General features: G+C 52.6%; 27 protein-coding genes and 3 long non-coding RNA genes across 135 annotated transcripts in view; 17 read left to right on the top strand and 13 right to left on the bottom strand.

Moving 5' to 3' along the window:
• EIF4G3 (eukaryotic translation initiation factor 4 gamma 3) overlaps nt 1-107,020 on the top strand; it is a 153,094-nt gene extending 46,074 nt beyond the window's left edge. The window contains exons 3-37 of one of the 21 annotated variants that reach the window (XM_083803103.1): nt 5,716-5,844; nt 25,286-25,381; nt 26,728-26,841; nt 30,459-30,491; nt 38,069-38,089; nt 38,938-39,117; nt 39,579-39,693; nt 43,675-43,775; nt 46,454-46,576; nt 52,437-52,545; nt 58,438-59,283; nt 67,891-67,979; nt 69,906-70,155; nt 72,796-72,953; nt 74,109-74,234; nt 75,383-75,493; nt 79,415-79,585; nt 80,601-80,798; nt 81,524-81,670; nt 81,958-82,194; nt 84,498-84,602; nt 86,334-86,466; nt 87,621-87,715; nt 89,339-89,432; nt 90,132-90,249; nt 91,518-91,741; nt 93,420-93,535; nt 95,720-95,892; nt 98,097-98,222; nt 99,147-99,228; nt 101,036-101,134; nt 102,083-102,229; nt 103,725-103,806; nt 105,276-105,422; nt 106,354-107,020. In XM_083803103.1, the coding sequence (XP_083659229.1) occupies nt 25,352-25,381; nt 26,728-26,841; nt 30,459-30,491; nt 38,069-38,089; nt 38,938-39,117; nt 39,579-39,693; nt 43,675-43,775; nt 46,454-46,576; nt 52,437-52,545; nt 58,438-59,283; nt 67,891-67,979; nt 69,906-70,155; nt 72,796-72,953; nt 74,109-74,234; nt 75,383-75,493; nt 79,415-79,585; nt 80,601-80,798; nt 81,524-81,670; nt 81,958-82,194; nt 84,498-84,602; nt 86,334-86,466; nt 87,621-87,715; nt 89,339-89,432; nt 90,132-90,249; nt 91,518-91,741; nt 93,420-93,535; nt 95,720-95,892; nt 98,097-98,222; nt 99,147-99,228; nt 101,036-101,134; nt 102,083-102,229; nt 103,725-103,806; nt 105,276-105,422; nt 106,354-106,535 (5,082 nt within the window). In that variant the 5' untranslated portion in view covers nt 5,716-5,844; nt 25,286-25,351 and the 3' untranslated portion in view covers nt 106,536-107,020. Of the gene's footprint in view, nt 1-5,700; nt 5,845-7,546; nt 7,687-25,285; nt 25,382-26,727; nt 26,842-30,458; nt 30,492-38,068; nt 38,090-38,937; nt 39,118-39,578; nt 39,694-43,674; nt 43,776-46,453; nt 46,577-52,436; nt 52,546-58,437; nt 59,284-67,890; nt 67,980-69,905; nt 70,156-72,795; nt 72,954-74,108; nt 74,235-75,382; nt 75,494-79,414; nt 79,586-80,600; nt 80,799-81,523; nt 81,671-81,957; nt 82,195-84,497; nt 84,603-86,333; nt 86,467-87,620; nt 87,716-89,338; nt 89,433-90,131; nt 90,250-91,517; nt 91,742-93,419; nt 93,536-95,719; nt 95,893-98,096; nt 98,223-99,146; nt 99,229-101,035; nt 101,135-102,082; nt 102,230-103,724; nt 103,807-105,275; nt 105,423-106,353 lie in introns of those variants that run through there. The other 20 variants (XM_083803100.1, XM_083803089.1, XM_083803109.1 and 17 more) reach the window with 20 other exon arrangements.
• LOC310883181 lies at nt 3,006-25,278 on the bottom strand. The gene is made up of 3 exons (XR_014573361.1): nt 15,836-25,278; nt 6,877-7,584; nt 3,006-4,628 (listed from the first exon to the last, which is right to left on the bottom strand). It is a non-coding gene; the product is annotated as an uncharacterized lncRNA (long non-coding RNA).
• Nucleotides 107,021-108,797: 1,777 nt separating the features above from the next.
• LOC310883180 lies at nt 108,798-118,090 on the bottom strand. The gene is made up of 2 exons (XR_014573360.1): nt 117,872-118,090; nt 108,798-117,783 (listed from the first exon to the last, which is right to left on the bottom strand). It is a non-coding gene; the product is annotated as an uncharacterized lncRNA (long non-coding RNA).
• A 310-nt stretch (nt 118,091-118,400) lies between these two features.
• On the top strand, nt 118,401-140,177 carry HP1BP3 (heterochromatin protein 1 binding protein 3). 5 transcript variants are annotated; one of them, XM_083803116.1, is made up of 13 exons: nt 118,401-118,531; nt 126,042-126,241; nt 126,670-126,772; nt 128,220-128,370; nt 128,722-128,881; nt 130,168-130,311; nt 130,864-130,944; nt 132,547-132,701; nt 133,481-133,571; nt 134,255-134,414; nt 136,898-137,009; nt 138,019-138,156; nt 138,993-140,177. In XM_083803116.1, exons 2-13 carry the CDS (start codon nt 126,146-126,148, stop codon nt 139,276-139,278), a joined length of 1,677 nt encoding a protein of 558 aa, XP_083659242.1. In that variant the 5' UTR covers nt 118,401-118,531; nt 126,042-126,145; the 3' UTR covers nt 139,279-140,177. The 5 variants fall into 5 exon arrangements, 3 of the variants coding, with proteins under 3 accessions (XP_083659242.1, XP_083659244.1, XP_083659243.1); XR_014573354.1 differs by having other exon boundaries at nt 118,403-118,531; nt 134,163-134,414; XM_083803117.1 differs by lacking the exon at nt 118,401-118,531 and adding an exon at nt 125,475-125,944.
• A 1,990-nt stretch (nt 140,178-142,167) lies between these two features.
• On the top strand, nt 142,168-148,446 carry SH2D5 (SH2 domain containing 5). 11 transcript variants are annotated; one of them, XM_083803128.1, is made up of 10 exons: nt 142,168-142,527; nt 143,824-144,067; nt 144,347-144,427; nt 144,531-144,605; nt 144,787-144,930; nt 145,096-145,266; nt 146,317-146,485; nt 146,578-146,680; nt 146,758-146,917; nt 148,149-148,446. In XM_083803128.1, the coding sequence occupies exons 2-10, from the start codon at nt 143,984-143,986 to the stop codon at nt 148,335-148,337; spliced, it is 1,176 nt and encodes a 391-aa protein (XP_083659254.1). In that variant the 5' UTR covers nt 142,168-142,527; nt 143,824-143,983; the 3' UTR covers nt 148,338-148,446. The 11 variants fall into 11 exon arrangements, with proteins under 11 accessions (XP_083659254.1, XP_083659249.1, XP_083659252.1 ...); XM_083803123.1 differs by having other exon boundaries at nt 142,172-142,527; nt 144,685-144,930; nt 145,057-145,266; XM_083803126.1 differs by having other exon boundaries at nt 142,173-142,527; nt 145,057-145,266.
• A 538-nt stretch (nt 148,447-148,984) lies between these two features.
• Nucleotides 148,985-169,381, top strand: KIF17 (kinesin family member 17). 4 transcript variants are annotated; one of them, XM_083802932.1, is made up of 15 exons: nt 149,157-149,283; nt 150,535-150,629; nt 150,765-150,911; nt 151,942-152,043; nt 154,579-154,768; nt 158,528-158,980; nt 160,053-160,150; nt 160,769-160,916; nt 161,966-162,054; nt 162,183-162,307; nt 164,872-165,103; nt 166,386-166,644; nt 167,384-167,451; nt 167,916-168,036; nt 168,833-169,381. In XM_083802932.1, exons 3-15 carry the CDS (start codon nt 150,834-150,836, stop codon nt 169,012-169,014), a joined length of 2,145 nt encoding a protein of 714 aa, XP_083659058.1. In that variant the 5' UTR covers nt 149,157-149,283; nt 150,535-150,629; nt 150,765-150,833; the 3' UTR covers nt 169,015-169,381. The 4 variants fall into 4 exon arrangements, with proteins under 4 accessions (XP_083659056.1, XP_083659055.1, XP_083659058.1 ...); XM_083802931.1 differs by having other exon boundaries at nt 149,158-149,871; XM_083802930.1 differs by lacking the exon at nt 150,535-150,629 and having other exon boundaries at nt 148,985-149,283; nt 167,387-167,451.
• A 95-nt stretch (nt 169,382-169,476) lies between these two features.
• DDOST (dolichyl-diphosphooligosaccharide--protein glycosyltransferase non-catalytic subunit) lies at nt 169,477-174,971 on the top strand. The gene is made up of 11 exons (XM_083802933.1): nt 169,477-169,655; nt 169,780-169,890; nt 169,977-170,063; nt 170,639-170,742; nt 171,678-171,772; nt 172,159-172,252; nt 172,720-172,868; nt 173,147-173,294; nt 173,625-173,745; nt 173,889-173,995; nt 174,479-174,971. Exons 1-11 carry the CDS (start codon nt 169,517-169,519, stop codon nt 174,626-174,628), a joined length of 1,305 nt encoding a protein of 434 aa, XP_083659059.1. The 5' UTR covers nt 169,477-169,516; the 3' UTR covers nt 174,629-174,971.
• Nucleotides 174,972-175,963: 992 nt separating this feature from the next.
• Nucleotides 175,964-201,982, top strand: DDI2 (DNA damage inducible 1 homolog 2). 3 transcript variants are annotated; one of them, XM_083802921.1, is made up of 10 exons: nt 175,964-176,174; nt 180,789-180,918; nt 181,980-182,210; nt 184,564-184,690; nt 186,783-186,910; nt 187,529-187,657; nt 188,454-188,557; nt 188,974-189,163; nt 193,700-193,762; nt 195,569-201,982. In XM_083802921.1, the coding sequence occupies exons 1-9, from the start codon at nt 176,037-176,039 to the stop codon at nt 193,714-193,716; spliced, it is 1,194 nt and encodes a 397-aa protein (XP_083659047.1). In that variant the 5' UTR covers nt 175,964-176,036; the 3' UTR covers nt 193,717-193,762; nt 195,569-201,982. The 3 variants fall into 3 exon arrangements, with proteins under 3 accessions (XP_083659047.1, XP_083659046.1, XP_083659045.1); XM_083802920.1 differs by lacking the exons at nt 193,700-193,762; nt 195,569-201,982 and adding an exon at nt 189,378-190,491; XM_083802919.1 differs by lacking the exons at nt 175,964-176,174; nt 180,789-180,918; nt 181,980-182,210; ... (2 more) ...; nt 187,529-187,657; nt 188,454-188,557 and having other exon boundaries at nt 189,085-189,163.
• On the bottom strand, nt 190,315-207,233 carry LOC310883097. Of its 5 annotated transcripts, none has more exons than XR_014573319.1 (5): nt 207,010-207,233; nt 206,247-206,383; nt 205,272-205,417; nt 202,696-202,779; nt 190,315-192,789 (listed from the first exon to the last, which is right to left on the bottom strand). It is a non-coding gene; the product is annotated as an uncharacterized lncRNA (long non-coding RNA). The 5 variants fall into 5 exon arrangements; XR_014573320.1 differs by having other exon boundaries at nt 206,247-206,305; XR_014573322.1 differs by having other exon boundaries at nt 207,017-207,233.
• A 140-nt stretch (nt 207,234-207,373) lies between these two features.
• On the top strand, nt 207,374-238,301 carry PLEKHM2 (pleckstrin homology and RUN domain containing M2). Of its 4 annotated transcripts, XM_083802915.1 has the most exons (21): nt 207,374-207,570; nt 221,364-221,470; nt 221,660-221,769; nt 222,676-222,775; nt 223,275-223,362; nt 223,778-223,964; nt 225,742-225,870; nt 226,262-226,321; nt 229,546-229,780; nt 231,018-231,803; nt 232,113-232,182; nt 232,284-232,374; nt 233,632-233,696; nt 234,026-234,114; nt 234,525-234,657; nt 234,746-234,936; nt 235,224-235,289; nt 235,820-235,979; nt 236,264-236,443; nt 236,524-236,640; nt 237,027-238,301. In XM_083802915.1, exons 1-21 carry the CDS (start codon nt 207,511-207,513, stop codon nt 237,162-237,164), a joined length of 3,162 nt encoding a protein of 1,053 aa, XP_083659041.1. In that variant the 5' UTR covers nt 207,374-207,510; the 3' UTR covers nt 237,165-238,301. The 4 variants fall into 4 exon arrangements, with proteins under 4 accessions (XP_083659041.1, XP_083659043.1, XP_083659042.1 ...); XM_083802917.1 differs by lacking the exon at nt 225,742-225,870; XM_083802916.1 differs by lacking the exon at nt 226,262-226,321.
• An 895-nt stretch (nt 238,302-239,196) lies between these two features.
• Nucleotides 239,197-241,503, top strand: SLC25A34 (solute carrier family 25 member 34). 2 transcript variants are annotated; one of them, XM_083802922.1, is made up of 5 exons: nt 239,197-239,768; nt 240,354-240,419; nt 240,753-240,905; nt 240,981-241,199; nt 241,282-241,503. In XM_083802922.1, the coding sequence occupies exons 1-5, from the start codon at nt 239,292-239,294 to the stop codon at nt 241,462-241,464; spliced, it is 1,098 nt and encodes a 365-aa protein (XP_083659048.1). In that variant the 5' UTR covers nt 239,197-239,291; the 3' UTR covers nt 241,465-241,503. The 2 variants fall into 2 exon arrangements, with proteins under 2 accessions (XP_083659048.1, XP_083659049.1); XM_083802923.1 differs by having other exon boundaries at nt 239,203-239,768; nt 241,065-241,199.
• Nucleotides 241,504-241,596: 93 nt separating this feature from the next.
• Nucleotides 241,597-245,043, top strand: TMEM82 (transmembrane protein 82). Its single transcript, XM_083802924.1, has 6 exons — nt 241,597-241,934; nt 242,008-242,080; nt 242,297-242,471; nt 243,146-243,554; nt 244,375-244,562; nt 244,669-245,043. Exons 1-6 carry the CDS (start codon nt 241,856-241,858, stop codon nt 244,693-244,695), a joined length of 951 nt encoding a protein of 316 aa, XP_083659050.1. The 5' UTR covers nt 241,597-241,855; the 3' UTR covers nt 244,696-245,043.
• Nucleotides 245,044-245,892: 849 nt separating this feature from the next.
• FBLIM1 (filamin binding LIM protein 1) lies at nt 245,893-263,699 on the top strand. 9 transcript variants are annotated; one of them, XM_083802906.1, is made up of 12 exons: nt 245,893-246,036; nt 247,135-247,281; nt 248,007-248,209; nt 248,580-248,722; nt 248,814-248,925; nt 249,011-249,180; nt 249,264-249,442; nt 249,528-249,645; nt 249,856-257,268; nt 259,257-259,318; nt 262,084-262,119; nt 263,197-263,699. In XM_083802906.1, exons 2-9 carry the CDS (start codon nt 247,256-247,258, stop codon nt 249,967-249,969), a joined length of 1,065 nt encoding a protein of 354 aa, XP_083659032.1. In that variant the 5' UTR covers nt 245,893-246,036; nt 247,135-247,255; the 3' UTR covers nt 249,970-257,268; nt 259,257-259,318; nt 262,084-262,119; nt 263,197-263,699. The 9 variants fall into 9 exon arrangements, with proteins under 9 accessions (XP_083659032.1, XP_083659040.1, XP_083659038.1 ...); XM_083802914.1 differs by lacking the exon at nt 262,084-262,119 and having other exon boundaries at nt 249,856-255,008; XM_083802912.1 differs by lacking the exon at nt 262,084-262,119 and having other exon boundaries at nt 249,856-255,253.
• Nucleotides 263,700-266,343: 2,644 nt separating this feature from the next.
• On the top strand, nt 266,344-332,494 carry SPEN (spen family transcriptional repressor). Of its 2 annotated transcripts, XM_083802890.1 has the most exons (15): nt 266,344-266,529; nt 283,667-283,987; nt 287,318-287,794; nt 306,469-306,629; nt 308,836-309,036; nt 309,906-310,057; nt 312,408-312,533; nt 313,117-313,230; nt 314,408-314,521; nt 316,228-316,328; nt 319,440-327,378; nt 327,962-328,375; nt 329,360-329,554; nt 330,045-330,203; nt 331,230-332,494. In XM_083802890.1, the coding sequence occupies exons 1-15, from the start codon at nt 266,447-266,449 to the stop codon at nt 331,359-331,361; spliced, it is 10,689 nt and encodes a 3,562-aa protein (XP_083659016.1). In that variant the 5' UTR covers nt 266,344-266,446; the 3' UTR covers nt 331,362-332,494. The 2 variants fall into 2 exon arrangements, with proteins under 2 accessions (XP_083659016.1, XP_083659015.1); XM_083802889.1 differs by lacking the exon at nt 314,408-314,521 and having other exon boundaries at nt 266,345-266,529.
• A 1,364-nt stretch (nt 332,495-333,858) lies between these two features.
• Nucleotides 333,859-343,854, bottom strand: ZBTB17 (zinc finger and BTB domain containing 17). 5 transcript variants are annotated; one of them, XM_083802898.1, is made up of 15 exons: nt 343,701-343,838; nt 339,302-339,508; nt 338,987-339,175; nt 338,448-338,639; nt 338,220-338,348; nt 337,549-337,787; nt 337,319-337,461; nt 336,580-336,880; nt 336,394-336,481; nt 335,818-335,934; nt 335,581-335,701; nt 335,310-335,440; nt 335,014-335,229; nt 334,740-334,829; nt 334,253-334,653 (listed from the first exon to the last, which is right to left on the bottom strand). In XM_083802898.1, exons 1-15 carry the CDS (start codon nt 343,705-343,707, stop codon nt 334,364-334,366), a joined length of 2,460 nt encoding a protein of 819 aa, XP_083659024.1. In that variant the 5' UTR covers nt 343,708-343,838; the 3' UTR covers nt 334,253-334,363. The 5 variants fall into 5 exon arrangements, with proteins under 5 accessions (XP_083659021.1, XP_083659022.1, XP_083659023.1 ...); XM_083802899.1 differs by having other exon boundaries at nt 338,463-338,639; nt 343,701-343,834; XM_083802895.1 differs by having other exon boundaries at nt 333,859-334,829; nt 338,220-338,342; nt 343,701-343,834.
• Nucleotides 343,855-345,667: 1,813 nt separating this feature from the next.
• HSPB7 (heat shock protein family B (small) member 7) lies at nt 345,668-347,455 on the bottom strand. The gene is made up of 3 exons (XM_083802905.1): nt 347,170-347,455; nt 346,805-346,938; nt 345,668-346,321 (listed from the first exon to the last, which is right to left on the bottom strand). Exons 1-3 carry the CDS (start codon nt 347,303-347,305, stop codon nt 346,136-346,138), a joined length of 456 nt encoding a protein of 151 aa, XP_083659031.1. The 5' UTR covers nt 347,306-347,455; the 3' UTR covers nt 345,668-346,135.
• Nucleotides 347,456-348,276: 821 nt separating this feature from the next.
• Nucleotides 348,277-354,189, top strand: LOC310883090 (chloride channel protein ClC-Kb-like). 5 transcript variants are annotated; one of them, XM_083802903.1, is made up of 19 exons: nt 348,297-348,541; nt 348,645-348,773; nt 348,885-349,013; nt 349,432-349,571; nt 349,670-349,747; nt 349,839-349,917; nt 350,003-350,128; nt 350,200-350,284; nt 350,761-350,862; nt 351,419-351,503; nt 351,588-351,761; nt 351,858-351,927; nt 352,481-352,591; nt 352,684-352,897; nt 352,989-353,122; nt 353,553-353,653; nt 353,738-353,821; nt 353,903-353,989; nt 354,100-354,189. In XM_083802903.1, exons 1-19 carry the CDS (start codon nt 348,430-348,432, stop codon nt 354,136-354,138), a joined length of 2,079 nt encoding a protein of 692 aa, XP_083659029.1. In that variant the 5' UTR covers nt 348,297-348,429; the 3' UTR covers nt 354,139-354,189. The 5 variants fall into 5 exon arrangements, with proteins under 5 accessions (XP_083659030.1, XP_083659029.1, XP_083659028.1 ...); XM_083802902.1 differs by having other exon boundaries at nt 350,761-350,892; XM_083802904.1 differs by having other exon boundaries at nt 348,277-348,541; nt 352,989-353,653.
• A 2,261-nt stretch (nt 354,190-356,450) lies between these two features.
• EPHA2 (EPH receptor A2) lies at nt 356,451-366,752 on the bottom strand. Of its 4 annotated transcripts, none has more exons than XM_083802891.1 (18): nt 366,584-366,752; nt 363,882-363,949; nt 362,790-363,450; nt 362,160-362,315; nt 361,724-362,056; nt 361,521-361,645; nt 361,278-361,437; nt 361,087-361,186; nt 360,948-361,003; nt 360,720-360,848; nt 360,444-360,626; nt 360,223-360,284; nt 359,864-360,073; nt 359,470-359,619; nt 359,190-359,383; nt 358,983-359,061; nt 357,572-357,727; nt 356,451-357,206 (listed from the first exon to the last, which is right to left on the bottom strand). In XM_083802891.1, the coding sequence occupies exons 1-18, from the start codon at nt 366,654-366,656 to the stop codon at nt 356,763-356,765; spliced, it is 3,339 nt and encodes a 1,112-aa protein (XP_083659017.1). In that variant the 5' UTR covers nt 366,657-366,752; the 3' UTR covers nt 356,451-356,762. The 4 variants fall into 4 exon arrangements, with proteins under 4 accessions (XP_083659017.1, XP_083659018.1, XP_083659019.1 ...); XM_083802892.1 differs by having other exon boundaries at nt 360,720-360,845; XM_083802893.1 differs by lacking the exon at nt 358,983-359,061 and having other exon boundaries at nt 366,584-366,750.
• Nucleotides 366,753-368,879: 2,127 nt separating this feature from the next.
• CPLANE2 (ciliogenesis and planar polarity effector complex subunit 2) lies at nt 368,880-370,935 on the bottom strand. Of its 2 annotated transcripts, XM_083802656.1 has the most exons (6): nt 370,822-370,935; nt 370,406-370,516; nt 369,749-369,901; nt 369,532-369,656; nt 369,297-369,433; nt 368,880-369,182 (listed from the first exon to the last, which is right to left on the bottom strand). In XM_083802656.1, exons 2-6 carry the CDS (start codon nt 370,488-370,490, stop codon nt 368,963-368,965), a joined length of 720 nt encoding a protein of 239 aa, XP_083658782.1. In that variant the 5' UTR covers nt 370,491-370,516; nt 370,822-370,935; the 3' UTR covers nt 368,880-368,962. The 2 variants fall into 2 exon arrangements, with proteins under 2 accessions (XP_083658782.1, XP_083658783.1); XM_083802657.1 differs by lacking the exon at nt 370,822-370,935 and having other exon boundaries at nt 370,406-370,605.
• Nucleotides 370,936-372,388: 1,453 nt separating this feature from the next.
• Nucleotides 372,389-423,367, bottom strand: FBXO42 (F-box protein 42). 3 transcript variants are annotated; one of them, XM_083802653.1, is made up of 10 exons: nt 423,212-423,367; nt 409,720-409,986; nt 406,375-406,491; nt 398,897-399,031; nt 379,564-379,717; nt 378,430-378,540; nt 377,692-377,788; nt 376,544-376,600; nt 375,970-376,086; nt 372,389-375,801 (listed from the first exon to the last, which is right to left on the bottom strand). In XM_083802653.1, the coding sequence occupies exons 2-10, from the start codon at nt 409,967-409,969 to the stop codon at nt 374,701-374,703; spliced, it is 2,139 nt and encodes a 712-aa protein (XP_083658779.1). In that variant the 5' UTR covers nt 409,970-409,986; nt 423,212-423,367; the 3' UTR covers nt 372,389-374,700. The 3 variants fall into 3 exon arrangements, with proteins under 3 accessions (XP_083658779.1, XP_083658781.1, XP_083658780.1); XM_083802655.1 differs by having other exon boundaries at nt 423,064-423,306; XM_083802654.1 differs by lacking the exons at nt 398,897-399,031; nt 423,212-423,367 and adding an exon at nt 414,408-414,546.
• A 4,102-nt stretch (nt 423,368-427,469) lies between these two features.
• Nucleotides 427,470-440,887, top strand: SZRD1 (SUZ RNA binding domain containing 1). Of its 9 annotated transcripts, XM_083802423.1 has the most exons (5): nt 427,494-427,575; nt 435,993-436,042; nt 436,255-436,332; nt 437,190-437,444; nt 438,089-440,887. In XM_083802423.1, the coding sequence occupies exons 1-5, from the start codon at nt 427,525-427,527 to the stop codon at nt 438,189-438,191; spliced, it is 537 nt and encodes a 178-aa protein (XP_083658549.1). In that variant the 5' UTR covers nt 427,494-427,524; the 3' UTR covers nt 438,192-440,887. The 9 variants fall into 9 exon arrangements, with proteins under 9 accessions (XP_083658543.1, XP_083658549.1, XP_083658548.1 ...); XM_083802417.1 differs by lacking the exon at nt 436,255-436,332 and having other exon boundaries at nt 427,470-427,575; XM_083802422.1 differs by lacking the exon at nt 436,255-436,332 and having other exon boundaries at nt 437,187-437,444.
• A 1,269-nt stretch (nt 440,888-442,156) lies between these two features.
• Nucleotides 442,157-447,707, top strand: NECAP2 (NECAP endocytosis associated 2). Its single transcript, XM_083802313.1, has 8 exons — nt 442,157-442,316; nt 442,406-442,506; nt 442,755-442,859; nt 443,487-443,568; nt 444,239-444,347; nt 445,169-445,349; nt 445,994-446,078; nt 446,414-447,707. Exons 1-8 carry the CDS (start codon nt 442,219-442,221, stop codon nt 446,460-446,462), a joined length of 810 nt encoding a protein of 269 aa, XP_083658439.1. The 5' UTR covers nt 442,157-442,218; the 3' UTR covers nt 446,463-447,707.
• A 141-nt stretch (nt 447,708-447,848) lies between these two features.
• On the top strand, nt 447,849-465,745 carry CROCC (ciliary rootlet coiled-coil, rootletin). 13 transcript variants are annotated; one of them, XM_083802297.1, is made up of 36 exons: nt 448,718-449,119; nt 449,314-449,409; nt 449,539-449,649; nt 450,409-450,594; nt 450,697-450,780; nt 450,877-450,968; nt 451,045-451,210; nt 451,856-451,962; nt 452,058-452,264; nt 452,346-452,442; nt 452,857-452,952; nt 453,057-453,191; nt 453,436-453,614; nt 453,863-454,024; nt 454,582-454,726; nt 455,416-455,781; nt 456,408-456,601; nt 456,680-456,807; nt 457,112-457,224; nt 457,454-457,576; nt 457,648-457,782; nt 458,120-458,251; nt 458,345-458,583; nt 459,462-459,621; nt 459,757-459,924; nt 460,427-460,763; nt 460,873-461,000; nt 461,074-461,185; nt 461,651-461,814; nt 462,335-462,550; nt 462,642-462,842; nt 462,916-463,065; nt 463,680-463,871; nt 464,188-464,319; nt 464,912-465,016; nt 465,094-465,745. In XM_083802297.1, exons 1-36 carry the CDS (start codon nt 448,985-448,987, stop codon nt 465,151-465,153), a joined length of 5,553 nt encoding a protein of 1,850 aa, XP_083658423.1. In that variant the 5' UTR covers nt 448,718-448,984; the 3' UTR covers nt 465,154-465,745. The 13 variants fall into 13 exon arrangements, with proteins under 13 accessions (XP_083658420.1, XP_083658430.1, XP_083658419.1 ...); XM_083802298.1 differs by having other exon boundaries at nt 461,074-461,194; nt 464,188-464,310; XM_083802300.1 differs by having other exon boundaries at nt 461,074-461,194; nt 464,188-464,310; nt 464,863-465,016.
• A 1,134-nt stretch (nt 465,746-466,879) lies between these two features.
• Nucleotides 466,880-473,584, bottom strand: MFAP2 (microfibril associated protein 2). Of its 8 annotated transcripts, none has more exons than XM_083802316.1 (9): nt 473,467-473,584; nt 469,846-469,923; nt 468,823-468,912; nt 468,367-468,393; nt 468,206-468,292; nt 468,031-468,072; nt 467,631-467,718; nt 467,460-467,533; nt 466,880-467,242 (listed from the first exon to the last, which is right to left on the bottom strand). In XM_083802316.1, the coding sequence occupies exons 2-9, from the start codon at nt 469,880-469,882 to the stop codon at nt 467,139-467,141; spliced, it is 549 nt and encodes a 182-aa protein (XP_083658442.1). In that variant the 5' UTR covers nt 469,883-469,923; nt 473,467-473,584; the 3' UTR covers nt 466,880-467,138. The 8 variants fall into 8 exon arrangements, with proteins under 8 accessions (XP_083658442.1, XP_083658445.1, XP_083658446.1 ...); XM_083802319.1 differs by having other exon boundaries at nt 468,823-468,909; nt 473,467-473,565; XM_083802320.1 differs by having other exon boundaries at nt 468,823-468,909; nt 469,846-469,926; nt 473,467-473,532.
• Nucleotides 473,585-475,708: 2,124 nt separating this feature from the next.
• On the bottom strand, nt 475,709-490,113 carry ATP13A2 (ATPase cation transporting 13A2). 8 transcript variants are annotated; one of them, XM_083802308.1, is made up of 29 exons: nt 490,021-490,113; nt 485,995-486,068; nt 485,456-485,623; nt 485,306-485,364; nt 484,970-485,084; nt 484,786-484,865; nt 484,229-484,306; nt 483,649-483,718; nt 483,098-483,232; nt 482,722-482,788; nt 482,487-482,618; nt 482,146-482,313; nt 481,956-482,066; nt 481,809-481,855; nt 481,510-481,698; nt 481,229-481,435; nt 480,987-481,100; nt 480,667-480,823; nt 480,451-480,571; nt 479,808-479,932; nt 479,170-479,330; nt 478,699-478,803; nt 478,532-478,611; nt 478,163-478,315; nt 477,953-478,049; nt 477,547-477,770; nt 477,186-477,337; nt 476,930-477,102; nt 475,709-476,817 (listed from the first exon to the last, which is right to left on the bottom strand). In XM_083802308.1, the coding sequence occupies exons 1-29, from the start codon at nt 490,028-490,030 to the stop codon at nt 476,647-476,649; spliced, it is 3,543 nt and encodes a 1,180-aa protein (XP_083658434.1). In that variant the 5' UTR covers nt 490,031-490,113; the 3' UTR covers nt 475,709-476,646. The 8 variants fall into 8 exon arrangements, with proteins under 8 accessions (XP_083658434.1, XP_083658435.1, XP_083658431.1 ...); XM_083802309.1 differs by having other exon boundaries at nt 484,970-485,081; XM_083802305.1 differs by lacking the exon at nt 490,021-490,113 and adding an exon at nt 489,308-489,956.
• Nucleotides 490,114-492,776: 2,663 nt separating this feature from the next.
• On the bottom strand, nt 492,777-503,180 carry SDHB (succinate dehydrogenase complex iron sulfur subunit B; the record flags this gene model as incomplete). Its single annotated transcript, XM_083802414.1, has 8 exons — nt 492,777-492,998; nt 494,982-495,104; nt 495,312-495,413; nt 497,663-497,779; nt 498,094-498,230; nt 500,288-500,373; nt 501,658-501,785; nt 502,848-503,180. The coding sequence occupies 8 exons, from the start codon at nt 503,178-503,180 to the stop codon at nt 492,921-492,923; spliced, it is 1,104 nt and encodes a 367-aa protein (XP_083658540.1). The 3' UTR covers nt 492,777-492,920.
• A 253-nt stretch (nt 503,181-503,433) lies between these two features.
• On the bottom strand, nt 503,434-516,299 carry LOC310882931 (protein-arginine deiminase type-2-like). The gene is made up of 16 exons (XM_083802412.1): nt 514,081-516,299; nt 512,482-512,665; nt 512,323-512,392; nt 512,135-512,196; nt 511,909-512,026; nt 511,214-511,339; nt 510,269-510,447; nt 509,996-510,099; nt 509,733-509,844; nt 509,560-509,667; nt 507,027-507,178; nt 506,614-506,758; nt 505,476-505,569; nt 504,471-504,556; nt 504,154-504,282; nt 503,434-503,678 (listed from the first exon to the last, which is right to left on the bottom strand). Exons 1-16 carry the CDS (start codon nt 514,170-514,172, stop codon nt 503,445-503,447), a joined length of 1,995 nt encoding a protein of 664 aa, XP_083658538.1. The 5' UTR covers nt 514,173-516,299; the 3' UTR covers nt 503,434-503,444.
• Nucleotides 516,300-519,728: 3,429 nt separating this feature from the next.
• LOC310882932 (protein-arginine deiminase type-1-like) lies at nt 519,729-532,238 on the top strand. The gene is made up of 16 exons (XM_083802413.1): nt 519,729-521,104; nt 523,002-523,176; nt 523,636-523,705; nt 525,047-525,108; nt 525,829-525,946; nt 526,384-526,509; nt 527,161-527,336; nt 527,424-527,527; nt 527,826-527,949; nt 528,820-528,927; nt 529,018-529,169; nt 530,243-530,387; nt 530,690-530,783; nt 530,864-530,943; nt 531,255-531,380; nt 531,493-532,238. The coding sequence occupies exons 1-16, from the start codon at nt 521,013-521,015 to the stop codon at nt 531,724-531,726; spliced, it is 1,986 nt and encodes a 661-aa protein (XP_083658539.1). The 5' UTR covers nt 519,729-521,012; the 3' UTR covers nt 531,727-532,238.
• Nucleotides 532,239-532,980: 742 nt separating this feature from the next.
• Nucleotides 532,981-540,376, top strand: LOC310882930 (protein-arginine deiminase type-3-like). 2 transcript variants are annotated; one of them, XM_083802410.1, is made up of 16 exons: nt 532,981-533,339; nt 534,699-534,879; nt 534,950-535,022; nt 535,099-535,160; nt 535,235-535,352; nt 535,439-535,564; nt 535,848-536,026; nt 536,108-536,211; nt 536,288-536,399; nt 536,487-536,594; nt 536,950-537,098; nt 537,179-537,323; nt 537,406-537,499; nt 537,586-537,665; nt 537,953-538,081; nt 538,174-540,376. In XM_083802410.1, the coding sequence occupies exons 1-16, from the start codon at nt 533,248-533,250 to the stop codon at nt 538,405-538,407; spliced, it is 1,986 nt and encodes a 661-aa protein (XP_083658536.1). In that variant the 5' UTR covers nt 532,981-533,247; the 3' UTR covers nt 538,408-540,376. The 2 variants fall into 2 exon arrangements, with proteins under 2 accessions (XP_083658536.1, XP_083658537.1); XM_083802411.1 differs by having other exon boundaries at nt 532,982-533,339; nt 534,736-534,879.
• Nucleotides 539,420-543,729, bottom strand: part of RCC2 (regulator of chromosome condensation 2) — a gene marked incomplete at its 5' end in the record, with an annotated part of 9,174 nt that continues 4,864 nt past the window's right edge. The window contains 7 exons of the mRNA XM_083802435.1: nt 539,420-541,169; nt 541,469-541,546; nt 541,694-541,766; nt 541,869-541,974; nt 542,099-542,279; nt 543,305-543,471; nt 543,726-543,729. The exon at nt 543,726-543,729 is cut by the window's right edge and continues 111 nt beyond it. Coding sequence (XP_083658561.1) covers nt 541,065-541,169; nt 541,469-541,546; nt 541,694-541,766; nt 541,869-541,974; nt 542,099-542,279; nt 543,305-543,471; nt 543,726-543,729 — 714 coding nt within the window. The 3' untranslated portion in view covers nt 539,420-541,064. The remainder of the gene's footprint in view (nt 541,170-541,468; nt 541,547-541,693; nt 541,767-541,868; nt 541,975-542,098; nt 542,280-543,304; nt 543,472-543,725) is intronic.

The raw sequence follows: 543,729 nt of genomic DNA, 5'->3' as shown, positions 1-543,729 counted from the left end.
TTGGGGAAAAAAGATTTATTTTTTCAGTTCTTTCCTCTGTGAAGATATAATTCAGTTGCCTGTGGGAAAATATGACTGTAAAAATTTAAATTGATGTAAAATATAAAAGTAACTGTGAAGAATGACCTAAAATAGCTTTTCGGCGTGGAAAAATATCACTCCTTATATGTTACAAGAATAGAAGCCACGGCTGGGAATATCTTGGTTTATGCTTCAAGAAAACACGAGTTTGAAAGAAAATTCCCTGTTTTAGGGAAAGGAGAGAAATTTCGCAGCTATGTTCCGTTTGAGCTTTTATTTGCAGCCCTTGGCAGGTTGCAAATCTCAAGTAAGTCCTAGAAAAGCTGAATTAGGCTGGAGGAGGCACATGGTCAGAGGTATTCAAGAAATTCATTCATCACAGCTCTCTGCACTTGATTTCATGAGTAACGCTGTCATGAATTTCAGGTCTGGGTTTGCAACATCGGTTATTTTCAGTTGAATTTATGTATATACATAGCATGTTACAAAAGTCCTGTAACACAGAGGTATGCACGGGCAGCACCTTTTATACCCAGAAACGCTTTTTAACTTCCACAGTTTGCGGCTCGGCCACCGTATGTGGTTTCTGAGCAGTTCTCGGCGCGGGGATTTGGCGGCGCACCGCTGCCTTCGGAGCCCGTCTGGTGCCTGATGCCACGCGGTGGCTCTGGGCTGACCCGGTGCTCTTCTGGCCCGTTCTGTGTATCGTGCATGGGATGGGAGGACGAGTCATTGAAGATAAGGGCAGCCCACAGACGAAACTGCTATTTTTAGGCAGATAAAAATGAGAAGTAATTCAGCTATCCCTTCCGTGCCTGTGTAGATTTCCCTTCCATGCGCATGTAGTACCAGGACCTCACTCCCGTTCGTGAGCTCTTTTTTCCAAAACTGTGCTGCTTGCCAAAAAAGGGGAATGGAAAATCTCAAGGCTTTCACTATATGCTCCAGTAATATCCCCCGAAATACTACCAGAGGAGCACGTTTTCCTGGAGGGCAGAGGGCAGCGGGGAGGAGCAGGCCAGGCGAAGTTTGTCAGGTGCAGTGTCGGAGAACTCGGAGATGCTCAAAACTCTCAACAAAATGTTGGTAGCACCTCTTTTCCAATGAAATTGTACTGATGCTAGAAAGAAAAACACCTTATCTTGTGAGCTATAATCTTCATTTATTTTTTATAGTATAATGTAGAAAATCCTGGTACTGGGTAGGGTTTTTTGTGTTGTTTTTTTTTTTCTTGAAATCCAGCAGTAGAATTGTTTTAAAGCAGATCATCCTCAGAAATACTTGTCTCAGTGAATTAAGCTCATAGTAGTAAGTTCCCCTCATCAATAATGGAGAATGCTGCATCATAAGAGCTACTTTTGAACCTAAAGATTTGGGTTTCTTCCTCTAAGCAGCTTCCTTCCTGGTGCTTCCGAACCCCGTATGCTGCAGGGAGTTATGGCACTTACTCCTACCTCTGCTCTAAGGTCCCAAACCTGTGGACTCCAGAAAGCGGAATGGCAGAAGACTGAAATTTTCTTTCTGTCGTAAAACGTTTCCATGGCTAAATCTGGCTGTTTTGGCTTGGAGTTTGGGGGGGAAACACATTGCTGTACAACAGAAAGGGAACTTGTAGCAACGGTGATCTTAAATGTCATAGGCCACCCTGTGTGGCTGCACCCGGGGTCCTGGGGACTGATTTCTGTTGGAAACGAAATGAATATGGACTAACGATTAGAAGCAGACGTGCTCTTCAAATTCAGCATGAGGCACGAGCTGGGGATGAGCTGAGAAAACAGCTGAGTTAGTGGGCACCCAGCGCTCCCACCAACAAGCTGCTGGGGCAGACGACGGCGGAGGTTGGTCCCTGCCTCGGTAACACGCTGAAGCTCGGTCCAAAAGTACTTCGGGATAAACTTCTGTAAGCTGACTCCTGGATGTGAGCTGATTGGAAGTGTTAGTTCGATGTACCTGTGGCTTTGGAGAGGAGCGCCTGTCCGTTGCTTGGCTGTAGGCTTGAGCAGCTTCTGCAGCGTTGCTAGATCCAACGTCGGCTTTTCTGTATTAACTGCAGCCTCTTTGGAGCAGCATCGTGTCATTGCCCAAGGTGTCAAGGAACCCACTTGCCCCAAACTTTCCACTACAGTATGAGAATGGTATCATCTTCTGTCGGTGGCAGCCAGCTGTCCAGCAGTCTGTCTCTGCAGACAGAAAAGCCCTGAATGCTGCCGTGCTCAGGGAGCGCGCTGCGCGGGGAGTGCTGCTTCCTTGAGAAGCCCAGGCTGAGTTGCCAGGTGGGTTATTCATGCCTGGTGCTGATGTGAACACCTGCAGTTGTTCAGGAAGGCAGAAAAATCCAGCACTGTGAAGGAGGCTGAATTCAGGTGCTAGGTAAGGCTTGTCTCCCTCGCTTGGGTGCCCCTTTGGTTGCTTGTCTGCCCCGGGAGCCCGCTGCTAATTTCACACCCCGCAGAGGTGCTGTGGTTCGCCCCGTGTCCTTTAAAGGGATATTCCTGCGCAGGAGAGAATCCCATAGAAAAGAGATTACAGAGGATTAACTGCTCCAGCCTCCGTGTGCCGACCTGGGCCAGGAGGCCGCCCCGTTCCCTGCGCGGCCGCGGAGGAGGGATGCTCAGTTCCTTGGGTGCCGACAGCACTTCTTGGGGGCTGGTTGCACCGGCTCAAGCAAATAGGTTGGATGCTGGAAGCAAAGAGTTTGTCTGAGTCTGAACTTTTTTTTTAATAAATCTGGGGAAAAGAGCGGTAGTTAATGATAAATGATCGTTGTATCGTGACAAGGCAGTCCCCGTAATCTAGGGGTGTTTGTAGTGTGCCCCATCCATTCTGGTCTTACCTGAGGGTTTCCTGGATGTGACAATGTACCTGAAATTATGTACGTAGAGAGAGAAGAATAATCCCAAACTGGTGAAAATTTGTGCTGAAAACAAAAGATTTAAACCCAAAAGGAAAAGAGAGAGTTCCAGCCTGAGCTTTACTTCGTTTCATTTTTATTTCTTTTAAAACATAGGATTAAGGCTTCTGAAAAATTAAAGTTATAGATAGCCTCATATTACTCAGTAAAGGAAAACAGGAAGTGATGCCCCAGCAAATGAATATGCAATTTTGTGTATCCACCTTTAGGAAAATAACTTCATCTCTGGATTTAAGAAGGATATTTGCTTCCGCAATAATCTCAGACCGAGTTTGTTTTGCAGAATCCCACTTGATAAACAGAAAACCAAACCCCAGGCACTGTGGTGTCAGGCACCCCAGAACAGAAGGAATGCACTCATACACTCTCCATTCCACCCCCCTCCTTTAGTTACTGAATGAACACAGAAATTCAGCAAGTTCATCTTTTTACTACATTTCGCGTTTCCTACAGCTCCCTTGCTGCAGCTGGCCGGGAGGACGCGGCTCCTGCCCGCGCTGGAAGCGCAGCCCACCACCTCTGTGCGTGCACGACACCGTGCCCGGTGAGCTTAGCGGTAGGAAGTGCTCGCAGGTCAGTGGTAGCCTCCCATCAGACACTGTCCCAGGGTGTTGCTGCCCAAGTATCATAATGGCATGGTTTTTGATCGTTTTGTTACCGTAATTAGGCTTTCAAGCGATCTTTATAGGTCCAGACCCGTGCCTGTAGCGTATCTGCTACTTGTCTGCTGTTTGATTCCACGAGGGTGTTTCGCGGCCCATCGCTCAAGCAGCCGCACAGCTTTCTTTTTGGTTTGGCTTCCAAGTCTCATGCTCAGTTCAGAAGAGCATTCCTGCAGACTTTAATTAACCTCCAACCTCGGTTATTTGCATGCAGCTGCTTTAATATCCGAGGAGGGCTGTTGAATGCTCACGCTGTCCCGGGATGTTTACTTACCGGTGCCCCCGTCCCCCTCATCAGACATCCGTGAGGATTTGCACTGGCTGCTTTGTGACGAAGGGCCAGGTACGCGTGCTGTTGGAGATCAGAGGATTTCGGGTGGCTCTGGCCTTAGGTGCAGTAGTGTGAGCACTTGTAAGCGCAGGGAGATGAGAGCTGACGGCGTTTGAAGCACCACAGCTGTCGCAAAGTAAGCTCTGCTTCTTCACAAGTGCACAGCGGCGTTCAAGGAGACATCTTGGGGATGGGCTCGAGCTGCCGGTGGGGCTGCTTGTGTGAATGATTTCCTTACGGTCTGTGTTGCCTTTGCTTCCATATCCCACCCTTAACTGCATTTTTCCAATATCCGTCTTGTTACGTAGTCACTTTTAAGCACTGACTTGTGCTCTGTTGACATGACGAGTCCTTCAAGGCTGTCTTAGGTGTCACGTAAGGGATTTTGGTTTTCCTGGGGACAGAACGTGGATGGTTTTGTGATGCTCTCTGTAGCGCTGGTTTTGATTCAGCTGACGGAGGCTGTTGCTCACGCACCTGCCTGTCTATGTCAGCCAAAACTGAGATGATTCCTCTCCGGGGAAGGGAAGGATCCAGCTGGGGACGGAGGACGAGGTGCTCTTCCTCGACCCGCCCTTCTCTCTGATGGGCTCAGGGCTGCTGTAAATCTCCCCCACTGAATGCTTCTGGGCTGCTTCCAAGCCTCGAGAAATTGCACATTATCATTCTTGTTGATGGTGCAGCTGTTTTAGTGTTTTAGGTACTGTTAAAAAAAAAAAAAAAAAGGCATTGATATTTGGAATATAATAACATGGCTTGGAAAAGCATTCGGTTGAACTCTGTGACTTCTGCTCTCGTGCTGTGCTGTCTTGGAGCTTGGTGCTAACGCTCAGCAGAGATGGAGGCAGCACTTTTCTGCCTTTCCTGGTACATCTGCTGCTAGCTGAGGCTGGGCAGCGTGCATGCGTGTGAGAGGTGCGCACACAATTACCCACGCAGCGTCAACGTCCCCTCCTGAGCATTGCCTGTGGCGTGCTTTTACGTGCCTGGAACTAAACGAGTGCTTTTCAACAAGCAAAGCACAGGACTGAGAAGCCGGTGGATGAGCGAGTCGGGGACTTCCACACCGTGAACATTAACCAAATCCACAGAAACTTGCGTTGAACCGCTGCGAGTGTGACGCCCAATGGCTATGTGATTCTTTCTTTTGCTTTGATTCTCCCTTTCTTGCTGTAGTGACTGTATAACCTACGTATTAAATATTTCCATCAGGGAGATAGCACAGTGGAGCAAGTACATGTGCCACGAATGTATTCTCCAACATCTTGCTTAGTGTGTTTCAGTTAGTAGTTTTGATCGAGATAGCAGATAAGTGTATGCACGAATTACGTTGGTATTTCATTCTTTGCTGGCGGCACACCCTTCAGATGACGAGGCCTCTGGGGGCAGTCCTTTATAACCTTTTGGAGGAAAGTATGTGGATTTTTCCCTTATTTTGTCATTTGGGTCACTGGTAGTGTGTATCCCTTTGCAAAAGCACAGTATTGTTTGATATGGCGATAATGGAAGATCAGAAAATTGCAGGCCTGGAGTCGAAGGGATGTTGCAAAGCAAGGCCACAGCAGTGAAGCTCATGCAGTTCCTACGCATCTTCCCCAGTGACTCTAGCTGGTGCTCTTGGTTTTTGATCCTTCCTGAATCACATATGGAGTTAACTAACTTGTACAGAATTTCACTTAATAACAATAATAAAATAATAATATGCTGCTAGCTGCTTTCTTAAAAAGATTACAGTATCAAAGATTGGATTACTAATGTTATGTTTTTACTAACAGTTTATCTCCACACAGGTAACACAAGTAGCAAGACAGCCGGGTCCTCCTGCCCCATCCCCTTACACTGCACATGAAATAAATAAGGGACACCCAAATCTTGCTGCAACGCCACCGGGACATGCATCGTCCCCAGGGCTTTCACAGGTAAGAGCTGGCATTGGAGCAGAACGTTCCCAGCCGCCCTCTTTTCCTCTTGTCTGATTCTCAGCTTTGCTGCTCAAATTCGACAAATCTGTCCTGTCTGTAACCAGTACATAAAACTCGATTGATGAACGACATCTTTATGTGGGTCAAACCTCACAGTGACTCAGGTAGCACTCCAGTTTATTAGCCATCAGTTCATTGTTGATTCTTTAACAGAAACTAGAAGCGACTTGAAAAATTACAGGAAATAATCATTGATGAGGAATGTGCATCACTGTAGGGTTTGGCTGCTTTGAGGCACGGCCTGACTTACATCTTAAACTCCATAGCAGTCCCGGATGCCTTCTCTGTTAGGGGTTTCCATTTCAAACGTTCTGTACAGGTTGCCACAATTTTGTAATTCTTCTAGGAAGTAGGACAGTAAAATGAATTGCAAAAATGAATGCTAATAAAAGAAATGAGACAAAGGACTGATTACAAAATGCACGGAGGAAGAGATAAATAGAAATTACAATAAAAAAGGGAGAAATAGCGTTTAGTAAGATGTGAAATAAATTGGTCTCTTTGTAGTCTTTATTAGATGAATATTCTATAGGGTTGACGCGAGAGTGGAAAAGCTTACTTTAAAAGGAAGGGGTAAAACAGGCAATGGGGACACGGAAAGAGAGGGGAGATGAAAGATAAGGGATTGTGGAAAGTGGGATGTGTAAAAGTATTAACGTTTGAGGTGGAGGAAAGCCCTATGTTTCACTTGTGCTCATTTAAGTTATACCTCTTTGAGTAAATGGAGCAAAGGCAGCAGACGGGAGCAGGTTGGTTGCTCAGAAATGCAGCTGTGTTCGGAGCAAGGTGTCAGCAGGGGCCACAGCAAGGTGGTGGTAACGGCTTCAGGCATCCTGCAGCACTGGGAGAAAGTAAGCTTTCTGTTCTTCCTGCCAGCCTCTTTAATTTGGATGAAATATTAAACTCTACGTGACCTTTTTGGCCGTGAGATGTGTGAAAACAAATGAGGTCACGTAAGGAGCACTTCACCTTAATGCCACGCATTGTAGATAAAGCTTGGCGATGCGTGTTTGACAGCGCTCGGTGGGAAAACTGGAAACCTGTGGTCGTGTTTGAAAACGTGCAAATGCTCATCCTTTATGAAGTGAGAAATTAGAGATAGAAGTATCTATTCCGGGTCACAAGTAGCTTGCAGGCACCAGTCAGTGGTCTCTGAGCAGTTCCTTGCGCTCTCGCTGCATGGCTGTTGGTAATAAAATCTCTGTTTTGAGGACTGAGGCTCACCTAGCAAAGAGGGAGGATGCAGCAGCGTTGCAGAGCAAACCCTAATCTGTTGTCTGGCTTGTGTCATGTATCAAGAAATTCATTCCTGGTAGACCTTGTCAACAAAGGGAAGCTAATCATGTGGTAGATAAGAGGGGAAGAAAGAGAACGTTCCAGGCAGCCTCTTAAAAAGAAAATTCTAATCAAGGTTTTTTTCTTCCCTTAATATTTTCCTGTTGAGTCAGTGTGTACGTAGACAGCGGGCTCTGTGCCAAATCACCAGTCCAGGCAGCCGGGAAAATGCTCGTTTCCTGTTCTGCTGGCTCTTATCGTCTTGGAAATGAGCGTCAGATTGTGTCACTCCGGTGTTGCTGGTAGGAGCAGTTTGACCTTACGTCCTCCGTGTCAGCTGAGGATCCTCGAGGGCTGTAGGGGGTTATTTGTCCTCTGACAGTATGGGGCAGGCCCTGCGTGCTGAGTGAGAGGAAGCAAAAGCAAAATCAAAGTTATAATCCAGGCCCTGGCAGTGAGTGAAGCACCAGTCATTGCGTTCTGCAGGGACTCCGGAGGAACGAGGTATTTTGATTCAGTTGCCTGAGGTCTGGACAATTTTTTTCCCTAAGTGACAGGGGAAAACTATCTACAGCTACAAAGCTGGGATTCGGTAGCAAAATAGGAAAAATAGTGGTTTCTGTTCGCTTGCAGAATGGGATTGCCTCTGACCAGGTGCTTTCACTGTTGTGGGTTCCCATCAGTTAACCCTCACATTTGCACTGGAAGTGATGGTAAAGAATGAAAATGGAAGGCCCTGTACCTGGGGCAGTTCCACCAGTAAGGCTTAAAGGGGGTTTGAGTCTCTTGAAATAAGCAGTTAAAGTGTAACCTGTTCCCAGAGAAAGTTTTCTGTACCCTTGAACTCTTAGAGGTTTGGGTTAACTTAAGGTTGTGGTGTTAGTTTTGTTGTTGTTGGGTGGGTTCTCTTCGTTTCTTTTTGTTTTGCTTTTAACCCTAGAATTCTGAATATTCTTACCTATACCTCACCTCACTTTGACCCCTGTCAAATGCTGAGTATCAATATTATATTATGGTAACAAATTCTCCAGTTTAGCAGGGTGTTAGATGCAAGTGTTAGCTTTTTATTGCATCTATCATTTTTCTCCTGTGGGTTTCATTGAATGCCCTCTTGTGCTTGCATTAAGAAATGAGGTGAGTGGAAGTCTCCTGTTTCCAAACCGCTTTTTGGGGGAAATTCTACAATGACTTCATTTATTTGTTTTCATTTGGATAAACAAAGTCCTTTAAATTTCTCATCACATGTGAGTTTTTTCCATGCCGTAATTGTTCTTTTCATCTGTTTGGCCCCCTTGAATCCTGCTATTTCCCTTTCGATATAAAGGGACCAGAGCTGACGTGGTGCTCTGATGAATGGTTTATTACTGATTTCTGTAACAGCAATGTGGCATTTCAAAGCACTGCGTATCGTAACAACCCATGCTGTGTTCATGATGGAGCACTGAGCAAAGGTCGTCTGCTTTTGTCCAGTTGTGCCTAACGTGCGTGTTCTTGATTTGAGAGAGTAACTAAAAAGATAAGGAAGAGACCGCTCCATTTGAGTTAGAATCCGATTAAGGGGTCGTTGTATTCTCCCCAGAACCATGACTCAATGAACATTCTTAAAACCGAGTCTTTTCAGGGTAGGGACTGGTGTTTAGTCAGCAGTGAATGAAAATATATACACATGGTTTTGGGCTTCAGACATTACTACGGTCTAAAAACCTTTTTGGCAGAGTGATAGCACACGTGTTACTTGTGTGGCCCCAAATCGCTCTGATTGCTGACTGTCAGTGCAGTGCTCTGCAAAGAGATCGGCCCCTCACTCGTGTCTGGTATCTCAGCATCCCTCCTTTGGGGCTTGGAGCTGCTGCTACGTTCTTCAAGTGGGGATCTTCCAGAAGCAGTAATGTGGAGGGGAGCAGAAGGTTAATAAATGCTGCATTTCCGCAAATTTCTACCCGTGGCGTACGTCTGAACCTCCTTCCTCCCTTCGGCTTTGTGGCTTGAAATACTAGGCAGGTGACTGGGATTGAGGGATGGCCACAGGCAGCAGAGCGGGGGTATCTTCTGTTCCAGCCATCTAGACGTGAGGCGTAAGGAGCGGTCCCCTTGCTGTTCTGACGGCTGTAAAGCTGTTCCAGTAAGTCTGGGTGGTGGGAGATAGGTAATGCCTTAAAATGCTGGTGAGTGATACAAGGAGCTGCTGTTCTGTACAAAAAGATCCAGGCGGTGAGGCAGCAGGACCGCTCCACAGGGCTGTGACGAGGTTCCAGCGTGGTACTGGGCGTTCTGTGGGAGCCTTTGGGAACCTCGGCTAGGATGAGACAGGTCAGGAGGATGTACGGGGTACTTAGTGTCTTGTGGGAAGAAAAGTCAGGTGCAAATGTATGTTGTGCCTTTGTAGCTGGCTTTCCTTTAACTTTATTTAAACAAACAGAAACAGATGTCTTGCGCAGTGCTTTGGGCTTTGGTGTTTTTCTCACTCATTCTTCTACCTTTTCCATTTAACATACCCAAAGCAGGAGAGAGGCTTGCTGTTAGGCTTCCTCTGAAGACTCTCATAATGATCAGCCTCTGGCACTTTGCTGCCCTTCAGAATTAGTTTCTGTAGCAAAACTAGACGAGCTTGTCAGCGATGAGACACAGTCCCACACCCCCTGTCTCCGCAGCAAGAGGCAGCGTTTCTGCTTCCCTCGGCCTTCCCAGATTCCAGGGCCTTGAAATCATGCTGCTCTCTGGAATGTGTTGAACTCCGCTAGCGTTTGGGAGTGCACAGCACATGTTGCCGCAGTGATGTTATGGCCAGATGTGGCCCCACGTACGCAGAACTTCATATTTCTGTTCTTTGCACAGAGGGCCCCCCGTGCAGACTGGGAGAGGAGTGGCACATCTCCTCTGCCTCCTCTCTGGGCCTGCAGACTTCAGGAGGGACTGGAGACAATTCACTTTCTCAGCATGCAGAGAAAAGGAGGAATCAGTACAAAGGAGCAGATACATTTCTCCCTGGGCATGGCTACCGGGGCGAGTTATGATGAGATCAGGTAGGGGAGATCGTGGGGTTGCAGAACGCAGGGCACTGCGGGGTTGCTGCTTGCCCGAGCTCTCTCATCCTGTGCTGGATGTGAGGTAGTCCAGTGCGAGTAGTGCAGGCAAAGAGCATTCACACGGGCAGTTAACACAAAGCAGCTGGGAAGCTGTAAATCCGGCCCCCGCTCCGGCTTTACGTTACAGTAATTTATTGTGTAGTCGTGCCTTAAGAAGGGAGTAACGATAAAGTAGAGCTCTTCCAATGCAACCAGACTGCGACTTGGAAGGAGACCACAGAAAAATGCTTCCCTCTGTCCACCAAGTGATCAAAAGAGGAAGAGGAGCTCTTCCAGTCGTAGTGTGAGCAGGAGGAGAGGGCAGGAGGCAGCGTGCAAAGCTCAGGGCATCAGGAGAAGACGATTTCGTCTTCCTCCCCAAGACCTGGGAGTGTTTTGAAGGATCCTGGGGAACAAGTGTAGTGGATTCTGGCACGTGAGATGAAGCAACACAAGAGGAGAATGGTTCAGAAATGCTGTTCCAAAAGACTCTTGGCTTTCTCTGCCTTAGCTTTAAAAAGTGTGGGCTCTGATGCGTGTGCTGACTGATTCCTTTAGTCTGGGACTACAATTTGTAAGCAATGACCGGCAACTCTTGGAACAAATCACCAGGAATTTCCTCTGTAATCAATGAAAGCTCTAGGTCTTGTTCTGATCACGCTGTGCGCTGAGCAGATCAGTGCTTTGTGCCCACGGCTACCTGTTAGGCTGAAATGATGGAGCAACCAGTAGCAGAAGACCCTGTGGCATCTAATGAGACCTTCCTCTGAAGCTGTTGTAGCTATTGACAGCTGTGTTTAATAATCCCTTATCCGTTTCTAACAATGCCAAGATACACCCATAGAAAACAAAAGTGCAAGAGAGCTGAATTCTCAGGATGCTGGTATACAGAGACCTTGACTTTTAGGTGGCTGATTTAAATCCAAAACAGATTGTACTAGCTGAAACTTGTTACCATCTGGTTCTTTGCCTTAAGTGAAAAGAGTTTTGTGGTCTCATTCTGGTCCTCAAAAATGTCACCATAGCTAAATTAGCGTTTGTAATAGCAGTGAGACATTCCTTAGTACCTTAAGGTCTGGGAATCTGTGCCAGGAAGCATGTCTGTATGCCATCTGTGGCATGTTTATAGGCAATCCCCAAGCCCCTTTTTTATTACCTTGGATCCTTTCTACAGGAGCTGGAATTCTGTCGTAACCATAATGTTTATTCACTATTCCCTCCCATCATTCATTGCCCAATTTAGATTTTAGGTGCTTTTAATAAAGTTACATTTATTTATGAATTGGAATGGAAGAAGGAACGTAACTTAATCCCGATCCCACCCCATTGCACCCCGGGGTAAGTCAGGTGCCCTGGGACGAGCTGTTTGCTCCTCGCGCTGGAGGCGGTGACCCTCTGCGTCTCGTAGCCTGCAGCCCATGCCTGACGCTCCTCTTCCCCCAAACGCAACCGTTCCCTGTTATCTGCGTCCATGTGTACTTTGCCACGAAAAAGCAATTGCTGTAAGGTCAGATAATAAACTTCCACGGTCCCTGAAGCACGAGGGGCTCTCTAATTTTATCGTCTCGTTTGTGCAAACACCCTGTCCTTCATTTTTCTGTTTGGAGAACATCTTCCTGGACACCTTTGTCAGAGTTGGTTCTCCAAGCTCACCGCTGAACTCTTCGCCCCAGAGAGCCTTTCTGTACAGGAAGCTCCTCGTTTTGTGTAAGGTGGCGTTGTAGCAGATTTCATGCCAATTAAAAATGCACAGGGTCCCGTAACTTGTGGAGCAGGTACGGTTGCCAGATACTAATTAGCAATTGTCTTTGCAGCCACAATGATGTGGACATAGAATGAGAGATCAAGCTCTCCTTGCGTAAAAGAAGCAGTCGAGGCTGGACCTGGTCAAGAGAGAAGCCTGCATCTGCGTGCTGCCCCTCTTCTGCCTCTGAACAGCAGATTTCAGTGTCTTGGGTCTTCTGTCTGTACCAGATATAGGGTACAGAAAGCGTAAACAGTAGGACCTGTGGCGGTGCTTTGTGTGCAAGAAACCTGCCCTCCACACATACGCAGTGTGATGTATTTTCCTGAGCAGCCAGTAATTCCACCTCTCGTACTTCTCCCTTCTTTCCTTGTGCATGCCTCTGTACATCTGGCTCGAGCTCCTTCACGGTGAACATTAGTAATGCAGCTCGCTAATTTGGAGCTTGTGAGGAATACATGACTTCAGGTGGAGATTTGAAAATACGAGTTATTTAATAGCTGATAAATCCAGGAGAAGTGTAATCTTCTTCTGTTAAAGACCTGCTGGAAGTACAGCTGAACTCTGTGTTTTGTAATAGGATTAGCAGTTTTTTGATCGGGATAATAATGCTCGGAAAATTTGTTCATATAACGTCTTTCAGTGTTTTTGATTCATCGCTGTGCCTTTTGCTTCCTTAGTTTAAACCTGTGCTGGAAACTTAAAGCATGTCTGTGTCTCGGCACCTGCTGTCAGCGCCTTTTGGGCTTCAGGATGCTTTTGGGTATGAAAGCTCAACTTTGTAGCTGTCTTCTAATTTGGGGAATGCAGCTGTGTGGAAGAAGAGCTGCAGGCTTTTGGGGAAGGGTGATCTGGGATAGTGGGAAAGGCCTAATACAGCTTTAAGTGCAAATTGATGCTATGAATTTCAATAATTATTTAACCTTGGAAATAGTTAACATTTCAAAGTCACGACGTAGGTGGGATGAATTGGCTTTAGTATTTGTGCACTTGGGAAGAACTGAAAACAGCCTTTCCTTTTTTTAATAAGGAAGGAGGAAAATCTGTTATGATTTTATCACGTACATGTGCAAAGCGAAGAACACAGCACAAAAGCTGAGCCTGGTTAGGACTACGCTTGTTTCCGGACCCACCTCTTGCTGCTGCTAGTGCTTTTTACTGCTTTGAGGGTGTTCAGTGAGAACAGAATTTAATGCTTTTCTGTGTGGTCTCGTGTGCCCAGCAGGTGAAGATTTGTGTTTTTCTGCTCCTGCTTGAGCTTGCTTTCTTTCAGGTGTAACCTGGCCCGGCTTTGTGTCTTCCTTGGCCCGTCCACCCTGGTGTAAATGTAGTTATTTGAATAAGAAAGCTTGCAGTAGGTGCCTTGGCCCCACAATACATCCAGGATGCATGATTGGCTTGTGATGTGATGGTGAATCAAAAGCAGTTTAAATGTTACCATTAGCTTTTGGTGGTGGTGTTGTAAGTAGCATTTTTAAAAGAACATTAAACTCTTCTGTAGTGATTTTAAAACGTCACTGATCCCTTTCTTCAGGAGATTTCTGTGCATGTTTTCTGTTATCACAGTCATGCGGATTGAGTTTTGTATTGATGCTTTTCAGACTTTACTACTCGTTGAAACACATTTTTATGCATAATAGAAAACAAGAAAATAATGTGAAGCAACTTGCCAATTTCCTTACATTTAGTAATTTCTATTCTCATATTCCTTCTGTAATAATACCTTCTGTTCCATGCAATTTCTTGCATGCTTCAGAAAAATACATGGTTATAAACAAACACAGTGTTGCAGAAGGCAGCATGTCCTAATAAACACTGAAGTCAGCACAAAAGTCAGAGCTTTACGCAGTTTGCATTTGTAAACAAAAAGGGAAAAAAAAATCCCTGTGAATTGATAAAACTGGGGAGAAACAAGTTTGTTTGCTAGCTAGAGAAGCTTTTCAAGTGGTTTGACAGTACAAAGACTCTCTAACAAAACCGTATTCTTGGAATTCATGAAAACCCAGCAAGTGACTTTGTCACTCTTCCATAAAAAGCCTTTCAGAGTCGGAGCCCTTGAATGACTGGCGTCCACAGTTAGCGTGGTGCCAGCCGAGGGAAGTGCTGAGCTGTAACCTCTAGAGCCATTTGCAGCGTGGGTAAGGAGGATTGCCCCACGGGGTGAAGGTTTGGGATCGATAAACAGGTTCTCCTGCGAGCAGGATTCTCGGTGAGCTGCTCCCCGTGGCAAGGAGTACAAAAGTATTTGATGATTATGGAGCAGGAATTCCACATTTAGCTCCTTGTGGCTCGAAAGAGCTGCGTCCACGTTCTCCGTAGACTGCTCCGTATAGTGCCGTTAGACAGTTTGGTTGCTTTAAATTGGCCAAATGTGCACAACATTTTATTCTGGTATTTCCGTGCTTCAGTGTAAGGCAGCAAATTTTGAACGTTTAGTCTGATTTATTCCATAGACTCATAAAATCCAGTCCAAGTGGCTGCCGAAAGCAGGGTCAGCTAGAGCAGGTCGCTCCGGGCCATGGCCACCTAGTCTGGGTATCTCCAAGGATGGAGACTCCACAACCCAAGTAGCCTCGTTTCGTTATATGTAAATGGAATTTCTTGTAGTTCAACTCGTGGCCATCTCCTCTTGTTGTTTCACTAGGTATGACTCGGGAGAGTCTGACTGTCTTCTGTGCACTGTCCCGTCAGGTGTCCCCTGAGCCTTCTCATCTTGAAGTTAGTCCTGGCTGTCCCAGCTTCTCCGTGTAAGCCAGATGCTCCACAACCTTAAAGATGGTCATGGCCCATCGCTGGGCTCTCATGTCCAAGTCTCTTTTGTCCAGGGGAGCTCAGACCTGGCTCCGGCGGGGTCTCACCGGCGCTGAGCAGAGGAAGGATCTTTCCCTCGACCTGCTGGCAGTGCTTTTCCCAAGGAACCAGTAACACTGCAGCACAGACAGGTGCAGATGCAGCTTCCAGAACTGGTTGCACTGGTTAACCAGAGGCGCTGACGCTGAATTTATGGCTCATGTCCCTTCTGTCCTAGTCTCAGGTGACGTCCCTACGCCACATAGCGCTCGTAAGATCAGCTCTAGGTTTTTGTTGGGTCTTGGAGAAAACTAGGAGGAAAGGTGTGGAGTAGGGCTCGCGGTGGACTGCAGGTTGTCTTCCCAAGCAGAAGCGTTCATCCTCAAAGTTCATGTTCCAGTTAAAGTAGGGCAAAATTTTACAGGACAAGTGAAGAGCACTTTGTAAGTCAGGGGTTTCTGCTGAGATTCAGAGGTCTGCTTCCAACAGTGGAGGTAGGTGTTGGAACTTCTGCCCCCAACACGCATGCACACGCAGGCAGTATTTTTGAGTACCTTTGTTACGGAAAATATCGGTTCCCTTAATTATGCAATGGTCGTTACCAGACCACCCCCGGGCTCCGAGCCACGTGCTGCAGTCTAGGCGGGGACTGGCATTTCAGTCCCTCTAAGACACCAACTAAATCCATACTAGTATTTGCAGATGTTATGAAATGATAATCTGCTGTGGCTTTATCCTTGCCCTCGTGCCTTCGTTAGCAACAGTTTGAACTTAGGCAGATAATATTCTGTGTGATGGGTTGTGATGGCCACAATAAATGGCTGCCTGGGAGGATGACAGCCGCCTGCAGGACATCTGTCCACCCCGATGTCACAAAATTACCCTGCTTTAAATATTTCACTCTGCATCTTCAGGTGTCCACAGCACTGGGGTCTGAAGTTAGTTTTCTGGTTATCAGCTTGAATGTCTTGGCCTTCTGCTATTAAAAATAAATAAATAAATAAATAAAAAGCCCAGTGATTGTTTTTCCTTCCCAAAGCTGGGTTGTGCTTACCTTAGCTTGAAGCACTGTGCCGAGGGATGCTTGCGTCCAGCGGTGCGGCTGCTGCTAACAGAACCCCGAGGATTGTGCAGCACCGGGGTTAAAAACACGGGGTGAGCCTGAACTTCTGGGAGGCAGCGCGTCAAACAGGGACACTTTGTCTTGCTTTTCCCTTTCACCCTCCTCCTTTGTAACGTCCCTACAAGAATAGTAACCGCAGTGTCTTAAGCAGGAAGGAAAAGAGTGTGTATCTTGTGTCTGTGTGCCCTCTGCACAAACCGTCTTTGTCCAGGGAACAGGAAACCACATTTCCTTTGCCTTCTTCCCTTGGTGGGAATGCGATTTTTGATGTAAGAGTAGGAAAAATGCCTGTAGTTCTGTGGCTGCTACTTAAGGCCCTGTTTCCCTGCTCAGCTTGCTGCATTTGCCTGCTTGAAAGTGTGATGCTAAATCATGTGAAGCCATAAAAAGGTTGTTAAAAATTTAGCAGGGATGGTAATGACACAGATGAGAGACCCTGAGATAAACTGCTGCAGAGGAGTGAAGATAACAAAGGTTGAGCCACGTTTGTCAGAGAAGTAATTCTTCCTGGGTCAGGATATTCTCATCCTTCTAAAGGCTGAGTTTTATATTTCCCAATGCGGGGAATTCTCCTGAAGGCTGGGCTCTGGACGAAGGGAGGAGGGAGCGAGTGGCCAGCGAGGACACCGGTGTGCTTGCCATGAGGACAGCTGAGGACAGGGACTGCTGCAAGCAGCACAGGCTCTTCCTGGTCTGCAGTTTGGTGAATCCCTAAAATCCACCACTGGAGGCCAAAACACTTGTATAGAGACACCTGGAACTGAGTACCTGGTGTTTTGAGGAAAAGTTTTTGAAAAAGCCGAAATACTTCAACTCCCCAAACAGTCACGGTTCCTTTTACTCTTTGCTTCCCTCCAAATCATAGCCGTGACCCCCCCCAGTAAATTTGCAAAGGCTTTGCACCCATGTAACAAGCTCAGCCCCTTCATCAGAAGCAGGGTATTTGTGCTGCCAGCTCAGTTCTGTAGATCTAGTGTTAAATCCTGTTTGAAAGTGGAAACCTCTAATCTGCATAACCTGTTCAGTGTCACAGAAGAGCTGCCGTACTTGCCTCGTTGGTTTTAATGGGACTTTGAATATTCCAAGTGACAGAGTGTAACATACGCAGAAAAAGAGTGTTTTCAAGTTACTGGTGCATCCTAGAGGGTAGGAGCACTGCCTGGTAGAGAGTTGGCAGAGTAGAACTGCATGCATTATTTTTATTTTACGGAGGTGCTATGATGAGGACAAGCTGATTTCAGTGATGCTGGATAATTTGCAAATGAGCTGATTAAAATTTCAATAAAAATTGAAAGTCCTGATGTGGTATATGCCAAAGAATTGCATATTTGAACACGTAGCTGTGAGGGGGGTGTTGAACAGAATAACCCGAAGGTGTCTGATTACCTGCAGCTGAAGTATCACTGGAAATAACGAAAGTCAAACCACGAGCATTTAGAGGGGAATTGCCCGTGTTTATTGCTTTAATCGTTGTGCTGTTTTTAAATTTGGGATGGTTCAGCTGCCTTTTAATGCTGAGATAGTTTACGGGAATAGTGTGAGAATATGTTTTTACGCATTCTTTGAGAGGGCAGCGTGTAGAAAAGCCTGGGAAATGACTAAATTAAATAGTTCAGGCTTCTCCATCACTGCAACGTTTGCAGATGAGCTGGTTCTGCGTATTACGTACGGTCATAACAGGCACTGCAGACCTTTTCCTAACTAAGTCACTGCAGGCATCAGCTTCATACTCGCTTGTCGTGATCCTGCTTGGCTGACTGCAGGGCACACCAGGAAAAAAGCGATGGGATTGGGATTATCTAGTTACAAAATAGTAATAAAAATGGGTGATGTTCAAAAGAAACATTGGGCAGGAGCCACATGGTCTGTGCTCAGGCACAGGACCTAACTTGCCGTGGCTGCAGCGCAGGTTTCTAGGTGTTGTAGTGACATTGGTACCCGTCCGAGGGAACGTGTCAAGCACTAACACAGCTCGCTCCTGCGGGATGCCTCTCAGCTGTTTGGGCACTTGGTTCCCTTCTTCACAGGACTTTATTCCTGCACGTGCTCATTGGGAGGGCTACTGAAAGAATTGAGGTGCTTTGGTTTTGTTGTGTGTTTGTCACCAAGGGGGCATTTCTAGCTCGTTAACGTGGTTGATACATAGCCAAGAGCAGTGCTGAAACCAGAGAGGCAGAAGGACACTGAGATGGTCTCATGTGGCTGTTGTGGCTTCTTATGATGTTGATTTCTGAGTGCATGTGGGTTAAAACGTCTGAGTCTTTGCTACCTGAACTTGTCCTGTAGGTTGCTAATTCCCTGGGTAGGTTGGGAGCTCGGGAACTCAGAGTTAAGAAGTGGTTTTACTTTGGCTGTTGCCAATGCACCAGTTAGGTCAACAGTTGCTTCATTTCTCCTTTGGTCATCCCCGTCCCTGGGAGAACAGCCGGGGACGCTGCCAGGACCAGGAGCCCTTCAGCCCTTTGCTTGAAGCTGCTGGAGTTTGTAAGTCAGCACCCCGGATGGGAAAATGTGCGTGTTGTGTGCCTCTTGTGGGTTGTAGTGGTAGTAATTTGGGGCTGTACTCGGATGCTCTGGCCCTAGCTGTTATTTCTGCCTTGCAATAACATCAGATTAAAAAAAATAATCCTGCTGTAACATTCAGTCTTTAGAAGTTTTAAACAGTTTTGCAGTCACTTGAAGGCAGCACCAATGCTGGAAGACCACAGGAGCAACTGGTTTGGGTTTGGGGAAAGACCGAACGGGGCTTCTGGTAACGCTGAGGTCACACCAACTTACACCGCTCCCAGAACTGAGGCCACTCAGAGAGTGAAGCTTGAGGAAAAAGGAAGATGCCGGCTCTGTAGGAGGGGCGGTCTGAAGGAATGCTTCTGGCGTGTGGCTGCCTGTGGGTGAATTTATTGGGCAGAAATGAAGCTAGGGGTTTTAAATTACCCTCTTATTTTTAAGAGCTAAATGCGGAGAAGTTGCCGGTTATTGGGTGCTGTTCGCTTGCAGTCTTTCAGGTGGTAAAAACGATTTGAGCTGTAGGTGGGCAGAGTAAAACCAACTCACCAAATACATGGTGGTTCAGGATTACAAGCCACGTCTTTTCCTTCTGCGCTTGCGAACCAAGGAATGGTTTATGCTGCTGCAGGGATTTCTTCACCTGCATCCCCGGCCAAACTGCTGCCGTCCAGGCCAGTGACCCAGGGGAAAGCTTTCTAAGAGGCTTTTCTGTGCTGAGAAACCTCCTCAAGGGCTGCTGCATCAACGCAGCCGGGCCCACATTCCCTGTTGTGGTTTTCCACGAGGAAAATAGTTCAGCATTTGGAGGGAGAAGCGAGTCTGATTGTTAAAAGTAGGGCAAGAAAGGGAAAACCATGCAGTGAGTGATCTTGCCGTTGACTCTGTTGCAGTGTGTTGTCTTGTGCCTAGCTCCAGGAGCAGTTGTGCTTTGTGTCAGGTAGCCTGTATACACAAGAACTTGTAATTTTGGGGCAGGAGCCCTCAGGGTGAGGAACCCCGAGGGAGTGTAACTCTGCATGCCCACCTGGAGTGGCTTTAATCAACGTTTGGTGTGTAGCTGGGTCGGGGAGCACCCTGGTTACGAGACTGCTGTCCTTCAGAGACACTGGTACATCAGAGGTGTAAGCGTGCCTGGGGTTTTGTTCGGGGGTCTCCTGGGGCCAGGGATGGATCTTGCAACAGTTTTATCCTCAGTTTCCAGCTGATGCGTGCTTCCTATACTTGATGTTGGCAAAAAGCGATTCAAAATCGTTTTGAAAGTCCGTGCGGTGACACTTCCAGTACGCCTTTAGCTGGGTGCCCTCCGTCCGTGGGCGCAGCGACAGAATCTCACCCGAGATACAAACCACTACAGCAGGTATCGTTTGTCTCAGCGCAGAGAATCGCATTCCTCTCTCTTGTGTCCATGCAGGAAAAACGGCCTTTGGGGTTGCTCTGGGATAGCTGCCTTTGGCCCAGCGTGCTTCGTATTGCTATAAAATGTTTTGCTTACGCTGTCATGTTCCTCCCAAAGAGATTAAAGCATTTTGCTGGCATTCAGCTGAGTTTCAGCTCGCTGTGGATAGGAGCGCGGTTGCTGCCTTTGTTACTGGTGAGTAACTGGAAGTCCAAAGGCTTTCGCACCCAAGGTCACACCAGGGATCAGCGATAGAGCGGCAGGCTCCTGAGTCAGGGTCATGCGTTGAAATCGCAAGACCATTTCTCCTCCTGCTATGTAACTTCAGTAAATATAGACCCATCAAACTTCTTCCGTGAGTCAAGGGAGGACTCGAGAAGCAGCCACAGGGCTTAACCCCTGCCCGTGCCAAATCTCGCCGGGCTGCTGAAGGCAGGAGGCTCAGGAGCAGCACCTTTCTGCCTGGGGATTTAAGAGTTTTGTTCCAACAGGAAAAATTTCCACTGGCTGCGGGAGGCAGAGAGCTGCGTGACTCAGCTTTTTCTGAACCTGGTGTGTGTACTTTGCCTGTTTATTCCCAGTACAGTCAGTACTGAGGGAGTCATGTTACGCAGCAGGCACAGTGTTTATTAACCAGCTCGGGAACTGATCTAAGAATAACTTTTTTCATTTGTTTTGTTGGTAGTGATTTTTTCTTTTTTTTTTTTTTTTGGCTTAGTGCAGCTAGCAGCCCAAGGTGGGAACTCTACACAGAAAACAGATAGAAAGGGTTTTCCCCAGCAAGTTGCAGGAATCCATAAACACAAACATTATTGCCTTCCCCCCGTGGATAGCCACGTCTGAAACATAAAATCACTAAGATGAAAGCTTAAGGAAAGCAAATTGCTCTGCCTCAAAAGTGGAGCAGCTCAGCAGCCGTCCATTCTGTTCCAGCTCAGGGTGCTGCAATTATTGAACTTGAGGGATTTCAGTGTCAGTGTTTAGATGCTTCTGGACCATAATTTGTATACTGAGCAATATTTGCTTCCCTGCATTCCCCTCTGTGGTAGTTTATTTAGGGAATTTTGGGAGCGTTTCCTTGCCGATCTCTTCATTTGTTCATCCTCATCCTCAGTGTTTCAGCCACGGTGCATAAAAGCCGCGCATTTCCAGCATGACTGAACATGATTATAATCACCTTGCGTACCTATTTAGGTGCTTGGCACAGAAAAAGTCCTTTTGACAGATAAATACGTGCGATACTTTAAAGCAGCCTACTTGTCTGAAAAGCAGTGGGTTGCTGTGATTTATTCTGTTGGTCGTTTTGGTGGGGTTTTTGTAGGCTACCGGGTACTGCAGATATCTACAAAGCACTTTTTTTCTTTCCCTGTTATGGTGTTTGACACAAATACCAGGGAAGGCACACCTCCAGCTGGTTTGAAGCATGCCAGGCAGAAGCATTTGTTGTTGTTGTTTAAGAATTGTGAAACATGTTTATTTAGATGATGTTTGTTGTCTTCAGCGAGATTTGTCTTGCACTCACTTCTCAAGGCTGCAGTTGCGAACCTTGCACTCAGAGCTGTCGTCTGGGCTAGGAACAGCACTGGCTGCCCAAAACATTCCCTTTTTTTGATGACAATAATAGCGGGAGAAACCCTTCAGTGCCTGCTATTTAAGCCATCATGTGATGTTGTTGTGGTTTTTTTTTGTATGACTCTGTGCTATACTGACTCCGATGGGGTTTAAATACTTAAACAAATTGAATACTCTGCTGCGTCATCTTGCATTTGCCTCTCAGCCCTGCAAGTGTCAGAAATGACATCTGTTATCAGTGAGGTGGCTGTACTTAAATTTGGCACTGTATTTAAAAATGCCTGCTTTACAGTCATTCTGATAAAGCTCATTTTTTTTATGGCTTAGTGACAGCCGCGCTTCCTTTCTTATGCATTTCTCTGCTTGGTTGATGAAAAGAAAGCTGTGTTTTGGAGGTGGGTAGGGATGTCGGTAGTAGCATTGAAGTTGTATCTAACTTGGGCTCTATCCTGTTGCGTGCAAGTTAAGCCTCAAGAAAACCTGTTTATCCTGGGCCTGAAGAAGGGGAGGGATAGCTGATATCCTCCTCCCTTCTTGTTGAGGGGAGGAGCAGCTCGAACCGTCTGGGGTAAGGTCTCCGCTCTCGAGGTACAGAGCAGGAGGCGCGAGGAGCTGCGGTCAGCCAGTCCATGTGTGTGCTGGTGTCCCTCAGCGCCGCCTGCCCTGCGAGCCTTCTGTCCTCCGTGGAGGGGAGCTCCAGCAGCGCGTGGACTGACCCCGAGCCACCGATCCTCCGAGGGGAGAAGCCACCCGAATGTCAGCTTGGGCAGAAAGTCGGGAGCAAGGTAACAGAAAAGCAGAAGAACCTCACGGACAGAAAGACAGCAGCGTTTCCCCACGTCTCGTTAGTGCTTGATTATGCTACGCCGTGGTGAGATCTCGTTGCTGTGGTGCCGTTGCCGCTGCGAGGTGTGGTACATACTGTTTATGATACAGCATTGACATGAACAGCTCAAGCAGAATCACACTTGTCAAATAAAAGGGGAAAATATTTGATGCTGCATCTGACATCTCAAAAACTAGAAGGCTTCTTGCAAATTAGTTGTTAACATGAATTAGAGATTTTGCCAGCGGTAAGACAAGAGGATTGGACCACAGAAGCTCCTGAAGAGGAGGGGCAGCAGAAAACCTGCCCTGCTCGCCTGCTAGAGGTTGCTGCTTCCATAGCAGTAGCTGATGAAAACATTGAATTGCTCTTGAACCAGTCTCTTCTTCTGCTGTGTTGATACAAACTGCTGCGGAGTAACACTCTTCAGCTAAATATTCTACCAAACGTGTTTTGGTATCCTAAATCACAGCAAAGATCTAATGATGTACTTGGAGACAGAGATTTTTATCATCTCTTTGACCCAAAAAGCAATGTTGAAAATCAGGGAGGAAATAACAGAACATCCGTTTGAGTTAGCTTGTGTAGTAGGAACGCTCTCGTAAGTGGCTGTGTTGGTGCTCGAGGTTTGCTCTGCAGTGATCGGCGTGGCTCCCCAGGCAGCAGTCAGGAGGTGCTGCGGCGGTTGGTGTTTGGGGTGAGACACTACGGCGGGGCACGCTCAGTCCCCTCACCCTCTGCACGTCGTGCTTCAGTTCTTTATCCCAAACTGGAAAATTCCTTGGTCAGATTGTCTCTGTGTTTACGTTTACCTTGCATTACGTGTTGATCAGCAGGAAATTAATTGGGGATTTTATGTCCAGGAATGAATCAGAACAGAAAAAGAGTAACGCCAAGACCCCCGAGGTCTCTGTTAGGCTGTCCGCGTGGCACAGGGCGGTTACGGTGTGTGCTGGGACATGCTGAGGTAACGTCTTTCAGTGGTCAGATGTGCCAAGATGCTCTTCCAATACAAGGCATACTCTTGCTCCAAAACCCATCCATATTTCCTTTGACACAAGCTAATTTTGGAAGGGCTGAGGGGTCTGAGCTGTAGTAGGGTCTGTGACTTCGCTGTAGGACTCGGATTCAGCTGAGCTTCGTTTCTTCTATGTTTTTCTTTGGTTAACTTATTCCTTCCTTCCTAATGCATGGGATAGCTGGAAAGTATTTCTCTCTGAGGGCTGAGAGACTTGATGAACATCAGCACAGCGGAGCAGGCTTAGCTGAAAGAGAGGAGGAAAAGAGTAGACAAAGGGGATGTGCAGACATTGCTCTCAGAACAGCCAGCGGGACAGGAGGCGGCGTGGGGCTGGGAACGTGACGCACATCGAGCCTGGGAGGTGAGAAGTGAGTTCCTGCTCTCGGGGAGGCTTCTTCCCCTCCTGCAGTCATCCACGATCAGCCGTCAGTAACTCCTGTTAGTGGGGATGCTTGCTTTCCTTAGAACCTGACATCAGATGCTACTTCCACCTTGTAGGAGCTGGTTGGCACACCCTTGAAAGCCAGAATAGGCCTGTGTGTACTTGGCGTGGTTTGCTAATTCAGACTCAGAAGTTTTACAGGCTGCAGCACCAAATTTTGGTTCTTTGTGTCATTTCTAAACCATTCCTTGTGCTATTTGCTTGAAACAGAGCCTCAGGCTTTCTGCTGGATCACCACACCGTGTGAATCCTGTCTTGATAGCTGTGAAACTACAGTTGCTTAAGTTTCTTTCTTCTTTCTTGAATACAAACAGATTTGGCCTACCACCTATAGCTTAGCTTCATTGTTTAAAATCTAATTATTCACATCAAGCACAGCACAGTTCAAATCAAAGACACCTTGAAATGTGCCTGAGGGCTGGTGCAGTGAAACCTATTCTCTTGATACCACTTTATGGATTGAAAAAGTTTCCTTTTTTCCTTATACTTGCTTTTGAATTTTAATGCAAGGGCCATAAAATTCGAAGATGAGAAGATTCAGCAAGGCTGTGGCTTGCAGTGGGAATATATAGTAGTTCTGTGTACAGGGAGGTTTGGCAATGTTTTTAAGCATATCCTCTCCCATAATCTGTAAAGTGAGCCCAAAGACCTTCCCCCAGAGGAGACCCAAGACCTGATGAGCTTCTTTAATCGTAAGGTAAATCTGATGATACGCAGCCAGAGGGTTAGTAGCGACTGCGGCTACCCTTGGGAACGCCGACATTCAGAGCTGGCACAGCGAGGCATCAGCCGTGCCGGATGGGGCAGGAGCCGAGGAGCAGGAGAAGTGGTTTGTGGAGTCGTGCAGGAGCCGCAGGGCAGCACGTAGAGCCTGGGGGAATTCCTCTTGGAAGTGAAGGCTGTCACAGACTAGAGGCTGGTTTTTGGGCCAATACAATAATAAATTTAAAGAAAAGGTAAGCTTTTTATGGTTAAAAATAAAAAAATAAGGGGGGGGGGGAAGTCCTCTGAAAGGAGGAATGTCTTGTTAAAATGTGTAATCGGCGTAACTACAGCTCCAGTTTATTGTTACTTTGGGCAAATAACATGGGAGAGAGCATCTGGGAGTATAAATTGTTATAGCCCATTGAAATCAATGGAACTGTGAACATTTACACAACCAATGGTCTGTCTTACATCTGTAACAATTTCAGGCAGTTTCATTGTGTTGCAAATGCTTTAAAGCAGCAGTAGCTTGTATTAAATGCATTCAAGCTTATTGCTTGTCATTTGTCGTATTTTAGAGGATCTGCCACCAATACCTATGGTTCCAGCTCTCCTTGGGCACACGTTTAGAGCAGGGTCAGGCAACAGGGCTTCAGTGACGCAGAGCTGCGTTGATGTGTGCTTGCTCTCATGTTTTCCACTGTGGTGCTTCTGGAGTTTAGGGTGGTGTTGATAAATGGTTGGGTCCCCAACAGAGAAGGCTTTCTCCCTTGTAATCGCCCAATCTCTTTGTGTGTTCTTTATCTTAATGGTAATCAAAAGTCAGTCTGATAATGTGTTCGCTTTCCATCTTTTGGGATGAATCATTTGAAACACTCATTTTTTATTCACTTTTTTTTGTTCCCTGGCAGGCTCCGTACCCCTCAGGACAGAATGCAGCTCCAACCACGTTGGTGTACCCTCAAGCCCCTCAAACAATGAACACCCAGACTCAGACCCGCTCGCCGGTAAGGGAGCCCATGTTTGCATCATCTTACATTCTTTCCTCCTCGTTTGCCTGTTTCTCTGTGTTTATGTGTGTGTCTATAACACTTGGCCAATTCTCTGAAAAGTCTGTTTTACTGAACTGGAAGCACCTTCCAAATGGCAAATCTTGGTTGCATTTTTGAATGTTATCATGGTAGGAGAATTTTCATTTTAAAGTGGCTTATCAGAAAAGAAGCAACGGAGGGATTCTCATCTGTGTTCAAATAACGTGATTTATTTTTAGAATAGTTGCTTTCAGGTTCACTTCACGTTAGAATTTAGATTCGTTACCAGAATCTTTCTCTTTGCTTCATTTTTTTTCTTAAAGGAAGTATTTGGTAAAGCGGTAGAACAAAGATCAGTAAATGAAAGCGACTCTCTGCAGCAGCACTCAGTCTCCAGTGGCCTGTGGGCTTCACTTCTGAGTCAGTGCCACTGGATCAGCTCTAACCACTTGCTGTCTAGCACTGTGTAGGTGCTCACACATTTAAAGCAGAGCTTATGTGCACCCAGATCTTTTTGTGGTAAGCCCTTTTTCATCCAAGGTGAGGTTTGGTTGTCCTCCACGATCTTTTTGTGTGTGTTGTAATACTGCTCTGCTACCGTAGGCCTTTGGTTCCCCAAACCAGGCTCTTGTTGGGAAATCTCTGCTCGTAGCGCAGTTCCACATGGTGCTAGGAGATGCTCCTATGGCATCGCGAGCTTAGCCCTGCTTCTACAGGCACGGTAGCGTGCCGTCATGATGTCTGAAGCCTCAGTTAGCCGAGGGAGCAGCAGTCCCTGCATCTCTTGTGAATCCGCATCTGCGTCGTAACGCTTCAGGTTACGTATAAAACCACTGCACCATTCCCAGCACTCTTCTCTTTTTAGAGTAAGATGAATGCTGCTGAAGCATGGCAACTGAAAGCCTCCGAGACAGAAGTCTTCTGTTTGTCCACTTAACAGGTATAGTACAGGGCAAGCTTCCCCTACGGGCAGCTGCACCGATGTGCTTGCCCCGCTTCTGGAGATCTCACCTCCAGGGGATTTGCAGGAGGGTTAGTTCTGAGGCCTGTTGACCTCAGCGCTGATGAGCAAGCCAATTAATGCCAGTTTTGATGATGTTTCTGTGATGTGGACAGCTGTGAATTTGTAACTGGATCCCACCACTTCTTTAGTCCCCTGTTCTAATCAGTAATGTGGGATACTGACGGTAAAAATCTTTTCTCAGTAAGTATATTCAGCTTCTGTATCTTTTATTGTTGAAAAGCAAAAATAAATTTATATGGTTAGAACTGGAGCAAAACCTGACTGAAGAGCTGCATCTCTAAACCAGTTTTTTTGACAGCCCAGCAGAACAGTGCCAATACATTGCACAGACAACTGGAAGAGGAGGAAGGTTTTGGAACAGAGTCCGGTTTACAGGTCCCTGGCTGGAAGAGGCTGGATAAAATACTGCATTGTAAGCAATATAACAAACTGTACTCCTTCTTGCAGGCAATTGTGCCGATGGCACTATTTTATTTCTTTATTTATTTTTTTTTACCACATCTTTTTGTTGGCTGATCTACAGAAATGCACTGATTTGCTTCTTTGCTAAAAGCATGAGCTACCATGGCAGTTTCTGCCAGGTTAAGTGGCAACAGAACGTCCGAAGTTGACTGGCAGTCGGGAGGGTCTGACCTGGTAGGACAGAGACCAGGATGACTTCGGGTTTTCCACTCAACAGATTGTTTTCAGGAGATTTGGCTGAAAATGTGTCAAATTGTAGGGATTTCGCCCTGTTATTGAGGAGGTATTGAGGAAGGATTTGTCTGCAGTTGTCAGCCATTTTTCTGTGGTCATGAACTACTTTTTATTTTTTTTAAACTCTCCTGTGTGCAGTTTTTGCCATCTGCTCTGCTAGTGACCATTTCCATCCCCATTACTAAAAGGCGCACACATAACATTTCATTCCACCTCCCCACCCCAAAACAAATGCAAGACGAGCTGCTCCTGAACTACTCTTGCATTTTGTTCTGGGCTCGATTTACCTCTTTTATTTTTAATTTTTTAAATTTATTTTTACCCTTCTTTTTTGGTGGCGAGGGGAGGGTGAAGAGGGGCTGAGGAAGGCAGCAGGAGACCTTTGCCATGCGTAGGCTCCGTAGCGTGGTCCCATCCGTCACGCCGCCGGTGCAGCTGGGTGTAGGGGCTGTGGCACTTGTAGAGCAGCCAGAGCTTGCTCCGTGCAGTGTCTGCACCAAAGGGCTAGTGGCAATTGCACGGTTCGGGCTTTTCTGTTCCTCCCTGGACAGCTGCCTTTGCAATCCAGCTGGCTCCATGGGTTGTCCCTGTTAGCTTCCTAGTGCCGCTCCGATACCAGGAACGTCGAAGTGCAGCTCCAGCAGTGGGTGAGGAAACAGAATTGTTCAGCCCTACTCCAAATTCCCCGCTAGGTGATTTTAACACCAACCCCCCAGTTGTTAGGAGGCCTGCCAAAAACCACGGTTGGCAAGGGAGTTGACCTAGAAGTGGTGGTTTTCTGCTAGGCATACGTGTGCCAGACCAACGCCAGCAGGTAGAGACCGTGCCCTGTCTCCAGCTGTGCACGGAGCAGTGAGCAGGACCATAAGGAGTGTGGGTGGCAGAAATGTTGGACCCAGTCTTCATAAAGTTTTCCTTTTATCTACCACCTTCATCTGACAGAAGAACAAAGTGTCTATTTTAATCCGAGCCAGCAGTGACTACAGTTTGTTCTGTTGCTTACAGCTACTAATAGGAAAAAATCCTGTCAACCTGATTTTAAAAGAAAAAAAAAAAGAAAAATTAAAAGAGAAAAAATCAATAGCCAATGGTGACCAGTACAAAACAGATTAGGGTATTTTTCACTAACTTTGAGGTTTTGTTTTTATTTTTTCTTTAACACATTACTTTTTGTCCACAATGGAATATACTTCAGCTTCTTAAGATGTAAGCTTCCAGCTCTTGTTTTAAACACAGGGAGAATTAATCTTCTGTGCAGAACAGTGATAAGAGAGGTTCCTTGGCCTTCAAATTAAGCAAGACAAGGTTTTTGCACCCCATGATTCTTTTCAGTGCTTTATTTTTCATCGGCGTATAACATGGTGTGTGGCCCCACCAGAAAGGCTTTTGCCAACCCTTCCAGGGTAAGCGTTATTCCTTTTTCTCAAACGCATGACACTGAAAGTGTTTTTGAGGAGTTCTTCCTGAGGAAAAAAAGGACTCGAAGTGCATCCCCCTCCTTAGGCTCCTCCTCCAGGTTACCATTTCTCATCGCAGCAGACTGATCAGCAGAGCCTCTGTCCTCTTCTCACCAGGAGGTTTGGGAGAAGGCCAGGAGTCTTTGAGTGCTTCTGTCCTGTGGTTGCTACTAAATTGGAAATTTTAGGTCTTTAGTCTTAAGAGTTGATAATCCTTTGCATTTTTTCTTAAATGGAAGGCTGAGGGAAAGTTTTCAAGGGTGTTTGCTAGGGGTGGGGAAACTGCTTGTTCAATCAGTGCAGGTGACTAAACTCCTACGTTAGTAATAGTCTGTGCGCATATTTTCCTGTTTCTGAAGGTTTTTATGACTTTTCGTCCAAATGTCACAATGAGGTGAAGGTAGAGGGAATATATGAGCACCACTGCTGTTAGTAGACTACTTGGAAATGTCGAATATAGGTGATTAAAATGTTTATAAGGGAGAAAATCAACCGGACCAGTGAATATTTATACGTTGCTTCTCATATTTGAAGGGATTAAAATAGCTGGGAAGTAGGGCTGTGAGTAAACCCCACTCCACTTTTTCTTCCTGAAAAAAAAATCTCTTATTAAGAAAATCAATAATTAGTAGGCAGTTTTGATCACCCTTCTCATTAGTACTTTCCTACATTAGAATATACGGTAGCCCTCAGGCAGCAAGTACAGCGTACTGAGTCCCAGCACGTATATGCATGAGCAGAGGTGGGCTGGCATCGCGTGCTGCGGCACGTGCCCTGCGGTCCCGAGCAGTCCCCAGCAGCGGCAGGTAGAGGCACGCCGTGTGCTGCTGCGGCGTGTGGGAAGTCACAGCGGGATCTAGTTTTGCTTGCTCCATTTAATTATTGGAGCTGTTACCGATAGGTTTATCTGCTCTCATCTTGGAGCTGTGCTGAGTACACTGAGAATTAAGAGTTTAAATACTTAACTTGGCTTCTGAACGAGGATACCTTGTCATCTTTATTTCTATTTTCCATTTCTTGCATTCATTTTTATTTCTATTTTAACAATCAGTTACTTATTGGAAAATGCTTTTAATGTTTACCGAGCATGTTAAATTCTGAATACTTTCCTCCGTATGTAACCCAGGTGGGTGGGAGGTGATTTAGTGGCCTGAGCTCAGGGCTGGGAACCAGGACCTCCTGTTCTCCAGGCAAGCCCTGCCCTGCTGCATCGGGCTCCCAGGGGCATCGCGGGTTAACCTGTTGCCTTCAGTTTCAGAGGGGGGTGACAAATCCGACTCCTTAAGGAGAGGGGTTGGAGGATTCTATCGTGATCCTTTGTGGAAAAAAAAAAAAAGAAAAAAAGAAAAAAAGACAATGAAACCACACGGTGTACATGTAAAGAACTGCCGGTTTGCCTTGCAGAGAGCCCGCAGCCCCCAGCCTGCAGGCTGTTAGCAGCGCCCGCCTGGCTCTTACCTGCCAGCCAGGCACCAGCCTCCATTCTCTGCTCCCACCAAATTTTTGGAACGGCTCTGAGTCCGGCTGCTTCAACCATTTACCTCCCCCTTAAACAGTTTAAAATCTTCACCGCTGCTTGTTTTATTTTTTTTCCCAGGCAGGGTAAAGAATGCCCGCATTCATGCCTAGAGTGCCTTTAAAATGAGCGGCAGCTTTGGCTGTTTATCCGCCAGCTCTCGAGCAGCACACTTCCCTTAGCGGTGTTCACTCGTTATATCTCAGTACCTGTCTGTCACTGTCCTGCAGCAAAGCTTTGACTGTTTGTGGTTTTTCTTGTGGGTTTATTTTGCATAGAGTGTGACATTTTGGTTTCGTTGTGGTGTTTCTGACTCTTTGTGCCTTTCCTTTTGTGTTTGTTTCTCCCGCCTTTCCTCAGTTTGCAGCGGGGCCTCGACCTGCCCATCACCAGGTACAGTACCCTGCCCCTTCATTACCATCCTAAACTAATTTGCTGGGGGAGGCGGGTGGTCGGAGGTTGTTCTCCCACTAACTCAGAACGAAGGCTCGCTTTGGAAACCAGCCTCGTTAGTAGATACTAGCACCTGCGTAACCTTGCTAACAAGCTGCCTGCAACGCAGAGTAACACTTAATTCCTGGTCGGTGTCACTGCACTCATTAACCACCTCACTTCCGCTATTTCTGTAGGAAAGGAGAACATGTAGAAATTATTTCCAGGTATGTGTGAGATTTGCTTGTCTGTTCAAGTCACAAGAAACTTTGCCTAATATTTCCCAAAGCAGCCAGCACATTATGTTGCCTGAGCTGAAGACTTTGACAAGAACTGGGTGCTCAGGTCCCTGAGAAAATCCTACTTTTCAAACGCAGAGCAAGGCAAATGATTTTCCAATTCGTACATTTCTTGTGTGATATGCCTGGTTATCTGTTGTCATTACATTGCTTAATGTTTTCTTTTACTCACTGTATGAAAGCCAGACGTTAGGAATCTTCATAGTATTCCTGCCACACGACTTGGACATTGTAAGGAATCACATAACTCAGAAGAACGAAAATAAGGAATAGCTCTGGCTCGGGAAACCCAGGGACAGCGCTTGTTATTAGGGAGGCTGAAATACCAAAAGGATCTGCTGTGCAGCAGGATGGATGCACAGGTCCGTTCTGGCCTATTCATGGTGCCCAAAGCTGTCTTTCCATCACCTCTGACATTCATCTTTGCCAAGGCCCTTTTTCAGAGTTCATCTGGGGACTGGTTTTGCTTCCTCTTGTAGCTTTGGAGGGGGCAGAGGTTGCCTGAGCGTGGATACGCGGGAAAGTGGACGAGAGGCATGGCAAGGGCAGGAAAGGTCTTCCAGATTTGTGTGTTTCCGTGTCGTTCTTCTTTCTCTTCGCTTGGAAAGAGAGAGTCTGTTTTCACCAAGTTAATGGGAGGGAAAATAATCCCAGTAACTCCAGTGATGTTGGGACAGGGGCTTAAGTCCTGGAAGGCTTGTTCCAGGAGAACCGCGTTGTTCTCACATCGTTCCTGTTAGTCTGAGCTGTTCGATGCTGTAGAGGTGTGTGCCTTCGGGAAGGTCCTGCCCCAGGACAGCAGGTAAGTGTGTTGGTGGGCACACACTGCCGCTGCCCCCCAGCTTTCCACCTCAGAGAGCAGCGTGCAGGCAGGCATCCTTCCAGAGCAGGGCAGAAAAAAACAACAAAAGTCTTAAAAAAGTAGAACGAGGCATTTGCTGCACTTGTTTGCTCGCAGGCAAACATCACGTGAGAGAGAGAGAACTGATTTTTGTGCCCAGCAAGGGATTGCATTGACAGGCGGTGGTGGAGGAATGTTTGCAGGATTACTGCGCAGTGTGCAGGGTGACAGAATTAGTATCTTGTTTAGATACTTTTGTTCTTGACCTTAACTTGAGGTCTGTGTTTATATTACGTGATACTGAAGATGCATTGCTGTTCAGAAACTCATTAGCTCTTTCATAGGTTGTTTCCAAGACAAAGTATGTATTCAGTGTGAACTGTTTAATAGTCTCATAAAAATTACCAAATTCACTGCAAGCAGAATTTGGAACAAGAGGCTCGAATCTGGAGGCAGCTCAGCCTTGTAAGAAATGATTTCAGTGACTGGTGGCCTTACTGGTAGGGCTCTGCCACCCATCTGTCACGGCTCGGTTTAACACTTTCTTTTGGACCCAGTTATGGCCCTCCCGGAGGTTAAAATTTGTGATTTCCCAGTTTGTTTTCCTGAATGTAACACCACATATTTAACTGCGTTGCAGTTAGATTTGGACTCCATGACTTTTGAGGTCTGCTTATAATTATCGGAGAGAAGCTGTCACTGTTAGAAAAACACTTCAGGCTTTATCCCAGAGATATATCTGCCGTGCACCGGAACGGGACAGGCACAGCAAAACCTGGGCTTCAGATGAGCTCCTTGGTTCTTTGCATCTGAAACTCAGTCTGTGCCCGTCGTTCCGACGGGGGATGGAGAAGGGGGTTTTTGCCACCCACCCCTGCAGAAGGGTCGTGGCTGTTGAAGCGAATTCATCGCAGACCCAGCACGTGGAGAATTCGCGAGTCTGACGTAAATGATTGTTCACATGAACCGGGCAGCTTTAACATGCTGGAATAGCAAAAGGTTGTGTAACGCAAGCAGCAGGCTTCCAGGCTGAGGTTTTGTAACCTAAAAAATCCAAAGTAAGTACATCGACCGTAGCGATACTGGTATTTGTTACAGTGACATAACGAGTTCTTCTAGGAAAGCAGCAGCAAGATGAGGTTTGCAACGATTTCTGTGTGATGCTATTAACATAGGCTTCTTATTGATTCTGTGTCTTTCTCAGTCAACTAATGGATTATTCTTTAATGTTATTTCCTGTAATTATTAGATCTCTAAAGTACTCAAATTAGCATGATTTAAGCACCTGAAGTTGACTGGCAACTTCATAAGCAATTTATTTTTGGATGGAAATGCTTGCCCTGACGGTTTCAAGCCAGTAGATGCTGTAGAAGGTGTAATCAAAGTCTGTGCGATAGAAAATATGAAAATGAGATTTAGGATGCTAAGAAAATATTAAGATGAGATTTAGGATGCTGTGCTAAGTAAATAGTGGCTGAAGTCTAATGAAAATAGCTGTAGTGGTTCTGATTAAAAGTTAAATGTGCATAACTAATCCTTGATTCCAGTAAAGCAGCTATCGCAGAAACCACTGGGCAGTCTCACTTTCTAGGAGAAAGCAAATGGGTGTCACAGTGTTTGCAGCAGTATATTTAAATATACTGGCAACTTCTGTTTTTCTTTAAATGCCAGGCTTTATGCACAACCCACAGGTTTAGCTACAAGACTTAGCTACCGTCCTGTCTGGGTTTGGCGTTCCATTTCCCATTTTGTTCATGGAGCATCCCCGTCTCTTCTTTATTTCTTTTTAAGCAAAGTTCTTGAGTCACTTTGTTGCTTCTGATCCTCCTGAAACACAAATGAAAATAGCAGTTTTCTTTTAAGCTGAAGTCCGAAGCGTAGAATAACCTTTAGTTGAAGAAGCAACTTCAGGAGTATGAGAGATATTTTAAAATGGATGCTCAGAAGAGGCCAGTGTAATTAAAAACAGAAATAAGAACAAATAGAAACTCAAATGTCGTTTTTCTCTTTCTGACTTATAATTGTATTTGAGATTAGTTTACTAGCTATGGCAGACTAATTTAGTCTGAGGTTGCAGTTGCAGTTTTTTCCAGTTTTAGCTTGGGGTTACTTGAGTTCTTTTGAGTGTAGCTTATGTAACAGCAGGCTGGGTTCGCCCATGCACTGTTGTTAAAAAGCCTCACGATTTGGAGAGGTCAGAAATTTACTCCCTGAGTACATTTGGTTACTCAAGTCTAACCATTTTGTAGCTTCTTGAAATATCTCGCATTAAAAAGCAGTCGGAAAAGGTTGCCGTAATCACTTCTCTGTCTTCATCCGCAAATATGGAAAGGAACTACCAGTTTAAATCCCATGGTTGACACAAAAAAGGTGTTTTCTTCCCCCGTTTTTTATTTATCGTTCAGTAAATAAGAAGACTGGGAAAACCTGAGGTAGGGGAAGAACCAAGTCTTGCTTTGTGCCCCAAGGGCTGCTGCTGAGCTGCCGGGAAGCCGAGATGCGCAGCGGGCTTCCTGCTGCGGCTCCTGCTCCTGGCACCTGCTTCTGGCTTGGGGCTGCAGCTCCTTGGCCGAGCTCTGCCGCAGGGAAAAGGGAAGTTGTATCCGATCCTTCAAACTAACCCGGGCACTGCTCCTTCCGTCTGCAAATAGACGTCACTCCTGCTGCGCTGCCTGTGCCAACGCCTCCTCCTCCCTCTCCCAGGCCAGGTTTGGGCCTGACACGTCTGCACGTGAACAGCAGAGCTGTCTTGGGGTGCCGCAGGCTGGCCCGAAGCAGAGCACTTGGCTGTGCCATTTGATTCGATCGCGCTGATGACATCTGGTTGAACTTCCCGTTTGCCGTCCTTGTTTCTAACTTTTGGCAGGGCTTTGTGGACCCATCGCAGTCGCCAGCCTTGATCTGGCCTAGAAATAAGGAGCCCAGCGCCCCGCGCACGCTCTGGGTGAGGGGCTAGGGTTAGCGTAGGTCTGTCTCCGGTGCTCTTAGCAGAGAACGTCATTGCTCCGTGCAGCCTTTAGAGTGCACAGCGAGTGCTTCACAGGCATTTCCCTGGAAGTGATGACTTAAAAATCTAGAGTAAATAGAAAATCAATTAAAATGCAGCGGAGGTTTATCAGGAGGTTGGCACTCTCTTTGATCATTGATTTTTCTAGATGACAAGCATGATGCCTCTTAGTGGCCGGCCTTCAGCAGCCTTTTGACACAGGGTTGTAAGGGAAGAAAATTAAGTGGGAGAAGATGCTTAATAAGAGGATATTGGGATGCGTATAAGGACTGATTAAAAAGTAAGTGGCAGGGCAGTGCTGAGAGGGTAGGCAGGAGTTTAGTAGTGTGTTTCCTTAATAATTCTGTTAATTACCCTGGCACAAATAGCAGGTATGTGTCTGCAACACACTTAACGAGTGGGAAGCTAGAAAATGGGGTTAGCAAAAGGAGGCTGTACAAGGAGGACAAGCGTGATGGAAGCAAGGCGTAGTTCAGCTGTGCAGAGCACAAGCCCTTACACTTCAGTGCCAAGGAAAAGGTTTTGTTAAATCAGGTATCATCAGCTGGGACCACCTGTGCAATGCAATCTTTAGATGAACAAGAAAAGTTATTTCCAGCTGAGATGGGGAGTTATTACTGCTGTGTTAACAACTACAGGCAAAACCCTGTCTGGAGCACGTGTGCAATTCTTTTTTTATGGTTATTTTTCCGAAACGATTTTTGGAATCTTTTTAGCATATTTTGCACTAATTTGACCATCCTGGCTATATAGCAGGACTTAATCTTCGAAGGAAGTAGTCAAGTATTGCAGTTTTCTATCAGAAGCCTTGCTGTGGCCCAGGGTACTTTCATGGCCCTGCGTGGGAACTCTCTATGCTCCATGCTGAATCCTGCACTTTGTGGAAGAAATAGAGGCAAAATATCTCTGTTTTCAATCTCCTGGTATTCTCCTGTGGGCATCATTAGCTTTACTTGAAAATGTTGGCTGTGCAGGCATCCGTTTGACCTTGCAAGATGAACCTTTTAGCAAATCAAGTCAGAGCAGTGAAACATTTCTACAAATGACTTTAAACATTGTTAGCTTAGTTTTGGAGGGACAGGATCAGGGATATAGCATAAAAAAAGTCTGACAATTAGATGATGTTTGTTTTGAATCATAAAACCCGTATATAAATCAGAGGCACAGTGCTCTGATACCTGATTTTCTTGAGAATTGTAATTTTACTTACAGGAACTGGAATAACTAAAAGTAATTCAAACTTCGCTGGAGACCCCTCTGCTTGGCCTTTCCAAAAGCTTTGGATGTCTTGTCACTTGGAATGATGGATCTGCTTTTCTTCTTGCTGTGTCCTTCCTAGAAGCCATGAGATCGTCTTTGTTCTTTTTCTTTTTTTGTCTTCATCTCTGGATTTGAGCTGCCTCTGCAATGGCCTGGGCAGTACAGAGTGGTTTTGGAGAGGTGGTGGGCTGTGTGTGTTTGTTGGTTTGTTTTTTAACCCCGAGTTTCCTCGTTGGAGGTTCTCTTTCTGCTGTAGAACAGCTTAGCGCTACCCCGGTGTTATTTCTTACTTGATGTAAGAACCAGCCTGTGTAACACCACCCGTGTTGGTGTACAGAGCACGCTTTCATTCCTTCTGCTGCAGCTGGAAGGAGAGCTGGCACGCGCTTCATGAAATGGAGTTTCTTCGGCATGTCACCCCCACACATCATGTTTCACGATCTTTTATGCAGCGGTTCCCAGTGACAGAAGCAAAAAGCTGTCTGTAAACCAGGAGTTTCCATTGCTGTAAGATTTTCCTCAGTCGTTTCCGGGGGCGTGTTACTCAGCAGGTTCCCTAGGTGCAGCTGTGCAGCTCGGCTGGAGGAGGGCAGGCTTCTCGTCTGGCTCGCGCTGCTGGAGGACTCCCATCCTCTGCGGCCAAGGCTCTTCTGTGCCACCCTGCCGAAGGTGTTCCTGCCGCTGCAGGGGCTGCTCTCGGGGCAGTCTGCAGCCCCTCTTCGCTCCGGATAGATACAGAACTGTGGTGGCTATTGAGTGTTTTCTTTTCCTTTCCCTATCGCACTTTGGGTCTCCCAGAGCTGCTGTAACCCAGTAACAGATCAGAAGTGGTCATTATTCGGCAGTTAGTGGTGAAAGAAGGAAGGACCTGATTTCATTCACTCCCAAACCTTGGGTCCAGCCCCTTTCATGGCAGACTTGCTGCTGATTCTGTAGTTTTATAAGCGACTCTGAAAGTAATGAAGAGAAGCAGTAAGGAGAGAAAATATTTTAGATTTCTTTTTGGTGTCTCTGGGTGTTGAAGAATTGCAAGCTGTAGTTAATCTCACCATAAATTCAGCATCTATCCTTATTCCATGTAACACTCATGTAGTTCCCCTGCATCTAGGCAGCCACACGTTTTTTATAGGCGCAGGAATACGGCAGCATGTTGCTCTTCTGGTTTTCTTTCTGCATCCTCGCTTGCAGATTTTTCCCCCCAAAACAGTGGCCTTCTCCTAATTCAGGTTACATTGTGCAGTGTGCCAGTGACAGTTCTTCGTCCGGATTAACAGGGTTGGACGTCAAAGCATTATGGTCATTGTAATTGTGTCTGGATTTCTGCGCCAGGGAGTCATCCTTGGCTTTTCTGGAGAAATCGTTTGGTATGGGAACAACGTAGGTATCGTGATCTTCAGGAACACCAGAATGACCGTTTTAATTTCATTGTCACATCAGGTGTAGAGGCATCACAGCTTCCTTCTGCCCTACCTCATTCTTTCCAAATGCCAAGACAGATAAGCCCAGCTCCTTCCTTCATTGTTCAGTGATTGCCCTCCTTTTCTCCTCTCACCGCTCACGATGTGGTTACTCACAGACTACTTGCATTGATGCACTTCATCACTCAGCAGTCTTCAGTATGATGTATGACGACCTAATTTTTTTATTTTTATTTTTTGCTTAGCAATTAAATACATGGCATTTCTTATCCTTCCAGTCTGGGTGCAGAAGTGGAGACCAAATCCATGATTTGAGCATGAGTTACTGCTTTATCTGCTATCTTTGTGTTATTGAAAGAGACCAGAAAGGAAAAGTGTATGATTTAGGAACAGAGTAAGCATAAAGTCTTTCTGTAGTATCATGTTTTCTACAGTTAATGACAGATTTTTTTAAAAAACTTTTATATTTCCATATCAAACTTTTCTAGAAGAGTTTCTGACCCCTGACCTGGGATTCTGGTAGAAGAGTCCTCGCACCAGTTCAGTGTCTGTCTTGCTGGTTCTGTAAGAGATTAGTCAAAGCAGGGTAGAAAGATGAGTGGAATTGTGTGCAGTTAGGGTGCATGTTATATCCTATTCCTTCCTATTGATCTGTAAGCTGTTCCATTGGCTTTCTTTCTGTTTCCTGCTGCTTTCTTGCTTCGTTATTGAAGGGAGGATTCAGACCTATACAGGTAATTTTAACTCCTGGTTCTGCATGGCATAAGTGTCTCTTTATCACTTGTATCATTATTCTGTTAGTGAATGCGTTAATGTCTGATGCACACCTTACCAACTGAGTTTAAAGATTATTGCCAAGACTCTGGTAACTAGAGCAAGGGCTCCAGTGCCACGAGCGCTCCATACCGTGGATGCTGATGCCTTTCCCAGCGCTTACAAGCTGAGACCTGACCACGTACCACTGGGTTGCTTGATTTCCTGGAGCTGGTCCACTTGCGTGGGGCATCACTTCATGCAAACGTGGTAGAAGATTTTGGTGCCACCCTGGAAGAGGTTGCCACCCTTTTGGAAACAGAGCACAAGAGAAGTCACATGTCTCCATTTGTACAAAGAGCGGGCATGAGGCATCTCTTCGTAAAACCTGGATTTAGCTGTTCTGAAGTTACACCGAAACAGTTGCCTTGATGTTTTATTTCCCTGGCATATTAATAGAGGTGGCTTTTTGGCAGTCAACCCACCTTATAAAAGCATATTTGACAGAAATAATTTTTCTGACGATCGCTCTGAAAGTTGGGGTGTATAATTCAGTAGATACAAACTAATAGATAGACCTCAAAGTTTCACGTTTGCTCTTACCTTTTACAACCTGGAAAAAATTGAAGGTTATAGCATGAATTTAGTATTTACAGATAGACAGCAATTGTCCTGCAGTTTTCTGAATGTGTGGCAACCCTTTGGAAGTAGTACTGTAACTACAACATATTGTCTGCCTTTGTAATGAGACTGTAATTTTTCTCCACGAAGTTTGACCGATTCTTTGTTTTCTCTCCTCTCTCCTTCCTATGTCCCTTTCCTGCCCTAGTTTTTTCAGAGGCCTCAGATACAGCCTCCGAGAGCTACCATCCAGAACAGCAGCCCTTCCATCCGTCCTGGTGCACAAACACCGACTGCAGTGTATCAAACCAACCAACACATCATGATGGTTAATCATCTGCCAATGCCGTATCCTATGCCTCAGGGCCCCCAGTACTGTATACCACAGGTAAAAACACATTCTCCAGGCGCTTAAGAAACTGAAAAGCAACCTGTGCTTCATCTGGATTTTCTCAAGACCTGCTGCAGCATTGGGAGAGGGGGAGATAAAACTGGTAGTTGCATATTTCAATTCTGTGCTTCTTTATGAAGTATCTGTTGGTCTGAGCATGGAGGCAGTAAGAATAAATTCTTTTTAGGCTTGGCATTTTCTCAGAAACAGTGTGAAACTAAGCTCCTGGAAAATGCTATGAATGTATTTAAATTGACTTAATAGCTCCACAGTTACTCTAAAACCTTGGACCTTATAAAAACATGATATTACTGAAAGCAGGAGGATGACTTGTCATTGTTAAGGAGTTTGATAATCTGATCTTTATTGATTTTTGAGGGCTCAATTACAGTTTTTGTATGTAACAGCATGTCATTGCTCAACTCTTTGAAAACTGATGGTTATTTTTTTCTTCCTAGTATCGACACAGTGGCCCTCCATATGTTGGGCCCCCACAGCAGTATCCTGTTCAGCCACCAGGGCCAGGCCCCTTTTATCCAGGACCAGGTCCTGGAGAATTTCCCAATGCCTACGGTAAGTTCTGGTTGGAGATTTCCTGTAAGTATTTCCTGGGCATGGTTTTCTCTTGTCAAGTTGAAGATTTATAATACCAAACTGGATTAGCATTTGTTTGAACTTCATATAGCTGCTTGATTTGGTTGTGTCACAGCCCTTATTATTCAATCCTGAAAAATTCACAGTAACGGAGTTTCGTTTGTATGAATGCTCAAGGAAAGGCTGTAACTTGTAGAGCTACCCATAATCACACATGAATAAGAATAGTGGCTATTTATTATTCCCTGCTAAATCATTATTATTTATTAAGGTATCGTGAATACAACTGGCAGCCCTGGTTTTACCACTGGTTTCCCTCAGTATGTGCACAGCAACAGAGCATTTAACATTTCTTGTTCCTGTGTTCCCTGTTTGGCATTTAGAAAGGGAAAAGAACAAACCATCTGGCTTAATTCACTGGTCTTATGCTGCAAAGAACAAGCTAGTCCAGTGAAAGAGTTTGTAACCCATACGCAGGATGATGTTTGCCCTTTCAAGACACGGTTCCTAGTTTCGCCTCTTCTCAAGCAAAGAGCTCTACTGACAGTGGTTGCCCACAGTAGCTGTGTGCTGTGGTTGTTCATTACGCTATATTCAATATATTTGACTCCCTTCCTCAGGTAATCAGGTTCAAAGCCACCCCTAAAAATTGAGGGGTGATCTGTCCAGTGTTGAGCATCCCTTCCATCTGCATCTTGCCGGTGGTCCTTGCCTCCTGCGGGACCTCACAACTGCCTCTCATTTGGGTTCCGTTGAGTAGACCCCATGCGTCAGTGGGAGACTCTCCTTAGGTATCCTGTGACACCTCTTCTCTTGGCAGACGTCTTTTATGTAGAAGTAATTAAGCCCTTAGTTACTTCCCTTGTGCTGCCGTGTACGATGCATATCATACTTACATCACAGTCCCCTGTAAGGTTTTCTGTAGGATCTGTCTTTCAGTTGTCATTTAAGATAAATCAGCTCCTATAAACTCTGTTTCAATGAGCTGCAGAAACAGGTATCTTGCAGTAATGTGTATCACTTTTTTTTTTAATTTGTCTTGCCTTGCTTATGTGTGGGAACATTTGAAAAATCCCCAGGATGATTCTAGTAATCACCCCCGTGTGCTTTTTTTAAAGGGTTTTCACTTCTCAGTATCAAACTTGAGGTATTTGGTTCAGTCTGATTGCTAGCTGCCCACACAAATTCTGTAGCCTGTTGGGGTCGACATGTTACCAACTTTCCTTGCAGCTTTAGCTGTTGGCATTTCTGAGCATTAGAAGTGAATGATTGCCGGCTGAACAATGACGACCGTGTACAGTTTGGCAGAATTGCATGTTTGCTCTTCACAAATTCAGATTTATTTTAAAGGGGAGAAGAGCTCCAGTTGCCTCCCTACTTAGCATTTTGAAAGGTCATGAGTCTTTTTATTTATTTTTTTTTTAATTTGGAATATATAGAGCTAGTGGGGCTACTTCAAAAGATATTCATGAAGTCTTCAAAGATTTCAGTTTCTGAATGAGTGGAGAGACAGCAATTATGAGGCAGTTAGTTCCTGTTTGCTTACCTAGACAGATAAAGAGAAGAAATATTGCAATGGCTGCTTAAATCTGATCCACTAAATGAGGAAATTGCCTACATATTCATCATTTAAAGTTTTTCTTCCGTTCCAGGTCTGCTTTCTTACTTTCTGCTCACTTAGTGCAGTTTGTCTGTCTTCACTTCTGTAATTTGGAAAAGGTTCCCTTCTGGTTCCTTTCCACTCCTGGAACTGCCTGGTTTCTTGCACAGCAGCTTGTAATCTTTTAGCCCCAGCTTGCTTTCAGGTTGCTGTGTCTGCAGAGCGTCAGTGGGCGAAGCTGGAGGCTGGGTTTGATGTCTGGATTGCAGCCCTGCCTCACGCAGAGCGTTTTCCAGGCAGAGAAGGTTTAGCCAAGGAAGAGAGGGTGATTGCAGGTTTGCTTGCACTCATCCACCTTTTCCTCCTGTTGCTCCCTTGCTATTTATATAGGGCTGAAAATATTCTGTCTCTCACCAGGTGTCTAAGCGTGGTGCTGCTCACAGCACTGGGAGATAACTAAATGCAGAGTACTGGCGTGGATGGTGCTGCTGGCAGCGGCCTTTCCCTTAAACCTCGGGACTTTGCAGCAAGTGTGTAGTATAGCATGGTACAGCGTGGCTGCTGGGCATCAAACTCACTGCAGTGTGACAGGCTGTAAAGGAAGTGATAAGGAAAAATACTGCAGAAGACAAAACATACTAAGATGAAAAGTACTTATTTTTCCTAAACTATATCTCAGTTTTGTAATTTATTGTTCTCTCATGTATCAGTCAGCTTCTGATACATTGGGAAGACCTTGAAATGATGAATGAAATGATTGTGTGAAATGAACACCGACCTGAAAAGGATCAATATGTGGGGCAGAGAGCAAAGAATGTTGCACTGAAAAATGCTCGACTTGTTGCCACAGAAGCTGTGTTTCTTCCCAGAAGTTACTCTTCCTTTTTGGGGTTTGCTTTTTCAAAGTACTTTTCATAAACGAAGAGTTCTGCCTTGAGTTACGCTGTTGGTCTCTCTCTCACATGGATCGTGTTACAGCTGTCTTATTAGATCTGGTTTCTAGGAAACTAGAAATGAGGAAAATTAACATACTGCAGGGCTCCCAGGCTTGCTCGTATCCTCTCATGTTACCCAAACTCGTGTTGTACACCTGGCCAGCTTGGCCAAAGCATTAGTCGGAAGAGTTTGAGGCTGCGCAGCTTCAGGAGAGAACGGGGATGCTGATGGAGGTTTTGCACCCTGAGGCCAAGGCAGATCTGAAGTCACGCTGCTTGCCATGAAGTTCAAAATGAAAAGATGATCGAGTCATTTAGACTACCTTGATTGCAGTGTCTGGGAGTGAAGTAATGCGGCGGGCTGAGCTTTTAGCAGTGCAGTGTCAGTGCCTTCCAATGCTTTCTGCTTTCAACTACGTGCCTGCTATTTCAGGGGAGAAAAGTTCTTGTTCTGGGCAGGGAGGGAGGAAGCCTGCTCTGAGCTTTTTGCTTTCTCGCTGACAGCTTGAGGAGTGCATCCTTTGAAGTTGCAAGTCAGATTGTGCTGCGCTGGGTTTGTTTGCTTTCTTGGATTTCACCATTTGCTTGAGATAGTAGTAACCTCTTTTGGTTATAATGTTCCCAAAGATGTCAGCACAATACAGATTTTCATTCCCATTTAAAGGTTAGTTCAGCTGAAGAATAAATCAGATTACTTGAGAGGCGAGTGAAAGCAGGCAGTCCATCTAGCATCCATGCTTAGGAAAAAAAAAGGCACTACAAGTTTGCCTATATCTAGTAGTATGTAGACAAGAGACAGCTCTGCTGTGCCACTTCTATTTATGTCTGGCACATCTTGAAAGAACTCAGTCATTTTGAGCCTGTCTTTCTCCATAAAGAAAAGAAAATGAAACTGTTGGATATTATGAATGTAATCAACAATGCAGTGTAATTTTGCAATAATAACCATGGTCATGCTTTTTTTGTGTTGCAGCATGAGAAGAACATTGCTTGTAATTACATTTTCTCGATATGCTTTAAAATAAGTTACCGTTGACCTTGCAAATTCTTTGTAATGGTTCGACTGAATTTCTCTACAAAGGGGGGGGAAAAAAAAACCTTACCTGTTTTACAGTCCAAGGAGTCCAAGGATGGACAACTTCTTTTTTTCATGTCTTTGTGATTTCAACAGACTCTCAGAAACTGATGCGCGTGATGAGGAAAAAATGAAGTAGTAACTTAATCACTTGTCTTGCTGGAGCAACAGCTCTGTTTAAGTGGAAGTGAGGAAGAGCAAGACACAGACGGGGTTCCAGTTGGATGCTAGAAGTTCTGTTTTTTCAGAAGAAGGGAGGGAGGAGTAGGTGGACAGTTTTACTCTCATGCTTGGTTCTTTCATTAACAGACTAACTGGATTTCTCTTGTTTCTGTGTTGTTCTTTCCCAGGAACACCTTTCTACCCAAGTCAGCCAGTTTATCAGTCAGCACCCATCATAGTGCCTACACAGCAGCAGCAGCCTCCACCAGCTAAAAGAGAGAAAAAAACGGTAAGGGATCTTCATTGAATGATAAGTCCTCTCTTGAGAATTGTCCCAGTTGTAATTAATGAAAATTTTAGCTTAAAAGTGGGCTTTATCTTCACAGAGAGGCTCTTACCTTTCACTCCTAAGTTTTATTAAACATTGCACAATGCTGCAATGATGTCTTACTTTCAATTTTCTGTGGGAACTTGCTGCTCTGTGTTTTGAAATGTCTCAGCCAGTCAGAAATGAAAATACTTTTGCTGGTTTTGTAACAAACACAAATGAAAGCAGCAGCATCTCCGTAAGCCAGAGGGTCCTCATCTGCTTGTGCTGCTGTTTTACCAAAGAGCCAAGTGGGAAAGAACAAACTCAGATCAGTTTGCGAGACTGTTGGGAATTGGTTCAAATTGACAAAAAAGAAACTGTTCAATATTGTGCCATTGGAAAATGTAGAAAAGCAGCACTAGCAAGCTGGGGACGGATTTACAGAGCTTGAAGGAACCTGAACGTGTGATGCTATGAAAGTGGGCAGAGATTTGGAGACCACATTTCCTCTCTTCCTAGTTCACTGGTCAGAATTCATGAGACAGACTGATGGAATGTAAACCTTTTTGTAGGTGGATGATGGTAGGGAATAGTAAAGACATAGTGGGTAAATGTAATGTTTAAACTGAAAAAAAAAATAGGGGAGGACTTAAACTTGCGAATGAATAGTTGATTCTGAATGAGTGAAAGGGAAATAATTTATTAATTTTACGTCAGTGTGTGTGTTACAGTGGATTGAAAACATCTAAAGAACTGTTTCCTGGCCAAAAAAAAAAAAAAGGTGGGGAGAATTTGTACATGTTTCAAAAAACAGATTACTTGTATCTCTTGTATCTTGATTTTTGAAGATGAGCTGAGATGATGCTTGATCTGGAAAGCTGGAAAAGCTGAACAATGTGTTAGCTGGGCTTTCAAGAAAAGCCTTTCTTGTAGCTGCTGTCATCAAAGGGTGATGCAACTCTTTTGCTACCTCTTCACCGTCCTCTTCAGTCCTGAGGAGTCTCTTTTCAGCATCCAAGACATGACATGGCCAGATCATTGATACCATTTGAAGTGCAGAGATGTTCAGAAACACTCAGCTGTGGTTAAGACAGTTTAATGCCCAGAAAGCTAAGTTCTTTGAAGCAGAAAAGCAAAGGCTTTTAAAAATGCCTTTAAAAATGCTTTTGTCTGGATGTACTTTTTCAGTTTGCTAATATGTTACAACTGAAAAAATAAGAGAGAAATTAAAGAAAAATGAAGCATGTAGCTGTACACACATCTGCATGCACTGTTAGCTGAGTACTACAAACTTTCAGGGAGGGAAAACATGTTTTAATGACATTGACAAGAGGAGAAGAGGGTAGGAATTCCTGCCAGCTCTTAAGTCCTCATTGCTGTGATCACCTAGATGTTTTAGTGGAAGAACACAAGTCTCTTTTTACTCTATCAAAAGTAGGAGGTGACCACATCTTGTCAACACCCGAAGTACTGTGTGTGTACTCATTTGTCTTCCCAACCCAAAGAGTCGAGAATACATCGCACAATACTGAAGTTGATAAATCACAAAGCCCTTCTGCAGCTAGCAACTGTGTCAGCTGCCAATGGAATAAAGCCACCACAGTTTCCTGACATTCCTGCTCTCAGAAGGATTATGCCTCCAGGTTTACTTGTGGTTAGTGTGTTCTGCTTGGTACAACAGGGACTTCTGCCTGCGTTTTACAGAGCGCTCAACCAAGAGGTTCTGAGGTTAACAGACGCGAATGATAGCGCTGTCTTCAAGTTTGTGGAAATCCGCAGTTTTTATATTGAAGATGACTTCCACTAAAACTCTGTTCCAAATAAATTAACCCACACAGGTTGACTGATTCCCATGCTCGGTGACATAGTGGTTCAAGTGTTTGTTGAGGGTTCGAATGAGCATGTTCTCAAATGTTTTATTCGGGATGATGTTTTTCCTTCCCTTTTTGGGACTATGAAGATGCTCCGATAATAAACTTGTTTCCTAAACGTTGATGCGTTTCATAGGACTTTCGTTTGTTCTTGCACTTTCCTTTCTTTGGCTCTGTAGTTCTGTTTGTTTGTTTTCTGTTTGGCTGGCGTGATTTTTCTCAGCGTGGAAGGTGAAAACAAAGAACTGATTTGCTTTCTCTGTATACCAGCAGCTGGGTTGGCAAGGTCACTGAATTTCGTATCAGGGCAGTATGTTTTTGTTTTGCTTTTTGTTTTTATCCTGCACTTTCCACTAACTGGCAAGCTTACTTCTATAGCTAAACCGTCCACTAAATTTAACAAGTTTCACTAGACTTATTTTCCAAAAGTAGAGACCACATTCTGAATGAAAGGGTCACGTACTGCAAGGCACATATTTAAAATTGTTCCACAGTTGCTTTAGATCTGAGAGAATTTGAAGAGGTGCACATATTTAGAACTGACTGGTATAGTTGATGAGCATTTTGATTAAATTAGGTTTTAAGATTAAGGGATGACATACCATGCATTTCAAGTTGCTGAAACAAACCACATTGCAGTGTTCCTGCAGAGCATCAGCTCAGTCCAGGGCATCTCATACTGAGTGTAATGGAAATAAGTTCTGTCCATGCTTCCCCTCCATAAGCCCCAAGGACAATGTGTAATGGGAGGACTTGTCTGAAATATTTCTACATTCAATCCCATAGATCCGGATCCGGGATCCAAACCAGGGGGGCAAAGATATAACAGAAGAAATAATGTCCGGAGGGGGCAGCAGGAACCCAACGCCCCCCATCATGAGACCCACTTCCACACCTACTCCACCTCAGGTAACAAAGTGGCCAAGTAGCCCTCTCCCAGTGATGTCTGCTTTGCTTTGCTGTTTGTTAGAGCCAATTCCACCACCAACTGCCTCACTCACCTGGATGGTCTTTTCTTTAGTTGTCCATGTTCTTCAATGATTTTGTTTTCTAAGTTTGGTCATTTGTATCAGCCTGTAGCTTGTAAAATGTAGAGCTGCGATGCTGCTACGAGTTCCCCTCCCCTGCTTTTGTATCAGCAGTAGTTTTTAAAGCTGGTGAAGGCTTTCTGGAGGAGTCAGTATGTCTGTGAGAAATGTGGTGTTTCCATTAGTGTCTTGTGCACCAGAGGAGCATCCATATCATGCATGTGATTGATTATATATTTTAAATGGCATTGCTGTCCATACTACCGTCTTTCTGCTTTAGTAGTCTTGTTTTAGAGTAACCAGAATTACTGTAGCTCAGGACATTTATCAGAGAACTTCCAGATTTGGGCTCTCTGTGTTCAGCTTTAAAAAGGGAAAGATAAAGAGAAAATAAAAGGCATTTTTTCTGACTTAAGAAAAAGCATAAATATCCCAAACTGATATTTTCCATAGTTCATAACTCTCTTCAAAAATTCTTGTCACACACCTTTGAGTTTCTGACCTCTTCTAAGCCTCTGTATCCTGCTTCACCCGAGAAGTCCACATGTGATGTCTGACAATTAAACTGAGTGGAAATCCAGGTCTGTTTTAGTCCTTTTTGACTCAGGGCCAAAAGAGCACTCTCAGACTTGCGGGCAAGCAGTCCTGACATGAACATAAGTCCACCTTGATGTTAATTGCTGGGTCTGAAAGTGGCTGCGTTATCTTATCAGGAAATGGTTTCTCTCCTTTGACCAACTCTTCCACACCTGCAGAAGGAGGAGATGATGTCTCCTTGGTCTCCCCATGGCGTCAGAGATGGAGAGGAGGCACATGGCAGCTGCTGCCCTCTTCCCAGCAACCAGCTTGGTGTAGCTGCCATTTGTTTCATACGTAATCTCCCAAAAGAAGGGTTCTTCCAAGGGGAGATGGTGCTAAGCCACGAGCTGCTCAGCTTAAATGTTTGTGAACAGAGGGAGAAAAAGAAGCTGAACTCTACAGTTTGGCATAGGCCTTGGAAGTTGACAATGTTTTATTGGAGGTTATTGTCTGCTGCCCAGGGGCCTGATATAAAGACCATAAATATCAGTAAAGTTCTGCATGTGATGGGTGGGCTTTGGGTCAGAGCCTGGCTGAGGCGCAGTTTCCTCTTTGTCCAAGCTCTTCACTGTTTAATGTCAGAAACCAGTTTTTGCTTTTTTTTTTTTTTGTGTGTGTGAAACAATTGTTCCTGGGCTGAAATCTTACCCCCCACACGCACATCCTGTGTTCAGGATAGCTTTTCTGCTGACTGTCCTGTGCTGAGGAAAATGCACAGGCCTGTTCTGAGACACCCATTGCATGCGTGAGAGGTTACAGCTGAGCCAGTGAGGATCAACTGAGGACTGGGATCACTGAGATGAATTAAGAGCCTGGTCTGCAGAACTCCCCTCCGAGACAAATAGAATAGCTACAGCTTTTGGCCGTTCCCCCAATTCAATCAAATCCTTTTATCACATGAAGGCATCACCATTAGCTTTGGGTCACCTGCTTTCTCCTCCTGGTCTCCGTCAGGGGCAAGCAGCAGCAAGGCGCCGTGCTCGAGCATTTCCCAGCTGGCTGTTTGTGCAGCGAGGTCTGCAGGGCTCGAGTGGAATAAGCCTTTTTCTGTCAGAGAGTGGTCTGGTGATTTGTTGACCCCAGCTGGAAAGGGAGAGAGCAGAGGGCTGGTTATGTATAGAGTTGATTGTACTTCTTTCCAAGCATTTTCCGTGAGAGAAGATCCCAGTAATAAAAAATGTTTGAATGGTGGTGAGACCTTCTTCCCATTACTTCATGCTAAATGATTTACCCCATTAGAAGTGTGGAAGGGTTGAAAACAGCCAAGGTTTCAGATTGTGTTTATGTGTGGTGCAGCTAATGCAGGCACTTACTGGATCACTTTTGCGTTCAGAAAGCTATTTTAAGATACTATAATTAAGTCAAACAGGACAAAATAAATGCTTTTCTAGAGGAGGTTAATAAGCATGAATTTTTTATCAGCTGTAATTTGTATGCAGAGCACACCAGTGATGTCCAATCATCTGCTGTAAGTAAGGTATGCAAATATTATATTGTTTCATATCCAGACTTTGTTTTGATTAGGTACTTGGAACCACTTTTGTTAATCACAGAAGAGCTCTGAAACAGAGCTCACCAGTAAAAGTTCATTAGTGCAGCATAACTGAAAATTTAAGCCCACTTAAGCCAGGAAATTCAAAGTTATTGTCCCAACAGTGTCTATAATTCATTTCTCTTAAGCAAGTCTAGTATCTTGGATGCAATTAGATGGTGCTTAGTGTATGCCTTAATACGTATGTTCAGTGGCTGAATTCCAGTAGCTGTGGATAACTTTGAACTGTCTAAAATCAGGAAATTTAAATATTCAGCCATGGCTTTGCTCAAAACTTTTTAGGACTTTTTGTATTCCCCTTCCTCAGCTGCTAAAAGCTGTGAACAATCAGTGTGAGATTCACATGAAAAAGAAATACCTGCATGTTGAAACACTCAGAATTTGCGGCAGCTCCTGGAAGAGGTGCATGGGAGGTGTTGCTGCTGCGCCGTTCCCCCAGGCCTTCCAACCAAACCGTGCACGAGGCGGTTTTGGATGAGAATGCATCTGGAGAACATTCTGGGTTTGCATTTTGAGTCTCAGGGCTTGAAGAAGTGTCATCTAATCGAAGTGGCTCCCTGCATGATGATGTTTATGGTGGTTTTTATTATTATTATTATTATTCTAGACTCTAGTAACACTTACTTTACACTGACTGCCAGTATCTGATTCTGTAAGCACATTACTTAAGCACCACAATCACAGAAAGAAAAACTTGCTCAAGAAGTGCATGGAAGCCACTGCTGTAGGACCCGTCCCTGTCAGAAATGTAATACTTTGTAAAAAGAAGCCATTTTACAATAACAAGGGCTGTTGTGTCTACAGAAACCAATGGAAATTTTAACTGACCCAAAATGTTGATAACACAAGCAGTAGATTAAATACGGAACATCAAAAAACACGGGGCTTGTCCAAAGCATGAGCAGCGCTGCCAAGACTCGCGTTGTGCGGTTTAGCCATTTCTGTCCTTTTCGTATCTCCCGCTTTGTTTTGTAGTCAGCATCGCTAACCGAGGCGTGCTTTCGCTGGAGGCTTTCCAGCACCTTCGTAGTGGTTCCCCAAGCCCCTGTGCAGCTCTGTATGTTGACCAGTGAGCCGTCCCCAAAAACTGTAGATTCCCCCCCAACCCAGGGAAGTGGCTGATGGACATGTGCGGCTGCTCTGCGTTCTCTTGTCCGTGAGAAGATGAATTTCCCTTTTTTCGCCAGGATTTTTCTGAGGTTTAGTTGCTGAAATGCTTTAAAGCTCCTGCATAAGAGAAATGGAGATACTTTTTATACATTTCTAGCACTATGCTATTTTTCGCACTATTTTTTTTGCCATGAAGATATATAAAAACCAGGACCACATACAGAATTTGGCTACAGTATTTGCTCGGCGCTGACTCACACAGAAGATCACCTTTTAAAGAGCAAGAAGTGCTCTTATTTTCCTGGCAAACCTCTTCCAAGTATTGGTGAGTTTGTCACATTTTGCGTTTTTCTTGGTCTACGGGCCATGGTAGGATAGAATAACAGAGCAGTCTTTTAGCGCCATAAATCACGAGAGCAGTTTTGAGTGGTATTTTTCCTAGAAAGTCTCTAAATGCTCCATTTTGAAGCTGAGAGCCCATAGGGGTCATTAATTACATACCATTTTTATTGCTTTGCAGTATGGTTCCCACAAAATGAATATTTTCCAAAGTTCTTAAGCAAGCTTGTTTACTGACCCAAGGAGCTTCAAGGCTTACAGGTTTCTTGCTCACTGGTTTCATTTGGTTCCTGCAATTCTTATCACATTCTCCTTTTTCCCTATTGATTTTGTCCATACATTTTTATAGGATGAAACTAATGATCCACTGAGGGTGAAGGGAAAGTGTTCTTGAAATCCACTTGTTTGTAAAAGCTGTGTTGTGTTTGGCTAACTTTGGGTTTGGCTGAACGTACAGATGCAATTCTTCATTCGTCATCCAGCCAATCTCATCAGGCTCATTCCTGGAAGAGGAGCAGTCCCATAAAAAAGTTTAAACCCTTCACTTCACTTACTTAGGTCTTCTATTTTTTTCCAGATGTGCTTTTGCACAGTCCTTCTTTACCTTTCTGTTGCCTGAAATGGTGAAAAATGATGTATTGAAGATAATTCTCTTTATTGTGCGTTGTTCAGATGTGGTAGCTGACAAAGATGGAAATGGGAGTCCCATGAAAAGGAGCAGATTGCCAGAGAGTTTCCTTTTGAGGGAAATAAGTTCTACATGGTTTTTTGATACCTGGTCTTAAAGAAGGAATTAGATGCCCATGCCTTTGGCACTGTGCTTTTATCTTGATTGTTTAAAAATTTCCATTTCTGTAAATGTTCTGCCAGCATGGGTTTGTAGCTAGATAAGGAGAAGCACCTGTAAAAAGCTGGATGGATTTTCATTTTTGGATTATAAAAGTTATCAGTTTTCTTTGCATGGTCCCTGATTGAAGGGGATTTTACAAATGTAAATAGTTGACTTCCTAGTCTGTGTTCACTGTAATGTGCGCAAGTGCTTTACCTGTAAGTCTGAGTGAGTTTGGTGTAGTTGCTTGGTCTTACACAAGCTCTGTGTTAGATTCTGAGATGAGAGAAGGTGGGGTTTTGTGTGCTGTTTTTTTTTTTCTTTTCTCAAACCTTCATGTACATAAGTGAAGTCATCATTTGTCTCATTAATGCTGGAGAGAGAGTTAAAATACTCAGTCTCTGCAACAGGCTGTAGCTTTTTCAGTCTCGTCGCTGGTCTTGCAGATCATTTTTATTTATAGAATATATACAAAATTAATTGGGAACCAGGTATACCTCCTCTAGTTTTGATTAATGCAGAGTTGTTTTTTATTCTGAGTATTACCCAGCAGGTATCATCCATAAGTCTGTGGAAGGCATTAGGTGTTTTTTTCATACCAGCAGCACAGGTATCCTCAACCTGGGTGATGTTCCTAGTGTGACAGTAAATAATAGTATGCGAATGCATGTAGATAGATGTATATTATAAACTATTCGTGCATACATACACACCTTAGCTATATATAAGCATACGCATTTGTGCGTGTATGTATCTGCAGATGTTGCTGGGTATTTGAACCAGCAGAGTTTGTAGTCCATCAGTGTGAGCAGCTTTTGTGTTCAGCAGAATCACGCCTTGTGGCAGTTGTACTAATATCTGCAGTTTCAACCCGCTGTTTTCCGATGTTTTGCTCAAAGAATATCAGCCCTTTGAACCAGCTGATCAGCCGAGAATGGAGCTGAGCCCAGAAAGCACGCTGAAGCTACAGGGAGGTCCCGGAGACCCTTGGTACATACCTGACTTTTCGCAGACTGCTCAGAGGAGCATTGCTGCTGCTCTTGGAAGAAGCATTAGGAGAATGAAGTGTATTAATAACCGTGCTGTCTTTTTCTTGCCGTTGTTAACAGTAATCGTCTCTTTTTCCCCCTTTCCTGCTGCCTTTTCCTCCCTCCCTTTCCCATGTACTTTTTGAATCGGTCTGTGTATCTTTTCTCTTTTTTTTCCCTGCCTTTTGTTTTTCTTTTCTATCCCACACTATTCTTGTCTCCCTACTTGCTTGCTTGTGTTCCATGTTGCTAGTTTTTATGTTCGCACGCTCATTATCACCCTTTTTTGTACTTCAAATCCCAGCAGCTGTCCAGCCAGGTCCCAGAGCACAGCCCTGTGGTTTATGGGCCTGTGGAGAACACCCATCTCGCTGCCAGCACCCCTGTCACTGCGGCTAGCAACCCGAAGCAAGGTTTGTTGATGGATATTTCCTCCATGCTTATTTTTAGTCATTTTTCTCCTTTCTAGTTGTAGTTGGAATATTTTTGGCATGAAGACAAGCAGGGTAGCAGTCAGCAGCAATAGGAGGGGAGGGACTTCTTTTCCTCCAGTGGAACATTTAACAATGTGTTGCTAAGGGAATTAATTGAAATTTGCCAATGTGAAACTGGTTAAAAATAATTGTGTTAGAGCTTATATGTCCTAAACATTGTTTCAGAGCACTGAGAAGTGTGAACCTCCTCTAACCCACACGCCATCCTTCAGAAACAAGTGTGTTGTCAGTAAAACGCTCATAGCCAGGGAGACTTTCTATCATTTGAACAATTTATCAGCCATAGCAGTGACATGTAACCAGAACATCGCGTGGCTCATCCAGAGCTGTTTGTGTATCTTGTCCTACAGGACACAGGAGAAATTAATTAGAACAAATGTTATTGTGTAAAGTGTCTCATAAATGGCTTACTAAATTTTGCTGACTTCAGTGTTAAACAAAAAGAACACAGAAAAAATTTCTTTAAGTGATTACATTTCATTCTCATACCTAAGAATACCTATGTGAAGGGAGATATTTAACTGTCTGTTTAAAGACAAGGTGTCCCAGGAGGGAAGGTGGTGTGTGCTAACTCTCTTCCTACACTGAAATTTCATAGCCATCTAAGAGCCATTAAAAAGCTTTAGTTAATGTGTATGCTGCCGTCGTGTTACCGGACTTGGTGTTGTAACACAGAGTTGACATTCCTGTTTGCTTCCCATTTATTCACTGCATCGCAGCATTTGGGGTTTCTGCCTAGAGCAAAGTGTACATGAAAGTTGAGAGGTGCCATCTTCCACTCGCGAGCATTTCTCATAAACTTCAAGCCTGCTGAGATTTTTCAGAGTGTTTGCTGGAAGGAAACTAAACCTCAGAGAAACATAGCTCTGAAAGGAGGAAAGAAGCTGCCTCTAACACTTCAGATGCCACAGACCCAGATAACAGCGTGGTCACTGTTTGACATCGAGTGAGGGGAAATATCCCTGAGGCCGGTCTCTGTTGAATTATAAAATTTAATGACAATGTTGCTGTCTTATAGCCATAGTGTGGACTTCAGGGCTTTTCTTCAGTGAAAACTGCTCACAGGTACATCTCTAGATTGGGGCTGTTCCTGGAAATGAATCACGGGGACACTTGGGAGATGTCTGGTCCCATCTCCCACTTGACTATCGCCAGCCGTGGCTTTGGCTAGCCAAGTCCCTGTAAGCCTTCAGGGACGGAAACTTCACAAGTTCATTTCCTCTGCTGCTGCAGATCTTTGTGCAAAAAGAAGTCTTTGTCATCTCAGCAAGGTGTAGGTAGATGTAACGCACACAAAATGAGTGCCCTAGCCAAACTCAGCTTGCAGGCACTCTGACACGTTGCTGCTCAGCTCCAGCACAGCCATGATGCAGGTGCCAAAATGCATTTACCCCTTTGAGCAAATTGACACGGAACCATAAAATGCAGCACATTACACCAGCTCCATCACAGGATTTCAGCTCTGAGTATGAGAGCTTGTTTCCAGGACAAGCCAGTCCTCTCCCCACCCCACCCCCCTTCTCCTTCTATGCGCTTTCGTTTAACTTAATCCACCTGTAAGTTAACTGGAAGTAAGTGGTCTTTATTTATTTAGTTACACAGGTCTGGCTATACTGGTTTAAATATAAATCAGGACTTTAACTGGGATTTAACACTGCTGAGCTTTCCTGTGTTTATCTCCATTACATCCCAGAAAGATTCAAACATTTGTTCCAGTCCAAAAATTGCTAAAGAGCGCATTTATGTAAGCATTGCAGAGAAGGAACGAGCACTAAAATAACACCGTCGGAATTCGGGTGGGGGAGAGCAGTGTGAAGCAGGGGGGTCACAGGCAGCGTGTTAGAGGTGAAGGTAGTTTAGATGCCATTGCAATTACTGATGTAAACAGAGCTAGTGGCCTGCGGGACACATCAACAAATATATGCCGAGGTAACAGAATCGCGTCTTCATTCATTCGCTTTGTACCCAACGTTGGGTTTTTCAGTTCCAGAATCAGAGCAGTCACAGATAGGGTCGCATAGCGAAGAAATCGGGCGTTTATTAAAACCAGTATTAGTGCTTCCCACGGGCCCCCTTCACTGTGTTCGCTCCGTGGATCAGATCCTCCCTGGTGCCCTTCACCTTGGGTACTCGTTTGCATCAGTTGAAACTTGGTATAAACTTGCCATTCTAATTTTGTGATATTCAGTGATCGTTTGACAGTTATTTATAACTGCGTGCAGCACTTGGCCGATTCACTGGCTTTGGGATCAGGAGCAGAGCACGTGTGCCGTGCAGGCAGCCCCAGCCTCTGCTGTTCCCTCTGCCAGTATCTGCAGTCCCTGTTATTTTTGTGTTTAAGCCATTAGCACAGCTGCTGAATTTGGGATTGTGCTGCGTTTAAAATGCTTGGGTTTTCTTTAAAAAGATGAGCAGCCTGCAGCCTGCATTTGTGGCTTTTGAAAGCAGTTCCTGGCTTCTCGGGCTCCCAAGTTCATAGCAGTTTGGAGGAATGCAGCAGAGGCACGCCTTTGTGGCTCTGGAGTCCTGGAAGCGTTGTTCGGGGGCAAGCAGTTGTCATTCCTGCAGGTGCCCTGGTGTGTATGCCTCGACAGGGCTGCAGCATGCAAGGATATAGCTGGAGAAATTAGGTCAAGCTGATGGCAGAGCACAGAGGAGCCTGGCTTCAGACCTTGGCTGGTGCCAAAGTTGTAATGGGGTATAATCGTGCATGACACCAGAGCCGTCCGCTTCTGCTCAGCCTGGGAGATAGCACAGGTTCAGTGCGATGTTTGGAGGATTATTTATTTTTTAAACCTCCCTTTCCAAATTCTGAAATGTATCAGACAAGGAGAATGCATAACACGGTTTGTGGGAAGTAAATTAATGTTAGATCCCAAAGTTTGAAAAACTTGAGGCTTACACAATGAGCCAGTAAGGTGCACTCCAAAGCTGCCTGCAAAGCCAGCATCAGTACTGCCTTGCAAGTGTTTGCAACAGGACAAAAGACGGAAAAATGGCAGCAGGCCCAACAATTATTTTCAGATAAGCACCATGAAGTAGGAATGAGTTCCTGAATCCAGCAAAACCTTCTCGTCCACCAGTCTCAGCAGCCTTTGCCACCGCGACCACCCGGCAGCCCAGCTCCCTCTCTTGCTTTGATGTCTCTGCATGGAGGAGATTGCAAGCATCTGTCCTGCTGAGTTTTTTTAAAAGTATTTCTAAAATCTTTTCCTCTTGTGTTCCTCCTGCTTTTCTGCAACTGGGATCGAGCCTCTCTGCATCCCTTCCAGCCCCACGCTTCTCCCAAACTGGTTTAGAAAGACAGACAAAGCCACCACTAAAGGACCTCTTGCAGTCTGGTCTGGAAGCAGAACCTGCGGAGCTACAGGGACAGAGTAATTTTGCAAGATTTGTATTCATCTGAAGGTTAAAAAAAAAAAAAAATCAGTGCAAACTTTTCTCCTGAACTGCCTAGTGTTTCCAGTAAGTACTTTCTAAATATCATGTGAGGGAACGATCTTGGCATATTTAGGAAAAGTAAGGGATCTGATTCAATTTTGATGAATTGCATTGATTTTTGTTTTGCCTTCCCAACTGTATGTTGTTTCATGTGACCGTTTCTGTAATGGCTGGCAGGGATGAATATTCCTTGGCCGGAACATGGAGATTTGTTCTCTGTGATGGTAGTTCAAGTTAAGATTTACTTTTCATCAGCCAAATTTGCTCATCATTCTTCTGAATTCTTCCCTCAAATTACTTCTCTCTTTGAATTTTGCACACACAGCCTGTATCTGGTAGCTAAAGTACTCCCCAGATCAGATGTAGTTTGAAGAAAGTGTGCTTAAACCGCTGTTTCTTAAATGCAGTTGTATATTTTTGCTGTGTTTTTATCCCTTGGAATGTTTTTCTAGACACTTCAAATGAGGTTTTTTTTTCTTTTTGTGAGCAATCTCATTTGACTCAAGGGAGAGAATATCCAGGCAGTTGTTTATAGCGAGCTGTAAATGTCAAGAATGCTCCATGAGTTTTCTGCAAAGGATGTTCCAGAAATTGGAGGTGACGCATTTTCTTCTCTAAACCAGTTCTAAGGTCCTTTTTCTTACATGGAGCCTTCAGAATCGAAATCAGCTGTTGGGATACGTCCTTCCATCTTTTTTTTTTTCATGTCATCCTCATCCAAAGCCATCTCCCTGCATGCCTCATTACGTTGGTAAACTACCACTTTGGCCGTGGTCCTGGCTGCTTCCAGCTGCCGACAGCCCCGGCAGAGCTCCGAAGTTCTTCGTGGCACCAGCTGTTCCTGAGGACAGGGCCTGGTGCTCCAAGCAGTTTCGGACGGGCTCTCCTCCAAAAGCCCTCTCCCTTCGGAGGCTCTGCTGAAAAAGCCCCAAATGGGAAGCCCACAGAGCTGGAAGAGACCAACTGAAGCTGCGCCTGTTCAGTTCTACCTGAATGTGGATGATTTGGGTTTTCTCCTGGCCTTTGATCTCCTAACCTGAGGCTTTGTGCCTCTGGATTTCCCAGAATTGCTTTTTTGCTGTCCTGGCATCGTCCCAAAGAAGTTCCCCATCGTTTCAGTGCTCGGAAAGCCCTGGGGCACAGCTCCCTCCCTGGAGGCAGGTAAAGCTGACCTCCTCCTAACCAGGGTTGGAAACGGGACCACTGGGTCCCTGCCACCTTTGTGACTGACTGATAGCTGTCTCGGCTGGCTGGCTGAGCTGTAGCACTGGGACACTTTCCTGAACAGATCTTACAATCTTGAAGAAAGATCTTACAATCTGCATCTTGTAGTCAAATTAGAGGTGGCAGAGGTTGCAGCAACTTTTAGAGTCTTGGCTCGTGCTTCCTTCAAAAGGAGTGGGGCTGCGTATTTTAAATGAAGTTGTGGCAGACTTTTGGGAGCTGCATGATGTGCATGGCAGGGACTGTATCACAAAGTCTATTGCTAATTACAGGATAAGTACGGGGACTTCTCTGTGCACGGTATTTTCCCGTCCTTAGGGTTTGGTTTGATACAGGTGCATTTTTCACTGTGCTTTTCCAACCCTGCTTGACATCTCTAGAGCGCAAACATTGAAAGGTAACTAACGGTGCTGTTCTTTGGTGGCGGCTCTGCTTAAACCCCATTTTGTTTCTGCTCTCTTTGGAAAAGATAATTTTTCCCTGCTGAAATTCAGAACACAAAAAGGGGGATTGTGCCCTTTAGTCTGGCATGCTGAAGGGGGATGGAGTTTAGAAATAACAAGTAAAAAATAAACTAACTGTATCTCGCGTGTTAGTATTGATGTGACACGTGGCATCCATCAGTCATGGGGCAATTTCCCCATTTTAGAAGGGAGAGCACTGTTGCAGAGAGAACTTGCAGGTTGCTGGAAGCTCTCGCCAGTGCCTCTGTTTGCCTGTGTTTTGGAACATGAGTTCACCCAGGTCTCAGTGTTATGACCCCATGCTCCTTTGAGGCAGAATCCAACTGATTTTTGTCTTCTGTAATTTCTGTCAAGAAAAATTCTGTTTTCAGCAGCAGAGTGTCTGCAAAAAATCCTTGCTTTGCATTGTGCTTACGTGCCTTTTCTGTGAAGAATCGCCATTTACTGCAAAGCCTACATTCAGAAAAATACCAGTGGCCACTGCATTTCCAGATTTCCAAGCTGCAGGTTGCCTGGGCTCTTCCTTTAGATGCAGAGATTGGCTTCAGGTTCCTCTGGTTTCTTCCTGGAGCCTTCTTGAAAGCAGTCAGAAGGCAGGCAAGGGGGTCCAAGGGTTAGATACCGCGAAGGAAAGTGGAATTGACCTGTTTGTAACACTGGCTTTTTTTTTTTTCTTTCCCAGAAGAGAAGCCAAAACCAGATCCAGTATTAAAACCGTCTTCTCCAGTCCTCAGACCAGAACCTACTGTGGAGAAAAAAGATCAAGCTGGCCAGACAACCGAGGCCGCCCCAGTGGAAACCCCACCAGAGCTTCCTCTTGCTCCGTCGCCAACCCCAGCCGCTCCCATCGCAGTCGTTCCTGCTGCTGCTGTCGTCACCGTTTCTAGTAAACCCGCATTCACAGCTGACTCAGAGGAGAGATGTGAACTCGCTTCCCCAAAAGAGGAGGCAATGCCTATATCTAATGCCACACCCTGCACGGACACATCAGACCCTTCGCCAGCAGAAGAGGCTGATGCTGAGGTGTGCAAGGAGCCTAGTAGTGTAGCATCTAGTGATATTCCAGTGACTGCTAGTACTAATCTAATTAATGAATTGAATGGAGTTAGTGAAAAAGTAACTGCTACAGAGAGCGTAGTAGATGTAGCCCAGCCGGAAGTTGCGCCATTGACTGCTGAGTTGGAGACACCAGAAGCACCTCCAGCAGAAGTGGAAAGTGTGCCATCTTCCAGTGCTCCTCACACTGCTCCCTCTCCTCCTCCAACCCCTCCTCCAACCCCTCCTCCTCCTCCTCCTCCTATTTCTGTTGCTGCTGCTGTTACCACTACAACTCCTTCTCCACCTCCTCTTCCATCTCCTAGTGCCCTCCCTGTTGTTCAGGGAGATTTAGAAGGAGAGGAGAGCACAAGAACTACTCTTAATGAAGAGGTAAAAGATACTGAAACGAAGGAAGAGACAGAAGCAGATGGGCAACTGGAGGAGAATACAGAGGCTCAGAGTTTAAACTCTAGCAAGAGTCCTGTCCCAGGTAAGCGTTTGGCACCATGGTTGTGTGCGGTAAACTTACAGACGAAGGGGCCTTTGGGGTTATTTTTCTATCAGATGTTTGTGTTTGTATCTGCCCCCAAATTCTGATTCTGCCACATGACCGTTGTTCTGATGTAAAATGCTAATCTTTGTTTGTAGAGGAAAAAAAAAATGATAATCAAGAGGTAGCTAACTTTGCACGTGCATCCTAGGGTTGGCTGGGTTCATGTAAGCTGCATTTTGCTTTCATGGGGTCATAGGGCAACATTCCCAAGCACTGTTAGCAGGATAGTTGAAAAGATACCACTCATGTTCTCTCCAAGATCAGCCAGTTGGTTCGATGACCTGTTGCTTCACATTTATCAGCCTGCTGCTAAACCAGCTTTAACACTCAGCCCTTGAACTCCTCTGGGTGAACCTTCTGAGCCAGCAGGTTCTGGAAACCTGTGGGGTTGGTTTTATCCAACTACAAAAATGTGTCATGGTGTTACCAGAAGTAGGTAAATGAAACGGCCCACAATGCTTCAGTCATTTGAAAGAGCTTTTAAGTGTCACACACCTACAGCTGCTCAGCCTTAATTAATGATGCATCTGTTTTTCTTCCACAAAAGTAACACGTAAGCAAAAATCTCTCCTTCTCCTAGCTAGGCTCGGCTGTTCGCCTCATTTCACGGTGCTTGAACTTCTCAGAAAACCAAGGTACTCAGGTTTGGGAGGCATAAGGACTTGTTATGAGTTACTAAAAAGTGAAGTTTCTCTAGTTGCCTTTTAAAACGTAGGCTACTTCTCTCAATGTCATTATTTGTCTTTGCTTTCAGTGTCCTGTCACGTCGCCGTGTTAGCGTTCAGTGGGTTCAGACAACCTGTTTTTATTTGCTGCATTTCCTATAGAAAAGTGCTTTTTTTCAGGACTTCCTGGAAATGAAACTGTGGAAAAGAGGTTAAATCAATCAATTACTTGTATTTAGCTGCTTGAGAGAGTATAATGGTGGCTATTATGCATGCCAGCAGTGTTAAGCCATTTAAATGTATCGCATCTTTCACACCCTGTTCTGCAGTTCTTTCAGACCCTGAAGCTGAGGTTGTTTATTTAAATATCCTTTGAATTTAAAACTGATGGAGTTTGGACAAGAAAGGCAGGAGAAACAGTAGCCTTTTCTTTAAAAAAAAATGACATTTAAAATGCTTTCCTGTAATTTCGTTCTTTTGAACGCTTACAGCCTCGCAGTTTTAGGGAGGGATTTGGTTCTCGGAGCAGGCGCGACTCCCGTGCGGACTTGGCGAGGCCGGTGCACGTCTGTGCCTTGTGCCGGGCGAGCTCGGGGTGGCTCGGTCCTTGAGGTCTTCCTCTCACGGTGGCTGCTTCGGGAAGCATTTCCCCCAGATGCAGCTTCTTGCCTTCAGAAGTTCGGTCTGCGCGTGTTTGTTTATACGTTTGTTCTTTCATAAGCACATGGTGGAAGCATAATGGCACCGATAGCTGCTATTACTGTGCTCCGTTATGGGCTAAATTAAATGAAAAGCTGAGGTTGGCCTGGCTCCATGTTTGTGTAATGCTGCACAGGATCAATACGCTGGATCTTGCTGACCCTGTATCTTAAATACAATCCAGTACCTAGAAAAGATCAGAAAGATCCCTTCACTATACCAAGCATAGTGGTTTGGGTTTTTTTTTTTCTGTTAATCTCTTTTCTCTTTCCATTTTACTCGGGTCATTTTGCTCCTCTCGCACTTACTGATCTTCAATCTGAAATACTTCATAACCCAAATTAATTTCCTTACGAAGCAGAGAAATGGGCCTCTTTGTGTAAAGAAGGTTTCACACAGCCAGGTTCCAGCTTGCAACGTTATTGCTTGTTTTATAGTGTCCTGTGGTTTAAATTAAAAAAAAAAAAGTGCAGCGTTTGGGGTTTTTAATTATGTAGAAGATTAATTTTAATGCTCTAATATCATTAGACCAGACAGCATGCATTAGCCAATACATTGGCTTTTGCAACACGGAAACAAACATTTCTCAAGTCGCATGAAATATCACTCATATCACTCAAGACTGATTACTAGTAGAAGTTCTGTACTTGAAGGAAAGCAAAATACTCTCCATGTCGGGATTTTGTGCTTTGCCCATCCTGTAATGAAGCATAACTGTATTGCATTTCCCTGCCAACCTTTTTTGGGCAATAATTTTACAATTCTTTCTTGGAGAGAGGAAGAGAAATTTAAATAACGTAACCTGAAGGTGACTGCTAATGCAGGCATCCTTCTAGGCAGAATGAGGAATTACACGTCTCTGCCAGTACACTGGAAAATACAGACGCTGAACTTCAGAAGCAAGGAGGAAGGGCTGTATTTTTTTTTCCCTTGGACTAGAGGCTGAGTCTTTTTTTTTATGATCTCTGGAGATAAGATAGAAATTGGAATGAGGGAAACTTCTCAAACACGTGCTGGTAAGCATGAGCTCTGTGACTTTTAGCAATATTTCTTTGGTGTTTTCAGAAGTGTGTGCTTATTACAGAGCAGTTTGTTAGCTACAAATTATACTGCTTTATTCCCTTTAATGGTAGCTGATCTGATTTGACTGGGACACTACTCAGACCAGAGACCTCTAAGAATAATCCAATTGCTGCAGGAAGTGAAAGAGGCAGCACTCGGTATTGAGTGAGTATTGAACCCGTCCTGCACGGCGCAGAGGGCTCCAGGCTGCAGGAAGCACTGGCTGCTGCGAGAGGCACTAAATCAATGACCTGGCTGCGGACAGTTATTAAGATACTCCTGGCACTCTGCAAAAACAAGCGTCTTAGCTGCTCTGCCCCAACAGATGTCTGCTTTTCATGTTTGTAATCCGGCCTGCCGAAAAACTTGGGGGGTTCCTGGAGTTAATCCACCTCCCCTCTGAAGAGTCTGGGGCAGCAGTGTTGAGACCTGGAAACGTATCTCGTGTTTTGTGATGGAGGTGGCAGCATTTCAGGGGTGGATGGAATTACGTGCTTGTTTGGGCACTTCACAGAATACGCTGTTCTGCTCTCTAACCATCAGAAAAACAATACTTTGTTTTTTCTCTGTCAAGTTCTGTATATAGATACAAACAAGTACGTTCAGACCACAGAGGCATCTCTAATATCCAGAAGTTCTTTTTTACAGTCCAAGAAAACAAATTTTGTAGTGTTTGTAGGAAGAGACAAGTTGAGCAGAGCTGACCCTTTTGTGATCTGAGGAAATTGTGCTCTTTCTTTTGCACTGGCCTTAGATTTCCACTGGATTTCCAAGGTCAAAGGATCTCTGCAGGGGCACTGGTGGTGTGTTCATCGTACTTTGCTGAAACTGGAGCGTGCCTGGCTCTCTTTTCTATTTCACACAAAATATTCTGTCTGCTCTTAATGTCTTAAGTTGTATTAGGCTGCATCATGACAACAGCAATTTTAGGGGTATCGATACCTGACACCGGCTGGTTCATCTGTAGACTGCTCATCACATCTCTAGCTCTACTCCACAGTGAAATCGGCAGACTCACTGAGTTGACCCTTGAATTGTGGTAGTGCTTGCATGACCGACAAGTGCCATAAGCCCTGTGAGCTGATCCTGGCTCTCGGTTGTTTCGCATGTTGTTGAGGCCATGGGAACTTTCTCACTGTTTCAAGCTGTTCGCAGTGTAGTAATAATCTGGGGACAGTGAGGGTCGGGTCTGCAAGGCAGAGTAGCTGAGGGCTTGATTTAAAAAAAAAAAAAAGAGAAAAAAGAAAAAGAAACAGAAAAAATGATGTTGTTGACCTGTTGTCATAGTTGGTCCTGCTTATCCCCTATAAAATGGGGTCGAGCTGATGGGCGTCAGAACATCGAACCGCTGGGCACTGCAGTTCTGTGTCCCGCACGCGCTGTGTGACACCAGGAATCGCTTCTCGCTGCTGTTCCTTTGCCGAATGCTCGGCACAACGTCCGTGCGGAGACGTGTCCGCCCCACTGCGAGGGTTCAGCCAGCAGATCTCGTCCTGCCTGTGCAAGACCGATCATCTTGAGGTTTTCAGAGCTGTTATCTGCAAATGGCAAGAGCACGCAGCTTGTAAAATAATTAATTCCTACTCATCTCCATTGCCAGAAAAAAAAACAACAGATATTATCAAGAGAGGAACACAGTTTTCAGCCTGAGATCCTTACCAAAAACATTGCCCCAGTTAAAAGTCATCAGTGGGATACAGTTGCTTTTGTTACTAAATTCTGTTTTTGTCAAGTAGCTTTGCTGGCTGCAGTGAGAGACCAGCACTTCTGAGGGAACAAAACAGGAAAAAATTTGCTGGTCGAGTGGAATTTATTTAAAAAAAAAAAAAAAGGAAAAGGAAAAGGCACTACCAGAGCCGTGGAGCCTTTAGGACATGCTATGAAAGCCTGCCTTTGATGTAATCTTTCTATCAAGACTATTATGAGAAGCAAAGAGGAAAATAAGAGATTGATGTCTGTCCCAGGCAGAACTCCTAGGAACATAGGAAGCTAAAAGAACTTAATATGCATTGAAATTCAAAGGACTTTCTCTTGCAGAGCTAATTTATGAGAAGGATTTCAGTACAAAGTAGCCCAACTGGCTGCAAGTCCCTGCGCTTCTCAGTTGTGGAGTCTGTAACAAGCAACGTGGGGTGGTAATTGGAAATATCTTGGAGAAATATCTCCAGCACCCAAAGCTGGAGGACTGGAAATATAAATCAGGTTTCGCCTTTTCCTTGATTTCATGCCATATCCCACTGGAGTATATTTTCTTTCCCATGAGCTGTAAGGAGATGGTGAGTCTCTGCTTTGTTTTTAATGGCACATTTGGCTATAGAGAAAAAGAATAATAATAATAATAAAAAAAAGACTGGTATTCATTTACGCTTAGCGGCTGGCACCCACACCAGAGGGGCTCGGCGAGGAGCCTGCCCCGTCTCGGCTGGTGGCCAGGGGCTGAGCCCCCTGCCGCAGGCACTGCCCGGCACCAGGGCAGGCGGCCAGGAGTGTGCAAGCGCTGCTGGGTCCAGGGGTTTTGTCACGGGTAGCGATGCCCAGGACAGCCTGGAAAAGGGGGATTTTGTTATTCTTGGCGGTGCTGTGGCAATGGAGGGTTTCATTCGGTCGAGTTTTGGTCCCGCGCGTCAGTGCCAACGCTGCTGTTGCGATGGGGTTGTGCTCGGTTTATAACTCAGATTGTAACAGCAAAGGGGAATATCGAAATATATATTTGTATATCAAACGAGCAGAAGGAATGAAGTAGGCAATACTTAGCAAGCATATCAAAATGAGACATAACCTCTTAATGTAGACCAGTTTTTTCACTCCTGCCATCTCTGATCTTGCAACCAGCAGCAAGCCAAGTGCAGCTGAAGAGCAGCACGCTGGGGCTGCCGGTGTTGCTTCTCCAGGAGGTTACCCACTAACGCCGCAGAGCTGCCCGAGAACAAACTCGGGAAATGGCAAACAGGGACCCATGTTTGAGAAGGAATTCAGTTCTCCGAGAGAGACCAGAAGTGCTTGGAGACCTTCCTGGGCAGCGGAGCTGGGCGCGTGCATTTGGTGTTTCTGTGGCTCGTGGAAGCGCCCTGCAGTTCGATGCCAGGCTCGGTTTTCAGGGAGCGCAGATCGTGCCCTTGTCCTGCTCAGGCTTTGGGTTTGGCAGGGCTGTTTTGGGTTTTTGTGTGTGGTTTTGGTATTTTGGCATGGGCCCCTTTTGTTATCCCTGAGGTTTCCGTAGGTAACTGCTCTCTTCCGTCTTTGGTTCTTGGGCACACGAAACAGATACCTTAACTAAGCATAAATTAGCATAAATTCTCCTGTTGAGTCAGTTCCTGTAGCAGAGACGACAACTTCACAGAAAACTCTGATCTGATGTCTGCTGTTTTAAGAGGGGAAATACTGAGCAATGTCTGCTGCTCTCCCTTCTGTACCCCGGCCAGCTCTGAGACGTGTTTCAGCGAGGGGCTGCGAGGCCGCAGGGCTCGTCCTGGGCAGCTGCTGTGCCCCAGAGTCCTGGTGCGGTGCAGCCCCAAGGCAGGAAAAGGTTTGCATAAGTTATTCAAAAAAAAAAAAAAGAAAACCTCAGTGATGTCTGTGCTGCCCAGTCACAGATCACGTCCTTTATACGTCTTCCTTCTGCCAAAAAATAAAAAAAAGTTGAAAAACACGAACCGCTGAGAAGCGGTAATACTAACACTGACTGCCTGACAGCTGAGGAAGAAAAGACCCCAAACCTCTGCCAACTCAAAACCCATTAACTTGTGATTATTGCTGTGCATTTAAAAATGAAATGTTAGTTTACACCCTGGGTGTTCTCTGTGCATAGTTTGAGCTTGAGTGGAGAGAAACTTTAAATGCAGAGTTTGTCATTTGCTTGCATTTAGAGGTATGCAGCTCTGCAGTTCTCAGATCTCTTTGCATAACTGCACTACTTTGATAATCATTATTTTAAATTACTTGGCTATAGCAACACGCGATTTGTTCTGTATAGCACATATTACCAAAAACAACTTTTTTTTTTCCTTCTTTCCCCCTTTGCCTTCAGAAACAAATCCTGTCCTGTATTTCAGACAGGACTGCAACCATCCATGTGTATTTAGGTCACTGTTGTGCACGGTCACATCTTTCCCCTCGTCACCTGCTGCCAGCACGATAAAAACGCAGGTGGATGTGGCGCCCTTCTTGAAGACATCCCCCAGAACTACGGGGCAGCCTTCCCGGGCAAGAAATAATTACCTGTGGTGCTTGGCGCCAGCCCTGCAGCCATGGGCTGACTCTGGAAAGGCAGGGGGCTTCCTTGGCTTTCTTCCAGCTGGTTTAGTGGCCGCTTTGGATTCCTGGTGCCGTGGCAGGAGCTGGTTCATGCGTGGTTAAATCGCAGCAGTTCCTGTCTGCATGGGGTCCTGCAGCCAGTGCTAGGCTCAGGTCTGCACTCCGGGTGGTGGTGGTGAGAATAACCAACCTGCTGTGGTGCCCATGCAGAACACTTTCAATGGAAATGTGATCTTCCTGTAAAGCTAACCCCCCGTTGCACAAGGCAAACCCATTTCGCAACCCACTGCCGTTTTGCGGAGCCAGCTCTGTCTTCCCCTGGGAGCTGCAGGGGACGTGGTCACTCGCCGGTGCCGGGTTCAGGAGGGCTGGGTTCCCTCTCAGCTCCCCGCAAACCTCTGTGCAAGTGAAGCAGGCGGCTTGGTGTCCCCACCGGCATCTTCGGTCTGCTTCGTAAAGGCCCTTCGCATCTCCCATTAAAAGGAGCCTTAGAAAATGCTCCGCGTTGTCCTGGTTGTAAATAGGAACCTTGTTTCCCTTTAGTGCAGTGTTGTTAATGTTATAAATAATGTTATTGTGAGCCTTATTGCCCGAGTTTTGTGAATGACCAGACAATGTTCGAATATTTCAGTTATACTTCTGTTTTTATTAACATTCACTTCTGCAGTGTTTAGCACTCTGATCAGTGAAGATAGCTTCTGTTGCACTTCGCGTTCAGACCAGGTGCTGAGTGCATTGATTCCTCAGACCACGATGTTTCTGCAAGTCCCCGGTCACCCTCAAAACAGCGAAACCCTGTGAGCAACCCGCTGAGACACAGGGGTGGGTACCTGGGGCAGTGGGAAGGCAGCAGAGCCCGTTTCCTCCCTGCCCGTAGGAAGCCCATGAAGAAGGATCGCATTGCAATTGCAAACTTACTGTTAAGTGTCTCCAGTTGCTCTTTCCATTTATCCGTAGCTGAAGAGCCTTTCCAGATTCTGTTTTACGGTGATAAAATACGTGCACACAGTGCTTTTCCATAGTGTCTGCTACAAACCAAAGGCTTGAGCTGCAAATCTGTTTGCAGTAAACTTCAATCACGAAATCAATTCTGTTTACACTCTGTTAAATATGCATATGTGCCTAGTATCAGAATTTAAGTCGGTAACACTGGCAACAAATTACGAGCATATTGGATTAATGGTTTTCTCTCCTCTTAATATATTGTGTGGTTTCTTTTACCCTTCAGGGGAAAAAACTGATTAGAGTAAATCACTGCTGATCTTTGAAATATTATATGGTATTTTCTTTGAATCAGTTGGCCAGGAAAATTAATGAACAGTGGAGTTGTTAACCTGCTTTTAAATTGAGATATAAATCCAGCTCAGGAGAGCTGGGTTGCTGGAGTAGTGCTGCAAGATTGGACTTGTTCTTGTGGCTGAGATACTGGGATTTTGGGCCTGTTTATGGTTATGGCTCAGACAATAGTTAATTCTTAAAATATGTCTTGAGAGAAATATGCCGAGCACAACCTTTGCTCCTCACCATTACCTGATCTTTAAAAAATCATCAGTTGCTGAAGGTTTTCTTTAGCCCTACACGATCCTTGTAGTGTTGGTAATAAACTCCTTGCTATCAGAAGTACCATTCTGAGCTTGAATGAGCAGCTTGTAAAACAATTATCCTGTTTTAATGTTGCTCTAACGATTTTGTTATTACCGTATTGAAACAAAAAGTGGTTATGTCAAGCTGAATCCTCCGCAAGGCTGTGGCTGCTTCATTTTCCTGTATGGTTAAAACCAGCACGCAAGAGGGAAGCACGTCGCCCACGGCCCGTGTGCTCCATACGATTTGGTGTGGTAATAGACGTACGCTTGTATTGCAGCCCAAACAGCTGTAACTGCACCAAAGATGTGGAAGAAACCAAAAGACCGGACCCAAGCCACTGATGAGGTGACAGAGGCGGAAACAGAGGTAAGAGGGAGCACGGTCTTCCTTTCTTCCAAATTTAATGATGATGTTGCTCTCTTGAAAGGGTGTTTTAGGCGCATTGCTCCCTCGATCTCTCGCAAGGAATCAAGGCAGAATTTGGGGCAGGGGAACTGTGATACTCCCCAGCATCCCTTAGATAACTGGTTTCATCTGTCCCCTGTTGAAGCCCTAAGTTTTCTTAATTCTTGCCGGATTCAACCACTTCCAACCTTCAAGAACATGTAGTTGTAACTGCTGTCCTCAGGTAAAATGGGTTTGAATCCTTTAGAAGGGCATTGTGTGGGGACCCCAAGGCCACGGTGGTGACATTTGGAAGGTTCTTTTGCTGCACAGAGATGCCATTGTGATGTCATGGCCAAAGGATGGTGTTTTCCTGATGGCCATCTGATGGAGAAGCTGGGAAGGGAAAAAGCTGACATCTCCTTGAAAAACCACCTCGCCACTAGTTAGATGAATTGAGAACATCTCCTTTGCTGCCATTCTGGTAGGGATGTTTCAGGAGGAGCCTCCTTGTTTAATGTCCTGGGTAAAAATGGTGTTAGAATGTATCACAAGGGAGATGAGAGAATAAAAATTAAAAAATAAAATTAAAAAAAAAACGAAAAGGTAAAAGTTCAGGCTGCCCTATATCGGTGCATGTGTGAAAACTGATGTTGGCCAGGTCGTTACTCCAGGTTTTCTTTGTTACTCATCTGCTGTTTACTGCCTAACTTTCCCTTACCACAAACACCATGGAACCCATCTGCTACAAAAGCATGGTGCTCCAGAGTAAATCCTGAGTCTAGTGGACAGTACTTCATCCTTCTATAAGTGAGTGTTTGCAGTTTCTCCACTGAAACAGCAGATAGGCTAATTTACGTGTAATGAGTGGTGTACGAGTATGTGCTTTCCACTCTGTTTGGGGGAAAAGGGATGCTTAAAACACTTGCATGTGAAGTATCACAGTGCAACGGCTGGTCTGTGGTCAACAGAAGAGCTGATGGTGGGGTATTGCAAGGAAATTAAAAGCATCCCTGTGCTTGTTTTCAAGCCAGAGAGCAAAGGATGTTGCTGGGCTGTGCCAGCAGGTTCTCTCTGTGCGTTTCCTTTGTCATTTGCTGGAGGAGTCTCAGCTCCTGGGGCATGTGGTGTTCGTACCAATGCTAAATGTACGTGGAAGAACATCATACCATTTTAGCTTGAAAACCTGCAAAAAGCATTTTAGGACGCAGTTCTTTTAGGTAAGGGGCCGAAAGGATCAAGAGCCTCTCCTGGAGCATCCCAGATTAATTCTTTCTTTTGTTTAATGGTTAGATGTGCTGCGGTTCCTCCCAGGAGAAGGGCGTTCCTGGCGCCTTCCCTGTCTGAATTCAGAATAAGGCTGTGTCCTGGGAGAGCTCTAAAATTAACAGCAAGAGACACTATAGAAAACGTTGCTCTTTCTGAGGCAGCCGCGGAATTGTGGCTGCATGTTACATTACCTCCTTCACTGGGATCTGCTCCAATTAGCAGCGGGAAGTTTACGTTTAGAGAAAGGAACCCCCCCCCTCCCCAAGCACGTGCGGCATTCCCTTTACAGCAGCTGGGGAGCTGTGGGAGAGGGGAGAAGAGAGGTGGTCTTCCTAGGCTCAGATGGCGAGCTGTTACTCGTGGCTGCCATGTTGCCATGCCCGTAGCTGCTGGGCACTTCGTGGGTAACGCTAAGTCTCTCCAGTTGCACTAGTAATTGCCAGGGGGTTATCCTGGGAGCGAATCAGTAAATGGTCTGGTTATTCCGTGTGTTGTTACAGATCTACATAGCGCTGTTTAAGAGGTGTATATGTTCCCGTTAGGCACAGACGTGCCGTATGAACAAACAAAGAGCCGTTTTGCATGCCCTGAATTTCGGTAGGGTTTTTAACATAACCTGTCTTTCCATTTGTGCTTCAGCCTAAAGTAGAAGAGGAACTTTCAGGTGACAAAGTACTTGAATCTGAACAGGATAAAATGAGCCATGGGTTTCAACTGGAGAAAGAGCCCTCTGAACTTAAAAAAGTGAAACCTGTGGAAGAAAATGGAGACCAGGAAGCAGAACCTGTCCGTAACGGTGCTGAGAGCGTTTCAGAGGGAGAAGGAACCGATGCAAACTCAGGCTGCACAGAGAGCTCCAGTGAGGGGCCAACGTACCAATATAAGCCAGGTAAATCCTGCTTCAGGCTCCTGCATCCTTGCTTGTTTTTCTGCCTTCCTCCTTGGAGGACTGCTCACATGCAGTGTATCTTCCCCATGGAAAGAAGGATGTTTCCAGTGGTGATGTGCAGGGTGCAGTGTTTCACCACGTCCAGCTTCGCTGGGATTCACAAACCAACAGGTTCTGAGAGACCTTCTGGGGGAGCACGGGAGGAAAATTGTTTTCCTCATGCTGCTGGTCGTAATGAAGAGAAGAGGAGTGTAAGGGAACAGGGCGTGACAGGAAGGGAAAATCCTCAATCTCTTGAATTTATTGCACATGTGGATGTTGGTTGCAGCACATGGGAAATGGTGGTGAACTGGTTCCCTTGTCATTAACGGCTGAGAACAATCCCTGAAGTTGTGCATAACCAGGCGCAGTTTTTAAATAGGAGATCTGCAAGTTCTGACTGCATACTTAACATGTGTGTACACATCTAATTACCAGGCTAAACAGTTTTATAGACCTTCAGATTTCTGGAAGCGTAAGGAAGAGAAAAGAAACAGTGCCTGGTTTTCAGTCCAGGCTCTGCTCTTCAACTATGGGCATGCAGTTTTTCTGAATAAAATAATTCAAGTGAGGACTCAAAGGACACTGTGCTTTAGTTGCTGGTTATCACTGGATATAGTCTACCTAAGGGATTTTCTTGTTATTCATTAAGATATTTAATTCAGAGGCCTGAACCTCTATAAATTCACCTCATTAAAGAGACCTTGAGACCATCTTACTTTTCAGTTGCTACCAATTTTTAAGTGATTTCTTATTCAGGTGGAGCTTCCTCAAAATAAATTAAGTCATTTTCTTAGGAGCCTTAGAAATTAGGAGTATAAAACAAAATAAGGAAAGACCTTGAAAGCCTGGCAGACAAGGTACTGGGAAGAGGCACCACCATTAAGTGATCACAGTGCGGTTATTTCTGCACTGCTTTGTTCTAACGAGGACCTGAGATGCTTTTCTTTTATTAATTTTGTACTGCTGTATTGTTAGGAGAAAACACAGAGGCCTCTTGATAGTTTACCACACACTTATGATAGCTTACCTATTCATTAGTTGAGCACATCTTGAAGTTAATCCATAATTCATCAGCCACGGCTCTGAAACACTCGATGCAGTCGGAATGATCTCGGTCGGGTCTGGAAGTCCTTCCACTTAGCCGAAGGGCTTGGATTGATCCTTTGGAAAGCAACGTGCATCAGACGTGTGCTGCAAAGCAGGGCTGACCACCTGATGCAATAGTCCTCAATTTCAGCTCTGCTCTTTCTAAAGATGGGGATTTTGCCTTTTGGTAGGAGGACTTGTTTGTCTGATCCCGGTCTCTCCACTCACTGAATATCTCGAAAGCCTGCTTGTGACATTTCCCAGCTGCTTTTCACGTTAGAACAGCTTGTGAAGAACTTTCCAGGAGAAGGAAGCTGTACATATAAACTGTTTCTTGTTGCTGTCGGTACTTTTCCATGATAGATGGAGGGTGGTGTGGCATGGTGGATGGGCAGCTGGCCGGGAATTCAGCTGCTGGGGCATGGCTAGCCAGCCAAATCATTTTCTGCACCCTTTAATCACAAAGCTCAGAAGAAGAAAAACTGTGCAAAGAGCTTAAAAAATTTAATTACTTTTGTGTATTTTCATTCCCAGTTAATAAAATCCACCGCTTGAAATAAGTTCCCGTTTGCAGCCTCTGCAGTGTTGAGGATGCCGAGAACCCAGAGACCTAAAGCTGATGATCAGGGACCAAAATAAAGAAATAAGAGAAAACCTTAACAGCAAACCTGAATGGCTGAGTAAATGCAAAACACCACCACTTGGCATCAGTGAAATACAAAGGCGGCATCTCCTACAGATGTTTTCCTTCAGATAAAAAACATGCCTCCCACTTAGGGGCCTGACTGGTCAACCTGGCCGATGAACAAGTCGGTGTTTTCTTTTCTAACTTCAAACAAACTGCACAGCCAGCAAAGAAAATCCTGTCTCTAGGCTACCAGATGCTAATTTTCCTTGCACTGAAATGTAGGCTGTAGGTTTACATTTTGATTTGCATCAGGCAAGGTTCCTTCTGTCACCACGCTACAGTTCTCCTTCCCAGAAGGCCCTCAGAATAAATGGGTGAAAAGTTGTAACTCTTGAATTTTATTTTTATTTTTTTCAGTTTCCACTGTTATCTTCACAATGGGTTTTTAAAGGCTCGATGTTTTCAAAGGATCTTTTTGTTCTGCGTGGCACTCTCCTCTCTTCGACCACATTAGTGCCATTGTTTTATTGCTCCTTTTTATACAGAAATAGCTGCTTAAATTTCCTCATTTTCATCCAGCAACTTGAATCATCCCCCTTTCTTCATGTCGCATGAGAGAGTGAAAGTTAGAGTTAAAACTGGAGTTAGTTATTAGATCCGTATGCCGCTGCTGCTGGAGCTGGCTGGGTGCTCCCCATCCTCTGTGTTCCTTTAACGTGATGTGTGTTCCTCTCCTCACTGCCTAGTGGGCCTCAAAATTAAAATAAAACTTAAATTTCCTAAGCAGCATTAGCAATCTCTTCCCTTTGGATTTAACGGAAACGCGTCTTCGAGAGCGGAGGTTTTTGTTACCTATGAATCTCAGGCAACTTCTCTCATTATAGAGCAGTGGAAGCCCCTGGACCCGGACGGGAAGAAGCAGTACGACAGGGAGTTCTTGCTGGATTTCCAGTTCATGCCTGCCTGTATCCAAAAGCCAGAAGGGCTGCCTCCCATAAGTGATGTGGTTCTCGACAAGGTGAGAGGAGAGCCAATAAAACAGGTACGTGAAGTCTCTTTGTTAATGAACAAAGATCTCTAATGCATGCTTCTTCGTTCCTTGACCTTTTTGACGTAGACTTTTATCGGGAAGGGGAAATACTTTGCTCACATTGCGTCACAAAATTCTTCCAATAGAGGTCTTGTTGACTAATGAAGGAGTACAGATGGTTTAAAAACCGAAGCACAGATATTCTTAATGGTTTCTATCCTGGATTAACTTTTACGGGGTAGATAAAATTGAAAATGCTGTATTATAGCCATCAGGACCAAAGGATGTTAGCAAAGCAAGACTGAAGGGAGAGGTAGCATATTTTATTAGATCAGTTCTACAGTTAGAAAGCATAGGCATGCTTTCAGGCAAACTCTTTTTTTTGGTCTGAAACAGTAGTGTCAGTATTTGTGAGCTGATCTAATAAAAGATCATTAAAACCTCAGCTCTCAAAAACTTTTGTGATTCTTATCCAGCTTTATTACAGATGCGATTTTCTCCGCTGTATATCTGTGCTTATTGAAATACTTGTTATTTCGGAGGTGCTGCCACCAAGACCCTGTTCTCATCTCAGAATGGTGCCGTTCATTGATCTGAATGTAACCACCACAGGCTTGCTTTTAAGATTCAAGCACGGATCAGGATATAGGTTATTCTCACGTGCAGAAAGATTTCTACTCTGAATTTCATGCCCAGGCAAATTGTAAAACACAGGTTTGGTCCCAAAATGGTTTCATCTACCTACTAGTTTTCCGTGATTGCTTCTCACTGCTCTGTCTGCTTTTGAGCTGCTTTTGCTCGGTCAGCCATCTGTCTTGCTAACACAGAAGACATTTGTTTGAGGGAAGGTGGCAGTTTTGTGATCCTGAACCAAGACTATTACATTCATATTGCAGAAGACAGGCTTGTGTTGGCATAATTTTATCTTCCATAAGTCATGTTCAGCCTTGAAATGTTTCTGAACTCCACATATTTCCACAATAGTCACCTGTGTAGGACATATTTTAAATTAAATGTGTATGTTAGTGTAAACGGGGATGCATAAAACTTGCATGGTTTGTTAAAAGCATTGGTTTAGATATTGAATATGAATATTACAGTTCAGCAGAGATTGTCAGTAGGCTTGTGATGGCTGCAACGCCCTGTTTGTTCTGCTCCACGACGCAGGTCAATCAGCCAAAATTGCCATTGAGAACTCTGGACCCTCGGATATTGCCTCGAGGACCAGACTTCACACCAGCCTTTGCCGACTTTGGGAGGCAAACCTCCGGTGGAAGAAACGTATCTGGAAGTGTGAGTTTTCCCCAGCTTGCTAATTTAAGAACTGGCCTTACTTTTGAAGCACTGATGAAGTCCATCCTCACGTTTTTGGGCATTTTCCAATGTTCCGCTGGTTCTGGTCTTGTTGGTCTGAATGCAAAGGGGATATTTCTTGGCTGTCAAAATGTAGGCAAATTAGAAAAACATTGCAGACGTTTTTCATTGGTATGTATTGGTCTTAAATGTGTTTGATCTCCTCCTTCCCCTTTTCCTGCTTGAGAGGTGTGGAAACATTTCCATACTGTGGACCTGGCAATGGCACGTGTGCGAACACACGTAATTCATACAATGACATGAGCTTTGTGTCAGCATGTATCTTCACATTAGTCTGCCTCATAGAAAAAGCCAATAGAGCAAATAGATTTTACTAACAAACCAAATAATAATTTAAAAAGTGGATATTCTTGCTTTCTCTATGCTTCTACTTGTTGCTTTGCTTTGATCACTTTGTTCCTCGTTTTCCTGTCTTTTCGTCTGCTTTCCTTTTACATTCTAGTCTTTGCCCTTTGTCTGGCTTTGCCCAAACTCTGTGAATTCTTCCTTTCTGCCTGTGCCATCACTTGTCCTGGGTGTGCGGGTGCCCCCAGCATGGTGCCTGCCTTGAGGCCAGGTCAGCCACAGCTGGGGAACAGCGGCTGCCTCAGTTAGGTGCAATCACTTCTTGTTCGTCTCTCTAGATACATTCAATTTATCTACCTGGATACGTCTAATAAAGTATCTATTATTTATCTTTCAAATTTGCTGGTTTCAAAGAAGTTCGCTAAATAACCTTGACTTCTAAGTGTGCAGATTTCCAGGAGGCTCGGAGCCAAATGCGGCGATTTTGATGCAGACTTTGAGTTGATGTAATATTTCTGGTTTGAGAGTGGTATCGTGGCCAGTGCCTCGGTTCTGGGGTGCGCGTCTGTGTCTTCGAGTAGCTTCAGTGTCACGGTTTGTCTCAGAGCACGACCCGGTCCTGAAACCTTGATGCTGTTTGAGGCCGACATCGCTTCCTATATTTAGCGACTCCGCAGTGGGCTGCAGGTTGTACTCCGGCGCCTTCTGTCCTTTCATGCGCTGAATGTCCCGAGCCTCTTGGCACCTTGGTAACATCCCTATTGCTCTTTCTCTTTCCACAGGCCTGCAAAGTGCAGAGCAACCCTGGATTGCCTTCCCTGGCTCGGTGCGGTTCCCCAGCATGCCCTCTCTTGGTCTCGCCTCACCCACCATTGAGGAACCTGCCGATAGGGGTAAGCCAAATCCCCCCCTCTTCCCCCATCTTTGCACCTTTTTGTAGAGTTGTCTTTTTCCATAACACCCACTGTTGATAAAGAACGACTGGCAGAAAACTTTACAAAAAGGTGCAACATTGTTTAAAAAAAAGAAAAAAAGAAAAAAAAAAAAAGAAACAAGACTTGCATTGTACCCCTCTAGGCAGTCTTCAGTGGTGGGTGGGACATCACCAGCTGAGGGCATGCTGGGACGTTGGCCTGAGCGGGATCTGCGAGGGGTCTGCACTTTGCAGACCTATGGAAAGGGGGAGAAAAGGTAAGTCCTGCTTACCCCGTTCATTTGGAGCATTCAGCACATAACATACATCTTACATTTGCGCCTTTAAAGAGTAGAGCCTTTCTTTGCATCTTCCTCCAGGAGGGGTGGAAGGTAACCTTATTTAACAAGCCTGCTGTCCTGTGACGTCAGTTGTTATAGGATGAGAGGGTTTTCAGCCCCGAACGAAATCAGATGTTATCTTCTTGTAAAGCATGGCAAAGTCTGCGTGTATGCTCTCTGTCCACTCGCTCATTCCACCTCTACACAGGCCATGCTCATAAACCATTAAACCCACTGCCTATTCCTTGCCTTTGAAATAACGTCAAGCAGCTTAGTGCTAACAAGCTTTCGGCACGTGAAAATCCTTTATTTTGCTTCCTTGGCTTTGTCTTTCCTTCCTTCTTTTTCATTAAATGTGTTGTATGACTGTTTTTAGAACTAACACATGTTAACTCAAACAACATAAGGAGTATCATTACATAGGAAGAAAATACAGCTAATAAACACGTTCTGATATAGAGAAGAAGTTAGAGAGTTGGGTGACAAGATGCAAACAGAGAAATACGGTTGGAGAGGAGCAGTCCATCCCTGCACGCCAAGGCAGGATGTGTCTGCTTTTATCCTTCCTGACAGGTGTCTGGGATGGCTCATAAAAGTCCCTGGTGGTGGAAACTCAAGTCGTCTGGGTTCTTGTGCTTCCCTGGAAGGCAGTTGTTCCTGGCGTCTAACCTCAATTTCGCTTTCTGCTCTTGAAGGCTGTTCTAGAGGGAGCAGCAGTTCTCTAGTTTTTTGGATGTTTTTAAAACATTACCATGGCTGTATCCTAAGAGCGGAAGCGGACCGTGAGGGAGAGCACCAGGTTGTACTTTGCTGCTGTGAGTTTGTGGCTCTTCAGCAGGAGACCTGTCCGTGTCTTTCTGCTTTCCTTTTTTCCCCTGTTCATCTGGAAGACAGGTAATTCAGATTAATGTAGTAACATCTGGTAAGCACTTCTCCGTGCCTTTGGTGGAAAATATTATTTCAGTGCAAGCTGTAGTGCCACAATCACAGGTGTTACAGAACTCTTATTATTTTTTGGACTGGGTTATGAAAAGGAGGCCAGGCATGAGCCTCTTTAACTTGTTGCTTTGTAAATTTGGAAGAAAAAAAGCCAGATTTTTCTGTTAAAAGTTTGTGATTTGTATATTATTTTATTACACATTCAGAGGAGGCTTCTGTTCACTGCTTTTAAAACCTAATCAAACATTCAGCTAGTTTGAACCAAGTTTATTCACACATATTAAAAAAAAAAAGACAATCTTAAAGAAAGCCTTGGTTTTATTAATGCATTTAAAGGTCTGGTCTCTAAGGCAGTCAGATTTGAGCAAGCCATGAGGACAATCTCCATCTTCCCCTGTAACATGTTGATGTTCAGGAGAGGCGTTAATGGTCTCTGCATCCTTCAATTTTGCACGGGAAATAAAACCGTTGCCTTCAGGGAGGTGTTATTTGCTCAGAAGGCAAATGCGTTGGCTTTGCGTGGACCCATGCCCTGCGGAAGTGTCGTGCCTCTGCTGCTCTCTCCTTGTGAGTTAGAGCCTGGCCATGGTTTGAAGGTCCTTCAGACCAGCGTTACCTCTTTGCAAGAGAAATGGGACAGCTGCAGGTTGCCTCTCTTCGGCCTTGCCCCCGTGTCCCTGGCGGAAATTAGCCCAAACCTTCTGATTTTCAGGGCACGTGGCCAGCCTGGGCTTTTTGCAGACAAGGGGTTGTATAATGAGGTCTAGTGCGTATGGCTGAAACTGGCCACTTCTCTGTTCCTTTATTGTCTGATACTTCAGCGGGAAGGACGTTTCCTCTTTCCATGGCTGTACATTTGCAGCGTGGTGTGAACCTGGGCAGCACACGTGGCTGCAAGTTGCATAAAGTTGCATTAACACGGGGGCGATGCTCAGATGCAGGACTTCACTGCTTCGCAGCGGTGTCTGTCAAGGGCAGGCATTCTTGGTGGAAACAAAGAGGTTGTAGGGAGCGACTGATGACTGTATGGGGAAGGTGTCCGTCTGGAAGAGTTGTGAAGGCTCCTGTGACTCGCAGGCTCGTTGCACTGTAGATTTCTTGGGAGCGATTGACTTGGCTGTTCGTTACCGTTGCAGTGTGTGCCCACAGAGGTTTGAGGCTCGTGTCTGTGCGCTCCAGCGGGACCTGAGCGCAGATTGTGGCAGGTGCCGGGGCGGCGTGCAGACACGCTGCACCACGTGGCCCTCTTCCGTGCTTCGCCTCGGCGTACCAAGCGTGTCCTAGCACGAGATGGTTATCTTCTGACAGCATTTTGTTTTGTTGCTGTTACCACATAATGAAGCCCAAGAGAACTCCAGCAGCGATGGTGATTATGTTCGTTAGCATTCAGCAGCAGCGCACATTTACCTCATCAAAGCCGACCGCTTCAAATTGCATATATAAGCCTAAGGAGGGTGGGGTTTTGTTTACAGCTGTGCAAAGTCAGTTTAGGGATGATGCATGACATGTGAGGCACCAGCTGAGTGCACTTTGCTCATGTATTCAGTGAAGCTGTTTGAGTAACTGAGATGGTTTTGCCTCTCTGATGCTGGCTCATTCACTCTGTTGAACAAAAAAATGCTTTAACTGGCCCAATCTTTCACGTAGAGGTTGCCTTCTGTCCACTGAAGAGATTAAGTACTTCTGTTGAAAATAGCAGGCTTTGATAATGGAGTTTTGTTGTGCTAATTTTTGCATTGAGGTAAGACATTTCTAATAAATTAGTTGAGAAATACGAGCACGTAAGTGAAAAATAACCTCAGTACAACATTTGATATGTTCAGTCCTTAATCAGAAGATCCCAGCTGACGAGGTGGGAGTTTGTGGGTGCCTTGTGCCGTATTGCTAGTGCAACTGATGAAAAATTGCCTGGTTTCAGGAGTTTTCCAGGTCTGACTTAATTAGGAGGAGCAATACAGCATTGCAGAGAATTGCTTGATGCTGTTCCAGGCAAAGTACCATGTTTCCATTTCTTCTTCTGTGAAGCTACAGAGAGTTTGACCCATACCTGTCAGGATTTGTGTTTCCTTAGTGCAGGAGCAGCACTTGATGCTCTGTTCGTGTGTTTTGTGTAATTCCCATCTTAAACGTCTCTGTTGTTTGAAGCAAGCTCCAGTAAAACTTAGCGTTTTTGCCAGAGCTGCTAATCAATCACTACCTGCTTGCTTGGGATGGCATTTTTGAAATAAACCTGTGAGGATTTAATCCTTAAATACATCTTTGCAATAATATCTGAGCTGCACAGTTCCTGGCTTTCAAGAGGCTGTTTTGGTCACTTGGGTTCAGTTCCACAGCGCTTGAGTAGCATTTGGGCATCGCCAAAGTGTGGAAGCAGAGCCCAGAAGGCAGTGGTCATCCCACGTCTGTGTCGGGAAAGGCTGCCTGGGAGAAACGTGTTTGGTGTCTCCACGTTCCCTCTGACCAACCTGGACCAGCGGGTTGCTTTGGAGGGAGTCCTAAAAGTCCTAGGATGAGTTGGTGATTGTTGATGTTGCCATCAGCGTGTGTTGGCTTGCGCCCCTGGAACATTTATCGAGATGTGAGTTTAAAAGGGGATATAACAAGGAATGTTTTTGTCCTAGTTGTTGAATGTTGGACCGAGGAGATCTCAGCCAGGCCAGAGGAGAGAGCCCAGGAAGATTATCACTGTGTGTGTAAAAGAGGATGTCCACCTGAAGAAGGCAGAGAACGCCTGGAAGCCAAGCCTGAAAAGAGAAAACCAAACCGAGGACCCAGAAAATGTCAAAACCCAGGTGAGAGCGTGAGCAAGCACTTCTGAGAGTACAGCAGTGTGTAACAGAAGAAAGGTGATCGTTTGCCTTTGCTGTTGTGTAAGACAGTGAAAAAGGGCAATGAATTCCAGTTTGAATCACAGCTTTCCCCTACCTGGATCTTTTTTTTCGACTGTTTATTCTTGACCCAGAGTTTAAATGGCAGTCCTGTATATTAAGACAGTCTAAATAGGGAACACCAGACAACCTACTACCTCTCCTCCAGAGTTGTTTTTTCTATTGCTGTTTTAGTAGAATATTTCAGTCTCCATTCTAAAGCAAACAACCTCAGACTTCCAGCACAGAACTTGCTTTTCATCCCCTTTTAGACTACATTTCTGTGCTGAACCTCAGCAGTACTGAGGTTCCTCTGTAAGATTCCCTCAGCTCGTCCTGCCCAACGCAACCATGCTCTTTCTGAAGCTCTCTGTTTTTCTCCCCCTCCTTTCCTCTGTGGGGCAGCCTCTCTGGGTGGAGGTATTTGCCTGGTGGTGAAAATTGTAATTTGTAGGATAGGTTGAGGTAGTCTTGAACAACACTAGAATTCTGTTCCCAGGGCTAACAGCAGCCTTGTTGACCTAATTATCATCAGGACAGTTTTAAAAAGAATGCCTTAAATATAGAAAAAGTTGATTGCCCCTGGTTGAGAGAGATGATGACCACTCCCATATTAATTTATATTTCATAGCTAAATTGATACGAAGAAGAAGATTTCAGTTGGGTGACAGCAAGGCTTTGTGCCTCTGTTGTGCTTGGAAAAAAGTGCTTGGGCATTTCCAAAAATCCGGCACTGCAGCTGTGACCTGTGATCCGTAGTAGCCGGTGGCTGAATTATGGTTGGAGCTGAACTGTACACAGATGTGTGGTTGTGTACCTCAGTATCCTCGTCCTACAGGACATCATCTCTGTTCACTTGTAAAATGCCTAGCTCATTGCTCAAAGCCACCATATGCCTCTTTGATTTGTGCTGAAACTTTAAAGTTTTCCTGTCGTTCAGGAGCTGTTCCGCAAGGTACGAAGCATCTTGAACAAGCTGACGCCCCAGATGTTCAATCAGCTTATGAAGCAAGTTACAGACCTGACAGTAGATACAGAAGAGAGGCTGAAAGGAGTCATCGACCTGGTCTTTGAGAAGGCTATCGATGAACCGAGCTTCTCCGTGGCATATGCAAACATGTGCAGATGTCTTGTAACGGTAAGAGCTGCCAAAGTTAGATAGGAAGTTCCTCAGGGAAAACATTCTGCACCTTATCCCCAAGGACTGATTAGCAGTAATACAAACACAGCAAGAGCAGACTTAAAAGGTAGTTTCTGAACATAAATAAAAACAATTTACATCACAGATTTCTTCCTCTACATTCATTGGCCGTGGCAGGCTTTGCTTGGGGTGATGCTTTGTTTGGAGTCAAGGGCACCGAGCGCTTTGCTGTGCCTGGTCGCAAGATGCTATGAGTCACGTTTGGAAGTCCAATTTCTCCCTCTCATTTCAAAGGGAAGCCTAAGGTGCAGAGCCAAGCTTTGGACATTTAACTTTCAGATGCTTGGTTGGGACAAAACGTCCCCTTCCTCTCCCAGCTGATAGTTTGCCATGCCATGCAATGAAGGAGCATAGCTTCAGGGTCTTCAGTGTGTAATAACAGCGTTTTTAAGCAGTGAGCCTTTTTAAAGGATTCCATGAACGGAAATGTAATCTGTCTCCAGGCAGAGGTGGTGTCAGCCAAATTTTGAGTGTGACTTTACATATGGAATCTAAAACTCCGCTGGAAATCATGACATGCTGCTTAACTGTCATGGCCTTGCAAACTTGCATTGCTGAATATGAAGTACATAATAAAATGTAATGGATAGCCTATAACAAATCTCGCTTGTATGTAGAGTGTAGCTGTATTTCTGCTGATGTTTTTCTTTCTTTTCCTACAGCTGAAAGTGCCCATGGCAGACAAACCTGGGAGCACAGTAAATTTCCGCAAGTTGCTGTTAAACCGCTGCCAGAAGGAATTTGAAAAGGACAAAGCTGACGACGATGTCTTTGAAAAGAAACAGAAAGAACTTGAAGCTGCTACCACTGTAAGTGGTATATTTCCCCATAAATTCTCAGAGAGCCCTCTGAAAAGGATCCCTTTTGAAGATGGCAGTCGACTGGGGGGGAATATTGAAGCTGAGTTTCATTCTGTCACTTTGGCTGAATGTAATTAAAAATATTTGCCTTGATTAGTGTATTTATAACCTCTTTTTGGTTCTTATGAGAAAAAGAGCAAACAGGGACACCAGTGACTAGGTCTGTAAAACTGGCTCTTTTGAAGAGTTCTGTGCTCTTTGAACATACTTTTTAGAGCTGTTTTTCTGTTTTACAGCCAGAGGAGAAGACACGGCTCCATGATGAGCTGGAAGAGGCCAAGGACAAAGCCCGACGGAGATCCATTGGGAATATAAAATTCATTGGCGAGCTTTTCAAATTAAAAATGCTGACGGAGGCGATCATGCATGACTGCGTGGTAAAGCTGCTGAAAAACCATGATGAGGAGTCCCTCGAGTGCCTTTGCCGCCTGCTAACTACCATTGGCAAGGACCTGGACTTTGAGAAAGCAAAGGTAGGGCAGGATCAGAAATGAGTAATGAGGCTGGACAGGGGACGGAAAACTGGGTGTGGAGTGTTTTTATTGGAGATTTTTTTTTCCTCGTTAATTTTTGTGCATCATGAGGAGGTCATCCACTCTTCTGTGGATGTTTCATCACTACCTGGCCTTGCTCCCTCCTCTCAGTCCCTCTCTAATATTCTGTACCATCTTCAATGGTGTTATCCAATCATTACTTGTTTCCAAGTATTTCATCCAAGCACACAGTCTAAACGTACTTGACATATACCCTGTGCTTCATTTTCCAAATAGATTTTACTTCTTATCTGTAGTTTCTAAAACATTAAAGTGGTTTCTTTGCTGCTGAGGGTTTGTATTACCCAAGAATTCTACTACTGAATGTATTATTCCACGTTAAACCTAAAAAAAAAAACCACCACCTTGTTAGCTGCCTTAAACCCGCACCTGAAACTTGGCGGCTGCATTTATTTTGTGTCATCATCTCCAGCTATGCTGGAGTGAAGCAGCTGTTTTGCAACTGCACTGCTCCAGCATCCTCCTCCCGACTTCCCAACAAACGTGTGTGTAACACAGAGCATTACGCGCTCCCTGAGCTTCTGTTGGCACAGGCGATCTGCTTCTCCTTCGCAAAAGTCAGGCACGGGATGAAAAAGCATTTGAGGATTTTGCCAGAAATCAGTTGGACTCAGCTCTGGAAACAAACCGAGCTAATTGTCTTCAGCTGCTCAGGGCAGGGAGTTCCCTCACAGTGCACTGGGTTGCAGGGATCGCGGTGGATCAGTCCCGATCTGCATAGGGCATCCTCAGACAAACAGTGTCCCAAGCCATTTTGTGGAGCGTTGACCAAAACAGCGCAGTTTACCACTAATCCCCCAGGCTAAATACCCGCATCGTTACGTAGCAGCGTGCGCGTTGTTGATGCAAGTTTGAAAGTGCCAGAAGAGGAATATAAATCTCTCCACGTGCTTTGGGAAGAAAACAAGGTTTGACTTCTAAGCAGTAGCTGAGGTCATGTTGGATAAGTCCTGGACACTGTTTTCAGTCTTTAGTAGCACAGAAACAGAGGAAAAACGAACTTTTTGCTGCGCTGGCCACTTCCACAACCCTGAGCTGCAGCTCAGTGCAGCCAGGAGCGGCGTGCAGCAAGGAGACGCTTTCAGATGTCATGTTTCTGTGTGTGAGAAGGTGCCTGGGTCCTGTGCTGGTGGGTTGTTATTTCTATCAAGGTTGAGAGAGAATCCTTTATTTATTTTCTATTAATGAGGGAGACACTTAATTATGCATTTGTATTGAAGCTAAAATGTTCTTGTTAAAATTTCTGGAAAATGTCCAGAAATTTAAATATTTTTCCCGTCATTCCTAACTTTGGAAACTTTTGCTTGCTTAGCTGAAACTTTCCAGGGCAAGGCCAGAACCAAATTTTTAATGTTTGTTTAAGTGTAAAGAAAAGGATATAGCAGGTTCTTTATGAAGGGAGTGGGAAGCATTTTATAAAACTGCTCTGAAACTTTTTAAAACAGATGAAGCTGTTTAAAAAAGCCGAAGAGGCTTTTTAGAGCCTGGCAAGTCAAATTTAGACCTAGTGAAGGCTTCTGTAATGATACTACCTTGCGTCTTAGGGAAGATTTGTTTTCATTACATCATCACTTTTTGGAAGAAAAGGCATAAATAAGATGGTACATAATGCTCGTGGGGTTTTGTACTACAGCTGAGCCTGTTAAACAGCTGCTTGCTGACAGAGGCAGTGCGTCTGCCCCCCCCTTCTTTTGCCTGACCCCAGCTGAGATGGCTCAGGAGGTAAAGCAATGAAGTGCCTGCAGGGTTAATTTTGTGACTATTCAGTTCCCTTAGCCAGTTTTTCTTGGGCTGAGATGAGCACATGTTGCTGGTACGAAAAGGGGGAGCTGATAGGTAGAGCAGGACTCCTTACTCGTGGCAGCTAGCCAGCAGGTCGACTTCACTGTGCCACAGAAAAAAAGAACATCCATTTCTTTAATGTATGGCAAATTTATTCTGTACATGCAGAGGGTGTAGATAATCTGAGTAATTAAAAATGCAGTGGAAGTGTGTGCTGAATGAAGGAGGTGTCTGCAGACTCATGTCTGCACAACCCACGCTCAAATCCAACCTGTGGGTACATACGAGACCCAAAGCACCTTCTGCAATGAGCAGATCTGGGTCCCCAGCTGGGCTTCTGGCACGGAGGTGCTGTAGTACTGAGCTCACAGACTCCCCACCTCAGGGAGTATGTTCACTGTCTTCCAAGATACACTGACGATGACATTTCTCTTGTGTAGCCTCGCATGGACCAGTATTTTAATCAGATGGAGAAGATTGTGAAAGAGAGGAAAACATCTTCAAGGATTCGGTTCATGCTTCAGGACGTAATAGACCTAAGGCTGGTAGGTACCAACTCCAGTAATAACAGAGCATGTTCCCTTGCACGTCTAGGCTGGAAGAACACTGACCCAAGATCAGGGATCGTGGAAGTTACAGCAACAGTGGAATGTTAGGGGAAGATTTGTGCCCTTTATCATCCCAGAAGCCTGGCTGTTCAATGAGTGTCTCTTTTTCCATTTTTAATTTTCTTTTTTATTAAGTTGTTAGACAGGTGAAATACTTTAAGCATTGGGTGTTTCAGTTCAGCTTAGTGTTAGACACACGCCCGGACCAGCTTCTGGTAACACTGGTCCGGCCCCACTACAGCAGACGTGCCTGAGCCCTTTTCCCACGACAGGCTTTGGATGTTCTTCCCCCATGGCAGCCCCTCTGCTCCCATCTGCCAGTCATACTGCCTAGCTGTCATCATTCCCGTGCAACTGGGGCGTAGCTGTTCCCTGCCAGCACTAACTTGTGCTGGTGGGACCAAAGCACTGTGGACCAAAGCATACCCCACAAACTGGGGGGTCAGTGTGGTTGTAAAACAAATGAGAGCTCTTCGTCATGGCAACATGCATTGTGTAGAGCAGTAACCCCGTATTAGCCCGTATTGTTGCTACAGGTAGGCATCTGCTAGGTGTTTCCTGGCCGTACCGTGTTAAACAAAAGCAAATGGAGTCTGTGCTCTGTCAGAGTGCGATGATGGTGGGTCCACATCAAACGCCAGAACTGAAGAGTAGGAAGTACTCTGGCGCAGATGTCAAAACACACAGAGCAGGCATGGGCCTGCCCGTCTTGTAATCCCACCAGGATTTTGAACACAGCCAAGCTGTTAGACCTGGGGTCTCGGTGAAGGGCATCTGTACGCCGGCTGAAGATGTGACTGCAGCTTGCACAAACATTCCCAAATAGCTGTAATTTCACCCTTATAGGTGCTGATAGCAGCGCGGCTTTAGCAGTGCTGGCCTCAAGACAGCACTTGACTGAAGCCCTGAGTGGGTTTTGCTCTTACCTCAAATGGCTGTTTTGGGGTTTTGTACAGACTGAAGTCACTGTTTCAACTACAGGGTACACAAAGATAATTAACTCAAAAATTGTATTGAAGTTGTAGCAAGATCAAGAGGTAGTCTGGTTAATTTGGGGGATAGATGGATCTGTGCAGTGTATGGTTGAATAGACACATCAAGCAGTAGAAATGTTTTGCAGAGACACATCACCTCTCTGCAGGATTCTTGTCTTAGCCATCACGATCCCTGGAGTGACAAAGCACCATCTCCAGATAAAATGCAGTCACTTCTTTATTTTCAGAGTTTCATGTTTTTCCTCAAGCTTGGAGGAAGTGTTCCAATGAGCACTGTCAATAATAAACAGAGAGTGAGAGTAACAGCAGTCTCCCTCTAGCCCATCTCTTCCTTGACCTAGGAAGACTGGAAAGCTGGAAATGTGCTAGGGGTTAATAAGGATTGAATTCAGTCATGTCTCTCCAGAGTCAGGTCCTCACTGCAGCCTTCAATCTCCACCAATATACACACCATAGCCTACATACAGAGTATATACCTCTGACCTGTGGTGCTGCAGTAACCATGTCAGCAACATCGCCCAGCTCCACAAAGCTTCCTCCAGTCCCTCTGAGAGCGCGCCACTAGCACGTCACAAGGGTGGCAGGGTTAGGCCTTGCTCACTGTACTTGGAATACCCCATTTCCAATGCTCTGCTCCCAGAAGTATCGCTGAGCACGTTTGTTTCTCTCCTAGTGTAACTGGGTTTCGCGGAGAGCAGACCAAGGCCCGAAGACCATCGAGCAGATTCATAAAGAAGCCAAGATTGAAGAGCAAGAAGAACAGAGGAAAGTCCAACAACTCATGACCAAAGAGAAGAGGAGACCGGGTAAAGTAAAAGCCAAGTTGGCTGCTCGTTTCACTCATTTCAAATCCAGTGGCCATAGTCAGAACCCCACATAAAAGAAAGTATGTTTTTTCCTAAGTGTAATGAGCAAAGGAATTTGGGGCCTTATTATGGCCGAAGCTGGAAGAGGAACAATCTTACTGTGGGTTGGCTGTGTGGGGTTTTTTTTTGGACAAATCGCTTGGTAGAAATAAACATCACAGGCCAGTAGTGCTTGAGTTTTGTATTTGTGCAAACCACATTTGATTTTGTGACAGGCTGCCAGAAATCTGTTGTAACAAGTTTCTACGCAGGAGTCAGATTTGCCATCCATTCTTACTTACAGCAGCATCTGATTTCAAGAGAATAACATCTGATATCCAGAGTAACCATATTGTCTTGTAAGGTGTTAACTCTGCGTGAGAAAATGTTCTAGCATTACCTTAAATTGCTACTGGCCCTTGAAGTTGACGCTTACCTGAAGGTCAATTTGAAGTGACAGGTGCTTCTCAGAGGCATAGGGCCAAACCAGGCAAATCTTCTTGGTTTCTGAGGCATGGTAGTCCCTTGTGCTGGCTTAAAGCATGCTCCTTGCTTTGTCCAGCCACAGCAAGGCACTGTTTTGCAGCATGAATGATCAGAACAGTGTCTTCCCTTCCAAAAAGGCTGGAAATAATTTTGTGAAAGTATAGAGTAGCTTTAAAACAAATTGCAACTAGGATGACGTTAAAATATCCATTACAGTACAAATAGAAATCAGGTGGAATAAAAGTGCCAGTGAGAGCAGAAGTGCACAGAGAACTTTCAATATGGATTCTGGGGATAAAGGCACATGTTCTAGTAAAATGGATTAGCAAGCAGGGAAAACAAAGACTGGGACTGAGGAGTGCATGGAAACATGTCATCTTTGGAATTCCTTAATACGAAGGATTATTAAAGTGCTGTGAAAACAGGCCATAAAGAAAATACAATAGACTTCATTTTAGTTATTCTGAAATTGGTATCAGTAGAAGGTAAGGAACTTGTGACTACTTGGATGGGTCTTGGTTTCCTTGGATAGAAACATGCCATCTTCTTTTTCTCCTTGTGTTGAACTTGGAGTCTCCCAGGGTCCTGCTGGGGACGAGCTGAAGGTGGTTGTGTTTGTTGTCTGGCAGGTGTCCAGCGGGTCGATGAAGGCGGTTGGAACACTGTGCAGGGGGCGAAGAACAGCAGAGTGCTGGACCCCACCAAGTTCCTTAAAATCACCAAGGTAGGTGCCAGCACAGGACTCATTCAGAGCAACAAGATGCCAAGGTCATACCTGATTGCATCTGTCCATCTAGGAGAGACTGTTACAGTGTTCACAGGTCAAAATCTGTGATTTGGGGGTATTTTAACTACCTAGAGTTAGTACTGTGCGTGAAAAATGCACAAAGGAAAGCTCCATTGCCTTCTAAATGTTTCTATTCTGATTGTTCTAAGGGACAGCAGTACACATACACTTGCCTAGGTTTGTAGTGTCCTTTTAGTGACACAGAAGTTCTCTAAGTTGAGAAAGTGCATTTTATCAAATGGTGAAAAGAGAATGTAAGTTGGGTAACTGTCTGATGCTGATGCAGCACATCAAAGGACTGTTACAGGAGTGTCAAACACCTGGCCGTATGAACCCTTTGCCTCAAATACTTAAGAGCCATTCTGATGCTGCTTAGTAGAAGGGATTCCACGTGCAATTTGAAAACAACATGTTCTTATCATATCACAGATAGCAGCACTCCAGGCTTAAAAGGTTCAGGTAGTATGAGAAGAGCTGTGTCCACTTTTACTGTGTTTCTGGACTTGTATGCAATGCAGTTGCATCTGTCAGTATGCGATACACTTCCATATCCATCCTCCGTGTGAGCACCTTCCTGTTATTTGCTTTTGGAGTGATGTTTTTGCAGCATTTATCTCAGGCTGCAAGTTAGGCAAGCTAGGAGATTATTCCATTGTTAATGGTCTTCAGAACAGCCGTGGGATTTGTCGCCAAGGAGAACTCAGTCTGACATAAATCAGGGTGATTCCCAGACATTCCTGTGTCCCAGTTAATGTCACTTTCCCTGAATTTTACTCTCAGTGCCCAGATGTTCAGAGAGCTGTAAAGTAGAATCTGGATAGACTGCAGCCTTTCTGCAGATCAGGCTCAGTTTGTTCCTTGTGAAAGTCATAAAACAGACTCCAGAACTTAATTATCAAGAGGGATTCAGCCTGCTTTTGTCTGGGCTTACAGCTCATGTGGGAAAAGTCCTTCTACTCCGTTTAGTGCAATTACAGTACAAATAGACCTAGCTCCACAACAGCAGCATTACTGGGAGGTGAGAGGAGCTTGTACAAAGAGATCTGCAGGGTCACAACCTCCCTGTCAATAAGTTCGCCTACTGAGCATTGTAAAATCAATGTTCTCTTCTTGTCGAGAGGCTATTTTTCCCTCCAAGTTTGCAACCTATTGTTGTTCTTTGCCCTGTAAATTCTGTTTGTTACTGTGCAGATTTCCCCCAAAGCCATGACTAGTAGGTGGAGTGGACACCACAGGACCATTTTACTCACCACAAACAAGCTGAATGTCTTCCGAGTACTGATACACTGCACCTTTTCCTCCTTAGTGAGCTTCATAGTTCCTAATAAAATAAAGATCCTGGTCATTATAAATGTTTTTCATTGACACTCTGGAAGAGGTTGTTTGTAATGACCTTTGTTTGTCGAATCCTCTGTCTTTGGCTAGAGTTCAGTCTTCCAAAAATGCATTAAAGTGTATTTTGGTATTCACATGATGGGTACCGTTACAAAAGAAGTAGCCCATTTGTAAATAAGATGCAAGATTTTCCCTTGTAACCACATGTACTGATGTGTTTTACAGCCCACAATAGATGAGAAGATTCAGCTTGTGCCTAAAGCCCAGTTGGGCAGCTGGGGAAAAGGCAGCAGTGGTGGAGCAAAGGCAAGCGAGATGGGTAAGTCAGGACAAGTTCTCACGCTCTGCTTTTCTACCAGCTGTCCTTGCCAGGAGTGGATTTGGGTGGGAATGCTCACAAATGCATTTCCTAAATCACACTGTCCTGCAATGGTAACACAACAGCAAAAGTAGGAGCATCCATTGTTTGAGGTGAGATTCAGCTGTGCACTTAGCTCAGAAAAGAAAAACAGAAGGTGCAGTCGGGATAGATGTTGAATGGTTGTTGGTTTGGGGTGTTTTTTAAGTAATCAGATGCGCAAGGCTCCACCACCACTAATTAGCTCTAAGCAGATGTATCCTCCTGCTTTGCCTCCAAAGTGAGACCTGTCCTGTGGCTCACCAGGATGGGAAAGGGGGGAGGGGGGTAGGCAGGAGAAGAAGGCAGGAAAGTATTTTTTCCCAAAAGAGTTTTTCATCTTGACACAACCAGCAGGTGAATCATTACAGTAATCCAGCCCCAAAAGACAAACAGCATTCATATGGAACGCTGGCATTACCGTGAATCTGGTACGTTACAGGGATATCTGCGCTTGTGACTGCCTGATAAGCGGGGATGAAGTGGAGCAGGGCCTTCCCATGCATTCTCTCCCCATCTCTCTGGAAAAAGCCATTGCTTAAATGATTTTGCGATGCTGAGGTGTCAGCAGCTACTGACCTTCTTGTCCCTTTTCCCTGTGTTGTCTTTACAATCTCCCAGACTCTTTACGACCAAGTGCCACTAGTTTGAACAGATTTTCTGCACTGCAGCCTCCAGTCTCATCTGTATCTGCCTCATCTGCATCCTCAGAATTAGATTCTCGCAGGGCCTTAACTAGGTAAGGTTCGGTCCCTTCGGCTGTCTGTACGCTTGCGCTTTTCACTTGCTGCTCTAGTTGCTAGTAGCATGCAGAAAGAAGAGAATTTCCTCGAGTTTCCAGGAATAGCTGGGTCATTTTTCCCTCTGTGTATTTTGAATTAACTTAAAACACATTAATCTTTTATACTATCATAGGAGAGACAGGTGGTATTAATTTTTAAAGCAGTTATGGTGAATGTTTTAGTTTCCATTTCTCAGCCCCCTTTTATCTAAAGGATATATTTGTTAGTAGTTTATAACATGTTCAAAACTGTTCGGAAAAAATGTAATAAATAGGTGTGAAGGTTGAACTCAGTGGTAATATATTAAGCCAGGTCATTTGTTTTGTTTATCCAGAAAACATGCCTAAAACAGTGCACAAATTTAGCAAGGCTCTTCGATTTCTGTGGCTGTCTCTGACCCCTGCCCATTAGCTGTGACCAAGCCTGCCCATGCATCCACATCATGCGATGCATACATAAGGCTGCGCAGTCCTGTCACGTGCCCCGATATCACCAGGCCTACAGCCACTCCAGCTTGTAGCATGAAACATATATTAAACCTTAATAATTTAGTAACTCAAGACATGCTTTATGAATGTACAGTTCACTTAGAATGTCACTAGTTCTTCCTACCAGCGCTCACCAGCTGCCATACTGCTTTGTCAGTCTGTCGCTCTGAAGTTTTCCTCAAGCTTATTCCTTTCTTTTTAACCTAAAACTCTGGCTTACCTAGAGATTATTCCATTTGGGTAACATTTTGCACATCTTACTCATTGACACGTTAATTAATAGGACAGGTCTTTGTCACCTGTTGCTGATAGCCTTCAATATTCTGAAGATATTTTTCAATAAATGAGTAAAAATACACCGCTCAGAGTATTTCACAGTAAATCAGTGCTTTTACATCATAAATGTCACCATTCTACATTTAAAATGGGTGCTATAAGGACTTCATTGCTTTTCCACGTATTCTCTAGGAAGCATTGTCTCTGCCTGTCTGCTCTGAATATTTGTTCTGAGTATGTTTGTGCATCTCTGAGACTTGAGTCGATTTTGATTATATTCTGTGTAGCAACAGCTGTAAAAAGTAGAGACGACAGTCCTGCTGGTATGCTGCTGCTGTTTGTTTGTTTGTTTGTTTGTTTTTTTCCTGCAAATACTAGAAAGCTGTCCAGTATCTTTTCTAACACCAGAATTGCGAGCAGGGGTTACTCGTACTGTAAATGTGTGTGGTTTTGTTCTGCAGTCGCGGGAGCACGGGCCGGGAGAAGAATGACAAACCTCTCCCGCCTTCCCTCTCCCGTCCCAACACCTTCCTACGGGGCAGCAGCAGTAAAGAGCTGCTGCTCGACAATCAGGCACAAGAGGAGCAGCGGAGAGAGATGCTGGAGACGGTGAAGCAGTTAACAGGCGGCATGGAGATGGACAGAAACAGCACAGAGGCAGAGAGGAACAAAGCCAAGGAGTCTGGTAAGCTGCTCATCTGTGCTCGGGGAATCTAGCTGAATGCGTGAAAAGGCTTAAGGGGAGAATCTGTAAGTAAAAGTGACAGATTTCTGTGCAGCGATGTGAGTATTTGGCCCACAGTGACGCATTGTCAAGCTGTGATAGTTGAGATCTGCCTCCCAAAGGTTTGTAACACGACTGATTTATACAGGCCTTAGCATCATCTCCTATCGTCAACTCCTTAGGATTCACTGGAGCTGAAAGGCTGCAGATACCAGTGAAACACCAGTAAATGGCATTGTCCTTCCTACTGATACCCATTGTTACCACTGGTCTCTGGGACAGAAGTCCCCAAAATCAAGGGGCATCCTCTCAGTTCATCTCGTATCCTAAACCTGTCTCCCGTGATAAGTCACAGAGACAAGGTTTGAGGAGAATCAGAATACAGCGTGTTGTGTGCTTGGAGGGGCCTTCCTGGTTATTTAAGGGAGATTTGGGTTTGTGTCTGTCGTTTGTTAATCACCAGCTGGTTACAGAAATCACAACTACAGGATAAAATCAGGTGCGGGTCCAGCTCCCAGTCACCGTCTCTCTGGGGTACTGTAGCCTCCTCCCCAGGCCAGAGCAGAGGTCGGGATTGTTTTAATGGTCCCCAGGCATAATTCTGGAGCCGAGCATTTTCAGTGCAATGCCACATGCGTTCTCCTGCACCTGCATTTCCTCCAAGCTTCTGCGTGCTGCAGATCCCATTGATTTCAGCAGTGTTCATGTATGCTGCAATCTACAAGGCCAAAATCCCTGATCAGTTCTGCAGTTGCCTCTTCAGTGTCCAGTAAAGCCCTGTCTACCCATCCTGAACATGAGCAGCCATCTGGGGCAGGGACAGGCCATGCACGGTATCTTTTTAGCGCTGCCTTATTGCCAACCCTCATCCCAAGCAGGTCTCAATGCAGCGTGGTGTTAGCACCCGCTGGGGTGGCTTGTCACCTCGTCAGTGCTGCAGCTCCCGCTTTTTGATCCTGCCAGCTTGAGGTGATTTGTTACTGAGAAAGTATTGAGGACATTTAAGACGACATTGCCTGTGGACACAGCTTTTGCAATAGGTACAGCGTTTTGCTTCTTCGTTATGAAACGTCCAGAAACTGTTAATGCAGTAGAAGTGGCGAGGAATACATCTTGACCCCCACAACACAGCACACTGATCGCTTCGGGAGGAAGCTTCATAAAAGACTTCATGGGAAGCAAGGTTTTGGGGTTTGGGAATGTGACCAGGAGGTTACCTGGGTTGGCTGCCCATCACAGTCAGCATGTTTAAAATTTGTAGCATACTGTTAAGAGCTCCTGTAACAGCTCAAAGCATAATTATTTAATATTGATAGTGCTTTGAAGGTGTTGCATCCCGTGTCACTGCCGTTGTTTCTACAAGATTTGCAGCGTTACTGGGAGTTCATATAGGGGAAAATGTAACTAAGAAAGAAGCAATGCAGGCCTGATGATGAGTCAGGAAACACACCCCGTGCTTGTTATTTCAGCCATCGCATTCCTGCTTGTAAATCATCTTTGTTCCAGTTATCACAGCAAAGCTTGCTATGGACTGCGGCTGGCCAGCCAGCAGGAACGGCTCTGACTTCTGTTTTCAAAATGTCATCTTTGGAAACAGTTCTGATTTTCCTTTTCCAAATGCTTTTTTTGTTTCTACCAGTCAAGCCAGAAGCTCCCCCAGCTCCAGTGCAAGAGAAGCCTTCGCTATCAGAAGAAGAAATAGAGAGAAAATGCAAATCTATCATTGATGAGTTCTTGCATATTAATGATTTTAAGGTAAGCAAAATGAGAACCTTGTGTAGCAGAAAGATCTGCAGCTGTGGGGCTTGAGAGCGTTTTCTCTCCAGGAGCAGTGGAAGCACCCGGTTCTCACAGAGGTAGCAGAAGCAGTGGGGCCTGTTACAATTTGGGTGGCAGCTGCTCCGTGAGTGTTTTCTGCCCTGCTGGTAGTAGGAAAAATAGGCCAGTTTGTGCGTTTTAAGTAGGAAGATGTATGTGTTTCTGTCATGAATCACTGAGCAGCTCCATAATAACTGCAATTTTGGAAGCAGAAAAGCTAGTGGGAAAATAAACTGAGGTTTTCATTTAGTTATCAAAGCATGTGCTGTTGTGATCTGGAGGCAGATAAAGCAATACTAAATATTGAACAAACCACTCTAGAGTATTTTTAATAAACATTGAAAATTACTGAGCAGCTGTCATCACTTCCTAGTTAAAGGTTGCAATTTTGTTTCCCTTGTAAATGGATTTGTAGCCTGTCCAGGGAGTTTACAAGAAGTATTACATTTGCTGCAGAACCAAATGGTTTGATCTTTTGCTGAAGTAAATTCTAGAAACGCACAAAGTTTGAAATGACAGTGCTAGGGAATTCCTAGTTTGGCACCCTAAAAATGGTATTGCTTCTTGCACTTCATAGTGTTCCCAATTAAAATCAGGGAGGGTAGTATCCTTACAGCTTGTTTGGGGCTCACATCTAGTTACCAGGACAAGTTTGTCCCAGAGTTCTTATCAGGAGAAAACTCTGATGTGGAGAAAAAATATTCTTTGATTTGCAATATCCCCAAGCTTGCTGGCCTGGCAGATCTCAGCAGGAGGAGGCAGAGGACAGCTGGGCCAGTTAACAAAGTAGTCTCCGGTCCTTTTTCAGGTAGACTTCAAAGTCTAACCCCTGGATGTCCAGGGCTAAAAGAGGTGCTTCAGTTTCTGGTTTCTGTGCTTGCAAATACAATGACTTTGGTTTTTTTTTTATGGCTGGATGGGAATACAGTTGAATTGTGTTAGACAAGTGTCCATCTGCTTAAAAAGGACATCAGACTGAGGCAGCACATTTGCAGTAAGGAATTACTTGATAACTTTAAAATCTCAATGCCCTTCATATGTGGTATGTGACAAAGTTTCTGACAAACGCAGCTTAAACTCGCATTAATAGGCCATATGAGTGCTTATGTTAATGTAGGATATAGCAAAGGAATAGTGTTGAGTTTAGTCTTTGCTATTTAACCTGCCTGTAAATGAAAGCCGTTGAGCTTTCATTTCGTTGAGCGTATGTCAGTGCCCAGTGCCAGCAGGGCCAACCAGCGGCATGGTCACCTCTCTGTCCTGGAGACGCGGGGATCCGTCAGGCACCTCTGATCTCTGACCTGAGCACGTGGTCTGGGACTGCCGAATCCTGACCTGCGGAAAGCAGCCAGCTGGGGCCTCCAGCAATGCAGCTGGGGCTGCCAGCTCTTGATAACTAAGACAAAGAGCAGATGTGTGTAGCTAGGGGACTGTTGAGATCCACTGGGCTGAACCTAGGAAGTTGGTGGAAGATCTTTGCAGATGACAATGGACATCGTTTGAAGTGTGACAGAGCATTTCTCTGAAAGTCTGTATTTAAGAGCATTTTATTTGCTTAGGTTGCAAAATGTACATGCCAGAAAGTAGAAACTTTATAAAGAGGAGGTTTTCCTCTACATGGTACCCACATTTTCTGCTTCTTTATATGGTGTGATTTTGTAAGCAGGCATTTCTGTGCCAGGCCAGATATTTCGTCTTTTTGACTTGGCTTAATATTTTATAAAATGATAGGCATTTTGGTGGCATCCAGAAGACAATTCCTGTCCTTACACTTAGCAGCCAAGCTGTACCCTGGAGCATGATAGTTTATTTTAAAAATTCTGTTGCCTGCGCAGTCTAAATTCTCATCTTTTTTTAATTCCTGATTGCCATTTCAGTGGTGATTTGTGATGAGGTTCCACAGCCTAGTTCAGCACCTTTGTCTTCAATAAATACTCACTTTCAAAACAAAAATCAAAGCCAGGAGTCTCCTGACCTGCCATCAGAAAAATCCCCATCCCATACTCCAGCTGCTAAGCAGTGCACCCTAAGCTAGCAGTAAACATCCTTCTGCGCCACTTCGCGTTTTGTTTTGTTGATGTTTGCAGTTCAGGCAAATGATCCTGCGTGTCGTTTGAACAGGAAGCAATGCAGTGCGTGGAGGAGCTCAGTGCCCAGAATCTGCTGCCTGTTTTCGTGCGAGTGGGAGTGGAGTCGACACTTGAGAGGAGTCAGATCACCAGGGATCACATGGGCCAGTTATTACATCAGTTGGTGCAGTCAGGAAAGCTGAGCAAGCAGGATTTCTTCAAGGGGTTTGTATTCTGCACACAGAAACAGATACTTTTCTCGAGCGTTCATTGCAGATGAGCACTGTTTGTGTTGGATGGGAATGATTTCCCACTTTGCTTTCATATCCTATTCTCTCCATGCATCCTTTTTGAAGGAGCATTTCCACCTGGGTATACTGACAGTAATATAAATATTTTACTGTATTTTTAACTATTTCAGATACTTTAATGAAAGTAAATATTTTTGTACTTATGTAAGTATTTATTTCTAAGCAAATATGGAGGTGTATATTTAAATGTGTGTGTTTAGTTTTCCATCTTGAAAAGTATTTGTCAATGTTTGGCATTTGGCAAATCATTAAATATGATTAAAAGGGGAGGAAGAAGATAAAAATCTTCATGTGACATTAGTGCCTGGAAGCTCCATAGTCTGAAGTCCTGAGCATCCACAGAATGGCAGCCACCCTCGCACTGGTGTGAAAACAGGCTTCGCCCATACAGTGCCATTGCTTGGGACAACTCAACTTCAGGGTGTAGACGTGGCCTCAGGGGTCTGTGAAGGAGAGAGAACACGTGCCAGATGTGGTTTCAGATGGGAAAGGTGTTCCTCAGAGAACTGAGTTTCGGCTGCTGGCTCATTTCAGCTCTCAGATGGTAACCACCTCTGGTTGTGAGTGCTGTCCGGTTGTAAAAGGAACCCAGGAGGGATCCCTGGCACCACTCAGCCCTTGCTAGGGCTTAGAACAGGTTGGTTGAAATGGATAGCTGTGAAAAGCAGCCAGAGAACAAGGAGATGAAATAATGCCTTCAGACGCTGAGTTTCTGCATACCTTGCCCTGTCTTGCTGCTTTTATTTGAATCTTGTCTCACTGTGGTACTGCTGACAGCTCCAATGGTGATCCCCGTGCACCCACATCTGGCAGTGAATTTCATCGTGATGAAATTGAGTGGCTCACGGGAAAAGTTTAGGCAGCCTAAGTTCAAAACTGTATAGAGTAGCAGTACGAAATACATCCCCAGGGAGTATGCTTGTCTGTGTCCATGCAGTTGCTGATGTTTGAAGCGATACGTTCCCATAACGGGTTGTGATTAAAGCCGTCCCTGCGTTTCCTAAGGTGTGGACAAGTAGTTGTGATGCCAAATAAGTAGTAGTGTGATGAAATAGTGGGATGTGTGGTTTGAATATGGCATAAACAAAGTAAAATAGGTCCTGAAGTTGATGAAAGGGCGAGTGCCCACCATGGTTTTCAGTGGGCACATGAGAAGAACACCATAAACCACTACTATTATTCACGCAAGACAAATTACTCTGTAATTAGGGGTTATGGGATGAGTGCTGGTCCCAGCACAGGTCTGGAGAGATACACAGCAGGAAACCAAATTCTGGCAAAAGTGCTTGGGCAAACTAGGTTGAACTAGGGGCAGAGGACATAAAGAGACAAGCCAAGGTGACGGTTCCTGCTTAGAAGCTGTACCCCAGAATTTTTGAGCTTTTAAGGGAGAAATGGACAACAATCAGAACTGGCAGGAGAGCCAGAAAAATGATCATCTTGTACCAGGCATGAAAAGTGAAGCTACCTACACGGCTTTTATCAAAAAGAAAAGTTTTGAACAATTCTGGAAACCGTATCCAGAGTTGGGGAGCAGTTTTGTAATTCAGCCTGCTGCATTTTCTTTTCCTGATGACCATTCTCTAACTGGTTTGAGCAAATAGCTTGTGGAGGAAGAAACCAGCCACCCTCTTGTGTGTTGAACTTTCTCTTACGTTGTTTTACTTATTTATCAACATTTTGCTGATTGCCTTACATTTGGACCTATGTTATTATTAATCCCCCTTCTGTAAATGTTTGGATTTTTTAAGAAGGCTCGATTTATTAGATCTTTTAAAGACAAAAATGCTGTTTACATTTACAGGTTTTTACTGGTTAGCAAACAGCTTGTTCCTGGGATATAAGAATTACTGTATATGAAACTTTCCTGGATGTGTTGTCTCTACCTACTGGTTTTACAGAAGACAATGCATTTCCAACATGCTCTGCATGTTACTGTAGCAAGAAATTTACTCCTAACGGTTTAGAATCACTTGAAAGCCTAACACATCAATAGTATTCTTCATTATCTTGGTTTGTTTTAACAAAGTGTTTTTTAAATGTAGACATTTACTTTGCAGGAAAAGCCTCAGTTTGAGTTGTACTTAATGCTTGATGCTTTTCTTCTTTTTCCTAAAGGTTTTCAGATACCTTGGAGATGGCAGACGATATGGCCATAGATATACCCCATATTTGGTTGTACCTAGCTGAGTTGGTGACCCCCATGTTAAAAGAAGGAGGAATCTCTATGAGAGAACTTATACAGTAAGTACTGCTGCTCTTTTTCAGTGGCGTTTGAGCCAGAGCCATCTGCCTGGCTATGCCATGGTATTTTGACAACATGGTTCCCATCAGCAGATAAAAGACGAATAGTATTAAAGGCTCAGCTTCTCATATGAGTTGCTGCAGGGCTTGCTGCATACTGTTTGGGACTTCTGATTTGCACCAAAAGGAAAGCTGTGATGGGAAGGGAGCTTGCTGCTCTGTAGACATGGTTCAGGGGTGAAAGTTTTATCTATTAGTAAACTACAATCCTGTTTGTTTCAGTTGAGCTAAAAAATAACCTGATGTTGTACAGTCAGTGTCAGTCAAAAGCACACTGAAGCTCTGAGAATTGGATTTTGTGAGAGCAAGGTATCATGCACATGTCTTTGTCTTGGAGTGTAGTAACAACTGTCTGGGCGTTGCCTTAAACACGGGCACAAAACCTTGTTGGCAAGACTGGAAACTGCTTCCAGGACCAAAGTTCCTCTATTTTGTACATGTCCTTATACATTTGGGGGATTAACTAGAAGTCAACTGAACGGTTCCCTTTTCCTGTAAGTAGTGTATTAAGAAAATAATAGCCTTTTTTCCCCCCAAAGCTCTTACCTTTTAGGGTCCTCCTACCTGAATGCAACATCCCACAAAAAATGAGTGGATTTGAACTCACTTAAAAATGAAAAAAATATATTGGTAATAAGCACTGTTGTAGCAAGTGCACTGCATCACTAAAGTCCATTTTATCAGCAGTGCTAGCTAGATCAAATCCTTTATCCTTGGCGGAAGTTAAAGCTGTTTTCATGCCTCAGTTTGATCACTACCCCTTGCCTTGCATTCCAGACTTGGAGTGCTGTTTTATGAGAATTTAACTGTCTTCAGAAATGATTCAAATTATAAGAAAAAATACCTGTTTTTCTTTCATTCTAGAGAATTTAGCAAACCTTTGCTTCCTGTGGGAAGAGCCGGGGTCTTGCTTGCTGAAATCTTGCACCTTCTATGCAAACAAATGGTAAGTATCCAGGTGTACTGTAGATAAGAGCTGGATGCAACAAGTGTATGTTTATGCATGAAGCCTACATGCTCACATTTCCCACAAGAAGATATTTAGGGGTGGACCAGCCAGTCCAGATAACCTAGGAAACCTGCTTCTTCATCCCTGGTTTCAAACCAAGCCTTGCAAGGTTCCAAAAAGTTAACTACTTTTTTCTCATCACTTTTCCCTTTTGCAGGTACCTTTGCACCTGGCTTCTTCCAGAAGCTAGGGTGCTGAAATACTGCAAGAGGGACATTCTCAAGGTATTTCTGGGCTGACCAGAAGCAGCAAGTGCCGGAAATCTTGCGAGAGAGCTGTTCTTGCAGACCGGAGAGGTTCTGAGAGTTCGGATAAGCTCCAGATGGCCTCTCAGACTTCTGGGTGCTTATCCAAACTAAACCTGCCAACTCTTAAGACTCACCCATCACTAGGGGTAGTGACACCTTTTCACCCTGTAACTTCTAGAGCTCTCTTACACATTTCACAGTCGTGTGTACAAACAGTTTGGTGATTTCCCTATAACATTTTTGTCTTTTTTTTTTTTTAATCCAGCTAAATACTGCACTTTGGATAGTGTCTATTTTAAACCCTGTAAAATCCCTCACTTGCCTTTTTGGTTTTTTTAAGCATGCATTCAGATAAGGGTGATTGTTCCAGGAGCATTTCAGGCTAGCAGTACAAATAGTGGCTTTTAATTTATTTTAGTCTTATGCTTGTTTGGACAGTCATGTTTGTTTTCGTTTGATTGCTTTTTGTTTTGTTTTTCCTTCCTCTGTTCTGTGAGAGAAAAGCTGCTGTGCTCTGAAGATTTGGAAGACAGGCTTGGGTTTCTGCCATAGCTTTATAACTCTGTCTTGTCTGGTCCAATACTTGGACTTGGGTATTTCAGATCAGGTGTTTTAATGCAATAATAGTCATCTAATTCAGATCCTGATGAACTGTAGCAGGAACTATGCACAAGTAGCATTTAATAACCCACATTGTATATTTAAGATTGTAATCTGCTTTGTAAATGGAAAATCGAGCTGCTTTTATCGGTGTTTAACCTAGGCTACACAGTGATGTCCCTTGTGCAGGTGCTATGAGGTAAAAGTTTTTGCAAAGCATTTGAGGGAAAAGAGCTGGTTGTTACTAGGATTTTTATTCTTGTCAGAATTGTACATATATCGCGTTGGGCAGGATACCAAAAGGCCAGCGCAACATAGGTTGGTAGTATATGTGCTGCAAAGGAGTTTTTCCTCAAGGTTTGCAAATTCTCAAAATGGAACAGTGAACTTGGTATCATGTACCTGAATTTGAGGTTTGATCTCTGCACAGAAAACAGTCATGTAAATAATTATTTTCTAAAAAATAGCTAACTTACCAGCGCAGGGTGGAATGAGTTATGGAGGAAGTTAATGGCAGAGGCAGGAGAGGAATCAAAGTCATCGAACTGCCAGCTCTGTCATGGCCATGGGAAACTGTGCCTTATTCAGATGTGTCCCTTCTCATAGGTAGCCTCTGGCTGAAGCTGTTGCACACCCCATGTGTCACGTTATGCCTTGTTTATTACCCACCACCGTGGCATTTAACCACTTTACAAGATACATATACGTGTGGCAGGATTGTGTATATGCCTTCTCTTGCACAGGATTTCCAGATGTTTTCACCTTATTGTTAGGCATCTTGTTTGGTGGCTGAACGGTTCTTTATTTCTCCTGACACAGCTGCACCACTCCAGATTGTGTGAGCTCCCATGGTTGTCTCTCAAGTCTTTCAAATGACCGAACTGTTTGTATTTCAGAGCCATAAGAAAGTGGGAGCCTTATGGAGGGAGACTGGCCTCAGTTGGAAGGACTACTTACCTGAAGGGGAGGATGTACATACCTTTCTCATGGAACAAGTGAGTTAAGAGCAAGCATCTGCTTAATGACTTGTCACGCTGACTTTTGGCCTTCCGTCCCATTTGTGCATCCTGTTGCATCCCATCCTTATGTATAGTTGGTATGGGTCGTGGGATGAAATGTCTCCCTCATTAAGGTGAGGTTAGATGATTTCAGCACCTCCATTCTGAAATGCCAGCAGGACTGCCTTGTCCTCTGTGATCCGAGGCACGCGTCTCCCATCAGTTGGTTTCCTCCAGTAGATGTATTTCTCCAGAAGGGGGGAATGAACTCGAGAATTAATTTTGCAGCAAGCAGGACAGACAGCCAGCAGAAGGGTCAGAATAATTGATAGCAATTATTTACTTGTCCCACCTTGCAAATGATCTCAGAGGGTTTCACAAAGCAAGAAGCCAAGCCTCATGGAGGGCACCTTGCAGCTGTTGCCAGTTGTTGCCTTCCTAAGGAAGGAGCTCCATCTTCTTTTGGAGCCCCCAAGCGATCCACTGCCCTGTTTTGGCTCTTAGGAAGCGCTGCGCTGCAGGAAATGAAATGGGTTACCAAGGCCTGATGATTGGTGGGGGGGACTGCAGATCCTCTGTCACATTTTGCAAGAACTGGGGCGTTAGCTGCAGTTTTTTGAGCAAATGTCGACTGTAGTAATTGCAGTCCAGCTCCCTGTAGTTCTAGTTGAGCAACACGCACTTTGTTTTGTGCATACGCATACTGTGCAGGGCTGGAGTTGTTCTGGGATGCCTGATTGTCTTTGCTGGATAATGCAATTCCCACATTTGTAAAATGTTTTGTAGTATTTGGAACAGAAGAAAGTATGTAAATCGTTGTAATGATAGCTTAGCATTTGAAAGATTGGAAAACAGAATGAAGTGTAGCTTGCTGCCTCAATTTGGTATAACTCAGCATAGGAAAGTTAATTTAACTAATTCTCATCATCACTTCTGATGTTGCAGAAGTTGGACTTCACGGAGTCTGACTGTTCCAGTTCCTCAGAAGCACTTTCAGAGAAAGAACTCTCTGCAGAAGAGCTGAACAAGCAGCTAGAAAAACTCATTGTTGAGGACAAGGCGAATGATGAACAAATCTTTGACTGGGTAGAGGTATAAAAACTATTTACACCCTCCCTGCACACAGTTTATTAACTGCTTTTGTGAATGTTTTCTCATCTGAAGGAGCATCTCTGCAGTCTGTCGGGTCATTTTGCATTTATACAGTGGCAGGCACAAGTTATCTGGGGGGGAAAACTGCTGGGAGACAGCCTTCAAGACCTAGTAACTGGCACAGAGTCCTTTCCTTATTGCTGCGTTAGGTCCACTGAGGTGGGAAACTCAGAGGCATTGACAGCCCTCACCTGTATGTTACTGGTTGAGACACAGATTATCTTCATGGTGAGCTGTCTCGCATCTTTTGTTTTAAAGGATTCCATTATACCTTCACAGTGCCTCCACACTTGCCTGATAAAGTTGTGGTGTAACAAGAAACAGCACACCTAGGCACGGTCAGAACTGAGAAATAGTTGTGGTATTGATTTTTTTTCTTTTGTTCTCCTGTCTAGGCTTAGAACACTAAGATGATCAGGTCTCTGCAATCAGCACTTCCAAAGAATTAAATTTTATATATAGTTAATCGGTTACTACAATGTAGGCTTTAGGAAGAAAGATTTTTAGTTGTATTAACGTGCAACTGTGTAACTTTCTGCTTACTTGCCATAGACTTTTTGACTCCAAACTCACTGTTTCTGGTTTGTGATTACTTTTTAGACTGAGTATGCTGTTACATTCTTTCTTCTCAAATAATGAAATAAAAACGTCTCATTGCTTTTTCTGATTGACCTTAGCAAATGAGCCCCTGTCCAACTGCATGCCCTGCCGTGCTGCAAAAATGTCCTTTGGGCAGTCGTTCAGGGTACACGTACCTTTCCCAGTGCATCGGACCAGGCTTTGCCCTCTATCTGTGGCTGCATCCTTTAAGCCAGATTTTAAGTGTTGTGCCTGAAATGATACTCAGCCTGATTCATTTAGATCTGTGCTTACAGCTAAATCTCGGTCAGCTTCATTTCAGTTATTTCTGTTGCTGGAGGAATGTATTCGAAATGTCATTTTCTGTGGCTGTTAGAGAAGTAGAAAAGTGACATGAAAGAAGCACTGAAAATCTGGGGACACCCACAGGCTCTCTTTGTAGTCTTGGACAAGTTACGTAGCCATTCTGTGAATTTCTTCTACAGAGCAAACAAACCTGTATCCAAGGAGCATTCTTTAAAGTTTGTTGAAAAAGCCTAAAACTCTTAGAAAATGTATAAGGGTGCTGTAAATGCCAAGCATTGTTGTTTTAGTTTTTCTTGAGACAATGACTAGTTGTGGGAGTAGTTAAATGGGGTATCGATCACAAGAGAACTGTTGTTGCATGTTGATGTACCTGAGCTATTCCCAAGGACTGAATGGGAAAGCTGAAGTTCTGCACAGGGGTGAATTGGGTTCCAACTCAAGCGGTTTACGCTGAACACGAACCTCCTGCCAAATTCAGCAGTGGAGTTTGGAAACAGTTGCTCTTACACACCCGCGTGTTTTTAACTGGTCCATTTACTCTCGATTTCAGGCTAATCTAGATGAAAGCCAGATGAGTTCACCTACATTCCTTAGAGCTTTAATGACAGCAGTTTGTAAAGCAGCTATTATAGGTGAGTAACTTGCAGTGTAAACACCATACAAACGAAAAATGCAAAGAGTTATTTTACAGTTTTCGGGTTTATATCATTCCTCCCCCCCCGAGCTGTTTATCATCATACAGTAAGATTTTTGAACTCTGCTGAATTCTAGTGCTGAGGAGCAGGATGTCCATTCCCCCTGCGACAGCCAGGAACATTGCTGGGTAGGGTGTTCTCAAGGCCCTGGCGTGTCCCAGTGACCTTGCGTGAGCAGATGTTTCAGACAGCTGAGTAATACCAGATTGTTCATTGGTTCTTCTAGTGAAGGTGGAAATGTGCTAGACATTATTAAGTTAATTAGCATTTCCTCTCCTGTGTCAGCAAGCTTGCGTGGGCACTCTACCATCGCAGATTGCCACATGCGAGTTGGAAACGTGGGTTGCAGAACAGAAGCCAGCTTGTGTATCTGTCTTGTTAATAGTTTTATGTCCAAAGCAAGTTGCGTTTTTAGAAAGACAGTTTATATGAATTATTTGTATGTACAGCAGTTGGTTGAAAATGGAGGAGGTGGGTTCCCAAGTCAGACATGTGAGCCTCAGATTCCCAGGGGTGCTTGAATAAAGCGCTGCAGCCAGAAACATCTGGTCAGTTCACATTGTTTTCTTTAATTTTACTGGTGGCATCTGGCAAGACAAAAAATTGTGCTTGTAAAGCACCCACTTCTGCTCCTAGCTGTAAGAGTCATGCTCAGAGAAAATGGTCTGAACTTCATCTTGTCGCTGGAAGGATGTGAGGGGCAAGATGCGGCCCGGCTCCTTTCTTCTCAGAGAATGGAACCTTTCTGATGCCACCTAGTGTTAGTGGCGAAGTGACACAGGATTTTATGACAAATGTCGAAGGGCCTCCTGATGAATCTCTGCTGGGGGTGTATCTGAAACATCTTGATCTGTTTTACTTTTTGACCGTGCCTCTAACTGAGGATTTTTTCTTTTGTTTTCAAAAATCACTTAATTGTGTTATATGATCTACTTTAAAAGCTGCTAATTTATCCATGTTGCTGACAGACTTCTAACATGTATTTTTATATATTCCTGATTTCCTATGTCGTGTGCAGCTGATGGTTCTGTTTCTGCCTTTAGTATTTTTAGGGGGAAAAAAAAAGTTATCTAAAAACTTTCTATATAGCTGAGATTTTAACTCCAGCCATTGCACCCACTTTGGGCATGATTTGCACTGCAAAGTTAGGTTGTAATTCTTTGTATATTTCAGCTGACTGGTTAGGGCCAGGAGAACTGCAGATGTCAGTTGAATTTGGGAAAGCGTAAAAATCAAGACTTCCAGAAAAAGCCTTTGATCAGAAATACTTCCTATTGTTTCTCATCGTGTTTTGTCTCAGAGCTAACCTGTATCTGTAATTTCTACTTGAATAAATAAAGGAGATAAAAGATCCACCCCTGCTGCTATCTACCAAAGCTGACCCTATTTTCTTCTCTTCCCTTCAGCGGACTCTTCTAGCTTCCGTGTGGACACTGCTGTTATCAAACAGAGAGTGCCGATCTTACTCAAGTACCTAGACTCAGACACAGAGAAGGAACTACAAGCACTTTATGCACTACAAGCATCAATAGTAAAACTTGATCAGCCTCCTAGTAAGTGTTGTCTCTGAACTGGGGTCTTGAACCCTGACAGCTTAAGGAAAAGTTGTTTCTGTTAAAGTCCAGCAATAGAGTCTGGAAGAGGACCGTGCTTTTCTTGACAATGAAAACAAAGTTTTACCTTTGTACATAGCAGCTGAGAGAAAATAGCATACAGTGGTTTCTGCTTCTCCAGATTCCAGCTTTTAGAGAACTGCAGTTCCCCAAATGCTTTGCTGGAGGTGGGCTTTTCTCCTGATTGATCCCATAAGCAGCCATGCAGAAGGAAGGACAAATCTCAGGGATGCAAAGAGAGGGAAAAAAAAAAAAGTTATCTGTTGAGGTTTACAATACCTGGACATGTGAGAGCGTTGTGCTTTGTAATTGCATTATTTGCTGCATCAAAGGAGTTGGGCAACTGATGAGTCTTGTCCCAGAGACACTGTAGAAAAATGGTGTTGGAAAAGAGGCGGGGGACTGCAAGAGGAGCAAGGGTACCCAGGCAGTCTGCAGCACATAACAAAAGAGTGCACAAAACCACCCATCTTGATAATACTTAGCTTTAAGGGGCTAGTCGTTTGTTCTCTCTCCTGCTGAGCCACATAAAATCAGGTGTTGGAGAGGAGCCGAGCTGCATGGTCCATGGAAAGGAGAATGGGCAGTCGTGGATTGCCAGCCGGTCCCTAAATAATATGCTCTCACGGCCACTTTCCCTTTCCTGCAGAGCATATGTTATCCCACAGCATCAGAGGGACCTGTTTTCCCTCTCAGCTGTGTCTAACCAGCCAGGAAGCAATAACTCAGTGACAGATCTTCCTTTTACTTGTGTCTGCATCTCTTGCATTAAAGGTCACATTAATCCCCTTATCCGTAACCGCGTCTTTGTCTACTGACTTAAACTGCGCAGCACTAACAGATGTTCTCTCCCATTATTCCATTACTGCAGATTTGTTACGGATGTTTTTTGATTGCCTGTATGATGAGGAGGTAATATCGGAGGATGCCTTCTACAAGTGGGAAAGCAGCAAGGACCCAGCGGAGCAGAACGGGAAAGGAGTAGCGCTAAAGTCTGTCACAGCATTCTTCACATGGCTACGGGAGGCCGAAGAGGAGTCGGAGGATAATTAAAACTTAAAAATACAGGAAAAAAAAAAAAGAAACAATTTAAGTATTTTTTTAAAAAGTTTCACGTCTTCGCCAATCACAGTGCAGCAAGGCCAATTCTCGCGCAGACCCCCCCCTTCCCCCACACATGCACGAGTGGGAGAGGTAAAAATAGATAAACACAAAGGTGATCATGGAGGAAAAAAGGTACTTGAAAAAAAGTAAACTTCAAACCTGAGGGCGGGAGCACTAAACCAAAATACATGTATTATTTATAGAAAATATTTTCTGTTTTAATCTTTTTTCTTTTTAAACAAGGACTCATACTTACATAAAACACAAAGCGAAACAAATCTGTTTAGCAAAAAAAAAAGTTTAAAACTTTTAATTTATTATTTTAAGGACTGCAAATGCCAGTGTAATTTTTAAATTTGCAGTTTCTGTAAACAAATTGTATAATAGAACAAAAGCAGAGAAATAAATTTCCCTCCCCTTCATATGCACCTCAATTTTGTTTCAAAGCATGATAAAATAGATAAAACTTTTCAAGGGGGTTGGGGTAAGCTAGATGAGGAAGAGATCAATTTTTTTTAATTGTCATCAGATTTTTCTGCCTGCATCTCAGCTTGCTTCAGAAATTAAAAAGAAAATAGTAATCAAAACATACATAACCTTGGAACAGAAGGAAATGCATTTGAGAAAACTGCTGTGGACCAGAGTGCTCCGAAAATAACTCATTCAAAACAGTGCTACCCTGGGGAAAAAGTACTAGTGATACTTTCAGAACCTTTAGAGCAACTTTAAGGCTTGTAAATACATAGAACAAATATTTAAAAAAAAAAAAAAAAAGAAAAAAACAAATTGACTCAATACTATTTCTTTTCACTTTCAAAATATAAAGAACAAAATAAAGACAAACATTGCAAGTTTAAAAGAAAGTAAAACGACTTCTCCTTTGACAGCTGCTGAATGTGTGCACCATCTCTGAGCGGTGCTGGCTTCCTTTTCATTGTGTAGATCCTCGGTTCCAAATTGTGTACATATAGTGTGTGTATGTATGTGTGTCTACCAAAAAAGAGGGGTGAGAGCAATTGTTTAAAAAAAAAAAAAAGGAAAAAAAATAGGGGGTTGCTGCTTGGGAGACCCTTTCTGCAGAGAGAACTTAATGGCTGCTGAGCGATGAGCAGCTAGCTGGGCTGCTGCACCACGTAGGTCTGTCTGGTTCCCAGCACGTTTCTGCAAGGCTGGGAGGTGATCTCGGGGCGGGCGGTGCCCGATCCCAGCCTGGTTCTTCCAGCCGTGTGACCGCGGTGTTTCGTGTGACTTGGAACGGTGGCGTGGTCCTGGGGACTTGTGACTGCGGTGACTCCGGAGGTTGCAGCTGTCCGAGCAGAGAACCGATAGCCCTTCTCCATGGCTTACGCATCCGTTGCTGCCCGGCTTCTACCACCGCCCTTCGCATCTGCTGGTTGCCTTGCTGTGCTTAAGGAACCCAAAAGCCCACACGGGTGAAGATGAAAGCGACCTGCAAGAGTCAGTGGAACAAGCGCAGTGAGCGATGCGGTGCTCTTCCTGGCTCTGCCCACCCCGTAGCGGTGTCTGAAGTCTGAGCGCAGCCCGGGCACAGATTAACAGTGGTCACTTTGCGGTGCGGGCGGAGCGTGTGGTGTCTCCGTGCCCAGAGGGACCTCAGCCGTGCCCCAGTGCCGCACAGTCCTCCAAACTGAGCTGCTGCTGAGTACCTTAAGTCTCTTGTGTGTCTCTCTTCAACAACCAAAGATGACCTGCTGGCTCTCACTGTGAAGAAGCATCTACCATAATACAGTCTGCAAAGTTTGTGAAACCCTAAAATGTAGTTTGTGAACTGTGGTCTGTGGACCGCGAGTAACCTGTGGAGCATTTGCTGGTGGTCTGTGCAGCACTAGCTGCTCACATGATGCTGTCTTTTTCTTTCCAGCTGCTAAATCACTTTTTTTTAAAAAAAAAAAAAGAGGAAAAACAAGAAAAAAAGCTACAAATACATTAAATACTTTCCTAATCTTACTTTTACATGTAAACAATTTCTGTACTTGCATAAGGATGTTGTTTGATCACCACGGGGAAGGGAGGAGGGCGCCTGGTTGTGGCTGGAGGGGGAGGTGTCCATGAGACACTTTCCCTGTTATCGTGTTCCACGCCATGAATCTGAGCTAGAGAATCCATGGCCTAAAACACTAGAGCATTGGTTTTTTTTGTTGTTTTTTTTTTTTAGTAACAATAAAACACTTTTCTCTGATGTTTTGTTAAAAAAAAAAAAAAGGAAAAGAAAAAAAATCTCATCCTTAATATATGCATATGTATGTATCTGATGTATGACATCCAGCACTTCCTCCTCCACAGCTGCTTCCCTTCCCACCCCACAACCCTCCTGGCCTTGCAGGCAGGCTTACCGGTTTGTGATCGCTGCTCTCAAGATCTCTAAAAGGCTCATCCGCGTGGAAACCCCCTCCAGGAGGTCTCAAGGTGTGTTTCTTTTTTCAAGTTGTGTGGGTTATGTGAGTGCTCTTCTTGCAAAAGTAAACTGAAGCCAGAACAAGGGTGGGTATGTGATGGTTTGTAGCAGTTAAATAGTTGAATTAAATGGATGTGAGTTTGTATCAGAGCAAATATATGCCAGGTTGCGCAGTGCTTGCACCTGATGAAGTTCCTCTCAGAGGATGGGCAGCGTCAGAGCCTGCAGGGAATGTCTCTCTGACACCGGAGCCGCTCCATGCAAGGACTGTGATTTATGCGTTGATTGCCTTGAATCAGAAAGGTAGAAATTGCAAGAGGCTTTGAACAGCCACGTGAATCGAAGTGGGCCAGGGCCAGGACATTCGTTTGGAGAGCTTCAAGAAGGAGTTGGAAAAACACTGGCTGGAGGGAATGGTGAGCACACGGGTAGAGGAGAAAAGTCTCTCCCCTCCTTGTCTGAGCTTTAATGTTAAATGTTCCGGGGAGTGGGAACTTGTCCTGTTAGTGTCATGCGTGTGACAGCAGGGGAGTTTTCAGAGATTTTAAGAGTGTTTTCAGAATTGCCCATGAGTCCTGAAAATCAGGGTTTGCACCATGGCAAGTTTTATGGTAACTTTAGATGAATTAAGCTGCACAGGGAGCCCTGTGAGCACTTTATGCAGTAGACCTGTAGGCCTCCAGCTGTGGATATGTTGCCGTAAGGTTCAGCATCCCACAAGTGTCACCACAAGGAGCACATTTGATACAAGTCTTGGACCAAAACTGCTTCCTCTGCTCCCCTTGCATTGTTTACATGCTCCTTGCTTACCTGCATCTGTACCAAGCTGTGGCTGCTTTTCAGTCGCCTTGTAAGTCAGCCCAGGTTTGCAGGCAGTTGTAGCTCTTCAGGATGTTGTCCATGAAGATCTTTGCAACACGTCCCCTCCTCTAGGGTGTTAAAAGACAAAAACTGTAAGAGATGCATGAAACAGAAAAGGAGGTAATTAATTATAAGAGGTTCCCATGGGAATGTGATTTGCAGAAGCCTCATTCTACATAAATGAGGAGAGGTGAGCTGTGCTTACTCCTGCGTAACGATACAGCAAAGCCTAAGCGGGGAGGTCAGCAAATTTCCCATAAGAATACTAAATGTTTGTGGTTTTGTCCTCCCTCTCGACCCCAGTCCTGGTCCTATAAGGCATTTAAATGTGTCTGTGGGCAGGCTTGTGAGCGTGGCAGGGAGTTAATGCAGCTCAGCACGAAGGAGCTGCATTAGAAGCCATTTGCACTGCTGGGAGCCCGTCTTGTGCCAGGGCTGTGCGCGCCATCAAAGGCGCAGGTAAGGAGGAGCAGATGTATCACTTACGTCCCTGTTTGTCTTTGTTGCTGGAAATGTCTCCAAACCTGAAGCAGTCAAACAGAAAATTTCTAGGCCAGGTGTGTGCCTAAGGCTGGTTTCTTTCTAGGAAAGTGTTTTCAGAAACGGATCAGCCATTTCTGTGAATGAGGGCAGGGAATACACGGGTATCAGACCTTGCTCTCTGTCTGCTCCTGTTAGCGTGTTTGGTTTTTAGCCTTGTTTTCTCTCAATAAGCCTCGGTTCCAGGAGCAGACCTGGGTGTGCAACTCCTGCCTTTTGCTTTTCGCCTGTAAAACTGCCAAATCTGGCCACATTTCAGCTGTGCTCTGCCTGCGCTGAAGGGGACTGACGAGCGTTCGGCTCACTTGTCTGTTTTCCCCTGCTGTGCAGAGGGTACGCAGGGCTCTTTGCTTGCCACTCAAGTTGCCAGAGCTGTTTGAGGCCTTTGCCCTGGAGCCGAGGAGCTCCTGAACCCCCCAGGCTGCGGCACGCTGCTACCCACGGGTGCACCGGGGTGCTTTCCATTTCCAGCCGGGGCAGTAGCGCCCAAAAACTCGTGACATGTTACGGTTACTCTGCAAGTGAGAATTGGCACAGACAGCCACAGCCCAGGCTCTTGGGTTGGTTGCAGGGGATGTGGTTGTGACTTCTGTCTGGGACCAGTACTCCCTGGTGCAGGAGCTGGTAGCCAAAGAGGCCACATGGAAAGAGGTTTGGGAAAAGGGATTTGGCTGCAGAGAGTTATTGGAGTGCACAAGGCAGGTTTAAGCAAGTAGTAATTTACATTGGCCCTTGCTGCATTTCCCTGTGACCCAGAGCTTTTGGTTCCAGCCCTATAGACTATTTTTTTCAGAGAAAGGTTAAAATGGGGCCTTTTTAAAAAAAAGTCCGATTAACTTGCTGAGCGTCCTGAAAACACTTGAAAGCAGTAGCAAATGTGGCATCTTGATGCCAAGAGGGTGGCTGTGATCATTCCTGATACGTTCAGTCCCAACAGGAGTCATTTTTATAGGGGAAGGGACCTGAAGGTTGACATGTCAGAAGCGGTCACCGCAGAGCAGAAAAGTCACTGGAGCCATGCCCCCGGCGCTGGTTTGATCCGTTCCACAGGCACAAGAGGGTTCAGCTTTGCAGGCAGTAAGCTCAAAATCAGACACGCACCCCAGAACCCTCTTGTGCCCGCACATCCAACGCCTCTGGCTTCCCTAAAGACGACACCAGGGAAATGGTTGTAACTGCAGAGCAGCCTCAAGGCCACAGGTGGATGTGCTGAGGGTAGGGGTTCGGTCAGGGCTGCCGTGCCCGTGGGGATGAAGCAGGGGGCAGATGTTCAGCCTAGCAAGCACTCTGAGCTCGTTTTATGTCGGTCTGGCAGGGAAAGCTTGGCCTCTCTGCTCTTCGGAAGAGGTTGGCCCTCTGCTGCTACCTGATCCCGGGCCAGCAGAGCGGCATCCCCAGCCAGACGTGCAAGCTCTTCACATGCTGCTTTCTTTTAATAAGGTGCTAACCCAGAGGCTTGTGTGAGCGGTCACATGCCAATAGAAACCCCAAGCAGTGCTCTGGCATGGCCTGGGGGCCACGTGCAAGCTGCAGCCACTGTAGGATGGAGCCTGAGGCTGAGGATGCTTCAGCCTGGAGGGTCCTTCTTGGCTGCTCCTCACCCCAGCTCCATGGATAAATTATCCTCAAGGAGCCATTGCAGGAAAACCACGGTGGTGAAGAAGCAAGCGAGAGATTGATTACCACTTAGCTTCCCGCAGTGTGACTAAATCCCTGCAAATATCTGAAAAAAACTTAACCAGAAGTTTTCTACCCTTGTATTTTCCACAGGGCCCTGCTTGCTGCCTATGGTAATGGCCACGGAGCTGTGGTTTACTGAAATAATGCCTGCTTATTTAAATGCTGCTGTAGGGATGCCCTGACCATGAGCTGTGGAAAGCTTTGGTCATGTGGCACCGGTTTCTCTTCCTTATTTCCAGCTGCTAAATTGCAGTGAAATGGCAACAGAAATAAAGCCAGCTCCCGCTCCATTCAGTACTTTCCAATGGGGAATTTGTCCAACTGTGCAATCGCCGTCCCAGCTGCAGGGATGTTTGTGCTGTGACTGCAAATTGGAAAGGAGAGAGGGGTCTTGGGGAAGGCAATCGATGCTTTAAGGAAGTTCGGAAACCTTTGGATTAGAGTGAGCAGAGAAAACAGTAAAGCCTTGCTTTTGCATGCTTGGTTGTCTTGGTCCAGCCCCCCGTGAGGGTTAATAGCAGATGCTGTCGCAAAGCAGAGTTCTGCCAAGTTCCCGGGGTGCAGACCATTAACGAGCACTGAGGAGAGCACTGTTAGAAGTGTTTTACCACAGCACTGCAGAGAAGAGCTGAAAAGATCATCTCAGCTGGTACTTTCAGGTCTCGCCTGTGGAGGAAAATGGGTTGTTTCAGTTTTTCAGAACAAGCTATTCTGAAATAATGCTGGGTGTAAATGCTCTGCACTTCTAAAGATGGTCTTAAGTGAATGATCTGTTGGGCCTGGCCACCTCCCGGTCGTCTGCGTGTGACCGAGTTGTGCTGGGAACCCGCGTGCTTCATCAGAACCAGGCAGCCTGCGAAGGCAGCGGGCACTCAGCACCCTGCACGGCTGCGGCACTGCTGCCACGTTAGCTTATGGTGATGGGCACAGCCCGCGGCTCTGTTCTCCTGCTGCACAGCCCTGCTTTGGGTGTTCAGGGCAGAAATAATTCCAGGGATCTGTCACAAAAGTAAACTGTAACAGCGGGCTGGTGGAGCCCATCCCGGCTGCTTCCTCCCCACTGGTGCCTTACAGCATCGGTGCCTGCCTTGGGATCAGCTGACGCACGATGTATTTTTTTTACAACGTGATCATCAAGTACAGGAAATTTCACACACCTTCTCTGCAAAAGAGAGGACTCAAGTGTTTTACCCATCCTCCAAGGAAAGGCAAACGGATCTCACTCTCCTGGCTTCCTCCACCATCACAAGGTGGTTATTTTGAGCAGGAGCCTGGGCTGTGGCTGACAAATCTCAAAGAAAAGCCAGCTGACAGGATTTCCCATGGAGAGACAAGTGAGCCAGCGCTAGAACTGTTCGTACGCCTCAAACAAGAGCCGTGGCCAAAAATGCTTTGAGTTCCTGCTCAACCCAAGGGCTTTCTGTCTTCCCAGCAAGGCTTGCTGGCATGGCGATGCTCTGTTACGGCTGCAGGACCAGCGTGGAGGCCGGAGTCCAGCCAGGCTGCTGAACGTGCTGGGCGTGCTGCTGGTCACAGCGGCATACAGTGCATGTGCGGCAGCCAAAAAAGAGCTTTTGTGGCTGCAAAAGCATCCCAGCTGGGAGGTGTTCCTGGCAGTAAGTTATTACCTGCCCGGGTGAGGGGAGCAGCCGCTGCCTGCTGTGTGCTGCAGCCTGCCGGGAACCAATTTTAATCTGAAACAGCGTTTGGTTCAGAGAGCAAAGGGATTTAACAAAACACTAGCATTCCTGCTGCCAGATATTAACCATGGGGACACACAGCTTTGGGAGAGGTGTTTTGTCCCAGTGTGAATCGCTGAGCTGGTAGACTTCAGCCTCTCCAGCTTAGGGGAGCCATCACTTCCACTTGCCAGCTGGGGGTTAAAAAAATCACTACTCTAATTCCAGAAGTGCTGTGGAAAAATCACATCTTCCAGGCACTGGTTTCCCAGTGAGGACAGTAGCCTTGTTAGCACTAAGGATCTATTTTGGATTAGGGCATCTCTAGAAAAGCAGCAGCCCGTGGAGGCTACGTAGTCCACAACATTGTTCTGCAAGGCCCTTCCTTGCCGGTCAGCAAGGACCTTGCTGGTCCTTCTGTCAGCTCCAGTGGCAGGTTCATTTCTATCAGACATAAAAAGCCAGCTTGGCTCCAGAACAGAGCAAACTTTGGTATGTTTAAGCATATTTTTATCCATTTGCTAGGAGCTAATATAAAAATGGGTGGGCAGGCCTGAAAGTGCACAGATGAACAGAATACCACTTGAAAAAGGGGAAGTGGTTTGACAAGAAAAGCTGACTGGGAGCCTCAACAGGTAGCCGTTAGGAGGGCAGCAACAGAGCAGCTGGGAGGCGGTATAGGGTGCCGGTGGAAAGTAGGACAGTCCATTGGAAAAGTATGGAGAAAAAAATTATTAGGAGGCTGATAACGAATAAAGAGATCAAAGGCGGTGTCTGGAAGGGCAAAAAGTGTCAGGGAATATGCATTTCTTTGAAACCAGAAATGGAGTGATTTTTGCAGTCACAGAAAATATGGGGCTGACAGTACAACTGCTGCTGAAAGGAGTAAGTACGAATTAAAGAGAATTCTGTTGTTCTGGGAATCGTTACAGCTGTGTGCTTGGTAAAGTAGCCAAGCAAGCCCCGAATCAGCAACAAAGTGGAAAATTGTGGTTAAAGAACATCACATCATCTCTTCCAAACGTCCATTTGAAAAAAATCCAGAAGTAAAAAGCAGCCCGAGCGTAAAGACAGGAATGGCGTGTGCTGTCTCAGTGACTGCGGGAACGGTGACGCCGTTTCGTAACGCAGACGGGCAAGTCCCTCGTCACCTGGTACGTGCGTGTGCTGCCGAGGGGCTTCATCCCCCTGCAAGGTCCCTGCATAGGGATGTGGGAGCTACGTTAAATGCAGTTAGTCTGCGATGGTTATGGGATAGTTACGCTCAGCACCGTTCCCCGTGCGAATCCCCTGTCTGTTAGCTGTGTCAAGCTGAAAACCTCAGCCAGACTGTGCCTTCACGGCCTTCAAGTGCCTTCATGCCACTTGCTGAGCAGAAACTTCGAGGCAGGAGAGCAAGGGTCCTGCTCAAGCACTCTGTGGGTTTCCATAGATGGGTTTGCTGAAAATTTACCAACTGTGGCCACACACTGAAGTTGGCAGAGCCAGGCCCCCACCCAACAGCGCGGTCAGGCTGCCAGCAGCGCCAGGCTGGGTCTGTTACAGCGTGCCTTGGCCTCGAGGTCACACCAGCCTGGAATTACCTCGCTCAGATACACATTCAGAGAGAAACAGGTCTAAAGGGCAGAATCTGTAGGCACGTGCTACCCCATTTAAATTTGATGAAGGCATCTCAGGGAATCTTTGATTTGTTTTTCAAAGCACGAGAAGCTGAAGTAGCAGCAGAATGTGAAGCTTTAGGGATGAAAGAACATGGCAAAGGGAAGGAGTTCCCCAGCCTGCTTGCAATTAGATGCAGAACAAAACAGAAAAAGACTCAAATTCTCCTTGAGCCAGGCTGACTCTAGGCCAAAATTTTTTAAAAAGTTTTTACACAACAAATGCAAAAGTCAAGATAAAAATGGAAAATTAAATTTGCCAAAGTGAGATAAGGACACAAGAGGCAAGGCCTAAATTATAATCAGCATTGAAGTTTGAAGCTGCAGGCCAATATTAAAAGAGAATTTGGTGACAAAGACACAGCGCTCGCTTAGCCAGCAGGATCATGAACATAGCAGCGGAAGCTGATTTCAGTGTATGCAGTGCACAGCGTGACGAAGGTGGTAATAATCTTATGTTTTGTAGGGTATGTGGCAGGCAGCTGTTAAACAACACAGAACAGTGATTATTAAATTATAAGAATTCACTTTAATTAAAAATTGTGACAAAAGGGGGGAAATATTAGGTAGTGTGGGGTAAGAAAGTAAATGAGAGTGGCTTTCAACCCCTGGAATAGTGATTCTGTGACCAGATGCATTGAAAACAAAGTACAACAGGTTTCTAGTGGAATATGTGGCATTGCTCTGGAAAGCCTCTAAAGGATATGGGCTGGAAACGGTAAATCATTTGACATGCAAATTTTATGGATACTCATCTAAACAGTAGCAATGTCTAAATGATCTTGTTTAAACTGTGAGCTGAACCGTACAGTCAAAACCCAAAGCTCTAGGCAAATTTGTAGAAGCTTTAGGACTGCTGGAAGCTGTAATAAAATTGAACAATTTTTGGAAAAAAATCCATGAACCAGCTGGGGTTCATACCATTGCATAGCACCTGAGAGGACAGGAAAGGTATTGAAAGTGCTTAGTACTTATTAGAAGTATTTTGTAATGATGATAGTGCTGTATACAATCACAGTTTGATGGCAATTTCCCTATCCTGCACTGTTCCCTTCCTACTGTGCATCCTCACCGAAGCATGCAAGGTCACCATCAGTTCCTACAGCTCCACTTCTGCCAGTGGCATGCCCTGGGTGAACAGGGAGGGGGGCACAGACGCCACGAGCCCACCCAAAACGCGGGGTGGAGGGGAGAGGTTCAGCAGGAACATGTTCCCTCTGCAGCACGCAGCTGCCTTGCCCAGGCGCGGAATTTGGGCAGGAGGCCTCCCAGCCCACTGGGGTCAGGCAGGCATGTGGCTGTAAGGAATGCACAGGGGCCACAGCTCCCCTCTGGGCTGGGTTTAGAGATTTAAAAAAAAAAAAAAAAAAAGGGAGAGACGACAAAATCCTTTCTCCTCCTCTGCTTGCATCTCAGTGTAGTTTTGTGGCTCAGCAAACACAGGTGCTGGGGTATTGCACAAAGGCTTGCAGTGAGCAAGGGGAAGGCAGCTGGGGTGATTTCATCTTTCCTTCACCGTGCCTTAAAAGCCTGCAGTAAAGGAGCACGCTCCCTCATGCTCGCCTCTCCTCCACCTTCCAATCCCCTCCCTCCTGCCAGAGAGGCACCGCTAGGGGGGAAAGGCCAAAGAACACATTTTTCTGCAGCTGCACAGTCCTTATTTCGCACTCACAAGAAACGAAGGAATGTTTAGCAAAGTGGAGCCATCTGGCTAAGGCGCTTCCAGGGCTGCTCAGTGCAGGAGACAAAGGGGAAAGCGAAGCACCACCGAGAGAGTCTGGGGTGGAGAAGATGATCGGCAGGGCCAGGCCTCGGTCACAGCAGCTTGGCTTTTGAAGGAGATGCTCTCGGGTGTAGTAGTACGCTGTTAAAGCAGCCACTTCAGGGAGGAAAAAAAAAATGTTGGAAAATGCTTAGAGCAGAAATAGCCACAGCACTATTCGCTGCAGTGCGAAAACAAGACACCTCCACCGTTCTGAGAACAGCCTAAGCGCCTCGTAAATGAGGTTTCCCATCTGTAGGAGGGCTGAAGGGTGCCACGGTGCCCAAATAAATATGTCAGTGCCTTCCCCACGTCGTGGAAGCACCAACAGCCAGGAGGAGGTCTGCAGCACACGGGGTTACGTGCAGAAAACAGCTGAGAAGCTGCCTGGGCAAGAGCCTACTGATGAAAAGCTTTGCGGCATTTGGGAACAGTACCCAACACGGACTGTCATACTGTGGGGCTAAAGACATTTCAGTCTGTCAGATCTGAGTGTGGAGCTCCGGGGATAGTTTGCAGAAAGTGTCCTTGCAGCCCAAAGAGAACGGGAGCAGGTAGCAAAGCGAGGAATTACACCTCAAACTTGGGGGAAAAAATAGGCCTAGGCAAAAAAATAAATTAAAAAAAATCAACAAAACTTGGAGCAAGATCACTGAGGTACACGGAAAGAACGAGTTTCTGCTTGCTACCTCAGCTTTCTGCGCACAAGCCTGAAGTTACCACGCGCTGGTGAAAATACGGCGCGGGTCGCGCCGCCGCCCTGCCCCACAGCCACCCCGGCGCTGCCCCGCAGGGCTCCCCCCGCACCACAACGCGGTGGCACGCTGCCGGGACAGCAAATTTCCGCCACGGAGGCAGCGTCACCGGGGCCGGCTTCCCTTGCCTGGAAACACCTTTTAACGGCGATTTCGGGTACGGGCAACGGCCCCCGCTTGCCGACCACGAGAAAGGCGGCCGCGGCCGGGGCCCGTCCCTCAGCGCCCTCAGGGGGCCGTGGCGGGAACCGCCTCAGAGCGCGGCCGAGGCGGGGGGGGGGGGGGGGCGGGGCGCGGCAGTGCTCGGGCCCCGCCCCTTGTTTTGTTCGCGGCGTGGGCGGGGCCGCGGGGGGGGGGCCGGGCCGCCGGGCCCCGCGCACGCGCGCCCCCTCCCCCCCCGCCGCAGAGGCGGGATGGGCCCGCCCCGCGTTCGAAAAACGCTCGCGGCCTCCCATTGGCCGGCGGCGCCGCCGGGGCCCGCCCCCCGCGGGCGGCGGCCCCGCCCCCTTGCCCCGGCCCCCCCCCCCCCCCCCCCCCGCCCGTCCCGGTTCCCGGCCGCCATTAGAGGCCGCTTTGTGTCCGCCGGGCCTGCTGGTGAGTGCGGAGGGGGGCGGCCGGGCCCGGGACAGGCCCCCCCCCCCCCCCTCACGGGGCGGCTGTCGGGAGCTGTCGCGATAGGTCCCGCGGCGGCGGGGGGGGCCGCCGGGGCTGGGCACGGGCCCTCTCCCCTACGCGGGCCCGGCCCCGGGGGGCTCCCTCGGGGCGCCGCCCGCCCGCAGCGCCGCGCCCCGGTTCTTTAACTTGTTTTTATTCCCCGAGCTCCCCCGGAGGCCCGGGGGGCACCGCTCGGCCGGGGGGGGTGGGGGCGTGGAGGGGAAGGGGCCCAGCCCCGGGCCCTCCGCGCTGCCGGGGGCCGGGCCCAAGCGTGAGGCCGCCCGGGGCTGGGGGCGCAGCAGCCGAGCCTCGGGCACTAATTACGATCGTAATTATAACGACGGCCCGGGCCCCTCGGGCTGCTCTGCGCCTGCCTCCCCAGTCACGGCTGTCCCCGGGCCCGGGGGGCTGCTCAGCCTGGGCAGGAGCAGAAGTTGAGTGCCGGGAGGCCGCGGGTGCGGGCGCGCCGTGCTGGCGGCTCGCTGCGCCGCGGGTGCCGCGGAGGGGGCTCTCTCCGGGAGCCTCGCTTGGCCGCCGGGTTGTTTTGGGGTTAACGGGCACGGAACTCCTCGGTTCTTATCAGGCCTTTCGAGTAACAGCCGCTCTCTGATTTTTTTTTTTTTTTCCAGGCGTGCGGTTAATTTTGTAGCTGTTTGTTTATTTTTGCCGTAACTGGTATTTCTAGCGTTTTTAAGAAATAGTTGGCCAGCGGTCTGTGGCAGGCAGCGGGTGTGCCGCAGAGCGCAGAGGTACTACTGGTTACGGACAGGGCTGCGCTGTTAAACTCCTCCGTGCGAGGACTGCACGGGGGGGGTGAGAGGAGCAGAAGGGTGCAGGTGAGCGCGGGCTGCTTGAGAGCCCAGCTGTGCTGCTGAGCTGTGCAGGAGGGCGCTTACCCTCCTCGGGAGGGATTTAAAAGGGCTGGTGGATAGCAGGGGGGCCTTGGAAGTCAGGGGCGGGCAGGGGAAGAAAATACCCATCGTCTGTACTGGGGGGTGAACTTAGTGTATGTGCTGTGAGAATACCTACTGGCTTCTGCCCCCTTTCTCTCACCTTTAACCGAGTGTGCCTGCTAATAAACCAACTTTTCAGTGTTTCGTGCGCTTCTCTCAGGTAGCAGCTGCTTGAGTTATTTTTGTTTCCAGAATCTCTCTTTTTCATGTGTTCTTCCTTTCAGTGGAAACTGATGTGTCCCTTCTGTGAGCGTTTTGTTACGAGTGGCCCAGGTTGTTGCGAGGGTTTTAACTTCCTTGAGAGAGGAGAAAGTTTTACATTGATGGGCTCCAACAGGAGGTGCGAGTGGTTTTGTGTAGAGTGCCAGCAATTCATAGCTTTTGTTATGTGTAGTGTTTGTACTATGGACCAGTAAGTGACAGCTTAATAAGTAATAGTTTGGAAGGAGAGTTTATATGGTGGTGTTACATTCATAGTGCGGAGGGTGTTGCCTGTAGAAGGTTCTTGCCCTGGTATGTAACGCTAGCAGCCTAAGCATTTGTTTAAGTATCAGTGGTTTGTCAGCGTTCATGGTGCTGGATCCTGGATTTAAGGTATTTCATCCAAGACTGTGAGACTTTCAGCAGTGGATTTTGTGCTGGAGTAAGCTTAAGTTTGTGACCTCAACCTATTATAAATGGAAAGCTGTACCTTGCGTCCCCGGTGCAGGCCACTTCGTTCTTTAGCTGCCTCCCAGCAGCTCGTGGAGAATCCAGATCATGGACTGTCCTAGCCGGAATTGTTCAGAAACTGTTGTCCCGCACAGGTTGTCGCTGTGACAATCCTGAGCATCAGTGCAGAGAGGGATTATTTTTAGGTAGCTATGCAAGCAGAAATTCTTTGTATCAATCCCTTAGCTGAAGTTTTTGAAAGTTTCTAGGCATGGTGGTGACATAATATAAGTTGCACAGTACCTGGTTCTGGATGTGTGTTTTGACATGAACAATTACTCCTGGGTACGGGAAGAGAAGATAATCCTGGCCATGGAAGTGATCTGCTGTTCGTGTCTTCTGTACGGGTCAGAGACTGATGGAGAAAGAATCTGAAACCCACAGTTGTTTTTATATTGAGCAGGTGTTCTTGGTGGCGAGGAATAGCAGGGGTGAGGCATGGGTCTTTCCTTGTATTTTAATAAGCATCTGTTGAGATTGAGCTGACCTTGAGTCGCTGGTTTCATATCCTAGCAGAGACGAGGTGCTGAGCTCAGTCCCAGGTGGGTCGGCCCAGCATCAATCTCGCTGCCTCCTTTTTGCAGGGAAAGCAGCATCTGTGTGTGCAGAAGGGCAGTATTTAATCTTTGCTTTGCTGCGTAAACTCAGCAGAAGAGGCAGGGTGTAAGTCAGGTTCTGTTAGCGGTGGTTGGAGTCAGAAGTCCAAATTTGGTGCTACCCTGAAATGAGAATGCATCTTTAGACGTAGAAAAATCCTCTGGCATTTGGGTCTCTGTGTGTAGGAACGCGTGTGTGTGAGTACTAGAAGTGCAAAAGATTTTCTCTGTGTTCCCCCAAAGCCTAACGTGCTTGAGATTTGTTGCTCCCTTCCTTACCAGAGTGTAGGCAAGGAGTCGACGGAAATAGAAGCTGTAATACTAGTCAAGCCAAAGAATTTCTTGCCTGCCAAGTGGTGAGCTATTGGATCTTTGTATTGGACCACTGTTCTTCTTTAATTGAAACAAGATGGTTCATAATGCTTCTAGCAGCATGGGGCTCAGATAGCCTGTAACAGATCTCAGGGAGGCTGAACCACAAGAGAGTTGCAAATACGGTCCTCGTAGCTGAACTGAAAGGTCTGTGGAAGTGGGACGCCTCCCGGGGAGTCGGCGCGGAGGCCGTAAGGTGCCCCGACCCAGCAGCAGTTGCTGCTCTTAGGGCAAGGCTGGTGCGGTGGGAGCGCGCGGCGGTGGGAGACGGGGGGGGATTTCTGAGCAGGCTGCCAAATAAGGATTAGGAGTGGGGACTAACTCATATTCTGGGCTCAGTAAGAGATTTTATTTCTCTGCACATTTTTGGGCTGTTTTAAATGACTTAATACTACTGGTCTGATTTAATCAAGACAACAGGCTGCTCAGTCGACTGCAGAACAAAAGGGAGATCAGTAAATGCTGGAACGTCTTTGTGAAGCAAGCTGCGAGAGGCAACCACCTGAGAACTTTTAATAGATCCGTTTTGTAAGACGAATTTGTGTCAGAGATGTTGCAGGATGATATATTCAGTGGCGATGTAGATATTGAGGGGTTTGGTGTCCTCTGCGTGAGCTGGATTTTTGGGAAGAGCTTTGAGGATTTCAGAGGTCCAAGTTGGTCAGCTTGCAGTTTAGGAGGTAACGTTTTGGCATGTTTGATTTGGATTTCCATTTTCGCTTTGCAGAAATACTAACATGTCCCCGTGCTGTTTTTCCTGCGGTTTCTGAGACATTTCAACGCTTCGCTGTTCAAAACAGCATTAGAAAGTAGTAGATGATTGCATGATAATCAACGACCTGCGTTTGAAATCCAGTTAAGTTGCTTTTTAAGCCTTTCTGATAACAGTCATTCTTGCTTGTGCTGCTTGTAAGGCTGGCGGTTTCGTACCCCTCGTCAGCCTGGCTTCAAATCTGCAAGGACATACAAACTTTTTCTGGCCCTTTTTGACCTAATTTCTGGACCCGTGCTGCGTAGGGTAAACCAAGTCATGTCTCGGAGCACCTCGATGGCCGTTGCGTGTTGTGTGACAGTAAGGGGACACCCGTACGGCGCGGCGCTGGACACGCTTTCTCACTTCTCCACTGCATGTTTGTTTTCAGACCGCTCAGCCCGGGTACCCTGCCAGGAGTCTCGTGACCTGGCATTTCCTCCGGTGCGACAGTTGGCTTGCCATGCTCAAGACCTGATTTTGTCCCAAAATATTTGAGATTGGAGTCTGAGATAAGCTGGAAAATCTTATGGCCTTGTCTTACGAAAATCCAAGGAGCCAACTGGCCTCAAATAAGCTTTTTTTTTTTTTAAATTCCTATGCCCGTTGCATTGGTGAGGGGACTCCGCTCATTGGAAATAATATCCAGAACAGGTGTGTCTCAGCTGAAGCCTCTGGTTATGTGGTTGTGTTCTGTTTTTTTTTCCTCCTCTGAACAGTTTGCTGATAGATTAGGAGGAAATCAGTACAGGTACTTTTTTTCATAGTAGTTCATGGAAAGCTACTGCACCTTTGCTTGGGTTTTCCACTAGTGGCCTCTCCTCGAGCTGGGGGACTGAATGCTATCGAGCATTTCTGCTAATCTAGGAATCCAGAAAGGGTTTTGTGTTGCTTATCAGCTCCCAGCTGGGTTACCAGCTTTGAAATGGCTGCTTCACGATAGCATGGGAACCTGCGGTCTGATCTGTGGAGCAGTTCAAATAGCCCGTGGGAACGCCAGCGAGCGTGGCAGAAGAGTTACTGTGTATGTTCGAGCAATTTTCTTAATGGTTAGTATCCCGGTGTTCCTTTCGTTGCTGACATGATGTTCTCCTGACAGCAGGCCAGGTTTAAGTTGACGTGAGTTACCCAACGACCACCTTCAAAACCTGCGTCCTCAAGTGATGGCCTCTTCCTGAGCACGGAGTTTGTGTGGTTGACGTCTGTGTAAATACAAAACACGGTTATTACTTTCCAGTTCCTTAAGAGCAATGCTTGCAGTCATGGCCGTGGGACACATCTAAAGATGCCGTAGCACCCACGCATGGAGCTAGGGTAGCCAGGTAACAGTCGCTTCGGGTGGCTTGATTTTTCTGTTCAGTACATCCTCTGTTCCCTTTAGAGAGGGGAAGGAGAGGAATCGGCTTTTTTGTGCATTGCTGTTGCAAAACTTTCTTGCCTTTTGCTTTATCATTTTGAGAAACCAAGTTCATTCCTGTTTGTCTTATGTTGTGGTATTTCACACGCAGTCCAGAAACTTTTTTTTTTTTCCTCCTTCAGAAATCACTTTTCGTTCTGACCCCTCTGTGGGAAGAAGTTGGCTTTGCCAGAGCAGTTCCTGAGCTGTGATGCTCGCACACAAGACTGTGGGTGCTCCTGCCTTTCCCCTTTGAGAGCCGCGGTGCTTTAGAGCTGATGGGAGGTTACCCCCTGCCCCTTTGATCCCCTCGGCCTTTTGAGCAGGATGTGACCCACACATGGGAACGCAGAGGGAAGCAACAGGCCCCTGTCCGGGGATGTTTCTGCTGGGCAGTGGCACAGCCAGGTGTGCTGCTGGCGCTGAAGCTCTGGAGCGCGCTGTGTTAACGTCTGCTCTTGAGAGCAGGAAGGCTCAGGTGCTTTGTGCTGTGGTCAAAGCAAAGGGGTTTTTTTGAGGACTTGGAGAATTGGAGGACAAAGTTGGGACTCCTTTATTTTCGTGTGTGTGGCATGCAGGTCACCAATTGAAAAATGAAAAGAAATAAAACCCACGAGCAGGTTGGCCACAGTGCATGCTTGTGTGTGTGCGTTCGTAATCCCAGGCAGAGTGTCTCCTGTAGCCTCCAGCTGATTTCTCTGAGTATAGGTCTGTTATTTTAGGACTCACTTCAAAATGCTGGCTTTTTTTTTTTTTTAAGAGCATCAGGTTTTGCTTGCTAGAAAGCAATTGACACTGACCTGATGCCTGGTGGAATTTTTCATTTTTCCTCTCGCTTTCTGCCCATGAGAAAGGAAGGCTGCATAAAATAGGCCAAAAAAAAAGTGCTGGGCCACATGTATGTTCAAATTGGCGGTTTGTTTTCCCATCCTGAAATTTCATCAGCGAGTTTCATTCATCTCACTTATTTTCTCTCTGGAGTTTATTTTCCCTTTGGAACATGGTTTGGTTTTTCTGTTTTGTCTCTGAAGGAAACACCCGGCGCTGTTATGCTCACCGGCTTTCACTGGTGCCGAGGCAGGACTAGGTTATTGTCGGCTTTCAAAAAGACCCTCCGGTGTCAGAGAGGAATGAGAGGTGCTGCAGAAGGGGCCGGGCTGCCTTTGGCTGCCGGCGGGCCCCGCTGGGTTGGTGTCTTCCTGTGGAAGCGCTGCCGCTGTGGCCTGCCCTCGCTGCATGCGGCTACCGTGGTGCTGCACCTGCTTGCAGCGGCCGTGGGTTCGTTAATTTATCCAGTTGTTATTTGGGAAGGAGGCTTGCTGCCGTCCCTTCGTTGTCAGTCCTTGCAAACCCATCTTCCTGCGAGTTGCCCTCGGCTCTTCTGCCGCTGGTTTCTGAATGGGAACCACCTCAGAGGGCTGACGGTGCTGCGTGCCGGCCAGCTGGGCTTCGGTTTGCCTGGGAAAAACACCGAGGTGGAGAGAATCCCTGCGGTCAGCGGGGAGTCCCTGCTGCCAGGCAGTAAGAGGACCGCGGTGTGGGGCAAGGATACGGTGTAAGTCGTGTGGTATTGGTGTGGCAGGGAGCATTCACCCTTGCAATGGAGAGTGCTGTACAAAGTGCCGAGACGGTGGTGAAAAACACGTTGAAAACAAGGTCAGAAGCGGTGTTGTTAGCTTTCCATTCAAGAGCAAGTCTCTCAGGCTGGGGAAGCAACCTGTTAAAAGTGAAAATGTGTGGTTTGTATCTGCCTTCTCATCTCAGCAAAAGAAAACATCCGGATAAGTAATCGGGAGCATTGGGCCCTTTCTCTGCAAGGAAGGGAAGAGGGGAGCTGGAGCTGATGGGGCGGGGAAGCAGGCGCAGCCCCGCACTGTGAGAAGTGAGGTTTCGCTTCTCAGGTTGTTAAGGGGATGCTGAGAAAAGGAAGCGAGTGAGAAAGTAAAGCCTCCGTTTGTGGCAGAAATGGTGGAGCACCTCTCCTTAGGAGAGGCCAATGCAGGTGGACGGGCGGCAGGTAAGGAAGGCTGAAGTGAAATGGCAGCGAGGGGTGAGACTTGGTGAGCCCAACCTACCCGTGACTATGCATGCGTTTGGAGGAGAGCTTTGTAAAGCTTTATATTTTTGTGGAAGGTCTGGTGACTGCTGTTTTGATGGGTATTTCCTTTTTCAAGGATTTGTTCGTTTCCTTAAATTGCATGGGGCTTAATTTGGGAGGGGCATGGTCCAGGCCTCCACTGTGTGTGTTTTCTCCCTAACAGATTAAATGGTTTAATTCCTTAGGCAAGTAGAAGCTGGATCAGTGTCAGCTCCTGGTTTTCCCCCGAAATGAATGGCTTACTAGTTACCTCAACCCTTTGCTTTATGCACAGTGCGATGTCTGCTTTTTGTTAATGCTTCCTGTTAATTTAAATAGCATCTTTATTCTTTCAGATCTGTTTTAATGGAGCAGGCTGCAGGTCTGGCTTACACCTTTGCCATTTCTGCTACATCCATAGTACTCAAGTTTGCATACATGTTTTAGCATCTTTGTTGAACGCAGTTGTTGATTGTCAGTTACGTTAGCCATAAGCTGTAAGTCATTTATTCTTTTCTTTTTAGTTTGTTAGATACATGGACGTAGATGTTTCTGTTTTGTTAATTTTCACACCACATCTTTTCTGTACTTTAGGTTGACTGCTCACTGCACTGTGAAAACCATTAGGAAAAAGTCCTTGGGGTTAAAACCTGGGGCTCCACAGTGTTACGTGCACTTGGGGCTAGAAATTATTTTAAATGGCGACTGATCTGTCTGAAGCTGAACCCGTGCATCATAAGGCGCTTCCACTCTTAACGGGAGCTCAGCTGATCCACACGGACAAGTTAAGTGAGGTAGGGGCTAGCCCATTCTCCAAGCTTGCCCTTGGATCAGTCATTGACTTCCAGTCCTGCTGAAGGTTTCTTGGTACTCTTTCTCCCCTGATTGTAGGAAACTTGATTGGGAGTCTAATAAGCCCTATAGGCACTCTCCTTCCCCCTCCCTCCTTTCCCTGAGATGCCGTAGTTGTCAGAATCCTCAAATGTTCATCTCATTTAATTTGGAATTGGAAAGAAATTATTTCTTTTATAAGTGTAAAATGTGAAACTATCCTCTCCTGGTATGCTTCAAAGATTGAGTATGTACTGTTTTTTAAAATTCTGAAAAATGTGAATGTAACTAGAATATTTCTACATATGCTGCTTTGATTTACTTTAATCCCATTTCAAAAAATTTCTGAGTCTTTCCAGTACCTGTACTGATTTACAAATGCTTTTTGTAGAAAGTTGAAGACGAAACGATGCCGATCCGTCGCTCTGTAAATTCTTCCCGAGAAACTCCTCCCAAAAGCAAACCTGCTGAAGGTGGTGAAGAGGTCAAAGCAGGTACAGTGGCAATGCTGTAGTGGACTGTTATATCCAAGCATAGTGTTGATGTATCCAAATGTAGATTTTTATGCTGAAATTCCTGAAAATCCCTGCTGCCACAGTTAAAATATTACCGATGCTTAGCTTCTTTTCACAGGCTTTTCCTGGATTGTTGGAAATTGCATGTTGTAGTCTTTTCAAGTGGGAAACCATTTGTTTTGTCCTTCATACTCTGTGTCAAAGCCCTGTCACTCCAGACATGAAAATATAACTAAGTATTGTCTCTTTCAAGCTTATACATTCTTGTGATTAAAGGTAGAAATCATGAACTTTCAGTAGTGGCATGAAAATGGCTTGGGATCAAAAGGTGGAAATGGATGGAAAACCAAAGTATTTATTTTCTTTGTTCAGGAAAAGAAAGATTTTACCACGCTGTGTAATGTGGCCTGCCATTCATGTGTCTGGTCCTAGCAGCTTCACCTCTCTTTCTCAGAATGTGCCATTTCAGTATCACTTTCAGTATGTTTCACTGAGTTTCTCCTCTTTGGTGGGACAAATAAGTACATTACATAGGAAGCTATTAGTACAGTTTTTATTTTAAACATATGATGCCTCCGTGGGGAAACTATGCACAGGAACAAAGCAGGAGTGCTTAAGCTCCTTCTCATTGATAGACAACATGCCTAGTGCATCGAGCAGTCATGGTAGACTGCTCTTTATCCAAAAAGTGGGTAATAGCAGTTTATAAGCATGTCATCTAGTAGGCAGTCCAGTCTTTAAGGCCTGCTCTCAGCTAAATATACTTGATTGATTTGCTCAGTAAGTTGATTTCTGGCTGGGTTTGATCCTGCTGATAGACAAATGCTATTGCCAGTGCATGTGCAATCTAAAGTTTTTCCAAGTCTGGAAAAATGTGGTTGAATAGTTAAAATCGTTCAGGTGCCACAGTGTGTAGTGCAGAAACGGCGATGTTTAAAAGACATGTTTGTCACAGACAAAGCTGCTTGTATTTATTTACTGTAATCTCTTGTCGAATTGTGTGGTTTTGCACCTTTCTGGGTTAAAACATGTAAACCTTGACCCAGGGGAAGATCTTCATGTTTCATGATACTGAATTCCTCCTCTTCTTCTTCCCTTCCCCACCCGTAGGTATCTGTGATGAGGGATGATTGCAACAGTAACTTCCTGGAGTTAAGAGAAGACTGGGGGAATTAGTTCATTGTGAAAATGCTAGGTGGTGCTGTTTGAAGTTGTTCTGGCATTTGATGACTGATTGCACCTTGTTGAATCTCTTTCAGTACGTTTGTTCATTTTCTAAGTTACGTTCAAATCATCCATTAAATTAGAGAAAAGAAAGTGCTGGGAAATCATTTCTGGGGTGTGTTCTTATTTTTTTATCCTCTGCCTTCCTGAAGAGTACAGGCTAGTTTTAGACAGTAACCTGATGTGGTTTTACATCTTTTAGATGCAGAAGCCACCTCTGAGGAGTCTGCTTCTGTTGGAGAAGAACAAGAGAATGGAACCTTGCCTGCTGCATCCAGTGAAGCAGAACAGCCAAAGGAACCTGAGAATGAAGGGAAGGGGGAAACAAAGTCCTCGGAAGAAACCAAAAAGGAGTAAGGCTTGTTTAGTGCTGAATTTAGGAATTTGAGTAGGAGAAAGATGGGTTCTATAGGTAGAAAAGATTATGGGAGACATGGGGAAAATAGGATGCTGAAAAAGCTGCTCATTTTTGCAGGAGAGGAAGCTACTGATCGTGTGTAGCAGCTGTTCAAGAACATGTTTTGAGAACAAGTATCAAGATAGGGTCTGTTTGGGGTGGTTGCTTCTTTTTGAATAGAAACATCAAAAAGTTCTTTTAAATTATTCTCTGTAACGAGTGTTCTGGGCGTCTTTTCTTGTTGTTCTGCATGTTGGCTTGTTTTACAGTATCTCTTATCTTACTGTTGTTTTGCATTTTTCCTAAGTGAGAAGGATCAGTCTAAGGAAAAGGAGAAGAAAGTGAAAAAGACCATTCCTGCATGGGCTACTCTTTCTGCTAGTCAGCTCGCTAGAGCACAGAAGCAAACTCAGATGGCTGCCACTTCACGTCCCAAGATGGATGCTATTTTAACTGAGGCCATCAAGGTAAGCAGGAGTCAGATGTTTCTTTTGTTCACCTGTCACAAAGATGAGTATATTGTGTGCCTAAAGTCTACGTTTTCAACTTGCTGACGGTACAGGTGATAGCCTTTTTTAGCAGGAAATTTATGTAAGGCATGCATGTTTCTGTCTGGAAGCCCATGGAGCTGAAATGTGAGTCCATGATGGTGATGAGGGGCACTGTTGCTTATTTCTTAGTTTAGAATGTTTCCCCGTTTAAATTATTAGAAACAGTTATGATGACATACCCTGGTTAATTATTGGCATCATTTAATTTGTTGTGTCTTCTAGACATATTTAACTAGATTTACCTTGATTAATCCACCTGTTTGATACACGCAATTTTTTCTTTTTAATTTATCCTAATTCAGGACAGATGGAAATAGTGTAAACTAGCATTCCGGAGTGGTGTTGGTCTTAGTTTACTGTACACTTCCTTCAGGTTATAAGAAGAGACCTGTGCTGTTGCTCTGCAGCTCTGCTGCCCTCCCGTTGAGGCTTGGTTCATGCAGGCTGCCTTCGCTGGAGTCCTGGACTCCATCAGCCTTAACTGCAAGATGGCCTTTTGAGTCACTGAAACATACAGCTGTGCATCCAAATCTGTTAGAGAGAAGTCGTGCCATAAACGTCAGGTTACTCTAAGCTTTACCTTTCTGGCAGCTGTTTGAAAGGTTAGGTAGTAGAGTAGGATCTACAGTGCATTATTATACTGTGCATAAGTAAACTACATCCTCTGTCGTGCAACTGTGGGTTTTGCGGTAGTCTTTCTGAAGCCATATAGATCTGGTAACTTGATTAAACAAAGAGGGCTTTATCAAGTCACAGCTGGGGTTTTCTACAGCATGTCAAATCTCTAAATTTTAAAACACAGTTGTTTTGGTGTAGTCCCATTCTGATTCCTAATTGGAGGACTCCAGTAATACAGGCAGGCTGTCATGAATCTTCAAAATAAGAACTTCAACTTAGTTTTTCTTTTTTTTAATTAGTTTGTTAATGCCAATCCTGTCTCCTTCAGAAATCAGCAACTTGTTCTAATTAACCTGTTAATGATTGCTCTATCTGACATCAGTAAAATGACTTACTGATGACTTACTGTTCGGGCAATGCTGGTTTGCCCAAAGGTAACAAGTTTTTGTAAGAGCACGTAGTGTATATGCCATTACTTGTACGTGCTTCAGAAAAGGGGATTAGTTGACACATGCATTCTTCCAGTCCCACAGCAAAGTAGTTCAGTCCAGAAACTTTTTACTAATGTCTTGCTACCGTTTCAGGCGTGCTTTCAAAAGAGTGGTGCCTCAGTTGTTGCAATACGTAAATACATCATCCACAAATACCCTTCCCTGGAGCTCGAGAGGAGAGGCTATCTTCTAAAGCAAGCATTGAAAAGGGAGCTGGAGAGAGGGATCATTAGACAGGTAAGAGTTGCTTTGTGGAGCAGTGGTGGATGTGGTATTACTGAATTACACAGGACTTTAAGAAACTCTGTTAGCTGGTCTCTGGAGTGGTTGTTTTCTCCCTCTGTTGCCACTTTGTTAGGAATGGACAGATCTGTCAGTCAAATACCTTATCTTTAGTGAAATATGGATGACCATTTCATGGTGTTGAATTGTGTCGTACGGCATGGCAGCAGCATGTCCCTTCCAACCTGAGCCATTCTATGATTCATATGCCTTCAACCTGAGTCTAGCAACATCCCTTCTGCAGGAGCATGTTTTCTTTAACACTATAATATGTGCCTGTGATATCAGTTCTGTTAGGATCTCCTGGTCAGGACAGCAGAGGGTGTTTCTAATATCTACCTGTGGTTTCTGATCTACTGAAGTGGATTCAAGTCAGGCCTGTGCCCCTAACAGCCCATCACCAGGATGGCAATGCATTCTAAATCTGTGTAAAGATGTTGATTAGTCTCTTTCAAATTGTTTTTATCCTGAGTTACCTTGTTAAAGGCTGACTTTCTTTTGAACTAGGTGAAAGGAAAGGGAGCTTCCGGGAGCTTTGTGGTGGTGTCTAATGCAGGAAAAACTGTTCCAAAAGCCAGAGACAGAAAGGTAAGATGGATCACTTTAAACAGTACTCTGAAGGATCTTTCTTGGGTTACACTGAACACATGCATCTTACAAAATGTCGTCTAACCCCAACCCAAACAGTTTTTTCTTCTTTGATGTACTTCTGCTCCCCAAATACAGTAATTAAAACATCTATTCCACTAAAATCAGAATCAGAAAGTTAGTATGACAAATTAAAAACAAGTAAAATAATCAAAATCTTAGTTAAAAATGTTTACATTAACCCCCTAGGCTTTGGTTCAGAGGCAGAAAACTGAATAACCATGAAGCTCCTCTTCTGTCTTTACCTGGTAGAGAGAGATGCCTCTCAGGTATTGTAAGAGAGCTTTATGCTACTGCTGTTTCTGTTTTATCTGTTGCATGGATAAATGGGAGACTTCAGTCTTCATGACTGTCAAATGAACATCTTCCATCAGCTGTGAGAACAGAGGGAGGAAGAAGTAAATGCCTTAAGGCTTCTGGAAGAAAGCTGCTAAACTTGGGTGTATATTGTTCTGAGGTAGTAAAATGTGACACGTTTGAGTCTGGTCCTCACAATTAGTCGTGGTTCCAGCACTGTTCTTCTTTGCTCCCCACTGCACTAGGTGTATGAAATGCATTTCTAACACTGCAGTTACAAAATGCTTAGCTGGAATTGCTGATCCCCTCATGGCATAGACAGGTGAACCCAGAGTGTGTTATAACACAGGGGTGCTTACCTCTTGGCTACTGGACAGACCGCAAGTCCTAAACCTGAAGGTAACAGTGACACCTGGTACTAGGGCACTGAAGGAAACTAATTGGAATGTGACATCTTTTTAAATAGAGCTCATGGACTCCATGACAAGTTTGAGTGAGGCACCTGATAACTGCGAACACATCACTTTTCTTGTCTGCAGCCCATTGGTGTAATTGTTCTTAGGTACTTTCGCCATGTTGCAGCAAAACAAATAGCTTGCTTTTGTGTCTGGTGAATTCAGCTGGCAGTCAAGCAGCTGTCTGGATGAGCAGCACCTTCACCTGTTTGACCATTTGCAAAGCTCCCGTTCAGCATCAAAATCACTAAACGTCAGCAGATTTCCCGGCTATAAAGAACATAATCATCCCCTACTGATAGCAACAAAGTGATGGAGGAAAATTCAGGAGAAAGGAGTGTTGCCTTCAAGCAAGACTTCATGCTATGAGTTGAACAAAAATGCACTCCTGTTTATCTGTTTTTTGGGAAGATTTAACCTGTGTAAATGGGTTTGGTCTTTGATGGGTTTTGTTTTATGCCAGCATTTAAATTGTTTCACCTCACTTTCTCATTGAAGGGTAGCAGAGGGAAGTGTCTATAAAAAGGAAACTGGGAAACAGCTTTTGCTAAATACTTGACAAATTTATAAGACTTTCCCTAAGAAAATTCCCATGAAAATTCCAACCAGATTTGCTAGATTTTAGTTAAACAGCTGAGCTTTCTAAATTGCTATTTTAAAGAGCTGCCTTGTAGAACTTGATTTTCCAGATCTGTGGCCAGTGCCAGGAGCACTTCTCACCTGTTCATTGCTGGTTCAGAAAACCCGGAGTTTTAGGCCCCACTGATGCGTAAAAGTGTGTGTATTTCAGAAAAGCACTTCCGCTTCGACTCCAGAGCAACAGGTCAAGCTGGAAGACATCCTGCCACTGGCTTTCACCCGCCTTTGTGAGCCGAAGGAAGCTTCTTACAGCCTGATCAAGAAATATGTGTCTCAGTATTACCCCAAACTCAAAGTAGATATAAGGTAGGTGCAGGTGTACACTTTTGCAAGCAGGGCTCCAGAGAAGCTGTGAAATGCTGCCTTCCTCTGGCTTTGCCTCACTACAGCGATTCAATTCAGCATTTCATCAGGCAGCAGACAGGTGGTGCTCTGCATCATAGAGCCTACAGGAAGGCTTGAGAAAAGCTGTGCCTTTTCTCTACATCCCTCCACACCCAATCTTTGTTCGTGATGCCGACATCAGCATTGTTGTACGCATCTCTGCCCTTAGCGAAAACTGGATCCTTGTAGCTGCATGGATATGAAGGCCTCTCCTTGGAATCTTGTCCCACTTGGTTCTGAATGCTTTAACCGGCACATGCTTAATATGATCTGAGTTTGCCCATGTGGAGTGGGTCAAAGGTCGGGGAGGAAGCAAATCTAGGAAAGTCCTATGCATCACCTCTTACCAGGGCTTGTTGTACTCAGTCCCTTGTTTTTCTCTGAGCTGACTGACTCATTGCCCACCGAGTCCAGTCTCCAAATGTGCATTTCAAAATGAGTAAATCCTTCCAAATGAAGCTTATCTGTTTCTGGATGCGCAGTGACACCCAGAAAGCATTGCAGTTCAATTTCCGCTAACGTACGTTGTTCCTCTCATGTAATCAGCACTTGCTGACAGATCTCCATTTAAAGTGTCTGTATGTAGGCAGATACCACTTGTAAGTACTGCTCCTCTCACACTCTCTATAGAGTGTTGTTTCTCTGTTTGTTTTTTAAGCTGTCAGTGTGTGTCAGTAAAGCTTTATCGTCCTGTATTTCAGACCTCAGCTGTTGAAGAATGCCCTGCAGAGAGCTGTAGAGAAGGGCCAGCTAGAGCAGATCACAGGGAAAGGAGCGTCTGGGACATTCCAGGTCAGAGCCAGAGTTCGTCTTGTTTTGTTGAGTGTACTGACCAGAAGCCTTGGATATACGTTTACATGCCCTCCCCACCCCAGTTTTGTTGGGTACACCTTTCTTTAGCAGCCTGTCAAATTCAGCACTTGTGAAACTATGAAGCAGTAGGACTCTTTCTCCTCTTGGTCTACATTTCTGGAACAGACCCCCCCCCGCCTTCCTTGCTTAGCGTGTTCCACACGCTGCTTCAGCTCTGACTCACTAGCACAGTAGGGGAGATGGTGGGGTAAGCTTTCCTTTCCATCACTAATTGTAAGTGCAGTAGGTACCCCAGATGTCTGCAATGTCTTTTCCTCATGTCTATGCCATAGATGTCTCTTGGTTACATTTGGTCTGTGGGATGGAGGAAGATCTGATTTCTTTCCTTCCCTGAGTGACGGGCCCTTAGATTGCCATACCGTTGCGGTGTATTTTGGGACTAGGACGATGTGTTACCAGTGCAAAGCACTGCAGGCCAGTTGACTGAATAGGCCCGTCCTACTGTTAAAGCTGGGAGGGCAGCGTTCCCTATGCAGTGTTTTAATATAAAACGTATCTGTGCTAATGCAGGAGCGCCGACCCACCTGGTGCAGAGGAGCTTGTCCTGACCTGGTTTGGGAGAATTTTGTCTTGATGCTTTTCTCTTCCTCCTTGGAAAATAGCTGAAGAGGTCAGGGGAGAAGCCCCTGCTGGGTGGGACTCTGATGGAAGACGCCATCCTGTCTGCTATTGCGGCCATGAACGAGCCGAAGACCTGCTCCACCACAGCACTGAAGAAGTATATCCTGGAAAACCACCCAGGGACCAACTCCAACTTCCAGGGTAAACTATATAACTTTCCTTTTTCACAAGCTGAAAGAGAATGCTGCAGATGTGTCTGTGCAGCACCTTTAAACTATTTGGTTGAGCTTGCTAGGGAACTGACAGCTGCTCCACTCTTTGTGCTGCAGAGATGCTCAGAGTTTTTAATTCTCATTAGTTCCTTTCAAGCCTGACAAAGGCTAGTTTCTGAGACATAATGCATGTTTTTCTTGTCTGTAGCATATTTCCAGGAAGAGGGGATAGTATTCAACTACTTTATTGTTTTAAAATCACCAGCTGGATTTCTATATATATATAGAGAGGCTACAGCTTGGCATAAGTACGGTTCCTAGCTGCTTTTGATTTAGAGAAGTTGCACAGTCTAACTTTAACAAATAAAATAAAACCTGCAAGCGTCCCTCTTACTGTTTTGTGTGAGGTCCTCCTCTGGCTCCGATTTTTAAAAGGTCAAGCAAGTAAGGAAAGAAACTAATCCAGTTATATTTGGAAAAAGGTGTGGCACATCTTCATTCCCAGTAATGACAATGTCTATTTTGGCTTTTGCACTAGCAGAAATTATACTAATAGAGACTTTAAAGTAGATCTGCTAATGGCTTATTTGCATTACTTGGTCTAAGCCATGCTGCAGTTTAACCTAGGCTGAAGGTCATTTGAAGCAGTGTGAGCTTGCAGCAGTATCTAGCAGAATCCGACCTGAAAGTAGATCAGTTTCGTGCTGTAGTGTCACGGTGCTGGTGCCATCCCACAGGAGCAGGGGCTAGAGAGGAGCTTGCTGATCCCACAGCCATCACATGGAGATGAAGCACAGAATCAGCACAGGTCTTTGAAGCAGAGCTTACCAATGCGTAGAGGAGGATCGCAGGCTCCCTGCCAGCAGCGGGGCCTAAAGAAGTTGCCTGAGGCCTTCTGCCAATTAGAGGCTGATGCCAAGCGTGACTTCTTAATCTTGGGGCAGGGAAGAGAGTTCCCAGGCTTACTAAGCCCTTATGTTATTTGTTTTCATGACCATAGGAAGCTGCCCTGGTCCCTAGAGGCCTGTGTTTAGTCAGCCTTGAGTGCTTGTCAGCCTTGCTAGTCAGATAAGGAAATTTCAGCTAGTAGTCTGTTGTTTTCTTTCTCCCTCCATTGCATAAGAAGGATTTTGCTGTTCTCTGTTCTGTTTTAGGAGCAACCAGAGGAATATGTGGTGAGATGTAAAAGCAGGCAGGTGCACACTACAGAGCCAGTATTCTACGCTCTTCCCCATTTTATACATCACCCTTACAACTCCAGTCAAATCCTTTACATGCTGCTGTTGATCTTTGGTATCCCAGGTAGAAATAGCTTGATGTTGTTTGTGTTGCTCCTTTTTACAAAAGTGTGGAGTTCTTTGTAGTCCAAGAACTTTTTAAGAACCTAGTGTTGCAACACTAATAATTTAATGGATACAGCCGGTTCAAGTAGCTATGCAGGCTTTTCTAGAGCCACTCAAATGAAAACTTTTCAGCAGAGGTAGTCTGTAGGACTGTGAAGGTATGGCGTTGTCTCAAATGATTCTCTTACTGTGAAGTGTCAGTTCTTGGTAAAAGCCCATTTCAGAAGTGCTGAATAAGGGGTTAGAGTGAATACCTTTGCATTAATCATGCAGAACAGATTCAAATGACAGCATGTTTCTTTGGATTTTTCTTTCCATTCCTCAAGTGAACCTCTTTAGGATATGCTTGAGGTCAGGCCTTGCTTTTCCATTTGTTTCAAGGGAGCTAAATCTGTAAACTGTCCCCCCTAGTTTAAGCCAAAAATGGTTTTGAACTAAAACAGTTTCATACCTTTACGTGAGACAAAGATCCCCTTCATTTGCACACTTTTGATTAGAATTCTTATATGGTGCACAGTGGAACAGAAGATTGGAATAAAAACATCATTTGTCATACTTCTAGACCAAATTTCCCATTAAAGAAAGTGAAAACGAGGACAGACGTACTGCATAAATTTTGGAACACGACGGAGATGAGGGCAAAAACAGAGTAAAGACTTCTTTTAAACATTCTAAAAGAATATGTTGAAGAAAGCTTTAGTTACGTGATGTTTTTGAATGCATTTATAAAGAAGGATCCCTTGATCATGACTTCTTCCTTCAGTGAATTTAAACCCATTCTTGATAAGTGTTCACGAGCCAACACTTGAATCTTGTATATTGCTCGAGTTTTCCAGAAGATTAACTGTGAAAGGATTTCCCTTTGAATATGACATACTAAAACTTCTAAATGCAGTGGTCTAGCTGGGTCCTCCACAAAGCAGATGGTCTTTGCTGAGCGCACAAGCATGCAGTGATGTCTACGTGAGTCGCGGGTCTCTGGTGCTGTTTCATTTCCCCACAGGTGTCCTAGGAAAGGAGACTTCATTCTGACTCTCCATCTCTGATTTCAGAGGGCACTGCAGAGAGCAGTAAGGTTAGACAAGTGGGTAAAGATGGTAACACAACCTTTCTCTGATTTCTTTCACAGTGCATCTACTGAAGAGAACCCTGCAGAGATGTGAGAAGAACGGCTGGCTGGAGCAGATTTCTGGAAAGGGCTTCAGTGGAACCTTTCAGCTTTGCTTCCCTTATTATCCTAGGTAAAGAGCTTGGCTGTAAAATGATGTTGAAGATAAGTGTTGCATAGATCAGCCAGATAGTGTTGCTGAAGTTCATAGGCTGACCTTCTATTTACAGGGAAGTTTGTGGAGGGTTTAATAACTGAGAAACCACAACATTGTCACCAATCTCGCTCTAGATAATGACATTACTTGGATGTCTGACTGTGAGTGGACATAAAGCTGACTTCATTAGCAAGGGAGGCTTTTAAGGACAATAAAAATATTGAGCTAAATGTTTTCAGGAGCTCTGTTGTGATGTTTTTTTCATAGGGTAGTAGCTATTTAAGTGTTCCCATGCTTAAACAAATTCGCATAAGCAGGTATAGTGTATTGTTGTTCTTAATGCAAGGATGCTCATAACAAGTAGGACCCAGTTGTTTGCCTCTCTTAATGCCGATGTGGAGGAGCGGTGGGAGGAGGGAAGATGACCTAGATTAGCTACTGTGAGACTAAAACAGCCTTTCTTCTCCTGCTGTGAGCATATATTGTGCTGGGCCACATGGAGCCCAGGGAAGCCTTAGTGTCCCATGAAGAGCCAAATGGCAACAGAGTCATTAAAGTCTCTGCTTCCCACCTTCTTTTATTACATACATGTAAAGCTCTCAGTGGCTCTGGCATGTGTTCAGAGTCGTTGAAGTCTGATTTTGTCCCTCTGTTGTCTGTCTGCCTTTGTTTGCACAGAAGGAGCAATGAGGAAGAGAACTGGAGAAAGGGCAGCTTATGGACAGGAGTGTGGTGGCATTCCTGGTGACTTAAAAGCTGTTGCACTTCTGCCGTTGCAGAGACTAAATATTGGTTTCAGATAAACCCAAATAGACTTCTGTGCTTGCTGTTTTGTTTTTTTTGGCTTAGGCTCAAAGCTGTAACCTTAAAGGATGATGGGCGATGGGCAGTGGTCCCCGATGAGAATCGGGGTTACCTAAGGTTTGCTGACCCTGGAGTCATATGCTGAGAAATAAGTCCTGCTCTGACAAGAATCCTCTTGTAGCCCAGGTGTGCTCTACCCGGAGAAGCAGCAGGATGAGGATTCTGAAGAATCTGATGAGGAAGAGGAGGAGGAATCTGTGGAGGAAGAAGAATCAGAAGAGGAGGAGTCTGAGGAGGAAGAGCCACCACCAAAGAAAAGGTATGTGACAGCATGAGAGATAAATGGGCTCCTTTAAAAATGACAGTCACAGCTGTAGTGTGCACAGGTTTGTTTCTTGCTGTGGATATTTATCCACAAGGCTGTCACTCCGGTAGTACTGGAAAAAGAAGTTTCTAATTATGGTTGAACTCTTGAGGTACTGTCAGGATGAGGACTTCTCTGGGATGTGTGAAGCCTGCAGAAGCGATGCCTTGTTCCAGAGAGACTGGTGTCTTCCACTCTGTAGTTGGAATCATCTCTAGATGAGAGGAAGAGAACTTCTACTTATTATCTGTGTTGTCTTTAGTCTCCCATGTGCCTGTTGTGCTTTACAAGAGTGTGACTTTTTCATGTGGAACTTCCTGTTATTTATTAGGTGTTTCATTAGGAAAACTTTTCCCTACAGTGTTATCTGCAACTCTGTAGCCAGGTATGAAACCTGTCTCACTCAGAATGTGGATTTAAGATGAGTGCTACTCATTAAGTAATAAAATTTCTCTGAGAGCGAGAGAGGATGCTTAGGTCACTGAATTGTTCTGACAATTGACTTACATTCATTGTCATTATTTGTATGTTTATCTGCCTAATAAAGGAGTTAGAAACCTTGCTGGCAGAACACTGGGGATTGAGAAGTGCTTAGCATGGCAAGATCCACGACAGGATTTCTTGCTCTTTGGGATTTAGCTAATGAAATGTACTGCTGCATAAAGGAACATCCGTGGTAAAGAACAAGGATGCCAAGATCTGCTTCATTTATGTAAATTGACGACAGCAGCTCTGCTCTGGGTAGCATTTGCGCCTCCACTGAGATCTTGTGCTGCCTTTCTTTCTGACAGGATGCAGAAGAGACCTCCTCCGAAAGCACGGAGTAGGGCCCCTCCGATGAAACGGAGAGAGTCCAAGCCCAAGCCAAGAAAAACCCCTGCAGCCCGCAGGGGAAAAGCAAAGCCCCCACCCAAGGTGAAAACCCCTGCTAAGAAAGCCAAACCAGCAGCCCCAGCCATCAAGAAACCCTCTGGTGGCAGCTCTTCCAAGAAACCAGCAGCCAGTGGGAGGAAGGAAGTGAAACCCTCTGCCAAGGGCAAACCTACCATGAGGAAATCTCTCCGGGCAAAAAAGTAAATTTTTCCAGTGTCAGGGAATCCCGTGGTCAAATCTGCAGTCTTGTTTTACAAAGTCAACGTGCATTTGTATTTTAGTTCTGATGCTTAAACACTTCTTTTTTTTTTTCCTTGGATTATGGGGAAAAAGATGAAAACTAAATCAAACCATCCCAAGCATTTGTTAGATCTCAGTGCTGTGCCTCGTGCCTACCCCTCCCCTGGAACAGGTCATCTTTAGTTTCTGCAATAATTTTAGGACTTTTCTAGGACATGTAATCTGTACCTTTTATGGTGTTCCTCTTGGGTTTGGAGGGAGGGGGGTGGCTTTAAAAATTCTTCAAATAAATTCTTTGCCTCTTTAGACAGCAGGAACATGGTAATTGGGGAAATAAGATTCTTAACTGAGAAGGTACAACGGCACTAGAGTCCTCCTTAGATCCCCTGCATGATGAGGTCCTTCATGCTTCTGTGAAGAAGCAGTGTATATACAGCACTTGCACTGAGTCCTGGAGGTGCTTCTTTCTGCTCGGCTGTTGTAGTGACAGGCTAAGGAAGTGGCGCATTTGGCTCCTTCAGACCAGCACATTTTGGGGGTGAGTAGACATCTGCAGTAACCGGAGGCTGCCGCAGGTACTGATCGTCTGACACCGGGGGGGGCTTGAAAAGGGGCAGTTCTCGGTTGGGTGGGTGATTTGAATTAGTGTTTCCACACCACATCTTTTACCTTCAAACCAAAATATATAAAAGTCTTCTTGAATCCAACTTTCAAGCATTTTTAAGAGATGAAGAGCCTAAGTTTTGTCACTTCTTGTTTACCCTTTTTTAAAGAAAAGTTGGAGAGCTATAAAATTGCTAATGTAGAGATGTTGATAAGTGAAGAACATGCAGTTTGCTAAAATAAAATGAAATTAGATTCCAGGCCCGCTTTGCGTGTCCTTTCTCTTCCTCGCCACAGTTTTCCCCTCCTGGAAACGAAGAGAGGAGGGAATTACAGTAAGTGTGGTTTGCTGCAGAGGCAAGCCTTTGTTAGAAGTACGCTGACAGTGTGAAAGAGTGGGGCTATTTTAGTCTGAGCCCCTGCCAAGCTCTGTAGTTGGTTGGACTTGTGACCTTTTTCTTCCCTTGGTTTCTCTGGAGACAAAGGTGAGCAAGAAGAAAGCTCTATTTGAACCTCTTGCTGCTCTTCTTCTCCCTCTGACCCAAACAGTGTCCAGTGGGGCCAAAAAAAAAAAGGACCACATGAAACCTTCCCCCCCTGCCCTGCTTTCTGATACAGAGCAGCGCCTGCGTTCAAAACATGCTCCAGCACATCCTCGGTTCTCCCTTGGACAGGGCAATGCGAATGATTCGAATGTGACCTGACAGTCTTTTTGCTTAACGTGCTTTTGGAAAGAGCTTTGCGTATACCACGCTGAGAGCAGTGGAAGTATCTCTAGAAATAAAATGCAAATGGGAGAAAATAGCCTTACTGAATTTACTCTTTTCAGTTGCAATCCCAGTGTGCTACCTGCAACAACTGGGAGTTTAAAGATTCTTACAGAAACACCCTAAATTGTTCCCAGCCCTGTAACAAGGATGCAAAGAGCAGGCTCATGAAATTATGGCTAACATAAGACTGGGAGAGTGAAGACGCCAATCAAAGAGTAATTTGCAAGGATGTAAAGCAATTAGAAAGTTTAGTAAAGGTCTCTTTCCTAGCACTGCGTGTACTGAAACAGTGGGTTTTGGCAGTATTTTCTTCCAGGTAGGCATTAAAGTGAGCCAAATTTGGGAAACAGTTTTCTCATCTATGGGGTGCTTATGGGGATGAGGAGTCCTGTTCCCAGCTGCTGGCAATCTTGTGGCTTGGAGGACCATGCAACCTCCCCCCTTTGCAATAACATTCCTATGCCAGCAACCCAAAAAGTACCTGTTAAAACACTGGTCTGGGTAACACCAATTCTTTGCACTTGAGCATGGCTTAATTTTGCTGCGGGTCATGTCAAATTAGAGCAAAGTCCTTCCTTTAAAAAAAAAAAAAGCTAACTGGCCTGATTTTAAAGACATAGTTGGCATTGAATGCAAAAAAAAATAAATGTGAAGCTTGGTTTTGGGTGATGACTCTCATGGTAGACTGCAGCTGCACCAACCTAGAGAGACTTCTGGTGGTCACAGTGGTCGATACTAGTGGTCAGACAAGCAGAGCCTTTACTTATTTTTAAAAAAGCTGAGATTTGTTTTAAAGTGTGTGTGTGCACTCCTCCAGTCTTTTCAGGTTTTAAGCACTTAGCCTTGAGTTTATCTTGGGGGATGAATATGAGGGTTGGGCTAGAAACAGCCATTTGCTCCCTCAGTCATCTCCAAACGCTTTTTGGCTGGGGCCTTAATTGCTAATTAGCCAATTTCTTTTCCCAGGGCAGCCCCGAGCAAGTGGGTGCCTCCAAACTGGGCTTGTGAAGGGGAACCCTGGGCTTGCAGTGGTGTCGCTGGCAGGGCGATGGAGAAAGCAGCGGCTCTGCTGTGCCTTTGGGAAGGTTTGCACCGCATCCGCCGCGCGCTCTTCACCAGGCTCCGCTTCCTGGCCAGACTGGCTCTGTTATGTTATTTCTTCAGGCCCATCTGTCCATTTTATGTTTTTTCTATGCTATCCAACTCTTCTGGTGGGCCCTGCCGGGGCATTGTGCGGCGTCTTGAAGCAGCTGATGCTGGCAGCAGCCCAAGGCTTGAACAAGAACATGGGAGCACTTTTCCTTGCACCCTTGGGTGCATGGGGGTATGAGACAGGGCTAGCACGGGGATTTTTGGAGACATCTCCTAGGGCTTAGACCCCATTTTCTCCCCAGACTCTTGCTTTCACCTTCCAGGCACATCCCTGTAGCTGGGGACAGCTTTTGCCTTGGTCCCATAGCTTTGGCAGGCTGGAGCATTTTGGGGATCCCCAGGCTTTGGCTCTGTATGGCTCTGTCCCCTTCTCTGCAGCAAGGTTGGAGCCACCCCTCTTTATTTTTTTCAGCTGCACAGCCAAAAGTGGGGGATGAGGAAGGCTGACCAGTAGTAGGCAAAGGGGAATTTGGAAATTGGGGTGAAATGTGGCTGAGCAGTGGGGTGGGGGGGGGCGAGTGAGTGACCACGTGTGTGCAGCAGGGAGAGGGTTAGGAATTGCTGCTCTGCTGGGCATGCCAGCAAAAAAAAAAAAAAAAACACCCAGAAACCAGTTGCAGCCGCGTTTTCCAAAAAGCCCAAGCGTTTCTGCTCGCCGTCGCTTCCAAGAAACGGAGAAAACGGGGAGGTAAATTGCGGTGATTCATCGCGGGCAGATCGGAGGCAGGAAACGAGAGTTTGCCGCCTGCCCCGTGCCCGACGTGGGCTCGGGCTCGCCTGGGCCTGGCGTGCGGCAGCGGCCTGACGCCCACGGGCGCAGCATCCCCGTGCTGCGGCGAGCGGAGCCCCCCGGGAAGGAAACCAAGCGGCGAAGGCCGAGAGCCGGAGGATTTTCGCCTGCGTTTCTCCAGAGCCCCGCGAGCAAGCTGCCCGTGAGCGGGGGGAGCGGGAGCCCACGGGGCTGGGCGAGCCGGGGCTGCCGTCCCCTGGGGGCTGCCCGCTGGCGGGGTGTCCGTCTGTCCCCCCCGTGGGGACCCGCGGGGCGGCGGTGGGCTGGGGGGGCTCCATTGAGAAACGGAGCGTGGGAAAGAGGGGGCGGGGCTTGGGGGCTGCCTGCCTGCGGATTGGCTGGGGGTGGGGGGGGAGAGACCCCCAAATAGTGCCGGAAAGGAGGGGGCAGCCCCGAGCTCGCACCCCGTTGGGATGCGCCCGGGGCAGCCGGACCCCCGCTCCCCGGGGCTGTCCCCACGGCTGCGGCGCGGCCTCGGTGCCGCGAGTTGTGCGGGTCTCAGCCCGGCCGGGGGCTGCGGGGGGCGAAACCCCCTTGGGGCACCGCGGAGGGGCCGGGCACGGCCCTCGGGGGCAGCTGGAAAAGCTGCCCCAGACCCGCTGCCGCCCCCAGGGGTGCGGGGACCCCGGCATCTCGCTGGGTGCGGGGCTGCCTGCACCTCGCTTCTTGCATGCGTGTAGCGTGCTTGGGGTCAGGGTTTGGGGACCTGCATTGTGGTCGGGGTCAGGACGTGGATGCTTTCGCCATGCTTGGGGCAGGGGCGTGGGACACTTGCACGGTGCTTAGGAGCACACCACTGGGCCCCCGTTACCTTGCTCAGGGTCAGGACGCGGGGATGCTTGCGTGGGGTTGGGACGTGGGGGACTTTGCATCGGGGCAGGGGCTGGACGTGGAGACGCTTGCGTGGTGCTGGGGGTCAGGACACGGGGACCCTTGCATGGCACTTGGTGTCACGTGGGGCCCCTCGCCCGGTGCTCAGGATGGGGTTGGGGTGCAGGAGCTTTGCATCAGGGTTGGGGCTGGGACTCGGGGACCATTTATCAGAGTGGGTATGGCAGGACCCAAATCAGGGTGAGGATTTGGGAACCTCTGCATCGGGGTCAGGACTTGGGGACTGCAGCGCCTCTCGGGGCTCAGCAGCTGGAAGTGGGGGGTGGTGGGGGCAGGTCGCGTCTCTCCGGTCCCTCCTTGCAGGGATCCATTTGCCGAGGCCCTGGGGCCCCCCACATCGCCCCTTGCTCCCGCTGGGCGGCCGTGGGTGGCTTCCAAGCCAGAGCACAACGATTCCAATTCGGATTCAGATGCGGCGCTGGAGCTGTTTTAACTCCCCCCTGAGCTGCCCCGACCCGCTGCCATGAAGAAGAAGACGGCCAACGGGAGGGGGCCGGATCCGGCGGCCCCCCTGCCACGTGCCCGGGGCATCGCCAAGCCGGCAGAGGTGAGGTACTGGAGACAAGGGGCCTGATCCTGCCCCCTGGGGAGCTGCGGGCAGAGCAGCAACCCCGTTCCCCCCCCCCCCGGGCTTTGCAGGGTGGGGGGATTTTGGTTGGTGTCCCCCCCCAAGCTTAATGCACCCCAAAGCTGTTGCAATTTGGGTGCAACCCTACAGCATCGCATCCCCACTGGGTAGGAATTGCCCCAAGAGGGGGCAATTTTAGCATCCTGGCGGGGGGGGGTTGTTAAAGTGGGGTGAACTTTTTGCCCCCCCCTCCCCCAGTACGTGGGCTCCTTCGCGGTGGAGGACCTGGACCTGCAGGGGCAAGCGGGGCGGCTGGAGGAGCAGCTGCGGGCGCTGAAGGTCAGGCGACCCCACTGGCACAAAGCGGGGGCACCCCAGGGTGTGGGGGGACCCCCAATGGGACGGGGGGGACCCCACTGCTGCCCCCCCTCTCTCCCACCAGGACTGCCCCAGGAGAAGGTCGGTGGTGCTGAGGTTCAGCTTGCAAGGGCTGAAGGTCTACGGTGCTGACGGGGAGGTGGGTGCAGGGTGCTGGGTGCCACCTTGCAAAGGTGCTTTTTGGGGTTGCACCACTCGGGACGTTGCTTTTTGCTCAGGAAACCTGCTTTGCAGCCATGCATCTGCAAATAGGCTCGGGCCAGGCGTTGCTCGCACCCTGGGGGTGCCGGGTCCCAGCCAGCCCCCCCTTGTCGCCGCAGACGCTGCTGATGGCGCACGCTCTGCGCCGGATCCTGTACAGCACCTGGAGGCACGCTGAGCGCCAGTTTGCCTTCGTGGCCCGCAACCCCTACAGCCCCCCCAGTGCCCTCTTCTGCCACCTCTTCGTGGGCCCCCTGGGTGAGGTGCGTGGTGCACACCCCAAATCCTCCAAAACAAGAACAAAAACAACAAATAAACGCCAATTCCAAAAGAAAAAAAAATCATTATCCCTGGCCCCTGCACCCACCCTCTTCTTTGCACCCCGCCAGGTGCAGGTCCTGCACCTCCTGCTCTGCCGCTCCTTCCAGCTCGGCTACCTCCTGGCGCACCCCGAGGAGCAGGCAGGCGAGGGGGAGCCGCCGGGTGCCGGGGTGCTGCGGGAGCCGCTCAACCCCGAGGAGGTGTCGCGAAATGTCAACGCGCTCGTCTCCTTCCGGCGCCTGCCTGCGCCCATCGGCCTCGGCTCGCTGGGTGCAGGGGTAGGTGCAGGCCATGAGATGCTGGGTGCTGCCCCATGTACCTGCGCACCACACTTTTTTTTGCAAGGTGTTTTAGCATGGCGCTGTTGCACAGCACTTTGTACAGGGTATGTTTGCACAGCACACTTTTGCACAGCACGTTTTTATGTGATGTCTTGCAGGGCCTTTTTTTTTTTTTTTTTGTGGAGCACCATTTGCATGGCGTCTTCCCTGGCAGTTATTACACAATCTTTCCTTGCAACATTTTTTGCACGATATGCAGTTTTGCATGGTGTTTTGCATGGCATGTTTTGTGCAGCCTCTTGCATGCTGTTTTGCAACAGTATTTCCCCTGCTGGCTTTTGTACACTGTTTTGCATGGATCTGTCTTGCATGGTCTTTTCTGACATGGAGATTTGCACAGCACATTGCATTTTGCATGGTCCATCCCGCATAGCTTTTTCTTGCAGTCTTTTGCACAGCCTGTTGTACATGGGCCTTTTCTTGCACGGTGTTTTACTCTGGGCCTGTTTGCACAGCACTTTTTTTGCATAGCAACTTTGCATGGTATTTTACACAGCATTTCTGCATGGTTGTTTATGTGGCATTTTTTTTCTTGGTGTTTTGCATGTCATTTTTCTTCAAGGTGGTTTTTTTTTGCATGGTGTTCTGCATGACTTTTTTTTTTTTGCATGGCAACTTTAGCTTGGTGTTTTACATAGCAATTTTTAAAATGTTTTTATGGTATAGCATTTTTGCACATCATTTTTTCCTTGGAATTTTTGTATGGCATTTTTTTACATAGCACTTTTGTGCATCATTTTGGCGTGGTATCTTGCATGGCTTTTCTTGCACAACATTTTATACATAGCACATCTGCATGCCTTTTTTTTGCACAGCGCTTTTTGCAGGTCATTTTTTGCATACCTTCTTCAGGGTGTTTTGCACGGCTTTTTTTTTGCATGGTGTCTTGGAGCGTATTTTGCATTACTTTCTTTTGGCATAGCCTTTTTGCACAGCATTTCGTGTAGCAAGTGCCACCAAAAGCCCCTTCCCTGCTCTCTGCTGCAGGAGCGGCGGCCAGAGGCTGAGGGCCGAGCTGGGGGCTGGCGCCCGGGGAACCCCTACTGCTCCCCGGTCTTGGTGCGCAAAAAAGCCATCCGCAGCAAAGTCCTGCGCTCGGGCGCCTACCGTGACTGCGGGGCTGAGAGCCAGCCACACCAGCCGCCCCGCGAGGCTGGTGAGTGCCTGGAGGCGACGCTGAAGCGCACGGGGCTGGGGGGACGAGGCCTTGGGTTTGGGGGCGAGGAGGGAACTGACCGGCTCCTGCAGCGGCCTCGGGATGGGAGAGCAAAGGGGCGCGGAGCCTGGCACTGCTCCCCGAGAACGAGAGCGTCCTGGCCGAGAGCGTGTGGGCCTTTGCCGGCATTGCCAGGTGAGTGCACGGCAGCCCCCAGACCCCTGCCACCCCTTGCGGTGCCTACCCGCCTCCTCGTTCCCCCCCCCCCCCAGGGACGGCGGCATCGCGCTGCTGCGCAGGGATGTCCCCGGCGCCTTCCTGCTGCGCCCCGAGCCTGGCCTGGCCAAGCGCTGGTGCCTGTGGGTGCGGGCGCCCTGCGGCGTCGTCCCCTACTGCGTCTTCAGGACACCCCAGGGACGGTTCTGTGTGGAGGTGAGAGCGCTGCACGGGGCAGGGGGCAACAGGGTGTCGGGGCTGGGGGCGCGGCCGTGTTCGTGCACGTGGGTGGGGGTGCAGGGTGGGGGTGCTCCGGTGCATCAGCGTGTCGCAGTCCGGTTGCATCAGTGCTTAGGTGCACTGCACATTACTGCATGGTGTGGAGTGCATCTGCGCATGGGTGCCCTGGTGCACTCCTGCATGGTGTGTCAGTGCACTGGTGTGTGGGTGCAAGTGTGCATCGGTATGCTGGGGCATGGGTCCATTGCTGCATTAATGCATCAAAGTGTGGGTGCACCAATACATGGCTGCACGGGTGTGTTTGTCATAGGTGAGCTGGCACGTTCATGCATGGGTGCACCAGTGTGCATGTGCGTTTGATTAATGTATACACATGCACATGGATTGCTTTTGCTTCGTAGCTGCATAGGTGCACTTGTGCATGGGTATGTGGTTTGCAGGTGCACGTGTGCAAGGGTGCATAGGGGTATCGGTGTGTGAGTCTGTTGGCACATCAGCACATGGGTGCAGTGGTGCATAAGTGTATTTGGTCCATTTGTGCATGGGTGCATGGTGAGGAGGTGCATTTCCTTTCTGGCTGCATCACTGCATAGGTACATAGGGGTATCGGTGTGTGGGCACACAGGTGCATCTGTGTGGGGGTATATGGTGCACAGGTACCTGGGGGCATTGCTGCATAGGTGCATGGCTATATGCATGCATTAGCATGTACGTGCCTTGGGTTCATGGGTGCAGGGGTGCACAAGTGCGTGGGTGTGTGGTGCATGGGCACATTGGTGTGAGTGCATTTGATCCATGGGTGCCTTCGAGTTGTGGGTGTATCCGCACACAGTTGCGTGTGTGCATTGGTGTGTGATGCATAGGTGCATTGGTGCGTGGGGGCTCCCATGCACTTGGTGCATGGGCACAAGGGTGTACCTGCCTTGTGGATGCATCGGCACACAGCTGCATCTGTACATGGGTGCATGAGTGCACGTGTGCACAGCCGCAACGGATGCACAGGTTCATTGGTGCACAAGTGCACCTGGTAACTCACATGTGTGCACTTGCACACGGGTGTGTGGCTGCATTGGGTGCCCCCGTGCCTGCCTGCTGGCTGCATCGGTGTGCGCGTGCGCTCGACTCAGGCGCGTGGCTGCGTGGGTGCACGGCGCACGATGCCCGCCGGCGGGGGGCTCACCTCTGCCCTCTCTCCCCGCGGTGCCAGCACTCCAGCGCGGAGTTCGCCAGCGTGGCGGCCCTGCTGGCTCACTACTCCGGGGCGCCGGGGGGCTGCTTCTGCCGCCTGGCCCCCGGGCGCTGCAACCCCGGCTACGAGGAGCAGGACCCCAGCGGGGCCAGTGCCTGGGGGGAGGCCGCCTGGGCCCCCGCCGTGGTGCAGCACGAGCGGGGCTAGGCCCGGCTGCCCCCGGCCCCCTCGTAGCTTTAAGTCGCTGCCGGCTGCCTTATCCATTCCCTCCCTGCGCGCCCGGCGGGCTCCGCGGGCAATAAACGGCTCTCCTGCTCCCGGTCTGCCGCCGCCTTTTTCTTGCACTCCCGCACCGCGCTGCTGCGTGCAGGCGTGCACGCTCGCGTGCTCACACCCAGGCACCCCCCCCCCCCCGGGTGCAGCTGCATGCCCGCGACCTTGCACGCTGCCACGCACTTGTGCTCGCGTGCGCCTGCGAGCTCAGGCACGCGCGCTCGTGCGCGTTCCCGTGTACACGTGCACACGCACCCGCGCCGCCGTGCACGCGCTCTTGCACACCCAGAGGGCCGCGCGGCGCCCGCGCGCCCCGTGCACGCCCCGTGCACGCCCCCGCACCCTCCCCACCCGCGCGCGCGCGCGCGCCCCCGGCCGCACGTGACCCGGGGGGGGCGGGGCTGTGGGCGACACCGCCCCGTTGCCGCGGCAACCGCGTCGGGGCCGTTCCGCGCCGGCCGCCGCCGCCTCCCCGCAGCCCCCCCGCGTTGCCCCCGGTGCCCCCCCCGGAGCCGCCCCGCGCCCTCCCCCCCCCCCCCGGGGCCGTTCGGGGGCTGCCCCCCCCCTCCCTCAGGGCCCCCCCCTCGGCCCCGCTGCACCCAGGGGTGCCGCCCCCGGCTGTGAGCCCCCCCCGGTGCCCCGAGGGGCCATGGCGGCGGAGGCGGTGAAGGTGGTGGTGCGCTGCCGGCCCCTGAACGCCCGCGAGCGGGCCCTGGGCTGCGCGGCCGTGGTGAGCGTGGACAGCGCGCGGGGCCGCTGCGCCCTGCGGAACCCCGCGGCCGCCGGGCAGCCCCCCAAGACGTTCGCCTTCGACGGGGCGTACGGGCAGGAGCACGGCACCGAGCAGATCTACAACGAGGTCGCCTACCCGCTCGTCGAGGTGAGGGGCGCCCCGCGGCAGCCGGGGCCCGGCGCCCCTTCCCACGGGTTTTGCCCCCGCCGTCCTCCTGTTCCTCTGGGTGCGGAGGTGTCCGAGCGTCACCTCGGGGTCTGCGCGCAGACGGCTTTGCTGCCTGGAGCCGGGCCTTGCCCCGGCGAGGCGGCGGGTGAAGCTTTCGCTGCGACTGTCGGGGAGCTTGAGCGTAGACGTTACGCGGTCCAAACCCGTGTGGATTCACCCAGCGCTCGGGAACGGGCCTAGCAGTGCAGGAAGTTTTACCTGGGCAGGTGGCCCCTCAGTGGAACTGATGCACGGACACAAAGAGCGGTGTCTGCTGCTTCAGGAGGCTTAGCAGCGAGCCAGGGGTGCGAAGGAAGGGCTGAGGACAGCAAAGAGCGTCCCAACAGCAGGCTGTGAAATTGGGAAGGAAAACCTTTTTCAGCAGCCAGCAGGCCACAGAGAACAGAATTACACTCAATTCTTCCAGATTGTCTCAGGCAGGTATTCGTATGAAAGACAACCTCCCTGAGCAGGCCCAAGAGATGGTAGCTGACCAAGAATTGCAGCACTCTTCTCCATTTCCAGCAGGTACAAGCACAATGCTTTTAGGGACGTTTTTACTGTCTAGCAAGAACCCTTAGGGAAGACTGGGAATCTCAGCCTGTTTTAGAATAGCAAAATGAAAGCTGAGAGGGACTGTGTCTGTTGCGTATTAACACACAAGCACGGCAACCAGCTAGGGTAATGAAAGAAACAGTCAAGAAAGAAGGAAAAAAAAAAAGACAAAGAACCCCAAACCAAAAAAAGCCACAGTGTTGTTAGAAGAAGCACCAGGGATAAAATAGCCAGTGGTAATTTTAAGATGGAAGTTCCAAATATCTTCTGTTCTTACCATGGTTCTCTGGAATAGGAACAAATGAAAGCAATGCCTACATTCAGCCAGCCTTCCAGGAGAAAAGGATACTAAGCTAGATACCATCCTTTGGATACCCTACAGTCAGCTAGCATCCTCGTTGTCTCTCTGAATTTCTTAAGATTTTCTACCCTATGGCAAAACTAAACTGTTCCGGTCGTCTAAGCATTGTCAGCCATGCTTCTGTTTTTCAACACTTGTGTTTCTTCAAGGTTTCTATTTTGAGAGAAAACTGACAACTTACATGGTAATAGAATGCATTTTATTATCATTTTCTGATGGCTTATTGAGATTTTTCTCGTGCTCTAGTTTTGTACCCTTTCCTCTTTCCATTTCAGTGATGTGTCTAACCAAGTTCTGGTTCAAGAACCCGAGAGACTTCAACGGCGATTTCAGAAAGCATCTCAGATAGCTGCGTTTCATTCACCTCCAGGTTGCCCAGCCATTGCTTTGTTTACTTCCAGCTCTTCCTTTAAAATACCTTTTACAAGGCAGGAGAGAATCTGAATGACTAATTTCCAGTTATGCCAAGGATAACGGCCATTTATTGTCTTTTCTCCATTTCCAGGGTGTCACCGAAGGTTACAATGGCACCATATTCGCCTATGGCCAGACTGGCAGTGGGAAGTCATTTACCATGCAGGGAGTTGTGGATCCTTCTACAGAGAAAGGCATAATACCTAGAGCATTTGAACACATTTTTGAGAGCATCCAGGTAGGTGTGTAATGATGTGGAAGAGATCCTGTTGTAACGTTCTGTGTTATCTAAAAAGATGATTTTTGCGTATTCTGTAGTGTCATACTCTCTGAGCCACAGGCATTAAAGTATTTATCCTGGCAACCCTTCTGGGAAGTAGAGGAGTAATATCCATGCTGTTCTGCTCTTCTTTTCTCTCAAAATCACAGTTGTCACAGAGCTATGACTAGTGCTCTAATCTTCATCCCAGTAAAGTGCTTTAACCAAAACACTGTTTTTAAACCTAAATGCATTGGTAGAATAGCAGGCAGAGAGCTGGACAGGAATGAACCAGGTCACGTGGGACTTTGGATTCTCAGTGAAGTGGTACCATTTATCATCTTCTTCACTTCTGGAAGCATCTTTTCCTCCCCCGTCTCAGTTGCACTACCGGTAAAATTGTGTTGTGTGGCTATCAGGGCAGTGGAAGGTTTGGTTCCTGTGAATTTTCAGTCTCAGATGCTGTAAAATACCGTGATATTTTTATGCAGGGTGGCAGAAAAGGCTCCGGTGCTAATTTAACTCCAAGTACAGCATTTAAATTATCTCAGTATAGACTCTAACAGAAGGTTACCATAGTATAGTCCTGCATATCATTAGATGCCTGATTATTTTCACTGGACAGCAGGTATATAATCCACCCAAATGCAAGGGACTGCAAAATAGGTGTCTGCTTCTGAGAAATCACCTAAGATGTCCTCTCTAATGGGTATGACCAGAATACTTTTGGGTATACTGATCATGCACAAGCCTCTGCTTTAGGATGAGCGGCAGATGAGCTGCACCCGCATCTCTGCTGACTTTATGGACTCGCACCTGAGAAGTTTAAGGTCTGGAAGCCTCTATAGCAAGTGTGTTGAGTAGTCACACCTAGGAATGAAATGCCATGGGAGATTTGATGAGGTGCTGAAGGGAGGTAGGCACCCAGCTGGCGCTGAGGATCTATGTGGGCTGCCTGGTTGCCTTAATGTTGAGAACCTTCTCCTGAAATTGTTCCTGTTTTGTGCAGTGTGCTGAAAATACCAAGTTCCTGGTGAGAGCTTCCTACCTGGAGATTTACAACGAAGACGTACGAGACCTTCTAGGAGCTGATACCAAGCAGAAGTTGGAGGTGAGGTGGAGTCAATGTCTTAATTAGGACGTGCTTTAATTTGCTCAGATAAGTGTTATCACATATGCCTCACAGGAATGCAAGAAAATGTTCTGTCAGAAGCTGAATGCCAGAATATAAACACGTAGTGATGAATATGGAAGCCAAGAGGAGATTTTAAGGGACTTTATTGAAAGTTCTGTGGCAGAAGGAACAGGATCTGGTCAGAGACGTGCCCTGTGTGTCCTGCTTGATAGTGGCCAGTAGCTTAGCAGACGCTGTGTGAAAATCGTTGCAGGACAAGGATGGAATAAACTGCTCATGGGGCAATTTCTTCCTAATCCTCTTCATCTCACAGCTATCTCTAAAGCAGGAGGATTCTGCGCCTTATAAATGTTTAATCTGATCCAGCGTAGCCGTGGCTGATCTCATTATCTCTTTAAAACAAAAAAAGGCTGATCCTCTTTGGGAGGGCAGAGCAGATATTGCTCCCCATTGGAATGCACGGGCAAGGAGGGCAGCTCCCAAGAAGGGAAACGCGCTGAAATTCCAATCGAGGGGCTGATTTTTTATAAAATTTGCCTCTTGGTGGCTTTGCAGATCTCTTTGCACGTATTCCCGGGGGGGGGGGACCTGCAAAACCCCACGTCCTAATTTACTCTCGCCTGCAGGCCCGCCCGCGTGAGGACAGCCGGGGCACTAGCACCACCTGCCGCACAGAAGCGCTGCGGTGCCGAGGGACCCGCAGTGCCTCCCTGCGCCCCGCAGGGCGGATTTTCCACGGGCTCCCGGCCTCGAGGGAGGCAAATCCCCCGGCGGGCAGCGCCCTGCTTCGCTTTCCAAGCGCTCGAGGCGCTGGGGAAGAGGAGGGAGAAGGGGGCTCTGGCTGTTGGGGAAGGCGCAGATCCCCCCCTTTGTTCCGCGCCAGCAGTGACACCGTTTCCGTGACGACTGCGGTTGGCACCGGGAGGGCAGCACTCGGGCAGAGCAGTTTCCAGGGAAACCCCCTCCCGGCCGCTGGCTGCTGAATGAAACCCTGAGAAGAGCAGGTCTCACGGAGCTTTGCTAGAAAAATGCCCCGGTCAGGCTGCCGTGGAGTTAAACAACGGCCACGTCCCCGCCTGGGTGTTCCCCCAGGTCTCTGCAGCACTCCCAGCCGCAGCCCTGCCAGCCCTGGGGTTCTCCTGCAGCACAGTCAAAAGCCATGCTGTACAACCGGTCTGGCTGTGGCTCTGTAACTGGGTTAGTTCTGGGCAGTCGTGGCTTTATGGTGGACATGGAACAAGGCTAAAATCCTGTTGAGTTCAGGTTTCAGCCAGTTCTGCTCCATTATGCACAGATTTTCTTACAGCGAACGCTCTCTTTTGCATCACTTCTTGTAATACGTGCATCACCCAAAGGTCTTCTTTGGAGGTCACGCTGCCAACTGTGGTATCTATCGCATCCGTGACACCGAGTCATGACAACTATCTCGATATCCCAGCTGACACGACAAAGATAGAATTGTAGTTATGAGCTCAGCGGATGTGGGGCGTAACATAGCCGTTGAAAATGAATTCAGCTTGTTTAAAATTCCCAGTGTGGAGGGAGTTTCAGAGGGGGCTAGTGTGGGAGTGCAGGAATCTCTTGATTGTTTTGTGTTTTTTATGTAGGTTTGATGGATCGTTCAAGGCTTTGAACACTTCAGTCATTTATTAACATGCCGTATGTTTTCTTCTGCACGATTAGTAATTTCTGAAAAGGTGCTATTTGGTATTTAACGTTGTCTCTATGCAGGTGCCTGAATAGGATTTTAAAGCATCTAAAAAATGAACTAATCTGGAGAATTATTATAGTCCGCCTGTGCGTGATGGGTGTGATTTTGGGGAATTTTGTCAGTGAGAACAAGACGCCCTCTCAGAGCGGAGGGGTTCAGTAAAGCACTGGTAACAATATCTGTGACTATTGAATCTGTGCTTTGATTTTAAAAAGCTCCGTGTGACTGAAGATATATTAGAGATTTTGCCATAATAGGTGAAAAACATTTCAGTTCTTTTTAAAATACGCAGCTTAATAATAGGGGAGGTAGAAGGCAGCTCAGTGCAGAGAGGCTGGGTTTCTTGTGGCCTGGGAGATGACTGAATCAAGCAGCAACCTCTTAACGTTAATCCCTTTTGCCTGCAGAACCGTAAAGGTGGTTCCCTCTTTTTGTGTGGTTTTACTCCTGCTTCAGAAATACGAGGTTTCTTGGTGGCAGCCAAGTGCAGCTGCCGGCTGAAATTGCAGCTGGTGATGGGGCGTGCCAAGGATGGCCACCTGCTGCGTGCGCCTGGCTCCCACTGAAGGTGTCAGGAGGTGTGGACGCTCAGCAGGCCGATGGCAGCCCTCAAAATCAGTCTCGTGTTTTTCAGTAACTAACAATAACGTCTTTGCCACCCTGAGGTTTTCACGTAAGCGCTTTTCCTTTCTCCACATGTGAAACGCACGTAGCCCGCGAGCTTGCAGGCAGCTCCCAGCGCGCCTTCCCGTGGTGCTGGTGTCGTGTTGTGACCTGCGTTGCCTTCTCCCTGTTTGCAGCTGAAGGAGCACCCGGAGAAGGGGGTGTACGTGAAGGGGCTTTCTCTGCACGCTGTGCACAGCGTGGTCCAGTGTGAGCGGATCATGGAGACGGGCTGGAGGAATCGAGCAGTGGGTTACACCCTGATGAACAAGGACTCATCCCGCTCCCACTCCATCTTCACCATCCATATGGAAATCTGCACCGTAGGTAGGTGCTGGAAGTCCTGCGTCACGCCTGGGGCTAGCAGAGCGCGCAGTCTGGGCATTCGGACAAGGCATCCCCCAGCAAAATTCAGATCCTGAATGATTTTAGGTCCCATAGAAATCAGAATTGTGCCCTGACATTGACAAGCTTCACAGAGTGAAACAGCTGCGTATTCAAAATCTTGTCTCCTCCATTCGGCTTGGGAGAGGGATATCTTACGCTCAGACTGGAAACATATTTCATCTCCTTCTGTTTCTTTATCTTCTAAAACCTTTATTTCCAGCGAAGGGTGCTAAAACTCAGCCCATACAATGGCTTGGAGCTCATGCTTTGTGAAGCCTGGAGAAACTTGTGTCATTATCTCTTTTGTCTGACCTTCTTTACAGTGCAAGTCAGATCACTTCACCCAGTGATTCCTTCATTTAGCTTAATCGTGAAGCACATCTTTTAAGCAAACAGCTAATCTGGGTTTAAGGATGGAATAAAAGAGTCCCTTAATAATGTTTTGGTGACTAATTTTCCTTTCCCAAGTAGCTCATTTCCACTGGCATTTCTTTAGCTGATAAAGCTGCCTCACTGGGTCTGGACAAGGACCTTGAAAGGTTTTCTCTTGGGACTAAGGAAGGAATTAAGCTCCTATATTCTGTCTGGTCCTTGACCCCAGCTGAGGCCGTGAACAGCTTGACTGCATTTTCTTCAGCCGTTTCAGTCATGGGGAAAGTTATACAATGCCTTCCTAAGTTGTAGTTCCAGATGTTGATGACAGTACCTCTTTTTCATCTACCCAAACGGGTGGGGGGGGATTTGGGGGATTTCTCAGTTAGCACAGCCAGTGGATGCTAATCCTTGCATTATTTGGGTCCATCAAATCCCAACTTGAATCCTAACAAGGAAAATGAAGTATTTACACTCCTCTTTTGTGTTGGGTGCAAGGCTCTTAATCTACTCTGCAACAATTTCTCTGATTTAAGGCTTTAGAAGCTTGCTATGCGCAACAGAACAGCAGTGCAGAGGTTTTGCCTGCTGGGGGACAGTTTCGCTGTCTGGCTGTGGTCTCACCTCCTCCTTGGCAGAGCTCTGTGTAATCCCTGGGCCTAAATTGTGTCCCAAGACCCTCGCCCTCTGCGCCTCGCCATCAGACATCAAACTGGAAATTCTGCAGCTCGCTTTCATTTGTAGTTAAAAGTGAATACAGGCGAGACAATGCTCCCTTGTCTGCATTTAAATCAAATCAATTTTTACCTTTTCGCCAGTTCCTCAGTTTCTGCCTTAAGATTTGTTACTGATCATCTGGTGGTGGTGAAGCACAAAGTTTTGGCAGTTGAATGGAAGGCAGCTGGAATATTTGAGAAGAGAGTTGACAGTTCTTGCACCCTCCCATAGCTGGATGGTTCTACTAGTGTAATCCCTAGCTGAAATAGTTAACTGCATTGGTATATCGTCACCTCAGAGAGGTGCGTGGGCAAGTTCAAACTTATTTTCCAGTCACACATGTAGTATGTTGTAGTTTTCAGGCAGTACATGTTTTAAAGGATCTCCTCACAGTTATGTAAACTTTTTAAAAGTGAAAGTTCAGAAACAGGATTAAGGCAAACACCAGGCTCTGGCTGTGAAAGCATGAAATATGCAAGTTACCATCTGATTTTACAGTGCCGTTGCAGATGTTTTATTTCTTTACATTGTGCTTAGGGATTGATTTGTTAACAGGAAGGCGTTTTAGTTCTTCTGTCACAGAAGTGGCCGACGGGTTGTGCGAGAATTAGACAGGGGAGGCTTTCGGGCTGCTGCAGGCATTTCAGCAATAGTCTGGAGACCTCGTTACACCATGGATACTAAACCACTAAGCTCCCTGATTGAAACAAACAGCCTTCTTGGGTAAAAGGACTGGCAGGAACCAAAACAACTTTTTAATTGCCTGGCAGTGTTTATATAAACTGGGAGAGGGAAGGAAAGAGTTAGAAAACCTGTTTTTTGTGACTGTCCACTTACCCTGGCGCTCAGAAGGGATGGTGAGAGGGCGCTCTGTTTAAGCTCTGTCTGTTGTTTTGTGTTTTTTTTGTTTTGTTTTGTTTTTCAATTTTCCCATGTCTTGACATGCCACAAAGATCTGGAGTGAAACAATGCTCTGCTGCAAATAGTAGGCTGCGCAGTTAACAGCCTATTGCTGTAACTAGTGAAATATCCTGGGGCAATCTTTTTTTTTTTTTTTTCATGCTTACTGTAAATTTTTAACTTTCCCCAATGCATCAGATTATTCATTATTCACATTTAGGAGTTCTCCACATTCATGAAGTTTAACTCAAACTAAATTCAAGGTTAGGTTTTGTAGAAGTCTGTCCAGAAAAGGTCAGACTCTGTTAAAACCTTGGGTTCTGGTGTGAATTTGTGCTTGGAGCATTAAAGAAACTCTTCCCTTGAACTTGGGTTGCAATTATGAGGAATGAGTGAGGCGTGGACATTCAAGAGTGTGGTCCTGTGCTTTGGACAGTAATCTGTGATTTGGAAAAGTGTTTCTTTGCTGGTGAAAACTCTCCGTGAACCTGGGAAAATTAAGTAGCCAGCGAAATGGAAGGGTTCCTAAAGCAACTGGACCCACTCTCTCTTAGTCACCGATTTGTGTCATCATGTTAATCGTGCCTCAAAATGCAGGTCAGGGAAGCAGACATCACATGCATGAGGTGTGCTCCTAGGTAGCTGGGGAGCTAGCTGTGAACTTCAGCTCACATCTCCTATTATCCTTACGTGATACGATGGGAATGGCACCAGCTCGCTCTGTCGGACTCCTCGCTCACTGAGGTCCGAGGTCCGGCTCCTCATCCAGGTGGTTAGGGCCGAGCTCAGGCCTGATGTCTGGGAGTTCTGTTTCTTGCCTGTGTTCCTTCATTTTACTTTCTCACTGAGAATGTCATTTGTTGAGGAGGAACAGATGCCGCTGAGCATGCCTGTGTGCTGAGTCACCGCGCTGCTCTATGGGCGAGGGGGAGAGCTGCTGGGCTTCCTGAGCGATTGGGCTGTCTCGGGACAGAAAGCCAGGTGGCCGTCCCCGGTGGTATTTGGGCCCCTGGGAGGACGTGTTTGTTCTTCTGAAGCGTAGCAAGAAACTTCTTGAATATATCCATTGATTAAGGAAGGTTGGATTCCAGCCTTGAAATGCTCTTGTTTGGGAATTCATGGAGAAACTGTTTCCCGCCGTAGTGGTTACTCCAGCCTTTCCACAGTGGTCTGCAGCACTAACCTTTCTGCCTTCCCCCTCTCCATGTCACGTAGGTGTTCAGAGAGCCTGCTCTTTTGCATGTGCCCTACATCCAGCCTTGTTCCAGCTGCTGCCCGTTGACCCCTGTTCTCATTTCATGCTTCCTCCCTTCTTTTTTTCCAATTCTCAGGCATTGTTTAACTGCACGATGCAATCTGGGGAGAAAAGAAGTTGTGTAAAGTCACGGTCTGATCTTGTTACTTGCTGAGGGCTTTGCGTGAAATTCTAAACACTCAGCTTCTGTGGAAATATGTGGAGAGTGTGTGTTTGTGCGTGTGTGTTCAGAGCTCACTGGGATAGTAAGAACAGTTAGGAATTTTTACCATGCAGGGTCTTGTTCAGGAAAGCACTAAAACGTGTAGTTAAGCAGGTATTTACTTAAAGGAATTAGGGCCCAAATGCAGACAAAGAACAGGGCTCGAACTGAAATGTAATGCCAAAGTTCTTGTTCTTGACTGTCAGGATGCCGCTTCTTGAGAAGAGCCTAACCCAGAATTATTTTCTTGCAGATGAGGGAGGGCAAGACCACCTTAGGGCTGCAAAACTCAATTTAGTGGATCTGGCAGGAAGTGAGAGACAGTCAAAAACTGGAGCCACAGGGGAGCGGCTCAAAGAGGCCACCAAAATCAACCTGTCCCTCTCTGCTCTGGGCAATGTCATCTCAGCCCTGGTCGATGGCAGGTGCAAACACATCCCCTACCGCGACTCGAAGCTGACCAGGCTGCTGCAAGACTCCCTTGGAGGGAATACCAAGACCCTGATGGTAGCATGCTTATCTCCAGCTGATAACAACTATGATGAAAGTCTCAGTACTCTGCGCTATGCTAATCGAGCAAAAAACATCAAGAACAAGCCCTGTATCAATGAGGACCCCAAAGATGCTCTGCTGAGGGAGTATCAGGAGGAGATTAAGAAGCTGAAGGCCATTCTAGCTGAACAGATGAACGTGAATAACTTGTCAGGTAAGAGAGCCCTAGTGGCTCCAAAGGTTTATCTTTGACAAAAAAAAAAAAAGTGCTTTTTCCACATATAGTGCTCACTAGATTTTGCCTCAGCCTTCCCCTCACCTGTTGCAGGAAGAGGTTTCCATTCTAGTAATGTGCTTTTTCATTACTGTTGCCAAACTGCCCTTATTCCACTGGTAAAGAGCATCTGAATTCACTAGTATTTTCTCTAGCTTTCAAGAATGACAAATTTTGTTTAAAAAATGCTGATGTGATTCCAACCCTCGATTCTTCTTGGTCATTCTAGCTAGAATTTGGTCAGTCACAGAGTGATTTCAGCTGGCAGAACAAAGATGGTAAAGAAATACTAGTGTAAAATTCTTTATTATATATAAAATGTTTTCAAAAGTACAGTTCAGATCCTGTTCTCCTAAACCATGGATTTTTTGATGCTACAAGGAAAGTTTTGCTTTGCTAGCAGCATTGCTTACAGAATGCCTTGTCCTCTCTTTGTGGATTCAGCCCAGCCTCAGCAGACCTACTCTTTGCTCTGAAGTAGGAATAGCAAACATGGGAATAAATGGGTAAGAGCGGTGTTTAGGGACCTGATCACCTTCTGAGAATTGTACCCTAAAAAGGATAATTTTTATCAGAAGAATAAGGCAGTAAGATTTTTTCTTTCCTTTTCTACCACTTTTCAAAAACAGCTGTGAAGAAAGGAGGCAATTTCCTTGCACTTCTTATCGCCTTCCCAGCTTATTTTATCTTCCAAATCTGTTAGCATAGCCCTGGAAACAGGTCTTCTGTTACTCTGTGACAGAGATTAAATTCATATTTGCTTTTATATACCCAAAGCTTAAACCTCTCCCCCTCTGCTCAGCACTGACTCCTTCTCTCCCCACATCTTTGGAGTCCCAGGCCAGTAGGCGTTTTATCCGCACAGATGCTGGCACATGAGTGCAGTTTAAAGGAGCACGTGGATTGAGATATTCTTTGCTCGTAGCCAGGTTCTTTGTTCTGTTTCCAAGCATTTTGAAGACAATCCCACCCAATAATTGTGTGTGATGTTTATTTCTGCTTTGCTTCACAGGCGTACTACCTGCCGAGACTGCTCGCTTGGAAGTGAAGCCAGCTCCCCCCCTCAAACCCCAGCCAGATGTTGAAGCAGAGAAGCAGCTGATCAGAGAAGTAAGTCAGAAGGGGCTATGGCCTAGTGTCTTTGAAGCTTGTGGGGTTTTATAATACTTTTATAATATAATGTAGGGGTGTGTGGTTCAGCCTTCCCAGTATACTTTTCATCATATTTTTTGGTCTTGGGCCTTTTCCTATGGCCAGAACATACGTTGTTGGAGGCCTTATTTACAATAGCATTTCTTTCAGTATTGTTCACTCCAGTTCATCTCCAGAGAGGTGGGGGTTCCCAAGATGTTTTGAAGTACACATAACAAGAAGGGGAAACTACGTGCGAAACTTAGATTTGTTCTGTAAGAGGAGGGAGAAAAGTGGTACACAAAGACATTGGGAACAGTAGAAGGATGAAGATAAAGAGGGGAGACAGAGCCAGGAGGAAGAACGAGGAGTTAAATAAACTTTCTTCTTGCTTGTTACAAAACTCTTTCCAGGGTATCACATCTGCCTAAGAGAGCAGTTTCTAGGGCTAATTAGTCACCTTTCATCAGTACTGTGTTGACGTAAGTTACAGAAAAATGTAAAGAATAAAAAACACTTATTGGGGTGAATGTAAGATGTGACCTCGTGTACAGTCAGGAGCAGCACTGTTGCATCAGGCTCTGCTGTGCCTTTCAGGAGTACGAGGAGAGGCTGGCCCAGCTAAAGGCCAGCTACGAGGCAGAGCAGGAGTCCCGTGCCCGCCTCGAAGAGGACATCAGTAACCTGAGGAGCTGCTATGTTCTCAAGCTGTCTGCTCTCGAGGAGAACCTCAGGAAGGAAGCAGGTGTGGATGAGGAAGGTGGAGGGTGCACAGCACAGGCTGAAAATTCCCTGATGCTGTTAATACACTGGCCTTTGGGCAAGAGCTGAAACAGACGGTTTCTTGCAAAGTTTGCCACTCCGAAGTGGCAGTGACTGCTGCTGCAGCAAGTGCTGCCTGGCAGCAGCAGTAGCCTCTGCTCTACCCCTCCCTTACCAACAGCAGGAGCAGTAACTCTGCCTCCAGGGCCATTCACAAGACTCTCTGTCCCAGTTTGTCCTCTTCCCTCCTCCCCTGACCTCTTTTCCATGTCAGGACCAGCCTGGCCCTACCCTGTAAGCCTTGAGGCAACAGAATGCAATTTTGCCCACGTAGCTGTGAGCTTTCTCTGCCTTAGAGCAGCGTTCTGTTAGAACAGAGGTTTGCGCCGCAGAGATGACTGGTCTCAGCAGGCAGCACTCTGTTTTGATCCAATTGGCTTCCCACAACTCACATGCCCAAGATGAGGGTGGCTGCAGCAGTATCTTCCATCGCATACAAATTTGACGCAGCTCTTGGTCTCCTGGTGGATTATCAACGCCATCACTTTGCTGGAGGGCAGGTATTCCTGTCACACACCTATGAGTTGTTGCCAGCTATCCTCTTCATTATTGCTTTTCATTTATACTTCTGCAGTGCCTCAGAGCATGTTTTGTAACGTGCTTACGCAGCACCTATTACCCAATATTAATTCTTGAACCTATATTAATTTTTGATGCTATCACTTTCTAAGGTGAAAGGTTAATTTTTTCCCCTCTGATTACAAGTGTGCACCCTCCAGGCCTCTGAAATAGATTTTCATGTGAACATGAGAATCCAGGCTCTCCCAGCCCTGTAAATCTGTATTCCTCGCCTGACCCTCTGGGTCTCTGGCTTTTTCTGACCAACGGCATAAAAAGGTAAGTAACAGACTTTTCCTCCCAGACAGACAGCTTTTGACTTTTGGGGAAGATTTTGTGTGATGTTTTCACAGGTTTATACTCTATGCAGAGCTCATCACTAACGTTGTGGGTATTTGCTCTTTTATTCTTCAGTTGCCATGAGGACTGAAACTGCTCCTGATGAGACACCTTTGCCTGAAGACTCTGTTGCTGCAGCGGATGAAGAACCAACATCAGCCAAGGTACCCTTCAGACCACTTCTCCCTCCCGGCCTGAATACACCCAAGTGGGTAGTGTCATGCTTCATCTCTCCCAGTATTCATGTTGCATCTTTTCAGAGCTGCAGCCTTTCATTTCCTCTTGTCCTCAGGACCCAGCAGCGCCTCAGACTGTCCAAGGCGCTGGTGGTGTGAGCAGGGGGAGCGCTGGAGCAGAGGTGGCTGTCAGCATGGAGGGGATTTCAGTGCCTGTAGATCAGCAGCAGGTGCTTGCCAGGTCAGTGACTGTGCTGCTGCTGCTAACTGCCTCCTGTGCATCGCACATTAACTCACACAGGCAAGAAGCAATCCTGTTCTTGCGTGGTAGTACGACTGTTGAGCTTTAGCAGTGTGTTTCACACAGCACAAATCTAGGCAGATGTATAGTCTTTATTCCAAAATTATCTTTTATCCTATTTGGACGGGTAAATAGCTGTTAGCTACAGTACTCTGATGCCAAATGCCAGAATTTTGAGAAAAATCTAGAGAAGTCTGTGTCAGCGGAAGAAAGTGCGTGTGCTTTCTGGATAACAAATCCTGCCTAGATCTTTAGACAGGGAAGTCTTTCCTTCTCTGGATTTTTGCAGGTGTAGTTTATAAAGTTGAGCCTGGCTGTTACTAACAGAGCTTAAATACCCAAAGTTCTTGGGCTGCCCAAAGAACTTAAAGGTAGCCTCCCTTTCCTCTTGGAAAAATGTTCTGGAAGAGCATTTAGAACCCTGTAATATTAGTATATGTCTGGTAGCAGGTCTTCCTGCTGTTCACTGTGCATCTGGATGGATGTGATTACATCCTCTGTGACTCTTCATTGTCGCTGAGATCACTTTTGCCTCATGCATCTGACAGTGTTTGCAAGACTTGAGCCAGAATTGGCATCAAAATTACCCAAGAACCGAATTTTAGGGGCAGCATTAGACTCAGGGCCTGGACCTGATGGCTGAGATGTGAGGAGTGCAGGGTCAAGTCTTGCGCTTGGACAATCTCAGGTGCATCCTGTCTTGAAGGTTTTCCTCCAGGTGAGAGCTGCCTTGGGAGGATTCTTTTAGTCAGACTACAACCCAGCATACTGAGACAAAATGAGGGTTTAGGGCTGTTTCAGAAATCCTGCTGATTTCTGTTTTGCTCTGTTGCATAAAATGTAATGTGCATGATAATGTTTGATTCTGAAAAATTCTGTTTTTAACTAAGTCTTTTAGCTTCACTGTGAGCTCCTGTGACACATGCTTGCTCTGCTGGGCCTCTCCCAGCTGAAAAAGGAGCTATTAAGAAATCTAAAATAACATTGTTTGTAATTTGTGGGCAATTCTGTCTCTTTCTAATGGAGATAGCTCCAAAGAAACCAATTGTTTTGACTATATATCAAGTCCTTTCGCAGTTTTCCTTTTTGTGATAAACAAGATAAAAATACTCTCCCAATTACATTGTTAAAATCAAAAGTTCTCTGCAGGTTAGGCAGGAGGGTTTGATTCCACAGGTATGGGACTTTCAAAGGCGCCTTTTAAAAGCTTTACGCATCAGGATGGCTGTGATCTCTCTGATACCCAGCAGAGCAGGATTCAGTCCTGCATTAAGCAAATGAAACTGAAGGCTACTTGGTAAGTGCAGGGGAGTAGAGTAGCAGGTCATCTCTGGCGGAGAATGAGCCCTTTTGGATGGGTTTGAAGATAATTAAGAGGCTATTATCAGCGGAGCTTTTATCAGTAGTGGGATTTTCTCTGATTTGAGCCAGTGCTGGCGAACCTGAGCTATTTGCTCTGCTGCAGATCCCAGTGCAGACAGAGAGACCAGTTCTGGAGCACAGTATGCCCTGTCTGAACAGACGTGAGCCACATCAGAGAAAATGGTGCCTAGTGTTGTTCGCAGCATCGGTGCGGTGGTTTGAGGGGCAAGCTGCCTGAGATCTGAATTCCTCACCACAGCCAGGCATTAGAAGGACTCTTGGTTTCAGCACTTTGTCAAATACGTATCTGCCTTCTGGGAGTTTTAATGCCAGTGTAGGATCAGTGGGACTAAATCACTGTTGCCCTTAAAAGGTGGAACAAAGCAAGGTAAAGAGTGGTGGCATGCTCCCAGACTGGTTTTAAAGAGAACAGCACTGTTTAGATGATGCTGTGCAGTGTTTCACTGTACCTCAGACTACTTACAAATCCCCTTGCGCTCCTGACATGAGGTAAGAGGGCCTGCTTGGACAGTGCTGTAAGAACACAGGGGAGCCCTGGCTCTCTCGGGCTTTCTTTGTATCCGTGCTAGAGCGTATGGGGCCGTGCAGTGTGGATGTGGGCCCATATTTGAAGCCAATCATCTTGTGCCTGCACCCAGGCAGCAATGCTGAGGTAACCCATGTCATTAACTCTGGCTGATATTGTCCCAAGAAAAATTGTGTCATGGCTTGTAGCCATGCCACTCCACTTTTTGCCATTTAAAATACGTTTGCATCATTTTGGCGCCTTCTGTGTGTGCTTTGAGAGACTTTCAAAACAAGAAATAATAACTGAATGATAAATTCCATAAAACTTTTATTTTCTTTGAGTGTAGATACAAATTTTCAGTCACACATGATGACAAAGGTGATCAGAATAACCTGTGTTTCTGTCACTAGAAACTCCATATGAGTATATATGACAGAAACTGTTATTAAAAGTGGAATTTGCCATGATTACTCAGGGCAGCAAATCTCCGCAGAAGTCACTATTTCTGTATTGCATGGTCTCAAGTGTCATTCAGGTAAGGAAGAGCATCCTTCGCAGCTACACAAACGTTTCTTTGTACTGCTCAGCTAAGAGAAGCATTTGCCTTTTCCAGGCTGCAGATGCTAGAGCAACAGGTGGTAGGGGGGGAACAGGCTAAAAACAAGGACCTCAAGGAAAAGCATAAACGCCGGAAAAAGTATGCAGATGAGCGGAGAATGCAGCTAGTGACTGCACTGCAGAAATCTGACGAGGACAGCAGCGACTGGGTTCTGCTTAATGTCTACGACTCCATCCAGGAGGAGGTTCGAGTCAAGAGCAAACTTCTGGAGAAGATGCAGAAAAAGGTGAGCCTGCAAAAGCAGCTCCGTGTTATCCCTGCTTACGATTTAGGGAGCATCCAGTGGAGTTAATCTCAGGATGGCTTTTTTACTTCTTAGTTCAATGCATCCGCATCCATCTTTCCTCTTCTGCTTACATTTTTTTTTTTTTACGCTAACGAGATGTTTTAGGGCAGTATGTTTACAGAACGAGTCCGGCTGTGTAATATTTCATCTGTGTCTGCATTAGTACTTACAATGCTTGCATGCATTTTTATGAAACGTTGCATGGAACTGCCCTCACTGAGCTGTTCCACGACTCCAGCCTTCTCAAATCCCTACCCGAGGGCTTTAAAAGCCGGTCTCTTTATTGTGTAACACACCGCCCAGAGGAACGTGTCTGTTCATGGGAGAGGATGCAACTCCCTCTGCTGACCTATGCAGCCTATTGCACAGCCTGCTACATCCTCGGCAGCACCAGTTCTCGTCACCCAAGAAATTACACTATGAGAAGTTCTCTAGGAAAAACAAACAAACAAACATGCAAATATTATAATATTTATATATATAAAAGCAATGCTCTTAAATTTTAGGCGTGCTTGAAAATAAGCTTTGCTCTGATGGTATAAAGCAGGCTTGGAGGAGCTTCAAAAAATGTGTGTGTATGCAGCCAGAAATCTGCACGTGAAGGATTTGATTTAATTAGGTTATCAAAGAAATATGCCACCCTTTTCATCTAAGCTAGAAACCCCCACAACTTTATTAGCACAGGACACAGAATATACCTGTGAGTTTAACTTTAAGCCTATTTGAAGACTCAGTAGTTTGTAGGATGATGTGACAAGTCTTCCATTAAAGCATGTGGAACGATCTCTCCAGATAAATCTCATCCTAATTCTTAATTATAAATTAGAAAGCTTTCCAAACACTGATGAAGCTTTTGTTTTTAAGAGTGGGAGGTAACAGTAAGTGCTTATTAACTGTTTTATCTTTTGAATTTTGTTAAATTGCTGGCTTCAATTGAGATCCAGATCACAGAATCCTTGTAGCATTTTTGTTTTTCCACCATTGCTTTTCTGTAAGCACTTCCTCATTCTTGCGTAAAGGGACAGTGAAAGTAGAAGTTGTTGATCCACTTTTGCCAAGCTGTTAATTTTCGTGTAGTGTTATCACCTCCTTCTTATTTGCCTTCTGAGTAAACCATCCAACTGATTTCCATCTCTGTGCCTAACAAGTGTTTATGCTCGCAGTAACCCGCGGTCCTCTCTCTGTTATAACCCCAACTCACCATTTTGCTTTTATGACACAGCTCCAGGCTGCCGAGACCGAGATCAAAGATTTGCAGTCAGAGTTTGAGCTGGAGAAGATTGATTACCTCAGCACCATCCGCCGGCTGGAGCGAGACTCGATGCTCTTCCAGCAGCTGCTAGATCGGGTGCAGTCCCTCGTCCGGCGTGACTGCAACTACAGCAATCTGGAGAAGATTAAGCGCGAGTCTGTCTGGGATGAGGAGGCTGGCTGCTGGAAAATTCCAGAGCCTGTCATTCAAAAAACTCACCTGCCCGCAGGTAAGAGGAGGATCTGGATCGTACGGCCACCATGTAGCTTCTTCCGAGCTCACCAGCACGTCGATAAATGGTGTTTGGACTGCACTCACATGTAAAATTTTCCACGTATAGCTGAGGCCTCTGCCTTTCTAGCAAGTTCGAATAATTTAGTGAGGACAAAGCTGCCTGCACAAATATTTGTGCTGAGTAGGTGATATGGGTTTGGGAAGCAGGCACAGGACTCCCCACTAAGCTGCCTGTGTTCGATAGCGCAGTTCTCTGCGTGCCTTCTGCGGGGAGTGAAATCACAATTAGTGTTTAAACAAGTAAGATGCCCTTTTTAAAGCTGTTCCTCCTAGGATCTGAAAACAATTTCACATTAATGAATAAGCCCTACAAGGGTGATACTACAGGGCCTGTTTCAAACCTTTAGAAGCTAAGGTGAGGCGACTTTCTTGAAGCTTCGCAGCAGCATTTAGTTGATTGAGAATTAGAATTCAGCGTCCTTGTGTAATTCCAATATATGAGTTGCCTCAGCCTTGGAGACGCGTTGCCATTCCTGCAAGACAAGAGCTGTTGAACCATGTGCAACTGCTTTAGCTGATCCATATCCTAAACCACTCACTGGAGATGAATCACTGTACGGCTCCTCCAGGCATCTGTTAGCCCAATTATCAACGATTTGAGCAGTGGTGGGGGATCAGGGAGTGCGTAATTGTTTTAGAGATGACGGCCCTTTAATGCTGTGCTTTTCTCATAGCAGTTCCAGCACTGCCACAGTCTAAATCTGCCAGAAAGAGCCCTTCAGCTGAGAGTGGAGAACCAACGGTAAGCTGTATTTCTCCTCCTGAGGCCCTGAAAAGTCCTGCTCAGACATCACCACGAGACATGGCCGTACTCTGGGTGCTGCGGTCAGAGTTAGGTGACTGCCCAGGCACGCGCTCACAGCTGGTGTCAGCCAGCAGGTTTAGCAAAGGACCCCTGAAGATGCATGTCAGGAAAGAGCTGACCTTGTCCTCAGACAAGAAATTGCTCGTTCTGGGCAATTCACCTCCTGGTCTGGTAGCAGAATTGCTTTTATTGCTTTAACTTTGCACCACTCACAGCTTTGCCCAAACCAGACTTGACCATATACCTGCTACCTGCATTTCACCGTGTCACTGTGCCCAGGAGGTTGCTTTTTTATCCTATTTACTGTAGTTTGTGGTATTTCTAAGCCTTAACCCAAGATACCTGGGTGCCTAAGGGCTGGTACAGAGCACAGCGCTGCTGACGGTGCTTTCTGATTGCAGCAAGAGGAAGACCGCTACAAGCTGATGCTGAACAGGAGCGAGAGCGAGAGCATTGCCAGCAATTACTTCCGATCCAAGCGAGCCAGCCAGATTCTTAACACTGATCCAATGAAGAACCGAGGTAAACACATCTTTGTGGTCTTTTGTCTGATACATTGTGGGCATTCATATTGTTTTTCCAGGAATAAACTTCATGGGGGTGCTAATTCTTTTGGGAACACTATCCCAAGCCCGTAGCATTCTCCTACAGATTGCTATGGATGTAGTCCTAAGTCACAAGTGTGATGGACATGGTGAAAATTGGTGTAGGGATAGTTAAATAGGAACATTCAAAAACTTGGTTGGTGATGCATATGGATCCCTTGAACTTAACAGGAAATTTCGTGCAGGATGAGGTCTGTTTCTGTTTTTAATTAAAAATGTTAATTTCATTAATAGTTAAAAAATAGCTGCAGAACTCCAGAGTGTTGCTGCACTGACTCGCAAAATAGGTGTTTTCAGCCAGCATGAGATGTAAAGCATTTTATCCCTGGACAGTGGCTGCACAGGACAAAAAGTAGCGCGCGGAGAAGAGCAGGGCTGGGGGGAGGGATTTGTTGGCCCTGTGCTGGTCCCAGACGATCTCTGTGGCAGAACCATATCCACTCCCGGATCATATGTGTGATGGCAGCTTCTGAGAGCAGAGAGCACCTGCTTGGCTCCCTCTGCCCTTGGGAAATCTGCCTGGGGCACGTTGATGAGCGATGCAGAGAACGTTGCTGGGAATAAATAGACCTACAAGATCCTGTGGTCCAACCGTCCCCCAGCCACCACTACCACCCACCAGACCGTGTCCCAAAGCACCAGGTCCCACCTTTCCTTAAACACCCTTCGGTAGCGTTACTGCCCTTTTTTGCCCATGTTTCTCTCCTTTCCAGCTCAGCCCACCGCTCCCTCGGGGCTGAACGCCGCCTTGACCACCACCTCCGCCACGCTGCCGCCGCCACCAGAGCTGCCCCAGCCCCGTCCGTTCCGCCTGGAATTGCTCGACTTCACGCCGCCGGCCTCCAAAACCACGCGGAAAAGGGGCAAAGGCGGCTTGGGCAGCGATGCCTCCTGAGTGTGGGGCCAGGGCCCCAAGGGACTGCGGGTGTGCGGGGAGCCGTGCGGGCCCCAGGGCTGTAACTCCGTCCCAACACGGGCAGCGTTGCCTTGGGGCTGGCGAGTGTGTCTGTGCGGTGCGGGCAGCCCTGCGCCTGGCCCTCTGCTGCTCTCCTCGTACCCTCTGGGTCCCCTCCCCTGCTCTGCCCCCCCTGTCCCCCTCCTGCTGGCCCTGGGCAGCGCGGCCGCCTTGGGCTCGGCCTGGGTGGGGGGGAAGCGGCGGGGCCGGGCCTCGAACCCCGGTCCCCAGCCCCGAACCCGGCCCCTCACCGCCACTCCCCTCCCCTCCTCCCCACACACACCGCGTCCCGCCTTCGAGCCGGGCCCGAAGCCCCGCGCTGATTGGCCGGCGGCGCGGAGCTGTCTGCCGCTGATTGGAGTGCGGCGGCGCCGGGCGCGGAGCCGATTGGCCGCCCGCTCTCGGCCCGCCCCTTCCTGGGGAGCCTGGCGCCGGCGACAAGATGGCGGCGGCCGCGGCGCGGCTGTGGTGGCTGCTGGCGGCGGCGGCGGCGACGGCCGGGGCCGGACCCCGCACCCTGGTGCTGCTGGAGAACGGCAGCCTGCGGGACACGCACTCGCTCTTCTTCCGCAGCCTGGCGGGTAGGGCCGGCGGCGGCACCGCGGCCGGGCTGGGGGCGGCGGGGAGGGGCCGGGGCCGGGGCGGCGGCGCTGGGGGCCCGCTGCCGGCGGGGCCGGGGCTGAGCGCTGCGTGTGGCGGCCGCAGACAGGGGCTTCGAGCTCACCTTCCGCACCGCGGACGACGCCGGCCTGTCCCTGATCAAGTACGGGGAGTTCCTCTACGACAACCTCATCGTCTTCGCGCCGTCCATCGAAGGTGAGCGCGGGGGCGGCGCTCGGGGGGCGCCCGGAGCCGGCTGCGGCTGGGGGGGGGTCACGGAGCTGCGGTGTGTGCCCCTGCAGATTTCGGTGGGAACATCAACGTGGAGACCATCACCGCCTTCATCGACGGCGGCGGCAGCGTCCTCGTGGCCGCCAGCTCGGACATTGGTAAGTGCCAGCCCTCGGCAGGGGGCGAGGGGGCCAGCAGCAAGCCCAGGGGGCCAGCAGCAAACCAGCGTGTTTCAGCCGCTGCTTATACCGCGTTCCTGCTTTGCGTGCGCCTTGCAACCATCAAGCAGTTCGTTCATCCTTCCCAGAGCTTCTGCAGAAAAATAAACAGGATGAGAAAAAAATGTGTTACCTGATAGGCTTGTAGGACAGCGTTCTTCAGCTCTGCATTTGGCAGATGCGCCGGAGAAACACATGCTTGGAAAGGAAAAGACTTTCTGCGCTCTTTGTGGAAGGGGGATTTAAGTAAATGGTACTTCATGCATGTAGTTTCTTGCTGCAGACAACAGGGTCTGTACTCTGAGGAAAGGGATGATAGTTCTTGGGATAAAAAAAATTCTTTATTTCTATTCTAAATGGGAATTTAGCAGAAAGAGGTTGTGATGCTCAGGGTTTGGCCAGTAGAGTGCCAAACATGTCACTGAGCTGAATTTACTTGTTATTTTGAGTGTTGAGACTGGCACTGTGACCTTCAGAGCACGCTGCATAACACAGAATCCGTTTTCTCCTTTTAGGTGATCCGCTGCGAGAGCTGGGCAGCGAATGCGGGATAGAATTTGATGAGGAAAGGACAGCTGTTATCGACCATCACAACTACGATATATCAGACCCAGGCCAGGTAAACGTATTTGCTTGTTCTGGGCTTTGTTAACGAGAACCTATGCGGAAAAGTTGAGAGATGAATCTTCTGTTCTTACTTCCTTTTTTTTCTTCCATCCATTCTCTCCTGTCCCAGCTCGTCCCCAAGAAAGGCGTAAGTCATGCTGTTTAACAGCGTCTGGTCGTGCTGCAGCCAGAGCGCTGACATAATAGCACAGAGCTGTGTGCACAGGGAGTTCTTGCCCTGAATTTATCCCTCTGAATTTCCTGGGTTTGATCTTTCTGCTCCCCGAGTAGTTTCAAAGCGTCACTGTATCTCAATTTGTAAAACCGTAGTTAATGAGGGTATTGAAGCATTTTGGAGTGGGAGAGCTGAATTTCACCCACTGGTGAAGTGTACCTCATTTTACTTTTGGTAGGTGAAGAATGAAAGCATGAAGTGTGACGCTCCAAATATGGGGAGGGTGATTTTCAGTCCCAGATGCTATTGAGAGAGATGGTTACAGAAGTTTACACATTTGTTTTCTTTCCCCAGTGCTGTTCAGTACTTTAAAAAGCCTCTTAAGACCTCAACATGCTTTGCTAATTTTTATTTACATTAAATTGTTCAAGCAGTACGTGAATGTTGTCCTGATCTAAAGATGAAAGCTACTAAGATGTAGGGGAAGTAAACTGCCGTAGTGTTGCTATTTTTATCAAAAGGTGTTTCATATTTCCTTATATACCAGCATCTTAATCTGATCACGATTAAACAAAAATGCTTTTTTTTTTTGCTTTTTAATTCAGCTGTAATCCAAAAACTGTTCAGTTTTGATTGCCTGTAAAAACAAAGTTAACTTTCAAGCAAAAAAAGAAGCTGTTGCTTGCTGTTCTAAAACCTGAAAGTTACTGAAGGTGCATGTAAATGCATTTGCCTGTGCAGTGCATTTACGCAGATCTCTCATTTCCTCCAAGCACACGCTCATAGTCGCAGATGCTGAGAACCTACTGAAGGCTCCCACCATCGTGGGGAAAACGACGCTGAACCCCATCCTCTTCCGAGGAGTTGGGTAAGTGACCTGCCACGGGGTGTGGACAGGGAGGGTGTCGGGGCGAGATGGCTGTTGTTGGGGAAGCAGCACAAAAATCTTGGTGTTAGTGCGAGCAAAGGGCAGGGTTAGCCAGCTGTGAACTCCTAACATGAGAAATCTGTGTTGATTTTGAATAACGATGAAAAGAAAATCACCCAAGTGGCTTAGATCTTGACTTGGCGATGTTTCTTAATAGAAGTTAATGAAGCTTGACTGAATATCTTGAGAAAGTAACTCGTTTCTGTAAGGGTGCAAGTTCTGCAGCTGTCTCACCACATCCGAGGGTGAGAAGGTTTGTGCAGCTTAGCCGGTGCCTGCACGTTCCCGCGGGTGTTCGTGCAGCTCATTGTGCCTCTCCCTGCAAGGATGGTGGCTGATCCTGACAACCCGCTGGTGCTGGATATCCTGACCGGCTCTTCTACCTCTTACTCCTTTTTCCCAGATAAACCCATTACTCAGGTATGTTCGCTGACTTTTTTTTTTCCTCTTCTTCTGGGCTGTACTTCTTTGTTCAAAGCCCTCACATTCCAGCAACTTGGAAGAAAGCTCTTGTGGTGACTTTGAAAGTCACCTGCTTCCTGATACCTCCCTGGGAATTTTTCTTCCTCTGTGCTTTTTGTTGGTGACAAAATGTCCAGCATGAATGATACTTTGGAATAAATATCAGCCTAGATCAAAGCATATCCCCTTCAAGGGGCTTCATCCCCCGCAGAGAGGGTAGGAATAAAATGCTATGGATCCCGTTCCTTGTTATTCTGAGCAGTTTCTTATCCTCTGTTTAGCTGTGAAGCATGCTCCCTGTGGTCAGACTGTTCCACCTCGAAGCAAACCTGTAGCAGTAGTGAAATCATAACTTCGAGATTGACTAGCTCTTCTTTACTTGTCCCTACACTGGCTAAACGTCTTTTAAATGTGCTCCTTTCCAGTATCCACATGCGGTTGGGAAGAACACCCTTCTGATCGCGGGACTCCAAGCAAGGAACAACGCTCGCGTTGTTTTCAGCGGCTCTTTGGATTTCTTCAGTGATGCCTTCTTCAATTCTGCTGTGCAGAAAGCTACTCCTGGCTCCAAGAGGTGCGCTAGCTTCTGGGCATTCCTTCCCAAGGAATATTTGGGGAGATGGAGGCAACAGGCAACAAAGTTTCCTGCTGTGGGAAACAGAAAAAGCTTTAATGCAAATAGGGTGTGATACATTGCTTTGGTCTTGAGGGATGAGGTGTGTTGGAAAATAATTCTCTTTTAACCCAGGATAGCTTTTTCTTGCTTTCAGATCTGTTCATGGCTTGTTTTTTGGCATGTAGTGTGTTTTTCAGAGTGGCTGCCATACTTTCTTTGCATTCCTTCCCCCCTAGGTACTCGCAGACTGGTAATTACGAGCTGGCTGTTGCCTTGTCCCGCTGGGTGTTCAAGGAAGAGGGCGTGCTGCGCGTCGGAGCCGTGTCTCACCACCGCGTGGGAGAACTTGCACCTCCTAATGCCTACACCGTCACTGATCTCGTGGTAAGGCTGCGCGCAGGGCGGCCTGCTTGGAACGGGCTCCTGTTGTGTGGGCAGGAAGAAACTAGGAGCTGAAAAGTATAGTTGGATCCCTTTTCCTACTGCTGTAACATAGGTATTTACTTACTCTCTGACTAGTGAGAGTTGCTTTGATTACTGATCCCTAGTCTGTGTTTCCAAGAGGGACAACTTACCTAACCAGCTTTGGAAAAAGAAATTTGGGAGAACTCCCTGGACACTTCAGACCGTATCCCTTCTGGAGTCTTCTGCTGGGGTCGAGGTGTGTTTTCAGGCATTGCTTCTGACTCCTGTTCATGCACGGGTTTGTTCCAGGAGTACAGCATCGTAATTGAAAAGCTTTCTGATGGAAAGTGGGTCCCCTTCGACGGAGACGATATCCAGCTGGAGTTCGTCCGCATCGATCCGTTCGTGCGGACTTTCTTGAAGAGAAACGGTAGGTTCCCCTCACCTCTCTGGCCTACGTTGGGATGTTTTCTCCTCGGCATGGCAGCATTGTAGCAGGAAGACCTGTGAAGGCTTCCACAGCTTCTGTCTTCCAATTTCTCGTGTCAGTTAAATGTTGCGACTCTTTCTTAGGTGGCAAGTACAGCGTGCAGTTCAAGCTGCCGGATGTCTACGGAGTGTTCCAGTTTAAAGTGGATTATAACCGCCTGGGTTATACCCACCTCTACTCCTCCACCCAGGTCAGTACGGTGGGAATGGATCCCGCAAGAGGAAAGGGATCTCCGTTAAGTTGTTATTGAGGTGCAAGGTACTTGAATGCACATGGAATTTCAGCACTTCTGACTTTATTTTTTATTTGCACTTCGGGGTTTGGAAACGAGCTGTGCAAGCAACTGGTTGTGGTTACCCCTTCTTTGGACAAGCGTTGTGCAGTTGCTGCAAATGCCAGCACAGAGAGCCTTACCATTGTGCAGGCTTGAACTGAGCAAGTATTTCCTCCCGAGTAGAGCATTTGGAGCTTTAAAAATATGTGGGACACATGAGAATGTTTTTGGTATTGGCTAAAAGCTGCGGTTCAGCCCTAGAAACAAATAGTTCAATTGCCTTTTCAGTAACCTAACAGGTGCTGAGGAGCACAGGGAGTCAGAGGTGCGTGCAGGGGATTATCTTGATCCGTTACTGGGTCCTGCCAAACTCGAAAGGGATGCCACCTTTTCTCCTAGGTGTCCGTGCGTCCCCTCCAGCACACGCAGTACGAACGTTTCATCCCCTCGGCGTACCCGTACTACGCTGGAGCCTTCTCCATGATGGTGGGCCTCTTCATGTTCAGCATTGTCTTCTTGCACATGAAGGAGAAGGAGAAATCCGACTGAGCTCCCTATGGGAGGAAGAGCCTTTTCCCTGGCACCATGCGGAGATGGGCAGCACTCGGGGCCCTTGCAGTAACTGTGTGAGGACTGGTAGGTGCCAGACTGGTTTGGGGCTTTTTTTTTTTTTATTATTACATATGGGTTGATTAACAAGAGAGAAAATGAAGTAAATATTTGCAGGGGATTTGTTGACAAAATGTTTGCAAACGGAAATGTGACAACTATGGTCTTGTTGCTCCTTGATCGGTTCGCAGTGCTACTGTTCTGTTTGTCCCACCCCGTGGCTGGAATGATTTTGATTTGAGATTAACTCCATTTTCAAAATAAAGTCTTGTTCCTCTCCCCATGTGTTGAAGTGAGTGAATTACTGAGCAGGGCTCTCTGATGAGGAAAGCCCACGGTCAGCACGTGGGAGGAGGTCGGAGGGGAGCGCTGCCTGTGCCGCTGAATCCTACCCTGCTCCTGGTGCAGAAAGCAGCGAGTACAGCGGGGGTGACGTACGGCAGGGGCCCCATCGCTTTGTTCCTGGGGCGCGGTGTCATCCTGTGTCTCAGTCCATCCCCACAGCGGTGTACCTGCAGTAGGCGGGGGTTTCACTGCTGCCTGAGGGCACCGCCCCCCATCCTGCTGCACCCCTCTCCAGCTGCTTTGCCTTCCTGGAAGCCTCACAAGCAAATTAACGTTCATGTTCCTCGATGCTTGGGGAAAAAAAAATAACGCGGCATGGCAACAACGGCCCTGCAGCCTTTCCGGACAGCCCTGCAGCCTCGTGGGAGGCGTGGGTGGCTTGGAGCAGCGCGAAGGCCCTCAAGGGATGTGGCAGCAGGAAAGCCCATGCCTGCGGTGCTGGTGAGAGCTGTGTGGTGGTGGGATCCCCAGGATCTTAACGTCCCCCTGTTCCCAAAGGGCTCCCCAGGAGATCTTGGGGCAGCCCCTGCGTATGCTGGGGAGGGGGGAACCAGCCCTCCTGTGTATTTACACACGCTCCCCTGCACGCTAGGCTGTGGCATAGTTGCCTCCCCCCATCCACTGCTGCCTCCTGTCCTCATTTCCCCCCAAAACGAAGTGGCAGAGGCTGCTGGGGGTGTGTGGGCTCTGGGGCGACTTTTGCGGGGGGTTTGGGCGCTGGGGCTGGGGCAGGGAGGGACGGAGCCAGGGGGGTGCCGGCTGCTGCCTGGCCTGGAGGAGAAGGGCGAGCGCTTCGAGGCACCGCGGGGGGCGCAGCGCAGAGGCACCCGGGGGGGTACCGGGTCCGGGCCCCCCCCCCAGCCCCGGGCTGGGCTCGGCCCCGCCTCCCGCTGCCGGCTCGGGGCGGGGCAGGCGGCGGGCGGCGCTTTGCGACGGCGGCGCTCGGCGGCGGGCGGCGGCGCTTGGCGGCGGCGGCGGGCGGGCGGGCCGGCGGGGGGCGGCCATGCTGCTCACCGTGTTCTGCCTGCGCCGCGACCGCAGCGAGCTGACCTTCTCGCTGCAGGTGGACGCCGACTTCGAGCTGCAGAACTTCCGCGCGCTCTGCGAGCTCGAGTCCGGCATCCCGGCGGCGGAGAGCCAGGTCAGGGCCCGGCCGCGCGGGAGGCCCCGGGGGGGGGCACCGGGCAGGGGGGGGCGCCGGGCCCTGCCCGGCCGCGGCTGTGTCCCGGGGGCGGGGGGCGGGCCCCGCTTCGCGACCCGACGGCCCTGGAGCCCTGGAGCCGCCGCCCGGCCGGGCTCTGTCCCCCCTCCCTCCGGCCCCGTTGTCCCGGGGTTTCCGCCCGCGCCGGGCTGGGGCAGGTACCCGGGCTCTGCTCCCCCCCCCCTCCCGGGCGCTTCTCGGAGCTTTCGCCCCCCGGGCCGCTCCCTGCCCGAGCCCCCGGAGGATCTCTCCGGTCCCGCCTCGGCGGTGGCCCCGCACGGAGCCCTCCCCCCCCCCCGCGGGTTCCCGGCCCCCCTGAGCCCCCCCCCGGTTCCGAGGCGGTGCGGTGCGGGCAGCGCCGAGCGGAGCCCCCGCTGGCCGGGCCCGGCTGCAGGCAGCGGCGCTTTGTGCCGGGCAGCCCCGGGGACGCCGCTGGGAGAGCGCGGAGGGGCAGCGCCGGTGCGGGGCTGGCTGCAAGGGAGGGGGGCAGAGAATCGAGGCCGGGTGGGTTTTCGTACGGTGGGGGAAGCTTTGGGCTGTGGTGGGTGGAAGGAGAGCGACCGCTGCGGGCGGAGAGGCTCCTGCCGCCGTGCCGGCCGGCTCCCGGTGCGTGCTGCGCCCACCGGCACGGTGCCGGCGTCCCCGGTGGCTCCTGCGGCGGTGACGGGGCCAGGCTCTGCCCACGGGGCCCTGCGAGTGCTTGTGCTTGGTTGCCCGACCATCTCAAGGCACGTGGGGCACGAACTCCTTGGTTTTGGAGCTCTCTCGCGTCACGGTGAGCTGCCGGCTCTTCCTCTGTTTTGGGACAACGAGGGGTCGCGTCCTTCCCGTGCTTCTGTGCCTACTTTTGCCGGGAGTTTTTCCTTTGAGCCTTTGCTCCGCTGTGATTAAATCGCTGCAGATTTCCGATTACGCAGACTGCAGGTAACACGGATCAACCCTGTGCTTTTTGGTAGCACCTTTGCTCTCCTTCTGTCTACCTGTCCTCTGTGTGTGCATTATCAATTGTGTTTCCTTTCTTGACGTTTTCGAAGCATGTGTTTATTGTTCCTTTATCTACTCTTTCTGCTCAGTGTTTGTTTAGTGTTCTTTGGACCTTCAGTAGGAAAAAAGTTGTGAAACTACAAGTTATGGGTGAAGTAGCTTGTTGTGCAGAAAGATTTTCTGTGCCCAAACCATCCCCCACAAGCAGGTAACAGCGTGGGTCTCGCTGCAGCTCTTCCTTACCCACGGCGTGCGTCGCTTTGTGGGTGTCACATTGGCTTCCCAGCACAAAGGGGAGATGTAAGGACCGTGCAGGGTGGAGCAAACCACAGAGGGTTAACCGAGTCCCATTCTCTGATCTCCCACAAAATGAATTCTGGGGTGGAGGTGAGCGCTGAAGCACTTGGCTGGCGTCGCAGCGGATCGGAGGGTGCCGGGAGATAGCGGGCACGGCGGCCGGTGGGCCCTGCTGATAAGGGGAGGTGCAGCAGGGAGAGCAGAAGGGAAATAATTCAGCTCGCTGTGGTTTCCTTCTCGTGACGTGGAGGTGCCTTTTCTGGAGAAGGAGAGGAAGGCTGCCAGCGTTCTTCTGGCACTGGCGTTATTTCCTTCGTTTCCTTCTCTTTACGTGCTCTGTGTCCCCTGACCTCGGCTGCCGCTGCCACGTGGTTCCAGCCGAGGCCGCCGGGCTGGGGGACACGTCCTGAGGCACGGCATGGAGCAGGCTGTGACGGCCGGGATCACAGCGCTCAACCCTGGGTCTTGTTCAGGATTTATAGAGAGTGTTTCTCCAGGAATCACACATTCCGAGCTATAGATGGCTCGGAGCCAAAAAACAATTAAAAACTGGACGGGGGTTCTGTGTTGGGTTTGATTTATGGTTACTGGGGGTGTCTAGCCAGTGGTCCGAGGCATGGTGGTGCACTGAGTCACCCGCAGTGGTTGCTTTGCTGTCAGCCTCGTAGAAGTCCTCGGCCATCCCGACCTGCAGACTTGAGATGTGGGGCAGGTGAGAGGAGGCACAGAGGAATTGAAGTGGATGGCCGGGGCCCTCAGGGTGTCCCGCCAGCAGAGGCTGAGAGGAGGTGGGTGTAGCTGTCCTGCATAAACCTGGGGGACCATATGGTGGGTAGGATTTATAGTCTTTGTGGGTCTCTTTTTCAAAAGAGCGATGTTTTTGCTGTACGGACTTTGTTTTAATGACAGCTGATTACTTGCGTGGGGTTGCTTGCTCCACAAAGACGTTCTACCCAACACCACTGTGCAGAATCCGGCCAGTGCGTGATGTTGGTGCCTGCTTCCCTACCCAGGCTACCTCCGGAAGGGCTCGTGTCTGGTCTTGGCCAGCTTACAAGCTTGCTTTCTGAAATGTGCTGCAAAGCAGGTAATCTGAAGTACAGCAAAATTAAATCAGTTTATTTTAACAGCAAAGTGGAAAGGGTCAAAAGCATATTAAGCTGTGCTGGTAATGGATATGGAGCGAGTGCTGGGCACATAATTCATTGTCTGAGGTGTGAAGGCTGAACGCTCATAAATCCAGCCCATGAAGCAAGACGACAGAGGTAAAACCTCACTTAAACTGATTAGCTCGTGTCTTCCAGGCCGTCTGCACAGAGAAACTGTCATTTAAGATTTGCGCGTGCAGCTGGGATTTATTACAAGCTTGCTTTCTCTGCGGACAGCAGCGTTACCGAATCAGGTTGGGCAGGGTGTGCGTGGTAATGTGAGAGGATGCGCTGGGACTCCTCCCATCGCCAGCTAACCTTAATAATGCTGGCAATGTCTTGCAAACCACCAGAGCAGTGACTGAATGCCTTAATATAGCTTGCAAATGGATCCACGTTTGCTTTGAAAGGGACCCACAAGCCAGTCGAGTGCAATGCCATGGATGTTGTGAAGTGTGTAGTGAATGAGAAGAGAGAAATATCATCCTTGTTTCTAATTGTGTGTATTTTTCAAATTCTGATGGTTCTGATTGCTACATCATACGTGGCTGTTATTTTTACTTCCTCTGTCTTTCTTACTTTGATACCACCTCTGACGATGGATCTCTGCAACCAGGGTGCAGCAGTTAGGATTCTGTGTAATACTTCTGAGCCGATGAAGTAAAGCAGCCAAAGTCTGTAGCGTCTTCCACACTTTGAGGAAGACGTGTACTAATTGTCTTTTTGGATCTTCAGCGCGCTTCTGCGGCTTGCGATAGCATCAGGTAGCGTCACAGCCCGTCCAGGCGAGTACTGTGAAAGCGTCTCCCACGCGGCTTTGCCAGTCCCGACCTGCGGCAGACCTGTTGTTCCTGAACCAGCCTTTTCCAGACCAGGGAGAAGGTCTTGCTAAATTACGTGGCAAACGTGAAATTGGATCGTACGCCCAACAGGGTTAGGCTGAGTTCTCCAGCACTTCTTGCTTTGGACTTCTGCCAGGGGTAGGAGACTGTCGAGCTGATCTGCCTCGTCTCATTGTGCTTTGATGAAGGCACAGGGACCTTAATGCCAAACAGATACTGTTTCTGGGATGCCAGAGACACGTCTTCAGCAGGAACTTTCGTTCCTCTAAAGCACATCTTTATTTTTATGGGTTGTGTTTTAACTAAATGGCAGCAGTTTTGTGGAAGCAGAACATCCTGGTTCCTGTGCTTGGTGAAGTTGGTAACTCCTCTGATGGTATTCATCTGCAGTTACTGCCTGTTGAAATTTCAAGGGGAGCACGGGAGTAGTTTAGGACATCTGTAGGTATCGCAGAATCTGATGTTAATAGAAATGTTTCCATGGTGAATATTCATTTTTTTATCTCAATATGTTTTTATATTTAATCTGTGGACCTCTTGTTAAGTTATATTACGATAATAGGAAATTATGTGACTGTGTTTTATAGTCAAAAGAAATTAATTCCTTACCACAGACTGATTGCGGATTCAGGACTGGTATGTTTGGGTGCTGAACCTTTGTGTCTGGATGGAGTTACATCACTGAAGTAAAGCAGAAATCACTGAGCTAATCACTGAGCTCCCTGTAAAACTGGTTATTTTAGGAGCCATGTTGTGGGTAAAGGTAGAGATCGCTGATCAGTAGACAATCTGGTCCAGTGTCCCTCCTGATGGATGCTGTCTGCACAGCTGAGGCCTCGGTCAAGAGGTGCTGACCTGGGGGCAGACATCCCTACAGAAAGCAGCCGTGACTTGGGTAATAGAGATTTGAGTTTGGAAACGTGTGCTAAACAGGTCTGACGCAAGGCGTTCTTTCCTTTAAAGACTTTGGCCTCTAATTAAGAGAAACCAGTCCTTCTCCGAGATGCTGGGTTTTGAGAAGTGGTTGTTGGGTTTCGGTAAGACCAACTCTGGGTACTTGTCCAACCGCTTACTTGTTGAGGTCTTTCTGTGCCTGAGGCCGAGGTGCTTTGGCAGGGCTTGTCTGTGCCTGTGGTGAGAATTGCATGCCTTCTGTTCTGAAGCTTGAGGTGGGCCCAGAGGAGCTGCTGGAACGTTTTCCTAAAATACAAATCAATTAAAAGCAAGATTCTGGTCTGTTTTGTCATGCAAGTTGTTTTACCTTACGTTCTCTCCATGAACAGATAGTCTATGCGGAGAGGCCTCTAACTGACAACAACAGATCTTTGGCCTCCTATGGCTTGAAAGACGGGGATGTGGTGATTTTGCGACAGAAAGAGACCGTAGAGCCACGGCCTTCAATCCGTTTCCCAGGTGAGAAAGGTTGTGTTAACTTTTCCTCTGAGCATCTGAAGATCTTCATATTTATCAAACACCTCAATATTTGTCAAACGCCAACTCCATCTCATTCGTCTCCTTTAACACCTCGCTAGACAAACTGCTTAGGAAGGGAGGGTGGCTACAACTGAGGTGGGGGACTTTCAAAATTAGCTAAAGGGCTTGTTATTTAATTATTTTTGTTCTAAGCAAGTGAAAAGAAAGCGGTAAAGGATGGAAAAACAGAGAGAATTCAGAACAGCAGTTTGTGTAAAGGTATGTGAATTTTCATACGACTGCCTGTTCCCTTCCCGCTCTGTGTAGTGGTGTAATAAACATGCGCTCGGTGTGGCTCAGACACATTGAGGGGCTCTTGAGATGTGTACTCTGAATTGTGACAAATACCCAGAGAAGCTGCATCTTAACAAACCAAGTTATGCAGTCATGCACACGTGCAAGAGGCTCCTCAAATAATGTGAGTGGAGACCTGGTCCTGTCTCTTTCCTGCCTTCTGCAGTGGTTCCTAGCAAATCCACATCTTAAAAGTATCACCAGAAAAGAAGGATTTCTGGCTGAGAAGGGCTTGGGAGCATTGGTTGAGGTTCTCGTCCTCCTGCCTTAACGGGAGGGTTGGTACCTGCAATGCAGCTCTGCAGAAATGTTGCTCTTTTTTTCTCTACCCTTTTTTTTTTTTTTTTTTTTTAATCTGAGAGATTCAGAAGTGCCTTAGAGACATCGGGTTTAGCCTTGTGATCCCTCTGTGTGGCATTCACATTTGTGAAGCTGGAAATAACTAGTCTGTGATTCAAACAGTGCAATTCTAGGGATAAAAAACGTACGATGTAGAAGAATAGAGCAGTTACATAAATACATGCTAGCATTCCTAACCCAGTAACCTGGGGATGTGGCAGTGCTTCTGACACGATTTGCTGTTCAAAGAATCTGGTCTAATATTGTAGCATGAAGACCGACTCATCTTTCCACAGTTTTTCCACTTTGTTTTTGGAGCAGAACTGTAAATAGGAAGCGCTGACGCATTTGACCTCTTTTCCCTCAAGGTCTGCCGAGGATAGACTTCAGCAGCATTGCGGTTCCCGGGACATCCACGCAGCAGCGTCAGCCACCAGCACAGCGTCTGCGTCCGTCGCCTCCCGATGCATCTTCGTTCCCTCAGGGTTTGGAAAATCCCGCATTGCTACGGGAGATGCTGCTTGCAAATCCCCACGAGCTGTCCCTGCTGAAGGAGCGCAATCCGCCCCTGGCGGAGGCACTGCTCAGTGGAGACCTCGGTAAGTTGGGTTTTTATCTGCGTGAGGCGGTTTTGAGTCTGTTTGAGCTCAGCTCTAATAAAAGGCAGCCACAGGTTTTTAACTAGCTGGGGTGCTCACTGCCAGCTTATTGATGCTGCTGATAAAAGGTGCCAGCTGGGAGTACTGAAGTTCCTCTTTTTCTAACAAGACTATTTCTAGCAAGGTGGGCATATTTCTCCTGCTTGGCTTTTTGAATAGTTTCTGTCCCCTGCTTTGAAATATCAGGTGCGTGGATATGTTGAGCTTCTATGAACACAAGTGGCTCAGCTCCTGATTGTTATGCTAAGGCTCTCTGAATGCAGTTTCCAGTAATGGTGTTGCATTTGATGCGCCCCAGAGCCCACTAAGACCTCAGCTGGGAGCAGTACACCGTAAGACCATCTCTCCCCGTAGTGATTAGCTGCTGTAGAAGTGGACATCAGAGAGAGCAGAAAAAGAACAAGTAAATGGTGTCTTTAGGGACCTTTTCCAACAGACAGTCATAAATGTTTACGTTCCTCTTAATTTTGAAAGTGCTCATGTATTTTGGGCGCTTCACATGGCACAGTTGAATCCTAGTATGGTGTCCCTCATTTTCTCTGCAGGTGAGTAGCTGACCTTGGTTTCTCATTCTTCATCTGATGGAAGCTTTGAACTCTAGTCCTCTTTTATTATGAAGAGTGGTGTTTGGGGCATTAAAAGACGTGCTTCTAAACCTCTGCAAGCACCTCGTTAGGAAATAAATCCTGTTGAGCTTCAGGAAATGAACGAAGTACCATCTATTAGGAGACTTTTTCCCTTTCAAGGTTACATCCTAGTGATTTCTCTCTTAAAGAACACTGGAAGGGAACTCACATGGATGTTGTTGGCCTACTGCATTTTTTAATTCTGATGTCAGCTCATACTCTTGTAGTTAAATAGACATCTGTTGTGCTCTCAAGCTTTTTCCCGCCTCTTTTGAGTGTTGTGTCTATAGTGCAGAAGAGAAGTTCTTCCCATCACCTTGAGAGGAATGTGCTGCTGCTGGCACAGGACACAAGGGGCTAAGCCAGGCACCCAGAACTGGCTAATCAGCCGATCTGTTCTGTTGGTATGCACATAAGCTTTGATTCAGGTGTGCACTTTTAGTCCCAAAGCGCTGCAGTGGGATGTCAGAAGGAAGTGGTTTGATCTGGTTATACTCTCATCGCTTTGTAATGCTGCTATCAGTGTTTGGGCACGGGTCCAGTTCAGCTCTGACTGATGTCCAAATACATGCACAGATACGTGCCGTGTGACTGTGCTGGATGCATCGCAGGCATGTTAGAGGGCACCTGCTATACAGAAGCCTAATTCAAAACAAAACAAACACACACAAACGCCCAGTGCTTTCCTGAACATGTAGCTATCTTTGAGCCACAGGGCTTCTGTATGGGAACTGCATTTCTTGAAGCAAAACCATGGCCTTCTGTGTTTACAGAACTTAATTTATTGCCAGGTCTGTTTGGGAATGTATGTGATTGGATCCAAACAGTAAAAATAGCCAGAGGCTATTATATATATATGGGGAACTAAAAAACGTGCAGCTAAACTTCCTGAAGCAAGTGTCCCTCGTAGCGTCTCCTGATCACAGCAATAGGCATTCAGCTTTAGGGATTATAATGTCTGTGTCTTAGCCTGTGTTGCTTGGGTATAAAGTAAGTTTTGTTATTTTTTTTATGCCTTAGAATTTTGGGTTGCTTTTTGCTGAATCTACAGACAACTATTTTTCAGGGGACTGCTGAGTGTAAAATGTGATAGATTTTGCAAGCTATTCTTGTAGGTGGGCCATCTTATTGCAATCTCACGCCTGTCTCTGTCTGAAGTTTTTTCAAAATACACATACACAATTCAAATGAGAAGCTTCAGGGCAGGTTTTCTATTCCTGATTTCTGTTCCAGGTGTAATTTAGCTGCTGTTTTTTCCAGATTTTTTGGAGTATTTTGTAGGCAACTCTTGCTGCAATAGAACAACGAATTGCCATTTTAATGGCAGCTCTTGATTTTAAGTATTGTCTTAGGAGATTTTTTTCCTCCATTTTTCTTTCGTACAAAAGTGTATACAGAGGGAAGTTGAGTTTGACTGTGTCTTGATGTGTTTGGGTAGGAGAAATAGCTCTGTCAAGTTGTTTTTCATCTCAGCAGATTCCCAAGTTTGCCACCAATCCTTTCGAGGTCCATCCACACTGCCTCCAGATGAGGCTTGTTGTGCTTGTGCTGCTGATTCTATCCCTGAGTGCGTGCTGGCATAAAAAGAGGTGCTTGCTGTGCCAGAACTTGATTTGTAAAGAGTAATTTCCAGTAAAAAGCATTTCTGTCTCTCCTTGTTACTGCAGAGAAATTCACCAGGGTGTTGCTGGAGCAACAGCAGGACCGAGCCCGGCGGGAGCAGGAGAGGATCCGACTCTATTCAGCTGATCCTTTCGATCTTGAGGCACAGGCCAAGATAGAAGAAGACATAAGGTAGCAAACCAAAGGCACCTGCATGCTTTGGAGGTCTTTGTGGCACTTTTTTTCCACAGGGTGCTTCCTTCCAACCTGGTGCTTTTTCCTTGGAGGACACAAGGAGTGTGTTTAGAGAGCAGATCCTGCCTTAAGACAGAAATCTGCTCGCAGGGTAGCACTCTGAGCCACCTTTGCAAGTGGGAAGGTTGGGAATCGGGACGCACTGGTGCATCCCGTCCTTTAGAGGTATCCAGTTGAGCACAGACGATGGTGGCAGCACCGCTGTCCATGTGCGTGATGTCTCAAGGCTGGGCCACTGTGAAACCAGTAAAGAGTGCTTGTGAAAAGCGCTGAGCCGAATCCTCGAGAGGTGCTGTTCAGGGCATGTCTTGAACCTGAGAACAGAGCCTGTGCCAGTGTCTGAGCAGAGGTCCCTGCACAGAATGGGGTGTCACTTCCCAGATGCCTTCTAGATTTGGTTTCGCTTACTGCTAATTGTTTTGTGTTTCTGGCTGATTCCAGACTGTATTTCACTGCTGTCAGAAGAGATCTTCCATAAAAATATGTTCTGCTCATCAGCCTTTGCTCCGTTTCTGTCTTCCAAACGTATTTGCATTGGGCTGAGGCTTGATTGCTTAAACTGGGTGATAAATCCTTGAGTTGGAACATGGCTGGTGGTTTTGTCCCCAGTAAAGAAATGTCTTTCTGATGCAGGCTCATAGTTGATCATATCCAGAATTAATTTGCGATAAGTCATTCTTGCGTTATAACTGACAAAGTGTTGGTACTGGATAAAGGCTTAGCACAGCGATGCAGAAAAATGTAATGCATAAATTGCATAAATTTATAGATAAAACATTGCTTGCAGGCACAGGAACACTTTTCTTGCTCCATAGATGAGGGAGAATTGGGACAGATAAAGGTGATGTGCCCAAGGTTGTACAGCTATTAGGTAACAGTTCAGACATCTAGCAGTCCCCAGATTTCACAGCCCATTGAGTTTCTCTGGTTAGTTGAACTCCTTGCTTAATCAGGTATCCTCTGCCTGAGATTGATCGGGAGCTCCTGCAAGCATCACACTTTTTTGAGACAAATCTCTGTCCTTCAAGTGTATCTTAGGTGGACAGAGCATCAAACACGGAGAAAACAGAAGCTTCAGATCACTACATAACTGATTTGAGTAGCAAAGGACAGTACAATGTGCAGCTCTTTGTTTCACAGGTATGTGAAGCCAGGGCAGGGTAGCAGGGTGCTCCCAGCTGAGCCAGGTCGCTGTTAGCTCTTTCCCTGCTCCACCAAGAAACCGCATCTACCCATCCTATTGTGGAAAGGCTACAGAAAATGGATGAGAGAGGAGTTTGCTTTTCCAGTCCTCCTGCTGAGGAGGAGAAGTGAAGCGGCGTCAAAGTTGGAAGCCCTTTTCCTTTCACAGATAAGGCTATTTCAGATGCAGTCACTGCAGATACCCATCACTTTGAAGATTACCGTAGGGGCCATGATGAGCTTTTTGATAAGTGTTTTTTCTGTAAGCTTGAATTTGCAGCGAGTGCTTGTGCTCACAGTGGTGTTCTCACTGCAGTTTCGCTTATCTCGTCTCCTTCCTATGCCTCGAAGAGGCAAGATACCAGGGAAACGTTGGAGGATTTTAATGTTCAGCTGCTGTGTGGGATTCCGGTGTTGTAGCTACTGGCAACATCTTCATCATATGCCCTCAGTGTTTGCCTCTTTAGAGTGACTAATAAATATGCAGGTTTTTTGCTTACAAGTTCTCCAGGTTAACTCTGTGGTGACAGGTTGCCAACACAAGGTTGTCAGGTGCAGGCGTCTCCAATGCTGTCGTGTGAGCTACACAAGGTGCTGGAGGGAGCAGCCGTCCTGGCTGTGGGGGAAGCGATTTGATATCTCTGGATTAAGCCAAGAGCATTACTAGCAATCCCTCTGCTAAGAAGGCTATGTTTAGCTAATGAAGCAGTCTTTGTTGTGGTTTAAAAATGCTGTTTGTAGCTGATGCAAACTGTAGCAGGTGGGATTACATTTGTAAATTGGAGGGATGTTTATATGGTTTTGCTGACGGAAGGTCTGATTTTTCTCTCTTCTCTGTTAAATTCAGGCAACAAAACATTGAAGAAAATATGACAATAGCGATGGAAGAGGCCCCTGAGAGTTTTGGCCAGGTGGTGATGCTTTATATTAACTGTAAAGTCAACGGACATCCAGTGAAAGCCTTTGTTGACTCAGGTGAATTGCTGCTATTTTCATCTTTCCCCAGAATCTCCTTCCCTCACTGAAGGAGAGAGTACACACTCCAGAATTTTTGCCCGGAGTATTCCTTTTCCGTAATAAAGAACTGTATTACAAGATTTTAAAGCACCTAATTAAAATTTGAGAACAGGCTGGGCTCTAAGGCAAGCAGAGCAAATTGTGGAGACGGTTTGTGAAGCGGCACAAATGAGTGCTCGAACACGCCTGATCAAGGCTCCTGTGAGAATTTCTGGTGTCTGATGGCTGCGATGCCAAAAAGGTCACTGCCACATGTGTATCTTATCTCAGTTTACGGATAGGGAAACTGCCTGCCTTAACGCTGTACTTCCCATCCATACCTTTAAAGGGAAAGTAGTTGGGGCTGTTCCAGTTCTACCGTAGTACATACTTTACTGTCCATGCTGATTTGTGTGTGTAGACACAGTAAATTCAAAGCAGTGTGTGTCATAAAAAGCTTTTTATGCCATAATGCAGTTGCCTGATGCAAGCAGTGTGGCTTCCCTGCTGCTGACTATAAGATCTTAAGCCCTTTCAGGAGTTTCTTTTATTTTGCAATGCCTTGTCAAGACTTAACATGAATTGTGTTGCTGGTAGGTGCCCAGATGACCATCATGAGCCAAGCTTGTGCTGAAAGGTGCAACATAATGAGGCTGGTAGATCGGCGGTGGGCTGGCATTGCTAAAGGTGTAGGCACACAGAAAATAATTGGCAGAGTGCACTTAGGTAAGTACTGGCATTCTTCTTAGGACAGCTTTAGCAGCAGTTTGACTGTATTCCCTGCAATCTTGGTACCAAAGAGCACCTGATTTAATGCTGTGTTTGTTAGAAACTCCCATGAAGTAAAATAAAAGTGCATCTGCAGTACATTCATTTGACTTGGGCACATTAATCTGGCTTCTGTCTCACTTAATGCTTTTGTAATGGAATTACCTCTCTTTTAGGTGAGAGAGTCTTCAGCTCCTGCAGATGTAGAGGAACCGTTCACTCTGGGTGCAAAAGCAGGGTTGATGTGAAGGAGCAGGGTGTCTCCTGTTTGGGGTGTGGCTGTTGGCCTGTGTGAGTTGCTCAGGAAGGGCTCCAGTATGGTGGAGTGCTTCATACTCCTCCAGGAGGAGAAGGCTGGCTGTGTTTGTGTGCAGGTTTTCTGGATGAGTGAGGATTGTCCTTATTGTCTGAAAAAAAATGATCCTCTTTAGTGTTCTTGCTTCTTAGACTTGTGCTTTAATAAGCTGTACACTGCTCCTCTAGCAGTCTAGCTTGGAGGCTTAGGTGAGCCGTACTTAAGGCTCTAGAGCAGATCAGCTTTGAAAACAATTAACTACCTCAGACCAATATAGACCCAATAGTCCCCGGGGCCTGCACGTGGCTGGACTTCTTGTGACCAAAGCCGTATGTCAGAGCTCTAGCTTCAGTTTTACCCAGCAGGTTTGCACAAGCCTTTCCTAGGGGATGGAAGAGCAGAAGGTAATTTGTTGCACTGTAGTATGCAAGGTGGTAACTTTTCTCCGTTGTGTTTCAGCTCAGGTTCAAATTGAAGGGGATTTCCTGGCGTGTTCCTTCTCAATCCTTGAAGAGCAGCCCATGGACATGCTTCTAGGACTGGATATGCTTAAGAGGCATCAGGTATCAACACTTGTTTTGAAACAGTTACTGGCTCTTCCAAGTGAAGCGCTAAGCACAACATAAATGCCATGCCTGTGAATGTGTTAGGATTTTCTGGGGAGAGAAAATAGATTATTTTTCAGCCGGTTACAAAAGAAGTACGTATGCTAGAGACATCATGGATGGATGTATAGGGTGTCTGGCTGCTCCAAAGTTTTTTGCTCTGATCAAAAATGTTCAGAGCTTTCCAACTGAATGATTTATTGCAAAGCAAGTCCTGTAGGGTCCTTTGCTTATAGCTGATGCTCTTGACCCACTTTGCTTAGGTGCTATGAGCTGTTCCCAATGAAATGGATTGTTTAACCTTGTTTCTCCTTTTTCTCCGGGAACTGACTTACTCTTATGCAGGCCCCTGATGTCTCGATGCTCTTTCACAGTGTTCAATTGATCTCAAGAAGAATGTGCTAGTGATCGGCACGACTGGTTCTCAGACCACTTTCCTCCCGGAGGGTGAGCTCCCAGAGTGTGCCAGGCTGGCTTATGGGGCCGGGCGGGAAGACGTGCGGCCGGAGGAGATTGCGGACCAGGAATTAGCAGAAGCAATACAGAAGTCCGTAGAGGAAGCAGGTATCATAACGAGTCCAGCTGAAATAAGAATCTGCATAGTTTTCTTGCTGTGTATCAGGATGTCTGTTGGCAGTCACTGAAAGGCCCCTTCTCCCTTTTCTCAGTTCCTAGGAGATGTAATCTAATACAATATCAGTGAGTAAAAGGTAGAGAGAAAGGGGCTTTGTTCTTGGTTGTGGCTTCTAATTACACCTATCTTTTCCTTTTTGTACAGCAAAATCTGTCCACATGAAGGCATTTGGGGGTGCTTGCTGTTCAATTTGTGCTCTCCTTGCAACTTTCTACCAGCTCTGATATCTTGGTCTTCGAAGGTGTGGAGATAAGTGATTGTCTCTGGCACCCATTCACCTGGTTCAAATTATTGTGCCTAGTCAGGGGCATGACTCAGTTACGTTGTGTTTTAGCAGCCTCACATAGGGTCACTTGTGGTGACCTCTGCAAATCCTGTTCTTAATAGCTACCGCATATATAAGTAGAGGAGCTGTAGCAGTAAGTACAAATCTTTGGAAAGGAGGAATACCAGCCTCAGCAATTATTTGGGTCTTATATGTGCAGTGTCAAAGTACATCTGTGCCTGGTTGCTGCCCCTCCGCTGAGGAGCTATAACTAAGCAATAAGCCTTAACTTGTAGCTTATTCCCACCTGTTTCTTTTTCAAGACAGAGTAAGTTCATGACAATTTTTAGAAACAGTGTGCTATTTCAGCATTTTTGCCTTAGAATGGTGCTTGTGCCCTTGGAAGGTAAACTGTTTTTCTTACTAAAGATTACTGTTGCTCTGAATTTCAAAAGCAGCAGCTGAATTCACATCCTAATGTATATCAGCCTTAAAGATAGTCTGCAAAGAGAATTTTCCCCTCCTCTCCTAGTTTTGTTCCCTGTTACTCTGGAATCTGTAAGCTGCACAAATGAAGATGGTCTGGGCTCTGGAAGATATTGGTAACTGCAAATTTTAGCTAAATGGAGATGCCAAAATAGTTGAAAGCTGAGCTATAAGCCAAACTGTCTGAAACTCAGGTTTTCCATTTAACTCCTCCCTTAACTTCAGCATATGCTTTAGAATAAAGGAGAGCTTCATTTCTTTATGCTATTATGAGAAGCCATAAGCAGCTCAGAAAGTGTATTTCGTAGGACTTTTCCAAAACTGTTAAGGATAGCTTTTTTTTTTTCTTTTTAATGCAGGTGGGAAGATGTTTGAGTTTACTTTAACTTTTTCCTTTGAAAGCATTGCACTAAGATTCTGCTTTCTGTATGTGTGCAGAACATGTTTAAGCTGATAAAGTTGATTTCTTCTGTGGTTTTATTGCTAATCTTTTTTTAATTATAGCATGCTTCTAATTAGAATTGAAGTCTGATAACATTTTTTAATATGTATATATATATATGAATATATTATAATGCACTGTGTGTTTTTTTCCTTTAACACTTCCCAATTGCTGCTTGGTTGTCCAAAGTGTAAGCAGTGTCTTTTCTGCAAATAACCAAGGGGAGCACAGGACTGTACTTAACAGTCCCACTGAACAATATTCTTCTATGCCTGAAAGTTTTCACAGATATAAAACCTCCAGAGGAAGGCCAGTCTTTAGTTTATTGTCAAGAAATGGTTTGCATGTTTGACTTTTTAAACCAAATTAGAATGCTCATTAGCTTAAGTTGCAGCAAGTAAAGAGAAAAAACAAGGATTTGACCTTGCTCCATCAGGTTTTGACATACCTAAATGTCAGACTTGGTGGCTTGGGGTCATGTCTCTTCACATAACCTGGAAGAGAAAATGTAGAGATGTAAATGCATTCTTCTCCTGTTAAAATTCTGAGCTTGATGAAGACAAGGTGGTTTTTTGCAGTCTCCCCCCATTTCAGGTGAGTCTTTGCAGACATAGTTGGCTGGACTTAGTTCTCTGCTGAAAGAGAGGTCAAATAAAAAACAAACCTCTTGGCCTGAAAAATGTGAGTCTTTATAATTAAAGCATTTTAGGCAAGTGCTTTAAAATGAAGTGTCTAAGATGACTTGCAGCTGTTTATATACCAGTACTGTTCTAAAGACCATGAGGCTTTGTTCAAGCTAGTCAGCAATCTGCCATTTTCCATTGATACTGAGCCGTAGAGGAATGTAAAAGATTTATGAGAATAGGAAATCCATTTTATATGTTCACTTAATACTTGTAGAACACTAATGCACAAAATTAAGGTAGGTCTTGCTTAGATTGACTCTCTGCAAGCCTTGGACCTGTTACAAGTCTCTGACTTGCAGGCATCTTGTTAGCTGTATTCTGAGATATCAGACTATTAACTTACACCCTCGTGCTCTTTTCTAAAACAATTAACTGCTGCTAGCTGGTACCAGAAAAAACAAGTGAAAGAACAGTAAACTGGAGAGGAAGAGAGAGAGAGAACATAATGTAGCGCCAAGGAAACCCAGCTTCCCACAAGGCCTGTAATCTTTCATAACAGCTTAAGTAGTACAACAGAAATCACTGTACATCTGTAGACTATTAAAGTTCTCATTTTGAATGCACCTGGGTTATTCTTGAGTTTTATTTAATCCCTGGAAGCCTACTTTTGTGAGCCTCGTGTTTTCTGTCAGCTGACTTGCTGGTGTTTCAACACCTGTGGAAAGGCAACTGAGATGGTAGTGGTATGTTTTACATGTTTGACTGTGATCTACTAGATTCTCCATGAATGCTTCATTTATTGTCTTGAGAGCTCATTCTTTTCTGCCAATATGCAGTGTCCTCCCCGCTATCACCACCCCTGGTAACAACCTGGTGGTTATGGAGCATTTACAAAACTGACAGCGAAACTACAATTGTCTTAGGGGGAAGCATACTGAAGTAGCTTATCCCGCGTGCAGCTTTTCATCCAGACAGCCTGGCTATAAGAAAGGCGTTGCCTCCATATATGCAACTCAGGCTTTTCCTAATATAGAGAGGAATTTATCCCTGATGGTGCACTTTGTGGAGAAGAGTTTGTTCCTGGCGCTAGCTGGATCAATATCCTTGATGGGGTTAGGATTCAGCTCCTGTGGATACCCTGGGAGAAGAATGACAGCAAGTCTCGGAGGGATGGTGCTGAGGAGTGCTTGGCATAATACCAGGTACTTCTGCTGTCTAAATGACTACAACTCCCTGATGTTTGACTGATCAGACCCTGATTTTTGACTCACTGGGTCTGTAATCAGTTCTGCTTTCTCTCCAAAGGATTGGCTTGGAAGCAGAGAGCGTGAACATAATGCTACCACATAGAAACAGAAAAAAATCCCTTCTGTTCGAATGTGTATTCTGTGTCACGAGCCTCTTTGCCACCCTTATGAAAGATGAGCAGTCTGAAAATCTGCAGGATAATTTTGGATTTTTAATACTGTAGCATAGCCAAGTTGTAACTGCGTTAAGACCAGGTGTGTGACCAATAGAAAAGATTGCTCTGGTATAAAATAAAGGAGCAGATGCACGAAGTGTATTGATCAGAGGTGTGGTATCGCAGTATTTACTGCACCTTTTTATCTAACAGAATAAAAGAAATGGGTACCTGAGGTGAAAAAGGCAGTCTTCTTCCGTGACACAGAACAGGAGGCAAATCCTGGCTGTACATGTGAGCGTGGTTAGTCAGCCCTCCCTAGTCCACTTGGATATCTGTAAAAAGAGGGAGACTTGAGGTTATACACAACTGTTTAATTAAGACCTCTGAGCTTGGAAGCTTTTGGGAAGCCATGGAGCACAATCTGAATAGCTGTTTGGGTATCTGATGCAGAACAGAGTAGGACCTTAATGGAAGAACAGGCACTCTTACAGCAAAGGTCATGTTGGTGATTTAACGACAGAATGTGAGCTGATATATTAGCAAAATTAGACCATTAGCGAGGTAAGTTCACTCATTTAATTTAGCCTGATACCTAGACCCAGCGTGTGGTGCTACCAATAGAGATCTGTACTTTATCCATTCTCCATGTGGAGGAGGAAGCAGTTGAGCTGGTTTGACTTCTGGCTGTCTGTTCTTTGCATTGCTCTTCAGTGCCTCAGGGAGTATTCCCTTTTGGGATTTCTGCCCTAGGATCTTTATGCTTCCCATTTGCAGCAAGCCAGTGTTTGCTTATCTTCTCTTGCCTGTGATGGCATGATCCATCACAAGGCCATTGCCACTGGGAGCAGTCTGAGAATTGTGCCATCTCAAACCTCATATCACTAAAAGTGACTCCTGAATGCGGCTGTACGGAAAACAATCTGGTACAGTGCTAGACATCTGCCTTGTGCTGCATATATTTTATCAAGTGTGTAGTATCACCCACAGACCACTGTGCAGTGTAGGCAGTACAGAACAGCCCTTCAGCTGGTTTTCAGCGGAGTTATTTTTGACTCGACGTAATGAATTACCCAGGCAGAACTCCTTTTGGAAGTCAGCGAACCTGAGGAGCTCCTGCTGCTCATGTGCTGTCTTTGTGGACAGTTGGGAGGGGAACTGCAGTGTCGCAGGACTGTAACCATGCATGTTGTGTGCTTTGAATGCTAACGCAAGTTTGGTGTGTTTGTTTCCTAATCCAAACAGAACGTCAGAAGCCTTGATGCATGTAGTGTGTGTTTACTGCAGCTGGAGTGGGCCACAGACCAGGTATTTATAGCCATCAGTTTATAAGCTTTTACTACTACATTCACACTACCTGCAGCAGGACTGTCCTTACTTTAAAGTCTACTGGGGAGAAACCCACATGATGTGAAATTACCAACTCCTCCATTTAAGAGTGTGGAAGAACATTCCGCTTCGCTTGGCCAAAGGCAGCAAACCTGTGTGTTGCCTGTACTAGGAAAGGTGGACCCTCCTGTTCATGTGAAGGAGAGCCTTACAACTCTGACTTTCCTTCCTGTGCGCTCCAAGTGATGCTTGGTGCTTACATAAAACACTTCTGTTTCTTCAACCTGAGCTTCTGTCGAGTGGTCATCCTCAACAGAATGAACGAACTCCTTGACAGTTCAGAGGAGTCATTTGCACAAAATAAACCAGCGTGAGTCCGTGCTGAAAACTCTTGTCCTAATATAAAATTGAAGTGGATCTGGTGAGCTGAAATGCCATTGTGCTGTTGTATGTGTACTGTTTTCCTGAAACAGTCTACTCATTAATGCAACAGTTACGTTACAACTCCCCCAAGTCGCTGGTTATTTGGGCTTATCTCTGACACAAGTATTTTTAAAAGATTTTAAAGGGTAGGGAAATACTTGCTGATGGTGTACTCTAACAGTTTTAACTTAGATGCAGTTCAACATGTCATGGCTACATGTGCAGATCAACAAATTGAAATTGACCATTTATGTTAGAAGTCAGTAATTCCAGTGTTTGCATTAGATCTGGCCTGCATAATTATCTGGTCTGAAATGAAAGCAAGCGTGTTGGTTGTGCTAATATGTAATACTTTTAAAATCTTGCATTAGCACTAACATTTGAATTTTGTGATAAATAGCTATCTTTTGGCTTTAGGAGCCTGTGGACTCCTCAGTCTTCTGGGGTTCTCTAATTAAAGCCTAGGAGGCTGCCTGTCTCTCTTATATCAAAATTGCTTCAACATAGCCTGCTTTTAGAGAAACCAATTGGCAGCTAGTTCCCTTCCTGCTTGACAGCAAACAACATTATGTTGAAAAAGAATGAATAACTGACAAGTAATTTTATATCCACAATTTCAATTCAAGCTGACAAATCATATGGAGGATGTTGACTGAACTGTGGGTATCTTGTTTTCTAATTGTTACATGCGTTAACATGCTGAAGGGAAAAAAAATAAAGATAACTGCTCTGTATGGCTAGAAGTTTACTTTGCTGCTGTTACTGCAGCTGTGCTGATAACCAGATGAGAAAGTAATGGGGTTCTTTGGTTTATGCTCTTGATTAAGGAGAAACTTATGGCTAAAAGAAAACCTAAAGTTCTTTTCAGCTTGAGCAAGCCATCTGTGAAGCACCCCTCTAACTACTGTGTACGTGTATCCCATCGAAGCCTGCTTTCTGTATCACAAAGAGGAGTTTGGATCTCGCTCTCCTTTGAAAAATGCCCCTTTAAAGGGGATGCTGGGATTTATCATCATCTCAGTGACTGCAGATATATCTGCTCACTTTGAAATGTAAATGTCCTCTAATTGTGAGCTCTTTGAGCACCCTAGAACTGGCTTCTTGTCTTTCACTGTCAGTAATGAAGTGTCTGCAGCTGGAATGTAGCTGCTGGATTTGCACTTGGTTATTCTTGGAGCACTCAGGACAGTTTGTAACAACTTCTTGCAATAGCTGATGATATGAATGGAGCGGTGCTCTGGTGAGTAATTTCCAAGCTGATATGCAAACTGTTGTCTTAGCTTCTATTCAGAAGGTATAGATATTTGAAAATCATGGTTCTCCTGTGTTCTAACTACTTCTTTCTTTCTGTCTTATGTATAGAGAATAGTGACAAAGAAACTACCTCACTGGAAATGCCCTCATTACCAGCTTCTGATGGGTTTCAAAATCCAGTCCAGTCTTCAGGACAAAGTTCTAAGATCTGTAATCCCACAAATCAATTACTTGATCGTTCTGTCTCTGCCCCTGCTTCAATTTGCTCATCCGAATCTAGCCTCGCAGAGCCCATTAATCCTAGAGCCGTCAAGTCTTTCGAGTCTTCAACTGAATGCCAGATAACCCCAGAAAAAGAACATCCTCTCTTATTACAGCATCTTTCCAAAAACTCTTCCTTGGCAGATAACAAGCCTTCTCTCCAGACAGGTGAGGTAACTTGTTGCAGTCCAGCTTGCCCTTCACAGAAAACACTCAAAGAAACATTTGTTGCTGACAGTCTAATGGAATGTAACGCTAAAGAACACGGCTGTGGTCAGGAACCTCCTTTGGAAGTGACAAAAGAAAATAGTTTGACTAACACTGCTAAGCACGGGCAAATTGAAGATGTATCTCTGTCTTCAGAACAGGAGGAACAGAAGCAAAAGAATAAGCTTGCCATAGGCCATCAGACGTGCAAAGAATCAGAGAAGCCTGAACAGCTGGAGAAACAAATTGACACAACTGACCCAGAGGTTCCTTGCAAGGTTGGTGGGGTTGAGAAACCTGTTGTGGAAGAAGAGGGCCATACAGCCAGCCAGCCAGAAAATCCTCCTGCAGAAACGAGAGGAGATGGACTAGAGAAAGCAGATCTTCCCTGCATGAAAGGGAGTATCCAAATGTCAGCCTCCTGTAGCTGTATGCATATGGAAGTAGATGTAGTTGAGCGGTCAGTAGCTGAAGTGCACAGCTCAGCAAGCAAGCAGAAGCAGCAGCCTGAGAACGGAAGTGTATCTGACCTGAACTCAGATGCCTCCTCTATGGAGGTGGAGTCGTTGAAGTCTGCAACCTCCTTGAGTGATCCAGTTTCCACCCCTGATGTGTCACAGTCCAAAAGCACCAGTGAAATTCCTGCAAAGTATAATGAGTTGTCCAATGAAACAGCTGAAATCAGTTCTCCCCCCCCCAGCATCCACCAACCGGACACAGATCCAGGAAGACCTGTAGAAGAGCCATGTTTCTCTCTAGCAACAGCCTTGAAAGAGCTTCACAGACTCTTGATTATCAGTCGTAAAGGAGAATGTAAACTCCTTGCATCTGAAGTCTCTCAGCTGGAAATGGTTCACAAAGAGCAAGCACAGCAGAAGGGGTTTTCTGAAGATGAGCAAAAAGGCTTGCATCCAAGTGGCCAGGAACAGAGTTGTTCCTCCTTTAAGGGGAGGTCTGAAGGTAGAAAAGCAGAGGGGAACCATCCTTGTGATTCTGGCACAGAAAACAACCTTGGGTCTATCAGTCACATGGAGTCAGCTATTGGAGAAGGTGCTTTAGAGATTCAGGAGTTTTCAGGTAAGAATGATTTGATTTTAGTGACTTCTGCAGCGACATCTGACCAGCAACAGAGCTCTGAGCAGGCTGAAGTTTTGGCAGAATGGAATCAGAGTCCAACTAGTCCAGCCTTGGAACAAAACACATCTATTTCCTCTCAAACTGCTTTGGATGAAGATGCACCTCAAGATATTCGGGCACCATTCACAGGAGCACCTGGGAGAAGCAGCAGTTCTTCTCCTGAAGGTCCGTGGTCATTGGGTGGGTGTGAGGAACCGCTGCTGAGCCCACTTGCTGGCTATACTGAATTTCCCTTGGCTGCTTCTCCACCACCTGCTTTCCCCGCGGCTGATGTTGATCGAATCCTTGGTGCTGGTTTTACCATGCGAGAAGCTCTCGAGGCTTTGGAACAAGCGGATGGAAATGCAGATCTTGCTCTTCTCATTTTGCTCGCCAAGAGTATTGTTGTTCCTACGTAACTACGGAGGAGGTAGCTGCCTGGGGTGTCTCTTCCTTTAAAGGACGTATCTAAATTACACATCACAATGTACAAGCAGAATGTTGAGCCAGATTTTTTAATTCTTTGCAGCCAAAGTAACTTGTCTCTTCTGTTTCACTTGTTAGATTTGGCCTTTTAAAAGAAAGAAAACGTCCTAGCATTGTGTGGACAAGATAGCTTTTAATTATGCATACTGGATTAAAATTAATGTTTTTATTTAAATGTAAAATTTTAGAATAAGCTCCAATGTTATGAATAAAAAAGCAGAAGCCATTAAGATCGCCACCCTGTCCAGCGCAAAGCAGATTGTGAAATAAGTTGAACGTGTGTGTGTGTGCAGCCAGTGGCGAGGCACAGCACGTGGTGTTACAGGACATGAGGTGCACACTGAGTTTGGGATGGTGCAGGCGCAAAACACCGCTTTTCTAAATGTACTTTGTGGGTTTTACCAGTTTTCTCTCTCCTGTGCTTTATAACCAAACGTATGGGATGCTGATGAAACATTTATGGCAGCTACTAAAGGCTATGTAGGTGCCCACAGATGTGTAAAACTTCGCAGAAGGAGTGGGAGGGTGTGGGGTGGTTTTGGAAGCATGTTTTCGTGTGTGCACGGGAAAAGCTGATGCCTGCTTTTGCCAAACCCTTTTATGCTTTTGGGCCAGTGTGTTTAAGTTTACAACGTGGGGATAAGGGATAGGGAGAATAAGGGAAGGGATAGAATTTGGTGCTACCAAAACTAAGAGATGTACTAACTTATTTGAGGATATGCTGGTATTAATTGTAGGGGGGGGGAAGGAGTATTTTACTTTTTTTTTTTTCCTAGCCTTGCCCACACCGTGTTCCCCCCCTACAAAAGAACAAGCTCAACTGCTGCAGGCAGAATGTTAATGATGAAACTGCTTAAGAAACCAGCCGTGTGTTATGGCTCTTAATCCCCCTCTACCCGTGGAAGATGGATTCTCTATGCACTGCATGGGGGTGTGATCAGAAGAATGAAGAAATCTGCTTTGCACTAATTCATCTTGATGTTTGGGGGATCATCGGCCTCTCAGCTGTGGAAATGCAAACTGCAGAAAGTCTGTAGCAGCTGATGGGGTACTAATGTAATACCTCTTAAAGAGTGAGGGCTCCTGAATAGGGTTTATGAAACAAATGCACTTGACGTGGCTTCTGCATTATAACCATCGTGGCCTTCCGGGAAGTCCTTGGTGAGTAGTAGCCTGTCTGATTAGGACTCACTGAGGCTGTATTGTAGGAAGCTCTTTCCAGATGCTTTTTTTTTTTTTTCTTCCTCCAAATGAACTACTTTTTGGTTTTCTGCAAAGCCCCAAAACACTGTTGGGGCTGGGGAAGGGAAAGGAAAGCATGGTTAAATATGATACCAAATTTTAAGTAGGAACTTTTCCTTAATCCCACTTGGAAATCTCTGAAGTGGATTTTGTGTAAAGTGTTCATCTTTAACTTCCTGCTTTGAGCTAAACCTGAAGTGATGGATCAGCAGTGGCTGGAAATACGTTTTGTTCATGGCTTTCATTTGTTATAATTGTCTCAGGCCTGTCCCTGGTGTTTTGTTTTCCCTGTTGCTTAGCAGGTTTGCCTGTGTGTATGTTAGGCTTTTTTCACGCAGGATAGCTTTTACACACAACACAAATCTGGTTTCATCTGCGAACTTGCAGGAGTTTCTCATGTCAGTAAGTGATGGTTGTCAGATTTTTCTTAGATGCTTGGGTAGCCAAGAGATCCTTTATATTCTAAAGAGCTTTAAGGCATTCCTCTGTTGAATGGAGCTTTTGCTCAAGTTCTGGAGCTAGGCCTGGGGCTCCCAGACACATTTAGCTTATTTCCCACTACTTGTGGTGGCAGCAGTAGTCACTGTGCATGTGTTGGAAGCAGCGTTTGGCTGTTTGGGACCCCCTTGCCTGAGTAGCATCAAGTAATTCACTTCAGGCTCTGTTCAAAATAAGTTCCTGAGGCAAGGCTACAGCTTTATGATCTTTACCATGCAGGCGGTAAGAGTTTAGCCGTGCTGAAGCTTTTTGATACTTTCCTTGCAATGAGCACCCCAAATCAGTGAAAGCCAGATCTGTAAAGGGTAATGCTTGGACTGCTACAGGAGTACAGATGTTGTCATCAGATCTCTCTCTAGAAGCTTTAGGAAATAAGATAACAATATTAGTCCCATTCCCGTATGGTTCACTATCAAAAGCAGCAACATGAATGAAGCTCCCAGCTCTCAGATCCAGAGCATCCTCAGTCTAAACAGCCTGTTTCTGCTCCCGATTCACACCATGGGTCTCAGTGAGGTGGTCCTTGGAGCAAGCCCATCTCTGGTACACATGGTCAGTGTACCGAAGACACCAGCTGCGGGTGGTTGGCCCCCCTGGATGCGTGAGAGCTGAATTTGCACCCTTAACCTGCAGGTTCATTTACTGCCAGCTTCTTTGAAGCATCAGATGTTAGCCATTCAATGTTATACCCTTTTCATATTTACACTTTTATGTTTTTAGAAGCAATTGCTAATAGCTAGAGAAAGTACTGCTGCTTTGCACCAAACTGGTTAAAGGCTCTAGTTTTATGGCCACGTTTACTTAGATTGCATATACAGAATTTATGCTATAAAAGCTTTAGAGCATCAGCCAACTTGCTTCAATGCTCAGTTTTATTCTCTGTCAAATATAGTTTTTGAAATCTGCCCTTCTGCCAAAGCTGTAAAGAAGCATTTATCGATATTGCTAGAATTTCCTGGGTAACTTTCTCTGAACTGCTAGAAACAAAGCCTGACCCCCCAATTGATTAATACTTGTAAAATTATTTTATATCAAGTTGGTCCAAGCCTGGTGATCTAAATCTCTTCATTTCACAGAGCCTTGCTTTGAGTGAATGGTTATGTGCTGCTAAATTAGAGAATAATTTTGGCTTTTCAGGAGCAAGATTCATGATAGAGAAAATCTGGGCAGTGGTGAGTATTTAAGGTTAAATAAAATGTAATAGTTAGTGAATGCTGTCTAAAAGTTGTCTTCTGTTTTAACGTGTATGTGTCCTCTCTGCTTTATGCACATATCCTTTGCTCAGCCTTTAGCAATCTCTTAGCTGGTCTCTCTGCTTACCTGGCCAACAAAGTGGGAATATTTGTATTTAAACAGGGATGGCAGACTGTTAAAGTTTTTCGGCTAGAGAGGGGGAAAAAGGTAATGCCAAAAGCTGTTTAAGTGTCCAAAGGAGCTAAGTAAATGTATTCTGGGCTAAAGTAAGGCTCTTCACACCCGTCTCTTGCCCTCCTCATTCATCAATGCTCCAATATATTAACTGTCACATCAGCTTGGCAAAATGATTTCACTATGAAAAGTCTTATCTGTAGAGAATAAAGCAATATTCAAGCTGCTTCATTAAGATGCCAATGCCTGTGGGGACCCTACCGGGTCTGTAGGATTTGTTTCTGGGTATTTCCCAAAGCCACTGTGGTCATGTACCTTGCCATTTGGTTTCTGGGAGGTATTCCTTTCCTTAAAGATACTGAAGGAATTTATTGGGCTTCTTGCTGAATGCTTATTTCTGTAAATGAGGCTCTAGGTAAGTTTAGTGATGTTCAGTGAAATAACATCTGAAAGTCTCTGGGCACAGATCTATCTGACACGAGGAGGAAATATTTCCTGGTGACAGGCATGTTTACGGGCCGCTGAGCAGAGCTGCACTGTGCTGTATTACTGTGACAATCTCTGCCTTGTTGCTAATTATGTTTAACTTTCTATGTAGACACTTGGTCTCAAGGACTGTTAACCTTGTACCTCCTAGATATGTTCCTTTCTTTCTGTCCTTGTCTCTCCCTCTTTCCTGCTGTCTCTTTTCCTCCAAAGTAGCAATATTTAAGCGTACTTGTTGGATGCTTAACTTCCAGATGGTAAGTTTTCCTTAAAACACTATGCCATTTATCAGTAAAAGGAGGAACATATCCTAGAGGTTTCTTCACCAGACTTGGACTTCTTGCCACACAGCTCCCCAGAACTCTAATGTGAATTCAAAGAGGAGAAACCAAGAGGCTTTTTGCCTGCCTCTCTTGGAGGTCAGCTTGGGAAATTGGGTTGGTTTTGTGTATATCATTCCCTTATGAAGCGTTCAAGAGATTTCTTCCTGCACTGTGTAGACGTAGCTTAGTCTGTGATCCAAATGTGTAGCGGTTTGGGTTTCTCTTTGACTGATGCTTTTTAGCTTAAGAGTTTTACAAACTCACTTAAGGAACTTGAGGGAATCAATACTCAGGAATCCTAAAGCTGGTTGCATTTGTGTCATTTACTCTTCTGGGCTGAACATACTGCAGTTGTCCTTGCAGACTGAAGGGAAGTGTGGTTGTATCATCAGAAAATGGGATGTGGTTCTGCCCAAAGTAATACACACTTGATTCTTTTTTGATTTTTGTTTTTTAATATTGGGGGACTGTTTATCAACAAAATTGATGTGTAAAAATTTGATATTTAAAAAAATGAATAAACACTTTATCATAATGTTGCTTGATTGGTCTGTCTGTATTTCTGAAATCACCATCCCTGCACTGAAATCATTCTCAGGCCATTTTCTCTAAAGTCAATAGGATTTCCTTAACATAAATGTTGCCATTTGAACTATAATAAGTAGAAATCGATGGTTAAAATGGTTGCATTGGCAGAGGCTGAGAGCAGGCATGAGAAATTCAAATGTTCCCCTTCTACAGAAATAGGTTGTCAGTTTCTTCAGGCATTGATTGGAAGTAGAAGGGTATAATATAAAATGTAGGGTATGATATACAATATATAATATTATATTAATATATAATATAAAATGTAGCACTTGGCCACAATACTATTTGCTGGAAAAATGAACAGGGAATCCTTGTGTCTCTTATGTACAGATTTCATTTTCAAACAGATTTGAAGATATTTTTTTTTCAGGAGCTAAAAATAATCTCTTGGGACATCAAAAATTTGGTATTTCTATCCCTATGAAGCTCCTTGTGTCAATTTTAATTAGAAATTACTTTTTAATAATTCCATTCCCTTAGCATCATTTAATAGAACAGGTATAGGAACTGATGCAAAGAGGTGTCATGTGCAGCACTAAGCTGTCCCACTTTGTTTTGGAAAGGGGGAGAAGAGGATTTTCCTCCTCCAAAACCTGTAGCAACATTTGTTTCATGGACCAGTAATTCCTTTTTCTTATCTTGAAAAACAGATGCACTTGCCTTGAGAGGAGCACTGAGGTTTCTGACCATTAAATCTCATGCATCTGGAGAACAGGCAATGGCATTGCAAGATCAGCAGACACACTAGAAAAATAAAGGGTTATGAATCAGTTACTGTGACAAAGCAGTTCTGGGACAGTGGTTTCCTCCTCACGTGCCTGACATGTTTGGAGCTCTACATGTGATGCTGGTGTCATTATAGATGAGCTATTTTATGTCACTTAATTATAAAACTGTGTTTTTAATTCTGGTCTTAGGGTGGGAAAGGTGAAGGTTTTGATGTGTGCACTGCTACAGGCCCATTCATACGTTGACCAAAATGTTGATTGCAGTCCATTCCCTTGGAAGATAATTAAGGACTAAAGACTCTTACTGTTTGAAAATTATTTTGAGCACTTGAGCCTTGTCCATTCTGCTTTATGAAGATGATACTCTTTTGGTACTGTATACAAATGCAAATTAACTGCACTGTTGCAGTTTGGGTTTGTGATCCTCCAGGTCTGTCTCCATTAGGTCATTAACACTTTTACGTCTGCAGCCCCGTGTATGACTAAAGGAGGTTCAGACCCTATGCAATAACTATAAAGCCTACTGTGAATTGGTGGCTTCCACTGGTTATCGTATGGGATGTGTTAGGAGATGCACAAGGGACTCCCTAGTGGTCTAGAGTTTACAAATGACAGATGAAGGTTTCTTTGAGTAGTCGTGTGGGTGCAGAAGCCACATTAAGACCAGGAGCCGGATGCACGGAGGTGAGCATTGCATCACAACTTTCTGCACTAAAATAGTCAGCAGAAGTAATGTGACTAAACCACCCCTCATAAATTCAGCAGTTTCACTCGTGTGAGTGCAAGTGAGCCACTTCTTGGACAGGTATGTCACCAGAACGGGATTTAGGAAGCCCTGCTCTCCAGCCTGGCTTTTGATTTGTTTAATTAAGGTTGATTATCTGCTATACCTCTTCTTTTTCCTTGGAGTAAACTGAAGGGGGAAGCTTCCCCCCAGAAGCAGACTGCAATGATCACTCCACTATTAGTTAATTGTCCGTGACAACCAAGCTTACTAATTACCAGGTACTATTATGATTGCCAACAAAAGAATTGAATCATGCAGACAGGGACAGTGGCTGGTGGTTGCAATTCCTCACAGTAGCAGCTACCGAAAAAGTGACTAGTTTTGAGCCTCTTTGTTAACAAATGAAAAGGGGAAACGTTTTAAAATCAAACACTTGGGCCCAGATGGGAAATGTTTTAAAATCAAACACTTGGGCCCAGTTGTGAAAACATAGGTACGCTCACAGGGCTGTGGCCTGCACAATGTTAGAGATGCAGGGCTTGCTCTTTACTTATTCTGATAAATCTACAGTCTCTTCTCTGTCTTTTCCTAATCTAATTCTGAGCCCTGGCTCTTGAGAGGAGTTACCTCCCCTCTTCACACTCCTCAGTAAGAGCAGACTGTCACAATACACGGCCCGTTTTTAATGTAAATTATACTGGTGTTTTGTTTTGGTTTTTTTTCTTCTCCTTAAATCTATCCTACTACCTTCTGAAACATTTCTTGTCTCTTTAATTTTCTTCCTGATTACTGGTGAGCTTCTTGAAGTGCCCTGTGACTGTAGTGCATGATAAGGCATGTTATGTATCCTGGGACAGTATCTTGCACTTGGTACACATTGCTGTAGGAGGTGAGATACACCTCAATGATTCATTCTGGCCTTCTGTCTTTTTGTGATGAGCTCCTGATGGCTCCTCTCTTTCTGGATAACGTTCTTCATGTTAACTTTGGGCTGTAAATGCTGAGCAAAAAGCCTGCTGCTGTCCCAAAGAGTTGAAAATCTCATGGGAAGAGGGTAGGAAGCAGATGAGGATGTGGGGAGAGTGGGATGACAGCACCAGAGTTTGTTTGGGGGAGAATGAGAGCTGTCTTTAAATGCAGGTGCTCCTGTGGGAGTTTCTCATGGAAATCCATAATTGTGTGGTGGAAGCTTTAAGGGCTTACAGTCGCCTTGCTGGATGCAACAGGTATCTGCAAACTCCCTGCTGTGCTGTGCAGCTTTCTGTGGGGCGCAAGCACTAAGTGCTGTAAGGCCCAGGTATGCCAAACCTGGACAGAGAAGCTGCAGTCAAAGCTAACAATGGCTTTGTGCTTGCGTGGGAAGCAGGACAAGGGCTTGGAGTAGAACAGGTACTTAGGGCATTCAAAACATCCAGGAAAACTGTAGGAGACGAGGAAGTCTATACTATGGGATTTTACAGTTACATATGCTGTGCTGTGTCTAGTGCCTTCAGAGCAATCAGGAATGCAAACAGATGCACTTCACTGCTGGCTGGTGCTGTGCAGCATGCTTTCCTTGTACCTCAATCATGCTTTAAATGCTAAAGTATACCAGTAAATAATGAAATTGTGTTGGCTCTGGTTTGGCTTCTACAAAGGGGCTGACACTACTTTGCTGGTCTCTCCAGCATCCTTTTAGGGATTTTAGACTTAGATGTTGCATGCCCAGGTCTGCTACTCAGTAGCTGTGTGCACTTTTTTAGTGGGGTTCTGACCCTCTGTAATGTCCCACATGAGCTTACCTTGTTCTGGTCGTGACCATTCAGCAGGAGAGCCCTCGCTTCCTTCCCTGTGTGCTGAGAATCTGCAGTCACAAGCTCTGATCCTTTTGGGGGCTTGCACGGTGCACTGATTCTGTTTCTCCTGCTGCTGGTGGGCTTGGAGGGAGCTGAGAAAAATAAGAGTTCTATGCTTTGGCTCTGTTTTAACCCAAGTGCATATGAATTGCGCTCTCTTTCGTTCCCTGGGAGTTTCTCCCCCAGTTTCCAAAGCTGTTAAACTGGCTGGGCTGTTCCCGCAGCAGCTGCAGGAAAGGCCAGACTTGACCTGGCACGTCAGCTCTGGCTCAGCCCATCCCTTCCCTCCCAGCAGGTTATTTACAGACGAAGTGTTGTGAATGGTGCAGGGAATGCGCTTGTGGAGAGCTGCTGGCTTTTCCTTTTTTAACTGCTTTTACTTTCAGTTCTATTTTCAGTTATTAGCATTGAATGTTGCATCAGAGCCTTTCACCTGAATCTCAAGAGTAGGGTTTATTACTAATTCTATCTTTTATTTCTTCATCCTCCCTTTCTAGGAGCAGTTGGGCTTAACTGCTGCACCCTGCACCAACTCCTCACTCTGTCCCACGATGGCTATTGGGGCTTGTATTTATTTGTTCCCAGCCCTCCAAAACAGCTGCTGCTTGTGTTTTCACATTTGCGGACTCGTCTTACAAATTTCCTTCTCTACAGGCTGATGATCAGTTGTGTGACTGCTTTTGGCTCCTACCAGGGCCCACCACACTGATAAATGACATTGATGTGTTGATGGGCTAGTATTAAAAGGCTGCTGAACAGCAGTGGGAGATGGGCAATGGGTTTTGATGCTTTTTTCATTGGGACCCTTAGCCTGATCCCCCGTGGTGGTGGCAGGCAGGGGCCCACGCAGGTTTGGCCTCTGAGGGACATTCATCTGGCCCATTTTAGGCCCCAAGTTGCCAAGCGACCATGTGTACAAACCTTAGGAGAGCAAAGAGATGGGATCCTGTATTTATCTCTGTTTTTGCTGGAGATGCATGCTGCAGGACGAGAGGAAGCTTTGCTGTGGCCCTTGGTGGTTGGGTGCTACGCGGACCTGCTGTTTTTCCCTCACATCACTAAGTAGTGACACAAAACGTCACTTTCTGTTGACACTGGCCCCTGCCAGGCCCTGAAGCACAGCAAGGCCATGGGGCATGCAGGGGGGTCTGGCAGCCACCTTGCCTTGTGTTCCCAGGCTGGGGGACACAACGCTCCCCACCCCTTGACCCCTCACTGGGCCCCCAGTTGACATCTTCCCCACAAGTCCCCTCAGAGGGCTGCACGGGACCCAGCACTGTCACCCTGTATCCCCTCATCTCCCTTATGTCCCCTCGTTGGGTCCAACACCATCTTCCCTCCCTGCACCCAACGCCATTTCCCCTCACGCCCCCTTACTGAGGCCAGGGCCACGAGGGACCCGGTGCCCCCTCCCCACAAGTCCCCTCATAGGGTCCAACACAGTTGCTCCTCGCGTCCCCTCCGCCATCTCCCCTTCATTGGGTCCTTCACTGTCCCCCTCTGCCCCCTAACCGAGCCCAGGGTCAGGAGGGACCTAACGCCACCTCCCCTCCCGCACCCAGTGTCATCTTCACTCGTGTCCCCTTGCTGAGCCCAGAGCTATGAGGGACCCAGCACCCTCCCCCCCCATCCTCCTCACGTCACCTCACTGTGCCCAGCACCACCGCCCCTCGCGTCCCCTCACCAACTACCCGACCGTTCCCCTCGTGTCCGCTGCCTTCATGCAGGGCCGTCAGGGACCCAGCGCCAGCCCCTTGCTCCCCCCCTCATCCCCTCGCCCCCCGCCCCGTTCTCCCCGGGGCCGCCATTTGGGGCGGGGGCGGCACCGCTGGGCTCCGGGAGGCGGGCGCCGGCTGCGGGGCGGGCCGGGCCCTCCTCCTCCCCCCTGACCTCAGATCCTGGCGGAGCGCGGCGCCGTCACGAGTGCGGCCCGGCCCCGCTCCGCTCGGCTCCTTCCCCGCCGGCCCCGCTCGCCGTGAGGGGCCCCGGCGCGGCCATGGCGCGCTGAAGCGGCGGCGGCCGCCACCCCGCAGCCGGCGGGCCGGGCCGGGGCCGGGCCGGGGCAGCCGGCAGGACGGAGCCGGCCGGCGGGGGGCGGCGGGGCGGCGAGCGGGCCCGGCGGGCGGCCCGGCCCTCGGGTTCCGCCGGGCGGGCGCGGCGGCGGAGGGCGGCGGGAGCCGGCGCCATGGAGCCGGCGGAGGTGAAGGACCGCATCCTGGAGAACATCTCCCTCTCCGTCAAGAAGGTGGGCGGTGGGGCGGCCCCTCCCCGGCCGGGGCGGCCCTGGGGACCCCCCCCCCCTCCGCTAAATTGCGGCCGGGGGGCCCCGCCGTGGGGCTGGGGGGAGGTCGTCCCCCCCCGGACATCTCTGACATCCCTGCGGGACCGCCCCCGCCCGAGGCGCGGGTCTGGGGTCGCCGCTTTGTGACAGGACCGCGGGGGGGGGGGGGTGAGTTTAGGGGTTCACCTGTGTGGGGATGCCCCGAGGGACCCCCGGGCTGGGAGTCTGAGGTTGGAGGCGTCCTTTTTGCTGGTGCTGTGGGGCCAAGGACACCCCCGAGGAACCCAGTCAGTGGGGTTGAGGGGCCCCCTGGCAGAGGGGGGGCTTGGTCATCCCTCCTGCACCCCCCAAAGGGATGCAGCCGGGGTTACCCCGGGGCCTCCTCTGTGTCCCTGCTGTCAGGGACGTGCGGGGGTTCCCCGTGGGGCTCCCAATTCCAGGCTGGGGTTTCCCTTTTCACGGGGACCTCCTCTGTGTCTGGGGCAGTCAGAGAGTGGGAAGTTCTGGGCTGGGGCCTTGCTTTTTGTCCTTCCTGGCCCAACCGTGAGCTCTGGCCTTGTTAGAGAAAGGCCAGCAACCGCAAGCTGCGTTGGGGGGGGAGCGAAGGCAGCCTTGTTTCAATTTTCATTCCAAGTCCTGGGGGAAAGGAGGCCTTCTGGACTTGCTGACATTTCTCCAGTTACTGGGCTCCTGCTGCCTTTTGAAATTGGCGTTTTTCTGTGATCTGCAACGTGTCCTGACACAGATTCACCCATGAAAACTTGTTATAAGAAGACTATCATGAGTGAATTTCCAGCACAATTAAGGAAGGGATGATTTGACATTACCTCCTGGATGTAGGATGGATGCGCAAACCTCTCCCATCCTCTCTCTTTTCCTCTGTCAGTGAGCCTGTCCTCTGGTTTCCATCCTTAATTTTTAGAGGACATTCATTTTTAGGGTGAATCCCTTATCTACCTGGAAATGACGGGATGTTCGTCTGGCTCCAAGCTCTGTTATGATACTCTGCAGCTCTGACCTTGCTACCTCAGTTTCCACGTGTACATAAGGATACGCTAGTTTCCACTCAGGGTTTGTTGGACACAATTTATTTACATCCAGAAAGTCTTTGGGATCCTTGTTTGGAAATGCTGTAAAATCAACATGGTGGGTTTTTTGGTTATTATTGTACTTGAGGAAGGCTCCTTGTCTACAGCTCTGCCAAGACATCTCTGCCTTGACCTGCACTGATCTCCGCCAACTGCTGTCTTGGTCTAGCAGCGAAGAGGGATTTTTGGATTTTTCAGTCCTGCCAGTTTGCTTTCCTGTTCAGTTCCAAGTAGGAAAGCTCGGGGAAACGAAGGAGACATCAGGCTGATGGACCTATTAATACCATCCCGGTGAAACCAAGCTCAACCACATGGCAAAAGTCCAGCACTGGCACACCCCTGTGTTTTACCCCGGGATGCAATTCTGCTTCCTCAGGGAGACTGCTTCCCTTCAGCAATGGAATCGCTAATTTTTCCCAGCATTTCCCTGTCTGTCTTCATCCCTTGACTCTCTGACATTTTCCTTTTCTCTGTGTTAGTGGGAAGAATAAGATAGTAGGTCAGAGGAACAGGTACGCCTTCTCCACACCCTCGCTGTGTGTTGGGAGATCCTCATCTCGCTCATCCTCTGCTCCCTGCCTCTTGAGTAATGACTCCTGGTTGCTGGGGTTGTGTCATGAGGTGTGGAGACTTTTCCAAGTATTATCTCTGATTTCAAAAGCTTTCTAGCTGTGTAGGCAGATCACTCCTTACTCTTGCTGTTGTTGCAGGTTTGATTTGTGGAGCAGAGGGTTTGGATGTGTTTGCGACGATGTGTGTACCTTTCTGCAGTGCTTTTTGGCCAAATAATAGGCTTTCTTCTCTCAGCTTCAGACCTGAGGAAGAGTTTGTGGATTCTCAGTGGTCAAGTTGTTTTAGAAGGAAACCCCACTTCGAGACTGGATGGAATTGGGACAAAAGCAAGCCAGCGCTGAAGGCTGAGATACCTGGTTCCATAGCTGCCTTTGAGTAGCAGCAGAAAGCATGATTTTTCTGAGTAGCGCAAGGAGAACTGTCCAGATGCTCATCAGCTTCCCTCTGCCTCAGATGGGGAGCGCAGCAAGCAGCAGCACAGGGCTGGGCAGGGCCCGTGCCGCAGAGAGCTGCTCTGGTTTCTTGTGCCCCCATCGTAGTGTCTTCGCTTGCAGCAGGTCCAGGTGTGCTTCTGAATTCCAGGAGCGGGAGGTCAGGAGGACATTTTTTTCAGAGCACAGCGAGTAAATTCTGTACAAATGGACAGCAGAAAAAGTGCTTCAATTCCACACAAACAAGCGAATCCCTCAAACCTCAGTGAATGGGAATATGTAGAAATATCTGAGGGCTAGAACATCAGCTAGAAAAACAGGGGTGCAAACCTCCTCGGAGAGGGTAATTATAAACCCGTGGCTTTCTCTCTGTGATACCCAAGGGCCTGGTCACGCACTTCCACCGTGCCTTGGAGATCAGGGGTAGTCCTACCCTTGACAGCAGAGGTGTGAGGTCAGGCCTTGGCAGCCAAGAGGGAGGCAGAACATCAAATTTAGAGACTCATAAATTGTCCCTCTAGCTGGAGAGATCTCGGGAGGCTTCAGGAGGGGCTGGGAGAGCTCAGCACTGGCGAGTCGGGTCCCTGCTTCGATTCAAACACACACCCAGGAGAAGCGCGAGGATAGCCTTGATTTCCCCGTCTATAGCTTGTCCTCTCTGACCTCCGTGGGAGAAATAAATTACTTCAGAGGGCGATGCTTTTTGCTCAGGTTGTGTGGACAGCGTCGCCCTGTGGCGCTCATTACTTCTGTCTTGTGCCTGTTTCTTTTCCCCTTCCCCACCCAGTGCTCCCTTGCCCTGCTGAGAGGGCTGTGCTCCAGCACAAATTATCGTGCGACTTGGTGCCTAGCTCTTATTTTCTTTAATGAATGAGGGTTTTATTCAGGCAAAAGCTGCAGACGGTCAAGTTTTGGCTGGGTGTGCATTCACCCCTTGGCATGCAGCCTCTCCACGAGGGGTGCAGACCCTTGTCCGCCCTGGTACTAGTTTTCTTCCAGCAGATGTTGCTGTGAGTGGCAGCAGCGGGGCGAGCGCTGCAGCTGAGCTTTTGCTGTGATAAGCACACTAGAAATGCTGACAGCTTCATACCCATCCTTGGCCAACCATCGCCTGGTAGCTCTGAGTTATCACAGATGACCTGATCCACGCTGAAGCTGGTAGCGTAAACATTTTTTGTTCTTTGTTTGGCTTTCCGTGCTGTCCTGGACGTTGCAGGGGGTTAAGGAGAGACTTATTGCCGCCTTGTCTGTGGTTAGGTGGCCACAACGCAGAGTTCTTAAACAACGCTCATCGCTGCCAATTCGGGGAGCTAAACTTAAATTCATAAAGAGCTCAAAATCCAAGATTCTGGGGCTCTTCTCTGTTTTTCAGGCTTTCTTTGTGGCTTTGAAGGACACATTACCACAAACAGCTGATCCTTGGTGCATGTCAATCAGGTGGAGTGGTTTTTTTTTGCCGATGTTGCAAGAGTTCTTGCCAGAAGCTCTGGCTCTGCTCCGTTTATGCATGACTTCGGGGAAGTTTCCACTTCCCCCCACAGGCGGGGGTGCCAGTGAATTAATGCTGTGCCATTTCTGCCTGTCTCCACATCTGATTTTCAGCTCCGTACCAGTGAAATGCCGTTGCAGCCCCCCAGGCTCCCTGAACTCTGCTCTGCAGCATCTCCTGCGCAGCGAGGGAAGGGAGATTTGGGCACGGCTTGGTCCCTCCATCCTGGAGAGGAGCAGGTGGTGCTGGAGTGGAGCATCCCTCGCCAAAACACAGAGGGGATGCGCTCCCCTTTTGGGGGGGTTTAGCCAAGCTGCCGTGACACCGAGGTAGCAGTTCCGGAGATGTGAAAGAGCCTGAAGAGCAGCTTGCCTCCTGCTTCCCGTTGAGGGGCACCTTGCTGGCTGCAAGACCACAGGGGTTTATCTCTGTCAGGGTATTTCCTCTCGCTTGTTTGTGTTTGCTCCAAGCCACATCCGCTGTTGCTGCTGGGAGCACGCAGCAGGAATTGACATCTGTACGCGCGCAGCGCTCCTGCTCGCAAACCTGTACCAGGCTCACCGGCTGCCAGAGCGCAAGGATGGGGCTGGATCTTCTCCCTTCGCTGAAGCCAGCAACGATTTTGTGGAGCTGCGAATACACGAGGACCTCTCAGGTGCTTCAACGCTCGCAGCACTGACGCTCTGCACATTTTGGGTGTCCTCTAAGGGCTTTGCCACTGCTTGGCGAGCAAACAAAGCTGTCTGCTGTGGTCCGGCTGAGAGTGCAGCAGTGAGGTCCTGTGAGTATTTCAGGGCTTTTTTCTCAAAATTCCTAATGTGTCCTGACACAGGCCTGGTGATAACACAACTGCCGGCAACAACCTGGTAAGAGGATTGGATTCTGTGGGTACTGAAACTGACGTTGTCTCTTTATGCCAAGGGGAGGCATTTCTCAAAATCAGCTCAGGACCTGCTGATGGACAAGGCTATGATAGCCTTTTTTTGTCGGGGGGGGGGGGAATCTGTTTGTTCTTCTCCTGCTACCACAAAGCATTTGCTGGGAGAGAAGTTGGTTCAGGAGGCCAGGTTTTGGCAGTGGGTTCTGTAGAAGGAGCAGCACGCCGTGCCTCTGAGGCAGCCTGCCTCCGATTTTGTGAATTCTGTGAGCGTGACACGGCTGCTGGGCGGTTCCAGCTTTTCCCACTTCTGACACCCTGGTCCAAGAGGAGTAACCCAAACAACTTGGTGCCAGAAGACTTTGTCTGCAGGGAGAGACTCAAAGCGCTGAATGCCTGGAGTGTGAGTAAGCAGCAGCTATCTGGGAGAGCAGCACCGTTACAGGGCACAAACCCCCTGTGCTCGCTTGTTTTAGTGTGTTTACCAACTGGACTTGTTTTTCCCTCCTGTGAAATCTGTTTTTCTGTTGTGCCGAGCATGTGACCTTTCCGTCCGCCTTCAGCTAACGCAGGGATCCTGTTCCTCGGCAGCTGTGTGCAGTCCCAAAGGCTCTGCTGGCCACGTCTGACAAAAAGCACCGCTGGCAGGCAGCTTCCCCCCAGCCTTGCTAGCCAGCTCTGTGCCCATTCCCTGCTCACCACTGCAGAAATAATGAACCTCAAACGAAGGAAAGCCCTGGAAAAAGCCTTTGGGGTGTGGGAGCTGACAAGTGTACGTGTCCCAGGAGGTGACAGTCTTACTGGGTTGCACTCAGCTGGATAAATGCTGCAAAGCTCCGTATTTCTAGACATGAAGCATCCTTCCTGTGGGTTTCAGCTTTGCCTCTTTCAGGCTTCTGTCTCTGCACATCACGAGCATGCTTTCTCTTAAGGCTGCTCCAGCAGCACTGGCAGTGCCTCAAGGCGCTGATGCGCTGAGCGTGCCCATGCGCTTCGTCAGGGAAGTGCCAGCACCCAGGCAGGGGGTGCTGAGTCCAGGGTGGGAAGCTGAGCTCTGAGGCCAGTGCTGGTCTGGAAGCTTTTTGTAAGAAATGTTGAGTCAGGTCACGCGTGCAACCCCCAGGACATCCTGCCAGAGCTGAAGTTTCTGGGCTCTAAGTTGTGTTGTACAGGTTCCTTTCTGGATTGGTAAAGGGAGCAGCAGGACAACATCCCTGCCTTGAAATTCAGCCCACTTCTGTAGGTGGTACGGAGGTTGCAGAGGAGTTTGGCCTCCCCTTTACCATTTGCCATCGATGTCTGTACTCTCCTGAGCAGGCATGAGAGTGCCGACTGTGCCTGGCTGTTTATCCATCTTAAGTGTCTGTCCTGTCCCTTGCTGATGCCTCTTCCCTTGGGGCTGGAGCTCCAGGTTTGTTTCTTGAGGGTGATCTGCTGTGGGTGAAGCCCCAGACTTCATGCCAAGACCCAGAGCTGTCTTCCTTGATCGGAAGTTTTTAATCACGTTTTCAGACAGCGTTGCAGGCTGCGTTCACGGGAAACCGCGGGGTTTTGCCCTTGCTGCATAGGGCTGTGCTGTCCGGTAACGTGCCCCAGCTCCCGGCCAGCTGAGCGGTGCGGTGGAAGGGCAGGTGCTGGGAGCAGGCTTGGGGAGGTTCTGAGCCTTGCGGAGGGTTTGCATCTCCAAAACACTGCCCGCAAAGAAAGCCACCTCCTTGATAGACCGGAGGAGCTCTTCCCAGCTGGTCGGGAAGGCAGCAAGAGGACAGGAATGGAGGCAGAAAGAAGGCTGCAGCAATCTGTGTTATGTTTTGGCTGTCTGCTTGCTGCTTTGTGGTGTTCCTTTTGTTTTGCTTCCTTGCAAATGGGGAAAACCCTTTGCCAGTCCTTGTGCTGTGGCTAGGAAAGTGGGGCTTTGAAGCATCCCTCGCCTTTCCCATACAGCGAGTGCAGTGGTTGGGGTAGGAGCTGAGCTGGAGGAACGCAAGGGGTTGCCCGATGGGGCTGTTTGCTTTTCTTCTTTAGTGTTTGTCTTGCCAGGGAAATGCCAAGCAGAGCAAGGGAAACGAGCTTGGTGCTGGAAAGCTGCTAGTGAAGTATCTGCAGGCCAGATGTGTGGAGGGGAGGTGAAGGCTCGGCTGGACTGTGGCCAGCCGTGAATAGTGCAGGCGGGCCCGGAGACTGGATTTCAGGCAGGTCGTGGGAGTGCTGGAGAGATTTCAGAGCACCACCACGAGAACGATTCGGTTTGGAGAATGCGCTCCAGTGTGGCTGCCGCAGCTCGGCTCACTCGGTTTATTCAGGAGAGCGGTGCTGGTCCCTGCATGGGGGTTACCTGCAGACACAGGAGGTAAGGACGTTTTGGTCTAAATGCCAGAAATCCCAGGAAATGAGGACTCAAGGAAGACTCCTTCGATCTTTCTGGTGACATTCTCAAGAGGAGGATAATCAAAAGCCAGAGAAATTTTGTGGCCTCAGCATAACACGGAGGCTGCGAGGCGTGACTGGGTGTTGTTCTCACAGCGGTTACCGGAAACGTGGCTCGAGGGGCAGTGCTGATAGCTTGGTTTGGGTGCTGCGGGTCTCCTTCCGCGTGGACCTCGGGGCTGAGTGCGTTACCTGGGTGGTTCTGCAGCCCTGCATCAAGAAGCAAGTCCTTGTCAGGACTCAGGAAGGACCTGGCTGTTTCCTTGAAGCCCAGCTGGTCTGCGCATCATCCACAGTATCTTCCTGTAGTGTTCCAGGAGGTGACAGCATCTTTAAGAACATTCTCTTTGAAACAGCTACCAGCGCATCACAGCTATTCCTCAGCCTGATGAACACTGAAGATCCCTTCTTTTGTTGGGGTAACCAGTGCAAAAGGGATGGAGAGGGGAGGGCCTGACCAGTGGGGGTTTTGGCATCTCTCCTTGCGCTACGAGAACACTGCAAATGGGCCTGGAGAGCTGATGCAATTAGTAGGCTATAAAACTGTGCAAGGAACATCCTTTCTTGTGTGTGCCAGCGGGGGGTGTGGCGTATTACTACAAAAAACATGCCATTTACAATCAACTCTTGATTAATAAACAGCAATTAAATGCACCCTCTCCTCAATGGGACGAGGTGCAGCGCGAGCTCTTCCTTTATTCCCCTCCACTCAAATAAGCTTTCTTTTCCCTTTGGACAAACACCCTTCTGCTCTGCTTTCTTCTCGAGTGTGTTTGACTTGCCAGCCTTGAGTACTTGGGCTCAGGAGGAGCTTTGGTAACCGGTTTGCCGCAGCAGGTTTTGCTCCACGCTGTTGCAACACCAGCGGACGCGATGGGCTGCGGAGTGGTCTCAAGCTGACAGACGCTCTTGGTGGATTGCAGGGATGCCTTCTGGATGCCGACAGCACTTATTTTGGCTGCAGGAATGTCTATAAATAGCCCCGGGCTGAGAGTCGAGGCGTTTGCAGGGCACCGGGTGCTGCATGAGTCCTCCGCCCGAGGCTTCGGCCACTCATCCTGGCACCCACCTGGTTTTGGGGTGCAGAGGGGCCGAGGGGGAAAGCTTCTCGCCGGAACCCCCCGAGATGAATGCTCTGCAGGAGCGTTGCTGTGTTTGGTTAATTCTTTTTAACCTTACTGCTTGTCTCCTTCCTGGTGCTCCTGGCTCCAGCCCTTCTCACTGCCCGGGTATATCAGGGAGCTGCTTTGAGGATGCTTCACATGTGAAGAGCTGGAGTTTGATCACCACTTCCCGAACAGGTCCGTCCACCACGCAGTGATTAGGGAGAGCTTGCTTTCAAATTGTTTGTTTGTGTTTTATAGCAATTTGCAGGAGAGAAGTAAACACAGCAGATAAATGCATGGTACCTCAGAGGTGGAGAGGCGCGTTGCGTATTGTGTACAGCTCTGAGCATGCTGTGCTGTCCAGTGCTAGCAAGCAGGCATGTTCCTAGCGTGGCATTTTTCAACGCCGGCTGTTTGTGCTGGAGCAGAGCTGCTTGCTGTGATGGTACAAAGCTTTATTTTTCATTTGGTAGGTAAGTAGGTTTAAACAGGCCATCTCTCAGGGCATCTCCACATGTATCTGCGTTTTAGAAAACCTGCAGGGTCACAGATGAGTGTTAACAACAGCATGCTGTGCCCCTCACACCCTGCTGGTACCTTCCAGCCCCCTGCAATATTCGTTTCTCTGCCATTTTTTCAGGGCAGTGTCCCAGCACCCCTCCCTGTGCTGCACAATTGGTGTCAGGTTCTGGGAACGTCCATCCTGGGGGGGTGGAGACCGTGTCCGTGGCCTGCATCTCTGCCCCGAAATGTTTGTGGTCTGAATTCCTGCAGATTTCAGGTTAGCTGGATTTGGGGCAGGCCAGGTGCTCTGGGAAATGATGCAACCAGATTTTGCTCTTCAGCTCGGAAACGAGTGCTGGCAGCGGACACACAGCGCATCTTCCCGTGGAAGGACTAGCTAGCACTTCTCTGCGGGAAGCCTGGCCCTTCCCTGCCTTCCGCCTCTGGAGCCAGCTATAAAATGGCCCAGGTGACACGAACTGCTGTCACCGCTCTGAAATGCGGTGTCTTCAGGGCCTGGCATGACAGGGACGCTGTGTCAAGACTCAACCAGTGAGCAAACGTGTGAAATAGCTATTTTGCTCCTTCTCATCGGTTTGCTTTGTAATTCATTCGCTATTTCATCGTACCTCTCCTCTGTATGTGTCTTTCCAAATAGAAGACGCCTCCCGATCAGCTCCTGCAAGTCGCAGCCTTTCGCCACCCTCGCCATAGGGCTGGCTCCACCCCGGAGATCCCAGGGCTTGCTCCGTCTTGTTGCCTCCCCGAGACGTGGGAGCTCAGCGGGGACTCAGCGCTCTCTCCGGGCACCCTGTGCAAAACCCAGCTCCCCGGCTGTGCGGTTAAGGCCGCCCGGGCACATCGCGTGGCCAGGAGGCAGGCTGGAGATGTGCCCAAGCGAAGAGCTAAACATGCCGGGATGAGGATGAGGGACGAGGATATGAGGGTCAGGAGGTGAGGGGACCTGTGCTACAAGGAGCAGGCAGGGCTTGGAGCAGGGCAGACGAGCTGCATTGCAAGTCTGTATGTTTTTTCCCTCCTGCTGATCTCTTTGTGGGGTTCATTGTGCTCTAGCAGCCTGTGCGTGTCCTTTGCTTGGGCTATAAGCCATTGGCCCTGTTTTCTTCAGGGGGGACAGCAGAAACGTCCCTGTCCCTTGATGCCACGCTGCCTGGAGAACGCGGTGGCACAGCTCTGTGCAGGAGCAGCCCCTCGGTGCGCTTCCCTGCGCTGGCACAAGCAGCAGCTCAGACACGGCCGTGACTCACAGCACCCAAATCGCCTCGGGAGGAGCCACCACTTGCCCGCTTCCCGCTCGCAGTGCCCCGTGGCCCCGTGACGGCGCACCAGGCGGTCACACGAGCTCGTCCTCTGCCTCCTGACATGGCACGGAGCGGACGTGGGCTGCTTGGGGTGGGTTTGCTCTGAGCAATGAGCAGAAGTCGGCAGTGGATGCGCTGCAGGTTGGTGCTTGGCCTCTGACTTCCCAGAAAAGCCGTGCAGAGTTCTCCTGTTCCCTAACATACATGAAGCAAGACCAGCGTTGTTGCAACAGTGCTGCCAGTGGCGTTGACTCCTGGGGCAGGACGGAGGCTAAAGGTAGCACCAAGCCTTAATATGACGTGGAATCATCCCTTAAAAACTTAGGTCCTTTCATGGGGGAAGAACCAGATTTTCTAAGAAATGGAAAACTATTTTTCCAGAAGTACCCAGCTGCCTCTCACCACTCAGAGATGCAGAGATGAGACAATCCTCTGGGTTCGGCAGCGGTTTGCAAGGGGAAGTGTGCTGAACCTCTGCTGATGACGGGAGCTGGTCAGTCCATGTAGGAGCTGGAGAGCTGGAAACCGTGAACTGGCTGCAGGAAGGACTGTGACAAAGATCTAGGCTATTTTGGGGAAGGAAGGAAAGAAAAAGAGGAAGTGCTTCTTTGCTCATCTCTTTCTCTGCGCGGAGTCTCTCTGTAAAGGGGAGCTCTTCCAGCTGGTGGCAGAGCTCAGAGTTCCCTCTGCGATGACCTCCCCGAGCTGCGTGCACAGCGCCTGCCTGAGGGGCGCCTTGCTTTTCCCCACTGATGTGGTAAGCTAACATAAGGCCTGCTTTTATTTTCATTCTTTTTTCCCCTAGCTGTCCCCCACAGCTGCATTTCCTCAAGTGAGCACAGAGCCTGCAGAAAAACCCCAGGCAGACGTTGGGGCCGCAGCGCAGCGGGAGGACCCGCAGCGGAGGGTACCCTAGCCCTCTGCACAGGCAACAGCGTGGCTGGGACAAGCCAGGATTTTCTGCCTTCGGTTCCTGGCTCACATCCCACAAGGCAGGGGCTTTCCTTCCTGCCTCAGTTTCCCCAAAAAGGGATGTTTTAGCGACTCTCTCCATTCCAGACAGCTCTTGGAGAGCATGCAGTGTGTGAGCACTCCGTGTTGATAGCATGTGTTGCAAAACAAACCTGGGGATGAAAGAAAGTATTTCTATTTTGTATTTCTTTCCAACTAGTGTAGAAAAGCCACATCCCTGACTCCAGGGGGCTGGAGGAGGATCCAGTTCCCCGAAATCAAGCGGGGCTTATGTGTGAAACCCTTTGTGATCCCTTGTGGCTCCATTTACCCATTGCCTGGGGGATATGGCTCTAAATTTACATTTTGTTTCCTCCTCAAGTGTCCTTGCTGTGGGAACTGGGAACTTGCTTAAAACTCTGACTGCAGATAGCTCCTGAAATAGTTCTTAAATAGTGGGATTTCAGGGCCTTCTCCTCCCTGCTTGGGCCTGGGCTGCCTACTAATACTGTAAAGCTTCTGGGACAGCTTCTGCCCCAAAAACGTGTAAGAGCTGAAGAACTGCTGAGCTAGAATGCATTGGCTCTCGCCTGGGTGTAGTGAAAGTCTGTGCACCTATGGGTGGCTCTGCATGCAAACCATTATCGCGCTTTGTGTTCCCCAGGGCATTTATCTCCTCGGCGGGACTGGGACAGATGGATTGTGCTATGCGATCGGACGAGGGAATTTGGCTGTGATTCTTCCAGCTCAGCAGTTCTTCCCCACGTCAGGGCTGGGACCAGCTCCATGCAGGAACACGCCTGGCTCTCCCATCTTACCTAAGAGCTGCCTTCCTCCACAGAGATTAAAGATCTTCTAGCTTCACCCCCCTCCTGGCCTGATATATTCATATTTTTAGCAGTGCTGTTGGGAACAGTTCCCCAGGGGCTGTAAGGGTGTTTGCTATCCCCTTGATACATTTCACATCAGGACTGGATGATTTTCTGAAAGAGCTGCTCTGGCTGTAGCAGTAATTCAGGAGGAGAAACCAGTTTCTGGTTTTGGGGGGCAAGTCAGACTTGACAAGCACAACACCATCCAGTTTTATAGAACATAAACCTTTTTTTTTTTTTTGTCTCTATATGGAGCCTGCAGTATCTCACCTGCTCTTGCTGGAGTACTAAGGGGTTGCTGGTAACTGGCAGAACAGGGCTCACTTTGGTGACGCGGGAACCGCAGATGGGCTGAATCACCACTGAGCGATGGTCGATGTGGTCATGGTCGCTGCTTCGTGCGCTCTCACGGACGAGGCACAAGCTGTCTTTTGTTCAGATCATGGTGGGAAGGCTCTGTACTGTGTATTTCTAGAGAAAATTGTGAGCACATGGGCTCCCCATCAAAACCCCTTGGCTGCAAGAATCCAGAGAATCGTGCTGGGAAGCAGATGATGCAGGTGTTACAAAAGCAAGGAAAAGTTTCCAGCTTGTTGGAGCAGCACAGTTTTCTTGCTAGAAACCCATGACTTGGAAAGAACACCTCTAAATGTGTTCTTCTGTGCATATTTTGATTTCTTTGAATCTAACGTGTAACTGGTGAGGCCTGACAAAGAGGTATCAGGTGCCAAAATAAGGTATGTGTGGGTGATGTGTTGTCATGGCTCAGCTGAACCATTGCCAACCAGATCAAATAAATGTGGCCTATGCAGCTGAGGCTTCGTCCTGGGTGAGTAACTCATTCGTTCGCTGCCTGAATGCCAGGCGTGTCTGAGACAGGGACCTAAATAGATCTCTAAGCTCTAGGGGCAGGAGAAGGCTGGGAAGGAATATGGCTGTGAGGGGATTTCTAGTGGCTGATTTTGCAAAAGCAACGAAGTAGTTTTCACTGCGTCAAACCTCTGGGGCTGTTGTCAGCGGAGTGCATGGCCAGCACGGACCTCAGAGCTGACTTTGCCAGCCCCTTGCAACTGTGAGTGGGTTAATTGGGGATGGGTCGAGCCACCCAGATTTTTGAGAAAGCGGCAACCAGATGATGTAGTACCTAGTGGTGATGCCACACAGAGGGATCGGGGTGAATCGGGCTGCCTTTGTCCCTCTGTCTTCATCTGCACTGCCCAAGCTCAGGCTCTGCCTCTGCTCCCTCCGCATCCCTGGTGTCTTGCAGCCAGGCAGGCCCTTGCAGCCTGCCCCTGACGCTCTGGGAGGACCGGGGCAGCTCTTGGCTGCCTGGCATCGATCCCCAGCATCGCAGCGGTTACTCGAGCCGTCTGTGACAAGAAAACCGTGGTCTCTTCCCAGGATGCTGGAATTGCACGGGGTGTCACCCAGGTTTGGCACACAGCACGTGTGCAGCAGTGGGTGAAACAGGCAGGTGCTGTGTTACTTCTCGCCAGCTTTGTCCTGCCGATTGCAGACTCGCTGCTGGATCACTTAGGTCCACTGTGATTATCTGAGAAGAACAAAGCAGACTTTATTTGGTAAGAACTGCCCACGGGTGATGGGACAGCAGCAACCTGTCCCCCCCCGCCCCCTTCTGCTGGACTCAGATCAACTTTTGCACCTGGAAGCAAGGTTTCTCCTAGCCCAGGGTTTCCCATGGCAGGACCCTGAGACCTAGGAGGGGACTTGTGGCAGAGTCAGGAGCAAAGCCCAGAGCCCTGACTGATTTCTGTTCTGAACCACTTGGCGATTGCTGGACTGCTGTAGCGTTAGCTGTGAAGGAGGAGACTGTGCAGCCCAGCCTGCCAGCTCAGCAAACGGGGACGGTGTTTGTGTGGCTGTGCTGCTGACATGTCCCTGAAATGTGCATGGATCGCTGTGAGTGAAATTCTCCATATAATTTACTGCCTTAGGGTACTCTTAAAACCAACTGCTGCACCCTGTAAGTAACCTGCATCAAGGTTGCTGCAAGCTGAGAGAGGGGAAAAAAGCTTCTTAATGCTGTATGCGAGTGTCAGCATCTCCAGCTGTCTTCTCTGTTGGGGTGTTTCAGCCATTGTCTCTCCTCTTTGCAGCTGCAGAGCTACTTTGCTGCCTGTGAAGATGAGACGCCAGCCATCAGAAACCATGACAAGGTCCTGCAGCGGCTCTGTGAACATCTGGACCATGCTCTGCTCTATGGGTAAGTGTTGAGCCTGCCTCTAGGTTTCCTGCACGTGCTCAGATGCTTTTCACTCGGCTTTGCCTGTGGACATGCACGCAGCATGTTGCAGGGGCTTGTCTCAGCATGGGGAAGCTACCTAGGCAGCAATTGGGCTGGGGATAAGAAAGCCCTCACTTAACCTTCCTCTGGGCCCTTCTCTTCTTCCAGACTGCAAGATCTTTCCTCAGGCTACTGGGTGCTGGTCGTTCACTTCACCCGCCGCGAAGCCATCAAACAGATAGAAGTGCTTCAACACGTGGCCACCAACCTGGGACGCAGTGAGTGTTTGCAGACACTGCCCTGCCTCTGAGGGCGAACTTCAGTCTGGGAACATCCAGCAGGCAGCCTGGGAAGGTTGCAGAGGCTCATGCTCAAGGGCTGGGGACCAGGGGAGCTAGCAGGCACCTTAGGGCTGAGTCCAGCTTACCTTGCTCAGGCCCAGAAGGTGGGAATGCTGTTGTCCTGCATTATGGCTCTAGAAATATCGCAGCCTTGTCTCTAGGTCAGACTGCTTCTGCTGCCACGAAACCAAAGCAATCTGCTGTGCTGTGCTCTCAAGAAGGGGTTATGGCAGATAGGAGACATCACCTCTCTTGCCCCAGAATGTCTCACTCTAGCTGTCGTTCGCCTGATGCTACTTCTACCTTGCTGCAAGATCTCTGTAGCAGATGTTTGGGACCATCAAGGCCACAGGACGGTCGGTGCCCAGAGACCTCCTCTCTGCCTGATTCTCCCAACACCCTTCATCTCCCACGCCCTGTACCGGTGAGAGCAGAGCTGAGCACAGACTCCGCCATCACCTCTCTGCACCAGCCTTTGTGTAATACCTCAAATTGGACCTGTGCTGATTTAGAGCGATTCTCCCTCCGTCTCTCCTGGCTGGTGATCCTGCTGGAACTGCCAGTGGGGCCCCATCACGCTGTAGGGGTGTAGTTGTGTCCTCTTCTCTACTGGCTACCGTGCACACTCTTACTCTTCTTTCTACTGCAAGTCATGAATCTGTCCATTCATCTCCCTCTGGCATTCTTCCCACAGATTTTCCCAACAGCCAGTTGCTCCCCTCAAATGATATGAATGTGAATGACCAATCTCATGTGTTTTAACAGATTTGTGATTATTTCCAGGCTTGCTTTGCTTCTCAGGCACTTCCCTGCACTTAAATCCCTCTTCCGCTTTGTTTACAGGCCGGGCGTGGCTGTACCTAGCCCTCAACGAAAACTCATTGGAGAGTTATTTGAGACTGTTCCAGGAGAACCTAAGCCTGCTGCATAAATACTACGTCAAGTGAGTATGCCAGCCCATTCTTTTTTGGGGCTCTTGTTGGCATCCCTCCTTGTCAGAAGCAAGAAGTGTGGGAGCGAGAAGTTGGTCAGGGTCTGATCATTTGCAGAGGTGTTGTGTGCTTAATGCAAGGATCCCAGATGTGGAGGCACTATCCTAGAAGAGATGCTTGCAGGCTCTCTTATATTTACTGCTTTTATTCCCAATCCCAGGCATATTCTTTATACTCTTCCATGCCTTCCAAGAAGCTCTCGACCCAGCTCTAGTAGACACCTGGAAATCTGGCTGTAGAGTGGCTTGGGGACAGCATGTAGTAGAGGCTTGTGTGCTCTCAGAGCCTTAAGCTCGGCCATTGCTCTTAGAAAGGAGGCAAGCAGCAGGCCCACAGCTCTGGGGCTGTTTACAGTGTAGCTCAGGGACATGTCACCAAAATTAAGAAAACAGAAGCTGTTTTTTCTCTCTTCCACAGCTCTAAAGCTCTTCTGTTTTATCCATGTTGCAGGAACGCCCTGGTTTGCAGTCATGATCACCTGACCTTGTTCTTAACGCTGGTGTCTGGGCTGGAGTTCATCCGCTTTGACTTGGATCTGGTGAGGGGGCAGCGTGTTACCTGTCTGCCTGCTGTGACTCTGGGGCAGCGGGTGTGTTGTGTGGGGTGGGGGTCCTGGCTGTCACACATCCCACTGCCTGCTCCAAGGCACTTTTTCATTGGCAGTCCTCTTGTTGAAAACGTGACGTTCCCAGATTGACAGGGGTAAAAGGGAGTCACATTTGCAAGCGTGGTACCAAGTGCTGGCATCCCTCCAGGTAAATAGAGGTGCACACAAGGCTACTGGCTGACCCTCGGTGTCACAGTGAGAGAGGCGGGAACTGTCAGGTTTCCTGTGAAAGGAGCAGAAACGGGCAGTCAGAGGACATTCAAGGCAGTCCCATCATTTTGTCTGTGCTGTTGTTAGCTGTGTGCGGTGACTCAGATCCTGACTCACTCCGCGCTCTTCTCTGCAGGACGCTCCTTACCTGGATCTGGCCCCGTACATGCCAGATTACTACAAGCCTCAGTACCTGCTAGACTTCGAGGACCGCCTGCCCAGCTCCGTGCACGGCTCCGACAGCCTGTCTCTCAACTCCTTCAACTCTGTCACCTCCACCAACCTGGAATGGGACGACAGCGCCATCGCTCCCTCCAGTGAAGGTAAGTGGTCTGGGAGAGCAGAGGCGAGGCACTGGCCTCCTGTTTTTGTCAGGGCTGTGTGTTCCCCCACTGCCATCAGCTGAGCTGCTGGAGCAGACAAGCTACCAAATGATGTAGCAAATGATGGGCTGGAAGAGACCAAAGAGCCCCAGAAGTCAGGCTGTGAGCCTCTCCCGTCTTGCATTAGGAGGTACAGCCAGTGGAAATGAGGGGGCGGTGCTGTGCTGGGATTTAAGCTGCAGACAGCCACTTTGCGTCCAGCTGGGAGGGGCAAACTTCCCCACAGGGTGAAAACTGTGCCCATTTCTGACCATGAACAGTTCAGGGTAGGTACGCAGGGCTGCAGAGGACCTTTTCTAACTGCTTATTTTGCAGTTGAGAGACACAAATAATTTGGAGGATGTAGGGAGTAGTTTCCAAAGTCTTCTCTCCATGTCTGAGGGAAAAGCAGCCAGTGGTCTCAGCGGTGCTGTTTTTTTCTCTTTAGCTATCTTACCTTGAGCAGGCTGATAAGTTGTGATGCTCACACCCTTATATGTATCACAGAGGGCTTGGCCATGTTGGGTGTTGTTCCTGATGAACTGAGAAAACATGTGCCTTGTGCCTTCCTCCTCAGCCCACTTCAGGCTGGAACAGGCAGCTCTTATGCTACATGAAACATGTTCACAAAGGAACATTTCAGCTACTGTTGTTCCTAATCCAGAATACATTGACCTGGTTCCTTTTTTGATGCCAGTTTGAGGAAAGCAGGATCAGGAGATTCTGGAATAGATGGGGTGCAGTGAATTCAGGACTGTGTCCACCTACAGTCAGGTTCCCTCTGAGACAAGGGTCTGCCAGTTGCCTTTTATGTGCAAGGACTGCAGTCCCTAAAGACACTGAGGAGGAACAGCCCAGGAAGCAAGATGCCGGGATGGGTGTTAGCATCATTTTAGCAAAGGGCTTTGAAGTACGGCACTGCTTTGGGCTTTGCTGTGGTGTCTGCACACGTGCTGCATGTGTGAAAGGGTTTGCTTTCAGAGAGAAAGCAACGAGGCCTCTTGGCTTGCCAGGGTGCACAAGCCAGCACCCTTCTCTGAAGTATCGCATAGCACTTTTTTGTATCACAGTCCTGTGTAGCTGTCCTTCCTCTTCCCAAACAACCCTCAAATCCCCTGCCACGCATGACCAGCCCATTGGTAGCACCCCAGGTAAGTTGGAGACAGCAGAAGGAACCTAGCAGTAAAAATCATGGGAAGAAGCTCTTCTGTCCCCAGAGGCTGGGAATAAGCAGCATGCATGTTTCACTGCATACTGTACCCCTTGTCTTGTACTCCTGTCCCTCCCTTGGCAGAACATGTCTTGGTGCCAAGGCACCTCCTAACCGATTGGGCAAGGGGTGTCAAAAGATTTGACTACACTCCCCAACCCAGCTGGTGAATGGAAGCTTGGTGCTCAAGAGGGGTTTGGAGTAGAGATCCAGGAGATCTTGGAGCTAGGTTTTGGCTTTGGCCTCGTCACAAGCCATTCTGTGTGTCCAGGCAGTAGCTGTGATCTGTGCCTCAGTTTCCCCACGTGGAGAGGGGTTTGGTGCTGGTGTAGAAATGTAGTTCCTCATTGTGGGACCAGGGAGGTGGATGTGTGAGAACCCCAGGGAGAAGGCAGTGCTGCTGGTACTCCAGTAGGGAGCGGGTTGGGGGTCCAGTGCCTGTCTTTGTTTGAGCAGCCCCTTTCATCTCTGTGGTGTTCTGATCCCATTTAACTTCATTAACCATTTCACTGCTCGTCATTTCAACAGGAGCATCTCACTTCCCTGGGAATGTAGGTGGAGTTGGGGAATTTAGCATCAGAGGACAAGCTTTGCCCTTTAATCAGACCCCTGGCTTTGCAAACATTAATGAGTCAAACATCACGGTATCTGTGGGAGGTAAGTGTGAAGTGGGGAAACTGAGGCACAGAGCACTTAAATTGCTTCCCAAAGGGGATCCCTGGCTAAGAACACAAGCCCTGTGACACCCACCGTTTCTTTGTTTTAGCTTTCCAGCAGCTCTCCTACTGGGGCCTTCATCCTTTGCTGGTCGCATCCTAGCTCCTGCAATGTAAACATCCAGCAGTAACAACTGCTAGTGCAGCTGGTTTCCATTTGCATTTGTGTTCCCCAACTATGTTCTCATGCGTTTCAGATACCAGTGGAAGATTTTTTTTTGTTTCTTTCCCTTCCCATCTCCCTCCCCAAATCCCTTTTACACTCTCCCCTGTCCCCCTCCCTCCCCACTACTTGTATTTCTAATCCTGAGTTTTATCCCTCGTTTTTGTAGATTATGATTTTGGAGATGTCTTTCCAGCAATGCAGTCCATGCCCAGCAGAGACTGGGAAGGTGGGACATACTCATGTGTTAAAACATTTTGTTTTTCTCTCTGCATTGCTGCCACCTGAAGCTTGCTGCATGCTCCCCTCTTCACTTCTTTAACAAACACACCACATCTCAGTGGAATTCAGTAGCAGCAGAAAGTAGTAGAAAAGATCCTTCAAGGGGGGCAATTGTGTTTCATCTCCTGTGAGACCACGTGCAGAGCTTTCCCCAGCTCCTCAGGTATCCAGACATGTTCACCTGGCCGTATGTCCTGGAGCAGAGGGGTGTTTTCCTGCCTCTGACTATGCCTCTGTGTCTTCTAGATGTCTTTTGCCCTTGCGCTCTGCGCAGCAGACGTGAGGCTGAAGTTTCAAGTGTAGTGCTCTGGCTGCTCGGTGCGTTATGGCCTGTGTTGGTAGAGGAGCCTTACACCACATTACAAAAGCAAAGTTGCAAAATCGCCCCTGCTGTGAAGCTGGCATGCAGAGATCAGCGGCCATCTAAAATGTGTGACAGTGCCAGCTGATCTGACACCAGATTGTCTCTTTGGGGTAAAGCACACAAGATGCTCATTGAAAAACTGATCCACATTCGTTGATTTCCTGAACATCCTGGAAAACAGATAAAACTAATCCTGTCTGCTTTATTTTTGGGTCTTGTGTGGAGACTAATCTGGGAGGTTTTGTTTTCCTTGGACCTATGCCCTGTGTCACAACATCTCTCTTGAAGCCATAACACGCATTACATGGCTGGGCTCAGTTTGGGTCACTACTTTTTTTTTTTCTTTTTTTTTTTCTCCTTTTTTAATACTTTTTAAGCCAATTTGTCAGCTATTTATGGCCTTCATGGTCAAGACCATACGCCCATTTTAGAGGAGTTTGTTCGCCTTGCTCCACATGCAGTCCACAGACCCCCTGTGTATCCTTTATGCTTCACAGGAGTAGGAAATCTCTCTGCTTTACCCCTGGAGGAAATACACTCACACTCCGTCCTTTGTAACTAAAAGCTGCAGCCACAATTACTTTGGCCAGTGCTACCTGAATATTTGGGAATACTCTGCCTGAATTCCATGTGGATGGCTCTTGGGCTCTAACACGCTCCCTCTCACCTTTCTTACCCCACGTATAGAGATGCTCACTTTTGTCACTGTGGCACAGCGTGAGCAGCCAGCTGTACTTTCTGTGCTGTGATCACAGCTGATGACCCCAAAGCTTGGGGGGATCTGATTTCTCCTCCACCACAGCTCTCCCAGTCTGTCTGGGATGAAGCATCTGGGCACGTTGCCTTCAGCTTCTCCTCCCTGCAGCAGGGACAAGGACTGGTGAGCTCCTCCAAATCCAGTTTCTCTGTTCAAGCAGAGTTTTGAGTGGCAGAAGTGGGCTTGGGTTGTCTCTGAGCACCTGGGCAGGTCACAGTGGTCATTGCTGGTCCAATGTGTCCCTGACACCTGAGCATACATCTAAAGGGGACAAACCGTGTTTCCAAACGCAATACCCAATAAGCGACCTAACTGTGGGTGCTGTGTGCAGGCCGGGAGCCACCAGGGGACATTGGACACATCCCTCTAGCTTTTGGAGGTGCATGCAGCTCTGTACGCAGGTCCTGGTTGCAAAGTGGTGCCAGTGCAATCTGCCACTGCTCCAGGCTCAGGGCTGTTGAGGCCAAGCAGACCTCAGCCACAGCTAACTTGGCATCTTAACCCCCGAGGTGAGCTTCCTGCTGCGCTCCTTGCCATTTATACACAGAGCAGGGGGTTGAGAAAGTTTGACCCATTCCCTGTTTCCAGCAGATGCATTTGTAGCAAAACTGTCTTTTGGACAAACATTTTCGTTTTTTTTTTCTTTTGTCTTAACAGAACCAACAATGTTTAGGCAAAGTGCCGTTCTTACAGGCTAGAAGATGAAGGGGCTGAATAGCTTCTTAATGTTTTTTATTTTTCCCTCTCTTTCAATGTGGCCATTAAAAAATTGACCTCGTTTGCTTCCTTTTATACGGTTTACACACTCCGTACTGCAGGGCAGGCATTTCAGCAGGAACAAAGCAGCATTTTGATATTGGCCCTCCCAAAACTGCTTTTATTAGATGTTATTTTTACTAGAGGCTTCATTTCCTAACTCAGAACCTACACCCCCTGAATCAGTCTCCTGGGGTTTTCATTCAGAAGGGGTTTCCCTGCCTACCATGAGGTTTCTAGTTGTTTTAGGGAGTGAACGGTGTTGGGGAGGAGAAGGGCATGGTCACCTTCCTCTAACCCTGACTTTGTGGATGATAATGCTGAGCATGACTGCTGTAGCCCTTCTCTGCTGCTTCTTTTACTTCTGAAGACTAACATGGGCCAGGCTGGTTGTGCTACAACCTGTCTCTGCAGCCTGCTGTCCTTGGGAATGCTGTGTTCCCTTCTCCGTGCTCCAGTCCCCGTGTCGTGCAAGCAGAGGAAAGCAGCCAGCTCCGTCAGGCGTGCCGTAGGGACCATTGCTTCACGGGCTGGCTCCGTGTCTGCCCTTACAGCTGAGCAAGCATCTTCCTGGGACCCAGTTGCAGGGAAGAAGGCGGTGCTGAGCACTGTGGGGAACCCTGTCTGCCAGGCCGAGCCTGCTATCCCAGCCCTGGGGAACTTCTGATGAACAAGGAGGGGGTTCTGACAGTACCTGTGCAGCCATTTGGTGTAACGTGCTGCTGATCTCCATGCCTCCACTCAAGGTGGAGGTGCCCGTGACCATTGGGATGGGAACATTGCTCCCCGTGCTTGTTAGCAGAGCTAAGGAGTCATGGCAGCTTGACCACACAAGCCCAATACCACGGTAGGTGCAGTTATTTCCACCTAACTTCCCCTGGGCACTTTAGCTGCTGTCATCTTGCAAAGGAGTGCCATGGCCCCAAGACCCATTGGTTCTTTCCTGGGGATGCTTACTCTAATTCCTGATCCAGGTGCAGGCTCCTGAGTGACCGAGCTGTTATTTCCAAGCATTTTCTAAATTGCAGCGGTTATAAAACACAGAGCGATGTTGGGTTGTACCCTGGCCTCTGTCCTGCCTCGCAAGGAGCCTGCTGTCTGCAGCAATCTCTGAAGTGCTAAGCGGGGCCAGCGGTGCTCTGCTGGTGCTGGGGATGGTGCCTCTGGGAGCAGCGGGGAGACTACTTGGTGCCGAGAGACCCCAGCACGCAGCTTTGCTTTATGTCGTGTGATCCAGCTCTTACAGGGTGCCCAGGCTGATGCTAATCCTACTTTTCCCTTCTTGTCTTTGCAGATGGAGATCTCACAGACACGCTCAGCTGCCCACGCTCTACTGCCTCAGAGGCAAATGGCAGCAAGGCCTCCGTGAAAAGCCCAACGCAGCGCTATAACCCCTTCAACGAGGAGAAAGCCGACACGCTGTCCTCCACTGAGACCACCCCAGTGCACACGGCTTCCCAGGAGAAGGCAGAAGCTACCCCTGAAGGAACAGACCAGTCCGAGAGCTGCACAGAGCTGGAGGTCATCAGGTGGGGACAGAGCTGCCTGGCCTAGAAACACACCTTCCAGTGTCATCTGTCACTAGGGACTGGTGATGTGTCACCCCTTCTAGCCCAGCAGAGGCAGTATCTGTTGTGCAGCTTTCATAAAATCAGGAGGCAGTGTGGGTTTTTTTGTTTTGTTTCGTTTTTTAATTCTAGACGCCAGGTGGTCCTCTGTAAGTGTTAACAGACCTGGTTCCTTGGGGCCGTAGAGCTGCAGACTGCCTCAGCATAAACACCTTTGCCCAACAGTCTGTATTAGAGAGCTGAAAGGACTCTGCGGGCTTTTATTGTAAGCTTTCTCCAGTGGGTGGCAGGTTTGCAGTAACTCTGGGTCTTAGATCTTCCTTCCTTCCTCTTGTTTGTCAATAAGCTGTGGCTAAACCTGTTGAGGGAGATGTGTCCACAGACCTGTTGGCCTGTGTTTGACTCCTTGCGGAGGAGAGCCTTAGGGGTCCCTCAGAGCCCTTAAACCCAGACAATGAGTACAAGGCTCTGTCTGCTTATGCCTGGGGATGGAGGCACCCCCAAACCAGCTCAGCAGGCCTGTGCTTTGTTCTCATGCCTGTTTTTCCTGGGAGGTGCAGAGCAGACATCTGTGAGATGAGTTACATTGCACCCTGTGCTCCAGCAGACGTGTGGGAAGGGGAGCCACACCGTGCTTGCTTCCCAAACAAGAAGGCCACAGCGCGAAGTGACCTGGCAGCAGCTTGGTGCTGTGGAAGGCCTGAGTATTTCCCGGTGTGCCATTCGTTTAGAGCGGGCTGCAGGCTGCATCTCCCTCTTCTGGCAGCTGGGGACACGGCATTCCCACGTCCTCTTCTTTCTCCAGAACCCTTCTCCCTCCCCAGTGTCCTGTTCTCAGTGATTTCTCCGACACCAGTTCAGCTCCGCATCCACTTGTGATGCCTTTTGCAGCTAAAGGAAACCCAAGATGCATCCAGCAAGGGAATGCCTCTCTTCTGTCTTTAAATAGGTGGGAAACTGTCTCCATGCCTTGTGGTGTGTCTGCCTTTCTTGTGACGGCTGGCATGGAGACTGAGGCAGTGGGGCTCTGTGTGGCCGCACACTGAGCAATGTTCTTGATATGAAAGTTTCTCTGTAATAGGGAAAATTGCAGAGGAAGATTGTTGAAAAAGGGTAGGACCCTGGACCACTACCTGTGTTTTGCACAGTCTAGGCAGGCAAAGACAAGTGATATTTGTGCTGGTCTTTCACCATGCAGGTTAGCCAAGAAAAAGAAAACAGGCAAGAAGAAGAAAGCAAAGCCAGAGGAGCCAGCGAACACACCTGTGCCCACAGTGCCCAAGACCAGCACGCAGCAGGCCAGTGGAGACAGCGGCGTGAACGGGCTGAGCGACAGAGAAGACTCGCAGAGGGATGACGGTCCTGCTGCCCCGGCTGGAGAGCCAAGCCCGGGCGGGCAGGAGGAGGGTCGCGAGCGCTCTGCCCTCAGCCAGCTGGCTTTGCGCATCCCTGAGATGAAGGACACGTCCATGGAGAGCGTGGGGCAGCCGCTGAGCAAGGTGATGGACAGGCTCAATGGGCAGCTGGACCCGGGCGGCTGGAACGCCCCCCTCGAGCCCCCCGGGCAGTCCTTTCGGACTGGCACGCCAGGGGAGACCCCAGATGGATCGTCCTCTGGCGACTTTAGTGAGGGGATTTCAGCCCCCATGGACTTCTACCGCTTTACCGTCGAGAGTCCAAACGCTGCTGCACCAGGTGGTGGCCACCATGACACTCCAGGGCCTGGCCAACCGCCACATGTTTCTGGTAGCCCTGAGGCTCCTGAAAAAGAAGAAAGCGGAGAGGAAGAAGCAGTTGGGGCAGTAGAAGAGTCTGGAGGGGTGAGCGTTGAACCCCAAAGTGCTCGTACGGCCCCCACCAATCCTGAGGCTGTCCGTGAGCAGAAGAAGGAGCAGCCCAGCCCTTCTCTGAGCAGCGCCGAGGACTCTGGGGTGGAGGAAGGTCAGGGCAGCCCTTCAGAGCTGACTCACCCTTCAGAGTTCAGGTGAGGCTGGGTTTGCTCAGCTCAGTGTACAGAGTCCACGCGAGCACAGAGAGCATCTTCCAAACATAAACAACTGCTGGTGCTCAAGCAGGTGCTTTTCCCTTTGTCCTCTGTTTAGGAGGGCAAAACCCATCTTTTTCCAGGATAAAGATGATGCTTAAGGGGTCACGAGGTGATGGTCTTGGCCTTAGGGGCCAACAGGTGCCCTAATAATGCACAAGTTCACTAAGGAAGGGGATTTGCCCTTCCTGGACCTGCCCAGCCCCACATCTGTGTCCATCCTTCAGCCTCTTCTGTCTCTCTTCACAGGGTGGATAACAACCATCTGCTCCTGCTGATGATCCACGTCTTTCGGGAGAATGAGGAACAGTTGTTCAGGGTAAGGTGGGCACAACCTGGGGGGGCACCCTGATCGATCTCCTGCAGAGGGCCTGCTCTGCCCGTGTTAGCTGTGTACCGAGAACTCCTCTCTCCACACAGATGATCCGAATGAGCACCGGGCACATGGAGGGGAACCTGCAGCTGATCTATGTCCTGCTGACAGATTGCTATGTGTACCTGATCCGGAAAGGTATCCCATTGGACTCTACTTACTGGGGCTGCTACAGCAGCCTGCAGGACTCTCAGTTTAGCAGGGACGTAACCCCTGGGAAGCCTGGGAGTGAGGGCTGGAGGGAGCGAGGCTCACTTGCCTCATTCATGGCTTGCTCAGTGGTTAGGGCTTCATAACATCTGTTTAACATCTTTGTCAGTGACATTGACAGTGGGATAGCATGCACCCACAGCAGGTTTTCTGATGGCACCAAGTTGTGTGGTGCAGTCCACACGCTGGAGGGAAGGGATGTCATCCAGAGGGACCTGGGCAGGCCTGAGAGGTTGGCCTGTGCAAGCCTCATGAGGTTCAACAAGGCCAAGCACAAGGTCCTGCATCTGGGCTGGGGCACTCCCAAGCACAAATACAGGCTGTGCAGAGAATGGATTGAGAGCTGAATGGATTGGGGGTGGTGGCTGACAAGAACTTCGATGGGAGCCAGCAATGTGCACGTGCAGCCCAGAAAGCCAACCGTACCCTGGGCTCCATCAAAAGCAGCACGGCCAGCAGGGCGAGGGAGGGGATTGTCCCCCTCTGCTCTGCTCTCGTGAGACCCCACCTGGAGCACTGTGTTCAGCTCTGGGGCCCCCAGCACAGGAAGGACATGGATGTGTTAGAGTGAGTCCAGAGGAGGCCATAAAGATGATCAAGGAGCTGGAGCACCTCTCCTGTGAGGACAGGCTGAGGGAGCTGGGGTTCAGCATGGAGAAGACCTTACAGTGGTCCTGCCAGTACCGAAAGGGGGCTACAGGAAAGCTGGGGAGGAACTCTGTCGAGGGGGTGGGGTGATAGGACAAGGGGTAATTTAGATCAGATATAAGGAAGAAATTTTGTACTATGAAGGTGGTGGGGCACTGGCACAGGCTGCCCAGAGAAGCTGTGGATGCCCCATCCCTGGAAGTGTTCAAAGCCAGGTTGGATGGGGCTTTGTGCAACCTGATCTAGTGGGAGGTGGCACGGAGGGTTGGAATTAGATGATCTTTAAGGTCCCTTCCGACCCAAACCATTCTATAACTCATCAGTCCTTGCCGGTTCCCTCATGTCCCCAGGAGCAGTGGCAGTAACAGCAAGGAGCTCTGGTTGACAGGAAGCCCTGGGACGCGTGCCCTGCAGCTCTGTGCTGCTGGGGACGTGGCTGGGCTTGCAGGTCCATTGCTGCTGCTGTGCAGTGGCCTGGATGCAGGCAGCGCAGGGCTCCTTTGCCCCCGTTCATGCAGCTCTTTGTCTCTGTGCCAGGGGCAGCGGAGAAGCCGTACATGGTGGAGGAGGCCGTTTCCTACAACGAGCTGGACTACATTTCTGTGAGTGCTGGGGGGGAGCAGGGGGAGAGCAGAGGGTCAGTGCCCACCTCTCTGGCTGTAGAGATGTCAGCAGCAACATGGTAGGGTGTTTCTGTGGGGCTCTCTGTCCATGGGGAGTGTTTTGGCCAGTGAGTTCTTGAGATGTGGAGAGTTAGAAGTGCTCCCCCCTCACATGCCACCTCTGTGGATGCCCAGCTTGTTTGTGTCTCTGCATGGGCAGCAGAGCAGCTGCTGACCTTCTTCCCTGGGGGCCAGGATGCCAGGTTCAGCCCTGCTTCGCTACCCTTTGTCCTCCGTCTCGCTTCCTTAACCGGTCGTATGTGGCGCAGGTTGGGCTGGATCAGCAGACGGTGACTCTGGTGTGCACCAATCGGAGGAAGCAGTTCCTGCTCGACACCGCGGACGTGGCTCTCACAGAGTAAGCGGGTACCACGCGGCGAGCCGTGACGCTTTCCTCCTAGGGTGTGGGAGCACAAGAGACTCCTATGACAGCCCCCTCACAACAAACGTCCTACAACCAGTGGGGATTTGGGGCTTGGTTTGGTGCCAGTAGCCTTTCTTCACCTTACTGGTTGAGGGAGGTGACTTGCATGGTCGTACTGAGGTCTGGGTTGGAGATGGGCGTCCGTCTCCCAGCTGTCTCACCCATCTTCCCGAAGCTCAGACTTTGCAGCCACTGTTGCCTTTGGTCTGTAGGCTGATTTCCAGACCCTTTGATCTGGAAGACCAGAGCCCCACATGAAAGGAGAGCCACTTTGGCATCAGAGCATGTGAAGTAGATGAGGGGCTATCTGCCCTGGCCTCATCAGGCATCTGTCTCCCTCTCAGGTTCTTTCTGGTCTCCTTGAAGTCAGCCATGATCAAGGGGTGCCGGGAGCCCCCCTACCCCAGTATCCTCACTGATGCCACCATGGAGAAACTGGCACTTGCAAAATTCGTGGCCCAGGAGTCCAAGTGCGAGGTGAGTTTGGCTGTCACGGTTGTCACCAAACATGGTGGAATGTCACGCTAAACACCCTCCTGTTCACATCTCTGCCCATCTCTCGCAGGCCTGCGATGTGGTGGTGCGTTTCTACGGCCTCGTTCACTGGGAGGACCCCATGGACGAGGCGCTGGGACCCTCTGCCAATAGCTACACCTCTGCCGAAAACACGGTCACGAAGGATGGCATCCTGCACTACAAGGCAGGCACCTCGTACCTGGGCAAAGAGCAGTGGAAGACCTGCTTCGTGGTGCTCAGGTGGGTGCTGAGGCCATGGGTGGAGGCTGGAGTTGGTTGGGGCTCATTGGAGAAGGCATTAGACCACTTTTATTTTGCTGCAAGCTCCTGCTGCCCAGGAGCAGCTTGGGAGGAGGAGAGAGCCCATCTCATCACTTGGGAGGCTGAGATAAAGCCCCCCATTGTGGCTGCTGCCAGCAGGAACACAACCCCGTGGGGCTGTGTGTGCAGAGGGCTAGGCAGGAGTGGCTGTGGGACCAGCAGAGCTGAGCGGCCTCCAGTGACCATCTCATCTTTCCAAATGGCAGCAACGGGATCTTGTACCAGTACCCCGACCGCACCGACGTCACGCCTTTGCTCTCCATCAACATGGGGTAAGTAGCTGGTGGGTTGTAGTGCCCAGGCTCGGCAGGGCTCCTCAGGATCTGGGATCAGTAGCTCCTTGGGATGTTCAGGGAGGTGCTTTGGGGCAGGGGGTGATATACGCCATGCCGCAGGATGTTTGCATGTCAGTGGCTGGGTAGCAGGGCTCCCTGCTCGCTCCTGGATGCACACAGATTCCTGTTTGGATTGGGTTTGGTGCATGCAGCTGGAGATGGGCTCGTTTCCTCCTGCTTTTTATGTGCTACGCTGCCTGTGTGCTGGGGAACTGGCCTCTGAAGGGCTGACATCCTCCTCCAAGAGCCACGCTGGGACACCTGCACCAAACTCAGCTCTGACTCTACTACGATGCGTAGAGATGGAGGCCATCCTTGGAGCAACCACAAGGGATGTGGCAGATGGGAAAGCAGCCCCTGTGGAGAACGGGGGTGGTAGACAGCACCGGGAGGGCGGACGGAGGCAGGGGCTGCTGTTAGGATAGTGCTGGCTGGTCCGTTCTGCTGATCTCTGTCCTCTCTCCCAGCGGTGAGCAGTGTGGGGGATGCCGGCGCTCCAACACCACCGACCGGCCCCACTCCTTCCAGGTGATCCTGACAGACCGGCCCTCCCTGGAGCTGAGCGCCGACAACGAGGAGGACATGGCAGACTGGATGCAGTACTTCTGCCAGGCTGTCTCCAAAGGGGTGAGCCGGGGATTGGCTGCAGGCATGGGCAAGTGGACCCCTCCTTCACCCTGAGCACCTTTGGGCCCAGCCTCCGTGGCCCTTCCCTTCACAGGGAATCCTGTTCCCCAGGATGGCAAAGCTCAGCCTGAGCACAGCCAGGGTGGAGATGCGGAAGGGATCAGGGAGTGATGTTTTGGGGTCCAGAGGAGGCGGTTTTCTCCTGAGCCAGGAGGGCTTTCCCTCACCAGAGGCACGGGGCCCCTTCCTGCCAGGTTTTACCTCCCCTTCCCCACCCTGTGCAGGTGATCCCCCAGGGTGTTGCCCCTACACCTTGCGTCCCCTGCTGCCTTGTGCTGACGGACCAGAAGGCCTTCACGTGCCACGAGGACTGCCAGACAAGCTTCTTCCGCTCACTGGGCACCATGGAGCTGACGGACATCACTGCCATCTCCACGGAGGCTGGCAAGGAGTACTGTATCCTGGTGAGTGCGGTGCTCAGGGGCTGGCCCTGCGCTGGGCTCGGACCGTGGTAGTAACGCCTGGTTTCTCTCTCGGTGTTCAGGAGTTTGCTCAGGACCGCAAGCAGTTCCTGCCCCCCTGGGTGCTCTATTTTAGTTGCACTACAGAACTGGAGAGGTTCCTCTCAGCACTGAACGCTGCGTGGAGGAACATCTACCAGGTGAGTGTGCGAGGCTGTCACACCCTTCCTACAGCAGCAGGGCAAGTGGGGCCCGTGTGCTCTGAGGAAGGTGTGGGTGAACTTTTCCCAGCCTGTAGGCAGAGCAAACCCAGCCTTCCTGCGAGGGACAGGAGAGCCACAAAGCTGTGTCTGTATGACCATGGGATGTGGGATTCAGAGCAGGGGAAATGTTGGAGGCCCCGAACAAGTCAGGCCATAAGCATCCAGCACTGACAAAGGAAGTGGGAAAGAAGCTGGGTCGGCCCTGTCCCCCTCTGTCACCAGCATTCATGACACGGATGCCTTTATGTCTGTTTTTGAGGCGGCTTTGTAATGAGGGGGAAGAGGTTTAGTTTATCCCTGCCTGACTGCTCCGCACCTTTCAGGTCGACCTCCTGCACAAGGCCATTCTGGATGCCACTGTCAAGAAGAAGTGCGAGGACGCTCAGAGCCTCATCAACAGCGCCTGGCAGCGCAGCGACAGCCTGTGCCGCGGACGAGCGGAGCGGGACCCCTGGTGTTAGCCCTGGCAGGGGCAGGACAGCTGGTGGGACGCCCTGAGGCGCTTTCAGAGAGCGGGCACAGCACGGAGCCTGTAACCATCTGCCCTGTGGCCAACTGGCACCCCAAACCCTCCCGCCATCGCTCAGTCCCCACCAACAACATGCCTGCGGGTGAGGATCCTGCACCCCATCCCCGCCATGCTCTGCCCTGAGCCGGGGACGTGCAGCACGTTGGCAGTGCCGCCGCGGGGAGAGGCACGTGGTGACCAGACACTTCGCCATGCTGGAGCCGAGGCCAAGCTTGGCCTCTTTCCCTGTGCAGCCTGCACCCTGCTCGTCATCCGTCTGCCACGGGGCAAAATAATTTGCCTTTCAAGGAATACCGTACTGGTAGGGAGGGCAGGGTGGGAGCGGGGTGGGCTGGGGTTGGGCACCCACCTGTCGCAGCAGGAGTGACAGTCAGCACGGCTTTGTTCATTTTAGAACAGGGTAGGTGGCGGACGTGGCGAGACGGGAACACTAAATCACTACCGTGCATGTTTTCTCCTTGCTAATACAATCACCACGTACGGCACCGCTTCGTCTCCTCCTTCCCGGCCCACCTCCGGGCATGGGAACATCTCACCTGGAGCTGGTGCATCCAGACATCACTGAGCTGAGGTTGAGAGCTGAGGTGGCGGGCAGGGAACGATGGGAAAAAGGAAGAGGGAATGGGGCCAAAAATTTGGCTTTGAATATTGTGGCTGTTTACGAGCAGTACGGTTTTAGGAGATGGCAGAAGCTGGCTCAAGGCTTGGACATGTACTTGGACAAAACCCAGCCGGCCCCATGTGCCGGGGGAGAGAAGGGATCGAGTCCCGTGTTCTTCAAATGTCCTAAGGGCTGCTGTTGTCGTGCCTGGGGCTCTTGGCTCGCTTCATCCACCACCAGTGCATGAGAGGGAGCAGAGGCAGCAGCCCTGTGCTGGACCCATCCCCCTGCCCTCTGCAGCGAGCCCCTTGGGGCACCGTTTGAGCTTTTAAACAATAATACAGAGATCTCATGTAATATATGTTCACAAAGCCTTTTTCTGGGAGGAAACGTATGTGACTGAATGTATATGTATATACATCTGCTTCCTTTCCCCCTCCCCAAATAAATGTTCATTGGTAACTCGGACCTGGCCGTGCGCCCTGTGGCTGCCTCGGGTCCCCTCGCCGGGCGCTGCCGTTCCTCCGCGGGGCGATTTCTGAGCCGGCTCCGGAGCCAAAGGAGGCTCCGGAGCCAAAGGAGGGAGCCGGAGGCGCTGCGGCAGGGGAGGAGGAGGAGGAGGAGGATGGCGAGGAAGGGGCCGAGCCCCCAGCGGCTTTAACCGTGCGCCGAGGGACGATCTCGAGCGGTCGCCGGCGGTCCCGCAGCTCCGGGCTCGGAGCGGTTCCCAGCCCAGCCGAGGAACGAGCAGCGCCGGCGCCGCCTCTCCCAGCCCGTAAGCACCTCGGGGCTGTGCGGCTTCACCCCCCTTCCCCATCGCCCCTCCTCGCCCCTGCGGATCTCACCGGGGCTGGGGAGGGATTTAGGGGACGGGGCTGCCGCGCTGGGCAAGCTCCTTGGTTTTTCACCCCCCCCCCGCCCCCATAACCCCCTCGTTGGCCGAAAGGTGAAACCCAGGCACGGCAGCCCCAGGTACAATCAGGGAGATGGGGGGGACGCGCCCAGTGTCCCCTGCAGCCTTTTAGCCCCAAAAGCTCCGATTTCAGGTCCCGGCAGCAGGAGGGGGGGCGAAGCCCCCGAGCCCCCGCCGCGGTCACCAGCGGGGCCGTCCTGGTGCCACCCCCGGTGCCCGGCCGGCCGGGGGGGGGAGGGGGGGCGAGGGGCCGCCCCCGGAGCCCCCCCATCCCGGGCCTTACTTTGAATTCCCCGGCGCTTTGGGCTGTTTTTTTTTTTTTTTCCTCCCATTTGCGCCGCGTCACGCGGGGGGGGCGGGCACCCAGCGGGGATCTGGCACCCCCCCCGCTGACCTCTGCCCTATATCCCGTCCCCAAATCGGGGGGCGGCAGCGGGTTGGGGGGGGGGGGGGGCTCGCCCAGGGGCGGCGCTCGGGGCCCCCCCCGTGGCCGCAGGGCGAGGAAGGTGGAGCCTGGCGCCGTCCCCGCGGCGGGCAGGTGCTGCATGGCGGCGGGCACCGGCACCCTCGCCCCCTTCCCCGCCGCCCTGCCCGAATTCCCCTGTCCCCCCCAGAGCAGAGCCCCGAGCCCCCAGGGCTCCCCGGCCGGGGGGGTTCCGCCGGCGGCCGACCTGGTGCTGGGGGCCGCGGCCGGCTGCATGGCCTGCGTGCTCACCAACCCGCTGGAGGTGGTCAAGACGCGGCTGCAGCTGCAGGGCGAGCTGCGCGCCCCCGGCACCTACCCCCGGCCCTACCGGGGCGTGCTGCGGGCGGCGGGGGCCGTCTGCAGGGCCGACGGGCTGCGGGGGCTGCAGAAGGGCCTGGCCGCCGGCCTCCTCTACCAGGGGCTGATGAACGGCGTCCGCTTCTACTGCTACTCCTGCGCCTTGGCCGCCGGCTGGACCGGGTGGCCCGGTGGCACCGTGGTCGCCGGGGCGGTGGCCGGGGCCGTGGGGGCCTTCGTGGGCAGCCCCGCGTACCTGGTGAGTGCTGCGGGAGGGCGGCAGCGCTGCCCGGGGGGGGTTGGGGGGCTGGGGAGCTGCCCCCAGATCCTCGAGCATCCCAGCTCTGCATGTCCCCTGTCCCTGTCCCGGCTCGGCTTTGTCCCCGAAATGGAGGGGACGCGTTGTCATGCTCAGCTTGCCCCTTGGTTTGTCACCCCCCCCCCCCTTCTGGAAACCCTAGCGCAGAGCCCCCGTTGTAAGGAAAGGAGGGTGTTTTCCCCCTTTTGGGGGGGTCTCCCCGTCTCTTGGGGCACAGAGCGGTCGCGGCTCAAAGGTGACGCCACTGCAGGTACCGACGGGGCCCTTTGCCCTGGGGCGGGAGGGGAAAGCGGGGTTCAAAGTCTGGGGAGGGGGGCACAGCTCTGCGCCCCCCCAACACATCTGGGCACACAACATCTGCTGGAGGGGCTCTGATTGACCCCAAAAGCTGCTTTTTTGGCACTAAAGAGAGATGCTGAAGCCCCGAGAGGGATACCAAGCCCTTCCCGGTGTTTTAGCATAGGGGCAAGGGGGGAGGAGGGGAAATTTGTCACCTGCCGTCACCCGGTGTCACCGTCCCCGCAGGTCAAGACCCACCTCCAGGCCCAGACGCTGGCGGCCGTGGCCGTGGGCCACCAGCACAACCACGAGGTGAGCGGGGTCGGGGTCGGGGGGACACGAGCCGGCGGCACTCCCGCTGTGCGCACACCGGCAGCAGGGAGGTGGCGGGGGGGGGACGTGGATTATTTTGGCCAGCGGCTATTTAAAGCCGCCGTTTGGCAGCTCGACCCACATGGGTGCTATAAATAAACGGCGCGGGCTGCGTGGTGGCACTCGGAAATAATTCACGTGACGTTTGCGGGGTGCAGCGACACCAGGACCAGTGCCACCCGCATGGGCCCCACGGTGGCTTTGTGGGTGAAAGCCAAGGGGGTTTGGGGCCAGCACCTTTCCCTGTTCACCCCAAATTTTGCTTCTTCCCAGAGCATCTCGGGTGCCTTCGAGAGCATCTACAGGCAGCACGGCGTGGTGGGGCTGTGGCGGGGGGTGTCGGGTGCCGTGCCTCGTGTGGCCGTGGGCTCGGCCGCGCAGCTCGCCACCTTCGCCTCCGCCAAGGACTGGGTCTGCCAGCACCAGGTGAGTATCTGGCGATACTGCACCAGTATCCAGCAGGATACTGCACCAGTATCCTGCACCAGTATCCTGCACCAGTATCCAGCACCAGCGAGCATCCGGCACGCGCCGGATCCAGCCCCCGAAATGCCTGGCTTGGCTGACGGCCTCCGCTTCCTGCAGTGGTTCGGGGAGGGCAGCTGGGCCGCAGTGCTGGCGGGGGGCATGGTGAGCGGCGTGGCCGTGGCAGTGACAATGACGCCTTTCGACGTGGTCAGCACCCGCCTCTACAACCAGCCCGTGGACGCCGACGGCACGGTAAGGCCACGCGGGGAATTTGGCTTTTTTCCACCCCGGGATGCGTCCGTCGAGGAGCTGCAGCCACCTCCTCTCTCCGCAGGGCAAGCTGTACCGGGGGTTTTGGGACTGCTTTGTGCAGATCTCCAGCAAGGAGGGGCTGCTGGGCTTGTACAAGGGCATCGGTGCTGTCTACCTCCGCCTCGGCCCCCACACCGTGCTCAGCCTCTTCTTTTGGGACGAGCTCAGGAAGATGGTGCAGCAGCAGCCGCCCCCAGGGCCGTAGGAGTTGGCGGCGGTTAATAAAGGGATTTTTTTTTTTCTGTTTCGGTGGAGCTTCAGGGTCTTTGGGGTGCTGGGGCTGGGGGCTGGGATCTGCTGCGAGGCCTTGTCGGCACATCGGGCTGCAGGATTAGGCTGAGGATTTGGCCAAATGCACCGAGCGGGGCCGGGAGGGATAGCAGCAATGCCAGGGGGGCGAGGAAGGATGCGTGTGCTGCATTTCAAACTTTGCCGCTGCCCAAATTTCCCGTCTGTGGGGGCTGGAGGTGCTGCCCAAGCCTGGCTGCGCCCAGCGTGGCAGCTCCGTCGGCAATGATTTACCAGCCCCGGGGAGCCTCCGCCCGCAGACCTTTGAGCCAGGGCCTGGCTGCGCCGCAGCTGCTCCACGCCGAAAAATGTTCTCCCTGGGGTCCTGGCTGCCGGTGTGGCCCGGGCTGGCGTGGGGCTGGGCTCTGCTGGATGCGCTGCTGCAAGGTGAGAGCCAGCGGGGCGGCACGGGGCCGTGGGGATGGGGGACACGGTGACCCCCCGCTGCTTGTCCCCACAGGGCTGGTTGGTGCCTGTGCTGTCTCGGTGCTCTGCAGCCTCCTGAAGGTTTATCTCTACATCCAGTGTCTGAAGTAAGCTCCCACCCTTCCTCCCCCTGGGATTTGGTTTGGGGCATCTCCTTTTGGGGCATCTCCTTTTGGGGCATCTCCTTTTGGGATCCATTTTTAGGAGCTGCTTTAAGCACCCACGGGTGCTGAAAGGGGACCCAGGGATGCTGGGGGCTGCGCCTTCCTCTCCCTCTCCCCACTGTGGGCGACCCCATCCTGGTGTCCCCCTGCTGTCACCAGCGACCCAGCGAGGCAGGAGCTGAAGGCAGCAATCGGGGCACAGCGGTGGGCGCTGGAGCTGCTGCAGGTGCTGGTGCTGACGGGCGTCTTGGCACTGGTGGGCTCCCGTGTGGCCGCGCTGGTGGTGCTCGAGTTCTCCCTGCGTGCCGTGTCTGCCCTCCTCTCCCTCGGCAAGGTGAGCGGGGCTGGGGAAACTGAGGCACGGCAGGCTGGGAGCCGCACAGCCCCTCAGTGCTCGCAGTGCCCTGCGGCATGGAGGAAGCTGCGCAGCGCCCTGATGCTTTGCAGCCTCCATGGGGAGGATGGGGTTGAGTTTGGGAGGAAACCATGCACCGCTTTGCACTGCTGCAGCTCCTCGCTACTTGCAACAACTGTAGGGAGGAAGGCGATGGGGCATGGAGGAAACCCTGCGTGGCTTTGCAACGGTGCAGCCCCTTGCTGCTCTGCAACTCCCATGGGGGCTGCAGGGGCTGGGCATGGCCCCTCACTGCTTTGCAACACCCGTGGGGAGGGCAGGGGATGCGGCACAGAGGAGAACACACGTGGCTTTGCAGTGGTGAACCCTCCTGCTGCTTTGCAACACCCGTGGGGAGGATGAGGGCTGCAGGCAAGGGGAACGTGGGGGCTGCAGCATGGAGGAACCCATGCGTTGCCTTGCAACAACGCATCCCCTTGCTGCTCACAACACCCACGGGGCATGCAGCTGCGCTTCCTGTTGCTGCTTTGCAACTGCTGCAGGCAGGATGAGGGCTGCAGCGCGGAGAAACCCACACAGGGCTCCGCACCCGCGCCTTCTCTCGTGGCTTTGCAACCTCGGCAGCTCTTGACAGCGCCGTCCCGCTCTCGCAGGGCACCCACAGCAGCCAGCTTCTCCTGCTGTGCCAGTACTCGCTGGGCTGCGGCGTGTCCTGCGGCCTCAGCTTCCTGCTGGAAGGGGCTCCCCACGGGACGAGCAACCTGGCGCTGGCGGCGGGGCTGGCGGGGCTGCTGGCCGTGCACGCCCGGCGCTTGGCGCTCCACACCTGCAGCCTCTACGAGCTGCACAGCCGGCAGCGCTACTGCGGCGTCTGCATGCTGCTCCTCACCGCCGGCCACCGCATCCCCCGGCTGCTGCGCAAAGCCCTGGTCATCACCTTCACCGTGGCCGACCTGGCCGCCGTCTCCCTCATCAACCGCGATTTCCTCTCCACGGCGGAGGCCGTCCGCTTCTGGACGCCGCTCACCATCTGCTACACGCTGCTGGTCATCTACATGCAAGGTGAGAGGCGGGCGGCGCATCGCAGAGATTTGGGGGAACACAGATTTTGGGGACGACCCGATGTTCAGGCCAGTCCCCCATGGGGTTGCTTTGCAATACAGACCTGGAATTGTGGGGATCAGCCAGCCAGGTTGTTCCCCCTTGGGGTGGCTCTGCCACATAGACCCCAAGTTTTGGGGACAACACAACCAGGAGATCATTTGCGTTCCCAAAATTTTGGGGATGACCCAACCAAGGAGGACATTTCCCCATGGGGTGGCTTTGCAGTAGGGACCCTAAGTTCTGGGGACAAGCCGACTGGGAGCTCATCTGGATCCCCCACGTTTTGGAGATGACCCAACTAGGAGGTCATTTGGGTCCCCCATTTTTCTGGGATGACCCAACGAGGAGGATGATTCCCCATGGAGTGGCTTTGCAATAGGGACCCCAAGGAATCTGGGGACAATCCAACTGGGAGGTCATTTGGGTTCCCCAAATTTTGGGGATGACCCAACGGGCACATCATTTTCCCATGGGGTGTCTTTGCAATATGGATCCCAAATTTTGTGGATGGTGCTACCAGGAGTTCATATGGTTCCCTCGAAGATTTTGGGAACATACCAACCAGGAGGTCATTTGGGTCCCCCCCAAATTTTGGAAACAAACCAACTGGGAGGTCATTTCCCATGGGATGCCTTTGCAATATGGACCCCATATTTGGGGGGTGACTCAACCAGGGACCTCCTTGGGTCCCCCAAGTTTTGGGGACAACCCAAAGTTGGATGAACTTCCTGCTGTGCCTGGTTGTGGACAAGGCCACCCTGACACCGTGTCCCCGCAGAGGAGCAGCGACCGAGCGCAGGCGGGCAGGCGGTCTACCAGACGGTGCTGGTGCGCATGGGCGGCCTCTTCATCCTCCTCCTCACTGTGGGCCGCTGGACAGACATCCTCCACATCCTCCTCTCGCTGCTGGGCGAGCTCTGGTGCCTGCTCCGTGCCGGCGTCCTGCTGGAAGCGTGCCGGCGGCAGGTGAGTGCCCCCGACGCAGCCCCAGCGAGGGGCTGCAGGCAGCCCCGAGGCCACGGTGAGGGGCTGGCGCCTGCCTTTCCTCCTCTCTCCCCTTGGTCTCCCGTAGGATTTCACCCAGCAGGGATCATCCTGAGAAGAAGGTGTAAGTGGGGATGAGAAACACAGGGTGGCTTCACTCAGCTCCCCAAATTCTCCCCACTGCGCTGGAGAGCCCCCGTGGGGACCAAGGGAAGAGGGCTCCTGGAAGGCGCTCGACCCCATCCCGTTGGACACGCGGGGCTGGGGGGACGCTCACACGGCCCCTGTTTTTGGGGGCGACCCCACAAGGCTGTGACGGTGCTGGGGGTTGGCTCCCTCCTCCTGCTCGGAACGTGGGATTCTGATAGATGTCCCTGTCCTCAGGGGGTGCATGGCCATGTCGCCATGGTGTGGGGACCTCCAGGGCTTTATAAAACATGGAAAATAAAGTGGTTTTCTTTTTTTTTTTTTCAGCAAATGCCTGGGCAGAGCAAGCTGGGGGCCCATCGTACTGGGGACAGGCTTGGGGATAGCCCCAGTGGAGGGAAACTGAGGCACAGAGGGGGTGTCCCCACCTCCCTGAGCCATGCCAGGGGGCACCTGGCCCTGCGCGGATGGGGTGCGGGGTTTGGGGAGGGAAGCCCCTGCCCCGGGAGCTGGCACTGGGGGCGCAGCAGCAGAGAGGCTGGGGCTGCACGGGGCATCCTGGGGCTGCGTGGGGCACCCTGGGTGTGTATGGGGCTACACCGGGCATCTGGGAGGTGCATTGGGGGGGTGCATGGGGCATTCGGGGGGGGTGTATGGGGGCATCCTGGGGTACTTGGGGTGGAATGGGACATCCTGGGGGCTCTGTGGGGGCACAGGAGGCATTCTGGAGCTGTGCAGGGGCACACGGAGCAACCTGGGGGTGCATGGGGCTGTATGGGGGCAACCTGGAGATGTTTGGGGGCATGCGAGGCATCCGAGGGTAGGGGTGGGGGGGCGACCTGGGGGCCCTGTGGGGCACACGAAGCATCCTGGAGCTGTGTGGGGGGTGCATGGGGCGTCCTGGAGGTCTGTGCGGTGCTGGGGGGTGTCCCGGGGCTCTATGGGGGCACCCTGGGGGTGCACGGGACAATCGGGGGGAGGGCAGTGCGTGGGGTAACCTGGGGGGTGTGGGTCATCCCCCAGCACCCAGGGGCCCCCTGGGGACCTGGGGGGGCCCCCTCGGGGTCAGGAAGCTCCCCGAGGTCTCGCGGGGGGGGGGGGGGGCACACACCCTATGGGGCCACCCGTAGGCGTAGGGGGGCCTCCTGCCGGGGGGGCGGGGGGGGGCGGGCCGTGGGGCAGGGAGGGAGGAGGAGGAGGAGGAGGGAGGAAGGGGCGGCGATGCCGGGCGGCTCAGCCTCCCCTCTGCCCCCCCGCCGGGCAGGGCGCGCCCGCGGAGCGCACGGAGGGACCCGCACCGGCTGCGCAGGTAGGGGACGGGGACGGGGACAGCGGCCACCCCCGGGGGCACAGGGGGCTGCGGGGACCCCCCCCGGGCAAGCGACGCCCCCCCCCCCACTAATAGGGGAACCCCCCCCCCCCAGCAGCACCTTTTCCCCAGGCAGGGAACACCCCCGGGTATGTGGGACTGGGGCCACCCCGGGGTGGGACGTGGGACCCCCGCTCCCCCAGGGGAAGGGACAGGGGCTGCGGGGCTGTCCTGGGACGGGACGGGGCCAAGAGCCACCCCCGGGGAGGGGAGGGGAGGGGACGGGGGGAGAACCGCCACATTGGGGATCGGCACCCCCCGGGAGGGGACAGGGGGCTGGGGACTGCAGGGCCACCCTCTGCAGGGACGGGGGGGACACCCAGGTGGGGGACGGGGGGGCTGCAAAGCCACCCCCTGGGTAAAGTGGGGAGGGGACAGCGGGGCCGCGGAGGGACAGGGGTCTGGCCCCCACCCTGTCCTGTCTCCCTCGGGTATCCTCACAGGGCCCGTGGAGGTCCCTGGGGCTGGGGGGGCAGCCATAGGAGGGCCACGTCCCACCCCAGTTTGGGAGGGGATGTCCCACAAGTGGCCCCGGCCCCATCGATCCCACCCAGGCTCTGGCAGCCCAGATCTGGGGCAACTCTTGCAAGGCCCCTTCCCAACGCAGCCATCCCAAAACAGCCCGGCAGAGGGAAGGCGCGACCTCAGGGGGCGACCTCAGGGGGGAGGGACCCCCCCCAAAAAAATGGGGTGCAAGCCCCACTAATGCTGCCCCCCCACTTCAGCCACCCCGGGCGGTGGGGCGGCAGCGGGGCCGCCGGGAGCTCGGCCGCCCCAGCACAAAGAGGAATGCACCGAGCACATGGTTCACATTAGCCCTGGAGATTTTTTTTTTTTTTTATGATTATTACTTTTTCCCCCCCCTTATTTTCTGCCGCCCGGCCAGGGAGCACGGAAGCGGCGGCTGCCCGGGGCGAGGATTTGAGCGCCGGGCGAGGGCTGGCAGCGCCGGGGCCCGTTTGGGTTTCGCCGGCGGGGAGGGAGGGAGCACGCGAAGCCACTCTGGGTTTTCCTTTTCCTCCCTTTCATTTGAGTCAGAGGCTGAAGTCACCGGCGCGCGCTTGTCCCCGAGCTTTTTCCCCGCCGCAGAGGATGCGGGGATGCCCGTGAAGGGGATTTGGGGGAGCAGAGCCGCCCTGTGCCGCCGCCACGGTGCCGCATGAGGCCGGGCAACTCGTCGCACGGGTAGGTGCGGGGACGGCGGCGGGGAGGAAACGCGTTTCCCCCTCCTCCCCGGCCAGCTGGGCTGCTTTTCCCCTGGCGGAGCTGAACGAACAGCCCTCTTCCTTCCCCGCCGGGGTCGCTCGGGGTCGGGCGCATCCTGCCTGCGCGGCGGGCGATGCGCGGGGGCCGCTTCGGCACCTTTGTGCCTCAGTTTCCCCAGCTGCAGAAAGAAAAAGGGGGGGGTGCCTCGTGCCGGGGGTGGTAAGGGGGAGATAGGGGAGCTCGGGGACCTAGGAAACACCCCAAAAAGGGTGTGCAAAAGCAGATGCTCTCGCAACCCTATTTTCAATAGGCAAGATGTGTTTCTCCAGCTGTTTCATCCCCGTTTGGGCAACAAGAGGGAAAAAGAAGCTTACAAAGCTTGCAGAAGGCTGGGGTTGGCCAAGGAGGCTTGAGAAGGGGAGACCCTGGGGGCTTCACCCGCTCCCCCCTGCCGGGCGCTTTGCCGGGTCCCTTTACACCGCATCCCGATGGGCACGAGGCTGTTTATTGCCATGACGTGGGACGGGCACGGGGCCGCTCGTTCCTTCTTCCTTTCCGGGAGGGCGAGGAGGAGGCGGGTTGAGGCCGAAGGGCAGCGCGGCTGCAGGCACACCAAGCTACCGGCACACCGGCAGCTTTCGCTCTGTTGTTTATATTATTTTCTTTGTCTTGTTTTTGAAAAAATAAAAAAAAATCCAGCGCAGCTCCGGCCCACCTGCCATTTCCACGATGCTCCCCGGGAAAGCGGAGAAGAGGATGGCTTCGTCCGTGTTCATCACCCTGGTGCCCCCGCGGAGGGAGGCGGCCACCAAGGAACGGCCCCAACCGGGGGTGTCACCCCCCGTCCCCGAGGGCACCCATCGCCCCCGGGCATCCCCGCCACAGCCCCTGGCTTTGCCCAACGGAGGTGAGGGGCGTCCGAGGGGTCCCGCGCGCGAGGACAATGCCGGTGCCGAGGATCCCGTGGCGACGCTTTGCAAAAGGATGCGGGTGCAGGCAGAGGGGGGGTGGACGTGCTTTTGGGGAGGGGTGTTTGGGGGGGGTTGTTCCCCAAGCCGACCCCGGATTGGATCCGGCTGCTGGGGAAGGGCTGTGTTTGCTCTCCATCGCCGGGCACTTATCGGCTCTGTTTGTCTCCTCCTGCCGGGCCGGCGTTTGCTTTTGGGGCTGGTCGGCGAGCGCTGCGGCAAAGCGTTGGGGTGTTATTGCAGGGGGAGAGGTGTGGGATGGGAGCTAGCGTCGCCCTCCCAACGCGCCGTGCCTGGCTTTTCCTGCAGAAAGCTGCCCTCGGTCCCCACCAGCGCCTGTGCCTTCGTCCTCACCGGTCCTCATCCTCTCCGAAGTGCCCCAGCCCTTGTCCGCGGAGGCGCTGGGTCCGGCGCTGCAGCAGCTGGACCTCGCAGCGCCTGCCACCCTGCAGGTCAGGCCCACGGGGTGCCATTGCCCCCGCGCCTCAGTTTCCCCACCCTCGAGGGCTTCCACGTAACACGCGTTTGCCTCCTGCTCACCAGGCTCCTTCTGCCTTCCCTGCCGAGCTGAGGCCGCCCAAATTTTGCCAGGAGCAAGCAGACAAGCCGCCGTGGCAGGATGCGAACGGGCACCTGGAGAGGGATGGCTCCAGAGGTGAGCAGGGGGACCCGGCTGCGTGGCACAGGCTCATCCCCAGCTGGGGACGCCGAGGCCGACCCCCCCTCATCCCCTCCCGCAGACATCTGCGCCTTCTGCCACAAAGCCGTGGGCCCGCGGGAGCCGACGGTGGAGGCGATGCGGAAGCAGTACCACGCCGACTGCTTCACCTGCCGCACCTGCCACCAGCGCCTGGCCGGGCAGCGCTACTACCAGAGGGACGGGCGCCCCACGTGCGACGCCTGCTACCAGGTACCTGTCCCGACGGGATGCTCGGTGCCCCCAGGGATGTCGGGGGGCACCGGCATCACGCGTGTTCCCCCCATCGCCTCCAGGCCACTCTGGAGAAATGCGCCAAGTGCCAGGGGCTGATCTCGGAGCGCATCGTGCGTGCCATGGGCAAGGGCTTCCACCCCAGCTGCTTCGCCTGCACCGCCTGCGGCCAGGCCATCGGCGCCGAGAGTTTTGCCGTGGATGAGCGGGACGAGGTGTACTGCGTGGCTGACTTCTACAGGTAGGAGAGCAGCCCTGGGTGGGGGCTTTCAGCTTGTCCCTGCCGCCCCCTGGGGCTCACGTCACCCCTCTTTTGTCCCACCAAGGAAATACGCCCCGGTGTGCGGTGCCTGCAAGCTCCCCATCATCCCCAGTGAGGACCAGGACACCTACAAGATCGAGTGCCTGGGACGCAGCTTTCATGAGAGCTGCTACCGCTGTGAGGTACGGCCCTGGGAGGGGCGGCTGAAATCCAAGTGGGGTTGTCCTGATGCCTCCGCAAAGCACCCGCGGTTGGTGTTGGATGGGTTGGACACAAGGTGGGTTTTGTGAGAATGCGGGGCGCATTGGCACAGCATCCTGCATGGCGCGGCGTCCTGCGTGCGATGCAGCGCGGGGCTAAGCTGTGGCCTCTGTGCTCCTGCTCCTCCGCAGAGCTGTGGGACGCCCCTGTCGCCGGAGCCGACGGAGGATGGGTGCTACCCCCTGGGCCAGCACCTCCTCTGCAAGTCCTGCCACGTCCGCCGGCGGAACGAGTCGTCCTGCTAAAAACCCCCGCTTGTCCCACGATGTCCCCGCAGGGAGCGGCGGGACCGGCGTTTTTGTTGCCACAACGGGCCGGGACCCTGTCCCTCAGCCCTCTTCCCAACCGCTCGTTGCAAACAGAAAAAGCCCTGGCAGAGCAGCAGTGGTGGGCGAGCTGAGGTTTCTTTTGCTTTTTTTTTTTTTAAAAAAAAAAAAACTCTTCTGAGGCCGGTTTGGTTTCCTCGATGTTTTTCTTTCTTCTTGAGCTTCCTTGGGGTTTCATTTAAACGTTTCTCTCTGGGGTGATGCAGAGAGCAGCACTGATTTAGTTCCTTGTAGTTAAATAAAACCCCAAACTAAAAATGTAGTTTCTTTCATCCACCCGTTTCCTGTGTCCCGGACCTTACAAAACACAAGTTTGCAAATAGGGAAAAAGCCACTTCTGGACTTATGGGCTGCTGTGGGTGGCAGGAGGCTGGACGTGAGCTCGCTTGGGTTGCTCGCTGGTAATGCAGCTGCTTTTGGGGTGGGACGCGGTGATTCAGCAGGCTAGGGGAGAGTAGAGGGTCATATGGGGGGACTGGACTTGGGATTTTGCAATGCAGCGCTGATAAAAGGATGTTAGGACGCTTGTTTTTGCTGATCGTCTGTGCGCCGTCTCAAACAAGTCTCAGAGCCAGCAGAGGGCAGCCGGAGCACAAATTCCCCCATCAGGCAGAAAAAACTCTTGTCTAAATTCTGTCTTCTGTATCCAACAGCACTGGTACCAATGCCTCGTTTTTGCATCTTATCCGAGATAATACTGCTCTGCTGGCAGGAGCTTTTTGACTTTCCTTTGGTCGAATATGGAAAAAAAGGCGGAAATTAACCCTATTCCCTGTGCTTCTGACATCTGTGCAAGCAGTGCCACCAGCGCTCCTTGTTGGTGCTTGGGAGTGTTTTACAAACCAGCCAGACACAGAGGGGGTCTCTTTTTAACCAAAAGTGTTCATAATGTCACAAACCAAGTGCAGAAAATAGCAAAAGCATCTGAGATGATATCTAATGTTTTCCTGGTGAGAAAAGGAAGATGCAAAAAAACAAACAAACAAAAACAGCTAAACAAACAACCAGAAAAACAGCAGATAAACGCTTCTAGGTCACGTTGAATAATGTCTTTCCAGCACGTGCTGTATTTCTGAACGAAAGGGTTAACGTGTGGGTAATGCATGCACTGGAGTCCGGCGGGCTGGCCGATTAATCACAGCAACCCCGCAAATGTTTCCTGCCGTCTCTCCCCATCTACAAAGCCTATTACTCACGTTGGTAATGTGCGTCTATGGCCATCAATCAGGTCACAACTTGCTGTAAACTATTTATAAATAGGATGCTCATGTAAAGTTGTCATTCCCGGAGCCAGGACGGTCACGTATGGAGGTGGCTTTGGGTCTGGCTGGCCAGGGACGTCTCCCACGCCAGGGATATCCAGTGCTCAAAATCAGCTCTTGTTTCCAAAGCCTCTGCCCTGTGGGGGAAGCCAGGCACCAAAAGGATGCCAGAAAAGTAAAAAGACACGGGCAGGACTGTGGGAGTGGGGAAGGGAAGAGCCAGAGAGCAAAGGGCTTCCCACTTTTTTGCAGTATGGGTTTTTTCCAGACAAGGTTTTCAGGGAGGATGGAAGCGTTGATGCTGAGCAGTGTTTTGGATGTGTTATTGCATTGCACGCTTGTTAATCCCTCTGTGCAGCACCTTCGGGTGCTTCACAGCCACACTACCCCTCTGCAGAGCTAAAGCGAGAAGGCGTCCAGTACTTCCCCACAGAGCGAGCCAGGACAGTCTGTTAGCACCGGGAGTGGGGCGATTTTTAGCCAGAGGCAGGAAGGGAAAGGTTTTTATCAACACAAAGCCTTGGAGGGGAGAGGAACAGGGCAAGGTGCAGCTGGAGAGTTCAGCAGCATGGCAAAGGGATGCAGAAATGGTCAGATTTGGTACTTTTTTCCAGGAGCAGAGAATGACAGGAGTGGCAGATAGGGAGGTAAGCAGATAAAGGCTGATTTAAGCTGCTTTCTTGGTGGATAAGGGGAGAAGCATTATGAGCTGGGGCCTGGAGAGTGTTGTTAAGCCTGAAAAGCACAGCCCTGGGTTTTCCCCTGGGAGGATCTCGAGGAATTGCGCTGTATTTCCAGCCCCGGCTGAGCCATGCAGAGGAGATGTTCTGGGGGTCCCATCCAGCCGACGAGCAAGCAAATGCAGTCTGCAACAGCTCAGCCTGTCCTTGGGCTCCTCACCCCCCTTACAAGCGATTTTGCAAGGGGAAAAGTTTAAAGTCTGCCTCCTTACTCAGCACCAATGCACCTGGATTTGCCAACAAAAATACAAAGCACGCCTGGAGCAACGCGAAGCTCCTGTTTTGCCCAGGGAGCCCCCCAAAGAACTGCAGAGCCCCACCGAGACCACCCAGAGGTGTAAAATCCGCTTGAGGTCTCACTTGTTGCCTTCCAGCAGAGGTGCAAAAGGGCACGGAGAGCCTGCGAAATGCGCCGACCGGGCCCTGCCCGCCCCTTGGCTGCTGCAATCAGCCCGTCTTTTCTTGCAATCCCTCTTGGCAGGCCAAGGCGAGCAGGGAGGGACCTGCGAGGCAGGCTGGCTGCCCTCCAAGGAGAAGCAAATGCAAATATTTCTTCACTTCAGCCTGGGTGCGGCCTGGGGATAAAATTTCTCTGGTCTTTCCCAGAGAAGGCATCCGATACCATACCCTGCTGCAGGCCCAATTTGCTCTCAGGAATATGAGAGTGTATGACAAACCCTGCAAAGGTTATCTTTCTTGCGACTCAAGGGACAGCCATGTTTGCTAAAATGAGCTTTTAAAGTGAAGGATGAGCCAACAGGCATGGCCATACTGTTTTTAAATCAGTGATCAAGGTTTTGGTTTGTAACAAATTGCGCCTCTTACAGGTTTTGTTTGTAAGCTGAAGATTTTGGTGCAGCATAAGCAAGTCTGAAAAGGGAAACGGGTTGGAAACTGCCCCATCAGCCGTGAGAAATGTGAAAAGCAGGCGGCGGACAGAGGGGGAGAGACGAGCCGGATTCCTCACATGCTTTCCCTCTGCCATCACCGCCTCCAAGGTGCTGTTGGCCATGGAAAGCAACCGGGGAGCGGGGAACGAGAGCCAGCCACCAGCAAACGCTGTGGCAAAATGGGTCAGTTCTCAGGAGGGAAAACTGAGGCTAGAGCAGTTGAGGGGGCATTGCTGGCTAGAAAGCTGTTAATGGTGATGCTTTGTTTTCCTTTTAAACAGGACAGAGAGCTGAAGAACTGGATTTTTCCTTTGGTTGACCTGAGTTAATTACAACCATAACCCAGCCGGATTGCTGCAGCGTTTTCCTTTCCGGCAGACCATTCGGACGCATTTCCTGCATCTTCCCGGATTCAGTGCAACCTAAAAAGCTAACAGCTCTTTCATGAAATGTGGTCTGGTTGAGGTAGAAGGATGAAAAGCAGCCGGAATCATTCTGGGTTAAAAATAAGTGGAGCAGTGCAAGCCCTGAATGTTTCCAATGTCTCCAGCTTCAGAATTTGGAGCACGGCCAGGATGTAAAAAAAAAACCAAACAAACACCGTGCACTATTCTCCTTTTTTTCCAGTCTCCCTGCAAAAGCAAGCCATCCAGGCTGAGATATGTTTATGGGAGGATCCCGAAGCAGGATCAGGCTAGGATTGTCACCTAAATACCCAGTGCTGGGATTTATTTTTAACACATACAGTGTTTTTGATACGCGAGGCGAAATCGATGCAGCCTGTTATGCAAGCATGTTACCAGCCTGCAAATTATACGCTGTTAAAAAAAAAAAAAAAGGGAAAAAAAAAACCCACCCTATTTCTGAAAATAGATGCATAGCACATGTCTGCAAGCAGGGCTTTGACATTTTATATCCCAGCTTTACTTCATCGCATCAGTGGCAATTACAGCATCCTGCAGCCCCGTTTCCTGGCTGTGAATTAACGATTTTCACTTGGACCTGACTTCAAGCAGCTTATGTTTCTTCTTTATTTTGCAGGGGTGTTGATTAGAGCCCATAGGTGTGGGGTTTTGTTGAAAAAAAAATATATGTAAAGCCTGGGATAGATTTCTCTCGGGGGTAATGCTGCATTTTGCAGCAGCGGGGCGTTTGTCAGGGCAGCTCATTGACCTCGGTGATTTATCACTGGAGGCATGAGGCGGGGGGAATATCTCCTAAAAATAAATATATCCCTTAATTCTCCGTGCGGCTAAACTTTCCCTCACGGCCCAGCCGGGGGAATAGACTTTAATCTCCTTTATGCGCCCCTGCAGATGGCTTCGTCCGAGGCAGGAGTGTGCTGAGACGATCGGCCTCGTCCCTCCGCCGCCGGCCGCCTCCCTTTCTCGCCGACCCTGGCGTTTTAAGGGCACCACGTAGCCTCCCCATTTTGCGGACGGAAGAAAAAAAAAAAAATAGAAAAAGGACGATATTTGCCACACAAAAGAGGGAGGAGGAGGGGGCCGGGGGCTGCCCGCCTCAGGCACCAGAGCGCCGCCTCGGCCGCGCGTGGCGGCCGCCCGCGGTACTGCAGGAGCCGCCCCGCCCGCCGCTCGCTTCACAAAATGGCCGCCCGGCCAGGCCACGGCGAGCGGCGCCCAGGCGACAAAATGGCGCCGGGCGGGCAGCGGGGGGAAGGACGGGCGGCGCGGGGCCGGGGCGGCGAGCGTGGGCAAAGCCGTGCCAGGAGCACGGCCGAGCGGCCCCCCCCCGGCGTGCGGGGCCCCTCCAGGCGGGCTGTGAAAGCGCTGCGGGTGAAACCCGAGCTCCCCCCGCGCCTTCCTCACGCACCCCCCTTCTCCCCTCCGCCTTTGCAAAAGGACGCGAAAATGCCCGGAGATGTGCGTTTCCACTCGGCCTCGGGGGCGGCTTCGGCCTCCCCCCGCCGCCATCGCCCCCGTGGTCCCTCCACGCCACAGCCTGCCAGCACCGACCCATTTGGGGCATTTTTTCCCTCAGAGCGTGAAGATTTTGGGGCCAGAATTGCCCTTTCCACCACCCCCTCCACACACACGCACCCCAAGGTGGGTAGTTCTATGCCTAATTCTTTCTCCTCCACTGCTTTTTCTCCTTCGCAGGGGTTGAAGCCACTGCCTCTCGCTCTCCTCACAGCGTGGAAAATGCCCAAACGTGATTATAAAAAAAAAAAAAAAAAAAAGGCACCGAAAACCCAAAACACCCAAGGAGTGATTTATCTGCAGAGCTGGAGGGGCGCGGGGAAGAAGCCGCTGCTTGCCTGGCTCCGCACGACAGCCTGCCCGCCATTCGGGTAATTAAAAGCATATACTTGGTGTGATCAGACGTGGTAATACCGTAAAAAAACACCCCGTCACATCCAAATGCTCGCTGGAGGCTGCAGCCAAGGTACCACGTACGCTTCTTTCTTTCTTTTTCTTTTTTTTTTTTTTTTTCAGTTAATGCTGTCTTACCTTTCTCTGCACCACAGTATTGTTACATTATAACATTGCCCCTGCTTTGTTAAAAACCACACACCTAAAATACTACTACATTTTTTTTTCTTTTTTTCCCTAGAATTACAGATTTAGGCCCATACAGATGTTCTTTTATTTCTACATATATCTATATTTATATATGTCCTTCTTCCAAGGACAGATTACAGAATATAAAACAAAAGCCACACACCTAAAACACTATGATTTAATTACATATAATTACTCCATTTTTGGCCCGTATATATGTTTGATTTTATATTTATATATATATATTACCTGTGTTTTCCTCCATTGGCTTTCTACTACAATATATCCTAAAAGCAGAAGAAAAAAATGCCATCATAAAAAAAAAAAAAAGGAAAAAAAGAAAAAAGCAACCCATTTCTTTTTAACAGTCCATGATGGAAGTTTGTGCCTGAATGTTTTATTTGTTCCACAGAGATGTAGATTTTTCCATGGGATATTTGGGGAGGATTTTTTTTTAATTAAAAGAGAAAAATAAAAAATGAAAACAATGAAACAGAACCAAAAATGGAAAAAAAAAATAGAAAAACAAACCCCAGTAACTGAAGCTGCAAATGCAATCAAATAGTCCAGATCAGACAATTCATTGTACCGAAAAGAGAGGACAAATTAGTTCAACTTAAGTGGCAGGGCTTTGCTGTAGCTCCGGGAGGAGGGATCAGCTCCTTTATTCCACCATCTAGCGCTCCAAACACCACCATTTTTTGTGCTTTTGTGTTGGTGCGTTTTGTTTCCAGCCACGCAGGCTGCAAACCCCGCCGCGCCGGGCACGCATACGGTGTACACAGAGATTTTGTGCACGCAGGCAGAGCCGTGCCCCGGTCCTTGTGCATTCCTTTCCCTTTTATTATCTGCTCTACGGCTCGCTCTTTTTTTTTTTTTTTTTTTTTTTTTCTTTTTCCCCTCTGTGGGTAGGAAGGCTTCTCTCCTCTCCCCAGCTTGGCTGCTTATTCCAGAAGTTTCTACAGCAGAGGAAATTGCACGGGGGAGGGGAGCACCCACTGCGGAGCCTTTGCCGCAGCGCCGGGCAGGCGTGGTCCTGCCGCCGGGGGAGGAGGAGGAGGAGGAGGAGGAGGAGGAGGAGGAGGAGGATGCGGAGGATGCACCACCTCCCTCCCTCCCTCCCTCCCCGGTTCGGAGGGGCTCTGGCGGCTCGCAGCCTCTTTCCGAGCCTCTCCCCCCTGCTACATCTCCCCATCCTTGAAGGGGGTGCTGGGAGGTGTTTGCAAGGCTTTTTTTTTTTCTCTCCTTTTTTTTTTTCTTTTCTTCCCTTCCCCCCGCCCCCTTTGCTAAATAAATTAAAAGCAGAGATGTCTCCTGATGGAGATGGATGAGGCTGGGCTTACAGCAATGGGGTTGCTCGCTTGCATGCGCTGCTGCAGCCTTGATCTGCGGAGCAAGGCTTTGCTGCTGATGGCAGAAGTGACCTTTCCCAGGCGGTGGGAGAGAGGCTTCCCCTCTCCCCAACGTGCTTCTGCTTGGAATTCATTTTAAATAGCAGCGTTATTATTTTTTATCCACCCCCCCCCCCGAACAGCTTGCTGTTTCAATGATTTTTTTTTTTTTTTCGGTATCCTGTGGGTTGAAGCTTCCTCATGATCGTTTTTTGTGTGTGTGTGTGCGCGCTTTGAATTGCATTTTAAAATTGCCCAGCTGGAGACAAGTCTTGATTAGAGCTGGAACAATAGCTCCATTTTATTAATAATGGGAAGGATTTACAATTCTACAGCACCTTCCTTGGAAGGCTTTCAAAATCATTTGCAAACACACACAAATTTAAGCTTTCACAGCTCTGCCTGTGAGGTGGGTAAGTATTTTAATAGTGCCACCGAAAATCACATAGACCTGGAATCGGTGGCAAATCTCCATTTCTGAGTGCTAGAATAATGACAGATCTGGTGGGTTTTCGGGCTGCAAAGCTGGGAGGGGGTAGGTTGGTATGCGGGATGGATAAAAGCGGTAACCTAAATCTGTTTAGTGTTCTCTGTAGATGCAGAGTATTTTGCTGTGTCCTGGGAACTGGGCTGTTATTTCTCAGCCTGCTCCACGCAAGCGACCCTTCCTTCTTGCTCTTTGCCGGAGTGAAGATGTGGACTTGCCTGCTTGTCAGTAAACATCTGCTTATAGATTTTTATTTCTTTAATTCATTACCTTTTTGTAGTCCCCAGGTGACCTCCTTTAGTGCTGGCTCCACTGTGATTTGACCACAGCTTTGCATTAAAGCAGGCTGTGAGCGCTAATGTGTCTCCATGCAAGCCAGAATGACCTTGCCTGGGGGACTGGGCCCACCAAGCTAATGCAGATGCTCCGCTTCTATTGCACAACCCTGCATGCAGCTTTTTTCTGCACATCCCTTCCCTGACCCAGGTAGCGCAGGGGACTGTTGCAATCGTATGGGTGAAAGCTGTCTTCTGCTGTAATTTTTTTTCCTCCTAGGGAAATGCAAGATTATTTGTGTAATTCCCACTCCACAGTAGATACCTTCTCTGTAAGTCCTGTAAACACGCAGCGATCCAAGGGCCATCGGGGCAGTCGGATCTGGCCTTGCCAACGACTGTAAGGCACAGTGGTCTGGTTGTGTGTGCGCTGTACACTGGCCACAGAAAGCCACAATGTTTCTGTGGTTACTTCTGTCTGGATAGCATGAGGAGGTCCCAGGGCTTCCCCTTCCCACCACTTACTGTTTCACAAAAGAAAAGGCCGGTGCTTCTGGAAAAAGCTCTGCCTCATGGGCTTTAAAAACAAACAAACAAAAAAGGAATAAAGAAAAACTGCTGTGGATTAGTCATCTTTATTGTTAAAGGAGGCTGTGTTTGCTGGTCCTATCTCTGTAACGCAAGTGCATGCGAGATATTAGCTATTAGCTTTATTTGTGGAGGCTGGTAATGTGCTCTGGTCACTGCTCGTTGGAGTTGTGCCACCAAGGCTCCATCAGGCTGCTGCTGGCAGGTGGAAAAACTGACAGTCTGGCTTTTCATACCCTTCCATCCATTTTCCCTTCTCACTGCCAATATCTCTGCATTGGCAGGTGTGGAAACACAGAGGCTGTAACAACAGCAAGTGAGGATAGATGAGCTGTCTTCTAGGGTCCAATGCCAGAGAAGAAACCCCGGTGTATTTTTTTTTTCTTACCTCTGGTAGCTTTTACTCTAAGCCCAATTGACTGTATCTCGTGAGAAGACGGAGTTTGATCCTTTTGGATGCTAAAATCGGTGCTGCTTTTAATCCTTTGTTTTTTTCCCCTTCCCCGTGGTCACACAGAAGAGCGAGCCATGCAATTAAAATGGGATAGCAAAGGACAGCTCCCTCCCCCTTTCCCCTTTCAAAAAACCTTCCAGAGTTGTGTGCTCTTGAACTGCTGCATAGGCAGAAAACATACAATGCAGTTGTCAGCATTGTGCTGATGTGTGGCACATTAAAAAAAAAACACACACACACACAAAAGGGGTGGGGAGAGCGGGCGCCTCCAGGGAGTAAAACTGTGGGGCCCCTTTCCCTACAAGTGAACAGACCTACGTGCAATAGTATATTACTCCTAATTTTGCTCGGGCAAATGCAATGCGCAGACGTCAGAGGGAGCATTGCAACATGCTAAATTGTGTTGCCGAAGATCAGGGTCCCCTTGAACTATTTTTTCTGTGAACTTGCTCCCATGAGATGTTGCGGCTTCATTACTTGATTCCTCAAAGTTGTGCTTGCTCACCAGGAAGAAGGGAAGTACTTCCTTGCTGGGTGCAATTTCTTTTGTTGTGTTGCAAAATGTAACAAAAAGCACCTGGTTCTGGTCTCTCCTAGGTCGTGCATGACTTCAGCAGGCAGGCAGAGCCCCAGCAGTTCCTAGTGAGCAAGGAGAGCAGGTATCGGCACCTTGTCCTTAGCCTTCCTTAACGAGAATGTTGGGATTGGTGTTGTGTGAGTGCAGCCTTCCTTAATGAGAACATTGGCATTGGTCTTGTGCGAGTGCCTCTGGCTGACCAGCGGAGGGGCCCTGCCCTGCTAAGCTGGAGCAACACCTAATGAGAAACGCAGCGATTTCATTGCCAGCGAGGCAGTCTGGTTGCTGCAGTGATTTGTAGCGCAGCTATGACTCTATGCTCTTCTGGCAAAAATTTAGCTGAGGATTAGTATGAGGTGTCCAGGCCAGATTTCATGCCGTGCTCCCTGTGCTGGAGAGCTGGGGGAAACTGGTGTGTGGTGTACGTGAAAATTGCCAATAGCTCGTGTGCCTGAAGTCTCATCTATATTTGGATTAAGTGAGCGTGGGCAGGAAAATAATTTTATTCTCTTGCTAGGATGTGTTTGGAGATACGCCTTGTGTTCCTCAGAGGCCTCCACTGGCCTGCAGGTACAGTGGACCAACAAACTGGCCGTTTGGGATGATTTCATGTTTTCCAGGCTGGCACACCCTGTGGGACTCAGACTTACTTTTCCTTGGCAGTTTGGGACAACTAAGTGAGAGTTACCTTCTGAGTGCTGAACTTTTACCGCCCCATGCTTTGGATTTAAGAGTTACTAGAACTACATCTGCGAGGTTTCCAAGCTAAACAAAACCTGAATTTCTGGTGCCAAAAAGCAAGCGAGTGATAGAAACCTCCGCTCCTCCTCCATAAAGGGGGAAACCACAGCCTTTCCAGCTTTCCTATTATAGCGAAGAGTTAAAAAGACATAAAGCTGCATCGTGAGGTCTGCAGAGCTAGTGGTAGGGTAAAATGAAAGCCAAAGCTAGACGATAAACTGTTCTCCTGTGCTATATTGCTGGAGAGGATTTAAGACGCGATAGCTTTCAATACACAAGTACTTTTCTTCTGTGCCTTTTCCTTGAAGTGAGAGTGATCATGGCAAGAACCTGCACAGTCTGCTTCGTTTAAAACACAGTTACATCGCTTCGGTATCAAAATGTCATTTGGTGAAACAAAAGCACTGATGGTGGCTGGCTTGCAATTTATTTTGTGCTGGGTGTGCTGATCAATCAGATGGGGAATGTGGGGAAGAGCAGCCTTCAACTCACAGGGCTGGACTGTGTTATTTGTGTTAAACCCTTGTCCTGCAGCATCTTCAGCATGATTTCTGTGATTCCTTCTGGGCATTGCATGTGGGGCCTTTTATGTAGAGTTAACGCACAGCAACGGGGTGTTAAAAATGGCAAAGTACAGAATACAGTGATCTCTTCAGTCCGAATGGTTTGGTTTGGTTTTAAATCCTTTGCAGTGTGGGTCTGGCTTCCCCCCTTTCTCCCCCCCTTTTTTGTTCCCTTGAGGCATCTTATTTTGCAGCCTGGCAGACTGAAGTCCTCTGTCTGGTCGTTGAAATACCCTGTGTTTGGGAAAAGCGAGCAGGTACAGCTCCTCATGTGGTCGCAGAGATCTTTGGGGCCAAGGCAGAAGCTGGCACCTTGATGTTTCTATATTTTTCCCTACATTTCGTGAAAAACTAGGTATTAATTCTACTATATCTGCTGCACAGTAAGCAAGAGTGAGCTCTTTTGCAGTCCTGTGAGTGCACATGGTGTTTTGGTTGCGTGGCTTAGCAATTGCTCTGTGCGGTGCTGAAACGTCTGTTTTTGTATAGCAACGTATTTTGAAAACAGAAGCGTGCTTTTATATATATACAAACGGGTTCACTGTAAACCAAATTCCAGGGGCTCCTGAGCTGTGTTTACTGTGCTGCAGAAGGTAGCTGATGCTAACCCACTGGCTACAGTGGCAGTATTTTGTGGCAGCTCCCGTCCCCAGTGCTGTGCGGATAAGAACACCGGGTTTAGCTGGGAGTAGTGTTTGAAAAGGAATCGCTAAATTCTGGGTGCAACCATTTCAGTGACTTGAAGGGAGTCTTCTGGACCGAGCTACCACATCTCGAAGGCTCGGAGCAGTAACCCTCAAAGAGGCAAGAACCAAAATCAATAGCTTTATTAATACAAATCCTATGCTCTGTGTTGCTTAGGATCCAGAACCGGGCTTCATGTTCAAAGCGTTATCGTATAAACCAATATCCTCCGTCTTGGCAACACATGAGCCCAAATATCAAACAGCACCAATCCCTCCTTGGATAAAATTATCCGTTGCATAAAATGTAATGGGTAAGCAATAAAATTAGCCCGGTAATTCAGGCTGGCTTAAAAATGAGATAAAAGCCTGGCTGGCAATTTGATATTCAGCTGCCATACTGTCACGTTAATAAATATAGTCAATGAGCAGGAAGGGCACGTAAATAAATTTTCCAATGGCAAGATGGAGGCTGGAGCTGGCCAGCTCAAACAAAGCAGAGCTCCGAGTGTTCCTGGTGCTGTCTGAGAGCCCTTGGCTGAGTAACACACCATTTTCCTGTAAAAAGCAAAGCAAGCTGGATGCCTGCTGGACACTGAGGATAATTGCTGTGTGCCGTGACTGCGGCCGCTGCAATCCTTGCAGGTCTCTGGTCGATGCAGCCGGCCGATGTCCCCGGCTGCGGGGAGCAGCGTAACGCCTCCCTTCCCCATCCCCAGCTGCACTGCTGCGAGCTCAAGAGGCAGAGCCCTCGCTAAGCCAGGACCAAGTATAGGAAGTCACGGTCTTAGCAAATATAGCTCTGGTTGCTGTCCTTGTTCGGTATCTAATCTTTTCTTTTTTAAATGTTTGGCAAGCAGTCCCTGCAACACGTGGCAGTGTGCTCCACCACTTGGGTAAGACACCGTGTTAAAAATGTTACGAACATTATGTTACGTGTTAAAAATGTATGAACTTGCCTTTTCAAGTGTTGTCTGCTCGCTCTGTGACGTGCCCTTCAATGTATTCACATTTCCTCCTAGATGTGAGGCTGTCTCTGGCTGTTCCCTTCACTTTTTTTATGGACCCCAAGGATGTTTTCTGATTCTCCTGCCCTTTTTTTCTCCAAACTGGAGAGCTGCTAACTTTATTAGTTCCTTATATGGCAGCACCATTTTCTCACGCCTTTAATGGCTCTCTTTTGATCTGTCCTGCTCTTGCTTTGCTTTTCTTGATGTGAACACAGTGTTCAAGCTGAGATGGGTTTATAACCTGCTCCCTCGTTAATATCTGGCCTGGCATTTTAATCCTCTCCAAGCGGTGATAAGAAACATGCAGATGTTTTAACCGAGTGTTTGACCGAGATACCCAGAGATAGCTGGGTTCTCGCTACACCTACCGCGTGTATGAGTAATTAAATTGTGCCTTGCCGTGCGCCGGACCCTGCCCTGGTGTGTGCCGAAGGCCGAGAGGCATCAGATGGAGGAGAGCAGCTGGACTCTCCTCTTCTTGGCTCTTTGCCCCCCGAGGGGCAGCAGCACACAGGGGTGCAGGGCTGCCTCGGCCCTTGGTGCTTGCCACCAGGCTCGCGCCGTCAGCAGAGCCGGGACGGTGGGCTGGCACGGGCGGCGTGAATGCGTGTCCCTCCTGCAGTGACAAGGACAGCAGTGGTTGCTGCCACATAAGGCTGGTCCTTTATCGAGGTCCCTTTGAACCTCCTGAGATGGAGGTTGTGCTCTCTTCTGTCTTGCGCATCACCCTGTGTTCTTTAAAATCTTAGAGGGAGCTGGGGGAATCCCGTCATGGCGGCATTGCCCAAGTGTGGTTGCGTGTTGGAACTGGGAACAGTTTCCCCCCAAAGCATATGAAAAGTATCAGAATGGTCCAGAGCTTCGTTTTGCGTCAGGGGCCAGGGTTCGCGCTCCTCTTCCAGCTGGCTTTCATGTAAATGGAGCCTTTTAAGCACTAATTTCAACCGTTTCTTCTGTCAACAGGGTCGATGCCTTTGTTTGGGACAGCTCCTGGTCAGCCTGCAGACGTCCCTCCCGGCCAGCCTGCTCTCAGGATTGTGGTGTGACAGCAGTGACCCCGCGTGAGGTTTCTTTGAAGGACCCAGGAGCCCGTGTGGTTTTCTCTTGTCCCTTGGAGGTGCTTCCCTGGCAGGGAGGGAGGGAAAATGGTTGGAAATGTTGCCTCAGCAAGCATGCCCAACTGGGGAGGGGAAAATACGGCATCGAAAAGCCACTTGATGCATGGTTTGAGGGAAGGGGGGTTCTTTCCTCCCCAAAGTGGATGCCTGTGGAGTGCTTTAAAAAGGTACAGACAAGTAGTTCCTGCTCGTTGGGCTTTTGACCAGTTAAAACAAAGAGCTAAGCCCATTTCCATGGAGAAATGTGTGGTGGAAAACTCTGGTGGAGTACATTAGCAATGCCTTTTCTTGTGCATGTGTGTGTGGCTTGGTCACATGCTTTAAATAATAGATGGTTTGCATGCAAAAGATTTGTTTATTTATTTTTAATCAGTAGATCTCAGTTTGGCAGAGCAGTGTAACACCCATCATCACTGGGGAAACTGAGGCACGGGGCCACGAAGGGATCAGCCTGCAGCCGCGCGGCAGAGCTGGGGATAAGACCCAGGTTTGCAGAGGCTCAAGTTGATGTGCGTCAGAGGTCTGATTAAATCAAGAGATTTGCAAGTTTAAGTGGCCTATAGCTCGATGACTTTGACCAGTTGCTGCCAGAAGGTTACAGCCGCCCTGGGCAGGGTCCTGCCAGACCGGGCAGCACCTTGCAAGGTGCCCACCGGAGATTAACGAGCGTGGACTAAAGGCAGAGGCGGCACAGTTGAGCTCCGCTCATCCCAACAAATAAGAACATGGTTTTAATCAATAGAAAAGCGCCGGCAGCAAGCGGGAGGCTTTGGCCAAGGAAAATACTGAAATATTAGTCTGCTCTCTGTGGTGAAAGCAGCTAACTGGCTTATGTGGCTTCAAAAAAAAAAAAAAACAAAAGTACTAATGGCCCTGGGTGCGTGTTCAGTTTTATCCTGACCTCAGACTGCTCACTCGCTGCTGCTCTGAGTGTTGTGGCGGTAATCAGTCGGGCATTTTCGGACACATAAACGAGTAGTATTATCAGCAACGCAGAGTCTCACTTTTTTTCCTGTAGGTGAAAAAAGCTACCCTCCAGGTTAAGGACGTGTAGCTCCGGGTTCAAGAGCTGCCCTTCAAGCAGGGGTGGGTCAGACCGCGGCCTTGTCAGCAGCGTTAAGTATCAAAATCCCTGCAACTGTAATTTCACATCCTGGCACGCTCTTTTCGGCACTTCGTCCTTTCACGGCGGATGCCGGGGTGTGAAGCGCTGCCTGCCCCGTGCCGCTTGTCGTGGGCGGCTCACCCTGCCAGCGCTCCGGCACTGGGGCAGGCAACTTCTGCCAGCAGCGTGTACGGAGCTGTACCTCCCAGTGGGTGCTTTTCTCAGAAAAGCTCCGCAGAAAATCCACGCTGGGGCGCGGGAGCAGGAGATGACTTGCTCTCCGAACCTCTGAACGGTGGGAGTTTGTTTTCCGCGGTTCTCAGGGCGACGCGGCCTCCCCGTTTCGGTCGGGGGAAGGATTTGGCAGCGAGGCGCCCGTGGCCGTTTGCATAAGAGCGAGTATGATTCAGTGACCTCCCTCCCACCGCCGGAGCGCTTGGCGGGCGGCCAGCGCTGCCAGCCCCGCGTGAGGTTGCATATAGCTCTGAACTTTGGAGTCATTAGAGATAAACAGCGCTATAGGCTTGTGAAAGGCCGCGCAACGCCGGGCCCTTGTCTGCCTTAACCTAAATTAATTTTTTACTCGCTCTTGCTGATTGCATCGAGGCAGCGCGCTGGGTTTTCCTTCGCCTCGGTTTGCATGTCACGGAAAGGGGGAGCCTCGAGGCCCCGGCTTCTGAGCGGTGTCGGGGTGTCCGTGTGTCCGTCAGACAGCGCGCATCCCGCCCTGGCCCCGTGGGAGCACCGGGCTGGGTGCCCTCCTGGGAGCATCCCTGTGTTGTGGGGCACTGGGGGGGGCTTGTCCTGGGCCCCCTCGCGTTGTGTCCTCCTCCCTCGCCTGCTCGCCCCTCGGCCTGCCCCTCGCTCCACTGCAGCCCCCCGTCTTTGCGTTGTACCCCACGCTGCGTAACGCAGCTCCTTTTTTTGCCAGCACCGTTTCTTTGCAGCGCAGCCCCCTTTATTCTCATCATCACCTCCCGTTTATTTCACACAGCGCCCCGTTTCTGCAGCGCAGCCCCCTTTATGCTTCCGAATACGCCCCGTTTCTGTGGCGGAGCTCCCTCCATCACCTCACGTCGCAGCCCCTCTTTTGCTCCTCGCCCCCTTTTTTGCCACGCAGCCCCCCCTTATTGCTGTACATCGCAGCCCTGACTGGCCATATACGGGGGACATAACACCCCATTTCCCATCTTGCACCCCCTTTTTGTGGAGCACCCCCGTTTCCCACTCTGCACCCCCTTTTTGCAGGACCCCCCCATTTTGCCGCCCCCCCTCGCTGCGCCCCCCATTTCTTCCCCCCCCCGCAGCGCTCTGCCCCCGCGCGCCCCCGCGCATGCGCGGTGCCGCCGCCCGGCCGCGGGGCGTTGCGCGCCCGCGCTCCTCCTCCTCCCCCCCCCCCCCCCCCCCCGCCCAATGCCGGCGGCGGGGCCGCGGCGCGCGCCCGTGCGCGCAGTGCGCCTGCGCGGGGGCCCCCGTGTGGCGCTGCGAGAGGCGCGGGGGGGGGCGAGCGAGCGGAGCCGGCGGAGCCGCGAGGGGCAGGAGGGGGGGGGCGGCGGCGGGGGAGGGGGCGGAGGAGGAGGAGGAGGAGGAGGAAGGGGGGGGCGGCGGGGGGGGCGCCGCGCTGCCGCTGCCGGAGGAGGAGGAGGAGGAGGAAGCGCGAGCGAGCGCGCCGGGGCCGAGGCGGGGGGCGGCCGGCAGGGAGCGGAGCCGCGGCGGGGGGGGAGCCCGCCGCCCGGCAGCCAGGGGGCCCCCCCGCAGCCCATGGTGCCGCCCGCCGCCGCCGCCGCCGCCGCCGCCGCGGGGGGAGGCAGCTGAGGGCGGCGGGGCCCCGCGGCGGAAGAGGCGGAGGGCGGCCGGCAGGAGGCGGGGGCGGCGGCGGGCGAGCGGCGGCGGCGGCGGGCGGCAGCGCTGCGCGGGGGGAGGCGGCCGGGAGGCCGGGCAGGGGCCGGGGCCGGGGCAGGGGCGGCGGGCTCGCCCCGCGCCGCGCAGCATGGTGCGGGAAACCAGGCACCTCTGGGTGGGCAACCTGCCGGAGAACGTGCGCGAGGAGAAGATCATCGAGCACTTCAAGCGGTGAGTGGGGCCGCGGGGGCGGGCGGGGGGACCCCGGGGGGCGGCGGGGGGCGAGGAGCGGCAGGACGGGGCGCGGAGCCCCGGGGCCGAGCGGGCTGCGCCCCGCGGGGGGGGGGAGGGCAGCCGCGCCGCCTCCGCCTCACCCCTCCGGCCCTCCGCCGTGCGGAGCCGTCCTCTCGCCGCCTCGGTTCTGTTCCCGTTCGTGCGCGGCCTCCCCTCCCCGTCCGCTCATCCCGAGCTGCGGGATGCTCCGGTGCGGGCAGCGGCCGTGCCCCCGCGCTGCGGGCCGGAGCGCCCGGAGGTGCCGAAGGCGACGGCAGCCCCGCAGAAAGCCCCGAAGGCAGCAGCTCCCTGCCCCGGAGCCCTCCACGAGGGCAGCGCTCCGCGGGCCGGGCTGGTTATTGTTGGCTGTTGGTGTTTTTTTTTTTTTTTTTTTTTTCCTCCTCGGTGTGTCGTTGCATAGATTAACCCAGCTCCCACGGCGCAGCTCACGAGGAAGTAGTGGCTGTTTGCATGGTTGTATTTTCCTCCTCCCCGCTGCATATTTCCGTGCGAGAGGAGGCTTCTCGTGAGTCGCAGCAACACCGTGTCTGTGGGAAACGTGCGCGCACAAAGTTGATGCCCTGCGCTGCACGCTGGAAGCTTCTCTTAGGAAAAAAGAAGAAGGCGACGAGCCCGGGGTGCAGCCGCTGACCTCCCACCAAGCGATTTTGGGGTTTTGTTTTTTAAATTCCGGAAGGATTTGGAAGCTTCCTTCAGTCTGCCTCGCTCTGCTGCCTTAGCGCTGGAAAAATGACGGCGCGTCCTTAATAATGAGTCACCATGGGAAAAATAGATGTGGTTACTAACATGCGAGGAGGCTGGGCCGGGGAGCCCGCTGACAGATGGCGGGCCTCGGCTGCCTCCCTGCCCGCAGCCTCGGCCCGAAAAGGGGCCCTGGGTTGCTGCCCCCCGGCTCGCTCACAGCCCCCCGGGTGGCACCGTGCCCCGCATGGGGTCCGGGGCCACGGCTCGTGGTCCCCCCGCTGCCTGTACGCAGCCCCGGGCCGAGCCGAGCGGCCCCGGGGGGCTTCTCCCCGCGCCCGGCTGCTGCCAGGCGGCCTCTAAAATGGCGGCGGGGCCCCGGCGGCGTGGGCAGGCGGCGCGGGGGCTCGGGCACCCCCGGGGCTGTGGGCAGGGGGCCCCGCCGCGGGGCGATCGTGCGGGGCTGGGAGCCAGACGTGGCGGCAGGGCAGGAGCTTCAATAAAAAACCAGAAATCATAAAAAAAAAAAAAAAAAGGCTCAGCTGCGTATCAGCACTCGGAGCGGGGGCTGCGCCGACCTATTTACCCGTCGCTTCTCTTCACGTTTGTCCCCCCCCAAGCCTTGCGTTCCACCAACGCCGCTGTCGGTTGCGCTCTCGGTGGCTCCCACGGAGGGGATGGCACTTTGGCGTTCGCCGTGGTTTGTGGTGTCCCCGAGCCCAGGTCGCGGGATCGGACGTTATACAAAGGCAGGGTTCGGGGGAAGAAAATGCGCTGCGGGGCTGTTTGTTTAATTCCAGGCATAGCTAGCCGAGGAAATACGAGGCACTCGAATGGAAGTGGAAATTTGACATTCCTGGGTCTTATTTTGTCCATGCCTCCTCTTTTGTAAGATGTATTAAAGCAGGAAAAAGTTGCTATGGTACTGTTGCTTAGAGATGGATGTGGAAAAAATGGTAGGCTCTGAATTAATTACCTTTTTTTTTTTTGTTGTTTTTACCTTTGCGAGTTTCGATTGGTGGCTTTGGAGGGAGGTTTGCTGCCAGGCAAAACCCTTCATTCCTATAATTTCTCGCTTTGTTTTGAAAAGAGATTTCTTTCAACATTAGTGCGTTTCGAGGAGGCCGGTCTTGCACGAGTAAACACACGGGTAAAATACGCTCCAGCCGCTCTGTGCCTATGCTCTACGCATCTGGCTCCAGTCTAAGCATGTGGCTCGGGGTGCAGGTACCGGAGGGGAGGACGAGGGTCGCCTCGGCAGCCCCGCGGGCGTCCGGCCGCCCGGATCTCTGCCGCGGGTGCCTGTAGCCCCGGGTGCCGGCGAGGTGCAGGTACTGCCCGCGGACAATGGAGCCGCGCTCTTTGTGTGCCGGGGCCCCGTGTCACAGGAGCGGGCCCGCGCGGAGGGCGGCTGCGACGCGGAAGGCTGCCTTCTTGGAAAGAAGAGTTGTCGCGTTTGGAGCGCGAGCCTGAGGAGACGGAGATGATCTCGGCGAAATGGAGTTCCCACCCATCCCCCTGCCTGCGAGCGGCCGCTGGCGGCACCGCGCTGCCAGCGGGAGGGAGTTGGGGAGCAGCCTGCCTGGAATCCCCCGGCCTGGGCAGCAGCGGTGCCCGCGGGGTCTTTGTGTGTCCCCTTGGCTTACGAGGTGCTGCGGCTCCTGTCTCAGAGCCTGCGTGCAAGCTGTCCTGCTGTCGCCCAGCCTCTGCTAGGAGCGAGTTTGGGAAGCGTGACCATCCTGCTTCCAAAGAAGCAAAATTCAAGGGCGACTCTGAAACTTCAGGCCTAGCAGGCATGCTCAGTATGAGGGGTGTGCTGTTTTTTTCTTCTTTTCTTTCCTTGTCCAGTTACTGTGGGCACCTTGCTGGGGTTTGCAGTCTTTCAAGTCATTTTTTAAGAGAAGGAACTAAGACGAAAAAAGCATTTTGCAGAAGCTATCTTTTTGGTTGTAAAACACTCTTGATTGGTTACAACACTGTTTATGAATTCTCTCAGATGAGCAAATACTGAAGTTGGTCTCAAATCCTTGGCTTATTGAGTAGTGTTATTTTTTTCCTGAAAACCCCTTTTTATATATTGTCTCCATACTAAAAGGGATAGCAAGAGAGTGATTTTGGGTGTATTGTAAAAAACTGAAATCACTCTGGGCTTTTGTTTTGTTCTCCTAGGCAGCTACTCCCCTTTTGAAAAACTTCTTTCTAACGTGCTGTATTTTCTTTCGGAGAGTTACTCAGGCATTCCTGAATATGAAAGCAATGGGGGCCAGGAGCTGGGGTCCGCAGTTAAGATGGAGCAAACACTGAGCCTCTGGTAGGGTGTCGGGGCAGAGCTGGGCGCGCGGGGAAGCAGTGGTAGCAATCATTCTGGGTTCACCTAATTAACGCTGTCTTGACTAGCAGGAAAAAAGTCATTCACCATCACTGGAACAGATGCTCGGCAGCTTGCGGAACAAGGCAACTAAATATAGTAACAGTTGTCCCCAGCACAAGTGTTGGCCTTCCATATTTTTTTTTTCCCTGCGTTTTCTCCTGGTTAATCTGAAAGAACACGGCTTTGTCCCCTTATTGGTGTTTTAAAGGGCAAGAGGAGTAAAAGCCTCTTGATTGCGAGCCGTGTGACTTTGGTATGCCATCTCGTATTCTGTGGGAGAATTAAGATGTTCAGAGGGGCAACCAAGCCCAGGAGAAACCCTGGGTTTCGGGGAACAAACGCGCTCCTTTAAAGTCACTGTGAATACGTTGCAGATCAGAGCAGCCTTGGAGGAGACGAGTATCGTAACGTTTGTTTAAGCCCGCTGGAAAAGCAGCGAGCTTTGTCCGGCGTCACGCTGCTCCCACTCCTGGTCCGAGGGGTGTAGGATACCCTCTGGAGAAGCGGTTGGCGTTTGCAACACCACTGCTCTTTGGAGTTGCTCTGCAGTACATGGGCGTAATCGAGAGCACGTGTTTGTTTTCAGTAACTTCCAAATACCGTTCGGTCAGCTTACAAGAAAGCGTTGTGTCTGATGGTTGGGAGCCTGGGAACGTGAAGCCTCCCTGCTCTCTGCTCCGTGCATTGCCGCGGAGGGCGAAGGCGGCGCAGCGGGATGCTGGTCGACTGCTCCCCGGCTCGCGTGGGGCAGAGCAGTAGGACTGCCACTGGGGGACTGGCTTGGGGCCCCGGGAAGAAACCCCCCCATGGCTGTTCAGTGTCGGAGCTGTTTATTTAGGACAGCACCGTTTCTCCAGCCTTCCCCGCTTACGACACCAGCAGGTCTTTCAGTGCCTTTCCACAGGATCGGGCTTGAGTCGGATGTAGGAGCGCTGCAGTTTTTCTAGTAAAATTCTCAAATATGTTCCCGAGCTTTTATTGCTTATAATCTAGTAGTGGTTCTTGGATATCACTTAAGATGCAAACACATGGGTAGTTACGCTAAATCAGCTTTGCATATAGAGGTCCCTAACCAGATGTTAGGTTTATCTGAGGAAGAGGCAGGAATATGGATGCGGAATGAACTATTTCTGCTTTTTTCCCCACTGTTCTTACCACTTTTAGGTGATGGTGTTTTCACAGCGCAGGCGCTAGCCTTTTTAGCTCAGCGCCTTTGAAAGGAAGGGGAAGGTAAAATTTATGCCTGTGCTTTGTTGAGGCAGTGTCTGGAATATCAGGCAATGTCGGCACTTGGTTATGCTGCGTTTTACAAACATCTCCAGTAAGGTGATCTTAGTTTTGCAGAACACAAAATGCAGGAAGATCGTGGGAAGGCATTTAGTTGGGGGATTAAGGCATGGGGATTAAGCTAATTGCCCAGAATCAGATGGGAAAGACAGACATGGAAGGTGCGAGGCATGTACTGCCTTCCCGAATCTCGGTCCGGCTCCTTAGCGAAAGCCTGCCTCGCACCGCACGAAGGCTTTTCAGCCGAGGGGCTAAAGGAGCACGGGTGCTGGTGGCGCCCCTGTTTTCCACTACACCTCCGGTGGTGCTGCTGTCCCTGGCCCCGATGGAGAAGTGCCCTGAGCAGCCGCCTGCTTCCCCACGGCCGAGCTGCGCGGAGGATGGCTCCTCGACACTTCGGGGTCCGCGAGTCTGCTGGCTGCTCCGCGTCTTGCTCTTTGCGTGCACTTGAGGTGGCAGCTTGGTGACGCCACGCTCACCAGGGAGATGCCTATATAATTACTTCAAAGAAACTTAATGAAGAGCTGCACGGAGCACAGATTTGGACTAAGCTTCTATTAAGTGTTTTTAAACGCTGAGCCGTGTTAGAAAGATAAGTGGATGTCACTTGGTTACAAAATTCTGTCCTCTGGTGAGCCTTTCCAGCATTGCTTGTTGCCTGAGAGTTCTTCAGAGGGTCCTGGTTGCATGTCCTGGTCCTGTTCTGTCTGAAAGGCTGCTCTGAAGTCACGTTGGCTTTTGGTATTTCTTGAGCTTACTCTAAATTCCATTGGTACGACAATAAATAATCCTGATGCCTTTTCTGGTGGATAGCTGAATGCCTAACTCAGTTGTGTGAAAGCTCCGTGAGGCTGCTCGATGTGCACAGGAGATGCTTGTTGGAGCTTGAGGGTTGCCGTGGCCGAATCTGGGTCGCTGGAAGCGTTTGGCTCCCCGTGGAACCCCTTCTGTGAAGAGAGAAAGCAGACTGGTGCACAGAGAACGTAACAGCCCTTGTGAGGCGTACGCGGATATTAAACCCATTCATCAACTTAAAACAGGGGACTAGGAAAGGCCTAAAGCTGTTTTTGATAGTCTTGTTGACTGTTTTTTTTTTTCCCCCAATGCTTTTCATAGGACAGAAAGTCATGCCAAGTTCTCCGGCAGATGACCTTATTGCAGTCTTAAGGTGTGTCCAAAATTAGGTCCTCGTCTTCGCTGAGGGCCAAGAAGCGCCAGCTAGCATTTCATAAAAAAGGAAGCAAATATCCAAATGAGCGGAGGGCAGGCTGCAGTCCTTGGGCACGTTAGTGAGTCAGGGTGAACCTGGAGCTTTGTTTTCCTGAGCCGATGTGCTGCGACTGCAGACTGACTGGCTGCTCTGGTGGCTTCACGCTGTCGTCAGCTTGTGAGCAGGAGGAGGAGACGCGTTCTGCACATGAAGATGCACCTGAGGAGCAATGACTGCCAAAGCGAGGTGTTCTGGTGGCGTTTGGGGATGGTGGGAAGGGGGTGAAGGTGAGGGTTACCCCTCCTGGCTGCTGTCAGGTTGCTTCAGCCGGCACTCCGGGAGGTGCTGGTGACGGGGGTGTAAGCAGTTAAGTTGCTTGTGCGGTGGGTAAGGTCTGGTTTTGGTGGCTACCAAAAATAAGCACTTGTGAGATACAGCGTACGTGTTTTTTATTAAGCTCTGTGAACTCGCTGAGGTCTGCGAACGCCCTGAAACCAAAGACTGGAAAGGCAAACATTCTTAAACAATGAACTAAGGAATAAACTAGAAAATATGATTACTCTCCATAATAAGATTTTGAGTTTAGCTGCGTCTTCGGCATGCCAATTTAGAAATCTCGTGGGAGGAATATGAGCCTGAAGATGGAAATTCACAGTGTACAACCAGCCTCGTGGCTTACCTTCACATGAGTCTCTGTAGTGTTCTGAAGATGATTTGAACAGTTAATGAAAATCAGACAAAAGCTGCTTTTTTGCTGCCGAGCTAGCAAGTCACTGGCTCGGACGTGATGAGGGTACGTGCGGGGGCAACGCCGGAGCCTTCGCCTTTCTGCCTGCCTGGAGAGCTCCCTTTGTGGCTGGGTCATGTCAGCTCCGGTCTCCTCGGGTCCGAGAACCCGTCTCTAATGCTCGTCTGCAGTAATGTTTTAAGATGTGATGACGACTTCTGTGTAATGAATAAAACACAGTGACTGCTTTGGTTTCTGCATTTCCATAGTTATTGTTTAACCTACTAACACTGTGTAATCGTCGCATACAATCTGTAAAATCCTGTAGTGTGAAGATAACATCCCTTAATAAAAGAATAAACAGTTACAGACTTTTCATAAATACACCACAATATATTCCAGGGACTGCTGCAATCTGATCTGTTAACGGGGTAGATTGACTATGAAGGCAGTGTCTCTGAATTCATTTGAAACAACATACTTCTCAAGACGGATTTTTTGGAAGTGTACCCTGTAGCACTGCGTGCGGCTGGCTCCGTACGCTATTTTGTATATTCATGCGTTGTCTGAGGTCCAAATATTCATGGTGACTTGGGCGAGAATGCAGCAGAATTGGGATGCGAAAGGAACATCAATTTTCCGCTCAGAGAAACTAATCATGGGAGACGAGCGGCAGCCTATCTCAATGACCAGTCTCTGTTTAAAAAACCCAGACACTTTTTAAGAACAAAAGGGAGCTTTTTTGCTTCCTTTCTCTTCCCCTTTTTAATTAAGCTCAGCATTTTAAAATTGAAAGTGCTTTCTTTTAGTACACTTAGATCTGTGGTGTGCATGGCCAAGTCTAATGAAAGTGTGCTGAACGTGCTCTGGTCTCACGTCGAAAAGCGAGATAAATCCGAACATCCCTGGGAGCAGCGTGGATAGATGATCCGCACCAGCGCTCTCTGCAGATGGAGGCAATGGTGACTTGTTTGTGTCTTCCTCTTGGATGCCCTCCTATCCAAATACAAGACCTTGCATGTCTTCTGTTACCCTCTGATGTGGTAGGAAACTGGAGCTGGATTCACACCAAGCTTTTGTCACAGTGGTGACCGGGTACGCAATCACAGCTGGTTTTGAAGTAATCTTTTAGCTCGATGAAAAGAGTACTGCCAGGCTGTAGCTTCTTTAACGAGCGGCGAATTGGTTTTCCTCCAGGTAGAAACCTGAGCTGCTGATGTCCTCTGTCCGTGGGACTCACTATGAATAACTTGACGTCCCTGTTGTGGCTGTCCCCGCGCGCAGCACGGAGCGCCGAGCTGGGGTCCGTCTGATCGTGCTGCTGGCGTGAGTGGTGCCTCCTGTCCCCGCCGGCGGGGGCGGCTGCCAAAAAGCACATAGAGGCTTATTTCAGCGTTCCCTCTTCAGGCGCTCTGTGGCAGCTGTGGGTGACCCGGAACAGTCAGTAGGGCAAAATAAGAAAGATAAATTGCCAAGTTGGATGTTTAAAGTAGTCATCGCTGGAGGAAAAAGTCTTCCGGCCTCATTCACATCCTGACTGTGAGGAGAATAAAAGCTCAGAATGGATAACTATCTCCCTTGTATACGGAATCAAATCTGATTTAATTTCAGGAATTCGTGCTCGTATGTGTGAGATGCAGCTCTTGGAAAGCCATCTCAGTATGCATCTAGGTGGCTAACGATGTGCACAGTGACCTCCTTGTAGTGAAAGCTGAAATGAACCCTTGGTCTTCTCCTGAATTCTCAAACAACTGGTTCAATGTATTAGTAGCAGGAAAGCTTTGCTATGTTTAAAAAATAAGTGTGTTTTCAACGTTGACACAGATTGTATATGTGGCTGAGGGTACATCGAGATGTGCGGGATCTGGCAGAGCTCAGGAAGTGTCTCTTCCTCCCCATTGCTCGGAGACTTTGGTCCCACAGCTAGGGTGCCTGTTCCTAGCTCATGTCAGAGTGATTTCTGACAGTGGGCGTCTGGGGGTGAAGCAGATCAGCAGAACAGCGTCAGGAAGGCGCTCTCGTGGCGGTTACGCTGCCGTAGCTGGCTGCGTTAGGGCAGGGAGGGCAGGAGGAGCGCTGTCCATGTGCGGGTCCTGGCACAATTCCCCCGCCCCTGGTTTCAAGAGAGTGACCTGCCTGGAGTGGGTGAGCTGCTGGGGTCGGGGACCTGGACGTGTCTCTGGGGCTGTGGATCCATGGCTGCTTTCCGTGAGGAATGAATTTCAAGTTGTTGAGGCTGGTTGCTCATTCAGACGGTGGTGGTTCACGGCGAGGAGCGATCTCAGTGCTTGGGATGGTCTCGGTGAGGGCAGACGAATCCACTTTATTTTTATGTTCTTCTGGAATACAGTTTCTTGGAAAACCTACAAAACCTTGTAGGAAGACAGGTTATAAAGTTTGTTTCACTAGAGAAGTATGAACCGGCGATCACCGAGACTCGTAAAGCCTTAAGATGGTACGTATTTAAAGTACTTTACAGCATGGCAGGGAGACCATAATGTTATGACTCTGCATTTTCCTCCATCTGCTGCTGAATACATGCAAAGCAGGGCTTGGAGAAGCAAAACTGAGATGGGGATTTACCCTTTCATGTAAGAATGAAAAACCTGATTAAGCAGGAGATGCCCCTACAGTTGCAATGCAAGTACGTTCTTAAAATCGAATCCGACCAAATCCTAAAAGCATTCACTCAAACGAAAAGGCTTGAGCAATTCCTGTTCAGAAAGCATTTAATGCAGCCTATCACCACCAGTATTTTTGAAGAAAATCTGCCGATTGTGCTTTAGGCTGGAAGGAGAGATGCCCTGGAGATGGAATTTGGTGGCAGTGCATCTAGTGCGTAGTAACGTGGTGCCATGCATCTGTGTAGGTTGGAGGAGAAAGAATTGCAGTGCATCGTCATTGGTGTGTGGTTGAGCACGTTCTCTGCCTTGCAGGGCTCCTACAAATTTCTGTAACCTCTTTAGGCTTCTGGGAGTGGTTTTACTGTTCAAGAACAGTCTAATTCTTAAATATTCTGATCTGCTAAGAGAGCAAGACTGATGTGATCTTGCCCTGCATGCGTATCTTCCCTAATCACTGTAGAACCCGTTAGCCAGTTTCAGCTAAACTTGAGGGCAGAGGAGGTGCTCGCAGTCTCAGAGATGCAATGTTCCTGCGCGTTTCATGAAAACAAGCGGTTTTAATAGAGGAGGGAGACCTGATTAGCGGCCCCATGGAGAGAAAAGCTGCAGCGTGCGTACAACCCTTATTAGACATTAAAGAATCCACATGGGAGAGAGGTGTTCCTAACCGTGGGAAAAGCTGCAGCGGGAACTGGCATTTATTGGACGCCAGGGAATTCGACCTCAAGACATGCATCCATAAGAAATGAGTCTTCATTATTACTGCACACAAAGCTGCTTTGATTTTTTTTTTTTTAATAATACGAAAATGTGTATTACCGGTAAGCCCTGCTATGGGTGCTTGTGTACTTCTCCTCGATTGTGCAGAAGTGGCTGCTGGTACAAGTTCCTTACTGACGGAGCTTCTGTCTGTTTGCTGGGTGGCCAAGGCGGCTGTGCTGACGGAGCTTTAGCCCACACTGTTCAGCACTCAGCCCCTCGCTGCGGGACGGTCAGGGTTTGCCTTTTGACCGCGAGGCTGGCGTTGCAGGAGCTGCTGGCTGCGGCGAGGCGCTGCGTGACCTGCTGAGCGCGGGCTGAGGGCTTTTCCCAGCTTGCTTCAGGTGATCCCGGTGCCCAGAACGCGGCGTATTAACACCTCGGCGGTATCCAGATGGTGACTTTGCCGTGAAAATGTAAATAAAATGTCGTAATTAGGATTGACTTTTACTTTGGATCCTAAAATGGAGCATTCAGCTGAGCTGTAAGCAAGAGGCGAGCGCTTATTTCAGCATGGAGTTATCTACCAGACTATCTGATATGCCGAGCGTGTTGCTCTTAAATAACAGGTATCAGAAGTATCAGTGAATGTGCCTATGCTAGCTTTTTAATTTCCTACTTTGTCATCTCTTATGGAGGGATTACGAGAATAGACAAAGCCCTCGCTGTTCTCAGTGCGTGGCAGAAACACGTGCTGTATCTCATTAACAAAACCCCTGTTTGTAGTCAGAGCTGGGAGATTTCCCATAAAATGCTGTTAGGCTAAAGTGAGCAGGAAAATGCAGGATAGGCCTGGGCTCGGCTAGTATTTTGGGCTGAGGGGAGTTAGGGTCGGCGCGTTAAGGGTTCAGCCCCGTCATGTCAGCAGTTTGCCTTAGCGCCGTAACCTCGTTGATGGTTTGTGCTCCTGAACTTTGAGAACTGTTTAAAAATCTTTATTGCTAGACAGCTAGCAAGAATGCCCTGCAGAACTTTATTCCCCGCCCCCCCCCCCCCCAAAGGTCTCAGGGCCAATAAAGATCACTCTAAACAAGTTTTAAAGCATCTAAGATTGCAATCTAGAAAAGCATGGGAGCTTGGTAATTAGGGCGTGTTTCTGAATCACTGCTGCCACAAGGTCTGTTCGCCATACGGTTTGAAAACCAGCACTCCTTGTGATATGGAGAGCTTTTATTTTGCGTGGTTTTGTGAAGGTAAAGGTTTTCAAAGCCTTACATCGTGTGGATTCACCACTCACCGACAAGCTCTCCTACTCTCGATCATCCAGAATGCTACCCCGGCCTCTTGTGATGGCTTATCATTGTAGAAACAGTCATTTTGTGCAGAGAAAGGTAGAAGTAAAGGCATTGAATTTGCTTTATTTTTAGCCATCTTTAACGTGACATAGCAGCTGGAGATAAGGAGCGTCCGTGCCATACGTTGAATCTCTGGAGGCTGCTGGAAGTGCTCCATACGTTGCTGGCAGCTTTGTGCCGCTACCCTCGTCCTGGTTGGTTTCGTCCCTGCGTGCTTCCCCTGAGAACCCTGTTCTTAGAAAACGGGGAAGACGGGGCGCTCGGAGGAGGGTTCCACGGTGGTGCTGTCGGGTTCTTTAAAGGGGCGCGTGCGTGGGCACGTTAGATAAATACTCTGGAACGTCACACTATTTTCACCGCAAGCCTGAAGAGCCAGTTGTTCGGTTTCAAAGACGGGTTGACGTGAGGGATTTCCGAGGTGCTCCGTGCGGAGCGTGGTCAGGCGCCCTTGGTCCTGGGCAGTCGCGTCCAGCTGGTCGCAGTGAGTCCTGCAGCAAGGTCTGCCTGCAAAGCAGCTGCTAGCGAAGGCCGGCAGCCGTGTGTACGTTTCCATGGTCGTCATTAAGCGTTCGCGGTACTGTTTGACAAATTCTCCAGGTTTGAGTGACAGGCTTACAAAGACGAGCAATTGTGGCTCATCAGGTGACGGTTCCCCGCATGCTGTTCATTTCAAGTAGTTTTCCAGGACTGCGGAATTCAGCCTGTTCTCTGTTGAGATTACATTTCCATTAGCGTGCATTATTTTTGTCCCAGCCCTGCGCATGCACTTATTTATGGCCTGCCTCTGGGTTTGCTTTCTGCTATTGATCGGTTGCTGTTTTCATGAAAGGACCCAAACCCAATAATGCAGTCCGCGCGTGGTCCGAGTACCTTTTGTTTAGATTCCTCTGTTCTGTATCTGTAAGCTCTCAAGTCTTCCTTCCATGTGATGATATTTGACCAAAGATATCCTGGTCCTCTGCTGAAGGCATGACTGGAAGCAGAATGCAATTCCAAAGGCTTGTGCCACTTAAAAGCACGTAAATATTTTCCATGGCAAGAAAAGTACGTGGCTATAATGAACATGAAGCACGGAATATGGTGGCACATCGTTTCTTAGGCCTGTTGTCTTCCCTCTCCATGGTCTGCGCCGTCAGTGGCGTGGCAGTGAGGGCCACGGCCAAGCTGGTGGCCCTGGCTCTGAGCAGTGTTTCCTAAAAAGAGCTGGTGGTGGGCCGAGGAACGGTGATCCATGCCAGCAGGAGAGCCCAGAAGGGATGCTCACGGAGGTGGCCTGGCGGCAGGATCCCTCCGGAGCCGGTTACCGGCAGCCTCGGTGCCAGCGCTGCCCCGCCACGGGAGCAAGTGCAGCGCTGGGAGCACGCGGGCTGGCCTGGCGTTACAAATAAGGAGAAGCGAGGCAGACATCTGGCTAAGTATTACTTCAGGTCACATCGTTTTGTTATGAAATAACAGCAGAGGCAGAGGAACGCGATTGGCGGGGGGAAGCTTCGCGCTGTGTGCGCGTTTTACTGAATACTGCAGGCCGTGACTTGCCTGCGCCATCGCATAACCCCGCGCGCAAAAAGCCGCCCGTGCGCTCCCGATGGCTAAAGATAGCTGGCTGTAGTCGAAGTGAACCCAAGTGGATCCAGAATACCCAGACGTCCCCTCGCAGCGGTGTGTCTTCTCAAGTCGTGCCCCTAATGAGCGGTGCAGAAATGAGCACAAGAAACCTGTGTTATTTTTGATCTCGCGATGCGTCTCGCATGCAGGAGTATTGGGCGTAGCATCGTGCCGACTTCTCAACAACAGGTTTTTTTAGGCTGACCTGCAGAATTCTGCAGTGCTGAAAATGGGTGGGTATGAAGGGTTTTTGCAAGCTTGGGGGAGTCAGCATGAGAAATGAGGAGGTGATCCGAATTGAAGTGGGAATCAAGGAAAGCAGTTTAAATTAAAAAAGTGATCGCCCCTCTGATTCCAAGCTACGTTTTCCTACCTTGTGTATGCCATCTTAAAGGAGCTTAACCGCTTCATAAAACCACTCAGCTAAATGGTAATACTGGCTTACTGAATATTTGGCTTTCTTGTCATCCGCCCTTTGTTCGAAACGCCTTTGCTTGAGGAGGGCAGAGGCTGCTCGTGCCCGGGAAGACGCCTGCCGCATGCAGTGAGGAGAGCAGGGCTGCGGCCGGTGGCGACGTGGTGCCCGGGGAGCCGGCACAGCGCGGGCCAGCACCGTTGGCGTGTGGCGTTCCCCAGCCGCCGCGTTGTCTGCCGGTACGGGAGGAGGCTGGAGCACCACGAGCACGCCGAGCGGCCGTGCCAAGAGCCCAGAGACATTTCGGCTGCTTGTTTATAGAGGTGCTTTGATCTACAGTGAATAAACCGATAATGGTTAAATGACGAATTCCTTTTCTTTGTCTGAAAAGCTGGATTAGCGTAGCTTTGTTCAAGCAGTGATTAGCTAGCAACTTTTTTTTTTCTGAAAGGGCCACCAGATTTCTGTTTATCGCGCGGTGTTAAAGTCGTGCGCTGGTAGAGGGGCTCGCTGACATAACAGCCCTGGTGTGTCGGCTGTGGTTCTGGTTGAACTATAAACCCCTCTGAAAACACGGCCCCAGCCTGCTTCGCTACGATACGGGACGGGCTCGGAGCTAATGATTAATCGTCATGAGTTCCCCAGGCGGAGAGGCATTAAAAGCCTTGCTTTCATTAGGGTCCATGGATTCAGAGCTCAGCGAACGCCTCTTTGTTTTCTGCCGGGTCTGCCAGCGATTGTGAAATGCAGCTCGGACGGGGCTGACGCATAGGTGCAGGGATGGGCGGTGCGGCTTTAGAGGAGCCGCTCTGCGAACGTTACCAAAGGTCGCGGCGATGCCTCCGGTCCTCCTTTGTCCCCTCTTCCCAGCCCTTGGGACCCGGACAAAGGTTGCGTCGCGCAATCGGCTGCTCCTCGCAGCGCCTTCGCCTCCATCTTGCCTCTGCTCGCCGTCTGCTGCCGCCTCGCCTCCCCCAGCCCTCCCGAGAGCATCGTTCTCTTGCCATGTGTTGTTCTGCTGCAGTAACCCGTCTCGTGATGCGGCACTGCAGATCTCCCCTCCTCTCCCCCGGGGATTGGATGCGGAGCGATGCGGTCCTTGTCCCAGTGGCGCGGCACCGAAGGATGCGTGTGGTCCCCGGGCACTGACCTCGCCGGGCAAGGAGGACGCGGACCTTCCCCGTCGGCGGCCGGCCTCGCATGCTTAGGGCTCGCTGCGTCTCGCTTTTCTCTTGTCCCCCCATCTGCTTATGCTCCCTTTCTCCTCCCCCCTCCTGGCTCCCCGGCTTGCAGCAAAGACGATTGTCACAGATTATCCCCGGGGCTCGGCAAGGGCACGGTGCAGGACACCAGAGCATGGCGTATATTTGTGGAGCTGGATTAACGCGCCCGCGCCGAGCGGGGTGATTTAGGGCTGTGGCTGCAGGGGAATACAGGAGTAGCCTCCCCCACCCGTTTCTGGTTTAGGGAAGAAAAATACATTGTCCCACATTTCACAGCAGTTTTTTTTTTTTTTAAATTCTTGAAATAGCTGGCAACCAAAGTACGCTTCTCCCAATATAAAATTTGAGCTCTGCCTGCAAGAGGTGTGCATTTGCTGGGTGATTTTGCTGGTAGAGGGGGAACATTGACATTTTGTCTTTTCTGCGCTTCCTGGGCAGCATTAGTTTGAATATTTGAATGTTTTAACACATTTCTGGATCTTCTGCAGCAAAAGAAAATAGGTGAGGTTATAAAATAGGTGAGGTGTGTGTATGTTATAATAACACGTACGTGCCGCGATTTCAAAATTAGGGAATAAAAGAATTATCAGGATAGTGAGTGGGAACAGTCAGAGAGCTCATTTCTGATGTAACTGGCAGGCAGCTCTTCATATTAACTAGGCTCTGGTGATTGCAGTCAGAAAGGTCAATTAGGATTTCAGTTTTTTTGAGGAGTGTTAATACATTTAAGTTTTTTTTTTTTTTAAACGGAAGATTGTAGACAAAGTATGGACTCACATTGCCAGAAACCAAATGTGTAAACAGTGAGCAAAAGGAAGGTACATGTTCGAACCAGTCAGCTCTGTAACTGCAGCATTTAGAAGAAAAACTCAAAGGAAATCAAAGTTAAAGCACTGTCCTATTGCAACAGCTTTTCTTTTGTTTGTAGAGGACTGGCACTGAAATGCATGATAAAGGGGCTTAGGTGATGCTAACTAACACACCTCGTTATTTTTCGTATTTTTGTCTCGTTTGTTCATGGCAATCAGTCTCATTTTTTTTCAGATGGGCTCTTCCTGTTTTCCTTCCCCCTTCTTCCTTTCCTGTTGCTTCTCTCTTTACACGTGCTACATCCAGTCAGGCCCATTTTTTTTTTTTCCTCGCACAAATTTTAGGAACCACGTCCTCTACTTTCCTGGTCTTTCTAAATTTTGCCCTCAAGGTAAGATTTGATAACCTCACCCAGCCTCAGAAGGGTGCAGACTCGGAGAAGAACCTTTCCTGCAGGACCATTATTTGTTCCTTGCTGTTTTTTGTTATAATAAAAAATGACCAGTGCCTCACTTTGGTATCAGAGGTTAGAAAGCTCCTCTGAGAATTAACATTACTGTGCTGGACCCATGAGTACCAGGGCTGCAAGCTCTGCTCTGGGCAGCGCACAGCCACGAGTGCGTCCCATGCGCGCCCCTGCCTTTTTGCATCTAACAAGGAGCTTTTAGACTGGCTTGAACGATGCTCTTGTTTGCACATATATCCCTTAACGAGCAGTGTGCCGTATTTGGTGGAGTAGAAAATCTAGAAGAATGAAGCCTAAATCCAATCCAGATCACATATGAAGTAGAGTAGGTCAGATTGGAATGAGGAGGCAGGTTTTCAAATCGTATTTAAGAATTAGTCATCCAGTAACAATGACGAAGTTTGAAGGTATATGGAAAGCCGTGCATAAACTGGAGTCAGATGCGGGTTCTGACAGCATTTGCTCCTCAGACGGGCGATTGTATTAGTTTTTTTCATGCTGTAGCTGAAAACAGCTTTTCTTGTTTAAGATCTGTTTACATCTGTTCGGAATTGTGCTGCCTTTGGGAACACAAAAAATTTTGCAATAGTTCTTTACACAGTTTACAAATATTTCTTCATTATTTTTTCATTTGTGTATCCCTTTCCAGTTTGCCAGTACATCCCAAAATACGTTTCTTTGCCTCTTTTTGTCATGGATTAACATCTGAAGTCACAAGCCCTTACCTGCTTGGCTAAGCCTGGCTGAGAGAATGACCAAAACGTGACGTGTGGTTCCAAGCTCTTTTAAAATGCTGCCCTGTTCCCCCTGTCCATTTAATCCTCTCTGCTATGAGTCGACGCCAGTATTTGGAGACATTTTGACATCATGTTTTCTCACGTGCACAAAGGTGGTGCCTTTTTTCTCCTGGGCAGCTGCTGACCGGGCTGCGCCCGTGTTGCAGAAACCCTGCGGCGTGCGCTCAGGGCCGGTGGTGCGCTCTGCCACCTCCTGCAACGTCCCGCATGGGGCTGGGCCGGCGGCGGGGAACGTGGTGCGGGGCTGGAGCAGCACCGTGCTGCACGCGTGTCCTGCGGGGTGCTCCGAGCCCGGGAGGCTGGGGCCGGGAACCTGCAGGAGCGAAGGCTGTCGTTTCCGCGCGGGATGGGTTACGTGCAGAGCAGGGCGGTGGAGTTGCTGTGTCAAGGTCATTTTTTTCTCAAGAAGATTGTCGGGATGTCTTTATTTTTACTTGTTGTGACACGGTTTTGTGTTAATTATGTCTTGCTCGTCAGATTAAAAGTCAGAAGGGCTGCTCTAATTGCAAACACCTTTCTATTTCTTCAGCTGCTGTTGCTCTGCTATTATAAAAGGGGAGATCTTGTGGTATGCTAGCCAAAAGAGAGGGGGTTTGAAATTATTCTGGAAAGGGCACTTGGCTTTTTCCCCCCGTTTTGGAAATGCTTCCTCCAGCCTCTGCCGTGTTTTGAGATTGGTGTTTCTGCCATGCGTGAAGGGCAAATGGTTTGAAACTGATGTTGCTTTTTCTCTAGGCAATGTTATTAAATACCGTCTTTTTCTGCTTGCATTAATAGTTTTCCTTTTCTTTTCTTTTCTTGCAGATATGGACGTGTTGAAAGTGTCAAAATACTCCCTAAGAGGGGGTCGGAAGGCGGAGTGGCAGCGTTTGTGGATTTTGTGGACATCAAAAGTGCGCAGAAGGCACACAACTCTGTCAACAAAATGGGAGATAGAGACCTACGGACGGATTATAATGAACCAGGAACCATTCCCAGTGCTGCTCGGGGATTGGATGATACAGTTTCCATAGCATCTCGTAGTAGAGAGGTTTCTGGGTTCAGAGGAGGTGGGGGGGGGCCCACTTACGGCCCCCCACCATCGCTTCATGCACGGGAAGGACGTTATGAGCGGAGACTTGATGGGTAAGTTCCAAGGTTTCTCTAGGCAGGTATTTTGTATTTGATATGGTGAGAAACACAAACTCGTATATAAGGGGCCCCAGATGGATTTAAAATTTTGGGAATTATCTATGTTTCCTATTTTGGGTTGGAAACGGAAGTGATTTCTATCCCAGTGGCTGGTACCTTGTGGATCCATAGAGGATGTTTTCTGCAGCTGGTTGGATATCTACACTTGAAATAAGGTGGTTTTAAGATGGAAGATTTCCTTTGGCCAGCATCGATATTGGAGTTACTCTTTTCTAGAAGTAATGATTCCATTTCTTGGATAATATTAAGGCCTTATTCGGATGTATCCCTACTGCCAGATGGAGTTATCTTACTACAACATGTGGTGAAGTTCTGTATGGAGTATCTTCGGAATACTAGAACCTAAAATTCTGTGAAAGCTTGATGCCTAGTTCTCAGTTCTCACTATACGCAGTTTATATGTTAATTGGATTGTCACCAAAAATTTCCTAGTAGAATTTAATGATACAGTCCCTTGGATTCTACAAACAACACTTAGCCATGGAAATAACGCTTGGATGGAGAAGACCGAAGGCAGCTTGTGATGTTTCCATTTTGGATCTACATCATTTCCAAGTTATTGGGATTATTCTTTCTGATGGTATTGACAAAAAGAGCTGATGGACATTACTAAATTTTGGAAATTATATATATATTTTTAATGCTGGGATAAGAACTACTGCCTTGAATTTATTGGATGGTATACAATCAAGACGACAGTAGCCATGGGGAGTGGATTACTATATAGTCTCTTAAAAAGCTCTTTGCTGCTCCACATTAAACATACTTTAGTTTTTAAGGACGTGGCACTAATAATCAGTTTGTGGATACACCAATCAAAAATGACTGGGCTGGATGGTTACAAAGGCGGATAGAGGATGCCTGCTGGCCAACAGCGATGAGTGCCCTCGTGCATTGGGTGAACTACCAGCTGCTCGATTCAGACATAGGGCTGGAAATTAAAATAATGGATCTATTTAAGTGCCTTCTGTCTCAAGAAAGAAGTCTGGGGGTTTCAGAGTTATGGTTTCAGTCTGGGACTACTTGCTTCCAGTGGAATTTTTTTTTGTCTTGTCACTAAGATTTTTTTTTTCTTGTTGGTTCATCTAAAATATCATTTGACACCCTTGCCCATTAAGAAGGTGGATTACCCCTATAAGAGGGGCCAAAATTGGGGAAGTTATGTTCACAATTCTCTCCCTAGATTTAATTGGGAATATAGGTCGTGTTTCCACACTTGGAAAAGGTTGGTATGTCCTGCCCTGTGTATATTAGCCCCTCTCCTAACCCAAGTCAAACCCTCTCTTTCCACTAACTCCAGTAGTACTTAGTACTAATAGATAAATCAAAAAAGCACTGTAGCCATTAGATTTTCAGCTCTGCTAGCTCCTCTGTCTGTCTTCTGTGTCCTTCTCATGGATAAGGACTTTGTTCTTTTATGTCAGCTATAGCAGTAACCCTTTAGAAAATACTGCTTTTTCTCTTACCTGATTAAATCAGCTTTCACTGATTAACACTTTGTAGGATGCTAAATGCAATCATTTATAAAAATGTTGATCCTGGTCCTTCAAAAGGGGGAGAAAAGAGACATGTTTCTGTTCTACACCCTGAAATATCTTTAAAAACTTCATTGTTGTGAGCAAGAGATGAGGCAACAATGAATTTTAAGCACGTACATACATTAATGAAAATTTCTGTTGCACTGGTTAGGTAGTTTGTTACATATAATTTTTGAGAAAAAAAAATGCAGGCGAGACATGAGTTAGTTCTGCAGAAAGCCTGAAAATGAGTTATAATTGAACAGCAGAGGGTGAATATATTTAGAGGATTAAGGATCTAGTGATTCGTTGGGGAAGGAATTGAACTTCCTGAGATGCTAATTTAAAAAGATTCAAATCTGATTTTGAGTTTATAAAAGATATCTGAAATATTTCTGCCATTTTAAATGGAAGGCAGACCCGTGATGCAGGAGAGGCGGAGGAAGTACAAGGAGGAATTGGGTTATTAGGATTCAGGGGACTGAAGTGACTAATAATTGATTCTGAAGGAAGAATCTGAGAAGGCCGAGAAAAAGGTTGAAATGTCCTTCATGAGATGGATAATTAAATTTTTAAATTAACTTTGGTTACCCTGACATATTTAGAATTTTGCAAGTATTTCTTAAACGCTCAACATAATCATTCCTGATCTTTCATTTTGTGGAGGTAACTTAAAACATACCGTCCTGGTATTTGTCTAAATTAGACTACTAAACCATACGTAATGTTCCTTTAACTTTATCTGTCAGTTTTGCTATGTCTTTATTTGAGAGATCACACTAACATTCTTAGAACATAGAGCTTTCCTTAATTGACATACAAAATGTTTGGAATACTAAAACAAAATGGTCATAGCTACTTCAAACTAGTGTGCCTATAAAGATAACAAATTCTGTGATTGCAGTAACAATAGCAGTCTCAACAAACACCTAGTGAAAAACTTAATTTATACTCTTTGTGTAGGGTTTTAGTATATTTTCCGGGCCTGCATCTTTTTTAGTAGTTACGAATACTTGCAATTTAAGTATTCTGACATCAGTAACCAGGATGTTTCTGTAGGGTATGCAGCTTTAACAAGAGTTGAGCGTAGTTCTCTGATAAAGAGCAAAATCCCCCCTAAGAGGACGAAATATTTTAGAACAGCAACAAGAAAACCCCTAATTTTCTGGGCTTCTGTGTGGGTAATACCACCCCTTTTGAAAGCAGCTTCTTACCTCTAGGTTATGCTTTGCACTGAGGCTTTCATGGCTACAGCCCAATTTATGATGCCATTTTTGCAGAAGGATAATTACAACAGCTCCAGTAATTATGAAATTGAAGAAAAATTTCTGAAGCTCTAAAGCAAAAATAGAAAACAATTGTTTATTGTGATGTTCAAAAACATGAAGTTTTCCTTGTTTACTGCATTAAAGGAAAACAAGCAAACAAAAAAAACCACAACAATTTAAAGGAGGAGTCTGCACTAGAAGGCAGTATTTTGTCCTGTGCAGGCAAGATGCTGGTCATGAAAGCCTAATATGTGTTTAAAACAAAATGATTGCTCAGCTTTATTGTATATGAATATAACTTTGGAGTCAAGTAAAATGTTTTAAGTTTGTCAGTGTTTGCTTGATAGGTTATTGCTCTTTAGTGGAGAAGCAGTCGCAAAAATAAATTCAGTGCTGAAGTGAATGTTTGCATGATTTGCTTTTAGTTGTGCTTGCCCCTTTCTGATTGATTAAATATTTTTCCCCCCTCCTAAATGCAGGGCTTCAGATAACAGGGAGCGTGCTTATGAACATAGTGCCTATGGACACCATGAACGGGGGACGGGAGGATTTGATCGGACAAGACATTACGATCAGGATTACTATAGAGATCCTCGAGAGCGGACTTTACAACATGGGCTCTATTATACTTCTCGGAGTCGAAGTCCAAACCGTTTTGATGCTCACGACCCCCGTTACGAACCTAGGGCCCGGGAGCAGTTTACATTGCCCAGTGTGGTACACAGGGATATCTACAGGGATGATATTACACGGGAGGTACGAGGCAGAAGGCCAGAACGGAATTACCAGCACAGCAGGAGTCGGTCACCGCATTCGTCCCAGTCCCGGACCCAGTCCCCACAGCGGCTGGCCAGCCAAGCGTCCCGGCCCGCGCGCTCCCCCAGCGGCAGCGGGTCGAGGAGTCGGTCTTCGAGCAGTGACTCCATCAGCAGCAGCAGCAGTACCAGCAGCGACAGGTAGGTCACTCGCGGCTGCGACAGAAGTGGCGTTGCCCGACCCAACGCAACCGGTGCGTGAGGTTTGTGCTCTGGGCCGGTGTTGTTTCCTAAGGCACACGGCGAGGAATTGGGAGCCCGGGCTGTGAAAACAGAAGGTGTTTTGCAGCAGTACACTGTTCACTGGTGTAGAAGTAAGCTGGCGTGAAAAGTAAAAAGACCAAGTTGGCACGAAACAAATCCGAGGGGAGCGCTGTTGCCGTTGTTGATTATTTTCCATGGTGGATCCGTGTAGTGTCTGTAAGGTGCTAGCTAGGCGAAATGGGGATGTGCAAACGCAAGGCCCTGCTGAATCCCTGGCTGCTGTCTCCGTACTTGGAGAATGGGGTAATTATTTTATTTGCTTATGTTCAGGCGTAAGTGAATTTTAAGGTCAAGCCACTTTTTACAGGGCACATTGTGAAATATTTTTGGAAATGATCAGTATTATTGGCCAGTTTCCTGTTAATTCCGTATTACCACTAACATTTAAAAGAGTGATCTGTTGCTGTTTCATTCCCCCTCCCCCCGTTTCCTCACAGCAAAAATTGTGCACTTGGAAGATTTTTTAAAAACCCAAGTATGCGTTTCCTAGTGATAAATGCACATCCTTGATTCTGTAATTCTGTCATTTGTGTGGCTTTATAAACTACATACGGGGGAAAAAAGACTTGTAGAGGTAGCCACTGGCTTTCTTTTTGTAATTTGAAAATTCATCTTGAAATGCCTCTGAGATATTTGGCTTTTTGCGGGTAGATCCACCGTAAGAGTGGAAACCGAGAAGTTGCTACTGTACCTGTGAATGTTTTATGCTGTTTGGTGAGGAGCTCTGCTCTTCAGAAGGGTTTCCAGAGTTGGAAGCGTTTCCGTTGCATACCAGTTCTTTTCCAAAACTGAAAATATTTATTAAGTAACTACATGTATCAGTATAATAAATATTTGGTGTTCGATTGTCACTTTGAATGGAATTTTACCGCTGGTAACTCTAATCAAGGTAATTATTCTCATAAAATCTTACGTGCTTGAACATGAACCAGAAGGGTTCGATGGGTTGACACTGGGGAGAGTGTGCAGGGGTGATCCTTGTAGCTACTGTTTTCTCCTGGGTTCAGAAATCCAGGTTCTACCTTGGCTGGAAAGATAAGAAAAAAAGTGGTGAAAAGAGAGGCACCTGCAGAGCGCTGGAGAGGACTTTTGGGCTGCTTTAATGTGTTTATTTGCGACACCTCGCTCTCGATGAGGTCTTAACACTTAGATAAAGACAACCTTTTGTCAGAGATTGTCACACTTAGTACGGCTTAAAAGTTGGTGAGACTTCAGAGATCTCAAAAACCAAGAGAAGATGATTTGAAAAAGAAGGCCTGGTTACATTAAAGATTTAGGGGGGAAAAAAAAAAAACAGGAAAATTTCTCTGTTCTGGTGCTCCTGTGCTTGCAAAGTGGATAGAAGGAAGTCCAAGAAACGCTTAACGTTTATATATTTTTTTCACTGTTGGGATGTTGAGACTGGGTGAAATACTGTTCTGAATTTTAGAGGTCTAAATATTATCCCACTGGAACAAAGTTTTAAGATTAATCAGAAGATAAGCATTGTCTGCTGTGCTCTAGCATTTCATTTTCTTGGCAATTTGTATTTCTAGTAATGGAAAACTGGATGATACTCTGGGAGGAGAGGGAAACAAACATTTTTTGTCATATTAATAAAACAAATTCAAATTCAGTAGAGCAGGTAATAGAATCTGCCAGATACCTTTCATTTTGAAGGATCAGAAAGGATTTTTATGTTTCACAGCAGAAAGATGGATGACAGTAGGCACTTAACCATATCTTTACCTTGTAAAACAAAGTCCCACCTGGCCTTGAAGTCTTACAGAACACCAGTGGACTTTTTTTTCTCTTCTTAGTGCACTTTAAGTTTGGCAATGTGAATATGTGAACCCCTCGTGGAGGTGGAAATGGTCGATTTTGTGACCCTTAGAAATGAATGAGAAATGAATATCAGTCAGAAGTTGCATCAGGAAAATTTTCTTTGCCATGAGGGTGGTTGAGGGCTGGAACCAGCCGACCAGCGAGGTGCTTGATGCCCCAAGCCTGTTGGTGCTCAAGAGGCGCTTGGACAGGGCCCTCAATAACGTGCTTTAACTTCTGGGTAGCCCTGAAGTGGTCAGGCAGGTGGTTTCGATGGTCTTCACAGGTCCCTTCCAACTGACCTGTATTCCATTCCACTCTACTCCGTTCCATTCGGTTCCATTTCATTCTGACACTGAATTGCTCTGTAATTGTTTGTGTTCAAGAACTTTGTTGCTAGAGTCTCTTGCCTTGGTGGAAAAGGCGAGAGGAGTTGTGTTTGCCTAGAGAGGTGGGTCACCCAGCCATGGCCACGAAGTCTTCAGGGACAATTGTTGGGGCCTGTGAAAACTTCAGGGCGTTAAATACTCCTGGGAATTTTGTTTGTGTGGCACCATCCCTTAGGTCCTGTGAAAAAGGAGCAGAAACGTAGTGAAGGAGAAGTCTGGGCTTCATTCCTTGTGTTGTGGTTTTCTAAGAGCTGTGTAAAGTAAATACGATTTCCATTAAATGGTGAAGATTTTCCTGGATAATAACGTGAGGAAAGATGCTCCAGCAGATTATTTAAAAAAGTGAACAAAGCCTTTATTTCATAAAAGTTTGGAGTTGCATTTGATCTCAGCTAAGCTTCATTTTAAATGTATATTCAGAGGCATTTATAGGGGATTTGTAATGGGAACTGCAAAGGAATAATTTAGAAGATAAGACCAGAAAGAACACAGTCAAAATAAACCATGCTCTCTGAAGCAGGGCTTTCCATCTTTTTTGATGTGTGAACCACAAAAAACAAAACAAAAACAAAACTAATGTAGGTGTAGGCCTTTCCAGAAATGCCAATCGCTCAGGATGCTCCGTAGCGTTATTCTCGTTTGTTGCATTTTGCGGCCTCTTGGAAGCCGTCCGCTGGGCCGGGATGGGAGAAGTGCCCTACGGGAACCCTGCGCCTGGCACCCGCGTGGGGCTGAGCGACACGGCCTGCGCCGTGAAGTTTTCTCACGTGAGGTTTCTCATTCCCCACGTGTTACCAGAAAGGGGGGCTTGGGTTTTGTCGATCTCCTTGAAAGAGAAAAAAAAAAAAACCTAGAAAATTGTATTTGCATTTACTACTACTAGAAGCATTGCTTTCTCCATTTTGTTGATTTGAACGTGCAGCACAAATGATATATTAGCAAACATACTTTTTGTACTGTGTCATGGAAAAAGCTGAATATGCACGAAAAGTATGAAATCCCATAGGAAGTAAACCAGATTTTGCTCGTGCCCTGCCCAACCTCCTGAAAGAATCCCCCCTCCCCCTGTATTTTGTAGAAAATGCTCTTTTTCGGCTGCTCGTCGAGGTGTTCTAATGAGCTAAAAAAAGTTCTGTGCATTTTTTTTTGGTTTTGTAATGTCAAATGGCTTTACACATTTCTTACTGTTCCATGTGTTAGTGATTATTTTTAAAGCTTTGCTGCAGCAATGTATTGAATCACATGGCACGGAGAGCAGTGGAACGTTTTGCTCTTAAAAGCTGAGCACACGGTGAAGTGCTGTGCTGAAATGGAATTTAAACTTATTTACAAAATCCTGGCAGAACTATTTGATTTCCTATAGGTGGTTTCCAGAATACGAAAGTGCGAATACTGCATGTGCATGTGGGTGTAAGTTACATTTAAGTGACCTGAGATTTCCTTCTGCCCTCTTTTTTTAAGGTGCTTATTTGGTTGTCTGATGTTGAGGATATTGGAGGATACTGATTTACTAGATGAATAATTGGCTATAGCTTGTACCATAAAGTAGAGCTTTCTGTGGAGTTCTAAAAGCAAATGCAACATAGATGTAAAGTTTCATCAAGATTTAGGAGAGCGTAGTCATTCTTGAAGTGCTGAATTAAAACTGTTGTAAGAAGTTGCAGACAGATGTCTGGAAATGGATTTTTTCCATGGTTGTGACATCTATACTTAAAGTTCTAATGACGAATGGGCAAGGCTTTCATAAAGTAATTAGATGTTGTGTTTTTTTAATCAGATTAATCTGTGATGAAATATTTTCTGGAGCGATGAGTTACAGTTCGGAATACGTATGTGTTATTTTGTGTGTCTTAATATTGAAATAAACTGATGAAAAATGCTGCCAAGAGAATTTTAATGATGGGAAAAACAGGCTCTGTGAACCCTCCCATGGAGGCTCCCATGTATTTTATTTGTTGGGGGGTTCTTAGTGCATTTAAACAACTGAAGTGAAAGCAGAAAGTGAATTTGGTTTCATTACATAATGTGGACCTTTCCCTCCCATTGTCTTCACCTCCTCTTTTCCGCTCAGTTTGTCTGCCAGCAAGTGATGAATCACGGACTTAGAGGGGAGATTTCGGGTTTTTGAGTGGGTTGAGAGATGCCTCTGGTGGGGACAGCTGAAAAATAAGGAGAAGTAAGTTAAAGGCAGCTGTTGAGTCTTGGTTTAATAATCTGTGAGGTGGCCTTTGCTGACGTTAAATAATTGCACATAAATTTTGTACTGAAAAGGCACCGCAGAGATAGCCTGAGTGTTTCGGATCTCTCTTCCAGTAGGGTGAAAAGCTTCAGGGGTTGAGCACATTCCTGCTTGTATGGGAAACAGAACTGGGTTCAGATTAAAAACAAAACAAAAAAATTCCACCGAGTAGAAAGCCTCCTTTTATAATACCACAAAGGTAACAGTAAATCCCAGTAAGAGCCTGGCGAAACACCTCGTCTTTTCCTTTTGTTCACATCCAGCCGTGTACTGCTTTGATCCCTCTGTAGAGGGAAGTGCGAATCATGGAAAATTAAAAAATGTGACTGAAACCGTCTCAGGGTTTTGTCACTGGCTGCCTGGCAGTTTCACTTCGTCCTTCGGCGTTGCTGCTCGTGGCCGCTCGTCTAAATATAACCGGCAGTGGCCTCTCGCGCGCTCTCACCTCTGGGAGCGCGTCGGGTTTCTCGAAACCGCTTTGTGCAGCGGGAGGTATGGCCGTGCTGCGGGGCTCGGAAGACACGCACGCAGCCCTCCCTCAGCGCCCAGCATGCGGCCGCCATGCCGCCCGCGACTGAGGCAGGATCAGGCCCGCGGCCTTGTGCTGAGCGCTGCGTGCTGGCAGGCCTGCCTCGGCCATACTGCGAGGGGCCAGAGGGGCCGAGGGGGGGGGCTCAGTCGTGCCTCAGAACCGGTCTGAGCCGGCGGCGGCCGGCTGGGCCCCGCACTGTGCCGTGCTGTGCCGCGCCGCCCCCGGGGCGGGCTTCCCGCCCGGCCGATGGAAATGGCGCCTGTGGGCCTGAGGGAGCGAAGGCCGCCTCGCCTCGCGGGGCTGCGCGCCCGGCCCTGCCGCTGCGGGTGGGTGGCTTCTGGCCCTGCAAACTCGGCCGCCCGAGGCTCTTGCCCAGCCCTGTGACAGGACCCCTGCGCAGTGGGGCGGGTGGGATGCGGTGGAAAAAAAAAAAACATCCTGAAACACCCCCTGAAATTCTTCCTGTGTAATAAAATCCTTAAACATGTTCACATCGTCGTGTTTGAATGTGGTTTTGCATGCTGCCAAAGAACCGTGGACAGTTTGCTGCAATTAATACCCCCCCCCCCCAGCGGTCCCAATAATAACTGTTAATTGCTGGCTCAAAATAACAGAGCAATTAAGCCCCTTCGTAAATTTGCAGGAGTTGATCTAAATCTGGTCTGTCAGCGTGTGTGTGTGTAAGTTTCGTTTCTGCAGCAGGGCCCAGAAGTTTATCTGCTGCTGCTGCCTTTTCCAAGTGCATTGGATTTCTCTAAAGGCGGAGAAGGGTTGCCCTCTTTCGTTAAATTAATTTCACGTTGGGAGTCTTTAAAGTGCATTGTGTGGGGCTGGAAGCAAAGGAAGAGGGTCCTGCAAAAGTACCTCTGTTATAACAATGACAACTATTTTGATTGTCTCCGATGACTTCACTATTTTGCATCCCATTAAAGAGAGTTTATTTTTAATGCTGTAAGGCTGCTTGCAATCAGATCAGTCTTTGCTTAGCACATTTGAGGTTGAGTACAGGGATGGTGGCAGCTGAATCCAGAACCTTGTGTGAACTTTCCTTATCCTCAGCTTCCTGTGCTGGGGAGGAATACTTGCCGTGTTGCAAAAATGACATTTCCAAATCCCCTGTAGACAGCGGCAGGTCTGCGGGAGCGGGAGCTGGAGTCTGCTGTGATGGTTGGCGATATCAGGTCTTCTACCCTGGTTTTCAGGAACGGCGGGCAAAACCTGAGCCGTACCGAAAGCTTTGCTCCCGCAGGCATCACGGGAGACATTGTCCTCATGAGTTCTGTGCTGCATGTTTCCTTGTCCCTGTGCACGCCATGGGAGCCTGGATTTCCTTCCCAGAGGTGTGCTGAGGCCCGAGGAAGGGCTGGTTTTGTTGGTAGATGGGGTTTGACTTCGGGTTTGTGTGCGCGTATTAACAAAATGGTCACTTCTAATTGCATTTTTAAGGCTTTGATTTCCTTCCAAGTATTTTGCTTAATCATCTTGAGTAGGCTGAGGGAAATAAAGAATTAGCTGAGGTCAGGGAAGTTGAAGCTGCCTGTGTTACTTCTCAGAAGCAAGGCTTAGTCTGAGGGATGCTAAGGGCAGGAAGGAATCAGCCTCCTCTTCTTTTCCTGCAGTACTCTGTAAGAGCAAGGGAAATCAAAACCCCCCAAAAGCCAAACAAAACAGGGAAACCACCAAGTGCGATAGGCTCCACAGCACTGGGTACCTCCCTCTGTGTCAGTGGGCCAGATTCCTCTTTCTTGGAGAGAAATAAGTCTAGGATGTGAATCATGGTTAGAATAGATGAGAGGCATCGTAGTCTAGAAGTGCCTGCTCGTCTACACTGATGATGAAGAGCGTCTAGACAGCTCAGATGGAGACACAGGCATTACAGGCACCAAAAGGTAGGGGAGAGAATTCCCATCGTAAAGACCTTTGGAATAATAAGCAGTTTCATAATTTCTAATGAATATTCACATGGGGGAATGAATAGAAAAAGAGGAAGGCTGTATTGAATGCTTCCTGAAGAAATACCAGTCATTATGATGATCAAAGGAAAAATCCAGCCGGCGTCTATGTTCAGTCATACTTATTTCCATTAAAGCATAGACACGGTGTCCCTTCGCATCTTAAAGGTCGAAGATGCAAATGCAGTGATTTGTTTTTTCCTAAGGAGAATTTTTTTGGCTCTGCCAGAGGTGTGGATGCAGGCACTGTGGTACCTTCCTGGCCTTAGAAACTAAAGGGCCAGGAAAACAGCTCTCTTTGAAGCATATTTGAGAGACCTTGGCATTAACCTTAAAAACAACTTTAGGCAGAACATGCTGTGTGCAAACTAAGGTGACCTGGATGTGGATTAATGGCAAATAAACCTTACTGGGAAAAAACCAGTATATCCCCCCTCGATCGTTACCCATTGAATTAACTGTGTAACTGATGCACTTAGATGTGCCCTCAACTTCCAAGCATCAAGCATAGTCTGTGACTCTGCTAGTGCCGAAACCACTAATGGTGGCATCGGGGTTTTAAGCATGAAAGCTTTGCAGCGAGCGGTTAGATAGCCCTCTGCAGATCCTTACGGTCTGCTGGGAATGCTGTGTTTACAAGTGGAAAGTCCCAGTCTGGGAGAAGTGAGGGCTTCAAAGTTGTATGAAGGGGGAAATAATTTATGTGTGCCAGGGCATAGTCCTAGTTTTTTAAATGTCATTTTTAGTATGACTGCCTGTTTTGCTTAAGGGAAGCAAAAGATGGGTTTCCGAAAGGAAGAAGAGGGAAATGTACTGCGTAGATGGTATAATAATAAAAATTGGAGAACCTTGCATTATTTATTAAATGCTTAACTGATATGAGAACAAAAGTAGCCCTTGGAGTGTTCCTGGCATTAATGAGACTTCTCTGTGAATCCTTCCTTCTTGACAAGATTCTGGTGATAAAAGTAGGGAGACCTGATTTTTCTTTACTGAGACCTGCTGGATTTAGAAACGAACACCCCGTCTGCAACCACAGGTGAAATGTGGAGCCTTTCAAATACGTCTCTTTGAAAAATGTCTTGAGTTCAGTGTGCAGTTCCTCTATTTAGCTCAAGGCAACGATTTCAGCTAGAAGACACTTAAAAATCGAGGATGGCATCAAGAGCACCTTTTGGAGAATCCTTTCTGCGAGAGGGAGGTGGTTTTCAGGGCAGTTTCATCATTTGTCCCGCAGGTGCTTTGTATTTTCCAGATGCCCAGAAACCTGGGCAAAAACCAAAAAAAAATCATCAAACTTCAGGAGTCAGGAGCGTAGTTAAGGTGCACGTCAAGCAGATCCTGGCAATAAGGACGTTAACATAATTTATTATCTCTCGTCCATTTGAGAGTATAAAACGTCAAAGGCGTTTCTAGTCCGCCGTGTGATAACATGTGAAAGAGCAGCATTGTCCTCCTGAAAGTTAATTCCCAAGCCCGAGCAGCACCCAGTCCCCACGGACAAATGGTGCGGCTTGGCTGACTGAGAGGTGCAAAGTGCCCTACTTATTCCGGCTGCTACAGGTTTGACCTCCTTGTATCATCTGACACCTCGTTTGGTAAGAGGTTGCTGCAAGATCTCAAACCCTCAAATTATGTCAGACTTGCACAGTGGCTTTGAAGTTAGTCCCTCCCTAAAATGTTTGTTTACTGCCTGGCATGTCCTGTTGTCTGGATTGTGAAGGATGAATAGTCAAAGAAAGGAAGCTATCAGGTTAGTGCAAATTTTCTGTTCCTCTTCACTTTCTAAACGTGTGCGGAGCTGTGTTTGGGAACACGCTGGGGATGTCCGATGCTGGTCGGTGCTTTGCTGTGCTGATGCTGGCTTGTAAGTTTTGTTTGTTTGGAGGCAGAGGGAAGCAAAGGATGGCTTGTCATACTGTTACAGGAGAAACAAATAGATGCTATCTAACAGCTCATTCAGAAGCTGTTTTTGTTGGTTTTGCTTTTAAATGTTCGGTTTCCCTGTAGCTTTAAAAAACCACGTGGGAAAAAAAAAAAGTTTAATTAAACACTCTGTGCGGCTTGCAGACCATTCCTTGCTGTCCTACAGTTTGGAGGTTTCAAAGCCTGGTCTCTACAAGCCCTGTACCGACAGCAGGCAGGTGGGGCACCTCGGCTTTGTTGGTGGGAATCCCTTGGGAGACCGAAGGACTTCCCTGCTGGCCCCGGCGGAGCCGCCACACCGCCTTGCGCCGTTCCTGCCTGCGGTACCCACGCGGTGCGCGGGGCACAGGTGGAACGGCATGGGGCGGGTGCCTGGGAGGACTAAGGTTAAGGTGTCTTCCTTTGGCGTTTTTCCCTACTTTGGCGTTTTTTCCCACAAATATCAAAGTCCTCAGCCTTGCTTTACAGTCCCAGTTAGCGCAATAGGACTGTCCTAGGCTTTTTGGGGAGGGGGCAGGATGTACCTCTGCATGTGACGGTCAGCAAAAAAGTGCCTTGCACGATGCCTGGTCTCCCAACCGTGCAGAGGTTCAATCACTGACAAACATCGCTGAATTAAGTTAAAAAAGAGGCTCTTTCAGGAGTTGCTTGTTTGAGAGAAACTGTAGGACTGCTCCGCCACGTGACTCTGGCTTAGGTTTGTGAGTGTTTGGGGCTGGCATTACTCTGTGTGGTTGCTTGGCAGATGCAAAGACACATTTTGCCCACCAACATGGTACTAGGCTATAGCACCTTACCTGTTCCAGACAAAGACTGTGATTTTTTTAATTCTGTGGCTTGTGTTTTCTACCCATGAGAATTTTCGCTGAAAGTTCTAGTTTTATTTTTATTTGCATGTGGGCAGAAAATGAAGTAATTCCCAAATATAGTCCAAGCCAAGAGATCCATCTGTTCTTGCATTTTTAAATGGCAAATTAATCCTTAACATACAACTCATCAAATGTCTTCTCTTTTATATTGTATGCCGCCTGAGATCACAGAAGCGACATCATTTTCCCAGGCCTTCCATTTTAAGTCACCCTTTACGTGGGAATCACAGTTACCGTTCTGGATTTACAAAGTGCTCGCGTGCCCCACCAGCACCCTGCGCTCTGTCCCGTTGCTGCATTTGGTCTAAAAAAGGATTAAAAAATAAATAAATAAAGCCTCCAAGATTATTCTTCCTTTCATCTGGTTGGCATTTCTTTATAAGCCCAGATGAGATGTAAGGCAACTGAAATTGTTTCAAAACCACCCTTAGTATACATACGTATTTCTGATGGAGAAGTAGTGCCGCTTTGTCCGTTTCTTTTCCATTTTCACTCCTTGGACAATGGTGACCGTTTTTAGAAGTACTAAACTTCCACGGCGTTACTGTTGTAAATGGAACTTCTATATTAAGCTTTGCGTGTTCCCAGTTTTACTTAAGAGGCATTGTTTATCAGCTGTGTATCTTGGCACGGCTTTCATTGCAACTCCCATCTGAAGAACAATTACATCTGTTTATACGAGAGGACGCACGGTTTCAAAACCGCTCCGGACCCCAGCAAATGGGAATTTCAGCGGGCGGCGATGGGTGTCCGGCCGGCGGCGGCGACGCTCCGCGGCGTGGGGCGAGCGTGGAGCAGCTGGCGGCACCGGGGCTCCGCGAAGGCACGGCAACACTTCCCAGGCCCCCCGGGACGGGCTGCTGGACACGGGGGTCCCTCTGCTCTGCCTGCTGTGCCCCCGCGAGGCTCCACTGACCCCGCGGCACGGGAGAGCCGCGCTTCGTCGTTTTCAGCCGATGTAGGGATAGGCTTTGCTGCCGAGGACGCCAGCCAGCGCTCCGTGTGCTGCCCGCCGATGTCGGGGTGGTTGAGGCCGTTAATTCCCAGGAAGGCAGTTGCCAGTGCTTGTCAAGCGAGAGGAGCTGCTCTGTACTCTTTGAGTAAACAAGTAGTAACATACTAGCACAGGGTAGAGGTGGTGCTCTAACCGGCACTGTGCTGTCCTGGCTCACAGGCAGTAACTTGGAGTAGATTTTTCTTTTTAAGGTGTTTACCAGATGCCTTCATGAAAGCAGTGCAGTTGTTGTTTAGGAAACCGCCTTTCAATGTTGCTTTCTCAGTGTTTTGAAAAGATCTGGCCTCCCGCGAGCCAGGAGATCGAGTTCCTCAAGCTGCTCTCCCGGTGACTCACCGAACGACCTTGGGCAAAGCCCTCGGCCTCTGCTTACCTTATTTTCCATCTGCAATGCAGGGGTGTTAAGACATACCTACCTCACATCTGCCTCGAACTCAAATGTTTTTTGAAAGCTTTAATACGCTCTGAGGTGGCGGTTGCAAAATATTAATTTAGATGTCTACAGATAGCTGGCAAAAGTTGTTGACTTGAACAGCGTTACGGTAACTTTGGCCCAAGGGCTGAGGGCAATTTTTCTTCCAGCCCATGCAAGCCATTCCTCGGCCGCGGTGGTGAGCTCTGCCCCACCGGTGTCCTCCAAAGCCGCTGCGACGGCAGGCTCGCGGTGCTGGCGGCAGTGCGGGGACGTTCCCGTCTGCTCCGACCAGATTTGGGAAAGTTGCATTAAAAAACCCGTCGGGGCAGCCGTGGTGTAAGCGCACGTCTGCGCGATGCACGAGCGGGTGCTGGGCCTTCGCCCAAGGCTTCCCTCGCGAAGGTGATGGTAGAAAACAGAGGCTCCTTGGGCTCGCGTGTTCTCACACCCACTCTTCGGTTTGCACCGGTGGAAATTTAATTGTGGGAACGCCATGGTGCAGAGCGGCTTTGTACTGCGCCCTCCAGGCCCCGACGGCTTCCCAGCAGCGAGTTCTGTGGCTGTGGCTGTTCGCAGAGAAAGCGTTTCCTCTGGCTTTCGGGGGTTTCATTTTTGCTCGAGAGCTGTCCCGCCGCTCCCAGGAAACCTGCGCGTCCCGAGGTGGTGGCCGGAGCTGAAAGCCAGCACGGGGAGCTCGGGCAGCGTTGTCCAGTGGTGGCAAGCTGCCGTGGTGCCCGAGCGGGCTGTTTGCGAGGCAGATAGGCCGATAGGTTCGTAACCAGCGCCTTTTTTCCAGGTTAGCCTTTTTATTCTCGGCTGTACGAAGTTCATCGTACCAACCAAGCCTGGGGACAGAGGAAGGTAGGTGAAGGAGCAACACCAGCGGTGGGCTGGGCACAACTATCAGCCAGACACGGATTAATACCAACGTACGTATTTCAGCGATTGTAATCAGCAGATTATTTAGCTGCAGTGAGGAACCAAAAGGACCCTGCGGCTGTCTCCAGGCTCTCAGAGCACATGGCTGCAGGGGAAGGACGGTTCTGGGGCCGGAGGGCTTCCCGAAGTCGTCCCCGGCTTTCTGAGCAACATCCGCGCCTTTTCCACGGTTGATTTCAGCATGCTGTTCCTCGCCGAAGTTCAGGTGTCTGTTAGACATGAAGATAAAATGGCTGAAGTAAATATTCCTATGGCCTGTCATGGAAATTGTCATGTGCTCTTAATAAGCCAGTCGCTTGATTTGGATTAAAAATACAGTAAATATTGCCTGGAGACTGTATCTTAAAAGCTCACTGGCCAAAGACTGAAAGACCACTGTCAACAGCCTGTGTTATTTGGCCAGCTCAAACATCCAGAGTTGTCATGGCTGTGCTACTTTCCCATGGCCTTTAAACATCGTTTCGTTTCTGTCGATTCAGGATTCCAGCCCAGCAGGAGATTTCTCAAGTCTCCTTTCTGGGTGTGGTAAGGCAGAAAAAGTTAAGGGAAAGAGGACGTCCTAATTGCATTCGTCTGCAGTATTTAATGATCTTCCCCCAGAGCAGTAAATACTTTTTTATCTGCTGAACACTGATTTTTCACGACTGTTTTCTGCTTACGCGCAGTAGGCCCTTTTTTTTTTTTTTCCCCCTGAGTAGGTTGTTTTATCATGGTTGTGTGTTGTTAAATACTTCTGAGGATGCATGCGTGACGTGTACAAACCAAAGTTCCTTGGGTGGCAAGTTTTCAGCGGCTTGAAACGATGCCAAGAATGTCAGGCCATCGCGTCCTGGCGAGCTGCTGCACCCAGGCTGAAGGTACTGGAGGCTGGGGCGAGGGGCAGTTGGTGGAGAGGACGTCGGTGTGGCTCTGTTCCCGGCTCGCCTCCTCTGCCCTTGCATGCCAGGCAGCCGGAGTCTGCTCTGACGCTTACGTGAAGATGTAAAACTTTGTTGTGAGATGGAAAAGCAGGGTTCAGGCTCATTGTGGTACGCACGTGTGGGCTGAGCCCGCCGAGCTGCCAGCCTGCAGCGTGGTAACGACTTGTTACCTCTTGATCGCTCAGTACAAACAAACCTGAGATGTTGGACTCCGTTTTCTGATGACTTTCACCCAGGTTCAACAGCTCCTTTTAGCTCGGACAAAAGCACACCTGTATTCATCACTGCAGATTTGAGAAGTGCTTTTTTCTCACCCACCCGCTGGTGCAGACTGGTGGCGGCGGCGTGGCCGCACAGAACCGCTGCCTGCTGCTCACGGGCGGCTTCGGGTCGGTGCTGGAGCGCAGCGCATGGGCTCTGGCAGAGGGACGCCCGCCCCGAGGCCGTTTCTCCCCGAACGTGGCCGAGCAGCCACCCGGATCCTCGGTAAGCTGGCCTCTGAGCTCTGCTGGGTTACGGGGGATGTGCTCACCAGCATCCAGATCGCTGGAAGGATGCCCAAAGAGAACCCTTCATGTTTTGAGGGTCTTCAGGCAAAGTTCAGCATCAGCAGAAGTGGTCTGAGGCGACCAGCCAGGACCCAGAAGACGACAAATCCTGAATAGCTGAATGACCTGCTTCTTCTGGCTTATTTTTAGGGGTGGGGGGAAGTTTGACTTTTGTGGGAATGGGTTACTTGGTGTTGGCATTGTGTGTGTGTGTATATTTGATGTGCCTTTTTTTTTTTTTTGATACGCACATGTGCAGAGAACGTGGGAAATTCTTATCAAAAGCGTTTTTAGATCGGTGCAGTGTTAGGTAGTGCGGCAGCAATAGCAGCCTGTAATGGCCCTGTACGTCTGTTATTTCAATATACCCTTTTTCATCCAGAAGAGAATCCAGTTTCATGAGCAGAGGTCCTTTAATCTACAGCTAGAATGGCATATGACGCTCTAATGTTTTCTAATGGTTTTCTTTCAGTTAGCATTGATAACTTTTGCTGGGTGTTGGCTGCCAATAAACAGATTTTTCAAATTCTTTTTCCAAACTTTAAAATTATGCATTCAGGATTCTTTTACCGTTTCTCTGGCGCAGTTTTCCCAGAGCTGACCGTGTTACGTCCAAGAAATCTTATCTGGCAGCTTGCTTCTGAAGCCCGTTGACAATGTGAAAAAATACCCCAAGGATCCGTGTCTTCTGGGTAGAGCTGATCAGCGTACAGCACTTCGCAGCTGGTGGCTTTTGCATGCGGATCCTCTCCCATGGCTTAGCTGGGATCTGGAAAGGGAGGGACGAGAAGAAGGGTTCCTGTTATTTCCGTTCCGAGATTACTGTACGTTAACTTTGGATTTCCTGACTAGACTTGGGAATCTGCTGCTGACATCAGCCGTGTGAATAACTCACGCCGGGGAAGGTTGGCCTGTGTTATTGTCCTTAATAGATCTTTCTAGGAGATAATCTGTACTTGGAGATTATTTTGACAGGGTATTGAATCATAGCTGATCTAGGCAGAGTTCCTGATTCCGGTTAATTCTGGCAGAAAAAAATAATCGCTCTGAATATTTTCTGTAAAAGAATTCTGGATCCTTCACCAGTTCTGGTTACGCATTTTTTGAGGGGAGCTATTAAAAAAAACCCAAACATTTCATTTTTACTTTTTTCCTCCTGAAATTTGGCACATGTTCCCCCTGAAAAAAATGAAAAGGCTTTCCAGCGATTTTAGGTGGCTTGGTTTTTTAACTTGCTCTGACAATGGCAGCTGGTTTTTGTTGTTTTTTGTTTTTTCCTTAAAACCTGAAGTTTGGCAGCGTGTTGCCTGCCGCGCGCGTCCCTGCTTCTTCCTGCGTTGTTTTCCACCAAGGCCGCGGTGTTTCCTGCTTGCCGTAACGAGGGTCGTCACCGGAGCTACCGCTGACTCACAGTTCTCGAATCAATCCCCAGAAATGACAATTGTCCCACATTTTCAAATTGCAAAAGGGTCTGGCAGGTTGTGGGATCCCTTGATTGAGCGCAGCCCTGCCATTGACGAAAAGCAGCAGGTATCCTGTTACATCGACTGGTTTGGAGTCGCTCTTTTATCTCCTTTTTGCTGGGGAACAAAGGGAGCGGCTCGCTTTGTATGCTTTGCTCGAGCGCTTTCATTTTTCATACATAAATAGAGCGTAACTTCATCGTCAGTTAGAACTGCAAAATGCAATTACCTGAAAATTAGATATTTCTGTGGAAACGAGACCTGGTTCTGTAGGATGCGTGCACCAGGGTCTGCAATGTCATCTCTGCAGCTACAAGAGGGAGGAGGAAAGGTTTGTGGGCTCGATGGGCTGCAGTGTGCCGGGGGCTGAAACCGGGGGAATTCGGGGCTCGTTTGTGTGATGTGAACCCAGCGCTGCATTCTTGCCCTTGGAGTCTCTGGGGCGCTACCCATAGGGATAAAACCGAAGCAGTGGATTATTAATCGACTTTATCTTGGTGATTAGAAAATAGATGTGTAGATAAACGTTGTGAGTAAGAACACAGGCGTCCTAAATACTTGTAAAACACTGTAGACAATTACGGAAGGCAGATTAATGTTTTAAAAGGGCTCGTAAACTACGCTGGTAGTAGGGTGCGTGTGTAAGGGAAGGGTTCCACGTCTGCCTCCTTGCTGCAGTAAGAGTCATCTCCTTTTAGCTCTGCTTTCCATCTGATTTTGCTGACAGTGAAATCAAAACCCTCTATTTTGCATCGCTGTGATGCCACGATAAAAGCCGGAGTGAGACTCATTTTTGAAGCTTTGTGCATATCTGAGCTCGACGAGAGAGCGTCTGAAATCCTTCTGCTTAAACTTCCAGTTCTTCATAAATTAGCATACGTCACAAGAAAACCCTGAAACCTCCTAAAAGGCAAATGAGGCTGTAAGCCTAAGATGTTTAAAAAAGCAAATTCCCAGCACAGACTCCCTCTCTGTGAAATGTGTGTGTTGTGACAGCTCAGGAGATTAGTTTTGCTGCGTGCTGGCATTCTGCTCCGCTGAGTTTACATGGATGTTGAAGAGCAGGTTTTCCCGTGTTGGGAAAAGGCTGGGTGCCAGAGCGCGAGAGATCGCCGCGCAGCTCCTGCGCTTGTGCCGGTAGCGAACACGCTCGGGGAAGACCCGAAGCCCTTTTCCTTGGGATGTTCCCGGCCTGCCCCGAGAGCTGCCGATGGCTTGAAATGGAAGCAGGTGTCAGAGCTGCTGTTTTAACACGTCTCTTACGTTCCCGCGGTAGAATTTCCTTAGCTGGTTTTTCGAGAGGTAGCCTTGCTAGAGGAATTTTTAATAAGTTATCTTCCTCGAGTTGGCAAAGGACAGCGGTTTTCAAAGTGGCTTACAGGGAAAGGAGAAGCCGCACTCTGATTTTAATATTCTGGGAACATCCCCTCGTGCAGCTTACATATTTCAGTTCTGTGTATTTTTAAAGCTGGTCTGGTTACAAGGGGTTCTGTTTTTCTCTTCGAGACCCTGTATAACTCACTGTCAGAGGCTTTATTTTCATTCTGCTGTGTGCTATAACTGTATGACACAGCAGCTGCAATTAACTCTTCCATCAATCTCCTATTCACACAGCAGAAAACCTCTGACTTCCTCTTGAATGATTATATCCATGTTTCTTCAATTGGAAAAGTGACGAGCCTTTCCTGAAAGAAAGGGGAATTGTTCTCGCTGCCATTTTCTCCTCCCTGAAAACTGAATAAAGCAAGCATGATTTTTTTTTCCTCTGGAATGTCTCAGAAAGTCTCGATCACTTCGGAACACGTATCCCTGAAGCTCCCTGCACGCGGTGGAAGTTAGTGGCACGGTCCCGGCTTCCCAAAATAAAATTGTTGTAGAATTCATCACCCTCCTCGGCTGTCGTCTCGGGGAGGCGCGGGGCTCGTTGCTCGGACGTCTGACGGTGCTACCCGCAGCCGGTCTTCTCCCCAAGTGGAGTGCTGTGCTTTTAACAGCTTGTTCCATATTTTAAACGTCGTCATAAAAAGGCTAAAAATAGCCCGTTCCCATTTTAAAGCTCCGCTCAAACAGAAATTCAATGCCGCCACTTAAAAGATACAATCTTAGCAAAGTCGAATATTTGAAATGTTTGGAGAAGTGCGTGGCCAATGGCAGTACCGGGCAGAAATGCATAAAGGGGCAGAGGCTCGATGAAGCCCTAAAATCTGTTTTAGCTGCCCCAGGGGAATGGTGCAGCACGTGGTGCTGCTCTCAGTTTGGAAATTATTTTCAGATTCTCTCCATACACATCCTCTGACTGTATTTGTGTTTTAAAGGAAGTTTCTCTACTGTTTGCCAATTTGTTCCACAGTGGCAGGGGGCGGTGGTGTCACCCCTGGAGAATACCGATGGCTGGGGAACGTGGGGCCAGTTTTGTCCTTTTTTTCCCAAAACGCTGTAGAGAAAAACTTGACTTTTCATGAGGACCTGGGGTGGTAAAGAAGTACCAGAGGCGTAAGGTGGGGGAGCAGAGGGAAGGGGATAAACGGGTGAAAGATGAACGGTGAACTGCAGCATGCCTTGCTGAGGAGCGAATTAGCTTGTTCACGGCCTCAAAAAGCCACAGAATGAAATCACAAAAATGATTCAAAACATGAAATGGTTTCCCTAAGAAGAGAAAGAGTTAATTGGGGTAAGGTAAAGAGGGAATGCAACAAGCCCGTGAAATAATGTAAGATGGAAAAAAGATGAACTTGTTTATCATTTCCGACACAATACAGAGACTTAAAAATTCAATCGAAAGCAGCAAATTTAAAAGCAAGCCTGTTATTTTTGTACGTGGCAGATCCTCCCCCCCAGCATCCAGGCTCGGAGTTGAAATTCCAGTGGAATTTTTAAGAAAGTTGCTCGTGTAATGGAGAATCTCCAGGGTTATGTCAGACAAAATTATTTTTAGCAGTGATACAAGCCCTCGTGCCTCAGGGAAGGAATCAGCCACTGAAGAAGATGACGTGTCCCCACTGGGCAAGCTTTAATAACATTATTCTCTGTATTTGAGACTCCTCCGCGAAGCATCTAACGATCGGCACCGTCAAGAGGCGGCGGGTTCGATTGACTCGCCACGCGATGTGATCCACAAACCCCGTTCTGTAATTACGGGTTGTCAGAGACGTTCCCGGGTCCCAGCTCCCCGCGCCCCGCCGCCGCGGCCGGCCGGCTTTGCTGCTTCCCGCGCATCTGCCCCGGCTCTTCTCCTCGCTGCGCTGCTCCGTCGCGGGCGGGCGAGGGGCTTTGCGGCGTGCCCTCCGCCTTTCCGCAGCCTTCCCACGCAGGCCCGGCTGTAATTCCAGCCCGCCTCGTGTCACGGAGCGTAACGGGAGCCGCTGACATCTTACCCGTATTCCATTTCCGTGACTGCTGGGAGAGCGCGGCGCGGCTGCGGCCGTTCCCCTGCTGCCATCTAAGCAGAAAACCCAGCGGCAGCTCGGGTGTTTTGCTTTTTAATTAAAATCCCTTTGTGTCTCCGTGCACTGACCTGCCGTTTCCCTTGTGCTTTCCGCAGCAGTGACTCCAGCAGCAGCTCGAGTGACGAGTCCCCAGCACGGTCTGTGCAGTCGACGGCGGTCCCCGCACCCGCGTCCCAGCTGCTTCCGTCTCTGGAGAAAGATGAACCCCGGAAAAGTTTTGGGATCAAGGTTCAAAATCTTCCAGTGCGCTCAACAGGTAAATTCACATGCGGCAGTGTCTGTACAAGGTGCCAGAAAAAGGGGAAAAAAAAGTAGGGGCAGGTTATTGACTGATTAAATAATCTTTTTTTCTGTGTTCTTGGTGTCAAATGTGTCTTTTTAAACTCTTCACTGTTGAACAGGAAAATCAGAATATAGTCTGATGAGCCGTCTTTTAGGAAACTTGGTTCAGGGTTATTGCTGCCATAGTAATGTAATACAGTTTGGTGAGGTACGAAAAGCATTGAGTTATGAATGATGCTACATTTAAGAGATTTCATTGTTACTCTGCTAGAGGTGGAAATGCCGGGGATTTATGCATGTTTCAGGGCTCTTCACTGAGTTTAAGTTCTGAGTGCCTTGGACAGAGGAGCATACCTGCTGGCTTTTACAGCTTTTGCCAGAAATTTAACTTCTTGCATCCATGAAAGCAAACATAGAGGCACTGGTTAGGGATAAAGCTACCCAGTGCGTTCCCCTTTGTTTCTCCCAGTGTCACCAAGCTTAAGCTACTGAGGCAGAAATTTTCCACATTTTTTTCTATTTGCTCTTGTATCACCATAGCTTTGTACTGATACAGTGAAAGAAAAATACTTTTTTTTTTTTTTCTGAACGGTTTCTTTAGGCATTCTGTTGAGAGACAAGCAGCATCCATGCTTTGAATGCTGGAACTGATGTTGGGTTAGAAGGTTGTGCTGTGTATTTTTTCATCTCTGTGGAGAAAAATGCAGTCTAGATTTGGCTACAGGTCTTAAAAACGTTCTGATATCCATTGCTAGGTGATGTGGAGAAGGGAGGATGGAAGGAAATTTATGCAAATGGAGATGTAACAAAGGCCGGACAGGAATGGGCAGAAAGATTAGCCTGCGAGGAAAGAGCCCGGGAGAAAGTTTAGGGCAGCTTTGATCAGGCTCCTGACGCGTAGATGTCCCAAGGCGATAGCACATAGGTTCATCCCCCAGAGCCCTGCCTCACTTAGAGCAGAAGATGGATGCTGCCCTGGGAAGGAGTGGCGAGCGACAAGAGAAGGTCTCCTGCGTCCCGAAGCCCTCGCGGAGGAGCGGGGAGGCGTGCGCTACGTGGGGCAGGGGTGGCAGGGCCGTGCCTTCGACGAGGCAGCTGCGTGCTGCCTCCGAGGACGGGCGTCTCTCGGCTTCTGCCTCGGTTCTCGTGCAGTAGTGGGAAAATTGCTTAATTAGTGACCATCTGTGAGAAACCCCACGCGGCCCCAGCACTACAGCTACTGGAGCTGGTGCTTCAAAACACTGCTGTGGATTTCCCAGGGGAAAACCTGAAGCATCTCGGATGTGTCACTTGGAACTGGTGGGAGGTTCTGACCGTCGCTTCTCGCCATGCCTCAGTTTCTTTTTTGCATCATGTGAGAACTTCAGGGTTTTCTGTTACGGTGTTGAGCACTGAACAGTGCATGGTAAATAATGTGGGAGACCGCTCACTGAGGAGTGTGGACGGTTGCCCTCCGCTCCCTGCACTGAACAAGGGAGAGATTCCATAGAAAAAAAAGAGCATGGGGTCATTTGGAAAACAGTCGCAGCATAATTCACGTATACACAGGCTCTGGCTGAATCAAAATAGCATGTCTTAACTTTGTGAGCAGCATACCTTGCAGCGTTAATATTCCTTCTGTAGATTTTTTTGCTGTAGTTCCTTGAAGTGACATGAGGTACATGCCCCACAGATACTAGGCAGATTGTGTGAACGTTGTCAGGTGTTGCAGAATCACATGAATCTGCCTAGTTAACTTTCTGAATTGACTGAACCGAATGCTGTATAACTTGGGTCTCCATTCCAGATGCCTCATCCTGCCTCTGAGAACTGCTCTACGCAGTATCTGTGTGTTTGGTGTATGCCTTTGGTGGTGGGCTTATTAAGGAAATAACACTGTTTACTTTTTCATTTTGAAGTGGATTTCTCCTAGATGTGATAACTGTATGCCTATCGGCTTCAGTGATGTAAAATCCTGCACGGGCGGTTTTCTGGATTTTAAAATCAAGGCAAAGAGAAGGATCAGCTTTTGACACAGGCAAAATTAACATTCAAAAATAAAAAGGCACTTCTGTGGACACTGAAAAACTAGAAGTCACATTTCATAAAGAATAGCAGATTTCTTCACGTCTTTTCTGGTGCTATTAAGTTGTTAAAAAAACACATGTTTTTATAGTACTAATGTTTGCTTGTTGGTTTAGATACAAGCCTTAAAGATGGACTTTTCCATGAATTCAAGAAGTATGGAAAGGTGACGTCGGTGCAGATTCATGGGGCCTCTGAGGAGCGGTATGGTCTGGTGTTCTTCCGACAGCAGGAAGACCAGGAAAAAGCGCTAAATGCCTCAAAAGGAAAACTCTTCTTTGGCATGCAGATTGAAGTAACAGCCTGGATAGGACCAGGTAAGGCCCCATGCCCTTCTTGCACTTCCACTGGATGCATGACTGCTCCGGGCATAGTCACTGCTGTTGCAAAGAGGCAGCATAGATGTAAGAAATGTTAAAATCGCCTTCCTGCAGAAACATAATTTCAAGAAACTGGGAAATACGCCAGAAAAAATTCCAGAGCAAGGAGAGTGGATGCTCTTAGGTTAAACGGGGAGAGAATTCCAGTCTTAAACCTCAGAGAAGGAAGCCTGCCACCCTGTTAAACCGTGGGATCTGCTGGCTGCCGGAAGAAACAATCAGATCTTCCGTATCTCTGTGGAGTGGAAACCAGTAGGTGATGTAAGCATAGCACTGAGTCCCCACAGCCTTCTTTTTTCTGCTTTTGATTAAAACAGCTAATGACGGCTGAATTTATGAGGCCTTAGGCAGTGTAGTGCGAATGACCAACCAGTGAAAGCTGTAGCATTGAGCACACGGTTTTCACTCTGTACTTCAATTGTTTGTTTAAAAATTGATTTGTGAAAATAACCTTTTTCCATTTGCTGTTCCCCAAGTACAGTGCAGCCTTATTTGAATTCTTGACAGACATTGATAAGTGTGAAAAGAATAACTTTCTAGAGAAGCAGATGCAGAAGGCAGCTACTTTTCATCTAAAGGTGCTCAGTGCTCATCCAGTGGCGTGATGTAGACCTTTCAAACTCCACATAAATAACACAGTTCAGAAGTATAGTACTACATTATTTTTGTCAGAGACATTGGTTAGTCTCATTCAGATCGTATCTGCTTGTCAGGAAGTAGACTTGAACAAACAAATCAACACGAAACAAACCCACATGAAAAACACCCCAGTGCATTAAAAATTTCTCACTCTCTTTTGCTTCTAGAAACAGAAAGCGAGAATGAATTTCGTCCTTTGGATGAAAGGATAGATGAGTTTCACCCAAAAGCAACAAGAACTCTCTTCATTGGCAACCTGGAGAAAACAACAACCTATCATGACCTTCGCAACATCTTTCAGCGCTTTGGTGGCATAGTGGTATGTGAATTCTTTTTCTTTATTTTTTTCTTTTTTTTCTTTTTACTGTGTAGGGTATTATTGCACATTCTTTCTGTACAGACGTGTAAAATGCTACGAGTGGTGGTAAATCATGATGTCGATGACAGATAATTCAGTCCTTTTATAAGAATCTGAGTCATTCGTCTTGCTAGAATGTACCTGAAAGCTTTTCTTTGCATTTTGAGTGAAATCTTAGTGCAAGTGTATTGAGGAAATAACTTAGCAATAGAAACAGTCTTGGGAGCGTTCGTAAGAGACAAATCTTTCTGCTAGCTCAGAGGGTTTGCAAAAAAGCATAGCTGGGTAGTTTGGATATAAATATGCCTAGCGTTACTTTCACATTTAATCAGTAGGGCTCTGCGAAGTCTGCGTTTCCTGTTGATTTCTGAAACAAAGGGTTTAGTTGCTGCATGTGGCAGTAGCCATCAGCTATGACAGTCTGTTCGCTGACAATAGGGCAGAAGAGGCACTGAGCAGATGGATCGGTGATGACACATGCGGGATTTGGGTTTTCAGCTGAGCAGGCTGATCTGCATGAGATAGAACAGCAATCTTTCCCCTCTCCTCTCCTCACGCCACTTTCTATCAAGTCATATCAATATTGCATTTAAGAGAGATTTTCCAGAAAAGTAAAGTAATTATCTTCAGTGAGTATAATTAATTGAACCTGAGCTTCTGCACTAATAGTTTATTCTGTATACTCACTGTACCCTTCTGGTGGCTGTGGCTGCCTTATTTGTTCTGCGCTTAAATATTGTTGTCACTGTTGAGGTATCTGTAAAAAGAGGGGAGGCATGCTTCCACGTATGATGTGGGCAAACAAAGAATTTAGATTTTGTTATGTCTGGCAGCAATTGTGCATCCTGCCTTTGCTGTAATCTTGACATCAGCACTGATTTATGAATTCACGGTGTCTGTGGCTTAAACCCTTTTCTAATGTTATACCAGCTGAGCTGTCCTGATAAAGATGCTTATCAGTAGTAGTTCACTGTCTCTTAAATTGGTTTTTCTGTGAAATAGTGCTGTATTGTCAACATTATTAATCGGCCAGAATTCAGCAGCAGTGCTGCCCTGCAGAATTTCCATGAAAACTTACAAGCTTAGGTGCAAAAGGGACTAGCTTTATAACCTTTCCAGTGGATAGTGAGCAAAGTAATGGTGTTTTATTTGCCTGTCAGAAGAAATTGCTTGCCTAGGGTGAGTGGTCAGGTATAATTTGCCACAGTTGCAATAGTGCTACTTCAGACACTTGGAAATGTAGTCCTCCATTAGTATTCCATTTAAATCATTAGGCCTGGGCTATCGAATTCTAACAGTTGTGTAAATCTCCCTGTTTACTTCTGTTCTCCCAGCTAAAGAGTTCTTGGGAGAGACCTTATCAAACCGCTGCCTTGTCCCTAAATTTATTAACCATGAAATTAGTCTGTCCTGAATGCTGGAATGTTTGCTCTTAAATTCGTGTGGTAGCATTGGCATGTAGCTCACAAAGGAAGCTTGTGCTATTTAAAAAAATAAAATGAAACACTTTACCTTCTATTTTCAGCTCAGAATGAATCATAACATCATGAGCTTGTTCAGAGGCTTTCGGTACATTTGCCAGTACTAGTTCTGAGCTTGAATGTTAACCAAATGTCAACTCCAGGCTTGCTGTTTTCAAAAAATCACTTAAAAGGAGCCTTTATTAGGCTTCCACAGCTTTCTTGTGACTGCACCTACTTTTGAATGGGCCCGTGGTGCCTTAGGATCCTTCAGTGATTTCACAGTGCTCAGAATTTTGGCTCTATTTTGCCTTTGCCACATGAGGGCCAGGTCAGTTCAAGAGATGCGTCCAGCATCACTTTCTGCTTCTAGGAACAGGATGCATCGAGTTTATTTGGAAAAAAGGCCCTGCTTGGCTCTTGGATCAGAAATGAGGATTGGAGCAGGTTGTTTTTTTTTCCTCTTGAGCCTTTACAAGCAAAAATTAATATGTGTTTCTTTGATTCTGTGTTGTCTCTTCTTGACATATTAGCAAACCAAAGCTACTGTTTGTTGATCAGGTCAGGCTTACTTCTGCGGGGTTGAATTCTGCATTATGAAAATTCTGCATTATGAAAAGCTGTCCCTGCATCAGTAAGGATTTGGTTTTACCACTGAATGAGATACAACAGAGCAGCAAAGTTTTTTAACAGTCTACTAATGTTTAAATCCTCTCTGTGAAAGAAACATTAATTAAACAGAGAGTGTTGTGCCATGTGAGTCTCAGAAAAAAAAATCATTTAGATTCAGTTTACGTTGTTGAATCTTCTTTTTCGCCTGTTGCTGACTGTCGATTGCTTTTTTTCCCCAGGATATTGACATTAAGAAAGTGAATGGTGTTCCTCAGTATGCATTCCTGCAGTACTGTGATATTGCAAGTGTGTGTAAAGCAATTAAGAAGATGGATGGGGAATATCTTGGAAATAACCGGCTCAAGGTAAAGAAACCCTCCCACGGACTGTATCCTTCTCCCTGCTACTTTTGTTTGTGGCATCAGAAGATATTTTGCATCAGCTTAGGCTATGGAAGTGAGATGTTTTTTTAATGCATAGGTCAGATTACAGTGTGACGTTTTCAACCACCACCAGATTTGGGATTAATCAGCACTGTTGCTGACTGTCTCAGCAAGGAGGCCCAGATTGAGCAGATTTGGAGACTGACATTCTCTGGCTTGCAGAGGTACTCGTACTCCTTGAAGGCAGTGCTGGGAAGCTGTACCACTACTGACGATGAACAGAGGCTGTCAGTCCCCAGAGCTGTCAACCTGTCACCTTCCAGAAGCATTCAAATTGTACAAGAAACAAATGTTGTCAAACATTGTATTTGTTTAAGCATGCAGAATTATTTTCATTAATTGCTATTTGATTTTTGTCTTGCTTGCACCTGCGCGAGACGCTAATTTTAGAAAACCCATACAGATGACTAGCTTTCTTCAAATAACTCTTAATTAGGCGTGCTCTGTTCAGTTAGTTTAACACTTGTGAATTGTACTGATGGAAGTTTTGCCCTTTTGTGTTCAGCTGGGTTTTGGAAAGAGCATGCCTACAAACTGCGTGTGGTTAGATGGGCTTTCTACAAACGTTACGGATCAGTATTTAACTCGACATTTCTGCCGATACGGGCCTGTGGTAAAGGTAGGTGGGAGGCTTTGGTGTCTGGTTTGAAGTTGTTACTGTCTTCCTTTCTTCACATCCTGTCCTTTCAACCCCAACTGTCCAGGGCTTTATGGCTCAGATAGAGAAATTTTCTCTGGGGTGTAATTTGGCCTACAGGGATCTCTAGCTTTGCATCCTGTCGATCTGATACGTAGAGCAGTCTCTGCTGGTGTTTGGAGTGAGCCGAGATAACGAGTAGTGGAACCCACTTGTTGCTCTTGTGCAGTACAGTCTCTCCCCAACAAAATTTATCTAGAATGCTAACCACTGTAGGAACAGCAACCTAATTACCTAGTTATACTCATGCATGCTAATTATATAATTAGACACGACTATATTTTTTCATTAAACCAAAAAACGACTTCTTAAAAGCAGTTATGGTACTCACACTAACACAGGCATGTGAAAGAAAAGAGAAAGTCAACGACCGTGCAACATGCCCGCATTACACAGCGGGGGCACGTTCCCTGCATGCGGCCAAGCCCCGCCGCAAGCAGGCGTCAGAGATTTGTGCGCATGCTTCGACTTAAGCATGTGAGTTGTCCCGTGCGTTTCTGTTGGACAGTGATGTGCTTAAAGTGGGGCGATGTGTGCAAATCTTCGCAGGATCAGGGTCTTGCCTCCTTAAGAATTTGTGTGGGTTTGTGTTGCAGCTTTGACATTCTTTATTGTAGCTGTTGTTGCTTGAATAATAAGTCTGTGTTGCTAAAGGAAGCTAATATTTGGAAATTGGGCGTTTAGCAACTGAGTGGTACTGCAGACTGTGGTAACAAAAACTGTTTCCATTTTGTGATTAAATGTTCCCTTTACCTTTTTTCCCCCCTAAAACGTATTGGAAAATTTTTCAAAAAATAAAAGTAAACAAAGCAAAACTACAAAACTCAGTCACCAGAGAAAAAAATAAAAGTAAAATACAGAAAAACAAAATAAAGGCATAATATACCTCAAGCCACAATATCCACAATTCAAAGCAGTCCCGTGTCCTTTATTGTCTCTTCATAACAATATGCCTCATCAGAAAAGAATGGAAATTTACCTTGCTAAAAATTATTTTCTTACTGGTATCCTCATGACTTAGGATTTTGTTGGGACTGACATTAAGTCCTGTGGATGAGGCTCTTATTTGGTTTTTGTTTTGTTTTTTTGTTTTTTACAGGTGGTGTTTGACCGCTTAAAAGGCATGGCCCTGGTTCTCTACAATGAGATTGAATATGCACAAGCAGCTGTAAAAGAGACCAAGGGGAGGAAAATCGGTGGGAATAAAATTAAGGTGTGCAGAATGACCTCCAAAAAAAAAAGAAACAAATTGTATTTAGGCATTACCCCTTAAACGCTGGCATTTGCAGACTGCCAGTCAAAAGGAATATTTAGTGGGACAAGTATGTCCCAGATATCTAAGGCTTAAACGATTTTTATACTCGGCTTATCAAGATGTTAGGGTATCTTGAACTGTTACCTACAAAGCCTCTTCCAGTATTCTGCCGTTTGTTTTGCTGAACTTGTCTCTCTAAGCTCCTGAGTGTTGGTGTCCGTGTTACTGCCTCGTTCACCCGAATCCAAGGCAAGCTCTGTCCATTTTTATGTTAAAGAGTGAAACCCGAGGGCTCAAGCTGACCACAGCCATGAGGCGACAGCTTGCTGCCTGTCAGCTGCTGGTGCCCGTGGTGGCCTCGTCCTCGTGGTGGCCTTGTCCTCACGGTGGCTTCATCCTCGAGGCGGCATGGGCACGGCTGCCCAAACATGCGGCCTGCTCTAGTGGTGGCAGCTCCTGGCTCGTCACACAGGGGAAAACGTGCACTGCTCTAAAAAATGGATGGAAAGTAGTGTTTCCTGGAGCAACACTAAGCATTGACAGATTCCGCTTGGATTTGGGTGAATGTGGTAAAACCTGTTACAAGTGTCCCATCGGTTCCGCTAAGTGGGGACGTGAGGTGTCAGCCAGCCCTCTGAATCATCTTCTTCTCCTCCTTTCTTCTCTCCTGAAGAGTGGGTAATGATTTCAAGCGTAATCTCTCATCTGGTGCATTAACCTAGCAACTTCACACCCCTTGGGGTTAGGAGTTGGATATACTATAGTTTCTAAGTGTGGTGGTTGAACATAAGTAGCCTTCATACGGGATAAAATATGTGGCCATTTAAAAAATTCATATCCTGTGTTTGTGGGTCTTGCTACTTAGCAACTTTGGAATAAGCAACACCCTTAATGTGTGTATGTCTGTTCTCCATTGCTATGGCTTGATGAATGTCTAGGCTGATTAAAAAAAACCCAAACACAAAACCAAAACAACAAAAAGCCCCTAGAACGTTAAAAAAAATTGCATTATGTGAAATACACTACCTTAAATCCATTCTAATCCTTTATTTTTGGCACCAGCTATGCCATTAGCTTCTTAATGTTGTCACACTTGGCTAGAAAACAGCCAATCTTCGAGCAGCTAGAATAGGGAGCTGCAATTCAGGATGCTTGGTTCCTTTCCCATCCCTGCTGTTGCCTTGGTATATAACCCCAGGCAAATAATGTACAGCCTGAAATGGATTAATAATACTGACCTGCCTATAGCACCATGCTGAGATATAAGGGACTTTGGAACTTTAAATGGAGTTGCAGCATTAAAAGCATCAATGTCATGATAATAGTGTGTATTTTTCCTGCTGGCTTACTGAACAGAAGCTTTTCATGTGCTTCTGGTCTTGCAGCTAAAACAACATACCCCAGCAAGGAGGTAATTATATAGAGATCCACACGGCTACACTGAGTTAAGAGGGAAAGATCTTTTTTTCCTGGGGATGCATAGGGCCAGCTCTGAGAAGTGTTTGGCCTTTTTTCGTTAAATAGTATCATTAAATCAGTTTCGTTAAAGAGTATCATCCCCATTTTCAGTTCTGCTCCCATGTTCAGATTTTGCAGCAGATGGTGAAATGATGTTAAAATGGGTTGCTTCTGTCACTGAACGTGATTTACCTTTTATTTTTCAGGTGGATTTTGCAAATCGAGAAAGTCAGTTGGCATTTTATCATTCCATGGAGAAAACGGGTCAAGATATCAGAGACTTCTATGAAATGCTGGCAGAAAGAAGGCATGTGTCTAATACTTTTATTGCAGTCTCTTACTTTTCCAGCATTGCACAATTAAACTTTTTTTTCAGGCTATAATCATTAAACAAACATTTGGTTTTGTTCCTATCAGCTTCACCCTTCTTTTTAAAATTTTATTTAAAATATTCTATTTGTGTGTTTTACCTTCTCAACTTTTTTTTTTTTGTTTTTAACTTGGTTGGCCAGGCTTGAGCTGCACGTGATAAAGGCAGGCAGGAAATCACACATCTGAAGTGCAGTTGGTAACTAAAATTTGTATTTAGGTGGAGGTTTCAGCCATCTGCATGATGTACATTTAGTATTTAGGTTACGGTGATGGGTCATCAGGACACAGCTGTGAGTCATTCATCATTTGCTAAGAATGCAAAGAATAGTTTATCTGTAATGCCTTAACCCATACCCTCAGGAGTAATGTATATGTTAACAGGTTATGTATATAGTCTGATAAGCTACTGCTGCTCATCTCTTAAGCAGAGTAAAATTTAGTCTTCCACCTACTCCCTTCAAGAGGTCAGTTTGTTAACTTGATAAACAATAAAATACAATTGAGGGTGCTTTTTTTTTTTTGACATGAAAAATGTATTCTGTGTTGATGTCCTTCTGCAGCATCTGTCATGTTGGTGTCTGGCCATTTTGTGTAGGCTGCAAAGGCTTGTGTTCCCCCTGAATGGTCACTTACGCCTGCAGACCCTGGCTGAAAGCAGCCAGCACAGAAGCACTCTGCATTTTGTTCTTTTTTTCCCTCCAGTGACTGAATAGAACATCAGTGTTTTTATTACTAGTGACGGTGGTGAAGGCTGAAAAGCAAAACATTTTCTTTTTGTGGGGCTGCGTTTTTATTACCTTCAGAGGCTGGCTTAATTGTTAGGGTTCTGTTTCACCTACGAATAAGCCCAGTGTGACACTGATTGTACCTGTGTGCTAGATAAATTTAATGTTTTTTTATAGCAAAATAGATTGAACTAACATACATGCAAAATTGCCAGATTTAAAAGTGAAGAGGGTTTAGAAATTGGCAATCAGGATTTGCATAATGGAAATAAATGTGTGCATTCCCCAGTCTTTGCCAGATGTTGTGATGTGCCAGCAAGCAGTCAGCAGTAATTTCCTCTGAACAACACCAAATTGAGAAAAGAGTAGTGCATTTTCAGATGTCTTTTAATGCACAGAAGTCAGCTGGGCTTGTCTTTGCTGTGAAATAATTCTGAGTTGTACACTTTCTGGAACAACTTGATACTTGGGTACATGCTAGTCTTGTTTTTCCTTTTCTGTCATTATGTTCACATAGTCATTACTAGGCACTTAGGAGTAATGAATCACGGAGTGATTGAGCGAGCTCTGCAGTGTGTCTCGTCATTCTGCATCTTCCAGTCTTCCAAGCTCCTTCTGGCAGTTCATGGTCCATAGCAATGATGCTAAGAACTGCACTAACCAGGTTCTCTTAAGTTGTGGTTGTACCCAGTCTAAATAGGACCCAAAGAAAAATAATTGTTGCTTTAACATCAGAGAATGCATTGATGATTACATTATAGAATAATATCCCCAGGTTAATACAGCACTAATCTCAGATCTTCCCAAAACCAGAGTACTGTGCGTGCCTTCAGAAAATCTGGAAGTGTTCTTTTCCACAGCCACTACAAAACCCAGATCATGTAGTGTTTCACCCTGAATAGACCGATGTGAACTTGAGGATATCCAGTTCTCCACAGTCCGTGGGCTGTGAGAATATAAATGGGATTTCTTGAGTGGGAGGCTGGAGGCTGGAATGTCTTTGGAATATCTTTGTGTGAGGTTGAGTTTTGTAATATCACAACTGTTCAAAGCTGCCTGGGGTTTCTTGCTGTTACTCAACAGCCCTGAAGGAGCGATGACTCCAGGGGCAGAGTGCAGGTGGAGCGATGCGAGGTGCAGAAGGGCCATTTATCGTATGAGCCTCTTAATAGTTCATAAATTATTCAGATGTGGAGGAGACTGCTTGGACGTGTGGATTAGCCAGTCTCTCCTTTGTTTCTGTCATCAAATTGTTACTAAATACAAATGGTGCATTTTGAATCTGTTTTTGTATTTGTTGATTAAAATGAAAAGTTAACAAACATGGCAACTCCCTTTTTCATATCCATCTACCCACAGCTGCCTTTCACAACATCCTACTTTGCTTGCAGAATGTTTTTTTTTTTGTCTTTGGTGGGTGTTAAGCCCAGTATTTCTTTGTGTAATATTGTTTTGTTGTACATTTCTTACAATGTGGAAGCTACCAGCTTTCAGCATAAAACATAAACTATGAAGCTAAATTAGCCTATGTGAAATAGAGCATGTAAAATGCTCTGTAATGGTGGAGAATGGGAATACCAGCTCTGTGCCTCCCGTGTATACTACCCCTTATGCCAAAGAGTCATGTTCAGTGTTAGAAATGGTTTATTTTTGCAGTTTGGGGGTATCGAGATAATAATGCTAGTTGCTTGATAAATTTTGCTAAGTGCTTCCTAAGAATTCACCTGCTCTCACGAACAGGCTGATTTTTTTGTTGACTTGGTCTGTAAATAGGCAATGTCAGCATATCACATGCAGTAAAGGAGTTAATTTTGGAATTAAAAGATCACTTAAAGAGTTTAGGATTTTTAAAGAAATCTTATTACCACTTCACTGCTTAGCCACGAAGAAGTTCCAACTCTGAATTTTGAGTTGACTCGTGTTTTCAGAGGTAGGTAGAAACTGTCTCTGCTTCTTGAGATAGGGTGTTCTCCACCATGACAGGCTGTGTGTTTGCACAGGTGCTGTGCAGGTTTTACCTTAATTTAATGCAGCATTTGAATTTGGCAAAAATGAAGCAGTAAGGCTGATGAAAAGATACTTGGCAAAGCTGTCATTAAATGACCAATTAAGGGCATACAGTGTTTGAAGCTAACAAAGCATTTAATCCACTGTGCGCTGATTCATTGTTGTTAAATCTCTCTGCAGCTGTGTACAGCTGCCTTGATACACATATAAAGAAATTATTGTAAAATTATCCCCCTGCATGGCATAGAAGGCAGTACTGCAGTACATCGGTTGGGAGGGAAAACTAATCACCCTGTTGTTTTTATTTTTGGCAGAGATGAAAGAAGAGGATCTTACGAATATGCCCCTGATCGTACTTACTACGAGACTGTTAGGACTCCTGGGACATATCCTGAAGATCCTCGACGAGAATATCCAGCTCGAGGCAGAGAATTTTACGCAGAATGGGATCCCTACCAAGGAGACTACTACGACCCACGATACTACGATGACCCACGCGAGTACAGGGATTACAGGGGCGATCCATATGAGCAGGATATAAGGGAGTACAGTTACAGGCAACGGGAGAGGGAGAGGGAGAGGGAACGGTTTGAATCCGATCGCGACAGAGATCACGAGAGGAGACCAATTGAACGTAGCCAGAGTCCAACGCACTCCAGGCGTCCGCAGAGTCCTGGAGCATCTCCCTCACAATCAGAAAGGCTGCAGAGCGATTCAGAGAGGAGGATCTACAGCAGATCATCAGATCGCAGTGGAAGCTGCAGCTCTCTGTCTCCTCCACGATACGACAAGCTTGACAAAGCCCGTGTAGAACGCTACGCAAAAAACGAAAAAACAGAGAAGGAGCGAGCTTTCGACCAGGAGAGAGTTGACAAAGACAAACGCTTGGTGAGAAAGGAAAAGCCAGAAAAACTAGAAAAGGAGAAAACTGATAAGCAAAAACGAAAAGCAAAACTCCATTCTCCCAGCTCTCAGTCTTCTGAAACAGATCAAGAGAATGAGAGAGAGCCCAGCCCTGAAAAATTAAAGGGTAATAGTAAACAAAGTAAAGAGAGAGGTGACAAAGAAGGGACAGCTAAAAACCGCCTAGAACTAATGCCCTGTGTCGTGTTGACCCGAGTAAAAGAAAAGGAAGGGAAAGTTATTGATCAGCCTGCTTTGGAGAAACTGAGAGCAAAGCTTGACAACGACACTATGAAGTCCCCACTTCTTGAGCAAAAAACACAGACATCTCAAGCTGAGCAAACAAAGTCTGATCAGTCTAAACTGGAACCTGTCAGAACCAAGGTACAAAAAGAGAAAGCCCTTGCCAGTCATGTAGAAGTGGTTGATAAGGAGGGAAAACTGAAACCCAAAAAGCACTTGAAGACAGAGCAACCTTCTGAGGGGGCAAATGCAGTGGATTTAGATAAGCTGGAGGCTCGTAAAAGGCGTTTTGCGGATGCAAATCTGAAGCCTGACAGGCAAAAACTGGAAGCGAAAAGAAGCAGCCAAGATGAGGAGGATACACGCATGGCTTTGAAAAAGCAACTTGATACAACAGCTTCATCTAGAGAAGCGACAGTGTTAAGGGAAGGAGAATTAGAGAGAAAACCCCCAAGGAAGGAGATGCTTAAAAGGGAATCTAAAAAAATGAAACTGGAAAGACTTATTCCTGTTACTAGTCCCAAAGAAATTCAGGAGACTCTTAATGTTGGTGGGATTGGCATGCGTCCCACTCTAGATCTGCAGGCGAGGCTGATTGAGGCAGCTGATGAGCCAGTAGAAGTTCAAGAACTCCCTTCTAAAAAATTGAATCCAGTAAAACCCCAGCATAAACAAGCACAGCTACTAGATGAACAAGGAACTGAGAGAGAGGACGCAAGGAAGAATTACGCTGGTCTTCCTGAAGATGCACCTGACCATAAGCTTGGCCAAGAGAAACCTCAGTCAACTGATACAGAGGAGAAAATTGGCATTGACATTGACCACACGCAAAGTTACAGGAAACAAATGGAGCAAAGTCGCAGGTTAAAACAGCAGCTGGAAATGGAGATAGCAAAATCTGAGAAGTTCGGCAGTCCAAAGAAAGATGTAGATGAGTATGAAAGACGGAGCTTGGTCCATGAGGTGGGAAAACCTCCGCAAGATGTCACCGATGACTCTCCACCAAGTAAAAGGAAAAAGACTGACCAATTTGACTTTGAGATTAGCACTAAAAGAGAAAGAAACTACAGAAGTTCTCGTCAGGTGAGTGAAGACTCTGAGAGGACATCTTGTTCACCTAGCATCAGACAATTCCCTTTCCACGAAGATGACGACACACTAGATTCTCCGAGGCTAATGCCATTAAAGGAAACCAAAGAGTCACCTAAAATAGAAGAAAAGGGTCTTTCATACTCCAATATGACTGTGAGGGAGGATTCTCTGAAATTTAATCCTTATGATTCCAGCAGGAGGGAGCAGATGGCAGAAATGGCTAAAATAAAACTGTCTGTCCTGAGTTCTGAAGATGACTCAAGCAGATGGGAAACACAAGTGAAACAGGAGCCTGGTAGAGTTGATATCAGCTTTCCAAGCAGCATTGTCAAAAGAGACAGCATACGCAAGCGGTCTGTACGAGACCTGGAACCAGGGGAGGTCCCTTCAGACTCAGACGATGACAGTGAAAACAAGCCCCATTCTCCGAAAGCCTCATCTTTGTTAGAGAGTTCTAGATTATCTTTTTTATTAAGGGACAGAGAAGAGAAGTTCCGTGAAAGAGAGGAAAGACTGTCAAGTTCTCTAGAAAGAAACAAATTTTACTCTTTCGCATTGGACAAGACAATCACACCGGACACAAAGGCCTTGCTTGAAAGAGCTAAATCACTCTCTTCCTCCAGAGAAGAAAACTGGTCCTTTCTAGACTGGGATTCAAGATTTGCTAGTTTTAGAAATAATAAAGACAAAGAGAAAGTCGACTCTGCACCGAGACCTATTCCATCTTGGTATATGAAAAAGAAAAAAATCAGGACTGATTCAGAAGGTGGAAAACTGGATGATAAGAAAGAAGACCATAAAGAAGAAGAACAAGAGAGACAGGAACTGTTTGCTTCTCGTTTTTTGCATAGTTCAATCTTTGAACAGGACTCTAAGCGCCTGCAGCATTTAGAGAGAAAAGACGATGATCTTGACTTCATTTCTGGTAGATTGTATGGGAGACAATCTTCCTCTGATGGGACTAACAGTGCAGCTGATTTGGTGCAAGAACCAGTTGTTCTTTTCCACAGTAGATTTATTGAACTAACGCGAATGCAGCAAAAAGAAAAGGAGAAAGACCAGAAACCCAAAGAAGTGGAAAAACAGGAAGATAAAGAGAATCGGCCCAAAACACCAGAAACGGTTCCTGATAGTAAAGAACCAGAACATAAAACTTCCTCAGTGGTTGGTCCTTCCCCAGTCGCTGCCTTACCGCAGGATCCAGCACCAGTTGCTTCTGAGAAGGTAGCGAATGAAAAAATAGTAGTGGAAACAGCTTCTGTAAAAGAAGAAAAACCATCTGAGCCTGCTTCTACAGCAGAAGAACAAAAACCTTTTCCTGAGCTTGCTGCTCCTGTCAAAATTGAACCACCTGAGCAAACTGAACCTCCGCCAGTCATCGAAGCTAGTAAAGAAGTTGTTCCTACAACTCTGGCACCGGAGGAAGATGCTGTAGCAACAGAGCATCCTTCATACTTGGATACCAAGCCTCCTACTCCTGGAGCTTCGTTTTCTCCAGGAGACATCAGTGTAGATCCAGAACCTGAAGTTGCCCAGTCGGTTCCACCTCCACCTAAGCTAGTTCAGAAGTCTGATGAGGCTGCTGAACCTAAGGAAGAAAATCCTCTGCCTTCCTCCAATGCTGATGCTAGCGTGAGTCAAAAGGTGGAGGCAGCTGTTGAGGTGCTGCCTCCAGTTTCTGACAATGATATGGAAGTTGAACCTCCAGTTGTTGTAAAAGATAAAAAGTCTTACAAGAGTAAACGCTCCAAGACTCCTGTGCAGGCAGCCACAGCTAGCGTCACAGAAAAGCCCGTCACGAGGAAGAGCGAAAGAATTGACCGTGAAAAACTCAAAAGGTCAAGCTCTCCTCGTGGGGAAACGCAGAAGCTTTCTGAATTGAAAGTGGAAGCAGAGAAAGTTTCAAGGAATGCTGCTAAATCCCCTAGTTCTGCTGCAGAGCCAGAAAACGTGGAGCCAAGCTTGCCCATAGGCCGAACGAGGCGCAGAAACGTACGGTCAGTCTATGCCACCACAGGAGACAATGAAGGCCCATCTCCTGTGAAGGACTCTGTGGAGGTCACTAGATCCACCAGGAAGAGAGGGGAAAAGGAACCGCAGGAAACAGTGACAACCGTTCCTACAACCCCAAGAAGAGGAAGACCTCCAAAAACCCGCCGTAAGCCGGAGGAGGAGATCTCTCCAATAAAGACAGAACCGGTGCAACAAGAGGTGGAGGAGACTGAAACTAAAGAAGCTGTGGAAGCTCCAAAGCCTGTGGAGGGCTGGAGGTCTCCTAGATCCCAGAAACTGACACACAGTCACTCATCGGCTGCGACTAGCCAGCAGGGGAAGAAAGGGAAGAACGAACCGAAAGCCGATATCTCGGCTGAATCTGAAGATGCTGCTGAAAGGAGCGGTCAGGAATCGAGTGTTAGTGACAACAGCAATAAAGCAAAAGCAACTGAGAAAGAACTGACAGCAAGTGAACAGAAACGTGATAGGAAAGAACTGGATGCAGAGAAAAACCAGCTAGAAATCCCCACAGTTGAGATTATTGAGAAGAAGCCAGTGCCAGAAAAGGTTACGAAATCCAAAAGGGGAAGGTATAAAAATACCAAAACTGTTGTAGATAAAGCATCCGTGTGTCTCAAAAATGTAGAAATACGCCTCAACGTTGATGAAGTCAAGGGCGCCTTGCGGCCAGCTGAGGAAGAGGCAGAGCCCGTGGCGGTGTCACCGGCAAAAATCAAAAGCCCCCCAAAGGAGGATATCTTGCCACCCCATTTTGCTAAGAATGAGGTAGAAGATTCATTCCAAGAAACAGAAAAAGAGGTGATGCGGGAGCCAAAGCAATCTCCTGAAGCTGCCCAATTAGCAAAACAGATTGAGCTCGAGCAGGCTGTGGAGAATATTGCAAAACTCACCGAAACTCCTCCGTCAATTACTGCCTACAAAGAGCCGACGGCAGACGTGTCTGAAGTTCGTCAGGAGGAGGAAGGAGATAAACCCGCCCATCAGGCTAGTGAAACAGAGCTGGCAGCAGCTATCGGCTCCATCATCAATGATATTTCTGGGGAGACGGAAAGCTTTCCTGCACCCCCCACCTATCCCGCCGAATCAGAAGCGGAAATCCCGGCTGAGCCACTGGTATTACCGTCACCTCGGGAGGAAATGGAGCCTGAGACCGATCAGGCAGTGAACAACATCCTAGAAACAGAAGCTGCTGTTGAGCCCCCGGTGCAGCCGGTTCCCGGCTCTGCCCCGCTGGTGGTGGAGACGGAGAGCAAGGACACAGAAGTCAGCTTCAGCGAATCGTCAAACTCTGCGCAGGAGGCCGAGACCCTACAGGAGGCTGAAGTCGCTCGGAAGGAAAAGGGCCGTCAGAAAACCACGCGGCAGAGACGCAAAAGGAGCACGGGCAGAAAGGGCGATGCCACTGAAGTCAACGCTTATGAGCCAGAGAGGGTGCAGAGCAAGTCTCCCCCCGCCAACGAAGTAAAGGCAAAACCTGAAGAAGCTTTGAAGGAGGAAAAGCAACCTAAAGCTGCTGCTCAGGTAGCTGTGGAGCCAAACACTTCCGACGCCAGCAAGGCTGCAGCCGTGGATGTTGCCATCACTGTGCCCGAGGCTGTCGCTGAGAGCAGCGCCTCTCCCAAAGCTCCCGCGCCGGCTCCTCTGGAGCTGGCTGCCCCGCCAGTCCCTGTCGACGAGGGGAGTCAGAGTGCGTTCAAGATACGGTCGCCCATCGAGAACGCGCCCATCACACCGCCGAGCGCCCCGAATGCAGCCGTACCCGCCATTCCTTCAGCAGCCGTGGCCAAGCTGCCCACCCCAGTGCCCACTGCTATTGTCCCCCTCCACTCCAGCGCTGCCAAGGTGCCGGAGTGGATTGTAAGGCACGAGGAGCCCCGTGCCCGTTCCACACCACCGCCCGCTCTTCCCCCTGACACAAAGGCCTCGGATATTGATACAAATTCGAGCACTTTGAGGAAGATCCTCATGGAGCCCAAATATGTCTCGGCAACGAGCATAACCTCCACGCATGTGACAACGACGCACGCTGAGCCGGTGAGCGCGCCCCGCTTGGAGGAGGCACCTCTCCACCCTGCCGTAGAGGCCATAAAACCAGTTTCAGAGGAGAAGCCAGCAGTTCCTGTCACTAACGCTTTGGACCCACCGGTGGCCGAAGCACCAGTGTTCAGTGAAAAGGAAAAGATAAGTACTGTGATCGCTCCCAAAGCCACTTCTGTTATAAGCAGAATGCCCCACAGCGTTGACCTAGAGGAGGCTCCGAGGATCACCTTGGTGAAGCAAGCTCCCCAGACCCAGACCTGTCTTGTTAATGCCCCCTCACCAAAATTTAAACAGAGGTCAAGCACAAATGACAACAGTAGGTTTCATCCGGGATCGATGTCTATCATTGAGGATCGGCCTGTAGAGACTGGGTCCAGCCCAGGACTGCGGGTAAACACGTCAGAAGGTGTTGTGCTTCTGAGCTACTCGGGACAGAAGACGGAAGGCCCTCAGCGAATTAGTGCAAAGATCAGTCAGATTCCCCCAGCCAGTGCTGTCGACATAGAGTTTCAGCAGTCTGTATCCAAGTCGCAGATTAAACAGGAGCCTATTACTCCATCTCAGCCGACGCCGAAAGGCTCTCAGACCTCCACGGGTTATGGGACTGTTTCCACCCATTCATCTTTGGTACTAGGAACGCAGCCTTACAATACGTCACCCGTGATCTCCTCTGTCAAACAAGAGCGCGCTACCTTGGAGAAGTCCGACTCAGCCCACCTTTCTGTCCAGCCTCCGGCCTCTCAGCCTGGCAAGGTCCTCACGCAGACTGTAAACACTCCACCTGTGCTGGTTCACAACCAGATGGTCGTGAACAAAAAACTGCCTGATCCGGCTGCTCTGAAAGTGGAGACCAAGACCCTGCAGCCCTCCAACCTGAGTCCCGGAGTCAGTCCTCACCACCCTTCCCTCTCTGGGAAGATGCATTCGGAAGCGAACCACGTCAGCTCGGGACCCAGCACCCCAACCGAGCGGGCTATTTCGCACTTGGGGGTCACCAAACAGGAGCCGCACTCGCCACGTACGAGCGGGCACTCACCGTCACCGTTCCCACGGGCTTGTCATCCTGGCAGCACGTCGTCTCCGGCTTTGTCAAGCAGCACACCGGTCATGCTGGCGCCGGGAATCCCTGTGCCTCAGTACATATCCAGCATGCACCCGGAGCAGTCCGTCATCATGCCCCCACACAGCGTCACGCAGACTGTATCCCTGGGCCACCTGTCCCAAGGAGAGGTGAGAATGAACACCCCTCCTCTCTCCGGTATTCCTTACGGCATACGCCCAGAAGCGCTCCACTCCCCCAGAGCTGCTCTGCAACCTCAGATAGAAATTAAACCTCAGCGATCCAGCACGCCCCAGCCAGCGCCGATAAGAGACATCGTCATGCCCCCTCTATCTTCTCAGCATCCCCCCGAGGAGGAGATGCACTACCACCACACCACGGTGTGCAGGGGGCCAGCCCCCGTCCAGCCCGACGTGCTGGTGATGCAGCCGGATTACCGCATGCACCCCACGAGCATCAGGCTGGACCAGTACAACGTCCCCCGGGATGTGAGGATGATCATGCACCCCCACATGGCCGCGGTGGGCGAGCACCACTCGGAAACCAGACAATCCCGAACACCCGAAGGGGCTGTGAAAACGCCCCCTGTCAGCAAGACCCCGCAGCCTGGGAAAGAGACGCCCAAGTCCTCCGAAAGCAAGATGGCCCACTCTCCTCACAGCGAGCCCCGGCTCCTCAGCGTCCCTTCCAGCAGCCAGCTCCCTGGGCTGCCGCTGACGCAACCGGTGGTGGTACCTCACGGCGTACAGATCATGCACCCCGCGGGCAGCTCCTTTCACGACTACCGGTCTGTGTACGGCGACATGAGGAATTACCACACGGCAGCGCAGCTCGGGCATCCGCAGTTCCCGGGCGCGTCGCCCATCGGGCTGCCTTCCCGGAGCATGACCCCGTCTCAGGTGAGAAATGCGGCTGTTCCTTCTCCTCCTGCTGAAATCACAAACGTTGTGAGCTCATGGCAGCCCCAGTGCGTTTCTGCATGATCACAGGAGCTGAACTGAGCTCTCTGTGTGGGTACAGTCTCCCAGCCCAATTTAAGTTTGTCCCCAAAAGCACGAGAGGACTCATTTTTGTTTTGGAAATAGGGGTTGAAGTAAAGAAACGTGTTTTGTTAACCATTCTAGGACTCAAAAAAACAGAAAGCGTGATGCCTGCCTGGGGGTTTCTAGAGGAAGAGGTCCTGGGGGGAGAACTGTCAGCATCAAGGTGGCGCATGGGTCCGACAAGCTTCCTGGGATGGATGGCATGGTCGGGGCTGCAGAGCAGGGCCGGGGGGATGTGATTCCAGCTCTCAGGTGTGAGCGAGGGCTGCTGGCCTGGGGAGGGGAGGCTGGCCCAGGCACTGCTGCAGCAGGGCAGGTGCGTGCAGTGGTGTGGAGGTGTGCTCACACGGTGTCCTGGCAGCCTTATCGGTGAACCAACAAGCTCTGATACACCCACGGCCTGAAACGTTTCCTTTGTCCCCCGCCGCCTGCTTCCCAGGGTCTCCCGGAGGGCGAGCACTCGCACCCCAGCCAGCCCGGACGCAGCAAGACTCCGCAGATCTCCCAGGACCCCAAGGGCCCGCCGGCAGCGGGGCCCGAACAGAGTCACCACCCCACTGTAAATAGGCATGCAGCGCAGATAGACCCTCACGTCCACCTGCAGAGGGCACAAGCGGACACAGGCCAGACCTCCTACCCTTCGCCTGTTGCCATTTCGATGAAACAGGAGCTTCCGTCACCACACCAACCTCAGGCAGTTCCCAAGCAATCGCTGTTCATCCCGACGACGTCGGGCCCCGGGGCCCCACCAGGGCTGTCCCTCAACCGCCCTGAGCCCCAGTCCGCCCTGAAACAGGATCCGTCTCCTCACCCTGTTTCGCAGAGACCTGTGGATATGGTTCAGCTTCTGACGGTAAGCATTGCTCCATCGTCGTCTTCTGGCCAAGGAGCTGCGCGCTCTTTGCTCAGCGTCGGGAGAGAAATAATCAGTGAGGTTCTGCCAAGCTCCCCTCGTGTGTGGCATCAAAATTTAACATCTCTTGCATCAGATGCTTCAGATGTGGCGAATGCGCTCATCTGTCTGCTTCCTGGGTTGTTCCTGTCCCCGGTGAATTCTTAGCTGTGTTCACATTTACATGGCATTTACTGGAGCCTCAGCGTGCCGTTAACGCCGTGGTGAACGGAGTGAGAGCAGCTTATGCTTCTCTCAGTCATGTTTCAAACAGCCTGCAGGCTCAGGCAGGCAGTGCTGCATCATTTTTACAGTCAGCTGCTCCTGGGAAGGTGATGAAAAGAAAGAGTGATGGTGTATTTTATTTAAAGAAAAAGACACCCTCCCAAGGGCTAGAAACAGGAAGACAGAGAGGAGGGAGAAGGCTTAGGAACAGGCACGTCTGAGAGCGCTGACCAGGAGCCGAGAGTCGTGTTCAGCACCACATATTTCCTGTGTAACCTTGAGCAACTCTCCTGGTGCTGCTGTTTCTAAATTCTCCATTTGTAAAAGAGAAAATAACATTTGGTAAGAGCCCTGCTCTGACTCGCGCTGTGTGGGAGGCTGACATCGCTTGTGAAAGATGGGGAAGTGCTCTGATGTTACGATGAAGGGAGCCACCCAGGCATCACGGCCAGCTGGAAATAAAAGGACTGAGTTACTGATTTAGCAGGGCCTAACCCAAGCCTGGACTGGCGCGTACGAAGGGCGATAAGATGTTACATCAGTGCCAAGTGCTTAGAACAAAGCAGTGGTGTCTTAATTGCCTGTGAAAGTATTAGAGGCAAACAAGCAGCTCAGATGGGGTTTCCGTCACAATTAAGATCCCTCTTGAACAGAGGAAAGCGCTTCTTGTGAGTTCCTTTTGTTCGTTTGTGCTAAGATTTCTTCTCCCTCTCTCTGCAGAAATACCCAATTGTGTGGCAGGGCCTTCTGGCGCTAAAAAACGACACGGCTGCTGTCCAGCTCCACTTCGTCTCTGGGAACAACGTCCTGGCGCACCGCTCCCTGCCCGCGCCGGAGGGAGGCCCTCCGCTAAGGATTGCGCAGCGCATGCGCCTGGAGGCTTCGCAGCTGGAGGGCGTCGCGCGCAGGATGATGGTACGGAGCGGGCGGTGGGGCTGGGGGCGGGCGAGGCTGCCTGCTCGGGAAGATAAACCTAGCAAAACCCACCGCTTCTCCCTTTTTTACTCGGTTCGTGCTGCTTTGGGATCCTGGTAATAGCTGTGTACTTCCTTTGGCCCTGGGTGTAATGCAGGTTGCGGGTGGTCACTCTGCATTCAGGTGAGAGAAAAGAGTCAGGAAACTACCTTTGAAAAGTCACCCGTCCTTCAGCCACGGAACAAACACTGCTGGCTCTGACCTGGCGGAGTGGCGTGGAAGGTGGGAGCCACGGAAGCGAGTCGTTTTGGTCCCATTTGCCATCTCCCAGCTGGCCGAGCTGTCAGCACATCTTTCGCAACACCCGCACAAACTTCGAAGGAGTTCAAAGAGGGGATTTTCCACCAAGGGCTTACAGATAATGAATGTACGTCAGGAATGGGCCTGTTCCAAGCAAACATTTGACTTAATTGCTGTATTTTCTTTCCAGGTGGAGAGCGATTACTGTCTGTTACTGGCCTTGCCTTGCGGACGAGACCAGGAAGATGTAGTGAATCAGACTGAGTCACTTAAGGCTGCGTTCATCAGCTACCTGCAGGCTAAACAAGCTGCAGGAATCATCAACGTTCCCAACCCTGGCTCTAATCAGGTATTGGCAAGGAAAGTGGTGAAACTTTGTGGGTAAACTAAATCGAAGTCATGCACAGATAGTGGGACCTGCAGCCTTCCCCCCCAGGTCTTTACGCGAGGTTGTAGTTAGGGTGCCTTGTTTTATCACTGAAACAAACCCTCCACATTTACCATGCTGGCTTGTTACATCACTAGTCAAAATGCATTGCAGCACACCGAGATAATTACTGAATGCAAACCAAAAACAAACAAACTGTTTTCATTCTTCACAGCCCTACATCTTTGGCTGAAAAGAAAACCTTTTTCCAGCGCTTTTTCTGTGTTGAAAGTAGAGCCCTCGCTTCTTCCTTGCATAAATACCAGAACACCTGGTGTTTTCTTGCTTGTCACTGCATAACGACAAAATGTTTGGCTTTGCTAATTTGGAGCATTTATTCCAGATGCGTTGCTTCAATGAATCAAATTTAATCTGTTCTGGGTAAACAGCCCCTCAGACTAAGTGGTCAGTGCTCAGAGCAACCGCTGAAACATAAGCTTGAAATGATAAAAAATGGGAATTTTCTGTGCTTCATGGTGAAATCAGCCAGCTATTATGGCCCTGTTGTGGAGAAACTCCCTGCCTTGGGAACCGCACCTGCCTCACTCAACAGCTTCTCCTTTTTAATACACGTGCACTGTTTTATGGTGCTTTCAGAGCACCAAAAGTCATCTGAGTGTTCAATTTAAAGCATTTTAGGCCAGCACGGCTGGTATTTGTGTGCTTACGTAAGCTGTAACTTCCCTCTTTTCAAAACAAGAAGGGGCGTGGAATCTCAGGCCTCGCTCTGTCACTCACTCGCTTTGATAGAATCACGGGCAACCTTTAAAATCCAAGCGAAGATGTCCAGCAGAGGGGGAGAGCGGAGGCTGCCTTTTTGCAAACCTTTAGCTGAATTTCTGCCCTGCCCCACTGTCACCTGCTACCCTTCGGGTCGTGCTGCGCCGCAGCCGGACGGGTGGGCTCCCTGCTTTGTTTCTCACCCGCATCTCCTCTCTCCCCTTGCAGCCTGCCTACGTTCTGCAGATCTTCCCACCCTGCGAGTTCTCGGAAAGCCACCTGTCCCGCCTAGCCCCCGACCTCCTCGCCAGCATCTCGAACATCTCTCCTCACCTTATGATTGTCATCGCGTCGGTATGAGCTGTTTACTGGTTACTGACTTTTCCAAGGCCCTGCAGCAAAAAAAAAAAAAAAACACAAAAAAACACACAAAAAAAACAAAAAAAAAAACACAAAAAAATCACAAAAACACACAAAAAATAAATAAAAATTAATAAAAAGAGAGCGAAAGTAATGAAACAAGAAAATGCTGCCAGACTACCAGCCTCCTGCCCTAACAGGCCTCGATCAAACTGTTGCTGGGTAGTAGTTCTGCTACCTTGTATGTTTACATATTGCTTTAGCTTATGGACAACTGATGCACTCAACAGGCGGACTGGTATTGGGTTTCTGTGCCTCCTTTTGGGGAAAATAAAGGATGGCTATTTTTTTTAACAAAAAGAAAATAAATAAAAAAGAACCTGAACTGCCTTTGCACTAAATTAGTGACTTGGACCTTTGCACAGTTGGAGACATGCTGTGACGTTCTGGATGTCTTGACACACATTAACACGCGCCGTGGACTAAACGCAGGACCTGGGAACTTCTGCTGAAATTTGTGGGTCAAGGATCATTTCACACATTATCTTTTTTTTTTGTTGTTGTTTTTTTTTTGTTTTGTTTTGTTTTGTTTCTTTTTTTTTTTTCTGGATGTGAACCTTCCTCTCCTCCACTTGCCCCTGCTGCAGCCGTCTTCTCTTCATCTGGGATGTACAGTTTACACTGAAAAAAAACAAAAAACAAAAAACAAAAAGCAAAACAAAAGGGAGAGCTATTTTCCTTCCTGGTGGGATATGCAGAACTCAGTGGGTGTGTGTATATATAAATATATATATAATATATATAAATATATATAATACTGACTTTAAAAAAAAAATCAAATCCCCACAACATACATTTTTTTTTAATCTGTGCCAAAAATGTGTTTTCAGAGAAAATCTTATTTTCATACTCAGACTTTGTATTGTCACTCATTTGTAAGTGCGCTTCATTTAAACATGACCTCCCCTCCCTCGTCTCATGAGCTGTGGAAGTGTTATACACTTGTACAAAGACTTTCTACCCTCCTCTCCCTCACCTCCCCTAACACTTATTAATTTATGGAACTGTTTTCTCAGCGCAGTTTTGTTTTGTGTGTCCATTGGATTACAAACTTTATTAAAAAATACAAAACACCTCGCGCCTGGATGTGATGCCTCAGCCGTGCCGTGGGAGGGGGGAGCTTGGCGGCAGCTGGGGACCCGTCGGTGCCGCAGAGCTGCAGCCCTGCCCGGGGACGGCACCGCGGCTGCTGGACCGAGGTGCTGTGGGGATAGCACTTGGTTTTAAAAAAAAAAGAAAAGAGTAAATTCTAATCTTTGTTTATGTTTGTTTTTGTGTTGTAAATAGTTGTTAAACACTGAAGTTACATGCTTGTTTTTCTCAGGATGCTGTCAAAGGTGTTTTTAATTTAATTTTGATACGTGCCAACTACTGTCAAAAAAAAAAAAGAGAGATGGTGGGGGGAAAAATACACATGTACACAAAAAAAACACAAAACCCAACCACCACATACTTGTGTGGTTGGTTTCCCAAAGCAGCTGCAGCCCATGAGTGCTGAGGTCTCCAGAGGCAGACGGGCGGCTCATGGCACTGGGAGGGACGGCAGGGGCCATGCTGGCCTCTAGGCTGTGTGTGGCAGCTTCGCTTGGGGAGGTGAGGCCAGGGAGGCCGATGTCACAAAAATGTCCACTTGGCTTTGAAGCCTGACTCAGCGCCGTTAGCCTCAGGGGTCAGCAGCCCTTGCTATTGAATCATCCCAAATCTATTTTGTGTTGCAGTTGCCCTGGTGGCTTCTGTGCTGAATCCTTTTAAAAACCAGAAGCAGCTGTTTTTTGTTTTTTTTTCCTTCCTTCCCTTCTCACTGCTTTTCCTCCCAAAAGCACGCGGGCCCAGCTGCTCAGCTCCAGCACAGGCCAGCAGCCGCACGTGCTGCATTTGCTCGCTGCTGCTGGTTTGGCCGGGTGGCACTGAGGTGTACCAGCAGTGCTAGTGACCCAGCACGACCGGCCACCTCGCCAAGTTGCACCCTGCAGGAGCAGCTAATGGGGCCTTACAGCACATACAGGGGCTCCGCTCCCTTCCCCGCTAGAGGCAGGGGCTAGCCCCCTTCTGAGAGTTAAATAATTCATAATAAAGGCAGTGCGGATGCCCCACCGTCACTGCAGGGGAGTTGTGTCTCTCTATCAGCGCTGCTCTGTCCTCCTCTGGGGCTGGGTGTAACACGGGCAGGATCTGTCCTGGCGCGCTGCCCCCAGGCCATAGGGATGGGGATAGCGAGCACCAGCCCCGACTTGGTCCCAGGCCAGTGCCTGCAACTGGACAGAGGTGGTGGCAGTCCAGCTGGGCATTTGACCCACAGCACAGCATAAACCCTGTAAAAATTGACTTTTAGCCCCAAAAGGCTCCACTTCGAAACCTGGCACTGCCTCTGTGTGCCCACCACCCTGCTGCCCCTCCAGCTGGGGAGGCGTGGGCCACGGCTCTGGGTGCTGTCGGGGCCCTGCACCCATCCCCACCGCCCTTACCCCAACCCCAGGGCAGCCCTGATGCTGGGGGTCCACTGGTCCCCCCCCACTCAACTGCAGCAGCTGGGGAAGAGCTTGGAGAGGGGCTTCAAGGGGCTCCTGGCCCTGGCCGCAGCCCCCAGCCCCGCCCCAGGAGGGTGGGAGCACCCATCTGCGCCGCCGTTAGCCATCAAAGCGATCCCTTGGTTCCTCTGCGCCAGCTGCTGGGGCTGCGGAGGGGAGCTGCTGGGCTCCAGCCCTGGGGGTCTCCCTCCTTCCCCCACAGCAGGGACAGACCCAGAAGTGCAGGTACAGGGGGCACAAAGGGCGGGGGAGGGCACGCCCCTGCCCCCTGAGAGACGCTGGGGGCCCATGGGGCGCAAAACACGCGTTAGAAAATATTGCAATTTATTCCTTCCGTCTCTCCTTCCAGAAATACACTTTTTACACCATTTCCAAGCAGCTGTCTTTAAATAAAGGCGAGGGAGGGCAGGCAGGTCACTCGGTGGGCGCCTGGCCCTCCCCAGCCAGCGGCACAGGGGCCAGGGGGGTGGCGGGGGGCTCAGGGGGGGCATCGCGGGCGCGAAAGAGCAGCTCCCCCGTGGGGAGGACCTGCTCTGTTTGCCAGGTGGCGGTGGCGGCCCCGTATTGCTGGTAAAAGTCCGTGTCGGCCTGGAACATGACGAGGGCCTGGGCCGTGTGGATGCGGACATGCTGCGCCAGGCTGGTGGCGTCCAGGAATTTCTCCCCGCAGGAGTCGCAGGCGTAGAGGATCTGGGTGTTGGGGTCTGCAAGGGCAGAGGGGAGGCCTGGGCTGGGGAGGCGGCAGGGCGGGAGCCGGTCGAACACGCCACCGGCCCCCTGCCCTCCTCACCTGCTTCCTGCACTTGTTTCACCGCTTTGGTGATCTCCGCTTTAAGTGCTTCAGTCTCGTCTGCCGTCACGGCAGCCGCCACGGGGACCACTGTGGGGGGAGAGGAGGGAGAGACGATGCTGAGGGGGCTGCGAAGAGATGGGGCTGGAGAGGGGAGCAGGACACGGGGCCAGGGGGGACTGTCCCCAACCCCTGGCTCTAACAAACCGTGCCAGAGGCTGCGGCCTCCTCCAACCTCCCTTTTGGGACAGCTCCCAGACCCCCCCCCACTCACCCGTGAGCTGCGTGACAGCGGTGGCGGCCAGTGCCTCGGTGGCGAGCGTCACCATGTCATCTGAGGCCACCGTGACGATGTTGACCTCGCCGCCGTCCTCCGGCTCGAGGATCTTCATGCCCGCCTTGCCCTGGTGCACCGTCTTCACATGGGAGCGCAGGTTGTCCACCCGGTTGAAGCCACGGCCACACTTGTCACACAGGAACGGCTTCTCCCCTGGGGGCGAGATGGGAAGCGAGGGGTGAATGGCGGGGTTGAAGAGCTCGGGGCAGCCCGGGAACTGCAGCGGCACGCACCGGTGTGGATGATGATGTGCTTGGAGAGGTCGCCCACGTTGACGAAGGCCTTGTTGCAGACGGTGCACTTGTGGGGTCGGATGTTGTCGTGGTGGCGGATGTGGTTAGCCAGCTGGCTCGACTGCACGAACCTGTCGGGGACAGGGAGGCCGTGGAGCGGGCACGGGGACGAGGACCCTGTGATAGCACCACCCCAGCACTGCCATGGGGGGCGGCCGCGGCCCTCGGGGACGTCCCTTGGCACAAGGAGGGGACCGGGGGGGATGCTCACCTCTTGCCGCAGCGCTCGCAGACGTAGGGCTTCTCCCCCGTGTGCTGGCGCACGTGGGCGATGAGGGAGCTGGCCTGGGTGAAAGCCTTCCCGCAGATCAAGCACTGGCACGGCTTCTCTCCTGGGGGGGCAGCAGGAGGGCTCAGCCGCGTGGGGATCAAAACTCAACCCCCCTCTCCCCAAAAAAACCCCGACCCCCTGGGGAAACGCCCCAGGGCAGCAGAGCCGTGTCCTTACCTGTGTGGATGCGGACGTGCCGCTGCAGCGCCCCGGGGTCAGCGAACTGCCGCTGGCAGTGAACGCAGACGTAAGGCTTCTCCCCGCTGTGGATCCGGAGGTGCCGCTTCAGGTTGCCTGCAAGCAGCCGCATCTCAGGGGGACACCGGTGCCCTCCTGTCCCTTCGCACACCCCGCGCGGCAACCCTTGAGGTCAGGGGTCAAGGGGTAACGCGAGCACCGCAGCGGTGGGCACAGCCAGAACAAGCACCCCGTGTTTGGGACGATGGACAGACGGCGCTGCTGCGGTTGTACCTACAGCAGTGCTCACGCTGGTCTCCTCCCAACCACCCCTCTGGCTCTGCAACAGTTTGGGGAGACAGGAGGAAATGCCTCCATCCTCCCCCACCAGCCCCTCTCCAGAGCATCCCCATCTGGGACACCGGCCTGGTCCTGCAGATGTTTTTGACCCAGCTGGAAACACGGGGGGAGATGTTTGGGCAGGACGGCCGCAGTGCTGCGTAGGCTTAAACCCTCCTCTGCCCCCCCAGCGAATCTCCGGCGCTGGGGCCTCACCACCTACCAACCCGGTGCTACCTGAAGTGGTGAACTGCTTGCCACACTCCCGACACTTGAGGGGCCCGTCTGCAATGTGAATCTTCAAGTGAGCTTTCAAGTTCCCCACCTGGGGACAAACACAGGGATGCAGAGAGCTCCCCACCGTCCCCACCTCCCTCCGGTGGGTACCGAAAGCAAGGCCCTGGCCCCTTCCCCCCAGCTCACCTGGTTGAATTTCTTGTCGCAGTGGGGACACTTGTGCTCCTTGTCGGTGTCGTGGGTCTCCAGGTGCCGCATTTTGGAGGTGGGGTCGGAGAAGGAGCGCCCGCAGTAGTCGCACTGGTACGGCTTCTCCCCGCTGTGCACCAGCTGGTGCCGCTTCAGGTTGCCGGAGGTGGTGAAGAGCTTGCCGCAGTCGTCGCAGCGGTACTTGGCCTCCCCCGTGTGCCGCTTCTTGTGCAGGTTCAGCAGGCTGATGAGGCGGTAGCTCTTCCCGCACTCCTCGCAGCCGTAGGGCTTCAGGGGGCTGCGGAGGAGACGGGGGGAAGCTGTGTGCTGAGCCCCTCTCCCTGCCACGACTCCAGCTCTGCCCCCCAGCTGTGCCCCGCTGCGTCCCCCAGGGCGTCCTCAAGCCCCACAGGGTAAAAGGAAAGGGTGTGGGAGAGCACGGGCAGAGAGGCAAGTCTCCTCTCAGACTCCCTCTGCCCCAGCACGCGGACTGATTTTGTGAGAGTTTGAGCTTTTGCAGCAAAAGCCAAATTTTGTAGTGAAAATGCCAGAGCCCTCCTGTAGCTGGGACTATCCAGACCCTGCTAACCCTACAGCTGCCGACCCACCCAGATCAATCCCAGCGGCACAGAGCCACTCACTGACCTCTGCCTCACACCCTTAAGCTCCACTGTCACTGCCACGAGCTCCATCTGGCTCAGCCTGGTGGCACCTGCTGCTCCCCAGCGTGCCTTACCTGTGCGTCTTCTCGTGGGCTTTGCAGGCGGCCGGGTCGGAGAAGGCTTTGTTGCACTCCCTGCAGGAGAAGGGCTTCTCACCGGTGTGGATGCGGATGTGTCGCTTGAAGTTCCCGGTGTGGGTGAACTCCTTCCCGCAGTCCTAGAGGCGGAGAGAGACGCACAGGCGTCCGGGAACACCGGTGACACCGAGGGACGGGAGCCCCGCTGGGGCCGCAGCCGCGCTCACCTCGCACTTGTGCGTGACGGAGCCGTAGGCTTTCGACTCGGTCCGGTCGCTGTAAGTGCCCGAGCGCAGCAGCCGGGTTTCACCTGAGTTCTCCTGCCCGGAGTCAGTGCTCCCTGATTCGTTATCCTCGGCATTTTCTCCATTTTCTAACTTGGGCTGCACCTCCCTGGGGGTTTTAGCCTCCTCTTCATCCTCTGCCGCCATCTCCTCCTCTTCCTCCTTCCCTTCCAGCTCCACCTCTGCAGCCATTTAGAAAACGGGGACACTACGGATCAGGAGCAGAACCAGAGAGGCCAAACCCATCCTTGCTTCCTAACTCAAAGCCCGAGTTTAAGGCGATGGGGCTCGCCCTGTGTACTTGGAGACACCCCGGTAGCTGTGCTGTACGACACGGGTGCTGCGCACACGCCAGGACCTCTGCCTGGAGTCAGGTTGGATTTGCAGCCCTAAAACCCTAAAGCTCCTGAGCGAACAGAGCAGCGTTTCCCACTCCGCCCCAGCTCTGCTCCCATGGGCTCTGTGACTCGGAGCAGACGGTGTTTTCACGGTGAAAGCCACACCAACAAAACCAGCAAGGCTTCAGCCTGGCTTTGCCCGCAACCCCGTCCTCCTCCCAGGAAGGGAAAGGGAAAACAGCGAAGCCGCCACCACCGCGGTCACCACGGACGCACCTCCCGTCGCGGCGTGCTGGGGGACGCTGCCCTCGGCCGCGGGGCTGCTGCCGCCCATCGCGCCCTCCGCGGGCTGCGTGGGGCTGGGGAAGCCGTCGGCAGGGCCCGCCCGGGCGGCGCCGTCTGCACCTAGGAACAGCAGAGCATGTCGGGGAGAAAACAGACGCTCGGCCCCACGCAGCGGAGCCTGGCAGCGGGACAGGGCGCCCGGGGGATTTTTGATATCACCTCCTGGTTGCTGACCTCCTGCGGGGACCTCTTTGACATCCCGCTGCTCCGCCTGCTCCTCGGGCTGTGCTGCTGCAGCCATGGGCGCCTCTTCCTTCCTCTCCTGGTTGGGAGGAACTTGTTTTGGTTTGTCAGAATCACCCCGCGTCACCGCTGCCACCGCTTTGTCCTCGACGGCTGCCTTTTCAGCCCCTGCAAGGGAAGAGGCATAGCAGCACACCGCGCCACCCCTTGCGGCTCGTGCAGGGGCGAGAGGCCGGGCAGCTTTCCTCAGCTCCGTGGGGAGGCAAGGAAGGCAGCAAGTCTTCAACAAAGCCAGCGAGCGGTGCTGCACAGGGCAATCAGAGCCACAAACGCCATCCGGATGCCCTCTGACAGAGGCTCTGTGCCTCAGACGTGTCTGGTCACCCAGCTGGGGTGCAGGGCCGGGCTGCAGCCAGGGAGTGTGCGGCTCAGCAGGGGGATTTCGAGCCTCTGCGGCTTGCTGGATGAGGAAAAGCAGATCCCCAGGGAGATGGGGCCGCGAGAAAGCTACGCACCCATCTCGGCGGGGACCTCCTGGCTCTCCACGGGGCTTTCTGCCAGCACCGTCAGGGACTTGAGCGCGTTGCAGGCACTGACGATCTCCTGCATCTGGAGGAACCCCGCCACGGCCAGCACGTCTTCCACGTTGTCGGGGTTCAGGCTCAGCTTGGCTGTGTACATGAAGTCCAAAACCTGGCCCAGGCCTGCGAGGGACACAGCACGCGCCGGCACCCAGAGATCAGCTCTCACCCGCGGCACCGACCCGGCCGGATGGTTTTCAGAAGCCGCGACGGGCTGAAAAGCCTCCCACAGAGCACCCCAGCCCCTACCTGCCGTGTTGTTGATGTCGAGGTGCACCACATCCTTCTGGTCCACGAAGAGCATCCTGAAATACTCGCTGCACGCTGCCAGCACGGCTTTGTGGGCCTTGAAGTTGATGCCATTCACCACGAAGGTGCAGTCGCACAGCAAGCCCAGCTGCCGCTGCTGGTTCAGCTGCTCCAGGACTTGCTTGCTGTGCTGGGGGAAATCCATGGCTGCGGGGAGAAGGCAAAGCCAGGGGTGAGACGGGACGAGGCGGTGCGAAACCCGAAAGGGCTGGGAACGACAGATCTGAAAGCCACAGAGCAACCTGGGCTGCCCAGGGGATCGCAATCCCCTGCTCCCTTCCAGCTGGGCCTCGAGCATCCGCCCAGACTGAAGAACAGGAGCTCGGACGGACCGAGGGAGGCCCGGCCTGGCCCAGCCGCCGCTGTTCTGTCCCGTTCCCTCCCCCGCATGCGCCCAGCTTCCTTCGGAGGCCCGAAAGCGGCGGGACAATGCTCGGGACCCCCAGCGGACGTTGGCCGCAGACTGAGGGAAGCGGGGGGTTTAGCAGAGCTGCTGAAGGCCGAGCTGTCCCCTGGGTCCCTGTCGTGCCCTCCACGCACGCCGTTTCTCCGCTGCCTCAAAGCTTCAGCTCTTTGAGTCGCCTCTCGAGACCCTCGCGGGCCTCCAGCGCTCGGTGGGGATCCTCCAAAGCTCCCCCCAGCCTTGTGCCCAAGCAGCGCTCTGGGCAAACGCACGATCCTCGTCCAGCTCATCCTGTGGGGAGCTGAGACCAGGAGCTCCAAAATCCCTTGGGGTCCCATCACCCTCCCGCTCCAGGGCCAGGAAGGGGCCGCCGAGGTTTCCAGCTCCCCCCAGGCACAGACGCCTCCGCCAGGCTGGGCTCCTGCTCATCACATTGTCCAGAAACGAAGGCTGAAGGGACGGCCTCATCACTTGTCGGGCCAGCCGGGAGTGAGCAAGAAGAGGAGAAAACACGGGGACGAGGCACAGCTGTGCGGCCGGGGCAAGGCTTGGTCTCGGCCCTGCGCAGGCAGGTTGTGGTTCCCCGGAGGTTTGCAGCCCACCTCACCCCAAGCGCCCTCACGAGCGGCACGGCGAATCCACGCTGGGGAAGGGCAGGTCTGGAGCCGCGAAACCAGCCCGGACGCTAACAAAAACCCAAGGGGCTCAGCGAGGGCCCTCCGGGGAGCCACCCAACCCGTGGGCAGCGACAGCCCAGTGCTGGCGCGGAGCCCCAGCGCAGCAGGGGGATCGCGCAGGGGCCTCCCGCAGCCCCACGAGGGCAGCGAGGTCAGCGCGCAGCCCTGCGGGCGGTCGCTTCAGCCCCAGGCATTTCCCTTCAGCGCTGCCGGAGCGCGGGCACGCAGCGAGGCGAGGGAGCCGCCTCCTGCCTGCGACGGGTCGTAGCACGGCGCTCCTGAGCCACCTTGTGCCGAAGGATCAGATGCAGGACCTCCAAGTCGCCTCACCGGCAGCAAGGGCCGGGCTGCTGGAGCAGGAGCGCCTCGCTTTGCGGCCTTTGGTCTCCCCCGATGGCATTCGCCACGGGGAACGGCGGTGGCTGAAAAAAAAACGCAGGAAGGGGTGTTGGGTGCTGGGAGCTCAGGGAGCTGGAGGCTGGAAGGTGACGGTGCAGGAAAGCACAGAAGAGCACGGGTCTCCTCTCCTCGGAGCCAAAGCCTGCATCGCTGCCAGGGGTAAAGCCACGGGGACGAACTCCTGCACGGGGACAAACCAGGGTCCGGCAAAGGTCTGGCTTTTCGGAGGCTCCCAACCACATCGGAGACACGAAGCTCCCGTTCCACAAAGCTCCTTCAGGACGCACCGGCACGCACAGCAGCAGAGGCACCGAGTGCCTGCGGTCCCCAGGAGCCACAGACCGCATCCGCGCCCACCTCTGCGCGTTTCCCCGCGCCCTCTGTTCTGGCTGGAGCTCCTTAAACTCTTCCTTAAAATCCTCGCGCTCCTTCTTGCGCGCGGGTCCCGAGCGGGCAGAGCCCTGCTTGCGACTCCTTCAGCAGCCGCGCTCCTTTCCGCCCGGGGCGGTGAGCAACGAGCACGCTTCGGCCTCCAGTTACCGCAGAGCCAAAACTTCTGCCAGCCCCCGGCCGGCCGGCGCCCTCGTTGCAGAGCTGGAACTTTCCAGAGCAGCGGTGCCATGGCAGGGCCGAGGCTGGGAAACCCGATGTTCCCCTGAGGAACCCCCCCGGCGTCACTCGTGTGGGCTCTCTCCTGCCCCAGAGGACCCCGCAGCCCGGGAAGGGCTCTCACTTCCCCTGTCCGACCGCCGCTTTCCGGTACTTCGGCCCCGTTTCACCCTGCCCTCGTCATCCCTGCCCGCGGCGGGGGGGGGGGGTGGAACCGGATCATCTTTAAGGTCCCTTCCAACCCTTCTGCGATTCGTTCCCGCACGGGTTTCCCACCAGCAGGCCCTCCGGGTCCAACGTCCCTCGAGGCTCCCGGCGCACACGCGGACAGCTCCAGCCGAGCTGCCCGCTGTCGCTAGGGCTAACGCGCCTCCAAGACCTCCCCCCACCTCTCCCAAAACACAGGGCGCTCTTCAGCCGAGCACCCCCCGACTGCCCCAAAATACAGCCCTCGAGAGCCACAGCAGTCAGCACCTGCACCGAGACCTGCGCCAACCCCCACGCGTACGTGACGACCCCGTAAGGCTTGCAGGGGAATCTCGATGCCCCTGGAAAAGCAGGATTTTTCTCAGCAGGCCCGGAGAAGCGACGGCGGTTCGATGCACCAGAAGGCTATTTCTGGTAAGCTGTAGGAGGCGCTTCGCATCCGAATGACGACTTTTACCACTCTGACTCTTCTTTCACCACTCTGACCCTTCCCGCCCCGGGGTTTTGCTTGGTGCTTCCTGGTGCTGAGGTCAGGCCCTGCGTGGCCCCCCCGGGAGGAGCGGGGTGAGAAGCTCCATTTCAGACCACAAAACTCACTGCCCCGGAGCGGCCGCGGCAGTTTCGTGCTGCTTCTTGTCCCCCCCTCACATTCCAGCGCCCATCGAGGTGCTGAACAGGTTTCCTCCCACGAGGCACCGAGGTCTGACGCCGAGGAGCCAGAACCGGGCGCCCTCCGCTCCCACCTCACCGGCAGCACACGAGCTCTGCTTTCCCCTCCCATTCCTCCCGACCCTGCTGCCAAGCCTTTCGTTACCCGATCAGTCATGGTGATGGAAAGCTTTGGCACTACAGCACCCACGCTCGTGGCACGCTCGCAGAGACAAACAGAGCCGTGGGGGCCCGGGGCACGTCCCCCACGAGCTGTCGCTGCCCCAGCGCTGCTTTTGTGGGGAGAAAAGCACAGCCCGACGGGGGAAAGGCCAGGGAGCAAACGGCGCTCTGACAGCCAGAGCAAAAGGGGCTCAGGGGCAGGTGTGGAGCAAAGGTTTCGCATCTTTTCTCTGCACCAGCTCCGCGCCCCACCACCCAGGTGCCTTCTGTTAAAAAGAAAAGATCCTCGAGTGCAGAGAAACGGTTCAAACGTTGCCTTTGGATGCTGTCACCAGCCAGCTGTCCGCTGCTACGCTGAGAAGACAACAAAGAGCAGGTTTGTGTTCTGCTCGCCGTCACCTCCGCTCCCCGGCGTCGGCTCAAGGGACAGCGCAGCCCCGGCCCTGCCGGTCTCAGTGACGAGCAACCCGTCCTCACTTCCAGCAACTCCTGCCCAATTCCGCAGTAATTCCGGTTAAGACGAAGCTGGGAGCTGGCCTGACCGGAGCACTCCCGGCGCAGGCGGGCTGGCAGCACCACTCAGCGCTTCCTCGCCGTCCTCGTGCCGCACACCCGGGCGCAGCACCCGCGTTAGCTCCCGAGCTGGTCGCCGAACGAGGGAGAGGTCAAACCGAGCTGCGGCGGGAGCCGCCCGGGGACTTCAAACAATTCCCAAGTCAAGTTAAAAAAAAAAAAAAAAAAGCCTTCGGACGCAGCACAGAGAAGGGGCTGAAGGAGACGGGCTCTGACGTCCGTGGCTGGCAGGCGAGGGGGGAAAAATCCCCGGGCCGTGACAGGCACAGAAGCAACGCCCCGAGAGCACCGGGGGGGACGGTGGGGGGGGAAGAGGCGAGCGGGGGCCCGCAGCCAGCACCCACCCGCAGACCCCGGGCGTTTGGCTCCGGGCACGCAGCCGGGGCTGCGCAGGGCCCGGGGCCGCCTCTGGGGTTGGTTTTTTTTCCCGTTTTTTCCCCATTTTTTCCTCCCCCCCCGGCTCTGCCCGGGGCGCTGACACCGCGGGGGGCCCCCTGAGGTGTTCTGGGGACCCCGGCCCCGGCCCCCTCCTGCAACACGGGGCCGAAGCGCCCCCCCCCGGCCCCTCGGGACCCCCCGGTCGCCTCCCCCCGGTCCCCGCCGAGCCCCCCGGTCCCCCCCCGGCCCCCCCCAGCCCCACCTGCCATGCCGGGGCCGGCGGCGGCCTCACAGCGCCGCCCGTGACACGGCCCAGACAAAGGGCGCCGCCATCTTGGCGCCGGGCGGAAGCGGCGTCGCCCGCACCCCCCGCCCCTCCGCCGGCGGCGCCCGCGCACGCGCGGGAGGGAGGCGGGAGGGGCGGGGTCACGTGGCGCGCTCGGCGCCCTCGCTGCCCTCCGGCCCCGCCGCCGTCTTGGGGCCGCGAGGGGCCGCGAGGGGGTCGGGGCTGTGCGGCCCCCCCCCGAGGGGGGAGCGGAGCTGGGTGGCCCCCCCCCCGAAGGGCTTGTGGCCGGGGGTCCCCCCCCTGAGGGGGGCTCGGGGCTCCTGCAGCCCCCCAGGGCGCCCCCCCGGCTGGGAGGGGCGGTGGCCGGGGCATCGCGCCCCACTGTGATGGCGGCCGGCTGTCCCCACAGGGAGGCTGCGGGTCTGTGGGGCGGGCACGGGCTGAGGGGAACGGCGGTACCCGGCCTGCAGCCCCCGTGCTGGTGGGTTGGCTTGGTGTGGTCATCTCGAAAGTTGTTTCCAATATAAGTGGTCCTGTTTGTTTTTAATCACCTCAGGGAGCGCAGAGGGCCACGGTGGCCGCCTGAGGAGCTCTCAAGGCAGCCTTTGCCCAGAGCGTGTTGCGATACGCTGGTGGGTGTGGGGGCACCCGTCTGCCACATGCGTGTAGGGGGCAGACCGGAGGCCACACAATCCCAAAATCACAATGTTCCTGACTTACCTGCTTCCCCATAAGGTAGGTATTTCATGGCCAGCCTGCCAAAAACGAGCCCGTTACGGGGCCAAACTGGAGGGGAGGGTGTTGGGGGTGTTCTGGTGTTGGGGCTCTGAGCTGTCCCTTCACCCTCTTACCCTGCTCTGAAATCTCTTGCTGCAAACAAACCCAGTCAGTTTTGGGGAGGAAAAAGCCTTTTTTCCTTCCCGTAGGACTTGCTGGGTAAGGGACACCTGCCAGACCCTCACCACTAGATGGCAATGTGTGACCGCGGTGGGTGGTGCCACGGCGCCCAGGGGTGCGATTTTGGGGCAGAGCAGGTGTGTCCCGGTGCCCCGGCCTCTGTATATCCATGGCTCTGATTTCCTGAGCTGTACTGGGTCTTTTGCAGCCATTACAAGCTTTTATGATGATGTTTAAACGTTGTTTCTCACAGCAAGCAGTCCCCCAAGCGCTGCGTGCGTAGACGAACCCTGCATCAGCTCCTGCCTCGCCCGACTTGATGATGAGCCAGAAATAAAGCAGAATTAAAAGGACTGCAGGCAGAGCCTCGTGCCCGTCCTTTGCGGCGCTGCAGGCGCGTTCCTGCGGATCACCAGCCGTCAGGGGACGAACCGACCTCGCGGCTCGCCCCCGCGTGCCCCGGCAATCCGAGCTGGGCGGCGGCGTGTGGTCGCTATAAACAGCCGCTCGCCCCGAGCGCTGTGTTTGTACACACGGCCTCCTGCGCCCTGGCCTCCTTCCACCCCTGACGTGGTGGCCCAGCCTCCCTTCCCGCCCTCGGGGTGGCTTTGGGGCAGCGTTTGGTCCCGCCAAGGAAGGAGCCCCTGGGCTTGGCGGCCGCTCTGCGGCTTGGCGGCCAGGCCGGGAGACTTGCCGGCCGTGCCGCAGCCTGCCGCCGGTGGGCTTGCCGGTGGGCGAGCGGAGGAGAAGGGGATTTGGTGACCTTCCAGGTGGGCTGGCAGCCCAGCGGCTGAACAGCTGAGGGAAGGGCTCAGAAATAGAGCGGCCGGGAAGAAATGAGTCACCCTGGCTGGAAATAAACAGGGCAGCGGGCACGGAGGGAGGCGAGCTGCTCGGGACAGCTCTGTCTGCATCCAGGTTTTTGTCCGGGAGGAGGAACTGCCGTACCTGCTACCGACATCCCCGTCAGGGCTGAACCCGCAGCCGCCCCGGCACTGTAACTCGGCCTCTTTGGGGGAAAAAAAAAAAAAAAGATGGAGGAGACAGTAGTTGTCAATAATTTATCACAACCCAGTACAAGCTGTATATACAAAGAGAAGCTCTGGCGAAGGGTCGGGGAAGGGCTCGCTCCCCGGCCTCACTCCTCACGTCCGTCCCAGGGTGAAACCGCCCCCGGAGGCTCCTTGGTGACTGCTGCAGGACTTCCAGGTCTTCCCGATCCGCCCACGCCAGCCAAAAATTGACGGCATCCAGAGCCTGCAGCCTCCCGGGGGGGTTGCAAGCGAAGGATGCGTGCCCCCGTGCGGGTTTCACCCCCCGTGCCTCTAAGGGAGCCCGCGGGGAGCGCTCCCGTCCCCTCCTTGCCAACCCGGCGGGGTCGCGGCCAGCTCGGCGGGCTCCCCCGCGCCCACGCAGCTAAAAGAACGCCGGTGTCACCCAAACGCTACCCACACGTCGCCTACGGGGTTGGGGGTGGAGGGGAATGGCCCGTCCCCGGCGCCGTGCCCGGCCGCTCAGATTTTGATCTCAGTCCGGAAGGTCTGCTGGACGTGCTCGGTGTGCTTGGCGGGCTGCCGCCGCGCCCGGATGGTCAGCGTGCCGTCGTCCCCCAGCGAGGAGGACACCGACGTGGGGTCCACGTCCTCGGGCAGCTGGCACTTGTGGGTGAAGGTGTTCATGACGGTGCCGTCCCCGGCCAGCTGCGAGGGGAGAAGGGGCGGTTGGAGGCTGCGAGCGGCACAGGGACGCGCTGTCCCCTGCCCTTGGGCGAGGCCTGCGGTCACGCCTTGTGTGCGGTGTTAATATTTATCTCCCCGCAGGTGTGGTGGCGAGGCGTGAGTCACCCGGCCGGACAATGGTGCCTTTTTTGGAGCTGCTGGGTGCTCCCGGGGGGGCTGAAATTCGGGGTGTGGGGAGGAACCATCTGGAAAAGGTGCGATCGCGGGGGCTGGGCGGCCGCCAGTTCGCCCGGCCTCGCGCACTGACACCTCGCGGCATCCTGTGCAGGGTGTGACGCGTGGGGGCAAAACGACGAGGAAATGGTGAATTCAAGCCCACCAGTGCTAAATTACGGCCAGGACCAGCGGGAGGTTGGGGGAGGACGTCCCTGTGTCCCCAGGCCAGCGTTGGGGACGGGATTTGGGGGCCGTGGGTGGGTGGGGTGGCGGTGGGGGCGCGCTCACCTTCTCGGCGTGCACCTCGATCTGGTTGTTGGAGGTGGTGACGATGATGTCCTCGGGGGCGAAGTCGCTGACGTCCACCGTGAACTGGTAGGTGTTGCCCAGGGTCTTAATGTTCCCGGTGCTGCCGGGCCGAGCTGGAGGGGAGCGCGGGGGTCAGCGCCTCCCTGTCCCCCTCCCCGAAACAGTGGCCGGGGCCCCCTCGCCCCCCCCAGTGCTGGCTTAGCCCCCCACAACCTTCCCGCTCCCCCGAGATAACTCAGACACATTCCCCACAGCTCTGGCTTTGATCCCCCAGCCCAAGCCCCCCGACCACCCTCGGGGGGACGCCGGGCCGGGCGCCGAGGCCCTCGCCCAGCGCCACTTGCCTGGGAAGCCCAGCGGCTCGCCGCGGGGCCGGACGAAGCTCCCGAAAAGCTCCATGGGGCGAGCGGGCGACGACGACCGGCTGTGGTGGTGGAAGCTGTGCTCCGACCGGAAAGCAGACGAGGATTTCACGTTCATCCACCTCCCCGAGCGTCCACGGCGCGGGAGGGGAGCGAAAGCGGCCGGCGAAGCCCCCTCCTCGGCCTCGCGGCGAAGACGAACGGGGCCGGCTATTTCGGGGGCGGCCGCCGAGCTTATAAAGCCCCGTTAGGCTCTCGGCCGCCTTCCAGACCTCTTGTAAAACCGGCTAAATTTAGGTCCTGCTACATCACTCTGGACACCGTGGAAATTTTTTCCTCTCTCTCCCCCCCCCTCCCTGTCGCCGGCTCCGCTCCTCCCCGTCCCGAATCCGATGCCATTGCTGGCGTTCCTGCAGGTCCCGATAACGCGGGCTCCCGAAAACAGGAGGATGGGGAGGTGGCACTGGGGTATGCGGGGGGGAACGATGCCCCAAAAGGATGGGGGGGGGGGATTTGGGGGAAAAATCCCCAGGTCCCAGGGCACCTTCCAGCGCGGCCGCGCCAGCCACGTGGAGTTTGTAGTAATAATAATAATAAAAAGTTATTAAAAGTGTCCTTGTGGGGACACGGGACTGGAGAGCGGCCAAGCTGGTGGCTGTGGCAGCACCCTGTGGGTGTTGGGGGGGGAATTCCCTGGGGGGGGTGTCTCTGCCTTCCCCCCAAAATGTGGCCACATCCCGGGAAGCTTCCCCCCAGACCCTAGGACGGCTGAGGCCGCGTTTTGGGGCAGAAAAACAGGAGCTGGTGAGCGGCTCGGCAAGCAGACCATGTAAGGCTTTATTCCCCGTGCTGACCCGCTGGGCAGCGCTGCCAAAAAATGCGGGGGGGGGGGGCTGTAACGTGAGTACCCCCCACGTGCTGAGTAATTTCGGCGGGCGCCTGAGTCACCCTTGGCTCTTCCCTTGCACGGAGATGCTCGGAGGCCAAAGCATCGCCGAGGGCTGGGGGCCGCAGCCTTCCTCAAAGCCCCCCCCAGGCTGGGTTGGATTTGCCCCCCCCCGGGGCGTATTCGGAGGCTGAAACCCTCCCCGCTGCGCTCCGGCTGGCTCCAGCCCGCGCGGGTCTGGCCGCCTCGTCAAGGTCGTTTTTAATGAGCTTGTTTGCAAACTCATTTCCACCACGGCGCAGGCAGAGCCCGCAGCACCGGCCGGGGCAGCCCCCGGTCCCCAAAACGTCCCCGGGATGGAGCCCCCCAGCCCCGAGGTGCCCCCGGGGGGGCTGCGGGACGAGCAGAGGGTGCTGGTGTCGGCGCACAGCTGGCGGCCCTGCCCCAAAGCCCGCAGGAGGCTCCGAGGTGAGACCCTCGCCCCTCGTTTTGGCCACCTTGGGTTGGTTTTATTTGGGGGGGGGGGGGGTAGCACCCCTTTGGACCCCCCCCCCCCCACCTCGCCCCGCAGGGTGCTTGGAGCTGGTGAAGCGGCAGCTCTTCCGCGTGGGCGAGGACTGGTACTTCCTCTTCGTCCTGGGGGTCCTCATGGCCCTCATCAGCTTCATGATGGACCTCATCGTCTTCAGGCTCTACGAGGGTAACGAAGGGGCTCCAGCCCCAAAACTGGGCAGTGGGACAGTGGGACAGGCATGTGGGGGGGGGGGGAGGGTCTCTGGGGGCAGCGCCCCTCCCGGCACTTCTTTTCCAGCCCACCGGTGGCTCTACCAAGAGGTTGGGGATTATTTGGTGCTCAAGTACCTCTCATGGACCATCTACCCCGTGGCCATGGCCGCCTTCTCCACTGGCTTCTCCCAGAGCATCACGCCGCATTCGGGAGGTGAGCGCCCCCCCCCCCCCCCGGCCTCCCCACACCACCCCCACTGTGGGGAACCCCCAAAATTTAGAGCCCCCCCCCCCCCCATACTTGGATTTCTCCAGCTTTGGAACCCCCAAAATTTGGAGGTCCTCACCAATAAATTTGGTGCTCCCCAAACTTGAAGGTACCCCCCCCCCCCCCAGTAAATTTGGAGCTCCCCAACCTTGGAAGTCCCCAAACTTGGAACCCCCCAAATTTGAAGCTCCCCAAAATTGGAGGTGTTCCCCCCCAAGAAAATAAATTTGGAGCTTCCCAACCTTGGAAACCCCAAAATTTGGAGCTTCCAAAACTTGAACCCCCCCCCCCAAATTGTAGCCCCCCCATGTGGAGCCCCCCCACAACCCAAGCTGAGCTGGTGCCACCTTCTCCCCCCGCCAAGGCTCCGGCATCCCCGAGCTCAAGACCATCCTGACCGGCGTGGTGCTGGAGGAATACCTGGCCATCAAAAATTTCGGGGCCAAGGTGGTGGGGCTGACCTGCACCCTGGCTTGCGGCAGCACCATTTTCCTCGGCAAAGTGGTGAGCAGGGAATTCCGCTGGGAATTTCGCCGGGGGCTCGGCACCGCGGCCGCTCAGCACCGCGGCCGCTCAGCACCACGTCCCCTCCGCGTCCCCAGGGTCCCTTCGTGCACCTCTCCGCCATGGCCGCAGCGTATCTGGGGAAGATGCGGACGTCGGTCACGAGGGAATATGAGGTGGGGGAGCTGCTGGGATGTTATTTTTTTTTTTTTAACCCATTTCCCTTCAAAAAACAGGGGATTTTGGTTAACCCCCCCTCCTCCGCAGGACAAATTCAAGCAGAACGAGATGCTGGTGGCAGCGCAAGCCGTCGGCGTGGCCACAGTTTTCGGGGCGCCCATCAGTGGTGAGGGACCCCCCCCACCCCCCACCCCTTCCCGAAGCTGAGGACCCCCGGGGCCCCCCTGAGCGGGTCCCCCCCGTTTCTCCAGGGGTGCTGTTCAGCATCGAGGTGATGTCGTCCCACTTCGCCGTGCGGGATTACTGGCGTGGCTTTTTCGCCGCTACCTGCGGCGCCTTCATGTTCCGCCTCCTCGCCGTCTTCAACAGCGAGCAAGGCAAGGCCGGGCAGGATGTGGCCCCCGCAGCATCTCCTGGCCTCCCCTCAAAACCCTTCCCGCCTCCCCAGAGACCATCGCGGCGCTTTTTAAGAGCGACCTCAAGATTGATTTCCCCTTTGACCTGCCGGAGACCTTCTTCTTCATGGTTTTGGGGTAAGGAAGGACCTGCTGGGGACGGGCTCCTGAGCACACCCTGCCCATACCCTGCTTTGTTCTGCCTGTACCCTGCCTGTGTTCGGCCTCTACCCTGCCCATACGCTGCCCATCTTCTGCCCATACCCTGCCTTTATCTTGTCCGTACCCTGCCCGTATTCTGCCCATACCCTGCCTGTATTCTACCTGTATCTTTTCTATATCCTGCCTGTACTCTGCCCATACCCTGCCTGTGTCCTACTCGTACCCTGCTCATACCCTGCCCATACCCTGCCTTTATCCTGCCTGCACCTTGCCCGTACCCTGCCTGCACCTTGCTTGCACTCAATCTGCACCCTGCCTGCACCCTGCCTGCACCCTGCCTGCACCCTGCCTGCACCCTGCCTGCACGCTGCCTGCACACTGCCCCTTCCCCTGCCCCTTCCCTGCCCGTGCCCTGCCCGTGCCCTGCCTGCACGCTGCCCTCTCCTCCCCAGGGCCATCTGCGGTGCCATCGCCTGCGCCTACCTCTTCTGCCAGCGCTGGCTGCTGGCGGCCGTCAGGGAGAACCGGCTCACGGGCAGGCTGCTGGCTACCGAGTCCGTCCCGGGCGTCCGTGTGTCTGTCCCGTGTGTCCCCTAGCACATCTGTGCAACCACCCCGCGTGTCCGTGTGTCCCACCCCACACATCCATATGCCCACCCCACACATCCACACGCCCACCCTGCGCATCCCCGTGTCCCCCCCGTGCACCTCACGTGTCCCTGCAGCGTCCGTGTGTCCCACCCCACGCACACTGTGCGTCCGTGTGTCCACCTCGTGTGTCCGCGTGTCCCCCCATTACCTCCCTGAGCCCACTCCGTGCACCCCACACACCCACATGTCACCATGGTGCGTCCTCGCATCCCACCCCCTGTGCCCAAACACCCTCCACGTGGCCACGTGTCCCCCCGCCCGTCCATGCGTCCCCCCAGCACGCCCGTACACCCACCCCGTGCACCTCACACCTCCATGTCCCCTTCGCATGTCCATGCATCCACCCCACGTGCCCCCCCCAGCGTGTCCGTGCATCCCACCCCTCCACGTCCATACACCCCGCCCCATCCCGTGTCCGTGTGTCCGTGTGTCTGTCCCAGCCGCCCCCTCTCCCCCCAGCAAGCCCCTGTACTCGGCGCTGGTGGTGCTGCTGCTGGCCTCCATCACCTTCCCTCCGGGCCTGGGGCAGCTGATGGCCTCCAGGGTGAGCAGGGGCTGGGGGCACCCCACCGCCACCCCCCACCCAACCCCATGCTCATGCTGTCCGTCCGTCCGTCCGCCCGCCCAGCTGTCCATGAAGGAACACCTCATCTCGCTCTTCGACAACCGCACCTGGGGGGTGCTGGCCCAAAACGCTTCGGCGGCCCCCGCGGTGCCCGGGGACCCGCAGCGCCTGTGGCAGGAGTGGTGCCACCCCTCCGCCACCATCTTCGGCACCTTGGCCTTCTTCCTGCTGATGAAGGTACCCCCGGCCCTCTCGTTCCCCCCCCCCCAGCACCACCAGCTGCTGTCCCTATGGGTGGCGAGCCCCCTGCCCCTGCGCTGTGCCCCCCCCCAGTTCTGGATGCTGACCCTGGCCACCACCCTGCCCCTGCCCGCCGGGTACTTCATGCCCATCTTCATCTACGGTGAGCTTGGGGGGGGGGGGGCACCCAGCCCCGGGGTGCATCTGGACTGGGGGGGGCACAGGGGGTGCATGGAGCCCTGGGGAGAGGTACGGGGGGTGCACCCGGAACGGTTTGGGGGGGGGGGGGTACCTGGCCCCATTGGGGGTGCACCCAGCCCTGGGGTGCATCTGGTTTTGGGGACGTGCAGTGGGTGCATCCCTTTGGGGGGGGGGGGGGGAGGGGGGTAAGGGGGTTGCATCCAACGGGGTGGGGGGGGGGTACAGGGGTTGTGTGCAGCTCTGGGGGTGGGGTTTGCATCCTGGGGGGGACATGGAGGGGGAGGCTGTGTCATTTTGGGGTGGGGGCATTGGGGGGGGGAGGGGTGTATCCATGCTGGGAAGGGTGGGAGAGGGTACATGCAGCTCCTTTGGGGGGGGGGGGGGCGGTACCCAGCCCTGGGGGGGTGCATCTGGCCTGCTGGGGGTACAGCCTGGGGGAAGGGGGTGCATCCATCCATCCCCTGGGGGGCCCTGGGCTTCTTCCACCCCACCCCCCGCCCCCCAAAACCCTGCAGGAGCCGCCATCGGGCGCCTGACGGGGGAGGTCGTGGCCTCGCTCTTCCCCCACGGCCTCCGCGTGGAGGCCACCACGCACCCCATCGTCCCCGGGGGCTACGCGCTGGCCGGTAAGTCGGTGACACTGGGAGGGGGGGGACAGTGACATCCCCAGCCATGCACCAATGCCACCCCCCCCCCCCCCCCCCGTGCCGTGCCGTAGGAGCTGCCGCCTTTTCGGGGGCCGTCACCCACTCCATCTCCACCGCCCTGCTGGTGTGCGAGGCCACCGGCCACCTGGCCCACGTCCTGCCCGTGGTCCTGGCCGTGCTGGTGGCCAACGCCATCGCCCAGAAGTGCCAGCCCTCCTTCTACGACGGCACCATCATCGTCAAGAAGCTGCCCTACCTGCCCCGCATCCGCAGCCGGCACATGGCGTGAGGCCCAGCCCCAGCACACCCTGGGGGCCGTTTTGGGGGGAAATCCCTGCAAAGTGGGGAAAATTGGGTTTTTGTCCCCGTTCTCCAGCTCCTACCGGGTGGTGGTGGAGGAGTTCATGGATCAGCGGGTCGTGGCCGTGGCCAAAGGTGATGGCTTTGAGGAGGTGCTGGCAGCCCTCAGTGCCACCACCGATGGGGAATACCCCGTGGTGGAGAGCGCAGGTAGGGTGCGGGCACCCCAGGGGCCTGGTGGCCATGGGGACATCTCACCTGGTGGCTGTGGGGACACCTCATCTGGTGGCCGTGGGGACATCTCACCTGGTGGCCATGGGGACATTTCACCTGGTGGCTGTGGGGACATTTCACCTGATGGCCATGGGGACACCTCATCTGGTGGCCATGGGGACATCTCACCTGGTGGCTGTGGGGACATCTCACCTGATGGCCATGGGGACACCTCACCTGGTGGCCATGGGGACATCTCACCTGGTGGCCGTGGGGACACGTCACCTGGTGGCCGTGGGGACATCTCACCTGGTGGCTATGGGGACATTTCACCTGATGGCCATGGGGACACTTCACCTGGTGGCCATGGGGACACCTCACCTGGTGGCCGTGGGGACATCTCACCTGGCTTGTGCCCCCCCTGCAGGGTCACCCACGCTGGTGGGCACCGTCAGCCGAGCCCAGCTGGTCGCCTTCCTGCAGAGCCACGAGCACCCACGGGCGCCCCCAGGGCCGCTGCAGGAGAAGGTGAACCTGAGGCACGCGCCGCACCCAAAGGAGACGTTTTTCCACCCAGAAAATTAACGCGTCACCTTCTGCCCTCCCCTGCAGCCAGCCTCCATGGGGACAGTTGGGGACGACTGCGCCATCGAGCCCGTCATGCTGCAGCTCTCACCGTGGACCTCGCTGCACCAGGTTTGGGGTGGGGACGGACGGCACGAAGCCCCCCCCCCTTTCCCAAATGTTGGCTTTGTCCCCACGTGCCCCCCCCCGCAGGCACACCACCTCTTCGAGCTGCTGAAGCTGCAGCGCATCTTCGTCACCCGCTACGGGCAGCTGGCGGGGGCCGTCACACGCGCTGAGGTGGGACACGGGGGGGGGACACGGGGGGGGACGACACAAGGAGGGGACACGGAGGGGGGGGGGGCACATGGGGGGACGGCGCCCGTCCCACTGCCTCCTTCCCCTTGCAGCTGCGGAGAGCGATCGAGGAGCTCGCCAACCCCAAGTGACCGCCGTTCCCGCTGCTCCGTTGTAGCCATTAAATGTTTTTTTGGGGGCCATTTGGTTAATTTGGGCATGGCGACAGAGGGGACCACCCCAAAACACGCCCCCCCCCCCCCCCCCCCCTTTTCCCCCAGCGTGGAGGGAGCAGCTCTGTCCTGGGGGTGGAGGGGAGGGCGCAGTGCTTCTGACCCCTTTGATGCCAAACCTTTGATTTTGGGGTCACTCGAGCCCTGTGGGATTTGGGGACACCGGGGTGGGCTGTCCCAGCCTTGTGTGCCCCCCCCTACGGTCCCTGCCTGCCTCAGTTTCCCCTTTGCTGGGGCTGGGGGATGCGCGGGGCCGGCTCTCCAGCAGAGTGTGCTCGTGCGTTACGGACACGCGCGCGCAAACCCATAAACCCAAACCCATAAACGCACGAACCCATGGGTGCACAGACACCCAGGACACCTCCTCCTCCTCCCCACCTGTGGCTGCCGGGCTTTCGGGGGTGCACGCGCCACTTGGGGGGTGCAATTAGCATCGCCTCATTAAGCTGCTGCAGTGCTAATTAGAGCCTGGGCTTTCCACATCACTGCACCTCTTTGTAGGGCTTGGGTGGGGGCTGCAGACCAGGCCAGCGGGGTTTGGGGGCGAGGGGTGTCTCCCCACAGCCAGGGTCCCACAACAGGGTTGGCCAAGTACTCAAAAAGCCCCAAATCAGCCCAAAATCATGCTCTGATCTCAGCAATGGGGCCATCCCCCTTTAACGGGGCCACCAGCTTGGCTGTGCAACCCCCCCCTCCCCAATCTCTGCAGAGCCCTATAATTATCAGCACCCTTATTTGCATAATTAGCCTTAATTATTGCAATTAAAGGTGGCGGGTGTTGTGCAACCCCCAGCTGCTGTCCCGGGGCCCTGGGGGCCCCCCCAAGCCCCCCCCCCCCCCAAGCCCTTTGCCCCAGCGCAGGCGGTGCCGTGGGCTCCCCAAAGCGGGGCGCAGCGTTTCGGGGAGGGGAAGGCGCAGCAGACGCTAACGAAGGCGGCACAATTAATCCCGGGCATGCCCGAGCCCAGCCGGAGGAGAGGTGAAATGGGGTCAGCGCCAGGGGAACACCCAAAAAGCGGGGCGGGAGCTGGGTGCAGGCAGCCCCGGGGGGTGCGGGGGCCGGAGGTGCTGGGTGGGGCGGGGAAGAGGCAGCACCCGTGGAGGGTGCTCAGGGGGTTGAGGACACCCAGGGGTGACGGCACCACAGCACCCACATCGCTTGGGAAAGGTGCTGAGCGGGTATGGGGGCCACAGCACCCCTGGGTGGTGCTCAGCGGGGTGAGGACACCTTAGGGTGATGGGACCGCAGCACCCAGGGAGGGTGCTCAGTGGGTTGAGGGCACCCTAGGGTGACGGGAACGCAGCACCCACAGCCCTCAGGAAAGGTGCTGAGCAGGGCATGGGGACCCCGACAATCACAGCACCCATGGGTGGCACTCAGTGGGGCGAGGAGACCATGTAGAGGGAACCACAGCACCCACGGGTGGTGCTCAGGGGGTCCCCGTGCCCCCAGCCCCCGGGGATGGGTCTCAGGGGGGTGAGGGGCCAAGGGCAGGAGGGGACCACAGCACCCACGGAGGGTGCTCAGCAGGGTGCTGGGAACACAGCACCCACAGCACGGGGAAGGATGCTCCGTGGGGCAGGGGGCCCGCAGCACCCGCGGGAGGTGCTCAGGGGGGCGAGGACACCGCGGGGTGACGGAGCCCAGCGCCCGGGGGGGGGCTCAGTGGGGTGGGGACCCGCAGCACCCCCAGGGAAGCCCCCGCCCAGCTCCCCATGCGTCACCCCCGCGGGGATCGGGAGTTTCACCGAAACTTCGCGCAGGGAGGGGAAACCGAGGCACGGCGGCACCCGGGCACCCGCCGGGCGGGGCGGCTCGCTGCAGGGCGCAGCGCCAAGCAGAAAGTAAAAAGGGGTTAAAAAAAAAAAAAAAGCACCCGACGGATGCTTTTGCAACCATCCCGCAACCACACGGCGTCGTCCCCCCCTTCCCCTTGTGGTTTTGGGGGAAAAAAATAAGAATTGCTTTTTCCGGCTTTTTTTCCCTACCCAGTTATTTGCAGGCACCGGGCAGCCGGCCCCGCTCGTGCTTTGCAAAATAAAAATCCCAAATTCCTCAAGGGGTTGGGAGAGAGGAGGCCCCAGCTGGGAAATGCATGCAAACGCTTGCAAAATGCTTAAAAATCTTAAAGCCTCCTTAAAAACCAAAAATAAAAGCTTCCTCCCCCTGCCCCCCCAGCTCTACCTCCCAAACCCAAATCGCTGCTGGCAGCTGCCCCATGACACAGTTGTAGAAAAAGAGCACAAAAGTTTTATTCAAATCAAACTCACTGTCATGAAAATCCCATAAAATCCATTAAAAAGGGGGGGAAAAATACCCCAAACCTGCCCCCCTTTTTTTTCTCTCCCCTATTATCTTCCCCAAATCTGAAACCTCTTTGATTTTTCCTCAATAAATATACAAAAATATAATAAATTACGTTAAAAAAAAAAAAAAACAAAAAATAAAAGAGGTAACACTGCTTATCAGCATTAAGGTGGAAAAAACCCAACCCAGCGTCGGGAGAGGAATAAATAGGGTAAAAAAAGCAAAAATTGAGAGTTTAGGGCCAAGCCATCCACAAAGCATCCAGAAGCACCTGGCTCAGCCCTATTTTTTTTTTCTCCTTGAAATGCAGAAAAAAAAGAGGAAACTCCCCCCTAATAAGGCCGCCCCCCCAACCAAGTGCAGGCTTGAAATTTAATTTTGGTGGGGTTTCGCACCCGTTTTGTCCTGGGGATGGCGATGCCCAAGTGGCAACATCCCCCGTGGGAAATAATATTAATATTATTATTAACAATAATAAAAACCTTAAAAATAATAAAAATAATAAATAAAGCGGTGGGGGGGGGGGGTGTAGGCTGGGGGGGTCTTCATTTTGCACGCTGGGGTACGTGGGGGTCAGATGGGGATGCCCCCGGCGCAGAGCTGCTCCTGCAGCCCCAGCAGGCTGTAGGCGATGCGCTTCTGGTGGCCGGGCAGGCGCACGCCGATCTTCTTGATGTCGCTGCGGGGAGGGAAGGGGGGACGTTACGGAATGAGGGAGGGGTTTTGGGGTGAGAACAGCCCCAAAAAGGTCTGGCCTGGAAGGGTGCTTGGGGGTGGTCCGATCCCGAGCGTGGTGGGGATGCTGGGGGGGGTGGATCCTGCCCTAAACAGCCCCAGGGTGGATCCAGCCCCGAGCATCCCCCAGGGGCAAAGCCAGACCCAGACTTCACCCAGCACCAGATCCAGCCCCGAGCATCCCCCGGGGGCAGATCCAGCCCCGAGCATCCCCCCCTGCCTGACCCCAGAACGGAGCCAGCCCCGAGCATCCCCGGGGGCCAAATCCAGCCCCGAGCATCCCCCGTTTTGCGGGGCCCCAGGACTCACTCGCTGGTCATCTGCAGCACCTTCTCGATGGTGCTGTAGCCCGCAGCCATGAAGTGCTCGGCGTACTGGTGCATCTTGATGGACTCGAGCCACTCGGGCACCGAGCGAAAGGGGACGCCCTCGGAGCCGCTGGTGCTGGGCAGGCGGATGGAGACCCTGCGGGGAGGGGGCCGAGGAGATGGTGTGACGTGCAGGGCGGGGGGGAGGGCAGACCCACGGTGCAGGAATGCAAGGATGAAGAGTCGTGCAAAGATAAAGAAAAGCATGTTAAAAAAAAAAAAAGGAAGGCTGGAAAAAAAAATAAAGGATGTGGGAACAGAAGGATGCAAAAACAATGCAGGAGGGCACAGGTTGAAAAGAAGTCATGCAAAGAAATGGAAGGATGTGGAAAAAAAGTAATGCAGAAAACAGTGGAAAGGTGCAAAGTTACAGAAAGCAACGCAAAAATGGTAAGCAGCAAAAAAAAAACAAAAACTCAAAAACAACCCACGCATGCGAGCACCATGGCAAAAGGTAAAGATGCTGAGATGCGAAATTTAGAAGTGACAGTGCAAAGATGCCAACGGTAAGGCAAAAGCCCAACTGTAAAAAAAAAAAGGTAGAGCTACAGTGCAGAAGTATAAAGCAAATTATGGGAAAATATATATATATAAAAAAAGCAAAATGCAATGCAAAGTTTCCCAGGTGCCAAGACGTGAAAAAGAACGCATAAACGTGAGGATGCAAAGAGTAATAGAAAGTGGAAATGCAAAACAATAAGGCAAGAACATTAAAAGCAAGAAACAAAAATGCAAAAATTGCAAATGTAAAAAAAAAAAGCTAAAAATGCAGATATACAGAAGGCAAGGATGCAAAAAAATGCAAAAGGTGAATATAAAAGCAATGCAAGACTGTAAAGATGCAAAAAAAGAAGACAGGAACAGAAAACTACATAAAGCAATGCAAAAGGCAAGGATGCAAAGAAAAAGCAGAAGAATGCAAAGATTCAAAAAGCAATGCAAGAATGCAAAGATGCAAAATCCAATTTAAAATTGCACAGATGCAAAGATGCCAAAAAGGCAAGAATGGAAAGCTGCAAAAGCAATGCAAGAATACAGAACTGCAAAAACCAATCTTAAACTGCACGGATGCAAAAGAGTGTGCAAGAACGCAAAACCAGTGCAAAAAATGCAAAGACGCAAAAGAAGCATGCAAGAACGCAAAATTGCAATAAGCAAGGCGCAAATGCAAAGATACAAAAGAGCATGCAGGAGTGCAACGCTACAAGAACAATGCAGAGATGCAAAATAAGCATGCCGGAATGCAAAGCTGCAAAAGCAAAGCACAGACACAAAAGAGTATGCAAGAGTGCAAAGCTACAAGAACAGTGTAAAAATGCAAAGATGCAAAAGAAGCGTGCAAGGACGCAAACCTGCAGAAAGCAAGGCACGGATGCAGAACAGCACAAAGAGTGCAATGCTGCAAAAACATCGCAAAGATGCGGAAGAAGCCTGCAAGAACACAAAACAGCGAAAAGGCAGAAACGCAGGGATGCAAAAGCGCATGCAAGCCTGCACCACCTGCAAACTGCCCTCCCCTCCCTATTTTCCCCTCTCTCCTGCCCCTCCCCGCAGCTCACCGTGGGTCGAAGTCCGCCAGCGTCTTGAGTGACTCGGGGGCGCGGATGAGCTTGTCGAGGATGCTGACGACGTCGGCGAACTTGGGGCGCCGGCTGCGCTCCTGCTGCCAGCACTGCATCATCAGCTGGTAGACGGCGGAGGGGCAGTCCAGCGGGGCGGGCAGGCGGAAGCCCTCATTGATGGCCTTCATCACCTGCAACGGCGCACGGCTCGAGGGGCACGCCCCAAAAAAGCAAGGTCGCCACCAAGAACGGGGGCCAGAGGGATACCTGCGCTCACCTCATGGTTGGAGAGCTCCCAGTACGGGCGCTCGCCGTAGGACATCACCTCCCACATGACGATGCCGTAGCTCCAGACGTCGCTTGCGGAGGTGAACTTGCGGTAGGAGATGGCCTCGGGCGCTGTCCAGCGGATCGGGATCTTCCCCCCCTGTGCCACCACCACCAAAATTGCCCAGGTGCCAAGATGCGAGGAGGAACGAGGGGAGGAAAAAGAAAAAAAAAGTGAGGATGTCAAAAAGCAAGAAACAATGCAAAAATTGTGGTGGGAAAAAAAGGACGCTAAAACGCAACGATGGCAAGGTGCAGAAGGGAAGGCAAGAATGCAAAACTGCTCCAAAAAATAAAATAAATAAATAGCCATCCAGCCCCCCAAATCCCTCGGTGGCACTCACGCTGGTGGTGTAGGTGGCTTCGGGGTCGTCCTCCAGCACCCTGGAGAGCCCGAAGTCGGACACCTTGCAGACCAGGTTGCTGTTCACCAGGATGTTGCGCGCAGCCAGGTCCCGGTGCACGTAGTTCATGTTGGCCAGGTACTTCATGCCGGCCGCGATGCCCCGCAGCATGCCCACCAGCTGGATCACACAGAACTCCCCGTCCTTGTCCTGAAAAGAGGAGAAACCGACCCCAAATCCTCCTCTTGCCCCTACAGAGACATGGTTGGGGCCGGGACCCGTCTCCCATGGTGGATTTTGGGGCTGAAGCCCTGCTAATCCCACCCCGGGGCGATTGGATTCCCGCACGCATCACCTACCCGCAGGAATTTGTCCAGCGCGCCGTTTTCCATGTACTCTGTGATGATCATGAAGGGTTTGTCTGCAGAAAGAGAGCCAAAACGGGTCAGAAAACCTCAAAACCCCATGACTCCAAGCATGTGGGGGTGCATGTGAGAGCAGCACTTTTTGGCAGGCCTAGCAAGCTTTTTTTTTTTTTTTGCAGGGAAGTGGTGGGATTTATTTGGAGGGGGGGACTCACACTTGGAGACGACCCCCTCGAGGCGGATGATGTTGTGGTGGCAGAACTGGCCCATGATGCTGGCTTCGCTCAGGAAGTCCACCCGCTGCTTCTCCGTGTAGCCCACCTTCAGGGTCTTGATGGCCACCGGCACCTCCTTCTTGCCGCGTTTCAGGGTGCCCTTGTAGACCTCCCCAAATTCACCTGCCCGGAGGAAGGGGGAGGTTCAAAACCTGTCCCCTTCCGCCCCTCCCCGGCTTGGGGACAGGCAGGGGACAGAGCCCCGTGGGGACCTACCAGCGCCGATGACCTTCTGGCGGGTGATGGAGGACGGGGAGATCTCGGTGGTGAACTTGAGCATGGCTTGGTTGGGGTCTTCATAGGTGTGCGGGTCCACGTAGGTCTTGAGGGGCTTCAGCTGGTCTGCTAAGGGGGGAAGCAGCCGTGTCACCCCCGACCTGTCCCCACCGTCCCACCTGTGTCACCACTGAGCCCCCGCCCTGAGCCCACCACCCCGGTGCTCACCGGACTTGGAGAAGTAGACGTCCTCAGGGGACTGGCGTGACCGCGAGCTCCTCCTCCTGCAGAAAAGCAGCGTTTTGTCCCAAAACTCACCTCAGTGGGGGAAAAAATTTGGATTTTTTTTTTTTTAATCTCTCCTTACCTCCGGAGGACGTAGATGAGAGCAGCCAGGAGAAGGAGGACAAAGAGGACGCCGGTGACGGAGCCACTGATGACGGCAGCAGATGCCATGGACTCGGCTCCTGCAGGGACAGTTGGAGCCATGCGCACCCCATAGCACCCCCAAAACTAACAAACCACCGAAAACCCACCCCAAAAAAACCCACTCCTCACCCTCGGGCAACGTCTCGAACTCGTGCTCGGGGCTGAAGGTGCCGTGGCCGTCCTGGGTGAGCGCCTGGACCCGCACCACGTAGGCGGTGGCAGGGGACAGCTTGGGGATGGTGACGGAGGCGCCCTCGCAGCGCAGCACCGAGTAGCTGTTCTCGTCCACCTGGGGAAACGGGGACACGGTGAGGGCGAGGGGTTTGGGGAAGGACACGAGGTGGGACGAGGATGGGACGCCGCTGGTGGCACCTTCTTGCTGTAGGTGACTTCGTACTTCCAGACCCGGCTCTGCTGCCGCAGCGGCACCGTCCAGGAGAGGACCAGGCTGGTGGCCGTCCGCCCGTCCAGGCTCACCGACGTCACCCGTGGTGGCTCTGCCGTGGGGACAGGGGTGTCACGGGAGGCGGTGGCACCTCCACGGCGGTGGTGGCGGGGACACCGGTGGCCCTTACCTGTCTGGTTGACGCTGATGCTGGCGGTGGCCACGCTGCGGTGGGCGCTGAAGGACGAGACGCCGTTGCGCGCTTCGACGGTGAAGGTGTAGTTGACGTGGGGCTCCAGGTCGGTGACCGTCACCCCTGTCCCCGCCAACCCCCGGGGGGGCTGCGAGTAGCGGATGCCCCCGTCGCAGGGCCGGCACTCGCCGCTCTCGGGCCAGCACTGCTCGCAGGTGACGCTGTAGGTGACGTCCTGCCGGCCGCCCGTGTCGGTGGGGGGGGACCAGCGCAGCTGCACGGCGGCCCCCAGCCCCGTGGCCGTGACGCTGCCCGGGGGCGAAGGAGGACCTGTGGACACGGAGCGAAGCGGTGGCGGTGTGTGTGGGGTCAGGGCACGGAGGTGCCCCCCGCACCCCACGACCCACCCCCCTGTCCCCAAAATGCCACTCACGGGTGCACGGCGCGGCGGCCGGGTCGGTGGGGGCGCGGAAGTGCCCGTCCTCGCAGGGGCAGGCGGCAGCGGCGGTCGGGGCCGGCAGCGTGTGCGCGGGGCAGGGCTGGCAGCCGCTGGGGGACACCTCGGCCTTGAAGGTGCCGGGGGGACAAGCTGGGGGGGGCACACACACACAAAACAGGAAGGTCAGCGGCCGGGTCCCTGTCTCCAACCTGAGCATCCTCACCAGCTCCTGGGCACGTGTCACCCTCAGAGCATGTCAGCTGGGGGGTTTGGGGGTGTTTCACCTTATTGTTATCCACCGTGGGAGGGGGTGGACACCCACTATCAACCCGTGCCTCCACTTTTGGGAATGCCCCCCCCAGCCCACCCCTCTCCACTTGACACGCTTGGTGCACCAGTGATGCTCCAAGGGCCTTGAGGACGCTCCAAGGGTGCCCCCAGGGGTGCTGGGGATGCCCAAGGGTGCCACAAGTGTGCCCCAAGAGAGATGAAGGTGCCCAAGGGTGCCCCCGAGAGGGAGGGATGGCTTGCACGGCACGCACCAAGACGGGGCGCCCCCAGCCCCACGCCACCTTTCCATCCCCAGCGTCCCCACCACTACCACAGATGCCCCCACATCCTCACCTTGGCACTGGTCACCCACGGCCTCGTAGCCGGCCCGGCACTGGCACTGCCCGATGGGCACCAGCCACTCCCCGTCCGCATTGCAGTGCAGCGTCGGCGCCTCGTCGGCCACCGCGTCCTCCACGCAGGAGCCCCGCACCTCCGCCAGGGTCTGCGAGTCGGCGCCCGCCACCGTCTCGGGGAAGTGGGCCATGCCCCGCAGCACGGCCGGGCACGTCTTGTAGTAGATGCGGACCGAGAGCAGAGCCACGCAGGCGCCCAGGTCCTGGAAAGCCAGGTAGAAGCCTTTCTTCCGCAGCGGCCCCACCGAGCGCACCTCCACGTTGAGCTTGACGTTGCGGTTGGTGAAGTCGTCCTGCACCGTGATCTCGTCCGGGGCGATGGTGTCGATCTTCTTGAACTGCCGCTTCTGGAAGTTGGTGCCGTAGTCGACGTCGGACTCTGCGTAGTAGAGGTTGAAGGTCTCCTTGCAGGAGCCGCCGCCGCTGGGGAAGCTGTTGCAGTCGCGGACGGTGAACTTGAGCTCGATGAAGACGCGCTGGGCCTCGCTGCGGTAGATCCAGTTGGTGCGCAGCCAGTTCTCCTGCTCACCCTCCAGCACGTTGCACACCAGGTACATGTAGATCTGCGAGTCGTTCATCATGTTCTGCAGCAGGTCCCACTGCGCCGCAGAGAGAAACGGGGTCCTTGGTGCTGCTGTCGCCATGCCCCCTCGGGGGGAAACTGAGGCAGGGGGTACGATGCCCCTGGTCCTCAGGGATGCCCTTGCCCTCATCCCCACGGACGCCTCCATCCCCATCCCCATGGACACCCCTCATTCTCCATCCCCATGGTTGATATGTCCCCGTGGATGCTCCCCATCCCCATGGATGCTTCCATCCCCATGGATGCTTCCATCCCCATGGATGCCCCTCATTCTCATCCCCATGGCTGATCTGTCCCCATGGGTAGTCCCACCTCCATCCCTGTCCCCATGGAGAGCCCCCCGGTCCCCATGGATGCACGCCTGCTTGCTTGCATCCCGATGGAGGTCCCCGTCCCCAAGGCTGCCCCCGTCCCCATCTGCAGCGTCGCCCCTCGCCGGGTGCTCACCCCTTTGCCGTAGGGCTGGGTGAGCCAGCCCAGCTCCCCCTGGGCCTTGGCGAAGTCCAGCAGGACGACTGTGGGGAGAGGAGAGGGCCGTTAGTAGGGTGAGCAGGACGCCAGGGAGATGCCACCAGGATCCACAGATGGCCCCAGCAACCCGCAGAGGCCACCAGTGCTCTCAGATGTCCTTGGGAAACACAGACCCAGGGCCCATGGATGCCTTCAGGACCCACGGATGCCCCCCCAGGAACCACAGATGTCACCTGCCTCTTGGATCAATGGGTGTCCTCCGGGACCCGTGGGTGTCCCCAGACCCGTGCTATGTATCCTTGGGACCCATGGAGGTGCTCAGGCTCCACAGACGTCCCTTGGACCCATGGGTGCCCACCAGGACCCACAGATGCCACTAACAAATCCAGATGCCCCCCAGGACCCACAGATGTCACCAGAACCTGCAGATGCCACCAGCACACCCATAAAGCCCCTAGCACCCAACATATCTGTCCCTGGCACCCACAGGTGTCCCCAGAACCCACATATACATATCCCTGAGACACATGGGTGCCACCAATAAACCCGGACGTGTCTGGAGCCCATGGATGTCTCAGGGACCTGGGGGTGCTCCAGAGACACACAGAGACCCCCAGGACCCACAGAAGCCCACCAGGACCTGTGCACATACTCCAAGGAAGCCCCCAGGACCCACAGGTGCCACCAACCCACCCAGATGCACCTTGGACCCACGGATGCCCCCAAAAGCCCCTGGGACCCTGGGTGAGCTCAGGGCCCCCCAGCTGTCCATGGGACCCCCCCACACCACCACCCCGTGTCCCCCGGTGTTCCCCCGGGGCCGGGCAGGACGTGGGGCTGGGGGAAGCGGCGAGCCCCGGCACGCCGAGGGCGGTGGCCGGATCCAGCACCGGGGCCGGGGGAGGAAGAGGAGGCCGCGGCCGGGGCGGAAGCGCCATGAATCAGCCCCAAGGAATGCGCCCGGCTTCGTGCCCGACACGGCCCTGGGGGAGGTGGGGGGCTTTGGGGATGTGCCCCCCGGTGCCCCCCCCCCACCCCTCGCCCCAGCTTTACGGGGCAGGTGCTGAGAACGGGGAACTTGTGACACGTCCAGCCCCGTCCCCCCACCGCCAGCCAGGAAGGATGCCGGGCACCTCCCGGCTTTCCTGCAGCTGGAATTCCCCCCTGAAAGCGGAAACACGGCAGGGGGGGAGTCTGTGGGGTCCCCCCCTGTGACACCCCCCCCTCCCCAAGCAGTGACTCAGGGCAGGGACCTGCGGCTGAGTCAAGGGGCGCAGCCGGGGTGCGCCCGCTGCCAGCGCCCTCGGCTGCCCCGCTGCCCCCCCCAGCCCCGCACCGCCGCTGTCACCGCAGCCCCCAGGCTCCTGCATGGCCAAAGCCACCTTCATCATCATCATCGTCACCGCGACCCCCATGTGCGGCCCCGTCCCCGTTCCCCCCTCGCCCCCACTCCGTGTCCCCAAACCCCCAACCCACAGGCACTGACCCCAACCGCGGCGCAGGATTCGGCCCCAAGACCCCCCTCCCCCCTTCCTGCCCCCCAAACCCGACACTTCACAACCGATCGCCCCCTGGCTCCCAGCCACCACCAAACTTTGCCGTCTTTTACCTGGTTTTGCCCCAAATCGCTCCTTACCCCTCCGAGCCCCCAGGAACCTGCTTGCGGATGCCCTGACCCCCCTCCCCGGCCCCGGCTGGAGGGGCGCTTGGGGTTTTCTTCCCCATTTTCCCGTTTCCCCTCGATTTCCCTTCCCCAGACACCCCCCAACCTCCCGGTTATTTGCATTCACTGCGGTCGGGGCCGGATTCTTTCGCCCTTTGCTCTCCGAGAGTTTGCGGCTCCCCCAGGAAAAGAAACCCAACCTTCGCTTCCCCCACCCCAGTTTGCCCAAAACCCCCCGAACTGATCCCAAATCACCCCGGGGAGCTCGGCAGGGGGGGGTGCAAGGTGGGGGCCAGGGCGCAGCTTGTTTTTCCCAGCACTTTTCGGGTTTTCCTGACATTGTTCTCCAGCTCCGCGGCCGGATCCTGCCCGGGGAACCTTCCTTTAAGGTTTTTTTGTTGTTGTTGTTTTTTCGTTTGAATTTGGGGGTTTTGGGGGCTGGATTTTTCAACTTTTGGCTAACTTCTGCCTCCACTCCGCCCCATTATTTTAAGGGGGTCGCAAGGGGGGGAGGGGGCCCCCTCTTTTCGCCCACCGGCTCCAGCTTTACTTTTTTTTTTGGGGGGGGGGGGGGGGGGGGCCAGGCCGCGGGCAAGGAGCGACCCCAAGCCCCCTGATAGCGGCAGCGTTTTGCCCTTTACGGCCTTTTTTCTCCCTAAAAAGAAGCGCTCCCGACCTTCTCCCCAAGGTCTCTCCCAGCCCCCGGTGCTCCCCTAGGGCTCAGCCCCCCAACAAAAAAACCCCAAACCCGCTTTTTTTGGAACTTTTTCCTCCCCCCCCCCCCAGTCCCCCAACCACTCTCCAGCTCCTTTCGCCGAACCCAAAAGTTGCCAAACTTCCCCCAAAAGCCGCGATGTCCCCGATCCCCGACCCCCAGCACCCTGCGAGCACCCAGGGGTGCGGTGGGGGGGGGTGCGGAGCCTCTCCGCAGCCCCCCCAGACCCGAGACCCCCCCCCCACCCCCAAAAAAAAATAGCAAAAAAAAAATAAACTCGGGGCACGGGGCCGCGCTCACCTTCCTTGGGGGCGGCGGGGGCGAGGAGGAGGAGGGCGAGGAGGATGAAGGCTGCCGGGGGGGCCGCGGCCATAGCAGAGGTCGCGGGGTGCCCGGGGCGCCCCAGCTCCGCGCCAGCCCCGCGGGAGCGCCCCGCTCCTGTTCATTCATGCCCCGCTGACGTCACCCGGCCCCGCCCGCGGGAACGCGCGCGGCTGCCCTCTTAAAGTGACAGCGCCCCTCCGGCGCGGCCCGGCAGGGAACGGGGGGGACTCGGCCCGGGGGGGGGGGGCAGGGGGAGCCCCCAGCACCCCGGTTGGCCCTCCCAGCCCCTCCCAGTTCCCCCCACAGCTTTGGTTCCGGACCAGTGGTTTTGCGCCTCGTCTGGCGTGGATATTGTGTTGGGGTGCAAGGGGGGGTCCCCGCTTTGCGACCGCATCCAGCCCCTCTTGTCCCCACCCACCCCCCAGTCCCTCCCCCCAAATTTCTGCATCCCCTCGGCCCGGGCCCCAGCCCCGCGGTCCCCACGTTTGGCTCTGGGAGCTGCGCCCCCCCCCGCATCAGCTCTGGCCCCGGCACCCAAGGGGTTAAAGCGGCCCCCGGCCCCCTCCCCCCCCCTTCATTCATGAAGCGGCGTGGGAAGAGAGGGGGGCGGCAGCCAATGGCGGAACGGGGCGTGGCCTCGCGGCTGGCCCCGCCCCCAGAGCTGGCGGCGGGGGGGCTCCGGAGCCGGACTGGCGGGGGGGGGGGGGGGCTCCTCCGTCCGTCCGTGTGTCCGTGTGTCCGTGTGTCCGTCCGTCCGTGTGTCCGTCCGTCTGTCCGTGTGTCCGCCCCTGCGTCCGGCCTCCCGCCCCCCCTCCCTTCCGTCCGTCTGTCCATCTCCGCACCCCTCCGGTGGCCCCACGCCTGCCCCTCCCTCCACCTGTCCGTCCGTCCGTCCGTCCGCCCCGCCACCCCCTCCCGTCCGCCCGTCCCTCTGTCCATCCCCCCTCGTCCATCCGCCTGTCCGTCCGTCCGTCCATCCCCCCCCCCATCCGTCCGTCCCTCAGCTGCCCGTTCAGCCGGCCCCACGTCCGGCTGTCCGTCCGGCTGCCCGTCCCTCCCCGTGTCCATCTGTCCGCCCGTCCCTTTGTCTGTCCTTTTGTCCGTCCGTCCGTCCGTCCGTCCATCCATCCCCACGTCCGTCTGCCCGTCCATCCCTCCCTCCGACCCTCCGTCCGTCCCTCCCCGTGTCCATCTGTCCGCCCGTCCCTTTGTCCACCCATCCATCCCCGTGTCCATCTGTCCGTCCGTCCATCCACCCATCCATCCCCACGTCTGTCTGTCCATCCGTCCATCCATCCCTCTGTCCGTCCATCCCCCCTGCCCCCCTCCTGTCCCTCTGCCCATCCCCCCCCCCCCAAAGAGGCACCGAGGGGGTCGCCCCCCCCCGGACCCCACCCTCCGGTGCCCCCCCCCCGCTGCCCACCGGGGGGGGTCCCCCCGGTCCCGCCGGTCCCCGGGGCGCCGGGCCGGGCCCTGCACTTTCTCCGCGGCGCTGCCGGCTCCACCGGCTGTGCCGGCCCCGCCGCTCCCCCCCCGGCCGCGCCCCGGCCCCCCGCTGACCCCGGCCCGCCCCGCACCGCGCCCCGGGTCGGGGGGGGGTTGGGGGGGGGGGGGCCGGGGGCGCCGCTCCCCCTTTCCTGCACCCTCGGCTGGGCCTGAAATGGGGCTTTTCTGGGCTAAAACTGAGGGCGGTTTTCTGCAGGGCCCGGGGGGGGGGTTGGCAGGGAGCTGAAGTGGCCGGGGGGTCCCTGAGCCCCCCCCCCCCCCCCGCTTTGGGACCCCAAAATTGTGCCGACGGCTTGCCCCCCCCGGGATTTGGGGTGCTGGGAAGCGGTGGGGGAATGTGGGGGGCCGGGGGTGATGCGAGGGGATCCTTCCCTGCGGGGGGGGTCTGTGCCCCCCCCCCTGCAGCCCCCAGCACCCCCCAGCACGCTGCGGCAGCAGCACCCCCAGCCCCATTGTCCTGCAGCACCCCAACCCCCCAAAACCCAGCACCCCCATCCTCATCACCCCGACCCCCAGCACCCCCACCCCCAGCGGCAGCATCCCCCAGAGCCCCAACCCCTTAGCGGCCTGGAGCACCCCAAATCCCACCACCCCCATCCCCATCACCCCCCACCCCCACTCACCCCCCCCGGGGCCAGCACCCACCACACCAACGACCACCCCCCCCGAGCCCCCCCGAACCCCCACCTCCCCACCCCACCGACCCCAAAACCCGGGGACCCCTCCCCTTCCCCCCAAAAACACCACCAGGGGACCGCGCGGGTTGGAAAAGCATCGCTGTTTAATGCTGGGGGGGGGGGGGGGCAGGCGCCGCAGTGAGGGGCTCCCCCCCCCCCAGCAAAGCGGGGTTCAGGTCGGGGGGGGCTCCTGCCCCTCGGGGGCGACGCCGGCAGCGATCCGGTCGCGTTCCCAGAGCCGCCCCACCAGGGCGTCGAGCAGGGGGGCCACCCGCGCCAGCCCCTCCCGGCCCCCCCCGGCGCCCCCCGCCCGCAGCACCGGCAGCCCCCAGGTGCCCTCGAAGGCCGCCAGGTCCTCCTCCGTCACGTCGGCGTGGGCGGCCAGGTCGAACCTGGGCGCGGGGTCAAGGTCGACGGCCCAAAACCGGCACCCCGAAAATCCCGTGGGGGCGACGAAGCGCCCGATCTCACCCCCCCCCCCTTTGCCCCCCCCCCCCGAAGGATACTTGGTGCCCACCACCACCCGCAGCAGGTCCTCGCCGGGGGCCACCACCCGCGCCAGCCGCGCCGGCAGCTCCTCGAAGGACGCGCGGTCGGTGAAGGAGAAGAGGAAGAGGACGGCGTCCGCCTCCTCCTTGCAGGCCTGGGGGCGGCGGGGGGGGGGGGACATCACGCACCCGGGTCTGCGCCCCCGCGGGGCCCCGGCCCGCGCCCCCCGCGCGTCCCCCGCTGCGCGCTCACGGGCAGGACGTGGTCGAACTTCCTCAGGGCGCTCTCCCCGCAGTCCCAGAGCTGCAGCTGGAACATGACCGGGCGCTCGGCGCCGCGTGGCTTGGCCGGCCAGAACACGGTGCTGGCCTCGATGCCTGCGGGGCGAGGCCGGGCGAGTCCCCAAGGGGTTGCTGGGGGGGGGGGACCCCGAGAGCCCCCCCCGCGAGAGCCCCCGGCCCCGCCGTACCCATGGTCTCGCGGTGGGCGGTGGGCGCGGGGGTCCCGGCCAGGGCGGCCACCAGCGCGGTCTTGCCCACGCCGCTCTTGCCGGCCACGAAGAGCTTGTAGCGCGCCGTGGGCACGGCCAGCGCGGGCGGCAGCGTGGGGCGCTCCAGCAGGCCTGGGGGCACCGCGGGGGGGGGGGGGTCAGCCCGGTGGGGGGGTACCGGGGGTGGTGGGGGGGTACTGGGCATGGTGGGGGGGTACTGGGGGAGGTGTGGGGGTACTGGGCATAGTGGGGGGGTACTGGGGGTGGTGGGGGGGTACTGGGCATGGTGGGGGGGTACTGGGGGAGGTGGGGGGGTACCAGGCATGGTGGGGGGGTACCAGGGGTGGTGTGGGGGTATCAGGGGTGGTGTGGGGGTACTGGGCATGGTGTTGGGGGTACTGGGCATGGTGTGGGGGTACTGGGCATGGTGGTGGGGGGGTACCAGGGGTGGTGTGGGGATAACGGGGGTGGTGTGAGGGTACCAGGCATGGTGTGGGGGTACTGGGAGAGGTGTGGGGGTACCGGCGGTGGTGTCGGGGTACCGGGGGTGGTGTCGGGGTACTGGGGGAGGTGTGGCGGTACAGGGCATGGTGTGGCGGTACTGGGGGTGGTGTGGGGGTACCGGGGGGGGCTCACCAAAGACCCTGCGCTGGTTCTTGTGCAGGATGGAGGCCAGGTAGGGGCGGCCCGCGGGGGTCAGCAGCCAGCCCGGCTCCACCATGGCGGGCACGGGGACGGGGCCCAGGCCTGGGGGGCACAGGGGGGGCCCCGAGCCGTGGGGTTCCCCGCGCACCCCGTGTCCCCCCCCCCAAGTCTCAGCCCCTCCCCCCGTGGGATCCTGCCCCCCCCGCCGGGGTCCCCGCCCCCCCCATGCTCTGTTCCCTCCTCCATGAGCCCTGCGCCCCCCCACGGGTCCCCCCCCAAGCCCCCGTGTCCGTCCCCGGGTCCCCGCCCTCCCCCCCCCGCCCCGTGTCCCCCCCCCCCCCCCGGTGTCCCCGTGCCCCCCCCGGCCCCGCCGCGGCCCCTTTAAGGCGCGGTGTCCCCGCCCTCACCTGCGGCCGCTGCAGCCTCGGATGACGTCACACGGGGGCGGGGTCACGGCTCGGCCCCGCCCCTACCGGCCGCGGCGCATGCGCAGGGGGCGCGGGGGAGCCCAGGGCTGGGGGAGGGGCGGTCCTGTGGGGGTGGGGTGTAGGGGCACAGCCCTGTGGGGGCAGGAGCCCCGGGGCTATGGGCTGTAGGGGCACTGCCCTATAGGCTATAGGAAGCCCAGACCTACGGGTTATGGGAGCGCAGCCGTATGGGATATAGGATGCCCAGAGCTACGGGTTATAGGGGCACTGCCCTATAGGCTATGGGAAGGCCAGACCTATGGGTTATAGGGGCACAGCCCTATGAGATACAGGAATCCCAGAGCTATGGGTTATAGGGGCACTGCCCTATAGGCTATAGGAAGCACAGAGCTACGTGTTACAGGGGCACAGCCCTATGGGATATTGGAATCCCAGAGCTGCGGGTTATACGGACACAGCCCTATAGGCTACAGGAAGCCCAGACCTATGGGTTGTAGGGGCACAGCCCTGTGGGATACTGGAATCCCAGAGCTGCGGGTTATACGGACACAGCCCTGTAGGCTGCAGGAAGCACAGAGCTATGGGTTATGAGGGCACAGCCCCACAGGCTCCAGGAGACCCCAGAGCTGTAGGTTGGGGGCGCAGCCCTATCGGCTATAGGAACCCCAGAGCTATGGGTTATGGGGGCACAGCCCTATAGGCTATAAGGACCCCAGAGCTATGGGTTATGGGGGCACAGCCCTATAGGCTATAGGAACCCCAGAGCTATGGGTTATGGGGGCGCAGCCCTATAGGCTATAAGGACCCCAGAGCTATGGGTTATGGGGGCACAGCCCTATAGGCTATAGGAACCCCAGAGCTATGGGTTATGGGGGCGCAGCCCTATAGGCTATAAGGACCCCAGAGCTATGGGTTATGGGGGCGCAGCCCTATCGGCTATAGGAACCCCAGAGCTATGGGTTATGGGGGCGCAGCCCTATAGGCTATAGGAACCCCAGAGCTATGGGTTACAGGGGCACAGCCCTATAGGCTATAAGGACCCCAGAGCTATGGGTTATGGGGGCACAGCCCTATCGGCTATAAGGACCCCAGAGCTATGGGTTATGGGGGCACAGCCCTATCGGCTATAGGAACCCCAGAGCTATGGGTTATGGGGGCACTGCCCCACGGGCTCCAGGAGACCCCAGGGCTGTAGGTTGGGGGGCGCAGCCCTATGGGGCCCCCAGCCCTCCACGTTGCGGCAGCGCAGCCCTGCAGGCCGTGGGACGCCCCAACCCCGTTGGCTATGGGGTCCCCACCCCACAGGCTGCGGGACACCCCAAAGCTGCGGGTAATGGGGCACGGCAGCCCCACAGGCAGCAGGGCCCAAGGGGTGCCCCGGTGGCTGAGCACCCCCCCCACGGGAGCCGTGTGCCCCCAGCCCTGCCTTGCTGCCAACCAGGAGCCCCAAAAGCTGCTCTTTTCACCCCAAACCCTCAGGGAGGACATCGGGCGCATCCCTCCGCGGCGCGTCCACCCGCACGCCCCCAAGCACAGGCGGCAGCCGTCCGTTTCTTCAGTTTTTATTTGTTAAACCGCTAAAAATTCATCCAGGAAGGGGGAAAACGTAAGAAAAAAAAATAATAAATGTACACAGATTTAAATATCACCGAAATCACTTCGCGTCCCTACGCGCGGCCGAGCCTCCAGCGCCGGGGCGACCTGAGTGGCGGGGGGACCTCACAGCACCAGCGCCGCCGGGGAAAACGGGGCCATTTCCGAGGAATTTATCGTTTCCGAGGACTTTATCGCAAGAACATGCCTTCCTGCGACGCGCAGGGAGGGGAGGGCGGTTTTGGGGCCGGTTGAGGGGGATTTGGGGCTGGTGGAGGACGCAGGGCGCAGGCGGCACGAGGACCGACGGCCTCTCGTGGGGACGCCCCGAGCTCACAGCCGCGCCCACCGCCAGCGGCCCCAAATTCCTGCTTCGTTTCGCTCCGGGGGCGATGCCAGGACATGCGAGCAGGAGGGGGACGCGCCGGACGTCGCGGCGGGCGCTCCCGAGGCGCGGGGAGGATTTCAGCAGAGGTCTGTCACCAAACGGCGCGCACGAGGCATCGCCCTCCCCCGGGCCCTGCCCGAGCCCCGAGTGGCTCGCGGGGCTCCCCGGGCCCCCTTTTAGCGGGGCGGGGGGGATTTGGGTAGAAGGCATCCAGCCCTGACCCCTCCCGGGGACGCGGCTCCGACGAGCCAAAGCCAGCAAAGCTCGGTGGGGACGGAGAAGGACGGGGACCACGTCATGGCACTGCCGGCGGGCCGGGCTGCGGTTTGGGGCGAGTTTCCTACTTTTCAGCTATTTCAGGCGCTGGGTGAGAGACGCCGGCGGCTGCCGGTCCTGGGCGCGCGCTGTTGACCAAAACTGAGCGGAATCTGCCCATTTCACCCCCCCCCCCAATCTCGAGCTGGAAAGGAAGGAAGGAAGGAAGTTTGTCCCAGACGGACACACAGGTTCAATCCATTCGGATTTTTCTTTGTTTTAATCTTTGCGGAAGGAGGCACATGCAAAGATGATTTTGTTACTGCTATCAAGGCTAATGCCGGCCCACCCTGCCGCTCACATGCTCAAGTTTACCGATATTCATCGTTTTGGCTGGAAAAAAAAGCGTTCCCAGGCTATGAGGTGCTGCTTTCAGCGAGCGCAGAGAAGCTGTGTACGTGTTTGGGCCGTTCACGGACATGGAATCTCCGAGCCTACAAGGGCCTGGGCAGCCAAATCTCTGGTTTGGTGGCGCAACGTGATTTTTGGAGCAAACTGTTTTCTGCTGTGTGGGATCCAGAACGACGCTGAACCCCCCACGCAGCAGCCAGAGATGTCAGACGGTGAAATCGCGTCGGGATCTTGCAGGAACCACCTCCCCACCCCAAATTTCTGAGATTCGGACCCGGTTTCAGCACGTCCTCAGAGCGCGGCACCGAGCCGGGGCAGAGCAGGGACGCTCCATCTCCGCCGAGGCGCGCGGAGGGACAGCAGCCGCCTCGCGCCGCTGCTTCGAGCGCTCCCAAACACGTACTCGCTGCGCCGGCAGCTCGGCTCAGCCTGCCGGGAACGCGCAGCGCCACAGATCCGGCACCGAGGCTGCCAGGCAAGGAGGCGAGGGCTGCGAAAGCAAGTCCTGCCCATCCGATCCTCAATTATTGTTTTATTTTTTATTTTTGGCATCTCAACGCAAAACTGTCCTTTCTTCCTTCTTACGATCCTGCACGGAGGACAGGAATGAGACTGTCAGGCCAAAGGGGTGAGAGGCAAAAAAGGCATCGTGTTTGTTCGGAGCAAAGGTCACAACTTGCAGTGCTGGAAGGTTTCTGTTCAGGTATTGCTGTTACGTTCCTCACAGAGCCATACTTGAAGCATGGGAACAACCAGTGCACACGAGCTAACAGCCTCCTGTCTGCAGGTATTGAGCCGGTTCTTACAAAACCACCGCTACTCGTGTTCCACAGAGTTTCAGAGATACGAGGCCTCTCAAACCCCTGGAGAAGAAAACAAACAAACAAACAAAAAAAACTCAAGAGGCTACGGGATGGCAGGCTTCCTGCCTGCTCAGCCCAAATCCTTGGCCTAGGTCACAGCAGAGAGCTCCTGCGTGAGCACAGCAACGTGGATCCTACGGGCAGGGAGCTCCCTCCCTGCTTGTAAACACGATTTGCTTAACTGGGGTCTTACTGGGAACGGGCGGGCAGCACTGGAGGTTTGCTTGGACTTTATTGGTTTGTTGTGCCCTAATTCACAGTTTGAATGCCTGCGCGACAGACTTTGAAGGGAGAGGGAGAGCCCCGGGGAGGGAGGGGAGGTGGTGGTGGTGCACAGCTCGGGCCACATTATCTCTTTGCTCGCACAAAGTACAAGGCATTTGTTTTGGGATAGTACTTCACGTTCTGTTTCTTGTCCATGAGGCCGCCGAATATGATCAGCTCCCCTCTGCCCTGCACCACCGTGTGCAGGCTGGTCTCGGGCGGCCCCACCACGGAGCTGCTACTGAACACTTTCCATTTGACTCGTCCCTTCTCCTTGGTATCTTTAATGTCCAGCACGTACATCTGCATGGGCTTGCAGTTCATGCTCTGGTACAAAGGCTTCCCCACGTTGAGGGACTGCGGAGGATGGTGGCCCAGGCGGCGGGCGATGGGCGGCAGGGAATGGCCCTCGCCTTGGGTAGGGCCCGGCCGCGCCTCGGCACCCGCGCCCTGGCTGCCTGGGGACCCCGGCGAAGCCACGAGGGGGGGGCTCAGGGCGGCAGAAGCCGAGGCGCCTTTGGAGGACAGGGCTTTGACGGCCTCCAGGCTCCTGCGGAGCGCGCCGGGCGAGACAGCCCCCGGCAGGGAGCCGGTGACGTGGGGCGGCGTGTGGATGCCGTTGGTCTGCTCGGGGGGGTTCCTCGCGCTGGCGCCGAGTGTCCTGCTGTCCGCACCGTCCGTCTGGCAGACGACGGAAGCCGGTTTCTGCTCCCAGCTCAAGTCGATGGACCCCAAGCGCAGATCTCTCTGCTCCGGCAGCGACCCCCGCCTCGGCGCCAGGGCGAGCCCGGCTTTCAGCTCACAGCCTTCAGCGGCTCCGGGCGTGCTGGGCGACACGACCTGCACAGGGCTGTCCAAGGAGGCGCCGCCGGCCGCAGCGGCTCCGGGCGATAAGCTCCCCCCGTTGAGCACGGGCGAGCTGTCGCCTCTGGCCGGGGAGAGGCTGCCCTCCCGCGATCCCGAGGGCGTCTGCCGCTGCGCTCTGGGCCGCAGGGTGCCCCAGCGGCCGTTCACACAGGGAACCTCGTCCGTGTTCCTGACGGGAGACTGGGAGCGGTACTCCCGCGTTTCGGGCACCAGGGCGGGCGGCGTGGCGCTGATGGGAGAGGGGCGAGAGTTCAAGCTGGGGCTGAGCGGGGCTCTCCCGCTGGGAGCCTGGCTGAAGACCACGACGCACTGTCCCACCTGGAGCAGGGGAGAGGAGGTAACGGGTTACAACTGCAGGGTGGCCCCTGGGGCTCCGGGGAGGGAACTGGGGCAAAAAGGAAGGGGTTTGGGGCATCCTGGGCAAAAGGCCTACAGGGGGTAAGTCAGACCAGAGACCCCGCTGCCTCTGTCCCAAGCCAGACTCACCCGGCAGGCAGGATGGCACCACAGCTCCGGGGCTCCGTGGTCTTCGTTCTCCACCTTGAGCGGCTGCCACGTCCAGGGGTTCGCGTGCATGTGCAGCAGCCAGGCGTCTTTGAACAGCTGGGAAGAAAAGCGTGACAGATGCAGGAGAGCAGCTTGCTGCCAGGATCATCCCATCGGGGGCAGAAACGGTGCTGTGCAGCTGCCTCGCTGCTGCAGACAGAGGCACGGTGAGCTGACCGGGATCTGAGCACCCAGGGGTGACTACACCCCACTGTGGCCATGGACAGGTCCCTTCATTCCCGTCTGCTGTCCCAGTACAAAATCAGGGACAATTCTTCCAGTTAACCTCAGCGGGCTGCTCTGGTAACTCCCGGGGTGCTTTTTGTGAACGAAAGGCAGCTCCAGCAGAAGTAGCAACTTCTTTGGGAAGTCTACACCGGGAGTTCTAGGTTCGCAGGACAAACTGCCACCCAGGTAACGCGCAGAGCCCCCCGCTGCCCAAGCCAGCACCCAGGGCTCACAGGTACGGCAGGATGCGTGCGGCTTGTGCCCCTGCTCCCTGCAGGATACTTACTGCGTTGGGACCACCACAGCCACCAAGGATTAAAATGGTTTCGTCGTCGATTACAATCTGTGGAGGGCAAAGAAGAGCGTTTCAGACCGGGAAGGATGCGAAGCCGTCCCTCGTGCTCTCGGCAAGGCCTCTGAGTGCAGAGCTGGGTTACGTCTTCTCAGCAGCACAGAAGCTGCTGAATTTTGTCCGCCTGGGGATGAGGTGTGGAGCCAGGATGGAAAGCCGGTTTTGCTGGGCCCACGGCAAAGCGGGATGCAGAGTTCGCCCCACTGCCTCGTCCCAAACGGCTCATAAGCCGGTCCCTTTTACAGACGAGAGCAGTTACCGTCCCTGAAGCTGAGCAAACAGCAGAGGACTCAGTGCTCCTCTTCCCAAAAAGGGTGAAAGGACCATCTGGGAGGCCACAGGCTCGTAGCAACGTGTGTTAGATGCTCACGGTGGGTAACTAGTCCCCTCCTCTCCCTTTCTTTGGATGGAAGGAAAGCCCCTTTCACACATGACGTGATTTCTTTGGGGTGCTTCCATCCAGCTGAGGCCAGTCAGGCACTAGGCACCCCTGAGTGTCCTCCTGGGGACTGAAGGGGAGGCAGGGCTGCCAGCTGCGGCAGACACCTGTGTTGAGCCAGGTGACTCCCACAAGCTCCCTGCCCTGGGCAGGCACTAAAACAGGCACTAAAACAGGCACCACCAGACCCATGCACTCAGCGGGTACAATCTTTAGTCACCTGAACCAAGGATCAGGAGACGGGAGCAATTAAAAGGGCCCCAAGCAAAACCACCATGTGATAACACTTCATTGATCTTAAACGCCACGGGGCTCAGTAGCTGTTTCTTTTCTGATGGGTAAAACAGCAATTTGTTTTCTAGAAATGCTCATTACGGTTCTGAGTCATGTGTAAGACACAGCGCAGTATCTACCGGAGCGTTAGGGAGATTAAAAGTGCAATCTCACAGAACAGCTGGCTAGAGAAAACAAGGGCCTGGCGGGCAAAAGACTGCAAAGGTAACTCAGAAATTGGGCATTAGCTTTCGGACGACCCACAGAGAGCTGCCTGGAAGCTGGAAATTCAGCTGTGCCTGGTTTCTGTCTGGTTTATCTTTGGCAGTGCATGCTGCCGTGGAGCTGAGTCAGTGAAGGAGAGCATCACCTGAGACTGGCCACCTCGCGGGTGAGGGCTGGGCCCAGAGATGTTTGGCTTGGACCAAGCCCACTGCTCAAGATCCAGCACCCAGACGTCGTTGCTCCTGCGGGGATGAGAGAAGAAACACTGAGCCACAGGTACAGCGCTCAGCTCAAGTCCCAAACAAGCACCCGGCTGCAGTGTTCCCGGTTCCTGACGGCACAACCAGGCCCTCAGGGGCTTCAAAATGCTGATTCAGGGCAGAGGTTTTATCACAGAATCGGTTTTCTGCAGGCTGGTGCCTCGAGGGAATTTGCCCCAGGAGGTGAAAGGTGCAGCAAGCCAGCAGGCAGAGCCTGCAGCGGGCCGGCAGCGAGCACCAGCCCAGCGGTGCGCGAGGGCAGGCAGGGTGAGCAGCCAGGATGATCTCAGACTCCTCCGATCAACGCACGGATCTGCACCCGCGTGTGACCTTCCCACACGCCTCACCTCCTCTCGGCTGCCCCAGTTCAGGGCCCTGCTCTGAGAGGCGCTGGCAGCGCTGAGTCACGCTGCGCTGCACAGACAACCACGGCGGCACGCTTATCTGCAGCCCGGGCAGTCGCACCGAGCTGCTGGTGCTGACTGCTGCACAGGGATCCTGCTGAAAAGGGGTCTCGCAGCCCAGCCCCTCGGAGGTTTCTTTCTGAACTGCTCTCCCACGGCCACCACAACAAACTCCTTGCCCGCAGGAGAACTCGTCAGACACCTTCACTCCACGCTTACATTTGCCGAGATCCCAGTGAGCCTCCGAAGACGATCATTTTGTCTTCGATGACACAGGAGGAGTGTCCTGCCATGGGAGGGGGGCCATGGGTGGTCACGATGCAGTTCCACCTGGGGGAAAAGGGAAGAAGACATTCAGCACCGGGTCAGAAAGGATGGTCCTGGATGAATGGCAAAATGAAAAATCCCACGGGCCAGCAAAGTCCTCGAGAAAGCATTACAGAGGAAAACCTCAGGGAAAACCGACAAAGATCCAAATAATAACGAAACTAATTAGAAATACTAATGTGCTCAACATTTTTAAAACATGACAAAGTCACAAGGCCAAGTTGGAAATATCGCCCCTTTCAATTAAGTTTGCCCTGAATTATTTCCAACGCAGTTTAATTACAGCGTTCTAACGACACTGCCCAGAAGTGCATCGGATAATTGACACTTTTGATGATTAAAAGTTCTCAATGAAAGAGGAGCAAGAACCTTCGCTGCTTTGATACAGCATTTGCTCCTTTCTCACACAAGCATCAGTGAGAAAGCGTGGTCTAAAATCAGCTGGATGCTGTTTGAAGGGAAAATTCCTGCCACCTCCTCGCTCGCTGCTGGAGCTGCAGAGGCAGAAAGGTTTCTACAACAGCACACAGACACCTGCTTTATCGCCTGTCCCCTGAATTTCGGATCACCACCAAAAAGCGAAACCTCCAGGAGCTAAGGCTTTCTCCCTTACTTTCCTCAGGCAGACCTCAAGCTCCCAGCAGAGTTACGCGCTGGGAATATTCGCACCCAGATTTCCGCCCGCCCCGAAGATGTTCCAAAGAGCACTGGGGTGGTGCTGGCAGGCTTTCGGTCCAAGTCCAGAGCAACACGGAAGCGAGCACCACCCAAGAGGTGTCAGACAGCAGTGCGTGCGAGTCTCCGGGCCCGAGCAGCGATGCCTTGCCTTCTTTTTGTTTGAAAGGGAGCCTCGCGGACACGCCGGGCTCAGCCACACCTTGGCACCCACGAACGCGCGCAGCTCCCCTGTCCCTCCCAGCCAGTCCCGGCGGGCCTGCGGAGACACCTCGGGCAGCTCTCCAGCTGCGCCGCAGACACTTTTTCCAGGGCTCAAAGCCCGTGCTTCGAATCCAGAGGTTCTCTTACCAGTTTTTGGAGGGCGAGTACGTGTGGATTTCATCGAAGAACCTCTCCGGCTGGTGCAGAGGGTAAGGGCTCGGCCGCGTCCACCCACCGAACAGCACGAGCAGGTCCTTGTAGACCACCAGCGTGGCACCAGCCTTGGGAGAGGGGTACGAACCTGGGCAGGGATGGAAAAGGGGACGGTTAGGAAGCCACGCTCGAACACAGGCATCAAACCCTTCAGGAATTTTACCAAAGTGAGGCGACGTGGAGGCTCCACCTTTGAAAAAAAGCAGCAAAGAAGGCAAAATTAGAGTTGGGAGCCTGGGAAGAAAACTACTGCCAATTTGTGTCATTGTAATTAGTAGGAGCCTGAAAGCACATTTCATGTATGGCAAAACATCTGTCAGTCACTGGCAGGAAATTACTAGCTTTCTAACATATCCCTTTAAATTATTGCTTTAGCACTGAATAAAAGCAATAATTACCTCCAAATACCTACTAACTTCTCCCCAAGGACGGAGTGAGAATGAATACTAATTCTAACACATCCGGCGCCGCTCGTGGCAGATCGCTTGGGAGCTCCGAGGCGGCAGCAGAAACCCAATCCCGTTTTCTCAAAGCGGCACAGCGAAACCCAGAGCGCTTTGCCGCGGGAGTTATCAGCCCCTCCCCGAGTTCGCACAAGGCAGCGCTCCTCCAAAAATTATCGAGGGACTTTCGCCCATCCGGCCGGAGGCTTGGAAGGCTTTGCTCAGGCCAGGCACCTCCCGAGCAGGACCGCCGCGTGCAAAAGCGAGACGCGGCCTCCTGCTGTTGCGACGCCCTGTGCTCTGAACGCACATCCCGAGGGTTTTCCCAGGCACTGATCTCACCTCTCGACCCACCGCTGGTGTGCTGCGAGCGCCCTGCCTGCAGTCCGTGCCCCGCATCTCTCCGATGATCGATCTCTCACTCGGGTGGCCCTTGGCTCGCTCAGGGCAGGAGCGACTTCAAGTGAAAAGCCTCTTCTCAGGGGCAGCTCTCAAAGGGCCTGATCCCTTTGAAGCTGTCAGAAAAGCAGCCGCGGTCCCACTGCAAAAATACAGCCCCCGCCTGCTCCAGCAGCCAGAGGAGCTGTGTTACCACCTCGCTGCAGCCTCAGACGTTGAAGTGGGCAGACACGAGCATCCCCCTTCCCGTGGCCATCACAGCAAGCAGGTTCCTCCCCTTCTGCAGGCACGCTTTCAGCTGACCCTGAGTATGTCACCTGAAAGCGTCACCCAAACCAGGGACGCGCGGGACCAGGGGCAACCCAAGGGCAAGGCTGCGCACGTGGCTGTAGGAGCACCGGCACCCTCTCCAAAAGGCTGAGATAACAAAGCGACTGCTCTTCTCTGATGTCCTAATAGGACCGGGAGAAGCATTTTTAGCAGGTAATGACATGCAGAACCGAGACTATTTTTAAAAGAAACCAGAGCAGCTATTTTAAGATGCTGCAGCTGAGAAAAGCGATTCGATTGTGATGGGTTCCAGGTGGTGGGTGGTAAAAGCCAAGCCAAAAAGCAACCCCCAGCCAAGCACAAAAGAGGCTCAGGGGCTTTGCTGCCACCTTTCTCTAGGGACAAAGTAGGTTTTGGTGCTGCTCTCGGGTGCTGCAGTTATGGGGGAAGAGGGGAATAAAGCTGTTCGGGAAACAATTGTTTTGCTAGGGCAGGTACGCAGCGTGGCCAGGACCGTACCCAACATCTCCTTAAAGACAGGTGCCAAGAGAGGGTCATGTTTGGTTACTTTTTGTTCCCAGCCAAATTCCAGACTTCCAGTTTTCCTGGCTGTGTGCAATTCATTAATCCACACCAGCAGGTTTCCAACCCAAGTATTTCCTTGGCAGAGCCTGAAAGTCGCTCTCCCAGGCTTGGCATGGCAAGCTGATTGCCAGAAAAGTTTCTACCTGACTTGGAGAGAATAAGCTGGCTGGCTGCGTATTCCCTTACCCACCACTCTGCTTCTCCGCCCAGGACATCACAAGACAGCACGGGGGCACGCAGCGGGCCGGTGCGTGGGTCTGTCTGCAGCAGGGACACCAGTGCGATGCAAAAAGTGCTGGTTTTAAACTGGGACAGGAGTTGGCCTTAAACAGACGGCTTGGCTAGAATCGTCCCCGTGCAGGTCGGGCTGGGGTCAGGGGGACAGCCCAGCGCCGTGCTCGGGCTGCCGGGCAGTGAGAAATGCCGCCTTCCTCCTGCTGCAACCTGAAGGGCAGCCCCTGCCTCAGACACCGAGATGGTTCCCAAAGGAGCCAACAACAACCATGTAAACAGCCCCAGGCAGAGGCTAGCCCTGGTTTTTCAGGAAGCTTGGCCTATTATTGGACGCTGTGCGGGTGTAAATGAAGGCAGAGTTTCGTTCTGCTAGGCAGGAAAAATCTCGATTTCACAAGCCAAAGGAAGAGCTGGCCTCTCGCAGCCTCTTCCTGCGCAGCGACCAGACGGCCGCGGCGTGCACAGGGCTTCAAAGGGGCAGGCACTGCGGGGCGGCGCCTGCCCCGGCTCCGGAGCCATGTCCTGGGGCCAGCCCCGAGCTCTGCTCCACGGGTGGAGCGCGCAGAAACGGGGCAAATGCCGCAGCGCGAGGTGGCTCTCTGCAAGGTGGCTGTGCTGAATGCCTGTCCTATAAAGGTGCCTTAACTGCACTGATCTTGTGTTCAGCCAGAAACGTGCACCAGGGTGGCTGAAACCTGGGGTAGGAACACTGGAGCATGAACACCGCTGCCTTATCTCTAAGGCACGCAGGAGCTGCTGGGTGCCGCTGCCAGCGAGCCCGGAGCTAACAGCAGCCTCGTGCGTACGCAGGCGATGCACAAAAGCGATGGCAGGATAAAAATGTTTGCAACGTGACCACGCACGGGCACTGACTGCAAACAGAACTGCCCGAGCAGCTGTCGGGGGGCTCCAGTAAACCCCGCTTAGCTTTGTAGCAACAGCGGATGCTGCTCAAACCCGAGGCTTGTAGCTTGAGGTTTAAAGTGATACAAAAGCAGCTTTGGTAGAAGTTGGTGTCTGAGCACAGCTCCATTCCAACTCGCTGCCACCTTCCCACCAAGCCCAGGAGGGGCAGGAGCACCTCGAGGGGTGCAGCGGCACGGGGCAAGGCAGCAAGGAGGAGGAGGAGGGGGTGGAGGAGGAGGAGGAGGAGGGGGAGGTGGTGGTGGCGGCAGAGGCGGCCGCAGCCTTTGTGACTTCAGGTCTCAAGTATGCGGAGCGCGGAGACAGGTACGGCACCAGCAACATCAAAGGGACACGGCTCCACTTCCCTGGGCCCCGCAGCCACTCGCTCAAAGTCCGAGCTTCAGAGGCCGGCCGCGCGGCGGTTCAAAGGCTGGCAGCGACGTATCCGACAGGAGGGCTTCCTCCTCTCGGGGCTGTCACCAACTGCTCCGAGCGCTCTGCTATTACACTTGCAAACGAAACGGCTTCTGTGAAATGAAACGGCTTCTGTGCCTTGCCGTGGTCCGAAGTACGGCAGCGCCTGCAGGAGCGCATCGCTTGCTAACTGCACCCGCTCCAACGGCCTCTTCGGTGGATGCTGCTGAGAGGCGCAGGGGGCTCTTCCCTGCTGAGCACAAAACGCGTTTCCAAGCTCCGCGCCCCGGTAACACCATCGAGCCCAGTATCAGATTATCTTTCCTTGGGGATAAGAATCCAAGCACGCAGAGGGTGCAGCACAATTAACTACTTCTGAGCACAGAGGGAACATCTCCCTTCAGCTGATGCTGTTTATTCGGTGGAGATGAGGAGTTAAAAGCCAGTCGAGCTATTTTTTCCAGCTGATGGATTTTCCTGGCTCACAAAGCAGATACATACTTTTCAAAAACAAACAAACAAAAAAGATCTCTGGCTTCCGTGGACGTGTGGAAGAGAAACGCCAGCCTCTGATCGCTTCTGACACGAGCTCTGAACGCTACCTATTTATGATATGTCCTTATAAGCATTTTTTAAAGCCCATTTATTCAGCCCTCTAATGCCACCGGAGCAGCACGCGCAGAGATCAGCAGCCACAAAAGAAAAACCTCACTCCAGGGGCACGCTAACACGAATTTCCAGACCAGCCTTTTACCTAAGTCAGGCACAGCCCCGAGCAACCCCAAAAAGAGGGCACGTAACAAACATCAAGCGGAGCTTAAAAGACGAAAATAAAAACGCAGGGAAAAGCTGCCGGGTGCCTGATGTGACGGGACTGCACAGATGAAAGAATTGGTTCAGAGCAGCACCAAATGGGGAAACTCTGCAGGAGAGGAGACGGAGTGAAGCCAGGTGTTCGCACCAGCTCAGGGGTGAGGGTAAGACATGGAAGGAGCTCTCGGGTGGCACGAGGGAGATAAAGTTTGTGGGAATTTTATTTGGGCAGACTCGGCTTTCTGGACAGATTAGAGGAGTGCTACCAACGATGGCTGGGGGCCGTAGCTGCCCGGCCTGACGGATTTCTCCAGCAGCCCTGGCTCCAGCAAGAGGATGCTCTTCTCGACGGGCTCCAGTGAGCCGACTGCAGTCATCCCGAGCTGATTCACTTTCCAAGCAGCGACGGGATAAACAAACACAGGCCCACAGCCCGGTTTCCAATTTCAAAGGGCAAGCTGAGAAATTAAAGCAAGCTCGTCCGGCAGCCAGGGCACTGCGCTGCGAAGGAAGCCAAGCCCCAGGTTCCAAAGCCGCCCACGGCCCGCGCAGAAAGCCGGGAGCAGGCCCAGGGCAGGCTCGGGGGGCTCGCAGCTGCCGCCCGCACCAGCGCCACGGGCAGCGCGGCCACAGCCCCGGGAACGTGGAAAAACCCTCCTCTGGAAGCTGGCCTCGCCCCGCCAGCAAGCTGCATTTGTTCAACAAATTACATCCCATTACACGGATGCACTTAATCTTGCAGGGACATTATCAGCGGAATGTATTACTCCCAGGGAAAGAGCCGGAGGGATGCTGGGCTCCAGCAGCCAGATACGGAAGGCGACCTCTGCCAGGAACCTGGCGTTTCCCGAGCTTTTTGCAGCTCTGCAAAGTCACGGTGTTTCAGCGTAACGGCTGCAGCAGAACGAAACGCTGTGCAGGCTTTTGCTCCGAGGAGTTTGTGCTGTGCTTACAGAGAACTGCAAAGAATCGGTCACAGGCAAATTCCTCTCTAGAAGGGGAGAAGCAGAGGCCGCCCGGCTGCCAGGTCCCCGGCGGGAACGAGGGGCAGCGGGGCTGGAAGGGCGCCTGCGCTCACCGCGCTCGCACCGCTCGGGCGTGCAGCTCCCTCGGGGAGCTCCTGCTCTCCCCGACGGCTTGTCGGGGTTGCAGCCTCCCGGCGGGCAGCGCTCGGCCTGGGTTCACTAGCCCGGCTTTCAGGCCAGCAGACTTAAAGGAACCAAATGGTGAGCCCTAATCTGGAAACCTCATCCGCCCCCGGCGCGTTATCTACCGCGGCCGAGGCACAACCCCGACCACGCTCGTGCGGAGCGGCTTCGTCCTGCCGCCGGGAAGGTCGCGTTTTGCCTTGCTCAGCGTATCCTGAAACTCGTCTGACAGCGTGAAATCCCCAAATCTTTCTCCCTCTATGGGAAGGGAAACCAGAGAAGGAAAAAATCCCTTGGCTTCACGGTCCAGCCTGGATTTTTCCGTGGTAGTCGGCAGATCTGCCCGAAAGCTTTTCCCCCAGCGGTGTGCTGAGCGAGACAACGAGGAGCCTACGGGCAGAGGAGCAGCACCCCAGGCAATCCCAGCCCCAGCACCACAACTGGGAGATGCCAACGGAGCACCCCGATGAGAAAAGGGGGCATCTCGGTGGCACACCTCACACTGGCTCTCTCCAGAAGTCAAACCACAGCACTCAGGACTCGCTGTAACGCAGCACTCAGCTGCCCCGGATCCAGCATCTGACGTTCACCTGTTTTTGTCCTGAGACGTTCAAAACGAGGCACCGGGATTACGGACGTTTTCAAGACCGGCTTTGACTGGGGCTGCTAAACCTTAAGGCTTTTAAGAGCCAGGAAAGTATCATTTTCCCTTACCAAAGCCACATGTGACTTAGTGTTCCCTCCAATCTGGGTTCAAAAAAAATTCCTTTCTTTTGCCAGGAAGCATTAAATGAGAAAAGAGATCTATGCCACAGAGAGGACTTCAGCTTCGCAGAGCTTTGTAGAGTTCAAGAAAAACTGAACAGGATCTGAGTCGCCTTCCCGACAGGCGCAGCCTGCCTCAATCAAAGCCTCTGCAGGCACACGTGTCTGCTGCCTGCAGAGCGCTGCTCAGTTAGCGTGGGGGAAAGAAATCTGTGCACCTCTGCAGACCGAGCGGAGGTTCCCTGCAAGAATATAAAATCCAGGGTACAGAACCTACCCCCCCCTTGAGGCTTAGGGCAGCTGTCACGCAGCAAAGTTTCGGCTGCACTCTCGGTGTTGAATTCCCACCCGACACCAGCAAAGGCTCGGGGCGTTGAATTGAAGGTCCAGCGTCCCGCAGCCTTTCCCGGGCAGGCAGAAGTCAGAAAACCCCATCAGTCACCTCCAGGCTTTTGCAATGTCACAGTCATCTTTTTGGCCCGGAAATTCTCACGCAGCCCAACTTTAGTGTCCACAACGCTGTTTGAAAGGAGAGGCAGTGCCCTGTGAACCCTGTGCAACAGGATCACTGAGTCAACCTTTGCTAGCGTTAGTCAGAAACATCCTTACACAGCAACGGCGGTGTTGGGCAAACGGCAACGAGATAAGGGTGCCAGAACGCCCTGGGGCTTTGCCCCTTATCTCTTAATAGCTGAAAACAAGGATGCAATTTCTGCACCGTGCAATTTCTGCTGCAATTTCTGCACCGTGCCCAGCACACGACGGTGCAGGAGGGGTTTTGTTGGTGCCTATCCCGGCTGGGAACATTTCTCACGGCGCTGTCACCGGCAGCGTCACTCCCAGGTGCCGAGTGCTGCTCACGGTGAGGTCACCCCCATCCTCTTTGCAACCTCACCGGGTTTTGGGAAATGCAAAGCTGGCCGTGCCGTAAACGGTATTGCTGTTGCAAGCTCCCTTTCTCTCTAGGTGGGTGGAATCAGAATGACAACTAGCTATCCACCTTTCTCTGTTTTATTACGTGTTTTTCCCCCACCTCAGTGATACTGTACCCTGCAGACTTTCAGGTGATTTGAGTAACAGTCCGACATCCTACACAAAACAGCTCTGCTGCTAATTAAAGAGCTCAGCCGTCAAAGAGAGAAAGGGCTGATCAGCTCCTGCTACTCGTCTTCCCTCAAGGAGGCAAACGGAGGAATGGAAATTGCTGTATCAGACTACGATGTGGTAATAACAGAGTAATTGTAGGGAAGGGACTGAAGTATGTGTGGGTTTGCAGAGGAGCGTGCTCGGTCTGTGCTGAGCTCCACACTTTTCACTCAAGTCACGCTCCCAGTTAGCTCCCGTTCCACTGCCACAACGGGAGGGACATGGCAGGGCAATTTCAGAGGTCTGAGAACCCCTTCCAGCCCCACACAAAATTACTGGTGTTTCAGGAAATGGCTGCTGTGCAATTTGGTGAGGTTACAGCTACCAAGAGGCTAAAAAACCTCAACCAGCCCTCTCCTTTAAGGAGCATCCTGTGTGCGCAGTCAGAAAAGCCTCCCCAAACAAGCACAAACAGCTCAGCGTCAGGAAGAGCCGGGCTATGCTCATTTCAGAACTGTGGCTGCAAAGAAAATGCGAGTACTTACTGAAAACCCGGTCCTTGGGTCCTGACCTGCCTCTCCTCCGGTGCGCTGCACCCGAGCATGACCGCAGTGGGTAGGGAGAGAAGGCACCTGCACAGGTCAGGTGTGCCTACTGCAAGTCCCCAGACGACACACGAAACAGCGCTCAGCCCACCTCTTTGCATCTCCCTTTTCACCTGCGCCTCCCGTGCTCGCTGTCTCCCCAGTTTTTGTTTTCAGGCTGACCTCCAAAAGCCATCGGTGTCTGCACCGTGCTTTGTTCACACGAGGAGCGCGCTTTTCTCCCTTGTTCCAGTAATTCCAGCGCTTAATGCCAAACTTGCTAAATATTTCATGCAAGGAATAAATATTCACCTTTGGACTGCAGACAAGCATGATCTAGTGCTTTGTCATCCCACGTGCCTACCGGATTTAAGAAGAGGTTTTTCAAAGCACGCATTTTTGTGAAAGATGTAGAATCGGGTTATGAGGCATGAGCATTTCGAGTTCTCTGAAAGCACCTCGTACCAGCGACTGTACACCCCAGAAAGTCAATATTGCGCGTTCAATCTTGAATATTACCTACGTGACCTCGTGGACGGGGCCATCAAGGCACAGGCGCAGCAGCTAGGAGCAGCCAAGCCTCCAGCCCAGCCGCGTGGGTGCCCTGCGAGGAGCTCTTGCCGATAGGTGTCAGCACAGCCTGCCCGAAGCCTCGCAGGCAGGACCTTCCCCGAGTCTCCTCTGAGCTCCTTCCCAGCCGACAGGATTTATTTACCTTGTCGTAAATCCATCCAGGTAGCAGGGCTTTGAAATAAAAGCCCCAAACGGAGCTGTGCCTGTTACCTAGGGGGGAGCGCCGTGCAGCAGAGCTGGGGAGAGGACGGAAGAACCACGTGCAGGACGAGCGGGGCGGCTGTGCCCGGCCGGAGGCTCTGCCACGGCCCCGTACCTCCCGCACCGCCTGCAAGGGCAGCACCCCCGATTTTGGCACCAACCTTCAGAAGGAGCAGGTTCAGGCTCTCAGCTTTCTTCCTGCGCAATGCTTTGTTTCTATCAGAGACGGCGCCGCGCTGAGCGCCGCTACATGTGGCCGGTGCACCTGTTGGCATTTTTAAACCTTCTTTCCAGAAGAGAGAAGGAAACGAGATTTCACAAGTGCCTTGGCTGCTCTCACAGCCTCCCACCAGCTTTCAGATACCTTGGCTCAAGTCAACCACATTCGGGCGAGCAGACATCCCGCAGAAACGAAATTCTCTGCAGTTCTGTGAAATCAAGAATCAGGAAAAAGTCCCCTGCAGAGAAGCTGTCACAGTTTTTACCTAGTGTGTTAACATCCTGAATACCTGTGTAGCAAAAAAACTCTTCCAGAATCAGCCTTAACTTCTGCTTATGGAAATACCAGTTTGAAAAATGACAGGCTTGTGCTTTCGAGGCCATTAAAAAGCAAATCACTCTCCAAGCGCTTGCTTTCACAAGCGGTGGAATGAGTATTTCTAAATGGAGATTTATATGCAACATTTCAACAGCACGTGCTCAAAATTTCACCCAAATCTCAGACATATGAGGCACTCAGAAGCTCCCAAACTCCTTGGCAGCTACCGGGTGGCCAGCACCATTAACACGGCCTGCCTACCCATTTGTCTATATAAGGACTCCTAGCATCAGGAACCTATTTTTGCAGATCACGGTCGTCTTATTTACCAACAGGGCCACAAATATTTTTCCCCGGTTTGGTACGCCATGCTCGTCAGCAATATTTTCAGGCGGCCCAGGGTCACACTCAAAATGAGAGCGTATAACCCGCGGTGCTGCAAAGCGGCACGCAGCGCGCGTCCCTCGATAGCCCCCGCCCCGTCCCTGCGCGGGGCTACCTCTGGGCACCGCTCGGGGAAAACGGGGGCTAAAAATTCCCTGCACGGGCCCTGGAGGCTGATGAAGGAAGTAGTGGGAAAAATTCCTCCGCTCACGTCTGGAGGGATCTGCGCCCGGGGACCTCGTCTCTCAGAATCTAAATCCGACGAGGTTAAAGCAACAAACTGTTTTTCAAGCCTTTACGCCAGACCCGCGCCGACAATGCCCTCAGAGGGGTCTGTTTTCTGGCCTGTGCTTCTGGGGAAAAAAATGAGCGAGTGCTCCCAGAGATAAAAGATAAGAAACTGAATACAAGGAAGGACCGAGGGAGGGAACGAGCAGACCCCCAGCTTCGGCTGTCCTCGCAGCACCGCACGGCTCCCAGGGCATCGGGAGCGGCCTCGCTGCCCCGCGGGCGGTGTGTTGGAGGGGTCTGGGGGCTCCTTCCTCGTCTGCATCCACGTTTCAGTCAGCCAGGGGCGTGCAGATCAGCCAAGGACCAAAACAAAAGGGCTCCTCCCTGCAAAATGTTTCTAGAGGGTATCTTATTCCGGACACAAGCAAAAAGGGGGGGCAGCCAGCGAGCTATGGAGCGGAGCCGGGACGGGCAAGGAAAAACCATCTCCTGGAGGGCTCCTTGCTGGGGCACACCCAGGCGCTGCCAGGACTGCCTTGGCTGCAGCCTGCGGGGAGCCCCAGGCCCTCCACGTCTGAGATCTCAACGAAAGATCTGGCATATGACAGACTGAAACCTAGCCCTGTGCTCCACGGGGAGGAGCGGATGCTTGGGATCTCCTCCGCCTGACTCCACTTCTGCACCAGCATGCAGCTGCTCAGACCTTCCCGTGCAGTTCAGGGCCTTCAAGAGAACCTCAAGTCCCTGGGCCAGTACCAAGGCGAGAGGAGAACCAGACTTGCTTACAACATCCATCTCCCTTTGAACCGCTTCTCTCCCAGGCTCCTCCACCCGTTTTCCCCCTGTGAAAGCCCCCAACCTGCAGAACACCATTTATTCCTACCGCGTCAGGCCAAGCTGTCAGGGACACGACAAGAGGGCATCAAGAGGGCAAAGCAGATTTCCCCGCAGAGCTGACACCGGAGGAGGCGCGCTGAGGGACGCAGGCTGGCTGTCACACCGAGCAGCGCGCTTCCCACGGCAGGGACTGCTTTCCCGAGCTGTGCACGCAGACGGCAACTTGCTGAACGTCCAGCGATGGCAGGATGGATGCAGCACACTGAGAGCAGGAACAGGAAGGCAGAAACCGCCCGGCGTTCCGGCCTGCTGACGTAAAGCCAGCTTTATGCCGCGTGGTGAGGGTCTGACACCAGGGCGAGATCCGCCACGAGCGAGCTCAGCACCCCCTCGGGCAGAGGCAGCGCCTGCACGGGCGACGCGAGCCAGCCCCGAGCCCTGGGCCCGTTCCCAGCTCCTTCAGAGCGCCTGCCTCCGGCACCGCATTCCTGCACCGCTGCACGCAACAACGACGGAGAAGCGACGGCAGCGGCGGCCCTGCGAACAAGACGAGGACGGGACCCTGACTGTGACTTCCAAACAGGCTCTGCCCCCATCCTCAAGCCATAAGGTGGATGTAGGAAGGAGGTTATGGGGCGATTTCAAGAACTCCGTGGCAATTATGGTGTTGTTCCCGTAACCGCAGCGCACGGAAGCGCTCTGGGAGCCCAGCCTGCGCACGCTGATCAGATCCCAAAGGAGACGCAGGTGGGCCAGGGGCAGCCTGCAGCCAGGCGCCAGCGGGGACGGAGGGAGCGGGGTGCCCAGCGAGCCGCGGTTGGACACGGAGCAGCACCAGCACCAAAGGAAATCCCATCCCCTTCCCCGCGAGGGAGCTGGGGACAAGAAGCACAGCTGCTCTCAGACGAGCGCACGTTTTAGAGCTGCAGGTTAAAGCTCTGTTCCGAAACACGCAGCGTGAGCAGGTTTCCAGCTGCTCCCCCCCGTCTGCGCTGCAGCCGCGTGCATGCACAACGCTGAAGAGGTGGCACAGATATTTTCCCTTCTTAACCCTGGTACAGGTAGACCACACCCATTTCCCATTCTGCCGACCAACTACAGAGCCCAAGGCTTTGCCTCTGAAGCATTTATTTAACGACTGCTCTCCCAAAGCAAGCTCTCTTTGGTACACAGGCAGAACACGTCCAAGAGCCGTACAAAATGCAGGGAAGGGGGCAGCAGGCTTTGGGCTCTTCCTGCCTGGTTCGGTGAATGCATGTGCAGGACAGATCCCTGCAAAATTTCTCAGGAGAAAACGGATCAAAAATCCACTTTCAGACGTTAAACACAAACAGCGGAAGAGGCCGCGGGAATGGAGGACGGGGCCTGGCAAATCAAAGGGAGGACAGATGTGTGTTGTAAACCAAAACCCGCGCAGATTAAGCATCTGATCACCAACGCAGAGCGATCCTACTGAACCTGAGCAGTGATGGATTAATGTCCTGGAAACCAGCCCTCCGCGCACAAGCAATACTTTCCCAATGAGGCGGCAGCAGATGGATTCGTCACAGCTTTGGGAAAAAAAGAAATCAACAGAAAGAACACTTCACCTGCCAGTTCTTCTCTTGGCCTTGAAACATTTCATATTTAATAACACAAGTTTCATTAGAGACGTTTTTCAAAACCGCCCAAGTGAAGAAAGAAACAAATTAGCATCCTGTCTGCCTCGCACAGACTAACCCAGGGACCAAGAGGCACCAAGAAATACCTGAGCTTCACGGAGCTGCAGCTCGGAGCTGGCCAAACAAGCTCTGAGCTTGCTCTCTGGAGGGGCAGCAATGAAGTTAAGCTCCACGTGCAAGAACGTTGCTGCCTTTGCAGAGAAGGGTGTAGCTTGCTGTTTTCAAACGCAGCAAGCCCGTCTGCCTGCGCGCTCCCTGCAACGATGCGTTTTGCACCAGAAATTGCTGTAGATGTTGCCCAACTGCAGTTTTCACTCCCAAAGCCCCTGGGAGCAGCAGATGCCTGCATAACTACAGCGCGCTGCTCTCTGAAGCATTTCTGTGTGCACTGTCAGCCAGATTTCCCTTCAGAAGATGTACTTTGCCTCCTATTTCCAGGCTGCAGCGGAGCATTCTCAAAAGGCTCTCCGCCCCGGTGCTCCTCGGCACTCCCAGCCCGACAGACGAGCGCCTGCGCTCCCCTTTGCTGGTAAATCTGCGAGCCCAAAGAGGGAAAAAGCTCAATACATTTAACTGGAAAAAGCAATTCCAAGCAGCCTGTGCTGTGACAGTGCCCGCCCTGAAGGATGCCATGAACGTGACGAGTGCTGCAAATGGCAGCAGCGCCACTGACTGTACCTGTACAGACACAGCCATCGAAAAGGTTACAAAGCTGAGAAGCTCGCGGTTCCATTTCAGAAGGGCAGTAATTAGCTACGAGATAAGCACGCTCCAGTCCCACAGTTGGCAGCACTGCAGACCCACCAGGATTAAAGCAGAATTTCCACTGGGGTCAAGGCTTTCCAGGCTGGAGGGCTCACACAGCATTCGGTTGCGGTGCCAAAGTCAGGAAGGACAGAGACTTGGGATAATGTGGAAAGTTTTAGTCTGCAAAGGCAGGAACAGGACCTATAACTACTAAACCCAAAGGGGAATAAGGAAGAAACAAACCAGATCTGGAAAAGTCACCTGGACAAAGCGTCTTCCTCTTTTCCAGGCTGGGTTCAGTGCTACAACAGCACTCTTTATTCAGGTCTATCCCCTGCCATTTTCATCCAGAAAGACACTGCACATATGGCGAGGAATTTCCATGGGTTTCATTAACCTGCTCTACTTTGAAGCGTTAGACACCTGAAGCCAGTAGCTGCAGTCATAATTAGAGACACTATTCTGTGCCAGGTATCAGATTTTCACTTCTTTTGATTCCCAGGAGGCCAGGAGCTATGACATGGCTTTAGTGCGCTCAAGGTGATCCCAAGTTTTTATTAAAAAGTTAGGTGTGCCTTCAATTAAAAAGGGCTGCTCAACGCTGCACTACGTTTAGAAATGCACATGTACACAAAGATCATTTCACAGCCTTCCCCTCAAGGGTATCTGGCTGTAAATGGAAGCAAGTTGGGCTAAATTTTGAAAGTTTATTTTCAAAATCGCCTCTCCTCGTTTCCTTCCTTGCACACAAGGGAACGTGTGTGTTTTGCTCAGGAGCACCTCACAGGCTACGTTCTGGTGTCTCGGGACCAGCAGCAGCGCAGGGACTGGGAGGCACTGCTTTAGAGACTCCTGCACTGGTCAGATCAGGATGTTGCCGTCCCCCCCCCCCCCCACTTTTTCTTTCCCAAAGCAAGGACATGCCTTAGATTGTTCGCGGCGTTGACCCAAGGCAAGTCGCTCTGCAATGGGAACAGGAGCATCGCAATACAGGGTCAGAGCAGAGTATTTCAGTAACAAGCCTCAGCAGGGACCGCTACAGAAAAAAAAGATGCAGCGCAGTCAAGGACAGCGGCTGAACAATCCGCACGATCTCAGGAGATCCTCAGACACAGCGGCTTCTAAACCCATCCAGACGTGCAACTGTTTCCATCGTTCAAACGACTGGTTGTTCTTCAGAAATGCCACTGCTCCCTCGGACCGTCCCGCAGCCCTGAGCGCTACGTACACCGACGTGCAGGTTCAGAGGGCTGCTCCCGCCGTGCCTGCTGGCTTTTGGCTGCACCACCTCCCTGCGCCCCGTCCCGGGAGGGCCCAGGCCATCGCCGCGGGGGCCAGGCCATCTCCGCTCAGCTCCACAAAGCACCCAGGAGGCCCCGAAAAAGGAAGCTCGCCCCGTATCAGCACCGGCGTTATGAAACTTCACCGAGTGTTTTGAAAACTTGCCGCTGTTTTCCAAAAGGAGATTACAAAAACAGGGCTTTCTGCTCGGGGCAAGGTTTTTGGACAGCCTCGTCAAGGGCAAAGCGCTCTGTTTGCACTGCACGCAGCGGGCGGGCTCCTGGTGCTCTCATGCTGCAGCCAAGAGAGCCTCCCACCGCACCGGGACCACATCTGATACAGCCTCCTTGGACAGGTGACAGCAGTCTCTCCTCCCTCCTTTCGTCTGCTCCTTCTGTTGACACAACACCATCAAAGGCACCTTCCCCTCAGCTCACGAGGGGAAACCTGAGCTCCAAACTCTCCCTCGAAACAGGGGCCAGAAACCGGCAGTGCTGAAGCGGTACGGAGCGGGGCCTGGGGAAAGAGCAGGGCTGGAGCAACAGATGCGGGAGAGGTTTTTGCACACTTACTGTGTCACATTAAGGCTACCCCAAACGCTTTCGGTACAGACTTGGTGCTGAAGCTGCCTGCTCGTTTGGGCTGGAGCAGCAAGAGGCAGGGAGGACGAACCAGTTGCTGCGCCCTGGCACTGCCAACGTCTAGAAAACGAACGGAGAGGATCAGAGCATCTACCCACCGAGCATCGCCTGCCAGCCTGTTTTAAGCCTGAAATCTTGAGAGAGGTGAGAAGTGCTCCCATCTCCCCAGCGAAAGCTAAGGCGGCCTCGTTGCAGGGAGACAAAAGCACCAGGAAACGAGCGCTGGGAAGCTCTGCCCTCCTGCCGGAAGGGCGGACGCGGGCTGCTGCATGGCAAGGCTCCGTGCAGCAAACAGGAAGAGCTGAGCCGCGAGTCTGTGGAGCTGCTCCGATAGCGGAGCAGTGGGAAACCACGGTGCTTGAGGGTGGGCACTGCGACTCCTGGGGCTCTCTCGCCTTCTCCTGCAGCTGGAGGGACGATGGCAGCAAAGGAGGGGATGGTGCTCGGCCCAGGGTGGCAACAGAGACCGAGCAGGGAGGATGCAGACTTCATGGTTTCGGCTAGCACTCCTCTCCCTGCAAAGACCTGGTCTTTGTGTTGTCATTCCTTATTTTATAAGCACGGTACAAGACCCTGATATTTAAAAAAAAAAAAAAAAAAGCTTTCCACCTCTGCCCATTTAGCCTCTGGGAGCACAGGCAAAGCTATTGGCGTTTTTCTCTCCGATTTGAAAAAGGTACTTCCCAGCTCGGTGCACGGCTCTGGCAGACAGAGGCCAAGTGGTGCAGGGCTCCTGAGGAACACAACCCAACAAACACAGGAAGGGAGAAAGGCTGCAGGAACACACAGTTGCTTCAGGAGCCTGAAATAGCGCGGGCAAGCCAGAAAGACAGCTGCCTGGGGATACGGTCTCCATTCTGCCTATAAATTACCCACAGCGGCCCGAGGGTGACATGAACGTGAAACACCGAGTGGATGATGGCGTTGAAGGGCCTGGGTCCGCGCTGGTGGCTGAGGCAGCCTCTCCCAGGAGCTGCCACACGGATCGCAGGGCACAGAGATGGAAGGGATCCCAAGCAAGAGCGTTTCACGGACCTGCAAGGGAACAGGGCAAGTCTTCCCTGCCGCCAGCGCGGGGCTGAGCCCTGGGTTGGCCACCCCCACGTGCCAGTAGCCCTGTGCCAAAGCCCTCACCGCAGGAGTCCGCGCAGCTCCTGCACTGACCCATTGCGCCAGGCGTGTGACGTCTCCGTTTTAAGCAGCTTTTGGTTTCTTCCACGGCTGTTTCAGCTGCACGAGAACTCGTTTTCAGGGAGCACCAGAGGACTATCGACACCAAAGTCATGCCTGTGCCCTTGCTGCAAGAGCAGCGTGCTGTGGCTTGAGCTGCAGAGGAGTTGAGACTAACCCTTGCCTCCAGCTGGATAAACAAACTCCAGCTTAAACCACCTCCAGTCCTCGATCAGGTTCGCCTCTGCGCAGAGGGGCCAAAAATCAAAGAGCCCGGATTAACTACGCAAATAAAGGCAAAGAAAGCATCCCCGACGCTGGAGGAAAGCGCTCACGGAGAACAGCACCTGCCTGGGGGGCCCCTGACCCAAGGACGACACCGTGGCTGCCGTCGTGCACTCGCGAGTCAGCGCGAGACGGTGTCACTGCCCTGCGTAGGAAACGCTGGGAGTTCCTGTGCACGCTCCAACTCCTCTGCAGCCGGGAATGACGAATTTTACATCCCGGCAGCAGGCGCTGAGGGCGCACGAGCACCTCTCCTCCGCGGCCGGGCAGCCCCTGCTGCACATTTCTTGCCCTCGAGAGGCACACACAGAGCCCTCAGGCTGCGGCCAGCCTTGCCCACATCCACGCACACCGCACCGAGGGCTGCGCTGCCTCTGCGCACCCTTGTGTGCCTGTCTCCATCGGTAACTCCCCTGCAGGGCTCCCACATATAAAGGCCATCCATTATCCCTCCCTACGCTCCCTCCTGCTCGAGCAGGATTTGCGTGTGGGAGTGAAGGAGGTGGAAAGTAACTCCGAGTGGCCAGAAGAGCTTGAGGGAGAGGAGTTTACAGGCATTCCTGCTCACGTTCCTAAAATAGAGATGCTGCTGCCCACCCGCCTTTGGAAAGCGTTACACCCCACCGGCAAAAAGCGCTACATAAAAGCTGGGCACTAACTCTCTTGTTCTGCTCCAGTCTAATAAGTAAAAGGTCAATGCCATTGTTGTAGATCTAAGCAAAAAGCACTTTGAAACCTCAAAAATTAGGGTTTTTTGAAGCAATTACCTGCCTCCTCCGTCTCCGAGACTAAAGAAACATGGGCCCATTATTTCTTTGAAGGCTAAATATTTACTCCTGGGTTCAGTGCGGCAGCTCACGGTGGGGATGAATTACCCAGCTCTGATGTCATTTCATCTGATGCCCGCAAGTAAGAAAACCCAAATGAAAACAGCAGGTATGGAGAACAACAACAACAACAACAACAAGCTTTCTCCTGGCAAAGCCCCGAGAGGGGCAGGGACGAAGCTGCTCCAGCTCACTGGAGCCACGGCCCTGGGCAGGGTCCAAGGCCTTTAGCACAGCCCCGGCGCCACGCTCGTGCTCCAGGGCTCCCTGGTTAAGGGCACAGGCCACCGTGCACGGTGACACCTCTCCGAGCCACAAGTGGCCTGGTGGAGAAGCCACTGTTGCACCCCGGGGACAGACCTACCCCACGGAGCGCAGAGCCCGCGACCTGCAGCAACGGGGTGGGAATTCCTCCCTCAACCTCCACGAGCAATTAGCTCGCACACACCCCGTGCTGGAGCAGGCGTTAATCAATCAACGTCAGCTCTTCTTTTAAGATCCCTCCTGCGTTATTTACATCTGACTCCAAGTTTCAAAGCTCTCTGCTTTTGCCCCCTCCAGCCACTATTCTTTCCCAGGCAGCGGGTGCCAACACTCTGGTTAGGGCACCAAAAAGGAGCTATGTGCAAGAAACCACCACCGGCACAAGCGCGGGTGACTCATCTTCTCTGAAGACCGACGAACAAGAGCGCTCTCTGTTCGGTGAGACTGCCTGAAGTTTCAGTTGCGATCTGATCTTGCTCCATGCGCTCATGACAGCATGCAGAAATATTTCCTCGGGGGATCTTCCCATGGGACTTAACTCTGACACATATTCCCACAGGACTTGTTCTTTTAACAGCGCTATTTGTTAGTAAGGCAGTGGGAATCCTACTTTGTGAAATACCAACGGAGTGACTGAGACGCAGAGCTGGGTGCCGGCGGCTGGGTTCATTAACGCGGTGCGAGCGCTAACTGCGAGTCATGCCCCACATTCAATCCGACGGAAGAACTCACTGGGCTGCAAGAATAGTCGTCCCGGGTCAGCCCAGAGGTCTGCACAGCCCAGTATCCTGTTTATGCTACCCATGGCCTCTCCTCCACCCTGAGCAGAGGGAGAGGAGCAGGCGAGCGCTGCGGCACGGAAGGAGGAAGAGCAAGAGCCAGTTTCCACAAGCATGCACTGTGGTTTATTTTCTTCCTCCATTTTAAGTCCGAGCCTGCTTAGTTCTCACCTGCAGACATAATACGCTGGACGTGCAGACTCAAAAATCAAATTGAAATGTTTAAAGCCTGTGTAGACTTACATCCCACCAACACCTCATACCGAGCACCAAGCTGTGCATTAACATTTCGAGTTACATCTGACCAGTTCTCCAGTAACACCAGTACGCAGGACATCTTGATTTCACAGGACTTCATAATAAAAAAAATGGTTAGACAGGAAAACACATCTTTAAACCATGATTGAGTATCTTCAATACTGGAGGCGCAATACTTACAGCACACGAAGCAGGGGCAGAAGGAGTCTGCACCCAAGCAGACAACTCAGCAAGGAACGCCTGATGGGTGCTGAGCTCCTTTTCCTTTTGTTCTTCCCTCTCTTCGTTAAATGTAAAGCTTTTGCCAAAATGGCCAGTTTTATACTCCCTCCCCCCCCGCCCCGAGCTTCCCCCAATTCTTCTGCTTTTGTCAAAGTTATGTTAGTCAAATTCAGCAATATATGAAAAACATGCATCTTGTGTGTGACATTTGGAGTTCAAAGCCCGTGTGGGAAACCATTTGTGGCCTTTTCCTGCTCCGCTCAGAGCAGGACTGCAGGAACATACCTGTTTTCCCACGCTTTCCTGGTTGCTGTGGGTAGCCAGCATGGGCATGCCTCATCCACTCCTCAAAATACCTAAGTGGCAACTACCGAAGGTACTCAAAAATCGCAGCTCTGGGACAACACCACTTACTGGCACAGCCCCTCGTGACGGCAGTTAAGTGTCACTCATCCCACGTGGCATGAACCAGCACTGAACACCTTCTCCAGACAAAGAGGGAAACCAGAAACAACTCAGCCTGCCTCACCGCACACTGCTGCAGGCAAGAGGACACCCAGACTGTCACAAAAAGGACGTGACCTGAAAACCATTCAATGATAAAACACGCGGGGAAACACGGACTGGGACCCCTCAGCCCTGCAGATAAGATCTGACGAGGGCTTTGGCAGCAGGGCAGCTGGAGAAGGGCTAGGGAAGGCGGCCGGGCGCTGCCCCTCACCTGATGCCAGGGGCCGGATCCACTCCTTGCTGTTGAGGTCGAGTCTCCAGAGGTCGTTGAAGGCAGCGTTGCAGCTGCTCTGCGTGCAGCCTCCGAACACGTACATCGACTGGTTGGCGTCATAGTAACACGCGCCTAGGGGAAAGGAAACCCACCATTAGTCCGTCCTTCTCCCGTCTTCATGGGTTGGGTGAAAAAGATTTTCTCCCCCCCCGGTCCGGGGATTCAGACAGGAGAAAAGCAAACAGGCTACAGCAACCCCAAAACCACGGGCTAGCTCAGGAGTATCCCCGACCGGTGTAAACCTCCAGCAAGAACCTTCTAAGACGATTATCCCCTCAAGCAGACCTGCTCCTGAAAGTGCAAAGAAAGCTGCCTTAGAAGCTTACAGCTAATTAGATTAGCCACGATTAACGCTTTCAGCATGCTTACCTTTTCTAAGCTATTTCACATCCCTTGTAGGGCTGTAAATTTTACTAAGTGACAGTCCTGTACACCTACACTTGGTGGCTTATTCTTTTTTCCAAAGCTGACAGCATTTCTCCTTATCTCATCACAACTAAGTGCCACTGAAACGCAGGCATCTCGCACAAGCATCCCCTTTGCTTCTTAGGGGCCAGGATCAGGCAGCACGAAGGGGAGCGGGGAGGGAACACAACACTTGACAACCCCTCAGAGAGGGAAGAGAGAGAGCTTTTGGCTCAAAGCCGAACTCAGCAGCAAAAAAATAATCAGTGTGCTGAGCCAGCTTGTGATACCCAGGCACCTCTGACAAGCCCTAAATTAAACATATGCAGAGCAGACACGGATGGTGCAGCTCATCTGCCTTGGAGGATGCGTGTGAGCACGCCAGCACGATGCGAACGCGTTCAGAAAGTCAAACCACTGCGATTAACGCGAGAGGCGCTGAGGATACGAGCGGTGCTCCCCAGTTCCTGGTCTATCTCCCCTCACAGCCAGCCCCAGCCCCGCCGAATTCACACAGCACCCCCCTGCCTGTCAGGGCCGAGCCCCGCACCGCGGGATGCCCGTGGCTCTTCGGGGCTCCCCCACCACTCGCGGGCAGGGCCCTGGGACCCCGCCGGGGCCACCTCGCGCAGAGCGCACGGGGCAGGACGGTGGCGCAGGGAGAAGGAGCTCGTCCTCCGGCGGTGGCTCTGACGGACACGCGCACCCTGACTCTAAGTTTGCAAGGATTAAATTTCCACGGGCAATTCCGGCACAGGCGTTGTAACCTGCCAATCCTCTGGCCTGAAAAGAGGGGCGATAGCAACAGGTACATGCCTCGGCTGCATTCCGCTTTTAGAAATTCAATCCTCCCTTGACCTGACACGGCCTGAAAATCTCAATTCTTGCGTTTTCTCAAAAAGTCTTCCCCTTTTTTCCTGCAGAGCTCTGGAAAGGAAAGCACACAGCTTTGGCAGCAAGGACAAGTTTGCTGCTGAAGGCCGGATCTACCTTGCAAGGAGCTGCTCTGCTGGTCACAGCATCTCCCGGGGCATATTTAACAGCCCCCAGTCACCACAAACTCAGCAGCACACAAATGGATGGTCCCAAAACACAAAATCCTTCCTGCGGTCCCTCAGCACGAGCCCTGCTATGCCAGGGAAGCAGCATGCCTCCGCCCTGGGCACCCACCTGCTTGGATGTGTTCAGACGAGGGTAAAGTACCCAAATCCCTCCCAAAACGGGACCGCATCCCCACTGACACTCGTTGCAAAGAGGATTCGCTGCCTGAATCCCGCTCAGAACCAACGCGTTTCCCAGCAAAGCCCAACCTCACACACAAGAGCCTTCAGCAAAGCCCCAAACCCCACCGTTTGCCTTCTCAACACGAACAGTGCCTGCACAGCGACTCCTCGCGCGCTTGCTATCAAGTCAAGCAGGGGGGGAACCGCAGTGACTCGCCCGTGCGCACGTACACCAGGGTGCAGGAGAAAGACGCGGGGTTTTACGCTCCGGGAAAGCTGAAGGGCATCAGCTGGGGCTTGGAGGGAGCAGGAACCATCGCCCTCACCATGACAAGCGATATATCGCACAGCAGCGAAGAGCGAAAGGAAAAGGCAAAGTTCAGGCAGGCAGCCCCCGGTGCGGGGCAGTGCATGACCCCCGGGTCTGACGTGGAGAAGCACGCCGGGGCACGCAGAAGCCCCTCCAGGGCGGGTGTCCGCACACAGGACCCTGCGACACCATAAATAACCAGCACAAGGCAGGCTGCAAAATCAGCAGCACGGGGAGGGCAGGGCTCTAGCTGGGAAGGGAACTTGAAAAGAGAAAATGTAAAAGAGAAATTCAAGTTCGCTGCGTGCCTGTAAGCTCAGCGCATGAGCGCAGCAGCTCCGACAGCCAGCATCATTCCGTGCTGAAGTCAAAGCTGAGGGCAGGGGTGCGAGCTGCGCCGCTCCTCCTCCGTCTCTACACCACTTGCTGTACGTGGCTGTGCACCAGCTCCACGAGTTACAAAATAAAAATAGATTTGGGTTAGCTGAGCAGACAGGACACGGGACTGCTCCGGGGGAGCTCGTACCACCACGGAACAACTGAGAGAGCGTCTGGGCTGGAGGGAGCCAGACCGCCTGCTTCCCCTGCCGAGAGCCCGCCGAGGAGCCGGCCGCCCTCACGCCCTTGGCTCTTGCTGGGAAGGCCGGGGCACGGAGCTGGCCACACAGCGGGGCCGGGGGACATGCGAGGGCAGCGCGGGACCGCCCAGCAACCCCGCACGTGCATCCACACAGGGTCCGTACCTGCAGCTGAAGGCTTCATCTCAAACCACATCTCGCCCAGCTGTATAATACACACCTACGCCACGCAAAATACCTGCGGAGCTGCCTTTGGGGTGGGGGATACGTTGAGCAATGTAAATAGTGGCGCAGTAACTGCGCGGGCTTCAGGAGGTACCTGGATTGGGATGCCAGCTGGCCTGCCTTGGCACCGAAACAGGCGGAGGAGGTTTGCATGACCCCCCAGCACGTCTGCTGGGGAGCAGAACCGGGAATAATGAGGAAGGAATAACGAGCGGGACCAGGAGTAATGAGCAAAGGCATGTCTGTAGCCTCACCCACTCCCCAGGACCAGCCCTGGTACCAGTTGTGCACGGTACGACCCCTCGCAGGCTGCTACGGCTCAGGAAGGTGAGGGTACCAGGCAGTGCGCCGCTCCCGAAGCACGTGCAATTCACAACCGGTGCAAAGCAACACCGTGCTTCTGGGGGGGTTCTGCTCAACGTTTCTTGAGAGCTTACTGCTTCCTTAGAAATCTGATCGCTACCTCATCGTGACAGGTCGAGAGCCTCTTACCTCCTCCCCACGCCAAAGCCTTGGCAACTCCTGCTTTCACACACGGTGCAGCTCATTTATTATTTTGAGGGGAGGTGGCAACATTCCTCTGCTCTATTTGGATTTAAAAAACCGGCCAGCCAGACAGGCACCATGACGTCCGCACGGCATGTATTTTAATCCCAGACCAAAATAATTTAAACTTTGCCTTCCTGCTTCTTCTTAGCAAGCCATTCAAAGCTTCTGAAGCCAAGGAAGACAGATTAGGTTGAGAAAAAGTAATTAACACAGGCACAACTGAAAACTCCGGTTTGATACCAGCCTTTCAGGGTGCAGAACAAACCCAAGGAGGAAGATGTGCATCCGCAGTGCTTTCAGCTCTTTGTTGGGTGGAAAGCAAAGAGGAGCTGAAACCCTGGGATGGATTTTTATTTTTTTAAAGGACTTAGGTTCCAGTCAAATTCAGCGTGTCCCAGAGTTTCAGTATTGCAGAGACGGCATGCTTTTGTAACTGGAAAAAAGAATAAATATTTCTGATATTTGAAGACACCGATACGCAAACAGACTGCAAAGGCAGCTTATTTTGAACACATTCCTGTTTTCCCTCTGTGCTGCACAACAGCCACGAACAAAGCATCACAGATTTTTCACCCAGAGCGTGAGATAACCAAAATAAAGATCAATGGACTATAACTGGGAAGGGAAACCTGAATGCAAAACACGTGCCCTTTGTGATAATTAGAGGGCATTGACTTTCTAAACGTCAAGTACATCAAATACAGTAACCTATACATATGGGAGTCAAGTTCAGAGGTCAGATTCCCCATCAGAGAGAGGGGAAAAGTCAGCTGGCAGTTGAACTCCCATTGCTACACGGCTCCCAGCTGAAAATAGCGCCGCAGCTTTGCTGCTAACCGTTGTCGAGCCATCACGGCTTCAGAACTGCCCCACAACACGGCCCCACCAGCTACTGATGGCGCCAGCCTGACGGAGCTCCCGTGCTTCCTTAGCTTCGGCTCAGGGCAGGAGGTGCAGCACCACAAACGCAGTCCCCAGCGCCACGAGACGGTGCAGAAAAGCTCCCCGCCTCCTTCGAACGCGACCCCAGCCTTACAGCCTCTTCACTTGCGTGTTCGGCGGTGCTCCCAGCAGCGCCCTGCCGAGCTGGGCGCTGAGCCGCCAGCAGTGCATCCTTCCAGGCGCGCTGGGTCGCGCAGGGAGAAGCTGGCCGTGCCCAGCCCGCTTGGCACGGGAGGCAGCGCGAGCGCGGCGCCGGGAGGCAGGGCTGCGGATGAAAGGGCCCGGGCCCGCTGGCTGGCACCGGTGTTTACGCCAACTGCGCCGCAAGTTGCGGCACGACGAGAATGCTCCGGACCTCGGAAAGTTCAGCTCTGCAACTGCCTTCCACCTCTGCGTGGGGTGTGTGTGTGTGTGTGTAGAAATCCTGCACCTACCCCCTTCTGCTCTACAATTTCCCCGCTGCAGTCAGACCAGGGACTCAGCGCAGTCAGAAGGCAGCGATATATTTAGCAAAGCTGGAAGAACAAAAGCTGTAGCTGCTTGGTCCCCTTGCTCTGGTTGAGAAGCGGCCCGTCCTGTAAAACAAACATCTTTCCAGTTTTTCCCTCGTCTCTCAGGGTAAGTTTGCTTTAATTAGTCATCGCGTTGGTACCATGCTCCCCAGACCGTACGGAAACATTTCAGTTACAATTAGTCACCGCAGAACCAACTCCTCCATCAAAGGATCAATATTTCTGGCTCAACGGTCAACATTCCTTTGCTGCCTTTCCTTTTCTGCATTCCTCCACCTTTTGACATCACTTTCTGAGTGCAGCCAGTTATTTAACTGCATGAGTCATTGCCCTGGTATGATCTCTGCAGGCTTATACATTAGGGCTAAAGAAGACAATTAGATGACTGCCGCAAACTTTCCACGTTCAGACACCTACCTGGTCTTCATCTCAGAAACCTAAGCATGAAGTACATCTTCCGCTAAGCCTCTATGTTTAAATCTCAAAGAATAGCATTGCTGATAATTGCATAGTGTTGTGCAGCTTTGGTTAAACCCTTCAGAAAACCTACAGCCCATCCATAAAGGCTGTTATCAGCCAAACTCGTCGTACGATCAAAGGCCTTGACAAATGCTTCCTCCCCATAAAACAACGGGAACGCACATTAGTTATTCCTTATCGAACAGTTTTTCAATTACGTTTCTCAGAATTTATAGCAGACGATGACCTCTAACTATTTAAAATTCTCACCTGTCATGTTAAATATTGGCTCCAAATTAGCACTTCTGAGATATTTCTAATAAATCTTGAAAGAAAGAGACAGCCCTAGCCAATCCTTCGATGCTACCGCTGCCCGTTCACTTCAAAGGACTCATACCCGGCAGATGACGTCTTCCCATGAAACCTGGTGAGCCACCCCTAAAAAATGTTTTGCGAGCCCTCCCTCACTCCCCCTTCCCAGACCTCCCGTTCTTAGCTTGTCTCACCGCATATTAGTACTTGAGATCACAGTTTTTCGGATTCTCTTTGCACTGTGATTAATGATTTGTTGCCTCAGTTCTAGCCTCTCACTCAGAAAGGAATCTCAGCCCAGCCCAGCTTTGATCAGACCTTCCTCCAGGCTCTGATATTGGAATCCACCCACAAACGCACGCGGCTTTGCTGTAGGGAAAAGCAGATACCGCAGATCTGGAGAACTGTTCAAAAATAATTAATTTTAAACCAGCAAACAAGTTAATCCAGATTAGCTTTTTGCACATCCAGTGCATTAATAATGCTTCTGTAGTGACCAAGGGCTGAGCGGAGCCAGGACGGTGTCACTGAGGCTAATGGAGATCAGAGGCTCCGAGAGCTGTGGCTTTGGTGAAACAACTCAGTCTGGAGCAAGTGGCAGGAGCAGCACGTTCCAAGGAAGCCCCTGCTGGGCAGCAGAAAAAATGAAAGCACACGCAGCGAGTCCTTGGCATAATATTTGGGCCTTCTTTGGGTAATTCATTGCTAGCCTTACAGCTCACCAGGCACGAGGAAGCTGCTCCAAGGCACTGGGGTGGAAACGGTGCAGGTGAGATACCCCCTCAGAAACAGGCCGGTTAGGACGGACACCACCACCAGCAAACCGAGGGAAAGTACCCGTGAATCTGCAAGTCATCGGGAAGCACTTCACTAACGTTGCTGCTTCAAAACGAGTGACGAAACGTGGCGCCTTTTTGAAGTTTTAGGAGGACGCTGAAATCCTTGAAGAGGAGAACGCTGCCACCAGAACATCCCACAGCGTCTCCTAGGCTTTTTTTTGGGCAGGAGGCTGCACATTCTGTGCGTTGGCTGTTTCATAAATTATTACTCGGGAATATGAAAATTTTATGACTGCTTGCTCTTGGAATTGCACCGCTTACATCATGTTTATTTACCTTCATAAACACAAAGTTTGCTCCCCGGAAGAACCGTCTCCCAAAGAGGTCTGACCCAGCGACAAAGCCACAAGGACTGAATTTTTGTCATATTTCAACACGGTGCCTGGCACAGACACTGCACCACAAAAAAGTTTTATTTAAGTATCTTTCCCTCAACGGGAACCCGTTCTCTGTTCCAGAAACTTGGAAGCAGGGCAAAAATTCCACCATAAATTAAGCAATGTTGTCAACTGAACTGCTGACTTCTATCAGCAAATCACACCCACGGCAAGCGTGCTTGCCTCAGTACCTCTCATCTGCAGCCCTTTGTGTTTTGTTTTGAAGCACACCACGCTCAGCCTCCTCCAGGCTGCTGCTCACAAGCGTAAGAGTCGATGTGCTGCGTAAAGCAGCCAGCGTACGTCCCCACGTGTAGCGGGTCAGCAAACCCACTGGCTACAACAGCCACTGGACTGGAGGTTTCTCTTGAAGGGGAGCTGTGTAAAGAAGTCTGCACGTAAAATTTGCAAAAAAACAGGGTGGGATTTTTTTTCCTAACTCCATTAACATTTCCTCTTTCTAACCTGGGACAACAAACAACTACTGAATCCCTATTCTTGTGTAAAGTGCTTGTGTTGGCAGAGCTGCCGCGTTACACCGAGCAGATAAAGCTCTGCTGCAGCAACAGGCACGTGCGCCACCACTCCGCCCCGAATGGCACAACGCAGACACCTCGTTACAGCTTCCCACGGGACCTCAGAGCTGACGAGGGGCGAGCGGAGCCCTCCTGGGCAGCTACTTACTGTGCGAGAAGCGTTGAGTGATGGGGGTTCCTGGGTAGGGGTAAGTGCGACTCTCCCACTGAATGTTTCCTTCTTGCACCGCTTTGATAAAGCCGTGATAACACTGATGGGCCACACCTAGAGAAAGACGAGACGTCAGCAGAATTTGAGGCATGTTTAGAACAGACCGTGTCTGCACAGTTGCACAAGCACATCCAAAACCAGCACATAACACACCTATATGAAGGAGCGTGTGTATACGCCGCCTGAGCCTTCGTAGGGAGCAGCGAGCTTGGAGAAGCCAAAGCAAATGACAACTTATCCCTCGGTGGTGTGTGGTGAGTCGCAGCATGATAGCAATTACAAAACAACCCCGGTATTTGGGCTATAAATACGCTGGTGGATATTCAGAGGATTCAAAAGAATGAAGAACATGGACTCTGCAAACGCAAAAATCAGCGTTCACTCCACTTATTTACCACACCTTTGCTATTTGTCAGCTGCGCTTGGTAAAGCCAAGCCTTTGGGATAGGTAAGTGTGTGCGAGGCTGCGGTTCTGCCCCGCTGCCCGGAGGCAGCCGCTAACGCGCAGCTCTCCCCGGACCGAGGTGCTCTGCCACGAGCTGTAACAACCAGCGAAGGCTCAGCTGGAGGCAGGGGGCCCGCAGTCAGCACACCGGAGACCTCACCTGCTGCCAAGGAAGGTCTCTGGGGAGCAGAGGCCGAACCTGGCATCCCTACACCCCAGCACCTGGCCGCAGCCAGGCAGTGGGGAGCAAAGGTGCCAGCGCAACTGTTTCAGCAAGGAGCTACGCACAAGCACACTTCAGGTCACTATAAACATGTATTTAAACACAAATCCCATGTATTAGGGACATGTCTTCCCTGAGAGGGGTTTTTGGCCCACTCTGCTGCAACACAAGGCTAATCACACCCAAATTAATGCTGCATGTAAGCACGCATTTCTGCCAGAGGAGCACACGGGCCTTAAAGGACCACTGAGGACCAACAGCACATAATAATGAACTTTTAAGAGAATGCCTGCAGCTACTGGACAGTAATCTACAGCAAATATGAGAGGAGAAGCCAGTGACAAAAGGCAGCGTGTGTCAGGTGAAAATATTCCTTCTTAGCCTGCCAGGGCGTCGATCTGTCCTACAGGAGGTGGCTCCAGCTCCTGCGGCGCAGACCAGCAGCAGAGCCACAGCTAATCCTGTGCATGGAGAGTGTGCTTGTGCAGAGAAGGGCCAGAGACTGCTTGCTGCGGGAAGAAAAGGGGCTGGTGAAGCCTTACGACTGCAGCAGCTCAGCAGATGCTCTGTGGCCCCAGCACCTGCTCCGCCTCGCGCCCACAAGCCCTGCTGCCTCAAAGCGCTCAGAGCCGCGGGGGCAGGATGCAGCCCGTCACGCTTTTGCAGCAAAACATCAGCTTTGAGAAAGCGTGCAGAGCGGATCCTGGTATAGCTCAACGCCGTTCACCTCTAGCACTCGGGTGCTAACAGAACTTCCAACGCCAGCGTCCAGCCCCCGGGCCGGTGTAAGCCTCGCCGTGCTCTGACACCGAAGGGCTGGAGCAGTCCTCGCTGGCAGCCCGGGCTATGGCAGCAATTGCACTCAAGGTGCCAGAACCTGCTGGGATTTTTCCCCGAGAGTTTGCTGACCGCAAGCCCTGTGCCAGGAACACCCCCAGCAAGAAATCACACTCAGGGGTACACAGCAGGAAGCTTCAAAAAATGAAGCCCTGGATCTTCAAGCAGCTGGTCCCCAAGAGACACATGGGAAACGTAACCTGAACTGTAGGATTTTGGAGCAGATGTATCCTGACAAACAGGAAAAATTAACCAGGAGCAAACAAATCAAGCATTTACCTCGAGTAACCTCTGCTTCGCAGAGCACACGTTAGTGATTACACTCCCTTTGCGCTGTAACCACCACAAAAACGATGCGGCTGCCCAGCACCTCTCACCGCCCAGGCTCACTCCAATGTCACGGGGCGCCTTGGGCTGCTCTTCCCTCCCCTACACTCCAGGACGTTTCCCACAGTCTCTGTTGGGGTGAATCACCGGCTGCTTGCTCACTCCAGCTGCATCCTTTGCATCTCTTAAGGCTGCTTCAGGAACAAGCGTGTGTGAGAAAGCAGCGACTCAAGGCCATGGGCACTTGAAAACCTTTCAGCAGAGGTGCAGACTGCTGAGCCGGCAGGACCGGAGCACTGCGCGTTCGTGGGCCCAAAATTATGCCAAAAAGTAATTGTGCAAGGCTTACTTCTGAAGGAGCTGCATTTTGGTTCAACCTCCAGCCTGTTAAACTCCGGGCAAGGCAGAGAATCCTTGGAATCTCAGCAATGCTTCACATGTGTGAGGAAGTCCACAGATGAGACATCACCCCACACACCTGCCCAGCCGTACGCAGCGCCAAAGGCGGAAAGCACGGCGCTTCTCGCCTGACACCTGCTCTGCACTTCCCAGAAGAAACAAGTTACCCAAGTGCAGCAGCCTGCCTCATTTCCTACAGATTTAACCGGGGTTGTCTCTCAAAGCGCCTGTTTTTATGAAGCCTGCAACCAGAACTCATGTGTCCAAAGCCTAACGTAACAGAAATCACCGCTGTATGCGGGAACACTGGGAGCCACGAGGCAGGTAGAGTTTGCGCAAGGCTACAAGCGGAGCTCTTTGTCGTATCACATGTATCTAGCATTAAAATATCCCCATAAGGCTTCAGAATTAATGCTGCACGGAGGCAAAGCGAAGTATCTGTATCTCAGGGCTACTCTTTCAGGCAATCTGAATATGTAGATCTCTATTAACGTAGATGCAGTTTACACTTTGCCACTTATCTTCAGCAGAGCTGTCAGAACCAGGCACGGTTTTGTTTCCAACCAAAAGCACAGGCTTTGGGAACGTAACTATTGAGCAAGACGCAAACACAGCACAATTATAGCCACATTAGACATGGGATGCCGGGAGCGGGGCACTGCTGTGCGTGTTGGAGGGGAAGCCTGAATGCAAGGTCAGGAGCGCTGCACGTTAGCAGGCACGGGCAGCGTTCAGAAGCAGAACTAAGCGAGCAGCCTGGTCGTGGGGGTTTTGGGGTTTTGCTCTTTCCTACTTCAAAAGAGAGCACCCAGCCCGATGGCAGGGAGCAAGCTGCCTCAGCTGAGGGGCTCCGTTCTGCAGCACCGGAGTTATCGGCAACACACCAGCAAGGCGAGGCTTCAGCTGCTTTTCAGGCATTTTGCAGAAGTCGGATTTCTGAGTGAAAAGGGAGAAACTAAAGGCAAGTCTAAAGCAAAGCAAAGAGCAGCTGCAACGTGAAGCCACATTCCCACAATTAAAAAAAACGCATTCTCACTACAGCCGTTTGTACCTTTGATTAGTCGATACCACTGTTTGCAGACAAGGGCAGCAGTTTTGTGCTCCTGATACGGTGAAAGGAAGGACAGGATATATTCCAAAACCTCTTCGGGGAGCTCCAACATCGATCTGTTATGCCTGGTCTCCTCCACCTCCAGCTCAGCATGGGGCTCGTCATCTTGCTCCATCGTCCCTTCGACCACAGCTTCTTCGGGATCCACGGCCATGAAACCGTCATCTTCACTGTCCGAGGAGCTGGCCATGGCATTCCACTTCACAGCTTCGAGAGAGAGACAACACTGAGGTCACCGAGCGAAACCCAACAGCATCAGAAACGCAGCTGCAAGCCGCGCACGTTACACGAGAGGTCTACACAAAGCCCTGCACCAGTAAGCTCCAGGTCAAGGACGTGGTTTTTGCAAGGCTTTGAAGCAGGCTGCACGCAGTTTAGGAATGAGCTCAAGAGACCAAGCAGCCGGGGCGTGCAGACAAAAGGTTCGGCACCTTTCCTCCCCCAAACAAACGCTAACCACCACCATCGGCGGGGCAAGGCTCGCCTCTGCTGGGAAAGCAAACACGTCACGCCACTCTCTGGCCGCGGAGCGTTTTCCCAGGCCACTTCTTCATCTCTCACCGCTCTCAGCCCCGCCGCTGCCTGCGGACAGCACCAGGGAGAGCAAAAAGGAAGAAAGAAAACCCACCACAGGAACGAGAGCCTGCGACAGCCCCGCTCCCCACGGCCTCCCCTTGCGCCGCTAGCCCCGGCAGGCCCCGGGGGCAGGACGTGGCAGCGGCGTCCCCGCAGCTGCCCGCGGTTTGGCAGCGCCGAGCTGCGGGGCGAGGAGGTGCCGGTGCCTGGCACGGGGCGGGGGGCAGGACCGGGATCCCCGGGGAGCCAGGCGGGACAGGAGCGAGGGACAGCTCGCAGCCGCTCCTCCCCTGAGAAACCAGTTTGGCCAGCGAGTCTGCTGCACGCCGGTGCTGGGGCTTCCCAGGGAGCACACGCTGCTGCGGGAAGAGGGGGAAAAGCCCCGTCCCGCTCTCCTTTAGCGCCCCTCTCGCACCCCTCGTCCGCCTCTCTGTTTTATACAAGTGGCTGCTCGGGGTAGGTGAGGAAAGAGAAACCCCACAGGATTTACTGCCGACGACAGGCTGGGATACCGTCGCTCCAGCCATCCAGAGCACGCGAGGCATTCGGCAACGATGACAGGAACACATTGCGAAGTAAATCCACCTTAACGAGTAGCCGCGTCCAGTCTGGCTACGGGCATGGGTTACGGACCGGGCACGGGTTACGGACCGCCGCCAAACCCGTGGCGGCCGGCGCGAAGCAGAGCCCAGCCCCTGCCTGCTAGGAACCAGCACCGGCACCCACCAGCGCAGGACCGAAAGGTCCCAGATCCCCGTCCCACCGCCCAGCGCAGCCCGTGGCCCCCCGGCTACGGGACACGTCCCACCCCCAGCGAACCCAGAGAGCAGGCCTGCTCCTCACCAGGGGAAACGAGGCAGACTTTGCCCGAGTTCAGCTCAGACAACTCGCTTTTACCCAGCTCTTAGTGTCACGGCAGGTACGGCTGGGAGGAGGCTGAGTTACCTGCCTGACTCCTGACACCTACGCTGCTGTAGCAGACTTCCAGCGATGCAACCTGCCCCCTCTTCCCAAGCTGCCCCCAACCCCAAGCTGCCCCCAACCCCAAGCTGCCCCCAACCCCAAGCTGCCCCCAACCCCAAGCTGCCCCCAACCCCAAGCTGCCCCCAACCCCAAGCTGCCCCCAACCCCAAGCTGCCCCCAACCCCAGGTAAACCCAGGGCTTGCCCTGCCCGTGCCACGCGCAGCTCCGGCAGAAGAGCCGCGGGGCAGCAGCCCGGAGGCGCCAGGCACGAAGCTGGCCGTGACAACTGATTCTCACGCAGAGAAATCCCGCTAGGCAGCGTCACCCGCCACTCCTGTCAGCCTCCCCGATGAAGCAGCTTCAGAAAATTCCGGGGGCTGTCAATCTTCCGGAGAAAGCAAGTCAAAATTAAACTTGCAGTCAGCACGCTAACAGATGCTCTGCGAATTCTCCAGTGTCAGAAATCCTTCCCAGAGTCAATGTTATGACAAAGAAAGCCTGAAACCCAAACGCTCTGACATAAGTGCTGCTGCGTCAGCAGACTGCGTTACACAGCAGATAATGCACAAATTCCCAAAGATTAAGAAATTGAAAACTAAAAAAAAAAAATAAAAAATCACACTGAAAAAAAATAAATTAAAAAGCAGTGGGTTGGGTCTTTTCCAAGCAAAAGCATCTCCAGTCAGGAAGCATATGTGCCTACTTCCACCTCGGGCAGCGCTGCAGGAAGCCGGAGGCTCCCCAGCCCGCAGCCCCGGCTGCTCGGGTCGTGCCCGAGCCGGGGAGCTCGGGGTCAGCGCCGGCCTCGCGGCTTGGGGGAACGGAGCAGCACAGCAGGAGAGGCGGCGCGGAGGGCGCTTCGCACCCCAAAAGCGTGCGACGTGCTGGGAAAGCAAAGTGAAGCGCACCCGGGTCCGGTGCAATGGGACGCCTGGAGGTGACAGCGCTGAACATAAGCCTCGGCTTGCCAGGTTCACACAAACCTGCTGTTAAGGCCGAGAAGCAAGGATTACGTCGATGTGTTTCCCAACAGCTTGTATTTACTGCCCACATAACGTCCAGAACCTGCTGGAGGACGGCAGCTGAGCAGCGCAAGAACAAACGCCCTCCTAACGAGGACTTTTCCCAGCTATAAAGAGCACAATTATTAAATCCCAATTTTGATCCTCGGGAGCAGGCTCAGGAGCCACAGGACACCGGTTAATCACAGGCGCACGGACCCATCTACGCGAGCTGGGAGAAGGTGCAAGCTAAGGATGCCATCACGTGCAAGGAGCTGGGGGTGCAGGACAGCACCTCCGAGGCCGCTTCGAGAAAGGCAGGGGCAGCGGGAAGAGCTCGTGGGGCTCCATCGGGTCCTGCAGGTGCTCGCGTGCAGCTCTGGGGCTGGAGAAGTCACGCTGAGCTCTGCCTGCCCCTCTGCCCTCAGGGAGGACAAGGCCTAACGGTGGTGCCTGGCCGTGGAAGGCTTCGTTATGAAACAGACCTGGATCAAATCCCTTTTCCAGAAGCCTCCTGCAGAGATGGCTTTTATCCCTCCTGGGATAACAAGCGTGCCAGCATCGATGCCAATGGTCGTACGGGGCTGAGCTAACAGAAAGCAGCACCCTGCTCCCGCAGGCAGGGTGCAGATTGAAATCAGTCCCTAAGTTTGCTTCCCAAGACAGCTTCCTGCTGCGCACATCTCTCCCAGACATCTTACTTGTAACGCTCATTAAACACACACACGCAGTCCTGAAGCTCTCGCTGGAAAATTGCAGGAAGCGGGCTGAACAGGGAGCTGGCAGGGCAGCGGTACGGCAGCCTGTGCTCAGGAGAGCGAGGAAATTCCTCTGCGTTCCCCCAGAAGAAATACAAGTGACCACAGACCATCCAGGACTTAATTACAGCTTGCCTTACCAGACCACTTTATAATATTATGAATACACAAATGCATCTGCTGTGCTAGATCCTCGTTCCTCAAGTGCCCGCGCAACAAATAACTGCCCTCCAAGCTTTCACACCCACACCGTGTTATTTTTCTCAAGGAAAAGATCATCAATAAGCTCAGCTCCCAAGAGGCAGCTGGCTCCAAAACAACCCTTCAAGCTTGATGCGCCACGGCCGTGGACCTTGCTCACGTGGCAGGGGAACAGGGGGCTGGGAATAACGACCCCCGGAGGGCGAGACCTGCTTTGCACACCGCTGGGCAGAAGCCCTGTGCTCCAACCCTGCCCAGCGTCCCAAACGAAAAGGCTACAGCACCCCAGGCAGGCAGGAGCCAGCTCCTCCGGCCATCAGTCAGCAGGTCTGCAGGAGGAAATCCCAGGGCAGCGTTCCTATCAGCCAGCCGCAGAGCAGCGCGGGGCGTTTCTGTGCTCCCCTCGCGGCTCGCTTCCCGTCCTGCACCCGGTGTTCGGACCGGGCGCGATCTGTTGGCGCTGCAGCTGGTATACGGGCTACAGTTCCTGTCCGAGCAACCCCGGCACTCGGAGAGCTGCGGTGAAGGGATTTACACAGCTGCGGCTCATCAAGGCGCGTGTGCAATGCGATCGACTTGCCAAGACAGATCCTGCAGCCCCGTTCTGCTCGGGCCGATCACCGCGACGGCTAACACGAGCGCCCCGAAGCATCGTCTTGTTTCGTACCTTACAGCCCCCAGGCCAGGGGAAGAGCCTCTATATCCCAGCAGCAGCAATGTTTTAGAGTGTTTGACAGTTAGCCTAAAGCCTTACCAACAAAGAATCGCGACTGCTTTAAAATACCACCTACAGGGACGCTAGAAGGACAATGGGAGCAGAGCTCTGCCAGCGCTGATCGCGTTTGCCTGGCTGATCCTAAAAGCTGCTGCTCTGCCAGTTGGCAAAACATTTTATAACTCTTTTCCTCCTCTCTGAGCCCTTCAATATTCCTTCCCTCCCTTCCTGAATATATTTAAGAACCTGCTATTTATTCTGCTAAAGTAATTAGCCGCTGCAGCGGAACAAACAGATGAGGAACATAAAATGCAGACCAAAAACCTGCCAGGCGTCAGCACCTCTCGGAGGCTGGTCGCGGCGTGGGGACCCTGCTCGCGCAAACCCCCCCCGGCACAGGAAAGTTTCCCTACCTGCTGGCACCTTCCCGGGTCCCAAGGACCCCAGCTCACAGGCATGGGTGGCATCGGTGGTTCCCATCCCGAGCTACCTCCTCTTCCCTGCAGAACTGGCTCAGCTGTCGAAGAAGCGCCTGAACCCGCAGAGTTTTTGACTTTTTTTTTTTCCCCTCTTCTATGAAGTCAACAGATTTTAGGAAAAAAAATCCTCTAAGGGAAAGTTCTTGAATGAAAACAAGCAGCCGTGCAATCGTACTGAGTCACAGCACATTACTCATAAGGGAATGCTCATTTTCACATGCCACAAAAAGCTCGCTATCCAAACACAATCGTGGAAGCTGTGCTCTCACCTGGGAAAAAAATAAAGGTGTGTTAAAGGACCCAGCCCTGGCTGGTGGCTGCTCCGGCTGGAAGGAGAAGGGGACTCTGCGGAACGTTTAATTGCTCCTGGCAATCCGGAGTTACAGAGCTAATTTAGGGGTGGGAGACAGCAGCTGCCTCCAACCTGCTCCAGACTCTTCCTCATACTTTGCAACTGCTTCTCCTGCCTGGCAGCAGCCCCGCCGCGCGCAGGGCAGCGCTTCGGGAGGCAGCAAAGCCACTTGGGCTTCTTCGCTTAGCCAGGTCAAAAAAAAAAAGGCTCCGAGGGTCCTGGAGCAGCCGTGCCACCAAGGCCTGGGTGGCAGCTTCCCCCCAGCTTGCCTTCCGCTGCCCTCGCTCACCAGCCCTCTCCCAGCTGAAAACTGCAGGGGTCAGACGGAGCGCGCGGCGCTCTCCCACGGCAGCAGCGCAGGGAGCGAAGCGAAGGGTGTGCACGCAAGCAAGGAAGACTAAGAAGGAGCGGAAACTTTTCCAGCGCTGCTTCGGCTGATAAACGGTATCAGCACAGTTAATTGCTTGTGATTTGGGGCAGGGATATGGTTTTGTCTCGTGAGCAGAAGCACATTTCCTGGGAAACCCTGCTAAACGTACGTTAATAGCGCGGCGCTTCAGGCCCTCGGACACTTGCAGCAGTTAGAGCCAGCTCACTTGAAAAACAATTGCCAGACACGTTCAGCAAGGGGAAAAACAAAACAAAACAAATTTTAGTCAAAAAAAAGCCTCTGGGAAGCAAAACGATGAGCAATATCCTGCCTGTGCTGCTGCGCGGGCACCGGCCCTGAAATGGCTGCTGGCAGGATGAATGAACGGGACCGCGAGGACACCTGCACCCAGCCTTCCTTTCCGTCCCCCAGAACAGGCAATTGCAAGTTCTTTGAAGCACAGCCTTTCCCTTTAGCTGCTTTTCAACAGGAAATTGTCTTTTCCTCCATATAAGACCTAGCTCCAACCCTGAAAATCAAGGGTTCCTAAATTCCACCCGCAGGTTTCCAAACTCGGACCTCCCACTGCACGCCTTGCCTGCTAGGCCAGGTTTTCCTGCAGAATTAAAGCACTGACGATGATAAAAGATGAGGTTCGTTCTGGGTTTTAGCCCGGGCAGCCCGTGCGTCGCACGCTTCTCACTTAGCGTATGGCTCCTGAGAACAAAAGGAAGCTGCAGGGATTAACAGCACCGCCCTGCAAGGGTTCGTAGGAAAATGGTCCTTAGAATCTGCTGAAGGAACAAACAGGAGGAAACCAGAAGCATCAGAACTGGGCTAAGAGCTTAATCAAATATTAACAAACCAAGAACCAGAGCGGGCAGTGCGAGCACCGAGACCAGCTGCCACTGCAGAAAGCCGCTAAGTAAGTGATCGTGAGCACCCCGTCCTAAAAACCAGACGCATCCACGACGAAGGGGATTTGAAGGCTTTCTTCTGCGGCTGTTAGTGCCCTGAGAACGGCTCCGGGTGTGCAAAACCCGCCGAGACCTCCGCAAGGGGACAGAGCTGGCGTGAGAAGCACTGAGAGCACAGAAGCCGCCCGGTCACGTACCTACCGGGTACCGCTCGAGCTCACCCGCGGGCTGCTGGCCAACGGACCCCAAATCTAAGCACGTCGACCGCTAAACGTGTTCACCACGAGGTTACAGAGGTGACCCAGCCACCTACAGACGTGGGTTTCCGTCCGCTCTCCCACGTCCAACGCCGCCCCAGCCGAAGAGCAGTGGGCCTGGGCGCAGGCTGGGGCTCCGCACGCCGATGGGGCCGCTCCAGGAGGCTGAACCCAGACGTGGCCAGCTTGGAAACCTGCTCGGCGGGGCCGCAGCGCTCGGGCGGACGGGCTGCGTGTGCTCCTGCATCCATCCGCCCGACCCGAACCACCCCACGTCCCGGGGGCTTGGGAAGCAGCGGCATTTTGCGCTCACGCACCCCCTCTACTGGATCCCTGCAAGCCCTTCATTAAATTTATTCTCACCTGAAATTTTTCTAGCACAAAGGAAAAAAAAAAAAAAAGAACACAATGAAATTCAAAACGAAGGCAAACCCGCACGCGAGCCAGAAAAGAACGATCCCAAAGCCAGCCTTAAATTAATTCCTTAAATTATTTGTCCTTAATAATAATTAATACAAATTAATAATATTTTGTCCTTAATAATTAATAACATTTAATATTTTGTCCTTAATTATTTGGGGGACAGCCTGTACGAATGACACAGCACTCCCTCCCTCTCACTGGCATCTCTCAGCCCTACCAAAGCCACGAGGACTGGCCAACGCCTGTATCGATTTCAGGCAAATTTACAGCCGAGTCATCGGGGAAAAGGCACCTAAAAACCGGCCAAGTTTTGAACATATGAGAAGTCAGTCTGAAAGCACAACCTGGGGGCATCGCTCCTGCATTTACACTCCCGGGCACCCCAAAGCCTGCTTGTGTCCGAGAAACCCTGCTCAGGCAAAACCGTGCCATGTAAAACGCGTCGTAGGGGGGCTGCTCCCGCAGCGACGAGCTGAGCGCAGCTGCCCAGCGGCGCCGGGTGACTCCGCTCCCGGTTTCCTGACAGCCTCCGTCAGCCGCTTGCTCCCCGCGGTCGGGATTTTGTTGTTTTCCTACATAAAACCTTTCCTTAGCCCCACCTAACTGATGCACCCGAGCAGCTGTTCCCAGCACAGCTCCCACTGAAGCGCTGCCTGCTCCACACAACGCCCTCCAGCAGCGGCCCGCGCCTCGGGGGGCTCCAGTGATCGGGGCGAGCACCCCGCGACGGCCGGGCCGAGCTCTGGCAGGGCGACCCGTCGCGCTCGTCGCCCGCCCTCCAGTTCCCCCCGGCAGCCCCCGGTGCACGCGGGGCAGGAGGAAGGGCTTCGAGCAAAGCCCTCCTGCAGCCCACCCGCACAAAGCACGCCTGGCCGAGAAACGAAGCGACGGGCAGCCCTGAGACGGCTCGTCCGAGCCGGGGACGAGCCCGGTGGTACTGCCTCTCAGGCCAAAAAAAGGATGCGCTGGAAAAAGCCACGCGTTAGCGTAGGCTCGGCAGCCAAGGTTTGACTTCCATCGGTGCCCGCAGCTCTCAGACGCACTGCTGGCCGCACGGGAGCTCGCTGACGCCGTGGTTTTGTCAGCACGCCGGGTACCGGGGCACCTAGCGCCTCCCGGGCACAGATGCCGTCAGGAGATGCTCGCCACCTCGAGGAGCCTCTCCCGCGGTGCTGCCTGCTGAACCTCAGCGCATTCCTTCACCCGCCGCAAACGATCTCATTCGGTTCCTAACGCAGAGCCCGTGGGGAAAGCTGCCGACCGCGGAGCCAGGCACCCAGCGAGCTCTCCGCTTCGCCCTTAAACAGACCTGGCTCCGCGCTGCCCGTGAAACAGCGACTGCGACACCACAGGGAGCACCTGCTTCCCCTCGCTGCTGGAGAACAGGACTTCACACAGAGAGACATGACCAAAAACCCGCTGGGGTTGCCGGCCCCGACCCGTGCTGAAGGAGCTCCGCTGGGCGCGCAGAAGGCACCAAGAGCTGCTCTTGTTTGTGACCGCGAGCTGGAGGCGGGCACAAAGGTGCGCTGGTCAAAGCGTAAAAGGGTGACGGGAACAGCGAGATGCCGGAGAAGCCAGCACGCAGCTCAAGGGCTCGTCTTGACGCTCGTAAGGAGGGCTCTTGTGCATAAACCCACAACGTGCCTGCGTCCATCACCGGTGGGGTTTAAGCACAGGATGCTAACCGGGAGGGCAAACAGCCGGCACACCGCGCTCTGCCAACACCCAGCCCCGCGCCCCCCTCGCAGCATCGCGGGCGGAGAAAGGTGCGGTGCCGACGGGGCCCTGAGCACGAGGTGCTGGTGCCAGCGAAGGGCACAGCCAGCACCGCGCCGAGAGGCGACGGTGGAAGGGGACCAAAGGCAGGGCAGCTCCAGGGCCCGTGGAACCGTCCCAAGCCTGCGAGCTGGCACTGGGCAGCGCCTCCGTCGCTCACCGTCACCGCGATCCGTCAGCGGCGGGCAGGGGCCGAGCTTCCCCCATAAAACTGCCCCTTGTAGGGAGCGGGGGGGCTCACAGCAAACAGCGGCGGCGTTTAAAGCCAGAGGGTTCCCTGAAGTGCTGCGGGAGGAAAAGCCGACGGCGAGGGAAGGACAAACGCAAGCGCGGGGAGCAGCCGGCGGGGTGGCGACTGCGGCCCCATCAGGCCGGGCTGACAACGGGGCAGGAGGGCCCGCCCCCCATCCCCTCGCCCCCGCGGCTTCCAGCAGGTCCATAAAGCACGAAGAGCCAGGGGCACGGCCCCGGGGCACGTCCGAGCCCAGCTCGGGGCAGCGAGCAGCCCAGCAGCACCGCCGAACGCACGCTGCGAGCAGCTGAGCCACCTGCAGGAAGGCGCAGCCCTGCGACGCCGGCAGCGGGCTCCCCGAGGGCCGGTTTCCTCACAGACCTCCAGAAGACCCGGCCAGCAAGGTCGGTGAGCGTTTGCTGCCGTTTCCACGCTTCTTTGAGAACCCGCCGTCCTTTTTGGTAGGAACTTATTTTGAGAAACCAAGCGGGCAGCGCACCACGAAGCGAACCCGCTGCTAGTTAGAGTTGCATCACCCCCGGCAGGGGTTAGCTGGCCATCCCGTGCGACGATCCTCTTCGCAAACGCAGCTTGCTTGCTGAGGGTATTAAACACTAAGAAAAACGAGGAAAAAAAGCAGAAATCTAACCCGCATCATGGCAGCAGCAACCCCGGATTCGGGGACGTTGCGCCAAGCTCGCAGCGCGCCCGACGGGCGGAGGGGCGACGGCTGCTCCCACAGCTCGGCCCCGGGAGGCTCTGGAGTCCCCCCTCGTCCAGCTGCGGCGGGGAAAAAACAGGCGGCCCGAACACAAACGCAGGAAGGGAGCGCATTCAGCGGGACGGATTGAAGGTGGCTGCCCGACAGCCACACGAGGAACGGAACGAAAATAATTTTAGCTCCTTCTGCTCAGCCACAGAATGGCCGTGACAACAATGGCACAGACGGAGCCGCGGCTGCTCGGCGCTCTGCTTCGGGCGGGTTCGGCAGGCACCGCGGCGCGCCGCCGCAGGGATCTGATGCCCCACGGTCTGCAGGCATCAAAGAACCACGGCGATACCGCCCTCGCCTCGTGTTTAACAGCACCACGAGGAGCAACCGGAACGAGACCGATACGACACCAGGGGAAGGAGGAAACGGCTTCCCCGCAGACGTTCGGCTTTTGCAGAGTTGCTCCTTCCACATGGGTCCAACACCCGGCCCCAGAGCTCGCTGCGAGCGACCGCCCCTCGGGAGCCAGCGCAGGAGCACCAGCGCCTCGGGGCCTCACCGGGGCAGACCTGCCCTGCACACCCTGCCCAGGCCGCGGCGCCCTCCCCGTAAGGCAGCCACGACCCCTCGCTTTCGCAGCCCCGGGGCACGACCAGCCCAGCAGCACCACCCCTCCCGGCGCCCCCCTTCGGGACCCACTCACCCAGAAGCGCCTTTTCCTCCAACACCGCTCTCTGTGCGGCCCCGGGGCCATGCCCTCGCTCGCTCCTCACGGCCCCGAGCTGGGGTGAGGTCGGGGCGGAGGGAGAGCTGCCGCGGCACGGCGGCACCGAAGCAACGAGCCCCAAACAAATCAAGCAGCTCAATCAACGCACCTTAAACCCTCGAAATCCCAAACTACCGCGAACCCGGCACAGACCTAAATAAAACAGACGGGCGCTTCAAAATGGGTCTGAAGCACGTGAAGAGACTCGGCTCGTCAGAGGCACAAATCTCCGTTGCACGGACTGTGTTAAGCAGGGGCAAGATGAACATTTTCACTTTAATTCACAGATGTTTTTGTAGGTGTTTAGCTAGCAGAGAAATATTTTAAAAACTGCCACAGAAATGGGAAGTGAATGCAGTCGGCAGTGCAGTCCGGTGCTAACTAACCGAGGCTCCCGGAGAACATGTGCAGCTCTCAAAATAGCAAGCTCCCGGAGGCAAGAGCCGCGTTTTCTGCATCTTGCACAACCCCGAAGTTTCCAGCCGCAGTTTTCGACACAGATGTGTCACCCCGCTCCTCTTTAAGCCGAGACACAAGCAGGTTCGAAAGGGATTTTGACATGAATTCCTGCGCTACATCAGGAAGCTGCTAACGGCAGCGCAGCCCGGCCGGGCCGCGGATACCTCGGTGGATCTCGCAGGGATGCCACCAGCCATGCAGGGCCCCTGCGCGTCCGAAACCACCCCGACAGGGGCTCTTCTCTGGAGCAACACCCGCTAAGCCCACTATCGGAGCCACCGGAGGCCTCCTCCCAAAGGCTTTCCTTGGGATTTGGACCGAGGCGCAGCGCCCAGCGCTGGCTCCTGTCCCCAACGCCCCACGTGCACCCCAATGGCTTTCCCCGCTCCAAGGGCTTTCGGCTTACCTGCGCTCCATCTTAAAAATCGGTGAGGGCAAAGCCTGGAGCAGTGTTGTACAATAAAGCCTGCCATGGCTAAATACACAGGGAAAATAACTTCCCTCAGACGCACAGCTCTGTTTACACAGAAAGTGGGAACCCTTCTCAAGCCGCGCTCAGTCACATCCTGTGGAAATGGCTTGAATTGGCAGGAGCAAAGCAGGCTGCGTTACTGCCCGCGGCTCTCCGAAGCCCCGAGAACATGCATTTAAAAAATCAATCGCCTTCTGGGAAGGCCCGGGTACAGAGCATCCCCATCTCTGCCCAAAGTGTGTCCTCCCGCTCCAGGAGCGGCCCTGGTGCCGCTCCTCGCGCCGAGCACGGCGGTGACACCGGCTGCGTTTTCTGGGACCAAGGAAATGGCGCTCAAGCGCATCCCCACTGGTCCTTAAACTCCCCGGGTAAAAGACAACCCACCTTCAGCACCGGCAGCGAGTCCCAGACTTTGATATTAACCACAGGCACGCGGGTGAGCCTCATCCTCGGGCTTCTCCGATAGCCAGAGAGAAAACTCCATCCCAGGGCTTGCAGGCAGGGACACACTCCGTTTGCAAGCGACACGTGCTGCCCCTACGAGCCGGCGAGAATAAACCAGCGCAGGTCTGCGAAGCAGCGCAAGCACCGAGTTGTTGCGCTGTGCCTTTCGCACCCAAGGGCTTCGCAGACAATTTCACCCGCCGCCATGGAAAAAATGCTGCTTGGGTGGAGCCAGCCGGCAGACAAACCACCAGGTAGCACCGGAAGAAAAACACGCGCAGCCACCTTCGCCATGCGAAGCCAACCGGCGGCTGCGATCCTGCTCCTGCTAGAAACGCGCACGCACAGACACCGAAGCGGTGACAAAGGCGTGGGGCCGACCCCGCGGCAGCTCCTGCAGCTCCCCCTGCACCACCGCCCAGCCTCGGCAGCAGCCCGACGCCCGTCCGGCCCGCGGTCAGGTCTCACTCTCAGCCCTGTGCCGGGGCAAGGAGAGCGCGGCCAGCTGGGGACTTGCCCCGTTAGACTCTGACCAAGGAGAGCTTCAATAATCAACGTGCTGTTCCCGTCCCCACACTCGATGGACACCTTCACTCACTCTCCCGAGCCCAGGGATGGCTGGCCCTGCCCAGCTCCTCTTCTCCACGGCAGCGAGGAGCCCTCGGCTGCGTTTCGGCTGCCTGGCGGCGCCCGGCTGTGTGCTCGGGCTGCCAGCAGCAACCCTGCTGCAAGGAGTCCTTTACGAGGCACAAAACCTCCAAGAAGATGGGGAAGAGGGGAAAACAACGGCGGGCTCCCTGCTGTAACTGCGGGCAAGGTTTAAGCACCGGGTCTGGAGGGCAGGTGCCGCTCCTCTCTCTTCCATCCTCAGCTCGCCGGGCGTGCTGCGGGCGCCCAGCTGTCCCAGTTTCCCCCTGCAAGGTGTCACTGCCACAGCTACAGCGAGGCGGGCTCCCAGCGCTGCCGTTTACTCCAGCGGGGAGAAAGGAGCTGTGCCAGGGCAGCCTGACAGGAACCCCCCAGGCAAGGCCGAGGGACACAGCCTGAGGGAGAGCCCCGCGTCCTCCCCCCCCCCCTTCTCCAACGCGAGCGTAAGGAAAAGGAAGGAGAAAGGGTGGCGTAAACACGAGAAACGGTGGCTAAGGAAATGGGGAAATAACGGCAAGCCCCTCTGCGCTTTTCGGGCCACGTCTGCCCTGCGGACCCGGCTCTGTGAGGCGGGGGGGGGGCGGCGGCGCCTCGGACCTGAGGTGTTTTAGGGACCCCCCCCCCAGCCAGCCCCGCTCCCGGCACCCCCCGCCGCCGTTCAGCCGCCGGTCCCCTCCCCTCCCGGTCCCCTCCCGGCCCCTCCCCGCCTCCTTTGTTCCCAACCCCCCCCCCCCCCACGATCGCGCCCCGGGCACTCACGGCCGGCTCCGCTCCGCTCCCGGCGGCACCGGGGGGGCTCGGGGGGGGGGGGAGGCTCCGGGACCCCGGGACACGGCGCCGGGCTCCTGGGCGCCGCCGGGAGCCCCGCGGGGACCCCGGGACCGGGCGGGGCGGGGCCGGGCCTCACCTGCGGCCTCAGGGCAGCCGGGGCCGGGCCCGCCGCGTCGCCCCGGTGACGGCTCCCGCCGCCGCCGCCGCCGCCATTTTCCCTCCCCGCCGCGGCAGCCGCCGCTCCGGCCGCGGCCGAGCGCGCACTGCGCGTGCGCCGCCCCCCCCTCCTCCCGGCCCCGCCGTCACATGATTCGGGAGGGAGTGTGGGAGGGGGGAAGGGTCACGTGGGGCGCGCGCGCCATGATGGGGAGGTCGGAGCGCGGCCGTCCCTATAGGCGCGCGGGGCCCTGAGCGGCGCGGGGAGGCCGCCATGTTGGGGAGGTCGGGCTTGGGGGGGGGTGGGGGGGTGGCAGGGCGGCTCCCCGCCCGTCCGCCCTCCTGCAGGCCGGAGGCACCGCGGCCTCCCCCGTCAGGGGACGCCATCCCCTGCCTGCGGGAACGGGGAGACGGCCCCGAGCTGGCCTCAGGCGGGGGCACCCATGCGGCGGGGTGACGCTGGTGGCGGGTCCCCCTCCTCCGGGTGGCAGCCCGGCACCACCACGAGGCTGCGCGGTGCCCGGTTCGTGTGCCTGCCGGGTGAGCGGCCCTGCGAAGGGCTGCAGGCACCTGGGAGGACACGGCACCGCAGTTACAGAGCCCCACGGCACCACAGTCCCACAACACCACAGCCCTACAGCCCCACAGCCCCACGGCTTCACAGCCCTAGAGCACCAAAGCCCTACAGCCCCACAGCTCTACAGCACTAAAGCCCCACAGCTCTACAGCACCACGGCCCTACAGCACCAAAGCCCCACAGCCCTACAGCCCCACAGCTCTACAGCACCACGGCCCTACAGCACCAAAGCCCCACAGCCCTACAGCCCCACAGCCCTACAGCCCCACAGCTCTACAGCACCACGGCCCTACAGCACCAAAGCCCCACAGCCCTACAGCCCCACAGCACCACAGCTCCACAGCCCTACAGCCCCACAGCCCTACAGCCCCACAGCACCACAGCTCCACAGCCCTACAGCTTTACAGCACCACAGCACCATGGCACCACAGCCCCACAGCTCTACAGCACCACAGCCCCACAGCCCTACAGCACCACAGCCCTACAGCACCACAGCCCCACAGCACCAAAGCTCTACAGCTCCACAGCCCCGCAGCTCCACAACACTGCAGCACCACAGCTCCACAGTCCCACAGCCCCACAGCACCACAGCACCGCAGGGTGGCTGAGCCTGGAGGGTGCCTCTGAAGATCGCCCAGCCCAGCCCCCTGCCGAGCAGGATACGTGTGACCACAGACAAGAAACCCAGCCAGCACGGGTGCGAGATGACATTGCCAAAAGTCCCCTAGTGCCTGTGCGAGGCCTTGGCTCACGGCTGCTCTCAGTTCCCGTGGGGGTGGCTGGTAGGATGGCTGCTCTCTGGCCTGCGGTGCTCCCACGGCAGCCCAGGTTTTGTGATGCTGAGCCCAACCAGGGCTCGAGAGCAGCTCTGCGAACATGGCAACTGGCAAAGTGCTGCAATCCTCGCTTGGGGTTGAAGTACTGCACAACGTTCGTAAGAGAAAATTAGCTCAGACTTTTAACTGAGAGGCAGCAGTGCCTGAAGTGCCTCAGTCGCTCTCGGAAATGGTACTTCAGTTGTTTAAGATAGTGCTGCTCGTCACTGGATGAGGGATAATGAGCACTTTGGGGGCCAGAAACAGGCAGGGGGCTGAAGAGCTCCATGTGCTGGAGACGGGATTTCTTACCGTGAGGGCAAAGCCAGCAGGATGGGGGCATGTTCGAGAACAACGCTGCTGGAGCTCCGAATGTGCTGCTTGCAGGGCAGCGCTAAGCCAACAATGCTGGGCACCGGCTGCTCGAGAGCACAGTTCCTGTTTCCTTCTGGAAAAAGCCAGAGGATGGGTAGGAACAGCCCGAGGTTGCACCCTTTCCTCCCGTCCTCGCACAGCCTCCGTGTCGCCTGCGTGGACCCTGGGCCTGTCCCCATCCTGTCCCCACCCAGCGGGGTGCAGACACCCACGAGCGCTGCTGCAGCGCCCAGCGCCCCGCGAACCCCAGCACGGCTCGTGTGTGGATGCACAGCATCCCACCCCTCACAAAACCGCCCGGAGGATGCCCCTGGTGGCTTTTGGGCTTGCCAGGGCAGAGGAAGGCCGGCGAGGGGCCCGAGGAGCTGCTGGCAGGAGCCGGGGCTCACCGCAGGGGTAGGGTGAGTATTTTTCTGCCTTTAGCTGGAGTTTTTAAGAAGCCGCTCGCCATCTGCTGGCAGGCTGCAGCTCGTGAATGGGGTGTCCTCCTGCCTGGAGTTCTGGGGAAGAGTTCCAGATTTGAGGTCGAAAGGAAAGTTTCTGTGAGTCCCTGTCTGAACGTTTGTTTTTTAGGATGCTGGAAGCGGCGTTCACTTCTGCAGCATGTGGATCTGCCCTCAGCAGACCCGCCCCCAGCTACCTTTGTGTCATTCAAGGCCCAGAGCAGTACGTCGGTGTGCTGAATAGCCCAGCTACAAGAGCTCAATTAACCAGGTTTTTCTTTTGGGAAACCCTAAAAGGTTTGAGCTGAAGTTATCCCACCTGCCACACAGGACATTTAAGAGTAGCAAGCACCCAGGACGTGGATGTAAAGCGATATAAATAAGTACGACAGGAAGATGCCACAGGCCCTCAGGTGAGTTTCTGTCCTCTCAACACACAGATTAACTCAGATGCACCTCTACGCCAGCCTCCCCAAAGCCGGACCCTGGCCGGAGCTGCGTGCACCCTGGCGTTGTTGGGATTTGGAGGCACGGTGGTGGGAGCAGCACCGTAACCCCGCGGGGCTGAGGTAACGGCAGGGGGCTCGGGGCTTTGCTGGAACCCCTGGCACCACGCAGGCTGCTGTGGGCGGGCTGGTTCCCCCATGGAGCCACCGGCAGGACTCGTGGCCTCATGGTCCTTTTGGCGTAGGGCGAGTGCCGGGGGGCTCGCAGCGGGGGGATCACACCATGCTCGTGCCTCCCCCAGCCCCCTCCTTCCCTCATGGCTTTGCGGAACAGATCTGCTAAACACCAGGTTGGTGCTTGATCAGGGGGTGCAGCCGCGGGCTGTGGGGATGACATGCGTGCCGATGCAGTGACAGTCGCGTGGCAGTGGGTGCCCCCATCCCATCCCATCCCATCCCATCCCATCCCAATCCTGATCCCAGTCTCCAAGCCATCCCCATCCCACCCGCATCCCTTCACAATCCCATGCCAGATCCCAATCCCCAAGCCATCCCCATCCCAACCCCATCCCTTCACAATCCCAAACCAGATCCCAATCCCCATCTCAATCCCAACCCCAATTCCCATCCCATCCATCCCAATCCCAATCACAACCCCCATCCCAACCCCATCCCATCCCAATCCCAGTCCCCATCCCATCCCAACCCCATCCCATCACAATCCCAATCCCCAACCCATCCCCATCCCAAGCCCAATTCCCATCCCATCCATCCCAATCCCAATCCCGATCACAACCCCCATCCCAACCCCATCCCATCCCAATCCCAGTCCCCATCCCATCCCAACCCCATCCCATCACAATCCCAATCCCCAACCCATCCCCATCCCAAGCCCATCCCTTCACAATCTCAAACCAGATCCCAATCTCCATCCCATCCCAATCCCAATCCCGATCCCAGTCCCTATCCCATCCCCATCCCAACCCCATCTCATCACAATTCCAGTCCCGATACCAATTCCAATCCCAATCCCAATCCTGATCCCAATCCCCATCCCCTCCCATCCCATCTCATTCCCATCCCATCCTGATCCCAATCCCCATCCCGATCCCAATCCCCATCCCACCCCATCCCTATCCCCATCCCGATCCCCATCCCATCCCCACCCCATCCCCTCCTGATCCCAATCCCCACCCCATCCCCACCCCATCCTCATCCCCTCCCATCCCATCCCCATCCCGATCCCAATCCCCATCCTGATCCCAATCCCCATCCCATCCCCATCCCTTCACAAGCCCAAGACAGATCCCGATCTCAGTCCCCATCCCGATCCCCATCCCATCCCCATCCCATCCCCACCCCAATCCCAACCCCAATCCCATCCCTATCCCCGCCCCGCTCCTCCCGCCCGCCAGGGGGCGCCCTCTCCCCTCCCCCGCACGTGGCCGCCCGTCCCCTCCAACCGCGCACGCGCCGCTCCCCCCCCGCCCTCTCCCCAGCGGCGCGCGCGGGCGCGGGCCGGCAGGGGGGGTGTGCGCAGGCGCGTTGCCGGGCGGCGGGGTGGGGAGGGAGGCGGCGCGCGCATGCGCCCTGCTCCGTGTGGCGGCGGCGGCGGCGAAGGGGGGGGGGGCGCTAAGATGGAGGACGAGGAGGTGGCCGAGAGCTGGGAGGAGGCGGCCGACAGCGGGGTGAGCGCGGGGAGCGGGCCGGGACCGGCCGGGGGGGGGCGGCGGGGCGGGGGGGACCGGCAGGGACCGGCGGGGGGCGGCTGGGGCTGGGGGTGGCGGGGGTGGAGGGGACGGGAGCGGCCCCCGGCCCCTCGCGGCCGCCCCCCTCAGGGCAGCGGGCCGGGAACGGCTCCTGGGGGGGGGTCCCGGGCCCTGTCCCGGGAGCCGCGGCCTGGAGCCTCAGCGCTGCTCCTGGCCCGGCACCGCTCGTCCTCCCCGTCCGTCCTCCCCGGCTGCGCTTTGCGCGTGCTCTTAAAGCCCTCGGGAGGGGATCTCCGGGCCTCGTCCTTCCCCGGTCCCCTCTCAGCGAGCCCAGACCGCGAGGCGAACTCGTCGGCGCTCCCGCGGCTCGGCAGGCTGCTCGGGGAGCCGCCGCCACGCCTGCAGCTGCTTCTGCAGTTGTCCGGGGTTTGGGCGCCTGCGAAAGCGCTTAGAGCGCAGAGAAAGCCGAGCCGTCTCTAGCAGGAGTTATTATTATGCAAGAGGAGAGATGGATGCTGCCTTCTGGCAGCCGGGATATTTTAGAAAGGTCATGCTTCGGAGCTGCGGCTCGCAGGAAGGGGACCCTCTGCTGCTGCTGGTGGCCGCAGGAAGTTAAGAGCCAGCCGGGATGGACCCGCGCAGGGGTGAGCCTGCTCCCGCCTGGCGTTTTGCCTCAAGCAGGTGGGTGCTCGTGCAGGCTGGGCACCGTGGGCTCTCCGAGCTGCTGCAGCAATCAAAGGTATGGGAGGCTCAGCAGAGAGCCTCAGAGAAGAGAAAGGGGAAGGGAGCACAGGAAGAGGCTCGGCTGTAGGGCAGACAGTGTGACTGATGTTGCTCGTTAACGGTTGAAAGTTACGAGGCACACCTGCCTTTCTTTGTGGAAAACCTGCTGCAGTTAGCAGGCAGGGAAGCCTGAGTGCAGCCTTAACGAGGTGGATCTTCTGTTGAAAGGGTGAGGAAAAACTGTGTGCAAGAGCTGGCCTGATGCTGTAATCACGGTATCGTTCTTGTTGTTTTAAGGAGTTTCCTTTGTGTTTTTTTCCACCTCTGTCTTACCTGGCATAGATCTGAGGTGGATCCCAACTCAGAGGCGTGAGATGTGGCAGCCGCGGTGCAGAGGAAGGTGCAAGAAAACACTGAAGATGAAAGCTGGCGTGCCAAGGAGCAGCTTTGAGCACATCCCCTTGTCCTAACGCTATACGCAGTTGAGATCTGAGCAGTCAGTTCTCAGACCCCTCAGCACACGTGTAAGCAGGAGAAAGGTAGCGAAAGAGATCCATGGTGGGCTTCTGAGACAAGCTGCCTCCTTTCTTGGCAGTAAGCCACCAGGAGGGCACTGTGTGGAGCAGAAAGGCTGCTGAGATTTTCAGCACTCATCCTTCCCCGTGTGTGTGTGGTTTTTGGTGCTGGGCTACCGGCAGCTGCTCTAGGCGCTGAGGAAGGTGGCTCTCAGCAAGAGGCATTCTGGGGCTGCTGCGCACGCTGTGGTCTCCCTAGTTATTATGTCACCTCAGGTAACTTTTGGGGATTTGCCTGTCAAAACAAGCAGCACGGCGATCTTAATTGGTAGAAGGGTGCCCTCTGAATGGGGAAAGCCCAAGAAACCTGGCACAAAACCTGGCACACCTCCTCCTTTGGATGTGGTCGGTCAAAAGAGCTCCGCGACCAGTTCTCGTTCTTTAACATGGCTTCTCTCTGTCTTCCATTTTTGTACCAGCAGAATTACCCGGTGCTTGCCAGAAAGATGGAGCTTCTTTGGCGTGTGCCACCCCCGAGTGACCGCGCTAAGCAGCCGCTCCCAGCTCCCGTGGCTTCGCCTGCCCGGGCGCTGTGCAGGCGCAGCAGGGTGGACGTGGGGTTCTGCCTGCCAGGCTGCTGCAGCAGAGCTCCGTGGGGCCGGTAGAGCTGGCTGAAAGGGCTCTGTGCTAGGCAACTGCCTGGCGTACGGGTGTTTGAAACGTCTGGGAAACAGAGAGGTTTTGCTCGTCAGTGAGCTACAGACGGAGAACCGGTGTGTGAGTAACGAGTGAGCTGTCCAGGAGACCCGTGGCAGGGTCAGGAGCAAAGTGTGAGGCTTCAAAGACCCGGTCTGGGTTAGTAAGCACTAATGGGACTTAATGTGTGGCTCGGTTCTCTTTTGTGTGGCTTACCTGGCTTTAGGGAAGAGGGAAATCACAAATGGGAGGTGTATTTGTTACACCTGAGCCTGTTTACCAGGTTAAACTAATAATTAAGCTCCAGGTGGGAAGCTGCGCTCCAGCACTGGGGTGGGAGCCCAGTGGCCGGGGATCCCAGAGGTGACGCACGGCCCCACGTCGGTGCTCCTCAGCTGCCTTCATCGCCGGTTCCTGTCACAAAAGCACAGCCAGCTAGAGTCAGAGCCTGTCAATATTGTCTTAGTAACTTACCTCAAGTCGGAATAAGATGTTAGGCTGACAAGAAAGTCATTCCACGTGATTTTCTGTGCCCGGCCTGCTGTCAGGCCCCGTGCAGGGCAGCTGGCTCCCACCTCCTGCCCAGTACAGCTCGCCCCGCTGCGGGCCGGGGCCGGGATCCTGCACCGTGCTGCTCCGGGGGAAGGAGCAAACCCCGTGCCCGCTGCTTGGGGAGGATGTGGGCTTTGTCCCTTGTGTGCGTGGGGATTGGCATCTGCTCGTGCTGCTGCGCTTCTGGAGGACCTGAGGCTCGCAGGAAACCCCGTTGCTGCCGCCTCTGATCAGGCTGGTGCGCAAGCAGCAGGCAGAAGCTGGGCTTCCTGCTTTGGATTTCACCCTTCAGCGAGGTGAATCGGGGCTTGGAAAGGGCTGAATCTGGGTTTTGGCTGCCGTCGCTTCAAGTTGCTAAATGCGATCAAAGTACACAAGTCAGAAGGGAAAGATTTCGGAGCACGAAGCTGTGACCTCTGGTCTGTGAAGCCTGCGAGCTTCTTGTGTGATCAGGGGAGAAGTCAGCGGGGTTTCGGCACCCTTCCCGTCCAGGGCTGTGCCCTGGAGGAAAGCCCTGAGGGTGACTGCCGATTCCCGGTGTCGGGAGAAGCGCCGGGAGGATGGGTTTTGACACCGTGGGCTACGGTGACTTTTGTAAAATATTTACTAAATATTTGCTTTAGATGTTTGTAACTGGCCCCAAAATCTCCTAAGCTAGGAAACGAAAGCTTGTTTCTGCCGCCTCTGCCTTGCTCAGGCGGAGGCAGCCTGACGAGAGGCGACGCTGGGAGGCGGGGAAGGAGCAAGCACCAAATGCCATGAGGTGAGCGTCTGCCGTGGGATGCTTCTGTGAGCCCTGCGAGGGCTGCCTGAGTCACCAGGGAGCAGCCTCTGCTCCCTGCCCGTCGCAGCAGCGTGACCTTGGCGAGCATCTGGCCCTGCTGCCTGACCCCGTTTGTGGGTGCAGGAGGCACGGGTGGCCCGGGCGAAGAGGTGCGGCGTGATGAGCCGGCGTCGAAATGCTGCCGCCCCTGTCTGAGGCCGCTGTGCGGAGCGGGAGGCCGGGCCTGCCGCTGGGAGAGCTGCGGAAGGCTTCTGCTAGGTTTTAGCCTCGTTTTTTTAAGATTGACTGAAATAAGTTCCGCGTCTGGGTCTGGGGAGCGGGTTCGCAGGGTGTCCGTGTGGCCAAGAGCTGAAGGCAGGGGAGGGAGAAGCTGCGGCCCTCTGAAATGCTTCCTCCCTGCCTCCATCCCGTGTTCTCACCGGGAATACCGCCTGGTGCCTGGCAGAAGAGGGGAGCCTTGCCAGGCCTGCTCCTAAAAATACCCCGGTGTCTGGTTCGTAGCTGCGGAGAAGCGCTATCTGCCAGGGGAAGATGTAAACGCCGGCGCAGCTGAAAGCATCCGCGGCTCTCCTGGCATTGCCTTGGGTACGGTCCGCAGCCAGGATTTAATGTAAGCAGAGTGACTGGAGAATTAATTAACGGCGCGGGCCGATTCCCAGTAGCCTCAGGAATTGGAACGTTCCAGTAATTAATAGACGATTAATTTATCTTCAGAGGAAAGAAAGAGGTAGCTAATGAGGAGTCAGTTTGGAGCTATCTTAGGATTACCTACTTCTGCTCTCGCTTGATGGTATTTTCGGCGTAGCTCGTGAAGCAGTGAGTCAGGTGTCTGCAGCTGTTCGCTGCTAGGTACCCGTTAGCAGCGTTGGTAACCTCAGACCTTAAATCCTGCTTTTTTCTGAAGAGAACACTAGCGGGCCTTGAAGTTTGTCCCTAGGTCTTTATAAAGTGCCGAGGTACCTGCTGGTGTGTTTAGGAAGCGGATGGGGTTAGCGTTGGCGTGGGGGGATGCAGCCCCAGACCCGATTTCCCCCTTTCAGGGTCTGTGGTTCGGGTGGGCAGGGCAGAAGTGTTCCGCAGTAACGTCCCGCCGGTACAGCAGCGCGTGGTTGGTTAATGTTTGCCCGGAGCTGCGTATCTGAAATGTCATCGGACCTCTGGGAGACCGCGGCTTCCTTCATCGGTGATCCCGTGAAGATTTGGGGCATTCCCTCCTGATTTCTGCCCAGTACCTGAAGTCCGGAGGCAGAGGGGGGGAGTGTAAGAGCCTTGTGGGGAGCCCAAGGCTTTGCCTTCGTTAAAATATTGTCACAGCTGCTCAATAAACCTTGGGGGGGTGGGGATATGCTGGCAGTTCCCTTGCCATTCCTACCTCTGCACCAGCAGAGCTTGGAGCTGCTGCTTTTGAGTCTCTTCGGAGAGCGTTTGCTGGGCGCTGTGTGGAGGGCGAGTAGGTCTTCGTAGGGTGCTTCGGACAGCGGGGGGCTAACGGGGGCCTCCGCCTGTGCCTCGCCGCAGGCTGGGCAGCCAGGTTGGCCGGGGGGGGTGCCCTACCCCGTCTGGATCCCGCCCCGCAGCATCCCGGCCGCGTTGCTGGCCTTGTCGGGGCGGAGGGGTGGCTGCGATAGGGCTGGAGCTCGGCTTCCATTACGTCCTCGCCCACAAATGCAGCTTAAATGTCAAAGAACAGCGTCTTCTTCGCGCTGTGCGCCGGGTCCCTTTTAGCATCCAGACATAATAGCACTAAAAATAGGCTGCTGAGATGCTTCGCTAATCTTCGGGGAGGGTGGTTCTGTGGAGAATGGGGGCGTAAAGGGCGCTTGGAGTCTGGATAGAAACCTGCTCATTTGGGAAATGAAAGCTAGGAGAGCCTCCTTGCCACGCTCACGCCGTCGGAAGATTAATAACTGGGTTTTGTGCGGCGTGACCTGCCCAGCTGCTGGGTACGTGCAGCTCCGTGTCCTCGGATGCCAGGCCTGCTCGCCTCTGCTCTGCGCTCATGCCTCTCAGTTGTCGGAGTGCTTCTGGCACTGGCTCCGTAAGTCAGGTCCTAATTTTATCTTGTTATCCGCAGCCCGGTGGCAGGGTGACACAGGAGGGAGCGGTGGAAATGGCATGGCATCGGCAGGCAAACAGATCCGCACGCAGCACCAGCGGGGATTTTTTTTTTTAACCATAAGCTGTGTCAAGGTGTTTCTGCTCCTCAAACCCGTAGCTGTGTGCCGCGTGAGCCGCCTGAAGCTGCTGATGTCTTATTTCTGCAAGGTGCTCACGGGCTGCCCGTTTGAATCGGCAAGGCTCTCCAAACATGAACTCCTTCGCACCTCTAATTCAAAATACAGTCATAGCAGGTTGGCAGGGGTGTGGCTCTTGCTGAGAAAACGGGGTCAATCTCTGCATTAAAAAAAAATAAATCCCCCAAACCAAATTTCTGACGAATCAAGGGGTGAGCGTGAAGCAGGGCGCTGCTTTTTTTTTTTCTACTGGCCATTGGTTTGGAACACAACATTGAAGGCTCCACCGAGGCGTTCTGGAGGAAGGCAGAGTTCTCCCAGCAGTGCCAGGGTTATTAGGGCCGTGTAAGGCCACCGGCTCGTTGTTTGGGGTGGGAGAGAAATGCGTGTATTTGGTGGGAGTGGTTATTCAGTGTTACTCTGCCGGGAGCCCTACGTGTAAAGGAAACCTCGTTAATACCGAGCGCTTGGTAGGAAAGAGTGGAGCTGTGGGACTGTGAAGGGCTCTGCTGGGGTATAAGGATGGCAGGTTTTGAAGGATTCCTTGGAATATGCTTGCGTGTGCTGAGCGAATGAAAGAGCTGTTTCTTTCTGGCAGGGGAAGTTGGAAGAAGTTGGAAGTTGCAGCAGAGGATGGAGATGGAGGAGGTCCCGGGCGTGGGAGGGGTGTGAAGAGCTGTCCGGCAGCGCCCGGTCACTGGCAGTCGCGTTAATCAGGGCGTTTGTCAGATGACGAGGTTGAAATGACGCTTTGCAATTACAGGACCCGGCTGAGGTGAAGAACACGACGTTAGCCCCGGGACTGACCCGCAAAGCCTGTGGGAATGTAGAAACGTGGACGTGGCTCGTGTCAAAGCCCCTGCGCCCCTGCCAGAAGGGGAAGGGGGGAGAGCAGAGCCGGCGCTCGCGGCGCTCAGCACCGTGCGGGGATGGCTGCAGCCCCGGCCGCGTGCTCCCTGGCCAGGCGCTGTGGCCGAGGCCCGACGCACCGGTTGTGACCCCAGCGGGGAAATGCCCGCTGTGAGACAGGAGTGAAGGTGCTCCTGGGCGCGCTGCTCCCTGCCGCCCTCCTGTCATCCTCTCCCCGGCACGGCGAGATGTTTAATAGGGGCTATTTGAGGAAGCTCCCTTCCAGACAGCCCTGGGGAGGCGCGGCCAACTGCTTGAGCTCGAAGACGTGTTTTAAAGGCTCTTCCATAGCAGGATATAACCTTGTGGTGCAGGGCAGACGGATGAGCTCACCCCTTGCCTTGACGGGGCTGTCTCTGGTTGCTGCCAGCTGCTCTGAAGCGCTTCCATCCTTGGCCGGGATTTCCGTTTCCCTGCCGCCTTTCCTGGCCGCGTGGGCAGGAGGCTCCGTGCTCCTGAGCAGCATGGGGATGGCATTTTCCTCTGCAATGTGTGTCCTCTTGAAGAGGAAGGAAACTGCAGGTGTGTTTGCCCTCGGCGGGAGGCTCTAGTGGAGATTTGGCCTTCAGCTCGGCGCTGTGTTAAACCCCTGGCTGGTTTTATCCCTAGGGAACGACGTGGCCTCGCTGTATGGAGCTGGGTAGAAAATTCAACCTCCCACCCAGCTCTGTCTTTCCGGAGTGGCTCCGAGCTGCCCCTTCTAGATGGAGGGAGGCTACTGTGGGCTGCGTGACCAGGGGAAAGCCCCGTAATTTGGCGTCTTGTTGGGACTTGCATTTGTTCCCTGCCTGCTGGGGTGTCGGGGAGCTGCTGTGCAGACAGCTGCCACGGTGAGGGCGCGGGGCAGCGTGGCTCGGGACCGGGCTGTGCCCGCTGCGGCTCTGGGGAAGGCTCCGCTGGCAGCGGGCTTGTGCTGTAGTTAAACTGACCCGAAAAGCGGAGCGGCTGTGTCCTGCCAGGAGCTCGAAGTTTCCTGCAGCATTGCCAGTTATTGGCTGGTGAAACTAGGACACTCCCAGGTACTTTTTTTTTTTTTCCTTCTTCACTGACAATTGACTGAAACTCTGCTGTTCGGGAGGCTCTCTGAACAGCATCGGCCATCAGGGGAACCTAAAGATACCGGAGAGGCGCAGCTCGCTGCGGAAGGTTACCGAAAGAGAGACTAGAAGAGCTGAAAGCTGGCTTTGTTTTTCTCTTCAGCAGGGTTTCTCTGCATAATTGCTCTGATTGCATAACGTAAACACCTTTGGTAAGGTAGGTGCGAGCCTTCGACAGAGGGTGACATGCTTAAAGCCACGTTATTGGCGCTCAGGGTAATTAACGCGTCTTTCCGCGTGTTGACTGACTCGGCAGCTATGTTGCAAAGCGAAGAAGCTCAGGAGGAAGCAGCAGGGCTGGCTAACGAGGCTCGGCGAGTCCCTGGGTGCACGTCGGGCAGGGCAGGGACTTCTCGTGAGGGAGGGTTATTGCAGCAAGCAGCAGGAATGCGGACCTGCTGGCTAGGCCTCAGCACGGCTGCAGGCTCTGGGGCCGAGCTGCGCCGCTGAAATGCGGCGTGTGGTCTGCTGCGGGTCCCCAGCCGCCGCCTGCTGCTGCTTCGCAGGGGTTCTGCCGGGGAGGTTTGGTGCCAGTGCCTGCTCTGCCCGAGAGCACCTTGCCGAACGTTCCTCTGGCGCTCCTTGCACCTGTAACTGAGCCTTCTTGCCAGCTCAAGTCCCTAAAATGAGAGCCGCTCTCCTGGGGAGATGAGCGCCTCGAAGCTGCCCTGTCACCGTGCCGCACGGCGTCTTCGACCAGCTGTGGGTGTACGAATGGGCCCGATGAACGTACATAGCGGCTCCGCTCGAGACGTGCTCTGCCTGCCCTTCGTAGTAGGGCATTGCTGTGTGCCAGAGGAGAACTAAAGGTGTTTGTGGACAGACTCAACCTCTGACCTCAGAGATGAGCCTTCATGGTTTTTTTTTTTTCCTTCTTCCTTTGTAGGAAATAGACAGACGGTTGGAGAAGAAGCTGAAGATCACACAGAAGGAAAGGTAATGATGCTGCGCGGTTCGGAAAACCTTATTTTCCCCATGTGCTACCGGGTGTCTGAAAACCTGGGGAGAGGAAACGGAGCCGCTGTGAACGGAGAGGGAACGTCAGGTTGGAGATGAGCGCTAGGGCAGCTCTGTGATCGTGCCGCTAGGTGGCTCTTCCGCTCCGCAGCAGAGGAGCGGAGAGATCCTTGAGAGCGATTTTGTTTCAGAGCCGGGTCTTCCAGGCTGGATGTAGCTACAGCTATGGGGAAGCAGTTTAAGAAAAAGACACTCGGAGGAAGAAATGGGTGAGTCAGGTAATCCCAGCTCCTAGCCCTAAAGTGGCTTGCTGGGTCTTGCGTCAGGAAGACTTTCTTCTTCTGCTTGCTTTGGGTTAGAGTGGGGGTGTGTGTGTTACTGTGTCCTAGCACCAATGTTCCCAGGCACTTCTGACAAGTCTCTCTTGTTTTGTTGGTTCTTCTCCCCTCTGATTTTCAGTCGGCTGCTTATGGTCATGGTGTTACTCCTCTGGGACTCCCACGCAGGAAAGGGACTGTAGAAATTCAGATGCTGAGAACTGGGGCCAGGGCTGGCTCCAAGGAGCGAAATGGCAGGGTTTGGAAGCAGGAGGTATCACCAGGTGTCCTGGCGAGAGGAGCTCGGAAAGGCCTGGCAAGGAGTGGAATCGAGGTGCTTACGCCAGCATCTTCGAAGATGTGTAAAAGCTTTTCTTTGAACATCTTTGGTGTGTAAGGTGCCTTGCAGAGCACCCGCATCAGAGGAGGCTCGATTGGCTGTCCAGGTGTTTGAATCTGAACTTGGTTCTTAACGCAGGTGCCTGCAGCAAGCTTCAGATTCTCTCCACCTGTTCAAAAGTGAAATTATCTTTGGTCTGTGTCTGATTTCCTTGCCTTTGGTCAAATTTAAGATGTTGAGCACAGCAGAGGCTGGTGTTTTCCGTCCCTTACTGAGCTAATCTACAAACCTGCCTGCCACTGTAGTTTAGGGTCACAAATATAACAAGGTCTTTAATTATTGCAGGCTGCTTAGTCATGGGAATGACATCTGACTGTGAGGAATTTACACACAGAGCTGAAGTCATGCTCGCAGTAGAAAACAAGTACTGAGCAAATGTCTGTTGTGTTTGTTTTTTTTTCTTAAGCAGTAGAAAATCAAAGTCTCCTCCTAAAGTGCCGATCGTGATTCAGGACGACAGCCTGCCTTCGGGTCCTCCCCCACAGATCCGGATCTTAAAGCGGCCGGCGACGAACGGCGTGCTCAGCAACCCCAACTCGGCCACCAGGCCCGCGTTCCCCGTGAAGTCCTTGGCACAAAGGGAGGCAGAGTACGCCGAAGCCAGGAAACGAATACTGGGCAGCGCGAGCCCCGAGGAAGAACAGGAGAAACCCATTCTAGATAGGTGAGAGCGGCCTTGGCGTTGGGCACGACGTGGTGGCGTCTCTGTGCTCGCTTCTTGCAAACCCCTTCCTGGCAGGAGGGGGGGCGTGCACCTTCCAGCATGAAGTGTGAGAGGCAGGGAGGAAGGAGTGTCTTGTCAGTAAGCACGGCGACGTGAAGCTCAAATATGCGGCAGCTAAAGGAAGTGCTTGGGCCTGGTAAGGCAATAAAGGTTACCTTGTGCCCTTGAAAGAGCACACCAGGGGTACAGGGGGGAGTGCAGGCAGCCAGAACGATTTTGGCATGACGTAGCCTTGCCTCTGCTGAGGTTTTGACTTAAGGTGCTCTCACCTGTAGGTGAGAGACTTGAGTGTAAGCACTCTTAAATGAACGCGGGTGGCTTGGAGGCACCGTGCTCTCCCTTGTGGTTGCGGTGCGGGTCTTGGCGACGTGAGAGTAAGACTTCCAAGACTTTAGGACAGAAATGAAGTGCTAGTTCACTCCTGGTTGTGTTCCCCATCCCGGGGAACAGTGCAGCAGGCCTGTGATGGTTGTCCCACGGCAGTGGCTTTCCACCAAAGCGGGTGCAGGAGCATCTGTTGGAGGTGTGGGTGTTACATTGCACAGACGCGTCGTGTCCCTCTCTGACGTCCTTTCTCCTTGCAGGCCGACGAGGATCTCCCAGCCGGAAGACACCAGACAGCCCAATAATGTGATAAGGCAGCCACTGGGTCCTGACGGTTCACAAGGCTTCAAACAGCGCAGATAAACGTGGGCGCGAGAGGATGCTGCAGGAAGCAGGGTCAGCTGCCGCGGGTCGCACTGCCGTGGCGGACAAATGGACTTGAGCAAAGGGAACTCCCTGGTTTACTTGCACTGTGATCCCCTTTGCTCTGCCCACTGTGACCTCCAACCCCACGCACTGTGACCTCCCCGCTCCACCCACTGTGATCGGCAAACCGACAAGGGCTGTCCCCAGTCACTGTAAATGGAAAGGGGAGGGGGTGTAAAGGACTCGGACGGGTGCAGAGAGCCGTGTGTGCCACTTTGGCTGAAGCTAGCGCCAGCAATAATGTCTGTTGTACTCGTAACCTGGGATTTAAGGAAAAAAATGGGAAGCCTCCCCAGATGCGCATGTTGTCTTTATCACTTTAAGAGCAAGTTTGGTTTCAAAGGATCTTTTATTTTTTTGTTTTGTTTGTATATCAGATCGACTTTTGAGGGAGTGCATGGGAAGGGTTTTAACTGTTTAGTTTGTTTTAATTGAGAGAGGTAGTTAAGTGTTCGAAAAGGAGTTTCACTGAATTTCTGCAACTTTAATGGCTAGGGTTTGGCAAGCTTAGCTTCTTGTTCTGTATTTCTACTGCTGCCAAGCAAATGGAAGCGGACTCCTGGCTACCCAGCCTTTCTGGTCACCTTGGCCTGGGAGCCAGCGCAGTCCGATGGCCTGGTTTACATATTGCACCTGTTAAAGCTTGGCTAGTGTTTTCTGCTGGCTTGAGGAAAAACTTAAAGTACATCTTTTTGTGTTTGGGGATAAGGGAACGTAGGTGGATCCCTTGAAAATGCCTGCTGCGTGGTTACTGCTTGCAGCGGAGTGGGGCGGCGAGGAACTAGGGCTCTGTTGCATCTGGACGTGCAGGCTAGGAGGGGAACAGTGAGTGCTGTGCGGCTCTGCTCTGCTCCACGAGGTAAACCCCCACGAGGAGCCCCGCTCAGTCCAGCCCACGCTTACCCAGTGGCTGGGGTAACGGCAGGGAGCGAGACGGCTGCTGCTCCAAAGGTTCGAACCCAAGTGGCTTACGATGGACCCGAAGGCTCTGATCTGTTACGGTACGAGCCGTACCTGACGCATTTCCTTCCAGAAATCACAGACATCGGGAACAAAACGTGTTCAGTGAAGTCTGGAACCCCCCCCCCACCCCCCGACGTCGTGCGCTGCGGGCGGTGACAGCTGGCTTCCCGCTGGCTTCAGGGAACGGATGGCTCCTGCTGCTCCAGCTCCTGCAGAGAGGACGGGGCCGCGGGCAGCTCACGGGCTGAAAACTTCCCCGGACGGCTGTGGTGGAGGAGAGCCGCGCGGTACCGCCAGCCGCCTGTGTCACAGGACGCTGCTGACCGTGGGCGCTGCCCCGTGCCCAGCGCCGTCCGTCCCGTTGTGCTGTGCGGCTCTGCACAGTAGACAAGCTGACCTATCTCGACGTTCCTGTCTCCAGGGATTAGATGAACACTACAGCTCTTGTTGGAATGGATGCTGACGGCGGCCACCCGCCTGCGAGCGGCTCCAGGCTCGGGGCCACTTCTGCCTCTCGCTGGGACCCCGACGGCTCCTTCAGCTGGAAGGCTGCGGGCCGGCGGCTTGCTGCGTGCTCAGTGCCTGGGAAACGATTTCTGGCCATCGAGCATTGTTGTGTACGGGTGCAGCGCTGCCGGCTGCTTCGTGCTCGGTAGGTTTGGTAAACGAGCAAACGGAGCGCCTGCTGCCCGTACAGGAGCGACCGCACGAAACGCCTGCCACGCCGCGCTGTATGGGAGGCTCCCGTACGGGAAGACGTGTACGGAAATACGGCTTAAACGTACCGGTAAAATAAAACTACCTGTGTACAAACAGACGGAATCTGCTAGAATGTTAATCGGCTAAGGACTGTGCTGCCCTCCACGTGGGTCCCCAGAGCGGGCGAGCCCGAGCGGCTGGTGGAGGAGGATGGCGAGGTGGGGAAGGGCAGGAGGCCGTCCTCCCCAGGAGCCTGGCCCCAGATCTCCGCGGCGTAGGAGGCTGTAGTCTTGCTGTTTACCAAGCTCCCTCTCAGGCTGGAGGCATCCACAGCTGCTTGGCCGGCAGCGTTTTTTGGGTCTTTTTTTTTTTTTTTTTTTTTTTTTAAATTTCCTCCCCCCTGCAGGCTGGTGGCAAGGAAGAGTCCCTGGAAAAGCAGCTCTGCAGAGGGAAGGCGGTGGGGAGCGGGAGGGGAGAAGGACATTAGCAATAACCGTAGTCACCGCGCCTTTCCTTAACTACTGCTCAAATAGCTTTTATTCCAGAGGGCCAGCGGCTGGCAGAAAGCCACAGAGCCCAGCTCCCGGCGTAGCTTCAGCTGCCCCGCCAACCTTAGACGTCTTCTCCTGTACGTCAGGTGCCTACAACCCCTTCTCGTTGCACACGCGACCTTGTTCTCCAGCACCGACTGCGCGTTAAGCCGCTCGGCGGTGGCCTCGGCGGCTGCTCCGTGCCCGTGGCACGGCCGGGACGCCTCCGACCTGCGGGCAGGGCGAGGGGGTGATCCCGACGGCAGCACCGCGCGCGGCCTTGCCCGGGGCTCGCCCCGAAGACGCGCCGCTCTCGGGGCACCGAGCGCTTCTCCCGCCACGGCACCTGGGCCGCAGCCGGTGCCGCCCCGTAAGAGTGCGCCTGAGTATGCAGATAAACATTTTATAAATTGTATTTTAAATAAATGTGTTTAAACTTTTCACGGTGCGCTTTGGCCTTGTGACTCCGCTGCGTTTTGTCCGGTTTATCAATACCTGAAGTGTGGGAGACGGAGGGATTTGGCCAACCTCTTTTCAGTGCTCTGTGGGGACAGGACAAGGGGCAATGGCCGCAAAATGGAGCCCAGGAAGTTCCGCCCCAACATGCGAAAGAACTTCTTCCCGGTGAGGGTGACGGAGCGCTGGGACAGGCTGCCCAGGGAGGTTGTGGGGTCTCCTTCTCTGGAGATATTCAAGGCCCGTCTGGACACCTCCCTGGGCAGCCTGCTCTAGGGAACCTGCTCTGGCAGGGGGCTGGACCCGATGGTCCCCGGAGGTCCCTTCCAACCCCTGCAATTCTGTGATTCTGTTTGGTGCCTTCGGGCTCCCCGTGGGGGCAGCTTGTGTTACAGTGTGCCCCCACCCCAAGAAGAGGCTCCCTGGCCCGGGGGGGCAGCACCTGGGGGGGCAGCAGCCGTCCTGGTGGCCCTGCGGGGGCACAGGGGGGCTCTGGGGTGCCTGCAGCCTGCTGCTGGGGGTGGGTTTTGGGCTGGGGCCCCCTGTTTGGGGGCAGGGGCTGCCGGGCTGCCTGCTGGGGAGAAGAGGCGTTGGGGGCACAACCCTTCTTAATTTTTTTAAATTTCATTTTTATTTCTATTATTTCTTTAATTTTTATTATGTCTTCAATTATTTGTTTATTTTTCTTTAATTTTTATCATTTCTTTAATTTTTCTTCAATTTTACTTATTTCTTTAAATTTTATTTCTTTAATTTTACTTATTTCTTTAATTTTCATTACTTCAATTTTACGTACGTCTTTATTTTTTTTTCTTTAATTTTACTTACGCCTTTAATTCTTATTTCCTTAATTTTACTTATGTCTAACTTTTATTTCTTTAATTTCACTGACGTCTTTAAAATTTATTTCTTTGATTGTACTTTGCCTTTTATTTCTTTAATTTTACTGACGTCTTTACCTTTTATTTCTTTAATTTTACTTAACGTCTTTTATTTTATTTTATTTTTTATTCTATTTTATTTTATTTTATTTTATTTTATTTTTTATTTTATTTTATTTTTTATTTTATTTTATTGATTTTATTTTATTTTATTGATTTTATTTTATTATTATTTTATTATTATTTTATTTATTTTATTTTATTTTATTTTATTTTATTATTATTAACTGTTATTTTCGGCTTGCTTTCTGCCGGGGCCCGCGGCCTCCGCCCGCCGGGGGCCGCTGCAGGGGCCGGGCGCTCCCCGCTCCCCGCTCCCGCAGCGCGGCGGGGCCGGGCTCTCCCCGGGAGGCGGCCCCGGCACCTCCCGCCGCGATGGCGGCGGCGGCGGACGGCTACGAGGCGGTGCTGTGCGTGAAGCCGGCCGTGCACGTCTACCGCCTGCCCCCGCGGGCCTCCAACCGCGGCTACAGGTGCGCCGCGGCCCCGGCTCCCTCCCCGCTCCCCGCTGCCGGGGCCGCGCGGCGGGCGCCGCCCCAGCCGCCGCCTCCTGTCTCCTCAGGGCCGCCGAGTGGCAGCTGGAGCGGCCGGCGTGGAGCGGCAGGCTGCGCGTCACCGCCCGGGGCACCACCGCCTTCATCCGCCTGGAGGACAAGGCCTCGGGTGAGGGGCGCTGGGGGCGGCACCGGGCCGGCAGGGAGCGGGGGGCGCCTCCCTGGAGCCCCCGCAGCCGGGCCCGGAGAGCCGCCGGTGGGTGCGGGAGGAGGCGATGGGGGCCCGGGGTTAGGGCCCGGAGTAAGCAGGCTCCGGCCTCCCCTCTGCTCCGAGCGCCCTCCTCCCGCCAGCCCGGCTCTGCCGCCTCCGAAATCCTTCGTAATTTACCTCAGCCCGCGCCCGCTTCTCTCTTCCAGGAGAGCTTTTCGCCCAGGCGCCCGTGGAGCAGTTCCCCGGCATCGCCGTGGAGAGCGTGACGGACTCCAGCAGATATTTCGTCATCCGCATCGAGGACGGGAACGGTGCGGGGCTGCTGGCGCGCTAGCGGGCATGGGGAAGTCATCCCTGAACGCGTTCAGAGCCCTTGCTCTGAGCAGTTACGTGTGAAGGATTCCTGTCTGAGGGCTGAACGTTCGCTGCTTACAGGGGCAGATCACCTCTGTCCTCCTTGCTCTGTCCTTCGCTAACAGAAACCAGTTTAATCTACTCAAAGTTAGTGTGAGGATGCATCTGCCTGCACAGTTGTCGCTGCGATGCCAGCCCCTGCCTTGACTCGTTTATATTGATTTTAAAGCTGGTTTTCCTAGGCCTACAAACCAAGCCGGCAGGCTGGTGATGTAAATGCAGCTTTGCTATCTGGAAGCGCAGGCACAGTTCTCTTCCTGCCTAGCGTTACAAGCCCTGCTGACAGTATAAAATTGCTTCCCCTCCTGGTAAGTTGGTGGCAGTTCCCTTTCCTTGGAGAAGGAAGGAAGAAATCTCGCTCCTGTCGTAAGCTCGGCCCTGCTGTCGTCGCGGTTCCCTTCTCAGCTCCTGCTGGAGGAGACGATGGTCACGGGGGGTGTGGAATGGTCTGTCCCCTCCCTCCCGCTCCACGTCCCTGGCTCCTGCGATGTTTTGTGGTTCCAGCCTTTACTCTTGTTCCCCAGGTCGCCGTGCTTTTATTGGCGTTGGATTTGTCGACCGAGGGGATGCTTTTGACTTCAACGTAGCTCTGCAGGACCATTTTAAGTGAGTTTGGGCCTTTCCCTTGGTCCTCTCAGTGGTTTCATGTGGCTGCAGGTGTTCACCAGAAGTGCTGGGGGCAAGGAAGCTGTTTGCTTCAGATTCACTTGAGCAAGGAAGCACGGCGCCAAGAGGTTTACAGGTGGAAACTTCCCTCTCTCTGCGCAGCCTTTATGCAGACTGCTTTTTGTCTCTCTGATATTTCCCAGTCTGTATTAGTAGACTCCCAAATAGTTCCCCAGACCAAGACTGGGCAAATTCCCCCATTCCTTTCTTTCCCTTCGTTTCACCAGTAAGCAGCCGCTCGAGGGACTGGGACGCTGCTCCAGCTGCTGGCACAAAATGGGGCGTTGGGGTAGAACCACCTTGCTGCTGGCGTGTCGTTGTGTGGAGCAGCGTGGACGCAGCTCGGCTCGCTCGCTGTGTGGCCGGAGCGTGCTGACATGCCGTGTGGGCTGCACTGACGGGTGGCAATCGCTGCCTCCGTGCTGCCTTGTGGCGTGTTGCTCCAGCGGCAGGCAAGGTCCCAGATCACACCCAACGTGTTAAAAAAGAGCTGCCGCCGGTCCCTCAGGCCGGGGGAAGATTTGTCTGGCAGGATTTGGGCAGGGTTTGCCTGGCAGAGCACCAGGCAGGTTGTTGACCTGTCCTTTTCTGTTCTCTTTCCTTCCTGCAGGTGGGTGAAGCAGCAGAGCGAGCTGGCCAAGCAGGCCGAGAACCCTGACCAGGGACCCAAACTGGACCTGGGCTTCAAGGAGGGGCAGACCATCAAACTGAACATTGCGGTGAGGGCTTTTGCTAGTTAAATCCGCTCCAAACACTGTCTTTCGTGCGCTTCTCAGAGGGAATCTCACCTTTCTGGCCTGTAGCTGAGGTGTTTGGAGGGAGCTGTTGCTTCAGATGGGTGTCTGCAGTCCTGCGTGGCTCTGCTGGTTTGCCTCACCAGCTCTCAGCTCTCTTTGGGCAGTTTGATTGGATCCAAGCATGTTCCAAAGGCAGATAAATATAAAGTATAATGTACAAAAATAACACCATGATCGTCCTAGAAACGTGGAGGAGAAACGTCACCAAAACCCTTCCTTTCTTCCTAGCATAGCGGGAAAAGAAAGCGTGAAGGGTATTCCCTTGCTCTCTCTTGCTAGCCTCGTTTCTTGTCAGGTGTGAAATATTACTTCTTGGGGCTGCAGGCTTGGGCCGAGCTGTCTGCCGCCACGCTCAGCCCTCACAGCCTGTTCCTCCCCGCTGCTGCGGTTGGGCGGCACAGGAGGAAGCAGCGACTTGGTGTTGAAATCCCCTCGCGGGAGGAAGCCCGCTCAGAGCTGTCGGTGGCACGCTGTGCGCAGCGATGCGCGGAGGGGTGTGTTACAGCTCCCAGTCACAGAACCGTCTGTGGGGATTCACAGATAAAAAAAACCATCCTTGTTTTCACCCCAGTTGCTGCACTAGCGGTGTGACAACGAAGCACAGCAGTCTTTTCCCCCAGCATAAAGCAGTTGAGCTGCCTGACTACTTGGAAGCCTTGGCTGGGAGGGAGAAGAGGAATCACCCTCTAGTTCTGGATTTAAATGCGGTACCACCTAAGTTTCCCTCTCGTGTCACCTTTCAGAGTATGAAGAAAAAGGAAGGAGCAACAGGGAACACCAGGCCACGTCCCGCAGGTCCTGGGGGCCTGAGTTTGCTCCCGCCACCTCCTGGAGGAAAATCTTCCTCTCCAGCTTTTCCTTCTGGAGAGCAGCCGTCGTCCTCGCTCTCTGCGCCTGTCCGGCTTCCAGGCACGCCCATCACAGGTCCGTGTCACGTGGAAATGCTTACGAAGCTCTTTAGGTTCAGTTTCATCCATCGAGGTCTGTTTGGAAAGGCTTTAGCAGCGTGCCTTGATGCTGCTGTAGAGCTCCTCCTGCAGGAGGAGCTGGTGTCAGTGCCCCGTTTGAGGGGGGCAGCTGAGGCATGGTGTGAAGGGGTGATCACAACGCTGTTCAGCCTGCCAGTCCGGAGCCAAGACCTCATCCAGCTCCCTGATGCCCCCTAGCAGCTCAGAGCCGCTCTTTGCTTTGAGAGTTGGGGGAAGCAGAAGCTTTGCAGAGGCCTCGTGTGGTTTGCAAGCTGAAAAGGCAGTGGGCCTGAACCCCACCGCACGAATCCCGACCCCTCCTGCCTGGTCTTTGACCGTCTGTGCGCAGCGCGGAGCTGCGTGCTCGTCGGCGCTGGGAGGGTGAAGGTGCCGCCTCGAGCTGAGTCCGGCTGGGATGGGGACCTGCCGGGCTCAGGCGGTGCCAGCTGCTCTGTGGTCGCGTGGAAAACAGCTCAGCGGGGGAGGCGGGTTGCCGTCTTTGGGGAAACGGAGAGGGAATCTGGAAACAAGAGTCGGCAACAAGAGCTTTTTCTTTTTCTCCCTTCTTTCTGCCCCTCTGACCTCCCCGGCTGCTGGCAGACTCCCTCCTGTCCTGGCCGCAGCCCGCTGCTGCTCCCGCTGCCCCTGCCACCGACGTCTGGGGCGACTTCGCCAAAGCTTCGGGGTGAGTCGTGTGGGGTTTGTGGGTCGCGTGGGCCGTACCTGCAGCACTAGGACACACCTGGCCGGGCCAAATCCTGCTGGTTTTACTGCCGGTGGAATAACGTAACGGGGTGGGGGCACTGCTCCACCCCTGCAGGGTTTGGATGAGTACAGGCCGGGGACGTGCTGTGCCGCGGGGGGCTGTGGGGCGCTGTGCAGGGGGAGAGTTGCGGGGTGGCACCAGAGGACCCGTTCCTCGCTGCGCTGCTCCCTCTCTGCGTGCCCGGCCCTTCAAGCAGCAGGCTGCAGCCCCGGGAGGTGTCTGACACCCCTTCTTCCCTCTCCTTCTCTCTCCAGGTCAGCGCCCAACCAGACACAGGCGAACGCCGGCTGGGTGCAGTTCTGAGCTGGCCCCCTCGTCTGCTCTGCCCTGCGCGGGTGCTGGGGGAGGATCACGCGGATTCCATGGGACCAAAGCAGGGGAGGGAAGTGCTCCCGCACCCTTCCCCTCAGAGCTAGCGTGCTGCTTCGGGACACCCCGCACCTCGTTTGTGGTGGCACTGCACTCCCCTGGTCTTCCCAGGCAAGCAGTGAGACCCCAAAGCCCGGCGCTGGGGTTAAAATGCAGAAGTAGGAGCTGGAGAGCAAATGAGCACGTGCCTTAAAACACTCCGTGCCAGCGCCCTCAAACATGGGGGCCCTTTTTTTTTCTGCCTGGCTCACAGCGACCCTGTGGGGCTTCAGTGATCTTTTCTGTGCCTTCCTTCCCCTCTTACTGCACTAACACGGCTGCAGAAAGCCAGCAGCTCCATCGCCCTGCGTCTCCTTAACGGCCTGAGGGCGGGAGAGCGCTCAGAGCTCCGCTGGAGGACTCTCGTTTGTTTGCAGTGCCTTTGCTGGCTGATGCGGGCAATTTTTTACTAGAAGCCTATGCAATAGAGGCGGGTTGTGGCGTGCAGCGCAGGGCTGCCCCCATCACAGCCTCCTCGGAGACTTCCCCGCTTTCTCCTCGCGTGTTTGGGCCGGTGAAATCTTTCCTCTCCGGCAAGCAGCAGGGCACATCCTCCTGGAGGCTCCCTGCGTGCAGAATCCTGCTTTATCTCCTGCTCCCGGAGGTGCCTTCGCGTTGTGCCGAGTGTCCTGCTCCGAGTGTCCTGCTCTGAGTGTCCTGCGAGGTGCTGAGCATCGCCCGATGGTTTGTGAGCACTTAACTGCTGAGCGTCCCTGCTGTGGGAGGCGGGGAGCAGGGCTGCTGCCTGTAGGGAAACGCGAGCGCAGTGCTGAAATTCTTACTTTCTTGCTCCAATAAGGGTTTTTCCCCTCTCTTTTCACTGAAGATATATTTTTACTTTTTGCAGGCATTTTATTAATCAAATATATGCAATGAAGGACAGACTTGGTCTCTTTAACAGAGCTGGGGTTGAGATTCCTCTTTAAAAAATAAATATTTTCTTACCTATTTATATTAAGGTGAAGGCCTTCCGCAGCACGAAGTTCTATTTTTTCAATGTTTCAGACTTTTTTATTATTTCCATTTTCAACTGGAGGGTAGGCATTTTCATTTCAGAGCTTAACTTTGCCTGGCGGCACGCGGGACCAGGTGAGAGATGTGACACTTCGAAGCGAGCAATAAAATCATCTGGATGCCAAATGTGACGTTTTTACACTCAGGGAGGTGCCCGTGCGGGTCGGGGCGGCCGTGAGGCTTCCTGAGGTGGGGAGGGGATGCTTGGGAATGGTTTTGTGCTGTCCCCTCCTTCCCGGTGTCGAGGAAACGGCGCGGGGCACTCGCCGGCGAGGCACAACAGACGGGTGTTGCTTAGCAGTGGCTTTGCAGGGCGTGAGGGACTGCGGGCGAAGCAGGTAAGGGGAGAAGCGGGGAGAGGAGGCCTCGTGTGTCCCCGGAGCCCATCGGGGAGCCTTGGAGCAGCTCCAGCGCGGATGTTTTAAGAAGCTGGACCTGAGACGAAAGCTGTCTGCGGCAGCAGGACGTGTAAATCCTCAGTCCCATCTGCTTGCCCTGCCGTGCTCTCTCCTTTGCCGTTAATCCGTGGCTCGAAGGGGCGGCGGGGAGGAGAAAGGGCACTTTCCCTCCTAGGGGGGGGCAAATAGAGGCTGGGAGATGCCAGGAGGGTGAAACCGTGTCGGAGCCGAGGCTGGAGCGATGGGTTTTCAGAGCGGGGATGCCCCCAGCCACAACGCTCGTCCTGCAGCCCCCAGCAGGGGTGGTGCCGCGGGGGATTTTGAGCTCTGATGGATTGACCGGCGCGTTTCCTTCCTGGGCGCGCACCCTGCGGGCACCGTGCTCGCGGGGGGCAGAAAGCAGCGCCCCGGGGTGACAGCAGCTGCCCCGGGGGCAGTCACGGTGGGGGAGCTGCGGCGGGGCCTCTTGTCCCCGAGGAGGTGACACGGCTTCGCAGCGCCGAGCAAAAGGCTTCCCGCAGCAAGCTGGCATGCTCGACCCGGAGCTTTTCCCTGCCAGAGCAAACTCCTGGGCTTTAATGAGCTTAACGGGGCCGGGCTTCATTAGGGCTTAACGAAAGGGCTCCGTTCCCCAAGGCTACCAGGTAAAGGAGATCCGAAGCTCGGGGAGCTGCACAGGGGGCGCATCGAGGGATGGCAGAGCAAAGTGAGCGCGTTTTAACCGCTTTGGGGCACGGGGGGGTGCTTGGCGCTGCTGTTTGTTGTTTGTTTTTTTTTTGCCCTACCAAAGAAATCTCCTCCCTTCCTGCTCTGCAAGCAAAAAGCCTCGCTTGCTTGTTTTGATTTGCAAAAACTTCGGCTTTGCAAATATCCCGTGGTTTCTCAGCAAAGGCTGAAGCAGCGCTCGGCGGAGGCGTTAGGACCCCCGAGGCGTGCGGACACAGCCAGGAAGAGGAGGGCCCCAGCCTGGGAGGGGAAGGCGAGGATTTCGGGCTAATCCTGGCCATGCATCCGCTTTCCGCTTGCAGAGCGGAAGCAGAGCCCCAAAAACCAGGCTGGGATGGGGGCACGGGGCTGCTGAAAGCAGAGGAAAGGGGGGGGGAGCCCATGAGCACGCCGAAGTCGGAGGCTGCGATCGAGGTGGGAACTTGGTGCTCCTCTCGCGGGAGCGGCCGCCGAGCAGTTCTGGTGCTGCAGTCGGTAGATTTGCAGCGGGTTTTGCAAAAATCTGCAATCGCAAAATCTGCAGTCGTAAAGACTGCCGTCGCGGGAAATGCATCGGCAAAAGCCGCTGCAAACCTGCCGCTGCCCAAATGCCCCCGCGGTTTTTGCAGTTGCAGAGTTTGGGTTTTGCGGTTGCAAAAAGCGAGGCTGAGCTGCTCTGGGGGACCCGGCCCGGGGAGAAGCGTTTGCAGCTGGGGGAGAAGAGGGTGAGGGAACAAAGCAGCTCGTGGTGGCAAGGCGCAGGGATCCCTCCTGCGGCCGGATCCTTCCCCTGAGCCCTGTCCCCTCCCGCAGCGGCCGTCCCCGGGGCCATGTCCTCGCTGCTGTCCCTCCAGGAGGAGAACCGCATCCTGCAGCAGGAGCTGTCGCGCCTCGAGGACCTGCTGGCTCAGAGCCGCGCCGAGCGCGATGAGCTGGCCATCAAGTACAACGCCATCAGCGAGCGGGTAGGTCGGCTGCCCGCCCGGCCCCACAAATCCACCTGTTTTGGCCCCAAAACGCATCTCCCCAGCGTCTCTGGGAGCTTCTGCTGGCGCCGGGCGGTGCCGGGGTGCCCGGGGTGCGCGCAACGTCCCAGTGATGGAGATGTCGGTGCCTGGCGTGCTGGGACTTGTCCTGTGGGATGCACAAAGCATCCCCACACCACCCCCGTGGCGTTCACCCCGCTGCCTTCTTTTCTGCACCGTGGCAACAGGGGAAGAACAAGGCTTTTGGCCGGGCGGCCGTTGCCTGGGGAGATGCAAAACTTGGCCGGTGCACGCTGAGCCCGGCCGGGGCAGCCCAAGCTGGGGGGCTGCCTGGCCTTCTGGGGTGCAAACCCCTCCGTGCGTGCCTGGTTATTAAAAACCCAAGCAAACAGCCCCAAAAATACCCAAAGGGAAAACTGCTGCCTCCCTCCCCTTGTGGCCAGAGTGCTGAAAGATGCTTTAATCCGCAGCAAAACGGGTGCAAAGCTGCCGGGCCCCCCACTCCTTGAGGCTGGGCTATTTCTCAAAGGCAATTTCTTAGAGCAAAACGGGGTGTGTGGGGTGTGTGCGCGTGTCCCTGGTTGCTTCGTCCGTGCGGGGTTTGCAGCTGCGGGACAACCCCAGAGCAAGTCCGAATTGGCCGGCTCGGGGTGCTGGCACACGGAGGGGGCCGGGGGCGGTGCTTTGTGTTTAATGTCCCCGACCGAGCGGCGCTGGGGGTGCTGCACCCCGCGGCAGCTGGAGCAGTCCCTGCGGCTGGAAGCGGGCGAGCGGGACGCGGCCGAGAGCCGGAGCCTGGCGCAGCACAACATCGAGCTGCGGCGGCTGCTGGACGAGGAGCAGGCCGCCTACAAGCGCAAGCTGCAGGCGTACCAGGAGGGCCAGCAGCGGCAGGCCCAGCTGGTGCAGAAGCTGCAGGCCAAGGTGGGTCCCCGCCAGGGGGACGGGGGCGCTTTGGGGTGGGGGGGACGCGCAGCAGGGGTGGATGACCCCCCCCCCCCCCCCCCCGCTGTCCCCTCCACCCAGGTGCTGCAGTACAAGAAGAAATGCGGCGAGGTGGAGCAGCAGCTGCTGGAGAAGGCGACGGAGCTGGAGCAAGAGAGGCTGACGGTGAGCGGCGGCGGCGGGGGGGTCCTGCCCCGGGTATCCCGGTGTCCCCCCCCCGCTTTGCCCGCCAGCACCTCAAAGGGGCTGATGTCCCCGCAGAGCCAGCTGGACGTCAGCGGCTCGCAGCTGGAGGAGGAGAGCAGCAACGAGCTGGAGAACGCGCTGATCCGGCTGGAGGAGGAGCAGCAGAGGTATGTGGGGGGTCCCCGGGGTGCCGGCTGCTGCGGGACCCCCCCGGGGTCACCCCCTGGCCCTGCGCCCCCCCAGGAGCAGCAGCCTGGTGCAGGTGAACTCGATGCTGCGGGAGCAGCTGGAGCAAGCCAACGTGGCCAACGCGGCGCTGAGCGAGGACATCCGCAAGCTGACGGCCGACTGGACGCGGGCGCGGGACGAGCTGGAGCAGCGCGAGGCCGAGTGGAGGCGCGAGGAGGAGGTCGGGGACGCGGGGCTACGGGGGGGGGCGGGGGGGGGGTAGAATTTGGGGCCCCGGGGGATGCGGCACAGAGGGATGCAAAGCAAAGGGGGGGTTGCACGGGGAGGGATGGGGCCGAGGGCGATGCAAGGCAGAGGGGTGCAGGGGTGCTGCACGGTGCGGGGTTGTGGGACCCCAGGGGGTGCTGCATGGGGGAGAATTAGGGGATGCTGCATGTAGAGGTGCAGAGCGGGGGGGCTGTGTGGGAAGGGCTGGGGGCTGAGGGAGATGCAGTGCAGAGAGGTGCAGCACGGGGAGGGCTGTGGGACCATGAGCGATGCTGCATGGAGAAGAATTTGGGGCTGCAGGGCGCGTGGCACGGGGAGGGGGTGCGGGGCAGGAGCGGTGCCGCATGCAGAGGGGCTGTGGGGTGCGGGATGCAAGGCAGGGGGAGGCTGCACGGAGCGGGGCATGGTGCTGGGAGCGGGTCTGGGGGCTTCAGGGCACGGCGCAGGGAGGGGGCCGAGGGGCTGAGGGACGTGGGGGTGCTGCCCGGCTGCCTTCAGAGGGACGGGGGCTGTGGGGCAGAGGGGTGCAGCACGGGGGGCACCCTGGTGCTGCTCTCCTGCCCCGATCCGACCCCGCCACCGCTCCATCCCCACGCAGTCCTTCAACGCCTACTTCAGCAACGAGCACGGCCGCCTGCTGACCCTCTGGCGGCAGGCGGTGGCTTTCCGCCGCCACTTCGGCCAGCTGCGAGCCGCCACCGAGAGGTCCGGGGGCTGCAGGGGCTGGGGATGGGGAGGGAGGATGGGGACATCCGGGGGGGGGGGGCACCCCTCTCATCCCCATCCACCCCCCGGCGCAGGGACCTGGCGGAGCTGAGCCAGGAGGTGTCCCGTGCCGGCCGTGCAGCCCACGCTGCCTGCGTGCAGCTGGGTGCCCACCTGCGGCTGGCCGAGGGCCGGGCGGGCGCCGCGCGGGAGCAGCAGGCGCAGCAGCTGGCGCAGCTGGAGGAGCAGCTGGCGGCGAGGGCGCGCGACGCCGAGCTGGAGAAAACCGCGCTCGGGGACAGGTGGGGGTCCCGCGGGGAGGGGGGGATGCCGGGGTGGGGGCTGAGCGCCCACCGATCGATGCTGGGCATCGCCTCGGCCAGGCTGGCGGAGCTGACGGCGGCCCTGGAGCGGCTGCGGGAGGAAGGTGGGGAGAAGGAGCGGGCGGTGGCGGCGCTGACGCTGCAGCTGCAGAAGATGGTGAGTGCGGGGGTGGCGTTTCTGGCGCGCTGGGAAGGGTGCGCGCCCAGCTGCGGTGCGTGCTGGGGTGCAGCGCGTGCTCAGACGTGACCCACAGCACACGCTGGGCTGGGCCGCGCGCCAGGGCACGGTGGAAGCTGCGTGCGGTGCACAGTGCACGCCAGCACCCCGTGCACACCGGGGCAGGACACACGTGAAACCACGACGCGCGCAGGGGTGCAGGATGCTGCGCCCGGCCGGGACGCGGTGCGCAACCCGGCACGCTGCACAGCGGGGTGCGAGGCGTGACGTGCGCTGGGGGTGCGAGGCGTGATGCACGCCGGACACCTTGCACACCGGGGTGCGATGCGTGCCGCGGGCGCGGTGCACGTTGCACGCCGGCCGTGCGTGATGCCACACCGCGGTGTTTCGCAGGAGGCCTCGCGTGCCCAGGAGCCATCAGTGGAAGAGGTGCAGGCGCTGCGCGCGGAGGTGGAGCTGCTCCACCAGACGCTGCAGGACGTCACCCAGGTGCCCCCAGCCCTCCCCTGCGCCCCCACTGCTGCCACCCCCTCCGTGCCTCAGTTTCCCCTCCCGTGGTGGTGCCACAGCAGGGTGCTCACAGTCCCTCACAGGCGGTGCTGGCCGATGACCCCGGGTCCCCGATGGAGCCTCCCAGGCTCCCGTGCCGCAGCCTCTCTCCCGCTGCGGCCGCGGCCACGCTGGGGGCTGTGCACGGAGCCCTGCGGCGCCGGCACTTCCAGCTGCAGGTGAGCGAGGAGGAGGAGGAGGAAGATGGACGTGGGGGAAGACGGATGGGTGGATGGATGCACGGAGAATGGATGGAGGAGAATGGACAGATGGACAGACAGATGGGAGGGCGGATAGATGGATGGACACGGGGTCAGGCGGATGGGAGGGCGGGTGGATGGATGCACGGAGGAAGGATGGAGGAGAAGGGACAGACGGGTGGGAGGACGGAGGACAACCGCTGACCCCCCCCTGCTCCCCCAGGAGGCCCGGGAGGCGTCGGGGAGCCTGCGGCGGGAGCTGGGGGACAGCGAGAGCCGGCGGGCGGCCCTGGAGCAGCGGCTGGAGCAGCTCAGCGCCGAGGCTGGGGGCTGCCGGCGGGCACAGGATGAGGCCCTGCGCGAGGCCGCCCGCCTGCGTGCCGACATCGAGCTCCTCCGCAGGTACCCCCTGTGTGTCCGTCTGTCTGTGAGTGCCGAGCTGTCTGTCTGTCTGTCTGTCCATGGCCTCTGTCCCCGCACGCCCTCCACCTCCGCCCGTCCATCCCTGCACATTCCGGCCTGTCCATCCGTCTGTCCCAGCGCACGCAGCCCTCCGCACCCCTCCTCTCCATCCCTGCCCGTCTGTCCCGTCTCTCCGCACGTCCGTCCGTCTGTCCCCACGCATCCCGGCGTGTCCGTCTGTCCGGCAGCGAGCGGGGCCGCGCGGAGCAGGCGCTGGCGGCGGAGCAGGCGCGGGCGGGGGTCCTGCAGCGCAGCGAGGCCGAGCTGCAGCGCCGCGGCCGGGGGCTGGAGGAGCAGCGGGACGAGGCCGCCCGCGCCGCCGAGGCTGCGCGCCAGCAGCTGGAGCACAGGTGGGGACCCCCCCTCGGTGCCGTGACCCCCCCCCAGCCCCGGGTGGGCGCTGCAAAACAACGCTCCTGCCCCTGCTCTGCCGCCCTCCCCAAAAAGGGGCCGCTCCCCCCCATCGGAGGGTGCTGAACCCCTCCCCATGGGGCTGCAAAACTTCTGGGGGTGCTGCAGAACAGTGCCTCCCTCCCTCCCGTGGGTGCTGCTCCCCCGCGGGTGATACCCCCAGGGGGTCCTCCCCATCCAACGGGTGCTGCCCCCCCCCCCAAGTTGGTGCTCTCCCTCCAGTGGGTGCTCCCCACCTCCCATGGGTGCTGCCCCTCGATGGGTGCCCCCCCCAGTGGGTCCCCCCCAGTGGGTGCTACACACCTGTTGGGTTCCCCCCCCACAGTGGGTGCTTCCCCCCAGCAGGTGCCCCCTAACCCTAAAAACCGTAAAGCCCTAACCCTAAAAACCCTAAAGCCCTAACCCTAAAAACCCTAACCCTAAAAACCCTTACAACCCTAACCCTAAGAACCCTAAACTCCCCCCCAACGTGTGCCCCCCCCGCGGGTGCCCGCAGCCAGCAGCACCTGGAGCAGCTGGAGGGGCAGCGGGCGGCGGCGCAGCAGGAGCTGCTGCAGGCGCGGGAGGCGCTGAGCCAGGCCCAGCTGGAGGCCGAGGTGGCGCGGGGCGAGCGGGCGGCGCTGGACGAGGCGCTGGCACAGGTGGGTGGCAGAGCCCCCCCACCCCGGTCCTCCCCGGGGACGTCTGTGTCCCCAGACCCTGTACGCATCGCCCCCCGGAGACATCCGCATCCCCAAATGGCACGTGTGTCCCTGAGCTGCTCCCTGGGGACAGCCGTGTCCCCAAGCTCCCCTGCGTCCTCCCTTGGGACATCCAGGTCCCCAAACCCCACGCGCGTCCTCCTTGGGGGCCATCTGCACCCTCGATCGCCCTGCGTGCCCTGTGGGGCTATCCGCATCCCCAAATCCCCCTGCATCCTTGGGACATCTGTGTCCCCAGCCCACTGCATGTTCCTGGGGCCACCTATGTCCCCAAAACCTCACGTGCATCCTCCCTGCGGACACCCACACCCCCAGCCCCTCTGCATCCCCCCTGGCACCGTGCACGTATCCCCAGCCCCTCTGTGCATCCCCAAACCTCATGTGCCTCCTCCCTGGGGCTGTGCACATCCCCAGATCCCTGCGTGTCCTCCCTGGGGACGTCCAGGTCCCCAAACCCTTCTGCGAATCCACCAAGCCCATGGGCGCTGTCCCTCGGGACAGCCACATCCCCAGCCCCCCCTACACGCTCCCTGGGGACATCCACAACCCCAAACCCCGCTGTGCATCCTCCCTGGGGCTGCCCCCCCTCCCCGTCCCCAGCCCCTCGCAGCAAGCCTCGGCCCCGGCAGGCGCAGGGCAGCAGCGCGGAGCTGGAGGCAGCGCTGCGGGAGGCGCGGGCGGAGGCAGCCCAGCTGCGGGAGGCCCTGGCACGGGGCAGCGAGCTGTCGGCCAGCCTGGCCCGGGATAAGCGAGAGCTGAGCCGGACCCTGGCGGGGCTGGAGGAAGAGCGGGAGGCTGCCGGGGAGGCGACGCGGGCGCTGGAGGGGCTGCGGGCCCGGCTGGGGCAGCTGGAGCGAGGCCGGAGGGACGTGGAGGCCGAGAGGCTGGGCCTGGAGCGGGCGCGCAGGGCGGCGGAGCGGGGCTGCGAGGGGCTGCGGGCAGAGCTGCGGGCACTGCGTGGGCAGCAGCAGCAGCTGCGGGAGCGGCTGGGGCAGGTGAGGGGCTGGGGGGCAATTGGGAGGGGTGGGGAGGGCGCTGGGGGTGATTGGGGGAGGTGGGGAGGGTGCCGGGGGGAATTGGGGGAGGTGGGGAGGGTGCTGGGGGAACTGGGAGGGTGCAGGGTGCAGTTGGGAGGGATGGGGAGTGTGCATGGGGCAATCTGGGGAGGTGGGGAGGATGCAGAAAGCAGCTGGGAGGGTGCTGGGGGAACTGGGAGAGTGCAGGAGGAAACCGGGAGGGTGCAGGGGGCAATTGGGAATGATGGAGAGGGTGGAGAGGGTTACTGGTTTGGGTGGGGAGGGTGCTCAGGGCAATTGGGAGGGTGCTGGGGGAGCTGGGAGGATGCAGGGGGCAACTGGGAGGGATGGGGAAGGTGCGTGGGGCAATTGGAAGAGTGCTGGTGGAACTGGGAGGATGCAGGGGGTAACTGGGAGGGAGGGGTTGGATGCTGGAGGCAACTGGGAGGATGCTCAGCTCAGCCAGGAGGGTGCGTGGGGCAACGGGGAGGGCGCAGAGGGTAACTCCGAGGACGGGGGAAGGCTCCTGGGGAGCAAGGGGGACCGGGAGGGCGCACGGGGGCCGCGGATGGAGGCGAGGGGTGCCCGTGGCGGTGCGGCCGCAGGCGCTGGAGGAGCAGAGCGCGGCAGGCGAGGCGCTGGCGCAGGCCCGGGGCGAGCGGGAGCGGCTGAGCACGGCGCTGGAGCGCGCCACGCAGGAGCGCGAGGGGCTGGCCAAGGAGGCGGCCAGTGTGGCCGTGCAGCTCGCCGCCGCCCAGCGCGACGCCCGCGCCCGCGGCCAGGAGGCGGACGGCCTCAGGTGGGTGCCCCCCGCCCCAACCCGCCGCCCTCCCGCCCGGCCGCGGTTTCGGCAGCGTGTGTTGTCCCGGCGCGGCAGGGCGGAGAAGGCGGCGCTGGAGACCGGCCTCTTCGAGGCGCAGGAGGAGCTCGGCCAGCTCCGCGCGCGCGGCCAGCAGCTGGAGGCCGAGGGCCGGGCCCTGCGCGTGGCCAAGGAGGGGCTGCAGGGTGAGTGGGGCGCAGCCTTGGTCACGGCGCTTACCTGCTCGGTTTTGGGGCGGCAGCCTTGGTTGCATCCCATACCATCTCAATTTTGGGGTGGCACCCTTGGGCATGTCACTTAGCTCGGTTCCGGGGACCAACATCCTTGGTCACATCACTTATCCGCTCAATTTTGGGGCGGCATCCTCGATCACGTAACTTTTCTGCCCAATTTTGGGGCGGCATCCTCGGTTGCATCACTTAGGTCAGTTCTGGGGGGGTTTGGAGCCCTCATTCCCACCACCCACCCGCCCAATTCTGGCCCCGGCAGAGGAGCTGGGCGCCGTGCGGCAGCGGCTGGCGGCGGCGGAGCAGGAGGCGGTGACCCTGCGCGGGACCCAGGTGGCACGCGAGGACGAGCTCGAGCGGCTTCGGTGCGAGAAGGTGGGCACCGCTGGGCTCCGGGGCGGTGCTGATTTGGGGGGGTGATGCAGATTTGGGGCAGGGCGGTACTGAATTTGGAGAGCGGCGCTGATTTCGGAGGGCGATACGGAATTTGGAGCAATATTTCTGAGGCGATGCCATTTTGGGGGGGGTTTGCCAAATTTCGGGCTGATGCCAAGTTTGGCTCGATGCTGATTTTGGGGGGACCGGTGCTGCTTTTGGGGCGCAGCGGGAGCTGGATGCGGAGCGGGGCCGGCTGGTGCGGGAGCAGGAGGAGCTGGCGGCCGAGCTGGCGGCGGCGCAGGCGCAGCGCGACGAGGGGCTGCTGCGTGCCGAGAGCGAGAAGCAGCAGGTGGGTGTCGGTGCATCCCCCCCCCGTGTCCCCGGTGTCCCCCAGCCCCGGCTGAGCGTGTCCCCGTGCAGGCGCTGGCGCTGCAGGAGGAGGAGAAGGCGGCGCTGGCGGGGACGCTGGCGGGGCTGCAGCAGAGCCTGGCCGAGGCCACGGCTGAGCTGGAGCGGCAGCGGCACGAGGCCACCGGGCACCACGAGCAGCAGCAGGTGGGTGAGGGGGGGCCTGGGACCCCCCCCCCAGGCATGGCACAGGCTCCTCCACTGCAAACCCCGTCCTCGGGCATCCCCCTCGTTGCAATGCCCCACGTCCGCGCGTACCCCCAGTGCCCAACACTCTTCTGCCCTGCTGTGAGCCCCCCAAGCCCCCACAATTTGCAAGCCCCCCCCATCTCCCTATCCTTGCAACCCCCCACAACCATCCACCCCAATCCCATCGTAAGCCCCCCCAGTTTCCAGCTGCCTCCTCCCCATTGCAAGCTCCCCCATGCCCAGCCAGGGCTGGGGGGGTTCGGGGGGGCTCAGATGTTTGCGCCCCTTCCCGCAGAGCTTGGCTGCGGAGCTGCACAACCTGCGGGCGCAGGCGGAGGCCGCGGCGGAGGCCCACGAGCGGGAGGCCAAGGCTCTCCGCGAGCAGGTGACAGCGGTGGCCAAGCAGCGCGACGGCGCCCTGCGGGAGGTGAGAACCCCTCCGCCCCCCACCGCCCCCTTCCCGTCCCTTCCGTCCTGCCCCCAAAAAGCCCCGTTCCACCCCCTGAATCCCCGGCTGCAGGCGGAGGAGGTGCGGGCGCAGCTGCAGCTGGTGGCGGAGGCGCGGGCAGCGGGGCAGCAGGCGCTGCTGGAGGCCCAGCGGGCGGCCCAGGAGAGCCGGGAGGGCCGCGAGGCGCAGCGGAGGCAGGCGCAGGAGGCGCGCAGGGCACTGGGCGACGAGGCCAGGGAGAAGGAGGCCCTGCGGCGCTCCAACGAGGAGCTGCGGGCGGCCCTGCGGCGCACCGAGGGCGAGCGCATCAGGTGTGGGGGGGTGCTCGGGGTCGGGGGGGGCGCTGGGGGCGATGCTGGGGGTCCCCCGGAGTGGGATGCTCAAGTTGGGAGAGGCACGGGAGGGGGAGCTGTCCTGCAGGGCCATGCTTGGGGTAGGGGGATGCTCAATTTGGGGAGTGCAAGGGGTGGTGCAAGGCATCGGAGGGCGATGCTCGGGACCGGGGGGATGCTCGGGATGGGGGGGTTAAGCTGAGCAGGATGCCTGGGACAAGGGGATGCCCGAGCTGGGAGATGGCGGAGTGGTGCAGTGCCTTGGAGGGCAATGCTCAGGCTGGGGAGGATTCGCGGGACAGGAGAATTCCCCATTTGGGAGGTGCTTGGGATGGTGAGATGCCTCGGAGCGATGCTGGGGGTCGGGATGATGCTCAGGGTCAGGGCGATGCTCAGGATGGGGGCAATGCTCCGGGCAGGGGAATGCCCAGTTTGGGAGATGCTTGGGGTGGGGAGATGCTTTGGAGGTTGACACTTGGGGTCGCAGTGATGATGAAGATAGGAGGATCCGCCAGGGACAAGGGGCTGCTCAAACGGGAAACGCACGGGGCGGAGCAATGCCCTGGGGGGGCGACGCTTGGGATAGGGGCGATGCTCGGGACAAGGGGATGCTCAAGCTGGGAGACGCACAGGATGGAGCGGAGCCCTGGATGTGTGGGGCTGCAACGATGCTCAGGACAGGAGGACGCCCCAGAGCAGGATGCTCAGGATCAGGGCAACGCTCAGGACGGGCCCGGGCCGGGGAAGGGGCGCCCAGCACGAACAACACTTGCGGCCAAGGCGATGCCTTGGTGGGGGGACGGAGAGGACGGACACCAGCCCCCTCCTCCGCCAGCCCCTCTCCCCCTCGTTGGCAGCCTGAAGCGGGCCGGCGAGGAGAAGGAGCAGCGGCTGGCGCTGCTGGCGGGCGGGCAGGCGGCGGCGGCCAGGGAGACGGAGAGGCTGCGGGGGGCCCTGCGGCAGCTGGAGCACGACCGCCTCGAGGCGCGCCGCGAGCTGCAGGAGCTGCGCCGGCAGGTGAGGAGGGGGCGGCGGGGGGACCCCCGCCCCGGCTGGGACAGCGCTGGGTGTGCGTGTCCGTGTGTCCCGTGTGTCCGTTCGTCTGTCTGTCTGGAGCCGCCTCCCCCAGCCCCGCATCGCTTCCTCGGGCAGGTGAAGGCGCTGGACAGTGAGAACAGCAAGAAGAGCAGGGAGCTGGAGGAGCTGCAGGCGCGCATGGCCCTGGAGGAGCAGCGGGAGGAGGAGAGCCGCCGTGAAGCCTTCGGCCTCAGGAGGAAGGTGGTGGAGAGCGAGGCTGGCATGGAGGCCACCAGGAAGGAGGTGGGGGCCGCTCGGTCCCGCAGGGTCCCCAGGTGTCCCCATCGCCCCCACGCGCACCCTGTGTCCCTGTGGGTGCCCCTGCTGCTCCGTCGCTTGGTGCCATGGGTGCCCCCGTCACCCCCCCACTCAGTTCCCGATGTCCCCATTGCCCTACTGCTCTGTCCCCAGGGGTCCCCACCCCTCCTTGCTCCATCCCCTGCATCCCAATCACCCCGCATCATCTGCCTCCTGCATCCCTGGGCATCTCCCATGCCCCATCACTCCATCCCGGAGGGTCCCCCAGCACCCCATTGCTCTGTCCCCCTGCATCCCTAAGGGTCCCCCATACCCTGTTGCTCCGTCCCCTATAACCAAGGCACACCCCGTGCCCCATCGCTCCATCCCTTGCATCTCCATCACCCTTTTGCTCTGTCCCCTGCACCCTGGGCATTCCTTGTTTCCTCCAGCACCCCGTCTCTCCCTGCCCTGCACCCCAGCTCTACCCCTTGCCTCCTTCCCCCAGCTCCAGCACCTGCAGCAGAGGCTGTCGGAGGCGGAGGGCGAGTTCCACCAGCGGGAGAAGGATCTGTCCCGCAGCCTGGAGGAGGCCCGTGGCCATGAGAAGAAGCTGCTGGCCGATGCCCGCAACCTGCAGCTGAAGATGGAGGCGGCGCGGAGCGAAGCGGCCGAGCTGAGCCTGCGCCTGAGCGCGGCCGAGGGCCGGGCGCAGGGGCTGGAGGCTGAGCTGGCCCGCGGCGAGGAGCAGCGCCGGGCTGCCGAAACGCGCCTGGGCAGCCTCCAGTCTGCCCTGCGCCGCACCATGGGCATCGGCCAGGCCCGTGCTGCTTCCCTGGGCAAGGGTGAGAGAATCCCGGGGCTGCCCTGCACCCTAAACCTTGTTTTAAGGCCCCATCTGGCGGCGTGTCCCCCCCCACTTCACCCCGTGCCACCCCATCCCTCTCCTTCCAGGCGGTGCCGCGGAGGGGACGGGGACCCCTGGCTCGTCGCCGGACCCCGATGCGGCCACCGAGCCCGAGGCGGTGCGGGCAGCCCTGCGGGATTTCCTGCGTGAGCTGCAGGATGCCCAGCGGGAGCGGGTATGCCCTTCCTCCTGCCCCTGCCCTGCACGTCCCCAAAAAGCTCCTTTCTCGCCCTGTTTTCTCACCCCAGGAGGAGCTGCGGGCGCAGGTCTGCAGCCTGGGACAGCGGCTGGCAGAGGCAGAGGCGGAGCGGGACGGTGCCGGTGCCCGGGCGCTGCAGCTGCAGAAGCTGGTGGCTGAGAGTGAGGAAGGTGATGGGGGTGGTTTTGGGGTGGATTCCCCCAGATTATGTGGTTTTGGGTGCTGCAAGCAGGTTTCATCTCCCTGCGACGTGTGGCTGCTTGGGATTTGGGCACGCGGCGGAGCATCGTGGCCAGTGGGTGCTTTGGGGGAAAATGGGGTGGGGGTGGTGATGCTGCACTCAAATGCTGCATGCTTTGTGGGTTTTCCCCCATACACATCCCAAAAATACTAGTAGAACTGCTAAAAAACAAAACAAAATAAAGCACAGATTCCCCGTAAACCCCGGTACAATTGGAACCCCCCTGTGCACCCCAGTAGAACCGGTAAAACCCCCACGCATCCTGCACAAACCCTGGTAAAACTGTCTGACCCCACTCGTGCGCACCCCACGAGCCCCAGCAGAGCCCCGTGCGCGCCCCACAAGCCCCAGCTGAGGTTTGCAACCCGCGGTCTGGCTGCGGCAGGGCGGCGGGGCGCCGACGGCAAGCTGGGCAGCGCGCAGGCCGCTCTGCTGCTGCAGGAGGAGACGCTGCGGCGGGGCGAGCGCGAGCGCCGGGCCCTACTTGAGAAGGTGTCGGCGCTGGAGCGCAGCTTGCACGCCGCCGAGGGCGAGCGCCGCTCCGCCCAGGTGGGCACCTGGGTCAAAACCCCCCCACCTCTCCCACCCCGCCTCGGCTGCACGCGAGCTGCACGCAGCCTCGCATGCAAGATGCAGACAAACTGCAGGCGCGCTGCTTGCCAGCTCGTGCACAAGCTGCTGTGCGAGATGCTCGCAAACCGAGTGTAAGCTGCTTGCAAGCTGGCACACAAACTGCCTGCAAGCTGCTTGGAAGCTCGCACGCAAGCCTGTATGCAAGCTGTACGCAAACTGCTTGCAAGTTTGCATACAAATTGCATGTAAGATGGACATAAGCTGCTTGCAAGCTTGCACACACAAACCGCACGCGCGCTGCTTTCAAGCTTGCACACAAACTGCACACCTGCTGCTTGCAAGCGTGCACACAAAGTGCCCTCAAGACTCTTGCAAGCCTGCACACAAAGTACATGAATGCTGCTTGCACTTGCATGCAAGCTTGCATGCTCGCTGCTCGCAGGTTTGTGTGCAAAATGCTTGCAGGCTTGCACACACGCTGCTCCGTCCCTTCCAGGAGAAGATGAGCATGGTGAAAGCCAGCGAGGCCAAGCTGGAGGAGGACAAGCGGCGGCTCAAGGAGGGGCTGGAGGCTGCGGAGAGCCGCGGAGCCCGGCTGGAGCAGCAGCGGCGGGCGCTGGACGACGAGCTGCAGCGGGCACGGCTGGCCCTGGGCGAGCAGCAGGCGGAGGCGCGGGTGCTGCAGGACCGCGCTGAGCTGCTCCAGAGGCAGGTACGGCCGGCTTGCAACCCCCGCGCTCACTAATTGCCTCCCGAGCTGAGCTGCGTCGGTTTTTATCGGTTTCCCACCCCGCTGGGCGCAGCTTGGGGAGAGCGAGCAGCGCGCCAGCACCTTGCAGCTCTCGGTGGAGCGTCTGAGCGCGGTGCTGGCGGCCGAGGCCGAGAGCAGCTCGAAGGACCGTGCCCAGGGCTCGCCGGTGACCGACGGCAGCTCGGCCCCACAGCGCCTGCTGCAGCTCCAAAGCGCCCTGACCGCCGGCGAGCTCGACCGGCGGATGCTGCAGGTGGGCACGGGCACCCCTGGGGTGCGCGGGGGCCCCCCTGGGCTCGGTGTCACCGTGCGTGTCCCCGCGGCAGGAGATGCTGGATGCGGCCCGGCGGGCACTTTCGGAGGCACGAGAGGAGAAGAGCGCCCTGCGGGAGCAGCTGCGGGTGCTGCGGGGGGAGCGGGCGGCGCTGGAGCTGCGCAAGGAGGAGCTGGAGGCGCAGGTCCGGCGGCTGCAGGAGGTGGGAGCCCCCAAACTGCTGGCCTTACCCCTGGGGTGCGCCCTGTGCCCTTCTGCCCGCCCCGTACGGCAACCTGTTGCCCCTGCACAGTACCCTATTGCCCCCACGCAGCCTCTTTTACCGCCTTCCAGCCCTCTTTGCCCCCCCCCCCGACAGCACCCTGCACCCTTTTGCCTGAACCATTCCCTCCCCTCCCATGGCACCCTTCCTCTCCGTGCAGCACCCCACTGCCCCCCTGCAGCACCCCCTTGCCCCTCCACGTAGCCTCCCTGCAGATCCCTGTTGCACCCTTGCAACCCTTTCTGTCCCTACACCCTTCTACCTCCCTGCAGCACACTTTGCCCCCCCTGCAGCAACCTATTGCCTCTCCCTGCAGCCCCCAACACCCTTTTATCCCTTCCCCCCCTTGAAGCACCCTCTCCCCCCATGCAGCCCCCATTTCCCACCCCCTGCAGCCCCCTTTTGCCCCCGTGCATCCCTTTACACCCCCCATGCAGCTCTCTGAACCCTTTTGCCTCACCTTACAGCCCCCTATTGCCCCACGCAGCCCCCTCCCACCCCCCCGGGAGCTGCGGGGTGTCCGATCCTGCCACCCCCCCCCCCCCCCGTTGCAGATGCTGTTGCAGCAGGAGGAGAAGGAGGCGGCGGCGCTGCGGGGGCTGCGGGCGGAGAAGCGGGGGCTGCAGGAGCGCGTGGGCAGCCTGCAGAGCTCCCTGAGCCAGCTGGAGGCCGAGCGGCGCGAGGCTGAGCGCTCCTCCCTGCGCCTCGAGAAGGACAACAGCGCCCTGAAGAAGACCCTGGAGAAGGTGAGTGCCCGCCGCCCCTCTTGGCACCCTTGGGTGCCCTCGGGGTTGCCCCCACGCCCGTGCACCTCTGGGGACACAAACATGCCCCCCCAGTGGCTGGGCACCCAGGCTTGGTTCGCCCAGGATTGGAAGCGGATTGAGCGTAGCTATAACGAGTGTCCCAATAGAGCAAAATCACTTCCCGAGCACAAAATACGCTTCGTGCCACGGGGGCACGGCTGCGCAGCGGGTGCGTACGCCCGCACGCGTGCGTTTTGTGCACCGCAGCGAGGCGTGTGACAAAGCAACGGGTTGTGCCCGCTTCTTGTGCGCGCAGCTGGCGCGGGAGAAGCTGAAGACGCAGGAGGACTCGCTGCGGCTGGCGGTGCAGAAGGGCCGCCTGCACCGCTCGCTGGGCACGGCCGAGCAGGAGCTGGCGGAGGCGCAGAAGCACATTCAGGTGCTGCGGGTGGGTGCCCCCGGGCAGGGGCCGTGGCCTCGTGCAGAGCCATCAGCTGGCGGGTGCGCGTTGGGTGCAGGCAGTGGCACCCCGGGGTGCTGCTTGCCTGCTCGGTGCAGCCTTGTTTTGCACGGGGACGGTGCTGGGCTGCTTTTGGGGTTTGCTTCAGCTCGGGGAGACGCTGGTGCCTGCACAGGGCTGGTGCTGGGCTCCTTTGGGGGCTTATCACAGCTTGCAGAGACGCTGGTGCTTGCACTGGGGTGGTGCTGAGCTCCTTTTGGGGCTCTCCCCAGCATGGGAAGATGCTGCTGCTTGCACCGGGATGCTGCTGGGCTCTTTGGGGGCTTGTCCCCCATGGGGAGATGGTGGCGCTCACACCAGGATGCCGCGGGGCTCTGATGTGGGGCTTGCTCCAGCTTGTGGGGATGCTGGTGCTCGCACTGGGGTGCTGCTGGGCTCTTTTTGGGGCTCAGCCCACCATGGGGAGATGCTGGTGCTCGCACTGGGGCGCTGCCGGGCTCTTTCGGGCTCCTCCCAGCCTCCCCACCTTAGGGCCGTCCAGTGCCCGGTTTTGGGGTGACCCCCCCCGGCACTCACCCAGGCGCGGGTGTCGGCGCTGGAGCAGAGCCCCGGGGCGGCGCAGCAGCAGCAGCAGCAGTGGGCGCTGGATGCCCAGGACCGTGACCACCACCCCCTGGAGCAGCAGGTGAGGGGGGGGGCCGGGGCCGTGTGTCCCCCCCCGCAGCCCATCCGGGCCCCCCCACACTCACCCCCCTCGTGCAGGTCGCGCTGCGGCAGGAGCAGGCGGCGCAGGAGCCCCGCCGCCACCCCAGCAGCATTTAGGGCAGCCGTGGGGCCGAGCAGAGACCGGCGCGACTCAGCTCACGGGTGAGGGGCCCGCTGTGCTCAGAAACCACCTGTGTTTTTTTTTTTTTTCTCGACGTTCCCAAATCCCACTCTTTTACGAAAAAAAAAAGCATCGTGTTGCCGCTGAGACAACACTAGCGTATTTTTGATACAGGTAGGGTTTTCCCCCCATTTTTTCTACTGCAGTTTTTTTTAACCTGGGATTGGAAATAGGACTTTTTGTAGTCCCGGGTGCCATGTGCACACAACGGGAGCAGCAGGAGGGCCGTGGTACCTGAGCTTCCAGTGCTGGCCCTGTGGTGGGATGCTCAACGGCTCCTAACTTTTCCTAACACACTCCTCTTTTTTTTAACGAAAACTAATTTGTGCCATTTTTTTTTGCACAAGTTATGCAGGACGGGGACTGTTATTTTTTTTTTCTACCACTATTTTTGGAGACTTTTTTTTTTTTTTTTTTTTACTGGTGCTATTGGGGTCCGAATTTGGAGCTTGAGCCAGCAGCAGGCGTGAGCGTGGCCCCAACCCTTGTCCATCCCCTCTAACCCTCTATTAAATGTGCAGAAACCCATACGGGCAGCCTGTGGTGAATTATTTTAGCATGGCAGCATTTTGGGGTGGCGGTGGAGGTTCAGGACGCATAACAAATTATTATTACTGTTATTATTTATACCTCCTTGGAGGAGAGCTGCAGCGCTTTGCACAAGGGCTGCAGGGGAGATGCTCAGCATGTGTGAGCCACGCACAACGGGGCGTACGCACGCTGCAGGAGCTGCCAGGGCTGCACAGGGCAAGGAAAATACCCGCGACGTAGGAACAAATGCCATATAAGAGCTACAACCTAGGTGAGAACGACGCTATAAAGTGAGCTGCGCACTGTAGGACAGCTGCGTGCTATGCAGAGACCAGATGGGACGTGAGTTACGGGCTGTATTCGTACCTGCTACAGCGCTGCACGCGGTGTTAGAGCCCCACACCCTGTATGGGGGCTGTATGAGCCCTACACGCTGTGTAAGACACCCACACCCTGTATGGGGGCTGTATGAGCCCTACACGCTGCGTAAGGCTGACACCACACTGTAAGAGCTACAGGTTGTAAGGGCAAGGCACACTACATGAGAGCTGCACCCCGCTGTTTTTCTGTAGGAGACCTGGAGCAAGCCCCCATACTGCACCCTTAAAGTTCAAGCTGCTCCCCATAAGCGAACCAGAAAGTAACCCCAGCCTTTTCTAGCAGATTGCCCTAAAATTGCCCTAAGCTCAGGCTGTAATACTGGGGTGTGCTGTAGGGGATGAACACGTGCTATTTCCTGTAAGGGAACTGGAGACCGTCCCAGCACGCAGCGCTCAACCCCACCACATTTCCTACAAGAGACCCGAGGGCTGCCTGGAACCCAGCTGCCACACCATTTGCTACAGGAACACCCCAAACCCCTCCAGCGCAGCCCCAAGAGCTGCGGTATTTCCTCCAGCAGAACCTGAGAACTGCCCCAAACAGCCTAAAGCACCCCAAAACTTTATAGCCCAGCTAACATCAGCGCTACCTCCCCTGTGCAGGGCTTGAGGAATGGCTTCGGGACGGGGGTGGGGGGGAGGAAGAGGATGAGGAAGCTCATGGGGGGAGCAGGTGCTGGCGTCCCTGTCCCCATCCCATCCCCGATGATCCCAAAAGGTCAGGGACACAAAAAAGAGACGGGAGCCGCAGTGACCCTTACGCTTTTTCTCTTGGATACTCTACGCAGAAAATGGGGCGGCGGGGGCTGGCGCCGCCCCCCCGTACAATATAATAACAAAAGTAATAAAAATAATAACCCCCCCTTTATTCTTATGTGCACCAAAAAAAACGGACTTTTTTTTTTTGTTATGCTCTTTCATGCACGGTTTCTTTAGCACCACGGTGAGGAGCCGGAGCCTGGCGGGCAGGGGAAGGGGCTCGGCGGGTCCCGGCGAGGGGGGGGGCGGCTTCAGCACCCGCCGCAGCTGCGGGCGCAGGATGCGACCACGGTCTGGCAGAGCCCGCTGGTGGCCATCACGCCGCACTTGGAGAACTTGTCACGGCACAGGTCGGCTGCGGGGAGGCGAAAATCAGTGAGCAGCCAGGGGTGGGGACACCGCGATGCTGCCTCCCCCGCCCCCCCAAACTGGTCTGTACTGGGAGTGACTGGTGGTGGAGCGATGCACGGAGCTATCCGAAATATCGGCATCCTCCTCGCCATCGAGGCGGAGCCACCCAGAGGGGACGTCCACAAGGTGTGTGGGGGACACGTTCCCCTCCCGTCCCTTACCCCGCAGCAGCTCTTCGTGGGCACACACAGTGCGGACGCAGATCTCCTTGTTGATCACGTAGACCCGGCGGAGGCTGCGGGGGGCAGAAAGCAGAGGGTTTAGCACCAAAAAAAAAGCAGAGGGACTCCCCCAGGGCAGGCCGGGGCAGGGTGACAGCCCCCCGCACTCGCCTGTAGAAGCAGATCTCGTTCAGGCACTGCTTGCAGGGCTTGTGGACAGAGTAGAGCCTGGTGCAGGGGTACTGCTCCTCCCGGCAGTCTGCAACAAGAGCTGGCATCATTTTGGGGTGTTTCACCCCGGATTGCAGCCAGATGCAGATCCAGGGAAATCCCTGAGCTGCTGGCATGCGCTCAGCAGCGCGTTCTTCCCCATCCCTACTCAAAAGGAGGACAAAACCCCCCTGGGGATAAGGGATGCTCAGCTTGTCCCCGGCACTCTGCCAGCCCAGCTGCTTGACAGAATTCTTATATGGGGAAAATGACTCAATTTGCCCCATTTTTTTTTTTTTGTCAATAGGACCAGCAGCAGCATCACGCCCTGAGCTAGGAGAGGAGTGAGAAGAGCACTCACCCAGGGGTCCTGGCTCCGTGGGCTCAGTCTCGGGGGCAGCAGCTGGGGAAGGAGAACAGAATTTGGGGGGGAGCAAGGTTAAAGAGGGAGGGAGAGCGTCCCGCTGCCCCCTGCCCGGGCTTTAGGGCTGAAGCATCCTCGTCGTATACCACCATGGCTGTCGTATCACACCCACCTGGGGTCGGAGCTGGCACGATCTCCTGCTGGGATTGCTGCTGGGACTGGTACCGAAACTGCTCCTCAGGGGTGCGGGGGGTCACATCTGCAGGGACAGAGCCGTGAGGGTGCGCACCCTCACCCCCAAACCTGCCTGGCATCCCGTGGAATAGCACTCACCGTGGTAGTCGTAGTAATCCTGAATCTCTAAGGAAACAAGGGAGAAAAACAGGATGAGTATTTTTTTTTTTTATTTTACGGCATAGGGACAAACAGCGCAGCAGGGTGAGGCACTGCACGTGGGCAAGGTGTTGCAATGAGCTCCCCAAAGTTTTGCAACCGGTTGGAAAATGTCCCGTGGCGTCACCTCAATCAGCCACACAGGGTTTGTAAAGCCTTAATGAAGGCCTTCGGAAATAATTGGCACCTTGAAGTGCTGACATCGAGGAGGGGAATGGAGAGGCACTTGTACATGGGATCAAGGAGAGGGAGGAATGGGAAATGTTAGGGGCAGGGATGGAGCAGGGAGCATTGAGACTGATGTGGAAGAAGCACCGGAGCGTCGTGCAGGGAAAGCAAAGCTGGAAGGAGGAGGAGGAGAGAGGCGAAGGCTCCCCCAGTCACAGGTGCTCTCACCTGCCTGCTGGTCGTACTGGGAATATTGCACCGGCTCAGGGTAGGTGATGCCTTCAAACCTGCTGTACTGGCCCTGGACCAGGAGCGCTGCTGGGAGCACACAGGGGGGGCACAGACATCAGTGGAGTGGCCAACACAGCTCTAAACCCCTCCTCCCCATCCTACTTTTGGGGGAAACCAAGCATTTGCCCCACAGCCATGAGCCCCACACCATCCCCAAAACCCTTATGTGGGAGCAAAAGGGGGTTGCTCCCTATTTTTTTTTTTTTCCCCAGTTTTAACCCCAAGCAGCTCTTCCTTTGCTCCGGAAAGGACCAGGATCCCACGGAGCATCCACTGGGTGGGCAACGGCTCCTTTTCGATTTCCATCTGGATTCCCACCATACCCTCTGCCGTATTTCCCAGCAGGCGATGGGCCGATGGCCATCCTCCTCCTCCTCCTCCTCCTCCTCCTCCTCCTCCTCCTCCACCAAGGGAGGAGCGTGACCCGTGGAGGCGAGGGAAGTGGGATGCTCACTGCCGGGTCCCAGCACCCCTGCCACCTCCGGGGACCACGGTGCCTCACCCAGCACCCTCGCCCAGTGTCTCGCAGCACTGGGGGGGGCTGGCATCACCCGGGTCCCCTTCCCACCCCCGCTGTCCCCCTCATCCCTCGGCCTCGCCTGGTAATGTTTTCCAGCTGTTTTCAGACTTTGTGCTGAGCTGCTTTCGCCTGAAGTTTTCCTGGCTCCGGGCTGCCGGCTTCGCTGACTCGCTCCTAATTTTCAGCAGGGCCTTTGCCAGCCCCAGGGGTTGCAAATAGAATCGGGCTGGGAGCCACCTCCTGGCCCCCTCCCTGGTCACAGTGCTAGGGGGGGGCAAATTCCCAGTGTGTGCCTCCCCCACCCCCTGGCAGCTTTGCTCCCCGCAGTTGAGCCCCACGGTGCCAGATCCCCTCATGACCCCCACCCCAGCCAGAGGCAGTCTCTGGGGTTTGGAGACACCCGGCACAGTTTTGGGGTGGTTTTGGGGCTTGGCACTCACCTGGCAGGCCCAGCAGGACGAGACACAGCGCTCTCATGGTGACGGGGCCGGGAGGTAGATGCAGGAGTGCGGTGCGGTCTGCTTTGGGCAGAGGGAAAGGTGTGGGGTTAGCAACAACCCCAAGCCCCCCATCTCCTGCATCAGCCCCCCCTCGACCCTCAAGCACCCATTCAATACCCCCCCCCCCTTTACCCCCCCCAAAAAGCCTTGCAGGAGCAGGGCGCTGAGCGGCAATGCAGCTCGTGACACGGGCGTCAGCATCCCTGAGGGCTGAGGCTGTACCCAGGGGTGGGGGCTGGCTGCTCGAAAATCAAAAGCAAAGGGAAAAAAAGAAGAAAAAAAAAAAAAAAAGAAATTTCCCAATGGTGGGAAGCCAATGCACAGGCTGGGCTTCCCACCCCGAGTGCGTGCGAGAGCCCTGCTCCCAAGGGAATTGCAAGGAACAAGCGCATGGAATATCCGTGGGCAGGATGGCGAGACCTCCCGGGGAGCCTGGGCTTGGAGCTGGCTATCTCCCATCCCATGCGACCCGTTATCTGGACCCCCCCCAGCTAACAGAGCCATGAGTGGGGCTGGGGAAGGGGTGGGGGTTGAGCTCAGCCCCCACCGGGATTGCAGTCAGAGCCCAGGAAGGCGCCGCAGGGTTTTGAACCCTCGGTACAACCAGAGCAGCCTCCAAACATCGTGCACGGGGACGGGGAGGGAGGATTCGGGCACAAAGTGGTGCTGGTCTCGTCGCATCGCCTTCTTCAAACACTCCCCAGTTTTTGTGGTGCTCCCCTCTGCGAGTTCGCACTGTGGAAGCGATGGACGCTTTGCTTTGCAGGGCTGCACTGGGGCTTTGGTCTTGGGGGGCAAAAATAAAGAGAACTAAAAAGGATGACGAAGGATTCCATTTCTCTCCCTGCTCCTCACCCTCAGGCTTTTTCCCCACTTCCCATGAAAACCCCGCTGTTCGCGGGGAGCCCAGCTTCCAGCCTGGCTCCTTGCAAAGGGCCTTCGCTGCAGGGAGAGCATGGATTGCCTAAAATCACAGGGAAAATAAAACAACAAAAAAAAAAACACCCTGCTTTCGAGCAAAAGGTGGGTGGGAGGTATGGGGAGGAGCTGGCGGCGGCTGCCCCGCGTCTGCCTTGCTCTCCAAGGGCCGAATGCTTTCCAAGCAGCGATTCCCCACGCCAGCTCGAGAGGGAAAACTGGGGAAAAAAAAAAAGAAACAGAAAAAGGAAAAACCTGCCAAAAAACTTTCATGGCTGCCCTCCTTGGAAATGCAACCAAATGTGTCTGTCTGTCCAGGACGAAGCACGCCGTCTTCCCTGGTGCGGGATGGGGACCCCTTCCAGCTCTGCTGATGGGGACGGGAAACTGAGGCAGGGGTGGAGGGGAGCCCAAGTCACCGTGTCTTGTTCCGGCTGCAAAATTTGGGCTGAAATAGCCTGTCCGTGGCAGGATGGTCCCACACACGCACCCACGCTGCCTGTCTCCCTGTGGTCCCCGCTGGGGAAGGTTGGGTCAGTGGGACCAGCAGAGCCTGCACCTTCTGGGGCCCCTGTCCTAGACATGCCGCACCATCCAGGGACCGCATCCTGCGCCACCAGCAGAGCTCAGCACCTCCTAGGACCACATCCCTGCGCCCACCCAAGCACTGCACCTTCCAGCAGTCGTGCCCTGCACCACCAGCAGGGTTGCAGCCCCCACGGTCCCCGTCCTCCCCCATCCCCAGGCTTGTAGGTACTGCGGTCGTTGCCTTCCAGACCTGACCGGGCTCTGGGAGAGCCACGAAGCCGGGCCCTGCCTGAGCTGAGGTTGGAGAACCACGCTTGGCCGAACGGGCCCCAAACGAAGCCTGGTCACCCGGGGTGTCCCCGGGGCCCTGCCACCCTCAGCCCTGCCCCATCTCACGTCCCACAGCCACGCGAGTGCCGGACCCGGGATTAACCCAGGCAAAACGCGGGCTGAAAGGGATCGTGTGGGGATGAGCGAGCCCTGGGCTTCTGTGAGGCCTTATCCAGACTGGGCGGGCAAGGTCTGGGTTTGGGGGGGCAGCTGGGTGCTGCCCCGGGCCCCAAACCACCCCGACCTGCCTGGGACAGCTCAGGCAAGGCCCAGGGCCCACCTCCGGAGGCACCACAGCCGTCCTCCTACACGGCCCCATCTCTTGGAGCAGTCTGATCACCGAATTTCTGAATTTTCCCCCAAACCCGGGGATCTTCTGCTCCCCAGGCCCTGCTGAGAACATCCCCAGCTTGCGGGGCGCGGACAGGGAACGGGGCCACCCGTTGCATCCTCCCTGGGGACGCGGTGCCACCACCACCGCCTCGTCCCCCCACAGAGCCACCACCGCCTCCAGACCCACGGCTCCCATTTTGGGAGAGACGCGTGGAGCGAAGCTGACGGCGGCCACGGCCGCGATGTCTTCGCCCACCCGACGCCGAGACTTTCCACAACGTGTCCGCAAAAAGGCACGGGGCTGGGGGGCACAGCCGTCCCCCCCCTCCTCCTCCTCGCCCACCCGGGGCTTCTCCAAACATCAGCCCCTGGAGGTGCCCCGGCGGGGGGACCTCTGTGTCCCCTCGGCGCAGGCAGCGAGCGGGGGTCCGGCGGCTGCACCGAGCCAGATGTTTTTGCAATGCACATCTGGGAACAATCAGTCCCGCAGAAAGAACACCACAGCCTCTGCCTTTCATTCTGCTAAACCCCACCTTCCCCAGCCTTTTTTCCCCTCCCCCAGCTTTTTTTTTTTTTCTTTTTCCTTTTTTTTTTAAAGCTCTCCAGTTGCCAGAGAGTGCGAGAACAAAGGGAATATGAAAGGATTCAAATTTTCTGGCCCGCGACCAAAGGTTAAAAAAAAAAAAAAAAAAAACAACAAAAAAAAACTTTGCAGCGCTCTCCCCCCTCCACACCTCCCCGTTTTCACACACCGCGATTCCAACAGGGTCCCCCCTCCTCGCCTGTCCCCCCTGGATATAAATAAAATAAAACATGACTGAAGTGTTCAAAATCCCGTCTGTACGCGCTGTTTCCAGGAGGGGGGGGGGGGGGAGAAAAAAAAAATAATGAGAAAAATAATCCAGCTTCCTTCAGACGTTGGGGTATTTTTAGACTGATTCAAGCGGTTACAAATGGGCCACAGCAGCTGTCAGGCTGCGAAGTTTCCGAAGTTGGGGTCCCCCAAACCGTCGCTGCTTCTCCAGGACCCCAAAATCTGTGGGAGTTTTCTTCCCAGGAGCTCAAAGGGCTTGGGAGCGGCTTTGGGGCGCTCGCCTTGCCCCAAAGATGCGGTCGGGAAGTTTTCAAAGCAAGCAGGCAAAGCCAGCAGTGGACCCCCAGCCTCCACCCCCCAAAACAGGCCTTGGCCCCCCCAAACGGGCTTTGGCCTCAAAACAAGGCTTCAGCCCCCAAAACGGACTTTGGCCCCAAAAACAGGGTTCGGCTCGAAATTGGGGCCACCAACGTGAGGTCGCGGAGGATGCACGGGGCCGGGGGGCATTGCCCCCAGTGCGGGGGGCTCTGCTCACGCCTTACCGCTTCGGATGCTATGAGCTGCCTTCGCCCTTGCCCAACGCCTTGGTCTCTTCTCTCTGGGCTCAAAAACTCCGAAATGAGAGAAAAAGCTCCTACCTCCAACATGGGGGCTCCACTGGGTCCTAATGCGACACCTGATCCGGCCCCTTCCTCCTCCTCGCCCAGATGGATGCTGCCTGCCGGGGGGAGATAATAATCATAACAAAAATAATAAATCAATGAGCACGCATTGATGCAATGGGCTGCACGAAACTTTGTGTTTTTTTTTTTTTTTTTCCAAATCCAGCTGGATTTTGACCTGATTGCAGGAGAGAGGCGGGAGGAGGACTTTGTGCAGCGCCGAGCACGCTGGCACGATGAGTTTTGGGCCGCGGGAGGGGGGTTTCTTGGTGTCGGTGCTGGTCTGCAGCAGCTGCTCCTTGAAAAACTGGGGCAACCCCAAGAAACTGGGGTGCTGCCCCCGGATTTGGGGTTTTGCTGCGCTCGCCCCTCGTTGCAACGAAAGAGGCGAGGAGGGGGCAGGCTTTTAATGGATGGGGTGAGCCCCCCGCTTTGTCCCTAGGGACGGGAGGGAGAAGGGGGGACGTGGGTGCCACGGCACCCATTGCACCTGGCTGCTGCAGCTGCAACGGCGCAGCAGATTTGTAGGTTTATCCTGGAAGGAGGGGGGGTGTGGGTGGAAATACTGCCCCCCCCTTCCCCTTTTCCCACCCGGGCCATGGGCGCTGGCTGCAGCGTTTGCTGCCGGCCGTGGGGCCCCTTTCCCCCGAGCCGCCGGGTTTCCGGCAGCCAGCGAGGGCACAGGGCAGCGCGAGACCCCGCGAGGATGGGGGATGCTCGGCTTGCAGTGGGGGTGATGGAAAGCCCAAAGCCCCCCCCAGTCCCCCCGAGACAAACAGGATTCCTTCCCAGGGAAGCAGGCAGTTTTGGGGGGGGAGGAAGGGGAGCCCCACGGCAGCTTTGGCACCCCAAATGCCTACAGATGATTCCTTCGTTGTGAAAGTTTTGCAGGAAGGAGGGGGGCTGAGCGCTCTAAAAACAATGAGAAAATCCAAGGTTTCAGATGAGAAAAAGGGGGAGGGGTGGGGTGGGTGGGGGTGCTCCCATCTCACATCAAGCCTGTTTATCCAGTCCTAACACGGGGCTCTGCAGGATGGGTAAATCCACGGCCCCGACCACATCTCACAGCTGCTGCCCCTGAATTTCTGCCCCCCCCCAAATCCCGGGCCCCAGCTCTGCCCCACATTGAACTCTCCCGGCCGTGAATAACTCAATGCACTTTACACCCGGGGGCTGCTAACCTGGGAATATCCCCCAGAACCAAACGAGGTGTGGGGGGGAGGCAAAAAGCAGCACGGCTGGGCACCTGCTCCAGGCCAGACAGCACGGGGACTGAAACTGCTGGCCCTGATCCTGCCCTGGGCTTGCTGGGGCCAAATCAATGGAAATTTGGGAGCTGCCGCTGCCCCCAGCAGCTTCGCCTTGGGCTGGGTGCCTTGGTGCGGGCGGCAAGCAGAGGTGATGGGTGATGCTCATAGTTTCGAATCCTGCATCCAGTGCGTGCTGCCAGAGCCCTGCCCAGGCAAAATCTCTGTGGGTTTCTTTTTTTTCTTTTTTCTTCTTTTTTTTTCCCTTTTGCTCAGGAAGCCTGGTTTAATAGCTCAAACCCTGGCTAGGATTTCAGGAAACCTCTTACCTCTGCTTGTGCCTCATTTCCTGATCTAATCCCTAGCTCCGGGAGGGCAGAGAGGCACCGCTAGTGCTTGCGGGGGCTCAGACTCCACAGCTTTCCCTGCCTGAAGCTGGGCTGAGGGGCGGCTGAGAGACCCCCACCCCACGGCACCAAGCTGCCCCTTCCCTCTCCCCACCTGCAGAGCTCGGCAATTCCCTTTCCAGACGCGGCACCTCCATCTACCGGCTTCTCTCGACTTCCACGCGCCTCCGCTGCAGGAAGACACGCTGCCCGATGAGCGCTTTTGCACGGAGAGCCGTCTTGGCGAGGACATCTGCTTTTTTCCAGCAATTATGTTTTTCTTTTTCTTTTTTTTCTTTCTTTTTTTTTTTTTTTCCTAGGAAATTCCAGCTGGAAACAGGCTGGGGGTTATTCACAGCTGCTGCGCCACTGCTTGGTTTGGGTTGCTGCCTGTTCCGAAATCCCAGCGGTGCTGTCCCCGGGCTCTCTGCTTTCAGGCATGAGGGACAAAGTGCCCACAGCATTTTCCTGCCCTGGTGGACAACCAAGTGACCCCAAACCCCTCTCACCTGCTCCGCTTGATGCTCTCCACACCACCACCCCGTCCCAGCAGCCCACTCATACCAGCCAGCCTAGGCGAAGTGGTCAAGAAAATAGTGTTAATTTATTAGACACACTCACAACAGCACCGTATGAAAACCAGAAGTGGTACGCCATTCTCCCAACTGCACTTACACCTCTATGCACTGGAACAGAGTTAAAAAATAGAGATCCGGGGTTTTTAATGCTACAAAGCTCCTGCCTGACAGAGACGGCGGCGGGAGCGCTCTGCAGAAGCATCACCACTGTGTTCACGTGGAGAGGGCTCGGAGGGACTTTGCTGGATCCCATGCCGAAACCTCCCGCAGCTCGGGGAAGGGGATGCTGCCCTTTTAGCTGCTCCGGTGAACCGAAGGGCAAAACCCGCTTCGGCTCTGCGTGAAACGCTCCGAGCCTCTCAGTGGGACACAGCGGTTGATGGCTGGCTCAAGACGCATCCTTCGCAAAGCTGGGGTGGTTTGTAAACAGTTCCTACACATCCAGGGCAGCCCAGGGGAGGAGGAAGCGGGTTCTTCACAGTGAGCAGAGCCCTAAGGCCAGGGTAGGTGCCACCGCCGCCAGCAGGAGAGGGACCCCTGACTTCGTGGCTTTGACCAGCCAGGAGGGCGTGGGGCTCGGGGGGAGAAGAAAGGGAGCATCGCCATGCGAAACTCCCCACTGTGCTCCTCCAGCATCTCCCACCGCCTCCTCTCGGCCAGGGCTCAGCTGGACGCGGCCGCAAGACCGGCCACATCCTTTCTGGAGCGTGTGGCTTCACAGCTGCGATGCCGAGGGTCTCCCTGTGGGGAAGACGAGCCGTGCTGCCCATCTTCGGCCACCTGTTGCATCCCTTGCCTGGGACGGACGCCTCCGGGTCACGCTGGAGCCAGGCACAGATGCTTGTGGCCGGCCCTGCTACGAGGCCAAATAAATAAACGGTGGCAGCCGAGCACTGGCGGGCAGCACCTGCCTGCAGAGCAGGGAGGAGGGAGGCTCGGCGCCTGCTATCTCACGGCGATGGACAGCCTGGGAGTAGCGAAGAGCGGTTCGTTAAGGGGTGGCCAAGATGGCTGCTGCTGGCTCAGCTCCTTCTCCAGCCTCTTGAAAAGCTTTTTGGATGCTTTCTTCCTGCGCAGCTTGCGCAAGCAGCTGAGCAAGCCGTGGTCCAGGGCGGTCTGCAGCAAAGAGAGGGGAAGGAGAGGATTTGAGGAAGGCGTTGCTCAGACAGGCATGTGGGATGGGACGGGCTTTGCAAAACCCCTGTGAGCCCAATGCCCTCGTGCCCACCTCCAGCACGAAGGCGGCGAAGAAGTTGAGCGTGGCAATTCCCAGCAGCAGCAGCTTGAAATTCAAGTCATCGATGCCCTGCAGCTTCAGCAGGGTTTTGGGGAAGCCCAGCGGATACAGGGTCAGCCATACCATGAGGCCAAAGAGGATGACGAGGACCGCCAGGAAGAGCACTGAGGGCGAGAAGGGAGAGAGCTGTGGAAGAGGCTGAAGGCTTGATTTCCCCCCTTGCCCACACAGCCAGTCTCATCCTCACCATTGGTGTAGAGCGGCTCCCGAAATGGGTACCCCTTGGACATGGCGACTGCCAGGATGAGGTACTGGAAGCCCGTGACGCAGAAGAGGACGGTGTTCTCATAGTTGGGCAGGTTCTGGGGAGCCGTCACCGTGCTGTTCAGTGGCACGTACCTAAGGCAGGCAGGGGAGAAGACAGGGGATCAGAGGGGGGGCTTGAAAGGACAGGCGAGAGGAGAGTCTGGATGCTGTGCCACCCCTTGCTCCATCAGCACACGGCAGCCTTTCGCTGCCAGGTGGCCTGATGCCTCCTTGGGGTTGGCCAAAGTCAACGCTGTCCCCATCGCTGAACCCACACAAAGGCGGGCAGCCGGGTCCCGTACCAGCTCTGCGAGACGGTGATGAAGTAGCTGAGGACTTGCACAGTGATGAGCAGAGCCGTCTGGAGGAGCAGGCTGCCCAGCACGAGGATGCTGATCAGCGCCCCTTGGGGACGCTCGGCTCCCAGCTCCTTGGCGGGACCCGTCCGACCCATCAGCACCGCCACGGTGGTGGTGATGATCAGGTCGAAGAAGAGGAACTGGAAGTCGCTCAGGTTGGTGTTAATCTGGGAGGGAGAAACCAGCCGCCCTCAGCCAGGAGGGTTAAAATCCAGCCGTGACACGGTGAGTGGGAAACACCCGAAGGCAGCCCCGAGCATCGTGCGGCGCATCCCGCCGGCTGCCCAGAGCGGTCTTCCCACATCCCCCCACGGCCCTGCCCACCTCCTGCCCAGACAGACGGACTCACCGTGTAGAGCAGCAGCACGGACACGAACTGCACCAGGCTGTACAGGGCCATGTACTTAAACACCCCGAAGGAGGTGACCAGCGAGCACCTGCCCTCCCTGCAGACAGAAACAGACCCGCTGTGCTGCAAGCCACATTCCAAAGAGGGGACAGAGGCACTGAGACCACTCCGCCTGGTTTTATCCCCACCACGAAGCTGCTGGCTGCTCACCGGATGACCGTGGGCACACACTCGATGTTGGCAATGCGGGAGGTGAACGGCGACGCCACGGATGCCTCTGCCTCCGAGAGCGAGATGCCCACGTCGGCTGCCTTCAGCGCCCCGCAGTCGTTGGCCCCATCCCCGCACATCCCCACGCAGTAGCTGCGGTGAGAAGGGGTCGATTAGTGACACCAGGACACGGGGAGAGTTGGGGGCTTTGGAGTCCTCAAGGTTGCACCCAGGTATTTGGGATAGTCCCTGTGTTTGGGAGGGGGTGGGATGCAAAACCGAGCTGGGAAAGCCTCCGGCACACAAGAAATTCCTCGTGTCCACTCGCCCCCTTTTATCCCCCCCACATCTCGGGCCTGGGGGACTTACTTGAGCTCCTGCAGGCTGCACACCAGCTGAGTCTTCTGGTCGGGCGACATGCGGGCAAAAACTGTTGCTCGGATGAGGATCTGCAAGGAGGGGACAGCTCAGTGCTGGCGCCCAGGGGGCAGCACCCGGCCCGTGGCTCCCTGCAGGAGGGATGGGGACGGGCGAACCTTGGGCAGCAGCTCAGGGAAGTGCTCGCGAACCACGGCGAAGGACTTGCCGTTCAGCGCCAGGTGGCAGGGCTGCGGGAGGCACCCATCCTGCTGGTACAGACCCTGCCAAGGAGAAACGCTCCCTCAGCGCACACCGAGCGGCAGGGAAAGCAGCTCATTGCCTTGATTTTGGATAAAAGGCTTCTTTTAGAGATTGCCGTGCCGACTGCCCAGCCCCACAACCGTTGCGTGAGCACTGTCTGAGGAGCACCGCGCAAGCTGCATGCAGCGAGGGCGTTTGGAGCAGCTCTGAGCCACCGTTTCTGGGACATGCTCCCAGAGAAAGGAGCAGGTTACCTTCTCCTAAAGCAGGCGTTTAATAAAGGGGCAGGATCACACTCCCGTTCGCCTCTGAAGACAGCGGCACTGGAAAGAAGCCCGGTGCTCTGGGCTGGGCACAGCCCCCCAAGACCTTGCCTCCAGGCTCACCTCCGGCTGCTCCTCGCCCTGTGAGAGCTCGGCGGGGACGAATTTCAGGGCAGCAGGTTTGTCGTGGCTGGGCGGGCAGGCGCTCACAAAGATGACCTGCTCTTTGGGCTCCACCATGCGGCAGCTCCTGGCCACGTTCACGGCTGTCAGCATGTTGTCTCCTGCAGGCAGAGGCAGCGGTGTGGAGCTATCAAGAGTGACGTTTGCAAGCCAAAAACGGTCCTCGAAGCCTGGCAGGCGCTGCTTGCCTTGCTGCAGCACCCTGCTAGCTGTGCAAATCAGGATGCTCGCGGGACATCCACATTCGTGCCGTCGGGGGTCTGACAGTGAGCAGTTTTGCTGCTTAAGCTGCTCGCACCGGGTCTGAGGGTTAATGCTGCGCTGGTGAAAGAGGAGCCTGCACATCCCCACCTCTGTACAGCTGCAGATCCATCAACAAGGGCAGCCAAGAGGGGCACAATGCAAACAAGTATCGGGGATGCACATAAAAAAAGGTCCCGGGAGCCCTCGCTGTGCTTCCTGCCAGATTCAGGCCGCTGATGTCTGGTGGAGAAACCCTTCATCCCTTGCACATTACAGCCCCTCTGTGCCCAATCTCACCCCCAGGCCCAGTGTCCCTGTCCCCCCAGCATCGTCACCTGTCACCATGATGGGGCGGACGTTGGCGTTCCTCAGGAGGCGGATCACGGGCTCGGACTCTGGCTTGAGGACATTTTTCATGACGAGGAACCCAAGGAAGGTCAGGCTGCTCTCTGCAGAGTCCCTGTCGGGATACAGCGAGCTGTTTGGCTTCAACAAGAGTGGATCGACAGGTGTAAACCGGCCAATCCATCCGGGAGGCAGCCAGCAATTGCTCCAGCGTGGGGTAGGGTTTAATTGCTTGCAGGCTGCCAGGATGGGGCAGCTTGCAGGGCAGCAGAGTACAAAACATCCCCCGAACCACTCGAGGAGAGCAGGCGATCCCGCTACCGCGATTTGCAGGAGTTGCTGCCGCAAGGCCCCAGCCCACCACCACGTTACTGGCATTTACGGGTATTTTGCAAGCACCAGAGCTGCCTGCAGCAGGAAGGAGGGTTTGGGTTTGACACTGCCACTTGGCCTCTCTTGCCCTGGACCTTTCCCTTGCTCCCTGGCAGCAAGTTACAGTCAGAGCTGGAAGCGGCAGCCAGCACTGATGGAAACAGCTCAGGAGCCTGTGCCCTAAATTGGACCTCTGGCAAAGACATGCCTGAAAACAAAGTGAATGGGATCTAAATGGAGAGAAACATTAGTCACGCCAACCTCGTCAGCTGCAGGGCCTCCTCGAAGGTCGTCACCGTGCTCAGAGGTTTGTAAGCCAGAGCCAGGACGCGGAAACCGTCGGTGGTGTAGAGCCGCAGCATCTGGGAGAAATCCGGGGGCACTGCCGACCGCAAGGGAGGAGCAAGGTCACAACGGTTCCCAAATCAAGCTGGGACGCGGAGGCCCAGCGAGGGGAGCCGTGGCTCAGGCACGTACCTGTTTCCTTCCTGCAAAGGCTGGCCACCATCTCCGGTGCCCCCTTGACATAGGCTTGGGCCGCATCCTCACCAGGCAGCTTTGCCAGGACGCTTGTCCTCTGCAGGGAGGAGGAGAAGGGGAAGCGCCGGAGGATCCCCACGGGTGACTGGTGCTTCTGTGGGGGAAAAGGGAGAGTCAGGGCTGGGCAGGAGCTCCTGCCATGGGAGGTGCAACCTCTCTGGGGCTGCAAAGCACAGCACGCTTTGCCACGCAACCCGCGAGGCTCGGGGAATGCTGCAGAAGGGCTGTCGGCACAGCGCAGCCTCCTCTGGGCTCACCCTGCTTGGCGGCTGTTCTGCCTCGGGCGGAGGCTTCATCACGGCCAGGACCTTCGTCCCAAACTGCTGGAAGCTGGGCAGCTCGCCTTCATCCTCCTCCATCATCTCCAGGCGCTGAAACCACGGCAAAGCCTTGCAAGCCCCAGCTCTGCCCCGCGGATGGTTTTAACACCCCCTTTCTCCTCTCCCGGCAGAGCAGACCTCCATCTCCCCGCGGACAGATGCCCCACTGCTTTTCTTACCCAGCCGGTGGATTCCATCATCTTGAGGTCCACGGGGTCCCCGATGGGCTGCGCCCGCAGCAGCGAGACGGTGTGGCAGGCGGCCAGGGCATAGAGCAGGGGGCCGCCGGGCAGGTGGCGTGGCTCGTAGACGACAGGCATGAAACGGTGGTTCTCCAGCGGGACCACTCCCCAGACATCCAGCCCTTCCTCCGTGAGCGTCCCGGTCTGGGGGGACGGAGCAGCGGGTCCGGACCAGCCTCCGAGCTGGAAACTGCGGTGCGGCGCCGCCCGAAACTCACCTTGTCGAAGCAAACCAGGCGGATCTTGCCGCACAGGTTGATGCGGGGAGGGCTGATGCAGAAGATGCCCTGTTTCTTCAGCCTGTTCTGGGCGTAGATGGTGCCCACGGTCATAGCAGCTGGGAGAGCTGGCGGCACGATGACGGTGACGAGGTCGAGGGCACGGATGATGATTTGCCCCACAGGAACCTGGCGCACAAGGGGTGCGTAAGCGGGGTGGGCACCCTTGCAGCCCGCGCATCGGCGCCGGGTCCATCAGCCACGTGCGTGCGGGGATTGAGCAGCTCCTGCAGCCCTACCTGGTTTTTAACCAAGATGAGGATGCTGTACAGCGTGCCGATAAAAGCTGTGCGGGAGAAAGAACGGGCTCCGTTACAAAGCCAAGCGGGGAGCCTGGGTTCAACCCCTCGAGAGGAATCTGGCCGCTCCTGGCAATGCCTCCCTACCCAGGACAGCGAGGAACAGGACAAACTTCACAGAGTCCTTGTAGAACTTGAAGCTGACGGGCTTGGGGTAGAGGATGGAGCTGATGAGATCCCCTTTGGCCGTGCAGAACCCTGCGGGAGAGGGGCAGAAGGTCCGCATGCCCAAAGCCACCGCCCTGAAGGAGACGGCTTGTCCCCTGCGCGCCGCTACCTGTGCGGGTGACCACGGCCAGCACCTCCTTGCCCACGTAGGACTTGGCTTGGATGACCTGCGTCCCGCAGAACAGCGTGTGCCGCCGGTGTTCCTCGGGAGAGTAGACAGCGCTGGCGGCCCCACCGCAGGCCGGGAGAGGCGTTTTCATCACTGGCACGCTCTCCCCTGCAGGAGAAACCCGCGGCGGTGAGGAACGTCGCAGAGGGAGCTTTATAACCCCAGGGTGTCAGGATGCAGCCAGCCCCTCCGGCAGCCTTTGTGCAGGAACAGGTGAACACAAGGATGGGAAAAGGGGCTGCTGAGACGTGAGGCGTCCCTCCGGGTCCCAGTGCTCTCACCTGTCAGCATGCTCTCGTTGACCATGCACTCGCCCGTCAGCAGCGCGGCGTCGCAGGGGACCAGCATCCCATCCGAGGGGAGGCTGATGCAATCGCCTGGCACCAGGTCCGCGGAGCTCACCACTGCCTCCTCTGGAATAAAAGCCCGCCGTGTCAGGCATCAGCCCTGCACCTGCCTGCCCACCACAGGGAGCCCACCGCCCCCGGGCTGCTCGCGGGCACCGCGCTCACCCACCTCCGTCAGGGCGGCGGACTCGGACGCCGACTGACATCTTGGCCATGTTCTGCAGCGTGGTGCTTTGCTGCAAGGGAGGGAGCCATTAGCAGCCCCTCGAGGGAACGGAAAGCTCAACAAGCACAGCAAAGTGCCCGTAAGACAAACGGGTCTTGAGTGCACCAGGCTGCGAACCACACGCAAGGGCTGAGGAAACCTGCCCCGCTGTTGGGGCACGGGTTGCGCTCAGCCGGCCGCGTTCAGCGCCGGCAGAGATGCCAAGCAGCTTCAGAACAGGGGTTATTCCACTAACATCCCAGATAACCCACGTCCCAGGGCGGGATGGGGTTTGCTAAGCTCTTCCCTCTGTTTTCCCCAGCCGCTGCCCGCCACCAACCTTCCTCGTCTCGTAGAGCGACAGCCCCAGGGAGATGGTGGAGATGAGGAAGATGCAGGCAGCGTAGTAGTAGTAGGCATCGCAGACCCACAGCACGATGCTGAACACTTGGAAGATGTAGAAGGGGTTGAGTACCTGGAGAGAGAGCAGGTTTTGGGGAGGAGAGCTTCCTCCAGACCGCTGTGAGACCTCGGGGCTCCTCGGGAACCCACTGCTGATGCGGAGGAGAAGCTGGCCCTTCCCTGGGGCTGGGCACGGACTAGCTGAATTCTCCCAAGCCCTCCGTCTTCCCCAGCTTTGCTTATGGTCAGGACTCCTGAGGATGCTCTGTAACTAACTGGGGATGCTCCTGTCTGAGCTAAGGGGCAGGATGAGTCCCTCCTCTGCCTGCTCCGATCACTGCCCAAGCTGCCTCTCCTAACGTCCTCTCCCCTCTCCTAACGTCCCCTCTTCCCTGCCAGCAGGGCCAGGCTCTGGGAGCACTCGCAGGGGCTCACACAGCCGGGGACATGCCGCTCTCTGGAAGCACAGCTCTGGCCATGGATGCGCACCTCCTCCACCAAGAGCCTCGCGTAGGACTTGACCGGCACCTCGATGAGGTTCGGTCCGTAGATCTTCCTTCTGCAGAGGGGAGAAAAGAGCAGAGGGGGAGCAAACAGACGCCAGGGAAAAGCTGCACTGCCAACCTGATGTGCCCCACCCCGTGCGATGCAGGAGCAAAGCAAGGGCAGGCCAGCACACCTCTGTACCACTACACCACCTCGCTGCTATTAAAACCCTCTTCTTCCTCCCTCCACCCCTCCACAGGCCAGGGGAGCGAGTGGGTGGCACAGTAGCCCCGTGACCTCTGTGTATCACCTGGAAATGGCCCAGATTAATTCCGTGGTCTCATATCCGGGGAATTTGGTTAACGGTGATAAAAGCTACTATTTTAACTCCATTTCATTTCAAGCATGGTAAAGATTTCAGGTGTTTAAATGATGATGCAATGGTCTATTACCACTTGTAACTGAGCCCTCAAAGCCGTCCTTGGTTTTGAGGGCTGGCTGTGAGAAAAATCCCACGCTTCAGAATTTGCTTGGCCCTGGAAAAATCTCATCCGGGTGTCCCAGGAAGCTGCTGAATCCCTACCTGGTGTTGTGGTCTTGCTGGTCAAGCCCAGCCTGGGAGAGGTGGAGATCCGCACAGGTCCAGCCTTCATCCAGGACGCTGGCAAGCCCAGGGGGGTAAGAGAAACAAGAAGAAATGGTTTCAAAATCAGCAGGAGCCTGGCCCGGCGGAACAAACAGCACGTCCAGGTCCTCGGCGACAAAAAACCCTTTAGGAAAGAGAGAGCATCTTGTTCCTTGGGCTCGGCCACGGCTTGTGGGTGCCAAGGCTGGGAGCAGGAACAAAAGGGGCATAGTCTGGAGATCTGCGAGCAGCGCAGCGCTCATCCAGTGCCCGAGCGAGCCGCTCGGGGCAGCTGCCAAAGAGCTTTGCTCGGGCTCCTCTCCCCACTGCGACAGCCCTGCTCGCTGCCCCACAGACGGTGCCCGAAGGCTTTGCAACATGGAGAAAAGCCCCAGTGCGGACGTGCAACTTACAGATGGGCTAGGACCATGCTGGGGGGGCTCAGGGGCCAAGAGGAGCAGCGCAGGGATGCAGAGAGGCTTGCTGCTACGGGGCGGGGAGGGGGAGAGAAATACCTGACTTTGCAGTACGCCTGCCACCTTTCGATCCAGACGTAACGCAAGCCCTCGAAGAGATAGTAGCGCAAGGTGTTCTTCTGAGCAGAGCAGGAGGGAGAAAAAAAGGGTGTTAATGGCACAGGAGGGCAGCGCATGCCCAGGGAGAGGATTTAGGGGGCAGAGGTGGGGTCGCTGGAGCTACCTCTTCCTTCTCATGGAGCCGGATGGTGTCCCGGCTCTCCTCCTCGTCCGCCACGCCGATGGCGATGCTGGTCCTCCGGTCCTCCGGCCTGGCCCCCGGGTGATGCTCCAGGCTGCTTGGGGTGGGAAACCAAGTGTTAATCCCTCCCCATCTGCTGGCACTGCTGCAAGCACAACCCTTCATAGTCAGGGCTACAGATCCAAAGTGCTTCCCCCATGTAACGTAACGCAGGGGACGGGACAGGAGCTTGGAAAAGCTGCTCAGAAGCACAACCAGCTGTCTCAGGAAGGGTAAATTGGGGTTAAAAGGGCCGTGAGGGATCAGCCCTGCCCTCACCTGCCTTCGCCCAGCGCCTCCGTCCGCACACGCGTGGTGAAGCACTGTCCGAAGCGGTCCTGCAACACACCCGCGGCTGGCGGCAGGGTCCGAGCGGGGGGGAATCGGCAGCCGCCGGCTCCCCGCGCCCGCAGCCCCGCGGGGGCTTACCCTGATGATGACCCAGTCTGCCTGGCCCAGGGCGCAGGGCTCGCACTTCGCCCGCACCTCCAGGCTGGGTTTCCAGTGGAAGAGCAGCAGCAGGAGCCCCGCCGTCAGCACGGAGCACGCGTGGCACAGGGCCACCCGCCACGGCTTGGTCTGGTAGCCGGTGACCTCCTGGAAGGACACGGTGCCACGCGGGCTGGCTCCGAGCTCGTCCGTGGCCCCCTCACGTGCCCCCATCGCAGCCGGGCCCCGCTGCGATATCTGCCCCGCAACCGGCTGCAGGCTGGCTCATCCTTATGGGGCTGCCGGCTTATTTACCGATCAACCCCAATAAGGTTATCAGTCTTAAACTGATCAAAGCCTCTTGGCGTGACAAGCTGCTCTGGGGCACCGAGGGCAGCTTCACGGCAAGGAAAACACCACAGGAAACAGCTCTCTCGTTCTACTGCTTGCAAACAGCCTTCTTCTGCTGATAATAAACGGTTTTCTGCCAGCCCGCCCCCAGCTCGCCTCCCTCCCCGCACCGAAGCGCTCGGACGTACCATGCAGGATTTATCGGCGTCTTGCTGCAGCGTCCCGTAGCCCGGCCGCGGGCTGCCCAGCAGCCTGCTGCTGTCTGCAAAGTCAAAGAGGGGGAAAACGCGTTACCGACGGGCGCCGAGAGCCTCGCCAGACGGGTGGCAGTGGCTCGAAAGGAGCCAGAGAGGCAGGTCCTCGTGCTGAACCGCTACGAGACGTCCTTGGGAGCGCCAGCACCGGGACCTGCAGCCTCACCTGCCTCCAGATCCCAGGCTGATGGAGGGAGGGGAGGAACCCGGAGCCGCTCAGGGTCGCAGCCGCCGCGTGGGCAGGGGACACCCCAGAGGTACCCGGCCAGCCCCGTGCCGGCTCCTGCCGCACGTGACGGTCACGCGGGCGATGCCAAGGGAGCCCGGGGAGAAAAGCTGGCACGAACAGCGGCTTAGAGCCAGGGGGAAGGGAGCAGAGCTGGTGCAGAGCCAGGTCAAGCGCGCGGCAAGCTTTCCCGAGCCGCTTTTCACGCTTATTTGCTCCCCGCGTTTCCTCCTGCCTGCCAGACGTGGCCTGGGCGCTGGGAAACGGCCGCAAGAGCCGCTTTTTGTCATTTCACCTGCAGGTTCAGCAACCCGCCGTGCGACGCCCTCACAGCCCTAAAACAGCCGGGACGCCTCAAAATCCGCCCTGGCCTGAAACCCGCGGCGTGCCAGAGCGCGGAGGCAGCGGGGCCGGGCCGATGCCCCAGCCACACGCACCGCTCTCGCTGCTCGCACAGGCAGGCATCGCCCCGCGGGGCGCAGCGGCCGCGGTCTCTTTGAGCAGCAGCGGGGGAAGTACCACGTGGCACGAACACGAACGCAGCCCTGCAGCCAGCAGACGGTTTCCTGGCTGGCTGCAGGTTTCCAGGAGGGCACCGGGGCGGGCTGCGTTACCAATTTGTTTGCTGCACGCGGGTGTCGCAAAGGAGCTTCTGGAAAAGCCACCCCGGCCGGATTCCTGGCGCTGCCGGCAGCCCTTCGCAGGGCTCCGTCCAGCCCCAAAAGCTCGTCTGCTGGGGGCAAGAGGCCCAAGGGAGGGTTCGATTCAAATAAAAGCCCTCACGGGAAGGGCTGTGCAGCCCGTGAGGAGGGGCAAAGTCGGACTCTTCCCCAGCAGGCCACAGGAGGGGAGCCAGCTGAAATGCCGTGCAGGTGACCCGTTTGCTCCCCGCAGCAGGCAGCACCGCTGCCTTTCCACCTCGCCTCCCCGCTCTCTGCGGCACTGCTCTGCCTTTCCTCACCCTTCCCTGCAAACCGCAGAGCTTCTGGAGGAGTGTGCGAGCACTGCCACACCTGGTCCCGGCGCAACACTTGCACGACCCCATCCCCGTGGGTTTTCTCACCTCCTGCGCCCATCCTGGCAGCGTCCCAAACACCGCGAGCGAGCAAAGCTCTCGCCTGACTCCCCCAGCCTTACCCCGCCGGCTGCGGGGCCGGGACGGGGTCGGGATGCCCCTCGTCGCCTTGCCTGCTGGTGGATGTATCCGGGAAGCATCCGGCGCCGGGAGAAGGGAGGGAGGGCAGAGCGCAGTGAAGCTGCGCGACCAGTTTGCTTCGCAGCGGCCACACCTCGTCTGCAAACACGGCGCGGGGGCAGCCGCATCCCTCCTCCTCCTGCCCCCGCAGCAGCGGTTTGCCCCCGCGGTGAAGGGCTGGAAGTGATTGCTTCTGTCTCTGGAGCGGTCGCAAAGTCAGCCAGGTGAGGAGGGAGCAGCGGGAGCACCTGAACCAAGGAGCCCTGCGAGCTGCCGGGGGTGCAAAGGGAACGGGAGCAACGTACCCCCGCCGACCCCAAAGCGCTGCTCTAAGGTGCTACCTGGCACCCTTCCGAGAAGCAACACAATTCCTGCTGCTGAGGATTGGCGGAAAACAGGGGAGAAACGTGCTCAGGGCACCCTGAGAGCCAGCGCGTGTCCTAGCAGGGGCTGGAGCACCCTGCACCAGACCAGAGCTGGACACCTTGAGCCTACGCGTCTCGTGGCTCTGAACACCCCCCCGAAAAGCAACCCCAGCTGGGGACCGTTTGCACATGCCAGTGCTGGTCCTGCCCCGAAATTTCACCCCGAGAGAAAGCAATTCTGCCCAGCAGCACCACGCACACCGACAGCAGATGCACGCCGGTCCCAGAGACCTCCTCTGCAAGCTCCCTTTGCAGCCGCAGCCTTTTTGCGGGCACATTTCTCGAAGCAAACCCCAAGGGGACTTGGAGATCTTCCTCTGCTCTCGCGGTCCCCACCAGACGCTCCCTGCTCCACGCAGGGGTTCCTGAGCATCCTCCTCCCTCCCTCCACAGGCGGGCTGGAAGTTGCACAGGAGAAGAGGAAGGTCCAGCCTGCAAGGGCTGGCCCCCGCTGGTCGGTGCGATGGGGCTGGCAAGGTCCATCCAGGCCCTTGGAGATGGGGAAAGAGAAAAAATCAGGAGGAGGTGAAAGCCAGGAAGGAGGGATGAGGGATGGAAAACTGAATGTGTCAGCGTCTGGGTCACATGCAGCAATATTTAAAAGCTCCAAGGCCTGACCCAGCAAGGGGTTAAATGCTGATGAGATCTCATCAGTTCTCTCTCCGGCGCTTTTTCCAACATAAACTCCCTGTGCAGGCTACCGGAGAGAAACAGGACAGCCTGCCTGCCGCACATCCGGAGCCAAACGTGTATTTCCAGGCGGTCGGGTCCTACCCAGACGTGGCATCATCAGCCGTGGGAGCACAGACAGGAAAAAGCCCCAAGGCTGGGAGAAACAACAGGATGAGACGGGCTCAGCAGCAAGAGCTACAGGGCCTGTACATGGAGGACCGGGTTCAAGCTTTGCCGTTGCCGGTAATCCTGGGCAAATCTCTCTCATCCACCTGCAAGCGCTCGGGATGGGTGGAAAAATAAATCCTCGTAGGCAAGGAGCCCCCCGCAGCAGCCCCAAATCTACCACGGGTGGATTTTGATGACTTATTTCGCCCTCGCTGGGCTCGCACCTTGCAACGAGGGATTGCGCAGGAGCGGGCAGGCGGCAGCACGGGCAGCGTTCGCTTTGCCACGTGCTGACGACGCCGGCAGCGATAAAGGCCTTCCAGGAAGCGCGGCTGCAGGGCGCTGGCGTTTCCCCCCCCGTCGGGCATCGGGGACTGGCGGGCCCTCTCCTCACGCCCCCGCGCCGCGTGCCGGCCCGCGGCCAGAGCCGGGGCAAGCGCCCGGCGGCTGCGGTGGAGGAGCACCCTTCTTGGGCAAGCCCAGCGAGGAGAAAAAATCTGACACACGTATATCCCGGCCCCCCGCACTTCCCCAGACGTCGGTTGAGTCAAGGGCTCCTACCTTGCTCAGCGCCCACCTTCCCGTGGCCTCCCATCTCCGTTTGGGCGCGCTGAGCCAGGAGCAGGGCACCTCCCGTCCCCGCTGCTGGAGCCAGGCCGCTTCTCCCCTGCCAGGCCTCCCGCAGGAGCCCCGGGGAGCCTCAAATTCGGCGGTGCGATGGGAAAAGAAAAAAAACAAAACAGAAAAAACCAAGCGGCCGGGGTCTGACCCCGAGCGCTGCGCTGCCGGAGCGAGAGACGGGCACGAGGCAAGGGCCCGACGAGGGGGCAGCGACGAGGGCCCCGCACCCCCGCCCTTTTCCTGCCGCCGGGCGCTTCCTCCCCGGGCCGCCTTCGAGCGGCTCCGCTCGGGGCCGGGGAACGCGGAGCCGAAGGGAAGCGGAGACGGGCGGAGCTCGCGCCCTGCCCCCTGCGCCCGGTCCTTTCGCATCCTCACAGACCGCACCGCCGGCACGGACGCTTTGCTCCAACGGCCCCGGAGCAGCCGCGGACCTGCCGAGCCTCCGGGGCCGGGGCGCCGCAGCGCCTCGGGGCGTGCGGCGGCGGTGCCGGGGCTTCGTTTCCCCGCATCGTCCCCGCACCTCGCGGGGCCGCGCGTCCCGCAGGATGCGACCCCCCCCGGGCTGTGCTCGGTACAACCCCGGGCCCCGCTCGGCCGCCACGGGCCCCTCGCGGGATGCGGCCCCGGCCCCCCCCCCTCCCCCCCCCGCTGACCTGAGCTCATGGCGGGCCCCGGTTGCGGCGGCCGCCCCGGGGCCGCGGCCCCACGCGCACCGGGCGGCGGCGGCGGCGCAATGGCGGCGCGCGGGGGCTGCCGGGAGTTGTAGTCCTGCCCCTCAGCGAGGAGACGCCCCCGGGGTTGCCCCCGAAAGGGATTCGCGAGCCCTGCGCGACCCCGCGGCAAAACGGCCGGGTCCTGCCCCCAAGGGGGCTCTGCGCCCCCGCGGCTTGTGAGGAAACGCAGCCGGCTGCGGCCCCAAAGGGCTTTGTGTTCCCCCACCTTGTGAGGAAACGCACCCGCCTGTGTCCCCAAAGGGCTTTGTGTCCCCACACCTTGTGAGGAAACGCAGCCGGCTGCGTCCCCAAAGGGCTTTGTGCCCCCAGCCTTCTGAGGAAACGCACCCGCCTGTGTCCCCAAAGGGCTTTGTGCCCCCCCACCTTGTGAGGAAACGCACCCGCCTATGCCCCCAAAGGATTTTGTGCCCCCAACCTTGTGAGGAAACGCACCCAGGTGTGCCCCCAAAGGGCTTTGTGACCCCCACCCACACCAGGCTCTGCATCCCCCCCTCCCGAATTGCTTGCACGCCCCCCGCACCCTCGGCTGCAGCAAGTGTCCCTCAGGGAAGGCTCCAGGGAGGGGGATGCTGAAGCCAGTAACCCCAAACCTTCCTCACGCGGGGGAAGCAGACCTAAATACACCCCCCCAGCAGGCTGCACTGGCTGGAGCCTGGGCTCTTGGGTCCCCAGCCGCTGCAAAACCAGTGCCAGAAAAAGCCAAGGCCCGGCTCAGCTGCAGCCCCCGCACGTGCAAAGCGGTCACACTCCCCCCTGCACACGCAGGCCAGCCTCACGTAAGGTTTCTTTTCAGGAAGGGAGGTGAACCAAATTTTTTCTTTGGATGGGGGCTCAGCTATGGTCCGTGCTTCCCCGTGAAGCAAGAGGCGAAGCAGCTTTGTGCTTACACTACCTGCAGTTAGGCAGAACTGGGAAAAAAAAAAACAAAAATAGAATTTGTATGGACAGTCAAAGCAGAGAGGAGCTGCTTCCACCAGAGGAGCTCCTCACTGTCCTGCATTTCCATACAGCTCACTTCAACTACTCTGCATAACTTTTAACCAAAACAAAGCAAAACCCAGTTCATTTGTATTCCAAACCCATGTAACTGAAGAGAAAGACATACTGGGAGAGGAGCCCTTTGGCCTCCCAGTGGAAGCTGGTTGCAAAGCCTTTTTTTATTCAAGTTGTTCCAGGGAACCCCTTGGCTTTAAGTGGAGAGGTGACATTTTGAAGCACCGAGATGCAAAGCAGACAAACATCTGTGTCGTAAAAGTGATAACAACACATCCCTGCAGCAGGGACGTGTGTACAGCACCGGTTCTTACCCAACCTTAACCACAGCTCACCCAAGGCACAGAAGGGAGGGGAAACACAGGGACATGGAAAGGCAGCCTGTCAGACATAACTCGTAGGTGTTAAACGTGTGACCTATGGGACTCTGTGTCACATCAAATCTCAGGATCAAAGATGTGTAGCTCCAAGAAAAAAGTTATGTAATTCTGCAAGTGAGTACTGAAAGATCAGCCTGGCTTCTCAAGAAACCCACAAGGCTTTCACTGCAGGCAGAAACATAAGGAAAAGAAAATCATTTTGTGGGTAAGCCTTTCCAGAGCTGTACAGAGCAGCATTTTTACACCACCCCACTACCTGTAGCTGCCCACTGGCTGTTACCAGACCGTGCCTCAGCAGCAGTGCACCATCATGACATTTCTAGAAGACTTTTACTCATCTCAGCAAAAATCTGTTAAACAGTGAAACAGAAAGCCCTTCCCGTCTCACCACCCCTCCCTATCTCTCATATTCTTATCAGGATGTCAGGATTACCCACAGCTGGGATTTAGAGAACATTTCTCTGAAAGTTAACAGCAGGGCTTTTCACCAAAGTTCACCAAAGCTGGGGCTCTGGACTGGGCACTCCACATCAGGGTAAATCCAACTCAAAAATTCTTTTTCCCCTAACATGCACAGCACTAAGAATGCAGCCTTTTGCAGGAAGTAACACCCTACCCTGGATATCTCAAGCCTGAGAAATCTGGAGCTTAGAACCACTTGTGCTAAAGCAGAGGAAAGAAAAAGCATCAACACCATTTCATGCTCTGATAAATCTTAGCTATTTTAGGACGTAGAAAAAAATAAGCTTCTCAGCAGGGCCATGTCAAGACAGCTCATTTCCAGTGATTTCACTGGGATCCCCCCCCCACAACAGCATTGCTGTAAGGAATCTCAGGAAGGACACAAAGACCTTACCAGTGCCAGTTGCCACTGCCACCAGTATTTTGCCCCACACCTGCACCCTCTGAGCACCAGGGCCTTGCTTTGCTCCATATCAAGGAGCCCAGGTAGAGACTTCAGAACAGAGTGAGATTCTTCCAACACCTCCCCCTGTTCCCAGCCACTGCCCTTGTTTTCTCCTTGCTCATCACCACAAAGATCACTGCTTACAGGTCTCCCTGAACACTCTGTTCACCGTGAAGATATAGGGTGAAGCTGATTACAGAAATCTCTCTATTTATCTCTGCTGTGGGGCCACTTTCTAAATCACATCCCACAGCAGAGTCTCAGAGGCGACCGCAGCCTCTGATACACTCAGAAATGCAAACCAGAGAGGTCTGGGATTCTCAACGACAAGCTTACCCACTTGCCCAAGAAGCAGAGGCATTGGTTCAGCATTGTTAGTAAAGCAGGAACTCTTATTTCTTCTTTACAGTATTTATTGTACGTGCAAGCCTATGGAAAAAAAAATCAAAATTCCCACTGGAGACTTCTCTTGCTCAACCAGGTATAAATTACTTTCAGGTAAAGCATGTCCGTGTTACACTTCCAGTTAGGAAACAGCATTATGCAGTGGCTGCCTTCTCTTTGTAAGTTGCCATCATCTTCTTGATCTCAGCAATTGCTTTGCCAGGGTTCAAACCCTAAAAAGAGAAAGTTCCTGGTGAGTTTAGAAATCAGCAAGTTAGAGTATCCTCCCCCACCTTGCCTCAACCCAAGTCACCATAAACTCACAGATACACTGCTACTCATAAAAACAGCTGGCAGAGGAGGTGCTCAGCACCCATTTTTTAAAAAGTTGGAGCCCAGCCCAGCATTGCAGTTCAAGTGCTGGCAGCATACAGGATACCGAGGGCAGGCTGGGCACTGCAGCACGCGGAGCCCCCTGGGATAAGGCATGCTGATGCAGGTTCGCTGCACTCCAGCCTCGATGCACAAGGGAAGAGCATCCAGCCCGGGGTCAGACTGGCACTGCTCCAGCTGGGAACGGGCACAGCTCGGGGCTCACCTCCTCTACCTGGAGGCTGAGCCAGAAGCGCTTGAAGAAAAATGCTCTTTTGACTATAGGGGACTGGTTTTAGTCAGCACTGCAAGGATCAGAGATAAGAGTAAGTGGCTGAGTGATAGGAACTCTGAAGTTGAAGCAGGACTGAATTCAAGACTTCTAAGGGTATTATGGGATGACCTCTGGAGGCAGGAAACTGCTTGACAGCGATGGTACAAGAAATGTGGTTTTTCCTGACCTGAAACAAAAAAAGCTGTATATTTGAGGACACTAGGGGAAGTGGGCAAGAATACCAAATCACAAGATGAAAACGTTCCTTGTGCAAAAGGCAACTATGTCTTCCAAAACAAGGTTTTTCTGTGAAACAGACATATGTCATGTCGCAGAGGCCCTTAATCCTGCGGCAGCGCTAGCAAACCAAGCATGCCTAATCCCAAAACGAGAGTGGGGGATCACAACCACCCTGCTATATTGTTGCAGGACAGCAGCAGCACTACGAGACAAAGCATGAACAGGAAATTACCCTGGTGCATAGCTCACCATGCAGTCCTACGGAGCTGATCGAGACAACAGCCAGGATTACAGCTTGTGAGGGGAAACGTGTTATTAACCATAAACGTATCTCTTAATTGACAGACCAAGCCCCACTGTGCTATTTCCCTACACTAGGTACAGCCAGATCTTCAGATTGAACCTTCACCTTTATCTGAACTACGGCTGACACCAGATCACAATAAGCCACCCTAGACAAAAGGGGGATTATCTGTAGTCAGTGAATCACGTTAAATACACAGAAGCGGCAGGCAGCACTCCTGACAAACACTTGTCAGTCCAGATCTCAAGCACCTTATTTTTCCACATCCGTGACCCACTCAAACATTTGCCTTCATATTACTTCACAGCTTGAGAAGAATTTTGCTTTACCATCAGGTGCAAGCAACATCTGACTAGAATACAACATGGCTAGCAGGAAAATGAAACTTGATTATCTGCCCAACCACAGGCCCAAAGTCATCGCAAGATGAGGAAGAAGCATACTCTGATTTGGGAAAGCCTGCTCAGTTCTCAACTGAAATACCAGACAGCACAGACTTTCTGGGAAATGCCCTTACAGCAGGATGTCAGCATAAAACACGTCCCCCAAAGGCGTTGAAAACTTGCCATAATCTTCTGCGTTACGCAAGTTGCACAATACATCAGGGAACAGCTGCTGCTGTTGGTGTGTAAGCTAGCACCGTGCTGGGGTTAAGCGTATTCCTCGCAAGGCTAACATCACTGATCAGACTACGCAGAGGACAAACTTCCCTGTACCGTTTCTGGCAGTGTCCCTGGCATAATCATGTTACAGTCACAATCCTACATCTTGGAAACAGAGAGGTTCTCAGCAACACAAGTAAGAGATGTTCCTGTGAAGTCTAACACAAACTTTGCCACATCCTCTTGTACAGTCACTGTCACAAGCACAACTGCTGGTAACTCACTGTTTTAAAAGGCGAAAGAAACGCAAGCCAAGGAGAGCTCAAGGGAAACAAAAAGTGGGCATTTTCCTACCAGTTTGAAACAGGGTGCTTGGAAATAAGCCAGCAATCCCCGAAGGGACATATGCTAGAAGAACACATACCTTTGGGCAAGTTCTTGTGCAATTCATGATAGTGTGACAACGGTAGAGAGAAAACGGGTCTTGAAGTTGTGCCAGGCGTTCCTCTGTGTAGTCATCTCTGGAGTCAATCATCCAGCGATAGGCCTGAAAGTCAGTGTCATTTGACACACCAAATGATTCTTCAAGGTGAAGTAACCAGCGTGGTATTTTAAAAGCAACACCTAACTCAGGAATTCTGGTCCAAGAGCTGGACTACGTCATGCTGTCCCACTTGTGCTCGCAGATATTTGTAGGGCTTTTAGATGAGGAGTCCCTCAGCAGTGCCATGGGACACACGGGCTCTGTCCTTACCTGCATCAGTACCGCAGGACCCAAGTACTTGTCCCCGTTCCACCAGTAACTGGGACAGCTGGTGCTGCAGCAGGCACACAGGATGCACTCGTAGAGTCCGTCCTGCACACAGACGGAAGACCACAGTCAAGCCACTCCAGAAAAAACATGAAGAAGCCTTTTTTGTTTTTAAGAGGGGATTTACACAAGCACGTGCTTCCCTCACCACTTTCTTCTCTAGCGGCCCAATGCAATCCTGCGACTTGGAAAACCTTACGCTGAAGAACTGCTGCTGGCAGAAAGCAAATCCTACACACGGGTCCTTTGAAACAAGAGGCACACAATCCTCCACCCTTGGCCCCTATAATAATCTATGGTGGTTTTTGTTTTGATTTTGTTTTGTGACAATCGGAGAAAAAAGTAAAAACTGAGGAAAGAAGTGAAAATCGACTGATTTGCCTTGCTTCCAGCCCGTCCCAGTGAGCGGCCAAAGAACAGAACACACACACAACCAATTAGCAACTCAAGGCCATGTTACACAAGCAAAACCCACCGAGGAGCCCAGGGGAGAAGCGACGAGCTCATCACCTAGCACGTATGTTGAGGGGATCCCCAATCACTTTGGCCATCGTGTCCTTTCTACAGGGCCGAAGGCCTTTTTATTTTGGGTACTGAAGAAATGAAAGGTAGATGTACGTGGAAGTACCACTGGGCAGAAAAGTCTCCAAAGTCTTATCTCAACCAATTCCCCAACCTAGAAGAGTCCAGTCTGGCTTAAACTATGTATCTGAAAGTTGATTTTAGGACAAGAGTCTCACTAAGTTTAGTTTAAAGAGACACACAACGCCAGAAGCTCCTGAGAACTTGTAGCAAATCTACTGCACTGTAAGGGCTGCCCCAGTACACTTCGGGACTTGACAAAACTAGTTAGGTCACAGTTACCTTTTGCTCTAAATTTGTCTCATTTTTAATTGTAACATCGCAAATGATTGATGATTTGAAGAACAAGGTGAGAGTTTTTTGGCTGCCTTTGTGTCCAACAGTTTCTTGACCGCACAAGCTGTTCCCAAAGCAAGAGAAACTTAAGTGATGAGAAAAACCAACTTTACTAGTGGTGAGAAAGATTCACACACAGCTCCTGCAGGTACTTGTAGGTTTGCTTATTTCTCCTTCAATGAGAAGATGACTTCAAAGATGCCGCTTTATAAAAAGCGTGGGAGAATCCCTTTAGTCGTTACATATGCCATCAGATAACATTATGAAGCAGCACAGAAAAACTAACTGCTGCCCTTGGATAGAAGCTATTTGAAACTAACATCCTGTTGCTAAGACTTCACAGCACTAGCTGCACGGTGCTACTGACATTCTGGACACATGACAAGTCCATGCATCGGATGCTAACTTCACAGCACACACACATAATGGGAAACTTTTACAGATCACTGCAGAGAATTAGGCTGCAGCTCATGTGTTTCCATGAAACCCCCTTGAATCAGCCTTCCTCTCTGTTGCTCATATTCACCCCTTTTACCACTTGCCAAAATCTACGCTGCCTGCCCACTCTGAGCCTCCTCAGTGACAGCGCCGCAGCAGCGATCACAGCAGAGCATTGACAGGCCGAGCTTCAAACTGCCGAGCGAAGGATCCATCAAGAGAGGCCAGAGACAAAAGAGAAATCGCTGATTTAACAATACTTACTGCAGCAGCCAAGGAAATCCAGACAATAACTCACCTGCGCTACAAGCTCTTTTTAAAATGCTATTTCCCCCCACCTCTTCAGATGGTTCCTCAGACCCCCCTCAGCTTTGTGCAGAAGCTTTGAACCGAGAACACCAAGTTCCCAGAACACCCCTGAAAATAACGCAGCACTCAGGACAGACATCCGAAGACTCTCACCAACATCACACGTGTCTCCACATCCGAACAGGTTTAGCTTTTGCCATTAGTTTCAGGGCTGTAAAACCCAGCAAGTAATGACAAGACAGCACTGCTTAGCATGCTGCAGCTAGGTAACGCAGACAGTGCTGAGCTTGACGGCCTACATCCTGGCATAAGCTGCAGCGTCTGATCTCCGCTGGAATATTACAAGCCTCTACCCTTCACAATGTTTTTACAAACACACAAGTTTCGCAGCACAGGCAGTGGAAATGAGGTCAGAGTCCTCAGCACAACTGTGTTCTGCATTTCATTAGCAAATGTTACCCCTAGCAATGCAGACATGCCATGACACTGCATTTCAGGGACCACATTCCACCCACATCAGGCTTTGTACTAGACAGCTTTGTCATTAAAGGAACTAGAAACTACTGTACGTTAACATTTAACCCTGCTCTTATCTGGAAGGGATTTCAATGGTAGAAAAGAAGGGTAACCAGTTTCTGACGGTCTTCTATGGACTGCAGGTACTGCTCCTTGCCCTGTTTCGACTCATCCTTCTTCTTCAGGTAAGGCTCAATGGATTTATACTGTGCATAGAAGTTACTCAAGTCCTAGAAGCCAAAAGGCAAAAAGATCACATTTATTAAGTGGGACTGATATCTGCGAGACGGAACATCTGCTATCATTCAAACAGAAGGTGTTTTATACCTCAACCTGCCGCATTCCTCCTAACGAGGTGAGATTTAGTCACCACTGGTAAGCAGACCCACCCAAGCCAGAGAGCATCAGCAGGAGCTGAGACGTGAGTTGTGGGATGTGATCTTGCTGCCATCTCCCAGCATTATCCCTCCTAATCCAACCCGAACGCCACACCGCCTGGGATGGTGTCACTCTTGGTCACAAGCTGAAGAGGGCAGATACTCACCGGAACAAGATCCTTCACCACGTACATGTGGGGGAGAGGGTAGATTTTAGTGATCTTGCCGAGATCAGGGTCGATTCTTTTGGTGCAGGCCAGGGTGTTTCCACCTGCAATGTTCATAGCGCAAGAGCCACAGATGCCTAAGTGGGAGAACAGAACAAAGCATTAGATGTTTACTCTCTTATCCCACTTGAGAAAGATCCTCTTGGCCCCAAACTTGCCCCTGGCTTGTCTTCCACTCTGCTGTCATTAAGGAACTCTGTACGTGACAAGGAAAATGCCAGAAGTTGCCATTGAGCCAAACACGTTGCTATTCAAACAAAGAATAAACGCTGGAGTTGCTTTCATTAATGTCTACACACATTCTCAGTGATGAGCTTCCTTCCACAGCAAACCAAGTGGCTCAGAGAGTTCGTCACTTCGCATCACACATCAGCTGTACGTGCTGCTTCGGGTGGGGAAAACATTCAGCCTTGCTCCCAAGTTCGAAACGCGGGCCTGATGCGGGGCAGCTAACGCTGGGACTGTAACACAGGAGGCAGCTGCAGCCCCCACCAGCCCTCCAGTTACGGTCAAAAGCATCCCTAAAGGTCAGGAGCACAAAAATAAGCTCCCACGGCAGAAGTTGCTTTCTGTAGCAGGCTGTAGTCGTGCCATACACCGCTTTCATTAACTCCTAAAGGTGAGAGGACAGACACTCACAGAACAAACGGCATATAAATAGCTTAACAAATGGATTAAGTGACACTGCTCGTGATCTCTCGGTAATACAAGGAACAGATGTAGCCCAGGAAAGGGCAAGGTTTACAAGAAAAAACATTGCAGAACTGTCACAGATCCTGCTCAGGTCAGGAGCGAGCTCTGGCATCCAAATCAGACCGATGCCTAAGACATTGCCATCGAAAGACAACAAGCGCTGAAGGGCGTAACTAATTTCAGAGGATTTGACACGCATCGGTTGACGTGAGTCAGGGAAACGCCACCGCTCCTCGCGCTGAGCGAGCCAGCCCTCCACGGCACCCGGGGCACTGGCAACCTTGCCCTCACTGCCAGGCAAAGACTGGCAATGGAACGAGGCTGTTCCCACCACAAGAGAAACGGTCACAAGTATTTCTCAGTCCACCTGAGACGGAACCAAGACAACTGGAGACTGCAGACGTGGGCCCACAAACACGTGATCAGATTTTTTTTTCCCCCCGTATGGCAGAAAAGGAGAAGACCAAACCAGCCCAGCTTGAAAAATCCATCTTCAGATTCTCAAAGAGAACTAGTCAGTGCAATTCTGTCCAGCTGCTCAGGAACCGTGCCTGCTATCTAAACATCAGGCACTGAGAACAACCACACTGGATAAAATCCCTCTGCCTGCTACGCAGATCCTACAGGAAACGGCTGCACTGAGGTACGCTTTTCACTTAGATCTCCGTCCAGACATCTGTAGGCATCAGAAAACTAGGCCTAAATTTCCAGTACTTGCAAACCCTCCCCATTAAATCAAAAGTCCTTCCATAAAGGCATCCTCCCTTCCTGCGTTTCCACCACCATCTTAAGCTCAGCATACCAACGTCACCCACGAATTCGGATTTTTTTCCCCCAGGGAAGAACGTCACCCGGACTGGTGAGTTTGAGTGCAGTTAAACAAATACGCGGATCTGTACCTGCCTGAGAACCAGCCGGGAACTCCGCTGTGGAAAACCACCAGATGGCCCTTTCCTCAATCGTTCAGCTTAGTCAAAGGGCCAAAAAAGATTCCCGGAGCTATTCCTAGAAGTCACTCACACTCTTCCAGTTACACCCCTGGTTATTCCCTCAGCAGCACCACACGAAGCAGCCCCTTACATTTCACTCCCGTTTGCCGCCTCTTTCCCCTCAATTCTGCTGTCGTAACCTCTCTTGCTACATCTCCCTACGCAGCCTGTCACTGGAGGGCAGCAAGATGAACAAGATTAGGACAGAAACAGGAATGACCGGGGCTAAGCACGCTGCCTGTAGCTCGGCGTTGTGTGATTACAGCCTGCAAACACAAGCTCTAACTTCACTGCTTCATTCGCTGAGGTATTTCATGGGCAACATCTGGGAGAGAAGAGTGGTACGCTGCGGTCTGCCCCGAAGTTCCCCACTGGTTACACACACACTGTCAGCATCAGCTTTTATTTGGACAACAAACAGTCAGGTTAGCAGTCTTAAACACCTTCCTTACCTTCCCTACACGATCTGCGGAAGGTCAGCGTGGAGTCCAACTCGTTTTTAATCTTGATCAGAGCATCGAGGACCATGGGCCCACATCTATGGCAGAAAACAAACTCAGTGAACCTGTGTAATTTCCCCCAGCCTCACTGCTTTATCTCCAGCACCAACTCAGAGGCACTGAAAAGGACTTTCATCTCAGACACAATTAAATATGCACTTTGTTTTGCCAGTCCCAGGCACCAAGATAAAGATCGCTTGATCAGCAGCGTAACCCACCCGCCTCGGCACACCGGCTCACCCCGGGGTCAGAGTGGGCCAGGAGCCACTTATTTCGCTGATGCCCACGAGATTGGCTCGGCTGGAGAGGGTTCAGCCAGCACAGCTGGAAACAACGTGCGGCTCTACCCCTTCTCGCCTCTTAAGTCAGGTTTTGACAAGTCTGCCTGTCCTCATTAGTCACAAGAGGTGCTACTGCATGCAAAAGCAAACAGGACCTCTGTAGTGTTATGTACGGCAGGCAACACCCAGAAATGATTAACTGGTGCAAGCCGAAGCAGCAAAGTTCGATTTCGCCGTCACGCGGTGCTCGAGCAGAGCTGCGTGGCTGAACGCTTCAGAAAGGGCCTGAGGTGAATTCCTCCAGCAAGAGCGCGGCAGCAGCTGAAGGAAGTCAAGGCACGTGTGCCCCTGCAAAGGTTTCCACAGCGCAGGGCAGACTACACCCTTCGGTGGGATCATGGAGGAGCACGAGCTTTCTGGGCGTAACTACACCAGAGCGCGCAAGCTAGGAGTTCTACGTGAGCAGCCAGCTAGAAGTAATTAAGCGAGAGGAGACAATAAAACTCCCACCTTATCTCCAAGGTCTGGGACTATGAGCTACACTTAAAACTGCTTCCTTTTGGAACACGCCCCCAAACTGACCGTATAAATACAGCTCATGAGAGCCACGAACACGCTGAAGACTTGAACACGCATCAGGGACAAAGGTGAAACCTCCCAAGAGTCACAAAACGAAGCGACCGTTTGATTGAGATGCTGGCATCCACGGGACACTTTTATTTGTCACAGCTGGCACCAAGGGGTGTGGGGGGGGAGCAGCAATCCCACCTGGTCATGGGCAGGTTTGATTTATTACGGAATAACACCGGGCCTCTCCCGCGCTGCGTAACGCGGCCGAGGCGCCGCCTCCCTGACTGCTCTAACGTGGTTTTAACGATCCCCGAAGCCTAATGAGACTTCTGACACCTTCAGCCGTCAACTCCGTGCCCTCTCCAGCACCCTGCGTTATCGCCTGTCAGATAACGTGCGTGCACACGTGGCCCCAGCGCACCTGCCCGCCGGGGAAGCTGAGCAGCCCTCTCCCTAATGGGGTGCACTCACTTATTCAAATCCACTTCGTACGTCTGCATGCGGGGCTTGTCCCCAGGCTTGTCGGGATCCCATCGGTAGATGGAAAACTTCTTGATGCGTGGTGCGGCCGCAGCAGCCGTCTGGGCTCCCCGACAGATCTGCACGTAAACAGCAGCACAGAGCCCCTTAGGTCCCTCTGGGCGGCTTTCAGCCAGCACCAAAACATCTCGAGGCTGTGCGCTTCGGGGCGAGAGCCGCAGGACCCATCGCTGGCTTTGCGTTCGGGCACGCGTGCAGGAAACCCTCCCAAGGATGCGCCAGCGCGGCGCGCCTTGGCACAGGCGGCCACCTCTGTCCTGGGGCTCCCTCCTCTTATAAGAACCAGGGGGAACGATCCCGAAACTGAAGGGCGACCCTGAGGGCTGTACCGGCCCCCCAGCTGCCCGAAGAACCTCCCAGCCTTGTCCCTCCCCTGCTCTGGACCACGGGGCTCCCTCCTCCCAGCGCTCCCCCAGGAGCTCCTCTCCCCTGCAGGCCCCCTGCCCCAGCTCCCCTCTCCCCAGTTCGCCCCGCAGGCCGCACCTTCACTGCTCCTATCCCTGTGCCCACCCATTTACTATTCCCTTCTGGATCCTCTGCATCCCTCAGCCCGTCTCCCCCTTAGAACCCTCCCCATCCCCCTTCCCAGCCCTCCTCGCCCCCAGACCCTCCCCAGCACCCCTCACACACCCAGACCCACTTACCCTGCTCTCACCTGCCCTGAGCCCTGTTCCCATCCTTCGCTGTATCCGGCCCCCCTCTTCCAGCCCCCCAACTTTCCCCCAGATCCCTCCAGCCCCCCTCCTGCCCCCCCAGATCCCTCTACCTCCCTCCTACCCCCCCAGATCCCTCCGCCCCCTTCCTGGCCCCCCAAACCCCTCCGCACCCCCCTCCTGCCCCCCCCGACCTCTCTGCCCCCCTCCTGTCCCCCCCAGACCCCTCCTGCCTCCCTCCTGCCCCCCCCAAAACCCTCTGCGTCCCTCCTGCTCCCCTCCGACCCCTCTGCCCCCCACCTCCTGCTCCAGACTCCTCCTGCCCCCCCAGACCCCTCTGCACCCCTCCTGCCCCCTCCAGCTCCCCCCCGCCCCTCCCACTCCCTCCCCACCTCCCTCCCTGCACCCCGCGGCCCCCGCCCGCTGCCGGGCCCCGCCGCCCGTCTCCCGGCGGCCCCGGCCCCTCACCAGCCTGGGCCCGGCCCGCAGGAGCCGCCCGGGGACGCCGCGCCTCAAGGAGACTCCCACCACGGCCGCCGCCATCTTGGCGCTGCGCACTTCCGCCCCGCCCCGGAAGCGGAAGGAGCCACCTGCGCCGCCAAAGAGCGCGGCCCTGAGAAGACGGGAGGTAGGAGGGGTCGTGCTGGCCGCCATCTTGGGTGTGGCGGCGGCCCGTGGGGAGGCGCCATGTTGAGTGTGGCGTGCCCTGGGGCACAAGGGAATACGGTGGGCCAGCTCTCCCCGTTCCCCCTTTTTGGGGATTGGCAGACGAGTACGTCCCTCCTCGTCCTGAATCCCCATCCTTATTCTTTTTTTTTTTTTTTTTTTGGTAGAGAAGGTGCCAAAGCTTCAGCACTGGGCCAGGCAAAATGGTGGGTGCCAAGGGGCCAAAATGGCGCCCTCGCCTCAGCGTCTCCCTGAGCGCTCTCCTGTGCTTCTCTCACTGTTATCCCCGCCGTTTTGTCACGCTCCACCTCATTTCCCACAGCAAATTTATTAGTTAACTGAAATGAAAACAACACACGCCAAAAAAGGCGGCCACGGGCCAGGGAGGTGGCGGGGCGGCTACGGTGTGGCATGCCACCAGCAGAAGGCAAAGGGCCGGCGTTGGACGTTGGTGCCGCAGCGCACCTCCCCAAGCCTCCCGTGGTAGGAGGCGACGTCCTCGAGGAAGTGGCACCGCAGACCCAATGGCTCCAGGAGGCTGCGGACGTGGTGCTCCAGGCAGCATTCGCCACCCACCACTGGACCGAAGGGCTTGGGGATGCCCAGGTCCTTGGCCAGGATGAGCATGGGGACCTGTGGGGTGACACAGGGGGCTTTAGGGGAGCCCAGCAGCCACCCCAGCTGATAAGTCAAAGGAAAGCAGTTGGTGATCCCCCCAAAATTGAGTTACGGCTGTTACTTTCTGTAGCCTCCCTTCCCTCAGGAAATCCAGCACTGTTTCCTCTCTGTTTTTTTTTTTTTTATATTTAAACCTTGCCATTTCACCACTTTGAAAGGTTTTCACCTCAAAGCTGTTCAGGTTAACCCAACTATGAGCAACGTGCAGCAGAGACACAGTTACAGCCAACCTTTGCTGTTGACCAACCTTAGTCAACCTGCAGAGCCTGGATGGAGGTATTTTCCCTTTCTAGGCAGGAAAACACTATGCTTTTTTGGACATCCTTAAGGATGGGAGGATCATGGTCATGGGCCTAGCTATTTTTCCTCTCCACAGCTCAAAACACACAGGCACTGACTGGAGAACGCGAGGAGCAGGGACACCTCTCACCATGTTGGGGAAGTACGGCATGGCCTTGCCTTGCTTGTCAAGCTTGAAGAGCGCTGGCAGGTCGATGATGTCCTCCTCTGTCAAGCCCAGCTCCTTCTTGAGGATGTCCCTGTTCCAGTCAATGCAGCGCTAGAGGGAGAGGAGAAGAAGGGATTGGGGGGACGGGCAGGCAAGCAAGGTTCCCCCAAGTGGCCTTGTGGACACTCTCATGCAGGAGGAGAACATGCCAAAATGCAACACCTCCTTTGAAAGTTCATGCCACCCTGGGGCCGTTATCACAAGAAATATTGGTTACCATCAGAAATATCAGCTGTTACCTGAACGTACTGATTCTGCTGCACCATAATGTTGTTGGAAAGGACCTTGTTAATGGTCACTCGTTTCGTGTCCATCCCCGAATACCCTACAAATGCAAACCCCGATGGGTGAAATGAAGCGATGCCTTCAGAAGCCTGGCTTAAGATGGGGCACAGATATGGAAAAGTTCCCCAAAATCCCAATTTGCCGAGCTTGGATTAAGGTTTTGGGTTGAGGCTGCTGGGAATCCCATTTCTTAGCTTACTGGGAAACCAAGCAAGAGGGAAACCTCTGACTATTTCGCAATATCTTCACCTGACCTGGAGAGAATTGGAAAGTTTGTATCATCCATCCTCCTGACGATAAAGCTAATAGGATAATAGTTTCTGTGCTGTCCCAATTCCCAGCTCCATAAAATCAGAGGTATCCCCTCCACAGAAGCCACCTTTTGTTTTGCGACGTTCGGATCCTAGGCAGATAGCACAGGCGCAGAGGGCCCTGTGGTGGCATGGATGTCCTTTCCCGACTTCAATGCAGACAGATGAATTTTATCCCAAACAAAACCTCAATCAGAGGCTGCCCAAACTGGCTGCCAGTCCTGAGTGACTGAAATGTCATTGGGGTGACGTGAGACCCCCCAGCTGTGTCACTCTCCACTGGAGCTGGTATTTACAGAGATGCTCCATCCCGCCCCACCAGCATCCCCTCCGGGCAGAGGGCTTTATCCCTCACATCCCACTCGCTTTCCCAAAATAGGGCTCGAGGGTGGGCAGGCATCCTGCCTCAAGGACAAGCATGCCAGTCCCTCTTGCCAGCCTTGAAGGGCAACGGTTTGGGAAAATGTCCCCTTCCCTGTGTCCCCAACACCCGCATGTCACTCCAGGCATGTCGGGCGCTGCCGCCCTCAGGCTGCCTCACCCTACATCAAAGCTCAGCCTTTATTTTAGGGACAGGGATCAGCACGCTTCCACCCACCCCAGCGGGGATTTGCACAATTCCCCCTGGGTTGCCTGCTGCCCCCTTGCCTTTGAACATGGTGGCTTCACCCTGGCCCTCCTTCTGCTTCTCCCGAAAGAGCCTGTAGCACGCCGTGGGGCTGGCCATCAGCATCCGAAATCTCTGGGACAGGTGGGAGGGAGAACTGTCACTGAAAGGGGCTTATCCAAAACCATTGCATTCATACCCCCCCCTGGGGAAGCTGCCCTTGGAGGCTCGTTTCTGGCCTTTTGCAGAGAAATTGAGGTTAAATTCTGAAACGCAGAGGTCTTTGCTGTTATTTAATGCAGTGCTAATAAAATGTACCTGAAGGAGGGTGGTTTACTGCTGTTGTTGTTGAAGGGAAATACCAAGGGGTCAAATGCTGCTGGCGCTGCCCCAGGCGGGAGGGATGGGGCGGTGGGGGGGGGGCAACTGCAGCCTGGATGCAGCGGGGTCCAATCCTGCCCCCCCCCGGCGGGGTACATAATCCCTGGGGAAGGCAGGGGGAGTGCTGCTGCTGGCTGGGTTGGTACTTCAACTTCTGGGGGGATTTTTTTGGTCTCCAGGCTGGTGTCACAAGGCAGGGGGAAGGCAGGGAGGATGGAGCAAGTGCTGTGATGCCTCAGGAGCAGGCAGAAAAACCAGCATTAAGCTGTTCCCATGCCATTAGGGGAATCACGAGTGTACAGTCTGAGCCCTATGTGTGTCCCAGCTTGCTCCGGTCTTGGCGATCTCTTCTACAGGGGCTTAGCACAACCTAATGGAGGCAAAAGGAGGGTTCCTGGTGTGCGTGTGTGTAACAACTCCTTTTCTGAACCATCCTGCCAAGGGTTTTCCCCAGAGGGAACAGTCTACGGCTTAGAAGCTCTCTCTTTCCTGTGTCTTTTTTTTTTTTTTTTCCTATTTCCAGCCCATCTGGGAGATGCTGAGCAGCAGCGAGCCCTGGCCAGCTCCTATGAGTCTACCTTTGCAGGCATCTTTTCCCCCCCCCTCTTGGTGTTGACAACAGCTAAGAAAATCCCTTCCTGTGTTCAGAGTACTTCTTCTAGGGGCACGGGAGAGAAGCCAAGCAAGCACCAGCTGGGGCTGTCAAGGAAACGAGCTTTGTGATTTTCCCTAGAGCTGACCCAATGGGATTAGCTTCCCCGAAGAGAAACCGCAGAGCAGCAGAAGGTTTCAGGGTACCTTTGTATCGGGGCTGGGCACAAAAGTGACAAACTCGTTGACGTGGCCCGTGGCCAGCCAGTCGGAGTAGAGCTCCACGGGAGCCTGCACTTGCTGGGCGAAGAGGAAATCCCGCACCACTCTGGTCATCCTCCTCCCTGCGGGTCTGGGGGCAAAACGACCCCCGAGAGGGGGAGTAGGAGGAGTAAATATTTATCCATCGCTGTATGCGTGCACATAGATTGCAACCGAGGTGGAGGAAAGGTGGGAGGGAGGAAATGGGAAGGCGGAGATGGAGCAATGGGGTTGGGTGCACCCACTCCATAGAGAGGACAAAATTTGGCTAATGAAGGTGCTTAATGTGATTTTTGATGGTATTTAGGGGCACCTGTGGTTCCTTTGCATCCCGAATGGTTGCTTTTCCCATCTCTTACGTGGGGAAGCTGCTGCCGATGAGGATCCTCCCCAGGGGGAACTCCTTCCCTGCCACAGTGACGGGAGGGCTGACCTCCAGGTTGCCGAAGGAGTCGAGGCTGGAGACGGCCTCAAAGAGAGGCTCTCTGCTCACGTAGCCGAAATCAGGGCCCTGCAAAAAGAGAAACTGCTGTGAGCGTTGCCGTGAGTCCGTCCGTGCCCTTATTCCTCCCGCTGGGCCTGGACCTGCTCTGGTGGGTAAAAATAGCAAGGATGGGGGAAGAGGAAGAGGCAGCCCTAAAGGCAAAGCAGGAAGATGAAAGTCTCCAGGGCATCCGGGCTCAGCAATAAATGGTGAATGCCAGAAGCAGAGTTGGAGTATGGAGTCCAGGAGTGATCTCTGCTATCTCGCAGCTGCTTTTTAAGTGTCCACGTTAAGCTAATTAGTTTCTGGGGCAGCCCCGAAGCGGAGTTTCTGGATGGCTGGAGTGGAGCAGGGTGAGCTGTGGCCCTCGAGGGTAAATCCTCCCCAGGCATAAGAACCACCTGGAGGGCTGGGCTTCACTTAAATCCCATCTAAGCCTGATTTTCAGGATTGAATATATCTGGGATTTGAGGTGTTGGGAGATTAACCCTTGGTGCCATGTCTGGGATACGCTGAGCGAGAGATTGTAATGCTAAAAACAAGGTGAAAATAGCACTGGGGGCACAAATCCTGCTTGTCCTTGCTCTCTGCTTCAGGTCGCTGTGGGTTTGGAGCTCAGGGCTGCGCAGCCCCTCAGACAGAATCCGATATCTGCTGTTTTTCATTAAATCTCAATCACTTATTAGTGTCGGGTTTCCTCGGGGGCAAACCATGGGAGTGCTTCAATTAAGACAGGTTTCCTGCCGGCTGTCTCCTGATTCACTCGGACGGGCACGGCGGTGTTTGCAGTAAGTGGATATGTCCTCGACGTGCTGCTCTGTCCGCACCCAACCTGCGTCGCCCGCTGAAGGCACTGAGCCATCCCGCTGCCTCGGCTTCACGCAGGTGCAAACCCCTCGGCGTTGCCCCGGGGGAACAGAAACGCAGCGGGGAGGTGGGATGCAGTTACAGGCGAAAATGTACGGTTTGGGAAAAACACGCAAGAAGACCCAAAGGCGTGCGGTTATCATCTAGGAGGCGCTTAGAAAAAAAAATAAAATGAAAAAATCAAGGGTGTTCGGAGAAGCTGGGAGCTGCAGCAGGGACTGAGCACGAAACACCTGCTCCTACCCATTCCAGTCTAATAAACAGCAGGGCCAGTAGAGGCTCAGCTGTCTGAGCACTGGTTCGTCCCAGGTTTGTGGGCAGCATCCGAGCCCTATCAGTTCCAGGTGGATTTTGAGGGGCTAATTCCCTGTGGTTTCCTTTTTCCCTGGTGCAGGGTCCCAGGGGCTTAGGGCTTGGCTGGGCGGGAGGAGGACGCGCGCTGCCTTTGGCTGCGTGGTCCTAGCTGGAAAATGAGATTGGAAAGATAGGGCTGGGGATTAGGGGAGGCTTGACAGCAGAAATTGGTGTATAGCATGTTAGCAGCTCCAGAGGCTGAAATTGCTCCTCTAAATACGAAGCAGTTCCTAAAGAGGGCTGGTAGGAGCCCAGCTTATTCGCAAAGGAGAGGATCAGCACAGTATTCCCATCCTGCGTGATAAACCCGGGACTGCATGCACTGCCGGCATGAGGAGCGATGTATTTCAATGCTTTTTTAAAGTGAGGAACCTTCCCCAAACTGGCATGCAGAAAAAAAAAAAAAAAAAAAAAAAGGAAGCGAGCTGCCAAAATGCTGCTGGGGAGCAGAGCAGGGCTGGGCGTACGGGGCAGGGTTCGGTGGCTCCCCAGGGCTGTCCTGCCCTTCCTGCATGGTGAGATCTCAAAGGGATCATTCAAAACGTCATTTTTTCCACACTTGTCTTTGCGGGACTCTCCCGAAATGCCCTGGTCAGGGCCACTGCTCTCCCAGCAGCTTGCTTCGCGTGCCCTGCCCTTCGCCTTGGCAGCCAAGCCCCGTGGGGAGGATTTTGGCAGCCGTCTGTGCCTTGCTGTCTTTCGAGCAAGTAAATCGACTCCTCTCACACGTTCCTTTCCTCCGCTGAGACTTCTCGTTTCGCAATGGGGAAACTTAAGAGCTAGGATGTGGTTTAGCGGTGGGGCTCGCTAGGACAGGTCGGTGGCTGGACGTGATGGTCTTGAAGGTCTTTTCCAGCCTGAATGATTCTGTGGCTGCTCAGGTATTTGGGGTGAAGGAACGCACCCCTTGGCCGGAGCCCTCTGCTCCCGGGGTCCGAGCTCCCCCCCCCGCCCTCTCACCCAGCCCCTTCAGGGTGGGGGCTTCCCTGGCAGCGGGGCACGGACCTGTCCCTGATCCGTGCTCAGGGGGCGAGGCTCTTGGTGTCGGGGTGGTTTCTCCATGCGGAGGGACGAAGCAGCGCTACACTCCTCTCTTTCAGGCAATTCGTTATGGTGCATGTGGGGTAGAAGAGGTCAAGCACAACCCCCTGCTCCCAGGGCAATGCCGGCGACTGCCCTGCTCTTACCAGCAGCTCCTTGATGGGGGATTGCTCCAGCCCTCTGTCCTGGGGGGAGTCCAGCACCACCGGGAAGCTTTTGTGGGGGGCCTGGGTGTAGCCGAACTCAATCTCATCCTAAAGCAGGAAGAAAAGCACATCAGGGAAGGCAGGCTGTGCCCCCCACCCCGGTGCCCACCTACCTGCATCCAGCGGTCGCCGCGGTTGATGTAGCCGAAGCAAACCTTCAGGTCGCAGCCGGCCTTGTTGACGAGGTTCTTGACCTCCTTGACGAAGAGGTAGTTGTCCTTCATGCTGGGAGAGCGGGTGGTGGGAGGGAAGGGATGGAGGGCCGCTGGAGGATGGGTGTCTGGCCCAGGCACTCTGTCCATCTCCCCCCCTGGCTTGGTGACCCCATGGGGCCAATGCCGATTTGGCCGTGGAGGTCTCATCCCTCGGCCCTTACCTGCAGACGAAGACGTTCACCGGTGCCAGCGTGTTGGGGGTCATGATCCACGGTGCCACCCTGAACACCACCGTGTCGGTGAAAATCGGCGTGTGGGGGATGCCCTGGGGGAGGCGAGCAGAAATCAGGGCCCTTCCACTCCCCATTTACCCCTATCGCCCCAAATACGCCCCCGACGTTGGTTTGGGGGTAAGCTAGAGGTCTGTTCTCCATCCCTGTGCCCCTTGGGCTGTCGCAGCCTTCCCTCTGCCCCCCTCCCCAGAGCCCCCCGACCTCAGCCAGGGTCTCCAGGAGGCTGACGTGGATGGAGACCAGCCCGGGAAAGGAGTCGTCGGGAAAGCGCAGCCCCTCGACGAAGAAGTTGAGCTCGGCGGCCCCGCCAGCGTGCTGCACGGTGTGGCACAGCTTCCTCCGGCCCAGCACGTGGACGTAGCGCTGCCCGAAGAAAGGGTCTGCGAGGACCGAAAGGAGAAGGTGGGTGATTTCCGAAAAGGTGTGGTGGTTTCTAAGCTGTTCTGCTCGTGCACGAGGAGTTTCCACCACCGCCCTGTGCCAAAGCTTCACCTCTGCTGGTGGAGGAAACTTCATCTGGCAGAACGACCTTAAAGCAGCTCAGGTGCTTGCAATTTTGCATTTGTGCACGAGACTGGTGGGCAAAATGTCTGAGAGCCTTTACTTGGATGGAAACAGCATTGCAAAGATGTTTCCACAAGGCTTCTGCCCTGGAAGCCCCTCAGACCGCCCATGCGATAGCAATGCCACAAATCCCTGCGCCGATGGATTTAATCCCATGTTTAAATGTGCTTAATGGCACGTTTCTGGGCTGGATGAGTCCCAGGGATTAAACCACTGTATCCACAGCAGGGAAGAAGGAAGGGAAAACGTGTCTTAGAGCATGTTGCCTGGTGCAGGAAGCATCAGGGTGTCAGGACACCTGTGTTTGTTTTTATTTTTTACTGCTGCTTTGCTGGATGACCTTGGATAAATGGCTTCACCACACTGCGCCTCCGCTTGTGCGTCTCAAGTTTTCCAACTGATAAAAGACTTAAGGCTGGAAAAATTTGGGGAAGGGACGGTGAGGGCACAACGTGCTTCAGAAGCGCAGTTTGAGGAGCATGGAGAGGATGAGGTCGGGATGGGAAGACAAGAGCTTGAGATCACAAAAGCCTCATGAACTGGGAGAAGGGGCGGAGGAGGCAGCGATGGGGAAGGACTTACTCTGCACGTGAAAGACCCCAACTTTGTCGGCATCAGAGACGGGAACGTAGAGCACGATTTCATACCCCCGCGGCAGATGCTGTGGCCCTTCAGTCCTCAACACCATCCGAGACATATCGAGCAAATCTGGGGTGCGGGCGAGAGCAAACCTGGGTGCGAGCTCTGCCAGCTTGTGCGCTCCTGCCCTGTGCCAAGCAGCGTGCTCTTTCCTTGTAACCAGCCTTGGCATGCATGCTGGAAAAACAGCCTGCGGTCCTGCTAGCAAGGCCTGTGGCTTGTGCTTTGAAACATTTTTTTTTTTTTTTTCCCCTGGCACAGCCGGTCCCTGGCCTCAAAAAGCCGATGGGCACTGGCTTGGCGTGGTTTGGTTTTCCAGGAACAGGCGGGTATTCCTGGCTGCCGGCCGTGCGCCTGGCCCCAAGCATCCCTCGGCCAAGCCCTGCCGTCAGCGGCACCTCTGCTGTTTTTCTGGCTGTGCTTTGTGCCCCTGCTTGACCTTGGGGCGATAATTAAAACAAAATACGAGGACAGGAGCGTGATCCCGCATGGGGAGCTTACTCAGCAGCTCAGCTGAGTCAGAGCAGAGAGCAGCCAATTCCCAAGCAAGCCTTCATGCCTGAAAAGATTAAAGAGGGGGGGGATAACAGCATTTCTGCTTATTTTTCGAAGCGGAGCTGGGCTTGGGACTGCATTACCTTCTTTGCTGAACACCCTTTCGTCATCGCAGTCTGGCGCGGGACTCAAGGGGCTCTCCCTGTCGCAGCTGACCAGCAGGATGGCCCCGTGTCCCTCGGGTCCCCATGTCCAGCTGGCCTGAAACGCCACGCTGGGGCTTAGCGAGGGGATGGGGACGCGGCAGCTGGGATGCGCTGGGCTCCTGCAAGCCCAAGGACTACCCATGCAGGGAAGGGGCAGGGTTACCTTGTTGGGATTGTTCTTTTCCACCACGCCATCCCGATCTGCATCGACGTCCAGGGAGAGCCCTGGAGGGCAAACCCCACTGTCAGCCCGGGATAGGGTGGGTTGGGTGTGCGCACGTGTCCCCCCCGACCTGGCAAACCTGTCCCCTGCTCAGAGGGGTGCTGCATCGCAGGAGCCTCCCTACTCACCGATGCCGGTGAGGAAGACCCCAGCTTGATCGATGGGCTGTCCTCCCTCCGCGTAAAAGCTGACGATTACCTGGAGATACCCAAATCCATCTGCTTGGGGAAGGATGCTCTCCATCCCCAGCCAGGAGGGGGTCTGGTGCCCAGCGCCCCGATTTTTACCTTGTTATCGTTGACCTCGGTGCTGGCCCGGCTCATGCTGAACCTCAGGACCATCCCCTCGTCCAGCGGCCACCGCATCCCGCTGGGTGCTGACCCCACCTCGGCTCGGCCCTGCGCCGCCACCTCCACGCTCACCCCCTCCGTGTGCTTCACCCCGAAGGTGACCGCCCCGGCTGGGGCCGCCCTGCAAGCAACGCGCTCTGTTTTCAGAGGTCTGCGCATCCGGCACCCAAAAACCACCAATTCCCATTACGATTCGGCTCTCCACCCAAAACACAGGCTGGCGTCTCCATGCTCACCACTGCCTCTTTTCTACCTTTCCTCACTGCCTGGGAATGTTTGAGGTGCCTTTTTTTTTTTCTTTTTTTTTTTTTTTTCCTTTTTTTAGGACAGAACATGCTCTTGTAGCAAAATGGGTCTATTTAGTAGCAATCAGTGCAGATTGCCATTAACTCTAATTACAGCCAAAGCGTTTGGTGCCACTGGAACCAAACTTGGTTTGCACTTCGGCTGAGAAATCTGCGTTATTTGCCAACTGAGGCAAACCCAGCATTTCCCAGCTCAGTGTAGCAGCATGCCAGCTGAGCTGGAGGATTTTACCACGGGAAACTCTCATTTTTGGGGTGATTTCATTCAATCCCACAGCTTCGCTCCCAGTCCAAAGTGCTTTTCCTGAGCTGCTCTGTGCATCCCCTTTGCCTCTCCTGTCCCTAATTTCCCCATCTATCCAAGGTTATTATTTTTGGGTCGCTTACAGCTCCCAAAATCCAGGCTCCCTTTGAGCACTGACACCCGAGCACCCGTGCTGGATCACCATTACAGCATCATTTATTGGGTTTCTGAGTGAGGGCAGCACTGCTGAGCATCGGGGGAAGAGGAAATCTGAGCGCCTGCCTGCTGCTGCCTGGGCATTTCTGAAATTGCTCAATTCTGTTTAATTATGCATGCAAAACTGGTTTGGTTTCTGGGCTTCGGTAATCCCACTGGGAAGAGATTTGACCCGGAGAGAAGCCAGATGCACTGTTTGGCTGGAGTATTGAGGGCAAGATTTGCAAAAGCAGCTGGGTGAGCGCTGGGATGAGCCATGAAAGGAGCACATAACCTTTTTTTCTTTTTTTTTTTTTCTTTCAATTATCTTGAAGGGTAGCGTTAGGCTTGTTTTAGAGGTACAGGGGCAGTATTGTGGGGCTTGCAGGCTTTCTGAGGACACAGATTGTCACCAGATCTTGCTTTCCTCCCCTCTCCCAGCTGCATCCCCTCCTTTGCTGTCTGTGCCCATGGCTCCTGCTCGAAATGCCCCGTCCCTGCTCATCCCTCTGTTCTCCAGCAATTTTCTGAAATAGCACTGCATCTGTTGACCGCAGGTGGACCAGACTCATCGCCTTTGCAGACCCAGGGTACGTATGTCATGCAACAACCGATGCTTGAAACTTGCCCGGGACTTGTGCAGATTTGCAAAGCCCGGGGAGGATTTGTGCCGATGAATTGCATCAAATCCTAGAGCTGGGGCTTTTGGGGAACAGAAGGACAAATGAGGAGGGGAAACGTGCATGGGGAGAAACAGGTTGAGGAGCAGGTAGGGTTTCACATCCCACTCACCCGTGGACATCGACGGCAAGCTGGGTGCCCAGCACGCACAGCGCCTGGATGCGGCTCCCGTGCTGCAGCCGCAGCGTGCGCTCCCCCGGCATCTCGCTGCCTGGACGCCCCGACGCTGGGCGCGCACCCTTCTGCCTGCTGCAGGAGCTTCTTCCTCCCCTCGCCTTCCTCTTCCTCAGCCAGCCCCACGGCAAATCAATCCACCTTCAGAGCTCGCAAAGTCTGTGATGATGGCTGTGCGGCCCCCACCCCGGTTTGGAGGGAGGGGGCGGTTGGATTGGACCCTCCAAAACCCCAGGAAAATGATCTGGGGAGGGAGGGAAGGGATGGAGAGGGAGGGCGGCTGGCCCAGTGCCCACTCTGTCCCAGCCCCATGCAAGCAGCTCCCCCAGCTGTCCCCAACCCCGCTCCCTCCAGCATCTCCCCAGACTGTGATGAGCAGCTCAGTGGGGAGGAGGATGCAAGAGAACCTCAGAGGTGTTTTTTGCAGTGCTTTTGGATTCCCCTGGCGTTTGCAACCCTCTCCTCCTCCTGCGCCCCTTTTCTGCTCTCTAGGGAAAACCTCTGCCTGCCTGGGAAGGAACAAATCAAATTTCCCAGCCCTCGGGCTAGAGCAGGAGGCTCCTCGCTTCCCTGCTTGCTTTCAGCTCGCTTCCCTTTGCCTCCGTGCACGCCGGCATGGGGAAAGCCGCGATGGTTGTGCACGGCCGGCGCCCCACTTGGCGCCACGGCAAGGCGCACTGGGAGCCAGCTCTGCCCACGCGGGCGTTTGCATTATTTATTAGCGCCGAGCTGAATATTCATGTTGGAAACCAAACTTCTGCCCCAGATTTTGGAATAACCTGCTGCAAGCAATTAAAGAGCGAGGAGCAGAAATGTTCAGTTTGATCTTCCCTGTTTGTATCCCTTTTGGGCTTTTCTTTTGAGCTTTCTCCTCTCTCCGTGACCAGGGCAGAGGAAATGAGCTCAAACCCAGTTTCCCATCTGAAGTGGATCCCTTTTTTTTTTTTTTTTTTTCCCTGTGACCTGAGCAAACAAGAGTGAAGACTTTGTATTGCTGAGCAGATTGGGAACATACACCAAAAAAAAGGCAGAAAAAGGGGCAGTTAGGGGGCATTTTGCACATGCAAAAATGAGGTTTGTGGCAAGAGGGAGATTTTATTGAAGGCTGTAGATGTGCTCTCCCAAGAGTATAAGAAGTTATAAACACTTTGCTGTCAGGCTGTGCTGTTGTGGTCAGAGCAGCACTGCTGCTGTGCATGGCCAGCCCGGGGGGGTGCATTAAGGGACCCCCGGTTTGGGTGCCCCAACCTGAGCTGAGCTGCCAGCAGCTGGAAGAGGCTCCCTCTTCTGAAAAGCATCGTGGTTTTACCCTCACCTATTCGACTCCAGTCTATTCAAACCACCAGCAGTAAGAAACACCAGTGAAAGAGGAGCCAGAAAGAGAAATAATTGGGAAAAGAAAACCAGAGCCACATGGTGTTTGCACAAGCAGGCTCCATTCACCAGCTCTGCGCCATGTGAGACTTCCCTTTTTTTTCCCCAAAGCGTCCCTTCCCTGCAGGCAACACGTGGACTGGGACGGCCTCGGCTCCTTGTGCTCTCCTGGGACCCTGTGCTGGAGACAGAGGTGTAAAATCCCTGTTTTAGAAGAAAACAAGCAAAGCAGCTTTTCTAATACCGTTTTCACTTCCCAATTCCTTTACCCGAGGGTTTAGTATTTCATTTGTCAGCAAGGAAAAGAAATGCTGCTTAAATCCTTCTTATGAAGAAAACAACCCCAACCGCCTCCCATCTTGCAGAAGGACCCCAGGGTCACCCCATCAGTTGGGGCTTTTCAAGTCAGCAGGAGTATTTCTAGCTGCTCGTGGTTTTTCTTGGGTGGCTCTGGCTTGGGCTTGGTGCACCACCATGGGACCTTGCAGCAACATCAAAGATGGGAAAGTCCTGGACGGGGCAAAAAGAGAGGAGGGTGGCTGGGTTGCAGGCAGGGGCTGATTTCCCAGTGGGAGGTGGATGCTGCCACACTGGTTCTTGTCTTTGAGGGATCAGTTGGAAAGAGGCTGGGGTCTTTCCAAGCTTCCTGGAGTCTTTGGAACCCAAGTAGCGTCTTTACTAGGCTTTTGGGGTCTTCGCAAGCCTGCCGGTGTCTTTGGAAACAGGGCAGGGTCTTTGCAAGGCTTTGGGATTCTTTGAAAGCCTTCTGGGGTCTGTTCAAGGTTCCCAGGGTCTTTGCAAGACTTTGGGGGTCTTTGCAAGCTGTGTGGGATCTTTCAAAGCCTCCTGTGGTCTTTACAAGCTGTGTGGAATCTTCGGAAACCATGCAGAGTCTTTGCAAGTTTTCTGGGCTCTTTGCAAGTTTTCTGGGTTCTTTGCAAGACTTTGGGGATCTTTGCAATTTTCTGGGGGTCTTTGCAAGTCTCTGGGGGGGCCTTGAAAGTCCTAGGGGGTTTTTGCAAGTTTCTTGGGATCTTTGGAAACCATGCAGAGTCTTTGGAAGTCTCCACGGATCTTTGGAAGGCTTTAGGATTCTTTGCAAGCTGCGGGGCTTCTTTGCAAGCCTGCTGTGGTCTTTGCAATCTTACTGCAGCCTTTGTAAGAATCACGGAGTCTTTCCAAACATTGCAGACAGCTTTGCAAGCCTCCTGGGTCTTTGCAAACCTCTTGGGGCTGGGAGAAGACAGGCTCGAGAGGCTGCCCAGCATCAGCCCTGCCACACTCCTTGAATTAGAGAGGACGCGGCAGCGGTGAGTGAGCCTTGAAGTGCCAGAGCCACTGTGGCGATGCCAGCAGCAGGGAGAACACCAAGTCCTTCCTGCAGAGGCTTCTGCAAAGTGCCTGCCTATTGCAATGCCTCCATTTGGGGAGGAAGGAGCGGGGCAAACTCTGCAAAGAGGTGACCGTGCCTGCATCCCGTGTGGGCACAAGCACGAGGACCTGCCTGTCCCCATTGCACAAGAGGCACTGGAAGCTCACACAACTCACTCAGCCAGTCGCCAAATAAACCTTTGTCCATAGCGCGAGGATGGGATTTTGCATGAGGCAGAAGCGCTATTCCCAACACAGGCTTTGCTCTGTGCTATCAGGCGGGAGATCGGCCCCGGTAAACCATCACGAGACGTGTGTGCAAATATAAGCACGCGCACGCTGATGTCTGGAGGCTCGTGGTTTCGCAGCTATAGTTAATCTGGTCAGAGGAGTTTTCTGGTTTTTAAAAATCAGATTAGGAACTGCTCTGCGTAATCTTTCCCGCCGCTGATGGATCTGTGCCTGCCCTAATTTGGGGGGACGGGGAACAGATAGCCAAGCCGAAGCTTACGAACAACCCCAGGAGCTGCTCCGTGAGGGTTCTCATGTGCGCTTCGCCCTGGCTGGGTGCTTTGCAGTCCCTTCCTGCAGGCACGTGTGTGACTGCAAGGAGTAGGAGGGAAGCATGAAATATCCCCCCGTGGCGTCCTTTCGAGCTGACCTTTTGCATTGAGGAGGTGCAAACAGGTGCCCGTCCGAGCGGAGGCACGAGGCGCTGCTGTTGCTGCTGCTGGGGCATGTCGCTGCCTTTATTTTGGAAGAAGCAGCCAGCTTCGAGGAGGCATAACCAACCCAGCGAGGAGGATGAAGTAGCTTGGGCGAAGCCGTGCTGACCCACGGCCGCGTTGCTCTCCCCCGGGGGGGACACGCGGGCGTGTATTTATAGGGCAGCGCGTTTAATGCAAAGCTTGGGGAGAGCGTGGGCAGGGTGAGCCCAGGGCGCGTGCACAGCTCCAGCCTGGGGGCAGAGGCAGTTTTATGGGGTGCTTTGCTTTGGGATTGCCAGGGATGAAGTCTCCGTGTTTTACGAGGCGACAGGCACTTTTGGGGGAGAAGAAAGGACGGAGGGGGCTTTTTGCTGCTTTCTCACCCAGGAGAAGGTGTTTGCAGAGCCAGCACCATCGAGTACTGCTGGGTTTTATCAGCTTTCAAAGCATTTTTGCTGGCCCAAACCATGCTCCTGCCCTTCACCAGCCGGGACAGGGGATGCAGAGCCTCAGCGGTCTCGCGAGCGTGACCGCACGGGATGCTCCTGTCGTGCGGCATTACGGCTCCGCACCAAAAGGAAGCAAACCCTCATGCAAACAGGAGCGGGACTTGATAACTGGTTCGATGCCTTCCCCTGTTGCAAGTAATTAGGCTGACAAGGCTCTTAAAAGTTCCTGCCTGCAATTACGCATGCAGAGTAATAAATAAGGTGTAATTATCGGCTTAGGGAGATTATCAAACTTTCCTTGACAGAGTGGCGGTGCAGGATGGGTGAGAAGGGAAGCCCCGCAGGGTCGGGGCTGTTGTGGTGTTCTGGGGGTCGGGTCTTGCCCCATCATGGCTGGAAACAGCCTGAAAGAACCGATCGGGGGGTTGGGGGGGGGAAAGAAGCAAGGCCCCCCAAAAACAAGCTCGCCAATGTGCAATTCGATCTGATGGAGAGGCACAGGGGGTTCGTGCGCCCTCAGAGGGGTCTGAATTTGCCCACTCCTCTCTGAGCCATCGTGCACAGGGAGCCTTAATGACAACCTCTCGGGACAAGGTGTTATTAGGGAGAAACACTCAGCTCTGAATGGGCCAGATGGCTTAAAACTGAAATTCTTCTTATGCATGGGCATGCCGGTGCTAATAGCAGGTGGAGGAGGAAGAGGAGGTGAATGTAGCTGCCACCCAGCAAAGATGGGGTGCTTGGGGCTGGAGCGAGCATTGCTGTGCCTGGTCAAAAATGCACCGTGACTAAACCCGAGTCTGTCTGTGGAAAAATAAAAACACCGCACCAAACCCAACACAAGCATGAAGTTTCAGCTTCGTGGCTCCTTCCTTGATGGATGCGATCTGGGGCGGGTTTGGGGGGAGAAGCGTGGCCGCAGCGTGGGGAGGAGAGCACGCTCGTGAGCCCTGTGCCGAAGCCCTGGTGCTCGCTGGGAGCCAGAAACCACCGTCCTCTGCCTGCTTCCAGATTACAGACCATAACAGCATGACCCCGTGGGGATGTAGGTGTGTTCCCTGTCCAGCACAGGGCTCAAACCAGCTGAGCAGGATGCAGTGCCAAAATCACAGCAGGCGGCAAGCTCAGCACCGTGCCCCGTCTAAACCAGCGCGACCAGCGGCCACAAGTGGGAAATCCAACTTGCAGCCTTACATAATGCTCTTTTTTGGTAGACTTACAGCCAAATTCTTCCATGGGGGATGCAAGGAGCTCACAGTGATTCTGCTTGGCAGCAGCTTTATGAATTTTAGGGGTGTGTGAGCCCCTAAAACCCTCCTCCAGGAGGTCTCAAGAACCAACACGATTCACAAATCTATGAACATCATGAGTTTGGCTTGTGATGGGTTTCAGGACATGGAATTTTGCTTAAAATCCCAAGCCAAGGTCTTGGGGAGGCTGGAAACACCGCTAGCGTTCCCCTCTCGAGCATCCTGTCCGCCCCAGCAAGCTCTCATGATCTTATTAAAGCTGTGCTTGCGTACGAGACACGGTGCTGCTTTGCTGCTGCAATTAAGGACGGAGCCCTTTAATGTAGACTTGCTCGGAGACGTTTAAAGCAGCTGCCGTGGCGCTAGTTTGATCTCACAGGGGAAGGTGCGTGCAGGTGGCGGCTCCCAGCTCGCCTCTCCCCCAGCTGAGGACATTTAGCTTGGTGCAATGGTGGGGACCAGTCCTCCTTGCTCCACCGAGCCTGTTCCAGCTCCTTTGGCTTGCAAGGGGTCCTGCTGCTTGCAAAGCTGCCTTTCTTCCAGCTCCAGAACTTTCCAGCCCATGGCACGGCACAGGGAGGCATCGCCCTGTGGAAATGGGGACTGTGCCGTCACCGTATCACCCTGCCCCTGTCGCAACGAGATTGGGGGTGAACCGCAGCGGGGTTGTCAGCGTGTCAGGTCAGCGGTGATGGAGTTTCCCCATCTCCCTTTTTGTCTCCATCTGTGGGACATGCAGGGCTGCTGCCGCCTCCATCCCGTGTTGGCCCTGAAGCTCCTTCCCAGAGGAGCAGCAAGATCCATCTCACCCAGTTTTCCTCTTTGCCGTCTAGCGAAGTCTCCTGGGATCGCCTGGAGAGAGATGACTATCTCCAGAAAGCCACTTCTTCCAGCGACCGGGGCATTTCCCGTGGGAGCTTCACGCGCATTAAAAAAAAAACAATTCCCCAAATGCCGCATCCAAACAAAACACCCGAGAATCCCTAATTTCCGCTGAAAGCCTCTTGCCTTGTTTTGCTTTCTTTTTTCTTCCCTCCCCTGCTTGCCAAATAACCAGTTTTCCCTGCACCCATTTCTGTCGGTCGCGTTCATCCGGAGTTGTTATGAAGGGAAGGACCAGCCTGAGCAAACATTTCCTTTTGCTGCTGCAGCGGTGAGTGCCTTATGCAGGCATTGCCCTAATGGGGTAGCCGAGGCCGTGAGTCACCTGTGGAGAGCCTGCGTGGAAAATTTGGGTTGTTTTAAAGAAAATACTTCATTTTAATGATACCGTGTATTATAATAAGCCTAAACTACCGTCTTGCATAACAGAAGGGGGTAGAAATGTTTAATGCATAAAGCTTTGGAGTCCTTATTTGGAGCTGTAAGGGAGGTGAGGGAAAAAGGGGAGAATGAGCCCCGAAAGGGCTGGCTGCTGAGCATCCAGGGCAGGGCTGCGCATCCCCACCCCGTCCTGCCCCTGTGCCCCCTCCCTGGCCCCGCAATTGCCGCCTGGCCCTGGGGGCTGCCTTATCGCCCGCATCTCGCGAGCGGGGCGGCAGCTTCGCGGGTGGCGGAGGTGGAGACGGCAGGGTCCCTGGTCCACCCCGTCATCGAGGGAAGGGAGGAAGGAGGAGTTAAATTCCCCTGCCTTTTAATCCAGTCATGCTGGTTCACCTACAAAGCCGGGCAGCCAGGCAGCAGCTTCCTTCACATGCGGCCGCCGTCCACGGCACATCATGCCCCAACGCCAGGTCGTGAAGATGTCCACCAGCCGCGCCAGCTACGGCGTCTGCGTGCTGGGCACCGAGGTCTTCCTTGACACCCACCGGTAAGGCTGGGGGGGTCAGGGTGCCGGCGAGCATCCCTAGGGATGATGGATTTTAGGGGGAGCCTAAAGGCGTTGGGCGGTTTTGCTCTTTGCTTGGAAGCGATGGGTGTTAAGGGGAAAGATCTCTGGGCACGCACGGAGGTTTCATCCAAGCTCGGTGCATGGGGGACGTGTGCCCCCAGCTCTGCTTCAGGCGATGCCATCCCATGGGGAGGTGCGCCCGAAGGAGGGACGTCGGCCCCAGCAAAAGCAAGGCGTCGAAGCGTAGCCGAGCAATGACGATGTGCAGGCAAAGCCCATGCACACCCCGGCTAAGTGGGATCTATTTCTGGCTGCGAGAGCATTAGGCAACAGCAATTCAAGATGAGCAACTTGTCTGGAGCTAAACTGGGTTAAAGAACAAATGTGTGGCTCAGGCAGAAAAAATCCACGAGCGGGTTTGCACAGGCGACGTAACAAGAAGAGATTTTTCTGACGTTAAACATAGGGGTTGCTTTATTGGCCAGATATGAGGCTGTATTTACTCTCCTGTGACATTGTCATTATTTAATAAATCACGTTTATAATGATAGCGGCTACAGGCTGAGCCAGTCGGGATCACAGCTGGTGCAATTATTTGGGTTGTACGTTGGAGCCAGGCCAGGAGGTGCTGACATCCCCCCGATGGGGCTCGGACCCAGCCTCAGCTGCCCTTAAAACATTTCATTTTTACCTTCAGCCAGGTGGGAATACAAAAACCCTGTTATTTACATTATTTTTCTCAATCTGAAGTCACAGCAAGCATTTAAGCATGGGGCCCAAGTCCCATCATGGGCTGATTTGGCTCCTTGGTAGCAAATCTGAGCTTTGGCCCAAGAAGACATACGGCAGATGCTTTTTCAACATCGGGGCTAAAAAAAATAGGAGTCCCCTCATGCCCTCAGAGCACTGGTGGGAGCGACAGCCCTCTCCATGCTGGGGGAAATTCAGTGATGGATGCTTCAAGCTTTGACCATGGCTTGGTTTGGGGCAGAAAACTGAGCTTGGTGGGAATCCTGCAGAAGTTTGTGTCTCAGTGGGGTGATGCAGAGGAGCAAGGGCTGTGAAATCAGGGTGAATAGACCCAAATTTGAGATGTCATAGCATGCAACAGCGTGCAGGTAGACTGCGGGTAGTCTTGCAATGTTGCACACTGGTAAATGTGTGGGGTGACAAGCGAGATGATACCTTAATCTCTCCATACAAGCTACTGCAGGCACCGGAGCTGCCATGCCAAGAGCAACGCCAGGAATAAATCCCTTCTGTGCTTTTTTCTCCCTGCTAAAATTTATTACCGTGTCCCTTTCCGCGTGCGGCTGGGGAGGCTGGCTCCCGATGGCAGACAGGTTGGAGCACTCGCGCACCCCGGACGGAGGTGCCGGGGCTGTAATGAGCAGGTAGGCAGCACTTCAAAGGCGAGGGATGTCATACAGGTGGGGTGCAGGCTCTCCACGTTCGGCTTTGGGTTCTGCTCCACTTTGGGCATCTCTCAGGTCAGGGTATGCAACAGCAAAGAACCAGCTCCCCGATGGGTGACAGCCCAATGTGGCCCTGCTCTTGGTCTGGGTTTTGTGCTGGGATGCTCACGTTTGGGTTTTTTTCTTCCTGTCAATGAAGGAGGTTGGGTGCCCCAGCTTCAGAGATGTACGATCTGGGCTTAACCACGGACGGACGTGCCAGAGCTCCAGTGGGAGCCCTGCTTGCTCAACAACGCCACAGAGATAATACTTGTAAAATTCAGACGACACATTTCGTCACCTGAAGATGGTTTCTTAGTCCCTGAAACCCGGTTAAGGCTGGATTTTAATTCCAGGAGACGCAGTTTAACTATTTGGGTCCACAGAGGACAACAGGAAAGACAACTCATGCTCTGTTTCAGATCTACCCCCAAAGGTGCCACGTCATTCGATGTCCATGCCACCTCTGCAGTTACGGTCCACATCATCCACAACCCCATGACAAAACCCATGTTTAACTCCAGATGGCCACTGGATCCTGATATAGAGGTTGTAGTGACCATCGATGTCACCAGCAAGACCGTCAATGACAATAAGGTTAGTTCCTTTTTATGCACTGAAGCTGGAAAAATTAAGTCAGAATTTCCAGGAAAGCAGGGCAGGCTCGAGCACTTCCAGGCAGTGCTAACATCAGGCATGTCCTTAGAATAAACTCAGAAACCTAAACAGAACCATGTAATCATTGTGTACGAAAAATGAAACTAAGAAGGAGAAGGAGATGACATTTTGTGCCCTAAAAAAGAGATAACAGTGACTGCAAAAGCCAGTGTCAGAAACTCCATGCCAGGCAAAAAAAATAGTCTTGCCTTGGCTTTTCTATGCCAGTTTTTGCGTTGAAGCATGCAGAAATTGTTTGGTTGAGCTATGATTAAAGGAGCAGGGCTTTGATGAACCTTCCAACACCTTGTTGTATGGCATTGCCGGGTCAACCCAATGAGTGGAAAGACCTACTCAGCATGACAGGACATGGGTCATGATGTGGTGATGTCTTCGCAGGTTAAGATTTCATACTACGGACGGGAAGAGAATGAGCTTTCGGTGGCTTGGTTGTATCTCACCTGCGTAGGTGCGTATTATGGCAACACTTGTCCGAACGCGGCCAGCCCTTCCTGACGCCGCAATCTAGCTGGGTTCAAGGGATGGGAGGTAACTGGGGGATGCAGACTGCCCATCTGCAATGTGCAGTGATGGTTTGGGTGTTCACAGCTTATGCTGACAAGCAAGAGGGAAACAATTAAAATGTTATTGTGCTGCCTTATATGGTGCAAAAAAGACGCAGGCTGGGCACTGTCCCCACCCAACGCACGCAATAAGCAGCCTCCTCTGACCGCCGAGACGATTTTGCTGATGGAGGAGGATTCAAAGATGACCATGTCACCCACCTTTCGCTGGCGAGCCCCTCCTCGACCTCCAGTGCAGCTGGTGAAGAGGAATAGGCACCAAAATGTAGTTGTCTGACCTATTTCAGGAGTTTAGGATGAGATGAATCATTCCCTTGAAATGCCTATTTTCCTCTGCTGACTACAAAGGGAGTCTAGACAACTAGTCTGGATGCAGAGTCTTCCACTTGGATGGATTAATTACCCTAAATTTGGGATTTTCTGAAGCACTCACATGATAGTCAGACCTGTGTCCTCAAGTCATGCGCTTGCCTGCCAAAATTGCCCCTGAAGAGGCTGATGGTTTCCCACGTCCCATGGACTCCACTGGAGCCATCCAGGGCCACTGCTGTCCACAGAGCTTTGACCTTACAAAAGCTCTTTGCTTGCTTAGATTTAGGACTTCATTTCCAAAATTACAGGCCCAGCTTCTCCATGTGCTCCTCTGTGCATCAAGGAGAAGGCCAATATCTGCTCCAGTGCCCACATTTTACACATGCTGTATACGTCTCCCTCTGTCCAATTCAGTGGATATATGTCTTAAGATAGGCTTTGCACAGATTTATGTAGGATATAGATGAGGTCTCCGGCAGACCTCCAGTTTGGGCCCAGAAGAGCTCTCAAAGCGAAAGTCCTTCTCAAACTTCGCATCACCCCTAGCAATTATTTAGTGTCCACTCACCCATGGTGAAGGCACTTTCATCCCTTTGCCGTGTTTAGACTTCATGAAAAAGTGGTCAACATGGAATTGGTGAAACCACAAAAAAATGCCGTGGAGTGGGTACGTCCCTGCTGGGGGACCCAAGACGGGAGAAGACGGGTGGAGACCAAGTGGGGAAAGCCTTAAAAAAGCTGTTGGGTTGCTCTTCTGTTGGTGTTTTGTTGGCAGCTTTGGGTCTGGAGCCACACTGGGGTATGAAGGTGGGGTTGGCTTTGGGTGACTCAATGCTAGCATTGGGGATGAGCCCAAAATGTCCCTGAGAGCTCGTTCCCATGCTGATGGCTTCCTTCTCGCTCTGATGTTTCAGACATATCCCTGGACGTGGATGTGAGCCGTAATGGCAGAGTGAGGAGCAAAGGGAAGGACAAGGTAATGAGAAACGCTGCGTGGCTTTGGGCGACGTGTGGAGGGTAAATGCGGGGAGCTTCTCTTTGCAGCCTCTTCCCTGCAAATCTCCAGGAGGGAGAGGGATTTGGGTGGTGTCTGAAACAGGGAAAATAATGTGGCAAGTTCTCAGCCTTCTAATTGAGGAGGAAAACACTTTATTTTTTTATTCTGTGCCAAAATCTCCTTCCTCTCCAGTCCAGCCCCAGGGATAGTACAGAAGAAAACACTTTTTTTTTTTTTTTTTGATTTGAAACGTGCCACTAAATGACTCATCTGCAAGTTTTGCAAGCAGCAAGAGATTTACCCCCTTGGCAAGAAATCTGCATATGCCCAAGCACTTACGCCCGGGTAATTGTCTGCAGCCAGATCAGCAGCACAAATTGTACATCAAGATGAGATGCGTTTCTAGAAATGGGATATTCTCTTTCAAATGAGGGCTGGCAGATATACTCTGGCTTGTTAGAAGATAAGATCTGTTTGAAATAGTCCTTGCTGACCTGGCTGGAAGCTGAGGTTAGGAAATTTAGTGGCTTGAAAACATTGCTGCCCTCTCCTCACCAGCCCTGAGTGCACTTTGTGGGATCTCCTCTGAGTATGGATGTGGCTATAGGGTTTTCCCAGTCCACCCACTACTGGGAGGAGGCTGGGAGGGAGAAATCTTGATGGCTCTGCTCCCATCCCCGTTGGGTGCTTCTCCTCTAGGCCAAGTGGACGTGGGGTCCGGATGGGCAAGGTGCTGTGCTGCTGGTCAACTGCGACAGGGACAGCCCCGGCGCGGTGGGGACAGACAGCGGCCAGGTGGACATACGGACCAGTGCAGGTAGGACATATGGACCAGTGCAGGTAGGGCGTCACCCACAGCACCAGGGGACCTGTAAGGTCACACCAGGGAGCTTTGCCTCTTGCAGCACCTCCATCCTTCTCCCTCTGGTCTAAGGCACCATTCACGTGTCTGGCGATGGCGAAATGGGTGGCAAAAACATTATCTGGTGTAATCAGAGCAATTAGAGATAGCAACAGCATTACCTGTTTCCGCATTGCAACAGAAATTGGCTCTTTTCCACATCTCCTTCCCCATTTTATTTTCCTGGACATCTCTATAAAATCTATGAGCGTCATGCAACATCCCATCTGGTTCGCCCTATAAATCCACGCACAACCAAAGACTGCATGGAGAATAAATAGCAAAGCTCACAGGCAATGCTGGAGGCTGGAAGCCTCCCCATGTCCCCTCTCCTTGTCTCCTTCCCCCCATAGACCTCCAGGACATGTCTGTGATGCTGCTGCGGACTCAAGGTCCCAGCAATATCTTTGCTGACTACCAGCTGGTCCTGCACGTCCCCGAGTCGGACGCAGACAAAGTGCGTGTTTTCCATGCCATACGTGAGTATTTCCTCCTCCCTTCCTAGATATCCAGGCCAGCCTATCGTGACCCTGGGGTGGGCAAACCCTTTGTTTTATTGCTCGCTATGGATAAGGGCTGGGTGCCAGCGCTTGCTGGAAACACCTGTTTATCCCCAAAGTTCCTCTGCTGTTCTAGAAGATGGGGCTATATGGGGAGCTTAAAAACTGTACAGGGAAAAAATAATTTTTAAAAAAAAAAAGGCTCTGTTGAGTGGGATTGCTGAAGTTTTGAGAGCTTCACAAGCAGATAACCCCCCAGTGGCTGCTGGCACCTCTGCGGCGCAGGCAGAGTCCCAGGCGCCAAAGCAGCCCATCTCGTCGGGCTGCGCACTTTGCCTTTGAACACCCCGGTTGGTGGATCCCAGCAGTTCCCTGCCGAAAATCAGGTCAGAGGAGCCAAGTATATCATTAGATGCTTAACTTGAGACACGCACCTTGAAAGGGTTTGACCTGAGGGCATAGAGTCCTCTTTGTACAAGCAGATCAAGTGTGTTCCCCAGAGAAGAGCAGGCACACCCGCTCCTCTGCAAACCACGCTGGCATCAGCCACCTCCTCGCTGGTGCCTCTTTCCAGCCCTCTGGATGGGGTGGCCGCCCCGTGCCGGGCTGGCTATTTCGGTGTTTCTGCAGGGAGTGACTCACACCCCCAGTACAAACCCGTGCTGGGGCCGGGTAAGCTCTCCTATGTGCTAGACCGTGTCGGCAGTGGAGAAAACACCTTCTACGTGGAAGGGTTGGCTTTCCCTGATGCGGGCTTCTCCGGGTTGGTTTCCTTCAGCGTCAGCTTACTGGAGGTCCCCCATAAGGTATGTGGGGTCTGCCCCGTCCCTGTCCCACGCAAAGCACCTACTGGGGTTTTTGACTGCTGCTCTCCACCATTTCGCCTCTTGCAGTATTCGCCGGGCACCCCGATTTTCACGGATACGGTAGTTTTCCGCATGGCACCCTGGATAATGACGCCCAACACGCAGCAGCCTCTGGAGGTTTTTGTCTGCAGGTAGGAGGGATGTCACCCCATCATCACTCCCCAGGCTTGGGGACTCTCCAAGGAGAAGCTTTTGACCCTTCCTTGTTTTACGCATGCCGTACTGGAGCCTAATGTTGCTGTTGGTACCCCTCTGGTACTGCTGCGCTCATTGCATCCCCAAGGAGAAGGTTGAAGGACCTTCTCCAAGAGCTAACCTCATGCAAAGCTATTGCCCAGTGCACTAGGGATGAGAAATGTGCTGCACGGTTGGGATGAGAGGTCTTCTGTGGTCCCTCCTTACAGCCTTCGCTCCTTCCTCTCCCCCCAGCATCAAGAGGGGCATAAACTCCAACGAGGTCTTTCTGGAGGAGCTCCAGGCCCTGTTGAGGAAAGCCAACTGCAAGCTGACCATCTGCTCAGAGGTCGAAAGCCGGAGTGACCGCTGGATCCAGGTCATCACTCGATGCTTGTAATACGCGTCTCTTGTGGTGCTTCTTACGGGCTCACGGGGCACACAGGGTGTTGTCCCCACTGCTGACACCCCGGGAGGGATGAGCTGCGTTGCTCGGGGAAAGCACACAGATGCTAAGAGATGAACCGGACAACCATGAGCTAAAACATAGGGAAATGCTGCTGGTGGTGGCAACAAGAGTGTTGCTTGGACCCTGGGGACGTTGCAAGAGGGACCCCATTACCAGTGGGACCCCGCTGCAAGAGGGATCCTATTGAAAGAACCATGTGGGTTATTAGAGGAGACACCCCACGTGCAAGTGGGGCTCTACTGTGAGAAGGATCCCACTGCAAAAGAAACACCATGGGGCATTACAACAGGGCCCCCACTGCAAAAGGAACCCCATGAGGCATTGCAAGAGGGACCCCATTGCAAGAGAGACCCCACTGAAAGAAGAACCTTGTGGGGCATTGCAAGGGGGACTCCGAGGGGCATTGCAAGTGGGGACCCCTTGCAAGAGGGAACCCATAGGGCGTTGCAAGGGTGACCGTGCGGTGCCTTGCCAGCGGGACGCCGGGTACGCGGGTGGATGGCCACATGTTCCCCCAGCAAGCCCCAGCCCTGTTCTGCTGGTCCTCGTGGCTGTGAATTGCTTACGTGGGGGGGACCTGTCCCAGGCGCCGCGGTGGAGGGCAGGGCGTCACCCCCGGTCCCCCCGGCACAACCAGGGAGCTCTGGGGTTTGGGCAGCAGCCGAGTTGTGCCAGGATCTCCCCGTTTCCTCCTCCGCCCTCACCGCATGCTTCGCCCAGATGGCTATCACCCCCAGGAGCCTTCCTCCTCCTCCTCCTTCTCCTCTCTTCCCCCAACAGGATGAGCTGGAGTTCGGCTACGTGGAAGCACCGCACAAGACCTTCCCTGTGGTCTTCGACTCACCCAGGAACAGAGGCTTGAAGGACTTTGCTTTTAAAAAGATCCTGGTGCGGCAGGGCATTGCTAACCCCTTTGTCCCCAAAAATCCTCTCTTGGGGCCGGCAGCGGCTCCCATCACTGCTCCCCTCTTTCCCCAGGGCCCCGATTTTGGCTACGTGACCCGCGAGCCCCCTGGACATGAAGCCTCCAGCCTCGACTCCTTCGGCAACCTGGATGTGAGCCCGCCGGTGACGGTGCGGGGCAAGGAGTACCCGCTGGGCCGCATCCTGATCGGCAGCCCCCTGCCCTGGTGAGACAGAAAAGTGTCGAAAACTGTGGGGAGTGGCTACAGCGAGTGGAAAATTCCAGGCTAAATCCCACGTGCAAATTTCACATGCAAACTGCGTTGCTGTTCCTTCTCCCCGTGCAAAATCCAAAATCATGCACCGCTATGATTATTTCCCCCTCCCAAAATGTTGGTGCTTTCACTCTGATCCTACAGCACCCTAAACACCATGCCTAGTTTTCTTGAAAGGAAAAGCAAGGGAGTTCAGAAAAGGGTAAAACCTTGAATAACTGGAAATTGTTTTTGCTCTGCCCTCGGCAGCAGCTGTGGGCAGGGAACAACAGCACCCTGCAAAGCCCGCACAAAGGCGGCTCTTCATCCAGATAAACAACAACAGGGCTGAGTCCGGACAGGATTTGAGCCAGGACAGCAAACGGAGCAAGCTGTGCTGCTGCGGCGCTCAGTGCCTCACTTACCCTGACGGGAAAATGGGATTTTCCCAGCCTCGCTGGGGCCGTAATTATCCCTTATTACAAGAGGTTTTAATTAATGTTTTCTCAGCCTGCTGCTGGCTGTCTAAGAAAATGTAGGGAGGGATTTAAGGCTCGCAAGGATGGGGTGAATTAAACCTTGTGCCCATTTCAGGGGGGAATGTGCTGAAGCAGAATGGAGGAATGTAATGCACATATAGATATACACGGACACATCTGTGAGCATATATTTATATACCAATACATTTATATGCAAACATATGTGTATACACCTATACGCACATATTTATATAACAGTACAGTTATATGCATTTATCTTTGTAAAGGTACATCTGCATGTATACATCTATACACCCCATGCATTGTGTTAGCGGATTAGTGAGAGTTTGGGATTCGATGATTTGCTTTGGCCGTCGAATTTGCTTGATTTCCCACCTCTTCCCTCCTGAAATGGCTACAAGTGGGCAGAAATGTTGGCATTTCCCATCAAAATGGGATGCACCGGTGTGACTTCTCCCCTCTGCGTCGGGCATTTTGGGGACAGATCTCACCATTTTGGGTGCGATCGCCTCCGTCTCCTCCTCCTCCTCCTCCCTCTGCCCCCAGGGCCTCCGGCCGGCGGATGTCGAAGGTGGTCAGGGATTTCCTTTACGCCCAGAAAGTGCAAGCACCGGTGGAGATCTACTCAGAGTGGCTGAGTGTGGGCCACGTGGACGAGTTCCTCACCTTTGTCCCCGCATACGACAGGAAGGTAGTGTCCCTGCATCCCCAGTGTCGCATGTGGCATCTGCTGCTGATGCAGAAAGCCCTTTATTTTGGCAAATCAGCAGAGAAAAAAAAAAACAAAACAAAACAACACAACAACTTGTCTTCTGAGCAAAAGGCAAGGCCAGCCCCGTGCATGAATTGCCTTCCTTTTGGGTTGGCTTCCTGGAAAACGATGAGTGCCCTGTGCAACCCCTGGGGCTGGGTTTGGGCATGCATGGGCTGGCACGTGAAAATCTCCTATTTGCACGAAAAAAAACACACGATCTTCTGGGCTCATCCCCACAGGGTTTCCGGCTCCTGTTGGCCAGCCCCACCGCCTGCTACAAGCTCTTCCAGGAGAAGCAGAGGCAGGGCCATGGCGAAGCCACACAGCTCGTGGGTAAGGCGGCGGGCGAGGGCGTCCCGGCGGCAGCGGGTGCCGGCGGCGTCCCTCACCGCTGCGCTGCCGTCCCCGTGCAGGGATGTCGGGCACCGAGCGGAGGAGCATCGACGACATCCTGGCGGATGAGGGGCTGAGGAACGACAACAAGCATGTGCAGGTGCGCGGGGGTTTTGTAGCCAGGGGTGGATTTGGGGAGCGCCTCTGCTCGCATGCGGCTGCCGGGTGGTTGAGGCACGCAAGGGGAGCAGCTGCAAAGGGGCTGAGCACCCTTGGGTGCTGGCTGGGCCTCGGCTTTTGTCCCAGTGGGAGGTGTGAAACCCAAGGCAGGTGGTTGCTTGGGTTGGGGTGGGTTCAGGAGGTCTCTCAAAAAGGATGCAACGGAGAACATGGGGCTTGGGCTGCAATAGGGTCCACAGGGGTCCGTGTGTGGGATTTGGGGAGGCAAGTCAGGGTCCCCGCTCTCTGCAGCGCTGCATCGACTGGAACCGCGACCTCCTGAAGCAGGAGCTGGGGCTGAGCGAGCAGGACATCATCGACATCCCCCAGCTCTTCATCCTGAATGGCTCCCGTGCGGACGCCTACTTCCCAGACATGGTGATACCCCCCCCAGTGCCCCTTCTCCTCCCTCCCCATCACCTCCTCCCTTCTGCACCCTCCTTTATCACCTTTTGGGTGAAAAAAACCCTGCTTTTCGGTCCGTCTGCAGGTGAACATGCTGGTGCTGGGCAGGCACCTGGGCATCCCCAAGCCCTTCGGGCCGCTGGTGGCCGGGCAGTGCTGCCTGGAGGAGCGCGTGCGGGCGCTGCTCGAGCCCCTGGGGCTCTCCTGCACCTTCATCAACGACTACTTCTCCTACCACGTCCTCTTTGGCGACGTCCACTGCGGCACCAACGTCCGCCGCAAGCCTCTAGCTGCCAAGTGGTGGCACGTGGTGCCCTGAAGTGCCCGGGCAGGAGCTCCGGTCCGTCCCGATGGCGGACGAGGGTGGATTTGGAGCATCTCAAAATAAAGCGTTTTGCCAATATGAGCACCGAGGTGCAGCATTTCCTTGCGGCCCGTCCTGTCTCAGCTTGGTTGAAAAGGTTGGGAACCTGTGTTTGTTATCAGAAGGGTTTTTGTGAGTGTGCTGCACTCAAGGCAGCATGCATCATGCTGCCTTGGGGTCTGGACCCCATCCCAGCTATCCTACAGTCCCTGTCCCAGCTTCATTGTGAATCACCCCCCAGACTCCCCACATCAGCCCCCCAAATCCCCTCCCATTCGTTGGGACACCTCTTACCCCGTGCAGCACGAAGGTGAAGCCCCAAAGCATTTCCCAGATGCCAATGAGAGCATTTCTTTTTCCCCTTTACGTTTACCCATTGCAACAGCCCCGTAAACATCCTCCCGCTGATGCACCAACTCTTCCATGCACCTGCGATCTTTTCCCCCTTTGCAGCTGCTCCCTCCTCTGTTCCTCTCTGTCTTTTCTTTGCAAGCAGCTGCGGCGCTGCCCCGTGTTGTGTTTGTGCCCCTGGCCTGGGCCAGCAGGAAGTGGCAGCAGGAACCAAAACCAGCCCCGAGCTGCTCCGGCACGTAGCAGTGCTGACCTGGCAGCTACTGTGGGGCTAAAAACACTTTTATGGGGTAGTTTGCAGGCTGTGATACGCGGTGCAAAGTACCAAAAGGGTCACACGTCCCGTTTCAGGGCCCTGGTTTTGGAAAAAAGGTGATTTCTTGTCCCTCCAACCTGATTTTCCTCATGGATGGGGCTTGGCTGAGTTTCCCAACTTCCCCAACCCCAGCACAGAGGAGAAATATTGAATTTCAGCAGCGCGTGACCCCCACAATGCTGTGAGTTGGAGGGGGACAGGTGCATCAACAAAGGCCTCTCCTACGCCCCAAAGAGGATTTTAATTAAAACAAAGACGGGCCAAACTGCAGCGGGTTTTGCTGTCCCTAATGCAGGTGACGTCCCGGCTGCCATCCCGTGCAATGGATGGGCAAAGCGCCGAGGTTGCACCCAAAAAAAGAAACATTAAAGCAGTTTTGTTGTTTTTTTCCCAGCTGGGAAAACAAAACCTTTCATTGTTGTCTGTGCGAGGAGCCCTGGGAGGAGCGTGTCGCGGCGGCACCGGGAAATAAAACCCCTCTGAGCCCTGTGCTGGCAAGCCACCAGCTCAGCTCTGGTGTCACACTGAATATTTTATGGCGTGGGGTTCTCCAGGGTGGCAGCGTTTCTTTGTTATGTTGGGGAAAAAAAGCACCGTTTGGGAGAAAGCAGAGGCTGGGGGCGTTCTCGGGGTGCGTTCCCCTGCCGCTGATTCATGCTTTGTCCCCGGAAAGCTCAGCAGTGCGCACCCAGCTGACAGCCCAGAGGTGGGATCAGGCCAGGCTTTGGTTAATCCCCTCCCCGCGGCCAGGCTTTATAATCCCCTCGTGCCGCCCATCACAGCACCCAAGGGTGCCCGGTGCCGCCGGCATGGCCCAGCAGCGCCGTGTCCACCTCTGCACCCAGCGCCCCACCAGCACCGTCTGCGTGCTGGGCACCGAGCTCTCCCTCGACGTCCTGGGGTAAGTGGCCACGGTGTCCAAAAACCTGCTTTTGGCTTTTTTTTCCACCTCCTCCTGGAGGAATTAAAGGCTGGATTAGGTGAGGAGAGGGTAAAAATAGCGGTGGGTGGGCTGAGCCGAGGGAGGCAATGCTGCTGCGCCTGGTGGGCTCCCCAGGGGGTCTCAGCACCTGAAGGAAGGGGATCGCGCCCACTGGTGCTCGCTGTAGGATGGGATTGCACCCACCAGTGCCCGTGGCGGCTGCACAGTGCTCGGGATGCAAAGGGGGAGTTTGCAAACACCAAGGAGAAAGAGCTTTTGGGTGCAAAAACCCCCAGGGAGCTCCAGGCGGTGCATCTGGCTGCACTTCTCTTCCTCACTTGAGCAGCCCATGCCAGGGGCTCCTGCGTCCTCTGATCGGGGTGAAGTAGAATTATTCCCCTGTTCAGGGGAATCCAGAGAGTTAAACCGTGGAGGCGCTGCTTACTGGGGCGTTACCTCCAGCCATCCGTGTGTTTTACCAGCTTTGCTGGCCCCAGCCCAGTTTCAAGTTCTTTCCAGCAGCAAGTTTTGCTTTTTTTATTTTCCAGCTTGGTTCGGTTCTGCTTTTTCTATTGCTTTGTGCTTCTCCACGCTGCCCAAAACACGGTTGCTGACCCATGGGCACCAGCAGCAGCAGGAGGAGGGGGTTCTCCCCCCTCCTCACAGCACCTCAGCAGGTCCCTGCGGATGGATCCTGCCCCGGCCATGTCCTCTGCACTGGCACGAGCGATGCAGGCTGCAGCCTGCCTGGCCGCCGGCACTTCCCTCCGGCCCCATCTTGGTTCTTGCAACTGTCATGGCTCTGCTTCTCTCTGACGGGGACATATTTGCTGCTGCGGGGCAAATTGCAAATGTTTGGGACACCCCATGCAAAAATAATAATAATAAAAATGCTCTGAGTTTTTGTTGCAGTTGAATATAAATGAATATTGCAGCATTGGTGGCATATGGCAGGATTTGACAAAACTGAACGCTGCAGGATCTGTTGCTGTTGCATATTGCAGGTTTTGTTGCATTTGAATATGGCAGCATTCATCACAGTTGACTATTGCAGGACTCGTTGCAGTTTGCAGCGTTTGTTGCAATTGAATATGGCAGGATTTGTCACAGCTGGACACTGCCGGCTTTGATTCAAGGTTGTAGGACTTGCTGCATTTTGCAGGATTCATTGCAATCAAACATTGCAGGATTTGCTGCACGTTGCAAGATTCTTTGCATTCTGCAGGGTTTGTTGCAATTGCACCTTGCAGGACTTGTTACACCTGCACGCCCAGCACTGTATCGCTGCAGCAGTGCCCGAAGCACCCCTGTGGCTCTCACTGCTGCGCTCCCCCCCAGGTCGGCGCCCAAAGATGCCGTTGCCTTCCACGTGCAGGGGACGCCGGGCGTGAAGGTCTATGTGGTGCACGAGACGCAGAGCGTGAAGCTGCCCTCCAGCGTCTGCCGCTGGCCCCTGGCCGCCAGCACCGAGGTGCTGCTGACCATGGAGGCGCTCAGCAAGGACGTCGGTGACGAAAAGGTTGGTGCCGGCCATCCAGGAGGATCCGGCCCCTCTCTGGATGACTCTGAGCTCGCCGGCTGTGTTGCAGGTCAGGATTTCCTATTTTGGGGAGGCCAGCGGGGTGCCGGTGGGCAGAGCCATGCTGTACCTCACCTGCGTGGGTAAGTTGGGCTGCTTTGTCCCTAAAACGCGGTGTCACTGCGGCGCCCGCCCCGATGAGCATCCCTGTCCCCGCAGACGTCTCACTGGACGCCGACACCAGCCGCAGCGGGTCGGTGGGCAGGACGATGATGGACAAGGTAATTTGGGACTGCAGCCCCCGACCCCATCGCTGTCCCTGACGGTGTCCTCAGCCCCGCTTTGCTGTCCCCAGGCCACATGGACGTGGGGTCCCGACGGGCACGGCGCCATCCTGCTGGTGAACTGTGACCGCGACGACCCCAAGAGCCGGGTGATGGATAACCGCGACACCGCCGTGCGCTCCTACGAGGGTACCGCCGCACACCTGGCTCGCTTTTTCTGCTTTTCCTTACTTTCCGTGACTTTCCTCCCCAACTTGTCCTCGCTGTCACCCTAGACCTGAAGGACATGTCGCAGATGGTGCTGCGGACGCGTGGTCCCCGCACCATCTTCACCGGCCACCGCCTTGTCCTCCACGTGGATTTCGGCGACGCTGACAAAGTCGGCGTTTTCTACGGCGGCAGTGAGTGCCGGCACCAGGGCGGGGGGCCGCCGTAGTCCCCCGGGTTAATGGGGTGGGGCTAAAATGAGAGCAGACACCTCTCAGTCGCATGCCGGGGGGGGGTTGCTTTCGGTGAGGGTGCCGGATGGTGGTGTGCTCGCCGCAAGGCTCCACGTGCATGCCCGATGCCCGGCGCAGTGGCCGCGGGGCGAGCTGCCCCTGTCGCAAGGCTTTAAGCAAAGAAGCGGAGGTGAAACCCTGCAGGTCGAGGGTGGGCGCTCAAGGGTGCGGCTTGTGTCTGCAGACAGCGTCTCGCTGGAGGAGTACAAGCACGTGCTGGGGGGCGAGAAGCTCGCCTACGCCGTGAAGCCCAGCCGGCACCAGGAGGAGAGCATCTTCTTCGTGGAGGGGCTCTCCTTCCCCGACGCCAGCTTTTCAGGGCTGGTGTCCTTCCACGTCACGCTGCTGGAGAGCCCCGAGAAGGTAACGCCATAAATCGGGCTGGGTTTTACACATAAAGGGGGGAGCGATGGCCCATCCTTGTGGCCCCCCCCATCCTTGCAGGGCTTGCTGGAGATACCGATCTTCACGGACACGGTGGTTTTCCGCGTGGCTCCTTGGATCATGACGCCCAACACCCTGGCGCCGCTGGAGGTCTTCGTGTGCAGGTGGGTGGCGGCACGCGGTGGCCGCATCCTGCCCGGCTCCGCCGCATCCCCACCTCTGTGCCTCTTCGCTTCCCAGTGTGGAGGACAACGAGGACTTTGTGGCGGCCGTCAGCGCCATGGCTGAGGAAGCCAAGTGCCCCGTGACCATCTGCCCGCTGCCGGAGAACCGCAACGACCGCTGGATCCAGGTGGGTGCCCGAGGGGGCTGAGACCCCCCCTGGGGTGCAGCCCTGCAGCTCCACGGGGCTCCCCCCTCTTCTCTGCTGCCTCCACAGGATGAGGTTGAATTTGGCTATGTGCAAGCCCCCCATAAGACGTTCCCTGTGGTCTTCGACTCACCCCGTGACCTAGGGCTGAAGGATTTCCCCGTCAAGAGCATCCTGGTACCCACGGGACGTGTTCTCCGTCCACCTACCTTCCTGGCATTAGCGAGGCGTATCGCTGCGCTGAGGCAGTCTGCAAGATGATGATGATGATGATAATAAATCACTAAGGACCAGGGTTTAGTGGTGGGACTCAGTAGGTCAGGTTTGATGGTTGGATGTGATGATCTTGAAGGTCTTTTCCAACCCTGATGAATCTGTGCCTCTGTACTGGATACACCTCTGTTTTTGCACTTATGGGAAGAGGATTAGCTGGGTCAGCAGGCACATTTGGTAAAGGGGCGTTGTGCTTTGGGGTTTTGGCATCCCTGAGAAAGGCTTTTAAAGTCATCCTTGCTTTCCCCCCCCCCCCGAGGGCCCTGATTTCGGCTACGTGGCTCGGGACGTGCTGAAGGATGCCTCCAGCCTCGACTCCTTCGGCAACCTGGAGGTCAGCCCGCCGGTGACGGTGGGGGGCAAGGAGTACCCGCTGGGCCGCATCCTGATCGGCAGCAGCTTCCCCAGGTGAGGGGCCGGGTTTTTTGGGGTATGCCGCCGGGAGGTGCCCCTCACCCTGGGGCCGTCACCCCACTCGTGCCCCCCAGGTTCGGCGGCCGGCGGATGGCCAGGGCCGTGCGGGATTTCCTCTTCGCGCAGCGGGTGCAAGCACCCGTGGAGCTCTACTCCGACTGGCTCCACGTCGGGCACGTCGATGAGTTCCTCAGCTTCATCCCCGCTCCTGATCGGAAGGTAGCCAGCCCTTGCTTGGGGTGCATTTTGTAGGGTGCAGCCATCACACTGCTGCCCCCAAATCACCCCTCTCCATCCCCAGGGTTTTCGGCTGCTCCTGGCCAGCCCCAGCGCCTGCTACCAACTCTTCAAGGAGAAGCAAGAGCAGGGTTTTGGGGAGGCAGCGATGTTTCAGGGTAGGGAAGCTGGGGGACCCCGCCAGCCCCCCCCCCATGTGTCCTCCCAGCATGGGGTGTGAGACTGCTCCCCCTCTGTGCTGCAGGACTGCAGGCGGTGCCCAAGCCAACCATCAACGAGATCCTGGCTAACGAAGTGCTCCGGAAATTCAACAGCTACGTGCAGGTGAGGAAGGGGAGCGGGGAGGTGCTCTGCACCCCTCCCTGGCTGCCACGCTGTCCCTCTTTTCCCTATCCACCTCCCCGTCCCTCTGTCCATCTCCCCACCTCCCCATCCTTCTGTCCGTCCTTCTCTCCCTCTCCCAATCTCCCTGTGTCTACATCCCCATCCCAACCCTGTCCCCCCACTCCCCCGTCCCTCCCTCTCTCCCCACCTACCTCTCGCTCCCACTCCCTGGCCCCCTGAGCCCCCCAGCCCCCCCTGACCCCCTCGCCACCCTCCCTCCCCGGCAGAACTGCATCAGCTGGAACCGGGACATCCTCAAGCGGGAGCTGGGGCTGGCCGAGCAGGACATCATCGACATCCCCCAGCTCTTCCAAGGCAATGAGCAAGCCCGCGCCAACGCATTTTTCCCTGACATGGTAACAAGGAGCTGCAGGGATGGTTTGGGATGGGGGGGAGGGGGGGCTCGCTGTGAATTTAGGGTTGCACGCTGCCATCCATCCGTCCGCAGGTGAACATGCTGGTGCTGGGCAGGCACCTGGGCATCCCCAAGCCCTTCGGGCCGCTGGTGGCCGGGCAGTGCTGCCTGGAGGAACGCGTGCGGGCGCTGCTCGAGCCCCTGGGGCTCTCCTGCACCTTCATCAACGACTACTTCTCCTACCACGTCCTCTCCGGAGAGGTCCACTGCGGCACCAACGTCCGCCGCAAGCCCTTCGCCTTCAAGTGGTGGCGCATGGTGCTCTGAGCCACCCTGGCTTTCCTCCTTTTTTCCCCCAAATCCTTCTCCCCATTCCTGCAAGTGCCTTCAGCAGCAGTGGCCCCTCCAGCTCCCTGTTGGAAATAAATCAGGGCTGCGGCTTGCTCCCAGCTTCCTGCCTCTTCCTGGGTGCTCAGGCTTAAAGTTTTGCTGTAAATGGGGTGATTTTTTTTTTTATTTATTATTTTTTTTGTGGTGCTCTTGGCACGATGCTGTGGGCTGACAGCAGGTGACGGGACATTGGCATTGCTCTCCCAGCACAGGAATTAAAGACATATCTAAAGGGTGCAGGGAAAAGAGTTTGGTGGGATTATGCAGTCCTGCTGCAGTGCTGCAGGTGGGAAATGGCACGTGCATGTGTGCAAAAAAGGTCCCCATACATGCATGCACAAAAATACACATGCAGGCTCAAAAAATATGCATGAACGCACCAAAAATATGAATGCCTAACACACGCACATGCACACAAAATGCATGCACACAAACACCCACATAGGCACAAAAGGATGGGCACGTATACATGCATGGAAAAAAATGCACAGATGCGTGCACAAAAAATGCGCGCGTGGACAAGAGCCCAGACAAAAACACATGCGTGGACAAACACATGCACACAAAGAAATGCATGCACACAAAGAAATGCATGCATGCACAAAACCACACGCGCATGCACAAACATGCACGCACTGCTGTTTGCCTGCAAAATCCCAGGGAAATAGTGGGGAGCTGTTTCGGGACGGAGGACCGTGTCAGCAGCAGGATGGTGCCCTCTAACGGCTGTGGATTTGCAATACTGGGGCAGGGCCCGTGTTGCATTGAGGGGAGAGAAGAGCATCCCCGTCCCTTCTGGTTAAAAAGCCAAAGAAAAAGGGGGCAGGAAGAAAGGTGAGGAGATGCCAGGACAGGGTACTCAGGGGTGCTTCTGCAGGCTGCACTCCCTGCTCCCAGCCAAACATTTGGGACTGGGGTGTGCATCGGGCCGAGGAGCAGAGCCAAGGGGTGTACACAATGACGTTGTTTATTTAAACATTTACTCCAAGAAATATAAAAAAAAACATGAAGAAGACAATTACAGCACTAAACCAGGAACTTGTCGTCTCACCTAAAAGGAACGTTGCTCCGAGAGCCTCGTGGTTTATTATTATTTTATTCTTCCAGCCTCCTCCTTCGCTCGCCCGCTGCCAGGACACGGCGGCACATGGGGGAGAACATTACCAGGAGCATCGATTCAAGCCTCATATATTTTAAAAGCAGGACAAGCCCAAATTGCTTTTGGGGGGTGAAAGTGGGGGTTTTGCTGTTTTTTCCAGCCCTATCATGACAGAGTCCGCAGCATCCCCTCGTGCCCACTTGGGGTAGGCAGCTGATGGTGATGACCCTGAAATATTCATTGCAGGTAGAAAAAACTGGGGGATAAGGCTAGAAAAGCCCCGTCGTGGGGTGCTGCATGCACCCACCTCCTCACCACCCATTTTCGGAAGGGCTGGGTGCTTGCAGCAAATGCTAGTATTGCTCAAGAAAACAGAATATCCAACTTCTCCACCCTGCTGCTCTCCCTGTCCTGGAAGTTTTGACTCTAACACACCAAAATAAACCCCAAAGCAAACCCCAAAGCAAACATAAAGAACCCCCTTTTAATTCTTTTTTTCCATAAAGTACTGCAAAATTCCCCGCAGGGCCACGTGGCGCACCGCCAGCGACCTGCCAGGGAGAGTGGAAAGGAATTTTAAAAAATCAAAATAAACCCTAAAAACTAAAAAATAAAATAAAATAATAATAAAAAAAAACACCCTTGGGTTTTGTGGAGGCAGAGCCGGGCTCTGCGTATAAAGGCACCTCGTTTCTCCAGCACAGTGCACAGCGTTGCCTGAGGAGGGGCTTTTGGCAGATACCAGGCAGTGGAAATAATAATAATAATAAAAATAATAATAATTAACAAAAAAAAAAAAAGGGAAAAGCTTGCACGACGCTTCAGGGCCCGCTCTTCATACCTGAGATCGCCCTGGGATGGGCAGCGGGGGGGGCTTGGGGGGCGCGAAAGCGGGGGGCAGGCGGCTTGGGGGCATCCAGCCCCCAAATGATGCAGGGCTGAGGAGAGGACCCGCTTTGTCCCCCGAGAGTGAGGGACAAGAGGCTTGTCCCTAAATCCCCCTGGGAAAAAGGGATGCTGGGGATCAGAACCTCACAATTACAGCACCCAAAGTGGAGGCTGCTTGGGAGAAATGCCAAAAAAAATGCAATACTGCGGGGCAAAAAGGCATTTTGCGGTGTTTTGCTTGAGTTTTGCTCTGAGCCCGCAGCTGGGTGCTTGTGGAGAAATTTGTGGCTAGGAAAAGGAAAAATAATAGTAAAAAAAAATGGACACCTGTTCAGGTGAACCCGGCACCTTCCTTTCTGTGCGAAACAGCAGAGAAAAGAGAAAAAAAAATAACAAAACCAAACCAACAAAACAACAATGAAAAAGCCTGGATGTGCCAAAAGGTCCTGCTAGGGTCGGGATGGGAACTCAAACAGCCACGGGGGAAGGTCTTGGCCGTGGTGGTGAGGGAAAAACCCAACGCTTTGGAAATTGTAGGAGAACAGGTAGTTAAAACCGCGGATCGCTTGGAAAACCGGGGCGGGCGGCTCGGCTGCCCCCCGGCCCCTCAGAGGGTGCGGGGGTTGTACTCGGGCAGCTTGCGCAGCTTCTCCTTCTCGGCGTCGCTCTCGTCACGGGCGATCACCAGCGAGTGGGCATAGCCCATGGCCACCTGGGGGCAGAAGGGGAAACTGAGGCAAAAGCATTTCCTGCTGAGTTGGAACCCCCGTTCTTTACACGGGGCCGTGCTTGAGGAGCGTCCCATGGGTGGCAGCACCCAGTGGGTAGGCACAGCCCGTGGGTGGCAGCATCGCAGGGGTGGCAGCAGTTGGGAGCATTACACGGGTGGGAACAACCCAAGGGTGGCACTATCCCACAGTTTGGTAGCCCAAGGGTGACAGCATCTCAAGGGTGACAGCGTCCCGTGGGTTGGAAGAACCCAAGGGTGCACGTATTCGGGTCCCTGCTCACCTGCTCCGTGTAGATCCCATCCAAGGTCTTCACCTCTTGGGCAGCCGTCGATGACTTGGGCTTGTGGTCCCCGTAGCCCTGCAAAACGCAAGCATGCCCCTAAATAATCAGCTGGGGGGGGGGGGGGGACGGACACACAACACCCAGAGCCCCTGCACCAAATGATTTGGGGGGAGGGATGGGTAAATCTGGGTGCTGGATGGCTGGGTGCTGGCCAGTCCTTACCAGCTCTCCGAAGGTGGGAGATGGCCCCCAGCTGATGGTGCTCTCATCCGCCGCCACGATGATGCTGCTCTTCCTACAGTGGGGTGCAAGGCAGTGACCCCCGGTCCCAGCAACGCCCCCCTCCCAGCACGCCAAACACCAGGAAAAGGAGATTTGGGGGGGGTCCACCACTCACCCACAAGCCAGGCTGCGGATCTTCCAGCCGCACAGATCCTGCACGGCTTTGGGGTACATGGTGGACTCGCGGGAGGTGTTGGTGGCGCCCCAGAAAAACAAGCCGCCTGCAAGCCATGAAAACACACGGTCAGGTCCGTGCCTCCCGCCTCGAGCATCCCCACGGCGATGTAAATAACGGCAGATTTGCTTGAATAGGCCAAAATTAGGGGCTTGGGGTGTGCCACCCACCCGTTTCGCTGACGGCGAAGGAGCAGGTGTAGCCGGCGTAGATCTGCGCAGCCCCGCGGCCTGGGAAGTCGAAGAGCTTGACCAGCCGCGGCACCATCTCGTCCTTTTGCTCCGCGTGGCCCAGCCGCCCGTAGCCGCCAAAGCCCCAGGAGAAAACACGCTTCTGCGAGTCCAGGACGAGCTGGGGACGGAGGGACACCCGCGGTGAGCCGGGCAGCTCGGCGCAGGGAAAGCTGCAGCGACTGCACGCACTGCAGCGCGCACTGCAATGCCTGCTGCAAGCGTCACCCTTAAACACACGCTGCAGTTCTCTATCCTTAAATACACCCTGCTAGAGTGTGAGCCTGCTCACACTGCAACTATTTATTCTTGAACGCGCACTGTTAATTCTCTGTCCTTGAGTGCACGCTGCAAATCTGTCCTCGAATGCATGCCACAAGTATTTCCTCCTAACCCACCCTGCAAATCTGTCCTTAAGTGAACGTCACAGATCTCTATCCATAAATGCGTGCTGCAAGTACTCATCCTTAAATGCACCCCGTGAATCTCTATCTGTAAATGCACGTTGCAAATATTTATCTTTTTAAATGCACCCTGCAAATCTCTGTCCTTAAATGCCTGCTGTAACTATTTATCCTTAAATGTGCACTGCATTTCCTCCTAAATGCATGCTGCAAATCTGTATCCATAAATGAACACTGCAAATACTTATCCTTAAGTGCATGCTGCAAACCGTTATTCTTAAATGCATGGTGTAAGAACTTTTCCTTAAACGCAGGCTGCAAAAATTTATCCGTAAATGCACCCTGCATAAAATCTCTGTCCATAAATGCATGCCGCAAACTTTTTATCCCTAAAAGCACACCGCAAACTTGTTATCCCTAAATGCATGCTGCAAATAGTAAGAGTGGGCAACTGCAGGTCACAGCTGGGTTTGCTGAGGGGATGTGTGGGTACAGAGGCCTGAATCTTCGATTGGCACCCCAGCCTTTGTCCACTCCTTCCTGCTCCTCCCCAGCACCAAAAAAGCCAAAGGCATGGGCTTAGCCACAGCTTCGTAAGACAGACTGAAGCAGGGGGAAACAGCAGGAAGGGATGGATTTTTTTTGCCGCAATAACAAATTTGCAAAAAAAAAAAAGGATGCGGTGATGAAAAGCAAAGCCCTCGGTGCGAAAACCCAAAGGATCCTGTTCCTGACTCCTCACCGTGTGGTTGGCCCCGCACGCCACGTCCCGCACCACCACGTTGGGGACGGGCAGGATCTGCCCATCTTTGGTCTTCTCGATGAAGATGGCCACGCGGCGCGGCACCAGCTCGCAGTCGTACTCGATCCGCTGCGCGCGGGCGATGAACTTCCCATCTGAGTTGTGCCCTGTGCAGGGACACCGCGTTACAAAGCCACCCCCTCTCCGCTTGCAAACCCTTCACGTTTTTAGGTTTGCACCCCACTTCGGGATTTACTTTTGCTGGCGTTACAGGGGAGCAGCGCGGCGCAGGTCGCGCTTTGCTGCTGCACCAGCTCCATTTCACCATTTCACAGATGGGAAAAGGGAGGCAGAGAAACCCCCCCACCCCCCCACATCATAGCTCAAACCTTTAAAAAAAGGCCCCAGAATATTACCGTACCCAG

This window comes from Anser anser (assembly GCF_964211835.1).
Source record: "Anser anser genome assembly, chromosome: 17".
In the NCBI taxonomy this organism is placed as follows: Eukaryota; Metazoa; Chordata; class Aves; order Anseriformes; family Anatidae; genus Anser; species Anser anser.
Note: the sequence above shows the minus strand (reverse complement) of the source record. Positions and strands in the feature narration are given on the sequence as shown.

What these genes read in the sequence shown, in the direction of transcription:
- PLEKHM2 (XM_083802915.1), top strand. Translation starts at nt 207,511, where the DNA reads ATGGAGCCGGCGGAGGTGAAGGACCGCATCCTGGAGAACATCTCCCTC. An exon ending in ACAGAGCTGGAGGTCATCAG is followed by an intron (nt 229,781 to 231,017) that starts GTGGGGACAGAG and finishes TTCACCATGCAG; the next exon opens with GTTAGCCAAGAAAAAGAAAA. An exon ending in GCAAGGAGTACTGTATCCTG is followed by an intron (nt 236,444 to 236,523) that starts GTGAGTGCGGTG and finishes CTCGGTGTTCAG; the next exon opens with GAGTTTGCTCAGGACCGCAA.
- TMEM82 (XM_083802924.1), top strand. Translation starts at nt 241,856, where the DNA reads ATGTTCTCCCTGGGGTCCTGGCTGCCGGTGTGGCCCGGGCTGGCGTGG. An exon ending in CTCTACATCCAGTGTCTGAA is followed by an intron (nt 242,081 to 242,296) that starts GTAAGCTCCCAC and finishes TGCTGTCACCAG; the next exon opens with CGACCCAGCGAGGCAGGAGC. An exon ending in CCCTCCTCTCCCTCGGCAAG is followed by an intron (nt 242,472 to 243,145) that starts GTGAGCGGGGCT and finishes CCGCTCTCGCAG; the next exon opens with GGCACCCACAGCAGCCAGCT.
- KIF17 (XM_083802929.1), top strand. Translation starts at nt 149,053, where the DNA reads ATGGCGGCGGAGGCGGTGAAGGTGGTGGTGCGCTGCCGGCCCCTGAAC. An exon ending in ACATTTTTGAGAGCATCCAG is followed by an intron (nt 150,912 to 151,941) that starts GTAGGTGTGTAA and finishes TGTTTTGTGCAG; the next exon opens with TGTGCTGAAAATACCAAGTT. An exon ending in TGATCCAATGAAGAACCGAG is followed by an intron (nt 168,037 to 168,832) that starts GTAAACACATCT and finishes TCTCCTTTCCAG; the next exon opens with CTCAGCCCACCGCTCCCTCG.
- LOC310882932 (XM_083802413.1), top strand. Translation starts at nt 521,013, where the DNA reads ATGCCCCAACGCCAGGTCGTGAAGATGTCCACCAGCCGCGCCAGCTAC. An exon ending in GTTGTATCTCACCTGCGTAG is followed by an intron (nt 523,706 to 525,046) that starts GTGCGTATTATG and finishes CTGATGTTTCAG; the next exon opens with ACATATCCCTGGACGTGGAT. An exon ending in GGAGCAAAGGGAAGGACAAG is followed by an intron (nt 525,109 to 525,828) that starts GTAATGAGAAAC and finishes CTTCTCCTCTAG; the next exon opens with GCCAAGTGGACGTGGGGTCC.
- HSPB7 (XM_083802905.1), bottom strand. Translation starts at nt 347,305, where the DNA reads ATGAACGTGAAATCCTCGTCTGCTTTCCGGTCGGAGCACAGCTTCCAC. An exon ending in CGAGCCGCTGGGCTTCCCAG is followed by an intron (nt 346,939 to 347,169) that starts GCAAGTGGCGCT and finishes GCTCCCCTCCAG; the next exon opens with CTCGGCCCGGCAGCACCGGG. An exon ending in TCGAGGTGCACGCCGAGAAG is followed by an intron (nt 346,322 to 346,804) that starts GTGAGCGCGCCC and finishes CTCCCCTCGCAG; the next exon opens with CTGGCCGGGGACGGCACCGT.
- ZBTB17 (XM_083802897.1), bottom strand. An exon ending in AGGAGGTCAGCAACCAGGAG is followed by an intron (nt 338,349 to 338,447) that starts GTGATATCAAAA and finishes TGCTGTTCCTAG; the next exon opens with GTGCAGACGGCGCCGCCCGG. An exon ending in CGCTGTCACGCAGCTCACGG is followed by an intron (nt 334,830 to 335,013) that starts GTGAGTGGGGGG and finishes CTCCCCCCACAG; the next exon opens with TGGTCCCCGTGGCGGCTGCC.
- EPHA2 (XM_083802891.1), bottom strand. Translation starts at nt 366,656, where the DNA reads ATGGCCGCGGCCCCCCCGGCAGCCTTCATCCTCCTCGCCCTCCTCCTC. An exon ending in CGTCTACTTCTCCAAGTCCG is followed by an intron (nt 360,849 to 360,947) that starts GTGAGCACCGGG and finishes TTCCCCCCTTAG; the next exon opens with CAGACCAGCTGAAGCCCCTC. An exon ending in CCAGAAGGTCATCGGCGCTG is followed by an intron (nt 360,627 to 360,719) that starts GTAGGTCCCCAC and finishes TCCTCCGGGCAG; the next exon opens with GTGAATTTGGGGAGGTCTAC.
- MFAP2 (XM_083802316.1), bottom strand. Translation starts at nt 469,882, where the DNA reads ATGAGAGCGCTGTGTCTCGTCCTGCTGGGCCTGCCAG. An exon ending in CGTCCTGCTGGGCCTGCCAG is followed by an intron (nt 468,913 to 469,845) that starts GTGAGTGCCAAG and finishes GTGTGCTCCCAG; the next exon opens with CAGCGCTCCTGGTCCAGGGC. An exon ending in CCACGAAGAGCTGCTGCGGG is followed by an intron (nt 467,243 to 467,459) that starts GTAAGGGACGGG and finishes GCCTCCCCGCAG; the next exon opens with CCGACCTGTGCCGTGACAAG.
- FBXO42 (XM_083802653.1), bottom strand. Translation starts at nt 409,969, where the DNA reads ATGGCCAGCTCCTCGGACAGTGAAGATGACGGTTTCATGGCCGTGGAT. An exon ending in CACTCAACGCTTCTCGCACA is followed by an intron (nt 399,032 to 406,374) that starts GTAAGTAGCTGC and finishes CCTTTCCCCTAG; the next exon opens with GCGCGTGTTACTATGACGCC. An exon ending in TCACTGGGATCTCGGCAAAT is followed by an intron (nt 377,789 to 378,429) that starts GTAAGCGTGGAG and finishes TCATCCCCGCAG; the next exon opens with GAGCAACGACGTCTGGGTGC.
- SLC25A34 (XM_083802922.1), top strand. Translation starts at nt 239,292, where the DNA reads ATGGCGGCGGGCACCGGCACCCTCGCCCCCTTCCCCGCCGCCCTGCCC. An exon ending in TGGGCAGCCCCGCGTACCTG is followed by an intron (nt 239,769 to 240,353) that starts GTGAGTGCTGCG and finishes CCGTCCCCGCAG; the next exon opens with GTCAAGACCCACCTCCAGGC. An exon ending in GCCACCAGCACAACCACGAG is followed by an intron (nt 240,420 to 240,752) that starts GTGAGCGGGGTC and finishes GCTTCTTCCCAG; the next exon opens with AGCATCTCGGGTGCCTTCGA.
- HP1BP3 (XM_083803116.1), top strand. Translation starts at nt 126,146, where the DNA reads ATGGCGACTGATCTGTCTGAAGCTGAACCCGTGCATCATAAGGCGCTT. An exon ending in TCGGAAGAAACCAAAAAGGA is followed by an intron (nt 128,371 to 128,721) that starts GTAAGGCTTGTT and finishes ATTTTTCCTAAG; the next exon opens with TGAGAAGGATCAGTCTAAGG. An exon ending in CAAAAGCCAGAGACAGAAAG is followed by an intron (nt 130,945 to 132,546) that starts GTAAGATGGATC and finishes TGTGTATTTCAG; the next exon opens with AAAAGCACTTCCGCTTCGAC.
- LOC310882930 (XM_083802411.1), top strand. Translation starts at nt 533,013, where the DNA reads ATGTTGGGGAAAAAAAGCACCGTTTGGGAGAAAGCAGAGGCTGGGGGC. An exon ending in GCAACGACCGCTGGATCCAG is followed by an intron (nt 536,400 to 536,486) that starts GTGGGTGCCCGA and finishes CTGCCTCCACAG; the next exon opens with GATGAGGTTGAATTTGGCTA. An exon ending in AATTCAACAGCTACGTGCAG is followed by an intron (nt 537,666 to 537,952) that starts GTGAGGAAGGGG and finishes CCTCCCCGGCAG; the next exon opens with AACTGCATCAGCTGGAACCG.
- SPEN (XM_083802890.1), top strand. Translation starts at nt 266,447, where the DNA reads ATGGTGCGGGAAACCAGGCACCTCTGGGTGGGCAACCTGCCGGAGAAC. An exon ending in AGCAGTACCAGCAGCGACAG is followed by an intron (nt 287,795 to 306,468) that starts GTAGGTCACTCG and finishes TGCTTTCCGCAG; the next exon opens with CAGTGACTCCAGCAGCAGCT. An exon ending in GGAGCATGACCCCGTCTCAG is followed by an intron (nt 327,379 to 327,961) that starts GTGAGAAATGCG and finishes CCTGCTTCCCAG; the next exon opens with GGTCTCCCGGAGGGCGAGCA.
- FBLIM1 (XM_083802913.1), top strand. Translation starts at nt 247,256, where the DNA reads ATGAGGCCGGGCAACTCGTCGCACGG. An exon ending in GGAGAGGGATGGCTCCAGAG is followed by an intron (nt 248,926 to 249,010) that starts GTGAGCAGGGGG and finishes CCCCTCCCGCAG; the next exon opens with ACATCTGCGCCTTCTGCCAC. An exon ending in CGTGCGACGCCTGCTACCAG is followed by an intron (nt 249,181 to 249,263) that starts GTACCTGTCCCG and finishes CATCGCCTCCAG; the next exon opens with GCCACTCTGGAGAAATGCGC.
- CROCC (XM_083802292.1), top strand. Translation starts at nt 448,985, where the DNA reads ATGCATCCGCTTTCCGCTTGCAGAGCGGAAGCAGAGCCCCAAAAACCA. An exon ending in GGCCAAGGAGGGGCTGCAGG is followed by an intron (nt 456,808 to 457,111) that starts GTGAGTGGGGCG and finishes TGGCCCCGGCAG; the next exon opens with AGGAGCTGGGCGCCGTGCGG. An exon ending in TGAAGAAGACCCTGGAGAAG is followed by an intron (nt 463,872 to 464,187) that starts GTGAGTGCCCGC and finishes TTGTGCGCGCAG; the next exon opens with CTGGCGCGGGAGAAGCTGAA.
- NECAP2 (XM_083802313.1), top strand. Translation starts at nt 442,219, where the DNA reads ATGGCGGCGGCGGCGGACGGCTACGAGGCGGTGCTGTGCGTGAAGCCG. An exon ending in CCGCATCGAGGACGGGAACG is followed by an intron (nt 442,860 to 443,486) that starts GTGCGGGGCTGC and finishes CTTGTTCCCCAG; the next exon opens with GTCGCCGTGCTTTTATTGGC. An exon ending in TCCAGGCACGCCCATCACAG is followed by an intron (nt 445,350 to 445,993) that starts GTCCGTGTCACG and finishes GGCTGCTGGCAG; the next exon opens with ACTCCCTCCTGTCCTGGCCG.
- DDOST (XM_083802933.1), top strand. Translation starts at nt 169,517, where the DNA reads ATGGCGGCGGCCGCGGCGCGGCTGTGGTGGCTGCTGGCGGCGGCGGCG. An exon ending in ATCCTCTTCCGAGGAGTTGG is followed by an intron (nt 171,773 to 172,158) that starts GTAAGTGACCTG and finishes TCTCCCTGCAAG; the next exon opens with GATGGTGGCTGATCCTGACA. An exon ending in GCTACTCCTGGCTCCAAGAG is followed by an intron (nt 172,869 to 173,146) that starts GTGCGCTAGCTT and finishes CTTCCCCCCTAG; the next exon opens with GTACTCGCAGACTGGTAATT.
- LOC310883090 (XM_083802904.1), top strand. Translation starts at nt 348,430, where the DNA reads ATGGAGCCCCCCAGCCCCGAGGTGCCCCCGGGGGGGCTGCGGGACGAG. An exon ending in TTCTTCTTCATGGTTTTGGG is followed by an intron (nt 350,285 to 350,760) that starts GTAAGGAAGGAC and finishes TCTCCTCCCCAG; the next exon opens with GGCCATCTGCGGTGCCATCG. An exon ending in CGTGGACCTCGCTGCACCAG is followed by an intron (nt 353,822 to 353,902) that starts GTTTGGGGTGGG and finishes CCCCCCCCGCAG; the next exon opens with GCACACCACCTCTTCGAGCT.
- LOC310882931 (XM_083802412.1), bottom strand. Translation starts at nt 514,172, where the DNA reads ATGCCGGGGGAGCGCACGCTGCGGCTGCAGCACGGGAGCCGCATCCAG. An exon ending in CTTGCCGTCGATGTCCACGG is followed by an intron (nt 512,666 to 514,080) that starts GTGAGTGGGATG and finishes CGTTGCTTGCAG; the next exon opens with GGCGGCCCCAGCCGGGGCGG. An exon ending in CCCCCATCAAGGAGCTGCTG is followed by an intron (nt 507,179 to 509,559) that starts GTAAGAGCAGGG and finishes CTCTTTTTGCAG; the next exon opens with GGCCCTGATTTCGGCTACGT.
- SZRD1 (XM_083802423.1), top strand. Translation starts at nt 427,525, where the DNA reads ATGGAGGACGAGGAGGTGGCCGAGAGCTGGGAGGAGGCGGCCGACAGC. An exon ending in ACACTCGGAGGAAGAAATGG is followed by an intron (nt 436,333 to 437,189) that starts GTGAGTCAGGTA and finishes TTTCTTAAGCAG; the next exon opens with TAGAAAATCAAAGTCTCCTC. An exon ending in GAGAAACCCATTCTAGATAG is followed by an intron (nt 437,445 to 438,088) that starts GTGAGAGCGGCC and finishes TTCTCCTTGCAG; the next exon opens with GCCGACGAGGATCTCCCAGC.
- CPLANE2 (XM_083802656.1), bottom strand. Translation starts at nt 370,490, where the DNA reads ATGGTGGAGCCGGGCTGGCTGCTGACCCCCGCGGGCCGCCCCTACCTG. An exon ending in CGCCCACCGCGAGACCATGG is followed by an intron (nt 369,657 to 369,748) that starts GTACGGCGGGGC and finishes CTCGCCCCGCAG; the next exon opens with GCATCGAGGCCAGCACCGTG. An exon ending in AGTTCGACCACGTCCTGCCC is followed by an intron (nt 369,434 to 369,531) that starts GTGAGCGCGCAG and finishes CGCCGCCCCCAG; the next exon opens with GCCTGCAAGGAGGAGGCGGA.
- ATP13A2 (XM_083802305.1), bottom strand. Translation starts at nt 489,341, where the DNA reads ATGGGAGGCCACGGGAAGGTGGGCGCTGAGCAAG. An exon ending in TGATGGAATCCACCGGCTGG is followed by an intron (nt 481,101 to 481,228) that starts GTAAGAAAAGCA and finishes CCGTGGTTTCAG; the next exon opens with CGCCTGGAGATGATGGAGGA. An exon ending in CCTTTGCAGGAAGGAAACAG is followed by an intron (nt 480,572 to 480,666) that starts GTACGTGCCTGA and finishes TGCGGTCGGCAG; the next exon opens with TGCCCCCGGATTTCTCCCAG.
- DDI2 (XM_083802919.1), top strand. Translation starts at nt 195,601, where the DNA reads ATGCCCTCATTACCAGCTTCTGATGGGTTTCAAAATCCAGTCCAGTCT.
- SH2D5 (XM_083803123.1), top strand. Translation starts at nt 143,984, where the DNA reads ATGAAGAAGAAGACGGCCAACGGGAGGGGGCCGGATCCGGCGGCCCCC. An exon ending in GCATCGCCAAGCCGGCAGAG is followed by an intron (nt 144,068 to 144,346) that starts GTGAGGTACTGG and finishes CCCCTCCCCCAG; the next exon opens with TACGTGGGCTCCTTCGCGGT. An exon ending in AGGGACGGTTCTGTGTGGAG is followed by an intron (nt 146,918 to 148,148) that starts GTGAGAGCGCTG and finishes CCGCGGTGCCAG; the next exon opens with CACTCCAGCGCGGAGTTCGC.